Genomic DNA, 576,716 nt, shown 5'->3' with positions numbered 1-576,716 from the left:
ATTCTCAGCCTTTGCCTTTTGACGAATACAATAACTTCCTTGGTGTTTTGGTTAGCCTGCGGGCGCCAGACCTCCATTACTTTGACTCCAGACCTGATTTTTATGTTAAATGCTTCAGGAAAGGGTTTAGGAGATGGAGAATAGAATTAAACATCCATCAAACGGAGGAGAGTTTGTTATTTTGAAATTAACCTGTACATGAAGGACGGTTGGCTCAGATAGCCTGTGGAGGTAAAAAGTCTGACGATCCGATTCAGACATTCAAATCAGTCAGGACACAATCAGAGAAGTTGTGCTTTTAGAGCTGTGATGTCCTTAAAAACTCTTTTAAAGTTTATCTAAATGTTCAGACTTTTTGGATTTCACCAAAAAAAATATGGATTTTAATTTGTTCCCAAACATCAGATATTAAAATTAATTAATTAAGCATGTATGCATGGCTACCTGTTGCTGTTATTGTTGTATAATGCTAACATACAGTCTGTGTTTGTATTGTGTATAGTAACCCTCTAAAGGATAGAAATACATTATTTCCAGACTTTTTCTTGTTTTTAATTTAAGTTTCTTTACAATTTAACTTAAACAAATCTGTTCAGGTGAGAATTAAGAGGTAAGGTGGTCGACCTTCTTCAGCTAATGCGCTAATATTGGTGCCAATTTTTTGCTTAGCCATTTAGCATTTTTGCCAACTTTGAAAGGAAGTTGGTACATTAGCATAGCTGCTCTTCTAGTGGAACCAACCAGTTTATCCCACTGGTGCTGTTCTGGTCATACTAACTCGTCCCTAGGAAAACCTTTAAGGTCTGCGTTGCTGATCTGTTGTTTACCAAACTACATCCAAACGGGTTCGTTCCTGGAACATCTGCCGTCTGTCTGTTCAAGGTAGAAATCCTGATTTCCTGCAGAAAGCAGGTCAAGTAAACCTTTGGCGAAAAGGAGATTGTTTAAAACTCATATTTGTCATCACATCTGTAAAGTTATTGTTGATATTTCATGTTTTACCTCAAGTGTTTGTTCACCTGGAATCAAAATAATTTGATTGACAAATGTACTTACTTATTAATATTTCTTAATTTTTAACTCCTCCTTGTGGAAAACTCCCAGCTTTATTTCCAAAGGCGTTAGAAACCAACAACCATGAACTGCCATCGGTTCGGTAATCGCTGACCCAGCATCAGTCGGCGCAGTGATTTCTGTCATGATGCACCATGAGACCGAACTCCTGCAGGATCCCGGAGGAGTTCTGCCTGAAGATCTGAAGCAGCGGGTCATTAGCGCCGCGCGGCTAACACGGGCCGAGTCACGAAGCGCTTTAATTAGGGCCTGTCTCAGGAGTTGCTCAAAGGCAGTCACTTTAGGAGAAGTCAGTTTTATTTTTATTTTTTCTGCTTTGTTTCTGTTTCGAAAACTTTCTGAAGTTGAGCCAGTTTGGTAAACTGGAGGTGGACAGCGGCCATAATGGACCCAGTTAAAACAGTTTGATTCGTTTTAATGAATTGGATCAAACCTCAGGTAGACGAAGGCGTCCATTATTACATCACTAAACAGTGCTGCCGTTTGCACTGCAAAACACAAAACCCTACCAAGTCATTTTGGTTTTGTTTCCAAAAAAAAATATCTTAGTAAACTGGAAAACTAACTTTTCAGCAACATATGAGCTTTTTTTTTAGGTCAATAATTGCTTAATAATTATGAAAGATTGCTGGGAAGATTATTTGACTTATTAGAAGACTTTTTTTTTCCATATTGCAAGTGAAATAATCTGCCAATGGAATAAGCAATTTTTCATCAATATTAAAGAATTAATGACTTAAAACAGGCTCTTATATCTTGCTGAAAAGATACTTCTAAGTTAATTTGTCTTATTTCAAATGTGCTAAAATATTTGAACAGAAACTAGATAAAAATACCTGGTAATATTTTGTTTTTGCAGTGTGATTTCCATGTTTTAGAGCTTAGTTTAAGTTGCTCCAATTAATTTAAATTGATAAATGGTAACAATAATCGCCCATTCCGAGTAAAAAAATCCCTTCATGGTTCTTGGATTGTTTTTCAGTTTTTGCAATCATTGTGGCGCTACGTTGGAAATATTTGTGAGGAATTTTAATTTTTGTCCTTATTAAACCTCTTCCAAAAAGATAAAGATGAGAACAATCAAATAATAAGCAGACAGAGTGGTCGTACATTTTCCTGTTAGTCTCCATATCATTTACAGGCTATAAATTGACATCAAGTGAAAAAATGCTGCCACCTGCAGGTGGGAGTTAGCATCACTTAAAGCTGCAGTGTGTAACTTTTATAAAAAATACATTTTTTACACATTGGTTTAAACTGTTACCATGTTGAAACAGTTTTTTATAAGACAGATAATCTGCTAGCCTTCTCCCAGGACTAACTAGAAACATCCAATCAGACCAAGAGGCGGGACTAAACGCTGTCAATCATCCTCTCTGTGGCGCTGCTCATTCCCATCTGTCATGAATGCTAAGGCTCGTTAGCATGACCACTGATAATGGCGGATAAAGTGTTTTTCTGTAACTGTACATTTTTTCTGCAGCGTGTACATGAGATGATTGACAGCACTAAGACCCGCCTCCTGGCTCTGATTGGTTGTTTTTGACCAGGAGCTGAGGAGATTGATTATTTATTTATTTTTTATAGATTATTTGCCTCATTAAACGGTTTTGACGTTTTTTACAAATATAAATAAAACATTTCTTTAGAAAATTTACTTACTGCAGCTTCCAGCAAATGTTTTTAAACATTTTTGCATCAAATTTGCAATAAATTCACATTGCATCATTCCAAAGAAACGTGCAAAATGTGGTATAAACTCACAACTTTATGCTATTTCCAAAAAATGCTGCTGAATTTGCAAGAATTTCCGGCATTGTGGAATTGCGACTTAAAGATTAATTATTTGTTCATTGGGTTGGAGTGAATCTTCTGAAACAGCCGAACGATGTGAAAGTGTCTAAACGTCTTGAAGGAGCTCTCGTTTCTCCCAGATTGAATTGAGAGTTTCTGATGCAGCGACGGCGAAAGCTTTTAACAGATAATTGATGAATTTTCACTGGATCAGGCTTTGCCCAGCCTCTAATCAGAAAGCGTGGTGGGCATCCTGAGTAATTGATGCATAGCTAATGACCTGGTGATTAATAGCTCGGCACCGACATGCATAAACGGGGCTGATTTAAAGATTGGGGAGGAAGACAGAGATCCCGTAACGTTCTGTGACGCGTTCAAAACCGAGGAAGATCGTCGGGAAAACGCTTGTTCAGAAGCCGACTAATTAGATGAAGATGCCGCTAATAAGTGCCGGTGTTAATTGGGTTTGTCCAGGCATATGGAGGTTTGCTCTGCGGGAACGAGGCAGATAGTTTTCCGTCTTTAATTTGAGAACAAACGCTCAGTGATGGCCGCGTTCGGTTTAATGATATGCAGCTAAAGGTCCTTGGGGGTTTGGAAAGGTCACGGTTTGGTGGCGGGAGATGGCAGGTTTTCACGCTCCGCTCTGCGAGTGGCAGCGAGATGAAAGGATGCTAATTACTGACATCCTGTTGGAACAAATACTTTTCTTATTCAAATCCGGGTCAAATGGCGTTTCCTCATTAACAAAGAGGCTTTAAAACATGGAGGCAGGTGAGCTGCAGTTTCATCTGAGGCCGTGACGGACGGACGGTTTTACCCCCTCATGTCCTCCAACCGCTTCACTGGTGATGACAACGCTGTGGAAAACCTTCAGTCAGACTCATCAATTATTCAGGATTTTTCACAAAACTGAGGGAATAAAATGACTTTGAGCTCTTTTTGGGTCTTTATCACAGTTTAAAGTGTTTTTCTTTTAACTTTAGGATCTTTTATCAAGATAAATTTTGTCGGGGCGTGCTGTGGTGGCGTAGGGGATAGCGCAACCCATATTTGGAGGGCTTTAGTCCTCGTCATGGCCGTCGTGGGTTCGATTCCCGGACCCGACCAACATTTGCTGTATGTCTTCCCCCCTGGGTCAGGCTACCTCTAGTAGCTGTTACTAAAATCTGCCATAGTTTGGGTTGGGCTACCTCTAGTAGCCGTTACTAAAATCTGCCATAGTTTGGGTTGGGCTACCTCTAGTAGCCATTACTAAAATCTGCCATAGTTTGGGTTGGGCTACCTCTAGTAGCTGTTACTAAAATCTGCCATAGTTTGGGTTGGGCTACCTCTAGTAGCTGTTACTAAAATCTGCCATAGTTTGGGTTGGGCTACCTCTAGTAGCTGTTACTAAAATCTGCCATAGTTTGGGTTGGGCTACCTCTAGTAGCCATTACTAAAATCTGCCATAGTTTGGGTTGGGCTACCTCTAGTAGCTGTTACTAAAATCTGCCATAGTTTGGGTTGGGCTACCTCTAGTAGCCGTTACTAAAATCTGCCATAGTTTGGGTCAGGCTACCTCTAGTAGCCATTACTAAAATCTGCCATAGTTTGGGTTGGGCTACCTCTAGTAGCCATTACTAAAATCTGCCATAGTTTGGGTCAGGCTACCTCTAGTAGCCGTTACTAAAATCTGCCATAGTTTGGGTCGGGCTACCTCTAGTAGCCATTACTAAAATCTGCCATAGTTTGGGTCAGGCTACCTCTAGTAGCCGTTACTAAAATCTGCCATAGTTTGGGTTGGGCTACCTCTAGTAGCTGTTACTAAAATCTGCCATAGTTTGGGTTGGGCTACCTCTAGTAGCCGTTACTAAAATCTGCCATAGTTTGGGTTGGGCTACCTCTAGTAGCTGTTACTAAAATCTGCCATAGTTTGGGTTGGGCTACCTCTAGTAGCCATTACTAAAATCTGCCATAGTTTGGGTTGGGCTACCTCTAGTAGCTGTTACTAAAATCTGCCATAGTTTGGGTTGGGCTACCTGTAGTAGCCGTTACTAAAATCTGCCATAGTTTGGGTCAGGCTACCTCTAGTAGCCGTTACTAAAATCTGCCATAGTTTGGGTCAGGCTACCTCTAGTAGCCGTTACTAAAATCTGCCATAGTTTGGGTCAGGCTACCTCTAGTAGCCGTTACTAAAATCTGCCATAGTTTGGGTTGGGCTACCTCTAGTAGCCATTACTAAAATCTGCCATAGTTTGGGTTGGGCTACCTCTAGTAGCTGTTACTAAAATCTGCCATAGTTTGGGTTGGGCTACCTCTAGTAGCCGTTACTAAAATCTGCCATAGTTTGGGTCGGGCTACCTCTAGTAGCCATTACTAAAATCTGCCATAGTTTGGGTCAGGCTACCTCTAGTAGCTGTTACTAAAATCTGCCATAGTTTGGGTTGGGCTACCTCTAGTAGCTGTTACTAAAATCTGCCATAGTTTGGGTTGGGCTACCTCTAGTAGCCATTACTCAAATCTGCCATAGTTTGGGTTGGGCTACCTCTAGTAGCTGTTACTAAAATCTGCCATAGTTTGGGTTGGGCTACCTCTAGTAGCCGTTACTAAAATCTGCCATAGTTTGGGTTGGGCTACCTCTAGTAGCTGTTACTAAAATCTGCCATAGTTTGGGTCGGGCTACCTCTAGTAGCCATTACTAAAATCTGCCATAGTTTGGGTCAGGCTACCTCTAGTAGCCATTACTCAAATCTGCCATAGTTTGGGTTGGGCTACCTCTAGTAGCTGTTACTAAAATCTGCCATAGTTTGGGTCAGGCTACCTCTAGTTGCCGTCCCTGATTCAAATCTTTCTCTCTGCATCTGTTGGATGAAATAAAACCTCAGCAGTCATTGTCAGTTATGAGCAGGCAGTTAAAAGTGGCTCTGGTGTCAATTAAAGCCAGAGGAGGTCAGCAGCAGGAGGAATGAAAATTTCCCATTAGAGATCTAACCGAGCCATTATTGCAGGCTGTAATTATTTGGACAGCTTTATAGTTTTGTGCTCTGAAGGTTCAGGTTATTTCATTACAGGCATTAGCCTTCGCATATTAAAGCTGAGACTTGATGCTTAAAAGTCATTTCCAGGATTGTATTTCTCCCTGAACGTTTCGCTGTCCAAATATGGCCTCTGCTGTAAAGAGGAAAGAAACGTTGGCTCACATTTGAGCTCATTTTTCAGAAGCAAACTAAACATTTCCTCCAAATTAATACTAAATGTTTACTGAACAATCTGGATATTTACCTAGCAAGCTAAATATGTAGCTTGCTAGCTACTTAGCATGCTAGATATCTAGTTTCAAGCTATTTAGTTAGCAAGCAAAATATTGAGCTTCAAACTAAATAATTTAGTTTTAAATTAGCTAAATATTTAGTTTGAAACTAAACATGAATAAGTTAAATAGTTACTGAGGGAAAAATTAGCTCCAATCTAAATACTAAATATCAAGCTAAATATTTGGTTAACAAGCTAAATACTAACTAGCAGGTAAAATATTCAACTTCAAACTAATCTGATTAGTTTGAAGCTTCAAACTAATATTCAAATATTTAATAAGCTAAATATTATGCTTCATACTAAATACCAATTAGAAAGCTAACTATTTAGAAATATTTTACTTTATGTTAAATACTAATTAACTAGCTAAATATTGAACTTCAAACTAAATATAAATTTACAAGCTAAATATTTGGCACCAAATTAAATGTATAGTTAGGAAGCTAAACATTATTTTGTTAACAAACTAAATATTTAGTCAGCAATACCACCTGTATGTAACTTTACTTGTTTTTCTGGAAACAGACACAGCTCTTAATTTTTCTTTTTTTGTTGTTGCTGAAACCAAATTGCATTTGGTTTAAAGTATAAATAGTTGTTTAAATATATTAGATGTTTAATACAGGATGTCAAGTTTAATATTTTCATGACAACAAATTGATTATAGAAGGATCCCAGTTTAGTTTCCATTAAGCTGTTTAATCATGAAAGCTGCTTTTATAATAATAATAATTAAACACCAGATATAAATATATCGGCAATGCAAGCCTGTGCATGTTGGATGTTTTCACCTCAGTGTGACATATTTTCACATGTATGCTAAATTTATTCAAGATATTCTTTGATTCAGATATTAAACACTCAGGAAAACCTTTTGATTGTTGCCTTTTCCAAAGATTTCATTTCCATTTCAACCCTTTTCTTTCTGCTTAAAACATGCGATCAATCATAAACACTCTGTAATTCTTCAAACCCAGAATGTTTGCTACAGCATATCAACAGCTTCAATCATCAGGATATTTCCCATTTTGTCTCCCAGCCGGTGTAGATCTTAGATTTTTTCTCTTCCCTTCAGGGTGAGTTGCATGTGTAGGTGTGTGCATCCTTGCACGTTATCAGCACACCTGAAGGCATGCATATGTGCTGAAAATGTGTTTACCTTCGTTATCTGTGTGCTTTAGGAAGCCTCTGCGAGGGGGATTGGAGGAAGATTAGAGTTTGGTTTGAAATGAAAACTGAATTTATGTTGTAGGGTTTGGAGATGGAGCTGATGGATCTGAAGAGAGGCGTGATTAAATCTGCATACATCATCAAGTAGGGCTGCTTATTTAGACATTTGGCTACATCAGGTGGGTTTGTGCTTTTCACACATATTTATCAATCTCATCAAGCAATCTTCAAAATGCTCTTGCTGGATTTATGCCTGACTTTAGACGTGGTCTCTTTTTCCACAGTTTAACTGATAAAATATGTATGAGCTTCCTGCTGGATGTTACCGCACAACCCCAACAAACTCCAACTCATCCAGTGAGTAGCTTCTCATTTCCTAAACAGGGACTAATACACAAAATTTACATTTTTGCTCTTTCATTTGTATCTCTAAAAACATTACAAGCACTTAAAAAAACACCCTGTCATTTTTAGGCAATAATTTAATGCAATAATTTAGGTCTGGAAAATGACCCCAGCGCGTTACCTAGCAACCCCAGTGGAGTTCCACCCATTGCCTAGCAACCCAATCTGAATTCCAGCACGTTTGGTCCGCTGGTTTTACCGCTGTATGCACTCTACCATGGCTGCTAGAACGATAAGTGTTTTGCTGTCCAGAAACCTCTCACTGCTTTCCTGTTGGTTGCACAGGAGGCTCCACTTCTGATTTTCAAAGATGTATAATTGTGCATCTGTTTGCAGCCATTTTCACATGTGAGTGTAAACGTTGCGTTGGGCGGGTGGCAGCTGCAGCTTATTTGGATTTAAAGTGACAAGACGCCTTAAAACAGCTCAAAATAGAACTGAGCAGAGTAAAATCTCACTATGTAGGAAAGTGAGATTTGTGCAAAACAATTTTATGAATTGTATTTTATCGTTCATAAAAGTATCCAAGGCAGTGAAAGGGAGCATAATAGGTCACCATTAATATCTTTCAGGTACAATTATTTCTGGTATAATTGAGGGAGACAAAAGTTTCTCAAAATTTCGACTTTCGTTTTGAAAATTCTGACTTTTCTATCAAAATTCTGACTAAATCTCAACATTTTGTCTTTGGTTTCAGATTACTTTAATTTCAAAATTCTAACTTTTTTCCTTAGTGTTCTGATTTTAATTTCAAAATTCAGATTTAATCTAAAATTTATTTTCTCAGATTTTTGATTTTTTTTTCTTTTTTAAAATTCTGACTAAAATAGTCTGAGTCACATTTCTGACTAGTCAGAAGAAAAATGAGCAGTTTTTCTGTCTTTTCTGAGAAAATGTTAGAGATTTTGAAATTCAATTCCAAACTTTAAATAAAAAAGTCAAAGTTGAGAATTCTGACAAAGTAAAAAAAATAAAATAAATTAAATTCTGTCCAATTTTTTTCCAGAATTCTGAATTTTTCCTCAATTTTGACTTGTTTCCTCAAAATTCGGATTTCAACTTAAAAATTTTGTCTTTTTCCCAGAATTCTGAAAGAAAAGTCAAAATTTTGAGAAGAAAAAAAAATTACATTTAATTTTCTTCTTCAGTGGTTCTACCTCTTCAGGTTGTGGGTCACATATATAAGAGAATCAGATTCATCCCAGCCGCTCGTGTTCATCCATTGTCCTTGTTAGCATCATTCTCAGGGATTCTGTATCTCTGGACGTCCTTTAGCTTCATCTTAGCCTCTCAGACACACACACACACACACACACACACACACACACACACACACACACACCCTCACCCTCCGTCTGCTCGCCGCCTGCTATCATCTCCTGGCATGAGCACACAGCAGCTCGCGCCCTGTGGGGGGGCCTGAAGGCTCGCAGGTGGGAGGCCAGGTTTGCTGGCAGTCCGTCATCTCGGCGCCCTGTTTACTTCGCTGTCTGCCGGAGCTTCTCCTCCTGTCGAGTCGAGGACTCCTCCATCAAGTGTCTGCGGCCGTCGCTCTCTGTGCAGATTGCTAACAGATGTCCAAGTTGAAGTCTGAGTGACACGGCTCCGCTGTGAGGGTGGGTGGGATTATACGGCGTGTAAAAGGATTACAGCTGAAACGTTTGCTGCCGTGAACTGTTGACGGCGTGAAAACACAGCGGCTTGTTTGGATTATTGGTGCGTTTAAGAGCGCGTCGCTGCTATTGAGTCAAATCTAGACTGACAGCCTTTAAACTCTGGATGTTTGTGAAAGTCTGAGCTCACTGGCAGTTTGTGCTAGCAAGGAGTCATTAAGTTTACAGCAGCAGAAAATCGTTTTGCGCTTCCAGTTGATTGTTTTTGTAAAGCAGAACTACAAACATAGTATTAGTATTGTGCTAAAGGAGCCGCAATCAGTTGAACATGTTGTCCTAAATGTTTTGTAATTTTCCAGCGTATTACAACCACAGTGGGGGGGAATTTCCACTAAAAAACTTTGAAATTTTCTGGAAAAAATTAGGAAATTTCTGAGCTTCAAAAGTCAAAGATTGGCTAGAAAAAAATCTGAAATTTTGACATTAATCTCAGAAATTTTCTGGAGAAAAACTAGAAAAGTTCCGAGCTCCAAAAGTTGAAAATTTGAGATTAATCAGAGAATTTAAAATATATATATATATATATATATATATATATATATATATATATATATATATATATACAGGAAATTTCTTAATTTCACGTCAACTTATTTTGAGAAATTTCCAAAATTTGAAAAGTTTCAAACTTTCATTCAAGTTTTTTTCTAGAGTTTTTCTTTTAGATTAATCTCAACTTGTCAGAAATATGCTTGTGTTTTCTAGATGATTTTGGAGAATAATGTAAAGTTTCTTGTTTTTATTTTCTAGAACGTTTCAGAGACTAATCTCAAAATTTGATATTTTTTGGCAACAAACATATAAACACAATGTCTGTGTGACAATATTTGATCTAAATTTATAAAAACTAAACAGAATGTACATTAAGTTAATGTTTCTTAAAGTCTATTGTTACAATTACTTGTGGATTTTTTTTAAGTCACCTCTAATTTTCTTGCCAATATTATATTTTCACTTTCATCAAATCTTTTAAAAAACTTTTAGTTTATATTTTAGAGCCTCGTTTGCAATAAACTCAGATGCCAACATGATGAATAGTTTGTTGCAGAGAGTTGCTTGGAAAAAAATTTCATTTTATTCTGCAAGCTTTGCTTTCACAGCGAACATTTATTTACAACTTGGCACCTTCCCTGCTGTTACATTTTTGACACATTAATATGCATTTCTGACTAAATGACAAAACAATCGAAAGTAACAATAAAGATAATCAACATCCTGATAAACTGTGATAATTTCTCTGCTCCATTTTGCAGAAACCTGCAGTCTCGGTTGAATTACTAAAATATAATTGTGTAAATAATATTTTTGTTTTACCACTGAAACAAATAGGAGATGCTCCACTTGAAGAGTAATTTAGTTTTACCTTTGAAGCTGGAAAATAGTGAAGAAAATGAGTTCTCCTCCCTCAGCATCTCGTCTCCAAACTGATGGTGGTATTACTCTGATTTCATTTCAGACCAGCAAAATGGCCACTAACCTCATGAATTTATAAAATCAACCAGAGTTTCAATGCATGTTGCTCTTAATATACTGACATTAAATATAAAAACCTAATTTTGACGCTATTATCGGTTTGTGCAGGAGCTTTTAGTTTCCTGGAATTGACATTCAGACTTTATTGTCATGCTGATTATCCTCATGAAACACTTAATTATATTCTTGAACAGTGCATCTCGCCACCATCTGGATCAGTTAAATCTCTGGGGCTTTTGTGTTTTATGAAAGGCATTATTTTACTTCCACAGACTAATGAAAACTCACATTAAGATTTCAGTCAGAGATCAGCACATCCACAACGACGCAGTGCATTTTAATTTAACATCCAGTTGTTTATTTCCTCAGCATGTTCAGTTTTCTCCACAGTTTGCCCTTGAGGCAGGAAAACTTCCCAGCAGTGAGTAAGAATGCAGGTTTAGTGTTTTGGAGACTTTTGACGGACATGTTTGTGGTTGCAGGGTTTGAACTTTCGGGTCACACCGCTGCCCTCTAACCACCGCCTTCAAAGAAGTGCATTTCAAAGGAGCCGATAATCTTCAACAACAGGAGTAATTTATGGGTCACTGTAGCCAAGTCACGGTTTATTAATTCAGAGGGCCGATGCAGGTCACTGCCAGCGACTGGGGCGAGTTGAATAACATGCTGCCCAACCTCCCTGTGCTTCACGAATGTGGAAGTGAATTCTAATCCAGCCGTCCTGCTGCACGGTTTACTAATAAACCGCAGAGAGCAGGATGGGCTGCGAACGCTGCTGCTGCTGCTGGTGAGGCTCAAGGCCAGAGAGCGACTCAAACCTCCTAACCTGGAGGATTGTTACGTTAGTTTGTGTTATTGGTATCTCATGTAATCTAAACCTGAAGTTTACAATTTACGACACATTTTTCTCTAGCGTCCGTGTGCTAGCATTAGCATGCTAGTCGCTAAGGAAAGTCCATGAATGTCTGATCTTTGTTTTCAAAGCAAGCAAGCGTCTCAAACTTTGGCTAAAAATACATATATATGTATATATTTATATTTAAATAATTATGTTGAATTTACATAACAGAACAAAAATAGTACTTGTAATGTCTTATATAAACTTTTCCCACTTTAACAGAATTTGAGTGAGTTTATTAGACGTGGATGAGTTCAAAACCAAACGACTGTAATTCCTCAAAGCCTTTTTTCCCCCATTTACAGTGAAAATGCAACTAAAAGTATGTCCGTTAGTCATACCCTGTAAGAAATGTGTACTTTTATATTATCTGTGACATTTTTGTGGCATTTGAAACCACTTCCTCGCCGTTCTCCTGGAGCACATACAGGGACCGGATAAGCCACCTATATTGGATTTAAATCCCAGGATCAAAATGTTCCTATTAAAATACCCTCAAGCTGAAAACCCGATGACATTTACATCTGCTGATTGCTATTTCAGATCGGCACGACACCCAGCGTGTTATTTGGATGTTGTCTGGATAGTCGGTGACGCTCTTATTCTGCAGAAATTTCTGGATGAAGTGGGGAAGCTCCCTGCCAGACGTCCATTAAACGTAATGTTGTGACAGGCGGGAGTCAGCTGCAAATGAGCATGTGTCACTTTGCAGAGTTCATACTCTGTATGTTTCAGCAGGTGCTTGTGTGCCTTCGCCTGTGTTTATACCCAAGTGTCACAACAAATGATTGGAAACATGTATGAGCTGATTCTGTGTGCGGGCGTCCATCACCGGCGCTCTAATGGAAACGTCTCTTCTCTGGATGACGGAGCGAAACGCCTCTTGTTTACAAAATGGAAATCTTGTGCAGTCAATCATTTATTACAGTTTTTCAGCCGAGTTCGAACGTGATGCCTGGAATCGAGCTCCATGTTTGGAGAACGTAGCAGCAAAGATGGGCGATATGGGCTTAGAATCTTATCAATAAATTTCATGGTGGTATTGTGATAATGATAAAATGTTTTAAACAAAACTGTTTATTACACATTTTTGGGTGAATGCATGAAACGGAAATCATGGAGCCACAAACACAAATACTCCTCTTGAAAAAGTTTCCCATTTTCAATTGGCTCCTTAAAAATAAGTGGGATTTTTACACTTAATTAAGTGTGATTTTCACAGAGATACCCAAAAATTGTAAAAGTATCACTACTTAAACATATTCCTACTCAAGTAAAAGTAAGTAGCTGTCCAAGTAATTATTCAAGAGAAAAAAGGTTTTTGGTAAAAAGTCTACTCAAGTACAGAGTAACTAATCAAATTATCAATCATTTAATATTTAAAAATTTACATTATCAGATGGACTAAAGTATAAAGTTAAGTGGAAATTTTAAGCACCAAAATGATAATAATTCATGTAAGTAACAAAAAATAACAATCGGGCAAAAGAAAAAAAATTTTAATCAGTTTCTTTCAATAAAAAACTCATGAAACTTTAACAAAAACTGCAGGTGTGTTTGAATCTTTGGTTAAAACATGTTTTTCATTCAGTGGGTAGAAAATCCAGAAATTTTACTCAAGAAGAGTAGAGATACTTTATAATAAAGACACTGAAGTAAAAGTAAAAAGTACAGCGTAGAAGAAATACTCCTAAAAGTATTTTTTTCCAAAAAGTTACTCAAGTAAATGCAATTGAGTAAATGTTATGACCCTCATCTCAGTAAACCCAACTGACCAACATGCTGGAGCTCTGACTGCGTTGCCAGGTTACGGCTGGGTTTTTCTGGGGTTGCTAGGTAACGGCTCAGCCCTGGTCATTTGTACATTCCAGAAGTTTCTGCCAACAGGTAATTTTCAAGACGTGAGAAAATAGTAACTTTAAGCACTTCGGCTGTTTTCCGGAAGCAGTAAAAACTAAAAGTATTAAAAATAAAAAACAGGCAAAATGTTCATGTGCAAAATTTCTGGATGTAAACAACAACATGCTGTTGGTTTTTTTTTTGCTCCATTCTGGCAATTTTAAAACATAAAATTGTTGTAAATGTAATTGAGTAAATATGACTAGTTAGGTTGTAACTTCCTAAATATATACTTAAATAAATTCTCTCTTTCTTTTTACATATATATATATATATATATATATATATATATATATAGATAGATAGATATATATATATATAGATAGATATTTAAATGTAGTTACATTTAAATACTTTCAAATTTAATGATACGATGGAACAAACAATAAAAACTTTTCCGGAAATTGTTGTTGTTTCTTTTTTACTGTTTGTATATGAAATTTATCGAGACGACAATAAGTCAAAATTCTTATTGTGACAAAAAAAATTTCACGATAAATGATAAATGATAAATGATAAAGGATCCAATAAATGCCCACCCCTCATACTGGCTCTGTGGGGCACAATTTATCATCAAACTGAACAGAAAATGCAGATTTTGCTGTTCAGGCTTCCTTAATCCTCCTGAACCGTCTTCAGTATAAAGACTTTGATCTTGTTTTTGATGCCATCAGTTTACAGAAACAACAAGGTGCCAAATCTAGCTTAGTCAGAGGACCATCGTTATTATAAAACATCAAGTTTTCCTCCACCAAACAGCAGTTTTTGTAGCTTTTTTCCTGATTTCCACCAGTGATGGACAAGCACCCAGAGGATCAGCCCAGTAAATTAGCAGGACTGCTGCCTAATCATGTAAGCGACACCCACAGACATCTGGTAAACACTTCAGCCGGAACCATGCAAATGAACTCTGGCATAATGGACGGCCAATTATGGATCTGACTGATGGGGCGAACACAGGGGGCTCAGGCGTTTTGTGTGTGGATTTTGTTTTTGTGACAGCCAGCATGCAGCTTAAAGGTGTTTTACACTCTTTATTATAAATATGTTCTTCACATTAAACATTTCCTGTTAGTATTGCAACACCACTTTAAGGCCACTGTAGATAGGAAAGAGGAGTAAATAAAACCCTCAGAAGTTGAGAGATTAATCTCCAAAATTTTATTGAAAGTATGTTGACTTTTCTGAGTTATAAAAGTCAAAAATTTACAAGAAAAAAAATAATCTGAAATTTTGAGGTTAATCTGAGGAATTTTCTAGAAAAAACCGGAACATTTCTGAACTAGAAATGTCAAAAGTTTACAAGAAAGACATTTTAAATTTACAGAAATTTTATAGAAAAAGACGGAAATTTGTAAACGTCTATACTTAGTAACGTTTGTACTTAGAAATGCTGAAATTTTCAAGACAAAATTCTTCTAAATCTCTCTAGAACATTTCCTAGAGTAATCTCAAAATTTCTCAGGTTTTCTTGCAAATTTTAAACTTCTGAAACTCAGAAATTTTCTAGAAAAATCTTTGAATTTTTTAGGTTAATATCAAAATTTCTCTTGGAAATTTTTGACTTGCGGATCTCAGAAAACTCTGTTTTTCTCCAGAAATTTTCTGATATTAATCTCATATTTTTATTTTTCTCCTATAAATTTTCAACTTTTGGAGCTCAGAAATGTCCTAGTTTTCTTCTGCAAAATACAGAAATTTATTTCTCCTTTTTTTCCAACTACAATGGCTCTAATTCACTGTCATATAGCATAGATTTTTATTGATCTTTTTTTTACAAATTAGATCTACACGGTGGCAAACATACTGAGTTTATCTCAATAGTGTGTAGCAGGGTGGATTTTTGCTGCTCTCTCCCCTGCAGGTTTTCTCATCTGTGTGAGACAGCATGACAAATTTACATCACGTTTATAAATGTGTGTGTGTGTTGGGGGTCCTGTTGCTCGTGGGGGTTGGACGTTCTTCTCCAAAGGTATGGTTTGCGACGCAGCAGGCAGGTGACGAGGATTATACAGCCGCTGGCAGAGGTAAATAATGCGGCCACGCCGCCGGCCGCCATAGCGGTTGCCTTGGAAACAGAGAGCAGAGAGTGGCCCTAATTTTGTGTTGGACTCCCTGAGACAGATGAGCTGTTTGGCGTGTCGAGGGAGGTTGTTCTTCTGTGTTTGTGTTGGAGGAACAGGCACAGGATCCGCCGTTATGCTGCTGCTGAACTAGCAGACGCTGAAATGTTTCAGCATGAATATCTGGAGAGCCTAAGGAAAAGATAAATATGTGATGAAATTTATTTTTAAAAATAAAACTAAATTGGTGAACAACACTACAAAAAGACAAAATCTTCCCAAGCACTTTGGTAGTTTCCCTTAATACGCGTTAAATATGACAAAACTCTTACAAGTAGCAAAATGTAGGAGCTTCTTTTAAGTCAATAATACTTTAATTTTAATGAAATAGAACCATTTCCACTGGCAGATTGTTTCACTTATAAAATTGGAAAAATGTCATGTTATAAGTGGAATAATCCACCAGTGGAACTACGGTAGTACATTTCCATCAATATTAATGAATTATTGTCTTAATACAAGCTTCTGTAGACACGTTGCATGTTATTGTTTGCATCCTGAAATTTTGTGAATGAGAGAAGAAAGTATTATTTAGTGTGCTGTGCTGCAGCAGAGCGCGAAATAACACAGAAAAACTGTTGGAGGACAATTCAAAACCACTTATTCTTCCTTTTTCTTGCTCTCTGAGTCGCCTACATACACACAGACCCGTTTCCATAGCAACTGACTGGCCACAGCTCCACTATATTTATCAGGATTCAATACGTAAACATTTCCCACACAAAGAACAGAACATTCAGTCTGTTACAGTTTTATGTTTTCAGGCTTGATGTTCATTTGGAGATTATTAAGTGATCGCTGTGGTAGATTAGCTGCCGCTGCTATTAGCCACGCTAACACAGTTGTTATATTGACAACTTAACAGCTAAAACCAAAGCTAGTCATCGTCAGCCAGGAGTTTTTTGCCCCTTGTGTGACGTCGGGTTGTTTACTTGTATTATTTCAAGTATACAAAGATATTTGCAGTAGAAAATAGACCAAAAATACTTTGTAATATTGTGTGTTATCTGAATATTCTATTTTTGGATGATATGTTCCACCATAGGACTCATGTTTTAAAACCCACTGCAGAGATTGGACCAGTTGACTCATGAGATGTTTGTACACCTGCTGAAACTAAAATCATGAACTGCAGGTGGGATTAGATTAGAGGAGGCTCCTGTAAACCAAATAGGGTTCATAATGATACCAACATGATATTGAGATTTCAGGATTGACAGGAGACCCATTTTCTTGGTTTAAAGACTCTGATCACTGTGGAATATTCATTTTCCAGACAATTATGATGTTTGGAGCTTAGAAAGGTTTACATATTTCTCAGTGTGTCATTATACAATTTGGTCTTAAAGTTTAATGTGAAAAAAATGTTTTTATGTCATTTCATTAAAAGAAAAAAACTACAAAAACACAAAATCTTCACAAAGTCTAGTTTCTACTACAAATATATTTGTATACTTGAACAAGTAAGACATTTGTGATTGTTTTAAGTTAATAATACCTTAATATTGATGAAAAGGCAGATGATTTCACTAATAACATAGGAAGAATGTCTTCTTATGAATAAAATAATAGAACTAGTACTTTTTTTCATCAATATTAAGGAATTATTAACTTAAAACAACTTCCTATTTCTTATTTGTAAGATAGTTTTGTCTTATTTCAGTATGGAATTAGACCAAAAAGATTCTGTTTTTGCGGTGTAATGTGCAGTTTGTCCTAATATATATCAAACATCATTTATTTCCTCTTTTTGTCTCTGCCACAGCTATAAAATCAGACCTTTGTGATGTTATAGGTGGAGTCTGAACAGTCGATCAAGCTTCGCCGATGACAGCTGGACAACAGCAAATATTTCAGCGACATTAATAAAATCTTTCATTTTCAGCCTCTGCTCCACAGTTTTCTCTCATTCGGCGCGCCTCGCTCCGTCGCTGTCATCCGCTGGGCAATAAATCAATAGTGTATCATTGAAGGAGACGTCTGTGGGAATGGGAGGAAGCGAGAGACCTCGGGGAGGAGCGAGGCCGGACTTTAAGATGCTCAGATGAAGTGTTTCAACGCTAAACTCTAAATAAGTTCAGGTCACAGTGAAGGAGCCATAAATGGCTCCCATAAGAGATGAGATAAACATTTTAATGTTGTCTGTGTGTTTGTGCAACAGCCAAAGGTTGTGGAGAAAAATGTTTCAACTGCAGCACATATGTGGTTTGTTTTTCTGTTTACAGATCAATTTAAGGTCTACAGAGATTTTACGGAGCTGAAGTTTGATCAGATTCGGTGCCATACGGCAGGTATTGGCACTGTTAGCTAGAAGGACAGAAAAGAGGAGGAAATGTCAGCCAAAACATTTTATTTCTTTTAACAATCAGAAGTTTTCTAGGAAAAATTTCTGAGTTTCAAAAGTTGAACATTTTCTAGAAAAAATACCTAAAAACATTTGATCAATTGCAGAAATTTTCTAAAACATGTTGAAAATTTTGAGTTTCAAGTTGAACATTTACTAGGGAAAATTTTTTTTAAAGGTTGAAAATTTTCAAAATTGTTTTTTATTTTACATTAGCGAAAAATTGACAAGGTTTTGAGTACATTTGTAATGAAAACACAGGTATTGAGAAAACCAAGTGGAAAGAATCAGGGGATGTGTCTGAGGCTTTAGAGTTTCATCTTGGAAGCCAATATCCATAAATGCAGCTTCTTAAATCAAACTGAAGTTGTTTCGGCTAGAAAGTCTGTTTTAATTGGGAATGTTTGAATACATAGTTGAACTCTCATGCAGACCAAAAACAGTCAACTGGTCTGCATAAAAACCTCAGTCTTGGTTCAGTTGAAGTGAATTCTGTTTGAATGCTTATGTGAACGCCAAGCAGACCAGCGAACGCTTCAAAAGCAGGAAGTGGACTACAGCACAGGGCATTTTGGGTGAAGTAAACCAAAGCAAACATGCTAGTCTACTGCGAAAGACAGAAGAGAAATCCTACTACCACTAAAGTCTCCATTTTTGTTTACATTTAGTGAAGGAAGGCGTTCTCAGCGTGTTCTTCAGAGGATTTCCTGTTGTTTCCTTCAGTGGTTCTTGGTGCAGTGCCGCCACAAGTATTTCAAAGGGTTTGCAGTGTGAAAGAGAACCACAGCAGCTGGAAACGTAACGAATGTTGCCGCTTCGGTTCCCAATCAAGCCAAGTCTACTGGACTACACCCTAAAATTACTCCAAGAATGAATCAACAGCCTCACCGAAGATAACCAGAAGTCGACAAGTAAACCTCTGAATGGTTTAAAACAAACAAAAAGGAAGGTTTTTGAAGCAACCTAATTCAAGTCCGGACTGGAATTTGACGCAGAAGTTGTGGCAGGGCTCGATTCCTTCCCAGAAACCATGAAAGACTCTCTATCGTTTTTACGCAAATCCTTTCTGGCAGTTGTTTCTGCCAAATGTGATACAAGCATTAATTAGGTTTATGACGCAGCTGTACTTTTACACAAAGGTGGTCCGGTTGGTTTGGAAATTTAATTCTCGGAAATTAAATTGTGTTCGATCTTAGAACTTTAAATCAAAGAATTGGAATAATGCTTCAGATCAATGAGTCTTTGTCGCTCCAACCAGCGCCTCCCTGTATATTTCCTCCCTTTGGCAGAAGGTGGGCCTCATTCATAATGTATTGTGCATATAAAACACAACAGACTTCATCAAATTTCAGACTGTAAACCGTCTGGCTTCAGTCCTAACAGCAGTGCCCAGGGCATCCTAAAACACACACACACACACCGACACGCATACACAAGTAAACCTAAACACTTCCTGTTCAAACATTGATCTGCAGTCTTTTGTTTTCAATTTATTCAGACCTATAGTCACTAAAAATGGGCTTTATTTAATGCTAATCTACAAGTCTTTGCTGTTTGTCTTTTATTGCTGTTAGATATTAGATCTCTGTATTTTAGTTGCTTTTTTTTCTTGAGTTCTTCCCTGCCTGTCTCTAAATTGTTTGTCTATACATGTAGTTTAATTTTGATAGTGTTTCACTTTGGTAAATACTGTTTCTGTTTGTATTCTAAATCAGTGTTTCCCAACCCTGGTCCTCAAGGCTCACTGTCCTACATGTTTTAGAGGTTTCCCTGCTTTAATGTGCCTGATTCAACCTGTTAATCAGTCATCAATTGAAATCAGCTGTACTGAAGCAAGGAAATACCTAAAACATGCAGGGCAGTGTACCTTGAGGACCAGGGTTGGGAAACACTGTTCTAAATATCTATAAACCTGTACCAAAGATCATCTTCGGCCTCCTTGTATAATATTTATGTATAGCTCTGTGAACGCCAAACAGACTGAAGTTACAAAAGGACGCGATTGAGTGCCCAAGGAATTCTGGGTAAATATAATCAAAACAAACAAGCTAGTTGGGCTCTTGCGGGAGTAATGTCTCGTTGTCTTTTACCAAAGAAAAAGCTAAAATCTGACGCTGCTCCATTTTTGTTGCAGCGCCATTTAGCCGTTGTTAAATGTCCTCCCCTCATTTTGCACTACGTTACCCATGATGCACCTGTTTGTTTTGCGAGTTACTTTCTGTGCTTCGGTGTGGCTCAGTGCCCTGAAACAGCTTCAACGGAGCAGGAAATGGCATCCGCTACTCTTATAATGTAACTATAGTATTTTTTTTCTGCTTGAAATTTGTTAACTTTAGTTATTAGCCTAGCTGGTGAAATTGTCTCCTGTTTTATCTGACTACTGGTAACTGCATGGGGTATCTTGGTTTGTAGTTTTGCTGGTTCTCTGCATCGAAAGAAAACTGTTTAGGTGTTTTGAGTATTTTTGGCTTACTGGAGACTCTGTTTTGGTGTTAAATTTTACCCTAACATTGGCCGGTGATGTATGTAATGCGCCAGGTAGACGCTATGAAGCTTACCGGAAATTACGTGCTCTGTAAACAACCATTCGCCATTGCTAAGAGAAAAGTACCGATCCGAACCCGATGGCTATTAATCTTTATTCAGTATTTAGAGGTGTGGCCAACACGGACTGAACGTCTTCGTTCATTTCCTCCGCTGCCCTTGCTAAATGTATATTGGACCGTTCCACTCCGGAAATGAAGTGGAAGCTTTGTCCTACATTATCTGCTGCCTCCCGTTTTTATTTTATTTTCAGATCTGTGATATTTTCACCTTTAGGAATAAAGTTCACTCTCAGAATGGATTTGAACTCCTGTCTTCTGCTTAAGCAAAGCTCACAGTTCTTAATAAATTCTGTAGCTTTCTATCTTCTTCTAAATCTGGTCCTTAGTTGCATTTTTTGGGGTGTGCTACTGCCTCTAGTGGTGTGGGGGTAGTAACACAATTAACATAAATACATCACTAAATCAGGACACCATAAAATCTTTATTAATAATTCTGGCATTACTGGCACAGTAAAAGATGAATTTCTTTAATAAAACATTTTCTTCATTTCCTCAAGTATGTAGAGCTAATTTGTATCTTTTGTGTTTCTAATATATAAAAATGGTTTCAGTGTTTAACTAATAAATCTTCAGAATGTGCTAATTTTTTTTTTATCCGATTAATCGTCAGAACGTTCCATTGTTTTTATTTTATCCCAAAACTGTGAAATGAGAACCTTATCTTGTTTTGTCTTTAATCTGCCATAAAAATCGGTCCAACATGTTGTTAATGTGACATTGTTGCGGTGAAATCACGTTTGAATGTTGTTAATGTGCGTTACAAGCCATCGCTGAGGAGAAGAAACCATTCAGAGGAGCAATTTAAACACAAACTGAGTCATGTTATACCACCACAGCACAGACGAGTGCTCACCTTGCCTACAGCAGATTTTCTATTTAATCAGCATTGCTAGGCAACCATTGTTCAAGCTGCCTGTTACATAGAAATATTTCTTTATAAACTGTAAATCAGACCGAGAGAACAGTGTGTCTGAGGAAAGTCATCTCGTTATGAAGTTTAATTTCTCTGCTGGGAATTAAAAAATCTGTTCGGGAGTCGTTTCCAATTCATAAATCAAATCCTGACGAGGCTGACGCATAAAACGGCGAAGCCTGTTCGGCACCTGTTGGAGCCGAAGCCATGATTTCAGGAGTTAATGGAGGAATTTGCAGTTTCAGCTCCAGATTAATGAGTTCTGCAGAGCTGCTGAGTTGACACAGTTCAGGGTTTGATGTCCTTGTGGTTCTTTTTAATGCAAAGATGACCTGTTTCACATGATGCAAAAGGTCATAGATTGGTGTGTCAGCGTGTGGATGGATTCCCTAAACTCCAAGAGTGACAGAAAAAGCAGCTGCCTTCATTCATTTGACTAAAATTTACACAAACTATTGATTGGCCTGTAAACTGTCGTCTGGTCTGAGCGAGTGATCAATGCGCTGCAGTGACAGTGTCTCTGCTGAGAGACTCACTACTTTCTGAATGAGTCATTCTGCTGTTTTTTTCAGCAGAAGAGATGACACCACAGAGCATCAGCTGCGTTTCTGTTTCCACATCAGCGGGCTTTGACTGGGCGGATGGACGGGTTCGTAGTGAAAGTGGTTAGAGGCTAAATATCAGCCGATATAATGATTCGCTCACAATGTTTGGGGTTATTACAGCTTCCTGAAAAATGTGCGTTCTGCTCCAGAATTGTCCGTCCATCCATCGGTTTGCAGAGCTGCAGCCTGGTAGATGAGGATACCATTAAAATGTTTATTTCTGTAACTCTTTTTGAGTTACACGGCACACAAATGTTGATTGTAAAGTTACACAGTAAAAAATTAACTCCAACATCATATTTTCACTGTTATTCATTTATGAATAACACAGTTTCAAACAAAATATTTCTTTTGCAAGCTAAGTAGTTGGCAAGCTAATTATTTAATTTGCAGCAAATATTTACCTTCAAACTAAATACCAAACATACTATGTAGTTAGCTAAATAGTTAGCTGAGTGTTTAACTTCAAATGAAATAATTAGATAATGTCAATTAACTTGCTAAGAAGTGGAAGTAGACTACCAAAATAAAAGCTGCATTTTGCAAACCTCTTTATAAACTCTTTTAGCTCAGAACTAAGTAAAATTTAACTAGTGCAGAACTAAATATTTAACTTGCTCACATATTTAGTTTCAAACCTTGTCAGCTAAATATTTAGTTTGAAACTGACATTTATTAAAGTTTCTTAAATATCTCTGGCTTTTTATGTTTTTAGATTTTAAGATCTTGTTGCCAAAGATGTGTTGTCTTGTCTGTTTCCACTATTTTAACATTTATCCATCTGGCATTTCTTAGTATCTACAAAAGACAGAAAATTACATTTTCTCTTAAAGGTTTAATCCTTTTTTCTGACAGACAATATTTGTCTGTTTTTAATCACTATTTCAGGTTGTTATTTGCAAATTGCCATCAGCTAAAAGAGCAAATCAACAGCTTTAACTGAAGGGGAAAAAAGCAAAAACTCAATTTGATTTCAGGGTTTTATTTTAAAAAAATCACTGCAGATGTACATGAACAACTTTCTTCATGTTTTTAATGTAAACATATATACAATATAGTACATATTTAAAAAAAATATTAGTATCTTTCAATGTTCAAAAGCTATGCTCAGCTATTTTTTTGACAATGTTCTTGTCACGTTTCAGAGTTCTGGTGTCTTTCCAGCTGTATGTACCAACCACAAAAAACTGCCAAGCCCTAAATCCTATAATCCTTTAAATTGTAGTTATAAACAAAACCAATCTTCAAGCAATCCTAATGATAACTGCATTCCGTAGATGTGAAACCTCCAAAAATAAAACAGGTTGGAAATCAAGCACTTTTCATGTTCCTCTTAAGCTCTTAAACACCCCAAAATATGCATTTCCCTCCGTCTTTTCACCACAAACCTGCCCTGTACTGTACTAAATTACTTGTTAAGATGGATCATGTTTTATTTCTTGGAGCTTGGCGGATTTCTGAGTCCGGATCTCGTCTCGGGACGGGCAACAAATCGGCTCCTTCACGGCCCAGTGAACCATCGACTGGGTAACCAGCAGACAGGAAAGATGCATGGGGCTTTAAACCGTCGCTGGCCTCTGCACTCTTCCCCTCCGAACCGCGCGGTGCTCCGTGACTCTGGACGTTACACACAGAATAAAAATGAGGCGCGGCAGCTGGAAAATTGAACATGTTGTCAGGCTGCTCTCGGTGATTTAGGAACTGTGGACTGGAGTCATTTGTTTTAGCTAATGTAAATACAGTGATGGTGGGGCTGGTGATGCACAACGCTCACTGGGGTTACTGGTAATGGGAGTGTTACACTGGGATATGCTGATTACTGCAGTGTAGCATTTTGACGTATACCCACATCAGTGTGGCAAATGGTGCCATTTTGGTTGATGGCGCCAGTTAAATTTGGTTTTATAGGAACAGAAGCTGATGCACACTTGGTGTTTTAAATGCTTTATATTTTCTACTTCTAATTAAAACTGATGTGAAATAACTATGTAAAATAATCAGATGCATATTAAATCACTATGCACTACTTTATTTCTAGGCCTGTTGTAATAAGGAATAAATAAATTAATCAATTAATTGCATTAATAATTTCCATTTGGATTATTTATTGTTTTCTATTTTCTCTGTATGTTTCTACCAAAAACTGGATGATAAAAGTCTTCAGTCTGGAGCTTTGGTCTCAACTAGACCTACTATTTGTTTATTTTGTATTTAAAATGTTTTCCAGTTCCAGTGGAAGACATTTTAAAATGTACATTGGAATTTGAAGTTTATATGTCTTTGAAATTATACCATTATTAATATATGACTTGAAAATAGGCCAATTTATTAGCTTTTGGTTTATGTCATAACTATGTTTGTTATAATAACAAACAAATTGTCAGAAATTATTGCAGTAAACAATAAAACTGTTTTGAGCACATTTTCAAGTATTACAGTGGTAATGGCAATTTCAATAAACTTGTTTTTTCATTATTGAGCGATTAAAATAAAAAATAAACACTAGCAAAAGATCACAAGTGTATTAACTGCTAAATACCACTCAAACTTATTCTTGTTTCTTCTTCAGTTTACTATAAACATGCCCATAAATGCAAAACCCACAAACACATTTGTGTCACTTTCACAGTTTATAAAAAAAATACTTCTCAAGATCTCAAACAATAAGTTTTCAAGTGAAGGTGTAAAAAAAAAGTCTTCCTCTTCTTTGTTGCTCTTTTCCTCTGCTCCCGTGCCAGTGCAAATGAAAAAGCAGATTATGTTAATACAATGGTTGGCACGTAAGCAGCTTAGCTAGCATCCAATCTTTGATCCACATTATCAGACACAAGAAATCCCACAAAGAAGGCTGCGTGTTCACATGCTGCCAGCCTGCTCTGATGTTACACGTATGCCGTTCGCCTTTCTGCTACCGACACAATGGCTTCAACGAGCCTCCCGCTTCTTATACCGAACCACAGCTCGTCTTTATATGACCACTATATATTCATTTTGCCTTTATCTGGGTCATATAGGAGGCGTGAAAGAGAAGAAAAAAGATCAAAACAAATTTGTTTTAAACTGTTAAATTGCCAGAATGTTATTGTTTATATCCATTGTTTACATTTTGCCTGTTTTTTTTCTCTCTAAATACTTTGATATGACTTTTTACTGCTTCTGGGAAACACCCAAAGTGCTTAAAGTTACTATTTTTTGGTGACCTGTTGGCAGAAACTTCCGGAATGTATAGATGAGCAGCACTGCGCCGTTACCTAGCAACCCCAGCAAAGCCCAGCCCGTTACCTAGCAACCCATTCAGAGCTCTAGCATGTTCGTCGACTTGGGTCATAACTAGTTACATTTACTCAAAAAACAAATAAGTTTTAACGCACAAAGCTGGAGGACAAAAATATGAGTTTTATTTGTCATCCATTCGAGCTGCTGTGATAGAACAATGTTAATTAAATGAAAACTGGAGATGTAGGTGTTATTAAAAAATTATTGCCACAGCCAGGGCAATAATAATGCAGAAAAAACATTGACAAAAAACTCAAAACCACACGAGTTCTTCAGCTGCCCGTTGTCATAGAAACCAACAACAACTGCAATAATATATCGGATTCAAAACAAAAAACACTGACATTTTCCACACAAAGAAATTCATTGGATTACTGTTTTATGTTTTCAGGTTTAATCTTTATTTTATGACTATTAATACCATTATTAAGAGATTGCTGTGGTAGATTGGCTATTTATATGGTAGATAATAAATTGGCAAATTTAAACATCTGCTCTACTGATAGGTCTCCATTTTTTAACTGGACCGAAACGGACCGAATTCTGCAGCACATCTACATGTTAAGGTTGTCAAAGTCAGGCTAGCATAGCTAACCTACTTCCTTCTCCCTTGCTATTTTTTTTATTAAAACCTTTTTCCTGATCTCAAGTAGATGTAGTAGTGTTTACAATTAGTAGCGAGGCGCTGCATCCCTTTTTCTTTTATATATCACGCAAAGATTTAAGATTTAGCGCATTATGTTGGCAATAGCTTAAACCAATGGTAGTCTTTGTCAGCGGTCTTTGTCAGCTAGCAGCCTTCCAGCGGAGATACAGGGGGCAAGACGTCATACTGCAATGTGTCTATAAGTTCAAGGATTTTATTGCAGTAATGGTTTCCCATAATTACTTATAGATTTCCAGCTGTTCTAAAAAGCTATTTCTCCCATAAAATAAGCTACAATGAGAAGTATAGTTCTGACCATGTGGAGTAGTTGACTCTTTTCAAACATTAAAGGAAAGTAAATAACCCCTCCATAGTAGCAGTGAATGCTCTGTTTGAACATTTAATAAAACTGACGATTGGTCAAGACTTGACCTCTTGCAATAATTAACTGCTCGGGTTCTTGGGAGTCAGCGGACTCGACCTCGCCGCTCTATGACCTCCCGTAGCAGTTCAGCTGAAAAATCCTCGGACCAATTGCAGCAAGTTCTGTAAAAGTCTTATCTAACAAACACAGACGCTCTTTCTCTCACACTTTGCACTATCTTAAAAGTTTCAGCATGACATATCTCCGTCACGTACACCCCCTTACATTCCAGTTTGAAAACACAATCCTCAACGTCTCGCTGCGTCTGTTATTTCAGGTTTCCTCTAATGAAAGATCTGTCAAACATAAAGGCTGCATCACCTCATAACGCTCTGACTTACTTTAATTTTCTTTAAAAATGGGCCTAACCTTCAGATGCTGGCCTGACCCATTGTGAAACCTCAAACCAAAGCAAGGTCTTAAATTTAACCCAAATGTTTGTTAGGACAACATGATCACTACAGTCTGGTTTCTCCCTGCCTCCCACTCCGGGTCACTGACCACACTTTCTGTGACCTTTGGGTCATGATGCTCTCACGTTTCCACCCGCTCCCAAGTGCCAAGTTAGATACATCTTGGTTGGTGTGTTACTAACTGGTTAAATCTGCCGCTTACTGTTGAGTTGTATTAGGCACAGTTGTTTTACAATTTTATCTTAAAGAAGACATTTTACACGTTTTTTATATATATGAACGTGTAAGTATATATATATACTTCAATTTGTGTTTCTATTCCTTCTGAAATCAGCCAAAGTGCTTGAAGTTACTATTTTTTGATGTCTTGAAAATGACTCATGTCAGAAACTTCTGGAATGTACAAATGAGCAGGCACTGCGCCGTTACCTAGCAACCCCAGCAAAGCACAGCCCATTACCTAGCAACCCAATCAGTTACAAGTTACATTTACCTATGTAAATGTACTATTCTGCGCTGTACTTTTTCTTTTACTTAAGTAATTTTGTTATGAAGTATCGCTAGTCTTGAGGAAAATTTCTGGATTCTGTACTCGCTGAGTTAATGAACTGAATGAAGAACAAATGTGTTTTAACCAAAAGTTTGTTTAAAATTTAAAAAGTTCTTTTGTTGAAAGAAACTGAAGTGTCTTTTGCCTGGCTTTGTTTTTTATTACTTACATGAATTATTGTCATTTTTGTCCGTAAAATTCCCACATTTTCACTCAACTTTATAATTTGGTCTGACTATATTATTGACCAGTTACTCAGTACTTGAGTCGACTTTTTACCAAATACTCTTTTAGTCTTCAGTAATTTCCCAGATGGCTACTTTTTACTTTTACTTGATTAAAAATATGATAAAGTACTGCTGCTCTCAGTTGAGTGAAATTTTTGGCTACCTAGCAACCCAAGGTAGCCAAAAATACCAAAATTACCATCTAGAAACAATGCAGATTCTTCACTTTTGCGTGAATGGGAGAGGACATAAAATTAATTTTTCTAAAATAGATTTGCTGCTTAATTGTATTTAGAAAAATACTGTATAAATATGTTGATATATTTACCTGATATTCTCTAAAAGAGAACAAAATGGTGTTTGAAATGAACAAATCTCAGTTTTCTCAGTACAAAGTATGGAGTGAACTAATTTAAAATGCACAACTAAGAGTCTCTGTTTTGGTTTATAACATACAATCTAAACCTTTTTTGCACGCACTTTAAGACTGATGCTTGTGACTCTGTAGTGATATAACTCCACCCGGATTCATCCTCCTCCTCCTCCTCAGACATGGATTCTGTTGGACGTTTCAGTTTTCCATTTTTTGACAAGCAGCTCTTCATATCACTTGACAAAGTAGAGGATTGCCTGGAAGTGTCAGATTCTGGCAGCGGCACCGAGAGCCTCCCCACGGTGGTTTCTCGGTGCCAAGCGAGGCTGAACCGCTGACGACTGTGCCAACACAAGAGCATGGAAGTGGAAAATGCTGAACAGTTGTCCCCAAAAGTAAGCGAAGCAAACATTGCTCTGGGCAAACATGAAGAACACAAGCGGATGACAGGCAAGTTTTAAATCCAGCTCTTTGAAAAGATCATTTAAAATAACTTACACTGTGTTAAAACAATACAACCTAAAACAAAGGAACACTTTTGAGCTGAAAAACAAATGGTTTTATTTGTAGCTCTTGGGCCAAAACACACTTAAGACAGTGTATAATTCTTATTTTATTTGTAACTACTGATTTTGTTTTGGTATCCATATATTTTAAAACCTTATTTAAACGTGAAAGCTGATTCATCAGTCGTCTTTCGCTGAAAACGTTAATCTTTCCTTCCCTGTTTCAAGCCGCAGGTGGTGTTTGACAGATAAAATAAAAAAATCCTTTATTGTCCTACAATGGGGACATTTCAGTGCAGCAGCAGCAAAGTGACAGGCAATCAGAGCAAGAAGAATCACACAAAGAATATAAAATATGTAAAAACAGAATAAGGAATAAAAAGGCTGCGCAGTAAGGGCAAGATTTCAACATGTAGAGTACAAGAAATGTGCTACTGAGTTGGTTAATTTAAAAACTTACAACATGTTCATGTCTATTTGACCATCATAAAGACTATTTACGTTACAATAAAAATGTACTGGTCTGGGTTCGGTTAAAGTGAACCCATATGAGAACGCTAAGCGAACCAGAGACCGCTTCAAAAGCAGAAAGTGGGCTTACAGTGCAGGGCATTCTGGGTAAATACAATCAAAACAAACACGAGAGTCGAGCGCTAGCAGGAGAAATGGATTGTGGACTTTTACCAACGACAAGAAAGAAATCCTACAACCGCTAAAATCTGACGCCACTCCATTTTTGTTTCCATTTTGTGAAGAACAAAATGGAAACAAGTGTCATTTGCTTCGGTGGCTCTTGGTGCAGCGCCCCCACAGGTGAGGAGGGGAACAGGTTTTCCAAAGAGTTTGGTTGTTTTTTTCACAGTGCACTGAGAACGAGAACCACAGCAGCTGAAGATGTAACAAATGTTACCATTTTGGTCTCCAGTCGAACCAAGTCTAAAGTGGGAAAATGGCATATTTGTGTCCATGTCCGTCCTTCTATAACCACCGTGTTCCCATTCTCAGACTCCCAACATGATAGAGCAATGTTTGATAAAGATCAAACCAACTCAATCTGTTGATAAGTCCACTTCTCTCCAGTGGTTTCACCAGATCTCAGTCCAGCAGAAATCCTTTTGGATGTGGTAGAATGGGAGATTTGGCTGCTGGTTGCCAAAATAAAATGGTTCAAGATCTCTAAAGAATGAACTCTGGCAAAAGGGCTCAAGAAATATGAAGGTAAAAGGGGTCCAACTCAGTGCTAACAAGCTAAAGATGTTGCTTGTGATGGTTTATAGCATATCTAATATACGTATTCATGACTTACATTGTTGCCTTTACCTTTTAAAATGCAGAACCTTGAAGAAATTAATCAAATTCAGTCAAACTGTTGCCCAATTCATCTGGTTGGACGTTGTGTGATCAACACTGACTCACTGTTGTGCCGCTGCTCAGACTTACTGAGTAATGAAGCTCAGCTCCTGCTCACAGGCACAAAAGGTACGACTTTCAGCCGTTTCTGACTCAGACGTGACTCACAACAAATGAGGATCGGCTTGACAGAAATCTGATTTTATGCAGCAGCCTTGAACATTTCACAGAAAGTTCTGAACTGCTGTGAGTTTTATAGTTTTATTGAAAGTAGGAGGCGAAGTTTCCCCAGTTTGAGCTCGTATTTATAACAGATTTTCACCTGAGCTCCCAGGTCAAAAGCCTTGTACACAAATCATGGTAATAATTACCACATGTCACTGTGAGCAGCTGCATTTCAGTGGCAAACTGCAGTGCTTCTCCGTAAACGAGCCAGCAGTGTCCTTTATTGCTTCCATTTTATTATTTTTAGTACTTCGCAATAACATTTCAGTGGCTGACCTTGTCAGCAATAAATCTTTAAATTATAACAGAGTAAAAGGTGTCTTATGGTTTTCGTTTTTCCTCTTTCTGTTTGTGGTATTTTTGATTGTAAATCTTTTTATGACTCTCTTTAAGCGGAAAATCTGTATGACACCTGAAAATCGCCGTTGGTCATTTGAAAATGTTAGTTTTTACAGTTTTATCTCTTTGCTTGAGTTTTTGAAAGGGGAGCTATTCTGCAAATTTTACTTTTTGCATGTTTTTGTTCTTCCATTTTGGGTCTAAGCTGCTAATAAAAAACACCCAGCCCTTTTTCACCAATAACTTAATGTGTTGTGGCGTCCAGAAATTGAGGCTTTTCACAAACTTCCCAGCTGTTGAGTCACATTTGACTGGCGCTGTGCCGTTGCCTAGCAACCCAGGCTTAGCATGTTTGGTCATCTAGTTTTACTGCTTTATTTGCTGTACAATGGCTGCTGGAAAGGACAAGTGTTTTGTTGTTGACTTACCATCCAGAAACAACTTTCTGCATTTTTGTTGGTTGTGTAGAAGGCTCTACTCATGCTTCTCAGAGGTCTACAGTTGTTTTATTGTGCATCTGTTGGCAGCCATTTTCACATGCGAGTGTAAATGTTGAACAGCTTATTTGGATTTAAAGTGAGAAGATTAAAACAGCTAAAAATGAACATGTTCTTTACAGGCGATATCCTGTCCAGCATTATAACTGGAATGAGATTTCTTGTGATATTCAGATTATTAAATTCAGGCGTTCCACTTGGTTTTATATTCAGACCTCAACATTTTTGGGTTTAAATGTTAATTTTGATACCTTCATTTCCAATTATGTTTTCAATTTAATTCAGTGTACAATCTTCCAAATAATACAAGTTTTTTTTTAAATAGTTTTCTGTGAGAGTGAGCATTAATTTTATTTTAAAAAATTTGACACTAGTTTCCTTATTAAATGCACCTATGTTAAACTAATATCTGCAATTACAAATTAGCTCAAGTCAGCTGTTGAGCTGGAGCGAAACAATCACAGGAAAGAGTGCTGAATGGATTTAAAAGGTGGGAAAATGTGATTTTTCTCTAAGTACTTACAGACCATGTGGATGAGTCATCCCTGCGGTTTTGTTTTGAGGCAAACATTTAAAATTCATAGCATAAAGCGAACCTCATGTCAAGTCTGATGTATTGTTTTCAGGCTTATTAAAAAAAGACGTGGGCCAAACTAGCAGCAGAACAGATCAAACTTTACCCGCTGCTCCTTTTCTATCCTCTCCCTCATACTCGCAGTAATCATCACAGCCTGAATCCTGATAAACAAGGCGTTTTTCTGGCCAGTATGGATCATGTTGTTCCTTCATTTGGTCTTTTGAAGAGGTCAAGGCAGATGCAGACAGTGGCTCTAAAACAGGGTGAAAATAGAAGCTTGTTCCTGCTGTGTGAACCAGACAAGGCCATTTGTTTCGGTCCCAGGCGGTGAGATCTTATCCGCATGGTGACCTCATGTTGTGTGAAGATACCCGTTCAGATTGGGGTTGAATAAGTGTGCATGTTTAGAAGCGTCTGTACACGATGGTTTGGTGGAAATAAGTCTGGAAAGTTTGGAAAATATTCTTTAAAGCTCAGATTTACAAGATTTCACTGCTGAATTGAGTTCCGATTATTCCCTTGAGGACGCTCCGATTATTGTGATGTCTATGAAGATAAACTTAGCTGATATTCTTCTTGTGGAAAGAATGATTAGGGATATTTAACATGTTGAAAATGAACATGAATGTGACGTGTAGCCAATCAGAAAGCAAAGTGACGGACACATGGAGGCAGAATCCAAACGACAGAAGACAAAACGGCCATGGTACACCGTCTTTTGTGTTTTTTCTTTGGTAAAAATAGTCCACAAACTATCACCATAGCTTCCTTTTCGCCAGCCATGTTTGTTTTCTCTGAACTTCGGTTTCACCTCGAGAGGTTTTAGGAGATTTCACCGTCTTGGAAGTAAAATCTCTTTGTTTCTGGTACACATTGTAGGACAAAGCCTGACATATCAGATTTGTTTTATCATGTTCAGGTGCTCCAGATCCAATAAAAGCACTGAAATTTACTTTCATCCAACTTCATGAAACCAGCTGCATTCCCATTACAAATGTTTGCTGAATTTTGTTTCTATGCTGCTAAAGTAGAAAAAACACAATCTAGTTAGTGGGGTATTTCCATTAAATAAGAATCACATTTAAAATCACGCGTAAATAAGTTTGCTCCCAAGATAGATCCCTAGAAAAACATATCGCACCATCGTTCTCCCTCCACTTCCTATTGTCTTCATTGTCGTTTCCTTCAGTAGTAACATCCACTTGTTGATCATGTGACTCTTTTTTGGCACCATTTGGTTTGGATAATTTTGGGAAAGACTGTAAGTGTAACATTTTTCTTAAAGTGTGACTCAGAGAACACAATTTGTGTCTTAAGGATTCAAAAAGGTGGAGCTGATGCTTTGTATTTGTGACAAAGGAAATATATAATTACAAACCTCCTGTAGTATTTTCCTCTGCCACTTCCAACTTCTCAGTTACAATCCACAAATACTTTTGCACCTAGAATACCTTGGTAGGGGTTTCAGGTTTTGAGAATCACCTGACACTTTTAAACTCCTGACGTGTGAATCAGGCACAAAGCGGACATCTTGAGAGTGAAGTCTGTCGTTTTCTCCATGTTTTTTCTTTCAATTTGGTTTTGGTCAATAGTTCTTGACGCTTTCTGAAGCTTTTAAAGTTTTTCTTTGGTCTTGTGGTGCTTTTATACTCATTTTCAGAGTGACATAGTAACAGTTACTTGATTGAGCTATGAAATGGAACTATGTGCCTGGAAAATATATAATATAAAATACCCCCACGTTAAAGCACTTAACTCTGTTATTAGGGAGTAGAGAGTTTGGTTTACTCAAACAGCTGAAAATTTAGCAATATGATTTCAAATTAAAGTAAATTAGTAACCAGCAGCTTATCAGAAAAACACATTTATGTTGTTCTGAATCAGTGAAAAATGCCAAAGTTACCTTAGATTGATGGAAAGTGTGTATTTAATTAAGTTATAACCTGACTCAGAAGCTTGGTGTTGCTGAAAACTCACCTCAGCAGGGAATGGATCAGGATCCTGTAATTACGGAGGTCTGTCCGTGTCGCTGTGGAAAGGCGGTCCCTCCTCCATCATTCCACAGACGTTACCTGCATGCGCCTGCAGGTGTGTGGGTGTGTGGCGCCTCTGCATGCTGACTCCTCATGAGGATCCATGAGTTTTTCTAGCCTTCATGCGTTCACTCACTCGTCGTCTCTGCCCTCTTTGAAAATTCCCACTTTCATTTTATTCAGCCCTTTTAAAGGTTGTGAATATTATGGATGTTTAAGTGGCTTTTTACTGCACTTCATGAGAGTGCTCTCCATATATATATGTATTTCTAGGAGGAAGATGATATTGGTTAGAAGAGAAAAAGACGAGTCACAAGCTGCGTTTCCTTTCAGCATGTAACTGCTCAATTTGAAATTTTAAATATAAATTTGCTTAAAGGGACAGTGTTACGACATATTTTTTTAACTTTACATCATTAAATAATGTTACTCCCTCATCAAAAACATACCTGGAGAAATCCTTTAGTCTCCATGGCAACCATTCAGCTGTGCAAAACACCTGGACGACCTTAGCTCCGCCTTCAAGGGCACAGCTCCTCCCTCTATCAGCTCCTTCAGACTAGCCAGCAGCAATTAGCCAACACCTGGTGGAACTATTGAGCTCATTATAGGAGCTGCTTCTCAGTGAAATGCTTGTAAAATTGTTATTAAAGGGTAAATGAAGGAGGCGGAGTTTTAAAAAGAGCAGGAGTTTTTAAAGAGACATAGACCCAATTTTCAGGCATTAAATTACAAAGCTAAATTTATTTTAAGGCATATTTGATATTTGTAGCATTTTTATACCAACTGAATGTAAGATAGTTACTTAACTGTGTTATAAAATGACACTATGTGCCTGGAAAATGCGTTGCACTGCCCCTTTAATGGAAACAACGATTTTGAAAACTTTTGTTTATTGATTTAAAAGTTTTGGCCATAAGATGACAAAGATGTTTTTTTTTTCTTTTGGCCACATTTAAGTTGGATGTTACCACAAAGAAGACAACAAGAAGTAGGTGGAGGGTCATGGCGTCGTATAATTTTTACTGACTTATCACATAAACAAACTTTAATTTTAATCGTTTCTTATTTAATGGAAACATCACAATTGCAAAATAGTTTGTTTTATTTTAAATTCACAGAATAACAACAAAGTTTTACCAACATTTGTAATGGAAACTCAACTGCAGGCACCAAAAGATGTGATAAAAATGTTTTTCTGCTGTTTCATCCCGAGTAAAAACTGAGATACTGCACTCATTAACAACTTGTCACCTCAAGAAAAGTCTTAAATTCACATATTTTTCCAAGTGATTTTGTCATCAAATTCAGTTTTCCGATTGAAAATGTTTTCTGTTGAGTCAAAAATAAGTATGTAAATTAAACCAGAAAGTGCCATTAAAGTCAAAAACATATTTCACAACAGAGACCCTGAATTTGACTGAACATCTGTTTGCAGCCTAATATTTTCCACTCTCACCTAAAAAAGAAGAGCAAACAAAACAAACTTCTGATGATTAATGATCGTAAACATAGAGTAATTTATCAGGCTGTTTAATGACTGTGAATTAATGGAAGTGCTTTGCATGAAATGTGAAAATGTCAAGATGCCGATAACAAAAATATGATCCGTCAACAGAAAAGCAAATAGTAGTAATCAGTCTTGAAAAGCTGAAGTTCTGTTCTGGCTTTGCAGAAATAACACTGACTTAGTGACTGATGGCTCCGCTGTCATGTTTGGCAGAGTCGGGGGGGCGTGCGTCGCTGCCAACCGTTTTTATATCATCTTCCACTGTGTGGAAAAATAATCTGCGGACCAATACTGGATTCTGAATCACATTTGAGCGGAAGCATTAAAGTCTGTTGGGATTTCCGGATTGTAATACAAACTGTTTGAGAGGATAGTTAGCGAGTTGCTATGCCAGGGAAAGTCAGCGGCTCATTGTTTGGTCTTTACGGTGCTTTCATCTCCAGTCATCCACTTCGTAATTCTCTCTTTTTGTGGTAATCCGGTTCAGTTTATGCGGCGTATCCCTCACTTTTTTATATTTCCCTTCCTAAGAACGAGACTTTTTTGGGGTTTTTTAAGTTGGTTTGCTGTTTTTTTTTTTACTTTACATCATTAAATAAGATTATTCTCTCAAAGAGAAACACCTGGAGTGATGCTTTGATTCTTTCATTCATGTTGGAGAAATCCTTTAATCTCCATGGCAACCATACAGCTGTGCAAAACGCCTGGGTGGCCTTAGCTCCGCCTTCGGGGACGCAGCTTCTCCCCCTACTCAGCTCCTTCAGACTAGTCAGCAGCAATTAGCAAACACCTGGTGCAACTGCATATCTGCTGAGCTCATTATAGGAGCTACTCCTCAGTGCTAAGCTTGTAAAATGTTGTCAAAGGGTTAATGGAGGAGCCATATTTCATATGCAGCATGTTTTTACGAGCTGAAGGTAACTTTGTTATTTAATTGTGCTATAAAATGGCTCTTTGTGCCTACAAAGCACATAATACTGCCTCTTTAAAGTTTTCCTTTTTGAGTTTTTGCTGCTTTTTTGCTCTATTTTTTATCCCAGTTCAGCATCAGACCAAGACGCCATGTTGTGTCATTTAAAAGGAGTGAGGGAAGGTGGGAATAAAGCATGTTTTACGGATAAATGTGTGTTTTTCGGACTTCCTGTTTGGAAATACAGTCAGATGCCGAGTTCAGTTTCCAAGATGGCTGCCAGACATCTTAAGGCTGTTGGTACCATAAGACTTTTAATCCTTTTACTACAGTTTGAGTTGCTGTTTTATTTGATTTATTTATCCAACTTGTTTTCTGCTTGCTGTTAAATATCTTTATGTTTTATTTTATTATTTTAATCTTTGTTTTTGTTATGATGGTTGGTGTAAATTGTGAAGTACTTTGGTCAGCTGCTGCTGCTGTTGTTTTTAAATATTTTGTAGAGATAAAACTGACATTAACATCTCTGACAGTCTGATTAAACCAGTGGTGCACTTATTGCAGTATAACCTCTATTGGGGACATGCTAAAATAAAGTGTTAAAGAAGGTAATTTTATTGCAGTAATTCAATTCAAAAAGTTACACTTCTTTACTTAAAGTGTTTATTTCTAAGTCTTATTTTCCAATAAAATTTTAGGTTTTCATTATGTGTGAGCCCTGTACTTAAAATGTTCTTGTAAAAAGAACAACAGTTTGCACAAATTAAAATACAATTGTTGCATATAAATACTCTCACTAGTCAAAATAGATCTTAAAAGGATTCATTTCAGTGTAGTTTATAAGTCATAATTATTACCAAAAGAGGTGTAACTGTTAATATATTTGAAGATTGAAGTACGGTGATTTCAATTTAAATATTTAAAGGAATCTATCATCTTTATTTTTATTTATTTTCAGTATTTGGAGCAGCGGTGTGCTGATATTTTTATGCTTCTGTATTCAATGAGACAGTGTGTTTTCTCATCTGTGTTTGTTTTTTTAAGTGTTAAATTTTTATAGCCCAGCTGCTGGCCTGAAGGTAAATCTCGCTCCTGTTGCTCTCACTGCTTTTATTTGGTAAATATCCATTTTGCAGAGCTTAAAATACTCAGACTGTCTTGTGTGTGTGTGTGTGTGTGTGTGTATTTTCTTTTGGCTACTGTTTAAATTAGAAAGTAATTTACTAGTTTTATTTTACTTTTATTGTAGAAGTTCAAATCCTCTGAGATGTTGACCTTAATCTGAGCAACTGTTGCAGAGATTAACAGGCAAACTGAAAGTGAACAACTCTTATTCACAAAACACAAACAGACTTGAAGGTTGACCAGCCTGGCTTAAATTAATTACACCAAATCACAATTTACAAGATTAAAAAAGTGTTTTATAGTCACAATTTTATCTTTATTTGGCATTAAAGATGCGCTGAAGAAGGAAGCTTTTGTTAATTAGAGGCGCTGCAGTCTTGTGTTTACCATGCAGAGGGGATTTTAGACAAACTGAGGTCATGAATAAAAAATACAGCCATTGTTTACGGCTTTCATTTTGCTCATTTTATGTTCATGCAGTCGTTTGCATTGCGTACGATAAAAATGAAAGGAAAAGGGAGGTTTGGTTTGACCCAGATTGTAGAAGTTTGTCAGCTAATATGACAAACCGTTAATCTCCTTTTCAGGATTTGCTTCTGCTTTTTAGTAATCTGATGAAAAAAATGGCATAGAGAAAGTGGAAACTCTTTTATGTGGGAAGGAAACTAGTTTTTAGATAATATATATAAAGATAATTTGGTCAACAGGACAGTGTTATTACAATTTTTGTCCGTCTATCCTGACTTTTATCGTATTCCATAAGAATTGCTGCTAATAAAGCAACGTTGATGGCAACAGTAAATTACACCAAATTAATTATTTTACTGTCAAATAATTGACACAGTAATCAATAAAATGCAAACTAACAGCAATCCTTCAACTTGTGAAACCTATGGTTAATTAGCTCTTTAAAATGTTGCTGTTCTATACTCCTGTAAGAGCTGGCTGAACTGGAGGGATAACCCAGCTTTCTGTAAACCAAAAGAACAGGTGTGTTTTATTTGTTTATTATTTGTTTTATTATTTAGGTGTAGAATTCAAAAAGGTCAAAGTATTGGGATTATGCATCTATTGGGTAATGAATACTGATGAAAGATTTTTAAAAATGTATTCAGTTTATGTTGAACAACCGACTGACTCTGGTGTTTTCTCCCAATTTTTGCTGACGCCATTTTGTGGATATTTATTTCACATTGGTTCGAAAGGCTAATGAAGAAAATCATAAACATGAAAACAAAGGATATTATGTATATAATTTCAGTATGCTTTGTTTTATAAACCCACTATATAGTTACAGTTACGTTTTCTCCCATTAATTACTGATTCTATTTATTTCAGTTAACAAAAACTTTCAGTTTTTACTTTGTTAGCTTAATAATAATGTTGGTGCTAATGCTACCTTTCACAAGAACAAAAGGCAGAAGCTCAGCTTTATCTGTTTTTAGTACTCTGTCTATATGTTCCACATGAAATCAACAACATAGTGAATACTGATACAGAATAGGAAGGGTCCACTGTACAACAACATAAACCAGTTTAAACATAAACCCTCAATGGTGGCTGCTGTGCTTCTGCGCTAACGCTAGCTGGTAAAATTTGTTTACAATGGAGGTATTACAAAAAATAACACAAATTAATAACACAAAACTCATGAGGTTGGGAAATGTCAGATTAAAAGTAGCTCTAGAAAATAAGTTAGCCACCGTATTTTCGAACGCGGAAGTAAATATGGAGCAAACTTCCGGTGTTTGAGCGCACTTCCGTTTCACTAATAGCAGCTTAACTAAACTGGTGACAAATTTCGTGAGCACATTGCCAAAAATCGCTGAATGATCGAAATGGCAGGTATACATCAGAAACTAAGACGGTAAAAAAAGTAATAATATTACGAGAATAAATTTGTACGGTAAAAAAGTCAAAATATTACGACTTTATTCTGGTAATACTATGACTTTATACACGCAACTTTATGACTTTATTCTGTAATACATGACTTATTCTTGTAGCCTAAGACTTTATTGTTGTAATTGTACGACTTTAATGACTATTCTCCTACGACTTTATTCTATTTTAATCTCGTAATACTTTATTCTCAAAATGTTATGACTTAATCGTGTGTTATGACTTTATTCCCGGAATTGTATGACTATTCTCGTATTAGTTTTATTGCCCTATGACTCTGCCCTAGTGCTGTCATCGAAAACATGTTCATTTAAAACATAAAATATCCTAAACTTCTTTCAGAACAACTTTTGTGACATTTCAAAGGGATATAAACGAGCATTTAATGTGATCGTCGTGACAACAGGCGTGCGTGTCCTTTCAGCGGGAACAAATTAATCTGCTTCAATCTTACTGTCCACATCTGATTGTGTCACGGAGCCGCATGCCATCATGAGTTTGCGTGAGCCACCTCCTCCTTCTCGTCCTCCTCCTCCTCCTCTTCCTCCTCCAGCCCCGCACACGCGCGTCGGGAGCGCACAGAGGGCGCACCAGTGTCAGTTTGCTCCAGCCCTCCTCTGCAGCGGTCGCTTGTTGCTGCTGTCTCGGAGCAGGGATTTTTCTTATTATTATTTTTGGGGGAGTGGAAATTCCGCCGTTTCTGCCTCCTCACAACCAGACTGTGTGTGTTCCTGACAGTTCAGCTGCGAGCAGACACGCAGAGAGAGAAGCTGGACTCGAACCACACGGAGTCCACACCAGGAGAGCTCCGGGGTATTTTTCGGCTGAACCCTGATTTTTGTGGTGTTATTTTTTAATTTATTCCTCCTTTTGGAAGTATGTGAATCATTTCTGCCGGGTGTCAGATCGGGAACGCAGCGGTGCCACTTTTTGCCTCTGGATTTTGGTTTTTGCTTCTTTTTTTTCTTTTTTTGTTGGTTTCTTTTTTTGCGTTTGGATTATTTTCTACTAGGAGATGCCAAGTTGTTGCCTGTGAAACGCAGGATGCTGGGGACTCTACAACCACCAGATCCCTTACTCTGAGAGAATATCCGTTATTTCTGATTCTCTCCTCTTCTTCTTTGGTCTTGTTTTTGGTTGGTTTATCTTATTATCGATGTGGTGCCATAATCTAAGGATGCGCTGTGGATTTCTATTGTTCCTTTTCACCCAAATCATCTCGGTGTCTCCGTTCACTTACATTGGTAGGTTGACATTACAGCATTTATTATTGACCCGTATTTTTTTTTTTTTTTGCATGTTGTTATCAGCATTGTTGGCTCCCACCTGGTTTTTCTGCAGTTGAACCAGAATCGATTTGCTTTTAATTTATTCACAGATGAGGGGGGGAAACAAAAGCCAAACAAGCATAGGATGAAACAAAAGTGAAGAAATAATAAATTAATAATCAAGTGAGAATGGTTTAAAATGGTAAGGATATCTAAAGAATTTAGTTTTATTTCCATCCAAACCCGCTGTTGCGCGCTGAAGCATGATCTCCAGGCAACAAGCAATTTCATAAACCATTCACAGAGAAAATTAAATTTAATCACGCCGCCCGTTTTGCTGCTCCTCACCTTGAAAAGCGCGATCACACCTTATGGCGCGGATGTGACTCCGCTTCACTTTGTGTCGCACATTTTTTCCAAAATACTCGGCAGGAAAGTTGGAAAACGTTTTATGCGTCAGTTCGGCGGCACTTCTTGGAAGAAAAAGGCGCATTGTGCGACCCCTCCTGCGCCCTCTCAGTTACATGCATGTAAAATATTCAGCCTGTTGGCTGGAGACACAGATGGTTGTGTCAAAGGTGTTAAAGGTCGGAAAAATGAGTGGAGAAACTGGCATTATGTCATATTTAATCATTTAAATTGTCAATTTATCCAGAACTACAGTAGAATCACCACCCACTCCAGGTTGGTTTTTCTGGTTCTTCTAATCAAAGTTAGTCCAAATGTGAAAAGAATAAGTATTTTTACATTTCAAACTTTGGTTTAAAGGGTTTGATTTCCAGATTTTGTCATTTAAAAACAGTGAAACAGCCCTTTAATTCATGCATTCTTCTTCATGTCCAGCCATGTTTTCTGACTGTTTACACTCAGGAGGCAGCTCACTAAAATTGACTTGAATAGAAAAGTCATGTGGCGTTGTGCCGCCCTCTGATAGGGCTGCACCCTGAGTGAAGAGCCCTATCATCCGTAAAACCGCCACTTTCTTTCTGGATTGTGCTGTCATTTTTTAAATCCTTTGTAATCACTTCCCGCCTTCCTTTGTGGTGCAGATAGATGCGGCGGAGAGATCATGATCGACTCGGCAAACTACCTGACCTCCCCGGGTTACCCCGGCGCCTACCCGCCCTCCCAGCTCTGCGTGTGGGTCATAACCGCACCGGAGCCCGGGCAGAAAATCCTCATCAACTTCAACCCGCATTTTGACCTGGAGGACCGAGACTGCAAGTAAGAACCCCGTCTCTCTCTCTCTTTCCCTCTCTCTTCATCTTCACTCTTCCTCACTTTCTCTCTCCACTCAATCCTGCCTGGATACAGAGGCAAACTCTGCCCTCTGTTGGTGAAGAGGCTCTGCTCTCAGACGCAGCGTGATTTCAGAGGAAATGGAGTTTGATGGGTTTCGTTGTTGATAAGGAAAAAGGTTTGGCAACAGAAAGCCGTTTGCAGCAGCTCTGGTTGACGGAGTTCAGTTTTCACCCTGCAGGAACAAAGACGATGATTTTCATCTGTTGTGTTTTCATCTGTTGTGTTGATTTATTTTACTGCCTGAAAACTGTCTGCATTGATAAAGTAACTGGATTTATTTCATTTTGTGAATGAAATGTGAAAGGATCATTGCTTAACAAATTATTGCAAATAAGTAAAAACAGAACTAAAGATGTTAAATATAACCTTTAAAATAACCCACTTTTTATCAAACAGCATGACAGAGATGTTATTCCTGCATGTTTCTTTTATTTCTATGAGAAGGGGTGTCCAAAGTGCGGCCCGTGGACCATTTGCGGCCCATGAACTGAATTTATCTGGCCCACGACCACAAAACAAAAATGGCACCAACTTGTTTTTCCAGCTCCAGATTTGATTTGAGGTTGATGAGGCTAAAAAAATTCTTTCAGTTAAGAGTTCACTGACTTTCAAAAAAGATTTAATTTAATTACATGTCATAGTAAACAGAACCACAAACATTCAGTGGCTTTTACTCGAGGGCAGACTTTCTCTTTAAAGCAACAGTTTGAAGAAGGAGAAACCCATAACTTGTTGCTGGGAATAAACACAAAAATCCAGACAAATTGAAAAAACTAGAACTTTTTAGGATACAGACATCAAGTTTTGAACAAGTGATCATCATCGCAGGTATTTATGTGAAATTACTCTTTCTGTAGTCACAATGAAAACAAAACACACAATATTTTATTTCTTTGGGACGAGATGTTAATTTGTATTTAGTCCAGAGTTGTTTATAAAATGATCAAATACATCAGGGGCTAAAGAAACATCCATGAGGAACACCGTTAGATATCGTCCTGATTTTTAATTTGACACAGTGACTTTCCTCAGATGTACCATTTATTGCACATGCTTTAAACTCGAGGCTCGTGGGCCAAATCTGGACCGCCAGAGCTTTTAATGTGGCCCTCTGGGTTCTAGACTAAACACTAAATGTGCTTAAATATCATGTTATCAGTCAAATCAATGCAGTTTTCATCTGTTTTCTGCCAAATATACCAATCAGTCCCTCCAGTTTCTTGAAATTTATTGTAGAAATTCACACAAAATCAACAAACCCTACACTTTTTTGAGCCAATACATAATTGGGAGTTTTTTGCTGATTTTTCTCAAAAATGGTGAAAAACTTTTCTTTCTTTAACTAAACCGCTGCCTCAGCTTTAATTGATGTCAGATTATAATCCATGATCTAAACAATGAGTAGTAAAAAGTCGCATTTTTCCTCATAAATAAGCACAAATATTGTAAATCTTTCCAGATTAGCACCACAAGTACTTTGATTTTTATTGCAAAAAATCACAAAAAGAATCATGAAATCCTGGAGGGACTGAAAAGATGTTCAGTAAAATTATTTAATTGTAAGGATTCGTTGATATTTTAACAGTTTTTTTTTCCAGTACATTCTGGCACAACCGGCCCTTTAAGAGCTTTTATAATCTTGATTTGTATGGGAATGTTTTCTTTTTGGCTACATGTTTGTTGAATGGTGTTTGGAAGCCCAGAACCGGACCTGCATGGTGCCGCAGATCCCCTGGTTGTCATGGCGAACGTTCGCTTGTTGCGCTCATCACGTGTGTCTTTGCGGCATCTCCTTTAAAAGCTCAGTAAACTCGTCTGGTGTAAATCTCTGCTTGCTGTCCAGCTCTGCCTCACAGATGTGGGGCAGGAGGTTACGTCCAATACTATCGGATCACGTTTCAGCACCAAGGGACTAATAAACCATTAGTGCTCGGACAGATACTGGATATCGAGTGTCCTTCACTGGGTTGCACGTCTTCTGTCTGCGTTGGGGAAAATAAGTCTGCAACGGGTTTGTTTTGGGGAAAACGCTGCTGTTTAAGTTAATTATTTCCAAATTAAGGTCTTCCTGATGGATAATTGCTAGCTTATAAATAGCAGAGGGGAAAAAAAGAAGCGTTTTCTGAAGTTGTGACGCTGTTGACGCCTGATTGTCCTTCCTACAGTGGACGGTGGCATCGTTTCCACTCTCAGACTTGCAGGAATCAAACATCCTGGCCACCCAGCAGCCACCTCCACAAGTCATTTGGCTGTTGCCTGGAGGGCCTCCGCTCGCTCCGCTCGATCGGTTTCATTATTTGTTGTGCGAGTTTGTGTTGGATGATGGTCGGGTGTAGCTCGTAAGTCTTGGGCTTGGCAGGAGCGATGTTGTTTTTGGGAACGACTCAAATGTACTCGCCGAGGGAGGCCTTGAGCGTTTTGGCGAGACGGCATTCCCGCTTAAAAATTTCCTGAGATTCATATCTGAGGGAAGCGAAGAGCGTTTTAATAACTAGTGGTCTGAACTTAACGGAAACGAGACTTTTAATTGGAGTTTGTCAGAAGTCCTGCTTGTTTTCTGAAGGTCTCCAGCTAATATCTCCTCAGGAATCGTCTTATTTGTGTATTTTTGTGTAAAGTCAGGCTTCTTACATTAACAAATTTTGCTTATCCCTGAAATTTTTGCGATGATATTATCGTTTTGACACCAAGTAATGTAAATAATGGCGTAATAATGCAAGTTTATCTTTACACTGGAACTGGAAAACCATTTAAATTTCCAAAATTAATAACCAAAACAATGAAAACAACAAAATAAATGAAATGAACCGTTTAGTCTCTACAGAAAATTACTTTTTTAAAAATATGAATCATCAGAATGGAAACTATCAAGCTTACTTTAATTTATTAGTGAATTGATTTATTGTGATGGGCCTATCTATAGTTTTAGATTCAACCAAATTGACTTGGTTTAATTGAAAATTTCATGTTTGCATGGTTTAGATGGTTAACATATCTCTCCTTTCCATTAAAAATGCTCAGTTACCCAAATAAAAATGGGAAAATTTTAATTATACACCTTCAGAAAGTGTGAAAAACTATCAACACCACCTTACATGTTAACAAGAAATGCTCCAAAACACAAAAATCTAAACAAATACTTCCTAAAGCAGCAAAATATTAAGGATTTTCTCCAAAATAAACAATGTACTAATTGGGTATTTTATTCAATTATGGCCAAAATACCACATTTATTACACTGAAAATGTTTTTGTTTGTTTCTGCCAGCAGGTTGGAGGAAAAAACCATCGCCTTCATTAGAGAAAACAACAAAGTTTAACATTTTTCCTAAAGCCTGGTAAACTGATGAGGCAGTCATCAGCTGTTATCATTTTAGATCAGAGTAGTTTTAGTTTTATTCAAAGACTTAAACCGGCGTCCGTCTCCTCCAGGCTGCATCTGGTTTCACTGTCTCATGGCTTTCTTTAGATACTTTATTAAAAATTACACTGTTTGGACATTATTTTGGTTTAAATATTTATTTATTTATTGTCAGAGCGACACTTTGACATTCAGCGTTAGAAAGCTGATCTTTAATTCAGCTTTTGTCAGTTTGCAACATTAAATTTAAGTTTCACCTTTAAAATCAGGATTTCTAGACATTTTTTGCTGACAGTTTTTTGCTAGACAGTTTTTATGAATTAATGGTAGATCTTAGATAAATAGTTTGTGACATGTAACCAGGCAGGGCTAATTTTTAGCTTTGCTCTTTTTCTAGCTTTGAAAACCTAAGTAAATTTTTTCTAAAGCGCTAATTTCCTTGGATGTTTTGTAAACTTTTAAAGTTGAACATTTGTGTTGAAGTTTCAGTTGTCGACTGTTCAGAAGCCTGTAAGCAGCTTGACGTTTATATCCATGCTCTTATTTTGAAGTGGGCTAAAACTGTTTACGCAGCATCTCCATTTCCTCTCTTCATGTTTTCTCTTCCCCCCCAAAATTATTTAAAACAAGAAACATACACAAACAACATAAAACACAGACAATATAGAAGTGGATAATGTTTTAGATTGTAGGACATGTAAATTAAAATATCTAAATCTGTTGTAATCTTTAAGGGCAGATATAATCTGAGTTGAAGCTAGTGCTTTAGCATTTGCTTTATGGGTTGGCGCAAATAACTTTTTACCACTGTGATGAAATAGTTCATTATTTGGTAATTATTTTCCAGATTTACTAGGAATAGGGTATAATTTTGCTTCTGACCTTGAAAACCTTTCTATGTTTTGCCTGAACAAGTCAGCAGCTAAACACCAAAAACTGTAAGAATCAAAACAGTATCAGTATTAAACTTTTCCTTATTTCAATAAAGGAAAAGTTTTAAAGTAAAAATCAAACTAATTTGAGGTGTTTTTGATAAAAAGTTTAAACTTTTTCAGCCCTGGTTGCTGAAATGACCAACAAACTTAGGATCACATCTTCCTGTCGATAAGTTTCCTGAGGTTTTGTTTCATGAATCCTTCATAATCCCACACTGAGCGTCATTTTCTCTCGTCGTTTCCGGAGCGACGGCCAGATCGAGTCTTCTTTCACGTCTGCCACGGAAATAGTTGTCGAAGTGAATCCCTGCAGAGAGCGGGAAAAATCCAAGTCGAGTTACTGGCGGGGAACATGCGTCGGCGGCCTGGATAATTTTGGGACGTCTCTCTTTAGGAGCTGGCCGAACCGTTTCCCTCCCACACGGCTGCAGCTCAACTCTCTCTCAGGCTCTCGCTTCCTGGCAGCTCAAAGTTTCTGTCACTTGCAGTATGCTTGATGTTTGCACAGCCAGAATCTGCACAGTCTGGACATTCAGATTCATGCACCAACAGGGAAATTTAAAGCTAAATCAACCAGTTCCTTCTTATCAGAACTATCACTTTAATCCCGGTTGTATTGCTAGTTGTGTGACGTTAATTGAAGGTTTTATTGCTCTAGGAAAATTCCCTCAAACACATCATGTGATATCATCTCTGCAAAGTGAAATGGGAGTCAGTCACTCCTTACTGAAACCGTTTCCTGGAGCTGAGACAAAGTCACAAGACCAGCCGCCGTCTTAAAGCGTGACATGGACTGGAAACAGGCCAGGATGTTTGCATGCTCACATCTTCACGGTTTGATTCACAGCCTGGAAGCTCGACGTGTTTTTATTTATTCATTTACAGCTGGGATCTACAAACTTATAGCCAAAATTGTAGACTGACAAAAAGCCACGGGCCAAAAAGAAAAACTAAAGTCATGAAAATAAAGTAGCTGGATATTTATTTATTTATTGTAGAGACAAAATAATTCCACCAAAAACTCAAAGATTTTGTGGTTTGTTTTGAAACTCTTGAAAAATTTGACATTGAAATTCAGAAAGTTTATTTTTTGTAGAATTTTTTCACATGAAGCTAAAAATTTTATTTTTTAAATCAATTTTTCTAGAAATGCTTTAAGGAAATTTCTTAGATTAGTGTGTAAAAAAAAAAAAAAAAGTTTTTTTAGCAGTAATTTACTTCTTAATACTTTTAATTTTGCTATTTCTTTTGGGCTCAATTGACTAAATTTATTTTCAGTAGTAAGAACAGGAACTGTGTCACTTTCTCTACAAACTCTTGTTATATTTAACCAAGTTTAATAAAGAATAAAACCTGATTTTTTTCAGGAAATCTCTCTGAATAAACCTTGTTTAACTTTTTGTTAAAACTTTGTTATAAAATAAAACAAACTTTGTTTTATACATTTTTTCCTGTGTAAAAACATATTTTGGTAATAGTTTTTACCCTGATTATAAATTGAAAGTCTTCCATCTGCATCTATGGGACAAATTTGAATTATTTTTGTGTTGCAGTTGAGGACCGCACAAAATCAGTCCGAGGGCCACAGATGGCCCTCGGACCGCACTTTGGACACCCCTGATTTAGAGCATGTTGCATATTTTTTGTGTTGAGTTGTGTCAGTGGGTAATCTACCATATACCAGTGTATTTATTTAATGGATGGATGGCAGCAGGTTGATCATTATTGAATAAACCTGCTGAGGATAAATGAATGAAAATGATGAATGGATGATGAAATTAGATTAATGGATCGACAGATGGGTGGCTGATGGGTTTCTGAGTGTCCAAATGGAAACCAGTCCAGAAAAATCTTAAGTTTGATGTAAAGACTTATTAAATAAAGGCAGGAAGGGTTAAAGGATTGACCTTAGGATGACAAAAACAGAGACTGATCGATCGATTATTCCTCCAGACGATGAGGAAGAAAATAAGTTTTGGGCCAAAGACCCATGAATCCCAGAAGAAAAGATTGTGGGGAGGGAGAGAGGGATGGATGGATGGTACATGATGGAGGGATGGATGGATGGTACATGATGGAGGGATGGATGAATCTTTTGATGGATGGAATGCCATGAATGTTGCGACATGGTTGGTTGGTTGGTTGGTTGGTTGGTTGGATGAATTGTTGGTTGAATGAATGAATGGATGGATGGTATATGATGGTTGAATGGATGGATGGATGGTTGGATGGATGGATGGATGGTTGGTTGAATGGATGGATGGTTGGATGGATGGATGGTTGGATGGACGGATGGTTGGATGGATGGATGGTTGGATGGATGGATGATGGATGGATGGTTGGATGGATAGATGAATGGATGATTGGTTGAGTAGATAACTGGTTGGTTGGTTGGATGGTTGGATGAATGGATGGATGGTTGGTTGGTTGGATGAATAGTTGGTTGGATGGATGGATGGATGGATGGTTGGTTGGTTGGTTGGATGGTTGGATGAATGGATGGATGGTTGGTTGGTTGGATGAATAGTTGGTTGGATGGATGGATGGATGGATGGATGGTTGGTTGGATGAATGAATGGATGGTTGGTTGGTTGGATGAATAGTTGGTTGGATGGATGGATGGATGGATGGTATATGATGGTTGAATGGATGGATGGTTGGATGGATGGATGGTTGGATGGATGGTTGAATGGATGGATGGTTGGTTGAATGGATGGATGGATGGTTGGATGGACAGATGGTTGAATGGATGGATGGATGATGGATGGATGGTTGGGTGGATGGATGATTGGTTGAGTAGATAACTGGTTGGTTGGATGGATGGACGGATGGTTGGATGGATGGATGGATGGATGATTGGTTGAGTAGATAATTGGTTGGTTGGATGGATGGATGGATGGATGGATGATGGATGGATGGTTGGATGTCTGTCTGCCTCGGTTCGGTTCGGTTGAAATGAAATCTGTTTGAATTTATATGTGAATGCAAAGCGGACTGGCGATTGCTCCAAAAGCAGGAAGTGGACTACAGTGCAGGGCATTCTGGGTAAATACAACCACAACAAACATGCTAGCACGAGAAACGGTTCTCTGCCTTTAACTAAAGACAAAAGAGAAATCTTACAACCGTTAAAAGTTGCGCTCGGTGTCTCCAGAGGTTTCTGTGTCGTACGGTGAGGATCAGTGTTTGTCGTAACCGGATGGAGAATCATTCTTCACTCTGATGTGAAGTGTAGAGAACTGAGGCCTAAAGCGGTTAGAGGAGCCAGACTTTAAGCCCTCTGTCTGTCAGGGTTGTTGTGGTCAGTCTGACCTCTGACCTCAGGGACAGTCCTCTCACTGTTTCTCCTGCTGCCTCAGGCTCTTCTGACACGTTTCTTTATTCTCGCTCTGAACTCCATCTGCACTTGTCCTGTTTTCATCCCTCTCTTCTTTTTTTCCTTCTTCTCGTCTGTTCACCATATGCTCTGCCTTCCTCTGCTGAGTTTGACAAATGAAGGTGAACTTTAGACTTTTGTGCAGCTGGAGTTCTGGTTCTGTCTGTCAAAAGACACATGAACGTAGCCGCCATATTGCTTCCACTCCAGTATAACCAAACCACCAGTAGATCTATTGTATAAGACAGAGGTGTCCAATATGCGGCCCGGGGGCCATTCATGTTTCATCATAAACATAAATGGATGACAACAACCTTTGGAAATGATTCATCAACTCCTAAAGAACACTTTGTTGCTGCCATATTGATGCAATTTAAATTGCTACATGCCTTTTTCTACACTGCTGTGTGAGACAACAATCAAACACACTACTCTTTACGCTTGTTGTGTTTAGTTTCCAGACTTGAAGCTGAAATTGAGTTTAGGAGCAAATGTAGTTCTGAAATTTCCCAGATCAGAGTCAGAACAGTGGAAAACACTGGAGCACAAAGACTTTCACCAGCTGCCTTTTCTCTTTCAGCAGCAAATATTTGTCCAATGGGAGGAAGAGGGAAATATAAATCCTGCTTTTGTTTCTCTGTTATTTAAAGGAATATTGTTTAGAATTGCTTTTCAAACAATTACAGCCGCAAATTATGTGAATCCACTCGCACATCTGGGAAAAATGATGCACAGTTACCAAACTAAATGCCCACACACCTGGAAATAAGCAATTAAATCACAAATACACTGCAAAAAATCTAAATGTTACCAAGTATTTTTGGTCTACCTTCTAGTGCAAATATTTTAAAACACATGAAATAAGACAAAACTAACTAACAAGTAATTTCCTTTCAGCTTATGAGTCAATAACTTTGTTTCACAAGCAGATTGTTTTGTTTATAACAGGAAGTTTTTTCCCATTTTATAAGTGAAATAATCTGCCAACGGAACAAGAACTTTTAATAAATTATTGACCTAAAACAAGCTTCCATCTTGCTGAAATGTTCCTGAAATATTCAAGTGTAATACAATATTAGCAGTAGAAACTGGACCGAAACTACTTGGTGATATTTTGTGTTTTTGCAGTGAATTTTGGGTCCATTGCGCAGCATTTCACACGCAGCAGATCTGACTCTTAACGAGCAGATTAACGAGGACAGGGTTTGCTGGGAAACTCATTCAGCAACGTCACACATCAACAGGAATCCCAGGATTTACAACCTGCGTCGCTGATGCAGTCCAGATGTCTGCCCACCCCCAGCTGTGACAAAGGGACGTCTGTCAGGACCAACAGCTGGACTCACGGCGGAGCTCAGGCCCAAACAGGCCGGAGCTCAAACGTCCGTAACTGGAGGTGAATTCGGACCACAACAGAAACCGTCTCACAGACTTTATGGTAGAAAAGCTGTTATAGATTTCCTCTCAAAACAAAATTTGGTAACATTTATTTGAAGGGGTGTGCATAAGACCGACACAACACTGTCATAAACATGATGTAACATCTGTTGTGAACATGAAGGAGTCTTCATGTTTACAGCTGTTTACAGCTGTTGTCATGAAGTGATATTTGGTAAATAATGACACTTTTAATGCAAACGTTACATTAAAAGTGTCAGCTTTGCATTATTTGGTAAATAATTATAATTATTTAGTAAATAATTAATTAAATTAATTATTTACTAAATAATTATAATAACTGTGATTGGTATATAATGACAATGACATTATTGGTAATAAAATGGCCAAATTATGACATTATTTGATAAACAGGAATATCCACTATTGTTAATAACTTTACCAATTAATGACATTATTTGGTCAATAATGACCAAATAATGTTCAATAGTGGACAATTATTATGGACCATTCTTCCATATCAAATAATGACATTTTGATGAATGGAAAGTTGCATTTAATGTCTCATTATTTTCCAAATGGCACTTCATGAAAAAGCAAATATTCATGAAGATTCCTTCATGTTCTTCTTATGTCAGACTTATGCACACTTGTTCAAAAAGAAAAACACATTTCTTTTGATTTTGTGGTAAAAATCTACTTCCTGAGTTTTAACAACCTACATCTGGTCTCAGAAGACCGTGACCGAACTTCACTCGGTTTGATCCATTCAAATCCTCCATGGAAACAAGATGGCAGCCTAACATGAGGTCACTGTCAGGATACCGAGGGGTCGGAGGTCAATCAGCAGGTTAAGCTGCGTCCCGACCTCCTTGTGTGAGGATGAGCAGCCTGGGAGGCTCTGTCCTTCCTTACATGTGTGACAGGAAGCTCTTCCGTCAGTGGAGCGGAGCGGCGGTTGTTCAGTAGCCAGAGACGGACAATAAAGCCTTTCTTTTTGTGAAAGAACGTCTGTCTGGGTAAGAAAGGCCACCGACTGACCTCCAGCTGTAGAAAACCGATTATTATTCACACGGATCCAGTGGAAAGATCAGACGGATAAACATGTAGGAGGCATAAACAGATATTAAAAGCATAGATGCTGGAATATACTCAGTCTGGTGACCCACGTCTCCGAGGTCAACCCAACACTTTGGGCTTTCATTAAGGGAGAAGCACTGAAACATACTTAAAACTGTACATTTGTTTTCGGTTCCAGCTTTGATTTTTGGTTTGTTGCTACTCCCACAGAGATGGGAGAAACCCACGACAGCCCCAAACACACCAAACGGTGCTGCAGAAAGCACCAGAACAATTATTTTCATACACAAAGAGCCAAATTTGGCTGAAGAAAAGAGACGTCTCAGAAAAACCATCAACACTTTCAACTAATCGTGGAAATCTGAACTTGGGATTTTAGCACCTCTTATAAATCTTAAAGCTTAATAATTATGTGTTATTGAAAGAGTGGAAGATTAATACCTGGACACCAACTATAAGGTCTTAAAAAAATGCAAACATTTTAAAAAGACTTAAATAAATAAGTAATGTTTAGCCTGGTGGGGCACAATAAAGCCTGGTGGCTTGTAATGCACTGTGGGAAACCCAGCAATGGGAGCTAGACGTCGATTGGAAAGGCCTTGGAGTCTGCATACATGGAGATCATTGCTGGGTGGAGGAATGTTTGGGTTTTCATCTTGGACCAGTGAACCCAGATGGAGTTGATTTATATCAGATTCATGAGTTTTTGGGCAGTAGCTACCATTAACGCTCTGTACTCTGAAGTTTTTCATGTCATTGAAACTTTATTATTCCAACTTTTCAGTTAATAATGAATCAGGCTACTGAATTACTTGAGCTCATCAGGCATCGAGGAAATGAAAACATTCATCTTCATGAGTGTTGAAGGGAGAAACTGGACAGAAATTTGTTCTGGCGCTTTTTATGGTTCGCATAAGGATGATAGATAACAGAAAGTCGTCACTCTGCTGAAACACCATCCCTACGGAGAACATCTGAGCTGCAAATGAACGCCTTCATTTTGAGAAATGCTGTGTTGATGTTAACAGATTTTACCATAAGGGGGATATCTTTTGTTCCTCGTGAGAATATAGGCTTCATAACCCTAAATCAATCACACGCCATTCCTGTAAAATCTGTTCCCAGCGTGTCAATTATGATGGTAAATTGTTAGCTTGGAGCTCCAGAAGTGGGATTCCTTAAAGAAAACAAGAATAATTTGGGTGTTTATGTCTGTATGATTGAAAATCTAATTCCTCAAATGGGCTCATTTCCATATAACTAGGTTTATTTTTCAAATGTTCGTCATTAAGTCCAAACACCAGCAGGCGGTTACATTTTTCTCACGTTTCCCAGCCTCCAAACCCTCCTCTCTGTCCGTCTGTCAGCGATTCTCCCTGCTGGAGATTCAAAGTTTGCTCTTGAACACAGTGGGATAATTAAAAACAAATGTTTTCAGGGAGGAAGTCTCCTGCATTTAAGCCTGCCTGTGAATATTGTCGGAGACTCGCGTGTGTCATAGCGTATTGGAAGTGACGTTGTGTTTATTGCTCCGGCCTTAGCTCACTTAAGAGAGGTGTGGATTGAGTGTCTGTTGACAAAGCGCCATTTTCCTCCCAAACCTCTCAGGTGCTGCCTGAAAGGTTTTTGCTTTGCTCAGGATCCAGACGGCTTTCTGTGTTTTCCTAAGCGTCGGGTTACCCAGCCTCAGTCGGGATGTGGCACTTTCGATTAAAGTGATTAGATTGTCGGCCATTTTTCTGTACAGCAAGAGGAAAACCATCGGTCGTAAACCATTACTTTCTGCTTTTCAAGCAAAATTCACATTTCTGCACGTTTTCGTATGTCCCTTAGAATCTCAGCTGCTTCTAAAAACAGTCCAAGCACTAAATAAAAAACACCAACCTGTTCTTGGCAATAAGTTGATGTTTTCTGGTGTCTGGAAAATGAGCCATTTCAAAAACTTATTCGACAGGCACTGTATCGTTACCTAGCAACCCAAGCTGAGCTCCAGCACTTTGGTCAGCTGGTTTTACCAGTTCAAATGGTAAATAATCTGCCAGTGATTTAAAGGGGACCTGTTATGCAAAATTCATATTTGCCACATTATTTGTCACCACTTCCTCGTGGGTTTCTGCTGTTTCTAAAATCAGACCAACTGCTAAATAAAAAAAACACCCAGATGTCTTTTAGGCAATAAGCTAATATTTTTGGTGTCTGGAAACTCAGCCATTTCAAAAACATCGCAATTAAGTTACTTTCAACAGGCGGGCCCTGTAGCAACTCCAGCCAAGCCAAACCCCGTTACCTAGCAACCAAAGCAGAGCTCCAATGTGTTTGGTCAGCTGGTTTTACCGGTGTATGTGCTGTACAATGGCTGCTGGAAAAGATGTGTGTTTTGATGTTGACTTACCATCCAGAAACAGTTGCTGCATTCTTGTTGATTGTGCAGGAGGCTCTACTAATACTTGTGAAAGATGTACGGATGTATAGCTGTGCGTCTGTTTGCAGCCATTTTCATGCGTGAGTGTAAATGTTGCGTTGGGGGCGTGGCCAGCAGCAGATAGCAAGGTGTGACGGCCCCTGCTGCGGCCATCCGAGCCGGGCCCTTAACACAAGGATTTAAAGTGACAGAGGCCCTAAAACATAAAAATTACAGAACTAATCAGACTAAAATCCCATTATCTAAGAATGCTTTGTGAAAAATATGTAATTAACATGTTCTTTAGACCTTTACTTACCGATACTATAACTGGAACTAGATTTTGTGTGATATTCAGACTTAATTTCAGGAGTTCCACTTGGTTTTCTATTCGGATCCCAATGTTTTGTGGTTTAAATATTAATTCTTTATGTATATTTTCAGTTTAAATCAGTGGATAATGTACTGTGTTGAAGTGTGATGAGCATGTTTTGTGTAGCTCGTAGATCCTAGCCTGCTAGAGGAAGCATAATATTTCACTTCTAACTCCATAAAATCTCATTTCATCCTTCAGGCTCCCTGAACCGTCTAGGAAAGCAGGGGGTGGAAGCGCCGTTTCCCGTTTTCCTCGTCTGTTTTAGGGATTAAGACTCCTCAAATGGGAACAAATTTCTGCAGTTTTTTTTTTTTATTTCCCGGCAGGATTGCTGCGTCTCGGCTCAAAGGTGAAGGATGAGTTGGTTCTTGCTCCTGCTGCTTGGCCTGGTTTATTTGTTTGTAGCTGGTTCTGTGCGATTCCTGCGGCTTGCTGTGAAGGAAAATGTTTTGTACTTGCAGCTTTTACTCCAAAGTATCATGTGAGCTATTAGAAAATTATATTTCACTGTGAATATGATCACTTTATTGAAAGAAATAATTGTCATTTTTATAATTTAAAAAGAGAGAATTAACTAATATTTTGAAAACTGAAAACTGGCATGAATTGCGCTTTTTATTTTTACTTTTCCACATCCTCTGAGCTGCATGATTGTGCTTGAAGCAGCACTTTGTGGCTCTCTGTACTTCTATTCTTGCATATCTAACAGAAATGTAGATTCCTGAAGCTATTTTTGAAGTTGAAGAGGATTTTTGTGGGTATTTTTTCTGTTATGACATATTCTTATTTTCTTAGTTTCTACCCCAGATTTTTGCTTTAAGCAAGAGAAAGGAAATTTGGCATGAATCAAAAATCAGATGGTGTATTTAATGCCAAGCATTCTTAGTTTTTGACTTTTATTTGTTGTAAAGTTGTTTTATAACCACAAAGTAAGAGAAACAACCCCAGAGTGCCACTGTCAGGATTATTCTCAGAATAAAAACCATAAAATCACATTCACACAAATCATGTCGTAGTTAGAGCGTATGTGAAATATTCCCAATATTGTTTCACTGACTGCAGTTTCCTGGTCCACCACCGATCTTTAAGATTTCGATTTTGTCAGATGTGAATGTTTTTGTTTAGCAGCAGTTTGAGACGTGACGTGGTGGGCAGGTTTGTCTGTCTCTTACAGCAGAGCAAACCAGGACAGAATCTGATTTTTTGACCTCAGCTGAAGTAGATATGATCAGTTTCTCATGCGAGTTTCATTCGATCGCCAAAAATTAAGAAAATCGGGCTCAATTTATTGGTGTACCCCGAAAGAAAATTCAGCGTGAGAAGATACTTGACCTGCTACTGGCTAACGTTAGCAAAGCAGCCAATCCCGGGGCGCCATTGTTTTTCTGTAGAGTTGATTGGTTGAACCCGCAAAAGCAAAAATAAGTAAGTTTGTAGCTTCTGGGTTTGTCCAAAAGCAGTTTTCATTTATAAAATTACATTTTCATGTGCATTAACTATTAAAATAATGAGTGCTTTGGTTTCAAATATTTGCAGATTTTAGCTATTTGTGGTTAGCGCTGGTCGCCTCGGAAGTCCAGGTGTAAAAATTTGTATTTTTTAAAAAAACCTACCAACTGACTTGCTTTACTGCAAAAACAAAAAATCTTAGAATTTTTGTTGAGTTTAGTGAGATATAGGAGCTTGTTTCAGTTCAATAAATTCTTAATATAATGAAAAAAGTAGATTATTTTACTTAAAAGACATTTTTCTTAAACGTGAAGTAATCTGCCATTGGAACTACAACTTTTCATCAATTTTAGGAAAATATTTACCTAAAATAAGCTCCTGTAGGTTGGTAATAAGTTACTTGTAAATGAATTTAGGTTAAATTCAAATATACAGAGATATTTTCTCTAGAAACTAGACAAAAATACACACTGTTGTTCTTCTAAACTTCATTAAATGTGGTTTTATCCCTTGTACTTAAAGATTAATCTTCCATTGTGACGTGTAAACGCCTGAAATTTCCACCAACTCTTCCAAATTCACCAAAATCAGTGAGTTTTCACATGTATGCTCACACGACATAAATGTTTTGGATTTGGACATTTTTGTCAGCTCTCACAGAAAAAGTACTTCATCACACGAGCAGAGGAACAAATAAAACAACGTTTATCTCAGAGAGAATATGAGTTACTCAGCAGTGTGAGTCATTTAGCGAGAGGCTATTTTAGGTCGAAAACAGGGGAAGTGTGAAAAGAGTGTCGAAGCAGGAGGCTTCGCTGGGTATTTCAACTCTACATCTGCAGCGATCTGCCGTCTGACAGAAACTCCTCGTGCTCCGTCGCATTGTGGCGGCTTCGCTTGCTCTGAGATGAAAGTTGGTTGAAGTGGGTTCAGGTTAGAGAGTCGGACTGAGTCAGAGATAAAAACATAAAATCTGCTCGTTAAAATCTGTTTGTGCAAAGAGCTTCGTTTAGATCGAGGACTCTTGAAGTTCTGAGCGCTAATTTAAGTCGGCAGTATGTGACCAAAAAACCGCGGCGTAGGAATGCACGCATCAAACGGACCTCAGGCTTTCTCACTGGCGGGTTTTATGAGCTGCCACATTTCTCAGCTGTTTCAGATCGCTCAGTGTTTCTGAAGGCAGACGTTTTCTGGCTAAATATTGAGAAGGGAAGAAAGGGCGCAGTGAAAAGGTTCGTCTACCTTCGGCCTCCCACATGCGGTCACGGATAACGTCGTTACAACGCTGCCACAAATTAAAACAAGCTCAGTAATTTGTATTGTTTTTCTCTTTCCTCCAGAAACTGGATGACAAAAGTTTTCAGTCTGGCGTTTTTTTAAAGAATAATTTTATTTGCAGAAACTTTATAATTTATTTTATTTGTTGTTTTTGTTTTCGATATTTAAAATATCGTCCAGCTCCAGTGTTAAATTAAAATTAAAAGTTTATTGATCTTCCAGAATGTGTTCTTGCATTATGATACCATTATATAACTTGAAAGTCGTCTCTAAACAACAAAATTATAATTTATCGCTTTAACTTCTCAGACAATTTATTGTCCAGGCCTCACAACGCACTTAAACATTGTTCGCAAAAGCTTTTATGAGCCTGATTTTAAGCTTTCCTTTTTCATAAGCAAACACCTCTTTTAATTTTTTTGTTTCAAAGTTACAGACATTAAATTTAAGAGTGATTAAAAACAAAATTTGACACATTTAACTTGTAAAATAAACAAGCTGTTGGTATGAGGAGCGGCCATCTTGAAACGTAAAGTCCGTATTCCAACTTGTCAGTAGTGAAAAACTAGAATTCTGTGGAAACACAGTTTAAATTTTGGTTAATAATAAAAATTATTTTGTGGGAGAATCAAAATTTGGTGGGAAAATGTCAAAATTTGGAGTTGAAAGTTTTTCATTGTGTGAAAAAAGCAAAAATTGAATGGTTATATAGTTTGGAGGTCCAAAATTAAAATCTGCCTTGGGCCCCAAAAAGGCTTTGGCCGGCTCTGGCTAGGAATCTTCAGAACCGCTGAATGCAGGAAGGATGAGCGCCGGCTGTGTTTTTACCGACATTAAGAAACAGATTGATTAAAAAAATTGGGCCGCTGTTGCACCGCCGTCCTGCGGACACCGTGAATCACTTCCAGCTCCGGCTTCGCTCTGCAGGAGGTGAACGTCTCCGAACCCGGCCCGTGAATTCCTCTGCGATGCCTTCCAGGTGTGCCGTAAGAAGCCGGCCGCAGGGGATTGCATCGCAGCGCGGCGTGGCATGTTAATGAGCTGTAATATACGAGCAAATCAGGGTGTTCGCTTACAGCCCGCGACTCTGAAGTGGCAAGAAAAGAAACTCCCTGCTTCCATTTGGGTCGGATCTATTTAAAGTGGGATGCGTTAAATTTAGCAGTAAGAATCATCGCTGTGTTTAGTGACAGTTTACTCACTACTCCCAGGGATAATTCGCTTTTACCCTGACTAACCTGCATACTTTTTGTTTTTATTTTTGGTAATTTTCTACTTTCTTGGAACATAATTCATCGGTTTCCCTACATCTCATAGTTTTAAAAATATATACAATTGATGTTTTTAGAGTTTTGTGGTGAATTGTTAAAGATGGGAAAACCAAAAGCTAACAAAAAGATGAAGTTTATTAACTTGCTGGAGGAAATTAAGAAGCCACACGAGTAGAAAGCAAAATCTTCTGATGGGACAGAAACTGATGCAGAAATCCGGTAAAATGGTGGAATAAGTACAAAGAAATCTGATGAATTTACAAATTCAGAATAGATTTAGCTGTAAAAACTAAAACTTTCAGATCAAATTAGTCTTATTGTTTTCATTATTAAGTTCTTTTTAACTCTTTTTCTCAGTGACGTCCAGTTACTGAGTTATCCAGGAGTTAAACTCTGAATCTAGGTTGAACAATTCAACCCGTTGTTAGCTTCAGTTGGTAGATTGAGTACAAGTAACTGACTGGTGGAAAATGATTAATGGTTATCTCACTTATGATTAGTTGTTAGCTTGACTCAGATTAGCTTTTATCTAACTAGAGGTTAACTTAACTGTTTAACTGTTAGCTTGAGTTGGAATAGGGCTTAGCTTGAGTCTAAGTAGCTTTTAGCTTGTCTCTAATTAGTGGTTAGCTTGAGTGTAAAAAGTTGTTAGCTTCTCTGTTATTTGCTGTTAGCTTGACTGTTTAATTAGCTATTAGCTTGTCTATAATTAGGAATTAGCTTGAGTGTTTTAAATTTGCTTGAGTCTGAGTAGATCTTAGCTTGAGTGTTATTAGCTGTTAGCTTGTCTCTAGTTAGGGTTTAGCTTGAGTGTCTAGCTTTTAGCTTGAATCTAAGCTAGTTAGTTTTCCTCAGATTAGTTATTAGCCTGAATATTTTCTTTTTGGCTAGATTTGATTTCCCTTTTTTATCAATAAAGCATTTTTGAATTTGAATTGAACGTGATCCGTTGGTAGCTTGACTCAGCAGCTAACTTGAATATGATGAGCAGTTAGCTTAATCAATTAGCTACGAGTTACGTTGAGTTGTTTTAGGGTAAACTTCTTTATCAGAGCTAAAACTGATTATACTGCCTGGAGTTTAATCAAAATTTCTACTTGATTATTGAATTTTAAATGTTTTCTAGTATAAGCGGCATTCATGGCAACTTTATGATGTCCATATTGCGTCTGTTGCTCACTGTGAGGAAGAGAGGCTAGTAAATAGCATAAAATGTTAATTTAAGCATCTGCCCTGGGCTTCCAGATGGACGGATGACTGTTCCCCCTTTGAGCAAGGCATTTCCTACGGACAGCTGTCTTTGCAAGGCATGAACAGCCTCTGTGGTTAATGGGGAGATGTGAGGGGCTGCGGACTGAAAGCCTCTCCTTAACTAGAGAGTGAAGAGACAGAGCCACTTCATTAAACGGCCTGTCTGTGTAAACACCGCCTGACTGAGTGAGTGCAGCCATCTGCATGCAGCTGATCACGCCGCTCCCTCCTTACCGGTCCTACTTTACGAGAAGCTGGAGGAGAGGGATGAGAAGTCTGGAAGCTATGAATGAAATCACCTAAACATGGCCGTCGACGCTTTACAGCTGAGCGTGTAAATTCATTTCTCACCGGGGGGTTTAAAGCAGACACAACAGGAACCAAACGCAGCAGCAGAAAATGAGCCGATTTCATTCTCCTGGGGCGGACGTTTTACCCATTTTTACATGTTTATGCCCTGAGCTGCCTAACAGACACTGCTTTAAACTTAACTCTGTTTGATACTTTACTCATAAATAAATAACCTGCCCCTATAAATCAATTAATCACGTGATAAATTTAAACAAACTAAATTTCTCAATAACTTTTTACCAAAAACTAGACGACAAAAGTCTTCAGTTTGGTCTCAACTGAGACGTCATAATTAATTTGATTTACTTTGAATATTTAAAATGTCTTTCAGGTCCAGTGTTAAAGGTCCCTTTGGATTTAAAGTTTATTGATCTTCGAGAATTGTTAGGCCGTTACCGCAGTTCTATCACAATAACAGATTTTACTGGACGATAAATTGTCCCAGAAGTTATTGCGATAAACAATAATATTGTTTTGAGACCATTTTAATGTAAGATACTGGTAACAATAGCATAAGAACACATACTTAAATGTTAATAAACTTTAAATTCTAATGAACATTTAACACTGAACCTGGAAGACATTTTAAATATCCAAAATAAATGAATAATAGAAACATGAACAATTAATTATGAAGTCTTGTATTTGCTAGTTAATAATTATTACATTCGTTCAGCATGAATGCTGCATCGTTCCATCTGATTTTAAATGACCGTGAGTTCTGTGGCAGAAACGTTTATTATCAGAGCACATATTGAGTCATTACCAGATAATACTATTATTCAGCACAATTCCCCCTTTTGATTATAAGAATATGTAAAATATTTTATATCAACCAGTGTTTTGATCCTTTGGTCTTTTTCTGCCTGACGAGCCCAGAAATTACATAGAAAAGATTTAATAACAGAAAGCAAAAATTAGAATTAAAAACTTTAGATTAAAACACTTATGGGATTAATTTTTTTTTTCCCTCCAACACCTTGATAAACACTGACGTAGATGTTTTGCTCACCTCAGAATGCATGATGCTAGAAACTGAAAGCGAAGCTGACAGAATTACCTACGGTTAGAGCATTAAAAATCTCCTTCTCAGATGGTGAGTTGATAATTTCAATTTAATAAAAATAGATAAATAAAAACAGTGAAACTCTGATCCCAGTATACAAACACTATTCTGAAAAGTGACACATTTAGACCCATGTCACATGTTTTTTTGTCATAACTAGCTACTTTTTTTCTAATGGAGTTGGAAAGAAAATACTCGTCTTTTTTCACTATTTTGGTATAAAATGAAGATTTTTTTTTTTTCTGAGAGCAGCTCATGTTTTTGTATAACATAAAAATAATAAATTAGCTATTGACTGGTTCCAGATTTGGTGTTTCCCCATAAATTGGTCTCATTAGTCACACATTCCTTTAATTCTCCAGATTTTTACCCGAGAGCCTGAGACCTTCAAGCTGAGGAAATATTTTGATATTCTACCCTGCTTCTTGTCGAAGAGGTCAAAGGTCAAACTCGGTCTTAAAAGGGTGATCCCAAAGCTGCTGGGGATTCTCAGCGAAGTGTGAAGTCTTAGTTCTGAAGCAGCTTCTGCTGTTACACATTTCAGCTTTCATTTCTGATTTCTTTTAAGTAAATCAGTGAATTCTTGGTTTATTTTGTACCATTTTGAAGAGTTTCATCTTTTATTATTATTTACAATTTGTATCTGTATCGTAACATGGAGTTCAATAACCAGTAAACCTTGTTATTATGTCTGTTGTCCGTTAATATGTTTGTTTAAATAATGTTGAAGGAAATCCTGTGGCAGTTTTTCTGGCTTTAAATATTTTCCTTTTAAAAGTCAACATTTTAGTTTTACTGCACTACATTCTCCAATCTTGAAGGATTTGTATTTGACTTTAGACAGAGATTATGATTTAAACTGATGGAAATACATAATTTATTCATGACTCTGTAGGTAAAAAGTCAGAGAGTGTTCGCTGGATATTTTCTGGTCTGTTGTTACATTATAGATTTATAGTTTAATGCTGATCAATGGTAATCTTGATTTTTTTTTCTGTCTTAGCTGTTTTTTAGCAGTGTTAATGCTTTTGATAGCATTATCTGATCATCTGGAATCCAGTTATCGCTCCCACTTTAGCGTAATGGAACCGGGATAACAGATGCCGCTGGACATCACGTTGCTCCTAATGTGTTTTTCTTTTCAGCTTGACACTAATTAGCCATTAGCTTTGGGATTATTAGCTATGAACTTTATTATGTCTACCTGTTAGCTTGACTGTCATTTACAATTATTGTAGTTATGGCTGTTAGCATGACTCTAATTAGTTAAGTATAATAAGCTCTTTGCTGGACCTCGATGGACTTTTAGCTCAGTTCTGATTAGCTTGGCTAGAATTAGCTTTTAGCTTCCCTCTGTTTTAGCAAAATGCATCTAATCTGTGCTACAGGTGCCAGAAGGAATGACACTACTTCTGATGTTTGTTGTTCTTTTGCTACAAACCAATAACTGTTGGCTTAACAATGATAAACTGTTACCTCGATAGTGTTTAGCTGTTAGCTTGAGTAGGTAGCTGGTAGAATGTTTTCTACCTAGAGATTTCCTTGAATAAAAGCTAGACTGACTATGTTTAATTGTTAGTTAATTGCTATCTAGCCTTGTTTAGCTTTTAGCTTAAGTAAGATGAACTTAGCTTGAGAATGAATAACTGCTAACTTTATGCTGAAAACTGAGTGTGACATTAATTGTTGAATTAGTTTTTAGCTTTATTGTGATTAGCTGTCATTTTAATTTTGATTAGCTGTCATTCAGTAGCTGTTTTTTTCTTTAGCTCTGATTAGCTGTTAGCCTCACTCTTATGTTGCTTAGTTTGACTCTAATTGGCAGTTACCTTGACTTTGAGTAGTGATTACCTGGTTACATGGATTACTTGTTTAATAAGAACTAGCTAACACCAGTTTCACTGGTGTTAGCTAGTGATAATGATCATGATAGTGATTAGCCTTTAGTGAAAGTTTTCCATTTGAGCTGAAAACTGATTCTGCTTTAATTCATTCTTATCAGAAATTTATCAAAGATCAAGAAACCTGACAATACTTTTAACTTTTTATTTTAAGAACCATCATTCATAGACTATGGCTACCAAACATACAATAACTGCATTTTTCTAGTATTTACTTTGGGAAATATATTATTTTGACATTTTTTTGAGGTTTTAAGATTGTATTTTAGGTGATTTAAATCTAGTAAAAACAAATTTTGGCTGAAAAATGTGAACAAACGACAACAAACAAGGTGGTAATATTAGCTTATGATCAGGTACTGCGGAGATTCCCTTTAAACGTGAGATACATGCTGAAAAAGAAACAGCATTGTTGGTAAAGGTGGTTCACTCACAGACAGCAAAGACAGATAAAACTTCACGGTGGGAATAATTTTCTTCACATTGCTGATATCGCTGCCTTGTTCTTCCTTCCTCGCTTTGAGAAAGAGGAACTTCATGTTCTCTCTCTCATCCCATCCAACTCTGTTTGTACTGTTATCTTTCTATTATTCTTTTCATTTACTCACTTGAGCAAGAGCTGATATTTTCTTATCGGTGTGTGTGGAGGCGAGACATCCACACACACACAGTCAATTGTTTTTCTTTTATCTGAACGGGGTGTATATATAAAAGAAACTACTTTGCTTAATGATAGTTTAAAGTTTTTATTTTACAAGGGAATTATGAATTATGAACAGGTTTCTTTTGTTATCATTGATGCAGAGTTGGACAATAAATAAAAACCAGTAAGTATCGCGACAGACACCAGCCGCTCAACCTCTCACAGCTTTTAAGCTAAGCTGGTGGCATTGACTCACTCTTTGGTTACCTAGCAACAGCCTGCTGAGTAACTTCTGGTTACCTAGCAACGGCTTGTTGAGAAAGTTCCGGTGCAGCAGTTTTATGTTTTTCCACCGTTCCTCAACGCTGCTTTAAAATTTAAAAAAATATTTTAAAAAAATAAACGGCATAAAGTGAAAACTGTGGATAAAAAAAGAATTATTTAAATTATTTAAAACAAAAAAACACGAATGAATAACTGTCGATATCGACTGATATGTAATCCTTTTATTATAATGTATTTTTCAGCCATTTCGTCCAGCTCTACATTAAAGTCTAAATATACACAAAAAGCGTTTAAGATTGTTTGTGTCTTCAACATATTTTAAAACCCTGATCAGTATTGATCCATGTCTGTGTTTTTCCAGAGGTGTGAAATGTTTTGTATCATGTCTTTATTTTAATTGAAACATCTTTTTTCCTCCTGAAGGTATGACTATCTGGAAGTCTACAACGGCGGCGTAGACGAGGCTTCGTCCATGGTGGGGAAGTTTTGCGGGAAAATCGCGCCGTCGCCGATCATCTCCAGCGGCGACCAGCTCCTCATCAAGTTCGTCTCCGACTATGAAACCCACGGAGCGGGATTCTCTGTTCGATACGAGGTCTTCAAGACAGGTAGCTTAGTTTCTATTATGTCACCTTTGGATTCCTGTCATGTAGATAAATAAAATGGTTGACTGTTTGGTAGCAATCTCTCCTAAAGGCAGCGGAAGATGATCCACTCAAAACATTTCCTTTTTTGTGAATTTGAAGAGTTTAGTTGTAATTTCTAACACTTATATTTAGATAAATTAGGAAATGCGGCAGAAAGAAGGGCAGATGGACCAGAAATACCCCTATTTGTGTCTCATAGTTTTGATTTCTGTGAATATCTTTCAGTAAGATGCTCTATTTGTTCAATATTAGGTCTCAGATGTATTTTTTCTGACATCAGATACTCGTCAATAATAGCTTCATCTGTAAAACATTGGTTCCCTTTGCTTTATTGTTCGCCCAAGCCTTCATTCAGACTGCATTATTTACTATTCACAGCTTTATGTCAATGACAGCTCAGATTATAGCGTTCCATCCAAGCCGTGATTGTAATGAAAACATTCTCAAGACGGATAAAAGCAGCTCAAAATATTGCTTTTGTTCACATCTAGATTAAATCCCCCAACTGAAACAAGACCCTTTCCCTCTCTATGTCATTTATTCACTATTGTTTATCCTAAACCTATACAAACTGACTCAAATATACACACAAACCCACAATATTGGGTTAAGTGTCACTTGGCAAACTGTACCTCAATCACAGATGTTTTGTTTGTCATTTCCAAGCTTCTGGCATAAATCTTGATGGTTTCCTGGTACAGATCCAGTATTTCAACATAATAATCACATTTTCACCAATGTTGAGGTCTCGGCTTTGGGAAGTGGCTCCTTTTTCCAATATTTTGATCCATGTTTGTGATCAGTGAACTCCTGAAACGTCAACCAGTGTTCACTTTTTGCCCAGCTGTCAAACTGACAGGAAGTTGAAGATTTAACCCACCAGTACCAGTGGTATCCAAGACCTCCATGCTTTAACTGGTACTGAACATTATTACAGTGTGTTTTGGTTTGAATGGCTCACCTTTACTCCTCAGTTTCCATCCAATTATCAGGCAAATTTGGACATGAATAAATGAGTTGGTGTGTTTCCATCTGCTGGACAGAAAACTGTTGGTTTAAACTGATTTTTAACTCTATTTTATCAAACTAAGGGAGACTTTTTGAAGACAATTACACTTTAATGATCTCTGAAGCAGCAAAGCCGGTACCAGTTACCATTTGAAATGGGGAACTTCTGGTTTTGTTTTTACCAATGTGAGAAAGCGTGGTTTATAAATATCCTTCTGTTTGACGTCCTTGGTCAGAGCGGAGCCTCTGGCACACTGACCTCTGCACCGCCAGCTAAACAGTCAGCGTCCCGGTGGAGCAGGACGTATCAGGATAGACCTACATACACACTTCCAGCGCTGGGAGGAACCCCGATCCCTCTGTCCTACATTTGTATTTTCTCTTCCCTCCTGGCTTTATTTGAGCCTCAGCTAACAGAGAATCTCCTGTGGCCACTTCATTTTTTCACTCCAAGGGGGAGGCTGGACATAAATCAGATGAAAACGGAGCTTGCATGAGAGTCCTCCTCATTTTTCTAATGTTAGCTCCCCAGAGAGCAACAAGCGTTCATGTGTCTCCCAGAAATAACAATCCCCTGCGAACGCAGGTTACAGATTGCTGTGATAAACAGATAGGCAGGTTCTCATCTGTCCCTATGTGGGTATTTTGGGAGTCGCGGCTCATTATGCTTTACTGTTCTGTGAACTGAAAACAAATTTCTGCACAGCGCTGTTCGGACTGATGGAGGTCAGGATGACATTAGAAAGCCTGGGTTACAGTTCTGTAAATGCAGATTTGTAAGGAGGCATTCGTACGCAGGGCTTATTAGCATTAGCTTCCATCAACGACTGCTTGGAGACAAATTTAGATATTTGATCCCTGAATTAGAGATGTACTGATAATGTATTAAGATGACCTGTCAGGCTTCCCTGAACAGGTCATTACATTTATTTATGTACAAAATCATTCTCAGATAATGAGATTTTAGTCTGCTCAGTTCAGAATGAGCTGTTTTAGGGCATCTGTCACTTTAAACCCAAATAATCTGCTGCTGGCCACAAACCCAACTCAACGTTTACACTCACGCGTGAAAATTTCTGCAAACAGACGCACAATTACACAACTTTTCCATCTTTGAAAAGCATTAATTGAGCCTCCTTCACAATGAACAAGAATGCAGCAAGTGGTTTCTGGATGGTAATTCAAAAACAAAACACTTGCCTCTTCCAGCAGTCATTGTACAGCGCAGAGGTAAAACCAGCTGACCAAACGTGCTGGAGCTCTGCTTGGGTTGCTAGGCAACAGGCTCTGCTTGACCGGGGTTGCGACGTTACACTTGAAAAGTTTTTAAAATGGCTAATTTTCTTGACACCAAAAAATATTAACTGACTTAAAGTTAGTTTTGCTGGAAAGTTACTTACAAGTTTCTTTTTCTTATTTCAAGCGTATTTCCACTAGAAATTAGAACAAAAAATATTTGGCAGGATTTTGTGCTTTTGCAGTGTGGTCCTGATACATACTGGTCGCTATGGTAACCATCAACTGAAAACCGCAACATAACGTAACTTATGTAGCAATAAAAGTGAGGAGAAAATATCTTATATAAGAGATGAAATGTATTTGAAGAATAAACAAACCAATTTTGAGAAAACTTACACTTATCGTGATTAGGACTGGACGTATCACAATATAAGCATTTCATATCAGTCGATATTGATAAATATTGATTAGTCTATTGAAATTTGACATTTTCTGTCTCATCCACAGTTTTCACTCCTCACTGTTTGTTTTTGAGCAGTTATGAGGCACAGCGGGGAAACCTTAAACTGCTGCAGCGCAAGTTACTCGACAGGTTGTTGCTAGGTAACCAGGGGGAGCTGGAACTGCTCATTACGCAATAGGTTGTTGCTAGGTAACCAAAGAGTGAGTGAGTTAATGCTACCAACCTAGGTTAGCTAGCTGTTTAAGGTTGAGCTGCTAAAGCCTTTCCTCTGCCTACATCTCCCAGAATGCTGTGCGGTTCAGTGAACGTTCTCTCTATTGAATGTTGAATTTTCTATCAGCTGTATTATTTAGGTCTATTGCGACATACATTATTGATTTATTGTCCAGCCTTAATAATAATAACATCATAAAGATCCTTTACAGCAGCAACAAGCTGTAGGATTTATCGATGCTAACATCTCCTGAACGCTGAGTGTCCAGCTCTGTTTTCCGCCTGGTGTTTTTGTTTCTGTTTGCATTTGTCGCCCTTTCTTTGTCCCTTTGTGTCTGAGTAACAGACAGGTGTGTGGGACCTCGGGCTCATTTAGCTAATGGGCTGTTTGTCCTTGGAGGCAACAGGGGTGACCTGCAGATGAGACGGATGCTGTGGCACAGAGAAACGGCTCTGAAACTGGGACACAAGTGTGTGTTTCCGTCTGCATGCGTGCGTGTGTGTGTGTGTGTGTGTTGGCCTCAATACGGGTCCTCCACCTCCTAACAAGTTAAAAACAGCACTTGTTCTCACTCAGGTAATCCCCCTGCCATGCTGCTGCCTTTTCTTCTCGCCACATTTAAAATCCATTACAGCCGGAGCAGCAAACTGTAACCGGCTGCTAAATGGAGCCGCTGCTCTGCTTACAAATGGGCTTTAAATTCAGTCGCAGCCGCCAGCTTTCTCTCTCTGTGGCATTGTGACTCCCGTTCTGATTTGTCTTTTGATCTGGGATATTATTCTGAACAGTAAACCCAGTGGTGCCACCAGGACACATCAAAAGATTACCGAAAAAACATTAATTTAGTTAATTTATGCCTGTTTAACCGACATATGGAGCCATATTTTTGGGCGAGTTCCTGTTTCATTTTGGTAATTTGATTTCTTTCTGTCTGAAATTTGTTTGGTTTTGGATGTTTAAAACAAAGAATAAATATTTTTATATAGCTCTAATATACAACCAAACAAATATCAGGTTTCTGTTTTAGTAAATTTAACCGTTTCAAAATCCACATTTTTAATTTGAATTCAACAGGTAGTTCTTTTTTAAAGCTAGTTAGTCAAATAAAATCAGATTCTGACTGAAATCTAATAAAAAAGTCAAATGTGAAATATTTCAGTTTCACCCCTTTTATTCAGATTCAAACCTTTAAACTGTCAAGTTCAGTCCACAATATTTTAATTCAATCCAACATATTATCGTTCAAATTCAATTCATTATACTGGGAATTAAATTAAGTGTTTCTTGTGTAAATGGATCCAAAGCGTCTAATTAGTTTCATAGCAAATCAGTGTTATTTCAGGGTAATTAATGTTGTTTTCAGTCCAGTTTAATGGACTTCAGGGAGAATTTTCCATTTTAAATTCAGTAAATCAAGTCCAGATTTTGAATTATTTGTCCTGACAAAATTACACATCTTCAGTTGATACATCTAATTAAAAAAAATAAAATAAAGTAAGTCACAAATTAGAGGACTTTTATTGTGAAATTCATTCAGAAAAGATTTACTTTTGCTGCCTTCTTGGTGAAAATCTATAAATATTTATTTTAAATCTTTTTTCAACCAGAAGATGTTTTAGACATAAAAAAAGTGATGTTGCAGTAAACTCTGTCTGGACTAATTCATTCATTTGTTTGTTGCTTTTTTGCATTGAGGAGCTGAAAATACTTGAAAAAAAACATTTGTTTTCTAACCGTTCATAATGAAGTCATTGTGGTCATGCTGGGAGGGTGGTGTTGCTCCACCATCAGAAAAAACAAACTGCAGCTTGAGGAAGTCGCTTGGATAGTTGTGGATGCAGAAAACCGTTTCTTCCTGATTTACGGCTGATTTCTAAGAACCAGAACCAGAAGTGAGTCGTGTTGCAATCGTTCCCCACCTTCCTTTCTGCATTTCTGTGCATTAGTTTGTGGCTTCAGCCCTCACCTCCCTGCCTGTTATTACGACATGGAAACCCTTAAACACAGCCTGAAGCGTCCAGACGACACGCTCCGCTGCGCTTAAAGATGGCGGCGGTAATGAGCGTTTTGCTGCAGCGTTGGGTTGCGTCGCTCCACCCTTTCTTCTGACCACAGCGAAGATTTCGTTTATAAATGATAGCCAAGTGGGACATTTCTCCCCATCAAACTGGGACTATATTGGTCCCAGCTCTACATTTGATGTTGGTTTTTAACCAAAAACACATGTCTCTGTTTTTTTGTGAGAATATTTTAAAGCCATTGCTGATTGAATGGCGTCGTCTAGGCCTGTCACAATAACAACATTTGTTGCGTGGCAAACTGTGATAAACAATAATGTTGTTGCTCTGAGGCCATTTTCAAGGAATATGCAGCTGCAAAAAACCTTAAGAACCGTGGGAATAAATACAATTTGATGTGATTAGTATAAAATATTACATATTTTCTTATAATCAAAATAAGGGGATGGTGATGAAACTTTTTATTATGTGGTGATGAAGTCACAATATATGATTTAATAATTTATTAATATAATATAAGCTTCTGTATTTTGCTTAAACCTTACTTGTAAGTTTTGTAAAACTGTGACTTTAATGCGGTCTACACTGTAAAAACACATAATCTTACCAAGTATTTTTGGTCTAGTTTCTAGTGGAAATATCTTAGTTTTGTCTCAATTCAAGTATTCTCACTTAAAAGTAACTTTTTCAGCATCGATATAGGAACTTGTTTTAAGTCAATAATGAATTAATACTGATTGAAAAGTCCTGATTATTATTTCAGTTATGACAAGACATTTTCCCGTGTTGCTCTGCCAGCGGAACTAGAACTCGGTTGCTAGGTAACGGCCTGCGCTTGGCTGGCGTTGCTAGGTAACGGTGCAGTGCCAGTTGATTGCGAAATAATAAGTGGACCTAGTGCTTTCACACCGATATTAAGAAATTATTTACTTAAAACAAGCTCCTATATCTTGCTAGAAAATTACATATGAGTTTTATAAAAGCTACATACTGCAGCTTTAAATTCTTATATAATATTTATTTATTTTTTGTGTAAAATTGATCTTTTAAAACATTTGGATCGGCAAACCTGCGCTGATTTCCCCTCCTCTCTCGGCCCCGGCTGCGTGTTTCTCAGACTCTCTCTCCCAATCGAAACATGCTTCACCTCCCGCCCTCCTCATCATTTATCATGTCACCCCTTAATGACGCCACCTGTGTCAACAGCAAGGGGTCCTCAGCGGTGTGTGTGTGTGTGAGTGTGCGTGTGTGAGTGTGTGTGTCTCGCTTCGTGTCACATCTGGACCCGGCAACATGAGAAACGCTCCTCTTCCTCCTCCAACACGGTAACTTTCACGCCGCAGCCTCTGCCTCGGAGCGATGCTTCGCCCTCATCGCGCCTCGTGTCTACGCCGTTTCCCCAACATCGCTCTCTGTCTCGTGACATCGCTCACGTCGAGGTGTGAGCCGCCATGACGGATGAGAGGCGGCGCAGGCTTCTATGGCGGCAGACATGTAAAAATATCTGCCGCCTCTGTTTACATGTTCATCCGTTATTTCATGATGTGAGTTTATGATCAAAACAGCTAATTTGTGTAAACACAGGATCGGTAGCCATTTATACCAACTACACCAGGGGTGCTCAAAGTGTGGCCCGGGGGCCATCTGTGGCCCTTGGACTGATTTTGTGTGGACCCAACAGCAATTAAAAAATGATACAAATTTTGCCCGTAGACGCAGATGGAGACTTAAAGAATGGTTACCAACATAATTTTCTTACACAGGAAAACTTAAAGTACCACATGAATTATTCGTCTTTTTAGTTTTAACTTTTCTTCACCCAGAACGGTTTCAATCTTAAATATAGCAAACGTTTTGAAACAAAGGGATCCAAATCTTGTTCTGATTACTGAAAATAAATTTATTCAATCGAGTCCAAAAGAAACTGAAAACTGAACATCTTTTTATACAGCAAACCTGCAAAATTAAAGTAGTTCTACGTTGTAAGTTTCTGTCAAAAAAAATCATAAAGTTTCTGGCAGAAATTTATTCCCTTTTTTCCATTTACAAAGGTCCTAATACACCTTCAGAAAAATCCCTTTCAAGTGTTTGCTGTAGAATAAACATCCAGCTTCTTTATTTGCTTGATTTTAGGTTTTTGTTTTTGGGGTTTTTTTACCCACATGGCAAAACCTCAATAATATTGTAAATTATCACTTTATCTCAGGCGTGTCCAAACATTTGAAATTCAGAAATTTCCAAATTTTGTGTAGAAAATTATTGATTTCAAATTTCCTTGTTTTTTCTAGAAAATTTCTGAAATTACTCTCAAAGTTTCTGAGTTTTTGGCAGAAATTTACTGCTTAGCAAACTACTTGGGTTTGTTATATTAAAATAAATGCATCTAGTATTCAGGGTTTTTTGGCTTCCATTGAATAAATTTATTTTGAGCAACAAGAACAGGATTTGGGTCACTTTCTTTCCAAACGTTTGCTATATTTATCCAAGTTTAAAGATTTGGTGATTTGGGCAGCAAAGTTTCCTTTTCAGTAAAAATCTCTGGAAAAACGAACAATTTATGTTGTAATTTTATTTTCTTGAATGTGAAAATTATGTGGTAACAATTTTTACCCTGATCACAAATCAAAAGTCTCCATCTGCAACGAAGGGCCAAATTTGTATCATTTGTGAATGACAGTGGGGGGCCACACAAAGCCAGTCCAAGGGCCACAAATGGCCCACGGGCCACACGTTGAGCACCCCTGGTCTAAAATTATGCAGCATTTCTGCAATATGACCTGATCTGATTCTTCACGTTGACTTTCTGATTTAAGACTTTTTCTAAATATAAATAAATGTATTTTTTTCAAGCTGTTTGCTGGAGAATTTAGCAGATAAAAAAAACTGTTTCTCTGCAGGAGCTGATTTATTTTTACCTGTTTTTTTTAACATGTATCAGAACAAAGAGTCTCTGTTCTGCACCTTTTGGGTTTCTTTTCTTTGATTCTGAGTTGATTCCTTTAAACATTCAGAGTTTTCGAAGATTTTAAAAGATCAAGCTGAAGATATTTTCCAGACATCTGAGGGCAGATAAGTTATCCCTTTTCTCTGGGTGAAATCAAAACCAGATCCTTTCTTGCTTTGATTATCCTCCATGTCTTACATGTTTCACATGTTTCTGTTTGTCTTTTCTGTCATCTAATGACTCAAATTTGCAGAATTTGTAGCTTTAATGAATTTTAAATGCCTTCGTGACTCTTTGTGTATCTCAGAACAAACAGGAACTATTTTAGTGGCCAGCCGAGCTATAAAAACAACCATGAAACGTCTCTGAACTATTTTCTTGTTCTTCAGAGCTGAATAAAAACGTGAATGGACACGCAGTGGTAAAACACAGCTGCAGATTTACTGAAAGCCGTTTGGGCGAGCCACAGATCTGTTGGGAAAACTGTTAAATGTCCAGATTCGACCAACAGGAAGGAATAAAACCTCGACTTTCAAGCAAAAACTTGTTTTAAAACAGAAACGGATAGAAAACAGCAAAATCTGAATCTTTAAAGCTTTTTAAAAAAAAAATTAACATATTGAGCTTTTCCATGGAGAGAAATGAACACGGAAAACGTCGCTGTGGTTAAAAATTTACAAGATTTTCTAAACCAAAGTTTCCATGTTGCTGATATTTACAGATAATTAACCAATAATTTCTCTCAGTAGATAACAAAACAGTTTTTAATGTTTTTCTGCCTTGTTTCTTACCAAATAAAGCATTTATTGGTTTATTTATAGATTAATACCATTTCATTGTGCATTCTTATTAATTTGTCTATTTATGTATTTATTTCATATATCTATTTTATTATTAGTCATATTTAAATGACTTAAAATACCAGATTTATGTACATATTTTTAAAATAAGTTTTATATTGATTATATTTATCAATATTTAACACTTTGGATTCTTGTCATCAAGACTCCAAAGTAATTTCCTAATAATTTCCTCTTTAGGATCGATAAAGTACATTCCATTCTGTTTAATAATTGCTTAGTAATAATTAAATTCTGGTTATAAAATTCTGTGTTTCTGCAGAATAATGTAATAAAACCAAAAAGAAACCCAAAATACTGGAATCCTGACAGATGACAAGATTATTATCTAATTGTTTGTCGTGTTAGAAAAATAACATGTGAAACAGATTTCCTGAGTAAATAATTGCCTGTGTTTCTGTGTTTCTGTGTTTGTCTGTTTTTGAGTTTTTGTCTCGTTGCTTCATGTTGACACTTTCAAATTGCCTGAAACTGCCAGGAAATACGAGCCAAACTGGGCACAGGCTAATGTCTAATTAAATCTAAGAAAATCTGTTTTATTGCAGCAACAAAATGTTTCACAGAAAATAAAACTATTATATAAACACAAAAGCAGCTTCTGTTACAGTGTTTATGTATTTAGGTTTGGGGGGAAAACCTAAATACAGTTTTTTAAGTAAATAAAATAAAAATCAGAGTCTAGTTAAGATATTAACATTTTCATTTCCGTTAAACATCTTCAAAATGGGAAAGACAAGGAAACAACTCCTAATTCAGATGTTACAATCGAGGCACATACTTTCACATGAAAATTAAATTAAGAGTAGGATACTGTACAGCAAGGCAACATTTCTGCATAAAATGTGTCAAAAATATTGAACTGCAAAATCTGCGTTTTCTTAATGCAAGAAGTGAAAACAAAAACTGTGCAAACAGCAGAAATGTCGCTTACCAGCAGAAATTTTATTTCTAATGAGTAAAAACTGAAAACACAAGCAATTTGTTGAGAGCAGTGATTATTCTATTATATTTTATTTAAGAAGCAGCTGTTGGGAGGAAGGATCTATGATTACGCCTTTTTGTGCACCTGGGATGTACTGTGAAGTATAGAGGAGAATCTGAGACCAACTATTTCACTTTTTAAACCTTTCTTTAAATGTTTAACAGGAAAAGAAATTTAACTCGTTCACCTTCCATGTGAATTTAAAGCTGCATTATTTAACATTTGTAAACGATTAAGAAAGATAGATTTTTTTAACCTTTCAGGAAATTGATCTCCCAGAGCTACTATTGCTGTCTCCAACAACCAATCAGAGCTAGGAGGAGGGTCTTAGTGCTGTCAATCAATCTCATATACACGCTACTAGATGTGTTCATGAGGAAGAAACAACTTGATGACTATGCTAACTAGCCGTAGCATTCAAATCGAGCTATGCTAGCTGCAGCTTAGCACAGAGCAAAGGGATGGGGGGAGGAAAGATGAGATTGTTATTGACAGCGCTAAGACCCGCCTCCTGGCTCTGATTGGTTGTTGGAGACAGCAATAGTAGCTCTGGGAGATCAATTTCCTGAAAGGTTAAAAAAATTGTTAGTTTCAAGCTAGTCCCCCAGATTAACTTTTCATATTTTATTCAACAATCATGTAAATATATATATATATATATATATATATATATATATATATATATATATATATATATATATATATATATATATATATATATATATATAGTAAAAGTTACATACTGCAGTTTTAATGAAAATGTTCAAATTGTGAATTGGAAACACGAATTCCCTGAACTGGTTTTATTTCTGGACGTTTCAGCTTCAGAGAAGTTCTGACTCCTCATCTGTGTCGCCTTCAGGTCCAGAATGCTCCCGGAACTTCACGGCTCCCAGCGGCGTCATCGAGACGCCGGGTTTTCCCGAGAAATACCCCAACAACCTGGAGTGCACCTTCATGATATTCGCCCCCAAGATGGCAGAGATCACGGTGGAGTTCTACAGCTTCAACATGGAGCCCGACACCACGCCTCCGGCCGGCGCCGTCTGCCGCTACGACTGGCTGGAGGTTTGGGACGGCTTCCCCGCCGGTGAGCAACCAGAACCAGAAGCTCCGTTAACGAAATGAAAATCGCAAATTCAGAGAGTTTAAACTACAAACATGCATTAATTGGACAAGATTTTATTTGAATAGTTTTGACGTGATTCATTTTGAAGTGCAAGATTATTGAACTAATTCACTTTTCAAAAATTAGATTTTTGAAAAGTGTTCAAATGTTGAACAAGAAACATGAAAAGCATAGATTTCAAATTTTTAATGGTGAAAATTAAACTAGTTCCCCAATAAATTTCACTCCAAATTTTTACATTTTGAACAGAGGACATTTATTTTTTTTATGAGTTTACTTTGAACATGAATTTTGAGCAATATTGAGTTTATAGTTTATTTGCAGTCCTCTGCCTTACTTTGTCAAAAAACAAACAAAAACAAAATCTTACCAAGTATTTTTTGTCTAGTTTCCATTGCAAATATATTAATTCACTTGAAATGAGACAAAACCTTTCAGCAGGTAATCTGAGCTTGCATCTAAGTCAATATTTCCTTAATATTTATGGAAAATGACCAGTTTTCTTACATAAAAATGTCTTACATTTTGCTAAAAATTGCTTGTAAGTTAGTTTTGTCTTATCTCAAGTGAACTAATTTAACCGATTAATTTAACTGCTGCAGACAAATAAAATCTTATTAAAATGTTTTTTTTTTATTTAGATACAAGACAAAGTATTTTTCTTCAAATAGCAATGTAAAAAAAAAAGACAAGGACAATAAATCCCAAAGATGTTATTAAAACAGCAGCAGTGCATCTGTTTACAGATTTACAGATTCTTTTTCTGTAAAAATTAGACTACTTTTCTACTTAGTATATAATTGAAGACATAAAAACAACAAAAGTCCTAAGAAATAAAGACTGCCCTCAACTGGACATTTTTGGCACTAATGGCAAAAAGTTTGGACATCCCTGATTAAGGCAAACGGACTAAAGTTTGATTAAATGGGATTAAATAGGAGCTCCAACTCAGTGGAGCTGATAAAATGAGTAATAAACAGAATCATCCAGCAGGTAATGATTGTCCTGTTTGACTCCAAACCAATTCTTCTTTGCACAAATGGCATCTGGATGTACTGACAGCGGAGGGGAGACTCCCACGCAGCTCGCTCATTGTTCCTTCACCAAACCGCGTCTGGAAAACCGGCACATGAATGACGGAGACGCAACCTGTTCACGTTCCCCCTCCTCCAGCTCTGACGGCTCGGCTCTGCCTCCATTGCTGCCTAATTAGCTGTACGACGCGCCGATAATCGCCAAAGCTGCAAACCTGGGCCGGGCGCCTGGCCCACGGCGCCCACAGAGCCTTTTCTCCCTGATTACTGGCTCAGGAACATGAGGGACTGGCGCAGGTACACAGAAGCTGACACGCACTTTACAGCGGTGCCAACCTGTCAGGACTCTTCCTGTCAAACGATCCACGTTGGTGTGTGTTCAGATGCGCGTTCAGATGCGCGTTCAGATGCGCGTTCAGATGCGCGTTCAGATGCGCGTTCAGATGCGCGTTCAGGTGCGCGTTCAGGTGCGCGTTCTGGTGCGCGTTCAGATGCGCGTTCAGATGCGCGTTCTGGTGCGCGTTCAGATGTGCGTTCAGGTGCGCGTTCTGGTGCATCTGTGCTCAAGAGCGTTTGTGGGTTTGATTGAGCCAAATGTGTTTGTCAGGGAAGATAAGGGAGCGTCTCTGCAGGAGGGTTCACTCTGACATGCATTGATCTCATTTCCTTTCAACTTGCTCCCTTTAATTAAAATTCAGTCAACTTAATCAGACTTACAGACATCCGCAGCTTCCAAGGTTTTCATTTGATCAGTCAAGTTTATTTCTATGGCACATTTCAGCATTGAGGCAGTTCAAAGAGCTTTACATCATGAAAACATGAAACATCATTACATTTCGTCAAATTCACATTAAATATGGCTTAATGTTCCATTTATTATGAATCAAAAGCAACTCTAAAAACATGGGTTTTAGCCTTGATTTAAAGCATGTGTCAAACTCGAGGCGCGGGGGCCAAATCCGGCCCGCCATAGCGCTTCATGTGGCCCTTTAGACTCCAAATTACATCAGTTAGTCCCTCCAGTTTTTCGCAAATCCACACAAAATCAACAAATCCAAATGTAACAAATTGTCACCTAGCAACCTCAGCCATGCTCAGGCCCGTTACCTAGCAACCTCAGCCATGCCCAGCCCCGTTACCTACCAACCCAAGCGGAATTGGTCAGCTAGTTTTACCGCTCTGATCTGTACAATGACTGTCGTTGGCTTTCCATTCAGAAATATAATAATATAATATAGATATATAATATAATATAGATATATAATATGATCTATACAGATACAGTTTATTTGAACTGCAGTTCAGCGTCGGGTTTTTACGCTCCCTTACTATTACTAAAAACGCTCAGATTTAGTTTCTTCTTCTCACTCTACCCAGTTTTTGTGAGGCTCCACGTTGCCTGCAGGATGTTTTTCTTTTTTTTCTCCTCCCTATTTTAGGTGTGATTTCATCAGCCGACGGCTTTGGAGTAAAAACCATTTCACACGTCCTGCGATAAGGCTGAAATGGCTCCAAACGTAATCCGTCACAGATCGCCGACTAGCTGCTTCAGACTGTAACTGATAAACGTAATCCATCAGATTACTGCAGCTCAGCATTCCTGTGCGAGTGCTTCATGTCTCTTTTTTTCTTAGCTTTTTACCTCTAAGCTGAATTAAAAGAATATATTTCTGTATCATGTAAGAGGAGATACAGTATCTCCACCAGGCAGCACCACAAGCTTCATTTTTGCGAGTTGGAGATAAGAAAAAAGCTAAAATGTGTGACCAGCTGGGGACTCTAAATGTCATTAGATATAAAACGGCATGTCTCTCTGTGCCTTTAATGAAAGAAGAAGAAATTTCTCCTCACTTTTAGATATTTATTTTCCCGACGGGTTAATTCCCTGAATAACAAATGCTCACATCAGTTTTTCGTGTTTATCTCGGTTTAAAATGATCCGCCTGGTGCACAGCAGAATTACTTTCACCAATTTACTTTGGTATTCATAAGACGGACCGAATGCATTTATTACTTCATGAAAAAGGTATTGATTTTTCACTCTGTACGCTTCCAGATAATTAATGACACTTAATTACCAGCTCACCATTTGTCAAGAAATTGCAATATGGAGAGAAACCTAAAAAAAAATTACTGCAGTTCATTTAACAAGACATTTCAAGAGTAGGAACAGAAAGTTGGTCATTTATAACAATATTAATGCTACTTTGTAATATTAAAGTTGCCTTTTCTCTAATTAGTTTTAAAAACTATATTTAATTTGTAGAAACATAAGAAATTATGAAGTAATCAAAGTGTGAAAACAGAGCAAAGACCAAAGTTTATTATTATTTTACTTATTTAAAGTGAAATAATTGAATCAGAAAGATAATTTGTACATCAACAGTGGGAAATGTTTAACAGGGAGGTTAGTACGGTAGCCCAAAAGGGTCAACAAAATGCAAAAAAAAAAAAAGACAACAATGCAACAGCAGAAACGTCACAAAGCCAAAATGGAAAAATGGATCAACAAAAAGTCACAACTCAACAGAAAAATCCACGACAAGAAGTCACAACACAACAACGAAATCCATAACAAAACTACAAAAATCTACAAGGCAGCAACAGTCATGGTGCAACAACAAAAACCCAACAAAACAGACAAAGCAACAGCAACAAACCACAAGGAAAGGTTTTGTTAAAATTCCTGATAAACTGGCTGGCGTTTGTTTTGTTGACCCTTCTGGATGATCATATGTGAACAGGAATATTTAAAAAATAGGTTTAAATATTGACTGAAGCCATCATGCTTTACAACTGTAACATTATTATCTGTATTTTAGTCTACAGATTTATCAATGACCTTGCCATCATTCATTTATGTAAAGAAATCTTATTTTTGATATTAGTATCCAAAAAAGTAAATGTTAGAAGTACAGTTCCTAACATGTAAACTGTTTTGAAACCTGATTCTATTTAATCCCAACAATTCATGACAAAACTTCCCCTCTTAGCTACTAACCATGCCGCGTTTGCAGCCGTATGAAAATGTAAGATGGCGTGAATAAGGTGGAAAGTGCTGATGAAGCTGACTGTCTCGTTCTTCCTCTTCCTCAGTGGGTCCTCACATCGGCAGGTACTGCGGCCACAAGTCGCCGGGTCGGATCATCTCCCACACGGGCATCCTGTCCATGACCATCACCACCGACAGCGCCATCGCCAAGGAGGGCTTCATGGCCAACTACACCATCCGAGAGAGGGAGCCGTCCGCTGGGCTCCAGGACGACGGTGAGACGCTGACACTTTCTACAGACGTTGTTAAGGATTGTTCCTGAAATACAACAATAATGTTGGACTTGCTGGGATATTGTTATTTCTTTAATATTTCTATTCAGTTTTAAAAGGGGCTTTTTATCTTAGAAATGTAAACAAAACTCTTAAATTTAGGTATGCAGAGTATTTCAATTTGGGCTAATATTGCTCTATATTATTGTTATATATTGATTTATCTAGCTAGCTATCTGGCTATTTGTTTAGCTAGGTAATTAGCTAGGTATCTAGCAATCTTCCTGTTTATTTGTCTGTCTAGCTAGCTATCTAGCAATCTAATTAGTTATCTAGCTAATTAGATAGCTACTTTAGCTATCTATGTCACTGTCTATCTGTCCATCTAGCTTGATAACCAGCTATTTGGCAAGCTATATAGCTACCTTTTCTGCTAGCTAATTAGCTATCTATCTAGCATGTTGTTTGTCTATCTCGCTATCTGTATGTCTAGCTAATTAGCTATTTGTATAATCTATCTAGAAGTAAAGGGTCGTTAAAATGAGCCCGCTCTTATTTATCGGCCCTAACCAATGTTTATCGCGACATATTGTGCATGACAAAATAATAATTTTAACAATCAAATGACTAATATTTAAATATAAATATGAAACTAAAAAAAAGGATTTCACTTCAACATTGTTCAAACATCATTGAATATTTTTTAACAATCTCTAAAATCAAAATTTCTGTTTGTCATATGAACTTTATAGTTCTCATAATAGTAATATTTGCTGCAGGTCAGAGTTCATTTGTTCTTGGTAAATAAACACTTTCAGCCAGTGGAGCCTGCAGGCTGCACTAATGATGTGTGATTTGTTTTGACTCGCTGCTTTAACACCTCTGTTCCTGCAACCTGACACACATTTCTCAGCTCTACTGAACACGCAATGAAATGTTATCTAGTATTTAAATCATTAACAAGTCATGCAACTCATTAATGGGAAAAAAAACAAAAGATATTTCTGCTGTTTAAAGTATTATAACATTTATTTCTCAATAAAAATGTCACTGAATGTCTTTTACATGATGACTCCAAGTCGGTTTTGTGTTGAGTACCAATAAAAATGGATTCGATTCCAGCAGTAGCATCACTCAGTTTATTGTTTCAAGAATTATTTAGGATCCTGAATCAGCTTTAGTAAGATGGATTGATATAAACTAGATTTACTGGTCAGAAAATGTGTAAATAAAAAAACCAAAATGTTTTTAACAAGGATAAAACAAAGTAGTTTTACAGAAACTAAGTACAGCTGGATTTAATGGTGGTGAAACTGGTCAGAAAATCAACCAACTGAGCTGAAAAATGTACCTGACCAGAGAGAATAAAAGTGAGAAAACAAAAGAGCAAGATAATAAAATAAAAATCATGAAAAACAACAAAAACATCTTCAGCCTTTGGGCAACAGAAAGAACATATGGAGCAACTTCTAGATTTATCTCTAGCCACAGTTTGGAAATGTAAATATCAGTTGTGAGATCTAAATTTAATCATCTCTTATTCTTTTTAGATTATTATTTCGATTCAGAGTTTCTTCCTGGAGCAGATAACTTGTTTTTTTATCGCTTCGACCCATTTTCAGCTCCTATCTTCTGCTGCTGAGCAATCTGTTTGACCGATTTCACACCAGACTTTTATCAGGAATCTCCGATTCTGTTAAAGTTGCTTTCTGGGGATTTTATTCCTCCTGCTCCCTGACAGAAGAAGCCGGTTTTCTGCATAGCTGGGATTCCCGTAGAGGTCTAAAAGGCGTTTTTAACCCTTTGGCTGTCGCCGGCGCTGACCCGGTTCAGGAATGCTGGGTCCCACGGTGTCTGACGTTGGCGCTCTGGGGAAACATTCACGTCAAACAAAACTGATTTTACTGGAGGACTTTGAAGCGACTGCAGGATTTATTTCTTTGTTCTGGGATGTCGGCGTCCCGGCTGGACAGGGAAGGGACGGATAAATATCGATTTACCAAAATAACAAGTTTGGTGAGACAAACTTCTGCCCACGTTTTGTTTGTGAAACTCAGGATTTGATGCAAAGTGTTTGTGTCAGGTTTGCAGACCTTCTGTCTCCCACTCAGAAACACTCACACTTCCTTTTGTGTCCTCCTCCCTTTTCCTTCCCAAGGTTCTCCTGCTGTGACAGAGAAGACTCTCAGTTGCAGAGCTGCGTTTCGTTTACAGATTTGTTTAAAGTTTGACATGCTTTCTCTTAAACTTAGTGCCAGATTCGCCAAAACAAAGACACAAACATGCAGAAACTCATCAAAATCACCACATTAAAATATTAAAACTATTACATCTGAAACGATTAATCACGATTAATCGATTATTGAAATAGTCAACTAATTTAGTAATTGATTAATTGTTAACTGGCAACAAAAGATCATTTCCTGAAACAACATTAATTGTGGTTAATTGATTTTTAAATAGTTGTCAACTAATGCAGTATTTGATTAATCGTTAACTGCCATATTTAGACTCAAGAAGCCATTTGTAGAAATGACAAATAATAATTGATTAACCCTGATTAATCAATATAATGATATCATTTTGTCATTGGTTAATAATAATACATAATACAGTCTCAATAAAGGTCATTTGCTGAAATAACAAATAATAATGGATTATTTATAATACTCAATGAAGAATGATTAATCAATAATAATAATTGTAAATAATTTAGTAATTGATTAATCATTAACTGCCCTGTATAAACTCAGAAAAGGCTATTTGCTGGAATAACAATTATTATAGATTAGTTCTGAAACAATTAATCGGATTAATCATGATTAATCGACTATTAAAATAATCGGCAACTAATTCAGTAACCAATTAATCGCTACCTGCCGTATAGACTCAAAAAAGGCCTTTTGCCGAAATACCAACATGCTCAGAGCAGCAATTGGGACAAATTGTTCACTGAAGAAATCCTGTTATTACATCTTAGGCAATAAAACGTTTATCTTCTTGTTAAAAATGAATTTAATTATTTGTTTACTTGCTTCTTGTAACAGCCTCCCTCTGTGCTTCTCAGATTTTGCCTGCATGGAGCCGCTGGGCATGGAGTCTGGGAAAATCCCCTCAGGTCTGATCAGGGCGTCCTCCCAGTATAACTCCAACTGGTCCCCAGAACGCTCCCGCCTCAACTACAAGGAGAACGGCTGGACGCCGTCAGACGACACCATCAGGGAATGGATTCAGGTCAGACACCTCCTAATAACGCTCCCAAATAGAGCTGCAACTAACGACTAATTTGAATATTCTATTCTGAAGATTAATCAATTAATCAAATAAAAATTTTTTAACATTTTGGATATTTGTCATTACACCACTTAAACCTTTTTATACAATATTAGAAATGTATTAAAAGGTGAAAATATACAATTGAATTATTTTTTTAAATAAGAAAAAAATGCATTTTATTGCCAAAAATGCAGAGACAACAACTTTCCTTTAGTGAATGGTTGGTTATTTGTAGATCCAACTGCAGCTAAAACATCCCAGAGAAAAGCCTTTCTGCTTGATTCAACATCAGTGTAGTGTATGAATAATCTGATAATTATTTATTGGATATCAACTCAATTTGTTTTATTTTTTCAGAATTTGAAGCAAGTGAAGCTAAAACTGTTACTTCAGGAGTTCAGGGTTGAATACAGCTACAACGAAGGTTTTTATCTTCTCTTAAGTGCAAAATGTATATATATTTGAGTCTGTATACTCCAGTTAACAATTAATCAATCACTAAATTAGTTGACGATTATATTAACAATCGATTAATCGTGATTAATCTAGAGTTGAATTAATCTATAATTTAAATTCAGACTGCTACAAGATCTTTCCATCACCACCCCCAATAACTCTTTTATTAACCTGACATTTAATTTTCCTGTGGGATCAATAAAGCATATTTGAATTTGAATTAATCCGATTAATCGTTTCAGTCATAGCTTCAAACTGCAGTTTTTAAGTTGTAAATATAAAGATAAAAACATGTTAGTAAATAAATCAGCTTTTCATGCATTGAACACACTGTTTGTGCCCTTTTTTAGCACATGATGTTTTTTCCAAGTGAAGCAGTTGGAGGTTATGTCACTTTAATCCTCACTTCCAGAGTCTGAGCTCAAAATAAAAGCCTCTGATTTCCCAGCGGAAAAACATTGCTCCTCTGTTTGCCTTTCACTGCGCCACCGAGAACTCGCTCACATCTGCTCTGAATATTGCTCACTCATTTGTACCACTTCTACACACGTTATAGTGATGGTAGACGGGAAAAAAGCCAACATGAATTAATTATTTACATCTGCTTCTGCTGCGCAGTTTCCTACCGTCGTTCTAAAATCTGATGTAGCGGCCTGCAGCCACTAAATGTAGACTTTAAACATTTATAAAACATTCGTGTAAAGCTTAAAGTGGCAACATTTACTCATCTGAACACTGATGAAGGCTAAAAAAACTGAATTTGACAACTTTATGTTTTTAAAAAAGATGCTTTTAGAGGTGGTTTGGTTAAAGGGTTAAAAAGTTGCAGCGAGAACCTGAAAGAAGATAAGCAATTAATATTTTTCATAGTTTAGATGTTTAAACCAAAACAAATCATAAGCAATATTAAAAATATAAACAAATACAGTAAATAAACTTTAATTCCACGTCGTCTAAAGTATCTGCAGTGCTAGTTTGAGCTCCTGTCCACTTAGATTAGTTATTCTCATGGCTGCATCTCCATTTAACTCTCCATCCATCCATTCATTATGTTTATGTGGCGACCGGCCGCCTGTCCGCACCGGGTACACCCTGTACGGTTCTACCACAGGGCGACACACACAGGACAAACACACACTCAGGCCTGAGGCGAATTTAGAGAAACTAATTAATCTAACATGCATAAATGTGGGACGTGGGAGGAAGTCGGAGTACCTGGGGAGAACCCACACATGCACAGAGAAAATATGCGAACTCCGTCCAGGCTGGGATTCAGCTGCAGGATGAAAACGCAACAAAAAATTCAACTACAATTTATTAGAAATTGTCTTAGGGAAATGAAAAGGTGAAAGTTACAATATTTATAGATTTAAATACAGAAATATAAGAGAATAAGAATCTAATGGTGTATATTTGGGTATTGAAATCGATTTATCTAGCAGCTACGTTGTTCATAATGATGCTAAGATGTACGATACTACTGTTTTTTCACTCAAATTCATCCACATGTAATCATGATGATGGAGCTAGTGGGAAATACAGAGAGGAGTGAATGTTTAAAGTATTATGTTTGTCTAGCTGGCAGACAGTTAGCATTGTTAGCTTCCAACCTACTTTGTAGCATGGCTAAACGAAGGCTAGCTGCTACCTATAGATTTGATTATAAAACCAAAACTTACATTGTTGAAGATCAAATCTCTTAATAACTTTTACTTTCATTTATCCTCCATTATGACATGAAAGAGCTCACCTGTGTAGCTGCTAGCCTGTGTTTACATACAGCTAATTACTGCTAACAGTGACGTAAACATTTGTTTTAACAGAATAATTCACAAATCGGACATTATAGTTGGAGCTCAATCTGTTGACATCTCCAACTAGGGCAAGAATGGTGAACTGAACAAGTCATATATATAATAAATACATAAAAAATATGAAAGATATAACTATTAAGTTATACTTTAGCATACATAAAAGGCTAACTGCTTGTATGTTCAAACATGACTTGATCTTGAGGGGTATTCTTATTCGAGTCAGTGAAAATTAAAATGTCCATTACTTATGGACATCAACATAATCTTATGTTAACTCAAGACTTTTGAGGTAACTTAAACTCTTTTTGTTTATTTATAAATTTTATTTAATTTCGTCTCTTTTCCAGACATCACAGTTAACTTAAGCTGTGAATTAATGAAACTGTATTTTAGTTTAACTTTTTAAATTCCACTTGGCACTGTTTTATTTCTACTCTTCATTTGTTTTAAAATAAATTTGGTTTAAGTTCAGGCTTCAGGAAGAGAGTTTCCTTTCTGTGCCAGCACATTGTGCTTTTAAACTAAACAAAGTTACTCATGAGTTAAGCACGGCGTAAATACATGTTTTTATTTTTTTAAAGCCTCTTAAAAGAAAATGAATCTAAAACCACAGGAAGCAGAAACAATTAATTCAGATTCAGCCCCATGATTCACAGCTGCTCAAATCTTTAGATATTTACATGAACTCCGTTACCCATAATTCAATTTATGAGCCCAAACAAGCGCGTTTGTTTCTCCTGTGGGTCAAGAAAACAACTGGATTCAGTCTGAATTATCAAACCGGTATGGACGTGTGTGGCTGGCGTCCAGCGCCGACCCATTGTCCAGGACAGGAACTCATTGAGGAAATCCCACAATGCCCTCTGCTGCAGGAGCAGACCTCCACTTCCCTCCTGTGAGAGTTACAACAGGAAGTAGACAGGAACGCCGCCACAGTAACTGTGGCTTTCTATTGTCTGTCTGGGGACGTTTTTTACCGCCGATGCTTCTGGGACATCAGGAAATGAAGGACGGAGATTTAATTGGGGCTAATGGGTTCACGCGCTGGGTGGAAACCGCTGGTTTTACACGAAGGTCACCAACCGTATTAAAAATGTGGCCATTTTGAATAAAATTATTTTGAAGTGCTGAAATAATGAGGACACAATTAATGAGATGGCAAAGTTGACAAAGAAACTTGGATCAATAAGTGGGCCGCTCTGCAAAAGCAATTAATGTTTCAGCAGAAATGTTCAAACGTTCATTAGACCTGTTTCCTGTTCCCGTTTCTAATTTATACTTTATTTAGATAGTTGTGTTAAACTCCAGTGTGCATTCACACACCGAACAAAGTCTCGGTTCGGGTTAAAGAAAAGGTTAATTATGGACTCGGTCGGTTCTTAAAATGTGAGAAAAGACCTGCGGGAAAATATTGACTGCATATGTAGTTCATATGATGTTTTAATTATATTTAATTGGAAATACAACTTGACTTTAACTGTGTTTACATTTTATTTTCTCTTGATTTTTACTTTGATTTCTAAAGAACTGCATTTTTATTAGACAAAAGAGAAATCATACAACCGCTAAGATCTGACGCCGTTCCATTTCTGTTTATATTTTGTGAAGAAGGAAGTTGTGCTCAGTCTTTTCAGAGGTTTTTATGTTGCTTCTTTCAGTGGTTCTTGGTGCAGCGCCCCCACAGGCGAGGAGGGGAACAGGTTTTTCAATTAATTTAGTTCTTTTGACTCAGAGCAGAGTGAATGAGAACCGCAGCAGCTGAAATTGTAACAAGTGTTGCAGTTTTGGTCTCGAATCGAACCGGGTCTACTGGACTGTCAGGTGTTGCTACTGGCGGAAACTACAACGAAGAAGAAGACAGGAAATGGTCTTCTTTGTGGTTAGTATTTGTTTTTTTCAGACAGTTAGCCTCTCACAGTTCATTAAAAGTTGAGTCGTTAGCTATTACTACAGTTTCTCCAAATGCATACATATCTGCTCCCAGATGTAAATTAGACACCAACGTCTCCTCTGATTCATTGATTATGAATATATTATTATTTCACGTGAACAAACTTATTCAGGTGTGATTTTAATTTAATTTCTTATTTAATGGAAACACTGCAATTTCAACATTAGCAGAATATCAACAAAAATTTGTGCACATTTGTGAAGGAAATGCAGCTTTTGCCGTATTTCTGCAACAGAACTGAAATAAAACAAGTTAAATGATTATTTTCTGACTGTATCCAAAGTTCGAGAGAGGAGTTGAGACTCTCTGTAAACAGCGAAATGTTTTTCTGCCCTCCAGCTTCAGATTCGGTTCCTCTAGTCACAAGATCTACAAACCTATTGTTAAAAAAATGAAGTCATGTCCTGATTGCTGCATGAAATCTGCTCCGTTTATCTCTGCTGTTCATGAAAGCCTCTTTCTGGCAGCTTCTCCTTAAGAAACAGCGGCGCGGCTACATCTGGTTGTGTGATTTATGTCCCTCTGAACCGGGCCTGTTGCTCTGCCTCATTGAGCCTCCAGAGTAATGACTGGAGGTTTTTTCATGAAGAGGATTTTCCATTTTATTTGATTAAGTGTGCTGCTATCCAGCTCCGCACCGCATCTCTCCGCCTGTGGCTTTGGATTCGTTTTATTTAAGATGAAAATTATGACTCGGTTAATTCCTGCATGCCTGTCCCCTCCACTGCAGGCAGCTCTATTAATTATTTACAGCCATGTATATTTTATTGATACTATTTTCAGGTTACTGTTGGGTGAAGCGTCCCGCTGGCCGTCTGCTTGGAGGCAGACAGTCGGCTCATTATCTGGCTTTATTGTGACTCTGTAATCATATTTCTCACAGCAGTGACTCATTTCAACTGCATGCTGGAAATTGGCAATAAAATTATGAGCTCTTATGTTCAGACATTAAAAATCAGAGAAGCTTTGGTTTAGCTCAACAAAATATAATCAGACCATCGTTATTATAGTTAACTAAAACTAGTGAAAACTGAAAGTTAGAGAACATTTCTACTGAAATACATTAAATATTAGTTAACACTGCAAAAACACAAAATCTTACCCAGTATTTTTAGTCTAATTTCTACTGCAAATATCTTAGTACGTTTGAGATAAAAAAAACTACTTTATAAGCAACTTTTCAACAAGATATAGGAGCTTGTTTTAAGCCAATAACTCCATAATTTTGATGAAAAACTTTTAATTTTACTGGCAGATTGTTTACTTTTAACATGGAAAAAATATATGGTTATAAATGTAATTGTCTTCCAATGAAACAAGCACTTTTTCAGCAAAATTAAGAAATTTACCTCATATTTCTCTCTGAAAAGTTACTTGCAAGTTAGTTTTGTCTTATTTCAAGTGGACTAAGATATTTGCACTAGAAATTAGACCAAAAATACTTGGAATGATTTTGTGTTTTTGCAGGGAACTAATAAAGTAAACTAAAGCACACAAATTGTGTGTTTTATAAAATATTATAAAATTACTATTATATCCATAACAAATTATAAATTAACTAAATTAACAAATTATAAACAAATTGATAGTGTTTTTTGAGCAGCGATGTGGAACCAGGAAATGCTTCCTTCCTTGAGTTTCAGGTATTTATAGAGACGTCTCTCGTTTGACTTCAGGATTACACTGACGCCATCAGGAAGCGCTGGGTTGTTTACATCTGGAGAACGCATTAGGCTTTGTCTAACTGAGTTGCATTGTCAACGTCGGGGCTCCGGGAAACAATACGGATGAAGTTCCTGCAGAGAGCTTTAAAGAGTTGCCCGACCCGGAGAAGATTTCTCCATGTTTACTTATGAACCTGGAAAATATCAGGAGAAACTTGTAAAAGCAGATTGATCCCACTAAAGGACACCATGGAAACTTCATGGTTCACAAGATAAATCTGATTATCTTGCAATTATTCAATGTTCCTGAATATTTAACATTGTTTAGCAATAACCTTAAAAACCTTTAATTTTGATTCAGTTTAATTAAGTATAATGTAATGTAAAGATCATTGGACCAAGCACAGAACCTTGTGGAACTCCAGTGAACCGTTTATTTTTTCAGATTCACGATGCATAAAAAGCATCAAGTTCATCAAGAAAAATACTTCCTGACACAAAACAGTTCTGGTTAAGTTGCTCTCCATTTTGGATGAAAAACCAAAGAGTCTCTACGATATTCTGCTTGATTCTCATCTCCCTTCACGTTTCCATCTTGGATTTCTCCCATTCTGCTCGATTTCTTCAGTTGAATTCAAACAAAAGGATGAGTTGGGATCAAAAATTTTGATTTTCTGTGTTGGAATTGCAGTCTGTAATCTGGTTGTAGTTTCAGCAATGGCAGCTGAGGAAGGAAAAAAAGCTGTTCATCACAAACACCACGGCCAAACATTAGCGATTGAGCGAAATCCGATTTAAAACTTCAACAGAGTCCAGGAAGCAATCATTTATCAATAGCTAACTGTCCAAACCTTCTATACGAAACAAATGAACAGGGGCTGGTTTTTACCAAACCGCCATTGACACAAAATGGCCGACTATTGTTGTTTTTTGGGACTGATAGTTTTTTTTTGTTCTTCTTTCGGAGAGTTATTTTTGTGTACCAATTTTCAAATGTCTAGGCTACATTACAATATTTCAGGTCCATTTAAATACATAAATTTCACTAATAATTGAGGCGTGTGCATCATTTGTTTTATTTTCGGATATGTTTGGGCCTCCAAAATGCTTCTTTACTTCAGAGAAGATTAATGAGAAATACTACCATTACTAATTACTGTAAAAAAAACAAACTGGTGAAGTCCAATTTGTGGTGTAACTGAATACAAGCACAGAGAAACTCAGCGAGTGCTGAACCCCCAGATAAGAATGGGGTAATTAAGGGTTTTATTTTTATTATAGCTAAGTCCCATTTCGAAGGCTGTGGCATCATTAGAGTTTAATCCTAATTTGCCAAATTTAAATGAGTTATGTTCCCGTCTTGCAGTTTGTTTTCCTTCATTAAAAAGTTCTAAGTGAGAGTATTTCTCTGTTATAAATAGTTGGCAGTGCCAGGCGCTGAGCAATTAGGAGATGGAAGGCCAATTACCTTCAGCCAGTTGATGGAGGAAGTGTGGAAAATGGAACAATGAGCCAAAGGATAACTGTAAAAACTGAGAGTTTCCTGTTTCAAAAGGAAAACCCAGTCAGTCGGTGCTGTTTACTTTAATCTCTGGAGAGTGGATCTCGTACGTTAGCCTTCTTTTGCTGCATTTGAACTTAATCATCAACTCATTTTCCTTTTAAATACTGGATAATATGGATGTTTTCATCTATAATTACGTCAAGTTTTCCTGACTTTTTTACGTGTTATGTCTTTAAATGTGAAACTGACTGTATGACCTACTTCCTCCTTCATTTTGCGGCTGTTTAAACACTCATTCATTTGATTTGTTTAATCAGTTTAGAAGTGGATTTGAGTTGAAGATGCTCTAAAATTACTGTGTAGCTTCACAACTAAACCTGTTGTGAAAATCTTTAGCTTGTTGTGGTTTATGATTTGTTTGAGCCACGGTTTATTGATGTAGCCAAACATCAAGAAGAAAGTGTCAACAAATATGACAGTGAATATTTGTCATTTCCTTTTGCATGTAGATTTAACATCAAACTTCCAGCTTGACTTTAAAAAAAATAATGACCAAACATCAAATGGTGAGAGAAAATACAAATACTAACTTAAAGTAACAGGTAAATTATTGTTAATGGTCAAGTTAACAATTTCTAGCAATATCTGCTAACTCCTATGTAGCTAGCCATAGTTTCTATGTAGCAACTATGTAGCTACATAGTTGCTACATAGTCATAGCAACTATGTAGCAACTAGCTACATAGTTGCTATGAGTATGTAGCTAGCATTTCCATAACTATGGGTACTAGCTGCTATGTAGCTATGTCTGTGTATCTAGACATTCTAGCTACATAGGAGCTAGCAAAAAATAAACCCGACTTCAGGTGGCATTATAATAATTACAATAATTTCAATTAGAGCAATACCCAACAGTTGGTCAAAACAATGATTTAAGGTCAGTAGTCAGACAGCTGATGGCTTAAAGACATATTAGCTGTATTATCAGCACCAGAATTTGATTTGATTGTGGACTTTCGCCATAATGCCGACCAAAAAGTTCACCTACAAACCTCGGCCTCATTTTGGTTGAAATGAACTGTGGGGTGGTTCGAATTCATATGAACAACAAGCAGACCAGAGACCGCTCCAAAAGCAGGAAGTGGACTACAGCACAGGGCATTCTGGGTAAATACAACCAAAACAAACAGGCTAACTAGCGCTAGCGGGAGAAACTCATGGTTTTTACCAAAGACAAAAGAGAAATCCTACAACCGATAAAATCTGATGCCGCTCCATTTTTGTTTTCATTTTGTGAAGATAGAAGTTGTTCTCTGTTTCTTCTTCTGAGATTTATATGTCATTTCCTTCAGTGGTTCTTGGTGCAGCGCCCCCAGAGGCGAGGAGGGGAACAGGTTTCCCAAAGGGTTTTGTTTGTTTGGCACAAACCAAATCTTCCAGACTATGTAGTAAAAATTATGTCTCGATTTTACTTCTCTTTGAAGGCGACGCTGAGTTACAAATAAACATCAGAAAACATGATTTAACTTAAAAGGCATCGTTTGTTTAGTCTTTAATGAGCAACTCAGAAATATTTCCTACATGCGACCTTTTCATATGTGCTCAGTGCAAACAAGTGTTGCATCTCGTGGGAATTTAGATGAGAACAGACGTGGGTGCGGCGGAGAGCGATCCCACGCAACATGATTTCCCAGGGGTCTCCCTGTCAATCACAGATCCCGCAGTGCTATTTCCTGCTCTTTCCTGAAAAAGCTTCGGCAGGAGCAGTCAACACCCGCCTTGTGGGGCCTTCCCATGTAGAGCAGCGTCTTTTCGGCCGTATAATTACATGCTGCATGCGGCGGTCGTCCCACACGCTGAAGCAGAGCGCCTATTCTGGCCACATAATGCTCAAACTCAACAAACAGGATTGTAATGGAAGTCGAATGGAGAGTAGTGTCAAAGGTTGCATGGTTGATTGAAGGGGAAGTCCTGTGATGCAGAACAACTTTAAACCATTTTTGGTTTAGATAGCCACTACTTATTGTTAAAGGTGACCTAGTATACTTCCTTGAAGAAGTTGGAATAGGTTTATGAGCGAAACATGTTCTTTACGTTTGAGATTTTAGTCTGCTCAGTTCCGCGTTTCTAGCTGTTTTTGGGCGTCTTGTTGTTTTTAATCTCAATAAGCTGCTGCTGGCCAGGTCCTCCAAATTCAACATTTGGGATTCGCATATGAAAATGGCTGCAAAAAGATGCACAATTATACAACCATACATCTTTGAAAAGCAGAAGTGGAGCCTCCTGCACAAACAACAAGAATGCCGCAAGTGGTTTCTGGATGACAAGTCAACAACAAAACACGGTAAAACCAGCGGCTCAAACGTGGTGGAGCTCAGCTGGGGTTGCTAGGTGACGGGGCCGGGGTTGCTAGGTAACGACGCAGTGCCAATGAAAATGACTTACTGTAATCGTTTTCTGACACCAAAAAACATTAACTTATTGCCAAACACTGGTTGGATGGGTTTCTAAGAGCTTGGGTTGTTTTTATGAGCAGTAGAAAATAAGAACAAAAACATTCAATATGTGAATTTTGCATAATATTTCCCCTTTAACAGCATAAAGGCTTTTTGCTATCTCTGCTACTCTTTGATAACAATCAGCTTATTAATCTTTTCACTGTTGCTTTCTGGATAAAGACAGTTTGAACTGCCTCCTTTTCAGATTAAACAGCACTCACACTCCACACACATTTTATTTTATCTACTCTGATCACAGTTTCATGATTATAAAAGGAAAACTGTTTCCAAGGAATGTGATTCTGTATAGATAAAGAGACGTGGTTGTTTTTTTTTTTGGCTAGTTTGTAAGACATAAAAAAAGATCACAATTTGCTATTAGAAATATAAAAGTAATTGAGTTTGACAGTGTTTGCCTTTAGTTGACTTGCAGTAAAGGAAAATCAAATCAGCTGTAATTGAATTTCTTTTCTATTTTAAGGCTGTCTGAAGAGTCTTGTGATGTCTGACAGATAGTGACTTTATTTGTGCTTTATACCCAAACACAGGGGTGTCCAAACTTTTTCCATTAGTGCCAAAAATGTTCACGTTGAGAGCAGTCTTTATTTCTTAAAACTCTAAAAAATGACCAGCACAGTTGCTGTTTTAGTGACGGGTAAATATTTATTTTAACTTTATTGGGATTAAACATTGTTATTAAAGAAAAATACTTTGTCTCATTTTAACACGCTGAATGGTGCAAGTCCGTGTCAGTCCACGTTCTCGCGATTCTCCTCATGCCGTCGATCGCGCTGCAGCTTTCTATGGCGTCGACGCTAACTTTCAGCGTCGGAACGGCGGGTCCAGACCGACAGGCGCACTTTGGCAGGCCCCATTTAAATTTCTTTCGAAATTTTCTAGTTGGTTTTTATCAATATGTTCTGGCACAACAGGCCCTTTATGAACATTCAGATTTTTGATTTTGCCCAAAACAGAAATGAGTTGGGATAAAAACATGGGCTATTTTGAATGTAAACAAGAATAAAGACGAAGATATTTGGTGGTGGAATGATGTCACACCGCCAGCAATGGAAGACTCTGTGATGTCATCAACTGCAGAATTGTATGTAACACAATTCTGCATATTTTTCATTGCTTTCAATAACACTGACCAGTTCAGACGTGTGCAAAGTTCTTTCAGTTAGTTTACCGATCAACGATTTTAGTGATCGTATTTAGGAGAAATGTTTCACCTATTTCAGAGTTACCGCAACAAAATGATGGGACCCCAGGCGAGAAGGGGAGTCCAGCAAAACCCCCGAGGCAGCTTCCCTCCTGCACACCAGGACAGCTTAGATGAGGAAATCCAAAGACAGAACTCCTGCCTGGAAATGGAGAATGCCAGGTTAGAAGACAACCAAAGCATGGCCGACCTGGAGGCCGAGCTGGAAGAGACGGAGCTAAAGTTAAAACAGCAGGAAGCTCTCAGAGAAAGGCTTCTCAAAGAGGCCGAAGAGGCAAAGAGGGAACTAGAGAAACTAGAGAGAGAAAAGAGAGAAGACAAGTCCAGTGATCCAGCAGTCCTTCACGCTGCGGTCATTGCTCCCAAGTTTCAAGAGAATGTGAAATACATGAAAAAGAAGTCCTTGCAAGAAGAATTTGAGGAGTTAAAGGTGACCCACCTCCTCAGCCAGGAAGCATTTTTAGCTGAAGTACAGGCTGAGAGAAAAAAAAGTGAGGCCCTCCAAGAAGAACTGAATCAACTCCAGACTTTATACAAGGAGCTGAGCTCCAAGTATGAAGCCGAAGTTACTTTGGTGAGGCAGGAGGCCGAGTCACAAAAGTTTTATGAAGCAAGGCTGAGGGAGGAACAACGGCTGCTGGAGAATCTGAGAACTGAAAAGGACAAAATGTTTCAAGATATGTCACAAAAGGTCGCAGTCCTGCAAGACAGCGAGACACTTTTGAAGGAAGAATTGTATCAGCTCAAAGATTCATATGACAAACTCAACTGCAACTATCAAAACGAAATTTCAGGACTAAAACAAGACATGGAAACATTTTGGCAGAAGATCAGACAAGAGAAAGATGCCAACTTAGAGAGAGAGAAAGAAAATCTGCAGCTCATCAAAAACCTGAGAGCTGAGAAGGAGGAGCTCTTCCAAACAATGTCTAGAGAAATCACAATCCGGCAAAAGAGGGAGGAGCAGATGCTCCATGAACTGCATCAGGTTCACGTTTCATACGAAGAGCTAAAAAGCAGGTATGAAACAGACACTATGCATTTGAAGCAGCAGGTTGAAACATACCATCAGGAGATGAAGCAGGAGAGAAAAGTTCTTCTAGACAAATCAGAGGAGGACAAGGCACTTCTGGACAACCTGAGAGCCGAATATGCCGTCCTCCAAAAGAACACAACAACAGAGATCAAATTCCTGCTGGAGAAGGAAAGAAATGCCCAGGCTGAGCTGGAGAATGTTAAAGGTTTGTACCAGGAGTTAAACTGTTGGTATGAAACCTATGTCACTGCACTCAAACAACAAGCAGAACAACACCAGCAGGACATTAGTGGTGTGAAAACTGATTTGGAGGGAGCAAAGGAGGATCTTCTGCAGCCCGACACGCTGAGAGACGAGAAAGACGATTTCCAACCAAAACCCATCACAGTTTCCAAAGAGATGGAGGAAGACTCACAGAGCCAAGTGGACCCAGTTAAAGTCTCGAGTCCAGAGGTTTCATCAGAGGAGGAACTATCAGAAGAACCTTTATCAGATTGTTCAACGGTTCCAGAACCCACAAATGAGACCAAGATCGCTGCAGAATCCGTCCTGGAGGAATTGGACCATCCAGACACTCAAACCAAGCAGGACGGTAAAAAGAAAAAATCCAAAATTTCAATTTGGAAAAAGGTACGAAACATGCTGCGATTGAAAAAGTCATGAAAAAAACAAAACAGTGAAGACGATCAAGAACAAGTTTAAAGTTCTTGATTTTGATATTTAGAGAAGAGAGGAAAAGAGGAATCGAACCCATGGAGGTTGTAGCCTCTGTGAACGGGGCGCCATGCCACGCTCCGTCAAATTTAACATTTAAAACAGCAAAGTTTTGTCCCCCATTAACAAACTAGAAAATAGATCCTTTCCCAACCCAACTGGAAAAAACGAGGGCAGCACGGTGGAGCAGCGGTTAGCGCTGCATCTTCACAGAGACCGTCTGTGTGGAGTTTGCATGTTCTCCCCGTGTTTGCGTGGGTTTTCTCCGGGTGCTCCGGTTTCCCCCCACATCTCCTAAAACATGTCGGTCAGGTCAGTTGGTCGCTGCAAATCGACCCAAAACACTTTAAGAGACTCCAAACCATAAAGTCCAGTTTTATTGTTGAACTGGTCAGATTAACTGGTCAGATTAACTGGTCAGATGAACATGTCTAAAGTTCTTGATTGTGACATTTAGAGGAGGAGAAAGACGTGCAGGAGTCGAACCGAGGACTGGAATCGAACGCATGCAGGGGCGCCATGCGACGCTCCGTCAAGACCAAATTTAAAAAGTTTTTCCCCCATTGACAAACTAGAAAATAGATCCTTTCCCAACCCAATTGGAAAAAACAAGGGCAGCACGGTGGTGCAGCGGTTAGCGCTGCGTCTTCACAGAGACCGTCTGTGTGGAGTTTGCATGTTCTCCCCGTGTTTGCGTGGGTTTTCTCCGGGTGCTCCGGTTTCCCCCCACATCTCCTAAAACATGTCGGTCAGGTCAGTTGGTCGCTGCAAATCGACCCAAAACACTTTCAGAGACTCCAAACCATAAAGTCCAGTTTTATTGTTAAACTGGTCAGATTAACTGAATTAGCTGAACGTTACGTTTTGCCCTTTTCCCTTCACTGGTTTAGAGCCGCAACAACACTGGGCTCAATATTTATAGCAACGTATTGATTTAAGAGTTAAAATGTTTTAATTTAATAATAATAATGATTTCTGTTTATTTTCACTGTACTTGTGCTTTTAATGGTTTGACCTTTAGTTGACCTCTTCTACACACTTTTTATATTAAATTGCACAGAATTGTAGCTCATTGAACTGTTTAAACCTGTATTTTAAAAAGATTAGCAAAATACATTTCACCTCACAAATGGACCAAAAGTCAGAATATTCTTACCAACACATTGTGTTCGTTTAAAAAAACAACTTTCTTCCTCTTTCTCTCATTTTCTCTCTGTCCTACATAATTAACAGGTTACTTAATACACACACACACACACGCACACACCCCCTCCATGGGCTGCCACCTTATCGTGGTGGGGGGGTTTGAGTGTCCCAGTGATCCTAGGAGTTAAGCTGTGGGGGCTTCAGGCCTCTGGTTGGGCCCCCCAGTGCAGACGGGTCCAAGGTGAGGAACCAGACCAAGTGCAGCCCAAAGAATCACATGTGAATTACATGTGATTCACATATTTATATCTAGATATAGATATATATAAATGTGCTATATATATATATATATATATATATATATATTATATAAATATGGATTCATTTAGTTAAATGTTAAAATTAGCATTTAGCTAAATTTAGCATTTAGCTAAAATTAGTGTTAGCTAATGCTAAATTTAGCTAATCTTAGCATTAACGAAAATTAGCTAAATGCTAATTTACCTAATTAGCACTTAGCTAAAATGCTAATTAGCTCAATTAGCATTTTGGCTAATATTAGCCAAAATGCGAAATGTCTTTGCTAATGCTAACGTTTAGCCAAAACGTTAGCATGTTGGCTAATTTTAGCTCAGACGCTCATTTTAACACGCTGAATGGCGCAAGTCCGTGTCAGTCCACGTTCTCGCGATTCACCTCATGCTGTCGATCGTGCTGCAGCTTTCTATGGCGTCGACGCTAACTTTCAGCGTCGGAACGCCGGGTCCAGACCGACAGGCGCACTTTGGCAGGCCCCATTTAAATTTCTTCCGAAATTTTCTAGTTTTTCAATAATCTGCACATAATCACAATAAAACACTTTGACCTTTTGAATTCTGCTCCTAAAACTTAACCAAAGTATGAAAAAACTAAACTATTACTGCATTAGTTAGTTAGTTTAATAAAACTAAACCATATGTTGAATTCTGGATGAATCTCAGCATAGTTAACGAACCAATCGGTGACGAGGAAAATAAATGGTTTGCTAACATCAGCCATTAGCATTAGCAGGTCAACTAGCATCGTGACTAAGTATTTTAGCTTTCCAATCTGCATTCTTTTAAAAATGTTTTAGATTAGCTCAGTTAAAAAAAAACGCAAATAAACAGATTTCTGGCAAACAATTTGTGATTACGTTCCAGAAAGAAACGAGGAATGAATCAACTTTACAAAATAAGAATGCATGTATCAGGCTTTACTGAGCTAAACAGAACCGTTTGTTGTTTTCTGTGCCTGCAGGTCGACCTGGGCTTCCTCAGATACGTCACCAGCATCGGGACCCAGGGAGCCATTTCAATAGAGACCAAGAAGCAGTACTACGTCCGCTCCTACAAAGTGGACCTGAGCACCAACGGAGAGGACTGGATCACAGTGAAGGAGGGCTCCAAACAAAAGGCAAAGATCAACTATTTCACTGTTTTGTCTTTGATATTTACCTTGAAAAGGCTTGCATCTCTCAGATCTCGCTGTCAGTTTGCTTCTATAAAACCCACATTGTCGATTTTGATGCATTTATTTTGTTTTGCAAAATATCACTTTTACAGATTTGGAAAGCAACTAAAAAACATAAATATTGTTGGTTAAAATGCAAATGTGGCAAATCAAAAATATAAAATATGCCGTTTAAAGAGTGATTAATTTGGACAACAAAGCGTTTTTAGAAAGTTTTTGTCTTTATAGAAAAATAAAAACTGAAATGTTTTTTCAGATAATTTTTCCACTTTTTTATCCAGGCCTGGAAAATGATTAAAACAAAAATTACAGATTGCATGGGAAGCTTATTGTGGGTTTAGCCTAAATGTAGTCAGAAAATTATCAAAATGATTGTTTTATATGTATATATATATTTGTAGTAATAGTACTGATCTAAAATTAAGTTCTTAAAATGTCTTAAATAATTTTTTTTAAATGTAAGTTGGTGTAAAATACTTTTATTAATCTTTGATTTTATCCAAGTCTTCATTTCTTTCTGTGACTTCAGATTATTGCTAATTAGCTGCTAATATCTAGCTTGTACCTACGCTAGCTAGCTAAATGGCTAGCTGGGTAGCTAACTAGTTTTTATTTTATACTTTACATCTCCTCAGCCTATTAAAAAATCAGCCTTTGAACACTTTATGATAATCAACTCAATTCAGACTTTTTCTGTCTCAATATTTAGTTGGTTTTCTAGGATCTTTTAGCAATAAAGAGTCTGTTAACAAAAACAGAAACCATTTTTTTCTTATTTCCAGATCTTTCTGGGGAACCACAATCCAACAGACGAAGTCCGTGCCTTCCTCCCCAAACCGACTCTGACCCGATTCGTTCGTATCCGCCCGCTTACCTGGGAGCAAGGCATCTGCATGCGGTTTGAGGTTTACGGCTGCAGAATATCAGGTGTGAGGCAGAACTCCATGTTTATCTGCTGAACCCACTGATTCAGCCTCATTCTGCATGTTTTTACTCATTTACTGACATTCATGCTTGTTTTGATTTTCACTTCTGACTTTCCAATGAACATATTTTATACCGGTTTTTCTGCACGTTATGTATCAACCTTATTCAGTTATCATTTGGGGAGCTACACTCCCACTGCTTTCTGTTGATTTTGAATAATTATTACTTCCAAAGCGAGCGAAATCTCCCAAATGAAGGACACAATTATTCATTACAGTAAAGCTGTGCAGGGTCATTCTGGCTCATTAATCATCCTCAGACATTATTCCCCGTCTCTGATGTGAAACTCTCAGAAGGAGCTCTGTGAAGTTGATGCAGCTGGGTGGAGATCGGGCTGCTCTGGACCGGGCTATGCATACGTTTCAGTTGTTCTCCACTAGAGAGGACATTTTGTACCTCTAGCTCTGGTTCTGCAGCCAAATCAACATTTATAGGGTCTAACTATTTGAATTACCTTGTTGAATTGCTTTTGTAACTCCTATAAGTTTAAATATTGTGGAAAAATATTTTAAATTAAGATTATTTCACTGTATTTTGATTATTTGCACAGAGTTATTATGTCATATCCAGCTTAACAGTGTTTGGGACCTGCCAGATAAAAATGTTGGACTTTTCCTTAGGATTTATAAGCTTTGCTAAATTATATTTAATTATGTTAATGTATTTATGTAAGTCTTGTTAAATCTGTGTAAAAATCTGCCTGAGGGAAGATTTATTTCCTTACCAATGAGATATTGCATATTTTGAAGAGGCGATAATGAGATTTCAAAAAAAGGATTTACAATTTGACACAATCTGAAAATGACAAATGACCCTAAGATCTAATCTATAAATATTCTAATAGGCAATAAGAAAGTAAAACAGATCAAGAAAACTATTTCTATGTCTGGGAATGAGCATTAAACATATAATTTAAGCTAAATAAAGGTTGAACCTCTTTAAGACGTTCTCCAGTCATACCACCGATAAACTGACCAACTTAAATCCAGACATTTTAGAAGAATTGCTTGTTACCTTGTTAAAATATCATATTTAGAGTTTGCGTTGGCTTCGTTAATTTGAATGAATCCATTGTGGAAATTCCTGATCAGTTTTGTGCTTTTGGTTCCATATTTAAATTCCCTGACCTCTGTTTTCTCTGTTTTCTCTGTTTTCTCTCTGCCGTCCCGTCGTTCAGACTACCCGTGCTCGTCGATGTTAGGCATGGTGTCGGGGCTGATCTCTGACCCTCAGATCAACGCTTCGTCCTTCGCCGACCGGGGCTGGGTGGCCGAGAACGTCCGGTTATTGACGGGCAGGTCGGGTTGGACCGGGCAGCAGTCCAAGCAGCCCTTCAAGAACGAGTGGCTGCAGGTGAGTCTGCAGCTCAGCCAACTTGGATTACCTGGCAAAACCTCTGAATGGTCTGAGATATGAGTGTTTGTATAATTTATGAAGTGGATTAAAGGGAATCTATTTTGTACAATTAACTTTTTGTGAGTTTCTTTAGTACCATTTGGGTCTCAACTGCTTCTAGAAAAAGTCCAAACACTAAACCAAACTCATCCAGCCATTTTCTGGCAATAAGTTTATGATTTTGATGTCTGTAAAAGGAACAGTTTGAAAATAAAACTCAATTATCAAGTCAGAATTGACAAGGCATTGCCCGGTTACCTAGCAACCCCAATGGAACCCACCCCGGTTGCCTAGAAACCCAAAACTCCAGTCACTTCGTTATTAAGCTGGACTGTATTCACTTTACTGGCTTCTGGAAAAGATAAATGTTTTTCTTGTTGGCTGCAGTGAACAGCATGTTGAATGTAAAACATTCTCCCAGAACTGTGTGGCTTCATTTTATGTGTAAAACTGGTTTTTATTTGTGACGTTTTGGCACCTTTTTGAAAGTATTGCATTAGAAAAGGTTGAAGGAAATGACAATGTTTGAAATGACTTCCTCAATTTTGTAAAAATGTTTTGTAATGAGAAGATTATTCATGTCATGACCTACATGACGGAAAAGTTCATCTTCTTTATACTGTTTTCCACCAGTTAAGTCGTGTAGTTGAATATTAATATAAATGTTTGGTTGGTATTAGGGTTTTGCATTTAAACTTAAAAATATGTAGGTGCTACTTCTATATATGTTTTGTTCTAATGGTAAAGTGTCTGAGATAAATCCATAAATTCAAATTCAATGCAACAGTTTGAAGTATTTTTTATCTTTTCTGATAAAAAGTTTAAAACATTAAAGAAGAGATGGAAACACAATTACTGAATAATTTCTTATGCATCAAACTTTCTTCTTCTGCTTCTGGGTCTGACTCAAGGTTAAAGAGGTACTGTTGTATAATTAGCATTTGTTTGCAGCCACTTTCACATGTATAAAGTGTAAATGTTGAGTTTGGGGTGTGGCCAGCAGCAGCTTTTTTGCATTAAAGTGATAGAAGCCCTAAAACAGCAAATTCTGAAAAAACCCAAAATTGACCGAACAGAGGAGAGATCACATTTTTGTTAAAAAAAAATTAATTAATATGTTCTATTTATCCCAAAGTCCAATGCCAAATTGCTCAAGGAAACATAATTAGTTACCGTTAAGATATTTTTGTATGCATTTCTAAAACAGCAAAAGAAAATCTAAATGTGTGTGAATTAAAGTGACTCCTCTTCAGTAGCTCCCACATTAAAAGTGACTCGAACACACCAACAGTCACTGGGTCAGGTTGTATTTTATATGCATATAATCCTACGATAGTGCATAATCATTACATTTCCTTCCTTGCAGGTGGATCTGGGCCAGGACAAGATACTGAGTGGTTTGGTGATCCAGGGAGGAAAACACCACGACCGCAACGTTTACATGAAGAGGTTCAAGGTCGGCCACAGCCTGGACGGTGAAAACTGGACGGTCATTAAGGAGGAGAACACCACCAGGCCGAAGGTTAGCTCGCAAATTTAAAACAAACTGTTCTGATTACAGCTGGCACTCAGCGTGTAAGCTGCTGCTTCTGGGTAAAAGAGGAAAGTTTAGAGCGATGGGAAAGAGTTGTTGCTGAAGCAAAAGAGTAGTGTGGTTGGTTGTTTGGTTGGTTGTTTGGTTGGTTGGTTGGTTGGTTGGTTGGTTGGTTGGTTGGTTGGTTGGTTGGTTGGTTGGTTGGTTAGATTGATGATTGGATGAACAGTTGGATGAACAGATGGGTTGGTTGGTTGGTTGGTTGGTTGGTTGGTTGGTTGGTTGGATGGACAGTTGGATGAACAGATGGGTTGATTGGTTGGTTGTTTGGTTGGTTAGAGTGGTTGGTTGGTTGGTTGGATGGACAGTTGGATGAACAGATGGGTTGATTGGTTGGTTGTTTGGTTGGTTAGAGTGGTTGGTTGGTTGGTTGGTTGGATGGACAGTTGGATGAACAGATGGGTTGATTGGTTGGTTGTTTGGTTGGTTAGAGTGGTTGGTTGGTTGGTTGGTTGGATGATGGATTGATGGATGATTGGTTGTCGCCTCTACTCTGAGGAATGATGAGCGACTGAATGCCTGTAGAACCTGATGTAGAACCTGATCTGCTATAGAACCTGACCTGGTTCTGTGTTTCTCTTTAGATCTTCATTGGGAACCAAAACCATGAAACCCCGGAGATGAGGTCACTCGGCCCGCTTCTGACCCGGTTCATCCGGATTTACCCAGAGAGAGCGACAGCAGAGGGCATCGGCCTCCGACTGGAGCTGCTGGGGTGCGAACAGGAAGGTCAGTCTGAGTCATCCAACCATCTGAACATCCAACCAATCATCTGAACATCCATCCAACCATCTGAACATCCAACCAATCATCTGAAAATTCATCCAACCAACTGAACATCCAACCATCTGAAAATCTAATCAACCACCAGAACATACATCCATCCATCCCCCATCCGTCCTTCCTTCCATCCATCCATTCATCCATCCATCCATTCATCCATCCATTTTTCATCCATCCATCCAAAAACCTTCTGCTGTCTTTCAGTCTCGCTATTAAAGTAATACTGTCACACTGTGAAGTTAATATTGTATTTACTTATAATTAGCTAAAATATTCTATTTTTCATTTTGCATAACTTTGCATGAACTTGCTGTTGGTTTTTGTTTTGCTGGCTCCTTCGAGGTTTGAGCTGAAAGCCATGCGGGTTTGTCTCTGTGCTGCTGCTGCTGCAGTTGGTCGGAGCTGCAGGGAGAACGGGAGGGAAGGCAGGGCGCGACCTCTCACAGGCGGAGAGCGGGGAACAGATGAAGGCAGGAAGTGGAGGATCTGGTTCCCCTGCAGGGAGACTGATAAGAAGCAGCCAAAAGCAGAAGAGATATGTTTTATATGCGGGTGAAAGAGAGCAGAACAGCAGAAAGTGGATAAGAAATCAGTCTGAGTTGGAAAAAACTCTTCCAAGCTGTTAAAAACTAAAACTCTTGGAGCTAAAATCTAAAATGTGAGATCACTCGCTCGTGTTTCTGTTTTCACTGAAAACACAAGAGGAACGTGCGGAGCAGAAGGAAGCTTAACGAGCTTCGTGATGCGCCTGCAGATTGGTTGAAAGTTAAATCATCCTCGCTGCTGTGAGAACAAACCTCCATCCATCCCACTCAGGATGTCACAAACACGCTTTAATTACGTCTCGACCATCTGGGATCCGGAGCCTGATGTTGTTGTTGTTGTTGTTCAAGTTTGGTTAATTTTATTACCATAAAACAGGGATTTTATTTGCAAAAGCAGAGAAAACTTACTTGAGTTCAGGGAAACTTTGCAATTTTCTGAACCATTCTGGGTCAGTTTAACTAACTGAACATCTTCAGAGGACATTTTCTTTTTATTTTAAATTTGGCAAAATTATTACTGGTTTGGTTAATATAGAAGCAGTACAGACCAAACGTTTGGACACACCTTGTGTCCAAACGTTTGGTCTGTACTGCATATCAAACTATTATAATAAGTAGAACCAAATCAATCCAGAGACTTTTGCTGATAACTTTTCTTCACCCAAATCAGCTTTTATTTAATTTGTTAAATTCACTTAAATGTAGGAACCGCTTTGGAAGAAAGTGACCCAAAGAGAATAAATTTGTTCAACTGAGCCTGAAAGAATTTGAAAACGAGATATCTTTCTTATAATCTAGAACATTTGCAAAATCCTAGTTATCCCAGTATTGGGTCCCTTTCCTACAAAAAATAAAAATCTGACTTTTCCTTTTTTTAAAAAAATTATTTTCATGGCCCGGAAGAACTTTTGACCTGATGATTTTGACATGTTACCTTCTAGAACCCAGTACTTTGCCAGAACTTACCGCATTCATTCTGCATCTTACGTGTTCTTGAGCTCATATATCACATTTTTAACCCTAAACGGTTTGCAGGAACTTACGTTCTAGAGCATAGATGTAAATTTGTAATTTAGAGGTAGCTAGAAAGCTTATCTTTAGAGAACGCTTGCAGAAGATGCATCTGCAACTAAAACATTTACATATAAAAACTTCAGTCTTTCCTGCTTTACTTAACATCAGTACAGTTTAGGGATAATCTGCTGGTTATTCTTTTATTAATCACTTAATAATTGGATGGCCAAAGAAGCTTAATAGGAGTTTTTACGTCATTTGAACCAGTTGAATCTAAAACTGCCACATGCATATAACGTTTTTTCTTATCTCTAGTGTAAAATGTTTATATTTTGTGTATATATACGTATACTTCAGTTAGCAAATAATCGATTACTAAACGATTCAGAATCAATTAATCACAGTTAATCGTTTCAGCTCTAGTTTACGGTTTACTTTCTAAATCTTACAGGATACAAATTGAAGTAAATATGAGACATTTTGTGGCTTCTGCTCTAAAAAAACACATTTGTAAAAGTTTTTGTCAACCTGATCCTCCTTAACGGCTAAATTGTGAGTTCAGTGCTTTTGTACAAAATGTTATAATTTTTAAATTTGTTTTTCCAGAGAAAACCACGACCGGGCCTCCCTCCACCACCGCGCCGTCCACCACGCTGCCCATGACCACGTTCGGCGCCACCACCGCAGCGCCGACTACGCTTCCCACCACCATGTCGTGTCCGGAGTGTCTGGACTGGGAGCAGGACTCCGACGAGGAAACGGAGAACACTCTGGTCTACGACGAACATTTTGGTAAGATGACACAGAGAAATTAACATTTGTGGTCAGAGGAAACACCAATTCAAGACGAGAGGCGGGGTACAAAATGGACGGGTCGCCAATCTGTCAACACAGAGCAGACAGGACACACAACCACACACACAACCACACACACAACCACACACACAACCACACACACAACCACACACACAACCACACACACAACCACACACACAACCACACACACACACCCATTAACGTTTGAGACCAGCCATGTTTTTGGACTGTGGGAGGAAGCCGGAGAACCCGGAGAGAACCCACCATGCACAGGGAGAACATGCAAACTCCATGCAGAAAGACCCCGGGCCGGGAATCGAACCCAGGATCTTCTTGCTGCAAGGCAACAGCTCTACCAACTGCGCCACTGTGCAGCCCTAATATTAATAATATTAATATTAATTTATATAACTAATATTTAAGAGAGTGACACTTTATCTAGGCTTTAGTTTTTTAGTACTTTTAGTATTTGTACTTTATTTTTAACGTGTTCTTTTACTATTATTGCTGACTTTATTTTCCTTTTTTAGCTGAATTTTTTTTTTTATTTTATATCCTGAGTGTTGGTTGTGGGTTGGGGTTGTTCAAAGTTTGTTTAAATGTATGTTTTCTATTTTTCCTATTTGAAAAAGTTCACTAATTATATTGTTAAAATAAAAAAACATTTTTTTTCCTTTTAGAGCTGCTCCTTTAAATATTTGCAGATTTTTATTTCTCTCTAATAACTTAGATAATTAATTGAATAATTAATTGAGCTTTTTGTTCTGTTTGATAACTGGGATGAATTGGAATGTATGAATAGTTTAGTTTGTTTTTAAGTGCGTTTAGATTACATTTGTTGTGAATTGGCGCCATATAAATAATATATATATTATTGTATAAATAAATAACTATAAAATCAAGCTCACACTTTGACTTAAATGTTTCCTTTAAGCCTCAAAAGCAGCTTGCATATTTTTGAGCAGCCTAATGAGCAACACATATTTCAGTTGAAAAAATTTATTTTGGATTAAATTCTGAATTTAATTAGATTATTCTGACCATTAAGTATTCGGGGCTTTTATTAGGAAACTGAATTATTATGCTCAGTGTTTTTGTTAAGACACTGGTATTTTGTGGTTGTGTTGACGTGTGTGGTTGGGACGTGCCTCTCTGACCTTTGACCTAACCCTGACTGTCCCATCTGTCTGTAACAGAAGTCGTCATGACCCCCAACCCCAAGGTTGACATTCCAGGTGAGGACGTTCTCCAAAATGTTCCTCCATGTTTACAAAGTCTGTCCTATAAAATCTGTCACATCGAAGGTCGAGTTACATCATTTTTTAACGAAAGCTAAAAATATATATATATATATACATATATATTAAATGACAAAATCTGCTCAAAGGTTGTGATTTTCAAAGGTTTGAGAAATTAATTTAATCACTAAGCATGCTTAGATTTATTTGTCTTATATTATAAGTTTGGTGATTAAGGAAAATGCTTCATATGAGAGATGTTGGAGTAGGGGATGTGAAGGATGTTAGAGCTGGTTTGAACTTTCTCTTCCTTTCTTTTCTCTCTCTGCTCTTTGCTCAAAGTTCAAGTTATATTTAACCATTTTAGATGCAAATCAGCTGTAAAAACACGCTGTTGCCATGGCTACGCATACTAGAAACAGTCCAAAGATAAAAAATAAATAAATAAAGATGGAGCAAAAATCCTTCCAGCTGCACAGCATCCAAAATCATTGGGGAATATTTGTCCAAAAATCTTTGTTAATCCAAAAAATTCTGAAGAAAAGTCAACAAAAAGAACAAATCAGAGCTAATGTAACAAAGAAAAAAAACTGGAAATGTCAAAAAGCTAATAAACTGCAGAAATACATACATTTAACCACTATAGAATCTTTAAAAGTTCTCATCTCCCTTGAATACACCAAATTTTGTGGCCTAAACTGAAAGAATTTAGTGGAAAAAGTTAAGTTATAGAAGCCAGATTGGAGAAAAAGACAAACAGAAAGAGAAAAGGGGAGAGTCGTAATAAAAGGGAAGAATGAAGGGAGGATTTCTCCCGGAGAGAAAGAATGAAAGCCTCCTGGGTCTCAATTAGCCGAGCTGAAGCATCACACGAAGGCAGTTTGGGGTCTGCCAGTGCAGCTCCACAGTCGTCTCTGCATCACATTAGCCTGTAAAAAAAAAACCATGTCCAATTCACACAGACTTCTGAATGCATCTGAATGCTGCGGTTAAACTGCTGGCGCCTCTCCACTGCCAGAGCAGCAGCGGACAGATTTCTCCCGTCCCTCTGATCCCAGACACAGGCAGAACCCGACCTGTTACCAATCAGTTACTCTTTGAATTTGGGGAATCTTCCTGAAAGTGGTGCTTGGTTTCTCTGGTAGCAACACACTTTACTCTCAGATAGATTACCGTTAACTTTTCATAACTTTGAGGCTACTTTAGGGAGTAGAAAATGTCAAGTCAAGATTATTTGTAAAGCACATTTCAACAACAAGGAAATTTTGCTCCTGCGCACAACGCAGGCTATTTTTATTTATTTATTTATTTATTACCAGCTTGCGCTGCCGCTGACTTTATGTTGACAAAATGAAATAGGTATTATTAATTCAGTGCAGTTCGCCACCGCAAAACAGAAAATAATCCAGAAAACCACGTATTTCTCACCCCCTGTGTCGGCTATGCTACACGCAGACTGGTTACCATAGCAACTGACAACAACGCCACTTTTTGAAACAAGATTCAGTAACTGAACTTAACGTTAAGAACAGAACATTCAGGTATGTGTTCAGGCTTGATGTTTATTTTGAGATTATTAATAAGTGATTGCTGGGACAGACTAGCTACCGCTGCTATTAGCTAATCTAACTCTGCGCGTTAGATTAGCATCCCAAACCAAACCCCACTCCCATGCCCCCAAAATAACTTTATTTCAAACAAGAAGCCAAAAGGGGGAAATATAACATGGACAGTGGAGAAACGTAAATATAACATCTAAGGGAATTAAATTGCTGCTCAAGGTGTTACATATTTAGAATGATCACAGTTGCTATGGTAACGGTTGCCTGGGCGATAATGGGTAGGTTAAAGCATGGCAGTAGAAAACCACAAGACTGAAGCGTTTCCATGTCCCCAATGTTACATTGTGAATAAAAGGGATTGAACACATTATATCAAGGTTGCAGTCTTTCACAGGCAGATGTAATTTGAATTGAAGTTAGCGCTTTAGCATTAGCTCCACTAAATTTGACGATGGTGCAGCACTTTAGCGTTAGCAGAACTATTATTTGTGCTTTGGGGTTAGCGCAAGTAAGTTTTTAGTTGGCAGATTAACTAATAAAACTGTAAACACTAGTTTGTAGTTTTATTTAATGTATGGCTACCATTTTACCCCAGAGAACATTTATATTTTAGCTTAGCAATGAACTAGCAACCAAGACAAATTCATTCATTTAATTTATCCATTAAATGAAGCTTAAAAGACGCAGGATTCCTCATAGAGACATAAAACAGCAAAACCTGATCAATTTGGAGGTTTTCAACCTGTTTCAAACATGGCAGCATCTTGCAATACCCGTCGCTGGTTGGAGCGTTTCTTCTGGAGAATAAATACACACAACTGAGTACACGTGTTTTTAATAGAGATGCCACAAAATCCCGAGGCATTCTCAACCTGAGAGAATTAAATGAGTTGGTAAACACAGCGTGAGATTGGAGCATTCAACTTTATAAAGTTACTATATGATGCTTGGCTCCAGGAAGCTTCTGGTAATCCCTGACTTGGCTTCCTGTGAGGTTTTACTGGAGCAGATGGGGGAGCGTTGTTTGAGAGAGGAAGCTCATTAGTTAATAAAATACTTGGGATTCAGCTGAAGGGTAATCAACTCCTTAAGGTTTTCTTTCAGAGCTGCTCTTTATGAAGATCGCTTGGTGTTTCCTCAAAGCTTTGGTGCATTTTAAATGTTTGAAAACCAACTAAAAGAAAGGGAAGTTCATCAACAAAACTGTTGTCTTACATAGGAAAATGTAAAGTACGACATAAAGTATTTGTGTTTTTAGAACTAAGTTTTAACAAAAGATAAAACCAAGTTTATCCAGAGACCTTTACTGAAAAGTCAACGGCTAAATATATCAAGCTTTTTGAAAGAAAGAGACCCAAATCCTGTTCATCTTACTGAAAATAAATTTATTCAAATTTAAAACTAGGCGTCTTTCTTCTAACACAGCAGACCTGCAAAAATAAAGTAGTAGTAAGTTGTAAATTTCAGCAAAAAACTCAGAAAAAACTGAAATTGATTACAAAATTTCTGAATTTTTGGTGAAAATTTAGTTGTTTTTTTTATCTACTGGGACCCTAATAGACTGAATCCTTTCAACTTTAGGTCTACAATAAATATCCAGCTCCTTTATTAGCTTAGGTTGTTTTCTTTGGACCACAACTTATTTTGTGTCAACAATTTTGGCCAAGATGGCAAAAGGTTAGGCTATATTGCAAAAAGAATCTATTAATTATATGATAAGTTAAAACAAGCTCAATAATTTCCATTTATTTACCAAAAACTGGATGATAAAAGTTTTCAGTCTGGCCTTTTTTGAAGAACAGTTTTGTTTACAGAGACGTCGTAATTTGTTTTAATTATTTTTGTTGTTTTGCTTATTTATTTTGGATATTTAAAATGTCTTCCAGCTCCAGTGTTAAATGTTCATTAGAATTTAAAGTTTATTATCTTCAAGAATGTGTTCTTCCATTATTATGCCATTTCCATTAAAAACATTATTGTTTGTTGCAATAACATCTATCGTCCAGCAAGTTTTATGGCAGGTTTACTCAAGTCGATGTTTAGATTCAAATGTTGGCTGTAATGGTTTTTTGTTCTAAAAACGTTGTTTTGTCTTCCAGCTTACCTTTGGTTTGCCTGTGACTTCGATTTATCGTCGTTATGCGGTTGGACCAAGGAGAGCGGCTCAGGAGCCGAGTGGTTCATCCAGAGCAGCGAGGCTCCTGCTGTCCACAGAGGCCCGACGCTCGACCACACAGGTAGGCCACACGTAAATAATAATAATAATAAAAAAGTTTATTCCAGGATGAAACATCCTCCTGGAACAAGCCTTGGGACTCTGCTGAGCAAAGCATCTTCATAAAATCTTTAAATAGCACATTTTATTCCCAATGCAGCAGGAAAACAACAACATTACTTTCTCTGTCGTCACATAAAAAGTAATTATTTTTATGTGACGACAGGCGTTTACACTCAAATATAGTAATCATTTATTTTAACCATTTTTCTGCAGTGAAATGATTAACTATTCACATTCAATTAAATCTTTAAACCTTCTCATTGGTGATGTGATCATGATAGAATGTTGGTGTAAAAATCACGTTTTCAAAGTAATTAATTGACCAATAATCAACGCGAGCAATACGAGAGTTAGTTTCCAGAGTATAAAGTTTACTTTCTGGAACACAAAGCTTACACTTTGAAACTTTAAGATTATTTTCTGCCATATGGAAACCATATGGACCTATCCCAGAGTTCACAGGGTGTTTCCTCACAACCTACAGAGTCTTTCTGTGTGACTTACGGGTTACTTTCTAGAACTTAGATCAAACTTTTCTTCAACTATTGGTTTTCTGAAACGTGTAGATTTCTTTCTGGGATCTACATGATACTCTCCCAGAGCTTGTTTTCCCAGGACCTACAGAGTACTTTATGTAACTAACTTACAGGTTACTTTCCAGAACTTAATGTGTCACTTTCTATAACTTAATACTTTTCTGAAACTATCTGTTTTCTGAAAATACAGGTTACTTTCCAGGGAACTTCCCCAGAACTTACAGTGGGTTTTCTTTGGTTCTACATTGGCAGTTTTCCTTTCCAGAACTTTCTTTCTTGAATATGAGTTTTCTTGCTATAAAGGTTTCAGGTTTATTTCCTGAACTTTTTGTTTCTCACGACCAATAACGTACTTTAGCCAACGGGTTACTTTTTGGGAATTTAAAGGTTACTTTGTCATAGAGCTAAGTGATAAATCGTTGACGTTATATATACGTGATCAGTATCAACAGATAATATGTTCCCTGAACTCCAATCCAGAACCACACAGCATTCTGGGAGATGTAGGCTTAGGAAAGGCTTTAGCCACTCAGGTTGGTTGCATCAACTAATTCTCTCATTCTTTGGTTACCTAGCAACAACTTATTGAGTAACTTGTGCAGCAGCAGTTTAAGGTTTTGCTAACGTCCCTCACAAATGCTTAAAAATAAAAAACAATGGCGTGGAATGAAACCTGTGGATAAAATGGGAAATGTTTTACCTTTTAAAATGTAAATAGTTGAGGCTTTATGTGTAATTTTAGTCATGTGTGGATTGAAAATCTGTCCTGGTTAAAATCAGTAGAAGTTATTTATGATAATATAGTTAACATAAATTACATACGATGACAATAACTTCCACAATAAGAGATTTTTCTATAAAATCTTTCTTCCTGTCTCTTTAGAGCAGCTGTAAGCTTTAAAAAATTTAGAGATTTATAACTCCTGATAGTAAGCAGGATCTTGAGCAGAGCGAACCTTGAGAAGTTCGCAGCTTTTAAACATTTCTCTAAGCGATGGAACAACCTTGAAGTGTTCGACTTTTTCTGAAAAACATCTCAACAAAGAAATCCATCAGCATGCTTCACCTCTCTGGCCTTCTTCTCCATTGGATGGGTTTGATGGATGTTTGTGTGGAGGCGACAGCAGCGCCGAAATGAATGATTTCTCCTTGATTCTTTGACTTAACCAGATCACAAGTAAAAAAAAATGAGCTCTTTGTGACGGCAGGGCTGACTTTCTCCTGATACCCGATCCTTTGTTTTCCCTGAAAAACCTTGTGAAGTCCTTGATGTCTTTGGAGTGTTTGAGGCAGATATTCGGAAAGTGAAAAGACTCTTTGACCAGAACACCCTTGAGAGCTTTGTGGGATTTTTATAAAGCGCCTCTTTCTCACTGAGAAATATGAAGGAAAAAAAATCTTGCATGTTTCATTCATGAAGCCTTTTCTGGACCTCATCTCTGTCTGCCATGGTTTGTGTTTTGCTGCCCCCTGCAGGCGCTTCAGGGAACTTCATCTACATGCAGCTGACAGACACAATCGCACCCAGTAAGCCTGGGGAGGAGCAGAGCGGGGAGGAGAAGGTGGCCCGGCTGGTCAGTTTATCCATCACCACGCCGGACGCAAGCCTCTGCATGTCCTTCTGGTACCAGATGGCCGGCGAGCGCGGAGCGGCGCTGCACATCAGCTATCGCCATGACGATGATGACGAGGTCCAGGTCCTGTGGTCGAAGAGCGGCCATCAGGGCAGCAGATGGAGGGAAGGCCGTGTCGTACTTCCTCAAACAAGACTGTCCTATCAAGTAAGGAGCGTCTGAACAGCTGAGAACAATTCAAAATGGCGGTTTAAAGAGGCTCAGCCAGAGACGTTTCTGCCAGTTACAACAAAATTAACTTATGGATGGACTGACATTTGAATCAGAAATAAGCATGAGCAGCAAAATTTATTAACCAAATCTTTTTTACAGACGTCCAGGGTTTCCTCTACACTGCAAAAAACAAACAATTATCTAGTGTTTTCGGTTTAGTTTGTAGTGCAAATATCTTGGTACACTTGAGAAAAGACAAAACTAACTCAAAAGTAACTTCTCAGCAAAAAATATGAGTTTGTGTTAAGTGACTAATTCCTAAATATTGATGAAAATGTACAAGTTATAAGAGAAATCATCTACCATTGAAAGAAGTAATTTTAACTTACAATATGTGAAAAATATCTTGTTCCTTTGACATTTTATTTACTTTTTCAACCAATATTAGGAAATATTGACATAAAACAAGCTCCTATATCTTGCTGAAAAGTTTCTTATAAGTTAGTTTTTTTCTTAAATCACATATATTATAATATTTGCACTAGAAACTAGACCAAAAACACTTGAGAAGATTTTGTGTTTTGCAGTGTACATGTAATTGTGAAAATAAATCAGTTCAGCAGTTTCTGCCCTTATTCATTAAATAAAGTACAATAAATAACCCTAATATAAACTACAGTAGAGAGTAATGGTTCATGATGAACAGTTGACAGCAGTTACTAGTTGTTAAATTAAACACAGCCGAAAAGTGCAGCTTTAATTATGATATATATATATAAATATATCACAGCTTCAGGATGGCAACAGAAAAAGGGGGAGGAGCTGACAGTTACCAGTTGCTACGGTAACCACCAACTGCCAAGAGCAACAGAAATTCTATAGCAATAAATGTCAGGAGAAAATAACTTTAACTGAACAAAATGAATCTGAAGAATAAAGAAAGCCATTTTGACAAACTTTACATCTATACTATTAAAATAAAACCCTGCTATATATATATATATATATATATATATACATATATATACATATATATATATATATATATATATATATATATATATATATATATATATATATATGTCCATGTATAGATAATCAACCGATTAAATAAATATTTTGTGAAGCTTTTTGGGTGTTAGTTCTACTTTGATTTGATGAATAACAGTTGAAAGAGCTGATACCCAGGAAAAAATTACATCTTAAATGTGAATTTAAAACGTCCACATCCCAAATGCAATAAACAGCCAAAGTGCCTCTTTAAAAAGGTCATTAAACACCATTTAAAAAGCTTGTTTATTTGTTGATTGAGCTTCCTGTTTGCTCCTGTTTCCAGGTGTTGGTGGAGGGAATCGCAGACAGACGCACCACAGGCCACATAGTGGTGGACGACATCCGAATCATGGATGAGCTCAACATTCAGGACTGCAAGGGTTTGCATTTATAATAAGTTAGCAATGTTAAGGTGAAATAAACCTTCAGGAAGTGAATTAACTTGTTCTTAATTCTTGTTTTTGTCTCCAGATCCAGAAGCTCCAACATCTCCACCCACTAAGATCTTAATGCTACGTAAGTGATGTGTATTTTACATCCTGGTAATGTTTATTTTGACACATTTGTTAGTAAAATTTATTCTTTTCAACCAAGAACGTCTTTGCAGTGTCTCAGCAAACGTGCATATATATAATACTTTTAATTATAATGACCTTGTGTATGATCCTTATTCAATGGACAGGATTGGGAAAAAGGTTTTAGTCATTTTTTATTTCTTTCCATATTCCTTTGATCAATAGTTCTCCATGTTTTCTGCCAAAGTTTTAAGATTTTCCTTTGGTGATTCTATCTAATCAATGATTCTTCCATCCATCAATTCATCCATTCTTCTTACTATCCATCCAGAACAACCAACAATCTACCAAGTGTTCTATTCATCCATTCATCCATTCATCAATCAAACCATTAGTTGATGCCACCAATTTATCCAGATTTTCATCCAACAAAATAATCAACCATTCAATGATTGGTCCATCCTTCTAACTATCCGTTGGTATATCTTCTTATCCATCCATCAACCAACCAGTCGTCTCTCATCCATCCATACATTCATGCAGTCATACATCCAATCATCCTTCCATCCCGGCATAAACTGGCACAACCTTCCAGGACGGGAACTTGATCTTAAAGATAAATGTAATCCATTTTAACTCAGATTGTTGCTGTATATGTTAGATGTGGATCTTTTCTTCTCCAGCATCACCTGAGACCTGTTGAAGGAAATGTTTCTGCCCTTTGATAGGACTCGGAAAAAAACTTGTAAAAATTAAGAAAAACAAGTCAAAATGTCTCTGTAATCAAGTTGTTTTATTGAAGAAAGCCAAAGAGACACAACAGCAGAAATTTATTCTACTGATATTGATATAAAGATTTAAAAGAAAACAGCATTAGTTCTAAGTTTATGGTAGTTTCACTTCTTGGAATTACAATAATGGAACCAACATGAAGTAAATTCAGTTAATTTCAATCTCAACTGATTTAAATAACAACAACATCCTAATAGCTCAATAGAAATATTACCGAAAACTACTAGATCCCAGAGACGTTTAGATTTTTTTGTGGAGAAATAGTTATGTCTTATTAGAATGAAAGAAAACATCAGCAGGGTTTCCTTTATGGCTCCTTGACTGACAGAAATACATTTAAACCAGAAAAATCAGAAACAAAACTGTGGAACAGACATCAGAATAATGAACCCTGATCAACAATCAGAGAGAAAATCTAGTTGGGTTTATAGAACTCTGCAGAACATCCAGTGTTATAAACATAAACTCCAGCCAGCAGCGGTTCAGAGAATCTGGTCTGAACTCTGTGCAGCAGAGTCATGGATTCAGAGACGTTGTAGAAGGACAGAATACCTGCTCCGTGATCCAGGTACACTCCCACTCTGGAGGAACCTGGACCTGAGACGGAGGTCCAGATGTTGTTGTGACCAAATTTAGAATCATGACAATTTAATGCCCATGATTTGCCGTTATCTCCAATTAAACAGTCCTTTCCTATTCCTACTCTGCTGATATTCTTGTATGTGACTCCTATGATAGTTGGTCCTCCACTCCTCTCCACCTCCCAGTAACAACGTCCAGTCAGACTCTCTCTACTTAGAGCCTGATAGTAATGAGTGAATCTGTCTGGATGTCTAGGATAAGACTGAGGTTGATCCATCAGTCTCACCTTCCTGTTCCCCTCTGATAGTAACAGTTGTGTATGTGCTGTGTTTGGATCCAGTGTGATTTCACATGAATATCTCATGAATCCATCTCTGCTCTTTGGTTCTGGTTCTGACAGTAGAACATCCACCTCAGTGACCATCAGTGAGATGTTTGTCCATGAGTCTCTCAGGACGTCCTGTAGTTTCTCTCTGAGCTCTGACACAGCTGCTGTCACGTCCTCAAAGTGTCTCAGAGGACGGATGTTGATGCTGGATGAGTGTGTAGACTCACTGAGTGCTGGCAGTGAGGGGTAGTTGAGGAGAAACTGGTTGTGATCCTCTGTGTGTGAGAGCTGCTCCAGCTCAGCGTCTTTCCTCTTCAGCTCAGTGATCTCCTGCTCCAGCTTCTCCTGAACATCTTTGACTCGACTCACTTCAGTTTCCTGCTGGGATCTGATCTGCTGCTTCACATCAGATCTTCTTTTCCGGAGGAGACGGATCAGCTTGGTGATGATCTTCTCACTGTCCTCCACTGCTTTATCAGCAGAGTAATTGATGGCCTCCACCTCCTGTTGAAGCAGCTTCACATCTTTCTCTCTGTCCTGAATCAAGTGTTGAATTTTCTTTTGTCTCTCCTCCAGCTCTCTCTGCCTCTCGGCTATTTCTGCTGCAGCTGACACTGTGTCATGGCCTTTATGCTCATCCACAGAGCAGAGATAACAGATACACTTCTGATCAGTGCGGCAGAAGATCTCCAACAGCTTATCATGCATAGAGCAGATGTTCTCCTGGAGGTTCTTGGACGGCTCCACCAGCTTGTGTTTCTTTAAAGGAGCCACATCATAATGAGGCTGAAGGTGTTTCTCACAGTAAGAGGCCAGACAGATTAAACAGGACTTGGTGGCTTTCAGTTTTATCTCACTACAGACATCACAGGCCACATCTTCATGTCCAGCGTAGCGGTGATCAGCAGCAGCAGCTTGGAGTCCAGTCTTCTTCATCTGCTCCACTAAAGCTGCTAGCATGGTGTTCTTCTTTAGCACAGGCCTCGGTGTGAATGTCTCCCTACACTGTGGACAACTGTGGATTCCTTTCTCATCCTCTTCATCCCAGTGGGTTTTGATACAGTTCATACAGTAGTTGTGTCCACAGGCAATAGCCACCGGATCCTTCAGTAGATCCAGGCAGATCGAACAGCATAAAGTTTCTCTATCCAGCTGATTGTGCTCCATTCTGGCTCTCGGTCACAGGAGCTGTGTGAGTTTACTGGAAACAGCAACTGGTTTGAGCTCTGATCTGTGACTCACATGTGAGTGCAGAGAGGCTTCAGCCAATCAGGCGCTGGTTCCTCCCAGCTTCAAGGCAGGTTTGAACAGGAAAGTCAGCCTGAGGGAGAGGCTGGAAGCAATGAATGAAGAGTCAGTTTGTCTTGTAATGTCGAAACAGCAACAATGTTAGGGCTGTAGAAGAACCGGTTCTCGAAATGTTGGTCAGTGTTTCTTTTACAATGTTTTAACAGCAACTCTAGATAGATGGGTTTTTTGTCTTGATTTAAAAGATTCAGTGTTTCAGCTGTTTTGCAATTTTCTGGATGTTTGTTTTGATTTGTGGTGCATAGAAGCTGAATGCTGCTTCTCTATGTAACTAGTTAATACCCGTCTCTGTTAAATACTGAGTTAGTTGAAAATATTTCCTGATCTCAACCATCTAATTTGAACGTCTTCTTGTCCCTTGCAGCCATGGACTCCCTTTCTCAGGAAACGGGTGAACTCGGCAGGCCGGGCAACATGCTGAAGACGATAGACCCCATCCTCATCACCATCATCGCCATGTCGGCTCTGGGCGTCTTCCTGGGCGCCATCTGTGGTGTCGTGCTGTACTGCGCTTGCTCGCAGGGCAGCATGACCGACAGGAACTTATCCGCCCTGGAGAACTATAACTTTGAGCTGGTGGACGGCGTCAAGCTAAAGAAGGACAAGATAAACGGACAGACAAACAACTACTCAGAGGCGTGAGCCCGAAGGCGCAGGGACCGGAGCTTTGGCAGCTCTGCTAGCGGACACGTTACAAGCAGCCAATCACAGGGCTGACACCACTAATGGGACGGCAGGGTGGGCTAACAGCGAGCCGATTTCATTTTTATTTCTCAGGAGCGTTGGTGGAAGGGACTCACCTGTAGGGGGCACTGTGTATAAAGAACATGTACAGCAAAAAAGAAGAAAACTAAGGATTCTCTTTGTTTTTGACGTGCTTTGTTGATTTCACGTAATCACATGCTGGTGTTGAGACCAATTCAGACGAAAGTATCGTTAGTGAACTTTTGCAGAAAGATTTAATGTTTCTGTTTATTGTTTTTTCTTGTCTTTTCGTTCGAATGTTTTGAAGAATGAGCGAAGCTAGCTTGACGCGTGTGGAAGTGTGTGTGTGGACGTCTCACTCATATACATCTGCTTCTGAGGTGTGTCTGACTATACAAACCGTGTGTGAGTGTGTGTGATCTTGACGCAGGACCACTGACCTGCTCCGACAGTGCCTTTTTTTTCCTGTTTTTCTGTTGCCTTGTTTTCTGCTGGTTGTTTTCCCATCGGCTGGCATTCTTTCCAGGGTTCCTATACAAACTACGGGGACAGGTTTCCAGACTGTGTCTGTAAAGCAGCATCTTTTCATTGCTGTAATTTTACCATAAAACAGCATCTGGTTACACTGGCATTCACTCAGATGTTGAGTTCCAGGTTTATATCCGCAGAACTGAAGAAAACTATGAAAATTCCCAATATGGTAAATGTGTAGGAGCCCTGAACGCCTCATATTCATGGCACATGACACATCCAACGTATTGTACATAGGTTTTAATATATATTTGAGCGCCCTTTTCTATAGAGGAAGACGCTAGTGCTGCAGTATCCTTTCTGTTTTCAAATCCCACCGATCGCTGAAGGATGTTTACCATCCCTGGTGATTCAGAGGAGAAAACGCACCAATGAAAGGGAATTTGTGTCTTAACAGGGTAAAAACACACAACCTCAGCAGCTACAGTGACAGAAAGTCAAAGGGGTTTCATTGATTACACTTGGATCTGGCTGGACACATTGTTAAACTGCCTCCATTGTGAGAATGTAATGTTGAGGTACCAGAATACAAACTACATGGACCTGTATGTAACAACATGGCCGCCGCAATGCAAGCTAGCTACAGAAACTCTGTTGATAGGCTTGAAGATCTAATAGGAGGCAATGAAACAACTCATTAGAGTTAACATGCTTTTCAGAAATGTAAATGACTTTGATTTATAGTCTTAATTTGGAGTACAGATGCTGAATTTTAACTAGTTTCTATTGTTTTCTGGAAAATTGTTGTTGTTTTAGACTTTCCTGCTGCCCATTTTTACCTTCACAAAGTTGATTGGGTTGCCCAGTCCATTTGTGTTTCATGGATCAAAAGAGCGCTTAAATATGTCCCTTTGATTAATCTTGTTGGAATACACAATACCAAGAGCTTTTCTCTGTATTGTTGGCATTACAGCTGCCTCTCGCCACAGATCCTGTTTCTGTGCAGCTTTCTGTTTTATGGTTCGCCGAATCCAAGAGAGCATTTCCACCATCAGTTGGACTCTCACTGGATTAAAGCCAAATGTCTGACATGGTGACATGGTGATGTCTCGTGCTTGAATTTTATCCAGTTCCCATTGATTTCTTGGAAATATTTTTTTTTTTTTGTTTCAACAGTAGAGCAACTTCAAATTGATTGTCAAACATTGGACTTTGGGTTAGAGTTTCCTCCTGGCCATCTTTACCCCATTCCAAAGTAGATTGTGTTGTTGAGTACATTTGATCTCTGACCCTAACCGTACCTTTCCGTTGCCCCATGGACCTACAACTGAAGGGAACCCAGGAATGGGTGCAGGTCGGCTGTATGGGCCAAACCACACCAACTCTCCCCATGTCTCTCAGCAGAAATGAGGCAAAGGTGTATTAAGAAGAGTAGGTTACCTGGTTTGGGAACATCTGGGTCTCAAGAGAGCGTTTCCACTGCCAGTTGGACTCTTACTGGACAGGCGGGGTTAAACCCAAACGTCTAACGTATCGTCCTACTGGTAGGACAACAAACGTGCCTCGTGCCTGTCAGAAGCAGTGAGGCTTTTCTGTCCCCCAATCAATGGACTGTGTTGCCCGATGCCAGTATCTCCAACCTAACCGTAACGTACCATTGTCCTACGGACCTACAACTGCAGTTGGCCCAGGAATAATCCAGTACGGGTCGGTTCTATGGGCCGTTTTTACAATGTAAACAGACAAAATGGCGTACCAATCTACACCGATCTGTGCCTTTCTGCTCAGTGGAAACAAGGCAGAGGCACATTGTGGAGAGAAGGTTATCTGGGTCTCTGGGTCTCATCTTTGTGTTTTTTTGCAGATGATATGATGCTATTAGCATCATTAAGCCATAGCCTTTACATTAGGAAGAGTCTAGCTTCTCAATATTTCTCTGCATTGGGCTCCATTTGCTGCCTTAAGCAGAGCAGTTCAAGTGTCTTGATGGTTACATTGTCCAAGGAGGCTAATGCCTACAAATAAGCAGCTGGATAGAAACTTCTTTAATGCAAATAAAGTGTTTCCATTGCAGTTTTGTGACATACACCAATTCATATGCTGCTGAAAACCCAATTTTTTTCCAAAATTATTGTGTTCCCATTAAGCAAGTTTATTTTAGTAATTCCATGGTCAATGGAAACTCAGCTACAGAGGCACCAAAAATCCATTCAAGCCTGGAAAAGCATTGGGATTTAGAATCTCCTGGAGGAAGAATTTCTGGGTTTCTGTTTCTTTAGTGACATAATTTCAAATGATTTTGGAAAGTTTGGGGGAAGTCTGTCCCTTTACTCCATTTCTACCACCTTTTGACACAGTTCTTCTTCATTATAGGGATAATTTTTCTACATTTTTGACATGACAGATGATCATTTTTGAAGGTTTAAGGAAGAACCACTCCTTGTGAGAAAAATAGACTATTTCCTTCTCCAAAGAACAGATATGAACAATTCCATTTAGTTGAAAAAGAAAATCCTGAATGTGTTAGTTTTATCTCAACTGAGCAATTTTTTATTTTTTTTTAACTTTAGATATTCATAACTTTCTAAACATAGGGACTGTTGCTTTACAATTGAAAGAAAACTGGGAGAAAAACGGTTCCATCATTCAGCAGCTTGTTTGTGTTCATGAGCAGATATAAATGATAAATACACATTATCATTAGAAACTTTGGGGAGAAAATGATGCATAAAGTCTTTTCTCCTCTTCTATAGGAATGTCTGATGTTTCAGCCAGACTCTTCTAAAGAAAAAGGATGCTGCAGCACTCGTCCTGAAAACAAATGTTGCACTGATATATTTAAAAAAGAAAAAATCTATGTGTTTATGATGTTGATTTATGAAAAGAGAGGAGGAAAGACGAAGAGGACAGTGTTATTGTTGCTTCTTTTTAACATGGTTTTAGACAGCCATGGTATAATTCTGAATTGTACAATTTACAGAGATGTTTTTCATTCTCGAAAAAGCTTATATACGAGTAACGATTTTATTTACTTGGTATAATATCACCTTGTGTTTTTTGTACCGTCACTGATGTACGTGCCATTGTTTTCTTCTGTTTTTCTTTGGATGACAAGAGAAAGCGTTTCACTTTCTGTACTGTTTCTGTAGTTTTCTTGTCTAAAAAAAACAAACAAAACAAAGGAAAACAAGGAAGTAAAAAGAATCAGAAAGCTGTGAGGCCTTATGTGACTTAAAGTATTATTTGTACTTTGACTTTCTGCTCCTCACCCGACTCATCCATCTCTGTTGTTTCAGACTCTCATCACTGACTATTACATTCCAAAGAATTGGGTCAAATAAATGTTTTAAATAAAACTTGCTCTGGTCTGTTTTATTTTTTTCATTTTACCCAAAATTTAAATTTCTGGGACCACCCATCCTTTTACTAACTACCAAACACTTCATAGTAAAAATGTGTTACTATACATTTTGAATTATTTTTCTATCATGAATTCAAAGGACTTCTTTTAAAAGTGTCCATTTTTTAAAAAAACTCTTACGCTAGCTTAATTTAGCTCATGTTGTTTTTACAGTGTGTGCTACAGAGTGTTTTGTTGTTTTTCTTAATTGTTTTAACCAATTGTTTGTGCTTAAATTTCCATCTCCAAGTCTAAGCGGTCGTCACAGTTTGCACAATACATTGTACTATACTGTTAACATGATAATGCTAATTTTGGTTGCTGTTAGCATACTATTTAGTTTGTAGTGTTGGAATTTCCAGCTGTGACCATTCACTAATTATCACTTAATACAATAAAGGCAGCCAATACATTTTATTATAACTTCTATTATAGCATGTTTACGCTAATATTAGCAGTTAGTGTTAGCATAAAGAGTTAGTCATTAGCAATGACAAAATAATAAATAGTTGTCCCTTGTGAGAGTAAAAAAATAGGACAGTGAAAGTTTTGTTCACTTAACATGCTTTGATTCCTGTTAGCAGTTATTGTTAGCTTGCTAACTAGCTAGCTTTTCAGACTAGCTAGGAAAATTCCAGAACGAAGTAATTTTATAGATGAATACTCATAACATTGGGCTACCTAATTTAAGAAACATGTGTGTAATTATGTTTAATAATTGATGTTAATATTTTTGGGTACTGAAGGCTTAAATTTAGGCTTACATTAATCAAAAGAAAATTTCCATTATCAGTTCTCTGGTTCACAAAATGAATTATCTGGTTTAGCCACCATATTAAAATCTAACCTCAAATACATAAGAAATATTGCCACACAGACACCATATTGTTGCTTATTATAGAATTAAAATAAAAATACACACTAAAAACCATTAAAGAGGGTGCACTTTCTGATCATCATGGCTGTAGTTAATTAACTCTACACTAGTGTTAATGAAAACTGCAGTTTTATGAAAACAGATGTTTAACAGCATGATTTTAGTCAGAAACATTAAAATGATGCTCTTTATCACCTCACATTTGGTCCTAGATTGCATTTTCAATCTATCCTGCCAGATTTTGTTAATTATTACTAATTGCATAATTATGAAGTACATCTGTTGAAAGTCTGTGCTGTAAATAGAAAAGTTGCACTCTCTCACCACATTTATCTCTTGCTCCTTCATAGCAAGAGAAAAATATCGTCTTCAATACAAACTAATCCTGTTTTTATTGCTCAGAATTGACCGAATCTTTACTTCTTTTTTTTTTTCAGTCTAGATTTAAATAAATTTGAAAACTGAATGCTTTTTTTTATTTAGGCAAACTCTCAAAACTTTTTAAAGTCTTGAATGTACATTAATTTACACATTCCTTTCCAACAAAAATTCAGACTCCTTTATTTGTTTGACTAAAGTAATGTGATTTTCCTTCTCAAAACAAGAAATTAAACAAAGATGAATTAAAATGTCCCTCCATATACAACCCAATCAGATTTAATTCAATCAGGTACTATCCAATTATTTTGACTTACAATATTCTCTTTTACTTTTTTTCTTCAAATAAATAATTTTTCCTGAAAATATATTTTTATAAGTGTAATAGAGTTTTATGTTAACATTATAGATGTGAAGTTTGTCAAAATTTGTTTATTTATTCCTCAAACTTATTTTGTTTAATCAAAAAAGTAATTTTCTCATATTTATTGCTACATAAGTTAAGGTGGGTTGCGGTTACCATAGCAACGAGTAACTGACAGCTCCTCACCCTTTTTTCCTGTTGCTGTTCTGTACCTAAAAAGATCATATCGATGTTTTTTTTTTTTTTTTTACAAGTATTACATTTTAACATATACTTTAGATAAATTTAATCATGTACAGGGCCTCGTGTGTAATTTTTGTCATCTTTTATAAATGATTTTAACTTATAATTAATATGTTCTGTTTAATTTTACAAGAGTGAACGGCTAAGTGCATCGCCTGCTGTTTGCCTCTTTGGCCACAGGGTGGCAGTGTTGCAATATAAAATGCAACATTGCCGTATCAAGGCTACCTTTTTTCTTATTATTTTTTAAAATAATTGACAGTAATGTACAAAAGTTTTGGACAACACAAAATTCTTGAAGGCTGTCTTGATCATTTCAGTTTCTTTTGGACTATTTTTGTTTTTCTACATCAAAAGTTTACAAAAATGCCAAAAGGAAAACATAAAGATGGGTGACTCAAAGTGTCTGAAAACGTACCTGAGATAGTGTGGTCTTCAGCCTTTTCTGAGTCTGGTGTGAACTTCAGTCATACCAGCTTCTGCTTGGCTGAGGTTTCTGACCTCAGTGTGATTTCTCATAGATATTTCATCTTGGTGATTACATTGCAATAATCTACTGTGTTGCAATGCAGTGGCTTGAGGGTTTAATTTTTAATTTAATCATCTGATCTCAACAGATAAATATTCTTTAAGTTTCAAAACTGCTTCTTGATCTTTGACTTCTTGATTATTAATGAGGAATTTTAGGAGTGTAATGCATTGTAAACCAACAGAAAGTTTGTTTTTCTTTTCTTTTTGAAAAACTTTAATATTTTAGGGACTGTAATTTGTGTAAAACCTACACTGAATTATCAGATATACATCAGAGAAGAAATGTGTGGTGATGGAAACAGCTGCTGGTGAGAAGTTATGTTATAACAGTTTTCTACAGTGTTTTATATTTGTAATTCAACACTTTTCTTTTGATTATTAAATTGCTAATAAAAGAAACTACTTCTTAAAGTTTTCTGGCTTTATTTATTTCATGCAGAAAAGTATTCTGCTTTGTAAAATGCACAGTTAAGATAGTTAAAACAAATAAAAGTACCATAATAAAGTGGATTTATGTAGTTATAGTGAGATTTACACCAACCTACACAATTGAGATTGTATTTGTCGTATGAATTAACTCTATTAAGGACAATATAAACAATATTTGGCAGACTTTCTAACAGACTATATTATTATTATTATTATTATTATTATTATTATTATTATTATTATTATTATTATTATTATTATTATTATTATTATTATTATTATTATTATTATTAATTGTCCTCAAGACAACAGTTTTCTTCTTTATTGTGAAAATATTCCATAAACAGAGCTGACCCCTGGTGTAACAAAACAGACAAGCTTATTAAATGCATTACTGAAAAGTATAATCAAATAGTTAAATGATGCATTTCAAAAATATGTTTTGCTTCTTGTTTCATGGTGGGGGAAAAACAGCAAAACAGCAATCAACTCTGATAACAGGAAGTCGTGGTTTTTCAACTTATAAATGAAAAATAAATGTAACTTGTTAAATATTATCCAAAAAATTTGGAATTTACTTAAAACTGACCAAAAATAATTACTCTGTACATTAAATGTATCTGCAATTATAGAATCACTTTGGCACCTAATGATTGCTACTTTCAACTTCCTCTTATCGATTTTGCATTTTATTCATCAATACGTTATTAAAGTAGCATTTGCTGTGTTAATGTGTAGTACTGTTGTAAATAGTTCAGTATTTGCAGGAGAAATTTGAAGATTTAAAGCTGGGTTTTCTGCGCATGCTCATGAAAACAGTTTTCTCCACATCCGAGGTGAGCAAGGGTTCATTCTCTGCTAGCGTGTTTGTTCTTTTTAACTTTGCTTCCCGCTGTACTTCCGGTGTGGGCGGGATTAGATTCAGAATAAGGGGTTTGTTGAAGTGAGGCAATAGAAAAAGCCCCACCAGTGTTATATTGGGACCAACAACGTGTCCCAACCAGATTCTGGATCTTCATTTACTTACTTTATAACGAATGAAAAGAGTTTTATTGCTCCTGTGTTTTTTACCCCCAAATTGTTTACTTCCACGGTGATCAAATAAAGCGAACCCAGATAACAGTTTTAGCTAGTTTTTTCTCCAGGATCCGTTAAAAAAGGGACACTTTCTGGACCTAATGTTGCTCTGATCTAACAACAAACGCCCCGTCAAGCAACGACCTAAGGTAAGTAATTTTTTTTATTATTATTTAAATTTATCCAGCTCTGCCTCGATTTCAGCTACTTAAACAAGCAAACAAACAATGTGAGCGTCAAGAAAGAAAGAAAAGGGAAGAAAGTAAAAAATATTTGTCTTCAGGCGCAAAACTTCTGGGTGTGGATCAACGACAAGCTAGTTAGCGGTCGAAAAGTGGCTGGTTGTTTTCAACACACATCAAATAAAGCGGGGTTTAAACGGCTTTTGTGTTTAAAGCTGAGTAAAGGCTGGGAATTAATCCGAATTTGGGTTTTGTAGGGAAAGTAGGCCAGAAGTAGCCGCTTTGTGCAGACAAACAGGGCAGTCCTCTGGTGACTAAGACGAAATGAAGACAAAAGACGAAGTTATCGATCGCTTCTCGCGTTTATTCTGTTGGTTTATTACCATCTAAAACATTCTGATTAAATCTAAATGGCATATTATGTTGTTTTTCTCATTCTTGGTATCATTTTACACGTCTTTAATCCTTATTTTTATACAACCTTAACTACTCAGCTGTATTTAAAATGTTGCAAATCTCAGCTTAAAAAAGTGTAGACCTTTTATTAATTAAAAGTGTGTTTTCTAGTGTTTTTAGTTATTGTTTGGCGCCCAGGTCCAAACAGAACTGTCTTCAGAAATGTTTTCATCTACAGGAAAAACACAGAAAATGGACCAAAATGCTGTTTTTTACTCCTCGAAACCTGTTGGTTGTGCTAGACATGAAGTATTCAACATGTGGCAATATGCGCTGTAATGCAGCAAGAAAAGAATAAATGGCGAACAAGTTTTTTTGCAGAACTTGGTTTACAACTACGGGCCTGTAACCCTCAGATATTGTTGTCATTATATATGATGTCTTTGGGTCATAGGTCATTGTCGAGGCTAATTTGTTTGCGTTTTGTTGTCCACATTTATAATTAAGGACAACATTTTCACTATGAAACTTGATTTTTGTTGTTGGGCAAAATGGTATAAAATATTCTTGTTCCCTTTTGAACTAAAGGTTTTCCGTTTTAGCTTGGTTTTATTGGATTGTGACATTTTGTCTAATTTGATTGGTTTCAATTAGTTGTTAAAGTGTGTTTGCTAGTGTTTATTAGTTATTATTGGTTAAGTGTTGTTTAGTTTTTATTATAGTAGCAGTTTTAGTTTTGTCATACACTGGGTAATTTAGAGGAGCAGAATTTAAATATGTATACATCGACTGGTTAATGAAAACTCTACAGAAAACTGACTCTGAGACTTAAACAGACCCAGGAGGCGGGTCATAGTGCCGTCAATCAACCTCATGTTCTCGCCCTTGCTCTCTGCTAAGACGCTGCTAACATACTGTGTTGTCAGCGCTATGAAAAGATGATTGACAGTGCAAATATGTAAAAAATATATTTTCTATAAAAATTACATATTGGGGCTTTAAAGTGTGTAATAATCAAGATTTTTGCAACAAAAAAAAAAAAAGATTATTTAATTAAAATAGTTCATGCTTATTTTATTGTTGAGTGAATTTTAAAAATCCCCAACATTTTTGGTGATTTCAGTTTTTAAAAATATATTTTTAGCTGACAGTTGGCCCACATGACAAAAAGTTTGGACACCCCTCCTAAAGACATGAAGAATTCTTTAAAGGGCAGATGGGCAGTTCCACCAGGTGTTTGCTAATTGCTGCTAGCTAGTCTTGAGGCGCATATAGGAGGAGGAGCTGTGTCCTTGAAGGTGGGGCTATGTCCACCCAGGCGTTTTGCACATCTGAATGGTTGCCATGGAGATTCAGTTATTTTTCAACATGCATGAAAGAATCAAGGTGTGTTTTTGATCAGGGGAAAACATTAAAATGTTGATTTTATGTAATACTGCCCCTTTAAAACGAACTTGTGGACTGTATAAACTTTAAGTCCAGAACATCTTACTCATCTGGTTAACCAGATCTTTAGTGGCTCTTGTTGAGCCTTGCCCAGAGCTGTGATAAAACGTGGAGCTCAGGTATGCTAACAGGTCTGGTCTTGTCTCTCAGTGTCTTCCTGGAAAGGATTCATAGCCTGAAGGCTGTTGTTTTCTCTCTGGAGGATTAACGAGAAATCTGATCCCGCAGAGTATAAATCTGCTAATCTGTGAAAGTGCATATCTTGGCTCTGTAGTGACAACTTGCTCTTCTTTGGTTTGGATCAGGGCTGCTAATTGCAGACATAAGGAAGGGCTGCAGACTACTGAGTCACTTCCCTTAGCGACGTTATTGTGCGGTGTAAACAGGGAGCGCCATCCGGAGCAGGTTACAGGGTCGTTCTACGTTACTCAACGCCAAACCTTCACCCCGGACCCGTCACCCATGAGTCACTACTGACTCGAATTAAACTACAGCCTCCATCTGACTGTCTGTGTTGCCTTCTCTGAAGAAGATTACAAGTAAAATGTCTTCCTGAACCAACAAGTCCTGTTCTTTTCTCATTATTTATTCAGTAAATTTGTCCTTTTTTTGGGATTTCAGTTCGTTTAAAAAGTCCAGGGAGAGATTTTTCTTGGTTCTGGTTGCAGTTTCTGTGACGTTGCGCTGGAATGCATTCCCTCATCCCTCTAATTACAGCTGGGAGTTTAGGATTTTCTTCCTATGATGGCAGACGTTCAGTGAGAAATTCTCTCTTTCTTCTTCTCAAGTTGACTTCTAATTTTGTCTCTGCTACAATAATTCTAGCTACAATAGGGAGGATTATATTACCACGGACCTGTAATCTGTTGTCTTTGGAGTTCTTTTCTTTGGGATTTGGTATTTCTAGTAACTAAAAATCTAAAATATTGGAGGAAAAACCAACTTTGTAAGATGTACAAAGTGAAAGAGCACCACTTATGATTTAAGAAACTTTTTGTACATGTTTAAAGCTACATTATGTAACATTTTATGATTAAAGTTGTTGTTTTGTTTTTGTACATATTTGCTAAAACTGTCATGTCGCTACAGTATAAAATAAGACAGATAAAATAAAAAGCAAAAGTTGTAGTTCTAAGCTTGTGGCAGCCTACCAAGATGGCCGTCGATTACAAAGTTTACGAAAGTGTGACGTCGCATGAGAACTACATATTGGAACTTATCGTGACAACAATAAATCAAAATCACAATAAATGATACGATAAACGCCGGACCCTTTTAGCTGTGAGGCTGAGCACCGAGTCTTGATTGATCCTCTTTTACTTTGCTGCTTCAGTTTTCTTGAAGATAACCATTTTAGTTAGAAGGTGAATGTCTTCTCTACACGATCTCCTTAGCTTCTGCCTGACGAAGGAGGTGTTTAGATCTGTAACAACTCTTCTGTAACCCAAAGGGAAATTCCTGGTCCTTCCGCAGATTCCTTGGGGTTAACAACAGGCTGGAGTTTGATCCAGAAAGGAAATGGTCAAAGGGTCAAGTTGGGGTGTTTCTGTAACCAAAGGACCAGAAACAAACTCTCGGTCAGAGGCAGGTCTGGGCCGACTGGACGACCATGGGGGGCAAACCAAATGGACGAGAAGAGAGGAAGGGCGTCCATGTTTTATTAAGACAAAGGCGTGATTTGGGATTAAATATGAGCTTAAATGAGAAGTAATCCACAAAAAATAAGAGTTGTTTAATATTTTTACACTTTCCAAGGAGTTTGACCAATACCCCTCCTGTTTTTGCTCAGGTTTAAGTACCTAAGACAAAGAAAATGGACAAATTCATTTCAAAGGAAGTGCAAAATTAAAAAACCAACCTTACTCTGGAGAGTGTTTTTCACTGCAGTCTGGTAGGTCTGAGGAATGGAGTTCACCAGTCAGGGCAGGTCAATCTGAAAGCTTTCTGTGTTTATCGGTGCATCGCTAACAGTAATTAAAAAATAACCAATTCCACTGGCAAATTATTTTACTTAACATGTTTCCTGTGTTATAAGTGAAATTATCTACAAGTGGAACAAGTAATTTTTTCTCAAAATTAAGGAATTATTTATGCAACATAAGCTTCTATATGTTGCTGAGAAGTTATTTAGAGGTTAGTTTTGTCTGAAGTTATTGCAAGTAGGGAAGCACCGATTGTAGTTTTCTGGCCGATCTCCGATTACCGATCTTTTAAAAAACCTAGCTTGCAGATTCTGATTTTGGCCGATAACAGTTTTTTGTCTGAAATGTTGCTAATATATCAAGAAAGTTCCTGAATTGGCAAAAATGAGGAGATTATTGTTGACTGTAAATGTTCAAACATGACCTGGTCGGCCGGTTTGTCACAGGAGAAAAGAAAAGCACAGCGGTTGATTTTTAGACCTCTGCAGAGGTTGATGTCATCAGTGGATAAAATCGGGTTCACATGTAAAAATCAGCTATTCACTGATCTCCCAAAATGAAGGACCGATATACAAATGCATCCCTGATATTAAGATACTCGCACTAGAAACTAGACCAGAAATACTTGGTTAGAGTTGGTGTTTTTGCAGTGCACAATTAAAAAAATGTAGCAAATTCACGATTTATTTTCTATTTCTAAAGACCTATATGTAATTCGGAAAAAAACAAGGTATTTTTATTTAAACAATGTTTAAAAAATATAAATAAAAAAAAAGTAAGTAAGACCCTGTCTATAGTTTACATCAACAATGATTTACAGATTCCTTTTCTACAAAAAGTGGACTACTGTGCTTTATTAACATATCATCTCTTTAAAATAAAAACAAGAAAAGTCTTAAAAATGAATGTAGCCCTTAATGTTCTCAGTTGGACATTTTTGGCACTATTGGTGCAAATAGTGTGGTGTACTTTCAAAGTCATGCATTTGCAGTTCTAGGAAGGAGAAGCTGCATTAAAGGGCCGGCGTACCTCACCGTGTCGGAGTGTTAACGTGACCTGCAGTGGTGTGGAAGTGGTTTCAGTGCAGTTCTGTTTTCATGAGAACAGAAGCCATCAGTAATACCATGTGGTTAACCTTTGATCCTCAGAGTGTAGCAACCACAGCAAGCTGCTGCCTCTATTTACGTTTTCTCTTGCAGGATGCATGCATGTGCAAAGGTTAACGCTGCACATGTGAATGAGCTGTTTCTGCGTCTCCTGGTGTCAGAGTGGACTCTTCTATACACACCTCAGTTTGTTGTTTGGTTCGAAGACTTTTAGCAGGAAGTAGTTTCTGCAGGTGCCCTTGAGGTCTGGTCACATTTACCATAAACTCAGCCATTTGGGGAAGACGTTGTTAGAGCTTGAACTTTGACCCTTCAGTCTCCATCTGGATGACTTCAACTTTTGGTGCAACAAGTCAAAGAAAGGTCAGAAAATCTGCTGAGTTAATCCAGCTCTTTCATTCAATAAAATCCCACTGGCTACACATCAGACCACTAAATGAAAACACTTTGTTTCTATTCACTCCAAGCTGCATGTTAACTTAAAGGAAGGGGGCTCAAACTGGGAGTCGGGGGCCATGTTTTGACCGCTGGACTGATTCTTTATGGCCCCCCATAAATTAGGACAAGACTACAACTTTTAACAACCAACAAACAGGTGTTATCTTTTACCAACTTTATGGTTTCCTGTTTGTTGTCATGGTAACAAGGACCACATCTACTCATTGACCTGTACTCTAAAGTAAACCTTGGTGCAAACAAAATCTGCTTCTAATCGCCGTATTAAAACTTGGTTAAGTACACCAGGTGTTTTTGGATAAAGACTGACCCAGATCCTGATTTTATTGCTGAGAAAATAAAGAAATATTTTAAACCTCATGAAGTTTTGGATCAAGGGAAAAAAAACACTAACTCAGTTTACTAACTGACCCAGTTTATTAACTAACTCGGTTCCTAACTTTATTCCTGAGGAAAAAATGATAAGCGGTTTTTCACTGATGGGTTCTGGTTCTGGTTCTGCTGCTCCTCTCTGTGTATTAATAAACCGTGTTGTGTTTAAATAAACAAACTGCTAATAATACAACAGAGAGCTTTATCACGTCCAGAAATATTTTGTATTTTGTGCAAATTTTTAATATATTATTTACTTCATCGGCTGATCTGCTTAAACATCTTTTCTCTTTTATTTTTTGGTTCTTTGCTTGTTTTTGTCTTTTTCCTACTTTTGTTTTTGCTTTATTTATTTTATGTTTCTTCCGTTCTTTCTTTGGTTCTCTTTTTTTATTCTATCTTTTCTTCTTCCTTCCTTCCTTTCTTTCTTTCTATCTCCTTTTCTTTCCTTCCGTCATTTTTTATCTTTTCTTTCTTTTTGTATCTATCTTACTTGTATTTTATCTCTCTTTGTCTTTTGTATTTTCCTTTTTCTTTAGTCCTGTTTTGTTTTTCTTGTTCCCTTCCCTCGTTCTATCTGTGTTTTTTCTTTTTCTGTCCTTTTTCCTCACAATATTAATATTTTTGATTGACATTTGATCAGATTGTCTTATTGGTTTATCTCTAATCATCACTGATTGAAATGAGTGGAATTACATTTCTACATAATTGAACTTGAGTTTAACTTATTAAATGATTCTAAATTCAATTTTTGATTTCTTTGCAGATTCTTAAAGATTTTCCAAAGTCTTGGATAATATTTAGTTTCAGTTTAATTTTTTAACCACTAGCTGTGAGATTACCAAACTTTCTGAGGCAAAAGTTTATTTTATTATGGAAAGCAAGTCAACTTCTTCTTCATAGCTAGAAAGGTTTGGTTTTCTCACATAAATTGACTCCAAGGTGAAATTTAGTTTTTTCATTTCACTTTATTATGAATCTTTCTCCTATATTTACGCCTTGTGTGTCTCCAGCTGAGATGCGTGACTCCTCGCCTCTGACTGTCATTAAAGGTTAAAAAGTGTTAATCAGCATCAGCTCCGTTTGTACTGTTAATGGGACCGCCTAAAATGATTCCAAGGGCACAAATGGCCCACGGGCCACACTGTGGACAACCCTGTATTTACAGTAAATCTTAAAAAAAAATTGTCATCGCAGAAAACTGAATTATATTAATTATTGATCTTTTTCTTCATTAGTAGAGCTAAATACTCAATCAGACCAGAATCAACTAATTTCCACTTGATACAGAAAAATCAAAAATTAAAATAATTTTTCCTGTTAAATACATGCTTTAAATTAAGACATCACTATTCTGGGTTTAAAAATGCCTCAGCCTGCAGATTTATTTTTATAAAATTAAGAAAATCAGATAGAGGCTACGGTGATTTGCAAATTACACCCATCTTATAATTGCTATAATTGCCCAGAATAGGCAGGTCAAAATAAAACCTAACATCTGTATTAGATGGAAAAAGCTTCCATCTGTCCAAAAAATTGATCTAAATTACAGAAATGTGCAGATCATTAGATTTCAGGACAGAGCTGGTTTCTGTTCCTGATTTTATTCTCGTCAAAGTATTTTTCTAATTGGTTTTGTTCTGCTGGACTCTTTGGGTCGATGGTTTCCCTCCAGCTCACGGCGGCCCTGAATGCCTCCAGTCAGTCAGTCATCGCTCTGCAATCTGCAGCCCAGCGTCGGTTCAAATCCCTGGGCAGCAAACAAAGCCGGTCTGTGGGAATGCTGGGGTGGAGCGTTAATGGTGTAGAAATTCTCCACAGCTGGGGTTGGTTTGAATTTAATTATGCTTTTTGTTGCATATGTTGCCCTGAAACAACGCCTCCATTGTCACAGCTTAGCTTTGTTTTTTGGGGGGTTTTTTCACTTTGTTTGTCACATTTTTTAAACTGCAAATGTTATCACTTTTACTCTTATAGTCGTGTTCAGGTTTGGAGCTTGTATTTGTTTATTATGGTGAGAAAAAAAGTCAGGAGATTTTTTTTACTTATTTTTTGCCTACAACTGTTAGTTTTGATACCTAACCAACCGGCACTCTCTGCAGGAATTTAAAAGCTCTCTGGTGGGTTAAATCACTTTCTGCAGTTTGTCACAATCAACTAACAGTCTTACTTTTATTTCTTTTCTATTATTGAGATTGATCCATTGATTTGCTCAGTAACCAACAGCCTGAGTTGACTCGGCTGTTAAAAATTGAATATTTCCTGCAGGGTAAATTAACACGGTTCCTCTACCTTTTATCAAGGAAGCGTACGACGGCCGCCTGATTAAATACGGCCACATAAATATCTAACCGGTCTCATAAGCTCTCCTTGTTGCTGTCTGGAACCCGTATCTCTAAAGAGCTGTGGCTGTTTCTTCACGGTTTCTAATGAAAGCTGCTGCTGCACATCTGCTGCAGTCGTTGCACATCTGCTGCTCAACTCGGTTGGACAGCATGTCCTGGGGCTGCGCTCCTCCTCCGTCTGTGTTTTCCTCTGTTGGTGCTTGTTTGGATGATAGTTTGCCACAGCAGTGATGAGTCTGTACCTGAACTCCACGCCCACAGCAGAACATGTCAACATTTCTGAGTTCAGTCCTGTAGGTTTGTTGAATTAAGCCCCTGAAAGCTGCCTACAAACTTTGATTGCATCTCATTTACAGCTGAATGAAAATGCTGACTTTCTTCATCAGTTTTCAGCCACTATTCAGTTAAATCGTAACGCTTTTGTTGCGTAATTTACATGACACCAGTGACCGGAATCTGTGGTTGAAACAAGGTGTCAGATTTACTAAGCAGAGGTGTGAAAACGCACAGCTGTGGATATTATTCTACTCACAAACAGGCAAATAACAACAAAAACAATGCTGTCAATTAACCCCATGTACTCACTGCTAAATTACCTAATGGGGGAAAACAGTTTATCCACCGTCTCTGGCCAATAACTTCCTGTGTCGCTGATGAGTTGTGTCATATTTTACATCCAGATCCCACTAATCATAATATAAATGCCTCTGATTTGGTTTGTGAAAAAAACAACACAATTCAGACGGGAAACAAAAATAAATTCAGCTGCATTATAACATAAAGAGGAATATGTTTTATCAGTTTATCTTTAAGAGAAATAAAACTTCTTGCAATAGTAAATTCCCATTTAAAGGAACATTCTGTCCTTAAAACCGTCACATTTTACAAGCACATTAGAAACACTTTTTTTGTTGTTTTTATGGGTGTTGCAGTTTAATAGCTGCTTAATTAAACTAGAGCACAGAAATAAAGTCTCCTAGAAGTCACTCTGTTTGGAGTTTCTGGTTTTTATTCCTTCTTTAATATCAATTATTTGTGTTCCAGTCAGTTTGATGGTGATGGCCTTCTCGTCGTTTTGTTGTGTGCTGCAGTATTTTATTTAAATGATTCAAAGTTTATATAACATGAACAAAGCATAAGCAGCTAGTGCAGTTTGAAGGGTTACGCTTTGTTTCTGGTGTTTGCACACACACAGAGACGGTGTGATCACAGCTTGCAGATTCCACTTAACTGTTATATTTGTGTAACAATTTGTTCAGGGTCACAGAAAATCTGCAACCACAACAAATCCAGAAACTATGCTGTTAATTTTAGGCATTAATTTGAATAAAACATGTATGTTTTATTACAAATCCCACTTGAATGTCATTAAAATGAGATACTTCTTCAGAAGATGTTGATCTCCTTGTTTTTACTCATTCATATTTACCTTTTTCTCTCTCACAGATGAACCTCCAGTTGCTTTTTATAGCGGTTTTATCAGCGGTTATCAGAGGCGGCTCGGCTCAGCAAGGTAAGAAGCACAAATACCAGCTGGTAAATATTAACCAGCGCCACGTTCATTGACCCGTTTTCAAGATATTCTTTTATTTACAGCCAAATAAAAAATTTTTCAAAGCTACAACCATCAATAAACATTTATTGACATAGTCAGATAAAAGACTTTAGCTGCTTAACCCTTCACTGCCAGCTGAGCAAGTTTGGTGGAATCGACTCCCTCACTCTTTGGTAACCTAGCAACTCACTCACTTTTCGGTTGCCTAGCAACGCCTTGCTGAGTACCTGACGCAGCAGCAGTTTAAGGTTTCTCCACCGTTCCTCATAACTGCTTAAAAATAAACAACGGCATGGAGTGAGAACTCTTGATGAAACAGGAACACCACCGGTTTGGCATTATGTCAGATATTTAAAACAGAAAAACTAATCAATAATTATTGATATTGACTGATATGAAACGGTTATATTGTGATGAGTTTTTCGTCCAGTCCTAGTTTCTTATGGAAATGCCAAATTTTTCCTTCACCTTTCAATAAAAATACAATAAATGCATTAAAGTTTGTGGTTCTGTTGAATTAAAATGTGAAATAGCTTTTGGGAGATTTCACATTTTCAATAACGGTTTAATAATTTGGGTAACAGTTTGAGGCTCCAGAGCTCGAGGGATGGCATCCTGCCAGTTTTAGATGAGTTTTCACTCCACAGCTGATTTAAATGATCCGACTACTTCAGCAGGAAATAATATTCTGCTAACGAACCATTTGATTCTGGGGTGAAAAGACAGGGAAAAGAATTGAAAACGTTAAAGATTTCTTTTATGTTTTTTCTCTCCAGCGTTACCTCATCAGTTGGTCCGCTGCCTGAAACATTTCCCATCATGACTCACTTTTCTAAGCTGGGATGGGGTTTCTTCTTCTCTGTCAGGCAGCAGCTGGTTCGAATCAGTGAGCTAATGGAAAATGTCTTGTTCGCTGTGGCTCAGAGTAACTTTTCTCTTTCAGATGGCAGCATATGCATCAAGGCGAATGCACAGTCATGTGGGGAATGCATCCAGGTCTCTGAAAAGTGTGGATGGTGCACGGATGAAGTGAGTTCTGCCACTAAAACCTGAAGAAAACGCATTCGTTAAATATCTTTGTTGGCTTCTTAGATGCTTTCTAAGAGGCGTCATTGTGTGCATAAAATGTTTTTTTTAAAAGAAAAAACAAAAACACCCATTTCAAGCTAAAATAGAAGAGGTACAGAAAAGTTTTGTTTTATTGTTTAAATTTAACATTTATTTTGTCACAGTCCTTTTAATTAGTCATAGAAAGAACAATATTAGATGCAGTTAGGGCTGAAACAATTAATCAGTTATTGAAACAACCTTCAGCTAAGTTAATAATCAGTAAATCATTAACTGGAGTATTGGTACTTAAAAAAAGTCAAGTTGGTCAAAGAACAGCTCAAGTCTGCAATTAAAGCAAACATTTACAAAATGTTGCATTTAGGATAAAGCAAATTCTTTGTCTGTTAACACCCAGAACTTTTGCTATCAAAATAATTAATTTAATCGACTAATCCAAAAATTAGTCAACAGATCAGCCCTGCACTTTATTGATGTTTGGTTGAGCAGAAAGTTAAAATCTTGACAGTTTAAGTATCTTTGCTTCAAATGATGAACTCTAAAGAAAATGGTCAAATAAAAAATCTGGAGAATATGCCAGTTTTTAATCTGATTAATCATCAGAATATTTGATTAATCGGCAGAATTTTTTGATTAATCGTCAGAATAGTCGATTAATTATCAGAATATTTGACTAGTCAACAGAATATTTGATTAATCGTCAGAAGTTTTTACTAATTCCCAGAATAATTGATTAATTATCAGAATAACTGTCTGTTGCAGCCCTAATTATTTTTCAGTTGTAATGAATCGGAGTGAGTCGACTGATTTTGGCTCTGACTCAGTTTCTGATCAAATCCAACATCATGTTCTTGGGAACTAAACTGCGCAATCTTTCAGGGTATTGCTGTTTGGTACTTGCAGCAGCACGCCATCAGCTCTTCATTCTCCTCATGACACCTGTGTTTATCATCTCCACCTCCATTTAATCTTGGCGGCCCGGATTGGGCAGCATTAACCTGCATGTCAGGGCACACTACTTGTTTAAAATAGTTTTAAACATCTGTGACGCTCGTTGGATCTTCTTTTGCCCTCATCAGAAGTGAGATTGGATTTCCAGCTCATAAAATTCACCTCAACTTTTATAATTTATACAAATAAACCCAACCAGAAGAATACACATTTAGGCTATTTTTACTGTTTTTTTGTTGATATAATTATATGCTTTTTGTACAGAAGGAAAAGCAGAATATCTTGACTATAATTACTGAAAGAATGAAGTCAAAGCATATTTTTGTTCATTGTTTCATGCTCTTCCTCTGAGTGTTAGGCTTGTGGCATCCTTTATGCACCATTCTGCAGTTTCTTCCTGTTCCTCTTTAGTCCAGACGCACCGCAGCAGTTCATATAAAACAGATGAATTATAGCTGCCTGGTTTGTACTCCAAATGTTTTTTTATTTATTCAAATTCAGTTTATTTATGTCCCAATTCTTAATTTATAATGTTTGATTGTAGCTATGCAGTTAAATTTGCTGCAGTTCCCTTTGTGGGGAGGCATATGGTGACAGTGGGTGGTTGTTTGCATCAGTTAAGTTTGCAGCAATCCCTTCTTCTGAGTAACATCTGGCTAATAATCCTGACTCTGGTTGCAGAAACTCCTTCTCTACAACACTTTTTATTCAGATCTTGTTTTTGTGGATTTTTAGTGCAAAAAGTTACAAAAAAATGGAGCAAATTGAAATTGAATGTAATTTTTTACTATATCCCACTACATCGTCTTTTTTTTGAGTGGTCTTGTGCGGTCAGTTTCTTTGTGGAGTCGTTGAGGTTGTGCAAATACAAACGTCCATAAATTTTTCTGTGTTCTTGCAGAGCAGGTTCTCCAGAGACCGCTTGGTTTTTGTTGCCCGATTCGTGTCTTGAATATTATAATATAACCCTAACCCAATGGCATGTTTGCTTTTTGCAGAACTTTCTAACCGTTGGTTCGCCCAAGTCGGCCCGCTGTGACGACCTTGAAGTCCTGAAGGAAAGAAAGTGTCAGCAAGTTGAAAACCCGCGTGGAAAAATCATCATTGACCAGAACACACCGGTCACAGTTCGCAACGATGGACCTGTAAAACTGAAGCCTGAGCAGATCACCCAGATCCAGCCTCAGAAACTCACACTCAAACTCAGATCTGGTAAAGATTTTCTCCCGTTTTCAGAATGAAATCCAGAAATGTGTGGCCGTTGTTAAATGTTGGGGTTTTGAACTGGGAGGAACCGATTTTCTGAGCGTTCTCAGCTGCTGCTGTTTTTGTGTTTTAGGAGAACCGCAAACCTTTAGTCTGAAATTCAAGCGTGCGGAGGATTACCCCATAGATCTGTACTACCTTATGGACCTCTCCTTCTCCATGAGAGACGACTTGGAAAATGTTAAGAAACTTGGCACTGACCTCATGAGGGAAATGAAGAAAATCACCTCAGACTTCAAAATCGGTGAGTGGAAAACAGTCGAGGTTCCTCCGTTGATAAAAAGTGTCAGATCTGTTCTAAAGGAGGCAACAACTGATTAATGGTTTATTGGATTAAAATCGGTTTCAATCTACTAATAACATCTGGTTCGATCAGCGGTTTGAAATGTTTAAAATTCAAAGAACAGATTTTGCCCCAAGTTTTTAAGTTTTTAAATGTTTATAGTTTATCAATTTATTTATGCTGCACTACCTTTTTTATTTTTAGGTTTTGAAAGAGAGAAAAACAATAATGCATCATCAAATATTTTTTTAAAATTCACAAAGTTTCCAATCGAATAAGAAGAGAAATAAATCTAAGAACTACTAATTCTAGTAAATCTTATTCTTTTCCTGGAAAAGCAACAAGAAAATAGAAAAACTGCCCAACACTACTTTTGTTTATTATATCTATACTTATAAACTGAAGCGAGCGCTGGTGCTCATCCTTAAGTTGATGCAGAAATAATCATGGCAGAGGCATCCCAGAACAGCAAAGCTAAACGGGCCAAACAGAACCCGGTGTGGGATGTAAAATGCACTTTATGTGGTTCTGTTTAGAAATATAAACACCTGGAAAGCTCCTTGAGGGATTACCTTAATAAAGCTCATTGGAACACGAAATGTTCAGTTTATTCAGTCAGTATTTAAAACAGTGGACATAAAAAACTGTAAAAATACCATGATGTGCTCAGGCCGGTCATGATAACAAATTTATCTAGATAATAAATTGTCAGTAATTATTGCGATAAATATTGTTTTGAGACGAATAATATATTAATAATTAATTATATAAAATATCTAAATATAATCCCAAAGGGAAGTTAGGTATAAGTAGTATAATATACTGTTGTTGTTGTTTTCTTTCCACTGGTATCTTCAGCCTTTTTTTAAGTGACCCCGAAACGGACTTAAGCCACGTTTTCATCATTTTTACACAAAATCCTTTCAGTACCTCGCCAACCACTAGGGGGCGTTTGAGAAAGACAGTGCTAGCTCAATAAATCTGAAACTCTTGCTTTAGTAATCATCTTTTCTTAAACTCCCTTCAGGTTTTGGTTCGTTTGTGGAGAAGACGGTCATGCCCTACATCAGCACCACCCCGGCCAGGCTGCTGAACCCCTGCACAGGCAGCGAGAACTGCACCAGCCCCTTCAGCTACAAGAACGTCCTGAAGCTGACCGAGAACGGAGAGGCATTCAACCGGCTCGTCAGCCAGCAGCAGATCTCCGGCAACCTGGACTCCCCAGAGGGCGGCTTCGACGCCATCATGCAGGTGGCCGTGTGCCAGGTGAGCGACTCACTAGTGCAGCCAGGCGATGCTGTTTTCAGGTCAAATGTGTCAATGCAACTTTGATTAAAGTGTCATTATTTACTGAATAGTGCAAAGTTGACACTTTTAGTGCAACTTTCCTACAAAGTGTCATTATTTACTGAATAATGCAACTTTCCTTCAAAGTGTCATTATTTACTGAATAAGGCAAAGTTGAGACTTTTAATGCAACTTTGCGTTAGGAATGTCATTATTTACCAAACGACACTTCATGACAACAGTCCTAAAAATTTCTGAAGACTCCTTCATGTTTATGACGGTGTTATCCGAGTCTTTTGCTTCAGATAACATGTTACCATTTAATTTCTCACTTTTTTTTTCTAAAAAAATAAACTACATTTTCAAAATGTGGCTTTTATTTCACTCATTTTTTTGTGTGTGTTTATAAGATGGAGCATTACAGCCAGGCTAGGATAATTTTTGTTTATTTACAATAATATAGTCATAGTGACTTAAAATCAATGAAATTTCACTACTTGGTGGACTAATATTCTGCAACTAGGCCTTTATTTTGGCATTATTAAGACTGTGTTTTTATATTTTTTTGATATTTTGATTTTTTTCATACGACATCATGACTCTACAACTGTATTCTTATGACTTTATGTTGAATTCAAAGTCTAAATAAAAAGAAGCTGTGAAACGTGCTTGTCAAACAAGATGGCCGCCCCAGGTGCTGACATCACTTTGAACTATGGAAACCCAACAAACAACATTTGGGTTAATCAATAACATTGATTTATCGTCACGCTGTGCTTTAACCGGAGGAATTTCTCCGTTTTGAACCCAGGATCAGATCGGCTGGAGGAACGTCACCCGTCTGCTCGTCTTCTCCACCGACGCCGGCTTCCACTTCGCTGGAGACGGGAAGCTGGGCGGGATTGTCCTGCCCAACGACGGGAAGTGTCACCTGGAGAACAACATGTACACCATGAGCCACTACTACGTAAGCGGGTTCAATTCAATCCCACATCTCTCCTCTCTGACGCGCCGCTCTGAATATTAACATCCGTGTTGCAGGACTATCCCTCCATCGCTCACCTGGTTCAGAAACTAAGCGAACACAACATCCAAACCATCTTTGCTGTGACTGAGGAGTTCCAGTCGGTTTACAAGGTGAACTATCAGCTGTTTTACTTTGACTAGGACCCGTTTATCAGACCTGCCTCCTCTGATCCTTCCATCCTCTTACAGGAACTCAAAAACCTCATTCCTAAGTCGGAAGTCGGGACGCTTTCTGCCGACTCCAACAACGTGATGAAGCTCATCATTGATGCTTACAACGTAAGAACTGATGCCCACCAGCAGGGTTGGAACGAGTTCTGGGCTTTTCATTATAGTTTGCTTCTTTGTCTAATTTAAATTAGTTTAATTATTATTATTATTAGTTATTTAGTTTGTTTTTGTTATAGTAGTAGTTTCAGTTTTTCCATACTTTGGTTAATTTTGTATCGTGATTATTTTATTTCATTTATCAAGCAGGTTTTTAGAGACAATAAATAATCAGTAGGACAAGAGAAAACATGCGACATCAGCCATTAAATCCAGGAAAGATGAATTTATTTTACTCTTTTTTAAAAAAAATTCTTCCTCTTTTGGCAGTCTTTGTCCTCTGAGGTTGTTCTTGAAAGCCCGAAGCGGCCGGCGGGAGCTTCTATTTCCTACAAGTCCATCTGCAAGGACAACATGGTCAATACAGGAGAGAACGGGAATAAGTGTGTCAACATCTCCATCGGGGATGAGGTAATGCTGAAAGCCCTGGAATATCCTGGAATATCCTGAAATCTGTGTCAACTTTAACTCTTTCCTCTGGTTATCCAGGTGCATTTCAACATTACTGTAGAAAGCCATAAGTGTCCATCCAATGGGAAACCGGAGGTGTTCACTATCAAACCTCAGGGCTTCAGGGAGGAGGTGACCGTGGTTCTGGATTACATCTGCGACTGTGACTGTGCAGCGAAAGGAGAGGCCAACAGTCAGCGGTGCTCTGAAGGCAGCGGCAGCTATGAATGCGGATCCTGCAAGTAAGACGTTCTCCTCCTCCTTTCCTTCGCAGAATATTTCAAAACAACAACTCTTCTGGGCCACGTATTAAGCAAAGTTCACCATTTGCATGTTTTTTGTGCTTTCATTCACCTGAGTGAAGTCAGCCCCCCTACCTTCTTCAAATCTACCAAATCGATCTCATTTTAATTCCCCATGGGGTTCATTGATTAAATGATTGATCGTTACGACTGGCTTCGTTGTTGACTTGCCATCCAGAAACCACTTGCTGCATTCTTGTTGGTTGTGCAGGAGGCTCCATTTATACTTTTCAAAGATGTAATTTGTATAATTACGCAACTGTTTGCAGCTGTTTTCACATGGGAGTGTAAACGTTGAGCTGGGGGGCGTGGCCAGCAGCAGCCCATTTGGATTTAAAGTGCTGGAGGCCCTGAAACATTTCAGAACTGAGCAGACTAAAATCTCATTGTTTAAGAATTATTTTGTGATAAAAATTTTATTAAGTATCGACTTGACTTCACGTTGTGTTTCAGATGCAACGAAGGACGCATCGGTCAGACGTGCGAGTGCAGCAAGGACGACGTCCGGACCGAGGATCTGGACGCCAACTGCAGGAAAGACAACGGCACAGACATCTGCAGCAACAACGGCGACTGCGTCTGCGGTACCTGTGAGTGCAGGAAGCGGGATAATCCTGCAGAGGCGTACAGCGGCCAGTTCTGCGAATGCGACAACTTCAACTGCGACCGCTCCAACAACAAGCTCTGCGGAGGTCAGGAACAAATGATTTACCTGCATCTTTTAAAAACTGCTGATAGGATTTAATCAGGCTGTCTTCGTCTGACATTATTTAATGGTGACAAGAAGAACGCTGAAAAAAATCTGTCATGGGCAAAAGTTTTTGTCATTGCAGGCGCTAAATGTTAAGTATCATTATCACTACATCAAAAGTCACACTGATAGATTATATATTTTGCTCCATGTATATTTCTCAGCTTTATCATTTCTTCAGCAACATTCAAGGTACATGGCAGCTAGACGTAGAAAAATGAGTGGGAGCCAAAAGAAATTAATCTATTTATTAATCACACAATCCAGCAAAGTGAAGACATTTGCTGAAATGTACCAGTAATGAAGCCATTTGGATATTTGGCTCTTTAGATGGAAAAACAAAACCTTTGTCTGTAAATATCTTCCACTCAGCATTGGCAGTTTTATCTTCAAGAAAATGAAACAAAATTCATTAACGGCGCTGTAATAGGGACTTTGTAGATATTAAAAAAGGAGTAAATTTATCAACATTTGACGTTTGAATTTCTGAGTTTTTTGGCAGAAATGTACTCCTCTCTTTTTTCTGTCTGCAATAGCCATAACATACCGTCGTATTTATTAACATTAACATCTTTATTAATGGATTAACTGAAAAAATAACCAACAGCTTTTCACATGTTGATATTAGAATTTTAACTGTAAATGCATTTTTTGCTCCACATAATGAAGCATTATTGCATTTTATTCAATAAAATGTTTATTTTCTTATTTTAAAAAGGAATTGACTTATTTGATTATTTGCATATTTTAATGTATTTTCAATATATTATAAAAATAGTTTACTTTTTAAATAAAAAAATCTATACACTGTTGCAAATTCCTTTATCTGATTAATCATTAAAATAATTTATTAATCGTTAGTTCTTCTATCCGATTGGAGTAATTGATTAATCGTTTGCTCTTTTATCCGATTAATCGTTGGAATAATTGATTAATCGTTAGCTCTTTTATCCAATTAATCGTTGGAATAATTGATTAATCGTTAGCTCTTTTATCCGATTAATCGTTGGAATAATTGATTAATCGTTTGCCATACCCCTTTGAAATTCTTTCAACACCTTTACAGTAGAGAGAGATGAAGAGCATCAACCATTATTCTTGCTAAAGCATCTCCTCATTGCTAACATGTAATCGTGAATAAGTAAAATAAATGACCCATGTAGAGTTTAGCACATCATGGATTTGTTTAAAGCTTTTTCAGGTTCTAACTTGGTGACAGTAGATTTGTTTTACATGCATTGCCTGGACTCAGTCGTGGGCTTCCAGCAGAATAAACCATCAGGCCGTCGTTTGCTTTGCACTAATTCGGTTGCTGCTGTTTGTGTCCAGGTCACGGACGTTGTGAGTGCAGAAAGTGCATCTGCGACGCCAACTACACCGGCAGCGCCTGCGACTGCTCCATGGACACTTCCACCTGCGTCGCCAGCAACGGCCAGATCTGCAACGGACGCGGCGAGTGCGAATGCGGCAGTTGCAAATGCACCGACTCCAAATTTCAGGGGCCGACCTGCGAGGCCTGCCCCACCTGTCCAGGTGTCTGCACGGAGCACAAGTGAGTCAGAACACTTTCAGAAATTTAGCCCAGCTTTTCTCTTCTGTTAGTCTGTCATTTTTTTTTAGTTTTGCACTTTATTGGATATTTGTGAGTCTGATCAGCCGTCTCTCCTCAGGGACTGCGTTGAGTGTCTGACCTTCCAGACCGGAGTGAAGAAGGACGTGTGTAAGGATGAGTGTAAGAACTTCCGTCTGTTCCGGGTCCAGGAACAGAAGCTGCTGCCGCAGCCCAACGACCAGACCTTCCCCCTGGTCATCTGCAAGGAGCGCGACGAGAACGACTGCTCCTTCTACTTCTCCTTCGCCGTCAGGAACAACACCAACGAGGTCTACGTGGTGGAGAAGCCCGGTAGGTCAGGCTCGGCGGGTCCGGATGGGTCAGATGGGTCCAGCTGGTTCTGGCCATTTCTCATCCATCCCTCCATCCATCCATCTGTTCTTCCATCCTTCCATCCATTCTTGTATCCATCCGTCCGTCCGTCCCTGAGTGTGTTGGTGTTTCCGCCTCAGAGTGCCCGTCCAGCCCTGACATCATCCCCATCCATCCATCCATTTCTCATCCATCCATCCATCCATTTCTCATCCATCCATCCATCCATCCATTTCTCATCCATCCATCCATCCATTTCTCATCCATCCATCCATCCATCCATTTCTCATCCATCCATCCATCCATTTCTCATCCATCCATCCATTTCTCATCCATCCATCCATCCATTTCTCATCCATTTCTCATCCATCCATCCATCCATTTCTCATCCATCCATCCATCCATCCATCCATTTCTCATCCATCCATCCATCCATCCATTTCTCATCCATCCATCCATCCATCCATCCATCCATCCATCCATTTCTCATCTATCATCCCTCCATCCATCCATCCATCCATTTCTCATCTATCCATCCCTCCATCCATCCATTTCTCATCCATCCGTTCTTCCATCCTTCCATCCATTCTTGTATCCATCCGTCCGTCCGACATCATCCCCATCGGATGGAGGTAATTAAAGGAGATTCCTGGAGTAAAAACTGTTAGCTGCTAATGCAAATGACTTGAGACTGGGGTGGAGATTCAGCTTCAAAACGACCTGAAGCTGCTTTTCCAGCCAGGTTATATCAAACCATAATCGTGTTTTAGAAAAATCCAGCCAAAGTCTTGATCCGTTTTTAAAAATAATCGTATTAAATTATTTATTTTTCTGTGTTTAAATTGTTTTTTTTATTTTATTTTTTACATTTTTATTATTTTTGTGCAGACTTTGGTATTATTTTTTGTTATATATGTATATTTTTTCCATTTGTTTGCTTTTTACTTTTTTGTTTTGTGCATTTTTATTTTACTACATTTTATTTTTTACTTCTTGAAATATATAAATATTATTTACTCTTATTTGTGTGTGTTTTAACTTTTTCTTTAATTATTTTTTGTGGTTTTTACTTTTTTTCATACCTAAATCTATTGATAGACTTGGAAAAACATTTCACTCTCCATCCAATCTGACTGAGCTTTAACTATTTTACTCACTAGATGTGGAAAACAGTCTCAGCTGAAATGTCCTTGTTAAACCTGATAAATATGTCCGCTCAGGATTTAGTTGTGCTCTAAATACTCTGTGTGTCTTCTCTGTTGCTAAATCTGAATGAAAACAGTTGAAACGTGAAGGTAGATGAGAACATTTGGAGCTTTTCTTTCTCTTCTGTGAGGAGGGAGTGGCTTTGTCTTCTTCCAGTGCTGCCACCTAGTGGAATGGACTTGCAAGCAGAAAAGTAAACTTTTTCTTCTGGTCTTTTTGTTTTTGTTTTCAGGGTGAGAATCCGATCTACAAAAGCGCCGTAACAACCGTGGTGAACCCAAAGTACGAGGGGAAATGATGTTGCTTCTTTCTCCTTTTGTGACGACACTGTACATGGAGAGGAAAACGGGCCGAGGCGAGCGGAGCGGGGGTTTTATACAACGTTGCTGTTTGTCGTCGTATGAAATGATAGAGACGCTTCCCGACACTTTCTGTTTTTACTAACTTGGTTTTATTTTCTTTGCTTTATTTTGAATTTTTGGGAGATTGTTTGTTGTTTTTTATAACTGGACTTTCCATTCATGGGGTTCGCTCTGTTCAGCAGGAGGTAATCAGGAATCAATGTTTTTAATACCGATCAGGCATCGGACCAAAGGTCTTTGGAGCCGTTTTAAATCCTCCATGTTTGAATTGAAATGTGTACAGTATGTTTTGGGTTCTGTAAAGCCATATATCTGCAGCTGAACAATCATTCAGAATCGGTTTTCTCTTCTCTGGCTGAAAGAACGTCGGTTTACAGCTTTACTGTTTCAGGTCTCATTTTGCTTAATTTAAAGCTCACTCAGGTCCTTCATCTGCAGCAGCACCAAATACACACCTTGTTTTTTTTTTTGTTTTTTTTTTTAAAAAAAAAAAAAAAAAAAAAAAGATTACCACTTTAAATTTAAAGATTTTTTTTCTACTTCTTGTCTCAATCAGATGTTAAATCTACAGAAAACGGGAGTTTTGATTAAAACAAGTTTTTCTGTTCTGACAGAAAACTGCTGCCATTTTTTTAAGTGCCTTCTTTTACACATCAGGCAAAGCAGTTTTCTCAAATTATTTATTAAATAAATCAAACCACCCCAACATAGCGTCTGATTGTGTTCCTTACTGGGATGTAAATAAACTTTTGGTTTAGTGCTTTTAGGTAAATTTCAGGTTCTTAAAGTGTGGGTCAGGGACCTGAAGGGGGTCGCGAGGCACCATTCAAGGGGTCAGTTGTGGCAAAATGTTTTGAAAAAACTTAAACTGTTAAAATATTAAGAAATAACTGTCTGCATTCGATAAGTAGGCCTTAAAAGGAATTAATGTTGAACATTTTTTCAGTTTGATGTAATTTGGGAAATTACAGATAAAACCTGGTTTGATTTGATTGATAAAATAATATTTAATAACACTACTGTTATGGTGAAGGTTGACTAGTCTTCAGGGCCATGTAAAAAGCTACAGTGGGCCAGATTTGGCCCCCTTGGCCTCAAGTTTGAAACATGGGATGTCGAAAGGGACTAAATCAAATAAATTAATATATCATGAAATAAATAAATGTACCATTAAATGTCTTATGTATGAGACTATGCTTTTTAAAATTTTTTATAAAAGAAATTCACTTGGGATTTTTTATTTCTTTATAGTATTAATACTAATTTAACTTTAACATTTTGTTACATTGCAACTATTACTTCAAATGTCACTGTAAATAAATGTCAAAGTATTTAATAATGTTGAAGTGGAAGAATTACAATCTACAGGTTAAGACTTTAAAAAAAAAAGACAAATCTGAAAAGTGCGGTGCACATATTTTTAGTGAATTGGACAGAGCATGTATCTGCACTTCAAATTTGACGTTTTGCCACAGAAACTCAGTCAGGTTTGGACTTTAACTAGGCCATCCTCATAAGGTTTAAGGTTAGAGTTCTGCTGAAAGGGTAAGGTTTTGCAACAGTTTTTCCTCCAAGATTGACATGTTTAACAACATCCAGCTTCTTTCTCTCTGCTGAAGAAAAGAATCCCCACAGCATGATCCTGCCACTCGAGTAAAGTGTATTTATTTAAAAAAGGCTACTCAAGCACTCTCATCACGCAGAAATATGATGTCATCTACAAATTCTAGTGTTTGAAAACTTTCCTTAAGTGGAAGAAGCATTTTATCCAATAGAAAACTTGTGAAATTGTAACTTGCAATATGCAATGGTATTTATCACACCTTCACTTGGTCTGAAATGTCACATTAGGCTCAGCGGAGAGAAAATAAGTATTTATAAACAATAAGTCTCACTTTAATATAAACTGTAGGTGTGACTGTATATGGTGTATTTTTGGTTAAAACATCACTGCTTGTTTAGTGACATTACTCAAAGTGGGTAAAGTGTGTAGACTTTACAAAAGTAAAGTGGTAATATTTCATAAAATAGTAAAACAAAAAAAAAAGTATGGTATTAAAAAATTATAAAAAATATGTTTTCCTAAAATAATCTTTCATATTTAAAGAAATATTTCCCAATTATTCATAATTTATTCTAATTCATAAAAATATACATAATGACAGTAAAATCTTAGTTGTTAAAAGATTTTTAGTTCAATCATTATCTTCATCTTCATAAAGAACTTTTTTGGAAAAAATGCCCCTTGCAATGTGGCGGCGACGTTGACGTGCGATCCGGATCTCCATTGTATTTCGTGTCTGCGCCAGCCAATCACGTTTCGTTTCAGCCCCTGTGGAGCCTCTCTACAGGTGATTGGTGGCCTCGGCTAGCCAATCAGATGGCGTGTTTCACAGCAAAGTTGTTAACCCCCAACAGTAGCACTTTGCTTTCCAGCTCCCTAGTTTCGACTAACGGAAGGAAAATACGGACTTTTACCGACTGAAAGACGCCGTTTTACGGCCCGGATGTTGAACGGGAACCGGCCGCTTCTCACCGGCTGGTTCTGTTCGTGAAACTAAGTAGAACCAGCGGTGGCTAACGTTGATGTTAACTCCCTCTGTGGCTCGCTTGCGTCGTGTTCTCTGTCGTCTCTCCCTCGGGTTTTTCTTCTTCTTCTGGTTAAACTTGCAGAAATGTTCCCCATCTATCCCGAAGGCTTCCACGTTTCCACACAGATCCACTCGGTGAGTATTTTGCTGCCATGTTTTTAACTCTGATGGCCAAAATAAAGAGGCCCGTCGTGATTAGTGTGTTTTCTGGCATCAGATGATTTCATACACGCAATCAAATTCCTGGCTGGTCAGCTGGATGCAATTCAACAGCAAAACCACAAGTCTCTACTCAGTTTTTCGGCCCCTAAAACCACCAAACCGCCAAAATATGAATCCAGATATTTTAAAAATGTGTAAATAGATATTGAAATAATAATATATATCCGAATATAATTTGATTTGTTAGATTTTTCATGAGTAAACCTCAGCTGAAGGAGACAGTTAAAGGATGTCTGTTTTTTTTATTACACCATCTTCTTTTGAGGAGCTTTCATGCTGATGGCAGGATAATCTGGAACATTTTTCTGCTGGATCATATGCAGTTTTGGGTGTGTGACTGAACAGTGCCAGGCTGTCCCTGTGGTCTGCCCTGGAACTGCTCGGCCTGGATCATTCACTGCAAATATTATCTAACCAACACAAACCCATCTTCATGAAAGCAGGGGGAGGATCACCCTGGCTTCACATCTGCATCTTAAATGTCACTGTTAATTCAAACAAAACCCAAAAACCGACCAGAACTGAAAACATCTGCTCCTTTAGGAGAGCTGGAAAGCTGAGTTTTCCAGTTCTTTCCTGTGATTATCTGAACTATTTCCCTATTGTGGGACAAACCCCACCCACTTTGCACTTGTGTGTGTCAGCTGGAAGCGTGCAAGCTCTGTTTTCACTCCAAAATAATGTCTTCAATCATAAACATTCCAAATGTTTATATACTGTTTCATTTAAAACATCTGATGGCATCAAATGACACCAAAATCACATGATAAATGAGACTGGTAAAACATTTTAAGAGCTGAAATTGGGCCTGTCACAATAACAGATTTTGCTGGATGATAAATTGTTACAGAAGTCATTATGATAAACAATAATATTGTTATTTTCAGAGCATTTTAAAGTAATATAATTATAATAACAGTAAGAACACATTCTCAAAGCTCAATAAACTTTAAATTCTAATGAACATTTAACGCAGGAGCTGGAAGACATTTTAAATATTCAAAATAAATAAGCAAAACAGGAATAAAATTAAGTATGAAGTCTCTGTAAACAAAATTATCCTTTAAAAAAGGGCTAGTCAGACTGAAGACTTTCATCATCCAGTTTTTGGCAGAAGGAGACAAAAGAGAAAAATAATAAATCATACAACTGGAAATGATTGCCCTTATTTTAATTTATCATGCAATTAATTGTTTTATTGCTTATTGCGACAGGTTTAGCTGGAATATTGTGAATAACATACAACATTTGGTGAAATTTAGCTAAATTTATTTGGAACAGTTCAGTCATTCAGTTAACATGACTAACTAACTGTTTAAAACTGAAGAAACTTAACTGAATATTTTGTAATAAATTCAAAGAGTTATAGAAGCTGATGGTTGTGGGCAGAAAGGATCTCCTCTTGCAGTCTGTATTAAAGCAGATTGAAGAAGCTTCTGACTGAAGACACTTTGTCAGTATGGTATGAGACAGATGATCTGTGAAAAAGTTGAGCTCCTCTGTTCCTCCCAGTGCTAACTAGAAACGAACAGTCACAGCCAGGCGGCATGTCAATCATACCTGTATGTTTACAGATTATCTGTCTAATAATAAACTGTCACAACAGGTTTTACAAATATGTAAAATAATAATAAAAAAAAACCGTTATACTGCAGCTTCAATTTGGGGAGCTCTGCAAATGGCCGATATCTACGTGTGAAACAGTCTCATCCGCCTCCATTAAGATATAATTCAACCTTAAATGAGGTTAATATAAAGAATAAATAATATGAATTACTAAGGCTTACTTCCAAAACAAACCAAATGGTGAAATTCAAGACTGCTTTTCAAATCAACAATAGTTCCGTTTCCATTACAATTGCAAAGTTTTAGTGTTTTTAAGTTTTTCTTCTTATAATCACATTTTTACTTGACGGCTTTCATGCTGCGTTCCAGTTACTCAGGAAGTGGAAACTCTGAGCTTTCTAGTTAAGAAGTTTGAATTTCAACATTGCAACGCCCATAAACATTGTTCAAAATAGTTCTTATAATTACTTTAAGCTTTACTTTCCATAAACAAACACTGCTTTTAATTTGCTCAGTTCGTAGCTGCAGGCGGAACATGTAACATTGATTGAAAATACAGTATTAGAGTTGAATTTGTTGAGCTCCCTAATTATGGTTTTTATTTTAAATTTTTTTGCCTCATAATGAGTTTGTAATTGTTTTTTTAATGTTTGAATTATTGTTGTAATTTGTTATGTGGCCAAAGGCAGTTGTTCTTAGATTAATTTGATTTCGTTTGAAGACTACTCGATCTGGATTATGGCTGGACAATAAATCAATAGCGGTAGTCATGTGGTCAATATCAATAAAGTAGATGATGCATCTGAGAATATTCGGTATGTAGAATATTCATTGAATGTTGATTCAGAACCGCACAGCATTCTGGGGGATGTAGGCAGAGGAAAGACTTTATCTGCTCAACCTCCTAACAGCTAGCTAAGCTAGGTTGGTGGAATCAATTTACTCACTCTTTCTTTAGTTACCTAGCAACTCAATCATTCTGTGGTTACCTAGCAACAACCTTTTGAATAACTTGTGCAGTAGTAGTTTCAGGTTTTGCCACTATGTTTCATTACTGCCTAAAAAAAAAAAACATTGTTCAGTGAAAAGTGGACAAAAAAATAAAAATCACACTACAGTATCTCAGAAATTTAAAACTAAAATCTGATCTATGCCCATCAACATTGTCTGGTCTGAAACGCTTGTATTATACGTTTTTCATCCATATCGTCCAGCCCTAATCTGGATTAAATTAGTTACATCTTGGAGAAGCAAGCAGAATAGCAACAGAAACTCCCATCTTCTGCATCCTGTCCATATGCTAATAAACAATTTGTTTTAAGGGTTTTTTCCAAAGACAGAGAGGCTGATTTGCAACATGCGGTCTATGCGATGCATCTGGTGTTTTGTTGAGAGTTTCGTCTCTGCTATTCATTTAATTTATCATGTTTTCTGGAAAACATTTAAAACTTCAGACATGCTGGGAAAAGAGAAGCAGCTGTCTCACTTTCTGGGTTAGAAATGTTTTTTCCAGCTGAGAAACTTCTGCAGACGCGAAAGAACTTTAAGAAACTTTGTCTTATAACAGTGGGAATATTTTAGCACCATGCAGCAGGTTTGAATGGAAAGTGTCAAACTCCTACTGGTTTCACTTACGATTGAATTAATAATTTGCTGACAAGCTGTGTAGGGCTGCAGCTAATGATTATTTTAATAATTGATTACTCTATCAACTATTCTGTTTAATGAATAACATCCACATTCAGCAGAATTTTCACTAAACCTCTTAAGACTTTTTATACTAAATCATGAATAGATTCAATAAAAAAATAAACATTTTCTTGCATAATAATTTGCAGCTAAAATACTTTTAACGTAACTCTTTCTGCTTGACTTTGCATCAATACAGCATAGAGCTTATTTATCGATTATTTGTTGTATTAACCAAATAATAATTGAATAGAAGAGGGTGTCTAATTGGGGATTTTATTTTATGTACATAATTTAATCGAGTGAATCTACAACTGCCACTTAAGGAGTTCAGGGATAAAACATATTTACAGATAAAGATGTTTATTCCAGTCTTAAATGCAAAATTCTAATATTTTTGCACAGTTTTGGCTTAATTACTCCTTTTTGTATGTTGTTCTTTCAGCAAATGGCTTTTTTACAGGAGTTGGTGGTTAATCATTCACTAAAATAGTTGACAATTATTTCAAAAATTGATTCATCAGGATTAATTCAATTAATCATTTCATCCCTGAAGCTATTGTAGCTTTACTCTGGGCAATCTGACCGGTGGTAAAATTAAGTTATTTCTTTTGGTTCTACACCTGCGCAGCACCAGGTGTGCTTTCACAAGCCCAACAATCACCATCAGCTGGTGCGCAGGTCCGTCTTATCTGCAGCCTTACATGAGCAAACTTCTGCTAAACCTAATTTTCTCTCAGTTCTGTCCTGATTTTTCTTTTATTTGCTTTCAGATTTTAAAATTTCAGTTCTTCTGTTTGTTTCCAGATCATCTTTGTGGAAGTTATGGGTTTAAGAATGAAACTAAAAACCTTTCTTCTCTGCCTGGACCCAGGATGATCACAGCATTAACAGGTAAGGTGCTTTTGTGGAAATTTAATATTATTCTGTGAATTTTAGGAGTATTACCAAATGAAGTGGGGCATCTGTTTCAAAGCAAATACTCTTAAAACTTGATCCATGTTGTATTTTTGTGCACATGCATGTCCTTGTCCTTCCAGACGGAGGCAGCATTGTGCACGCTGTGACTCATTTCACCTGGAGTAAACATCTTTTTTTATGTGCCAGTTAGTTGTGGCATCACTGCTGATGAGGTTCAGTGGATCTGAACAGTTTTTCCTGCTCATCCAGCAACGACTGCATCCTTAGTGTTGAATGGGTGGAGTAGGACTCAGTCATGTTTTTCTTGTTTTCACACCAAATAAAATACAAAAAAAGCAACAAACAGCCTTATTTTCTAGGTGGAGTTGATTTAGTTTTGCTCAAAATTACTGCATTCCATAACTTTGAAATATGGGTTGAATAAAATATTAAGTATTATGAGTAGTTTTGTCATGTATAAATTCTTTTAACTGTATATTCAGAGGAGGAATTAATATATCTAAATGTAAAGAATTGAGAATAAAAGTGCAAAACAAAGAGGAATTATATCTAGAAGTGATACAGAAACCTGAATTAGTTTTTATAATATTTAAAAGATCACTTGCACAACTGTGTTGTTTTTCATTTTTTAATTATTTGTTTTTCGTATAAGTTGGATTGGTTTGGGATATTCAGTCCGTTGTGCCACTTTTTTAAACCTGGTAGTTTATTTACGTGTTTTGTTTATACATACGTATATTAGTAGTTTTGTGGTTTGTGAGTTCACTGTGGTATTTATTTACTACTTTAATCTATCTTTAGATTTTTTTTACGTTTTGACCATGCATTTACTTTCTTATGTTCATCTAAAATGTTAACTTTTTTATATTTACGTCTCCTCCATCTTGGGTATGTCTTTGTTACATAACTTTTGTTTTATTTTGCGTTTTTTATATTTTCTGCTGGTAATTTTTTTTTGTGTGATCTAAAAGTTTCATTTAGAATGTATTTCATATTTTCTAGCGATTTTTCCTATTTTTGGAAATAAATTGAATCGTTTTTTATTTATTTTCATTATTCCGTATCCTACTACGTATTTCGGCCATGTCTAATGTTTATTTCAATAATTGATGTGGATGTGTGGAGCGGAGTTGATTTGCAACAAATACCCCCTTCCCCCAACCTCGGCAACGCGCAAGCGCTCGGGACCGTGTGGGAATGGTCGGTCCACGAACTGGGGGTTGGACCGCTCCGAGCGAAACAGAGCAAAAGAGTTTTTAAATGTCCGCCATGTTGTCCATGGCGCACTGAACCACCGATAGGGAGCGGAGCGTCGGAAAAAAACAGTCCGAGAGAGAGCGACCGAGATCCGGGCCTTCCCCCAGCTCCGCTGGCGACGCCCTAAATACAAGCTAGAACCTTCCGAACGTTAGAGACTAACCGCACAGAAACATCAATGAAAGCTCCACTCGGTGCCGTTGTGAACATTAGGAGATCGGATAGATTTATATTGCATCTGGAATTGTGAAAAAATGAGTAAATTGTCGTTTCGGGCACGGGCGCTGGACGCTTCCAAGCCACTACCCGTCTTCCGTTGTGAGGATTTACCCGACCTACACGAATATGCATCCATTAACCGGGCTGTGCCGCAGATGCCTACGGGGATGGAGAAAGAAGAGGAATCGGTAATGTTTTAACGGTTTGAAAATGTGAAGTTTTGAGCTTTGTTTTATTTTTAAACGATCAGAGGCGCCCCTCTTTTTTTCCTGCGCAAGCTTTCACAAAATGGCCGCCAATTTTCTCAGGAGAAACACGACGGTTTGGAGCAGTTAACGGCTCGTTCGCTAGACATGGACGAATGTTTTGGGGAAATTAAAACACAAGGAGTCTGTATTTGATAAAATTACCGGGTTCTATCGGTTTATTTATGCATGAGATGGGTTTCTGAGTACAAAGGGGGTCATGTGACTTGAGCAATGCCGACATTTTGTGTCTTGCGTGAGGAAGGGGGCCCTTGTGTTGGCGTAGTAGCAGAGCGCTAAGGCAAGGGGGAGCTGTTGCACTCAGATCAGTTTGCAGAAATGTCAACAAAGCTGCCGTGTGTTAGCAAAAGCAGACGGTTGAGATCAGAATTGTTTATTTTCTTTTAGTTGAATGCAGCTTAGAATTACTGAGCTGAAATGATTTGATCAGAATTGCTAGGTCTTGTTGGTGACGTCCATGTTGTTTTTTGCTTTCTGTGTGATTCAGCTCTTGTTTGAACGGTAAATACATTAGGAGGTGTCACCAAGCATGTGCAGCTGTCAGATACGTGTATCTCATTCACAAGAAGGGATTTCTCCTCAATGTGTTTGCACTGCAGGTCACTGGGAGGACAAGCTAGTTTTACTGGGAAGCTGGGATTTTGTACTTAGTTGGGGAAATGTTTTGGATTCATTTTTGTGTGGATGATGTGCATTTTTCCTTAATATTGTTTTAATTCAGGACATTTCTCTACTTTTCCGTAAAATGCTGAGCAAATTGGGCTGCATAATACACTTATTTCAGTCCAGTGCATGTTTTTTTTCTTCTTTGGAGCCTGTGTTTGGTGTCAGGGGTTCACTGTGCCAGATGGCACCGAAGGTGGGCACACCTGTGGCATGTGGCCTTCCGGAGGACATCAGGACGGTGTGTAGTGAGAGCACCTGTCACTTACCAAACTCCGCGCTTTTCAGTCCGAACATCTGATTGTGTAACAAATCTATTAACATAATAATTTGGGAGCATCTTATTAATCTCGGTGTCAGATTTTATTAAGAATGCACTTTGAATTGGAGTAGTTGTTCCTACTACTGTTGTTTTGGATGGGATACATAGTTCTGTTTTTATTTTCACATCTAGAGGAAGATTTTATTCCTTTTCGCTACAAATCCATTATTGCTTGCAGTCAGAACCTTACAAATGTACATTTTAAAAATAAAACAATTACTATACTCGCTAATGAAAGCAAAGCAGAAGTTTCATTCAGTCTTATTTTGGAACGTAAACATGTTAATTGTAGTTGCTTCCATTTGATTTGTTTTAATTTGTTCTATGCTGATTTATTTTCTCTTAGTAAATAATTTATCATCAGAATATTGCTTCTCACAATAACAAATTTTGTTGGACTAAATTATTGTCCCAGAAATTATTGCTATAAAAAAAGTAATTTTGACATCATTTTCAAAAAATATAATAATGGGTTTTTAATGCAATCACACCCACTCAAAGACCAATTTCCAAAGAATATTTACGACTGGAACTAGAAAACATTTTAAATATCTGAACAAAACAACAATTTAAAAGGATTGTGAAGTCTTGGTAACCACAATTGGATTTGAAATAATTGAAAACAGGCCTAAGTGGCATGCAGGGCAAGTTAAGTACTTTGTACGGGGTGTCAAATATTTAAAGTGTTTCTCAAAATGCCTTGTGTGCCAGTAATACATTTGGAGATTCTTGTTGGTGGAGTAGAAAATGTTTTAAGAGACCATTAAGATGTTGTTCCATGTCTCAAAAATGAGTTTTAATATTCTTTGTTTTGGTTCACGTTGATTGAAACATTGACAAAACATGACGAAACAAATTCAACCATTTTCAGAGTAAATAACTTGTCCTGAAATATCTAAAAACGTATTAAAAACAGTCAGGGAAATGTGTAAATCTGAGCAACCTGTGGACTATTTGTTATATGTTGAAGTTTTTCGAAGTCTTAAAAAGTCTGGATGTTTTTCAAATCTGGATAAGAATAATTAGTTTTTTTTTTAGTCCTAGGCTTGATTGTAATATGATTTCTATTTTTTTCTCTATTTATCTCCATTAAAAAGATTCCCAGGAATTTCTCCACCGGGAATTTCAGGTATAGCAGCAGCAATAGGTGTAAAGATTAACAAAAAACAAGTTCTTGGTTGTAAAAACAATATTGTAATAATAATATACTGTACATGACTATAACAGAAAACACTGTGCAGTTATTACAAATAAAAACTTCCTCAGTTGAAGTTGAAAATGTTGGCATTTCTGTTTAATTTGCTTACAGTTTGCACTATTTTGTCCTGCTGTTTGCAGCTCAAGTATTTACAGATCTTCTTCACCTAATGGTTATCTCTGCAACTTTACATTGATATTTGATGTTCAAATGAAACAAAATTGGTTGAAAATGTACAAATCTGGGGGAAAAAGTTGCATTAAACCCTGGAACTAGAAAAATGGAATTGCTGTTTCCTTTTCAGTCAAGATGAGTTGGTATTTTTGGTTAAATATGTATTAAACAGGTTCATTTGAGCTTGTGGTTTTACTTTTTTAGCATTTTTCCTTGGTCTAATTCAGCTAAATTTAACGTAGAATTAACCCTGGCAAAACTAGGCAGTTTTATTTAAAGTTTTTTTTATTTTATTGAGTTTGTCTTTAGGTTATCCTGAGTAGCCCTGTTGCATTAAGCAATTAATTGCATGATCATTTAAAACAAACTCAGTTTCCATTTGCATTATTTATCGGTTTTTCTTTTCTCTCTTTCTACCAAAATTGAATGACGAAAGTCTTCAGTCTGGTGCTTTTGTCTCGAGCTTTTTTATTTATTTACTTTTATTTTTGAAGGACAATTTAATTTACAGAGACTTCATAATTAATTTTTATTTATTTTGTTTTGGATATTTAAAATGTCTTTGTTTTCCAATGTTAAATGTTTATCAGAAATTTAAAGATTATTGGTCTTTGAGAATGTTTTTATTGTTTTACCCCTCCGGGGTGTCTTTTGTGGGGGGTCAGGGAATCGAACCCCTGACAGCGGCGTCGGGGACTCAAGACCTCCAAACGTGGGTCGGACTATCCCCTACACCACCACAGCACGCCTGGTCTTTGAGAATGTTTTCTTGCATCGTTATGCCATTACTGTTGTACTAGTTGAAAATGCCCAAAACAACAATATTATCGTTTATCACAATATCTTGGACAATTTGTCGTCCATCAAAAATTATCATGACAAATCTATTCCTTTGTCACAGATGTTTATAGTAAAATTAACCCAGGCGGGTCGAAACATTTTGGTCTTAATCCATTTCATTTGAACCGTTTATTATTATTTTGAGTTTGTCTCTTGCTCGTCCTGAGGTCTTTTATTGTTTGGTTTTGAGGTCTTTCTAGTTGCGTGTGTCTCCCAACCGACTTGGTGTTAAGTCGTCTGCACACTTCCTGTTTCTCAGCCAATAAAAAGCTTTTATCATTCATGTATCGTTGAGTCCGTTTCCATTTCTCCCCCTTTCTGGGCCGGCGTTCTGGTGGACCCACGTGTGCGTTTGTAGCTTCCAGGCGGCGTGTTGTTTTGCGGCGCTGGGTTCCCAGCAGCAGCACGTGCGGCCTGTTTGTTTTGGGTCAGCCACTTTGTCTTGTATTTACGTTAGGTTGAGAGTGAGGTCAGCGTCTGCAGGCCTGCTGGGAAACCCACGGGCGTCTGCTGTGTTTGCCTCGCTGCCAAACACAGAAACATGCTGGCTGGCTCCCAGCTCCTCGCTGCGTGACCTCACTGGGAAGGGGAGGGTCACCTGTCCAAAGTATCTGCCGTTCATTCAAACCGTCGGCCATTTTCATTCAGCTTTCATCCATAGCTTTAATGAAAGCTTTTATTCCTGCTCAGTGCCTTGAACAGTTTGTACTCAAACATCCCCGCCTCCACATGCTGAGGAGCGGTTTACTCTCGCTGTGGAAGAGACTCAAAGGGGGATGGCGGCGTTGGCTTGCTCAGCGTTTCTGGTGGTGATTGATGGCGCTCATTTTAGGAGCTATATTTGAACTACTGCGTGAGAGACGGCAGGACTGTTGGCGAGCCGATACACCTCAGTGTATTTATCATCGGCCCACAGACGGAAAGTAAACAAACACGTTTTCTGATGTGATTTGGCTGCCGGCGGGTTTGAGTTTATGAAATTTGAAAATGGGTTGGGTGTCGACTGGAGGGAATTAGGATGGGAATATTAAAGTTATGCAGCAGCATGAGCATGGATGTGTTGCAGCAGAAAAAAACACGTTTTTCTCGCTGTCTTTTTGTCTCTCCCCTCCTCCCTTCCCTTGTGATGTCCACGTTAGTCTTCCTAAGTTTTATTTTGCATTTCCTTCACCAAGAATCTAAATCTGGTGTGGGAATCAAAGATGACAGAAATCCATACAGCTGGCTAAATACCTTAGTGAGCTGGTATTTAACCAACTAATTTTGTCTCGTTTTGACTCTGATCTGTGATTAAATACTGAAAGCTCAAATTTCTTCCTGCTTATCAGCTGCATTAAAACCGAATTCCCACTATTCTGCATCACCGGGCAGCATACACATTGATACACCATGACTACGTTCACATGCAGGTCAAAAGGTCAAGTCCCTTTTAAATTATTACCATTATTATTGCTGAGATCCGGTTTTGGTTGTTCATACTACTGAATACAACCACAGTCAGACGTCTGAACATTTAACCCTAAAGGTCACACATTTGACATAAGAACATAGCCGTCTCTCAGCAGCACATTGTTTAAAGCATCACTATTTGACCGTAGCAAAAATATTTATGTACTTATTAAAACTGTCTTGAAACAGATGATTTGTGAAAAAATCTCTCTGCTGCCTCCTCCCAGTGTTCCTACTGCCATCTGCAGAAATGAGCCGCTCTGTTGAGAAATAGACAGTCAGAGCAAAGGAGAGGGTCAAAGCGCTACCAATCATGTTAGTGTACGTGCTGCTAAGCACCTTGGCGTTGCAGGAAAATTGCTAATCCGCCATCATCAGTGGCTATGCTAGTCAGCCTTAGCATACATGGCAGGCTCTGGTGTGTAGGACTAGCTGTAGCGTAGCAGAGGGGAGGCTATGAGCAAATTGTTCATAAAGTTACGTACACCTAGAACGGAGAACGCCCATTAAACCAAGCAGCACATGGATTCACCTGTTTGAGTTCAATACAAACGTACTTCAGTTCTGTTGGTCTCAATCCTACCATTTAGTGTATATCAGATCCTTTGACATAGTTTTATGTTGCTGGCTGTTTAAAAACAGCATCATTTGGTGTATTATGCGTTTCTATATGGTAACGTTACAGCATGATATGAAAATTTAGGATGATATTTCAACAGTGACAATGACCACCCAATTTTGCGTTTCATCACTGCACTGTTGTTTTACCAAATATCTGGTCGCCCATCCGTCTTGAAACAATCGCAATAAACATTATTTATCGGCTGAGTCGTACTTATCGGACTGTTACTGATTCTTTAAAAAAATGGGCAACATTAATACCGGCTTGTCAGGCTTTGCTACTTCCTGATGTAAAACTACTTGGCCAACAGTTTTTCATTAGAAACTGTGTAAAATAATCCTGGCCTGTGTATCCTAATATAATATAACATTGTCTTTTTCTAGTGTGGGTTTTAAATACTGGTAAATCAGAAATGAAGGAGTCAGAATGGTCAGTTTTTTTTTGTTATCTGTGCTTGCTGGTTGAGCATGCTCATTAACTGAGCTCGGATCAGAACCGATAATCCTTAAAGGGTTTACTCCAACATAATGGGGCTTTACTCACTTAACTAAATCAGAGAGCTTAGATGGGACAATCCAGCTGCGACTGCAGATGTTACACATGTGCAGCATTTCAGACTGCGTTTATTAGGGTTTTTACTGAGAATTGGTCCATTTAATATGTAGAACAGGAATCCTCTTTGTTGCTACTTCTAAGCTTTGGTTATTGCGCAAACTCCAGTCACTTTAAAACCTTTTTAATTTTTTCAATCTGTGAAGCTTTAGCTTTTTGGAAGACTGAATGTGATTCATAGAAAATACAAGTATTCTTTCTCAAATGCCAAACAAAATAAAAATCCCTGAGAATAGTCTGTGCAAAAACCAAAATCTTGCTTCTCTTCTAGTTTAACTTCTATGAATTATTGCACATTTATACTGTTAGATGATTATAGATCTTTGAATGTATTTTGACCTTTGTAAAGCACTTTTCTCAAATTTGGTTAAAATTGCTCTAAAGTTTTTATTCTGCTACATTTAAGCATTTAAGTAGTTTAATTTATACTCTATCTTTCAGTTCAAGCAGGTGCTAAAGTTCAGTAAAATATCTCTCCCAACGAAATAAAGGTTTTCCAGTCAGACGGCAGAGTGGCTAATTTAATACTGATGTATTTTTAACCTTCCCATGTCAAAACAAGGGTTGCCCGTTCCAAACCACTGAAATAACTGCAGCAGAAAATTGCTGCTTTGCTTTGCAAATACAAGCAAGTCTTATCTAATGCATCATGTTCAAAAAATGGTTCCATATGCTTCTACTAATTAGGGCTGTACCAATACGCTAATGTTACAATATGCTAATGTTACAATACGATATGCGGTATTCTACTCAAGCTACGATAAATATCACAATATTCAGCAAACAATATGATTCTATAAATTTAGATTTTCTTCAATATTTTAGAGGGACAGAGTGATCTTGGTGACATTTTGACTGTTCCGTAGACTTGGATTTAATTGAACTGATGGCGTAATAAGTCTTTATTTATTTATATATATATATATATATATATATATATATATATATATTTGTCTTATTCACTTATATTAGATAATGCAACTTATACATTTATTATTTAATTGTAAATTGTTTCATTACATGTAATTTTTAATGTGCAACTGGGTAAAAAATGTCACATGTGATGGCTGTCTTTTAATTCATGTGGATTTGACATAAAACTCAAAGTAGGATTTAATGTACTTTGATACTTTTTGAGGAAAAAAAATATTGTAGAATTGATAGTTACACAGCTCTACTGCTAGTGGGGGATTTTCAACATATGTTAAATGTAAGCTAATATTAAATAGAAGGAGAAATGTGGAATTGGATTTTTTTAAAGTTAGAATTTTGCATCTAAATTTATTAAATAATCCTAATTTTGAGCTAAGTTGTGCAATAAGTGTTTTAGGCAAACTGTCTTCTGCACATGGTACATTAAGTTAAACAAGCAGTGATCAAAATCCTAAAAGTTAATTCTAAGTTTGGGTATGAAGCGTTTTGGCGACTCTAGGCAACTATGGAATGTGAGTATTATCAGCATTAAGAAGTAATCTGTAGAATAGTAAATTCTGTGTATTTTGACTACAAAACTTTGAATCAAAGGATTATAAAAAATGTGCAAAACAAGTAAATCATTTATTCATCACTACTTGCATAAATACTTATCCTAATACAATATTTGTTTATATCATAAAAAAGCTTCTATTACAGCATGATAAAGGAATTTTTCAGTATTTAGCTGTATTTGAAACACTGGCAACAAAAGTGTGTGTATGTTTATATATATATAATTTTTTGTGTGTGTGTGTAAAGTTGGATATAAATTTGGATATTAAGGGATTAAAACAGCGTTGCTTTAAACAGAGTAATGGGTGGTGTTTTAATTTCTGTATGACGGATGTTTTAAATCAGATTTCCCAACATCCCACTTTGTTTCTTTTTAGCAGGGTTGAAGTTGTGGTTGGATGTTGGTGCTGAAACTTCAAACTCAGAAGCTGAGATTCTGCTCCTTACAGAAAGGCTTCTGTGTGTGTGTGTGAACAGGTTTAGTAAAATTAAAGCCAAATAGAAACTCAGAACCAGCAAAACGCTCCACCAACTGGTTCTGCTTTTATCCTGAGAACAAACAAAAAAGTACAGTTGATGTTCAGTTATGTGCTGCGTTGTTCCTTGATGCAGAAACTGGTAAAACTGACAAATTGCTCAAGCTGCCTTGAACTTAGATCTTTTACAATGAGGAATAAATCAGTGATAAATTAAAACAAGCTCAGTTTCCATTTGCACAGTTTGCTTTCTCTTTTCTCCATTTCTTTCTACCAAAAACTAGATGGCAAAAGTCTTCAGTCTGGTGTTTTGGTCTTAACCATCCCGTTTTAGGAGGGACAATTTTATTGTCGTTTTGTTCATTTATTTTGGATATTTAAAATGTCTTCCAATTCCAGTGTTAAATCCTCATAAAGTTAATTGATCTTTGAGATTGTTTTCTTGCATTATTATGCCATTATATTACTTGAAAATGGTCTCAACATTATTGTTTATCGCAATAACTTCTGGGACAATTTATTGTGACAGGCCAAGGTGAATTTCTACTTAACTCTGGCGTTGGCATGTCAGTGTTTCATGAACTGGTCGAACTCTGACACCCTCTGTTAAACGCCGACTCATTCACTCCCAACTTCCTGCCCCTTGAATGCCTTTGTCTGGGTCTGCCTCAGGGCAAACACACACACACCTCCTCCCAGCGGAGTCTCTGTTCGCGGCTCAGTCTGCTGGCAAACAGCCAGCCAGAGTTAAAGGCTCAGCGGTTAAACCTGACTGGAAGCATTCAAACCAGCCAGCCGTTTCTCTCTGAGCGCCCAGCAGCAGGTGGCAGCTAGATGAGCCGAATGATAGGCAGTTACAGAGGGAAAACACTCCGGACTTCCAAAATGGGCCCATTTTCAGCCATCACAATATTTTAGGGTGGTCCTTTCATCACAGATCTAGAATATCACACTGCAAAAACACAAAATCTTACCAGGTAATTTTTGTCTAGTTTCTGGTGCAAATATCATAGCACACTTGAAATAAGACTAAACTGACTTACAATTAACTTTCCAGCAAGATATAGGAGCTTGTTTTGAAAATTACTAGTTCCGTTGATGGATTATTTCACTTAAAGCAAGACATTTTTTCCATATTTTAAGTATTATAATCTGAATTTATGCGAAAGCATTTTGAACTAAGTTAGATGTGAAGGTCATTGCTGAACAACAGATGCACTGATCAGGTTTTCCTGGCTGATTCTGGCTTGTGGTTTATTTGTAGTTTAAGCTTCTTTTTCAATGCACAGGACAGTAAACCTGTTCTGCAGGTTGTTTTGAGTCCAATAGGAAATGAGATTTCAATGGATAAATAGAGGTATACTTTTAACACCGGTATACTTTTAGCATGTTTGTTTTTTTATTAATTACATAGATTTTAAACTTAATTCTTTTTCTTTTTAATTATGCAAAATGTCCCAGACGGAACCTTTCTATTGTGTTTCTAGTACACCCATAAATCTGATGCACCACCAATGATATCGATAGACAGCTAAGCCGGTTCTCTTGACCCACTGAGGGTTAATTTCTGCTTAAAAATGGATTTGGTGGGACACTGGGAAAGATTATTACTGTGCTCAAAGGAGCTAACTTGGCAAAGCTATTCAAACCTAAACTAGCATCGCAATGCTAAACATGCTGCAGCAGCTCAGACGCTAATGTTGGCATCCACAATGCTTATTTTTTAAAGAATATCCATGACTGATCATGAAACACTTTGCATCAATCTGATGGTTGAAGAATTAAAAAAAACTGATTAAAATAATGTTTGTTATTCAGCTCATATGTATATTTATTCAGTAATTTGGCAGCAGAAAGGGTTTCTGAATTGAAAATGTTGGCTATTTTGTTGTTTATTGACAGAAACCACAATTAATTTGATGAAATTTTTTTGAGGGCCACGACTAATTTAACAAACTTCTGTCTTTTCATTAACCACAGAGCCACACATTCTGCTGTTTGGTTTCATATCAGAAATAGTGGGAGCTCTTGGTTTTTAATATTTGACCTGCAGCATAAAGGAAAAAATGTTGCTGTAACTCTGTGAATCTCGGTTGATTTATTTGTCGGAGGCTTTTGGTTGTTGGTGTGGAGAAGCTGAAAAAGGCGATTTGTTTTGGGGAATAAAGTGAGAAGGAGAGCAGATCACAGGATCCCACATGATGGGACTTTTCAGGGAAAAACTGAAGGATCCACTGAACTGGTGGGTGAGGATGTTTCCATCTAGCACCGTTTTGGTTTCTCCTTAAAACTTATTTCAAATAGACAAGCAGAAAATTATCGTCCCCATTGACATGCAGTAGAAGATACAAGATGTTTTTATGATTTTCTGCCCCTCTCTTCAACTTACTGCAGAGGTTAAATCTCCAAACATCAGATAAACTCTTAAATTATCCTACACGGACACATAAACCTCACACTCATCCTTAAATGGACAATTATTTATACATTTTTAAAATCAATAATAGCATTTTTGTATATATTAGACATATTTTCCAATAAGTCCCTTTTTGAACTGTTTTTAAGATGGTTTATATTTGCACTTCATAAATCTGCTCCACACATTGATATACAAAAACTTTATTTTTTGGTAACTTTAATAATTTAAAAATATATATTTTCTTGTCTTAAATTATAAACCCTCGGTCTCTGTCACAAAACATTTTTTGAATGTATATGGGAAATCGATTTCTTTCTTTAAACATACGTTGAACATACAGTTGCGATCAGATCAGATACTTTAGTATCTCGGATCGTTCTGAACCGACTGCGTCTGGCTGATTTTTTTATTTTTCTGCAGCAGCCTCTTTATTCTCTCTCTCTCTCTCCACAGGAACACCATCTCCAGCGGGCCATCTCGGCGCAGCAGGTCTACGGCGAGAAGCGGGACAACATGGTCATCCCGGTCCCCGAGGCGGAGAGCAACATCACCTACTACGACTCCCTCTACCCCGGCGACTACAAGATGCCAAAGCAGCTCATTCACATACAGCGTGAGTCTCCTGTTTCATAGCCACACAAACTAAAGTAAATAAACTAATCATGTATTTTACAAGTAAAGGCCTTCAGACGTTTACTTTGAGATTTTTACGGAGTTGTCACGTTCTCACGGGTGATCTTTTCACCACCAAAAAAACCTGATCAGAGCAACTTCCATATTGTAACTCTGATGCACATCCATCTGCAGTCTGACAGTTAGAGACAAAAAAAAACTACTACACTAAACGCTAAATGGATTCTGTGTTGCTGCATTTGAGGGAATTAAATGTTTTTCTTCAATATAAAGGGAATTTCTTTGGATCTTTTAATGCATTTCTAATGTGAGAAATCTTGAGGAGGTGCCAGCTTTTTGAATCCAGTTAATGGCTAACTAAAGTACTGGTTAGCTGCAGATTGTCGGGGAGATTTCCTCGCCCTGTAATCTCAGAGGAAATGAGTTTGCCGGATTGCTCTGCGTTTCTGTGTCACTAGTGGTTTCCACGATTGTTTCTCAAAGAAAAGCAATTTGCTGTTCTTCAAACTCTGCTGGATGTGGAATAAAACGTTTGGTCCATCTCACAGCTGCTCTTCTTCTGGGTTTCTCCCAAACCTGAAGGAAATCCTCGTCATTCTGAAGATCAAAAATGATTAATCTGGAGTTTTTCCACAGTAACAGCTGCTGCTTTTAACTGAAAGTGCCTGATTTGAATCAGATTAAATGTTCGTTTTGAAGCCGTTTTGTTTATCTATTCTTATTCTGTGGCGATATGTTTCTGTCATTGAGATCTGATCAAGTTTTTATGACGTTTATTGATCTGAATCGGTTTGTTATCTCTCATCTGACTTCCTAACGGCACAGAATCCACTCTAGAAGAGTCAGAGGAGATATTCTCTCCAGTTTTTTTAATCAATATTATTGATTAAATCTGTTTCTGAAGCTTCGGATCTGAGATGAATAATCTGCTGGGGGTTCAGTGAGAGAAAAATGAATTACATTTGGCAAACTGCCTAAAAACATTTCAATAGATAAACACAGATAGTGCTACAGGAATTAATCCTTCATTTATCCAAAAGGTCAATTAAGTGTAATTAAGCCTGATGATCATCCAGACTATGATGTCCGGCATGTTCCCGTTGTTTTGGTCTTCTTGTGCTGCTCTGTTTCTGATGAATGGAGCTGCTGCCTGTACTTAGTTTGACCTTTGACCTCACTGCACAATGCTTTCTGGTTTCTTTATAATGTTTTGGATATTTGAAAGCGTTTGAAACGGTTTGAGCCGGCCTGTTTTAATTGGCCTGGATGATGAATTATCTGAGACGTTATAAATGCAGAAAAATGTTCTAAAAGATCAAAATTACTAAATTAATGAGAGCAAAGCTTCAATGATTATCAATGTTAGGTCTGGGATTCTTCCTTTGAAATGGATGCAGTTGTTTGCACTATTGTTTCAAAGTCTGATGATGATTTAGTGTTGAAGTATTTTCCATTTGTAAAACCGATGGCAAAGTTTAAACGTCACAAAGGTTTCACATTTAATTAAATTTTTTTATAGGGATGCACGATATATTTGCACTAACGTCGACATCGTCCGATATTTGGTTCGGACTGAGGAATAAAACTGGGCCGTTAAGAACAACCAGTAATTATTTTTTATCTTGCTTGTTTTTTGTTGAGTGTTTTTGTTTTTGTTTGTTTTTTTTAACAAACAAACAAAAGGTAGTGAAATGTACACACTATCAGTAAATTGGCCATAACTTGTGTATTAATATCGGATATTGATATCCGCCCAAATTTTTATGTCTCTGCATCTCTAATTCTTTGTATCAGTTTATATAAAATTACCACTTCAATCAACTTTTTTTCTGGAAATATTGTGGTTTTATTTTCATATTTTGACTTTTTGTCTTGCGACTTTATTATGTTATAACTTTATTCTTGTATTGTCAGTTTTTTTCTCAGATTTTTATTTTTATTTTTTTACTACTCGTGACACTAACTTTATTCTTACATGATTTAATTTCTCATACAACTTTTTTCTCTCAATATTATGACTTCATTAAGTTTTTTTTCTGAGTCTGGCCCAGTAGACTGACTGCATTTTATTGTGAGCTATTGTTTGTTTTTGTTCTGCTTAATGACTGAAATATTGTTGAAATTTTCACAACAGTTTTTTTAATGTTCATAAAATTGCGTTTGGCTTATTTTTTTTATTTTATTTTTTCAGCTTTCAGCTTGGACACGGAGCAGCCAGACTACGACCTGGACACTGACGACGAGGCCTTCGTCAACAAGCTAAAGAAGAAGATGGAGATCAGCTGCCTTCAGTTTGAAGAGATGATCGACCGGCTGGAGAAAGGCAGCGGACAGCAGGTCAGTTTTTCCCGCCGCAGCTGGAAGCCGCTAAAGATTCAGCGATCTGACTCGGGTTTTTTTGTGTTTTGTCCTTCCAGCCGGTGAGTCTCCCCGAAGCCAAGCTGCTGCTGAAGGAGGACGACGAGCTGATCAAGGAGGTGTTCGACTACTGGAGCCGCAAGAGGAAAAACAGCAAGGCCAACTCCCTGATCCCCACCGTCAAGCAGGAGAAGCGCGACGGCTCCAGCACCGGCGACCCGTACGTGGCGTTCCGACGGCGCACCGAGAAGATGCAGACCAGGAAGGTTCGTTTCCCAAAACCCTGCACTCGTTTTCAGCAAGTTTTCTTTTAGGGTATTTTTCGCTGCAGAAGCTGTTGAGTCATGAAGGTGTTTTATTGTGAACAAACGGGGTTCAGTTCCACCTGCAGGGATTTCTTTTTTCTTTTCCGTTTCTACCTCGTTCTTTTTGTGAAGCGTGAACAGATTGCGTGGATCCAGGCTGCAGAGACGTAAATGTTCTGCTTACTTCAGCTCTGATGTTGGCACAATTAACTCTTACCTCACCTGTGACAAGCTAAAAATAGACACAGGTGGATTAAACTCTGCTGGGAAACTTGCTGTCAGTCATGAAACTTTTGACTAATATCATATTTCCTGATGGTAAAGTAAAAAACACGGTTCGAGATTTAGACAGTGTTCAAACTTGTAGCCAAATGTGCTAAATATAAAGTATTCATGAGCCACAATTTTTATTTTATAGTCAAAAGTACAAAAATATTTCTCTTCTTAAAATTTTTTTTATTAACTTTTAGTTGTTCAGTAATAAATTAAACATATTTAGATTTTTGTAGAAAAGGATCTGTAAACATAAAATTGTCTTCACTGAAAACAGATTTTCCAAATATGTTTTATTTTTTAAATAAAATATTTTGTCAGGGGGCGTGCTGTGGTGGCGTAGGGCGTTAGCACGCCCCACGTTTGGAGGCCTTAGTCCTCGACGCGGACGTCGCGGGTTCGACTCCCGGTCCCGGCAACCTTTGCCGCATGTCTTCCCCCCTCTCCTCACTCGCTTTCCAGTCTGCCTACTGTCACAAAAAATATGAGCCACTACCGCCGCAAAAAGTCTTCGGAGAAAAAAATATATATATATATGTATATATTTATATATATTGTCTGTTCTCATCATCTCTTTCGAATAAATTGGGGAGTCACTTTTTATTTGAAAAAGTTGCCAACTTTAATGAATAGATTCACTCCAGTTTTACTTTAGTAATTGTTGCTGCATGTTTGTGATCAAACTTCACATTCCCTTCAAATAAAATCTAAATAAATTGGGGAAAATGTGTCTGGTAAAAGTCAAAACTTTGTTTCATGTAATGTTTTCTATTTTTAAAATTTCTATAAAACATTTTTGTCCACCTGTATTAAATGAACGAACTGTGAACCACATTTTTACAGTTTTTGAATTTTATAATGAGGGGCCATGAATCAGTATTCCAAGGGCTGCAAATGGCCCCTGAACCAGACTTTGGACAACGTCTGAAATGCTGGTTACTGGATCGGACCTGCAGTAACTTTAAATCTAATAGTTTAGGTCACATTAAATTGCTGATTAATGTAGACGACCGACTCTGTGGCTCATATTATTGTCTTTTTGAAGCATTTTAATCCAGGTCGAGTTTTTATCACAATAGTTTTCTAATGAACCAATCAGGCTGTTATTGAACTGCAGCATCAGAGGCGTTTTCCTTTTCTCTCTGATTAGTCGTTTTAAGTGTTGTTGTTTTTTTTACGTGAACAAATGAAGCAGAAATAAGATGGAAAAACTTACAGCTTTAGTTTTATCCTGAAAGATGGAAAATGTGAGATTTAAATGTCAGCTTTTGTTCCCTCTGACAGAGAAATCGAGAAATAAATTTCCATGCATGGTTTAAAAAGTTTTCAGTTTTGAACAAGGCTTTGATGAATGGATTTAATTATAAAACGAAATTTAAATTCTGTTTGGCTTGTGGAAAACTGAGACAGATTTTATTAGAAATTAGCAGCTGAATTTAAATGAGACTAAACATGCAGTGAAATACAAATTTCTGTTAAATTTAATTGGTTTTGGATAAAATAGTTAGTCATGTTGGGTTTATAATAGAGGCGCTCCAATTCTGGCCGATAACTAATTTAAAAAAAACTATTCCATTTGTTTGTTTTATCTGAAATGTTGCTAAAATAGTCAGTTATTGAGTTGGTTAAAATTAACTGACAATTGTTTTAAAAGTAATTTTTGGCCGATCAGCTCTAGAAAATCTAAAAACTCCTTAAATTACTGGTTGCTCTTTTAAAAAAAAATTATATATATATATATATATATATATTATATATATATATATATATATATATATATATATATATATATATATATATATATATTATATATATATATATATATATATATATATATATATATATATATATATATAAGCATTTTAATTTTTTCTTTATGCTGTAAGTGACTGATATTTGTCCACAAATCCAAGCTGAAATAGTAATTTTGAGTATTTATATACAGAAAGTTAACAGTCTGGGGCCTCAGCTTCCATGTTTTTGTCATCAGACCTTCGTGGTTTTGTTCATTTATTTATCACAGCCTTAAATCCTAATTGAGGGCCATGAATCAAACATGAGCCTTTAATCCTTTTCACAAGCGTTCAAACTCCTGACTGCTGGGTCGTTTGTCTCTACTCGCTCAGAACCGTAAGAACGACGAGGCGTCGTATGAGAAGATGCTGAAGCTCCGCAGAGACCTGAGCCGGGCCGTCACCATTCTGGAGATGATCAAGAGGAGAGAGAAAAGCAAGAGGGAGCTGCTGCACCTCACGCTGGAAATCGTCGAGAAGCGGTGAGTCCCACCGCAGACCCAAAGTTCTGCTTCCCAAACGGAACCGAAGCATCAAGCTGAGTTCCTATGAAATCCTGGAAAACACTGGAATTCCAGCCAGGTGCTTGGAAGGTGCTTGATTTCTGCGTAAAGTGCTTGACACTCAAGTAATAAAGTACAAACCGTTTGTTGAAAGCAAATTTGGAAAACATTATTTACAGTTAAAACCAGATATTTTCGCATACTTAATAAAAAGACTGACATCTTTTTGTTTTTCCTTGTTTTAGTTTAGTTAGAATCACTTAAGTTATTTATATTTAAGAGCCAGAAAACTTGGCAAGGACACATTTAGAGGTTTTGTTTGTAACGTTTTTTTTTCTGTTTTTTTTTTTTTGCTTAATTCATTTTTTGGTAAAAAAAAAAAAAAAAAAAAAATGACTTGGGCAGTTATTTTAGGAAGGTGACGATATGTTATCATTTAATTTGACAACGAAGGTCAGTTACCGGAATATAATTTCTTTTAATCATTTCAATGCTATACATGCTTATTATTCCCCAATAGCTTTTTTTAAAATTATAACAGCTTTGACGGATTTGAATTAATGAGTTACCACATTTAGTTTCCCTTTCGGATCAATTAAAGTATTTTGAATTTAAATTTGACTTGAATTAAGTTTAAGGTTTTAAGTCAGCATTTTGGAAACTCTTTTGATTACCTAACATTTTAATATTAAACAACATTTTTTAAATTTGGGGATTTTTTTTTTTTGTTAAATTAATGTTTTGTTCTCGGATCAGTCCGGGTGAGTGAGAAACACTTCAAAACATAACATTTTGTTCCTGCTGTCGGATATAAAATAGTAAAACCAAAAAAATAATTTATTGTACTAAATAAAATATATAAAGGTGTACATATATTATGATATATATAAATGTGTACTGAAACTCTTTTCTTAGTTTTAGTTCATTTGTTTTGTTTTTATCTCCAAAGTGTGGTCCTGAAAAAGTTCTTGAATTTTACTGAAAAGTGTTCAAACTCAGAAAGCCTGTACTGGTTTCATTTCCGTCTCCAGAAACTCCATGTCGGACTTTGGTGGAGAAATAATGGCGGAGGTTCTGGCTGAGCGGGCGCTGGTGAGGCCGCAGATCATCCCCTTGGTTCCGCTCACCAATCAGTACCGACACCAGGACCATCTGGACTCCAAGGACTACAAGTCCAAGGTGAAGCTGCTGTCAGGAACGTGGCGATAGCCTTAGCGGCACCAGAACCTTGTCGTACTAACGCTTTGCTCTCGCAGCCCGAGAAGGCAGAACCCCAGCGGCCGAAGAGGAGATACGAGAAGAAGCCGAAGATGTTGCCGTTGTCGTCGGGAACGGCCCACCACGTGGGTCCGGTCGTGTTCAACGCCAAGGACCTGAACCAGTACGACTTCCCCAGCTCCGACGACGAGCCATTCTCCCAGGTAAGGCGCTAACGGGTTAGCTCATCGTCAGCGATCAAACGATGGATTTTGATTTAAGTTTCTTGAGGTCTGCACTGCAAAAACACAAAATCTTACCAAATAATTTGGTTTAGTTTATAGGGCAAATATCGTAGTACATGTAAAATAAGACAAAACTAACTTAAAAGTAGCTTTTCAGCAAGTATTGGGAGCATGTTTTAAGTAGAAAAAAAAGAAATTATATATTGATGGAAAAATTACAATTACAGGATTTAATTTAAACACAAAAACAAACTGTCAGAAATCTTTCCCATCTTCTCTCTGGTGCAGTTTAAGATTAAATCTGCACTTCTGAGAGCGACAGAACTTCATGGTGAATGCACTCTTTATCCTTGAACTTGACGGGAACCCTGACCTTTGACCTCTTCTGCCCACAGCTCCACTCAGGCTCTTCGGAAGCGGAGGAGGAGAACGACCCCGACGGAGCGTACGCGTTTCGCAGGAGAGCCGGCTGCCAGTACTACGCCGTAAGCCTCAAACTTTTAACTCCAGCTCTAAACAAACCGCCTTGGAAATCCTGGAATTTATTTGGATTGTTTCAAAGTATTTATTATTCCTAATTTATCAATGACTTATTGATCGTCTGTTAAAAGTAAAACAAAAATTATTGAAATTTCAGGATTTTTTTGTTAGGTTTTTTTCCTCTTGCCAATCAGGTGTGTGAGCTGTTAGACATTTTGCCTTGTATCAAGCTTTCCCTGTGTCTACTGTAGAATAATAACACAAAAACTATTAACAGTAATAAATAATATTTCATCATATTCCTAACATGATGGCCGAAGTCATTTTTTTGCCCAAAGATGTTTTAGACAAAATACATAAAAAATCATTTTTGGAAAAAATTTACTTCTTTTCCTGAAATGACTTTCAGGAATGTGATTGTGAATTTAAATAATTTTTTTTTTTAGTTCATTTGTTGTGTTTTTATCTCCAAGTTGAGGTGCTGGAAAAGTCTGAAAACTTACCTTGAAAACTCTTGAAATGTGCTTGGATTTTATTAAACCTGTCAAACGATGTGTTATTGGTTGTTAGCCTGCAGTCGAGGTTTTTATCGGCCACAGTCCTGGTTCCCTTCAGGGTCGGGTCAGGCTAACTGCTGCGGTTCTGTGTGTCCAGGCCCGTCCGGACCTGGTGGGCAGCTGGCCGTGGAGCGGCGCCTGGGACGGCGGCTCGGCCGAAGCGCGCTTCCGCTACAGCCTCACTACGCTGACGGTTCCACGCCGCTGCCTGGGCATGGCGCGGCGACGCGTAGGACGAGGCGGCAGGTCCGTTCTGCTTCACGCCAACAGTTTTTCTGAAACACAATCACATGTTAGAGTGGAGATGGAGAAAAGAAATGTCATGGAAATCTCGTGCAGTTGAAATATAACTTGTATAAATCACTGATTGTTGCATATTTTACATTCTGTGTGGAAGTGTGGGTAAATACCTGTAAAACGTTTGTAGATTACATTTATAACTTACAAGGAACTGAAATTAATAAAAAAAAACATGGCTTCAGAAAGATGCAGTTAAATTAAATGTTTGTTTCTTTAACAATCTTAATCTTGCTGGATTTAAAATAAATCTGAAAATCAAATTTCAAATTGAGTATTTAAAATATGTCTAATAGACAAATTTCACGATATATTATATATTATATCGGCACCAACATCGGTATCGGTTTGATGAATAAAACTGAGCCGATATTTTTAACTTTTTCTGGATGCGTTTCTTTTTTCCAAATTTGTCAAAGTGAAATATATAAATATTAGTTTATCGGCCATAACAGTGTCATTGATATCGGTCCAAACTTTCTTACTGGTGCTGGTCTGAAATCGTTTTCTGAGCTGAGAAGCTAATTTTATTTTTATGTGAATAGAGGGCGGACATTATTCTGATTCATGATTTATTTTTTTGGTTACATGAACTGTTGACTTTGATTTAATTAAAAGAAGTTTTTCCTGACCGTTTGGTTCTGGTGGTTCTGCAGGGTGTTGCTGGACCGGGCTCATACCGACCATGACGACTCGTTCCACCAACTGGACCCAGAGACGCCCGACCTGCCGCCGCCCGCCTCTCCGCCTCCCTCTGCGACTTCACGCTCGCCGGCTCCCTACGCGCTCGCCGGTACCTCAGAAACGAATACCTCGGACAGAAGTTCCCCCCCCTCGGCTGCGCCCCCCTCCTCGGACCTCAGCCAGATACTGTCTAATATAAAGTCGTGCCGCTGGAGGCACTTCAGACCTCGGACACTACCACTACACGAGCTGGACAACGCCCAGCCGCTGTTCAGGAGGATCAGTCGAAGCGTGAAGCGCCCGTTCTCCGCCTCAGCTGGGGGACGACCGTTCGGATCGCAGCGCCCGGCCAGGGTGGTCCCTCCTCCCACACCCGTTGCTGGTAAGTCCCCTCAGCGGGTTCTTTAAAGCTGCAGTTTGTAACTTTTATTAAAAAATTTTTTAACATATTTGTTGAAACTCTCATCATGTCATGACGGTTTATAGAGTTGCACAAATGGCCGTTTTCCAACATTCCCTGCTCTGCCGATGCTCATTTTTGCCAATACCAATTTTGTTTGAAATGTGGCTAATTATAGCAAGAAAGTTGAGTTGGTAACAGTGGTCTGATTATTAAACGTGCAGGCATGACCTGGTGGGTTGGGTCGGGTCGGGTCTGTCGGACAAAACTCTCTCACTGCAGAGCAGAGGACAGAGGCCGATTTTTAGAGCTGAGGTAGATGAGATTGGTGGATAAGATCGGCTCCACGTGGAAGCATCAGCCGATCACCAATTTCCCAAAATTGAGGAAATCGGTGTCGATAAATCAATGACCAGATTATTCACAGAAAAATCTGTGAAAAACACCACCTTCCTGAGCTGCTGTTGCTGTCTGAAATGCATCACTCCTGACCAAAATCAGCCCATCAGAGCCAGGAGACGGGTCTTGGCGCTATCAATCATCCTCATGTACTCACTGCTAGATTGCAGAGAATCAACTAGCTGTTACAGGAAAACTGTTTATCTGCCATCATCAGTGGCTATGCTAACTAGCCTCAGTTAGGTGCAGTGTAGGCAGACCTGTGAAGACACTGTTGCAGTAATAAATGTGACTAAAAATAAACCATGGATGAGTTTCTTTTTTTGGGGGATTAGTCCTTTTATCCTGGAAATGTTTTTCATCTGATAGAAGGCAGACTTTATAACGGTCTTTGTGTGACTCTGAAGGTTAACCCAGATGCTAAGCTAGTGGAAACATGTAGTGGCTCCAGGAATGAACCTTGGGGAACCCCACTTACCCAAAAATAACTTCCGTCTTTTCCTGTTTGTCCCAAAAAGTGGTTCTCACGTTTTTTTGTCTGGAGATTCTTTCCATGTTATTTTTAAACTTGGAGCAGCTCTTTAGTTTAATCAGCTGTGAAAAGCTGTTGTTGAAGAAGTGAGACTGTTTGTGCAAGGACAAATGAGTCGGGTTGTATCGATTTTGTCTCAAAGAGTAACTGAATAATTAATTCTTCCAGTGTCAATCATATAACTATATCAGTTATTTTAACAATGTTACTGCATCTGCTTTAATTTTACATTTGTTTACAGAACCAAATGGCTCCGACTCCTGCCACTTGCTTTGTGAAAGATTTGTTCTTGTTTTTAAGTTTGAGCTGCCCTCCCGGTCCCAGAGGTGTCAATTAAACCTGGATGTGATGAATAAATTCATGACTCACTCCGGATCTGTTGCTAAATGCCGCACTCTGAAGGCATTCAGGTGCAGCTGGTCTGATGGTGGTGCAAACATTGTTTTTACATGGGTTACAAGCTTTTGGTTATTGATTGTGTTTGTGAAGCTGCACCGTAATGAAAATGCCCAGGCATGAGTCAAATTAACAGACTTCTTCTGCTGAAAGCTGCGCTACAGCGCTACAGAGTTAACTGGGAAAACTTTAGATTGGAGGAATTTGATATGCTGGAGATGTCATCAGATGTTTGACTTGGAGAATAGAGGGACTAATAATCTCAGATGCTGTGGAATAGAAAATTTATGGGTCGGCAGGGGACAGAGGACATCAATATTTCAGAGAAGCATGAAGCTGCTTCAGTCCATGACATGAGAAACAAGACTTTGAAATCAATAAAAAGTAAAAAATCAAAAGACTCGAGGCAAAAACCAAAAGTCAGGCAGAAAATGCTGATGTTTTACAAGCAGCAGGATTTTAATGGGTTTTTTTTTTTTTTTTCCTGACTTGGATGTGATTGAATTCCTGCTTCTGAAGATTAGCTTTAGCTTTACACCAGATGTACTGTTACATCTGAACAGGTTCTGGTTTGGTTCTGGTTCTGTTTGCACACACTGGGAAATCCAACTGATTGCTTAGAAACGCTAAGAGATGAATGAAGTGACACAGATTTGATCCAAACACATTTAAGTTCTCACCTGCTGTTTGAAAATGTTTAGCTGGGTGTTTTGAGAACCTGTTTGGTTTCACAGCTTTTCATTCCCAAAAAATGAAAAGTGTATGTATGAATGTAAAACATCCACCGTATGTATGCATTAATGTTTTTACGGGTCAAACACTAAAACATGTCTGGTGTTTGACCTGTAAAAATAGGCAGTTAAAGATGTTTTTAAAGGGATTAAACTAGGATCCACTGCAAATATTTGACGCATTTCCCAAGTTAAATGAAAAGGTTGGACGGTTGTTTTCCCACCATATTACCAGAGGATAGGTCTTTCCTTTTCAGTTTCATGTCCTGTCTGTGCGAAAGTGTTAAAATCAGACTGAAACAGAAATTTTTGAGATGATGTTTCGAAATCTAAACTAACCAATGGCAAATTCAGTACACAATCTACTTTTTTCTTCCTTTTGTGATTTCTGCAATGTTTTTATACTGAGGCCGAGTTGCTCTTAGTTTGTTTTTCCCCAAACTGACTGTGGATAAAAGTCAAGTTTAAATGTATATTTTTTGTTGCAGTTTTGGCTTAATTTCTGCTTTGTTTTTTCAGCAAATTGTTTTTTTCTGAGTCTGTAAACCGATTAGTGAATTATTAAATTTGTTGCAAATTCGTTCAACAGTAGATAAATCATGATTAGTCGTTTCAGTTTTAAATGAGTATGAAAAAAGTTGAGTCTCTTTTACTCTTATTTCTCCCAGTTATACCTGCAGCTGCTTAATTAATCACAATTGATCATAAGTAATCTGATTAATCGTTTCAGGCCTGGTGTGAAGTTACAACGTGCAAAACCTCCTACTCGTCTTTTGATTCTGTACTTTCACACACAAAGGTTAGACAGTCAGTGTTTCATGATGCTTTACTGTTAGAAAGCATCATTTGAGATTAAAGTAACTAATATTTATTTGTTTTTTGGTTAAAAGGAATCAGCCTGGTTACTGCAGTATTTTATCTCTGTGTTGTATAAATTAACTCGACACCAAGGAGTTCTGGGTAGAACATATTTACAGACCAAGCAGGTGTTTCATTTTAAATGTAAAATGTATTTTATTTTTAACAGTTTTGAATTCATTTCTTCAGCAAATTGCCTTTTTTGAGTCTCTGTTCTCCATTTAATTATTAATTGTTCACTAAATTAGTTGACGATTATTTCAGTAATTGATTAATTGTTTCTGTATAAAACAATTTAAATCTCCTTTTGCTCTTACTACTTCCTGTTGTACCTGCAGCAGCTTAACAGTTAAACACAAGTAATCCGATGAATTATTTCATGCCAGATCACAAAATGAAGTTGTGGACACGCTAATCCTCCTTTCATCTTTGATTCTTTACTTTCGTACATCCAGGATCAGCAGTCGATGTTTCATGAAGCTTTTTTTTTTCTTCTCTCAAAGTAACCCAGATTGTTGTATGGCAGTATTTCATCTCAGTGTGGTATAAAGACGTGTTTTGTTTTTTTTACCGGATGGCTAACTTTCTCCTCTGTCTCAGCGTTCACAGCAGAACAGTACCAGCAGCATCAGGAGCAGCTGTCTCTGATGCACAAGCAGCAGCTGGAGCAGATCCAGCAGCAGCACCACGCCAACAGCACTGCCAACAGCACACAGGTCTGCACGCTGCTGCGCCTCCTCCGCCGCCGCCACACGCGCTCAGCGGCTGGGTTTCTCCTAACCTCTCCTCCTCTTCCTCACACAGAGTCTGGTGAACACGCTGGACGAGGCCAGCGCTCACTTCGCCGCCTCGGCCCTCGTCTCCGCCGAACAACTGCTGGCTCTGAAAACCAAGGACGAGCTGGCCCTGGGAGGCGGAGTCAATGGCGTCCTCTCCTCAGGTACAGCCGGCGACACAAACGCTCCACCCTAGAGTGCCGCTGGATGAAATTTCCCCAAAGATCAAATAAAAGCAGAAAACTAGAGTTTATGAAACTCTACGCCTTCCTTTATTTGGGAATCTGATGAGAAACAAGAAGCAGCCTTTATTGATTGCTTAAATCTGTTCTTGACTACAAAAAATATTCTATAGACGGTGACATAAGAAGGTTTTCTCTTTTAAAATCCTCACCATGCATAACAAATCAGTGATTTTCTGGGTTTTCTGGTCAACTGCTCAAATGACAAATTTCAGTTTTTATTTTTGTGAGCAGACACTAAAACATCTCATTCTGCTTGTTTTTAGCTAACGTATTGTAATAACTTATTTAATTTAGTCAAGTTTCATAATTACTTGTATTGTTGTTATAGCAATTATTTTAGTTATTGATTAATCGATTGTTCTGACGATTAATTGATTTAAAAAAACTGGCACATTCTGCGCATATTTTATTTAAGCCTTTTCCAAACAATATTAGAAATGCATTAAAAGATGCAAATAAATAATAAATTTCTTTTTTTTAAAATAATCAATGTTTTACTAATTTAGCACTCCTCCAGTGAAGGACTGATAATCTATAGTAAAGTTTAAAAAAAGCTCAGTCCTACCTGCTTAACTGAACGTCACTACAGTTTAGTTCTGATCTGTTGATTACTTGATTAATAATTGGTTTGCAGAATGTGCTTAATAACAGATTTTCTTGACAGAAATTGAATAAAGTGAAGCTAAAACTGCTACTTGAAGAGTTCTGGGTTGAACAAACGTTCAGACAAATCCAAAAAAAATTGCAACATGTATTTTTATACAATTTGGCGTAATTACTGCTCCAACTGGTGGTTACTACAGTTAACGATTAATCGATTACTAAGTTAGTTGGCTATTATTTCAGCTATTGATTAATCACGATTGTTCTGATTAATTGTTTCAATCCCCCCCCTTTTCTTAAACAAAACCATCCTCTGTTGTAAATGAGATCGTCTGCATAACATTAAAATAAAAATGAACATGCAGGTTGGTAGATTAACAAAACAGAAAAAAAGTATTTTAACTTTTTGGAAAACAAGAACACTGTAAAAACACAAAATCTTTTGGTCTAGTTTCTACTTCACATTTCTTAATACACTTGAAATAAGATGAAGCTAATTTACTGGTAACTTTTCAGCAAGATATAAGAGCTTGTTTACAGTCAATATTGATTAAAAAATTATTTCATTATTTCACCTATAACTAAACTCTTTGCCAATGTTATAAGTTAATAATCTCCCAATGGAATAAACATTTTTTCATGTATATTAAGAATTTTTTGATGTAAAATAAGTTTGTATTTCTTGCCAAAAAGTTTCTTGTAAGTCAGTTTTTCTTATTTGAAGTGCACTGAGATATTTGCACTGGAAATTAGACAAAATATTTGGTAAGATTTAGTATTTTAGATGTGAAAACATGAACTTAAAAGATTTCAACAGCCAGAAAACCTGTTGCAGTGATAATGATTTTAAAATTTTGTTCATGAACATTAAAAAGACCCAGATTGGTCGCTTTTTAAATACGCAAACTCAGTAAAGTGTTCCTAAATAATTTTTTTGTTTAAATTCGTATTTAGCAGTTTTCTGTGGCCCCTTTGAAAACATTTTTAAAAAGTGTGATTTATTTCATTTCCCCCTAAAAGATAATTTCAACCTCCATCTCCAAACCCTTCCTCCCCCTGTCACCTTGTTGCCTTTCTGCCCCTCCCACCCCACCACCACCCGTTTTCACCCCAACCTCAGGTGTCTACAAGGGCTTGTCGCTCTCGAGCACAGCGTCCCCGTCCCCCGCCGTCCCGGCTCCTCCCACCGCCACCCCGACGTCCGCCTTGCTCCACCCCAGCTCCGCCACCAGTAACAACGGCACAGCCCACCCCCCCGCCAACGCCACTCAGGTCCTGCTGGGAAACAACAACAGCCTCCGTCTGGCGATCCCCGCCGGCAAGCGCATCCACGCGCCGCGGACGCTGAGCACCACCATGTCGACATCCGCCTTAAAGCTCGCCCACGCAGCAACCGCCAACTGTCAGAAACCCAAGGTGGCCGCCTCCACCACCTCCCCGCTGGACTTGGTGCCCAGGTGAGGAAACACCTCTGGTCCTTTAAATCTCTGTAAACAAAATTGTTCTTCAAAAAAAGGTTAGTTGAGGCAAAAGCACCAAACCAGAAGATTTTTATCGTCCAGTTTTTGGTAGAAAGAAGGAAAATAAAAACAGTAAATCATGCAAATGGAAATGATTGAATTTGTTTTAATTCATTATGCGATTCATTTATTGCTTATTGCAACAGGTCTAAATCAAACAAAATGTTAGGTTTTTTTTCCACAATAAAGAACAAAAAAAGCCAGAATGTTGTTACTGATTAAAGGCAATTCTTAAATTAGGTTTTAGCTTTGGCTAAAGGAGCTCAGTGTTTCTGCAGTTTTACAGTTTTCTGGATATTTGTTCCAGATTAGAGGAGCATAAAAACTGACAGTTTTTCTCCATGTTTAGCTCTGGGAATAGAACAGATTAGTCCTTTATTAATCCCAGTGGATTTACTTGTTACTGCAGCTTAACAAAATATACCCAATTTTATACACGTATATGTATATTTAAACTATATACTAATGAAATACCTAACATCTTGGGTTTATAAATAACTTAAGTCGCATGACTTTATTTCAATAAAGTTGAAATAATGGGAGAATAAAGTGTTACCAGAATAAATTTGTTGGTCTAAATACTGTCATACAATTCACAGAAGGAATGATTAAAGCTGTTTTCTGTAAATATATTCTGCCATTTGTATTTGTTTTTAAAAAACAAGGCAAGACAAAACATTTTTAAATTGGATCTGGTGTTTAAAAAATTATTTTATTTTTTACGCCACATTCTCAAGCTGAAGCAGAAATGCAGTTGGACAGATTTATACTTGTTTTTGCTAATTGAAACTGCAAAATTCAGTCAAGTGGTTCAATTTGTTGTTGGACCCAAAACGAGTCAATTTGTCTTGTTTTAAGCAATGAGCCGGTTTCTGTTGTGTTGATCAATCAGAGCGTCTCAACTGCGACAAGCAACTTCCCAAAGATGGTTTAGATCAGTTCAAACCAAAGTAAAACAAAAATAATTGTTGAATCCTATATTTCTACCATAAACATTAGTCATTAATGCTGTTTGTTGAACTAAATGAATATTGAGGTTAAACTTTTATATATTCTGCACGAGAAGCTGAAAAGTTCATTCTGGAATTAAATGAAACTTTTCCTGATGTTTGTGTCACTTTTACAAATAAACCTTAAAAACCTGAAACCGTCTGTAAGCATTTAAGCTAACGGTGCTCCTCTGCCGTCCTTTGTCCCGTTCCAGGGAGAATCTGGAGCAAGACAAGCCAGCGCTGAACAGTCTGTCAGAGAACACAGTGGCCATGGAAGTCACGTAGCCTCCGCCGCCGGCTGCGAGGGAAACGTCACCTGGCGGAGGCGCCGTTTTCTTCCCTCTGCTTTTTATTTCCTCTTTTTTTTTTTTTTTTTTTTTTTTTTTTAAGGTGCTATGCATCATTTTGTTTAGTCGTGAATGCAAGTGGTGGCTGAATGAGCACGGCAAGGTTGGGTTTCCACGGCAACCGTTTTGGGACTTAATTGCAATGCTCGTCTCGTACAAATTTTCTTTTCTTCTCCCCTCCCATAATTCCCCCCCCGTTTGTTAATAAGAGATCGTCTGTAAATTCTTAATATGGCAATTATATGTACAGTACAGCATATTTGTAATAAATACCCTGGCCCCACCTTTAAATGCCCCAAAATACCCCCGACCACCACCGCCCCTCGTTCTTGTATATAACATTACTTGAATACAGAATTGTTCATTTGTGATGTTTTGCACTCGATACAAAGTTAAAAAGAAAAAAAAACATTAAAAGAGAAAATGACAAACTGCAACTGGTGCAAAAATAACGAGTGAAAGTTGTACCACAGAAAAATGTATGTCATCACATGCATGGTGCAGAACCTGCTGTTGGATCTATTTATTGTGCCGTGTTTACAAAAAGTTATTTCTCCCCACCTTCCCTCTCCTCGCCATTCATGTCTTTTTTTTTCTGCTAAATTTTAAATACACTGTACCTCTCACCGGTGCCCCCAAGCTGTAGTCAGTGTTTTGCTACATTTAGCTACATCTACATATATTTTTTTAAAATATTGAACATGTTTCTTTTGTTCAACCACTTTGTCGTGTTGAGTCCGGAGTGGCAGGCCGGTAGGCGAGGCCTTTGTTTGGCATCAGATCCTCCATAAAGCTCTTCCATACATTTTTTTATTCCTGAGACAAGTAACAAAACAATTGGGATGAAGACTTTCCCAGAAGTCTTTGCTGCTTCTGATGTATCTAAGCACTATTATGATTTGTTTTTTTAATTGACTGATGCTGCTTTTGTATGATTTTACCATTTGGTTTTCACTAGACGGCCTCATTTTTCATTGTTTTTCCTCCATCTCATTGTTTTTTTGTTGTTTTTTTTTTAAATAAATATTTTTGTATCGTCCCCTCCCCCTTTTTTTATTTTAAATTTGCTCATGGAAAAACTTCATTCTTTTGTTACTTGTTGCTCTAAACAAATATATATATATATCTATATATAAGGGAGTAAAAAAATGCAGTAACTGACATTTATCATTCCAGCCTCTATGTAATAACAAACATGTATGAATTGAAAAAAAATTAGACGTTTTCTCTACTTTACAAAAGAAAAGTAAAGGCTGAAAGGCCAAGAACCACATGTTATCGGGTGCCTTCATTTGGGAAAAAAAAAAAACTAAAAAAAAAAAAAGTGCTCTCTTCTGTGAAGAGTTTGGTACTGAACAAGGCTACTTGTAGTTTTTCTTTGTCTGTACCTCTATCCCAATGACCATTCCAGTTTCCCAGTTTGATTCATGACTCTGTTTTCTGTTTGTTTTTTTGTAGACCCAACCACCACACACACAAACAAAAGAAATCCTTTTGAAATGTCACAAAATGAAATAAAAATCCAGGGCATTATGTGTTTCGACCAGCATGTGTCGTTTGTTTTTTTGTCCTCTACAGTTTGTCTCTAAATGTTTTTAAATTACCTCCAAGTTTGGGAAGCTTGTTAAATTTGGAAAAGTAAGTACACCCCTGCTGCTTCCATAGGATTTCATGAGGAAAGTAGCAACTAGCTTAATGCTAATTGAATAATTTTCAATGTGACCGGAGATGTTTCATGGTGGAAGCTACTATTCCTTCTCAATGAAGTAAAAAAAAAAGAAAAACTTAATCCCAAAGTGTAATTAAATGATTTATCCGAAGAGTCCTTCTGGATGACGCAGGATTTCTGGTTGTTTCCATTGAATGTGTAACTTCGCAATTTGAAATTTTGAAGATTAATTAGCTTAATGCAAATTTGGATTAATAAAAATCGATAAAGTTTTAGGATGACTTTTTTATTTTTTCGTAAAACTGCAATAGACTTTTTTTTTTCCACCAGTCAAGTCAACTGGCGGATTTTGCCGCTGGCGGAAACCACGAAGAAAGCGACCGGAAGTAGCTGGAGGATCATGGCGGTTATGTTTCCTGACTTATTGCGTAAATGAATTTATTCACTGGGATTTTAATTGGGCTTTGTTTTGTATAAAGGAAACCCCGTAATTACGAAACTGTATTTTTTTTCTACAAAGTTTTGCGCACATTTGTAATGGAAACGCAGCTAGCCTTGCAACAAAATGAGAAACTTCCGACCAAAAACTGCTGTACATGCTAACAGCTCAACTCATAAACGTCCGGACGACGTCATTCACCGTTGGCTAGCACTGCTAATCAAACTCATTTGCTTTTGCTGCCCTTCTGGAAGTCGCTGAAAGTCAGAAAGTCGGGATACGACCGATGATAAAGGTCCTCCGTCTCTCTCTGCATCCATAAAGTCTCTTCAACTCCTCTGGGATTTCGGATTTAGTTCAGGTATGTTGTGAGCTATTGAGATGCTAATTAGCTGCTCCATGTTACAAAAATGCCTCCACGCAGCATTTAAAACCAGAAGAAATAATTGTCCAAAAAAGTCACTTCAATCAAAAAGATTCATAAAAATAAGATCCAGTTAAACCTGGAAAATATAACATTTGTCAAAATTCTCTTTATAGTTGGATTTTGCGGCATGTTTCTACCAGTGTCAACTAAACAGAACGCCAGACCAGATGGAGCTTTTATTGAGAGGGGAAAAAAGAGAAAACATAAAGGTAACAGCCGGAATAATAGCAAATAATGCAAACTGGGCAGTAGTAGAAATAGAGTAAGAAGTGGTCAGTTTGTCCTATTGAAACAGCTACAACGTTAGATCATGTTAGCTTTTTGCAATGAGGCATGAGAGAGGAAGAGCCTCATATTGTGTCCCAATATTTTGAAATGACTAGTTGTGTGTTCGGGTGTGATGCAGAACAAATCTGTAAAATAAAAAAAAAGTAAATTAAAATCTAACCCATTTAAAATAAAACCCTGCACTGGATTCCCATCTGGTTTGGGCACAATCAGTTGTAATTAGTGAGCCGAAGTTGGTCCCAAACGGAAAGTCCATCCAAGGGAACCTCCTTTACAAAATTCACATTTTGCAGGTTTTTATGCTACAATTTGGGTTTCTGCTGCTTCTAAAAACAGTCAAAGTATTAAAAAAGACAATGTTATATAAGTTAATGTTTTTGGTTTGCAGAAAATGATCCATTTCAAAAGCCTCCCAGAAGTTAGTGGGACAATTGTTTTGTTATTGATTTACCGTCCAGAAACCATATGCTCCATTATTCTTGGTTGTATAGGATGGTCTACTAATGGTTTTCAAAGATATTTGATATCTATAGAAATATTATAGTTGTATAATTCTGCATCTTTTTGCCATAATTTTCATGAGTGTAAATGTTGAGTTGAGGGTCGTGGCCAGCTGCAGCTTATTTGGATTTAAAGTGACAAAACGCCCTAAAACAGCTAAAAATGCAGAACTGACCAGAATGACATTTCATTATCTAAGAATGATTTTGTGAAATCATGTTTTGTGTAACTCGTCGACCTATCATAACCTGTTCAAGGAATCATATAAACATATAAACCATGAGATTACCTGGTCTGGATTTAAAGTATGCAAAGTTGCACACTAATCTCTTGAATATGAAAAAGTGAAGCCCAGCAACCCCCTAGAATTTAAAACTATTCACTTTGTTTCCGTCATGATGGTGCGTTTGCTAACTGTTCACATCATTTGAAAGCTTTCTAATAAATCAGCTCTGTAGATGTAAAGAGGCGCCGGCGTTTAGTGTGCGTTTGTAGACGCAGGGATTTGGTGACATTGGTCTTTGCTTTGTGCGAGGTTGAGTTCAAAGCTAAAGGACATGAGGACTCTCTCCGGATCCGGTCTCATTATCTAAGCGCTGACTTTATCCTTTGGATCTTCGTTTACGGCCCAGACAGAAGCTAATGAACAGCAGACATGGCGGACTGGGAGCCTCATTACAGCTGATGAGTCAGAGGGCGAAGAGGGGAAGATGAAGGTCGCCTGCTGATCACTTTGACTGGCTGTCTGTGGTTTCATGCCTTCATTTTGAAATAAAGTACCCAAATAGATCAATACTTCAAAACCCTTCCAGGACATTGAGATAAAGGCATGAATGTTATTGGTTGTTTTACTGCCGTTATTTTGATTGACATGTTTTATTTGTATTATTTATATTTTTTGTTATTACAACTCTTATTTTGAAAGGTTAAATTAGTGGAATCCAGCATGTTGCTAGGGAACCAAAGAAAAGGAAGACGCTGTATGAAAGCGTAACTTTCACAAGTGGCTGTAAGGGTCATTTAAGTTAAGAATTTATTTAATTATCTCATTTCTACCTCGAAGGAAAGGGTCAGCCAGCGAGGTATGTTTATATGTATTTATGTAATTTTTATGTCGTTATTGACACCGTCTCATTTAAATTTATTCTGTATTTTAGTTCGAAGGTGGTGTTATGTCAGTGGGACTAAGTGAAATTGTAAGAAGAACAACTTGAAAAATCGACATTAAAGCTGACTTTACACCAGCAGTTTAACGAACTCTTTGTCGCCGTTAAGAGCAAGAAGAGGTGGAAGTGACAGTCGAACTCGCTGGCTGACCCTTTCCTTCGAGGTAGAAATGAAATAATTAAATAAATTCTTAACTTAAATGACCCTTACAGCCACTTGTGAAAGTTATGCTTTCATACAGCGTCTTCAGTATTCAGGATCCCATTCAGAGCTGCTCTCTCTTTTTTACATCTAGTTAAGAATAGAAAGTTATGCTGAGACTGAAGCTTCTGCAGAGCAAAATTTAATTATGAGTTTTTCCCCGCGTCAGCAGAAACTGTGAAGAAAATGAAAAGAAACCCTCTGAGCGGAGAGAACCGTGATTTCACAGCAGCCGCCCCCGTTCTCCGGCTCGCTCTGCCCGGACTCCCTGGAGGCCCGGCAGGATGGAGGCGGGACTATCGGTGACACGACTCCGCGTTACGGCGGTGGGACCGAGCGGGACACGGCTCTGGGCGTGGAAGGAGAAACAAAACAAAGATTCCAATATGTGAGAAGAACATCAAGTCCAAACAAACTGGGTTTGGTTTATAGCCTCGTTTAAACCACTGAGTCAGATTTAGAAATATTTGAGTCTGACATGGAAAACAGGGCAGCGATTCCTTAAAAGGAAGAAATACACCCAGAAATGTTATTTATTATGTGAATAACTTAGCCTGAACAGTGAATATCTAAATTATTGAGAGCTTTAGGAGGTCAGATGGCACTAAAATTGAGTTGAATACGGCATTAAAGCTGCAGTACGTAACTTTTATAAAAATTGTAATTTTAGACATTTGTTAAAATTATCAACATGCTGTTTAATACAAGACAGATAATCTGCGAAAAAATGCTAACTAGTGCTAACCAGAAACAACCAGTCAGAGCCAGGAGGCGGGTCTTAGCGCTGTCAATCACTCTTGTGTTCAGCACAACATAACCTACCACCAATGCTAAGTCTAATTAGCATAGCCACCGATGACGACAGATAAACGGCTTTCCTGTAATGGTGAGTTGTTTTTGTGCAGCGCATTCATTCACAAGGTTGATTGACAGCACTAAGACCCGCCTCCTGCCTCTGATTGGTTGTTTTTGGTCGGGAGCAAAGAGTTTCTTCAGACAGCTCAGTAAGGAGGTGGAGATCAATGTCTTCACAGATTATCTGTATTATGACAAACTGTCACAACATGGTGACAGATTTAATAAATATGGAAAAAACATTTTTGTAAAAGTGACACTGCAGCTTTAACTCCAGTTTTCACCTACCTCCCTCAAACTCCCTCTTCTAATATCGCCCTGGGCAATTTCCCATACAAACCTATATGTTTAAATGTTTAACAGCATTAGCCTTCAAATGATAGTGAGTCTGTTTTATAAAAACTAATTCATACAAAAATTGAGCCTTTTATTTATAGATTTACATGTTCAGTTTCTTTAATTGGAGGAAATATTTAACTTGTCAGCTGAAAAATCATGTTAGTTTCTGTTTTAAATTACTGTAATAAACTCGATGTGTGTGTTAATTACAACGTAAAGGTCTAAATAGTTTAGTAAAACCTTTTTTTTTCCTAAATAAAGACCGCGACCATCAGCTGAGTGAATCAGGAGCCGGACTGCTCTGCGACTTATAGGATTTTAATCCCAGAGGATTACATGATTCCAGCTTTGTTCAGGGATAAAAGAAACACCAAATTATTCCTCCATGAAGCCGCGAGGCGACAGCAAGCGTGGAAAATCCTGTTTCACTTGGGTGTGTGTGTGTGTGTGTGTGTGTGTGTGTGTGTGCGCGTTGTGACTTCACTGAGTTCGCATTATTAATCTCTGGCACCATCTAGTGGTTAAACCAGTGTTGTGCTCAAAACTCTTAACATTTATCTTGTAAATATTCGCCAAAGAACTCAAAGCTCAGAAAAATTCTATTAAAATTTTTTTTGTGTGTTTCTTATAGAAATGTTTTAGATTACTCTCAAACATCCTGAGTTGTTTCTAGCAATTTTTTTGACTTTTCAAACTTAGAAAGGTTGTTGTATTTTCTAAAAATAATTTACAAAATTCTTAGTTTATTTCTAGCAAATTTTTGACTTCTGGAGCTCAGAAAGTTTTGAGTGTTTCTGAGATTAATCTCACAATTTCAGATTTTTTTCCTAGCACGTTTTTGAGTTTTTTGGCAGGAATCTTCTCCTTATTTTCCGTTTCTCATCATGACCTGAATATGTCGCTGCATGTTAGTATTTTGTTGCAGAATAAAAATAGCTAAAATACATGAGCCAGCCACATAGAAACATTCTGATGATAAGTTTTTATTTTCATTATTCTGACATCATAGATCTTATAATAAAACTATCTAGTAGTTTTATTCCTTATTTTTGCTGTGGAGTCACTGCAGGTTACTGTTGAAGAACGGAGAAAAACCCAAATAAAACTTTATTTACAGAGGGTGGAGAAATCAAACATGCATGCAATTTTTCCGTCAGGAAGCAGCCACAGCCTTTTTTCTCTTGTTGAGCAAATACTGTGAAATATTTAGAGGCTAGGTGTCTTCAGAAGACGGAAAACCTTCAAAGAGGCTCTGATCAACACTTCACCTTCACTTCCTGCTCTCCTGGCGGCTCAAACTTCACTAACGCTGGCTCTGCAAGGGAGAGTATTCACACCTTCTGTGGTTTTACTCCTACAAATCAGCAATGATCAATAAAATCTGACAGAAAAAAAATTAAAAGAAAACCTTTAATGTTTAAGTGGAAGCTACTTTATACAAAGTCATGACACTGTAATAAAAAAATAAATAAAATTCACCTCCTTCGAGTCAATATTTTTAGTAGATGCACATCTGGACAGATTAGTTTTTACTCCATTCTTCCTGCTAAACTTTTCAATACAACAGCAAACTAGGGCCACGGTAGATGAATAAAAAGGGAGTAAATTTCTCCCAAACACAAAGAAACTTTTAGATTAATCTCAGATATTTTCTAGAAAAAAAAACCCCAGAGAATTTCTGACCATGAAAAGTGGAAACTTTGCTACAAAAACACAAAACTATTGTAGAAAAAAAAGGTGGAAGCTGAAAATTTGATAGAAAAAAAACTCAGAAATTATTATATTAATTTCAGAATTTTTCTTGCAAAAAGCCTTGAAATTTCTGACCTGGAAATGTTGAAAATTTGCCACAAAAAACTCAGAAATCTAGAAAAAAGATTTCAGGGAAAAAGTTCAGAAATTTTCTGGAAAAAATTGACCTTGAAAAATGTAAAAAAAAAAAAAAAAAAAATGTTTAGAAAAATAAATTGGAAATTTCTGAGCTCCAAATGTAACAAAATGATCAAATAAAAAAACACATTTTTAAATCAATCTCAGTTATAAATCAATGTTATAGTTAAAATTCCAAATGTCGACAATTTTTGACGTTTTAAATTTTCTGGATCTTCTCCATCATAGACTTCTGTAACTTCCCCTCCAAAAAGAGCGATAGAAATAATATTTAAATTAGATTTATTTATTTTTACTGCTCACAAACCTTCTATTGCCTTTAAAACATCATATTCAATTCATAAACTGCATTCAGTTTTAATGAATTACCCAACAGATGCATTGATGGTTGATAATGAATAATTTCAGGCTCTGATGTGCTAAAAACATTCAGGAAAACAAGATTAAATGTTATTCAGTCATACATTTTAAATTAAAAATTCATAGTCGAAATAAATTTTTGTTGATGCATTCAGACAACTACAGTATCAAAAAAACAAAATCTGTTGAAGTTTTTTAAGATGAATAAGGAGAAAACCTTAAAATGAGCTTTGGTTAAACATTGTAAACATTCGATTCAGCTTTCAGAACCGAGACAAACATTCAGCTGTAAAGTCTGAGCATGTATACATGGAGAACGACAGCCAGGCTTCTTATGGTAAACAACGACTGAACACAGAATCCAGATATAAAAAATGAACCTAAATTCACTCCTGGTCAGAGGGAAGAAATGAAATGTGCAAAAATAAACAAAACTGCTTGAATCCATGACCTTCTGGTTCAGGTAAACATCATTACTCAGTTCAATTTGGTGTCAAAACACACGTCGGTACCGCACAGTGTCAGTTCATGAACCACAAACTCTGTTGGGTTTTAAGTTACTGATCAAAACAAAACGAGCAGTACATTTAAAAAAAAACATTTTATAAGATAAAATTATAATATAAAAACATCAAAACATATTCAAGACTAAAAGGTAGTTTTCAATCTCCAAAGGACCAATTCACACATCTAAATATTTATTCTACTTAGAGCTGGGCGATATGTCTGAAAAACGAAGTAATCGTTTCATATCAGCCGGTTTAAATAGTTATTGATTAGTTTTTTTGTTTCAAATATATGAAATATTGCCAAACTGGTGGTGTGACCTTTCCTGTTTTATCTAGTTTTCTCTCCACGCCGTTATTTATTTTTAAGCAGGCAGAGTGGTGAAACATCAAACTGCTGCTGCGCCAGTTACTCAACAGCTTGTTGCTAGGTAACCGAAATTGGGTGGAACTTGAAACAGCAGATTACCCAGCAGGTCGTTGGTAGGTAACCAAACAGTGAGTGAGTTAGTTTATGCCATGTTGACTACTGCCCTTGTTTCTTGTTTATGTTTTTTCTTTGAAATTGTTATTGTAGGCAGAGAGGAAATAGAACTGCTGTGTAAACACTTCAAAATAAGAGCATTAATATAAACGTTTGCTAAATGTTTTCAAAGTTAGCCAAAACGTTAAAAAAAAGTTAGTTCTGTTATTAGCACATTAGCTAACGTGTGTCCACCACTGTTTTCTGCTAATTGTGGACGTCCCAACCAAATGCTGTAATTGGATGAACGTTTCAGTAGGCTGGTATTTCAAATTGGCTAAAATTTTCTGAGAAACAAATGTTTTGGTTTGTAATCATGATAAACAGAAATAAATGTTTGAAATATTCCACACATTTTAATCTGATTGCCAGAGGTAAATAAACTTTTGAGGATTCTCCATTTATATGTGAAACATTAAATCGTCTTTTAAGCTCAGATGTTTGAGTGAACCAACCTTTTAAAGGTCCAAATGGCCAGATCACATTTCATTTTTAATCCACCCCGCACATAAAATAACAGACATTTTGAATAACAACTATAAATCAGAGTCTCTGGTGTCCCTTCAGATGCCGTTGGACATCATCCCCGTGTTCAGTTTCAGGAAGAACGACTTCAGCTTGCACAGCCGGCACTTCTTCTTCTTCTTCTTCTTGGCGTTCTTACCTTTCTTATAAACTCCCTGATATTTTGCCTCCTCCTCTCCGTCCGCCCAGGGCGCCCAGGCCCGGCCGTGCCGGTTCGGGTTGGCCCGCGGGTCGTCGGGGGGGAAGTACACCGGCACGGCGGTCCGGTTGTAGTGGGCGAGCCGCTCCAGCAGCTGCTGGACCACGTCTGGCCTCCGGTCCGCCAGGTCCCGCCGCTCGAACGGGTCGGTTGCGATGTTGAAGAGCCAGACGCTCTTCGGCCTGGGCGGCTTGGAGAGCGACGAGGAGGAACGTTCCAGGTTCCACCAGCGGCCGGGAAGAGTGGGAAGCATCTGCGGATCAGCGATTGGGAATGTTTTAGCTCGTTTTGTAGAAATAACACGGAATATTTTTAATGTGGATTCACAACGGCTCTGTTCAATCCGCTTTAATCGGACTTTAAATGAACATTTAGGTGCAGCAATGCTTACTTTAGAGAATATGTCAAAGAGTAGGTGTGGTTCTAGTTACCATGACAACAGAAAGAAACCAGAAACCTCAGAAAAGATGATCACTTTGTGTAGCTAACATTTTCGTAAGTAGTTTGGACTTAATTTATTAAATTTATTCTTGACGAAATCAGACCAGTGGCAGCAAATGGCCACCAGACATTGAACACACTTAGAAAGTTCGGTTCATTTTGGGTAGATGTGAACACATAATCAAACTAACACGGACCAAAACAATGAACTCTGGTCCGCCTACAAACCGCAGTTTGGCTAAAGTAAACTCTGATCCGATTCAGGTGAGTATTTTAACGCCGAGTGGACCATAGACTACTCTCAGAAGTAGTAAGTGAACTACAACGCTTGGCATTCTGGGTAAATACAACTAAAACAAACGTGACAGCCTAGCGCTAGCAGGAGAAATTACTCGTGATCTTTTAGCAACGGCAAAAGAGAAATGCTACAACCGCTAAAATCTGACGCTGAATCAAGTTGCTCTCAGTGTCTTCTTTGTTTTTGCGTCTTTTCCTTCTGTGGTTCTTGGTGCAGCGCCCCCACAGGCGAGGAGGGGAACAGATTTTTCAAAAGATTTGGTTGGTTTGACTCACTTCTATGAAAATGTAATAAACAGTTGCAGTTCTGGTTCCAAATCGAACCGGGTCTACCGGACCATCAGGTGTTAAAACAGCCTAAGAACTTTTCTCGGTACCTGCGGAGGGACCCAGTCTCCGTGACCCGGATCTCCAGTCAGCAGCTTCCAGTCTCCGACCCGGATGGCGGCCTGGACAGACGTGTCCCACAGCGGAGATGGTGTCGGCGTTCCAGACTGAGATGTGTTCTGGTTCTGGACGAAGGTCTGATTGGGTTTTGGCGTTCGCTGCTCTTTGAGTGGTTTCTTTGGTTTGGTGTGAGCCGGTCTGGACTGGGACAGGTTGTGGTTCTGTGACGTGGCTCTCTTGGATTTGGCTTTGGATTTGCGGTGGAAAGCGCCAGATGGAGCGCCGCCGGACTGGATTCCAGGCTGCAGCTCAGGTTCTGGTTTCATCTTTGGGCCAGACTTCAGCTTCAGCTTGGGAACAGGCTTGGATTTCTTTGCAGCCTCATGGGGAAAAATCTGAGGTTTCTTGGTGGTTTTTAATTTGAATCCAGATTTTTTATCCAGTTTCTGCTTCAGAACTTTCTTCTGCTTCTTCGGGTTTTGCAGCACAGCTCCTTTGGACGGGATTTCTGCCAAATCAAAAGAAATAAAACATGAACAAACCAATTAACGGATATAGGGCTGCAACTATTTTTGCAATCTATTATTCTGTCGAGTAATCGATTAAAAAAATGGCACATTTTACAAATTTTTCATTTCATCTCTTAAGCGTTTTTCATACAGTATTAAGATTCTAATAAACAAATGATTTAATTGCTTTTTTTAAATTGTATTGCCTAAAATATAATAATATAGCATTACTTTAGTGAATTTGGACTGAATGAAACTAAAACTTTGTCATTTGAGGAGTTCTGGGTAAAACATATTTACAGACAAGGAAGAGCTTTTTATCTAAAATGATCTATATATATATATTCCAGTTTTGGTTTAATTAATGCTTTGAATATGTTTTATTTTTTACAAATTGGCATTTTTTGGAGTCTGTATACTTCAGCTAACGATTAATTGATTACTAAATCTGATTAATCATTTCAGCCCTAAACCAGTTTGCTCATTATTTTGGATTCAGTTGAAGAAAACTGAAATAAATGAATCTAGGTCACTCTTCACTTGAAGACGCTTGTTATATTTAACCAAGTTTTAACAAAGCAATAAAAAGCTTGGGGCGTGCTCCGGTGGCGTAAAGGTTGGCGCGCCCCACGCTTGGAGCCCCCCAGCCCTCGACGCGGCCGTCGCGGGTTCGATTCCCCAACCCGACGACATCTGCCGCATGTCCTCCCCCCTCTCCTTCCCCCCCTCCTGTCAGCCTGCTGTGAAAAAAGGGACACTAGAGCCCACAAAAAGACCCCCTGGTGGGGAAAAAAAAAAAAAAAAAAAGCAATAAAAAGCCGATTTGGACGCTTTTAATCGAATTAATCATTTCAGCCTTTAACGAGTATAAATGGAGTTGATTTTCTTTTCATTCCTATTCCTGTCCATCGTACTTGCAGCTGCTTTCTTCCTGGGTTTGTCGTCCCGGCTCTTGGTTTCAGTCGGATGTTTGTGCAGCGGGTCGATGTTGTGGAGAATCTCTTTTCGTGGAGACTCCTTCCCCTCGCTGATGGCGGGCCAAACGTCAAACCCGTCCAGACCCTGGCTCTGAGCCACCAACACACACAAGCAAAGGTTTATGCAGGAAACTCCCTCATTCCTGAGGCTGGGATTCATTTAGTTAAATACTAATTTCAACAACGGTTTAGAGACGCACGTATTGCAGATACACATATTTTATTGTACTGTCACTGTGATGAAGTATTAGGGCCAAGCTAAGAAAAAAAAATTAATTATGAGAATAAAGCCAAAATCTTACAAGAGCAAAGTCGTAACAACACAGAAATAGATTTGTACGTTAGTGAAGTTGAAATAATACAAGACTAAAGTCATAATAAGGACAATAAATTTGTAATAATACGAGAGTAAAATCGAACGACAATAAAGTAAAAACAATAGAAGAATTAAGTTGTAATAATATGAAAATAGTCGTAAAAATACGAGATTAATTTCGTACGACATTGAAGTCAAATGATACGTGAATAAAGTCGTGATAAAACAAAATTAAAGGTGAAGTAAAACAAGATGAAAATAAAGTCGTACAAATATGAGAATAATGTTATAAAAATACGAGAACAAAAGTCGTCCAACAATGAAGTCAAAATAATATGAGAATGAATTCATAATATTAGCAGAAAAAGTCGTCATGTTATCCAAACAAAGTAGTAATTCTATGATAACTCTCACACAAAGTTATTAAGGAAAGTTTAAGTTAAACTTTGTTACTGGTTTTACAGACAGGAAAATACTTCAATGCATCAGCATGAAATTATTTTCAGTTTATTTCAAAGAAACTTGACAAACTGATCACATAAAATTACAGCTTTGCTTTCATTAAAGCAACTTTTTTCTAGTTATTTTGCAGCTTTATTCTTCTAATGTTGCGTAATTCTTCCTCTAATATTACAACTTTATTCACATAATTAAAGAAAATCTCTGTGTGCCCCTTATTTTCCCACAGTATATCATGCTAAACATAACAAAATCGGGTTTCAATTAATAGAACACAGCAAAGTCAGTGAGAGCTTATAAATAACCCATAAATAAAATAAAATACATTTAGCTTCCAAATGAAACCAAGAATGTTGGACGACTGACCTGGGTTATGTTGCCGCCCGCCAGTCCCACCAGTGTGGGGAACCAGTCTGTGATGTGGAGCAGAGCTCTGGAGACCCGCCTCCTTCGTTTCAGCAGCGGGCTGTGGACAAACGCCACGCCACGCACCCCGCCCTCCCAATACGTGCCCTGCAAACAAACCGCCATGTTTACCTGGAAGAGCTCGTAATGCACTGATGCTGTTGGGGGAAATGTACACTAAAAATGGTATTTTATTTATTAATTTACACTCAGTAGTCAAAAATACGCACACTTTAAGCTGTAAAAATTACTAATTTAACCAAAGTCGTCTTTCCAGCGTGCTTTGGGTTAATTTAAAATCTAAAATAACAAAGTTCTCCACAATATTTCTACAGAAGCAGATATGGTTCCAGGAACAAAGAAAGGACCCAGGAAAAAATTTGGTTTGAAGAATGGAAACCTCATTCCTTCTGGAACATTCATTTACCTTAAATTCCTTCATTCAGAAGGAATGAATGTTACTTCTGGCAGAAATGACAAAGAAGATGACAGGAAGTGATAGGAGGATGATGTTGCTGCGTGTTTTACACACATTTGCAATGGAAATGCAGCTAGTGTGCCAATGTTTTTAGGGGATTTAAAATTTATCTTAGAATGTTTGTTACTCCAAACAATTGGCTAATTGTTTGGATTAAAATAAAGTACTTCATTGTTTACCTTCCTGCCTCGTAGCGGCCAGTTGCTCCCTCCAGTGAAAGGCTGGGCTCCATTGTCAGTGGAGTAGATGATCACACTGTTCCTGTAGTAGCCGTACTTCCTGAGGTCGTAGGTCACATTTCGGACGGCTTCGTCCACCGTGGAAACCATGGCGGCGAACTTCCGCCTGGCGACGTTGGCCATGTTGTGGTAGGGGTAGATGTAGGACTTGGGAGGCTGCAGAGGAGTGTGAACTGCCTGGAGGAAAAGAATTCAAGTCTTTGCAGATTCAGACTAACTTTATTTTGGTAAATTAACAACATTACAAAGAAGAAAACAAAATAAAACACTATTTTACAAACCAATAGTTAACTAACAAAATTTTCTCTATGCTTTCCTACCTTATTCATAGACTCAGCATCCTATATACAGTATAAGTAGACATTCACACATTAATATCTAAATATGCAGCAACTATGGAGTTGCTATGACAGCAATAAAGAAACCAGATTCTCTGCCTCATTCGGGTTGATCCTGACTGCAGTGATATTGTTCAGACACTTTGGTCAATAGTGTTGATACATTTTCTTTTTATTGGTTTTTGTTGCGCTTGCCTACCAAGATGGATCACTTCCAGTTCAGGTGTGTGGGAACTATTCATTCCAGTTTCATATCAATAACTGAAACACATCTAGATTTTACTTTGCTTTTTCTCTTTAGCATGTTAACAAACCTTCTAAGATATATTTAGTCTCTCTTAACTTAAAAAAAATTCTTAGTTGCAGAAGGAAGTCTTTTGTTTTCATTCTGCAATTTAGTTTAAGCTTTATCATTTCTAGCATTTTTATATTTAACCTTTAAATTTTAAAGTTTTACTTTGAATGAAAAGTTTAGTAAAAAGTTTAATAGTTTTTTGCAGCTTACCTAATATGTCATAGTTGTTTCATTTACATTTCTTCTAAGGTCGAAATCAATAATTATTGATCAGGTTTTTGTTTTAAATATCTGAAATATTGACAAACAGGTAGTGTGACCTTTCCTGTTTTGTCCTGTTTAAATTTTTAGGCAGTTATGAGGCACGCTGGGAAAACATTAAACTGCTGTTGCGACAGTTACTCAACAGGTCGTTGCTAGGCAACCCAGGTTGGGGGAGGGGCCTTGGAACTGCTGGTTACCCAGCAAGTTGTTGCCAGGCAACCAAAGAGTGAGTGATTCCCACCATCCCAGCTTAGTTAAAGTATTTTCTCTGCCTACTTCTCCCAGAATGCAGTGCAGTTCTACGAATATTTTATATACTGAATATTCTATCAGACGTGTTATGTAATGATATTGATGACGTGTCAATTATGATATATATTGTTATTGATTTATTGTCTTGCCCTAATTTCTTAGCAATATGATAAATAGGGCAGTATTTAATATGCAAGCCTTTCACATTTACTAAGTCTCTTATTGTAACAATATTCCAGTAATTTTTAGTAAATGTATTTCTTTACTTTTTACTTTTTTTCCCCCTCCAGCGGGTCTTTTGTGGGCTCTAGTGTCCCTTATATGACAGTAGGCTGACAGGAAAGGGGGGAAGACATGCGGCAAATAAGTCCGGGAATCGAACCCGCGACGGCCGCGTCGAGGACTCAAGGCCTCCAAATGTGGGTCGCGCTATCATCTATGCCGCCACAGCACGCCCCAGTAAATGTATTTCTAATATATTTAAGCTGAGACTTCCAAGTAAGTTTCAAGTCTTTTGTCAAGATGCACATTTCTCAAGGCCTGTCCAGTTACAGCCAGCCAATATAGTGAAAATAAACAATACATAAACAAATGTAATCTTAAATTACTCTTCCTGTGTCTGGTTTTAATTCTGCAGATGTTTGAATGTGGAAAACAAATCTCTAAATAGGTTTCAGATGTTCAGAAACTCTTTAATGAACTCTGTGTCCTTCCATCCAGGCATAAACTAGAACTCCACCTTAATGTCACGTTGCACAGACGTCCTGATACCTGGAGGGACAGCATCAGGAAGAGCGGCCCGTCCGTCGGGCTGCGGCTCTCCAGGATCTTCCTGGCTCTCTGGGTGAACAGCGTCGTGGAGTATTTTCCCTCCTGGCCCCACGCGACGCTCTCATTGTCATGCAGGTCGTAGCCACACAAACCAGGGCCGTCACAAGACCGATAGCTGGACAACAGACAGAGAAGTCTAAAAAAACTAACCCGGCGAATGACAGACTGAGTTAATGTGTAAAGTTATACCAACCTGTAATAATCCACACTTCCTGTTAACGAACCAAAGAAAGAGTCGAAACCTTTTCTGGTGGGCAGGCAGGCCTTCCTGAAGAACAAGTGACAAGGAATTTACTTTTATTAATTGTATTAAACAGATACAATAGATTAAAATTGTGTTTATCTTGTTCAGAAGACACAGATGAAGTTGAATATTCCTGCTATAGGAGAGAGAAACTGCATGATGTGGCAGCGATCCGATACCAGATATCAGGACCAGATTTACAGATACTTTTTATTTTAGCTTGATTAATTATCAAACTTCTGACCTTTAGATGTTTTTGTAGTTTTCCTTTTAATTATTTTGTTAAAACCTAAACAGGTCTCAACAACAATTTTTTGAGTTAGCAGAACATTAGTACCGCTAACTCTAAAGCCCTACAGTAGCATGGTGTTTAGCACATGCTAATGCTAAAGCCCTACAGTAGCATGGTGTTTAGCATATGCTAATGCTAAAGCCCTACAGTAGCATGGTGTTTAGCAGATGCTAATGCTAAAGCCCTACAGTAGCATGGTGTTTAGCAGAAGCTAATGCTAAATCTGTACAGTAGCATGGTGTTTAGCTGATGCTAATGCTAAATCCCTACAGTAGCATCGTGTTTAGGAATGCTAATGCTAAATCCCTACAGTAGCATGGTGTTTAGCTGATGCAAAACCCCTACAGTAGCATGGTGTTTAGCTGATGCAAAACCCCTACAGTAGCATGGTGTTTAGCTGATGCTAATGCTAGAGACCTAAAGTAGCATGGTGTTTAGCGAAAGCTAATGCTAAAGCCCTACAGTAGCATGGTGTTTAGCTGATGCTAATGCTAAAGACCTAAAGTAGCTTGGTGTTTAGCGAAAGCTAATGCTAATGCCCTACAGTAGCATGGTGTTTAGCTGATGCTAATGCTAAAGACCTAAAGTAGCACGGTGTTTAGCGGAAGCTACTGCTAAATGCCTACACCAGCACAGTGTTCAGCACAATTTACAGCTAAAGCCCTTCACCAGTATGGTCTTAAGTGGAAGCTAATGCTAAAGTTCTACACCAGCACTGTGTTTAGGAGAACCTAAAGCTAAAGCGCTGACTTTAATTGTAATATCTGCCCTTTAAAAACCAGAGCCCTTTAGCATCAATTCAATTTTTGACTTTACAGCTTACATGTTCTCCAACTCCCCCAGATACTATATAATTTCTTGTTCTGTATAGAAATGTAGAAGCGTCCTTAGACTCACCTGTAGAAGCCCAGGTGCCACTTGCCCACCATGTGTGTGGCGTACCCGGCCTGGCGGAGCCTCTCAGGCAGCGTGTCCAGGTGTGAGGGCAAACAGCTGGGCTGCCTGGGTCTGATGATGGAGTGCTGCAATCCTGTGTGGATCTGATATCTCAAAGAAAACAAGATCTGTCGTCATCCCTCAAAGTAAAACGACATTAATCACATTTGAGTCAGAGCCTCGGACTCAGCAGCTATCAGTTGTTTTCTCTGAAGCAGCTGTTAAACATTAGTGACTCACATCTGAGCACAGCTGTAACTGATCCACAGGATGAACAACAGCTGCATAAAAAACATAAAATGTGAATAACATCAGCATTATAGCGAAGGCTGACGGTAAACAGTTGGCTTTACATGTGTTTGATACATAAAAAAACATGTTTTGAGTTCAGATGGCTGCAGTTTGACATTTGAGCCACTAGATGTCACTAAATCTTCCACTTCCAGTTTCATGTTAAACTCCTTCCAGAAACGTTCAAAGTTTACAAATTAACCATAAAATGCTTTAATCTTCATGTTCTTATTTTATCTGTTATTCATGAATTTTAATATTTTTTAAAATATTTTTTTAAATAGTTGTTTTTATTCCATCCAAACATTAATATAATATAAATATATTATCAGATTTAGAAAACAATAGCAAGAATGAGCATCTTTAAATCTAAGTTTTCTCTGGACTCATTTACAGATTTAATTAGAAATTAACATATTTCCATGTATACGTTTGTTATTATATTATTTACTTATTTAATTTTTAGATTGTATTGTAATACGATGCTTTTATATGTATTTAATATGTCTATTATATAAAATATGTATAGTAGACATTATATACATATTTTTCTATAAAATTTTCACTTATGATTATAAAGTAATCATGCCATTTATTGAACACTTAATCCTTGGCAGAATAATTGAATATTTATTTCATTAACTGATTAATAACTGGATTGCAAAATGTGCTCAATAGGAGACTTTAGTTGTTGTTTTTATTATTAAATGGAAAGTATTTATACTTTTGTACAGTTTTGGCTTAATTGCAGCTCCGTATTTCAGCATAGGTCGGTTTTTAGTCTGTATACTTCAGTTAAGGATTAATCGATTACTAAAATAGTTGACTAATCATGACAAATTGTTTCAGCCCTAATCAAACTGACGGTCTGTTGTAGGGTGAGAATGACTTCAGTGGATCCAGAATGAGGGTTATTAAAAGGTTTGGCCGTAATGGGCTGTTGATGTTGTTGTTGTCGGTGCGTATACCTGCCGGTCATCAGCTGGCTCCGTGACGGCGTGCAGATCGGTTGAACGTAGTAGTTCTCCAGTATCACGCCCTCTCCGGCCAGTTTGTCCAGAGTTGGGGTCATGATGTTGGGGTTGTGGTAGCCGATGTCGTTGTAGCCCTGTCACAGATTGAGTTCTGCTTTACTCTTCTGCAGTCACTGCGCTTACTATGAGTTGTATCCAAATTCTACTTTATTTAAATGTTTCGTTTATTTCTCTGCCCTTTAATGTGACCACGTCAACATTTCATCGACTTCAGCAGTCAGGAAACATTTTTTATTTATTACTTGTGCGAACATTTAAAATCAGCTCATTTCTTCGTATTTGCTTTGAATTTTAATGCTAACCAAACTTTACTGCTGAAACCAACAGGACAATTCAACTGCACTAGCTTCAATTTCACCCAAAGGGGGCAGCGCTGAGACGGTTTTATTCCAAATATTGCAGAGTTAAATTTATTTACACAAAAAATTGTCACAATTTGCACAGGCATAGTAAAGTCAGCAACCTTAAGAACCAATTTAAACAGTTTATCTGCAAAAAAAAAAAAAAGAAATAAATAAGATTTGGGTGTTGGTTTCATTTACACTGCAAAGACTCAAAATCTTAGCCAGTATTTTTAGTCTAGTTTCTGGTGCAAATATCTTAATTTTGTCCTATTTCAGGACTACTAACTTAAAAGTAACTTTTCAACAATGTTATTTTTTACAATAAAAATATTCCTTAATATTAAATTTAAAAACGTTCTAGTTAATGTGGCAGATTATTTCACTTTCAAGATATTTTTCCCATGTTAACAGTCAAATAATCTGCCAGAGTAACTAGTACTTTTTGTATTAATACTGAGGGATTGTTGACTTAAACTACTATATCTTGTTGAAAAATTATTTGTAAGTTAGTTTTGCCTTATTTCATGTGTACCAAGATATTTGCATTAGAAACTAGACAAAAAATACTTAGTTGTGTTTAGCAGTGAACCCTGTGACGGCTCTGGAAAAACAGTGTAACTAGTACTTTATTCATCAGTATTAAGTAATTATTGAATAAGAAAAAACTCCCATATCTTGCAAAAAAGTTACTTGTAAATTAGTTTTGTCTTATTTCAGGTCCCAAGATACCTGTACTAGAAACCAAACCAAAAATACTTATATTTTAAACCCCAAATCAACATTTTGTTTTTACAGATAAACAGCCTAACTTGGTTCTCCAGGATGCTAACTTTATGTCTTCGAACTGTGACATTTTTGTATAAATTAGTTTAAGATACTTGTACTAGAAACCAAACCAAAGATACTTGGTAAAATTTTGGGTTTTGCAGTAGAAAAAAGAACTTGCTGAACACTAATAGACTTATTACAGTAACATGTTATGTTGACTTTTTGAATTATAGCAAAAATTAATGTTTCCTTCAAGTCCGAGTGCTTGGGAAGGTGAATAAATCAAACTTCTTTCCAGAAACTCACTTGGTCGTCGATCAGAATAAAGATGATGTGCGGCTGATTCTTCCTCCCAGTCTCACCAGTCTTCACGTTGCTGCTGTTTATGCGGCCTGACTGGGACTGAGCTGACAGGAAGTCCAAGCTGAGGAAAACACTCAGCACAGTTGCAGCTGCCCGCATCGTTACGGCTCCTACAGGAAACACAAAACAGGACAAAACAATCTCAACCAACACCAGAAAGACGGAGGAAAAGCGAACAGGGCTGAAAAATGTCTGAGTGGGCACGGTTTCACACGAGCATGCCATCGCTGCAGGACGGAGCGTAGATCATAAAACCACATTTGGGATCGACTTGCCAACTTGGCTGAAGCTGTGACCTGAAACGCATCCATCTGCTGGAGGAGGGCTTTAAAAGCCTTTATGAAGCTGGAGCTGAGGAACAACTCCAATAAAAAGCCTGAAAATATTAACTGTGGCAGAGAGAGCAGAAAAAGGTCAGTTTGAAGGATTTCAACACAACTCTTTTACCAGTTGCTGGGATTATGCAGCTGGATTGAATTTAAAACGTATTAAAGAAGTAAAACTGATTTGTTGAGTTGAAATGTAAACATACCTATAAAATATCTGAGATAAAACGGTAAAATGTCTGCAGTTATAAACACTCCAAGTTATAAACACTCATTTTTTATTTAAAAAAAAGACACCAGGATCATATTTTGTAAGGTTTACAGGTAAACCTAGGGCTGGATGACACGGCTGAAAAACGTCATAATAGAAAAGTTTCATATCAGCAGATATGGATAATTAATTGAGTTGTTATTGTTCGTTTTATATCTGTAATACTGCCAGACTGGTGGCATAACATTTCCTGTTTTGTCCAGTCTTCACTCCGTGCCTTTTTTATTTTTAAGCAGTTATGAGGCAAAGTGGAAAAACCTTAAACTGCTGCTGCGCAAGTTACTCATCGGGTCGTTGCTAGGTAACCGATTTTAGGGTGGAACTTGAAACTGCTTGTTACTCAGTAGGTCATTGCTAGGCAACCAATGTTAGGGCGGAGGTTGAACCTGCTCAGCACTTTAGACTTGTTAAAAGAAAAATCTCCCCAATAAATAGATATTTTGGAGGTCAACTGTTTTCTGCTTTTTTTTTATCTACTTTTAGCAACTAAAAACAGGATTTGAGTCACTCTTTGAAAACTAAAAAACTAAACCATCAATCTGATAGTGCAAGTAATGACCCAGTAATGAAATTTTGGATTGATTCCCTCGTCTCTACTACTGTCTCAGGAGAGTTTTCACACAATTTTATTAAAACTTGCTGATCTTCATTGGTTTATTTTACAAAATCTCTCACAAAAACACAATGATTTCTTGATTAAAATGCAACAAAATGTGTAAAACGTCTAGTAGTCTGAAAACGTTTGCAAGGTCTAAAAGTTGGAGATTCAACTAAGACTGGAGTTAAGAAAACTGGCATTGACCGAAGTTTTCTATATAATTGTGGCGATGCAGCTTGCTTTAACTGTAACGTTATTGTTTGCATTGAGGTCTGACTTTAAGCTTGTGGCCTTTATGAAGAAAAATGTTTTTGTTCTTCTAATCTGTTTCAGTCCATCCACTGAAGATATTTATCTGGACGCTTTTCCCTTTTGTTCTTCACTTCTCCAGTTCAGCTGCGTTCAGAAAACAAGCCAAAAAACATGAAAAACTCTGTCAGACCTCCAGAAACGCTGGGGATTTACTGATCAAAACCATTTCAAATGGTACAATGAGATCTAACTGTTCAATGTATGTATGTGTATCTCTAAAACTGCTAAAATGACAAAAATAATGTATACAAAAAGAAAAAGAAAATGGTACAATAATGTCTTTCTCTTGGGGAAGTTTATGTTTTTACCCTAAACTGACATGACTTATGAAGTAAAAAGAAAAAAGCAGTAATCGGTCTAATATTGGACATGTTTTAGCTTGTATAAAGAAACAACACGATGAGAAGCAGCTGCCTCCGCCTGAATGGAGACCATACTGAACTGGTTCCTACTGAGTTACTGGAGCACATATTTCCCTCTGACTGTGTTAGTGTGCAGGGTATGAACTAACTTCCTGTGACGGCTCTAAATGCACTAATTCCTCTTGGATGAACGCAGTTATCTTGTTTCTTAGTTAATTACCTGGTTATTCCTGTTTAAAATTAGGTTAGAAATACTAATAATGCAGTAACAAGGTAGTTATGAAGAGTTTAAGAAATTTTAAAGGTTCACTTTTCAGCATAAATAAGCCTCTAAACATAATTTTTTTTTGTCTTTTCATGCAATATGATGTTAAAATCAGGCCTAAATCAATACCTCGATAACGGATCAATAGGAATGAACGGCTCTTGACGTCAGTCTACATCTCCTCTGCTCTTTCTGCTCCGATGCGGTTTAGTTGGCGACAAGTTTGCAGAAGACGCCGCATGTCCTTAAGTTTTCCCCCCAAAGCCTCCGTCCTTCCCTCGGACTGAGCGTCCTGGCTGCCGATGAAACGCGGCGGCGCGGACGTCAAGTTTTCCTCTGACACCGTCACGGTCCCGGGGCGGACTTTCAAAATAAAACACCCACTCTGTCTGCAGGTGCTACGCTATATTCTGTGACCATGGGAGGCTGTGTAGCAGTTTTATGCCATACTTAGCCATGCCAAAGGAAAAATGAAAAAAGGAGCCGAACAAAGAATAAAATGTAACATTTTACCACTAATATTTGGACTATTATGGAAATACAGATCGTCACAGGTCATGTTAGCTCATGTTAGTAGATATTGTGTAAACTAAATATTTAAGCTGTTTCTGCTAAAGGTAAAACAAAGTTTTTACCTTTGTTTTAAAAATAAAAAGTCAATTTTATTAATGGTATAAAAACTGTTTCAGAGTTCTGAAATAGTCAAAGCAACTTATTTTACAGTGTGCTAACAACAATATCCAATAAGAGCTATTATATTCTGTTGCCATTTATATTTCCATAATAGTCACAATTAGTGGCTATGATGTTACCTTTCATTCTTTGTTTGGCTTTTTCTTTATTCTTCATTTTGAATTAGACCAAAGTACGGCAAAGAATGGCGTAAAACTGCAACAGCACCTCCAACAGTCATGGTATACGGTGGTCACAGAATATGCTGGTCACCAACCAACTAACCTTCAAACCAACCAACCTACTAACCTTCAAACCAACCTACCAACCAAGAAACAGAAATATTTAAATAGTTTTTTTTGTCCTTTCTATTGGAAATACTCCTGACCCAGTTATTTTCTGTTTTTTTCAGGTTGCGTCCTGCCTTCTGATGACAATTGCTCATGCTAACCGTGGCTCAATTGGAGGTTAGTTATCATTAAAAGTGTTGGTTTCTTTACAGTGTGACTGTATTTCTACTCAATATGAATTGAGTTGAATTCAGTTTATTTTTATGGCGCCAATTCACAACAAATGTCATCTAGAGGCACTTTACAAAAAATGTAATTCAGTCTCACGTAATTAAATTGTATTTTTGCAGTGTTTTTTTTTTTTTTTTGATTTAACCCGTCACTAATTAGTATCTAATCAACTGAATTTGACTGTATTTTATGAAGATTTGGATTGAATTGGACTTAAATGGGTACATTCATCTCAGATTGTACCGACCCTTCACTCAATGATTGTTGAATAAAGGGTTCAGGATCTCATTGTCCTGGATAGTTGGTATTTTAAACTTGGCTTGAGTTAAAGTTGGTTTTGGTTGGTTAAACTGGAACAAGATAAATTGAAATATACAGAAACTAAGTGCACATAATTTTCTGGAAAGAACAAGTTAATCTTGAGAAATTCATTGGAAAATTAATTTCTCTTGAGAAAACCATCTGGAAAAAGCATTTGGGGAAAATGTCCACTCTCTGCTTCCATAGAAATAAATTTGATTGATATTTTATGGTAGCAGATAGAAATTAGCCTGTGTAGAACTAGCTAGGTAGCCAAGTTAGGCTAAGCATGGATAGACAAAGTTCAGAAAATATATTTTATTTAGATTAAACATTAAAGCAGTAATCAGTTTTAGATACTTTTTAAATAAAAAGACCCTAAATATGACAGATTTAAGTTTCTTTTCAGATTTATATTGGGTAAAATACATTCATGTTTGTGACATCAGCAGTTGACTGCTAGCTGAGGAATCCAGCCCTTGGAGAAAGCATGATTTCCCCAAAAATAAATGATTCAAGCTAGATAAAACTGTATTCAAACAACATATCTTAAACGTGTTAATTTAGGTTAAATGTGACTTGTTTCATTGAAATAGTTTCTATACACTTTTACTGCTCTAATTTGAAGGATTCGCTACTACACATCCGCAATTTTGTGTAACTTTACGGGACGGACCGTTTAACGACATCAACGTTACTTTTACTTTTACTTACAGTTTTTTTTACGTCTTGTGTTTGTTATGTTGTGGGTTTTGTAACCGGCCGTCACTTGTTGTGACATGGACCTGCGGGAACACGTTGAGCACATCAGCCGACCGGTTCGCCGGCGGCGAGGCTGGGCTGCCGGGAAGGGAGGGGAGCCAGCTGGCGCTCCGGAGGAATCCGGGAATGTTCCTGCTGCTTTACGCAACTTTCACTGCAGTAATGAAAAACATGCAGAATATTTATTCAGCAATAACTCCAGGAAAACAACGCACATTCTAGAAGTTATGCTACATATACATGAGCGAAATATTTTACATCTGACTCGTCCAATCGTTTCCAAAATAAACGGAAATCATTTATTTTTCTGTTGGAGAGCGTGTGCGGCTGGAAACGATTCATTACAGCCTGAATCACTGGCGCTGAGGAGGAAAATTGTTATGATTTGTTTTTATTTTCTTGAGTTAATTTGATTAAATGATGCTGAGGAATGATCTGCAGCCAGGGCCGACCCAAGCCTCCATGGGGCCCTGAGCAAAATTTGGTTTTGGGGCCCTCTAATTCTGCTAACAATGTGGAACGGCTGCAATCAGCAGTCTGATCATTAGATCATTCACACACCTGCTATAAACTTATTGCATCTCTGGCAGTGCTGTTTACATTACATGTATAATATAGGGTACATTTATTGGCCAGCTGATTTATCGGCCAGCTGATTTATCGGCCAGCTGATTTATCGGCCAGCTGATTTATCGGCCAGCTGATTTCCTTAATTTTGGGGGATCGTGATCTGCTGATACTTACATATGAAGTCCATCTTATCTCCTAATCTTATATTCGTCAGCAAAGGTTTAAAAATCAGCCTCTGTCCTCTTCTGCTCCACAGTGAGAGGTTTGACTTTCTTGCTATATATTTTTTTGTTTGTTTTTTTTCCCACCAGGTGTCTTTTTGTGGGCTCTAGTGTCCCTTATACAACAGTGGGCTGACAGGAAAGGGGGAAGGAGAAAGGGGAAAGCAAGCGACAAATGTCGTCGGGTCCGGGAATCGAGCCCGCGACGGCCACGTTGAGGGCTGGGGCCTCCGGGCATGGGGCGCGCCACCCTCTACGCCACCGGAGCACGCCCCATTTTTGCTATATTTAACAACATTTTAAAGTTTAAACTCAGTTTCACACAAACACAAAGACCCTACCATAAATGTTTGGCTGTTGAACTGGGCCAGTTCAAGCTAATTTTTGTATTAGCAGCTTTACAAATCTTTTACATTACATTACATTACCAAGGCACATTAAAACAAATCTTTATCTTGGCTTTTTTCTATCCTTCCTCTTTCTTTTCTCCCTCCCTGAAGGACAAGTCCTTTCTTGAAAAATTGTTTTGCTTATTTAACTTCTGACCGGAGCTTTGGACGTTTGGATGCTCTGCACTGCAGCTCTTTACGCTCGTGCAGTACCTTCCGCGGCCACCAGGGGGCCCCAGCACCAATTTATTTGTATTCTTTTACCAATAAAATAATAATTCCTACATACATTATCAAATATGTATTATTGTAAAAACAAATCATTTCATGTTGAAATTGTGTTTTTGATATTATAATGACAGAAATTATTACTACAAAAAAATAAAAATCAACTCCACTGAGGGGGTCCCTCAGTGGCCCTGGGGCCCTAAGCGGCTGCTTAGTTTGCTTATGCCTTGGGTCGGCCCTGTCTGCAGCACCTCTTGTTTTTCGAGGTGTTGTAAATCTCCGATTGTTCTTAAATTCACATAACATTTTTAGAAGTTTTTGTTTCTCTCATTCTTCATCTTAAGCTTTGAGGTTATGAGATATTTGTGCAGGATCTCATGCCAGCTAGCATGCAATTTTACCTTTATTTCAAAAGGAAGAGGTAGATTTTATGGTTTCCTGCTCTTCTCATACTATATTGTTGTTATTCAAGTGATTAGAGATTCATGTCAGTGAAAAAATAATGCTATACATGTTTTGGCAAATAACTAATACATTTTAAACTTACATTTCTTCATTTATTTAATATTTACAATGAGAAATGAATGAAACTAATTATGGAATAGATCTTAAATGTTTATTTTATTTTATATTAGTTTATTCATTAGATCTAAAATGTACTTTCTTATGACAATTAATCGGCAACATCATTTTAGCAAAATATCAATTTTGCTTCGTAACGCCATGAAAATGTTTTGTAATCTTCCCTTAGGAAACAGGACTTCACTTCCCATGATGCAGTTCGAGGTAGGCGTCGTCCCGCACACGTGCTGCTGCTGGATAGCAAGGATGAAGTGAAGTGTTATTAATTCCTGGATACATTTTGCGGCTGTATTTTCTGCCTGCGTGTTTTTCCACCATGGAGTCGGAGCAGGACGCCGCGCTGCTGGTTTTAATCCAGCAACACTTGCAGGTCAGCGGCTACCGAGAGGCCGCCGAGCTGCTGGAGCCACACGTCACTCAGGTGAGAACTTACTCTGGGTCCTCCTCATTTAAGCTCACCAACACCAACTGGAGTTTCTGTTGCTGAATATGGGTTGAATGTGACCACAGCGAGCGTTTTATTGGCGTTTTATGAGCTGACATGCGCGTCATGCAGGTTATATAATAGGATTGGTGAAATGTGGATGCGGCTGCAGCAGGTTTCTGCCCGTCAGGAAGCGGCTCTGCAGCCTGCGGCTCCTGGGTCAGGCCGAGCCAAAGAACAGAATGTTACCGGAGCTGCAGCTGCTCACACGCTGCATTTCTAACCTCTCCATGCATTCAGCTAGCTGCTCGCTTCAAAATAACCGAACTAAATCTGTCCTCAGCATCTAAAAACTCCGTTATTTACTTTTTTTCCTGCAGTTTTTCTGTTTACGCCTGGAGGAAACTTAATCTTTGGTCACCAACCAGTTTCACGTTTCAGAATCCTAAAAATAACAGTGGAAAAACGTCCAACAGAATCACAGCAGCGTCAATAATCTTTAAACCAAATGCGGATGCGGCTGCTGTTATTCAACATGTTACTATTCAATATGTACACTCTTGAATCTAAAACTCACGCTTCTTTTGTTGCAGTTTCATCACCTGCGTCATTTTTAATAAGTAGATTCAATAAATTTCATTTAAAAAAGTGGAAACAATTCTATAAAATGGCTTAATGTTAGAGCTGAAACCATGCAGTTGTTGAAATGATCGTCAACTTATTTAACAATCGATTAATCGTTAACAAAAAAGGGCATTTGCTGAAAGAACAGCACCGAAAAATGAATTTAAATATTTATTTGCATTGATTAATGCATTTATAAGATTGTACAAAGAAAGCGTAAATGAAAAATGTTCAGAATGTGCCATTAAAAAAAATCTGATTAATCGATTAGTCATTTGAATAATCGATTACTCAAATAATCGTTAGTTAATTTGTTGTTGTTTTTTTGTGTGTGTGTAGGTGGAGATGCCCATGGAGAACTTAAACCTTCATGACATCTACACTGGATGGATGAAGTAAGTTACTGCACACAACTTAAAAACTGAACAAACCAATTTATTTTCCACCATCACCATTCCTCGACTGGTCTCAGTGGTAAGAGACATTTTTACACTTTCTGCTCTTTTTCAATCACATAATTCAACCTACAAACCACATCTGAAAATATGTCAAAAAATACGGGCAAAAATCGAATAACATGGTGTTGCTCGAATTCTGCCTCCTGGGAGAATATTAATATTTCCATCAGATATTATCCAAATGCAAAGATTCCTGATTTTAACCTCATTTATTTTTATTCTCTTATTAATTTCAGATTTTATGAGATTTTCTTGCAGTTTAAATGAAAATGTTTGATTCGCTGCGCAGGCTTTGCTCTCTGGCTCAGCGCGCCAACCAGACAGAACTCGGCTTGAAGGCGGGAATCACGAAGCAAGACGAGGCTGCAGGCGTCAAACTCATCGGAGGAGAGAAGAAATCAGACGACAGAAATCTGACTGGTGCGTTTCTGATTTTATTTACTGGATCATAGAACTGGTTTCAGTTTTTACTGGGATTAATTCTTGCAGAGTGTAAGATGGAGGACGATTCTGAACGCCGGGACGCCGCTGATGAAACCCAGACTGGCAAGTCAGACGGCACCGCTAACGGTGAAGAGGAGGAGGAAGAAGAAGAGGAAGAGGAGGAAGAAGAAGAAGATCAGGAGGAAGAGGAAACAGAGGTCTGAAGCGTCGATAAAGAAACAAAAATATATTTATTTCAACACAGCAGCTGAAAACGAAAACATCTAATGACATCACACATCCATCCATCCTTCCATCCATCCATCCTTCCATCCATCCATCCATCCTTCCTTCCATCTTCTGAAAAACGAATGATATTCCTTCACATTAATTACTTATTGCTTATGTATTATTTTATCAATCAGGTTTATTAGTATTACGCATTTCAGCAACATGGCAGTTTTAAGTGATTTACCTCATAAAACATTTTGGGACAGTTATAGATGATATGTAGTATTTTCTCAGTTTGTTTGATTGTTGGAAAGAAGGAAGGAGTTTCAGTCATTAACAGGTGAAACGCTTTTAAACTCGCACTGAGAAATCAAACATTTCCAGAAAAGCTTTTCACAACTTTAATAAATACTTCATCACCAGAATGAAACTGCTTTTAATCCAAACAAGCCAGAATTAAGCCAGAGAGGAACTATCTGAAAGGTCAGCACATTGTTGCAGCAGAAAGCTGTAATGAAAACAGACGCATATCTGCTGTCCAGCCACTGTAATAATGAAGTAGCTTCCGTTTTTTCCTCCTAATGAAGCCGAACATCCACAGGATGAAACCTGCAAAGTACACAAAGCTTCTGGTATTGATTTATACAGATATAGAAATTTATACCTTCAAATGTTTTTCTGTTAGCAAAACATTTAGAGGATCTTTAGCAACAACCAAAGAACCAAAGACAGGTATTAACTTTTCAGTAAGAAATAGGAGCTTGTTTTACCTCAACTATGTTGAGATTAACTAAAGATAAAATTCTTAAATAGCTAAATCTTCTCCAGCATGGAGATCAGTTAGCACTAACTCTCTGCTGCAGAACTAAACAGAGTTTGGCTCTAAGTTAGAATAATAATAAAATCTCCTGGTTCGTTTATATTTGTGAATTGACGTTCAGCTGTTGGATAAACAGGAAATGAACTCATTCCAGCTGTGAACTACTTCCTGCTTACTTTTATTCTCTCCTATTTATGTTGCAGCCGGTTCCAGCTGAGGGGAAAATCTGCGTCTCCGGTTCCGACGGAACATCTGGACCCGCTCAGGGCGACCCCGATCCGACCCAACGGCCTGGAACCAGAACCTCTGAGACTGATGAAGAGGAGGAGCAAGGAGGTGATGAAGAGGAGCAGCAAGGAGGTGATGAAGAGGAGCAGCAGGTTGGTGGTTCCTGAACTTTTAACTCATCCGTCCGTCCATTGAATCTTTTACTACTGCAGAAAATTTCCCATAAATTAACATTGAACTTTATTTTACATTTCAAAGTTAAACATTTGGTATGAATCTGGAAATAAAATAAAAAAAAAATCTAAAATCTAATATAGAAATGCTGTAAATTTGAGGCATAAGATTTTATTTTATTTTTTTTTTAATCATGAGCAGCAAAGTTTACCAGAGACTGAATTATTGAGCAGCTTTTACTTTGTCTGAACAGGAAGCTGCGTTTTGAAATCCAATCTGAGTTTTTCTGTTTTCCTGCAGGAGCTTCAAGCTGCCAGAATCTCCCCTGAAGTCAGAGAGGAAACTCCAGAACCGATCGATGCTGTTCAAGGAGCCGCAGTCCACTCCTATGAGGAGACGGCCGCAGCTGAGGAGGAGGAGGAGGAAGAAGAAAAAGAAGAGGAGGAGGAGGAAGAAGAAAAAGAAGAGGAGGAGGAGGAAGAAGAAGAAAAAGAAGAGGAGGAGGAGGAAGAAGTGGAGGAAGAGGAGGAGGAAGTAGAAGAGGAAGAGGAGGAAGAGGAGGAGCACGCAGCTGCAGAGGTACCACAGGAAAAACCAACCTCTGAGGAACTCTTCAGGTCTGGCGCTGACATGTTGATTCTCCCTGCAGAGACCCGTTCAGGCCGAGTTCGTCTCCGTTGACGACGCCCCCAGAGAGGCTCCGCCCCCTCCAGGTACCACCTGATTCTGTGATGCACGGCATGTTCAAAGCTTCTCAGACCCGTCGTGGTTCATACAGACTCATGTTTACACACATCGATCAAATCTTGTAATTGGATTTAGGTCTGGACTTTGACTTGGCCATTCTTAAAACAATGATATTATGTAATTTAGATAATTTCAGTGTAGTTGTATTTATATTCTTCCACTTTCTGATCAACTCTGATAAGTCCCTGCTGCAGAAAAGCATTCCCACAGCATAATGCTGCCACCACCATGTTTCACACTGTGTGAAATGCTGAGTGTCAGGTGGATTATTTACTAATTAGAGGCATTTTGGAGTTCATTTAGGGGTATTGGAGTACAAAACCACCTTTTCACAATTAATTTCTACTTTGTATTAGGGCTGCAACTAACAATTATTTTAGTAATCATTTATTTTGATGATTAATCAGATAAAGATTTTTTATTTAAATATTTGAGCTTTCAATACAATATTAAGAAATCACAGTTAATTAATCAATTACTAAATGAATGATGAATGATTTATCATCAATACAGTGATTGGCTGATCTGATGGTTACTTTGTGAATGAATTTATTAATAACTAGAAACCAAAAAGGGCTTAATAGATTTTTTTTTTACCAAATGTGAATCAGGTGAAGTTAATACTGCCACATTATGGGAGTTTCTGTTGGACCATATTTACTGACAGATTTTTTATTTCAAATACTAAATTTACATATTTTCTCCATTTTGGCTAAATTACTGCTCTGTGTTGCTCTTTCAGCAAATGCCTTTTTGAGTCTGTGTTCTCCAGTTAACCATTAATCAATTACTAAATTAGATGACAGTTACTTGAATTAATTGATTGATCAATTCAGCCCTTTAAACTCATCTTTAAGATGCGACACGGATTCTAGCTTTTATTTTGTAAAGATTGATCGTCTGGACAAACGGCAGTCTATAAACCATCAGAGAGCGGTTTACTCCAGACGGGAAGAAAACATATTTTCCCTTTTCTTTTCTTTGGCTTCACTCCGTCTCCAGCTGGTAAAGTTCAGAAGTTTGATTTTTACGGGAGGAAAACGGAAGAAAAATTACAGGGAGACATGAAGCGGGATCTTTTATTTTACCTCTTGGTATTCGCATTTATCACCAAACCGTGAAGCAGAAACGCCTACAGAGTGACAGAAACATTGAGCAACTTCTCAAAGGAGCGGGTTGTTTCTCTGTGTTGGTTGTTTTTATAATCCCTCAGTTTCATCTGCTGAAACCTCCTTAATCGGTGTCTTTATGGGGACAAAATGTCCCTAATTTGACGCTCATGCAAACTAAATTGTCCACAGTTGGTCTGTTTTTACCAGCATCTCTCCATTGTTATGGTTCTGTTGAGTTGGGGTCAATTGTCCTTCACTGGCTGTCCTTAAATGAGGTCAGCAACGTTTAAAAACTTGTATCCTTTAAACATTTTTTTCTTGTTCTAATTGTGACGTGAGAGAAAAGTTTGTTCAGTACCTTTCAGCAACAAGACAATTCAAAGCCATGAAAAACATTAATGTGGCAAAACAAAAAGCAATGAAAAGTTATAATCCAGACCAAAACTGCAGATGATCCAGGTATTGTTAGTCAAGGCAACTCGTCTCTCTAGATCTTGTTGCTGCGTCGCTTTTACCTCAAAATCGAACTCTGTGCTAAAATCGTTCCAAGTCGAAGAAGTCGGGAATCCAACATGGAGCCGCTGTTCGTAGAACGTCTTGGAAACATCGTTCATGATGAGCGTTTCGCATCCAAACACCACTTTAACTTTTCAGTTCCAGGAACTACCATGTTATGACAGCATATTAGGGCCATTGTGGATAAAAGGAGAGAGAAAAAAAGTATGTTTTTACCCCAAAAAACCCCTAAAACCTTTAGTTTAATCTAAAAAAAAAAACAAAATTTCTGAGTTTTGAATGTCAAAAATGTTTAACGTTTGGACATTTTCTGAGTTTTTTTCTAGAAAATTTCCACCTTTTGAAACAGAAATTTTCAAGTTTTTAAAAAAATTTTTTAAATAAAATTCTGAGATTGCTTTCAAAATTTCAGAATTTTTGGGCAAAAATTTACTTTTTTAAAAATTTTTATTTACCACAATGGCCCTAATACGCTGTCGTACCATTGCAGTACATGCAACGTTTAAGAATATCTTGTAAAAAAAGAATTAAAAAATGTTTCCACCACAGCTTTTAATCCCAGTAGTGATGTTAGCATCCACACTTTGATGGTTGAAATTAGCATAACCAGCAACACAGTGAAAACATCGTTCTCTCCCCGCCTTACATTACTTCCTGTCCGACAATATGCTATTGTGATACGAGGAGCGGCCATATTGGATCTCAAAGAATTGGAAGAATTGTCAGAACTTTTGGTGGGGTGTTTTAATTGATTTTTCCAACTCGGAAGACAGAAATTCTGAGTTGGACCACAAATGGGCCGCCCTTAATTTGTCATTTAATCCTGGAAACCACCATGTTTGAAGGAACATGGTGGTTTGCCATTAATAATCTAGTGAATGTGGAATCCATTAGTATTTTAGGGAAGCACTTTTACTTATTTTTACAGTTGCAAGGCTTTTAGTGTGATCTCTACCATCTTTGGTTGTTTTCATAGCTGGTGGTTAGATTTGTTTGAATGTGGGACCAAAATTGCAACATTTGTTACATTTTCAGCTGGTTTGAGTGCAACTTTCTTCTTCATGAAATGCAAACAAACATGAAGATTTTAGCGGTTGGAGGATTTCTCTTTTGTATTTGATTAATGTACCACACAAAAAGTTCAGAACGATTTGATTCAACATGAATATCTCCAGATCGGAAGGGTTGTCCACCGTACATTGAAGCTTCTGGTTATGTGGATGAATAATTTTAAAAGTAAATCGTTTTCGGGTGAAGCGGTAGATTTTGCAACCTGGTTTTTAAGTCTTTTTAAAATCTTTTTCAGATGCAGATTTGAAAAATCCACCAGAGATGAAAATTGAGGTAACAAAAAGCTGCATTTTTACCATCAGTTGTTGTTTTAGAGCTGCATGATAATCTCTCTGTGTTTCATCAGCGGACCGAAGACGAAGAGTCTCGGTCAGAGACGAAACCAGAAGACGAGCTGAAGGCGGCTACAGAGGACCAAAACGGTGCTGATCCACCAGCTAAAGGTAACTTAAATATGTACTAATTCAAGTTAAACTGGTAAGATAAAAGCCAAAAAACCCTCCAAAACAATGGTTTTGGTCAACACTGGACCTCTGGTTCCTTGATTGTTCATCTCTTAATGAGAAAAGTTTTATTCTGAGAATATGATGTTATTTTAAGAACAAACCTCGTAGTCCAGGCCTAATGCTCCATCGTACACAACAGGAAAATCTGTAAAGAACCAACAAGAGTCTGGTTTTAGCATTTATTGTCATGCTATTTTTACATTGGCATTTCAAAACAAGATGGCAACTATAAGAGAGAAGTTTGTCACAAATACTTAAAGCCAACACAAAAGGTCATAAATTAATATTTAAAGGGTCATTAAGATTTTATGGCTCTTTTTGGAATTTATAAGGTTGCTGGTCTGGAACAAAAGAAGAAAATAGTGTCTGGACAGTGGCGTAAAAACAAAACTATTCTGAATTCCTGGTGCTTTTCCATGTCAAAAATATCCACGAGGCTTTAGAAAGTCGCCAGAAACTATGAAAACGTCACATGAAGTTATTTATAGATAAATGCCTCCAATAACAAAAGCTTCTTTCATGTTTTTATTGAAGAAGAAGAAGCTGCAGAAAATGAAGACAACTGCATCATTATCAAAGTCCAGAAGGGCGGCGACAAATCAGCCAATCAGGAACCAGTAGTAATCTGTGGCGACTCCATCACTCCCAAGAAAAAGAAGAAGAAGAAGTCCAAAAAAAGTTCTGATGAGACATTTGAGGTGGAGATCGCAGAAACACCGACGACTGACGGAGACGCTCTGACCAGCCGGACAAAAAAGAAGAAAAAGAAGAGCAGAAAGAATAGAGAAGAGGAGGATAAAACGGAGGCAGAGGAAGAGTCTGAAGTTGTTTCACCAAAGAAGAAAGAAAAGAAAAGGAAAAGAGAGAGAAAAGAGATGGAGGAAAAACAAGAGGAGGCTGCGTTTCCTTTAGAAAACACCAGAAAGAAGAAGAAAAAACTGATAGATGAGGCTGAGATGAAAGGAATGGATGAAAAGAATCTGTCAGAAACGAAACAGAAGAGAAAAAGGGAGGAACTGCAGTGTAAAGACGCACCAACAGAGGGCAATAAAGAGGAGACGAACGCCACAGCTGGTGAGTGGAAACAGGAAGTTAAAATCTTCCTGTTGGTGCAGATAAAGTTAATTTCCTTCTGAAAATGTTTTAGACTCGTCTCTGCTCTCATCTGGAAAGAAGAAGAGGAGATTTCAGAGGAGTAAGCTGAGCAAGAGGAGGAGGTTACAGCTTCGCAAGAAAATGATGAGGATGACGAGGAACCCCCCAAGGACCAATCAGATCGTCGCAGTAAGAAAAAGGTTTGTTTGCTTTTAAATCTCATAATCTCTCTCTTACCTGAGAAATAACAAAACATATGCACTTATGATGTTTATTTCCAGACAAAAACAAACTGTGAAGTCACCAAAGACGCAAATAAACGCAGAACAGGAAGAAAATTCATCGAAGGAAAACCAGCTTCTGAGGAAGAAGAAGAAGAAATCAGTCAAGAACATCCTGGAGGCTCCTGAAGACCAATCCACAATCTCTAAAAAACCCAAGAAGAAGAAAGTAAAGACAGGAGAAATATCACCTCCTGCTGCTGTGACCCAACTTCCACCTGCAAAGAAGAAGAGTAAGATTTACTTTACTAGAGTTTCCGTTTAAAAACTTTACTGATTTGTCTTTTAAGCCATTTTTTATAAAAATATCCACAGAGAAGGACATGTTGAAGATGAAACCAAAAGCTGCTCTGGAGGTAAGAAATGTTTAATACTCCCATTAGACACATTATCTGTGTTTGTCAAACATCGCCTTGGAAAACCTTGATGGAAACAGAAAAACTTAAATAACTTCCTAAATTCTGCAAAAAACAGTCAATGCGCTGAAGGGGAGATGGAAAAGGGTTCGTGGAACTTTCCCATCCACTGGTTGGTCTGCTGCCTTACCAGAGGCACAAAACTCCAAAGAATCCAAATTGCTGGCTTGCTAATTTGTAGCCGTTACCTCCATTTCTTTACAGCCACACGTAACGTCAATATCTGGAAAAAAAAAAAAAAACTAAACAAAACTGTACTTGGTCCTCTCCCAGTCAGTAGATGGAAATGTGTGTAATTTGCATTTTGTTTTTTTGAGACATTTTAAAAATTTACTCAAAATTTTCAAGACAATTGGATGGTTATTGAAGTATCAATGCTTTCACTTAAAATTAGAGAAGCATGATGTTTATCATCATTAAACTTAAAGTGAAGGCTTAACTCCGCCCACCTGATACATTTAGAACATGAGGGGCGTGGCCAAAACAAAAGAAGCACTGCTGCCAACTTAACAACTTTGGCGCTACATTTATTTACGTTCCAGAAATCTCTGGTGACTTTTAATCAAATTAACCAACTGGTGGCAAATCTAGCGACTTTTTTTTCTGTTTGAGAATTTTATGGTGACAACGCTCTGCAGCAACTTTTTATTAAGACAGTTTATCATAAAAAGAAAAAGTTTATTATCCAACAGCAGACCCAGAAATCTTTTCATCTCAGTTAATTTTTCAGCTCAAAGGGACTGAAAACATTTTTGTAAATTGAATTCAATACAAAAAGTTATTAATGTGGAAAAACTATAACTAACTGGAACTATATTGTTTAAAACTAAAACATACTGAAATTATAGATATAATATACTTTGTTTTTGTGTTTATAAATTTATTTAATATCCTTTCAAATTGATGTGAAATTAACATTTTTTCCACACAGTTTATGTCAGCTGTCTGTAAATTACGGCATACCATAATCCTCAAAAAAGTTGAGATAAAACAGAAAATAGTATCTTCTGTTGATTATTCATTATCCAATCGATGTAAAATTACAATACAACAGATGCTGCAGACGTTTTTGTTAGAAAGTGTTTTATTCATGTTGTTTTGAAAGCCAAATAATCCAAATGTTACAAGAGCAACATATGGATTAGTATTTATGAAAGCCTCCATCATCTGCTCTCTTTAATAAGTTATTCTGCTGTTGTCACATTTCCAGAAAAAGAAAAAATCCCACAAAAGCAGAAAAACTGAATAATCTTGGTGAGTATCATTATCCAGACTTTAACAGCTTAAGATATTAAAATGGAAGTGAGGATAAATATCCAGTATTTATTTTCTCTTTTTTCCCAGACGTCACTGGAAGCTTTAATATATTTAATCATTTTTCTGGTTTCCTTCCAGGATTTTCTCCTCACACACCAACAGATGCATCTTTGGACCTGAAAACTCAAGCTGTGCCTTTTTTCATCCTCGATTTCTGGAGTTATTCTCAGACAAACTGGTGATGGGTTTAATATCGCTGGTGGGGCTTCAAAGAGCTAAAACTAACCAAAAACGTTGGTGTATTTCAGCAATAAAACTACAGTGTAGCAGTCAACGAGTCTTAGAAACGATTACAAGAAAGCTTTAAATTATGGTGAGTAGCTTCGGATATTTTTCACTTACTTTTAACAAGTTAAGAGATAATTTACCTTCATCTTTTTTAAGAAGATGATGCTAATGTTGAAAAGGTAACTGGATCGTATTTGGATGATAAAACATGGCAGTAAAAGGTCAAACGTGAAGCAGGTTTTATTTTATTGTATTAATGTTAAAATAATCTTTAAGGGATCAAACTGTGAAACGGTTTAAGTTTTGATGTGTGTTGTTCATGGTGTTTAGTCTAAACTGTGAATTTCTGTTTCATCTTCCTGTTACTGGGGACTTTTTTCCTTTGTTACATAGAGTTTATAGTTAATACACATCAGTAATCCACTGCACTTCAGTTTTGCTGAGATAAAACCTGTGAACAATAGTTGCCACAATAAATAGATATATTTATGTAATATTGACACAGTTCAGGTTCTGGATGCTCATAATGTTTCTGTAAAATGTTTTTAAATTAGCAAAGTATAAAGACTTTCCCTAAAGATAGTGGGATGTGTTTACATTTCCCAAAAGCTTTAATTTCTGAAGTAAAACGATGTTGACAATTTGAACATTCAGATTAATGCCAGAGGATGTTTACACTTTACAAATCGTTCATATGACCAGTGACTGTTACATGGACGTCCGACACTCCTGTAATCATTTCTTCTGTTGTTTCACTTATTAAAGTGGTTTTTCTTTAAAACCGATTCCTTGTGTTCTGTCTCAATAAATATTATAATTCTCTATGCCAGTAATAAATGCACTGGCAGTAGGAGTGTCTGTAGCAGGTGATGAAGTTATTATGTCTACATTAGCTGACAGCCATCTTGGTAGGAATCTGTAACTGTCATGACAGTTGCTAAATAATTATCTAAATTTTTTCCACTAACTTGCTTTGGGTGTTTTAAATGAATCAGCTGCTCATTTATGACAGGACTGAATAAATTTACCTTCAATCAGATTCCTGTCCATGGAAAAGATCGGCCATTATCCTTCAATCTGTAACAAATAATAATAATGATTAACTCTTACACCAATCAATGAGGTTTCACATACAAGCCATGGCTCATTACAATAATGTTTGAATATTTTCTATTGCATTAAAACAAGAACAGTAAAACCCAAACAGCATTCATACAGGTAAGATCTCCAGATCTAAGCTAAAATGCTAACATTAGCTACATGCTGCAGCAGCATGTGGGCTGTTTAATTTTTCTCAACATAAAATGTCGCTGAAACAATTAATCAGATTAATCACGATGAATTGATTCTTGAAATAATTGGCAACTAATTTATTTATCTATTAGTTATTAACTGGAATATACGGACTAAAAAAAGGACCATTTACTGAAAGAACAAAATAATAAGAGAAGTAATTAAGTACAAAAATACATTTTAGGAAAAACAAAACCTTTGTAAATATGTTCTAACTGAAACTGCTTAAGAGACTATTTTAGATTTAGCAGGTTCAAGTTCTGCTTTAAAAAAAATCAGCCATTAAGCAATTATTAATCTGAAACATAATCACCAGATTATCCCTACTTTATATTGATGTTACGTCACGTAGAAACGGTTTAGATTAGAAATATTTTTACCATCAGCTTCTTTGATACCAATGATGGTGTTTTAAAAGAAAAATCTGCAGAATGTGCCCAGTTGTTTTGTCCAATTAATCAGCAGAAATATCAATAATTAAAATTATCATTAGTTGAAGCCCTAATATAAAATACTTGTTAGATTTGAACAGAGGTACAAAATTTTTATTTCACAGCCTCAATTAAGAAAACGCTCCTGAAAATCGTCAAAAAGCCTGTAAACATTGAAAACAGACATTTTACTGTCTATGTTGCTTCAATTTGTGACGAGTTAAAAGGCAGAAAAACATTCTGTAAACCGTCCTCCACAGAAAAACATTAATCTGTGAAATCTAACATTATTTTCTCACTGAGACGAAGGGGAAATGGCTGCTGTGAATGATTTTGCTGCGAAGCGACGACTGTGGGTAAGCAGAGGAGGACGGCCTGATGGGACAGAGCGACACGCAGCAGAATCAGAGCTTTACAATCCGACGCTTTCTACCTTAAATCAGCAGATTTGTTGGAAAAGCTATTGAACGCTCGTCCCCCAGGGGGGAGGCTGCTTCTATGGAGAGCTGGAAACTCCTGTTGTAATCTGAGCGTTCACAACCCAAAGCAGTGTTGCACATTGAGGCAGTTAATATAAACTGTGGGGCATTTCTGTGCAAATTAACCTGTTCTACCTGTTATCTAAGACTCCAAAATCAACTTTGGAAAGCTGCAGCAATTTTTAGCTGCAGCTATTATAGATTTTCACAGGTTTGCTGACGGCTGCATTTGCAGGAAAAACACATTAGTGAGGATAAAAGTGGGAACTGAAATAAAAGCAGGCGTGTTGAAATACTACGCTGGAGGGAGATGGAGGAAAAATGAAATCCTTACTGTGAGGTACTCATGGTTTAAAAGTATTTCTAGAACACGATGCTTCTTCAAACATCGTTTGCACGTTTATCTCCCTTCTTAAACGGCCTTAAGTCTTATGACAAATTATTAAAGCCAGACTATGAAAATAAAGTCATAACAACAGAATAAAGACACAATATTAACAGAAAAATGCTAAATTAATAAAACAAAAAACGTATTTAATAAAAAAAAATCTTAAATATTTAGATCTGACCAAACATGGGAAAGTCCATGTAGTTCTTTCTTTGAAATGATTTTCACAATCGTTTCAAAGTCCTGATAATAATTTGATGCTAATGTGTAAAAGAATTTTATTTTTTTGTTTGTAAAACTGATATGAGAATATAAATTATAATTTTATTCTTGTTATGACTTTATTCTTCTGGTTATCTTTCTACTTTACTGGAAACATTAAGACTATTCTCATATTACCACTTTATTCTTGCAATATCACTTTATTCTCATATTATTACAAATTTATTATTGTAATATTATGGCTATTCTTGTAATTTCAAACAAAATTATATTATAAAGCTTTGCTGAACATTTTATGCTTAATTTTATGACTTCAAACTGACTTACAATTTAACCAAGTTGGTAAAACTAAAGTTGTCCTAAATGAACATATATATTTGGGATTTTTAGAGACGAAACAAAAATACACAAGTGTTTAAAATCAATTTATAATTATACTGACGTTACAGACTGACTCTACTTATAACAAGACCAGAGCAAAACATTTATCACCCAGTGTATCTGCAGCGTTTGAAAGCTTGGTAAACACAGACGGAGGGAAGAGGAGCTGGATGGACGGATGATTGACAAACGACTGGACGGAGGTGAAACTACTTTCCAGACTGTTTTTCTAAACTTGTCAGGATTTTCCAGACTGCAGGAACTCTGAACAGACCAAACAACTCTTAATGTGATGTCTGTACCAGTTGTCTGTAAACGTCTCATTATGTCCGCTTTGTTCTCTTCAGCCCAATTACAGACCAGAGAAGGTCGAGGACGGGCCGAAACAATGACTTCTGTCTGTCTCCATGGTAACCGATGCAACTGCCCCCACAAGCAACTACAGGTTCAGCATTGACGGCAACTGGGCTCATCAAAACAACAAAGCTGAGCTAACAAGTTGTAATTAAAGCTTATTTTATACCTCTGAGGTTCCAGTGGATTCAGGTTCATTTTATTCGTGTCCCAATTTGGGCAATTGATATTGCAGCAAGTATAAAAAGCTAAAAGACAAAGTATCAAAGATTAAAAAATAAAAAATAAAAAAAATATTCCAGTGGAATATTGAAGAACTTTTGGATTCAGTTTTTGTTTATATAATTCAGTAAGTTGTAATTAGTTTTTGGAGTGCGTTTGCTATTTTTTGTTAGTTACTAGTGTGAATACTGTAAAGTATTTACACTCTTGAGTTCCTCTGTACACTTTTCACCACTTCACTTCTGCATACTTTGTGCTTTTTCAACCATTCAACCATATTCTGCTCATTACTGCTCTGTGTTTTGGCTCTGCCATCTTCTACGTTTTATGAAATATTCAGCTTTTTGTGATCATCTTGGGTACCGTTGAAAGAAATGGAACATCTCATAATTTTTGAGTAATTCTGCTGAAAACATTGTACTCTTTCACAGGTAAATATTTAAACTTACTTTAAGTTGCAAACCTCATTCAACCTTTGTATGTAGACAGATCCTTCAACTAATTACAACCCTGTTTCAAACCCAAACACCAACCCTAATTGCAGGGTTGGAACTAGGGTTGGAACTAACCCAGCCCTCGCTCCAGTTCCAACACCAGCACCAGTTCTAACTTTAGGTCTAATCCCATTTCCAACTCTAGTTCTAATTCCAGTATCAACCTTAGTTCTAATCTCATTTCCCCTGGTTCCCTATTTCTAATCCCAGATTCAACCTTAGTTCTAATCTTAATTCCAACCCTCATAAAACCTCTTTCCAACCCCATTTCAACTCCATCTCTAACATTGCAATCCTAGTTCCAGCCCTCCATAATACCCTAATCCTAACCTCACTTCAAACCGAAGTTCCAATCCTAGCTCAAACCCTACTTTCAGTACGATTGGATTTATAAACGCAAACATAGTTGTACTTTCCCCCTTTATTTATTACAGTTAATGAATGTTTTCTCAATTTCAGTTTTGTTATTTTGTTAGTTTTAGCTAACTACAGAACCCTGGTGGTTTGTCACTCTGAGCTGACAGGCAAATGAACCTGTTTCAGAGTACAGAGAACATAAATAAATCACAAAAAGAAAAGAAAAACTTTGTGTAAAATCATGCCAAAAATAACAAATCTAAAGTTGACTTAAATCTCATAAAATCAAATCCAACCAGTGCCTCTTTCTCTTTTAAATCAAAGAGTTTCAGTCTGGCCAGCAGGGGGCAGTGTTTGCCTGTGTGAGCATGGCGCTGCGGCTCTTCTCGGTGATTTGTTTGTCCTGCTGAATGAGTTTGCTGCCTGTCATTAAAGCAGCCATGCAGAGAGGAGCAGTTTGTCTGTCACGGCCCCCGTGAGGCTGCTCCGAGTTCAGCGCTCCCCCCTCCGGCTCCGCTCCGTCTGTATCCGTCTCTGTTAGTCTCTCCGCCCGCCGCCTGCATCCCCGCCGCTCCGTCTAAACTACCGGCGTCACGCTGATGGAGTCATCCAGAGCAGCTCGTAATATCTGTAACTTCTTCATCATTACGACGGGGCGACGCGCTGCAGCCACCGCAATAAAAGTCCAGAAACAGAGGCAAAGCTGGAGCTGTTCATTTATAAACAACAGGCCAAGTCAGGGGTGTTCAAAGTGTGGCCCGGGGGCCATGGGTGGCCCTTCCAATGATACAACTGTGACCCGTCCAGCACAAGAAGTTGATGCATATGGAGACTTTTTAAATTTTTTTTAACAGTAATCAGGTTAAAATTATTTCTGACATTATTTTTTTTTACAACTGAAAATGTTAAGACCAGAGTTTGGTAGTAACTAGTTACATTTACTCGGTTACATTTACTTGAGTAACTTTTTGAAAAAAAAATAATAATCCTTTTGGGAGCATTTTTAACGCTGTACATTTTATTATGAAGTATCTATGCTCTTGCTTAAGTACAATTTCTATATTTTCTACCCACTGAATGAAAAATAAATATCTTAACCAGAAATTCAGACACACCTGCAGTTTTAGTTACACTCTGCCAGCCTCTGATTACGACACAAAGTATTCGTCTTTTTGGTCCATGGATACTCAGCAGAACACACCACTATCAAAAGAATTAAATGAAAAATGTATATTTTTTGGCTTATTTATTGCTCTGAGTGTGTTGCTCTTTCAGAAAATGACCTTTGTAGAGTCTATATATTGTAGTTAACAATTAATGGATTACAAAATTAGTTGACTATTATTGCAATGATCGATTAATCGTTTCGGAACGTGTTTTAATCTCCGTTTCAGCGCTTTGACTATTTTTCAGAAAAGCCAAAAAAAAAATTACTTTTTTTTTTTGGTGAAAATTGAGGAACTTATTTCTAATTTTGCCGTTTCCGTCAAACCTTTTCTAATGTGACATATCAAAAGCCTGGTTGAAGATCACAGCTTCCCGCGGCTCTGACGTGTTTTCCTGTCGGACTCGGTGTGTCCCTGCAGCATGAATTTGCTCTACAGAAGTGAGTACAGTCGGTATTTGAATGTGCAGGAAGCGCATCGACACGCAGCATTCCCTGGAGCCCGCCGCAGATTGCTCATGCTGCTTTGGGAACGCGTTCTACCGTCTCATGCATACGCCTTCAGCTGAGACTGTAGTTGTGTTATTACCTTTATCAGAATCCTCCAGCTCCTCACATCCCATTTATAGGATATGTGGATCACTGACAGCCCAGTCCGTAATAAACCTGTTTATTTCCCTTCCTTCCCTCTGAATAATCCCGGTGGAAACGCGCTCCTCTGTGCTGATCCGACAGCCTGCGCCGCCGCCATAATGGGCCTTTCTTTAAAGGACAAGCAGAGATGGGGGAGCAACACTGCCGCTGCTAGCCAATCAAGCTGTCAGTCTATATGTATGTTTGCATTGTTACTGTTCTGCAGAGACTCAAATAAATTTTACAACGATCGCAACAGGACTGTAAAAGTAGCAGCCCGAGATTGTGTTGTGCCAGGAATCGTCCAAGAAGAAAAGAAAAGTCATCAACGAGACGTTTCCCTTCCTCTGGGAACGCTGGATGAAACAAACTCATCAGAACGACACAGCTTGGTCTTTAAAGACACAAATATTTATCATGAAACAGCGGCGGGACTTCATTCAGTTAGCCACTGTTAAAGTTTTGAACCTGAATATTTAAATTAGGTGCCGATCAATGTCAGGAGTTTACTGCTTTAAGGTGATTTAAAGCGATTTGTATATGAAAACTGTATGAATTTAATGAAAGAAATCAATACTTGACATTAGGAATAAAAGGTAAAGATATTGGCAGTGGCAACCCTAAAGGGGGGATGAAGGGGAACCATGACCCCCTCTTGAAAAATGTTAACTACCCTAGAAAATCATAACAGAGACAGTTTCTGAGACGAGAAACGGCTGACGTGGACAATGTGGATGACATTTTTCTTGAAGTATTTCACATTTTCACATATTTTTCAGTATCGAAACTTCATGGTAAAAATTGTTTGGCACTTTGTAAAAAACAAAAAAAGAAAAACAAAATCAATTTGTTTTTCTTTCAAATTACATTTTGTAATGTAAAGAATTAGGGCCACTAAAACAAAAATACTTTTTTCTGAGGAAAAACGGCAGAAATCTGAGATTAGAGTAAAAAAGTTATAGATGTGAGGCTAAGGTCAAAATTTGTCACAATTTAGAGATTACCATCTTATTTAATGATTTCTAAATAAGAAACACCAGAAAACATCAGAAACAGAAATTCGCTCAACTCCCATTCAAAACTCTGAGAAAAAATGGACCCTTCCAGAAAATTAGAATTATTATTATTGAAAATCCTATTTATTTAACTAACTCCAACACCAACATATAAACATTGTATAAACTAATTAGACAAAGTTAGATACCTTTAGTTTTCTTAATCATTATTTTAAAACTAGAATAATATATCAGACTAATACAAAAGTACTTTTAAAAACAGAAATGTGGGATTAAGTGAAAAGTATTTATGTTATTTTAGAGAGTACTTTTAATGTGGTTCATATGGATTTATATTCTAATTTACTCATTATGACTGTATACAGAATACAAACATAATTTTCAGCAAGTGAGGTTCATCAAAATAGCAGAAATAAATGTTTGAAAAATGCCAGCGTGTGTAATGAATCTGTAAAATATGGGAATTTCTCTTTTAAAGCTGAACTACAGAAATAAATAACATTTTCCCAAATATTCTTATTTATTTAGCTTTAGCTGTAGAGAAAATAATATTTTCCAACAGAAAACATCTGAATCTTGCTGTTTTAACTCAGATACCTTCTTCCTGCTATAGAGCAGCTCTAAAGCAACATGCAGTTTATCTGCATCATTTAACAAAACCGTGACGGCTCACTGAGTGCCGCAGTTTCCTGTTGTTCTACTTCATTTCCCGTTCACAGAGTAAAACACAGATTTCTATTGAGGCTTTAATTTAAAACAAGTCAAGTTTCCCACTTCTAATTCATGTGATATGAGCATTTTCCCCGACGTACCTAGATTTAGAAAAACCTGTTTCCAGTTTGAACTTGTAGTGAACCTATTGAATTATTGAAGCGATCAGAAGTTTGTTGGATTGGGTGGCACCAAACATCACATAGTAGCCGCAGGAAAGACGAGTTACAGAAGAAAACATTGAGCAACACCGACTTAGACGCTTATTTAATCTGACAAAAAGAAACAGTTTGAAATCTAACTCACCAACAACGGTCCTGCAGGGATTTCATTCCTCACAGCTCTGCAAAAAATAAGCAAACCTGTCAGCTGTAAAGCAGGGAAATTTTATACTTTGATAACAGTGAAAACTGTCAAGTAGAAAGTAGCTGAGGGCCACGAGAGATTTTTAAATGTAAAACTTTTATAAGCACAACTAACACAACATTTTAATCATTTAAAGAAGCATGATCCCCATAGAAAAGACGAGTAGGCCTGTCACAATAACAAATTTAGAATTTTAATGACCAGAGACCAGAAAAAGAGCTTAACTTGTTAATTTATGGTTATAATAAGAAAACTGTAACAACTGTATTTATATTGCTGTCAGATGCAGTGAGAAATTTATTTCTCCTTATTATTAAAGAGATCTTTCATTTTGCTAATATAAAATCAACAGTAGTAACAGACAGTTCTTTTAGGTGAACAGGTGAACTTTTAGGTGAACTCAGAGAAATGTCAAAATTCCCATAATCACAATACTGAAAGTCAAATCTAACAATCTTATATTTATTATTCGTTTTGTTTTTTAAAAACAAAATATGCTAGACATTAACAAATTATATTTCCATGATACTGATAATTAAGTTTTACAGAAAAAATGCAAAGATGGCGTTAAACTGTATGTTTAAACACCTTTTAGACACTTTATGGCTAACGGGACGATTCAAATATAAAACGAACATTAGACATACTTTTTTAATTATACATTTTAACTGTGTCTCAAGGTAAAAGTACTTACTGAGCAAGAACTTCAGTACATCTTCCTCCATTAACGGAGCTTCGGCATTCATGTTAGCTTAATTAGCTGCGTCAGTTTGTTAGCAGTAGCTAACGCCTGTTGCTAACGTCCGTTTCGTCTGTTAGCTCAGCAAATACTTTTTACTTTGCTCGGGCGAAAAATTATTCACAAAAACTGATTTTAAACACGATGGAAAGTGTCGGAGTGGGTGGGTTCCACTTACCGGGGCTGTGGAAGATTATAGCTAACAGTTCAGTGGGAGATGAGGACGGAAGCTCCGCCATTAAAGCAATTTTAAAACTCTTGCGTGTGAAAAAAATCAATCAGAATAATTCTTTATTTTCTTATTTTTCTTTTAATAAATTCACACTGCCTTAATAATTTTTTTGTTTTTACTTCCCCAATAGCATTTATGTCTGTAGAAACATGTTTATGCAAGTTTAAAAGTTGCAATCAAAAATGTACTTTTTGTCTTCAATAAAATTATTAAAAACTTCTGAATAAATAAATAAAAGAATGAATGAATAAATAAATAAAAGATTAAAACCAAAAGAAAAAATCTGTGTGCTACAGAAATAAAATTTACAAAATAGGATAAAAAACAAATAATAATAATAATTAAAGCTGCAAGCAGCCTCGTGCGGCCCTCGCAGCAAGCGCTGCTTCGGCTCACCGGCCACCGCGGAGTTCCAGCCGCCGCGGAAGCTCTCGAAGACTGCTTCCAGAGCCGGGCGACGCCGCCGCAGCTGGAGCCGTCGCGAACCTTCCCCGCCCGATCGCCCGGCAGACGACACACGTGGATGCGTTCGGCAGCGCTCCCCGACGACTCACAAAAAATCTGGCGCAGATCGGTCCATTTACGGCGGAGATATAGCTGATGGATTAACCTAGGGGGCGCAGTGGAGTCAAATTACATTTTAAAACATTTGAGCTCTTTAGAGGTTACCACAGGTCTTACATTTCAAGTTTGGTGCCAATCGGATCATCCATGTGTGATTTAAAGACAATCGTATGAATATGGCGTGGGTCTGATATTCGCCATTTTGCCAACCCCACACTGTTCAGCCAGCATTGACAGATGTCATCAAGTTCTAATTTTAAGTCAGTTTGCACTGGATTAAATAAAGCATGGCTTGGGGCTGATCATTTAAAATTTTCTAGGGGGCGCCATAAATACATTAGGCCACGCCCACCAAATTTTATTATGGATTTCTTTCAGGAGTTGGATATGGATCCATCCTAGTGAGTTTGGAGAAGCTTGGCCCAAAACTGTGCAAATCAGAGCCAAACGTATGACAGCGGCGTTAGAGGTCACTTCGGCACGCCGCCACGCCCACCTGCTCCATCAAAGCCGGTCGGGGCTGGAATCCAAAATACACCAGCATGTCTTCTGTGTCTGGAAAAACTTTCAAGTTGATTAGGTCAAAGGTGTAAGATAGCGACCGTTCCCAGTAAAACATGACACTTCCTGTTCTCAGGGGGCGTGGCTTGAGTGATGTCATCATTTGACCACAGGGTCTTTTATGTCAACCTATGATGATCAATCACTGAATGTTTGGTTCCTCTGAGAGTTTTACTGTAGGAGTTATAACTGTTTTGAGTTTCACGGCGAATAGTCAAAGTTTGACACATAGCCACGCCCACATACTTTGAAGTACGAGAATTCCTTTGATAACTTTTGACCTTTGATGCCTCAAGTGTGTGCTGAGCGATTTTGAAGTCTGTATCTGAAAAACTGTAGGAGGAGTTCGATCAAATACGAAGGCTGTAAACATCAAAAATGGGGTCAATTTTGGAACTTCATTCCAAAATGGCCGACTTCCTGTTGGGTTGAGACCATGGCTCCAAGAGACTTTTTTGTACATCAGGACAATATACAGATGTATAAGAAGTTTCGTAATTATAGGTTATAGCATGGCTCAGGGCTGATCATTTTAAATATTCTAGGGGGCGCCATAAAGAACTTAGGCCACGCCCACCAAATTTTATTATGGATTCCTGTGTTGGGGTGGATAAAGATCCATCCTAGTGAGTTTGGAGAAGTTTGGCCCAAAACTGTGGAATTCAGAGCCAAACGTATGACAGCGGCGTTAGAGGTCACTTCGCCACGCCGCCACGCCCACCTGCTCCATCAAAGCCGGTCGGGGCTGGAATCCCTTATAGAGCCACATGTTTCCTGTCTGTTAACACAGTTTCATGTTGATTAGGTCAAAGGTGTAATATAGGGACCGTTCCCAGTAAAATATGACACTTCCTGTTCTCAGGGGGCGTGGCCTTAGTGATGTCATCATTTGACCTCAGGGTATTTTAGGTGAACCCATGATGCTCAATCACTGAAAGTTTGGTTCCCCTGAGAGTTTTAGTGTAGGAGTTATAACTGTTTAGAGTTTTGTGGCGAGTCGGTGAACTTTGACCCCTGCTAACGCCCCTTCAACATGCTCAAAAAGTCACCATTTTGATAACTTTTAATCGCCCATGCCCTCTGATCAGACTCACCAAGTTTGAAGCCGATCAATCGAAATCCCTAGGAGGAGTTCGATCAAATACCAATGCTGTAAACGGCCAAAATGGGGTCAAAATGTGACCTTCCATCCAAAATGGCCGACTTCCTGTGATAGTTGGACTATAACAATAATTGTAAATTCTGAGCATCTTGGGGAGCTCTACAACTGTACCAAATTTCAAGTCTCTACGATGAAGTTAGGTGAATGGTTTGGGTCCTTTGAAAATTGCTAGTTGGCGCTGTTGAGCCATTTTTTCTGCGATTTTTGCGTCAACCTTAAAATTCAAAATTTTTAAACAGGCTGGACGCCTCCGCCAAATTTGGTGAGTTTTTGAATATGATAAAGCCCCCAAAAAGGCACCCAAAGAGGGGGGCAGAATAATAATAATAATAAACAGTACAGATACAATAGGCCTTCGCAGCGCTTTGCTGCTCGGGCCTAATAATAATAATAATAATAATAATAATAATAATAATAATAATAATAATAATAATAATAATAATAATAATAAAGTATTTGAATTATTAAAGATAATTCAAATACTCATTCACTGTTCATTCAGCCTTTGGATAACTCATCTGTTATCTAAAGTTATCTTTATCTAAAGTTATTTGTTATCTAGTTATCTTTAGATAACTCATCTACTCTTAACAATTATGCTTTGATTTGTCTAACTACAGTTGGAACTGGAATTTGGGAATACCATCAATGCAGTTGAAGATGTTCTAGCTAAAAGTTGATAAATCAGCGGGATTGTTGTGCTAACTACTACTGGCAATACAAATCAGTAACAACTCTATTTTAGATGTTAAAACACACTGACTCCATTTGCAGTTTTACTACCCAGCTGTCTGGTCACTCTGCCTTGCACTTCAGGCAGCAAAACTAATTATTGTTTGACAGTTTGCTGCAGAGTTCCTTGAAAACATTTCAAACTCTGTTTTGATTTTCCTCAGCCACAGCGCCATCTCACTCATTGACCCGTGACTCTGCAGGTCAGACGGAGGGGATGCGCCGCCGGGGTTCCTCTGCTTCGATGCGATTCTCTGGTCTCCCTACTGTCCAGATCAGATTGTGTTTGTCCTTGTTTGAGTTGTTTGGAGTCTCTGAGGCGGTTTATCATCACCCCTGACAGCAACTTTGCATCTTCTAACTTCAAATTTCACACACCCCATGAATCCCCGAGAGGATGTTTGAGACGCGACAAAGTTTCCAGCAGCGTATCTGTGACCGGGCCAAAGTGACCCTGGTGGGGCTGTTAATTTTCTTCAGCAGCGTGAGGCTGTTTCATTTGCTTTTGAAATCAGTTTTATTGTTCCCTGATGAGACATTCAGCTCTGTGGCATTTAGAAAACACATTTTTACAAGTGGATCCCATGAGGCAAACACAGCACAACTGAGGACATGGTGACTATACGTAATGCTTGATGGTGTTTGGAAAAGACTGCAAAATTAGCAAATTAATGCCTCATAGTTTCTCAAATCAGCTTTGTCTGTTGGGAAAATAAGTTATGAGTCCAGCTTTCTCCACTGTGTGTGTATGTGAATAAACTTATTTTTATTCATCCAAAACAGAAAATTTACAACCTTTTGTTCAGGCAAACAAGCTGGTATTGTAAAAAATTATCAAAGTTATAAACAACACGTTGCTGGCAACCAAAGTTCCCAATATAAGATCAGGTTCAGATGGGAAACACACACATTCCTCTGTCTGGCTGATTCAAGAAGATCTCAAAACATTCCCATGCCAAAAGAAATATCTCTTACCTTCAGCAAGTCCTGTTTTTGCCTCAGGCTCAGTGAGGCATGACTGGAAAACCTCCTGAGGGACAAAGGGTGCATAGGGAGATAAGGCGGAGGTCAGCCATCTTTAAAAGGCTCAGGCTGAAAAAGAAAAAGATTATTTAAGCAGTTGGTAACAATAAAATTGTTATTTTTTGATCACTATTATGACCATTGATGAGATTTGACCAGTAACCGGTAAGTTGGGAGTTTTGCTTTTCTCATTCTTCAACAAAACAAACTAGACCAAACCCCACATTACTGCACCATAGATCCATTTGCCACGCCATCCTACCATCACTCATGAACAAACATGGAGGTCCTTTAACTTTTTAGCTTTATGGAGAGAGATATCTTCATTTTACATGTAGCATTTCACATTTTTCCAGTTGAGTAGTATGAGAGAATAAGATATGACTCTCATCCCAAAGATGAAACTGTTATTTATGACAAGAAGAGGGAAGGTTTACTAAAAAAAATCAAAGCAGTAACATATTATTATTTTTACATTATTTCCCATTTTTACCTGATATATCGTATTTTGCATTTATAAAATATTTTACAAACGTAAAATATTTTTTTGGCCACTTGAGGTCAGTCTGACCCACATCCTACAGCGTTCCCCGAAACAATCAGAATTTCAGATTTTTTTTTTGTAAGTTATTTATTTATTTTTTGGCAATCAAGATCAGTGATTATGTGGCACTACTTTGTAAATATTTGCAAGGAATTTTGAGATACTTTTTCCTCAATATAAAAAAAACAAGCAGACAGATTGGACATACAAGTGTTTAGTCTTTAAAAAATTTGCATAGGTCCTCATTCTTTTGAACTAAATTTTTTTTTTTTGCCACTTAGGGTCAATATGAGCACCATCCATTTTCTAACACTCTTGTCCCTAGTGGGGTGACGAGGTGCTGGTGTCTATCTCCAGCTAACGTTCCGGGGGAGAAGTGGGGTTCACCCTGCACCCTGGGTGACAGGACAAACAACCATGCACAAACTTCCTTCGTGCAGAAAGACCCCGGGCCGGGAATCAAACCCAGGACCTTCTTGCTGCAAGGCAACAGTGCTACCAACTGCGCCACTGTGCAGCCCTAATATGAGCACACAATTAATGCTAACAGCACATTTTTGTCATGAATGCAACAAGCCAAACAAAACAAAACCAGCATGTTAATTAAAGAGTCAAATCATCCTGGTATGAATGCAAAAATGCAGAACATGTTCCGTAAATATAGAATAAATCTACTAAAGATACGATGAAGGGCCCCTGTGACAATTCATTTATTGATCACTAACATTCTATTGATCTGTGCAACAAGAAAACATATTGTGTTTTGTTGCTGCATTAAACAAAGAGATGATATTAAAACCACTTCAAAAGCTCAGACTAAATAGCTAAAAAGCTATTTTCTCTTTTTTTATCTAACATAATTTGATACAAATATATAAGCAGCAGCTCTGTAGTTGAAAATACAGCAGAGCTTTAGGCCAAAACATGCTGCAAACCTTTGCTTCTTCTCAGCAAACATAAAGTAAAACCGGAATCTCTGGTGTTTTTATCCAGTGGAAACACTGAAGATCAACAATGCTGGTAGGATTCAACCTCTGGGGCAAAGTTCTTATCAAAGTTCCCAGAGTGTAATAAAAAACAAACCTTCAATCTGCTGCTATAACAGCCTCAATTCTTCTGGGTTCAGTTTTTCCACCTGATTTTAAAGCTGGAATCAACAAGAACAGCAATGAGGTCAGCCACTTTTGTCGGATGAGAGGGTTTCTTGTTTCAGTCCGTCCCAAAGGCGTTGAGCAACACAACTGGAAGATAATTTATTTTGCGTTGCAGTGGTGGGACATGAAAAAGCTTTAGGAGGTGATACCAGGGAGCAGAGACTGGAAAGGACACATCGGCACATCAGGATTCAGCTCAGGTTAAAGCGAAATATTCAGCTTTTCAGCATCTCCATGGACCTAACAGGGAAGTGGAGAGAATTGTAGCAGCAGCAACGTCACGAGGGAATCCAGCCTTTGAGGCAGAAAAGAGGAAAAAAAAAAGATGAAGATCCGATGGGAAGCTAACACAGAGAAGTAAAACATGTTGCCCATCCTCACCTTGACAGCTTCCTGCTTTTCGGAGAATTTTCCTTCATCTATTTACTTCCTTAAGCCATCTCCACATGCCGTTTTTTCTTGTTTTTTAAGTGTATATTCATTAAATACAGGCAAAATCAGTGATGTTTATACATAAAATATGGGAGTCAAGGTAAGGGTACATTGGACTCAACTATTTATTTTTCTGTGGGAGGTTACTCCTGATAATTCACAGAAAATCTGTCTATTTGTGGATTTGAAAGACAAGATTAGGTATGCCTGCAAAGATATTTTGTCTTTTAAGGCCCACACATTGGTGTACTGTTTGTATTCTGTACAGAACCAGTACGGTACCGGTGTACAGGTACAGGAAAACCAACCAAAATGATGATGTGTTGGGCATAACTCCTGGTAGAGGTAACTGAATTAGTCTCTATTTATGGTCAAAAATGCAAGTTAACTACTGATGGAAATCATGACCAGTAACTTTGCTTCTAACTTCCATGTACTGTGAGGTTTTGCGGCTGGATCAGATTTCATGGCTGACTATGCACTTGGTTATGAAACCACTTATTGCATTTCCCCTCCACGTACTTTTTGTTCTGTGAAAGCCCTACTCTCATGCATCTGTACACAAACCAGGATGGCCGAGTGGTTAAGGCGTTGGACTTAAGATCCAATGGGCAGCAGCCCTCGTGGGTTTGAACCCCACTCCTGGTAGAGGTAAGTTGTTTGTGGACTAAAAACACAACTTATTTCCTAAAAAGTCACTTCCATCCCTGTCTTCCACTTACATGGAGGTATTGTGAAAGTTTTATAAGACTTGTGGATGGTTGAGGTTTCACTGTTGAGCTTTCTAGGCAATGAAATCGCTCAGCAGTTTTTATATTTGTGTCAAATTCCTATAGTATGACTATTCCAACACAGTGCATACCTAGAGTCTGAGCAATTTCCTCTCATACATTTTGTTGTCCTCATATTCCCTCATGAATGTATCGTACAAGGTTCTTTATTTTATAATCTCGTCCACCAGCTATCCAGAATTTAAACATGTGCAAACCAGGATGGCCGAGTGGTTAAGGCGTTGGACTTAAGATCCAATGGGTGTATTCCCTCGTGGGTTCGAACCCCACTCCTGGTAGAGAAACTTTAAAGTACAGGTGTCAAACTCCAGTTGCTGTCCTGCAGGTTTTAGATGAGCCACAGGTACAAAGCACTGGAATGAAATATCTTAATTACCTCCTCCTTGTTCTTTAGAGCCTTAATGACCTAATTATTCTATTCAGGTGGAGCAGCAGAGGCACATCTAAAAGTTGCAGGACAGCGGCCCTCCAGGACTGGAGTTTGACACCCCTGCTTTAAAGCCTATCAAGAATCTTCCTGGGCAAGCTGTATACTGTGGATGCAGTGTTTTTCAACCCTGATCCTCAGGGTACACTGCCCTGCTAGTTTAAGGCATTCCCCTGCCTGAACACACATAATTTCAACTGATGGCTGACTAACAGGGTTTTGCAGAGTTGTAATCATTTCAGCTCTGCAAAAGGTCAGTGTTCCTTGAAGGCCAGCATTAGGAAACACTGGTCTAGTGTACCACTTTCCAATGACAAAATTCAATGAAATGTATATTTGAAACATTTTCTCATCCTTACTAAAGGTATGAACTTTCACACTCTCTGAAAGTTCTTATATTCCCTCATCGGTGTGTCTTACAAGGTTAGATATTTTCTAATCTCTTCAGTCAGATACCCATCCATCCATTGTCTGAACACCCTTCTTCCCTAATGGGGTCGGGAGGGTTGCTGGTGCCAATCTGCAGCAGCGTACCGGGCGAGAGGCGGGGTTCACCCTGGACAGGTCGCCAGTCTGTCGTAGGGCAACACAGAGACATACAGGACACACAACCATTCACACACACACTCACACCTAGGGAGAATTTAGAGAAACCAATTAACCTGACAGTCATGTTTTTGGACTGTGGGAGGAAGCCGGAGAACCCGGAGAGAACCCACCATGCACAGGGAGAACATGCAAACTCCATGCAGAGAGACCCCGGGCCGGGAATCGAACCCAGGACCTTCTTGCTGCAAGGCAACAACTCTACCAACTGCGCCACTGTGCAGCCCCAGTCAGATACTGTTAAAGATTTTAACCTATTTTGTGCACAAATGGCACTAATGCTCAACCCTGTTAGAACAACTATATGCAAACCAGGATGGCCGAGTGGTTAAGGCGTTGGACTTAAGATCCAATGGGCAGCAGCCCACGTGGGTTCGAACCCCACTCCTGGTAGAGGAGAATCATTTAATCCCTGTATGTGGAGGTATTGTGTCTGTTCTCAACAGATGTTTCATTGTTGACCTCTCTAGGCTGTGAAATCACTCACCAATTTTCTACTTGTGACCAATTCCTGTGGCATGATAACTTCAACACATCTTTACCCAGAGTCTGAGCAATTTCCTCCCGCATGCTTTTCGTTTTCTGAAAGTACTTAACGGATGTATCGTATAAGTTTCTATATTTTCTGATCACGTCCATCAGTTCTTCAAAATTTGACTAAGTCTCTCCCACAAGATGATGCTGACCCATAGATGGCTCAGATTGGTGCCACAAACAAAACATTTTGCTGTGAGAGAAACCAGGATGGCCGAGTGGTTAAGGCGTTGGACTTAAGATTTAGAGGTAGGTTGTAGGTTGATGTTTAGATTTCTATAAAATATTTACTTTGACATTCCATATGTAAATTTCTGCAATTAGTAAGACATTTTATTGTTTTTGCCTTCAAAACTATTGTTATTGTAATTTTGAGCTGAAATCATGACAAGTGGGGAAGAACATCTTGTTAGTTATGTTCTTAATAGTTATAAAATATCACCAACTTACCAACAGTCAAAGAGAGATTTAGATCTGGCATTCAACACCCTGAAAGAAAAACAGTTAATTAATCAACTGAAGGGCAGAAAAAGTCCTTCTACTTTTTTTCTTTGTCTTTGAAAGAACTGTGTCTATAGAACTGAAAATTGTCTTTACCAGCTTAGAAAAGTCTAATGAAAGACTAAGGAGGGAAAAAAAGGAGAAGCAAAAGTTTCAGTGCAAGATTTCCCCAAAATACAGAGTTTTTTTTAGGGCTGGAACAAGAAACCCTTTAAGTTTCAGGTGAACCGATGTCAGAGGGTTTCAGAAGTCAGATGGGATAAGGACAAAATATATGGAACTAAACTGGGGCCATAAAATTTTATTTGAAACAAAGAAAATGAAACTGAAAAAACCCACCCTTGAATCTGAAAAGAAGTTTTGAAAAAAAAATTTTTTTTTTAATTTTTTCTTTGTTCTTTTCAGTTTTGCCCCAAATTAGTTCTGTAAAAATATCTTTAAGCTACAAAGGCTGACATGTGGACATAAACTTTCAGGACGATTTTGTTGACATAAACATTTTGCACAATTATATGGTCAATGGAAACACTGCTAATGTTCCAGCAGTTTTGCAGTTTTCCAGCAGTTTCTTCCAAATTAGTGGTGCTTATTAACCACATTAAAGTACCAAATGCGAATAAAGACAAAAGAAAACAAAAATAGTTTTGGTTTTTCTTTTGCGTCTTAAAATCCTGTCCCCTGATTGAAGAAATTAATCTGTTTTAAGTGTAATTTTTACCCACTTATTGTAGAGTAAAGGTTTGTATTTCCCAGTTAAAACAAAGCTCCGTCTAAATGATGAAGATGTAAGGACTCAGATTCGTTTCCTACGGAGGTGGAGAGCCGGAGTTTATTTGTGTTTTCCAGGTTCTCAGACACCCACATGTGTATTTTAGGTTTCCTTTTCTTCTGTCAGCAAGGTGAAGGCTTACAAAGAGAAAACGGGCCGATGCAGCTTCAGTCACTCAGGTCTGTTCATTCATCTGCCTGATGATAAAAACATCTCAGCTCTGACTGAAGACCTGCTATCAGCAACCTGCAGCAGCCTGAGGAGGAAAATAAGTGAAGCGGAGTCGCCGCCGAGGCGTCCCATCTGCAGCTCAGGTTTCTATTTTAGGCCCAGGGTGACTTTCGATTTTACCAAAGAGTCGAGAAACCAGAGAAATCATTTCTAGTAGTCAACAAATTTAAAACTTTTCTTTATATTACATTTTAAATTTAAAAAATACAGTGCAGATGAAAAGTATTCACCTTCTTGGATATTAAAAGGTGACCTGTTATGCTTCCTTGCAAAGGGTAGGATAGATCTATGGCCTAAACAAAACATTCATAACCTTGTCTGCACAAAATTATTCTTAGATAATGAGATGCTGGCTGGGCCCAACGTTCCCCAACTCAACATTTACACTCACATCTAAAAATGGCTCCAAGCAGATGCACAATTATACAACCAGAATTTTGAAAAGCGGAAGTGGAGCCTCCTGCACAACCATCAAGAACACAACAAGTGGTTTCTGAATAACAAGTCACTTCTGAATAACTTGTCTTTAGCAGGATTAGACAGTGGTGAAGCACGCAGTCCAAACATGCTGGTTAACCGCCGTGGTTGCTAGGTTACTCCTCTGGGGTTGCTTGGTAACGGCTCATTTTCCAGAGACCAAAAAATATGGAAACAAATTGCCAAAAAATAGCTGGGTGCTTTTCTTTTTTAATAATTTTTTTAAACGTATGCTTTTTTTAGTAGTAAGAACCCAAATGGAAGTACAAAAATGAAATTTTGCACAATAAGGTCCATTTTAATCACATTTATTGCTCTTTCAAATCTGTCACGATCAATAAAATTTGGCTTTTTTTTTTATTTTTTAGCAAAAAATAGGTACAAAAAAACCCTTTAATGTCAAAGTAAAAACAGATTTCTACAAAATAATGACAATGAAATAAAAATATAACACAATATATTGATGATATTCTAACTAATTAATATCAAACAAAAAGTGTTTTTAATCTTATATTCATAAGCTAAAAATATTAATTTGGCCTCCAAGCAACCAAATCTTTCAGAGGTTCTCTCTGGATCTTTATGAAGATTTTTTATAGAAATCAATGGAAGTTTGAAACTTTGATGATCGTCACTGTAAATGTTTTGCTTCAGGCTATCAAAGGAGTCTTACTATAGATGTGTGAACATTATTCTGTTTATTTAAAGACACAATCTGGGGTTGTTGTGTGTGAAAGAAAGATAAAAAAAAAGCACAAAAGGTCAGGATGAGAACTCAGATATTAAAGAAATTCACAAAATTACAGTAAATATAAAAAATCCATGTAATTCACATGTTCTGATCCCAACTGCAAGCTGAAATTTAGTCGCAGTTCAACAGCTGAGATAAATATTCAAAGAACTGAATTAGTGAGCAGGTGTGAAGCGGGGTCCATCTTTTCTACCATGTTACTGTGTTACGTTGTGCATGACAGACTACAGTAGAATACAAAAACACTCAATTCACACCTATTCAGACATAATTATTAGCTATAAGGTGAAATAAAATAAATGAATTTGAATTAAAAATCTGAATTTAACTGCTTACTGCTTCATTAAGCCTTTTTGTTGCCAACTCTAGATTTCTGTATGTTTCTGCGGCGCGAAGGAGTGAAAACGGTTTGTGACCTGGTTGGGAGAAAGTCTTTGAACCGGTCTCTCTTTATTCTCTCTCAGGCTTTAAAAGCGGGTTATCTCCTCTGGTGAGAGCAAAGGACAGTCAACGACTCATTCTGAGATTTTTATCAGCCACTGCAGAGCTTTTCCTCTCAGCCAGCAAACCCACCACTGTACGGTACATGCAAACACGCTCTGACCTGCAGCGTAGCACCAGATATATTATTATATACACATATTATTCAGAGCTACGGAGGAGTTTCTGTCCAGCTTAGGTGTTCAGATATTTGGATCCCCAGGAACTTAAGCTGGCAAATAATGACAAGTTTTAAATTATAACATTTTTCAAACATTTTACAATAAGGACCTAAAATATACACAATACTGCCAAATTTAATCAATAACCAAACTCAGAAATTTAATTTAGTTGTATAAAGCTTCCCATTCTGCGCTGTGCAGAATGGGAAGCTGTTTGTAAAGTTACACAGTCAAAAACAAACTGCAGTAATTTGAGCAGTCATATTTTCACCATGTCATCCATTAATGTGTAAAAGTCCATTTCAAACTGAAAATATTTAAGTAGCAAACTAAATACTAAGTTTACAAACTAAATATAAATTTTGGGGGGAAGCGGTGTCAAACAATTTTAATATTTAGTCTATAAACTAAATGTTTGCATCCAAACTAAATATAACTTACTTTATTCAGTAAGATAAATAAGCTAACTATTTATTTTGGAGCTAAATATTTAGCACAAAACATAATTAGTTTGTAATTTAAATGTTATCTCCAAACTAAATATTTAGTTAACAAGCTTCAAAGGTTTATGTAATTTGAGGCTAGCCGTTTAAATGTTTAGCTTCAAACTAAATATTTAGTTAACAAACTAAAAAAAGAAAACAATCTAATCTAATCTAATCTAATCTAATCTAATCTAATCTAGTTTAGTTTAGATAAGATTTGTTTAGAAATATTTATCTCTAAACAAATATTTAGTTAGCAAGCTACAAATATTTATGTAATTTGAGGCTAAATATTTCAAGCAGATGTTATTATTTAGTTTGCAAACTAAGTATCTAATTTGCCTGCTAGATATTTGGTGTTTGGAGCTAAATATTTAGCCCAAAACATAATTAGTTAGCAAATTCAATATTTAGCTCAGGACTAAATATTTAGTAAGCCAGCTTAAAAAGCTAAAAATTTAATTTGAAGCTAAATGTTGAATTTGCTGACTAAATATTTGCCTCCAAACTAGTTAACAGGCTAAAAAAAGATAACTATTTATTTTGAGGCAAAATCTTGGCATTTTTAGCTTCAAACTGAATATTTAGCACTTAGATAGATTTCTTTAGATTTTGAAAATACTGGTTAGGTATGTGATTTAGTACAACATCTGTAAGTGGCACAAATTGGATTTTTGGGGATTGAAAAATATCTAAGTGGGTCACTCAAACGGCGGTGAAAATGTCAGATCTGGGTCGCAACATGGAAAACAAACAAATAAATAGGATCTGGTTGAATTTGCCTGCTGTGTGAAGGCAACAGGAGATGGACAATTGGTGATTATGTTAAACCGCAGATTTAACATAATCACTCTCAAAATAAACAAGCAGAGAATGTTCCATGTTTATTTTTCATTATTTAATTGCATTTCAGCAAACTCAGGCCAGATTTATTAAAAATACTCCTTAAATAAATGAACTGTTGCCGTGCATCCTGCTGCACTGCTGCACTGTTTCCATCCTCCTCACTCAGAAGCCTCTGTGTTTATCCACACAGTTGTCACTGCAATGAAAGGCGATCAATCCAGAACTTTTTCCAGGTGAAGTGTTTTTATTATTTCAATTTCCCAGGAGCTTCGCTCCCTCTCAGCTCCGTCCCTGTTCGGTCGTTCCTGCCTGAATTGTGATTCCTTCTCATTTCTCTGCAGCAAAAACAAAAAGGCTGAACAAATGAGTCTGCACCTCCATTTGCTCTTTGTCGATAATGCTCTCACAACGCCAGCCGTTTTTCCTTATTCTCTTACTATATCATTTACTTTTATATCCCAGCTTGATGTGAAAACAACACAAGGTGACATAAATCACAAGTTTGAACATTTCCCATTCATGCTGCGGTTTATGTTGCCGTTTTTTCCCAGAAGGCCGTTCGGCTCGCAGCCTGTTACCGTGTCGAGCCGCTGACCACCCACTGCTCCGCCCGCATGCCTCTGCCGGGCCCTAGAGGCTCATGGGTAATCTGTCTTCCACCTTCTGTGGGTCGTCCCGTCTCATCACTCGCCAAGAACACAAATCCACTCCCACTCGGCCCTAATTAGCTATTCAGCGCACAGTCAATGCCGCAGTTTCTGCGGCGCGGCCAAGGCGGGTCTGGAAGAACAGGACTGGAGCTGAAATGAAGTTTCCAACCAGCCGTTGTTTTGTTGACACGCCACTTTCAATAATCTCCCAGAAATCAGCATTTTTCTTTAATCTACATCAAATTTTCAGACAGAATGCAATCAGCGCTCCCTCATCTCCAGAGGGAGAAAATGGATGAGAGCAGATCTGCATTAACTCTCACCGACTGGGCCGATAGTTTCCCGCTAACATGTCAGCGCAGAACGCAATGATTAAGAGTGACGCCGCGGTTCGTTTCTGGAAAACACTTTGAAAAGCTGAATTTAAGAGGAGCAACGACTACAGATGGCAGTAATTCATTTATTATCAGCTGCTCTGAAAATCTCCCAGAGGGTCATCAGGTAAAATGTTTGAGGCAAACAAACAGGGAAGTTTTCAGGATTGGAGAAATTAGTATAATTTGAAAAACAGAATGTGCTACGGCTGCAAAAGGCAAAAAACTCACTCTCAATAGGAAGCTCTGCTTATAGCCTGACAGCAAATTACAAAAGGTGCTAAATTATATGAAAACTGTGTCAAAAGTCACATTTTGTCACATTAAAACTGCAAAACGGGCAGTATTGTGTAAAATGTACTTTTTTGAACTTAACATTATTAAAAACATACCTGGAGTGTTGCTTTGATTCCTTCCCGCAAGTTTGAGAAATGCTTTAATCTCCATGGCAACCATTCAGCTGTTCAAAACGCCTGGGTGGACCTAGCTCCGCCTTCGAGGACAAAGCTCCTCCCCCAGCAGCAATTAGCAAAGACCTGGTGAAACTGTTCATCTGCTGAGCTCATTATATTTCTCAGTGTAACGCTGATAAAAACATTGCTAAAATGTTAAAAGAGGAACCATGTTGTGACAACTTCCTGGAGGCGGAGCTTCAGAAAGAGTTTTTAAAGAGACAGAGGCCCAATTTTAAGATGTTAAATCACAAAGTCAGATTTATTTTAAGTTATGTTTGACATAAATAGCATTTTTATAACAACAGAGGGTAACATAGTTACTTGTGGTATAAATAAGTGCCTGTAAAACACCTGATGCTGAACCTTTAAGGTGTAAATTACTGAGTTTAAAAACTCAATTTAGCGACAAAGCTTTGACTGCTTCACAGGAAACACCGCCTCAAACATCTCAGATAGAAATCAGTTCCCTGAATGCTGTTGCCCACCCAGAAAAGACTTCATATCGGCTTTTACATCAATTCCTCTCCTGGAGATTATAAAAAAACTACAGAGAAAATTGCTTTTTGAAAGCTGCAGCCTGTGAAGAATCTGATTCTGATGAAAAGGTTCTGCGCTCATCTATACAACCCAACATTTGCAGGATGGATAGCATCCTCTTCAGCAGCTCCCTTCGTAAAATTTTTTTTTTAACATTCCTCCACTTCTGATCTTTCAGCCACTTTTCTGCTGTGGAGGCTCTGAGGAGCGATGAGGAGCGATGAAGAGCTCCAGAGACAGAGGCTGACAGTCAGACGGCAGCAGGACCGATTCGCAACAATCGGGAGGAGGATGATGCAGCCGGACTCGTTGTGCAGGCGTTCACTTGGCAGACATGTAGCTGAACACGAGAAGCCGACAGTAAAATGCTACTTTTCTGCTCAGAGCTGCCAGAGAACAAAGACGGAGAAGTTTGATGGGAAAACTTTTTATTTTACTAGTGGAAATGTTTTCAGTTTGGGGGAGATGAATGAATGAAAGAATGAAATATTTTTTAAATTGAAAGCAGCAAGAGTTGCTTTTATTTTCAGTATGAAGTGTTTGGAAACTTCTGCTGATGTGGGAGTGCTAACGGTTCTTCAAGTACTTAGATATTTATAGCCATGCTCTTATTTTGAAGTGGGTGAAACAGTTCAGTTTGTTCTACTCATTTCGTCTCTTTTTTCCCCTCAATAACTTTATTTCAAACAAAAGATAATCTTTTTTATTGGTCTTAATTTCCTAATTCATTAGTTATATGTGGAAGATTATTGTAAATGGTGGACACACTTCCACTAATGAGCTAATGGCAACATACTAATGTTTTGTTTAGCTCTCTAGCTAACGTTGAAAACATTTAGCACACTTCGCTTCACCTAAATAAATACTATATTTTATTTATTTGGCAGTTTATTGAACTGAAAGTTTACTAAAGTGTTGAAGTTTTGGCTATCTACTGTTAGGAACTCCTCATGTTTATATTCATGCTCTTATTTTGAAGGGCAGTGCCATTTCCTCTATTCCTGTTCTTTTTTTTTAATTACCTAAAAGCTTTATTCCAATCAACAAACATACCTGAAAAAAATAAAGAATGGACAGTAGAGAACAAAATATAAACACAAATACAATAAATTAAATTGAAGTTAGCGCTTTAGCATTAGCTTCTGCTAAATATTTGGTTAGTGTAGCACATTAGCATAACTAATGTTAAGGATAAGAACTTTAGACTTAGCAAAGCTAACATTTTAGTTAGCGGTGTCCGTCACTAATGTCATATTTCATAATAGTAATAAGCCTAACGTGAGATAATAATCTAAATAAGTGAGAATTTAGAATTTTTATGATTATTTTTGTAAATAATGAACTTTAACTACAAAGCTGGTTTGTTGCACAAGTTAGAAATGGATGAACTTACAGTAAAGTATGAAATTAAGCCAGTGAGGACATTTGTTGATCCAAAAAGCAAACTGGACATAAAAACACTAAACATTGCTTCTTAACTTAACTTAACTTAAGCATTTACAGAGAAACTATTCCCATGTGGCACATGGAGTCTCAGAGTTGATCAGTGTCAGATCGTTGAAGCAACGGATGAAGAAAGTTGCTGAATTTGTTTCAAAAAGAAGAGCTGTGTTTGAAACCCAAGGTTGTTTTGAGCTTGAAGCACCGTGCGGTCGCTCATCTGACAGAAGCTGCTTGTCTGCACAAAGAAAAACTCGCTTTGTTGCGAATCTGACAGCTACATACTGTAAAAGAACACAAACAAATGAAAATAAGCCAACAAACGTGGAGATTTTGCAAAGTTCAAGCCAAAAACAAACAAACAAAACAAAATAAAAACAGCAAAAGAGAGCATTGTCTTTTATCTTGGGTCTGACAGTTCTGACATTATAATCAGAATCCTGCAGAATGCTGAGTGCAGGTTTCCTCCTGACACACTTCTTCCTCCCAGAGCAACTCCATCCAGTCAGGAAATCACCGCAGGAAGTCTGAAGTCGTTTCATGTGTTGCTTGATTGTGAATTTATAAGATAAAGATAAAGCTGTCATTCCTGCACCACAGGGAAGAAACACCCCGAGGCGGCAAATCTGGAGTTTTTATGCCTCTGCTGAGCAAACGGGCAGATCCTGGCGTTCAGGCAGGTGGATTATCCAGGATCTGTGAGGCTCCAACGGGTCACACTGGGGGCAGATAATTAGATCTGCCCCCTTATGGCAGATAATTAGATCAACAAATCTCCAGGACTGAAGATAGAAATAAGGATATTCAAATGGGCTCGAGGGAGAACACAGTGGCCATCTGAAAGGTAAAACATCATCAAGAGTTTCATTTTGGACTAAATTCATTCATTAATATTGATGAACGGAGGAATCATTGGCATGATTCATTGGCATTTGATTTCATTTATAACACAACATTTCCTCCATGTTGTGAATGGAATAATCTACCAGTGGAACCAGTAGTTTTTCATCAGTATTAAGTAGTGATTGACCAAAAACAAGCTTCTTTTTATTGCTGTAATGTTACTTCTAAGTTAGTTTTGTCTTATTTCAAGTGAACTCAGATATTTGCACTAGAAACTAGACCAAAAAACTTGTTAAGATTTTGTGTTTTTGCAGTGCAGATCAGTTTATTTCTATGGCGCCAATTCACAACAAATGTTAAGATTCAAAGTCAATTCCAATTTGATCCCAGTTGTCTAATAACGCAGACACGCCTCCTTAGACAAACAACTTTCTACTTCTAATCTTGTAATGACTTTCAACCTCATAGTTATGATTACTATTCTTGTAATTATTATAGTAAAACTTGTAATTGTGACTTTGAACCTCATAATCATTACTTGATTTTGGAATTTTTTTTTTTTTCAAATTGCAGTTTTCCATAAAATTTTGTAGTTCGTGGCATAAATGGCCTTCCGTAAAAAAGCACAAACAACAAGATTGCAGCAAGAGGTTTCTGGGTGGTAAGTCAATAACGAAACACGTCTTTTCCAGCAGCCATTGTACAGCACATACAGTGGTAAAACCAGCTGACCAAACGTCCTGGAAGTCAACTCGGTTGCTAGGCAACGGGGCTGAGCTCAAGGGGTTGCCAGCTAACAGGGCAGAGTAACTCAACAATCTGGAAGATTTTGAAACAGCTCTTTTTCCAGACACTAAAAAACACTGACATATTGTCAAAAAACAGTCGGGTGTTTTTTTTAAAAGTGTTTTGCCGTTTTTGAACCTGATACAGCTACATACAAAGAACTGATTCAGGAAGACGTCCAAAACTGTTCTTTTGACATTTATCTGCAAAAATGTCAAAAAAAGATGATAAACTCTCGTTTCTTTGATGTAAAAACTGATCGAAGTGATTCTGATTGTTGTTTATTGTCACACTCAGGAAAAAACACGCAGGTCATTTTTCATTCACGCTCCTTGATCCTCCGAAGCGAAACCGTCTGCAGAAAAATCACAATTTCTCCCTTATTCACCCAAATCGGTCTCTGTCCAACAGAGTCCAGAGCCGCGCGGAGCGGTAATCCATCACCGCGGCTCTGACCTTGGAACACGGACAGCAGGGCGGTGGCGGGGCTGAACTTTAACAGCCGCTCCGACCGGATGGGCAGGAACATAGACGCTGCATTCAGGTGCAATAGTTTCACTGCGTAACTAAAACATTCAGAGTCAGTTCTGTGGTTTAAATACCAGCTCTTCTGATCAGAGGGAGGAAGTGAGTAAAACTTACGGGACGAGAGGCGAATAAAAAACACCGTCTGCACCGGACGCAACGCTCAATCACAGTTGTTTTCCTTTCCTCTCTTTAAGTTTCAATTTGTCACCCAGTACGGTGGAAGATTTCTCACAAGACTCTTGAATTTCAATCAGGATCTTGAGGTTCACCTTCGGCATTTTAGAGCAACTATAGAGGCTTCTAAAACTTTTTGTCAACTCTTGGACAATTTGTCGTGTTGTAGCCACAAACTTTAACAAGATTTTGCCATACTGCACATTAAATTGGTGCTGCACAGTGGAAAAGTTGGTAGAGCTGTTGCCTTGCAGCAAGAAGGTCCTGGGTTCGATTCCCGGCCCGGGGTCTTTCTGCATGGAGTTTGCATGTTCTCCCTGTGCACGGTGGGTTCTCTCCGGGTTCTCCGGCTTCCTCCCACAGTCCAAAAACATGACTGTCAGGTTAATTGGTCTCTCTAAATTCTCCCTAGGTGTGTGTGTGTGTGTGTGTGTGTGCGTGTGTGCGTGCGTGTGTGTGTGTGTGTGTGAATGGTTGTGTGTCCTGGTGACCTGTCCAGGGTGACCCCGCCTCTCGCCCCGAACGTTATCTGGAGATAGACACCAGCACCCCTCTAAGGGACAAGGGTGTACAGAAAATGGATGGACAAAAACAATAAATAAAATAATTTATGAAGTCTGTAAACAAAATTATCCTTCAAAAATAAAGAGCTAGCCTTCACCAGACGTTACACTTTTAATATCCAGTTTTTGGTAGGAAGAGGAAAATATTAAAAATGATAAAATTATTGAACTCGTTTTAATAAGAATTAAACTAGAACAAAACAATACTTAACTAAGAACTAATAAAAACTAACAAACACATTCTAAAAACGAATAAAAACTAACTGAACAAACAAGAAGTAACTATTAAATAAAACTAAACTAAGAAACAAAACTATTGTATCTTTGCTTAAACAAAAAGCAGCATTTATACTGAGTAGTTGTCAGCAGCACTCATGCTAATCCGCTAATAGCAGAACTAATTTCTTTCTTTAGTGTTTTTGGTAACTTTCCAAACATTTAGTATTTATTCAGAAAAATGTATCTAGAGGAAGCTAATAGTGCTAAACGTTCTCAAAGTTTGCTAAAGCAATAATTCAAAAACTGGCTCTGCTAAGTAAATTAACATTTTACAATTTATCTGGAAATATTCATTAAGGTGAAGCTAAGTGCGCTACATGTTTAGCAAAAGTTAGCAAAAGTGCTAAGTGTAAAAATAACTCTGCTATTAGCGTAAAAGCAGAAATGTGCCCACCGCTGTAAATATGTTGTGTTTATTACATAGAAATCAAATTAAACGCATTGAAGGTTTAATCTTTGCACAGCTTGAATAAAACATCTTTCATGATTCAGCATTAAACACAATTCTGGTTTTTCTGCAAGCTGAGTCACTTTAATTTGCACCGACTTTAATCTTTGATGCTCTCTCACTGTGACTCTAACAGCAAAATAAAACAAAACAAAAAAAATGTAACGATTTTTAAACTGTAAAATCCGCCTGTTGGGGAAAATTAAACAGCATTTGGAAGTCGGCCGTGCTGCTCTCTGTAAGCAAAACAAATAAATACAGAAACCCCAATCTCAGCTTAAATAGATCTCTTTACGGATGCATTATTCATGTGCCCTTCAGCAGACGTGGCTTTAAATTATAGCTGGAAAACATTTCTCTTGCCTCGTTGCGGGGTGAATATATTGCCCTTTTAAAGCATCAGCAGGCCCGGCTGACACTAATGATTCCGGCTACTGCTGACTGTAACCTACTTTACGGATCCGTCGGTTCGGAGAATAAATCCAACTGTCACAACAGGGACAGGTGGGAGGAGATTTGTGTGTTTCTGTGAATCTCGGCTCATTGAAACGGTTCTCAGTGCATCACAAGGAAAACACAAGAACGTCAGAATAACTTCCTCGTCCCACCGGGATAAAAATATAAATAAATGGAAGATGAATTGGACAATATAAGCAGCTTATATTAGAGTCATTATAAGCAGAAAGGAAAAAACTGAAATTTAGAGGTTGATCTCAAAAATCTTCAAGAAAAAACTTTTAAATTTCTGAGTTTGAAAAGTTGAAAATTTGTTAGAAAAAAAATCAGAAATTTAGAGATTAATCTTAGAAAATTTCAAAGACATTTGTTGAATTTCTGAAGTGGAAAATCTGATAGAAAATTAAGAAGTTTTGTGATTAATCTCAGGAATTATTAAAAGTTGAAATTTTCAACTTTCTGTAGCTTTTGAGTTTCAAATATCATATTTTTGACTTTTGAAAACCAGAAATTTCTAAGTTTTATCAATAAAATTTCTATGTCTAATCACAAATTTTCTGTGTTTTTATTAGAATGTTTGTTTTATTTTGAAACTCTGAATTTTTTTTGTTTTTTCTAGAAAATCTTTTCTAGAAATATTGAGTTTAATTGTAAGATTAAACTCAATATTTCAGAATTTTCTTCTCACAAATGTTTTACTTTTCAAATTCAGAAATTTTCTAGAAAAATCTTGGAAAGTTCTGAGATTGATGACAAATTTTCTACGTTTCTATTCGCAAATCTTTGAATTTTAAAACTCCAAATTTTTTATTTTTTCTAGAAACTTTCTGAGACTAATCTCAACCTTTCAGATTTTTCTCATGAATTTTCCACTTTTCAAATTCTGAAATTTTCTAGTTTTTTTCTAGGAAATTCCAGAGATCAGTCTCAAAAATCCAGATTTGTTTTTGGCAGAAATTCCCTCCTCCTGCTTTTTGATTATTTTTATCTATAATTGCCCTCGGTACGCGGCGGTAGCAGCCTGCGCTCACATTGGAGTTATTTTCCGGCAGCTCAGAGAATCCTGACAGCGAGACGAAGCCGTAACACGAAGCTCAGGAAGTACGACGGTAATTTGAAGAATAAAGAAAGAAAAAGCCTCAGCTGGGCAGAAAATAGCTCCCCATTTCCCTCAGCGAGATAATGAATAAAGAGCTTCTGTAAATGTCAGTTTGTGGGCGAGGGTAATGGCAGGTGTGCCACAGGGTAAATGAGAGTGTTTAGCTGGAAAAAGCTTCATGATATTTACAGTAATGGGACAGTTTGGGTGATACCTGGAGGGAAATGGAGGCGTCCCACTGGGATAATTATGTGGGCCGGTGTCATTCTCATAAAGAGTCGGTGTGGCGACGCGCGCTGCATGTCACCTAACGCTCCAACTCGTTTAGGGAAAACATGGAGAAATTGGCGTCTAAGCAGGTGAGGAGATTTATTCAGGTTGCATCAAATCATGACAACGCAGCAGCAGAAGATTTAAAACATACAGGAAGTCTGGGATTTTTATCGCTACGGTTTGAGCTGGAAAGGTGTTAAACTGCTGCTGGCTTCAAAAAAGGAACAAATCCTCAAATGTACTAAAATAAAAAAATGATACAGCATTCATGAGCTCCTCTGGTAAAGATGCGTAAACCGTAAAACATTAATCTTCCACTGCAGGAGGTTTTCCAAAGGGGAAAATGATAAACTAAAGAGAAAAACACAATATTTCCATTTATTTTAAATCACAGGTGCAACAACTGAGACTTTTTGGAACATATAATTTACTTTTCCTGTCTTACGTCTTGAGAAACTGAATCTGTAGTATTTTAGGACGGCTGGATGGACGACAAAAACAAAAACTAATTCATAGCAAATCTGAATTTCTCGCTTTCTTTCATTATAAAAAGTTACAAATGATAAAAAATATTTTCAAAAACTGGCTTTTATTTCAGTCGTCCCTTCTGTGAGTTGTGAGATGGAGTAATATTGATTAATTGAGAGAATATTGTCATAATATTAGCAGAATGAAGCAGAAATAAGTAAAAGTTATTTTAATTAGAAAGCAGCTTGAAAAATTTGTTATTTTGGGGGTTCACATAAAATAATCACTTCATTCTCCCCATATTATGACTTTATTCTTGTATTATTTTAATTCTATTGCCATATTACATTATTCTTGTAACATTATGACTACTTTTGTAAAAAACAAAAGAGAGAAAAATCTTAGTCTGACACTAATGTTAGTCGCACTTGTTCTGAATTCAAAACCCAAATAAATAGAAGCTGTAAAACACAATTGTGAAACAAGATGGCCGCCCTGGGCGCTGACATCACTCTGAACTATGGAAACCCAAGAAGTTCATTTGTAGAAAAAAAACAAAACAGGTTTTCCAAAAATGAAATCTTCAAAAACCAAAAATTCAATCAATAAAATCTATTGATTGCCTAGTTCTCCATTCTGGTTGCTTATTTATTTCTATACGTCACCATGGAAGGAGTAGAGAGCAGGCCATCCACGTAAAGCAGACAGTGTTTCCAGCGCTTTAGGACAGAAAGTTGATCCATCTTTGGAGTAACGTTGACGGTCTGTAAATCCACAGTTGGACGTTCGAGGCTGCAGGCAGCGGTGTGAGAAACCACCCTGCCACCCTGATCGATATTTAACCCCCGGGGCTTCAGAAACTGGACCAACAGCCTGCTGCTGAAATCCGACCAGAAACCGTATCGCTGAAGGAAGAAACCACACAGCAGCTCCGCTCAATTACTCCATCAGGTTCTCCGGGTAAAAACTCACACGGAAAGTCAGAGGACATAATATTGGTTTCTACCACCAAATGCTAAATATCATGACATGCCTATATCATAAACTCTTCTTTGTGGAGAGAAATGCTGCTGTAAAAATGAAGGTACCGTTAGTTAGCCTGACTCCAGAGATCTTTGTTTTACTATTAAGAAAGTTCTGCTCAAGATTTTCAGTTCTGCTAACTCAAAAGTTGAATCTGAATCCAGAGCAGTCAGATTTATCTCTTCTTTTTTATGAAAATAAAGTTATGTTACAAGAATACAGTTGTAGTAATAGAATAAAGTCATATGATAATAAAGTTGAAATAATATAAATACAGTCGTTACATTTGGAGAATGAAGTAATAATTTACGTAAACACCATAAAACTAACAAAAATGTAATTATCCAATGCTTTTTCTCATTAAAACTACTTTATTTTCTCATTTTTATTCTCCTAATATTATAAAATAACTTGTACATGTGAACATGGTGTACACATGCTACACCGTGTTGCTACATGTAGCCACAAGCTAAAAGGAATTTAGCAGAAGCTAATGCTAAAGCACTACTTTCAATTCAAATATAATACCCTTAAAAGACTACAAGCCTAAGGCATTAATTTTATAATAATTTATGTTCTCTAATGTTCTCATATATTATTTTTATGTTTTTATTTTGTTCTGTTTTATTTTGTTTCTGTACGTGTCTTGTTTGAAATAAAGGTAGAGAAAAAAGATAGAGAATGTGAGGACAGGAAGTGTGCTAAAAGTTTTCAAAGTTAATCCAAAAACTAGCTCTGCTATTAGTGGATTAGCAGAAGTGTGCCCATCACTGATTATTTGCTGTCTAGGCTTCAAAACATAAATGGTGAGCTGTATGTGGAAATAAACTCAGAGTTTTATGGGTTAAAAAAATAACTTCAAAGCCTGGAAATTAAAGATTTTAAAAAGTTTTCTGCTGCAAGAAGACAAGCGTTTTCCTGGTGTTGATAGTATCTGCTTTCTGCAGATACAAGCTGTTTCCAGCAACTAAAGGAGAGGATGATGAGTGCAATTTGCAATCACACCAAACAAAACGATAAAAAACATCTTACTTGAGTTTTGGGTAATTTTAAAATGATCCAAAACAAAAACACATTAAAAAGTCAAACCTTTCTACTTTGCTGGGTCAACTTCACCTCTCTTTCTTTGGGAGTTGTTGCTGCTGTATTGGAGGAAATGAAAATAACCCGAACAGACTCGCACACTGAAGGACGACGATAAGTAAATAAAACTGTTTGCTTACAACAGTTTCAAAGAGCTGCGATGGCAGCTTGTCCAAACATCCAAATCCCAGCATCCTGCAGGAAACAGGCCCGACACAAACAACAACGGCAGTCTGTCACAGAACAAAGGAGCCTGGCTGTATTTATAGCCAGTGGGGAGACGACAAACGCTTTGCAGGTGATATTGTAAAAATGAGCTGGTGAGAAGAGTCCAAAATGTTATTTTTCTCTGAGGTAAAGATGGATTTGGTCCCTAAGGAGGCGCATCGTTATCTGCAATAAGGATCCAAACTGGAGCAAAGATTATTAATTGTCTGCCTGCAACTTTGTCACTTACTGCAAAAGTGAAGCTCAGTTATTCGAAAGGTAATTTTCAAATTCTGAGTGAACTTTTAAAATTTTGCGCATATAGAATGCGAATTAGTGTTTCCTTCTACTGGTTTGAAGCAAACCAACCAGGTTAAAGCGTATTTTCATCAGATGTTGATGCTACGCTATGGCTGTAACAAACAGGAAGTAGCATGGAGTTCCGTGGTTCTGGTAAGGTACAGACCAACCAGTGGAGAGGAAATATCCCTCAGTCAGCTAGTATTCTGTAAATTTCCATTTCCCCTTTTCTGCATTAACTCTTTTATTGCCAAAGCCAAAAGCTACGTAAGTTTATTGCTTTCAACAAAGAAGAAAAAGAAAAAAAGACGCCTTATGTCATAATTATGAGATCTGGATCTTGTACAGCCAACATATGTGGAGCAAGACATCTGCTGCTTCATTGCTAAGTTGTGTGAATATTAGAAATGACACTTCAAATGACACAATAACATCAAAATAACAAATTAATATGTTTTTGCAGGAACATTGTACCATTTTATAGCACAATCAGGTAACTATGTATGGTGGCCCAGAAGTGCAAATCACTAAACACAACTATAAACTGAAAGTCAACAATGTTGAATTTCTTAATTTGTAATTTTGCTTAGGTAATGTTTCGAATATATAGGTGTGTTTTTTCGATTTGTAATTCTGTTTAGTGACATATTTTTAAAATCAATATTAAGGAGTTATTTACTTAAAACAAGATACTATATCTTTCTGAAGATTTACTTGCATGTTAGTTTTGTTTCATTTCAAATGTAGAAAAATATTTGTAGACAAAAATACTTAAGATTTTGTGGTTTGTAGTGAAGGCAGAGCTTTGAATAAAAGGTTGGAATTTGGGTAAACGGGCGGAGCTTTGGGTAAATGGGCGGAGCTTTGGGTAAATGGGTGGGGCTTTGGGTAAATGGGCGGAGCTTTGGGTAAATGGGTGGAGCTTTGTATAAGCATACATCAAGGTATCTTGAATATCAAGGTATCACGACAAATTCAAGGACCATTTTCTGTCTTTTTTTCTGGCTTGCGTATGGAAAGATTAAAAATGGCCAAAAATAAATAAGGAAATAAACTTAAATGTGCATGAATTAGTCAAATCAACACTGCTGGCTTCTTTTTGAGTAGGTATCAATATTTTAAATAAATTTCCATAAATTTTCTCTTTAAATATCATGCAGGAAACATTCATCCTGTTCTTTCATCTGTACCCGTATGTTCTGCTTCTGGTCTTTCCACCTTATGGCATTTGGGTCATTTTCCTGCCGTAAATTTCTGCGTTATTCACCTCCGCGCCTGGACTGCCATGTAAACAGCAGCCCTGCACTGTAATTACCACCACATCCAGCTGTATTAGTGTCTGCTCATGTAATAGAGAGGTGAGGATGGGTTTACAGAGACGGATCTGCATGGTAATGAGGGACACTGAGGCAGGAAAGGCGAGGCTGCTGTAATTAAAAGGCCATCCTGTCATACAGGAAGATGCAAGCAGCTGGGCTGTTGCTCATGCACGTCATCCAGAAACATCGCTGGTGTAATTTCAATTAAACACCATTGAATGGATGAACAGCCAGTCATCTGAATAGCTATAAGTAGCTTGTTTGGCCCAGGAAGAGATTTCTTCAATCAGGAGTTACTTCCAGTGCTGTAATTAATGAGCTGCAGCTGATTCACATGTAATCTTTCTCACACTCAGAAGAATCTGGGCGGCCTATTTAAAGCACCTATTATGCTTCCTTGAACAGATTAGGACAGGACTAAACATGTTGATTAAATTTTTTTTCAATAAAATAATTCTTATTTTCAGCAGTTTCATGGAGTCTTGTCACTTTAAATCCAAGTAAGCTGCAAACAGATGTGCAACTATACAGCCACAGATCTTTGAAAAGCAGAAGTGGAGCCTCCTGCACATCCAACAAGAATACAGAAAGTAGTTTCTGGATGATAAGTCAACAACAAAACACTTTGTCTTTTCCAGCAGCCATTATGGGTGTGCTGTAGATGTTATAGAGAAGAGGAATTTGAACATTGATGGTCTCTGGTTTGGGTAGCTGACAGCTTGGCGTTCACATAGGCATTCAAATCAAATGAACCAAACTTTCTAGGTAAACCCACTAGAGTTGGACTAAAGTGGACAAAACAGGGCTTGTGTGAATTCCCAGTTCCTCTCAAACTGGCTGTTAATCTAGCAGTGTAGATTTGATGAATTGGGACGATTTCCCATAGCGGATTGGAGACCGCTGTAAAAGCAGGAACCAAACTGTAATGCAAGGCATTCTGGGCAAATACAGCCAAAACAAACATGCTAGCCTAGCACTAGCAGGAGAAATGACTCGTGATCTTTAGCAAAACACAAAAGAGAAATTCTACAATTGCTAAAATCTGACGCTACTCCACTTTTTGTTTAGATTTTGTGAAGGAAAAAGTGCACTCAGTGTCTTCTTCAGAGGTTTTTATGTCATTTCCTTCACTAGTTTTTGGTGTAGTGCCCCCACAGGTGAGGAGGGGAACAGGTTTTCCAAATGGTTTGATTTCTTTGACACGTCAGCAGCTTAAAATGTAACAAATGTTGCAATTTTAGACCCTGAGAGTTACGAAACAACATATTTTATCAACTAGAGATTGAAGAATAATGTTATGAATGAGTGCAATTTGATTTAGTGATAGACATAAATCATCTTTATACAGGATAAATGCTACTGTTGAACACACATATGAAAAACACAATAGCATATATGTATATATAGAATATGGTGCAGAGTTTGCACAATGTCAGAGGAACAAAGACGCAGCAATAAAGCCTCTTCATGAATCAATGAGAAACATAAAACTCTGTGTCATGTTTCAGCTGCAGATGAAATGAAACATCAGCATTTTCAGAATATTTTCCACTTCTGTTTGCTGCACTCAACACAAATGAGTCCAAAAATCTGAGTTTATCTGATCGTAATGATATTTCCACATATGCTCAAGATGCCAGTTATCATCCTCACATCTGGTCTCTGATCTCATCCAGTAAGATTTAGATAAACTGAGTGGGGATTAGTGAATCATCTCGTATCCTCAGGCGTCTGAACATTAAAACAGGCAGAGAGGATAAGTGGCTCTTCACAGAGAATCACTCCGACACCCACTGCTCCTCAACTCGACGCATCTACATATTTCCTCTCATCTCTGGGATGTTAACAGCCGTCAGAAGTGTCAGCACTGAAGGATGTGCTTCCTCCCACACAACACATACTGTAAATGTCAGAGCAAGTAAATGGGGATCAGACTTAAACGAGTATCAGGCTCATTTAACTAGTTAACCAAAGAGCTCATTGGTTCAAGCGTTTTACCTTGAACTTAATTTCTATGTCTTGTATTTTTGTCTGCAGAGGCTAAATAGCTGCTGTCAATGCAAAAGGCGAAACTGATGGGAAAAAACTTACAATTCTCGACAGAGGAATGTCTTATCTTTTTGTTTTCTTCAATGGTTTCCAAATAAAGAGCTTTTTAGCAATGTCTTGTCACTTAAATTTGTATGTGAATGAACACAAACCAGCAAATAAGTTTAGAAATAGAATAGATTACAATATTTGGTATGAAACTAATTTTCATAAATGCTCTCCAAGGAGCCAGAATGTGCTGATAAAACTCATTAAATTGTTAAAATATTAATCAAAAGTTGCGTCTGAATTTGATAAGTACTACTTAAAACTAAATAATATTCAATAATAATAATATCTAATAATCTTTTCACATTGTTCAGTTCCTCCAGGATTTGTGATAATTTTTGTAGTCAAAATCATTGATTTTGACTCTAACTTAGAAATATTTCCAATATTTTGCCATGTTTTTCCTTATGTATGGCAGTAAACGTAACTTTTTGTTACTCTCTATAAAAATCACAATCTGTGTTTTGATTGACCGTATAATTGTGCAATTTGACATTTTTAAAATGAATTCACTTAATGGGAACACGTCAATTGGTTTTATGATTGAATCAAAATTGGTTTATTTAATGGAAAAACTTTTTTCACATCACACGAGTCGCATGATCAAAAACCGGATGTTACTACTGGAAGAAGCTACAAAGAAGATGACAGGAAGTAGCTTGAGGATAAAAGAGTTGCATGTTTATTAACGACTTACCGCATGAACAAACTTAATCTTTGTGATTTTAATTGCATTTCTTATATAATGGAAATGTACATTAGCTGGGCATTGACAAAACTTAGCAGAGATTTGTAACAGAAACTGCTACAGAGTTTAACTTAACATCTAGTAAGGCTGAGGCAGTAGAAGAAACACTGCCACCTGTAGGTGGGGATAGCATCACTTTGTTGCAATGTATTTTGACAATTTTTGCAGAAAAGTTTTAACAAACTAACCTTTATGCATTAGCGTGAAAAAGTGTTGAATTTTGTAGATTTTTTTTTTTTTACCATCACGAGTGACTGATGAAATTTGAAAGTAAACAGATAAAATCTGCTTTTGTTTAATAAGATAATGATTAAGAACAACTGTTATCTTATGAGTCTACAGGGACACATTAAAGGTTATGGCGGGCCAGATTTGGCCCTCAAACCTTCAGTTTGACTCATATGTGATAAATCTTTGGTGGAACTGACAAAGAGAGTAAAATATTATCTTCTTTAAAGATCAAACTCTGAAAAAAAAAACAAAAAAACAAATCATACCAAATCTGCAGTGGTAAAAACTGAGACAATAATTATTCACTTTGTGGATTTACCAACTTTTGTTATTAAAGTGTGATTCTCAGCTGGTGGAGTTAAGTCACATTTCCTCATTTTTCATCACGTTTTTTTTCTTGTTGTACCATGATTGCTTCTGAAAGCCTTTCAGGTTATCTCCCTGTCTCATTTCATCACGAGAGCAAACAAACCACCTGTCAAGACTGAAGTAGATTAGGGGTTCAGAAGCACATTAACCAGCTCTGCATGTAGTCAGCTGTCAGTGTTAAAAGCTTTGCTCTTCAGAGCCATTAGCAGGCCTGAATGTGAAGCTCCCTGCAGGCGTGGAGGGGAAGAAAATCACAACAGAACAAATATCGTGTGCAAGGAGTTCCTAAAAAGCTAAAAAAAAAAAAAAAAACCTAAGGAAAAATAAAAAAGGAAAACAAACCCTTACTTATAAGGAAATATCTTCACAAATATCCAAAGAAGAGCGCAGTACCCTCAAAACAAATGTGCGTTTGGCTCATTTGCATGATTGGAGAGAGAAGGACTTTGAAGATGCCTTTTGATAACTGAAAAAAAGCAAAAAAAAAGCACAGCAGTAAAAAGTCGCTGGAAGAAAATCACTCATGAAAATGTTTAATTCATGTGCCGACTTCAGTTAGAAGAACCATCTAATGTGTTGGTATTTTATGGAGATTTTCTGGCTGAAAGCTCCTTAAAAATGTTTTTTCTTTAAAGACCTCTTCCTCCTCCAGGCCCACTGCTCTTGATCTCACTACTGTTTGTATAAAAAACATCAAGCAAAGATATTTTGAAAAAGTTTCCAAGGAAAGAAAGTAAAAAAATAACAACCAACTTTTATTGATATGAATGTGATTCATTCATGTTTCAGATCTCACTATCATCTGCATAAAATGGCAGTTTTGGCAAACAAGGACGACTCACCAGGGTAGAAATAACTAAAAACCCCAGGAGTTTTGTTTTTTACGTGGAAAGTGCTAATTCAGTCCAGAAATAATACACTACATCACCTAACGGAGAAGGTGTTTCCCAACAAAATGGTCTCACTGCTAAGCTAGTGCTAGCTTAAGCTGTTTTCTGAAAAGTATTTGCTCTCTTTAATCAAACAAATTTCAATATTAATCTAAAAAGACGCTATGCTAAAGGGATCTACGATTAGCGATAGCAACAAACTTTATCTGAAAACATTTATTTCAGATGTAAAAACAATACAGTAACAATGCAGTAGGCTGTTTAGTTTTTATAAATGTAAATACAATTTTATATTGTTTACGCTGCAAGGCATTCTGGGTAGATGACGTATGCTAGGTGCTACAGCCATAGCTTCATCCAACCAGAACAGTAATTATTGCCCAATAAAAGTAATAAAATTTGAATCGGAGAGCATTCAAATAGAAGGCAAGAGGAAATGAAGAAGACAACGATCAAATGGAGGAAGACAAGACATTTTGCAGGAAAAGCTGGTGTTTGTGCTGCTTGGAAATGCTAACAAAGAAGGAGATTGTTGTTTACTGCAACTAGCTTCAGTTTTTAACTCAAGCTGCTTACAGTAAAAATCGAAACATTTCCTCAAATATATTAGAATGGTGTGTTAAAAATAATAAGATGCTTCATGGTCCCTGTAAAACATCCATTTATTATCTTCCTATTTGTTTTGACTTTGTGTTATCTCCTGCTAATGCTGTTAGCTCCTGCTAATGCTGTTAGGTCCAGCTAATATAGTAAATAGTTATATCACAACATAAAATTACAACATATTTAGGCCAAAAGGTTCAAGTAGTCGTGGTAAAAAGATTTTGCTCCTTTTCACAAAAATGACATTTTGCGTTTTAAAATATCTGTAGCCATTAAAAACTTTGAATCTGCCCCTTTTGTTTCTTATCTACCTGAGTTTCTGCACCTTGGATCCTGCTCATCTGGTTCACGCTCAACTCCATGCACTACTTTCTGTTTTTAATATCTGGAAAAGAACGAGGAAGTGCATCCATTAGAGATCTGAAAGGTGAAAACACAACACGTATGGCAACAAGTAGCAACCAAATTACTACTTTCAAGTTTCTTTGACATTAAAAACATGGTTTGCACTATGATTGGCTCACAGATCTACAAGTTTCAGTCTGAATTGGAAGTTCAGGTTAAAGGTGAACTAAACGTTTGAGCACCTGAAATATAACAGATCACAATTTAAATTTTTTGTTAAATTAGTGAAAAAATAAATGGGGATTCTTTAATATTTTATGGCTAAAATCCAACATGTAATCAACATTTCTACTTGTTTTCTGTAACAGGAATTACCATTAGCATCTTGCTAATGATATTTAGTGTTTTAAATGTTTTCTTTCTTGGATATCATTTGGAAAATAATTAGTGAAATTGTGATCTGCAAAAAAAACAAACAAACCAAAAACAAATGATGGATAAAAAAAGAGTCACCAGACTCCCACTGATCTCCTAGTAACCTCATGATGAGACTTTTATTAAATTAATGTACAGTTTTGATAATAAACATTAATTTTTTTGTGCATTTTTAAAATCCTCCTTTGGCCTGATAAAAAGAAAGGGAAATATTTCAGCATTTTGAAATGTTGCCTAAAGAAACATGTTCTTTTTTTTTTAGGATAGGTGATTCAAGCAGTACTTTAAATCTTAAAGATATAGTTTGATAGTTGAAGTGGGGTTGCTGAGTTAGTAATGAGCAGTAAGTATCCTACCTGCAGTCAGCTGCCACAATGTTAAATTCTCGTGTGGTAGTAACGTTAGCAGCTATTTGGAACCAAGCTAATAGCTACTCAGAGGGAAGCTAAGAGCTACATCGATTCAAGCTAACAGCTACTCAGAGGGAAGCTAAGAGCTACATCGATTCAAGCTAACAGCTACTCAGAGGGAAGCTAAGAGCTACATCGATTCAAGCTAACAGCTACTCAGAGGGAAGCTAAGAGCTACATCGATTCAAGCTAATAGCTACTCAGAGGGAAGCTAAGAGCTACATCGATTCAAGCTAACAGCTACTCAGAGGGAAGCTAAGAGCTACATCGATTCAAGCTAACAGCTACTCAGAGGGAAGCTAAGAGCTACATCGATTCAAGCTAATAGCTATTCAGAGGGAAGCTAAGAGCTACATCGATTCAAGCTAACAGCTACTCTCAGGTTAACTCAACAGGTCTTGATGTTCAATTTAATGGTTTTGCTAAATTCTGTTTAGCAACATATTTTTTCCATGTTGTAAGTGCAATAATCAATATTAATAAATTATTTACTTAAAACAATCTGCATTATCTTGCTAAAAAGTTACTTGTTAGTTCTGTCTTATTTTAATCGTACTGACATATTCGCACTAGAAACTAGATAAAAAAAATAAATACTTGGTAAGATTTTGTGTTCTTGCACGCTGACCGCTGGCTACTGCAGGTAAAATAGTGACTACTACTCAACACAACCCCAAATGTTCTCTTAAGATATTCAAAAAGGGTTCAAAACAGTTGAAGAGTTGACATTGTTATTCCACAAAGCAGCACACACGATAAAAATGTTTGCATTTGAGCAAACAGCAGCTCAGACAAAATCCTCAAGAACCCGATTAAAGGTAAAAAAAAAATCCCTTTACGTACGCAAACATTCATTCTTTTCCAACAGAAAAAATGCCACAAGTACGACGGAGTATAAAGGCCACACTAAGATTAAATTTAAAAGTGAAATTAAAAGGATAAAATCATCATGATTCGAGAATAAAGTTGAAATATTTTGAGAATGTCAAAATTATTTTTATTCTTCCATTGAGTTTTAAATAAGTCAAAGTATAGAAAGTTATAATTTACGAGAATAAATACATAAAATTACTGTTTTTTATTTTAAATGTTTTCCACTGTGAGATATACAAATTATATAAGTGGAAATAATAAAATAATACAAGGATAAAGTTGAAATAATTTGAGAATAACGTTGTAAAGTTCCTTTTTTAAATTAAAATATTTTTGACAGTGTGACAAATAACACAAAATTAAATCATTTTTGGAGATTAAAGTCATAAAATTACTTTTATGTTAAAAAAAATACACTGACATAAACAAATTATTTAATACCAAATAATCAGAGAATAAAGTCAAAATAATTGAATAATGAAGTCATAATATTTCAAGAACAAAGTCTGAATGTCATGACTTTATTTTCATAATTTCAGTTTTATGACTTTATTCTGGTAATTGAATTTATTTTCGTAGCGTGGCCCGAACGCTCCGTCGTACATCAGAAACATTACAAACACAAAGTTAAAACAATTCTTAAAACCACCTTTCACCAATGTTCACATTTACATTTTTAATATTCACAGTTGCTTAAACAAGGATTTGAACACCTCTGCTCCATATTTACACAATATACAGTAAAGGTCAAAACTGTGTGCTGTTCCATGTTTTTCCGAGTCCATTTCTGCATCCATGGAAGGGAGTAACTGGCTCGTAGTGCAGCGTGAAGTCCGGCGGTGCGGTTCTGTCCGGAGCCGCTTCCTGGATGAACAGCAGCCGGCCTCCGCTCACATGAAAAACTCCTTTGAGTTTTCACCAGAGGCGTTTTTCCGGCCGTCAGTCTGGTTGTTGTAGTGGAAATCTTGGCTCTCTTCCTGTTTGGCCGCCTTGACCTCACGACTCCGATACGTCTCTTTTCTCCTGTAGAGGAACCTGGCGGTTATGGCGAAGACGGTAACGATCACAAAGATGGCGACCGCTATGACACCTGCGGGGCAGAGAGCATTCGCAAACACAGAGACGATGTTTGGGTTGTGCAGCCCAGACAGACAGAACCGACAACGTCAAAAATCCTTCATCATTCACAGACGGGAACTGATAGGAAGGCCGGATCCATTATCGATAAGAATCCCTCTGTGAAACGGACATTTTAACACAAAAAATGAAAATCGACGAGCCTCGTCTGAAAATATATTCTCATTTATGAAATATGAAAGTAAATGTTAAAGTGAGACCACAAAGAAATTATTAAATTTGCACCTGAAATTCAAGCATTTTCAAGGACTTCAAGCACCAGTAAAGCAAGTTTGTTGTTATTTTTTGTGTAGCATGTTTGGTCTTATAAAGGCTAACTTTAAAAAAGATTTTTCATACTTCAAACTTGTGTCTTAAAGTGATGTTTCAATAGGTTTTTGCATTCAAAGCAACAAAATATTTCCTTATTAATTTTTCTGACCTCTTCTTTAGATTTCTTTTACTGGCTTAATTTGATTAATCAATAGAGTTTTCGATTACTACAATAAATGTTTGATGATTTGAAGTATTTATGTTTTTTTCCATTACAATTTTTTACTCTTAATATATTTCTACTAAGTTAAGTAGAAAACGGAATGAGTTTTTATTCGATTAATCAATTAATCATCAAAATATCAATAGATTACTTGAATAATTGATGATTTGAAATGTTTATGTGTGAAAAAACACTGCAAAAGAAGAAATCTCTGACATTTCCACACGCTGAACACTAACTTCACATCATGAGAACGAATGCTTTGTAATCTTTTTAGTGGTCAATTAAACTTTCAAAGAATGAGAAGAGAGATACGTTGAGGTTAAAGAGAGGGCAGGCAATTATTCTCCAACCGCATAAAATGTAAAAATCGCCTGAACTCGGCTGGTTCTGGGTGAGTCTCAGCACGTCGTGGTCAAATCGTCTCCTTCAGCCCTGCAGTCTGTTTCTTCAGCTAACTGTAAGCCAGGCCCTTCAGTTCACTCATTTCTCCAAGTTTATAATAATTGGAACTCCAGAATACATCTGAAATCAATTTCTCTCGGTATCTTTGGTTTTAAAGCCCTGAAACATTTGAAGATGACAGAGGAAAAGAAAGACGTTTCTCCAGTCAGCTCAGCTTTAATTAGTTTTGAGCTCTTTGTGTGTCGAGTGCCAAAGTCGCAAAGATTTAGTGGATTTTAAGTGACTCGATTCGTGCGGTCACTGTTCCAACCGAGGCAGAGGAGGAGAAATTAAATGTATTTCTGATGGAATATTTCTCTCCATCGCCGCTGTGGGGAAAGTTTGACAGTTTACGGAGGACCTACCTCCGATTAATGCCGAGTCTGACTTCATGGCGTTGACCAGAGGCTGACCAGAACCAACAGAACCAGACTGGTCTGCAACAGAGAGGGAAGGCAGAGAGACATTAAAGAAGAGTTAGAAGAAACAACATTTAGAGATCTACAAAAGGGAATTAGAGTATTTTTAACGAGAATAAGAGCAGAACAAAGAAATGCCAGCAGAAGTGATGATCACAGGTCCAGATAAACTGGAACTAAAACTGCAATATGAAGGCAAACAAGAACTTAATACAAAACAATCAGCTTATAAGTAAAAGTAATTTCAAATACAGTTGATATTAGTTCCTGAATCAAAACTAGTTGCATTTAAACATTTGCAGATTTTCTTGAAGAACTTGACTTTAAATTAGTCACTTTATTTATAGAGCGTATTTGATCAAACTCTAGTCCATTTTCCTACTAAGTCCACTTCGCTTGGGGAGGTGTGAATGCCAATCAAACTCTGGTCCGCCTACAAACCTCGGTCTTGGCTCAGTTAAAGTAAACCCTGGCGCGGTTTGAATGAATATGTGAAAGGCATTCTGGGTAAATAAAACCAAAATAACTGCGTTAGCCTAGAGGGAGAAATGGCTCGTGGTATTTTCCCAAAGACAAAACAGAAATCCTATAACCACTAAAATCTGACGCTACTCCATTTTTGTTAACGGTTTGTGAAGAAGGACGGTGCGCTCAGTGTCTTCTTCAGAGGTTTTTCTGTCATTTCCTTCAGGAGTTCTTGGTGTAGAGCCCCCACAGACCAAGAGGGGAAAAGTTTTTTCAAAGTGAAAGTGTGTGTTTGACACAGCAGTAGCTGAAAATGTAACAAACGTTGCAACAATAGAGCCGAGTCTATCGGACTATCAGGTGGGAAAACATCCTAAAATATTAAAACGGAAACGCATCTTATGAAGCTGAGATATTTAGGCGAAATGCTACTTGACGCGCTATTGGCTGGCGTTTCATTTGCCTTTGTGCTGATTGGCTGTAGCTCCAAGAACAGAGAGGAGAAAAACCGTAGATATTAGCTCCTGAATCAAAACTTTAATATGTTTTGATTCGATATGTTGAGATCAGGAAGGTGTGACATAACTTTGGTGTTCTGTTGTTTTCTAAACTGTTGTGTACATAGTCTACATTTCTAGATGTGTATATGAACTGCATGTTTATTTATTATCTGCTTGGGCAGCGACTATTCTATTCTACTGCTAAGATGGTCTCCAGTGTGTGTATTAATGCCAAATATTGTTGATCGTAATTGATTTGTAAAAGCAGTAGAACGGATAAAGCCCCTCAGTGGTTGTAAATATGTTTTATAGTTACTGTATTTACGTCCTGTATAATTATAATCCTGTGTCGATTAAAGACACAGGACACTAGAAGCCTGTGCGTCTAGTAAAAAAATCACTCTAAACCTGAAAATCTCAAACCTTTTGGGATCAGAGCAGAAAAATCTCCAAGAAGACGATGAAAATATTGTCTAAGAAACATTTGTTTTGTTGTTTCCTCAGTAAATATGAATGTATTGCCCATCTGCTGATAACTTAAACACCATCTGTGAATCAAGAGAGCATAAGGCTGGGCAATTATTTCCAGAACAAGGAAAAAGGGCTTGTGCTTGTTTTTGAACATATTTACAGCTGCGGCCTGAGGATAAAAACTCTCCACTGAGCTCCTACTGAGGCCCATCTGCTGTTTAACAGAACCCAGACCCAAATACGCTTTGTTGGTGCACAGATCGATCCGTCATTTAGGATTATTTTTAACATAAACAGAAAGAAGACAATTTAAATGCATTTTCCTAAATGCTGGCCCAAGGCATTTGAGAAAATTAAACACTCCGAACATTAAAGTATGTTAATCTAATTTATCATTCTCTGGTTTAACTGGTTTCAACTGGAACCGGAAAACCTTTAATGTTGCTTCTATGAAACATAAACGTCACAATCCAACTTTCTATTGTTTCTCAGAGCAGAGAAGAGATTTTAAGACACAATTTTCTGATAGAAAATGGTGTGTGGTCAATTATTAGGACACAGAAAAAGACGAGCTTTTTAACTTTTATGTCAAATTCTCTCTGCAGTAAAAGTAAATTTCATGAGTTCCTTCTCACTTGGCAAAATAAAAGTTTCTCTGTTCAAAGTGTTTGTTTCTCCACGGTCATATAATAATTGTTTATAACACAGCTCATGGCAACGTTTGGAGTCAACAGCCAGACCATAGAGATGACTGTGGATGTTGTTTGTGAGCATAAAGTTTCTCTGGTATGATAATAATAATCGTTAAGTAACAAGCAGACTGACTGGATAACTCAATTTAAGTAGCTCGATTTTTCTGACTCTCCACACTGATTATAACTTGACTTCAAGTACGGCTGAGGCAGCAGTGTGGTGGAAGAAAGAAATACTGCCACCTGCAGGTGGGAGTTTGCACCACTTAAATCCAATGATTTTGACAGTTTTTACAGAAAATTTACAGTAAACTTACAATTGTGAATTAGCTTGAAAAAATTAGATATGTTGATTTTGCATGAATTTCCATGATGGAGGGACTGGACAGTGTTTTGTTTATTAAAGGCTGTGTTGGCTCTACTGGCCTTTATTTAGCGAGAGAAAGGGGGCAGTCATAAGTATTTTAGAGATTTTAGCTATTTGCAGGCGACAACACTGAAGTCACACGTTACCTGACAGGTGGTGTGTGTTCTCAGCTGAGTAGGGATTGGCTGAAGCCGACGAGCCGCAGTTGGACCGGACCAAAGGTCCGAGGACGATGACTGGGCTAGTGTCCGGGTGGAGCAGAGCCGCTTTCAGAGGGCTGACGGAGTTATACCGAACCACAGAAAGACAGCCGGCGAAGCCGAGCGCGCCGAGCCGGGCCAGGTCCGGATCCAAGGAGTCCGAATCTGAGAATCAGTCAATCAAGTTTATTTGTGTAGCACATTTCAGCAACAAGGCAGTTCAAAGTGCTTTACATGAGTGCCATCGTTACAATCATCCTATATGTTGATAAATTTTCTATAATTGTCATCAAAACTCAAATCTTTTAGCCTTGATCTAAATTAACTCAGTGTTTCAGCTGTTTTGCAGTTTTCTGGAAGTTTATTCCAAATTTGTGGTGCATAGATATGTTTGCTTTGCTTCTCCATGTTTGGTTCTAGTTCTGGGGATGCAGAGCAGAATCAGAACCTGAGAGGTCTGGAAGGTTGATACAAAAACAGATCTTTAATGTATTGTGGTGCTGAGCCGTTCAGTAATTTATAAACTAACAACAGTATTTTAAAGTCTATTCTCTGAGCTACAGGGAGCCAGTGGAGGAACTTTATAACTGCTCTATCTTCCTGGTTTTAGTCAGAACCCCAGCAGCAGCGTTGTGGATCTGATTGATTTTTTAGTCAGACCTTTGAAGACACTTTTGCAGTAATCAATGCAACTAAAGATAAACTCATGGATGAAATTCTCAAGATCTTTCTGAGACTTTAGTCCTCTAATCCTGGAAATATTCTTCAGGTGATAAAGGCTGACTTTGTAACTGTCTTTATGTGGCTCTGAATGTTCAGGTCTGAGTCCATCACTACTCCCAGGTTTCAGCCTGATCTCTAGTTTCTAGTTGTAATAACTGAAGCTGTTTGACTCTAGATTGTTCTTAGGTCCAAAGATAATAACCTTAGTTTAGTTTCTATTGATAGATGACAGAAGGCTGATTCTGTAACCGTCTTAATGTGTCTATGAAGGTTCAGGTCTGAATGCATATTTTTTTTAGACAGAATTCAAAAAGGTTGTTTGAAAACCCCTTTGGTCTAGTTAATCATAATACGCATAAACATTAGGCTGTCACCAAAGCTCATTGCTTCGTGTTATTACTCACTTCAGCTCATAAAAACATTCAATCCAGCTGACAAGCTGCCAAATATGCAGCTTTAACGTCTGCATCCATCACTCCATGGGACAAATCTTCTCTCTCTGCCTTTATCTGTTAATTTCACCGACTCCATCCTCTCCATCACTCATCTGAACTCCTCACTGCAGCGTAAACAGCAGCTGCTAAAGCCGACACAAACAGCTGCATCAGATGAGAAGAGAGCTGACTGTTACCTGAACACATCTGCATGTTGATGAGGAAACATTACAGCCGTCTTTCAGCTGTTGCTCTGCTCGCTACATCACGTCTCTCCCAGCCTCCCTGTGTTCCTTCTGGCTCCATTAGTTAGCCTGATGGATGACGAGGCTGGGGGGAAGCGACGGGAAATCCACTTCACCGCTGCTTTTTCTGATTCTGATTTGACTTTGCACCCGCTCTGGTTCGACAGAGGGGATTGTGGGTCACATTTTGACATGAAGGCGGTTAAACCCTACGGACAGCACTGAGCTGGGAGGAACTTTACATCAGAGGAGATAAAATTTATACCAGTTCTGGTGACGAAAGTGCTGTGCAGGCAAATTATTTACAAAATATCATTAGGTCTGTCACTCGCTACAAATGTGCGCAAAATTGCATCGATATTCAGCTGATGTCTAAAAAAAGAATTGCAGCGTTTCCATTAAAGAGGCAGTATAATTAATTTTTCAGACACATTGTAAAAACTACAAAAATCAAATATGACTTAAAAGAAATTTGACTTCTTTGAAATTGGGCCTCTGTCTCTTTAAAAACTCCATGTCATTCTGAAACTCCACCTTTAGAAAATCATCACATAAAGTACATTTTTACCAGTGTTTCATTGAGAAGCAGCTCATATAATGAACTCAGCAGACATGCAGTTCCACTAGATGTGTGTGTGTGTGTATGTGTGTGTATGCTGTAACTATAAACAATTTTAAGAAATAGCGAATAGAAAAAGAAACTCTCCAAAGACTATTTTAAAATATAACACAGTTTGGCTTCTTGGAAGAAAAACATAAAAAGGATAATTTGCTGCAGAATGAGGTTGAAAACCTTTAGTGGATTTAGGAAACAAAAGTCTAAAATTAAACTAGAATCTGCGTTTTATTGCTCAGCAGACAGAAACTAGAAGCAAACACAAAACTCAGAAAATTAATTTGTGTGGGTGGATTTACCTTTTTGTTTCAACCTCAAACTTTTCTCTCAAATCATCTGGATTAGTCCTGCTGGTAACGTATATATTAACCTCTCAGTGCTGAGAGAAAAACAAGGCCAAGCAGCCCAGAGTTTGCGCTAACGAGTCAAAGTGTTTTTTAACCAAACGGATCTTCATCCAACCTGACTTACCCGGCACTCGGCCCAGAACGAGAAACTTGAGGCTGCCGAGTTCTCCAGCGGAGCTCAGGTTGAAGTCCTCTCTGGCGTTAGCGTCGATCTGATGGAAAATAAAAAGAATAATGCTCAGTATTTATGGTAAAGAAAAAGGTTGAAGATCATTTTTATCTGAAAGGAGAGAAAAATACCTCAAACATGAGGAGATTTAAAAGTAAATCTGCTGTAGGAGATAATTTTCTCCACAATCACTTCAATCCTCCTGCTTTCTATTGCAGAACACTAAAGATAAAAACAATTCACAATGATATAAACGGATAAGAAGGGGCTCATATTTCACCGGTTCCTTACAAACACCATGAATCAGGAGGCTGCACCACGAGGTCACCTTCTTATTTATCTCACTATGTTTATAATTACACACACACTGGCTGCTGCTCAGATGCATTTCCCCTCGTATATCATCCGAGGTTGTTAACAAGATCGGTGATTCAGTAAGCCCAGATATGATTAGGAAGCTTCATATTTCATGGCTTTTGGCTGCTCTGTCGGAGTTTCTTCCAGGAAGTGACACGTTAGTACTGAGCGGAGCTTCAGGAATAAAACGCACCTTGGTTCTCCGTTGGACTTTTGCATAATTTTAAGTGTCCTTGATATATGAATCTCACTGCCAAACGAAGGCTGAACAGGTTTAACATTAATTAATCTCGTTAACAACGACTCGCCCTCCACCTCATCTGAATGTTAAAAGCAGAATGGAAACTTACTGAAGCAATTAAATGTTTGACAAAAAAAATGAAACAATCTGTACAGAACGGGTCAATATGTTGATTTCAGGTGTACAGGTACAGATCCAGATGAAGGGCAGGCAGTTAATATTATGACAGTTACTTTTTCTCTCTCTACTTTCTCTTTTTTTGTATCTTTTAATCTCTATTACGGACAGGATACCATATCTTTAATAAAGTTTGTAGTTTCCCATTGCAGTTTTGCCAAATGCACTAATTTTGGTGCAGCTGGAAAAGAAAAACCTCCTTCTAGCACAAAAACGTTCCAGATATTTCACGCTGGAAAGTTGAGATGAACCAAGATTTTTAGCACTTCTTCTTATGTTCAACAACAACAATAATACACATATTACTTTTAAATAACAGTTAATACTATGCTGCCCTCTTCAGCTACGCTTTTGACGTAATAATCTAACATGATGTAAAGCTAATAAAATATCTGTTTTACATGATACCAACCTTTGTTAAAAATAAACACTAGTTAGTTTTTTAAATGTTGTTTTTAGAAGCCATTGTGGAAGGTCCAAAGAGACGCCGGTTGCAGACCTTTGATCTAGTCCAACTTCTGGTTTCCAGTAAATTATCTCAGCGAAGCTTTGATGTGTTTTGCAGAGTTTGTGGCGTAGAAGCAGAAAGAGAGGAAGCTCTACGGGGATCAGGTGCTGCTCGGTGTCTGTGCGTTGCACACTAATGAGGCGGTTTTACCTGCATGGACACGGAGTCGGCCGATCTCCTGATGGTAACGGTGTGCAGCAGCCCGTTGGCCAGCCCCCTCATGCTGCTCCTCAGCACCTCTGCAGCTCTGCCGCTGTCAAGCTTGTACCTCAGCTCCAGCTCATCTTCACAAGCAAGACAAAACAAAGAAACAATTTAAATCTCCAAAACCAGAGATGTTTTCTCTTCTGTGAGAAGGCGGCCTTGTTGTTCTTTGAGTCTTTTTGCCAACAGACTAGGATTATGTGTTTAATTTGTTTGATAACTGCTGGATTAGGAGGATAATTCCCTCTCAATATCAGCGTGAATTTATTTCTTCTAAAGTGGAGATTTAACAAAAATGCTTTGGTCTTTACTAAGAGGTTTAGCTGGAACCAAATACTTTCAAGAGAATATTTCTGTACAACAGTCTTTCTCAAACTGCCCCCTAGTGGTCAGCATGGTACTGCATGTAAATGTCAATTTATTTGCCACGACTTGAGCTCAAACTGCGGCAAATTAATGGCTGATTACGAAATGGCTGTGGTTAATAATAATAATGGATAACTAGGTTAGAACTGGGTCACTAAAAAGAAAACGGAAAAAAACAACAATGTCAGAATTACTTATAAAATCGGAGGAGACCAATTCAGACCTGCTGAGTTTTGATTTGTCATTCATGAACAATTTGATTCTTTTGAACGAGTCTCAGTTGGTGAGAACTATTCTTTAGTTTTTTATGACTTTGCCTGATTATAATGTGCTGCTCACCTGTTAGGAGCTATTGTAATTTTTATTTAATTCAAAATTATTTAATTGGTGATTAAATACAATTTACAAAAATGTGTGGATAATTTTTACATTTAATAGAGCAGTGTTACGGCCCCTGGCCTCTTGAGGCTGTACATGCTCCTTTTTCTTTTGTTAAGCAGGATCAGCTGTGACAACACTTATTCTGATTGGTTGCCTGGAAGCTGCAGGAGACACACACCCTTGGATCAGCAGATCGTGGCCAGCCAATCAGATGCTGATGAGCCTCACCTGTACCTTTAAAAGGCTCCTGGAACAGTCCTTCGTGGGGACAGCTAGTAGGAAGAGGTTCTGTAAAGCTGTTCCCCTACTTTTGTTTGATGCTGCTTTGTAGAGCACTTGGAACTTTGTTTGCTACTGCTAAAGCAGTTTGATTGTGTGTGCTGCTACTAGCTTGTGCTAGGGAGGTTTGGTGTTCCCTTTGTGTCTTTTGATTTGGATTGTTTGAGTTACCTTTGGACTGATTTGTTTGAACTTTTGTAATTTAATTTGCACTGCTCAGTCTTACATTTGTTAGTCATTTTCTTTTGTTTCAATTGGGTTATGTTGTACTTTGTTTTGGTTCTGTGAAACCCTTTTTTGTAATAAATCACCTCTTTTATTTAATTCTTTTTCTCTGGACATTTTTATGTTACCGCCCCTGGACCCCTAGACCCTGGGGGCGTAACAAGCAGAATAAGATTTTTGTTTCTGCCAAAGCCAGTCAAGTTTACCTTTTTTTTTTTACAGTGCAAATAGTGCAAAAACAGTATTAATGCACACAACACAACTTCTTTTTTGTGGTTTTGTTGCAGCCAGTCACATTTACCAAGCAGCATCACCGTTCTCTTTAGGATGAACAAATAAAAAAACCACAGTAACCGTATTGAGAGAGTCATATTCTAACTTCAGGTTGTATATATAAAAATTTGTTATTGTTTGTTAAATGGTTTAAGTGATTCTCTGCCTGGGAAGTATGAGGTAATGATCAACCTACCTGATGTTGCTACATTAATTTAAAATGAATAGATAATCAGTAAAACTCTTGTGTTTGAGCTCCAGCAGTTTTATCTGGAGTGTTGTTATCTGGAGGCAAAAAAAAGCTCCTAATTGGTTGTTTTACTTTTAGGATGTCAGCAAAAAGGCGTACTGCCTCACTTCCTATCAGCTTCCTTAAGTGATTAACAGCAGGAAAAAAAAATCCATTAACAGCAAATCAAGCTGCAAACTGCCATCCGTGTTAAACTCCTGAACTGGACATATTTTACAGATAAAACGAGTTTCCAGTCGTTTCTTTAAGTGGCTTCTCTTTTCTACAGTATTTGACTTCATGAAAAAAAAAAAAAAGAGAATAAAAACCGTTTCCATGAAATATGTGAACTAAACAATTGCTTTCTAAAACTTAGGGGTTGCTGTCAGAACGTTACAAAGGAAAGAAAATTACACAAAAGAGAAAAAACAAGTTACTTTTTAAGAAGTTAAAAGTTACTTTCTAGAGATTATAGGTTACTTTCCAGACTGAACTTATTTCTGTAAAAAATCCTGGAATTTACCATGTTTTTATATGTTTAGTGTTAAGTATTTCACAGAACTTTCCCAGGACTTCATGCTTGCTTTGAAGAGATTTTCAGGGCTAAACAATTTTCATAAATTTACATAATATTCTTAACAATTGAAATAGTAATTTCCGGTACTCAAAGGCCAGTTTTAAGGTTAACTCTACATAATATATACATAATTTTCAAGAATATACAAGTTACTTTCTGGAACTGACCTCAAATATGAAAGTTATCTTAAAAGCACTAACCAATCTTTGTCAAAATTGAAAGAAAATGCAAAGATTTAGCAGATAGACAGAAATTACATTACATTCACAGAATCTACAAGCCCGGAAATTACAGAATCCATTCTGAAATTCACTTTAGAAAATTTACACTTTATGTTTCATTATTTACAGGCGGTTTTCTAGAACCTGCAGAAAACTTTCACAAAACTTGGAGGCTACTGGCAGGAATATTAAAATACACAGTGAACATAAGTACAAGCACTTACAGGTTACTTTTACAGAACATGAAAGCAGCTTATAGGTTACTTTCATTGAGTTCAAGTTTACAAATTATTTCTAAATAAGTTATTCTCACTCACTTATAGAGTCAAAAGTAATAAAAACAACATGAAGAAAATCCTTCAGACTTTCCAATTTAATTTTATTTACTGCTTAAGAAATTTAATGAAGAATATGTTTAAATGCCAAACAATTAGAAATAAAAAATTATGCAATTTATGATGTAACAATTTATTCACTGTATAACTGTATTTTGTGTAATTTATCCTTTACGTGGTCCTCTGTTGGAATGACCTCCTGACCCTTACCGTGCCTGTTGATGAGCAGAGCTAGATACTGGTTGAAGTGGGAGCTGACGTGCAGCAGCAGCGCCGGAGTCTGAGTCGTCCTGAAGCTCAGAGAGAAGTTTTCTCCTCTGGGAAGCGGGTCAGAGTAGATGGAGGCGGGCAGGTCGCTGCTGTTTCTGCTCAGCTCGTCGGGCTCTTTGAAGGCGTAGCTGATCGACGTTCCAGATTTAAAGTCGGCTGACACCTCTGGAAGAGAGAGAGGGGATCCCCTCAGAGGGAGGCGCCTGGTTTCCTGATGCCTCACAGGAAAACAGCCAGCTCAATGTCAGATTTTCTGAAGATTTAATGTTTGATGTTTAAAGGGGACCTGTTATGCAAAATTCACAATATGGAGGTTTTTATACTTCTTTTGGGTCTTAATGGCTTCTAAAAAAACATCCTAAGCATCTAAAAATCCAGCTGTTTTTTGGGCATTTTCAAAAACCTCCCAATTGTTAAGTCAGACTGAGCCGTTACCTAGCAACCCCAGTGGAGTTCTGCCCGTTACCTAGCAACCCAACTTGAGCTCAGTACATATGCTGCTGGAAATGACAAGTGTTTAGTTGTTGACTTGCCATTCAGAAATCATTTACTGCATTCTTGTTGGTCGTGCAGGAGGCTCCACTTCTGCTTTTCAAAGACATACGGTTGTATAACTGTGCGTCTGTTTGCAGACATTTTTATGTGCGAGTGTAAATGTTGAGTTGAGGGGCGGTGGGGAAAGCGTGAGACCAGCAGCAGTTTATTTAAATTTAAAGTGACAAGAGGCCCCAAAACAGCTAATTCTGAACTGACCAGACAAAAATTGTTATAATTTCAGCTTTACCTTAACTGTGCTGCTTACTCTCCCTCCCTCAGCTGATTACTCATTATCCTCACCTGAACTGCACAGAGATCGTCTGTTGCCCCGCCACAGCTCTCAAGTCCTGATTCATGTCTGAGGAGTTTCTGATTTTCTGATCCTGCTTGTTTTTGACTACTGCTTTCTCCTATTCCTTACAACCTGGAGAAGAGTTTCTGACCTCCTGTTGCTGAACCTTGCCTGCCTCTGTCCCTGCCTCCAGTCTACTGAACATCGGACTTTCCTTGCCTGACCCTGGACCGTTTTAACTACTGAGCCTCTGGTTGGATATTTGTCCCGTTGTCCACCCAACCAACTCACCAAGGCTGGATTCTCGGCCCCTGTGGATTCCCCATTCCTGACCCGCCAGTGACCACACCCTGCGGAACCCCTTCAACACCATCTCATTATTTCTAATAAAACGGGTCATTTGTCTTGGCTGCGTATTGGCTTCTGGCTGATTTTACTTAAACGTCACAAAAATCTCATTATCCAAGAACGATTTCATCCAGAAAGTGTAATGAACATGTTTCGTATCGATCAAAGATGCATTCTAACCTGTAACAGGTGAAATTTAATTTTGATTTTTATCAATTTCTCTCTTAACTAATAAGAGAAAAGTTAATTTTCAGAAGTGGCGTTGCTCCTGCGAAACGTTTGGCTGAGGTATTGCTGACATTTTGAGAACAGGTTTAATAACCTCGGTGTCTCTGACTCATTGTTCACTGCTGTTATTTAGCCTCTAATTTACAGCTCAGTCCAGGCAGTAATTAAACGTAAATTAACTGAAAAGGTCATGTTGTTTATTAGATTTTTAAAAACCTCTCTCGCACTTGATAAGGGTGACTTTATACAAGACCCTTTAATACATGTGGAGTCGGTACCATGTGGATTCAGTTGTTTTAATATGATTTGAAATATGAAATATGATTTTAGAATCATATGTTCTTCAAACTTCCGTTTCTGAAATAAGGACACTGGGGCCTACAGGTATAGTTTGAAATAAAATCCAAGAATAAAACCAACATTTAGTTTAAAAATAATCCCTTTAAAATCAGTGAACAGAATATAGTATGAAATTAATAAATTGTGCCCATGTTCAATGTTTAGATTTGAAATTATACACCCGTACTTATTGGAAAAGCAGAAGTGGAGCCTTCTGCACAAACAAAAGAATACAGAAAGCAGTTTCTAGATGCTACATATAAATACACAATTTTTACACTTGCACTTTAAAATGGCTGCAGACATGTAGCATCTAGAAACTGCTTTCTGCATTCTTGTTGGCTGTGCAGAAGGCTCCACTTCTGCTTTTCTAACATGTAAGGTTGTGTAAATGTATGGCCATTTTCACATATGAGTGCAAACGTTGAGTTAGGGGGCGTGGCCAGTAACAATTTATTTATTTGACCCAAGAACATCTCAAAATCGGCAGAAAATCACTTCACCTAAGAATGATTTTGTGCAAAAAATATGATAAACAAGTTTTGTATCCCGATAGATCCTGTGCTAAAATGTTCAAGGAGGTAAAACAGATCAGCTTTAACACAGCAGGGTTTGATTGATATCTTTTTTCCCTTAGTAATGTAAGATGAAACCATTGCATAAAAACTACCCATTAAATTTACATGACTTGTCTTAGTCTGATATAAAATTCAGTTTGATGATCTGAAATATGTACGTTTGACAAAAAGTCAAAATAGTTTAAGCAGTTTAGCGCAGCTTGTAGGAATACAACGTGTGACTGTTGAGTGAAAGAAAAGTTTTCTTAAGGCTATTTGAAAGCTATTTAAGCATAAAACAGTGTTTTCTTTGTGAAATATTAAGCAGTGAGTGTGTCAGCGTGACTCACACACAGTGTGCATCAGTATGCAGTGGAAGATGAATACAGCGTGTCAATAGTCGGCGGGCGGGGGGGTTAAGAGGGTCCTTTTAAAGCGCAGAGACGGCTCAACTCTCCAGTTAAAGGATTTACGGACGGTCAGAATAACAATGAGTTGTTATTCTCTTTGTTTTCAGTGGGTGCAGCAGCAGAGACGCACCACCACCCACCCTCTGAAACAGAGGTGAAGTCGACCAAAAAATCTGTTCTGTGAATATAAAATCTGTTCTGTCAGCTCCAACCGAAACCAGTTGGTTGGTTTCACATCTTTGTGGTTCTCACACGTTTCGTCTATTCAGAGAATCTGTGTCAATTCATTCGGCCTGACAGATGGGGAGCTGAAACATTTAAGGAAGTTTTCAGAGGGATTTTAGGAGTTTTTTTTTCTCAGGAGATAAATGCCAAATTAGTGCAAAATAAATAAATAAATTTGGTTATTATCAAAAAGCTCATTTATCTCAGTAACTCCATCACTAAGTAAAACATAAATTGTTTAAACACAGATTAATGATTTCAAGTCTTTATTACAATTAGTTACGATCTGCTGCGGGTGCGGCTAAATAAAAAGTTAGTTGCGCTCATCATAAAAATGACTTCTCATAGTAAACTGCAACATTTACACAGTATTTAGCAGAAGGTAATGCTGAAGCGCTAACTTCAGTTAAAATTATACCTGCCTTTGAAAGACTACAGCCCTCGAGTACCAATGTCATTTTGACTTTATAATGTACATGTAATCATGTTTATATCAGGTTTTCTACTGTCCCTGTTTTAATTTGTTCATGTATGTTTCTTTTTTGAAATGAAGTTATTGGATGTGAATGATGGGGAAAGAACATGAGGAGAGGAAATGGAACTGCTGCATTAGCATTCTGCACTCCCTTCAAAATAAGAGGATGAATTTAAAACATTTAACTACTTGATGAGTTCTTAACAGATGATAACCAAAACGTCAACGCAAATGTTGAAGTTTATTCAACTGACAGTTTACAAAACAGCCAAATAAATTAGATTTATGTTTTCACAGTTAGCATAAGCGCTAAAGACATAAATGAAAAATTTGCTCTGTTATTTGCACATCAGCTAATTAGCTGAATTTATGATTTTCAGCTTAAAGCTAATGGATTTTAATATTACCTAAACATTTTAATACAGACAAGCTTAATGAAAAGTATGTTTAAGACCTGCTTAAAAATAATTTTCAAAATTTTAATCTGACAAAATTAGCCCCACCAGAATGCATTTTCTAATTTATTAGTATGACTGTGAAAACCTTATAGCTTTTCTTGGGGCCATGTACTGTATGTCTGAAAATATATAATATAAATAAATATAGCAGATTTGCAAGGATATTCATGTACTTTATAGATATCACATGTCCAAAGCATTATCTGCACTTGTTAATTATACACAGATTTATACCTGTTTGGCAGAAGACTCCAGTGTAAGCCGACAGGGTGCAGTCGCAGTGGAAGCCAGCGGCTCTCTCCACGCAACGGCCCTGGTTCTGGCACAGCGAGCCGTAGCTGCTGCAGTGACCCGGGCAGCCGGGCCGAACGCCGGGCGTGATCTTCGCCCTTTCCTCCAGGTCCAGAGTAACACCGTTCAGCTGCAGAGCGCGGATGCAGCCTCTGAAACCCCTCTGCCTGGACGCCGTGCCTCCTGAAAACAAAAGAATATTCAGAAAATAAAACTACAGGTTGTTGAAATTAAAGATACAGCAAACTAACGTCTTTTCTCAGATGTTTCTCTGGAATTTAACTCAAAATTATTTTCAGTAAATTTGCCTATTTGTAGATCTTTTTCATAAGTTGCAGTTCCATTGACAAGATAATTGCACAATTTCATATTTGGAAAAAAATATAAAATAAATTTTTTTCCTTAAGGAAAAAAAAATTTGCTTAAGGGAATGTTGATAAAACGTTTTCTTGTTATTTTGGCCGAATCAAAACTGGTTTGAAAAACTGCAATGGAAACACTCAAGCCAGATGATCGACAACCGGATGTTGCCGCTGACGCAAACCACAAAGAAGTAGGCAACAGGAAGTAGTTGGAGGACGATGTTGTTGCATGGTTTTTAATAATTTATTATGTGAACAAACTTATTCAATGATTTTAATCACATTTCTTATTCATTGAAAACACTGTTTTTAACAGTAGTGACAAATTTTTGCACAAATTAGGAATAGAAACAGCTACAAAGTATAAAGTTGAATTACTTAGACAGAAAGCTGTTGAGACGCTATTGGCTAGTGTTTGCAAAGCACCCAATCCAGGAGCTGCATTCGTTTCCCTTGCAGCTGATTGGCTGTAAAATCAGAGATAAAACAAAACTATAAGGAAAACTGCCCAAAACATTAAGAGACTTTCAATAAGCCTAAAAGAAAGTCTTATAAGCAAAATAAGACGGTAATGGTTGAAGAGTTTTGCACAATACTGCAAGTTATGCAAGTGAATAAAATAAAAATGTCCCCTTGGTTTTATTTGAGCATATTCAAAGAAGCAGAAAACCTGCACAGATTCGCCAATAAATGCCAAAAGAAGCAGATTTTGTTTCTGCTTTGTCTGCAAAAGCGACTCAAAAAGTTTCATTTTGCTCAGAGAAAATCTTTTGCAGTTGAAAATGTAGCAATCAGGAAAGTGAGGAAGTTTTCCTTTTCATTCAGACGGCTTTCTGTTGTTGCCGTTGTTCAAACATGGCAACCTTTCAAAGCAGAGATCGAGAGCTGAAGCTTTTATTGTCCTCGAAGTCCAAACTCATGAAGCAGCTGTTTGCTCCCTGAGGTTCAACATGACAGCTTCTTATTTTCACACCAATAAATCACAGAGAGACTCTCTCCCAGTCTGCACTTTGATATTACTCATAAATTATTAAAGCAGCAAAGCCACAGACAGAAAACCTCCTTCAACGTCTCGTCTGAGAAAACACAATGAAAGCAGTTTATTAGAAAATGTCCAGCATTAATGCATGGAAAGAGAAATTGTTGTGACACTGATCCTCTTTAACGTGCACCAATCACTGCTACTGTTATCCAGCTTTCTGCATAATTATTCAGATAATTAAGCTGCAAATTCACCTGTTCACTTCCACTGTTTCTAACAGTTTCTAACACATGCAAGAAAATTCATATTTACAGATTTAATGAAAAATTTCTTTCAATTCTAGGGTTTAACGTACCAGGATATAAAAAAAATAACAATCTGGCTTTAAAGGATTTTAAATGAATTAAAATATTTCATTTAGATGTTTAAAAATAATGTTTTTATGGCCTTGCTGAAACAACACAACACAAATATGCGCAAAATGTTTTTGATATTCTGCTAATGTTGGAAAAAAAACTATTTCGAAATTGCAATGTTGCCACTAAATGAATGTAATTAAAATCACAGGTGAATATGTTTGTCCGTCCAGTAATTAATCAAAAATCAGATGGATTCAACACCGTAGAATGACAAACTAAACTTTTTATTAACTGTGCGATGGCGTGAGACCTCTAGTGGAGGAGGCCAGTTCCTCCAAATGAACGTTTTGCTGCTGATGCACAAAAAGAGTTTCTTGTTTACACAAAATCATTCCAGCACAAAAACGTCTTATCAAAAATGGGGGGTTTTTCTGAAATTGGCATGTGGCCATTACATTTTCAGTATGTAGCGCTTAATAAAAGTATATTTAATTTTTATTTGTTAAAATTATCATTATTTAGCATCATATATAGCAGCAGATACCAAAGGATGATTGACAACCCTAAGACACTCCTTCTTGCTCTGATTGGTTGTTTTTGGAGCTTTTGCAGACGGAAATAGCATCTCAGGGAAAAGGAGGAGGAGACTAATTTTTTCACAGATTATCTGTCTCAGATTATAATGTTGCAAAACTTTTAACAAATTTGTAAAAAAACATATTTTTGGAAAAGTAAAAGACTTTTACAAGAGAATCTTTCTTATAATTCAAATTGTGGCAATTTTATAGTCAATGGAGGCACAAATTTTAACTACACATAAGTTGTTTAATGGCTGCAAATGAACCAATCCTTCAATTTTTAAAGGGAAGATTTTCTGTTTTATGTATTTCTGTTATTTTTACATCATGTTGTAATGTTATTTCCTCATCTAAACTGATTTTAGTTCTGGATTTTTGTCTTGATTCTTTCATGCATGTTTAGAAATCTTTAATGTTTTTGTGGCAACCATTCAAGATGACTAAACATTTATTTCCACAAAGAACGGAGAAACAATGTTGTGAAGAGTAAGAGCTTCTTAAAGAGACAGAGGCCCAATTTCAAGGCACTAAATTGCAAAGTCAAATTTCTTTAAAATTATGTTTAGTATATATTTCTACAACAACTAAAGGTAATATTGTTACTTGATTGTGCTACAAAATGGCACTTAGTGGTTGGAAAATATGTAATACCTTTATGTCTCATAGATGTTTTACCTAAAGTAGAAATTAAAAAGGAAGACTTAATAAACAAGTCCCCTGATATACATTTACATTATTATCTGACTTTTCCAGCTTTTAGGACCATAAAACATCAACCTGGGGCTCATTTATTTGCACATACAGTTGGATTTCTACATTAAGATGAAATCTGTAGTGCATCAGTAGGAAAAGTGGGGGAATGACAGCAATCTTTGTGCTGTTTTAGATATTTTTCTGTGCAAATTAAAGGATAGCACATGGCTGGCTAACTGGCTTGGAGTGCCTTTTACATTTAAATGGTTTATTTTAGATTTCACCAGGAAAAACCATGAAGCTGAGATATAAAAAATCATTGAAAATCAACCCTGAGGCTGAACATATCAGATGTCTGCAGATGATTGTAGTTAGCATCAAATCACAGCTGCAGCTGTGATTTTGTTGAACGTGTGCAATTTCATCAATAAGCACATACCTTTTAACACAGCTGCTCATATTTCATATAACAATCCACTCGAGGAAACTGCAGGGCTTTGAAGCCTCAGAAACTCTTCACTTGACCTTGTTAATGTTGTTCAAGAACCAAGAAATATCTCATCTCATTTTCTGTCAGTAAAAAACCTTTTAGCAGAGCCAAGAGGATAAACGTGTGATTAAATGCAGCGCCAACGATCTCAGTCAGTCTGCACACATTACCGGACGATCAAACCAAATATCTGTTGGTAAATTAAAATGACAGCGACAATAGTGAATATGCAGCTAAAAGAAAGAATTTGAAGCCAAGAAGCATTGTGGGAATAAAGCAAAGCAGAGAAAGGAGTGAAGAAAATACAGATAAAACATCTGTCAGTGATCAAAGCTGCAGTTCTCAACAGACAGAGATAACCGTGTCTGCAGTGGAAGCACATTTGTTATTATGAAGGATGAAATTAAAGTTGGTAGATATCCAGAGAAGAAAATAACCAGCTGATTAATAACACTGTGCACCAATCTGATGGCTGAATAACATAAATAAAAGATGAAACACAATAACTATCTATGTTGTTGAGCTCCTATGTCTACTTATTCAACTATTTGTGAGCAAAAACTGCCTTGGAATAGAAAATCGCTTATTTTTATGATATACAGTTTTTGATTAAAATGCGATTAATTGCAATTAATGAATTAATTACAGACTCTGAAAATGATTAAAAGTAGTGATCGGGTTGCACCATAATATTTTACTCAGAACTCAACAAGTGGAACAGATTTAGCTTAAACTGGTCCAAAAAAACCAAAATCTCTTATTAAGCACCTTTACCTGTCCATTTAATAATCAGTTAATGCAAAAATTTGTCAAACATTCTACAAGTGATGAAATGTTCTCATAGGAAATGCTAAGTTACTGCATTTTAGCCAATAATTATTAGTTTATTTGCATTTTTAATATACTTATAATATTGTATAAAAAAGCTAAAGTGATTAAATAAAAATTCAGTAAATTGTGCCAATTTTTTATTCAATTAACTGATTAATAGTCTGATTAATCGATTAAATAATCAATTACTAGATGTGTTTCAGTATTTTAAGCTTAAGATTCCCAGAATTTGATGCTGTTTAGTCTTTTTTATAGAGCAGAAACTCTAAAAACATTTTAAAACACCAAAATAAAGCTGGAGGATTGTAAAGCTTCACAGTGGAAACAACACTGAGCTCATTTCTTACTGCGGCAGATTTTAGCACCAATCAGAAGCAGCGGTGCAATGTTGGTTATGAATCCATGCAAGGCAATAACACGGCTTATTAATCAAAACAAAAGACTACACCGCCATGTAAAACAGAGCAGGATTACGGCCTATGAATAAACACAAGAAGACACAGCATCTTATAACTCAAACAATGGAACAGTTTGCAGTCTTGTAAATGCAACTCATGTACTGAAATATATTTAAACAACAGCATTAGGAAGGCTGAACTTAAACAACCTAACGTTTAGTTTTACATAACTCATGTCAGTGGGGAGGAACAGCCTGCAGATTAATTAGCTGCACAGAGAGAAATGCCTGTTCTCCCAGGGGTGGCTTGTTTAGCAGGACAGTTAATTCGATGTGAATCTTTTCTTGGTGAATAATAAACTAAGTTGTTTCAGAAACGTTTAGGAGATTTTGGTTCAAACTGCGGTTTGCGTGTTTGGAAACATTTTGTGAAACAGCGCAAGGTGCAACTTATGTTTGAATTTTTTGGGAGGGATTTGCTCCAAAGTTACAATACAGGAAATGTTCATTTAATTAAAACAATAAGAACACTTAAAAAACAATTTGTTTCTCCATTTATCCAAGTTTTCTGACTTGAAATTTGGAAATATTGATCACTTAGATTTGGTTTTTCTTTACTGCAAGATTACTGTGATGAGATTTAACAGAATAATACAACTGACAACATAATGGTATAACAACAGTTTTGTGGTCAGAAACTACTGTCACTTTCTTATTGTGCCAGACAAAAGTATTCAAACCATTTCCTTTAGTATTATAGGTGACAAAACAACACAAAAACCTGCAATGTTTTTAAGCGATAAATTAGTCAAAATAAAAATCTGAGAAGTAAATCAAAGACATGTAAACCCTTTTACTATGATACCCCTAAATAAAATCCAGTGTAACCAATTTTCTTTAAATGTAAGAGAACCAACAATATGGACTGAAATTTGTAGTTGCAAAGTGACAAAATGAGAAGAAAAAATCAAGTGGAGAAAATATTTTAGCAAAGCACTCCATATACGGGGCCTGCAAAATGTCTTCATGTTTACCTGGACTCAATTTCCCAGCATTCTCAGCATTGTCTTAACCACTGCTAATGAGTGAACTGTAAAAATATTATGCAGAGTTCTTCTCACAAGCAAAACAGGGGGGATTTTCAGGCATTTAGCAATATTTTAGGATCTGAGTTTGCCCTCAAGAGTTTGGCTGTCAGTAAAGTTCAGACCATTTTACTAAACTTTATTATCAGCCTGCAATAATTTTAAATAATCCTATTTCCACAGATGAGAATGTGGTAAAATTATCAACTCAAAAGCTTATGAGTTGAGAATTGAACAACTTTTGGTGAAGTAGGAATGTAATAAAGTGAAATCTGATATTAGTCCAACTATCGTACTTAGAATAACATAAGGAGGAGTGATTAAGGTTAACTTCAGTGTGGTAGCCTCGAGTAACAAGTTAATAATTTAATTGCAGCATCTGCTTGTTTACAGCACTCAAGCTAATTTCTTCTGGTTTCAGTACATTTTTTTTGGGCTCCATCTGTTCGTAAGTGTGTCCAGGGTTAACGGATCTGCGGACGCTTACATCTGTTAACCCAGCAAGAGAAAGACAGAGCTGCATCTGACCTGGAAAGACTAAGAATTAAATCAAAATATACATATTTATCATGTTATAACTGACATCTTTTCAGTTTTTTATAGTACACTATACAGTAAGCACCAAATATTGTCACCGGAAGTACATTTTCTTTCTAGCAACTTTAAGTATTGATATTAATAAATACTTTTAAAAAGTATTTAGGGGGTGTGCTATGACCTTTGCCGCATGTCTTTCCCTTCTCTCATTACCCAGTTTCCAGTCAATTAACTATCAAATAAAGACCACTAGAGCCAATAAAAAACATTTAAAAAAATAAAACATTTTAGAGGATTAGAGCAAAATGCAGCAATAGAGTTCCTTGGGTTACTAGGAAACGGCCAAAACTTCACTGGCGTTGCTAGGTAACGGGCGGAACTTCACTGGGGTCACTAGGTGAAGGGCACTACCTGCTGATTTGTGACCTACGGTTAACTTATATTGGATTTTTGGTAACTAAAGCTGCCAAAAACATTATATTATGTTTAAGTTCTGTTAACATTTTGCCAAAAACTGGCTGGGTGTTCTCTTACGACGCTTAGCCTGGTTGTAGAAACAGCATAGACCCAAATGGAAGTACAAAAACATGCAAAACGTGAATTTTTCATAATAGAAATACTTTAAAATAAACCAGTGCCTTATTAACTACAAAAAAATGTAACTTTCCAGATCTGAGTAACCAAAGTGACCTTATATATATACAATAAACATTTGAAAATTTGGTAAAACCAGTCGGTTTGTTGTTTTAGAAAAGTCTTTGCATGAACTGCCATGACGGTGATCTGTCCTACATTTTCATAAAGTGACTCCTGCTGTTAACATGTATGTGAAACAGAGAGATTTACTGTTGGGTTAAAAGCTTTCAGCAGATGCAGTGAACCTCAAATTTCCTGGAGATCACAGAAGATGTTGTGCGAGAAAATACACAGTAGATTAGATTTATATCCAGGAAGCGTTCAGTGGAGAGATATGAGACGGTGAAAAGCTCGAGGGAATTAAAGGATAAAGAGATCAAAAGCCACAAACGCTGCAGCTGAGGAAGAGAAATGAGGTGACAAACGAGCCGTCCTCACCTATAAAGAGCTGGCTGTTGAGCTGCAGGTGGATGTGTCCGTCAGCTGGAGCCTCCTGGGTGGCGACCGGAAGGTCGTCCAGACGGAGCGACGCCTCCTTCACGTTCCGCTCGGCTTGGATGCGATGCCACCGGTCGTCGTTGAGCGGGTAACTCGACTCAATGCTAACCTCCAGTGGGCCGTTTCCAACATCGAAGGAGAAAACAACCTGAGTGGAGGCTGAAATGATAATGAAAAAAGAGATGTTAAAGTTAAAGAAGCAAAGAAGCAGAGGCTCAGGAACTAAACCCTGTGGAACCCCGCATCAAAGCTGCAGTATAACTTTCATAAACTTTCATAAAGAATACGTGTTTTACATTTTTGTCAAAACTGTCGCCGTGCCATGACAGTATAATATGAGACAGACAATCTAAAGAAATGCTCCAACAACAACCAATAAGGGCCAGGAGGAGGGTCTTAGTGCTGTCAATCATTTTCATGTACTCGATGCTAAATGTGCTAATGGCAGAAAAACAACTTTCTGTTTGTCAGAGGAAAACCGTTTCATCATTGGCCATGCTAATTAAAGGGATGCGCCACATGGAGGGATGATTGACAGCATTAGGACCCGCCTCTTGGCTCTGATTGGTTGGTTCGAACTTTTTCAGGAAGATGAAATAATGTCTTAAATAATAAAATAATTAAAACTATATTTTCAAATTAGATCAATATTTTTAACTGAAGCACATGTAATTAATTATATATTTAATCTATTATTTTTTTATATCCAGTTCTAATAGATTAATGACACAATTAAATTACTTGATAAGTGTTATTTATTATAATTTGGCACAATACTTAATGTTTCTATCTTAAATTATTTGTTAAAATAGTCAATTAACAGTCACTCTAAAAGTTTAAATTGAACAAATCTAGGAAATGCAGATCTAATTCCTTCATGTTTATCAGCAGCAGAGACATAAAATACATTTATTCTGATATTCTTTGCTTTAATATAACAATTTGTGACAATAACTCATGATTGATAATTGAAATCAAGTAATTTTGTTAAATAAAAGTATTCTAGTACGTTCTACTGCCATCCTGACCTCCAAAAGTAAAACTATTAGATGAAATCCAACAATACAAGACATGAAACAGAACAGAGAGTGAAGTGAGAGTAAGAGAAGGAACTAGCAGAGACTGAATGAACCAGAGGGCAATTTATCTTGAGGAGAGATGATTAATGGACCGAGATCGAGTGAGAGCAGCTGAGTGATTAACTGAGAACAGAGACAGAGGGAACCTAGACAAATAATACGCCTAGTCAGGAGGGGCGGCCAAAAGCAACAGATAAAAAGGTTTTTATAATGAGCTAAAAAAGGCAAACAATAATGAAACATGGGCCCAATGTTTGCCCCTTGTGAATCACTTCCAAGAGCTGAACAGCTGGCAGCACTGCTGCCCTGCAGTAATAAAGTCCTGGGACTGAATCTTTCTGCATGTTTCCTGGTTGTGGTTATCTCTGTTCTTGCATCTTTTCCTACCAGTTTCTCCTTCCACTCAACGTTCTGTGAATTCAATGTAACTTTTACACACTAAATTTCAAGCCACAATCATCAAAATTACAAGAAATAACGGCTTGAATTATTTAAGTCTATGTGAAAAGAAAAGTATCCATCTTCTACTTCAGCTGAGATCTACAGAAAGATTATTTGATTATTTGACATTTTATTTAGGGTGCTTTCACACGTAGATTTGGTTCAATTGGAGACCAAAGTTGTTATATTTTTAGCTGCTTGTTTGTTTTCACAATAACAAAAGAATCAAACGCTTTGAAAAACCAGTTCCCCTCCTCTCCTGTGGGGGCGCTGCACCAAAAACAACTGAAGGAAACAACATGAAAGCCTCAGAATAAGACACTTAGCACAACTTTCTTCTTCACAAAACATAAACAAAAATGCAGCATCAGATTTTTGTGGTTATTCTCAAAAGGACACGAGTCATTTCTCCCGCTAGCAATAGACTCTCATGTTTGTTTTGGTTGAATTTACCCAGAATGCCCTTCACTGTAATGCGCTTCCTGCTTTTGGAGCGGTCTCAGTCCACTTGGCATCCACATACACATTCAAACTGCACCAGAGTTTCCTTTAACCGAAACGAAAGCTACGCTTGTAGGCACTTTACTGGTCCACAACAGAGTTAGATTGCACATTCACACCTTTCCCGTTCCAAAAGCAGGAAGTGGACTACAGAATAGGGAATTCTGGGTAAATACAACCAAAACAACGCGTAAGTCTAATGCTAGCGTCAGAAAATGCTCATTGTCTTTTAGCAAAGACAAAATCTGATGCTACTCAGATTCTGAGAAGGAGGAAGTTGCGTTCAGTGTCTTCTACAGAGATTTTTGTGTTGCTTCCTTCAGTGGTTCTTGGTGCAGCGCCCCCACAGGTGAGGAGGGGAACAGATTTTTCAATGCAGTGCAGTGAGAAAGAGAACCACAGCAGCTGAAAATGAAACAAATGTTGCAAATTTGGTCTCCAATTGAACCAAATCTACTGGACTATCTATCCGGTGTGAAAACAGCTTAGATCAATCTCAATGAAAAGAGCCCAAATTAAGTCCAGGCCATTTAGTCCGTCTCATTCAGGGAATTTCAAATTAAAAAACAACATTTCCTTCTCTGCAGGATTTTTCCAACCACACTGCATTCCCTGGGTGTGAGCAGATTAAAGTTTCCAGGTTTTACTGGCACATCATCCTAATCCGCATCAAATCCGTGCCCGCGGGCTTCTGCCGCACTCACAGCTCAGCTCGATGCGGATGAAGTCTTTGATGCCCAGGTTTTCCAGGAACACCCCGAAGGAAGCAGTGGTCTTAAAGAAGAAGGAGACGTCTGCGCTCAGCTCTCCATGGAAGGTGGGGAAGTGGAGGTACGACGTCTCCTGGTCGAAAAATGCCGCATTCCAGAAGTTTTCTGTGAAAAAGGAATATGGCTATCACACAACAACCAACAGAGCAGCCATAGCTGACAAAACAGCTCAGAGTTACATTGATAATTATTCAGATTTTATTACAGCCGGGAACGAGGAATTAGGTTTTCATCTGATCCAACATGACACCTGCTCATGTTCTGGCCTGAACCATCAGAGCCACATTAAGACAGTTACAAACTCGGCCTTCTATCAGCTGAAGAACATTTCCAGGATTAAAGGACTAATGTCTCAGCGAGATCTACAGAAACTCATCCATGTGTTTATCATTAGTCACATTGATTACTGCGACAGCGTCTTCATGGGTCTGACTAAAAAAATCAGTCAGATCCAGAATGCTGCTGCTGGCATTCTGACTAAAACCAGGAAGATAGAGCACATCACGCAGTTTTAAAGTCCTTCCCCTGGCTCCCTGTAGTTCAGAGAATGAACTTTAAAATACTGTTGTTGGTTTAAAAATCACGGACCGGCTTAGCATCACAATACATTAAAGATCTGTTGTTGTATCAACCTTCCAGACCCCTCAGGTTCTGGTTCTTTTTCTGCTCTGCATCCAAAACCAGAACCAAACATGGAGAAGCAGCATTCAGCTTCTATGCACCATAAATCTGGAATAAACTTCCAGAAAACAACAAAACAGCTGAAACACTGACTTTCTTTACATCAAGACTAAAAACTGACCTGTTCAGAGTTGCTTTTGATTGGTAATAAATGAAACATTGACAAACATATTTTAAGATTTTGTTGATGGCACTTATCAAACTGTAATGTTTTTCTCAATTGTTGGCTCTGTGGTGTTTTATGTGACTCTGTATTTTTTAAGACAGAACATTAAACTTAAATGGGATGCCAAAAAGCTGTAATACCAGTGACTAAACCAGTGGTGGACTTACTGTCGCCATGACACTGGAGCGATCCCACCCTGTAAGCAGCTTCTGAACCGGGCCTCTGAACGTCACCGAGCACCAGCGATCGGACCGGCAGGCTCTCCTTATGGGAAATAAAACCCGAATCTTCGCTCCTTTGAGAGGAACAGGAGAAAGAGATCAGACAGGAGGAGATAAACTGACACGGTACAGATAAGAAGAATCGCTGTAAACAGATTTTCTGTACTTTCTCCCTGCAGTAAAATTAAAGCACTCTTCAGGCTTTTTTTAGGCAAGTTTTCAAACTTTTCCAGCAAAACTTTGGAGATACAAACAAATGAACAAAAAACGAGTTTCAAGTTATGATTATGTGATATTATTTATTAATTACAGTTACTAATAATGTCTTGTTATAGTATTATACACTGCATAGCAGGCACAAAAAAACTAAAATATACCAAAATTTTATGTTTTGAAAGGTCTCTTTCACTTTATGCACCCTGACTGGTTGGAGAACAAAACACTAACTTAACAAAAAATGTTTAGTGTTGTTCAACATAAAAAATGTCAATAAGTCATTGATCCATTAGTAATAATAAATATTACATTGAAACAATCCAAACAAATTATCTCCCCTCTCAAATTAAATAATTAAACCACAATATACAAAGAAAGTTAGAAGGAAATCTCTAAAAATTGCTTTTGCTTTGTTTTCTGGCTTCCAGCAAATAAAAATTATTTCGGTGATTCTAACTGACAAAAAACAAAAAAAAGGTTTAGTTTGATTTGAGTGAGAAAAAAATGGAACTAACTGTAAATAAAGTTTTCCAAATTTAGACTTTTAGTCAAACATTCGATTGTACTTTATTACAAAACTGAGCAGTTTGAATATCAAGCACTTTCAATGAAAACACATGATTGAAATTCAGGCATTTTCAAGGTATTTCAAGCACCTGTACAGAATAGAAATCACAAGAACTGATGGAAGTAATAGAGAGAAATGCTAAATTAGGTAAAAAGAGATGAAGGCATGAAAACATGATGAGAAAGGGAGATGTTGGAAAAGTAAAAGATTAAAGAAAAAATGAGTCAAACATGGAGGAACAAAAGAGGAGAGCAGGAAGGTAGGAGCAAAATGAAATGAAGCCGCAGGATAAATTACCGTCTCATGCTTTCACATGTTTCCCAATTAGTCTAATTAGTTTGAACAAAATCACAGCAGCAACAGCTTGAATTGGCTTTTTAATCCAGCTTTTTCTCCTAAGGATGACATTCTTACTAGCCAGGCAGATTGAGTCAGATCTGACAGTTAATTCTCCGTCTCAGCCGAGCGAGCGGCTCTGTGCGTTTACACCGCTGTTCAGGTGTCAGGTGAGAATCTACCTGAGAGCAGGAGAGGGTTTATATGATAGGAGAAATATGACTCTACTAATTAAAGGGGCAATTATTTGGACTGTAATGTCAACTAATTTAGTGATCGGTTAATCGTTAACTGGAGCATACAGACTCAAAAACACAGTGAGAGCAGTAATTAAGTTAAAACTGTATAAAAATATATATTTACTTCTACTCAGAACTCCTCAAGTGTCAGTTTTAGTTTTATCTAGTTCAAATTCATAAAAAAAAATCTTATTAAGCACATTTTCCAACGAATTATTAACCAGTTAATCTAAAATATATTCAATATATTAGCGCTTTGTTGTATTAATGTTAAGACAAACAGAAAAGGTTGAGCACTAAAACATTTCTGGCAATAAAACAGGGAGGAACAAAAATGTAACTATGTTTATTAAACATAGAGTTTTAAAACATTTTCTAAAATTGAATTACAACATAAATGTTTGAATTAAATTATAACATGAGGAGTGTTGTAGTTTAATTAATTACAAACATTTAAATATAATAAAACCCTTCAATGGTTGCAGAAAAATTTACCAAATTCTGCAAACTATAAATGTTTTACTTTAATTAATTAAGTTCTTTTTTATTTTTTTAAAAATGTAATTTTTAAAAATTTGTTACATAAAGTTTCTACAGAATGTGCCACTTTTCTTGTGCTAAAGGTTGCTAGTACCACTCCATCCGGTCGGCGTCACAGTTGCAGTAAAGCTGTGGATCCACGCAGTCGCCCTGCAGGCCGCAGGCACACTGCTGGCTGCCCGGATGAGCTCCTCCCCAGTAGGTCTGGACCAGTCCGGTACCGGGCCCGCCGAGCCACCAGCTGAACGGAGACCCCTCTGGAACACAAACAGCACCGTTCACCTCATCATTCATCATCCAGAGGCTTTTTAACTCAAACTCTGGCTTTAAACTCTGCTTATGGTTGTCATCTAAAATGATTTACAGTAAAACGTAACAGTAGGAATGCTGAAGAACCATGTGGAAGGATCTGGACTGGACCAGCCAGCCGTCCTCATCTCTAAGACTCCATGAAGTTAAAACAGAGCGATATTTGCCAGCTCCTGAAAATAATGTAGTGATACAGCAGATGATGACAGAATACACACTGTGAAGGCGCTGAGTCGGCGCTTCTTTTGTTTTCCAGAAGCAGCGAGGAGGTTAAATTGAAACTTCTATTCCTCGTCTCTTTCTTACTCATACATCACTGTCTGCTAAGCTTTCAAGCAACGTTTCTATTACATGACAGAGAAAACGTTGCTTTGCCTTACATATTTCTGTAACGTTCTCTCTTATAATTTCTTACTTTTGGACAGATGCTGTGATGCATAATAACTGTGGCAACAAGGTGTTGTTTGTTATAGCTGGGAGCAGCTGATTAGCATCTAGAAAGTTCAGTTAATGCTTGAACTATGACCCCAAATCTCAGAGGCGTAAATAAGAGCAGAAACAAAGAGCAGAGAGAGGAGGAGGAAGTTCAAACCATCACTTCTAACGATCACAACAGGAGTTTCAGAGCTTGTTTTAGGTCTAAAATCTATTAATATTGATGAAAAATTCTGATTACTTAACTTATAAAATGAGAAAAATCTTTTGTAAAGTGAAATAATCTGCCAGTGGAACTAGTCACAGTTCATCAATTTTAAGGAATTAATTACTTAAAACAAGCTCCTATAGCTTGATGAAAAGTTAGTTTCATTTTATTTCACATATACTTAGATACTAGACCTAAAATACTGCCCTGCTCAGCTCCTTCAGACTAGCCAGCACCAGTTAGCAAACACCTGGTGAATCAGCTCACCTCAGTATATGAGCTACTTCTCAGTGAAACTCTGGTAAAAAAACAGTTCTTAAAGAGACAGAGTCGTTGAATTGCAAAGTCAGATTTTTATTTTTAAAATGCTGTATACCTACAGCATCTTCACAAAACCGGAGGTAACAAAGTTACTTGATTATGCTATAAATGTACCCAGAAAAAGTAAATTCTGCCCTTCTTGTCATGATGTGTGTTTTGATGGTGTATCCATATGCAGGAAGAGTTTGCATAAATAATGAACAAACATCCAAAAATCACAGGGAGCCAGAGCAGAACAAAAATCATAAATCCAAGCAAAAGACGGCAGGGAACTTAGGGAAGAACCAGGGCAAATAACAGGGTATGAAGGGAGGAATCAGCAGGGAATAACGGAGAATAAGTTGTGTACAATCTGGAGGAATTGATTATTGAACAAGGTTCAGATGGCTAATTAGAAACAGTTTGCAGGTATGAGAGGAGAGACGGACATAAATCTAACACTAAAGATTAACTAGACCTAAGAAACTTAATTGACAAAGAATAAAAAGGACAAGAAATAAAAATAATAAACTGTAATCTCTGACAAAGGATTGAACCAAAGTAAACATGACTGATCGAATCAAAGAAAAGGAAATAAGGAACACAGAAATAAACAAACCCCCAAAACCAACTCAAACAACCTGAGATCCTGACACTTTTAAGTTTAGCCCACCATCTTTAGAAAAAACTTTAAAAGAAGAAACAAGATGCTAAAATAGCAAACAAGACACTGCTGAAGGAGTAAATTCTGTCACTTTGAACACAATCTGTGTTGTAGCCCTCTGTGTTGTTAATTCAGAAATCTGAAGCTACCTGAGATTTTATTTCTGTTTCAAACATCACCATTGTTTAATATTTGAGGCCAGACTTTAAGCAAACTGAAGGAAAAGCTGTGAAATAAAGTTCTTTATCGCCCCCAGATAAGATTAGGAGATTAAAGGGATTAGGATTAGATAGTTGAGTAGTGAGATCAACCTTTGAATAATTAAAATATAACCTCAAATACAGACTGAAATAAAAACACATAAAAGCACCAGAAGGGAACTTGGTTGATTCAAAGATAATATTCAGCGACATAATCAAAATTATATAATAAATAACTGTGAAGCTGCTCAATATTAATTAAAATAATTAACTAATTTTGCAAAAAAGGTTAAACGTAGTTGATGATTATACCTTTAATCACACAACAGCATGGAGATCACAGCTGGATATTGACTCTCCCAGATGGATGAGCAGAAACTTTATTATTCCTGATGCTAATTTTAGCTAACATTGTGTTAGTATGTCTGTGTGACCCAAAGTAGCAAGCTGCAAAAACTCTGACTTTTACTGAGACGGCGACACATTAATCAATTAATCATGACTTAATGAAGAGTATTTGCATATGATTAGCACCTGCTTACAGCTACTTTCCCTCTTTAATTGTTTTTCCCAGTTAGCAAAGATCAGTTCATTCTGATCATAACCTGAGTCGTTATAATTATTTCTTTTAACATGATTATAACAATCACTTTTACTTTAATTTGTTGTGTTACAGTTGTTGCTCTTTTAAGTGTCTGTTTTAAAGGCTTTACCAATTTAAGTTTTAGAAAAAGTTTAATTAATCTAGATAACCAACATGGAATGGTGGGCACACCAGTAATCTGCTAATGCGCTAATAGTGGGGCTAATTTTCTTTAAAATTGTTATGTGCACTTAGTTTCGCCTCATATATTTTTTTTAGGAAAAACTCTTAAGCACTAACTCACTCATCTGTTTTGTAAACTTTCAGCTGAATAAAGTGTTTCATCAGTGTTGAAGTTTTGGTTACCAGCTGTTAGGAATTCATCAAGTCGCTAGCTGTTTAGATTCATGCTCTTATTTTGAAACTTGCAGGAACAACATAAATATATAAACATAAATACAATATTTACATATTTACATTTACATATGAAATATGTAAATTGTAATGTCAGAGTTAACTCGGTGCTTGAGAAGTATTGTCTTTCCTTGGCTGATATAAGATAAATCGAAGTTAGCACTTTAGCATTAGCTTCTGCTAAATACTGTGTTAGCATAACTAACTTTTTAGTTTGCAGCGCCAATCACTGCCAACATGCATAATTAGTTACAATAAATTTACCTTGAGTGTTGAGTAGGCGAGACTTCCTGCACTGATAGGACAGTTCCTGTTGGCAATGCTCTGATTGGTGGATGATGGCAACTAGTTGCTCCTCTTCAGACATGTAGTCAAAGTGAACCAAATGCTGGTTTTCCCCCGGAGAGGATCGAACTTTGGTGAGCTCTGTGTTATTGTGCTGGACCACCATCCAGGTGTTCTCATCTGGTGACAATAAGGTGATAAATATTAATGATTATCACTGAAAGAAACATGACAGCGTAAAACTTATGTCAGAAATATATAAACAATGAAGTGACCTTGTCATAGACAGATGTGGAGGGAGAAAAACTTCCTGCTTTAGAAATGATTCTTATTTCTGTTTCAGAACATTAACTCTGTGCTTCTGAAGAGTTTATATAAAAGTAGCTTATAACTTTGTCCATTAAATTTGTATGAAATAACTATTTATCTAAAAGTTGACTCTGTTAAACATGTCAATGATCTGACATCATATTAAACATGTTCTGGGACAAATCGAAGAAAATCGAAGCAATTAAAAATGTATGAGGAGATGACAAATATCAAACATACAACACCAATCTGTTTATACGACCAATAAACAAACAGGACAGACGTGATTATGTAGAATAAAAGATGAGGAAGATCAGCTGTAATTATGAAACCCTGTAAAACATTAATAAGGAATGACGGGCTGATACTGTGTGTGTGTGATACCTGTCATGTTGCAGTAGACCAGCTGTGGTTTGATGGGTCCGCTGCCGTCCACATCGATGTAAAAATATCCCGACGTGTTACCGCTGTGTTTGTACGCTTCACAGGACTGCTCATACGCGGCTGGGAGGAAAAATAATGAGAAGATCGTCAGAATGCTGGAAAAGGAGGAAGAAAACCACTCAACATGGGGGTTACTTCATATGTAGAGATCACAGCATGAAAAATAATCTGAGGTTTTATGTCTGAGGAACATCAGTAAACCAAATCAGTTTATAAAATACTTTTATTCAACACATAAAATGAAGAGTTAGAAAACATTTTTCATTGAAACACAATGAATTCCAGCTGGAACCTTTGAATTTGTGTGTTTCTGGTACACCCATTAATATGACGCACGATATTTTCAGCTTCTCCAGCTGCGGAAGCTCCAGAAAAGCACTTTACACCAATCTGGGATAAAATAACACGACTCACAGCTGTGGCAGGTGGCGCCGCTGTAGCCGCTGTCGGAGCAGTTGCAGTGGAAGACGGTCCAGGTCTGACTGCAGAGGCCGCCATGTTCACAGTGACTGGGAGAGCACCTAAAACACGCAAACAGGAGAAGATTATCTTTTTACCGACAGACATTCTCATTGACTCTAAAATATTATGCAGAGCAAAGTGCATTTAGATCAGGGGTGTCAAACTCCAGTCCTCAAGGGCCGGTGTCCTGCAACCTTTAGATGTGCCTCTGCTGCACCACACCTGACTAGAATAATTAGGTCATTAGCAAGATTCTGGAGAACTGATCTACACAAGGAGGAGGTAATTGAGCCATTTCATTCCAGCGTTTTGTACCTGTGGCACATCTAAAAACTGCAGGACAGCGGCCCTCGAGGACTGGAGTTTGACACCTGTGATTTAGATAATCCAAAAGTGATAAACAGATAGAATTATGAAAGCACAAATACAAGAAGACTATTAGAGTTTCAAAGTCTCATTCTCTCATTACTTTTTTGTTTGCAGTCATAAGCAAAAAAATAAAAAATGGACCTAAAAGGAAGAAGATACAGTGAAAAAAAGTAGAGGCTCAAGAACTGAGCCCTGTGGGACGCCGCATGGAAGAGAAACAGAGGAAGGCGTCCTTGGTGTCAAACAGACGGTATCTCAAATATCTATAAAACGCTCATCACCTGATTCACAGTATCAGTCTCCTAGTCCCTTAATCCACTGATATTTCCGCTTCCCCTAAAAGATTTTTTCTAAATAAATTTTAAAGCGCTAATTAATTGGCAGTTTTGTAAACTTTTAGTTGAATAAAGTTCGACATCAGTTTTGACTTTTGAGAATTCCTTCATTTGTTAGACCAGGGGTCACCAAACTCGGTCCTCGAGGGCTGGCATCCTGCATGCTTTTGTTCTCTCCCTGGTGGCACCAACAACCTTTTCAGCATGTCAATGTTCTTCTTAGGCCTTCTAACGAGCCATCATTTGATTCAGGTGCGTTAAACCAAGGAGAGAACTAAAACATGCAGGAGGCCGGCCCTCCAGGACCGAGTTTGGGGACCCCTGTGTTAGACCTTTACATTGATGCTCTTATTTTGGTGAAGACAGTTTACGCATTGTTCGTATCCAAAAAATAGTAAAATACCAGATTTAAAGTTCAGTTACAGCTATAAAACAATTAGAAGTTTCTCTGTTTCATGTGCAAATGTGACTCTGATTAGAGTAAATTGTCTCAGAGAGCTAAAAAAGTCTCAAGAATCTCAGAAAGCTTCTGAGAGTACAATCAAACAAATGGACTCAATGGAAACTTCTAGCACTCCAATGTTTGATCAAAAGGTCTGACAAGCTTTCAACATCACAGACAAAAAAATCACGGCAAAGAACAGAGGCATTTTGCTGCTTTGTACCTAAAGAAACTACCTTCAAACTGAGTCCATCTTCACTGAAAACACAACGCTGCACATGCACTGAAAGGTTAGCAAAAACGTTCTAAAGATGAAAGCCGTAGCTTTATATTTAGAGGTGAGTGAATTTCTATAACCAGGATGGCCGAGTGGTTAAGGCGTTGGACTTAAGATCCAATGGGCACCAGCCCACGTGGGTTCGAACCCCACTCCTGGTAAACTCCTGTTGTAAATCCTCCAGTAATCTCATAAAGAGTGTTGAAATCAAAGTTGTCTTATAAGTATGTAGAATTGGGTGACAAAGGGATAAATCTGTTAGTGAAACTAGTACATCTTCATCAACAGAAAGGAATTACTTCCTTAAAAATACCTTGCAGAAATGTACTTGTTAGTTTTGTCTTATGTCAAGAGCTCTACAATGAGAAACCAGACCAAAAATAGTTGATAAGACTTTGTGCACCAGGATGGCCGAGTGGTTAAGGCGTTGGACTTAAGATCCAATGGACAGCTGTCCTCGTGGGTTCGAACCCCACTCCTGGTATCTCCTTTAGGGGATAAACTATATTCCAGTCTTCCTAACAGAGCCAGTTGAAACAAGACTGAATTTGAGTTAAAATAATTCTACACAGACATATGATGATCCACCTTCTTAAATTACATTAGTATTAGGGCTGGACAATGTGGTGGGAAAACTTAATGCAATTAAAGTGTTTCATATGAGTCAATAATTATTTATTAGTTTTTGGTTTTAAAATTGTGGTGACAGTTACAATTTTATCACACATTATCAGCAACTTCTGACATGTTGAAGAGGTAATGCAACTTCTGGTTCAGGATTGTATCGGCTGATGAATTAAAGCTACGGGTGTTTTTTCCACCTGATAGTCTAGTAGATTTGGTCCCATTGGAGACCAAAATTGCAACACTTGTGTCAAGTGGACCAAACACTTTGGCTAAGGACCACGAGTCATTTCTCCTGCTGGCGTCAGACTATCAGGTTTGTTTAGTTTATATTTATCCTGAAAGCTTTGAAGCAGTTTCCGGTCTGCTTGGCGTTCACATTTGAATTGCACCACAATTCATTTCAACAGAACCGATATTGCTTTTTTGGTCCACATCAGAATTAGATTACGCATTCACACCTTTCCAAACGAACCAGAGTTTCTAGGTTTTCTACCCTCCATGTTGGAAACAGGATATTACTGGCCTCCCGAGAAATCATGTAGATGAGAAAGACTGGCGTTATAGTTCAGGTTCTAGTATGGAGATGTTTAGAACAAGAACCAGGATGGCCGAGTGGTTAAGGCGTTGGACTTAAGATCCAATGGACAAATGTCCTCATGGGTTCGAACCCCATTCCTGGTAGAGTATTTAAAAGCTCATTTTAATTCATCAGTAGCTGCAGCGTCTGAGTTAAATTAAAGCTGAGACTTTAAAGACCAGCTGGTATTATCAGGGTGACTGGCTGCCACTTGACTCAACTACATGTGTTATACAAGTTTGTGTATAAGCTGTGATTTTGTTAAAGGAAGTAGATGTAGCAGCTGTGGCGTCATGTCTCTCTAGGTAAGAGACTCACCTGCCTGGCAGAAAGTTGCAAGACTTATTTTTCATAAAGATACACTAAAGCGAGTGCATCATATACTGCAGTTAAAAATACAGTAAAGTTACTTTCTAATAATTCAGACCAAGCTCTTTAGAATGAAACACAAATTTAAAGTTTTCAGGTTTCCCAAAGAATTCATCAAAGACGCGAAGCAAAGCATTTCTGTCAGAAGTTTTGCAATGAGAGCAGAGCTGCTGATTCAGTTCCTGTCATCAGACTGATTGCTCTGATCAATTAAACGCGTGGCTGCTCCTGTGTGTTGCTTATTGTGGGGGTTGCTTTGCCCTTTAGACTGGACACAGACACGCAAACACAGATGTAATAGTTTGATCTGAGGTCAGACAAGCGTACGGAAGGTGGGTCCACAACTCAATTTTCCTCATAACTTCATATCTCATGGACCCTGAATTTAATCAGAGTGGGAGTGTGGAGAGCTGTGATTTTATTTCTCTTTTTCTGTTTCAGTGAGCAGTCAGATCTGTGTGTGGGAGCTGAACATCACAGCAGTGACATTCTTGTAGTTTTGTTTCTTAACTTTTTGGCCTTAAAGGATCCAGAAAAAAAGATTTAAGGTCAAAGCAATTCAGATAATCCAGAGCAAAAATGGTACTCGGCTATTATATCTGACATTCTTAGGGTTAAGACATAACCAAAAAAGTCTGGATGAAAGTTGACAAACAATAAAAATGCACAAGGTTTTTTTTTTTTTATCATCATTTAGCAATTAAAAATATTTTTGTTAATATTTTTTCCATTCCAAAAGGATCTTATTTTAAGGTGTGGAAATTTTTCTCCCACTATAAGGGAGTGTTGCGCTTATGTGTGACAGCAAATGTGACTTTTTGTTCCTTGCTGGTGCAGTGAGTAGTGTAGCAGAAGAAATACTGCCCCCTGCAGGTGGGAGTTGGCATCACTTAAATCCTACGTTTTGTGCTGAATCTGCAATAAATTCACAATTATGCATTAGCACAAAAAACCTGGAGGGACTGGCTAATGCAGTCTAAACCACAGAGTGCAATATCTATAACTGAAAGTGAACAAAACTTCAAGAGATGAAAATAATTTTGGGTTTTAATTGTTTAAACGAACATGGATAGTTAGAACTTAACATCAGGAGGGATTCCACTGGAAACAGTAAAAGAGTTCAAGATGGATGCTAAAGAAAGGTATTGAAACAGATGTTGCTGCTTTGATTCTGTTGCTGCTTTTGGATCTCCATCAGCTCATGTGATTCTGAGCTGATGGAGATCCAGGATTTTCTGCTGGTCAAAGTCTATGAAATTGTGTGAATGGTTTGAGTCTGAGTCGTCACAGCAACCAGGATGGCCGAGTGGTTAAGGCGTTGGACTTAAGATCCAATGGACAGCTGTCCTCGTGGGTTCGAGCCCCACTCCTGGTATTACTCTTTGATTGTTAACCTGTATACAGTTCTTCTATTAGAGGCAGTAAAAACCAAAAGAGGTAAAATATAGTATAACTTGAGTGAAACCAAATCATCTTACAACTCAAACTGAATTTTTGTCAAATATTTGGTCTGCTATTACTTTAAATAATGTTTCTATAAGCTGCCAAAGGTCAACCAGCTTCCTAACATTAACAAGATCAAAAAACTTTGGTGACAATCAACTGTGCTACAGCAATTTAACCTGAAAAAACTATTTAGTTTTGTTTGATTTTGTTAATGTGGGAGTGCGTGAGGGAGGGGCAGGTTGATCTATGTTCACCCCTAGAAACGTTTCTGCTAAAATAAAATCTTTAGTGTATGTCAAATACAGTACACATTGCATATTGATCTGTTTAGCTAACATAAGACTGTAAATCTTCACCAGTTATCTCCTGAAAAGTGTTGAGGTCAATGTTGTACTAGAAGTAAGCAGAACTAGAGGATATGGAGGTCTCATAATAATCTGTCAGTGGAACTAGTACCTCACTTTAAAATGCGTTGCTGAAAATGTATTTGTTAGTTTTGTCTTATTTCAAGTGTTCTAAAATACTTGCATTGCAAACCAGACCAAAAATAGTTGATAAGACTTTGTGTTTTTGTGATGAACATACATCAGCACCAGGATGGCCGAGTGGTTAAGGCGTTGGACTTAAGATCCAATGGACAGCTGACATCGTGGGTTCGAGCCCCACTCCTGGTATTACTCTTTAATTAATTGTATCCAGTTCTAACCAAAAGATTGAAACTGCTTCTTACCCAGCAGGTTGCTAGGTAACCAAAATGTGAGTGAGTTAGTTGACGCCACCAACCCAGCTTAGCCAAAAAGTCTTTCCTCTGCCTACATCTCCCAGAATGCTCAAAGACCAGTGAATATTTTGTCAAATTATTGATTTTGATCACATGTTGATCATGATATGAATTATTATTAATTGATTGTACATCCACAATTATAATTTTTCAGGTAGCATCAAAAATGAAGGCAAATACAGTCCTGTTAATTGATTTTGTGAATCGCTGTAACCAGGAGAAAATGTATCTCAAAGGTTTTCCGCAAAACCTTCCACTCTTCTGTTGGGCAGTAAATAATAGCACATTAACTCTGTACCAAATATAAACACTCCCAGAATCCATACCCATATTTCCCAGACAATCATTGCAGCAAACACAGATTTGTGTTTACTGAAACCATCTGGAAAATCCCGTTCTAACTGCAGACCGACAGGAAGCATGTTGGAGGCTCTGACCTGTCGATGATGCCGCACATGTCGATCTGGAGTTGGCTGTAGTTTCCCAGAAGCCTTTGCTGCACCATGATGAGGTCGACTGGCTGGTTGTCCAAAGCGAGGAGACGCATGCAGCCCTGGAAAGTGTCGTGAGGGTTTTTACATTCCTGATTATAATCTTCAGCAGGACAACCTTGAAAAAGCAGCAGAGAGGAGATTAAAATGCAGCAGGACAGATTATATTAATGAAACTTACTGAGAAAAAATACCAGGTAAAATTATATATAAAACTAACATGGAATTAAATTGATAGACATGCTATAAGTTAGAGTAACCCTCTGATTTGTGGTGAGTTGGTTCTTATCATGTTGAAGTCGATACCTTTCTAACAAGAGGAACTACTTTTTTCTTCTGCAGTCCATATTTAATGGACTGCAGAAGGAAAATTACAATCGCACATGCAGATTGTGAATCTGCATGTGCGAAATGATGAAGAGCTCTAAGGCAGATATAAGAATATGTCTGGACTAGAATCTTGCTTAGTGGGCAAAAACAGGACGGCCGTTTAGGCGGTGAAAAATGAAACAATGGGAGAACAGAGCGAACAAAAGGGTGGAATATGATAACAGGAAGGAAGCAGGAGAAAGAAAATTAGCTTAAAATTAAGAAAAGGAAGATTAAAAGGGAGAAAAATTAGGTAATCCTTTAACTTTACTAACTGTAAAAAGGCTACCAGAGGAAGAGTATCAGATATTCACAAACAATCAGTTCTTGAGCCCAAACCTTTGGGCTAAAGACACCAAGTAACAAGCACTGATATCCAAACCTAATCTTAATGTCACAAAAAATTATATTTTTTTTTCTACAAAACATTAGTATTTTAAAGGTGATCTTCACTTGTTTATATTTTTATCTTTGTATGTGAAAATGAATGTTTCCATTTGTGTTTGACTTACCTGAACACAATCTAATAATCAATTCTATTCTACTGTAAGGAACATCAGAAATATGAGCCTGGATTTAAGAGTGAAATATAAACAGCAGCAGGATTCAGGTTTGGGTTTGATCGGTTCCCGCAGTGTTTCACATTTACCTCCAAAGAAGATCTGGTTTGACACCAAGACAGGAAACGTGGGAGACGCGTGAGCGACGCCAGTTTCCTGTTTGTCCACAGACACAGTGAGGCGGCCGGGCCTGGAGGTCAGATCCACCGAATGCCACTGACCATCATTCAACCCAGATCCTAGGAAAAATACACAAGGGCAAATATCGATTATATGGATTTTAAATGCAAGAACACAAAACCTTACGCTGTTTTTTTCCCCTAGTTTCTCCTGGGGGAAATAAGACAAAACTAACTTACAAACAACTTTTCAGCAAGAAAATGAGCTTGTTTTAAGTAAATAATTCCTTAATATTGATGAAAATGTACATTATTCATTTGCAGATTTAAAAAAAAATCTGCCAGTGAAACCAGCACTTTTTCATCAAATTTACTGAATTATTCAGAGAGAGAATTATTATTCTCTCTTGTCAGTTAGTTTTCTCTTATTTCAAATGAAATAAGATGTTTTCACTGGTTTTTGCAGTGTAGATAATGTGTAAAAAGTGAAACTTGCAGCTCATTCGATTTGCCATTATTAGGTTTCCACCACTTAGCAGAGCTTGCTAATGAAAAGACTCTTGATTTACTTTTCGAAAGGAAAGTGAGCTCTGATTTTAGAGTATCTTCCTGCCAGCTGCCTGAAGTTTAGTTTTTTTAAAACTGAGATATTCAGTGATATTTTGTGTTTTTACAGTGCAGTCCAATGGCCTCACAAGAGGAAATACATGGAAGTTTGTGGTTGTAAAGTGAGAAAATGTGAAAAAGTTGATGCATCCTGCAGACTGACCGGCGCTGAGCTCCAGCAGCACTCTGCCTCCTCTCTGGATCTGCAGGCAGAGTCTCGCCTCTGCCAGGTACAGCCACACCTCGCCTCCTTGCCTTGGGAGGTCAAAGGTGAGCAGAAGCCCAGCCTTGTTCCACGTCCTGAACTGAAACCCTACGGACATCCCAGATGAAGTGGGCGGCATCGTCCACGGCAACCGGAGGAAGCTGTGGGGTCCCGGGAACGTCGCGGCAACGTGAACTGGCTCGGCACAAGAAAAGGTCACGTTGCCCTGACAGTGAAGAGTAAAAACTGATTACTGAAGGGATAAAACAACAGAAAACATGAATATTAATCAGCTGCAGGGGGCGTGTCTCATCAGCGAGTCTCCTTGAGAACAGAAGCACAAACTGAAACGTCTCATTGGCGGCGGGGCGGAGTGTGTGGACTCGGCTGTCACTTCATTGAAGTCCATTGTTCTGAGGCGTAATGACACAGCAGCCGCCGCTAAAGCTGCAGAGGTAATATATTACTGCGCCGGCTCTCTGCTGGGAATATCACCCGGCTATCTTTATAATGCTCTGGAAGCAGAGATGACATCTAAAAGCCCTTTGTAGAGCTGTTAAAGTGATATATGGACACATGTGCTGCAGAATGCATCATCACGGCAAAATATAAAGTAAAAATTGGACCATAAAAACCCGGCGAAGCTACTCAGAATGGCATGCACTTCTGCATGCTAGCACCTATGAGGGTTCTGCATTAGAGGCGTGTTTTAAATTAGGCAGTAACTGAGTTAACACGCCATCACTGAGAGAGCAACAGCTTCTGTCAGGAATAATGCCGCTCTGCACTTTGAAAGGAAAAGCAGCTCACACCTACTGCTGCTCCTCCCTGTGTTTCTGCCATTAACACAGAAACAGAGAGTTTGAACCCGCTAACAGCTGCACTGTAAAACATTTGAAGGTGGTTTAACTTGAAAGTGAAGGTGTTGTCTTGGAAATGCACATAAAGTCAACAGAAAAATGTTGGTTTTAACTCAGAAATGAGTTAATAAATTTGATTTAACTACAAGGCAAGTCGTGTAAACATTGTTTTTTTTTTTAGTTCTGGTGGCTCATGTCCACTGGAATAGACATGGTACATTTCTGGGTTTAAACTAATAAACATGAATGATTCTTCCATTACAAATATGTGGAAAACTTTGTCTATATTCCACTATGTTGAAAAATCACAATCTCACAATTGTAATGTTTTCATAAAATAACAAATTAGATGTTAATAAGTTAGGCTGCACAGTGGCGCAGTTGGTAGAGCTGTTGCCTTGCAGCAAGAAGGTCCTGGGTTCGATTCCCGGCCCGGGGATCTTTCTGCATGGAGTTTGCATGTTCTCCCTGTGCATGGTGGGTTCTCTCCGGGTTCTCTGGCTTCCTCCCACAGTCCAAAAACATGACTGTCAGGTTAATTGGTTTCTCTAAATTCTCCCTAGGTGTGTGTGTGCGTGGTTGTTTGTCTTGTAAGTCTTTGTGTTGCCCTGCGACAGACCGGCGACCTGTCCAGGGTGAACCCCGCCTCTCGCCCGGAACGCAGCTGGAGAGGAACCAGCAACCCTCCTGACCCCATTTAGGGAAGAAGGGTGTAAAGAAAATGGATGGATGTTAATAAGTTTGTTCAAGTCACTAGAAATCATGTCATTCCATCATCCTCCTAGCACTTCCTGTTTCTTCTTCGTCTTTCCGGCCAGTAGTAACATCTGGTTTTTGATCATGTGACTTGTATGATTTGAAGAAAGTGTTTCCATTGTTGTTTTGTGAAACATACAAATTTTGCAAAGGACGAGAAACTACCTCATCCTAACACTAACTTAAAAACCTTCATTTGTTCAACTCCTGGAGATTTGAAAAAGTTAACACAACTTACTGCTGTGAGTGTATCTTTCAAAAAGACAAACATTTAAGATAAAAATCTGAAACTGAAACAAAAGTTAGATGCAGCTCAAATGTTTAACAGAGTGCCGTTGTTCCTGAAAATATCTGGACATCCGTTGATGTCGAGTTTTTCTTTTAGCTGAAAACAACTGAAGGAACACGCAGCACCTCGTTTCATGTGCTGACTCTGTGAAGAGTCATTTTCAGTCTGTATTATTTATTTTTCAGAAGGTTCGGTTGCTGCGATTGCCTTCACTGTCTGATATGAAAGCTCAGCGCTCAGGGAATTGAGGAGATGAACATCAAAGCTGATGGTTTATATGTGATGTGTCCGCCTCACAACAGAGAAATAAAACTTTATCTCCTTCGAAAGATGATCTGGATTAATCACTGCAAAAACACAAAATCTTATCAAGTCATTTTTGTCTAAATTCAAGTGCAAATATCTTAGTGCACTTGAAATAAGACAAAACTAACTTACAAGTAGGGCTGTTGTAAATTATTATTTTAGGACCGAATGTAAAAATGTTACATTATGCTAGTACCACTTAGCTTTCGTCAACAACTCATAGGCGTTGCGTAACACAAATAATCACAGAGTCGGAACCTGGTGCGCTAAAAAATAAAACATAATTTAACGAGGCTTCGAGGCAGGTAATTTTCCTCGAGGAATTTTAATAATCGAAGTACTTGAATCATTTGAGGAATCGTTATAGCTCTAATCTGTTAGAAATAAGAGCTTGTTTTAAGTCAATATTTCCTTAATATTAATAAAAAAAGTACTTGTTGCACTGGCAGATTATTTCACCAAAAATTCTTGGTATTATTTAGTGTTTTTGCAGTGAAGATGTCAGCAAACTTGACTAACTTTGTAACACTTTTACATGTAATTGAGTATTTTTTTATGTTGTGACACTAGGGTTAGTAAATCTTCAAGGTTTTTCATGTCAATAATCCAAACTTTTCCACAATTCTAGACTCCTTTATACAAAATTACATTAATTAATAAAATAATTTTCTCCAACATCTGTAAGATTCCAGTTTTTAGTTATTTTAAAGTTTTAAGATATATTTATAACATAGCTGTTTTCAGTGTTATTCCATTATTTTCCATTATTTCCAAATTATCTTTAGATAAAAAAGTTATCTAGTGATGTTGTGATAGTTTTCTGATGGGAAATGCTTTGATTATAAGTTAATAAATTTCAATCTTTTCAAATTAGTCCCTCACTTTCTCTATCTTTTGGGCTGGTTCATCCATTTTTGTGGTCCTACAGAACTGTCAAAGAAAAAATTAACCAACTAAACTGACTAGAATAAACAAATTGTTCATTTTTACCACAAAAGTATATTTCAGTTTTGGTCACAAACTCCCAATTTAAGCAAAAAGGTAAAATAAAAACAGAACAAATATGAGATCCTCTGCAGCAGCGAATGGACTCGATCTGTAACCTTTGGTTTTCGAAAAAAAAGTGACTAGAAGAATTAAATGAAGGTCAGCCTGATGGAAACATTGATGTGTGAAGGGTTAAAATAAAATAAAATAGGAGATTTTTTTAAATAAAGTTTATTTTATAATGAACACTATACATGTTGTACTGATTTTTATGAAATTCAAACTATGAATTAGGAGAGAGGGATTTATTTTTAAAAAACAGCAACAAATGTCAGGACAAATATTGAAAAAAATTGTACTTCAGTTCGAGGGATTCAGGTGTAGAATAATTCTGAGGAGTTAAAACTGTTTTTCATTCTTCAAATTATAAAAAAAAGTTATAGAAATAAATACTTAAACAAATGCAATAAGGTTTGTTGGTTTTCTTTCAGGAGTTTGTCTGCAGATTCAGCTGGAATTTCTTGAGATGTTTTAGAAAATATACAGTAGAGATTCTGGTGCTTTATGTAAAAAAAGTAAAATAATAAGTTTGTGTCTATCTTCATTTTTTTCAGTGCACACTTTGTGTTCTTGTCACTGGCAGGAATTTAAGTATTGTTTATCTCAGGGGTCTCAAACTCCAGTCCTCCAGTCGCTGTCCTGCAGCTTTTAGATCAGCCACAGGTACAAAGCGCTGGAAGGAAATGGCTTCATTACTTCCTCCTTGTGTAGATCAGTTCTCCAGAACCTTTATGACCTAATTATTCTATTCAGGTGCTGCAGCAGAGACACATCTAAACGTTGCAGGACAGAGGGCCTCCAGGACTGGAGTTTGACTCCCCTGGTTTATCTGTTTCTATACTAGCTCTGTCTTGTATTTTTTTTCAGCATTGTTTTCTGTATTTTTGAAAAATAAATAAACGTAAACTTTACTTACCTTTATGCTAACCTGATGGTCGTTGTTTTTAGCTAGTTCTGTTACGTTAACACCGTTGTACATCAAGTTTTCCAGGCAGCCTTGGAAGTTTTTCCTGGCGGCGCCTGGATTCTGCGACGCTCCTACAATCAGCTGAACATAATATGGATTTAGTGAGTTTAAATCAGGTTTATGTGGATGTTTCCTGGTCCCTACGCACCAGTTTGACATCCCAGAGGCTGAACTCTTCAGCGGTTTGGACCGTCTGTGTGTGTTTGTCCACAGTGAGGTTGAGTTGGGAGTTACTCTGTCTCAGGATGACGAGGTGCCAGTGCTGGTCGTCCAGCAGGCTGCCGAGGAACGTCAGCCGACGGGGATCAGAGGACGAAGAGGTGGCTGGAAAAAACAGAACACCAAAAAATAAGATAGAAACCACGCGGTGAGGAGAATGTGGGAAAGCCAAACTATGAGCCACATCACTGACAACTGAAGCTTTTTATTTATTTTACTTAAATTTTTACAGTCTGACAATTTAAAGTCAAATTGTAGCTTCTGAGAACAAGTTTCACTCTTTTCACTGTAAGTAAATTAAAAGTTAGTTGCGCTAACTCTAAAGCTTTAATTATAACATTAATTCCACTAAAGCAGGGGAGTCAAGCTCCAGTCCTGGAGGTCCGCTGTCCTGCAACGTTTAGATGTGCCTCTGCTGCAAAACCTGTAGATGAATATAAATGTCTAACTACTTGAAGGATTCTTAACAGTCAAAAAACGAAACTACAACATAAATATCAAACTTTATTCAATTGACATGTTAGAAAACAGCAAAGTAAATTAATGCTTTAGAAACTAAATTTGGGGAAGCTAAGTGTGCTAAACATTAGAATTAGCAAAGGTGCTATAAGAAATATTAGCTTCGCTATTAGCACGTCACCACTAACTGTAACTCTTATTGTAAATGCTGACCTTAGCTGTTAAAAATAAAAATGACTTATTTTTATGGTTTTTTTGAAATAAATTTTCATTATTTTATTGATTGAAAAAGTTAAAAATATTAGCATTAACGTCTTTTGAATGAAAATTTGCTTGAGAAGCTTAACTGAAAAAGTCTTGTTACATAATAAATAATTCTATTCTTACTCGAGCGTGTGAAACCAAACTCAAATTCTGATTTATTTTTATGTTTTGATCCACTTTTTCTCGTGTTATTTTGTCCTCTTAAGCATAACGGTAAAAATTATAACTTTACATTTTTGGGTTTTTTTTTTTTAGATTTTCTTCCAGGTTTGTTGTTTGGATGTGTAGTTTTTATCCTCTGGTCCTTTTATGTAACATGTTTTCTGTCTGAGATAGAGGTAACCTGATCTCCTTGTGTGTTTTCATCCTCGTTATTTGACCTGTTCATCTGCTGCTCTCTCACAATCTGACCAACAAAAAAATCCTTCAAGATAAATAAAAAAACTCTTCTTTTCTCTGCGTAGAGCAGGGAGGGTCACTGCAAGGCCGTCTCATTAGAAACCCATAAGTACATCTGCATACTTGTCTGGAAGCCGAAGCCAAATATGTGAATACAAAGGAACATGGTGAGACATCATTAATGATGAATGAGCAGCAGCCGGTCTTAATAAGTGGATCTCCACTTGGGATGTGAGAGAAAACTTCGCGGTTCTGCTGAGAGAAGAAACCGGCGAGAAGGCGCATTAAAAATGCATCGTGCATTCTTCGGTGGGGGAGGCAATCCCAACGTCAGAGACGGAGAAGAAAGAGAGAGAAAGAGATGAGCCGGCAGCTCGAAGGATGACGGACAAATGCACCTTTGATATTTGAGCTCACTCCACGAGAGGATAGATTTTCCTCAGAAAAACAACTTCATCCAGACAGACAAAGTTATGATTTTCACCTCATGATAGAGAGGAACCTCTGTACTGTCAGAGCATCTATTGTGATGATTTATTTGATTTCAGTGCGGATGAGCAGAAGGAGACAAAAGCAATCAATATGAGAGGAAAGACAAAACAAATTAGATATCTTCTCTGGCATTGATTAATAGGACAATTAATATGCTGCAGGTTTTTGAAGAGGAAAACCTCCCTGGATGGATGTTTCATCAAATGGATGATTTGATTACTTCATAAGTGAATAAGGGAAAGACAGAGATCGAGCTCACATATTAAATTTTCAAACTGAGAAAATTTCCCTAATGATAAAACTGAATATGAATGCTGGGATCTTTTTCAGACGTCAAAATTCAGCAGTTTTAACTCGTTTTGAGGAGTCCTGATTGGTCAAGCAGAAAATCAACCAAACTATTATAATTTAGCAGAATCTTAATCTCAAATGAGCCGTGTGCAAACAGGATTATAACACTTGCATGCAGAGTTATGCAAGAATGAATAAAAATTAAATAAATCTGTTTTTAATGCTTCTCAAAACAGGTTATGTTCTCTTCAGTGCGTATCGTAGTTTTAAGTCAGGTCCATTTGTTTGTTTTAATCGGATGCAAAATCTGTGGATGAAGCTAAAAATTAGGGTGATCAGACAACAAGGATTTAGAGTTTATCATCAAAGATAAAGTATATAAATAAATACTTTTTTATCAAACAATATACAAAATACACATATTTGTTTAAGTTGACAGTCCATTTATATTAATTTTTAACTCTTGGCCAAAATTGGAATCGGTGTACCCCTACTTTCAGCAATTACTCTGTAGAAGAACTGATTGTCATGAAAAGAACAAAACATATATGTAACATTTATTGAAGAAGTACTTTAATATGTTCTGAGTATTTCTACATATTCGACAGAACCAGGGTTCCTGCAGATTTTACAGGATCAAGTTTAAGACTTTTTATGAAAATTATAAATGATATGACTTGTATCATGACAAAAACTCACTAAAGAAAATCTCAGACAGAAACTGACAATTTTTATTTTTGTTTGTGTCTTAAGAAATACCTTGTGTGTTTTTAGGAATGATTCTTATAGTAATGTCTGCTGTGGACTCTACTACAGTAGAGACTAACGGGGACCCTTAGATAAACAAAAACACATGTAATTGAGGCTTTTTGATGAAAACGAACAATGAAAATCATTTTAATAAAGATATGCTACTTGTTGAAACTCCCTGATTTACTGACAAAGTCCTTCAGAAAGTGCAGGACTCAAGATCATTCCTGTCTTCGTTTGAAAACTGAATGTTTACTTTTAAAATCTGAATCCATTGTAATGAATCTCCAAAGTAATTTTGGATTAAGTGAAAGTATAAGTGCTTTTCAGATTGAATGCTGATCTGAAGGACATTAGGATAGACTGCGCTGTCTCATTGTTACAGTCGATGCTGTTTGTTTTGTCTTCGAGGGAAAATCTCTTCATCGTATCTCTTCTGCCTTCCATTAAAACGCCCCTAAATCTGATTGCTCTTATCGGGAAAACCGCTTGGTGTTACATCGCTTCACCGGCTGACTCTCGTAAAGCTCAACCTCCGTCAAAGACGGCCTGTAACGATTCAATTCGGATCACACAGCGGGAGGCTTGCAGCTGGATCCGTTTCTTTTTATTCCCCGATAGAAAGGACTCACTTCTTTTTTTGAAAAGAAGGATAAGATTCAGCTTGACAAGGTTGAATAATAATAATTATAATACATGTCCTAAAGCTGAAAACGAACAAATGAACCTAAAATAACAGGGTGGGAACTGAGATAACTTCAGATGACAGAAAGGCTCTGTGAGATATTTGCTTCTGCTCCAAATGAATCAGCTCTGAAGTTTGTAATTGGTGCTCTTGGTGCCGCCGTTATTCAGGATCATGTTGCAGTTTCTGGGCTGTTGCTCAGTGTTGCCTCATAAAGAGAGGAGCGGGATCTGAAGTGAACGGTGGGAGGAGAAAGAGGCCTGAATGTGCTGGCGCTGCAGAGAACAGCAGGCATGAACTCAGGGTCGGCAGATGACCTGAATTATGAGCAACACCGTAACACGGGCGATAAATAAAGCAGGTAATGTGAAGCAGAGAGCTGAAAGATGTACAAAAAGCTTTGAGCTGCTTCTGAGAAGCAATGAGAGAAGAAAAAAAAACCAAAAAATGAAAATAAGATAAGATAAGAGTTTAATGGGCTGAGAGTTTTATGATGGAGCATCAGAAAATAAAGTCACAATGTTACGAGAATAAAAGTCGTACAATAGTGAATCAAAATAATATGAGAATAAATCTGTAATGACACAAGAAAAAGTTATAATAATACAAGAGTAACGTTATATTGTGAGAAAAATGTCATATAACGTCATTCGAATAAAGTTATAACATTACAAGAAAAATTTAATAATATTGTCAGAAAAACAATTGTAAAAGAATTAGGTCAAATATTACAGTCGCATTATAGAAAGTCCAAAATCATGAAAAAAGGTCTTTATATTGTGAGCAAATTGTACGAGAATTAAGTCAAAATATTACAAAAATAAATGTTACAAGAAAAACGTGATTATGAGAAAAAAGTCATAATATTGTGAGGAAAAAATAATAATATAACAAGAATAAAAGTGGACTATCATACGTTGAAATATTACAAGAAAAGAGTAAAAATTGTGAGAAAATGTTTAAGAAAATTAGGTCCAAATAATAAAAGGATAAAGACACAATATTAGATGAATAAAGTCGCATGATAGATTGTGAGAAAGTAGTACAAGAATTGTCAAAATTCAATCCAAATTGAAAAAGATTTTATTGATCCCAAAGGGAAATACAAGAAAAAAAATGTCAGAATATTATGAGAACAATGTTGTACAAGAATAAAGTCGATATATTATAAAGTTGTAAAAAAAAAAAAAAAAAAAAAAAACGCAGCTAGAAATGAATCAGAGGAAAAACGTTCCTCCATCCTGAACCATCTGTGTTAGATATTTAGATATGTGAAAAGAAAAAATAAAATGTAACAGCAGGAAACCATTTAAAAGAAGAAACACTCCAGAGTTTGATGTTTAATATGAGAGATAACCTCATAAGGTTTCGCTGCCTGCTGAATGTTTTTAATTTGAGGAGAAGGTAAAAAAAAAAAAAGCCGACGACTGAATAAAAACCCACAAAAGACTTTTTTTTCTTTTTATTTGTTGGATGGACCAAAACTTGAACATTTATTTATCTGGTAATTATTTTCTAACTCTAATAGATGGATGTAGAAAAATCTATGTTTCATCCCAAGGCTATGCAGTTCATCTTCCTAATTGGACAGGTTTCCAAGGTGATCTACTCGTTACAGAAACAGAGACTTTCCAAAAAAGTACCTGGGTCATTTTTTTTTTAAAGGTGACACAAATGCAGGGGATAAAGGTCCTACAGAGAGCGCTCAAGGTGACATAAATGAGTTATTTCCACAATGTCAGAACCTTTGTTTAGAAACTTTTATGTCTTTTTAGATGCTTCATGGCGCTTGAAAGTGTAAAAACAAAAAAGAAAAAATGAAGAAGCTGAGCAAAAACAACGCTTGGAAGATGAAAATGAATGTTAATGCCAGTTGGAAACTGGTTTAAACTCAAAATGTCCGCCGCTCATATAAACAAACGGTTTTGTACAGGCAGAGCAGAAAGTCTTGGTGAGTCCAGACGTAACACATGGTGCCACGAACCAGAACCATCCATCATGGCAGTAACGAGACGCCGATGCAGCCGCCAAGAGAGAGCCGGGAATTAACCAATCAGAGGCCAGCATGTGAGCTGGCAGGCCGTAACTCTCACTAAAAACTACATCACAGGATCTCGTTCTGCTTTTTCCACGGACCTCTGTGACGATGAATCAAACAATAGATCTGCCTTTCAGGGATAAACTGTTTTTTTCCTGATGATTCAAAAGAGCCCAAGCTGTTTTCTTTTTTTTTACAGACTCACTTTCCTTCTGTTATAGACTTATATTTTAAAGTTTTTCAGCTTGTTTTATTTTGGTTTCTAGTATAAACGCAGTCTGTGTATTTTTATAACAAATGCCTGAATCTATTTGTTTCAGATATGGTCTCAATCTGGACCTGAAAGTCCAGTTTCTTCCTGGATCAGGTAAATATTTATTTACCTTTAGCAAGATTTTTCAGCATCTTGCTAAATTATACATATAGTACCTCTTTAGCTGCTCTAACCTCAAACTTTAGAGTGGCATATTGGTGTTTTACCTGGTTGTCCAACATAAAACAGCGCATAAATGCTATTCTTTAAGTAAACTTAAAAAATAGCATTTATGTCAAAAATAGTTATTTTGTGTTAGCTGTATTACATTCTGTAGTATTACTACTGAAAAGAATAAAATATGTGAAATACTTAATTTTTCATTAACAGAAAGATAATCATACAGAAGTGCTCTCTGCAGTTGCTCTTAAATCAATGTTAAAACTTCACTTCAGAAAGTGTGTTAACTAAAGACATCCCTCAAAACCAACCTTGCTTATTGACATGTTTTTTTCCAATTTTGCTCCATTATTTTCAACTTTTCTGTCATCATCACATCCTTGCTTTCAGAGAAAATCAGTAATGTTTGGTTGAGAAGTTGACGCTGCTCCGTCATGCAGCTATTAAGGCAAAATTTATATTCCAAAACAGAACCACCTAAAGTGTACTCTTCATTCTTTCCTGTTCTGGTATGGTCCCCCCACCTTTATTTCTATATGAACTGGCTCCACTTAAGGATGACCAGTGATGCCCTCCACTGGATGGCGGCCAGACTACAACATTAAAAGAAGTGGATGTTACTAGTTAATCAAATTGAACTCATTTTAATCTAATAAACTATTAATCAACAGTCGTAAGTGGATTAATGGTTTTCATCCATAGTTCTAACCCATCTCACTGTAGTCCTGGCTGGTCAAATACTTTATATGGATCGTTGTGTTTTAATTCCTAGCAATAAAATGTCTAATATTTTGGCATGATAGAAAAAGTGCTGAGGTATTCCTTTTAGCTCACCAACTTTGACAGCATGATGATCGCAAATAGCTGATTCTGTCTTTGTTTCTGTAAGGGCGAACCCAACAACACACAGAGGAAATCTTTCTCTGGAGGAAAACGGCTTCATGTTCTCTGCCTTTATTCCTTCCTCTCTGTTTCTCTGGTTTCTTTTCAGGTGTTAACAACTTGATTACTTTCTGCTCAGATGGTCTGGCTGCTAATTGGATTCCTGTGGTTTCAAACCGACCAATCGCCAGAGAGAGCCGTCAGTCAAACGAGAACACCTGAGGAGCTCTGGCCGTCTCACTGGGTCCTGTTTGTGTGAGCGGTTGATGCATTGGCTGCTAATTAGCCTCCAAGAACGTTAAAGTATGCTCTGTTCCGACTTGGCTGAATGCATTTTTGGGCTTATTTTTGTTATAAATAGTAATGTATTTTCTGGACTATTAGTCACCCTAGAATTAGTTGCATATGTCAAAAAATTATTATGAAGAGGAAAAAACGTGTAACTTGTAGGACCAGCCAAACGACATAGTGTGGAAAATACTGTAAAAAAATATTTACAACTTTCTTTAAATATTTTTTTGTGTGTGTTTTCCTTCAGAAAATCTGTCTTGTTTTTCAATTACTATTATAAAATGTAACCTAAAAATGTTATTTGCCAGGCTCCTCAGTCTGATTACCTGCCTGGCAACGAGCGTAGCCAGCGTAGCCAGCGTAGCCAGCGTAGCCAGCGTAGCCAGCGTAGCCAGCGTAGCCAGCGTAGCCAGCGTAGCCAGCGTAGCCAGCGAGCATGAAATAAAAACGTTTCTGAGAAGAAAAAAGCAGAAGGACACCTAGCAATTCACGAGACTCTAAAACTGGAAAGCATGAGTATTTATGCTTAAAGAGTGTAGGAATTATTTAGTAGTGAATAAAAGTATTACAAAACACTCTAAAAGTTGATATTTTTTACATATTTTGTAGCATTATCTTTGGATTTTTGTAAAGGAGGATCCCAGTTAGAAGCTAATGCTGTTTGCGGGTTTGTGGAATAAATTTTGGGAACCGCTGTCCTAAATAACAGATTTAAAACAATAGATATCGTACTTGTTAATTTATTCAATAATTTAGCAGCAAAAACAAATAAACTTTAAATTGCTAGCACTGATATTAAGTGTTTCACCTTCTCTGAGCAGCAGCTGTAGCTTCCCCCTCTCCAGCTGCAGGCTGAGGCCCGACCCTTCCCGCCCTTCGGCGTGCAGCAGCGTCCCAGAGTTCCTCAGGGTTTTGAACTTCAGGGAGATGACCTGTTTCGACCCCTGACTCGGCACCGGACCCGGTCGGTACGTCAGGCTGCTGCCGCCGTCGAAGCTCATCACATCTGAGGCTGAAAATGAAATAAGACAGAAGCATCTTGAGCTGTGAACCTCAGCCTTAACGTTTCAGCTTGTTACTGGGTTACAAATCTGTTTTCTGTTAATCAAGCACTTTCTCTGCCGGTGTCCTCTGCCGGCTGGGGATTTAGACTGAGGCCAGACGAACGGTGAGGATGGGAAAGAATGGACTGCTGTTAAAAAGAGCTGCTGAGCTCAGCATCAGTTTCCTCTTCAGTTGTACAACTAATTTCCCTTTTCTTTTTTAATGAAGTTGGCAAGTCTTTGACCTCACTTAGCTTGCAGTAATGTGCTTATTGCACTGTACAGTGCATTTCCTGCTGATTACAGAGCAGCTCCGACTGCCCGACTCATCCTTTGTGTGGAGCTGAAAACGCTGTTTCCAGCTTTCCTTATGTACAACCGAACATGTTCATCTAGCTCCTAGATAAGGATTGTGTTTTATTCAACCGCAGTAAGGCCCAACCCTGTAATTATTCAAAACAACAGATTTTTTCAAGCTGAATCTCAGTCTGTGCACTGTAAAAACACAAAATCTTACCAAGTATATTTGGTCTTGCTTTTAGTGGACTTGAAATAAGATAAAACTAACTTGCAAGCAACATTTCAGCAAAATATGGGGGCTTGTTTGGAGTCAATAAGTAATAAATATTGATGAAAAAGTCCCTGTCCCACTGGCAGATTATTTCACTTATTACATGAGAAAAATGTATTGGTATACATAAAATAATCTGCCAGTGAAACTAGTCATTTTTCTTTTCTTAATCTTAAGAAATCATTGACCTACAATGCAAAACCCCCAAACCTGACCAGGTATTTTTGATCTAGTTTCTTGTGCAAACATATCAGTTTGAATAAGACAATCATACCTGTCTTATTCAAGTAATTTCTAGTAACTCAGGAGCTTGTTTAAAGTCAATAATTCCTTAATATTGATGAAAAAAATTCTAGTTCCACTTAGTTCACAATCAACAGTCGCTGTGCGGTTACCTAGCAACGCCAGCCAAACCAGCCCGTTGCCTAGCAACCCAGTTCTAGTTCCATTGGAAGTTCATTTCACATATAACATGGAAAAACGTCTTGTAGTAGCTGAGATAATCTGTTAGTGGAACTGGTAAATCTTTTAAATTTAATCTTAAGGAATTATTTACTTACACTGCAAGAACACAACATTTTTGTGTCATTTCTCGTACAAAGACCTTAGTATATTTGAAATAAGAGAAAAGTAACAGACAAGCAAAACTGCAACATGATAACTTATCATTAAGTGAATAATGCCTTACTATTGATGAAAAAGTACTAGTTCATCTTGTGAACTAGTACTAGTTCATCAAGTGATTATTTCACTTGTAATAAGAATTTTTTTTTTTGCTTTGGGGTTGTAAACTGTTCACACAGAAGTCTCATTGAGGTTGCACTTATTTATGCAAAAATGCAAATAAAAAAAAAATTAACTGAGCAAAAATCTGATTTATAGTGGGTCTGGAGGGGGTGAACAATTTGAATATTTTTATTAGAGTATATTCATCAAAATAATTTAAGTAGTAGGTTTGAGAAAAGATTAAATAGACTGCTTCAGCATTGTACTGCCTACATGCAAACATTAGAAACATTCCAAAATTTCATATAAATTAAATGTAGTTACTTTTAGCCCTTTTTAATACTTTTTAATACCTTCTAGGAAAAACAAAGCACGCATCTGCAGATAAATGCTGCAGCTTTCCAGTGAAATTCAGCAGGCAGCGCTACAGTGTCAGCATGAGGTCTCACTCTCCCCCCTGCAGGTGCAATTCTCTCCGCCGTTCAGCGGGTGACAGAGAGGAACATCACCTCGAGTTGAGTGCTTGGCAGCAGACATAAACCTGGGGCTTTTACTACAAAGCAGGATTAAAGGCTCAGTGAAGTAACTTCATGTTCAGTGCCGGGTTGTAGTGTCATAAAAGCTGGTTTACCTCATACTTCTGCTCAAATCAAAGCTTAGGGTGGTAAACTGCTCCTGTTTCACTCATATATTTTGTATAAAATGCTAAAAGCCTTCAGAAATACTCATTTAACATGCATAAGAAAAACAATCAAACTTGATATGTGCCATTTTTTAAATATATTTATTTGCAGGTGCATGTAGTGAACATTTTTTGCAGAAAGATGCTGTCAATAGGAATAGATTGATCACTGAGCTGCTGAATGTTGTAGTAGCTGAAGTCAAGATGGTTTGAGACTCACTGTAAGGACATCCGTAGGCCTCCAGGCGCAGTCCGATCCGCCCGGCAGGATTCCAGTCCAGAGGAATGAGGCGCAGGAAGCGAGCGACTGCAGGCTGCTGCAGCTTGTACTGGACCACGCTGTCTGCATTAGAGTTACCTGGAAAAGACTGGAAACCCACACACACATACAGACACATTAAATATTTATATAATAAAAACTACATCATTAAATAAGCTTCAAATGTGACTCCTCCTGTTAATATTAAACACTGTGTTACTTTTAGATGTGTTTCTTCTGTAACAGATCTGAGTCAAATGGTTAAATTCCCTTATCAGGATGAGAGGAATGAAAACAATTCATTTGTTAGATTCAGGTTTGTTGGAGAAACGTCGCAGACATGACAAAAATTAAATGAAAAAAATTGTTTTTTTGTGAAATATAACTTAAATAATCACCATTTATTTAAAATCCAACAAACTAACAAAACTAGAGTTCTTAATTTCTGGCTTTTTTACGGCTACCTTTCCTTTAAAGGGGACCTATAGTGAAAATTCACATTTGGCATGTTTTTGTACTTCCTTTTAGGTTTCTATTGATTCTAAAAGCAGCACAAATGCTTAAGAAAGTTGCTTTTTGGCAATAAGTTTATGTTTTTGAGTGTCTGGAAAGTGAGTCATTTCAAAAACCTATTGATTGTTAAGTCACAATTGAGGGTGCTGCACCGTTACCTAGCAACCCCAGCGGAGTTCTGCCCATTTTCTAGCAACCCAAGCTGAGCTTCAGCACGTTTGGTCAGTTGGTTGTACTGCTGTATAACGGCTGATGGAAAATTTATGTGTTTTGTTACAGAAACCTGCATTCTTGTTGGTTGTGCAGGAGCCTCTACTTCTGCTTTTCAAATTTGCATAGTTATATAACTGTGCTTCAGTTTGCAGTTATTTTCATGTGTCAGTGTAAACGCTGATTTGTGGGGGCGTGGCCAGCGGCAGCTTATTGGACTTTAAAGTGACAAGATGCCCTAAATCAGCTCAAAATAGTCAGAACTGACTAGCATAAAATCTCACTATCTAAGGATGATTTTGTGCAAAAAATGTACAATACCTGTTTTGTAAAAGCCTATAGACCTAACGTGTTCAACGATGCATTATATTTCACTTTTCACATTGATTAACTACTAACATAATGCTTCTAAACACAAAGAATTATGAGCACAAGTTAGAAACTGATCTCTGAAATGACGAGCTGAATGTCTGATGGATTGCTTTCTGTCTCTTGCTTTGCTCATTCCGTCTCCTCCATCTGGAAATCTGTCCTAATTGCTCACCTCCCTTGAGGTTGACATGCAGGTTAACTATCTCCCCCACTGCTGAATACAAGCCTAAACACATAATTAACTCATTTATTCCCCTCATAATCATAACAGCAGAGTTGATTCGTCTGATAATGAAGAGAATTTTACCGCAATCGCAAATTAGTTTTTAGTTACTTCAAATCAGTTTGAGACTCAATCGACTGCTTTTTTAAATCAGCAAATAAATTAATTTGAGCCAAAAACAATCAAACTAATTTATCATTTTATGCCGACTGTGATTTAGAAAGTCTGAAAAGTGGGACTGAAGCACCAATTTTTTAAAGGTGAAATGTTTTATTTCTCCCCTTTCTTGAGTTTAATCAACTCTTGCACAATATACCGACTGACAAAAAATTTCAATGAGCGCAACGTCATAACTGTAGCCTTGGTGCAACATTAAGTAGGTTAGTTTATTTCAATATACATGTATATGACCTGATAAATGGAGTTTCACAGCCCTTGATGCACCAACTTTGTACAATTTTCAGTGGATAAAATGCTCCAATGTTTATAATTGGAATAAATATGATCTGATTGAATTGGCAGCATATTTTTGTAAATCAAATGAGTGTAAAATGTTTCAAGACATTATTTGTTGTCCATTGGTGTTATGTAAATATACGCTGAAATGATTCATTAAATGATTTAACATTCCTCAAGGCAAATCATCTGCCTCAATGCTTTGTTAAATGTATACTTTAATATATAGCAAACTGTGTTCGGGCCGGATGATTATTTGTGTTGCACAATGCTCTCACTTCTGGGAATGATTCGGTGATAAATGCTAATTCCTATTAGCATCTATGGAGAGAAATGAGGAGGGACAGAAAGAAAAGCCGCCAAGAAATAGAGAAAAAGTTTCAAAACTGATTGATCACTTTAAGCTACATTACAAAAGTTAACAATTATTTTCCAATCAGAACAGAATCTGACATGTTGCACATGGACAATGAAATACATTTTAGCTAACATTATATGCAGTTGCTGGTCAAGAACAGTAATAATTTGAAATATATATTTCATAAAAGTTTTTTCATATTTCAAACGTGAGACTGAAAGTGAAGCATAATGTTTACTAAAATCTCAATTTAAGTTTTCTTTTAAAAAGTTATGTTTCTCATCTGTTTTTAAACTTAAAACAAATTTTTCATACTTTAAACTTGAGACTAAAAGTGATGTTTGAAGCAATAAAACCTTTTTCTTCATGCCGTTCACACCCAACATTCCCATTCTTCCTCGTTCTGATTCACTCTTTCACATAAATAATCCTCCTGATTCGCTTCATGTGTTCTTAGAAAACTATTGAAAGAACAAATTATCTCTAATTTGCTCTGCAGCAGCAAATTGATGGGTAAATTAATTAAAACTTTATTAGTTTTCATGAGGTTGCAGCTAATTATGTAAACACTACATTTTATGTGCAAGAATACAAACATATACTTGCTACTTTCATATGTTTTCATATGGGAAAAACATCGGATTTCTTTCTAAATCTGCCAATGGAACGAGATTTTTTCTACAATATTAAGTAATTATTGACTTAAAACAACCTTCTATACTGTGCTGAATCTTATTTTAAGTGTACTATGACATTTGCACTAGAAACTGGACAAACATATTTGTGTTTTTGCAGTGCAGATGGTGACTGGACCTGAGCCAAACCAGCAGGTTGCAGAAATGGATTGCTGAAAATATGTCACAGAAATAAACTAAAACAGAACAGAAAATAGATGGAAATGAACTGTCGAGAAATGAAATTTTCAAAGGAAGTAATGAAGGAAATTTGAGAAAGAGGGGAGAAGTAAAACAATCAGGACTCCGCTCTCACATCCTGAGCCCTCCAGGAGGAAAGAAACAAACAGATAGAGGAGCAACAATAAAGGAAAGATGGATTGCAGCATTTTCAAACACCAACAGGCTTCCAAGGAAGGAAGAGGAGGGAGGAAGACATCCTCTAACACAGAGAGGAAAACAACATATTGCCTCCTCTGGTCCACATCCCACCATTCTGAGATCTGAAGCCCAGTAGGTAATGTGTTGTGCTTGATCCAGAGGCTCTGAAATGATTTTCCCTCCTCTGACAGACTCCCTAAGCTGACTCCTTCAGAGAAGTTCAGAGACACTTTGAAATGCGGCTGGGCTGCTGCAGAATTTATGTATAGTACCAGATCAACGTGTTTAAAGCTGGATCCCCAGCGCTGAGATTAGCCGGATTCCCTCCACACGGGAAATTGCCTCGGCTGGGCTTCTAATCAGAAAACTCCTCCGTTCAGCAGTGTGACAAATGTGGCTTCAACCTGGGTTAATGTTCATCCTCAGAGACGGGGGGTAAAAATTTAAGTTTGTTGCATTATTGGGAGTTTCTGCAGAAAACGAGACGCAGAACTCAACAAATCTCAGGCGGGCTCACTGGGCTGATGGATGCACCGCTGTGTTTTGCTACGACATCAAAGCTAGTTGGTATTCTTGGACGATAAACAGCAGCAGGGCTACAACAGAGGACATACAAGACAAGCATGACAGATGCGCCCACAAAACACAAACAAGGAGTAATGTGGCGAGAAGAAGGCAGAAACTTCACAGTCTGTGACAGGATGGAAATGATTAATCGGATTAATTGGTTATTTAAATGATCATCAAATGATTTAACAATCGATTAATCGTTAAGTGGAGTACACAAACTCAAAAAAGGCCATTTACTGAAAGAACAACATACACAGAGCAGTAATTAAGCCAAAACTGTACAAAATATTTTCATATATTACATCTAAAATAAAATAAAATCTTTGTAAATCTTTTCTTCCTAAAGTGGAAGAACTTTAACTTCACCTGGTGCAAAATATGTAAAAGAAATCTTCTATTAATCATCCAATTAGTAATCCAAAAATATTAGCACTGAAACGACTAATCAGGTTAATTGTGATTAATTGATTACTGAAGTAATCATCAAATGATTTAGTAATCATTAACTGGTTAAGATTTTGTAAGAAAATCTCATATTAAGCACATTTTACAACTCAATTACTAATATCAACAGATCGGCTCTACACTCTGTTAATGTTAAATCAAGCAGAAAGTGGTGAACTTTTCTCTTGTTGATGTTAGAAGTAATTCTTTATCTGCAAATGCATCATTGACAGGATATTGTTTCTTTATATGCAAAAAATTTTTATTTTCTATTTAAAAAGGGAACTGAATTTGAGTTTATTTGCATCTTTTCATGTATTTCTAATACTGTATACAAAACGATTAAGCAATAAAAGAAAAAATCTGCAGAACTGATATTTTATAATTAGAATAACTGATATTATACTAAGGAATAATACCAATTAAAGATGAAGAGATGTATGTGCAGAGTTGGAATACCCTGGAGGACGAGGATTCCTGTTTGTTTATGCATGCCTGGGTTGTTTCCACTGAGCCATTCCACTTGATTTATTGTGCATATGAACTTCTCTCTGCGTCTGCATTTGGGTCCTCAAATCACGTCTATATAACAATGGGAACATTTGCATGTAATTAAGCTTAGTAAGGATTAGTATGGAGCACAACGTGAACTTGAGGAAGAGAAAGAGAATTTGAATTGCTATTGGAAAAGCTTTAATAAGCTCTTTTGTACATCAGCAGCATCCTGTCTCTGGACTGACCTTTTAAGAAATTAAAAGGCCAAAGGGATACAATGCTGCTAATACACGTTTTGACTTAAAACCAACTAATAAGACCTGAAAGATCCATTCTATAATAATAACAACCAGTGCAAAGAAGCTGCCGTCCTTGTTAAGAAAACATGAGCTGACTTAGCTATTACAGTCCGGATTAAATAGTAATTTAAAAGGAACTAGTTTTGACTATTGAGAATATCTCAATGCCAAAATAATTTGAACATTCAAAAATAACTCCAAAGGATCATTTCTGAATATTTCCAAATGGCCAAGTTCACCACAAAGAAAAGAGGGAAAGTCATAAAGCTTTAAAATACGACTCTTTCACTGTTCTTTGACTTTAAGAAAACTTTTAGACATTAATGCTTTTTAAATACTACAACGTAGCAAAGGCCTTTTGTAATGGGTAAGACTGATTTCTCATGTAAATACTTTCTGAGAGGAGAATAGATTTAGGCACCAGGAATTGAAAGATTATGCTTGTGTAGAGCAAGATCTAACTAGAATCTTGTAGGGGAAAAATAAAAGTGCAAGACCAAGAATTGACCCTGGCGGGACTCCACTTGTTACGGAAACAGAAAAAGGACGTCAGAATCAAGGAATTACGATATTATTTAGCCGTGCATTAGGTATTTTAAAATAGTTTAAAAAGTGAGTGTTGTTGAGTGTGCCTGTCAACACACAACAACACACACACTCATCAATTTAGATACCAACCAATTAACTAAACAGTTATGCAAGGGAACACACAAAGTCCATGCACAAACCCCAGGCTGGGATTCGTACGCACAACCTTCTTGTTGCAAGGCAACATTGCTACCAACTGCTCCACTATGCAGCTCTGGTTTTAATAAGCATTTTCCTGATAAATAGCTATATTTGTATATGTAACAGTTTGTCTATTAACTGTGTATGGAGCATCTTTTTTCAGTTCATGTCTTATCTGATTACCTCTGAGTCTGTTTCTCTTCACTCTGTCTTCACAAAATCAAAAGGGAAAATGCAAAGCTGTGATCTGAGGCTTTGGCAAAATCGTCTCTTGAACTTAAGACGCCAGCTAAACCCTCGACAAGAATGACAGAGAGCAACAAACAAGACGTAAAAAAAGGAACAAATTGTCCCACTTGACTGCGTCTGAGTTTGTTGTGTTCAGCCAAATGTTTTGTCAGCAGACACATTACAAATTACACATTACACCTGCTGACACATTACAAATGAAAAGATAAACTCCCGATGACTGAGTTTATCTTTATGCATAGCACAGCAGATGCCAGAAAGGAAATGGAGTCTATACGAATGCAAAGCTATAAAAATAAAATCATGATTACATTCATAGTTTTTAATTAATAAAGAATAAACCAACCCCTATGCTGTCCTCCTGTCTGTACTGCTTCCAGTTGTGTCCCGTGTCGCTGAACATCAGTTGGTAAGACGTCAGCCAATCAGAGCTGCCGTAGCGACCCTGTGTGGCGACAGCTGTGATCTTGGTTCGCTCACCCAAGTCGACCTCCAGCCACTGATACCTGTCCGAACTAAGAGGAGACCAGCCTCCAGCGCCTACAGAGAGAGGGAGAAAATAGCAGGAGACGTGTGATTTATTAGGTGCATCTGCGCAGGAGGACATGAAATATGTTCGTGTAGAAAACTAAAATAATAAATCATCTGGCGCAGCCTCTCAGCTAAATTCAAACTCCTACACTACAACCAGAACAATGAAAATTGATAAAAACTTCAGCGAAAACCTTAAAATTCATTTTGTGTCTATAACAAACGATAAGTTGCGCTTTAAAACCACAACACCAACTGGAATTTGTTCCGTTTCGGTCACTGCAGCCCTGCTAACACGCTAAGTATGTGACTAGTTAGCATGTTAGCAGGAAGAAAAAAACTGTATAACATTGTACAAAAGTTGAAAGAAAATCAGGTTTCTAGATTCTTATTTTATTTTACCAAAAATGCTGGTGTCATGCTAACATGCTAGTTAGCATGCCCCTAGTTAGCACAAAATATGTTTGTGTAAAAAACTAAAACAATAAATCATGAGCCTCTCAGCTAAATTCAAACTCCTACATTGCAACCAAAACAATGAAAATTGATAAAAACTTTAGTGAAGACCTTAAAATTAATTTTTTGTATGTTACAAGTAATAAGTAGTGCTTTAAAACACGCTACGTATTAGGAACAAACACAGGCTGGAATTTGTTCCTTTTGATCGCTGCAGTTATGCTAACAGGTTAAGTATGTGACTAGTTAGTATGTTAGCAAGACACAACTAGAACTTATACAACTTTGTATACACATCTACATGAAAAATGTAACTTCTAAGAACGTACATCAATGTATTTTTATTGCTCAGTGTCAAGAAATCTTTTGTTTTGCTGTTTTGTGAACTCAAATAAATTAATTTATGTGGTACTTCATTCAGTGACCATTTTATGCGGTCAGTACCACATAAAAATAATTAACACATTTTAAAGCAGTACAGATGTTTGAATTTTCCCTCCCCAAGAGCAATCAGGTTGTATGAAGATTAATAGCTAAGCGAAACATTTTAACTTATAAACTGAGTCGAAACGTACAAGAAGCATCAAGTTAAAGGTGCTGATGTAGATCCATTTCACCAACACACTGACAGTGACCTGAAAACCTTACAGCTTGCAGCAGCTAGGTGATTTAATTTCTCATGAAAATCAATGAGAAGCATTGATTAGTTTTCCACTACATCCTAACGTGTGTATCCTTCCTCATGTTGAATCTCATTAATAAAGAAGCTGTGCTGTGATTCATGCTGACTGCTTTCATGCTGGATTTCCCAGGATGAGAAGTTTTCCCCCCACAAATAAAAACCAAGATAAGAGTGTGAATTATTGAGATGTGAGAAACAGATTTGCAGGAGTTTTGAACCAATTCCTCCCAGCAAACTGCTGAAAAAGCAGCAATAAAATCAGATAAGCACGAATAAAACAGGATGCAGGTTGGTTCACTTCAGGTTAGCTGAGCATGTTTGCTGCAGGACAGTAAAGTCTAAAAAAATTAAAAAAACAAAACAGTTGGTTTGTTGTCAATTGTTATTATTACCTTTATTAGCAGATTATTATTGCTATTTTGTTAACATTATTAACATGAGTTTTTTCTGTCTTTTATTATTGTATTTGTTGTTACATAACAGATTATGAAGAATTGCAGGGTGCACTTTGGCAAGGAGATTATTTACAACTTCTATTATTATTATTATTATTATTATTATTATTATTATTATTATTATTATTATTATTATTATTATTATTATTATTATTATTATTATTATTATAATTACTATGGGTCAGTAGATTTAGAGTTAGTTTGCAATAATGTTGTTTATGTAATCTCATTTATTTGTTTGTTCCTCAGGGCAGTATATTATACAGGCATATAAATACCATAGCATGGTTTTAATTACAAGTTTCTGATAATTACTGAGTGATATATCTTATTAAATTGAAATAGAATAAATAAGTGTTCACTTCTTAGCTTCATTGTCTTTTTCGAACAGAAAAGTAGTGGTAAGCTAATTATTTTATTCTTGGTTATGTATTCACGTTTTCTCTTATCCTAATGATTACTTGTTTTCTTGTTTTTAAAAACCTGTTGGAAATAAATAAATTTAAATGCAAAATGTGTGCGCGTGCGTGGAAAATATTTAGTCGGGCCAAAACGATGACACACAGAGCTTAAACACCAGATGGACGGATTCTGCAGACCAGAAACCCACTGAGCCCACACGCACACCCCCGCGCTCACACACACACGCACACACACACACACACACACACGCACGCACACACACACGCACACACACACACAGGCTCCTAAAACGAGCGGCAGAAAGCTGTACAGAGCACAAACACACTCAGAGGGACTTCTTTTCTTTTTTCCACCTTGGAGCCAGTTCTCTGATAACCTGCTGCTCTTTACCTGCAAGAAAATGATAAAACAAATCCCTCAAAAAGTGATAAAACTGATGAAAAACTATATATATATATATATATATTTTATTTGTATTTAAACAATATTTGGCAACTCAATATCTAGACCAACATAGATCAATATGAGTCTACATTTATGTACCCAGATGGCCACAAACCAACTGCTGCGCCTGAAATTATCTTTAACTCTTTTGAGGACTGAAGGCAATCTACTGGCTATGAACCTGTTTTAGTGACAACCTGTTTTTAGATAATTTAACACATTATCTCCAGTTGATTTCACGTTTGTTTTTAATGTATTACTCATACGAAACATTATAAGTTCTAAAAAGCCAAAGATTATATATTTTAAATAGATTTTTAGTACTGATATGCATGATCTTGATAAAGTGTTTTTTTTCCCCCTGAGTACTGAATCTTTAATAAGAAAATAATGAAGAGAAAATGCTCATTGTAAGTGAGCCTGACTTCCAAACCTAATGGAAAAAGAGGAATATATATATATATAACATTTTTTGTCTTAGAATAACAACATTAGCTTGTTGGCTGTACACTGAAGAACTATATTGTATCTGGTTTCTATCTCTAGAAAGGGAAATTTGTGGTTTACATCCATAATTTTGTCTTTTTAAAGGGGATCTATTATGCATAATTCAGATTTTGTAAATTTTTGTACTTCCATTTGGATCTCTACTGCATGTAAAAACAGCACAAACGCTTAAAAAAAACTCCACTCAGCTCTTTATTTGGCAATAATTTATTGTTTTTTGGTGTCTGGACAATGAGCCATTTCAAAAACCTTCCAAATGTAACGCCACCAGTCAGCAGCCACTGCCTGTTACCTAGCACCCCCAGTGAAGTTCTGCCCATTGCCAAGCAACCCAAACTGAACTCCAGCACATTTGGTCAGCTGATTTTACTGCTGTCTGCGCTGTACAATGGCTGCTGGAACAGACAAGTGCTTTGTTGTTGTCATCCAGAAACCACTTAATGCATTCTTGTTAGTTGTGCAAAAGTCTCTGCTAATGCTTTTCAAAGCTGTAAAGATGCATAATTGCACATTTGTTTGTGCAAATAGTGTGACTGTAAACGTTGAGTTAAGGGGGGTGTGGCCAGCAGCAGCACCTCAAAATAGACAGAAATGACCCGAGTAAAACCGTGTATCTAAGAATGACTTTGTGCAAAAAACTCATAATTAACATGTTTTGCAGACCTATCCTGACCTGTTCATGAAATCATAATAGGTCTTTAACAGACAGGACAAACTGAGTAACGTATAATGGTTGTTTTTGTTTATCTATTTCTAAATCTGTATTTGCTGATGCAGGAACTCTCTCAGCTTGTGTGTCATGTAAAGCTGAAGGCAGCAACAGGTTGAACTACTGATGTTTCTGTCAGTGAGACATAACTGCGATCGCTGTGTGACAGGCAGAGAACAAAAAGCAGTGAAAATGAATCAGCGTCGGTCGGGTAGCCGATCTCTAAAGAGCTAAAGGCCAGAGCTAATAACCACTTGACTAAAAGACGTGTTCGGTGGCAGCAGAGAAGAAAAGGGCAGACACTCTGACCTTTCCACATGGCGATTAGACTGTAGAGGAAAGGAGAAGGAGATTAAAGAAAAACAACTTGGGGAATGAGAGGCGTACAGAGACTCTGTGTCCTCGCCGTCAGAATAACTGCGACTAATAGAATGGAGGTGAACCTCTGGTGGATGGTCTGAACATTTCAAGTCACGGCTGTCGCTTTAAATCAGAGCGATATCTTTGGCTCCTTTCTCCCATGTGTCTGTCAAGGTGGCAGATGCAACCACCCACAGCTGAAAGTGAAGATTAATGGAGGTCAGGACTGTGACATCACTACTCTGAGGGCCGAACGGCAGCCTGAAAAATCCTGCCACCTCAAACTCAATAGTTTCATTTCAGCGGCTAAATCAGTTTTTAGAGTATCAAACTTTAACAGATTTTTTCCTCAGGATGTTTCACTGACAGCCTGGGAGAAGAATGTTAAATTTTAAAATGGTTTAAGAATTTAAAACTACATTCTGCATTATTACAGTGTAGAGCATTGCGCTACAATGTTGCTATGACAACGTCAAGAGAGCTGGTGATACGTGAAATCTGAAAAATCCATCCATCCATCGTTTCATCATCCCTCCATTAATCCATCCATCCATCTCTATCACCGATCCATCTGTCCATCCATCCATCCATCCATTGCTTCATCGTCCATCCATCCATCTATCCATCAGTTGTTTCATCATCCATCCATCCATCATTCCATCTGTCCATCCATCCATCCGTTGTTTCATCATCCATCCATCTATCATTCCATCTGTCATCCATCCATCGTTTCATCATCTCTCCATCCATTCCTCCATTAATCTATCCATCCATCTCTATCACAGATCCTTCATCCATCCACTGTTTCATCATCCATCCATCCATCCATCCATCCATAATTACTCCACCAAATAAAAAATCTCCCCATGAAAAAAAACTAAATTAATTTTTTACTAAATTTTTTTAAGGATGAGGTTATTTTTTCAGTTTTATTTATTTATTTTGTGGTTTATTTCTTACTTAATTTAATAACGGTGTTTTATTTTATATACATTAATAACAGTATTTATTTTATTTTGAATGAAACGGATTCAGGAACAAACTGCAAACATTCAGCTTCAGATGAACTGCAGCTATTTATTCTGCTTCTTGTTATTGTAAACGTGAAATAGATGCAGATATATTTTACAGATATGAAATGTTAATCATGCTGCACAATGAGCCGCTGTGGAGGTCAGAAAGGATAACTGAATATGAACGTCAACAACCGAGTCGTCGGCTGTTCTTACACAGCCCCAATACACAGGCTTCAATTAAACTTTAATTCAGCCTTCAAATCTCTGAGGGAGAAAAGATTACTCTGGCGCAGCAATTCTTTTCAAGTCACATTTCAGCATAATTGTTGCAGAGTCACTGATAACTGTCAGCTTCGCCTGCAGAAGAAAGAAAATGTTTAAACATGAAGAGTGCTATTAACATTTGGCAAGAGGAAGGCGGAACTAAATTAGTTCCTGCTAAAGAAAATGAAACTTAGCGTAGAAGGAGCAGAAGATTGACACGAACATTTTGGGGCCAACAAAAGGAGAAAGAGAGACGAGATATGGGGATAAAAATAAAAAAAACATAAAAACAGGAGGTGAGGTAAAGCTGTGTGGTCATGTTTTAATGTCTTGGGCAGTTTGGTTTAAAAGGGTAAATTATTTAGAGATGTCATGTTCAGGTGCCATAATACTCTACATAACAGAGTTTGCACACTTTTCTCACAGTAAAATTCAAGAACTTTTCAAGCATTTCCAAGGTAAGGTTTCAAACTTTTCCAGCATTACACTGTAAAAAAAGAAAAGAAAACAATGTCTAATTTATGGTAAAATACCAGTAGCTGTGGTTGCTTTTTTTTTTACAGTGCACACTTTGGAGTGAAAGACACTAATAAAATAACATACTGTGACAGTATTCTACATATAAGACACAGAGTAAACTAAAATATTACAAAATAGTATGTCTTGAAATGTCTCACACACGCACCTTGTGTGATTGACCAAGGACAAAATATTATTCAAGCGTTAGTTTGCACTTTATTACAAAACTGTGCAGATTGGATATTAAGAACTTCTAGGGACTTTATATAGAAATGAAGCACTTTCCAAACACTGAAAACATCTGATTGAAGTTCAGGCATTTTCAAGGATTTCAAACACTCGTACTAACACTGGTAACAAAACTCTTCTAATGTTTGTAGCTTTAGTGAACTGAGAGGGCGTTCCTCAGAGAACAACTGGTGAAATCTGAGAACTGACAGAAACAGCAGCAGCAGGAGGAAATGGAAATAAAAAGAGAGAAATTCATCTATTCATCAGTTTCCTCAACAAACAGCAGGGTTTGCTCCCAGGGATCCTGCATCAGTAACCTTCTTATCTGCTGACTTGAAATCAGAAGAGCCAGATTCAGATCCAGCTGGACGTCCTGGAGATCCTCAGTCTGTTGGATTTTACAGCTCAGACACGTTTCCGGTACAATTCGCATGTTTTCCAGGTATTATCTTTCTTTGAGAAGTACAACCTTTAAAAATTACTGTTTCATACTCTACTGTTTGTTGTAATTCTTAAAATTTTGAAGTACTTTGTATTTTCTGTAAAATATTTGAGAAAATGTAATTGAAATAAAGCTTAAGTGGGTAAAAATAAACCCATAAGTAATATAAAAATGTAAAGATAGATAAACATACTTGATCAGATCTCATTGGAATTGGTTGAATAGATCCAATGGATGTAATGTAACGTGATTGTACATCTATTGTGCTCAAGATGACATTTTCTGTCAATTAAAGCTGAACCGAATTGAATTGCTTTGAACGTTTGCAACCCAGTCAGTAGATGTATGAATCTTTTCAGATGCAGAACATTTTTGACCAATCATGGTTAATCAAAGACGAGAAAATGGAAGCTTTAAAGCAGCAAGTCTCAAGAAAGGGCAACTATAAAAATGAGTTTTTCAGGCTAAGGAAGTACAGGAAGGACCTCTGTGACCTCATTTAATTTACTGCTAACAGAAGCATTGGAGATTCAAACTGAAATTGAATGTTATTTAATGCTCAGTAAAACGCAAAACTATTCAAAGTTAAATGGTTCAAAGATATCAGGTTGATACTTTCTGCCACTTAGAGGCCAAACCTTTAAAAAAGCTTGAAATGGTGTCAGTCTTCTTCATGTGTCCCGTGTGGTGGGAATGTTTCTGATCCAGGATAAACCTGCCTTTCCCTCCCAGGTGGTTCTGGGTTTTGATATCAGGATGAAGCAGTGAAACAACAATCTTTATTTTGTCAAAGCCACATTCCTGCTCCCAGTCCAGAATTTTATGCTGGACAGGCAAATACTATCCACATTTATCCTCATATAAGCCTTCAATACAGACAGCAGTAATTAAGTGTTGGATTTTAAATTTAAAACTCACCTTTCAACTTTTATAAACTCAAGAAGAATCTCCTTCATTATGATTAATTGGAGAAGTTTTCTTATGATCCTTAGGTGTTATTTTTATCTTTTGATCATTTCTTTGTTGTTTTATATCTTGACATATTTAACGATTTATTTTGTTAGAATTGTATTTATTTCAGGGTTTCTTTCCCCTTTTATTCTCTTGTTTGTGTATTTTTTCACCTTACCATCTCAACTGTTATTATTTCTTAATTTGTCCCAACTTGCTCCTTCACACACAACCGGATATCTAAGAAACAAATATATTTTTATATGTTTTGGGTTTTCATCCACATGAAATCTCCATATAATATCACTAAAAAAGATTATCTATTAAAACCAAAATTTACGGTCCTGCATATTAGTCTGTACAACAAATAATGTGCCACATACTTTCTTTGACATTATTCCCGATCAACCCTAACCATCTGAGGCCATTTTCAAGTAATATAATGGTAATGGTATAATAATGTAATTCTAAAAGATCAGAAAACTTTAAATACCAATGAATGTTTAACACTGTAATTGGAAGACATTTTAAATATCCAAAATAAATGAACAAAACAACCAAAAAAACTAATAAAATTCATTATGAAGTCTCTGTACACAAAATTGTCCTTCAAAAAGAGTTTAGTTGAGACCAAAGCACCAGACTGAACATTTTTGATATACAGTGTTTGTTTAAGAGATAGAAACTCAAGAAAAACAATTATAGAAGTACAAACAATTGAGCATGTTTTAATTTATCATGCCATTGCATAAATCTAATTGATTTATTGCTTGCTGCGATAGGCTTAGTAAAAGCTTTTCTGAAACAAAACGCGTGTGCACACTATTAATATTTATGCAAAATTGGTTTTTATAAAGTTCTCCACTGGCCATTACAACCCACCATTGACCCCTGCTGGGGGTTTTGTTGGTTTTAATAAACTTTCATCATTTTCATTCCCAACTCCAGTCTGCATTTTGGTCCAACCACAAAACCAAACTTCATGGCAGGTTTCCATTTAGAAAGAGCAGAATTTCAGTAGGAGACAGACAGATCGGTTCTAATACCTCCACAGTGTTGTCTCTATTAGTTACATGTTCTCCACTTCCACACATTTCCTCTCAGAAACACAGCAATGCGTCAAGCTCTAATACTCAAAGCAATTACAGTGCTTTCAGCTTTCAGCCCACTTAGAAACACACACCGACACACACAGGCAGACATGCATCGTCAAGCGACTGCTGGTGCTCACCGTCTCTCCGGTTGAGCTTGGCGAAACCCGGTGCATGGCTGCTGGACAACTGGGAGGAGCTCCTGAAGGATGACGGCGGCAGATTGGAAACCAGCGCGCTGTCACACACCTCTGCAAAACAAGAAGGATGAAGCAGAGACTGTTACGAAAATAACTGCAGGTGTTTCTCATGTAATCCTTATATAAAGAGTTTATATAAAGCCTTCACGGATTCCATACAGGTGATGTCAAAAGTTAGTTCATTTGTTCATTAAACTAGGAGTTTTGCAGAGGAATATTCAAACTGGTTAACCCATGCTTGAAACTGAAGAGTAGAAATCATGAAAAACTTTTTGCCAGGCATCAACACTTCACAATGTTCAAGTTCATAAATTTGTTCTTTAAATATCAATTCAAGTTCTTTCCTGAAGGAAAACAACAAAACTGCTTGTATTACTTCAGGTGTAAACATAAATGAAAGGTTTTTATGTTAATAATAAATATAAATACTCAGGACTGTAAGAAATTATGTCTGCTTTGAGAATCTGTGTGTGCTTTTAAGTGATGTTAGCAGCAGGAAGCGTGCTGAGTTGGGGAGCAGATGGCCTGGAGATAAGAGTTGACACCTAGCAGGAAAGTACATCAAAGACTAAGGGTCAAAGTTTTATGACCTAGAGGGACACGAGAACTGAAGTTTATGACCCACAGGGGGTCGGGAGATGACCCAGAGAATCTCGTGAACTGGAAATGCAGAATGGCACCATTGCTTAAGTAGTGACTTGTGACTGACCAACCCATTCTCACTCCCGACTCGTCATATATTGATGCATGAGTACGTGCGGGGTAACCCTTTAGTGTCAATATGTGACGCGTGGGGTTTTACCATATGCCTTACCGTAATTTTTGCCCTAAACTTAACCAATTCGTGGGGTTTTGAAGTGTCGGCAGTGTTTGCGAAGACCCTTCGCGTGAATAATCCATGTAAAACATGCGACCTTCCCAAATAGTCAAAATGTAACGGTGAAGGAACTTGCCCAAGTCGTCAAGTATTGACGTGAAGGGGGTTCCCTTCGCGTCAATGTGACAAATGGTCAGAAGGCGTCCCGACTCGTCATGTATTGACGAGTCGGGAGTGAGAATGTGTTGGACTGACTCTGTGTTGACAGCTGTGTTTTCTGTTTGCCACTCCTTCTATGCAAATGATTGTAACTTAAACCCCGCCTCAATGTAATAAATATGCAATTGCAAAGGAGCACATTAGAACTGATCCAGAGACAGAGATAAGGAGATGTCCCTGGGCAGAGTTCTCCGTTCAATTGTAAGAAATTTAACCGTCTCCCTGTGTTTTTATTTTTGTCCAGCGATAATGTCAGGGTGTAGATCTGACATTAAACCAACAATCCAAGAAAGGATTAAAGTTAGCGATGAATGAGTTAATTTAAAGTTGACTGATCTTATAAATTGAGTAGCGATTCATTGATAAGTGGAGATTTTCTTAAAAATCTGATCTTAGCCAAATGAGCGCTATCAAGAGGAAACTTAAAGTGTTTCCTTTAAGTTTTTGTTTTTAAGTTTTAAGTTTCTGTTTTTATATTTCAAAACAGATTTCAAAAAGTGCATTCCACATCCTCCACCAGACTTTGTACAGTTTCTCTTTCCTGTTCTGGTATTGCACCGCCATTGTTATTTTTGTATTAACTGGCTCTGCTTAAAGATAACCAGTGTCGCCCTCTACTGGATGGTTGCCATACCACAACATTACAATAAGGTCTTAAGTCGATGTTATTAGTTAACTGAATTGACCTCATTTTAATCTATTAAGCTATTAATCAACAATTGTAAGTCAATTAATTGTTTGCATCCCATTTCACTGTAGTCCCGGCCAGATTAGGACTAATTTTAATATAATTAACCATTTATTCACAGTTAATTTTAAGTCATTTAAGTTTTTGCATCCCTAAATCTAACATCACTGCACAGGTTCAATCAGCACTGTAGTGCATCCCTGCCACTCAAACCTTTAACAGCTCCATCTGATAATCTGATAAGGAGGGACTCTTTGGTATTCTTGAAGCGGATTGATTGCATTTGTCCGGCCGATCTTTAGAAACCCTGACCTGCCGATTCTGATTCTGGTCAATACCAATCTTGTGTATAATTAACACGGTCAGGTGTTGTTGCCAAAGTCCCCAATAGCACAGAAAAAAGTCACTAAATGCATTTTTGAATAAAAAAGCAGCTAATTACAGCAACAAACTTGCTGAGTTAGCAACAATGAGGTGGCTATCGTGAACCGCATGTGCAGATGTGACTTGGTGGCAACAAATCAGGGGAAAGTGGCTGATTTTCAGACTTTTCCAGAGTTGAGTAAGATCAGCTGCCCCTGTATGACACACTGAAGCCAGCCATGAGTTAAAATCTCTCTAGCAGTCCTGGCTCAGTCTCCTCAGGCTGACTCTTAATGGGAAATGTCTAAGACAGGCATCCTTATCAAATGCCTGAACTTCCCCAGAGCTTTCCCTGAAGAGCAAAACCCTCTCTCCCTGCCCCCAAAGGTGAGTTCAAATGTACCAATATTTTGATCTAAGTCAAGTTCTCAGAAGTCAATGTCAATTTCAGCCTCCAAAATCCCTTTTAAACAACCCAGAATCTGAGTTTTGGTTAAGTGAAAACAATCCCTGTTGTTTCTCTCAGCAGGAATATAAACAGTCCCATTGTTCAAAATCATGAAAGTGAAGACGTCGCAAAATGTGACACAGCTGGAGATGGATTATGGTCTTTTTCCCAGCCGAGGGGAAAGACAGTTAAGTTGTTAAACGTAGCATGATGGGAGCTCACTGGTGCTGAGAAGTCAGACACGTTTAACTCCAAACCATCAGCTTTTTAAATGAAAATAGTTTTATTCAAATAGGTGTAGGCTTAATCTGTTTCTCAAGCCTTTACTCCCTGAAAATAACGAAATATAAAGGAGGAAAGGAAAGAGGATTTTCAGGAGTGTCCAGTTACAAAAACATAAAGGAATATATGGAAAACCAGGAGTGCCAAAGTTGGAAGTAAATGTTGAAATATAGAAATTGATAGGTACAAAAATCACTTTGCTAACAAATGTAAAAAAGGTTAATTTAGTCAGTAAAATGTAATAAAAACCGACTCATTAAATATTTCAGAATATAAAATTTTAAATAAAAGTATGTTATTTCTTTACTCTTGTATTTGTTTTGGTAATGATTTATTGCATTCACTGGGTTTTTTTTTTAAAGGAGAAATATTAGTGCAGAAAATAAATCCATCCATCCATCCATCCATTTTCTATACACCCTTTATCCCTAATGGGGTCGGGAGGGTTGCTGGTTCCAATCCCCAGCTAACGTTCCGGGCGAGAGGCGGGGAACACCCTGGACAGGTCGCCAGTCTGTCGCAGGGCAACACAGAAAACAGACAGGACACACAACCATTCACACACACACACACACACACACACACACACACACACACACACACACACACACACAGAGCCCAATTAAACTGACAGTCATGTTTTTGGGAGGAAGCCGGAGAACCCGGAGAGAACCCACCATGCACAGGGAGAACATGCAAACTCCATGCAGAAAGACCCCGGGCCGGGAATTGAACCCAGGACCTTCTTGCTGCAAGGCAACAGTTCTATCAACTGCGCCACTGTGCAGCCCTCGAGAAAAATAAATCAGTAAATTATAAAAAACAATATAAAAAATGCTAGATTAAAACAGACAGAGAACGACATTGATGTAAATTATAGCAGTTTGAAGTTTAAAGTAGAAGCTGCACATTTTAAAAATTAAAAAAATTGCCAAACTTGTTTTCGCCATCTTGTTTCACTTGCTGCCACAGAACATGTTTCATTGAGTCGTTTAAACATTTTTCTAGAGTTTGTCAGCAGAAAAGATCTGTTCTGTTGTATTATGCTTTGTCTGTTTTTGTGTTTGATTGGATCAAAGATAGAATGTGTGAAAGGCGACCTTCAGCATCATGAATATTTGTTTTTGCTCTCACGCTGCTAACCTTAAGCTACATTCAAAAGAACAATGCCTCACTACTGATATAACAGCTAATTAACATGACTTACCCTGCAGAGTGAATTGGGTTCACAACTCTGACAACAAAGCTTCAGGGTTTGATAACTCTGTCAACATCAAGGCACTTACAAGCATTAATACATCTTTTTGATGATCCCTGCCACCAGACAATTTGGAAAACTAAAGCAAAATATCACACCAGTTTAAAAAACTGCTTTAAGACTTTACAGCCAGAAGTTGTTTCCAGATTTCCTTCGGCCTCAAAGCATCAAATATGCACACTCACACTTGAAAGGACCAAAATTAACATTATATCAAAGCAGCACAATTAACTTAAGGTTAAGTTTTATGTTGTAAAACACAGCAGGATTTCCACAACATATCCAGTCAAAACTCCACAGTTTTCCAGTGTTTTATGACACCTTAATATGGTTTGATTTATTTAATTAGATCACCAGTCATGACTTACATCAGTCAAAATGTACAGACCGAAAAAATCTGTGCATCATTGTCCTGAATTGACTGTAGATGCTTGAAATCAGTGTTTGTGACCAGCAGTATGTGTATTTCTCAAAACTCAGAGGAAGTAGGAATTAAAATTTTCTGTTTGGGTTGGAAAATCCAGATTAAGATCCTTAGGTCTGCCTTTAAACACACAAGGTTTTCTCCTCAGCGGGGAATGATTGCTTCTTAGGAAATTGTCATAAATAAACTTACAATTCAGACAGCTGAATACAGCTGAGTACTTTTCATTAGCAGGTTCTGCTAAGTTGTGTAAAACTTTGAGGCGGTAAGTTAAAGCAGATACAAGCCTCACCTCTATCTACCCTGCAAAAAACACAAAATCTAGCTAAAAGTGAAATAATCTGCCAGTTGAACTAGGACTTCACCAATATTAAGGAATTACTGACTTAAAACAAACACCTACATCTTGTAAGTTAGTTTTGTCTTATTTCAAGTATATGGGTTTAACTGCAGGTGTCAAAAAGTTGTCAGCACACTCAAACTTTCTAAGCTCATTTGTAAACGTTTCATTTTGCCTTAAAAAGTCACTCCAAACAGGTGCTACATGTACAAATGTTGACAGAGAGCAGCTAAAGAGAAGTGTCCTCTGTCATTTGGCTCAGACACTGAGAAAGAAAAAGTTCCTGCAGCGGCTAATAGTTGAAGGAAAATGTTTGCAGGATGCAGAGATTCTTACAAAATGGTTAAACTTACAATAAATTGTTAAAAGACTAGATTGAAGATTACTTCCTCTTGTTTCACCTTCAACTATGTGGTTCTCTGATGGTCCTTTTTATAGTTTCTATCCCAGGAGCTACAGATACTTGTTAAAGCAGGCAGTGGGGAGCTCTTATTGTGAAAAGCAGGTGAATTACAGTGGCCTAAAGAGGAAAATAAGAGGTTGGCTCTCCAACCAGGAGAGCTGCAATCCCTGAGGAGATAACATGTGGTAAGCTTGGACGAGGAAACTCAGAGAGCGAGAGAGAGAGGGGGCAGTGGAGTTAAAAAGCACAGAGAGGTTTTTTTCTTTTGGCATTTAAAAGCCGATGGCCCTGACGGTGTGACCAGTGGAGCACAAACACAGACAGCTCAGAGGAAAATGGAGGTAAATGTTGAATACCTGCTGGCCTCTGCAACCAACCAACCTCAACACTGACCCTGGCGACGCTGAATCAAGAGCGTCCCTGAATATTAAGCCTTTCGACTCAAACAAAAACAGGTTCTTTGGGGAAACAATACTGTTCATGTGATGTTGAGGAGAATAACGCGTCCTCCGTGGCATTTACAACCTGCATCTCCAGCTAAAAACATAGTTACACAATACGATTTGTTGCCAATTATAAGTCAACTCATCATTTATAAACTCAAGTTATTTTTACGTAATAATAAAACTTTTAAATGATCTGACAAAAAGGAAAAATGGAAGAGAGTAAATACTTTTGATATTCAGTAAAAATGTTAATGGCACAGTACTTGATTTGGGACGTTTAAGTTACATTAAAATTTTAATGGTTTGTGTGAACTTTTGAAGGTTTTACTTACTTTTTAGTTAGAAAAAAAACACAAAAATTGTTGTCAGTTTTGAACAATATTATTTTTCTTATAGAAAGTTTAAGAGATCATTTCTGCCAGCCAAATAAAGTTGCAGTGACATTTGATTGATGGGGAATATTTTTTTTGTACGTTCAAATTTCCGGGTGGACATCCATCATTCAGCCTCCTGACATTTCGTCGACTGGCACAGTGTCAAGTTTATCTTTTTGCCGAGGTGACAAATGGTAAGTATGACTGCATTAAGAAGTCCTGAAGAAGATGTGAAACAATATTTGGAGAGAAGAAGCCAAGTCCATTTAATTCGACCTGAAAAGGCAGGCTACCCTTACAGATAAGGAGGAAGATCTGGCCTTATTCATGAGCTTTTCCTACATTTTCTCACTGAATAACAACGTGTCCACAGAGTCCATGACAGATTGGGAAACCCTGAATACTGATGAGCGCCATCCATCACCCAGCAAACAGCAGAGAACATGAAGTCATGCATTTGGGAACCTGAAAGCCCCACAAACACAGATTTCTGAGCTTCTCCGTATGAACGTCGCTCGGCTTATTTACCGGCTCTGAGCTCATCGCGTTAAACAATAATGAGACCCAGGAACGGCTATTTTCTGTCTGGGGCCAATGAGATTTCTTCAAGCAGAAAACATCCCAGTGTGTTTAACTAATCTGGGCCAGTTTAAATCCAGTTTGACCTGCGAGAGTTCAAGTCTCCTCCTTACTGAGATAATAGACAAAAAGCCAATTAAATTACATTGTTATAAAACACTGCACGTCTTAAAATGATTGAAGTGAAAGAAAAGAATGATACATAGTTTTAAAAATCTGTTAGGTTTAGCAGGCTAAGGCATCCCTGGATGACTGAAAGGTAGATTAAAGGATTTCTCAAACAAGCATGAAAGAATCAAAGCAACTCTCCAGGTATGAGTTTGATGAGGGAGTAACATTACAACATGACATAAAGCTCAAAAAAGAGGATTTTACATAATGATCCCCCTTTAAAGAGTATCTTTGGTGAAGCTGAAAGAGTAATGACGACATATTATGGTCTGTATGTGAACAAAAACAAACTCTGGGGTCTTTTTTAATCACCAGAACGCTGTACTGCCTCTCTCTATCAGTCCACATGCTAAAAACTTCATTGAATAAATCCAAATGTCACAAATAAAGGATCAAAAAACATTAGACAATTTATTTTTCCAGGCTCTTTGAAAAACTTGTTCCCCTCCTCGCCTGTGGTGGTGCTATACCAAGAACTACAGAAGGAAATGACACAAAAACCTCAGAAGAAGACACGGAGCGTAACTTCCTTCTTCACAAAATGTAAACAAAAATGGGGTAGCATAAAATTTTAGCAGTTATAGAATTTCTCTTTTGTCTTTGGCTGAAGACCATGAGCCATTTGTATTGTGTGAGACTATCCTGCTATCCTGCACACGTTTGTTTTGGTTGTATTTACCCAGAATGCCTTGCAGTGAGGTCGTTTTCTTGCTGTTAGAGTGGTTTCTGATCTTCTTGGCATTCGAATTATGCATTTGAGTTTCCTTCAACTGAACAGAGGCTGAGGCTTGTAGGCGGACCAGAGTTTGGTCATGTGTTCACATCTTTACAAACAAACTAGAGTGGACTAAGCAGGGCTGGTGTAAATCTAACCTTAGTATTGTCAATAATATTTACTTTATTTTAACATTTCTAGTCAACATTTAACACTTTTTAACATAAGAATATTCAGTGGACTGCTGTAGCACCTCTATCTCTGAGTTTAGCTAGTTTTCTGGGGGAATCCCTGCTACCAATACTCTCATCTGAGCTGTGGATCTCTGCAGCTCTTCCAGTCACCATAGAGCACTTTGCTGCTTATTTGAAGGCATTGGTTATTTACTGTACCACAGTTCTTACAATGTAGAGACCAAAAACTGGGAATGTCCTCTGAAGTGAAAATAAAAAGGGTTTTTCACCTCCAAAGCCCTCTATCTGTTGTTTCAGATGGTTCTTACACACACTCAGATTTAAAAACATTGTTCAGTGTTTGCTGCTGCTCCGAGGCACTCGCTCGGTTGTGAAACCTCAATACTTCAGCCCTGACCTTCTCCTCCTCTCTGACAGTGTTTTCCTCAGGAGAGCTGACACCACTGGCCAGAAAACAGTCTGCCTGTCTGACAGCTACTAAACTGAGTGGCTCAGCACTTTGTCTTTCAGACTCAGAGTAACAAAGAGAACTATTCTGTTCTGCATCCTTAAGTCAAACACACTGCTAAATCACCCTGATTTTGTCTTCTGACAGTCAATAACAAGTCCATTGTGCTCATCAAAATATCCAGATACGAGAATGTTCAGTAATCCACGCATTCACCAATCTGTCACTGCCCTTGGAAGCAGAAAGAAAATCCTCCTTCTTATTGAGAATAATCACACCGATCAGGATGGACGTCTGCGTGGGAGACAGACATCAGCTAAATGATATAATCAAAACAACAACAAGCTGCGTTTCTGTGGTTATCTTAAATCACTTCATCCTTAAACTGCCAGGCGTGACTGACGGAGGAGCGGAGAGAAGCCGGGAGACACAACGAAACGCTCGCTTTCACTGCAGAGACGCACAACAATCCAAGAACCAAGGAGCCAGAAATATGCAGATGTGGAGGGAACGCTGTGTGCTGCAGCATCCATACCAATGAACCCACCAGGAGTTGCAAACAATAAAATATCTGCTAATTCACAAGCTCCAGGAAGTAAATGCTGTTAACATAGTTGACATAAATTTCTCTTAATGGAGGACAGCAGGCCAACAAGGTTCAGTGGGGAAAAAAAACTGTTTTCTTTTTCCTTATTCATATGAAAATACAGGCACACATCACCCAAGCACCTCTGCAAATGTAATTTATTTCGGAAAGGAAACACGAAATTGGATGCTGGGGATTCATAAAACGGAAAACTCTGCATTGCAGCAGCAGAAAAGCTTATACTACAAACTATTTTTATGCAAATGAGCTCTAGGGGCAGCATGCCGTGTTTGTAAAGAGTCTGCAGCCATCAATGTAATGCTTATGTTGCAATGTGAGACCAGATCCAGTGTTGTTTTGTATCTGGGATGCATCATTTATTAAGTGCAGATTCAGCATTTTATCTTTTTTTTTTTTTTTTGTTCTGGTCTTGGTTTTAACCTACTATAAACATCTGTGAACTAATCAAACAGCAACGCTTCAAAGATTTTAAATTTATGGGGATATTCCAAATAAAGTGAAACAGTATTTTAATGCAGAGACAATGATGCGATGGAAATAAAACCTGTTGCTATCCCCAAGGTTTTAAATATTGATATTTTATATAAAATTTTCACAAACTGTTCATCTGCCGGGGTTAATCTGAAGGAAACAAAAAAAAGCGGAAAGAGCAGGTTAAGATTATCTGTTTGCCGCCTGCAGGACTTCTACTAAGTTACATGTTCTTCCCTCACACAAAATCTAGGTTTAATTTTTGGAAACGTTTCCAAAAATTGTTTTACCTTTAAAAATGTCTTTGGTTTGCAATAATAACAATACATATCTTTTAGACCTTGGATGTATGAATGTATGGACAAACAATGGATAGATGGAAGGCCGCATGGCTGGATGGACTGACGGACAAACATTGTTGGGAGGGATGGATGGATGCATCGTTGGATGGATGGATGGACGGACAAACATTGTTGGGAGGGATGGATGGATGCATCGTTGGATGGATGGATGGACGGACAAACATTGTTGGGAGGGATGGATGGATGCATCGTTGGATGGCTGGATGGATGGACAAACATTGATGTGATGGATGGAAGGATGAATGGATGGATGAACAGACAGACAGCTGGATGGCTGTCAGAGCTGAGTGAATCTTCATTGGCGCAGACAGAGCATCTGCATGGTGAAGCATGAGATAAAGCAACATTTTCACAGAGCCACTTCTGCTAACTCCTTAACATTCATATCAGTATTGCCTATCTGCAGTCTGCAGGGCTTCTTCGTCACGACACGGATCGCTTCGACGTATAAAAACATCCTCAACCATCTGGTCTTAGTTGGGGATCAAACAACGTACGAGATGTGATGTAAACGCAAACCTGGAGGGTTTTGTACTTGAAGCTCCATTACTCATCAGTGTGGGAGGGATAGTAGGTTAATTGGCAACTCTAACTTGCACAGCAGAGATTTTCCGTAGCACAACGCTTGTCGTGATTCCTTTTATGCATATTCCTCAACATTTGTATAATGAGCTCATTTTGCTAATTAGTTTGCAAAGTCATGCATAAAGATCCAGCAGACTGTTTCATCAGCCGTCTGAACTGCTGTAAGTTATTTCATTTCTTTTTTCAAACCTTCAGTTTGTGCATATTTGACAGGGAAACCGTAAACCTTGTTGTAGGGGTTATAATAGCGATTGCATATGCAGTGTCAATATAATTAAGAGAACGTCCGTTTTAGTAAATTACTTATGTCAAACATAGATTTGTAACATGCTTGATTTTATTTCTCTACTTTTTTACAATGCTTGAATTTCACCTCAATAATTTTATTGTGTTTTCTGTCCATCCATCCATCCATCCATTTTCTTACACCCTTCTTCCCTAATGGGGTCGGGAGGGTTGCTGGTTCCTCTCCAGCTGCGTTCCGGGCGAGAGGCGGGGTTCACCCTGGACAGGTCGCCAGTCTGTCACAGGGCAACACAAAGACATACAAGACAAACAACCATGCGCACACACACTCACACGTAGACCAATTAACCTGACAGTCATGTTTTTGGACTGTGGGAGGAAGCCGGAGAACCCGGAGAGAACCCACCATGCACAGGGAGAACATGCAGACTCCAAGCAGAAAGATCCCCGGCCGGGAATCGAACCCAGGACCTTCTTGCTACAAGGCAACAGCTCTACCAACTGCGCCACTGTGCAGCCCTGTGTTTTCTGTCTTTAATGTAATTCTGTTTTCAGTTAAGCACTTTGAATTTACCAACTTGCCTTGCCTAACAGTAGTGGTGGATTAACCTAAATCCTATCCTAAAATATTAATAATTGTTTCAGAAATGTTCTCTTCATCTTCTTCACTTGTTAATATTTAGATGCAGATCATTTGTTTGGGGGGGACAGAAGCATCTTTGTTTGCTTTAAAGGACCTTTTTTTAATAATGATGCTAAGGACGATGCTTAATGAGCTGCAGCTTGACGCAAAGCGACCCTGACAACATGATGGTGGCTTGTTGGAAGTGAATTTGGACTCACAGTTGAAATTAGCACATTAAATGTAAAACCTTTGACCCAGATTATGCATTTTATTCTGCCCTGTCACTGCAATAATGTCCTTGAAATGTGGTATGACAGGATGCGCATTAATGTTGAAAATATTGTCACGGTTAAGTGAGCAGCAAAGAACAATTATCCAGACAAAGTTAGTCCAACTTTCTTCCTTCAGTGAATTTGAACAGGGTGAAGCTAAAAGTTTACTTCTTGTGGATCTCTGGCTAAAACATATTTACAGACAAAGATATTTTTTTATCTTCAATGTATATAGTTTGTACAGTTTGGCTTAATTACTGCTTTGTATTTGTTTAATTTTTTACCCAATTGTCTTTTTTTTCTTTTTCCCCTCCAGGGGGTCTTTTGTGGGCTCTAGTGTCCCTTATATGACAGTAAGCTGACAGGAAGGGGGAGAGAGAGAGGGGAAGACATGCGGCAAATGTCTCCGGGTCCGGGAATCGAACCCGCGACGGCCACGTCGAGGACTCAGGGCCTCCAGGCGTGGGTCGCGCTATCCCCTACGCCACCACAGCACGGCCCCCCAATTGTCTTTTTTAGAGTCAAGTTAACAATTAATCGATTACTAAATTTGCTGACGATCATTCCAATAGTGAATTAATCATGATTAATCATTTCAGTTCTAAACACCTTCATGAAGTTCCAGCATTTTCAAGGATTTCAAGCACCGTGAGCCTATTTTTGGACTTGTCAGGAGGAACACACATCCATTAATAGGAGCTGTTTGGAGACTTGGTAAGTGGCTTGCGTGAAAAGGAGCGATTTGTAGATCAGTCTGCTCCACAGAGACCAGAAGCCCCAACAGCACTGAGACTCCAATAAGAAAAAGCTGTGCAGAAGAAAAATGGGATGTTGTGACTGACTGAGGGTATGCATGAATCACAGTCTGTGCCCTCGTGTGTCTGTGTGCATGGCTTCCAGACCTCTCCTGAACCACAACGGCAGCCGCCGCGTTATCAGCTGAATTTATCTGCAGCCGTCCTCCCTCAGGAAATATTAAAAGATAAGTGCTCCTTAAAAAAACTTCTGTACAGATAATTTGATGCTCTCCGCCTTCCTCCGCCCCCCAACAATCCCATCTCAGCTCGCCTGGAGGCTGAAGTAAAATTGGCGGATTTCTTTGATTCACAGAGGAATACTTGGGATTTTCAAAAGCTAATGTTGACGAGAACCGAAGCAGAACTTTTGGCCGAACATGTAAGCCTTCACAGGAAGCAATAATTGGGAAGGATATAGGGTTAAAATCCTGTCTCTGCTCAGGAAACCTCTAGGAAAAAGAGGAAATGTGCTGTCATAGCATGCCAGCCAAATTCTACTTTAAATTATAGATTTTCTGTCAGAAGGACAGGATGAGTATGAGTCTCTTAGGGAAAAGCAGGTTATCTGCTGGATTTATCCAGAAAAAGAAAACGGACGTTTATAAAATTCTTAAAAGTGAGTCAGATTTTGTGCTTGGATATGGTCTCCTTTGTGGTTCCAATCATCTTTTCTTCAGGTGATTGATCTGGGATTCCTCCGTCCAAACAGATCCAGGAGAGGAACCCAGACATCTCTTTAAACAACTCTTCAGATCTTATTACAGATGATCCCAGAAGGACCATATAGTCCTTTCAGAGAGTTATGGGTCTGATAAGTTAGCAGTTGGACGTGCCTAGAAAGCACTGAGCCAACCTATTGACCCTTTACAATTATATCACTTAGTCACTCTAAGCACCATGATGGACGTCTGAAATGAGGGATGGGAGTGTTGAACAGAGCAACAGAAATTGTTTTCCAAGTTGTTTTTGCCATTCATGGTTTCTACTTGTTCGAGCCGAGCTAATTTGTCTGTGAACGTAAAAGTTTGAAATAGCTAGCTTAGAAACCGACCCAAACCTTACCAATTTTGCCTTTCACACCACCAAATCATGTGGTGTGAATTCCCCTTTCATCAGAGCAGCCTTATGAAAAAAAAGAGATGCTAACCAGTTTTTTTATACATGCTATTATGGTGTGGCATTGTCTCCATGGTTACTAATGGTTAGATGTGTGCCTTCTCCATAATGCAATACTTGATATCTTTCTAATTATACTTATTTATAAACTGTATGAACATTAGTCTTTTTACGTTGTAAAAGTGTTTACTGCAAATTCGCAATTACACCAAGGTCTGACAGTCATTATGATTAATCGTCGAGTATTAAAAGGAAAACAAGAATACGAGTTTGGTTTCTATCCTTGTCTGTTGGTGCAGCCGCCCACACATCACCCTATGACCATTTATAACGTGAAATCAACTAAATAGAAGCGATATTAGGCTATCAGGTATCTGTGTCTGACAGGCTTTACAGGAGTGCATTAGTTGCTCTGACGTCCATCATGGCGGCGCGAGCAGAGTTCTGCAGAGCGTGACGTCACGTGCAAAGGGTCAACAGGCAAACAAATCAGCTAGGGCTGGAATATATATAAGTGTTTCATATTAGTCGACATCAATAATTATTGATTTTGGTTTTTTACATGTCCCAAACACTGCCAAACTGGTGACGTGACCTTTTGTGATAACTTCTTTTACCTTTGTGCGGTGCTTTCTCCTTGTAGAAATCTGAATTTTTCTCAGTAACAATGAAGCAGTGAGAATAAATTGTCAGTCTGTTAGATGGCAGTTGATTTGACAGGGATGATTTTAATTGCATTTAATAAGGGAGAAAGCTCAGTAAGGACGACCTGTTCTTTCTCATTTTGTCTACAAACTTTTAATTAACAGGCCGGTCAGTTTGTCTGTTCAGATTTCTTATGCTATCAAATAAATTAGACCCATTCTAGCTGCTCTCATCCAGCATTTTCTCTGTCTTCATCCATCCATCCATTATCTGAACACCCTTCTTCCCTAATGGGGTCGGGAGGGTTGCCGGTGTCTATCTCCAGCTGCGTCCCGGGCGAGAGGCGGGGTTCACCCTGGACAGGTCGCCAGTCTGTCGCAGGGCAACACAGAGACATACAAGACAAACAACACACTCACACACACACTCACACCTAGGGAGAATTTAGAGAAACCAATTAACCTGACAGTCATGTTTTTGGACTGTGGGAGGAAGCCGGAGAACCCGGAGAGAACCCACCATGCACAGGGAGAACATGCAAACTCCATGCAGAAAGACCCCGGGCCGGGAATCGAACCCAGGACCTTCTTGCTGCAAGGCAACAGCTCTACCAACTGCGCCACTGTGCAGCCATTTTCTCTGTCTTCATTGAACAAATTTAAGCTTTTTCAATGTTTTTTTAATTAATTGGTACTTTTAAATAAGTCTTGTCTGTTTAACCCTTCTTATTTGATTTTTCTATCTAAGTTGTGTTTTTCCCAAAGAACTTGATACTTAAACTGCTTTTCATCAAAGTTAATGAGATACATGCAAGATACATATTTTATAAGTGGGTCAAATTACAAGTTTACTGTAAAAAAGCACATAAAACTACAGATTTTTACTTCGTAAAATGTGCTTAGGACAAGAATTGATTTAAGCAACACACATTTTAACAACATTTTACATCTGGTTGAAGCACAAACCGATAAGCGGGAGTCTTTGCACCAAAGTTTCACTCCAGTTCCTCTCCAGGACAATCTTGCTGAAGGTGTTGCTGGAGATTATGGGGCAGAGGATTGCGGATGGCATCGCTCCAGACCAGTATTACACACATTTGTTCTCTGTCTCGCTAAAATTTAATCTCCTGCTGGGACCCAAAGTGTTTTATCTTCAAGTTGATAATAAAGCTCCATACAGAAATTCAATTTTTTTGCTGTTTGGTTGCAGGGGGTGAGAATTTATCACGCTGTTGCAATATAACTGATTGGGGCCTGGACCTCCTGCAGCTATGTGGCGTTGTCCGCGAGGATAATAGGTTTTGGAATATGGTGGGAAAAAGTACAGCAAGTTATGAAATTAGGGACAATAAAATGTTCCAGCAGCTGCCATGGATAATTTCAGAAGGTAAAAAAAAAATCTCCAGCTCAATCATACCAGGACAGACAGAAATGTTCTGGGGTTTTTTTCTCAGGGAATTTCACAAAGCATTACGTTTGCACTGGATTCATGCAGATGTGAACAGACTCATCAAGCTCATCATATCTCAGCAATGAAACTTTGCATTAAAAGTGTCATTATTACAGAATGACACTTTATGACAACAGTCGTAAGCATTTATGAAGAGACATTCATGTTCGTGACGTGTTATGTGATGTCTATGACAGTTTCAAGTCAGTCTTCTGCACACCCCTTCAAATAAAGGCTCACCACTCGTTTTTAAAGTAGATGAAGACAACACTTTGAGAACCTTTATCTGCATGACCCATTAGAATGTTGCAAATTTGGAAGGAAACCTCCTTCAGTGCAAATAAATATTTTTAAGTACCACATTTTGCTCCATTTACAGTCCCAAGTCCTTTGGGCCATGTCTCTGGCAGCTTTGCACATCTTTGCACATCTTTGCAGAGTGCACGTTAACAGCGATGTCAACACATTTCCACAGGCAATCAATTAGACCCAGGTCTAGACTTTGACTCGGCCATTTTAACATCTACAAGTCTTGATCTAAATCTTTCAGCGACGGCTGAAGGCTAACTGTATTTCTTATGTCTTTCTTCAAACAATGACTTTCTTCCTGTCGTTCTTTCAGGTTTGTAGGTTTCAAAGTATTTAATAATTAGATGATTCCTGAAGTAATTTAACTGGATTTCATGTAAAAAGTAAATTTATGTGGCTTTTTCTTTTTCTATTTTCATTTGCATTCACAATGCTCCCTGAAAGCTCTCCCCATCATCCCGCAAGATTCAATCTTAATCTTTTGTGAATGGGCTTGAATATTGATGTCTGACTCATGTTCATGTCCTCAGAAACTATACAGTCTGGATTTAACTTTGAGAACAGAAAAAAATAAAACCATGACTTATTTTTACATCAGAAAAAACTCTAAACCTAGTGGTGACAGTGACAGCACGATCAGAGATCAAACCACTTGGAGAAAACTATCACTTGTCTTTCCATACGCTGATATTTTTAGCATTGCTGCTTTGCAAAATTCCCGTTCCTCTTCTGCATCGAACGATGAACAGGAAAGAAGAAATTTACGCTCCCTTAAAAGCCAGCAGGGGTGAAATTGTAGAATGTCACAGGAGGGAAGAAAGACATGGGGAACTATTAGCTAGACACGGAGTCTTATCTTCCCATTTTCCTCTTCTTCCCTCGCCTCAGCCTAATCCTCTTCTCCCACCTGGTTCCTCTTCACTTAGTCTCTTTCTGCTCGTCTTCATCATACCTGCTATCCTCTGTCATCCTCCTCCTTCATCTCATTAAAGCGAATCATCTCGGGGATGTGAGGCAGTGCATCTTAAGAGCGGATGGTGGCTGCGACACAAACCTGGCAGAAGAAAATGTCACTGAGTCTGTGAGCAACACAGAGGGAGTAATACAACTAAAAAGCCAAGAGGTTTGAGCCTCAACACTTGATATTACTCTGCTTCCAGTCCATTTTTCTCTTTTGCCCCCTTCCTCTGCTGGTTCTGCTCTGTTTTACTTCACTGCTCGGCTCAAAACTTTATGCCTCCTTGTTCTGTTAAAATTTTAATCCCTCTCCTCTGGTTTTAATGACCACCGGCTCAGTTCTGTCCTTCTCCGCTACAGAAACTGACTCGTTTTGCTTCTCCTCATTAGCAGTCGCTGGGGAGCTGTGGTCACTTGGTTCATGGGAATTACACAACAGAAAATCATAGTGTGATCAGCGTCTATCTACATGTGTAGGAGGAGGCACACCATAAAGCTTGGAGCAGCACATAAAGTGTTGAAGACACACCAGCTGCTGCAACGGAGGCAGAATATATTACTGTCTTTATATTCTATGCTACACAAAGTTGATGAATAATTAACAGATGCTGAAATGGATTTTAGGGTGTTTTAACACCTGATAGTCCAGTAGCCTTGTTTCGACTTGGGACCAAAAGTGAAACATTTGTTACTATTTCAGCTGCTGCGGTTCGCTTTCACGCTGCACTGCACTAATTGAAAAACTTGTTCCCCTCCTCGCCTGTGGGGGCACTGGACCAAAACCCACTGAAGGAAACAACAGGAAAACCATTGAAGAATACACTGAGCACAAACGTCTTCTTCATGAAATGTAAACAAAAATGGTGTAACACCAAATTTTAGCAGTTGAAGGATTTCTCTTGTTTTTGGCAAAAGATTGCAAGCCATTTCTTCTGGTAGCTCTAGACTATTGTGTTTGTTTTGTTTGTATTTACCCACAATGCCATGTGCTATAGTCTGCTTTCTGCTTTTGCAGCAGTCTCTGGTCCACTTGGTGTTCACATATGCATTCAAACCACACCAGAGTTCCCTTTATTGGTCTGCATCAGAGTTTGATGGAGATATTTTGGGAGCAGATCCTCCATTTTGTTTAGTTTCAGATTTGGAAGCATGTGCAAACTCAGGTTTGTAAACATTTAGCAATAAAACATTAGCATTAAGATAATGGCTTGAAGCACTCTTCTGGCAGGTTTCCCACCATGAAATAATACATTTTAAATTTGTTTGCATTGTTTTAATCAACGTAATCATGTTTCATTCACCAGAATAACCTGTAATGCTTGAGTGTGTTGCCATCCATCAAAGACTAATCTCTAATGTAATGGAGAATAAATGTAACAGCATGGTCACCGCAGTGACTAATGCCAATTCACTTGGTAAGGTTAATGTCCCCAAATAATGCCAGTCATAACTAACACATGAGCTGCTGCAAATAGAGCTGTGAGTGTAAAATCCATTTACGGTGTGAGACTCCCGTCACCCCAGTGATGAAGTATGATGACCTGCACACATGAAAACTGATATCTGGAGCAACAGCAACTCATCTTCCAAGATGACGTTTGATAAATGGCTTTGTTGTTTTTCCAGGTGCCAATTGTTGTGGGCTTGGCCTTGAACAAACACACCGGTTCCTGGTATTAAGTGAATGGATGGAAGTCATGTAGATCCCTGGTTCAGTTCATGATGGGTGGATTCTCATTTGGACTGTAACCTTGACCTCCCCACATCCAGTTTGTGACTCCAGTTTTCCTCTGTTCATTTCCATAAATGACACTAAAAGAAAAGTATAAAGAGGATTTATCCTCAGTTACTTTCCTTTCTCTGCCATGCAGTCCTCTCATGAATCATAAACAGCCCAGGGGTTCAAAAGGAAACTTCAACACATATTAACACAAAATAGCTGTGGTATTGTTCCTCTCGGCCACCGCGCCAAAAAGCCATAAATTCCCACAAGACGGGACTCTGCAACACTCAAAAATGAGTTCAGATTTACACTTTCCACCCTCAGCGTTTACCAGATTAATCTCGGAGCAGATGAGGGATACTTCAGGAGCAGGGAGATTTAATCAAGCCGTCCTAATATTCCCCGGGAGCCTCCACAGCTTAAATAACCAACTCTTTCTAAAGGCACCCAATAGCCTTCAGTGGGTGAGTAATAACACCTCTGACTTTGCCATTCAGCTTCCAACATCTCAATAATTTACTGCAACTCATATTAGGTCCCTGCAGCCTGAAGCAGCAGAATAATAAAACTTTGTGCTGCTGCACTGAGCATGTAGATGGCCAAACCATGCAGGTTTTACAGCATAATTAACTTAGACACTCTATCTATCATAACCACCAATTTGGAGTTTAATTGTTGCTTAACGTATAAAATATAAATCCAAATCCAATTTATTTATAAAGCACATTTAAAAAAACTGAAGTTTGCCCAAAGTGCTGTACAAAAACAAGGCGAATGGAGGAATAAATGTCAAGATATAAAACAAAACATGCACATAAAATCAAACAAAACAATAAAAAGAGCTTATCAACTCACACTAGGTCAAACGCTATTGAGTAAATATTGAAAATTAGATTAAAAAACAGGAAGTGATAAAGATACCTGGGAACAAATTTGAAGGTTTAGGAGCCACAACAGAGAAATCTTGATCTCTTTTCAGTTTCCGCCAAATTTTTAGGACAAAAGCAACTGATCAACTGATGAAATAAGTCTGAAATATATGGAGGAACAAGATCATTTAAGATAATTTAATTGCTCAAATTAAATTCTTACACACAATATAAAAAGAAAGATTCAAAAATAATCTCTAAAAAATTTCCTTGCTACGTTTTCTCTGGCATTTAGCAAATAGAAATAGTTTTGGTGATTCTAACCTGAAACAAGAACATTTTAGTCTAATTTAACTTCAGATAACGAGAAAAAAATTCCACTTGTGTCTTTTGATTAGGTGTATGAAAATGTCTCGTTTCAACTGTAAATAATGTTTTCCAAATCAAACATTGCACTGCATTTTATTATTTGAATATCAAACACTTCCCAAACATTGAAAAAACCTAATTAAAATTCAAGCATTTTCAAGGATTTCAAGCACCAGACTGAACCCTGTGTCTAGTTTCAGACAGGACAGTGTGTGTCTGATCCGTTCTGGGAGAAAAACGACTAAAAACTTTTTGTTTTATTACTCCAACTGTGAGCACAATGAATCACCTCGACCAGTGAGCCGTTAACGTTTTAACAGCCGGGGAAAAAAGGGGTGAAAATGCAAATCAGCATGCAAAACACACATGCACCCACAGTTGGAGTGTGGTGGTATTATCTGTCATTAAAACAGGATTAAAGTCATTTAGTATTCGAGAGATAATCTGTCATTAGGCTATGATTACAGCACACACTCCAGTGGCTCTGAAGCTGCTAAGAGGGGAGATAAAAACCTCGAGGAAGACTGATGAATCTCTGAGAGTTTTCGTTAAGATGACGACAAGTAATGAAACCTTCGCTTACAACTGAATGATTCAGGAGTAATGCTTTCTCTTTTTTATTGGCAGGTGATATATATACTTTTTAACAATTCTGCAGCAAAAATATACGGTACAGATGTGTTGTTTTTCCCTGAGCAAATGTGTGAAAATCCTTACATTTATTCAGTGTGTAAATAAGTCCTGAATTTCCATAGACTCTATAGCGTATGAAATACTTAGTGTTGTTTCTGGAAATAGATAGGTGGGATTTTCACCTACAACAGGTTAGGATAGGTTTATGGGCTACACAAAACATGTTCATTTGATTTTTTTTTGCACAAAATCATTCTAAGATGATGGGATTTTAATCTGGTCAGTTCTGCCTATTTTGAGTTGTTTTTTGGCCTCTTGTCACTTTAAATCCAATTAAGCTGCTTCTGGCCACACCCTCCAACTCAACGTTTACCCTCACACGTGAAAATGGCCACAAACAGATGAGCAATTATACAACCGTACATCTTTGAAAAGCATTAGTAGAGCAACCTGCACAACCAACAAGAATGTAGCAAGTGGTTTCTGGATGCTAAGTCATCCACTTACCATTCTAGATGGTAACTCAACAACTAGACAATTGTCTTTTTCAGCAGCCATTGTACAGCACATGCAGCAATAAACCACCAAACGTCCGCAGTGCCTGTTAAATGTGACTTAACAATCAGGAGGTTTTTGAAACGGCTCATTTCTAGACACCTTAAAAAGCATTAACTTATTGCCAAAAAATGTCTGGGAATTTTTTATAGCTAAAAAAGAACATATCACAATATAAACCTTTAATATCAGTCCATATTGATAATAATTAATTCGTTTTTTGTTTTAAATATTCAAAATACTTCCAAACTACTCTTACCCACAACTTCCTCTTGACTTGCCACACTTATTTTCTCCTTTCATGCCACCCCGACAAGAACATATATAAAACACATACACTTTTGAATAAATAGCTCTTTAAACAAAACAATAAACATACATACAGTACATGGAAACATACATGTATTTGTACATAATGTAATAAGAAAATATCCACTTTTTTACATCTGAAGTGATTTTTTATTTATTTTTTTTACATTTACTGATTTGTTTATACACATAAATGCCTCACTGGACCCAAATACTCTAAAAAATATAACTATTTACAATTTACAAGTCATCAACAGCTTTCAGCATCTAAACCGGAGCCAATTTTCAGATTTAAATATCCTGTGTCAACGCTCACACAACGCTCCTACTTCATGTTAAACTAAACCCAACAGCTGTGTGCAATTTTCAGGGTTTCTGTGTCCCTCTGCATCAAAGTGCTTATCACTCACAAGGCTGCAATTTAAACTAGTTTGCTTAAATCACTGCATTTGAAGGGGGGATATTACATTTTATCAACAGTAACAGGACAGAGGGCAATTTCAGCATTTTAGAAAGTTGTTTGCGCAGCAAACAAACTAAATCAATGGTCTAAAACCCAACAGCAGAATGAGCTGGACATACAGTTTTGAAGTAGGTTGAAAAGTGATCCAACTTAGAAGTAATTTAAGCTACCGAGGTGCTGAACGATTGAGAGGAGAGGAACATGAACACCAAACCTCTCCGGACGTGTTTAAGACCCGTTCTGGCTCTCTGATAAACAGTTCTAGTCAGACCTTGCCCCTGGCTCTGTTGGAGCGCTGAAACAAATGAAAAATAGAGTGGAAAACTTGGCGAGGAGGATTATTAAGTGAGCGATGTTCTATAGGTGGGCTCTCTGAGGAACAAATAGCTGAAAGACAACTTATTGGTTTGAGGGAGCCGAGGTTTGTGGATTTCTTTTTAGTTGTAGCTTTCAAATGGCAGAAACTCCTCTGGGTCTGAGAGCTTTTCGCCGCACGATGGAGAGGCTTTTGGTTTTCACATGACTCACTCCAGATTCAATCACAGCTTTTGCTACTTGTCCATTAAACTCTATCCTGCACTGATATACGGCACTGACTGAGCCAAGATAGAGCTACGTTTCACAGCATCATAACCCAGACTGTAATCAGGAAACTGAGTCAGAGTAACAACCTTAAAGCTCCATTAAATCAGACTTTTTCTTTTATTCGCGTCTTTAACAGGAAGGTAAACCAAACTCTTCTGTGAAAGCCGCTTTTTCCAGATATACTTAAAGTTTCGTTCCTCTTCTTTGGCGTTACAACACATCAACCCTTTTAGTCCTTAACTGCTTAAAAATGAACAACTGTTTTATATTGTCTACTGGCAAACTGTGGTGGTGTAAAGTGATAGTTTTTGTATTAAAATGAATTCAGCAACCTGGTGTTATTTACTTACAGCGAACTGGTGGTATTCGCTGTGGTCAGGAACTGCTGCCACTAGCAAATATCTTAAATTTGCAAACACTTTCAGGGTTTCTGCATGTTTCACTAACTCATATTTAACTTCTTCCAGGACCCATTATGAATTAAATTTAAGGCCTGTATCAAGACAGAATTGCACAAAGGGAAATGGCATGCAAATATAAATATGTTAACTGGTGAGACTGACCAAACATATCATCACATTCTTAGGGTGTTTTCACGCCTGATTTTCCAGTAGACTTATTTGTTACAGTTTCAGCTGGGTCGGTTTGTTTTCACACTGCAACGTGTCAAACAAACCAAACCCTGTGAGTAACCTAGTCCCCTCCTCACCAGTGGGGGCACTGCATCAAGAACCACTGAAGAAAACAACACCAAAAACCTCTGAAGAAGACACATAGAGCAACTTCCTTCTTCACAAAATGTAAACAAAGCTGAGATTTTAACGATTGCAGGATTTCTCTCTTCTCTTTGGTAAAAAATACCGTAAGCCATTTTTCCCACTAACACTAGACTCATGTTTGTTTTGGTCGACGCCATTACACAAATAAGTTAGCTAGCTAGCTAACAGCGGTATGTTAGCTGTAGCTGCTATTGCCTCATTCTGTCACATTCAGTGAAGATGTCTGAGGGTGACTTAAATTTTTACCTGACAGAAAAGTAAAAAAACAAACAAACAAAAAAAACACATAAAATACCCAATTATATAGTCCCGTCATGACAAAACTGATTTCATTTTTGATATGTGGATTTAAGACTTTTTAAAGATGCAGGTACACCTGGTTACCCATTTATCAAATATACCTGAATATGCATTAATATGCACAGTGGAAACAGTCTAAATGCTAAAACAGTGAAGCTAATGTTTACGGTTTAAACAAAAACTGAGATTTTAGTGATTGTAGAATTTGTCTCTTCTCTTTTCTAAAAGACAACAAACCAATCCACTTGATTAGAATCACTACTTATGGGAGCTCAGCCAATCAGGACCCAGGAAAATGTATGGCGCTCTTGGATTGGCAGCCAATAGCGTGTCAAGTAGAATCATAACGAAGTATTTGAACTTCCCAAGCTGCATTTTGTTTTTAATACTTTAGAGAATAGGGCAAACAACATGGGCAAGTTTTATTTTTTATACTGTATACATGAACACAACTTTTCTAAAAATGTCCTGGACTGAGTAACAGAAAAATGTGAAACATCAGTTTAAATGAGATTGATAAATACAAAAACTTCAAAATCTCCCTTTATTTTAATCATTCTAACTGCATTGTTAGAATTATTCAAGGTAGAGATGTTAAGCATTTTTAGGTTAAAGCACACACAAAAAAACAAAACCATCTCTGACAAAAGCATATTTAGAATGACAGAAGTTTTAAATTTCAGTGAAATGAAGACTTCTTCAACTCAGAAAAGCTAATTAAATTCAGAAAATAATCCAAATTCTTCAACATGCAGACCACCGCAGGATGTGGACGGATATAAAGCCGACCAGAACAAAACGAGCCTTTGGAGGCCGTTGTTAGAAACCCAGAGAGAAGGAAGGTAGCCAAGGTGAAGAATAAAGACGGAAAACTTTAATGATGCTGTTATTATTATTCAGAGGAGAACTGCATACCTCTCTGGCTGCATTGCTTCATTTTGCATCATTTATACACTGTCAGCTTTGCAAAAAAAAAAAAAAACCCTTTGATATTAAAGCAGCAGCTCAGTAGGGTGTCTTTTTTTAAGCTGAGTTCTGTTTCTTAAAAAGGAATTTGGCTTCTGGATTAGTTTATACCTTCTTTATAAATATATTTGCTATGTTCTGAGAGTATCTGGAAAGAAACTCCATTCGTGAATTAATTACTGACCACATCAGAAAAACTGACATATTAATATTGCAGTCCCACTGTGAAATAGTTACAAAGGTTGCTAAATATCTGGAGGCTACCAAGACAGATTATTATGATATATTTTTTAATTTATTTATGGTCTTACCTGTTACTTCAGAAATATTCTAGATATTTTTTCTCAATTAAACAATTGGGAAAAAACAATTTTCCAAAATCTACATATAGAAAAAAACAGATGGCAAAAATAAGCAAAATTGAATTTAAATGGCTACGTTCTTGTTTTTTACAGTCAATAACTTCAAATCACATAAAAAATACTGCCACCTGCAGGTGGGAGTTACTCACTTAAACCTGAAGTTTTTGAACATTTTGAGGAAAATTTTAATTAATTTCACAATTAAACCTTAGCACAAAGAACTGCAGGGGTGTAATGAGTGTTAAAAAACTGATCATATAGTTTATTTTCCGTTCACTTTTGTAGTTAATAAAATATATATGTATTTAAAACATAACGAGACAAAGAACACAAGGAGTTGTTTGTCTCAATGCAATTCAGCGAAAATTGAGTATTTAATATTTTCCTTCTTCCAAATCTTACATTTTTTATGCTTTTCATTGATCTCTGTGTTTATTCAGATTTATTTTAATCAGGAATGTTAAACTGGGATTATGAGACACCAAATTGTCATTTTAAGCAAACATGAAATATTTCTTGTTCCTTCAAGCAGAAACAGATTAAAACTTAGCAACAAAACTTTTCTGCCAAAAAATAATGAATAACAATAAATCTTGGCAGCTTAAAGTTTCACTTTGTTTCAGATGTTTTGCCATTTGGTCACCGATCCAAGACGGAGTCTGAAACATTAATTTACTGTAACGAGATTAAACGCAGAGACAAGGAAGGAAGAAAAGAAGAAAAGATGAAAGAACGGAAGGAAGGAAGGATGCAAGAAAGGAAGGAAAGAATAAAAGGCTGATATAGGGAAGGAAAGAAGGGAGAAAGGAAAGAAGGTAAGAAGTGAGGGAGGGAGGAAGGAAGGAAAGAAGGGAAGACTGATGGAAGGAAGGAAAGAAGGGAGAAAGGAAGGTAAGTAGTAAGGGAAGGAGGAAGGAAGGAAGGAAAGACGATTTGAGAGAAGAAAGGAAAAGCTGATGGACGGAAGGAAAGAAGGGATGAAGGAAGGAAATGAAGGAGGAAGAAAGGAAAGAAAGAAGAAAAGAATGAAGTAAAAATGAAAAGAATGAAAGAAGGAAGGAAAGAAGTGGGGGAGGAAGGAAAGAAGGAAATAAAGAGTAAATGAAGAAACTATAGAAGGAAAGAAGGAATGAAGAAAAGGTGGAAGGAGGAAAGTAAGTGAGGGAGAAAGTTTTCTTGCAGACATCAAACTATTCATAAATACTGGGGTAAAAACATTAAAAACATAATAAAAGAAACAAATCAAATATAAAACAGGTGGACTCCACTGTTTATATCAACTTGAGTTTTTTCCTCAGTTATTCTTCATCAGATTTTATTTCCAACCAGCTTAAAATGACAACAAACCAGAAAAATAAGATCCAAACAGGAGAAACGGAAATATGTTTTTTTTATATATATATATATATATAAAAAAGCAAAATAAGTAAAAACTAGAGGGAACTTTTTGAATTAGAGACAGGAGAAGAGAGAGGGTTTGTGATGTACAGATCTGAAACAGAGAGAGACACAGTGTCTCAGAGGTCAAAGGAGAAGAAAGATGGAGCTGGGAAAAACAGTTTGAAGGAAATGCAGCAGGAAGAGAATAAAAAAATAAGAAAAAGCAGGAAGGGAGGAGAAATATCCAGTGGAAAGGAAGGAGAGAAGAGGCGACATTTCAGTTGAAGCTGGAGATGTTTTATTCACCGAGGAAGAACAGAGAGATGAAGGATGAGGAAACAGACAGAAATCAACTCTGAGAGTCTCCAGACAGCTTTGACTACATTCACCAAGATCATCTATCAAGGTGAAGATGCTCCACTCTGAGGGGAAAGCAGCAGAAAATCAAACAGAGCAGTGACAGATCCTTTCTAATCCAGAGCCGCTCCTTAACTCAAGTTCAGATTTCACTTCATGATCCTCTAAGTTTAGGGATTTAACACCGATAGTGTCATAAAGTAATCCCTTAAAAAGTCTCTAATTTGTTTACTTTACACAAACTTCAATGTTTATTGAAATATTGGGATTTTACATGATAGGACAACACAAAGTAGCGGATAATTGAGGGGCAACACTCCAAAAACATAAAGTTTTATTTAGTATTTTTGGTCTTTTTTCTAGTGCAAATATTTTATTACACTTGAAATGAGACAAAAACTAACTTACAAGTAACTTTTCAGTGAGCTAGAAAAGCTTGTTTTAAGTCAATAAAACAAGCTTTTTTATTGACTTGGGGATGAGATTCAATCATCTTTCAAATGCATGGAAATAAAGATGTTAACCACCAACTATTCAGTAACACTGATGTGGCTCAGCTTGGTGCCAATTTAGGATAAGTTTGAGTTTATCCTAAACTCAAACTTTAGGATAAAGTTTGAGTTTAGTCAAACTTTATCTAATATTGATTGAAAAATTACTTGTTAAACTTTCGATACATTTTAAGGAATTGTTGACTTAAATAAGATCTAAAAAGTTAGTTCGAAGTAGTTTTGTATTATTTTAAGCCCATTAAGATATCTGAACTAATAACTTACAGGTTAGGCAAGTCAGCCTATTCCTTTTCAGGAATCCGTTTAAGGTAAATTATGTCTTTATAAAGCAGAATTTTGTTTTTGTTTTAGTAGTGTAATGTTGTTTATTTATCAAAATAAAGTTAAAATGAATTAAAGTAGACCACAAATACTACAGGTGCACCGATTGCTGAACTTTAAAAAGCCCAGCCTGGCAATTCTGATTTTGGCTGATACCATTTTTTTTGTTTGAAATGTTGCTGAATATAGCAAGAAAGTTTGTCAGTTGGCAACAGTGGGGTCATAGTTCACAGCAAACGTACAGACATGACCTGGTGGGCCGGGCTAACAGTCAAACCTCTCTCACCGCAGAGCAGAAGAGGACAGAGGCTGATTGTTACACCATTGCTGAGGCAGATATGATCGGTGGATAAGATCGGCTTCACATGCAAGTCTCAACCGATCACCGATCTTCCAGAATTAAGGAATTAAATCAGTGCACCCCACCAAAATATCCAAGTTTTTTGGCTTGTGATACTTCCAGTTGTATCACTGGAAGTGATGCATATCTAATGTAATGTATGTATCCGATGATCTGATACATCGGATACATCTGATACATAGGATACATGTATCATATATCCCATGCATCCAAAAACAATTTTGATTGTTTTCAAAGAATTTTATTAAATTTTTACATTATTGACATGAGATGTGCATCATAATTCTGCACCAGAAGAAGCCAGACGTGGTTAATCCACATGTAAACAGTGACTAAAAATTATATTTACAAAATTGTGAGGGTTTCTGCGTCAGTAAAGTGCATCACATCACGAACCCACCAGTCTTGGTTGTGACTACGCATCCAAACAGACTTCTCTGCAAATGTTACTCAGATGAGAGTAGAGTACCTAAAATTGTACTCAAGTAAAGTAGCACTACTACAGCAAATTTTACTCAGATAAAAGTAAAAAGTAGACGTCCAAGAAATAACTCAAGTAAGCCTAAAAATTTACTAGCCTAAAAATCCAAAACTTTTACTCAAGGTAGAGTAGCAATACTTAAGTAAAAAGTACAGTGTAGTAAAAATATTCCTAAAAGTAAATTTTTCCCAAAAGTTATTCAAGTAAATGTAACTAACGCTGAAGTCACTGCTCCACAAACGCTGAAGTCACTGCTCCACAAACGTTGAAGTCACTGCTCCACAAACGTTGAAGTCACTGCTCCACAAACGCTGAAGTCACTGCTCCACAAACGCTGAAGTCACTGCTCCACAAACGCTGAAGTCACTGCTCCACAAACGCTGAAGTCACTGCTCCACAAAAGGTTGTTTCTATTATTTCTATTTAATTTTTCTTCCTTTGTTTTGTTGTTATCTTAAGATGATACTGTCGGCTTGCGTTGCTAAAAAACTTTAAAAATTGATCCAAAGATGGCGGTGTCCATTATTACTCTTGAAAACATTGCGCTGCTGCGTGACATCAACATTCTTCTTCTGCGTATCCAGTCGCTTTGGGGTCGTAAAATATTCGTGCAGAAATCTGCATTTAATTAATAATCGCATTTAATTAGTGCGACTATGCTTGTGCTAGTGGAATCTCAGCAAAAAACATCTGAATTGAGAATTAAGATCTGCTGTGTGAATAAGTTGAATAAGCATAAGTTGCTCTGCTTAGGTTTTGTTTTGTAACCTTTACTCTAGTACAGCAGCAGGTTTTATTGGCGTCCTTCAGCTTTTACTGTTCGTCATCCTTATAGCTAACCTGAGCACTGACTTCCTGCAACTGATCAATGTGAAAAGAAATAGTTATCAAATGCAGCGACAGCTATTTATTAATATTTTATTAGCTTGTTGATGTTTTTATAAATGCTTTCTGGCACAACCGGGCCTTTGGGAGTATTTGTGATCTTGATGTGGCCCAAAATGAAAACGAGTTTGACTCCCATGCTTTCGGTTGAGCAGGAAAAGGCGATTCAGAGCGGATACTGGGTGGTGGGTGAGAATCACGACAGAGGAAGAAATGAGCTGCATGAGATATTCAAGGGAGCAAAAACAGATGCGTTTGAACATAAACCCTTCTGATCTACATCATCACAACTAGGCTTTGTCCCAGAAGTTATCACGATAAAGGACAATATTGCTGTTTCTGAGACCAGTTTCAAACAATCATAATGCAAGAAGACATTCTAATAAACATTTAACACTGGAAAGGGAAGTTATTTTAAATATTAAAAAAATAAATAAACGAAATAACAGAAACAAGAAATAAAATGGATTATGAAATCTTTATAAACAAACTTGACCTTCAGATAAAAGGGCTTGTTGAAACAAAAGCACCAGACTGAAGGCTTTTATCATCCAGGTTTTTGTAGAAACAAAGATAGAAAATACAAAAAAAAAAACCATAAATAATGCAAATGGAAATTATTGAGCTTGTTTTAATTTATCAGACGTTTAACCAATTTATTGCTTATAGTGACAGGGTTAATCATAACAGCACCACTTCGCCTCAGATTCATCAGCAGGTCAAACAGGACTCTGTCAAATTCCCAGCCATTGCCTGAAGCCTCACCTCTCCAACCTGCTTTGTGGAGCAAAACCCAAGATGCTCCTCATGCTGCAGTGAGCACAAAACTAACCAGAAGGCGAACAGATTAAACTAATTTTACGCGCAGGAATTAGATCCTAGGAAGGGACTGGAGCACTCCGTTGCACCACAGCTGCAACTCTGGTAATTGCAGGACACAAATGAGTTCTAGCGGGATAATCAATGCATTTGTCCACGAAGTCAAAACTCCCAGCTGTGCAAAATGCGCTGCAATCTCCGCACTGCAAACTCTCCTGAATAAATCTCTTTCACTCTGGTTTGCCTCCATCCAGAAACAAAGTAAAGAAATGAAAAAAAATAAATAAGTAATAAAAACAAAGACGTGCAGAGCTCGGACTCACCGTGTGCTGTTGTCCCGCTCACCCCGCACAGCAGCAGGGCGACCCGAGCGGTAATCCCAAACACCCTTATAGTCCGCAGATCCATGGTGAAGCGGCGGGGAGGCTGCAAAGATGCCGACAGACCGCCTCTCCTCTCTGGTTCCGACTGAGATCTCCTCTGATCCAGCTGGAGGAGGACAGCCAGGGAGGGAGGAGAGAGATGGACAGAGAGAGGAAGAGAGAGAGGGTGAAACGCCTCCTCTACCGGAGAAAATACGGAGCTTTGCAGGACTGTGCCCTTTTATTACAAATAAATTATAAAAACCTTCGTTCACAGGAACAACAGTCTTAAAGTTGAAGAACTGGGTGACAAAACCTATAAACCAACTTATAAAAGTTGGAAAAGTTAATTATTTATTTACTTCTTTTTTTTTTTTTTTGAAATAATGTGGCTGTAAACGAGTTCAAACAGTTGGGGGCAATAAAAGCCAGAAAAGCTGTGCTTACAGGAAAAATAACCCTCCTTGGTGAATCTTTTCATAGCTAATGTGTATTAACAACTGAAAAGCAGCCGAATTAGGTATAGAAAGACAGTAGAGGCTGCTTAGGACACATTTTAAACTCCTCTCAGGTTCGAGGTTCCGTTTGTAAAGTTACAGTAAAAAGTTAGTAGTAATAATTTGGGTTATTTAGGATTTCATAACAGAAAAAACGGCGGTTTAATTCTTGAAGTGATATTTTTCCTATCTTGCTAACTCATTTAGGTATATGACAGTTTTCAACTAAACATTTAATTAGCAAACTAAATATTTAGTTTCGAACTATTTAGTTAGCAAGTTAAACACGTGGCTTCAAAAGATATTTAGCTAGCACAATAACATTTACCTTCAAATTAAATAAAAAATTTGGAGCTAAATATTTGGAGTTTGAAATGAAATTTTAAGTTAGCTAATTTCGTTAGCTTTAACCTAAGCTAATATGCTAATTGGCTTATCGATAAGCGGAAGTGGACTACCGAAATAAAAGACGGGTCTAGCGAACCTTTAACTTCTGATGCTAGTGTCACCTTTTCATAATTCTTTCTGTTCCTCTCGACATGTTGAATATTTCACCTTAAAACAAATGATGAGGCATTTTAATGGCAATACAAACGTTTACCCACGAATGTACAGCGACATTGACAGCGCCAGTTCACAAGCACGTTTACATGGAGAGTCAGCCGCATACTCCATTTCCGGTTATCGGCAAGTGAATTTGCGTATTAGCTACTTTTTTATTTTTGCTCTGAGCTAAGTAGTCAAGACCTAATATTTAATGTCAAATGGAATATTACACTAAATACATATTTAGTTTGCTAACAAAATAGTTCGAAACTAAATATTTGGTTTGTAAATTAAATGTTTAGGTTGCTAACGAGGGTTACATAATGCAATATTTAGATTCCTGCCAATGGTAAGAACACAAAGTGTAGAATGAAAAAGGTTTTTATTATACTTTGTTATGTATATTTTCTAAAACATATTTCCAAGGGAATTTCAGCAAAGTGTGTAGAAAAACTCATGAAAAAAAGAACAAAATCAAACCTTACACTGAAAAAAGAAGACAGGAGATCCAAATTTAAAAAAGAAATGTTACAAGTAATCAAATTAAGATTATCCAATTAAGTTGTCATGTTTAATAAATGTAAATAAAGTAAGTTTGCCAAACTCAATGTAACAAATTAATTGAGCTCTTTTTAACTTGGCAAAACATTCTCTTTTTTCAGTGTAGTGTATTTGTTTAGCAAATTATTTTTGTACATGCATTATTTAAAGAGTATAAAACACAGTTTTAACACATCACAACAATTTTTCCCCACCTGAATCCCTGTAATTGGAGTACCATTGTTTTTAATATTTATCCTGACCTTTAGTATTTCAAATAAATAACAATGCATTTTATGTTTAGGCGCCATTTTCTGCACTCAAGACCTCTGTACAAAATACACAAAAATCAATTAAAAGACACTACAATAAAATAATAAAATCACTTGAATAGAAATTATTGATATTTATCTCATTGTAATCTGGTAAATGTTCTGATATAGCTCCTGTACATTTATTTTTTAGCAGTAAAAAAGTAAAAATAAAAGAATATTTTGGGGGATTTTCTGAAATTCACCATCATTTGGTATTAGGTTGTTGAGGGTTGTAAACCCTCCTGGTTCTAGAACATCTGAAGCTGGTTTCAGTCCAGTTTAAATCCAAACAAAACAAATGCACCTTGAGGAAAATGGCTGCTGGCAATTACTTCCCCTCCATCCATGACAAGATGGAGATCCACAGCATTCGGTCTGTTTTTGACACCAAACTGAAACAGATCAACTCACTGCCCATCAACGCCAGGCGAGACGCCCGGAGTAAAACCGGCTCCATTAACTGGATCTGCTCGACGGGTCAGCGGACCGAAGCCCCGTCCACCTGCCAGGCATCGAACCTGCTCCTGAAGGTTCCTGATTACCGGCCTCTGGACGCCTTCGTCGTGACAGCAGAGGATCCCGGCTCGGCTTCATGGAGTGACGAGGATGAAATCTGCGAGCTGTGCATCAGGCTGAAGGAGTTTGAGCTGCTTGAAATGATGCAGGACTCGGCAAAGATCCAGTGCAGTAAGTAGATTCTGATGGTAAATCACCAACAGGAGTTCATCAACTTATCTCCCAAATAAAACGGAATGTTTTCTGATGTAGCTTCCAATCTAAAGGTTGGCAAAGTTTCTCCAACCTCACCAATTACTATCTTAACTTATTAAAAACCTGCTAGTGTGTTTTCAAAACAAAACAAAAAACAACAAAGAATCGACCTTTCTCTACGTTCACACTGTAGCCCGTAATGCTCAATTCAGATTTTTTTGTGAAACCTAACAAGTGTTTTTTGGCGTGGTTGTTCACATTTAAAAAAATATCCAACTTGTGTGTGATCTACTGAGTGAACCACAAACAACCTGAAAGTCTCCCGACATGCGCAGTAGAGGGCGCGATAAGGTCAAACAAACACTGCAAGTTGAAGTGACCCAATTCCAATTTTTTTGACTCTGTCTGATCTTTTCATGACAGCACAGGTTAGATTTTTTTCAGCACTTGGATATCCAGCACTTGTATCGAATCTTTCAAATGTGACCTGAGTCTGAACGGCCAGGCCCTGAACATCGTCGATACACGACAAGCGTCATTATTCTGCGTTACGATAACGCGCGAGCAGGAAGAAAAACAACAACCATGGTGGACGATAATGCGGACGATAAATAATGAGGATTAAGTTGTTAATATGCTGGCTCTGATCGAACAACAATTTCAAATTTGTGGTAATTTGAAATGATCCATGTTTACTTCTGCAAACACTGAGCACTTCTTCATGGCGGTTGGCAAAAAAACTGAGCATGCGAGACACTTCCAGGTTATTTGTTGTTCACACAGGAGATCACATACAAGTCCATTTATTTGGATGTGTGAAAAAATACACACACACAAATTGTATTTGAGTCACTTCAGGCTGCACTGTGAATGTAGTCTAACAAAACAGCTTAAAAAGAAGTTAAATGTTTTACTTGAACATCATGGAAAGAATTAGAAAAACTCAAAGACTCATAACAAATAATACTTTCATTTGCATCTTTCAGACACATTTCTGAGGAACATCAGGATGCGTCAGATGAAGCCCATGGAGACAAGAAGGAGATGAAAAACCAAAACAATCAATGAATAAACTTCAACCAGCTCTAACTTTTTTTAAAATAATCAGTTTTTCTGCACTGTAAGTTCACCAGATCAACAGTAAAAACTAAAAAAACATATTTAAAACTCAGGTCACAGTCTTTTTTTAATAACATGCATTAGGCATTCAGAGTAAGGATATGTGATTAAAACTCTGCCAGAGAAATATAATTTATTGCATCGTTTGTTAGCAGGGAATGGCAAATTAAAAAAACAAATTAATTCTTTGTGTTAGAAATATGAAGTTGCCTAAAAACTCCATTATGTGTCTCAGATGAATGGTCTTCCAAATTACGCTGCTGTTCACTAATCTGTGGAGTTAATCTGTTATCTGCATTCAGCAGATTTCTGTATCAATGTTTCGTTTTCCTCTGAATAGAAAACTGGTGTTCTTTAAGCTGCTGTGAAAAAACAACAAAAAGAAAAATCGTAACTTGGGAAAAAAAAAACCTCTTTGTAACATTTATAAAGATGAATAAGGCAGAAAAACAAAATCAGTTTTATTACATTTAGCTGTTTTTTTATGCCATATTTGAAGCTGCAAGAAGGCAGACGTGGGTAGAATACCCAAAATTTGTACTCAAGTAGAAGTTGCACTATTTCAACATATTTTTACTCAAGTAAAAGTAAAAAGTAGCAATCTAATAAATTACTCAAGTAAGAGTAAAAAAGTATTTGGTCACTCAAGTGCTGAATAACTTCCACTTATTAATCATGTAATATTTAAAAATTACATTATCAGACAGAGCAAAATATAAAGTTAAGTTGAAATGTTGTTTTATTCTTTTTTTAAGGATGAAAATGACAATAATTCATATAAGTAAAAAAATAAAATAAAATCCGGCAAAAGAAAATGTTTACAAACTTATGAAACTTTAACAAAAACTGCAGGTGTAAGTCTGGTGAATGCTTGGTTAAAACATGTTTGTTTTTTATTCAGTGGACAGATAATCCAGAAATTTTACTTAAGTAAGAGTAGAAATACTTCATAATAAAATTACTCAAGTAAAATTAAAAAGTACAGGGCAGTAAAAATACTCCTAAATATATATACAGTACAGTACAATTTAACTACTATACCCAACTCTGCTAGAAGGGTTTGTGTTTATCTCGCTGGTATGTTTAAGGATTTTAAAATAAGTACAAAGTCAACAGAAAAAGCTGAAATCCTCAATGATTGCAAATGATGTCAGTGTTGCCAGAAGCTGTTCAGGCAACATCTGAAGAGCGTGACATGTTGGAAGATGAGGACTTCTTGGGAGCTTCATTTATTCTTTGATACAGAAGCTCACAGTGGACAAACTTAAACGATGGCTGAAACCTCAACGTGAGCAGAAAGAATGTAGCGTTGATTTCTTCTGGCTACAGACGGTGCGGTAGCTAGTACACGCTATAGCGCTATGTTATCTCGGCCTACTTTGCTAAATGCCTGCTCAGCAATCTGTGTAGTTTGATTAACCCATGCTTTACAGTAATTTTTTCCAATTAAATATCAATTCTTAAAAGCCTGAGAATCGATTAGATCTCCTCTGCCACCATGGTGAGCAACACCGTCATAAGCAACTCAGATTGCCACTATATCAGCTCGACATTGTATAAAACAGTTTTTCATCTTGAGTAGGGCATTAAATTGGACACATTATTAATAACCTAAATCAAGCTATCACAAACAAAATCAGCTGTTCAAACGCACAAAAGTTTTCCCCAAAACACAATTTACCGCTCTTGTTTGTCTGAAACTACAATAGCAATGGTTTGACGTCATTAGCAATCAGTGCCATCCATTTATCAGAATCCTGTGAACTAATCCCTCCAATTCCGATTTAACATGACAAAATATGGTTTAAGGATGATTTCCGGCTGTTATTTCTACATTTTCTATAAATAAAAACCTGCTTAAAAAAAAAGCTTTCCTGTGTAGAGTGTTCTGACGTTTACAAATGTCTGAAACCAAACTTGCTCTCTCAAACTGTCGCTGATATACCATTAAAATACTTTTTTCTTTCTCCAGATGACATAAAGTTTGTTAGAAGAAAATTAAACGTTCTGTTTGTCAAAGTTTCATTTTTTTTAGCCGTTAGTTTGCAAACTCTTCTTCTCCAACACCAACGATAACAGACTGAAAAATCTTAGATTTTCTGGAAACTTGGTTAAAGTCGTGCCGCACAGCTGGAGGCCAGCTTTGTGCGAGTCATAAATGAATATTCTCAGATCGAAGCAGCCGCCGTTCTCCACGCAGCGGGGGCTTCGGACCAATTTGTGTAACACAGAAATAGCCGGGGATGAGGTGAAGGAGTCACATTCAACACATCAGGTCTGGGGCAGAATATCAAGTGAACGCATTTGGAGAGAAAAAGCCTGGAGTCGATAATACACGGTCAAGAAAAGAGTCGTGAAGACGGAGAGAAAGGCGAGGGGGGCATGCCGAGAGTTAGCAGGGGGATCAGATAATAAAGAGCCACTGAGAGTGTGGATGGCAAATGCAATGAGATGATAAAAATAAAAAAAACTTGTGGAGAGCAAGCGCAGCATGGGAATCAGATAACACACACTCAACATTGCCATCACACACTTAGACGGTCTGCAGATGTTTCACACACAGAGAAAGCAATGTTCTGAAAACGAAACAAAGAAACAGAAGAATGGGACGCGATCAAACAGCAGGCTTCACGGCGCCGGGGAAAATGTGACAGATTAGTTCAGACACAGACAGCGACACATAAAGTCAGAGAATCTGAACCGAGGCACAAAAATTATTTATTTACACGTCGGGGCTTCTTTGGAAAATGGGCTCCAATTATTAAGCGACAAATTGTGTAGATCCAAATTAAAAATGTTACATTCAGAGAGAATAAAGGACACATTTGAAACAAAGTGAAAAGACTTTATGTAAAGAGGAATCTTTACATGAAATCTTTATTATATAACTCTAATAAATAGTTACATAAGTTTGATGTAATTCCATTTCATTTGAGAGAGAAATTTTCCAGAGTAACCTGTCATTCAATTTTTACTGAAAAGCTGATAAACGGGTTCAGACATCAAGGTTTCCCCCAGAAAACTTGCTAAGCCCGGTGGTTGGGTAGGGCAGTCATTCATCCAGCGGCCCGTCGTCTTTTTGAGTTAAAAACTGTTTAAAGTTGACAAGAAATTTTAAAATATCACTTGATAATTATGTGTTATTAAAAGATTGTAAGATTAATACCTGAACACCAACTATAAAGTCTTAAAAAATGCAAACATTTTAAAAAGATGCCAGGCTTATAATACGTTACCTACAGAGTAGGGGAGTGTTAAACTATTGATAAAGCTGACAATTAATCTAGCAATTGAATAAAAAAGTCTGTACATAAGCAAGTGAAATAAATACATGAAATAGAAAATGTTGGTAAAAATACAATTCAGTTCATTTTTAGTAAGAAATTGCTTAGCCATAGCTATTGCTAACGTACGTATGCGCGGAAAGCACAAACAATTAAAAGAGAGCGATTCAACCAGCCCTGTTTTCAGTAGAGCCAAACATTTGGACTCATTTTGTTTTTTACTGAATTCCCAGGAAGCTCGACATGAGCTTCACTGTGTGCAAAATGAAGATTGAAAACTTCGGGAACACAGCAAATGAACGGCACCAAGCTACAATGGAGCCAAGGTACAGGTGTTGTGTGAATCGCTCTGTTCAATACTCCCATCCCTCACTTACATCATGGCGGACGTAGTTGCAAACGGTCAATTAGAGGACACCTTAATGTTAGGTGAATCTTTTCACAGTGCGATAAATCTTCAGTTTTTGTTAAATATCTGATGTTTTCATACATTGTCATAAGGGACTACACTATCTGATGATGTTCGTCAGGAGAGATTCTTTCTCTTTCCCATATTGCTTGAAACCTGTGGCCTGCTTAATAATGTGGAACATCCTTCTTAAGTAGATTTCCTTTAACTGAGCTCACCAGACAAAATAATCAACCAGCTCTCTGAAATTAATTATAGTGATTCATAGAGCCCTGACACACAATACCATCTATACATTTAATAGCACAACAAAAAATGTTATCTTTATGATACTTAAATCCAATTTGCATAATAATTTGAAACACGGTGTAAGCAGGAAAAATGTGACAGCAGAGGTTTAATAAGTGGTTTAATGATTCAACAATCTGCTGTCCAGACTGGAGGCATGCACATTGCAGGAACGGAGCCAAACTAAACCCCGCCGCTTTATTCTTTAAAGAGGAGAGATTTGCTGAACAGCCGCTCAGGGATACAGTGAATAGCGTTTTATAAACTTTAAGAATTCAGATAATAGTGGTAATAAAGCAGCAAACCGTACATTTTACAATCATCTAAATCATTTACACATCAGATATGTTCCTCAGTTTTCCACATACTACTTATCAGAGGTGAGCTTTTAGCCTTTAGTTTTCTGGTGTTTGTTCCAGACTTGTGGTGGATAGAAGCTGAATGCTGCTTCTCTGGCAACATTCACATTTCATTCTGTTCAATAAACACTTTTTCCGATAATTACCCTGCCCTAATTAATATTCTTTTCCAGACTGCGGAGGAACCCAGTGAAATATTCCCTGAAAAACCTCCAGCTTATTTAGATGTTTGTAAACATTTTGACAGTTTATTAAGTGAAACAGCCAAACTGAAGCAGTGGATGAACGCCTTCCAAGTTGTTTTTATTTGAACGCTCATTCAGCTCTGCTGGACCAAGCATCACTACAGTATTCCCTCCTCTATCTCAGCCACTGAGGAGGAATTTCTGTTTCAGGCCTGCCAAGTTTGCCGGTCAAAACCCTCTTTTAGGTTGCGAACCTGCAATTCAAATGATCCCCGTGGTGAAGCGACACATTTGTCACTGATGGAGTGTTTTTACTTTACCATAGAAACATCTAAATAGAAAAAGAAAAGAAAGAGAACGGCTACAAGGAGATCCAGAGTGGACGTCTGAAAAGTGGAGAGAAGAGCTGCATAGAAATGAGGTGAGAGAGAGAAAGAGGAGTGAATGTGCCTAAAAGTATCAGTTTTTAAGTTTTTATTAATCTGTTCTGGTTGGGTGTTTAGAAAGGTTTTAAAAGTTTGTGGGTTTTCCTTTGTGGTTTAGTTTCATTTTGTTAAAACTAAACAACTCAGTTAGTTTTAAGTAGTTTTTAGGGTGTGTTTGCTAGTTTTTATTTCAGTCTGGAGAGACTCGCAGAGAAAAAGCATCAGTTAGAAAGATTTATTAGCCCGAAGTTCTTTGGCGCTCGGACACCGGCAGAAGATGTGCATGCTGAGAATCAGCGCGAGCTTGGATGATCGGCCCGGGGCTGCCCAACCACTCGGCCAATCGCATGAAAGAGAAAGAGATGAAGAGATTTTTTTTTGCTTTCACAGTAAAAGAGAAGATGAAGCTTCAAGGATCCAGAGAAGAAGAAGAAGAAGAAACAACTGAGTTTTCTGTGTATTTCTACATATACAAAGGTTTGCCAAATATAAAGCTATGTGGTGTTAAAGCCTGTCAAAATAAACAATAAATCAATTAATCACATGATAAAATGAAAGGAGATGAATAATTTCCATTTGCATGATTTCTCTTTTCTCTCTTTCTACCAAACACTGGATGACAAAAGTCTTCAGTCTGATGTTTTGGTCTCAACCAGCTCTTCTGTTTACTTAATGCTTGATTTAATTTGCCATTTCTGCTGTTTGGTTTATTTATTTTGGATATTTAAAATGTTTCCCAGTTCCAGCGTTAAACATGCATTAGAATTAAAAATGTATTTGTTTTTGAGAATGCGTTCTTGCCAGACCATAACAATACTTGAAACTGGTCTCAAAACAACAATATTATCGTTTATTGTAATAACTTCTGGGACAATTTACCATCCAGCAACATTTGTTATTGCAACAGGCCTTTGGGTGTTTGCAGTTTGTTACACCACACACAGCAGAAAAGGACTTAGAGATCCTGTTTATTAAAATGTCCTTAAAAAGAATTAATTGGATTATCTGGATTTAATTGTGTTTGTTAGATTTAACATAGAATAACAGGTTTTTACTCAGTTTTTTATTTATTCTCTTAACCTCATGCTGGGTTTTTTTCCAAATGTCTTTTGAAACCTGGCTTCAAGGGTTTCTTGTTTATTATTTATTTGACTCTGGTATTAGTACAAAGCATTGCCAAGTATCATATGTTTTCTTACATGTTTTCAAGCAGAGGTGATTTTCCCAGGAGCTTGCTTCATTATCAAGTTACTGGGTGAAGCAGCTGCAGTCATAACCTTCAGAAATTCAGTAAAAGCCTTTGCTTTGGCACACCGCCTTATAAATAACCCATGAGGACGGAGGTGCAGGCTGGAGGTGTAATAATGTGTTTTCAGAGTCCTCATCCTTGATATTTAGGTAGATCAAAAACATTCCTGCAGCCTTTACAGACTTTACACACCGCATGTCTAACTTGTGAATTACTGAGAGTGAATGTTTAAAATCTAACAAATGTTTTAATCGTGTTTTCACAGCCGGAATTCAATTTAAGGTTGTTTCTTGGGTTTCTGCTTTATAAGCTTGTAAAAAAAGACAAGAAAAATAAAAAATAAAAAAAACATTCCCAGCTTTGATTCAGTCAAGGCTTTGCCTCCCATTCTCCAGCAGCTTGTTTTGTTCCAGTTTTATTTGGGGTAAATAATTAATCTAACACATTTAGATTTGGCACAGCAACACAGAAAGTTTCCCTCTGAGATTGCACTCCTGTTTGTGTCAGCCAAAACTTAATCCATTTTTCTTTTTTAGCTTTTGGTTTGTCTTTGAAGTTACTTTTGAAGAATGAGACGACAGATTGATTATATCTATGGGCCGTAACCACATCTTCTTCACATTTCTAATTGAAATGCAGCAGATGATGATGAGAAAAGCTTCGTCTCAGCTCCGAAACCCTCCTTTACCAAAGATTAAAGCTAGCTTGTTTCTCTAGCTCTCAGTTCAGAAGGAACCAGGTCCAGTAATTGGCTTATATTACATGACAGAACATATTTAATGGCTCCTTATCATCTCACCTAACATGGACTGATGTCACACTTAGTGTTTTAAGTTAACATTTGCTGTTAAGCAGAAAGCCACAAAATCTCATCAAGTATTTTTGGTCTAGGTTCCAGTGCAAATACACTTGGATTAAATTAAAAAAACGAACTTACAGGCAACATTTCCGTTTGTTTTAAGTACTTATTCCAATGGCAGATTATTTCACTTATGGAAAAATTGTCTTGCTATAAGTTAAATAATTTGCTAATGAAACTTTTTCACCAAGATTAAGAAACTGACTGAAAACAAGCCCCTATATCTTTCTGAAAAGTTACTTGTTAGTTAATTTTGTTTTATTTCAAGTGTACTAAATTATTTTCACTTAAGCCTAGACAAAAATAGTTGGTGAGAATTTGTGTTTTTGCAATGTATATAAAATAATCAATTTCATAATAATAAAATAGGACAATTTTTAAAAGTTTCAGCTCATTTAATTGGGCCTAATGTATCTGTTGTATTCATCTCACAAGTGAATTGGCTTTTCAGAGTTAAACATATAAAAACTCACCAAACTTTGCAATATTTTAAGGATTTTCCAAAAGTCACAACAGAACAGTGGCCTGTGGGTTTAACTCTTTTTATCATAAAAGTATGAAATTTGATACACTTATAGTACTTCCAATGCTACACAACAAACAAGAAGTCAGCCATCTTGGATTTAATTTTCCAAAAGAGCAGAGGAAACATTTTAAATGAAACCTTGTTGAGATGAAATATATGATTTTTTTTTGTAAGGTTTACATTTGCTATGAAAACAAACGTTTTTTAGTTATTATTTACTGAAAATGCTAATATAACAAAATTCACCAATATTATCAAATGTTGCATGATTTTCTAATATGAAGCTATACTTTATTATTTTGTCCTTTTTTTAGACTTTTGTTGTTGATGTTATTTGAAGACAACAAGAGGTTAAAATGAAATTCTCAGCACTCTTGCTACAATGTGAGTCTGAAACACCAAAATTACATTTTCTTAGCTAATAAAACAGATAAGTCCTTTGAATGGGACTTCACAGATGCCTTATAATATTCATTCCATCAGAAAAACAGGACATTAGAAACAAAATCCCAAAAATAATGAATTAAAAGGATCGGAAACGCAAAGAATAAACACAGAGCGACTATTCAGTACTGAGTTTAGTTTTCACTCAGTTAGGAAACTTACTGAATGTAATGAAAATAAAGACATATCACCAGACCTTTGTTGGATTGTTAATCTGTGTTTCAGAGTTTAAAACATATAAGTATGATGAACTTATTATCAAGCTTCAGTGCTTTAATTTGGGTAAATTAAACTCAAGTCGATGCAACTATTCAACACAGTTCTATCACACAGGTTCTTATCTAAAGTTGTGTTAAAACGGCTTGTCAAACACAAACCTTGTTACCTCTAAATTCACTATTTGGTCAAACGTTATCAGACGAAGTACAGAACCATGTGAATCAATACAGTTGATTCTCACAAGAAAAATCTATATTGCAAAAATGGAAATACAAGTTCTTTTTGCAAAAAGGCTGCAGTATGCATTTACTGTCAATTGGATACGCCAATGAAGTGTGAAGGTAACATAATAAAATATTTTCAATGAATAAATGTTCATTTACAGCCAGGGTCAATAGCGTTTACATGAAGATTTTCTCCATAACTTTGTGCATTTAATTTGTCTGAAAAAGTAAGTTAGTAATGATTGTTTTCCAGAAAACTGCAAAACACCTGGAACACTGAGTTCCACCTGTTTAGTTTCTTTTGAACCATAATTAATGGACGTTGGCCAACATATTTGGTGTGTATTGATGATTTTGTGAAAATGTAATGTTTGCTGGATTCAATGTTGCTGTTGTGTGTTTATAATGGAAACGCTTTGAACTGCATTATTGCTGAAATGTGCAAAACAAATAAACTTGATTGACTGATTGCAACAATTAGTTGCAGATATATTTTTTTCAAATTCTTACCAAACACTGTAGTAAAACGTTTAATTCCCAATTTATTGACTTATGTAAATATTACCCACTGTGCCGTTTTTAAATTGGCTTTAGTATTCAAAGGATTATTTAAAACTGATCTCTCTTGTCTGACCTTGCCTTCATCTCATTATATCGATTCAGACTTTGTCCGACTCCATAAATATGAATGATTCTTTGTTACCCAAGTTGTTTGGTTCAATAATACTTTTGGTGTTTTCACATTTTCTGAAGCCAGACTCAAAAACACCCAGAGGCTGAAGTAACAAGAAGAAATGAAAACAGGATTAAAAGCAAACTTTCTGTAACTTTCATCTACTTTACCGCTGATGGACTGTTACCCAACTGTCTAACCGATCCGTTTGATTTCTCGATACTTTGGGTCTCTCTTGTTTTTCAAACAAAGCTGATCTAACCTGAGGCGTTCTGGAAGATTAAATCAGAGCTCATCTCTCTGTAGCTCCACCTTCATGCAATTCCCCAGCAAAATGAATAACACCATTCTAAATTAAATTTTCATTTTGTGTTTTTCCTTGTACATTAAGCTGGAGGCTATAATTAAATTAGAAAACAGATCAAAAAGATGCTTTTCTTCCAGTGTTATTTCTGTTTGTGAACTTGCAAGGATCCAGTACCTTTATTTGGTAAAAATAGCAAATGGATGGAAAATTCAAGATTATTATGAACCAAGGTCAATGCTGTTGTGAAAGAGGTGGGTAGATAATTTATTTTCTATAGATTGTATCATCCTTTGCTTATAACTCCACTTACTAAAGTAAGATGATATCCTTAAATGTAATCAAATGACCAACTCTTACTGGAATGCTCACGTTTTAGCTCGGCTAAAAATAAAATCACTTACTGTTTAATAAGAGGGTTGCTGAATTTGGAAATTCGGTTAGCTTGGTGCTCTGGATTAAATCTGCAGAGTCAAATTATCAAATCAATCAATCAAAGTTGATCTGTGTAGCACCTTTCAGCAACAAGGCATTACAAAGTGATTTACAACATAGAAATACAGTCATAGAACAAACAAAATGTAAATGAAGCATTACATTTTGTCATCGTTACACATTGATTAATGCTTTATTTATTATGTCTCAAAAGTAACTCTAAAGATGTGGGTTTTTAGTCTACATTTAAAGAAACTCATTATGTGGTTATTTATTGGAAAACTACAAAGTACACTGCAAAAAGTCTAAATCTCACCAAGTATTTTTGGTCTAATTTCTAGGGTAAGTAGAGTACACTTGAAATAAAACAAAAATACCTAATAAGTAACTTTTAGCAGAAATTTATTTTAAGTCAATAATTCCTTAATATTGATTAAAAAGTATTTCTTTTGTTGGCAGATTATTTTACTTAAATCATGGGAAAATGTCTTATTGTAAGTGAAATAATCTGCCAATGTACTAAATACTGATTTTAAAAATAATATTAAGGAATTATTAAATTAAAACAAGCTCCTATTTCCTGCTGTAATTTAATGTAATTTATTTCTTGCTGTTACTTGTAAGTTTATTTTCTTATTTCAAGTGTACAAAGACATTTGCACTTGAAACTAGACTAAATGTACTTGCAAAAATTTGGTGATTTTGCAGTTTAAATGGATTCAACAGCATCCATGGACCTAAATATTTCAAAGACAAAACCGTGTCTTAGCCTGAATTATCAACTCAATTACAAGGAGTAAGTTAATAATCTCTAAGAGTTTTGCATGAATTTGCTGGGGTTGTGTATTTCTGCGGAGCTGATTGGTGCAGTCACAGCTGCCATGTGTAGTTCTCCCTCTGCATGTAGCTGTACAAAGATGGAGAATAGCTGAATCCAAAATGACTCAATTATCCGGAGTATTGGCAAGAGAACAAAGCGTCCAGACAGGCAGCAAGAGAGACGACATGAAAAGAAGTCAAACTGATTTTGGTGATGGATGGCTGGGGAACAACCAAAGCAAGAAAGATAAGAATGACTAATCTTTTTAAAAAATAATAAACATTTTACAAGACCAGCTTATACACTGCAAAAGCACACAGTCTTACAAAGACATTTTATCTAGTTTTTTGTGCAAATACCTGAATATGATTAAATTAACACAAAACTAACTTACAAATATTTTTTCAACAATACACATGAGCTTTGTTAAGTCAATAATTTCATAATATTGATGAAAAATTACTAGTTTTATTGACAGATTGTCTCACGTATAGCAAAAATATTTTTCCCATGTTTTCAGTGAAATAATCTGGCAATGAAACTAGAACTTTTTGTTCAGCATTAAGGAATTATTGACATAAAACAAGCTTCTATATATTGTTGATAAATTACTTGTATTAGGATATTTGCACTAGAAACTGGACCAAAAATACTTGATAAGATTTTGTGGTTTTGCAGAAAATAATCTCCTCCAAGTGAAAAGTCACTTGTAAGTTAGTTTTATCGTATTTCAAGTGCACTAAGATATTCATAACAGAAACTAGGCCAAAAATACTTGGTAAGATGTTGTGGTTTTGCAGTGTACACCGCTCAGACATGCCTAACATTCATTACTAACTACTTAGTGAGTCTATATGACAACATGTTAAAGATCAAATATCTTAAGATGCTACAGACCCGTCAGTCATGAATGTGGGTTAACATTCGTAATGCTGGAGCGTTTCTAAATAAAAATAGCTGAAAATCTGCCAGGAAAACTAATTTCACCTTGAAAGCTGAGAAGTGAAATGTGATTTGTCATGTCAGGTCACATATGCTTCTAAAACGACACGAGACGCCCTGAGAATACAGAACAGCAGCGGCTGCATCTGTTTAATGCTGCAGTGTTTTTATTATAACGTTAAACCAGAAAACAGATAAATGTCATTACAGTGACTGCAGCTGCTTATAATCACCTAAAGAACAAATATTTAACAGGCATCCCATCAAATAGTAGTACTGGTTCACACTTACTGAACCAGTTTATTAAATCTGTTTATTTCAGACAATCTGATCTCAATGAACTTTTACTAATACATACTTAAACTGCTTATTATGAGAAAAAAACGTCCCAGAAGTTAATACGATAAACAATAATATTGTTGTTTTGAGACCGTTTGTAAGTATTACAATGATGATAATAATAATGCAAGAACACATTCTCAAAAATCACTAATGAACACTTAACAGAGGACTGAAAAACATTTTAAATATCCAAAATAAATAACCAAACCAACCGAAATAACAAATAAAATGAATTATGAAACCTTTGCAGACAAAAGTGTCCCTAGAAAACTTAATTTGAAAACTTTCAAGTTTTTGGTAGAAAATCAATAAATCCTGTAAATTGAAATGAATGAGCTTGTTTTAATTTATTATGCAAATAATTGGTTTATTTTTTATTGTTACAGGCTTAGGCATTACTATCAATCAATCATTTATTTTTTATCGCATATTTCAGCAACAAGGCAGTTCAATGTGCCTTATGTCATAAAAACACAAATACAAAGTCATAACTGACGTCACACATTAGACTAATATTTCTTTTTTGCACAGATCATAATGTAGTTTCAGTAATTCAGTGGATTAAAATTAGAGAAAAAATGTAAGTTATTTGTGTAGAAAAACACTTTAATAATAAAAGTCAGACACTTATTCCAACTTTAATTCTTCCCATTCCTAATTTACAACTGACTTCTTCCAGGACTTTACAAATTTTCAGCTCATTTTTGTATTTTTGGATCAGCTCTTCAATTTCTAAAATGCCAATTGAAGCAAAACCAACTCTCCTGACTGTCAGGACTACTGTATTGTGTAGTTTGTATCCAGCTGTGCCGCCCTAAAGAGACTTATGAAGCGTGATATTGGACTCCGAAGTTCACACCAGGAGGCTCGGGAGTCCTAACGATCTATAAGCTCTGCGACCCATCAGCACTGACTGGCAGCTGGAACAAAACACTGCTCCAATCATGTGAAATGAAGGGCAGGAGGTCGGCAGACCGAACCTGCCGCTAGGAGAGACTGTCCACAGGTCGTTGAACAAACTGAAAGTGCTGTCTGCTTTAAATGGTGCTTAGCGGAGTAGTTGGGACAGTGGACAGCGGATACAGATCGGTGGACAGTGTGGTAGCGCTGCTGAGAGTAAAACCGAAGGGGAGAAACGCCCCACTGCGTCTGGAGATGTGGAGAATCACAACTTCATTAAAACAATGAAACTGATGATTTCTTTTCTATTTATCTATAAAAACATATGATACACTGTTAGAGATTTTTACTGTTATTGTTTGATATCTTGATGTCATAAAATGCTCTTCAACAAAATGTAAAGAAAATACATTTATATGTTTCTACATGCTGATGATTACAAACGGTAGATCTATTTTATTTTGTTGACGGCCTCCTTTTCAGATCAGCCGCCTGCTGGGATGAACCAGAAAAGGCAGCTGGTTGATCCGATTGTTTGCAGTGACGGAGTGAGGAGTCAAACTGTTCTTAAACCACAAAATTAACATCTATGTCTGAATTTTGTGTGAAGTCATCTCGGACAATATTTAGTTATTTTTGTAAGTAAAGTTAAATGATCTTCTTGAAACCAGAAAACTCTCTGCGAGTATTTTTGTTATTTTGAGCGCATCAAGAAATTCCTCCTCAGAAACTCCTCTGACATTAATTTTTTTGGAGCTAATTATGATGAAAAAACAGCCATGACATCCACATTTTCATGCATATTGAGATCTCTGTCATATATTGACTTAGATTTCCAGCTTTATTTCCAACAGCTCCCAGTGGTTTTACTACTTTATTTACAAATAAATACATTTCTGGTTGATTACTAATCTTTAAAAAGTCTCACCTGCCGGTTCCCATTTTGGCTGATACCAATTTTTTGTGTGAAATGTTCTTCACATCGAAGTACTGGCCGATCACAGATCTCCCAAAGTTAAGGCAATCGGTGCAGATAAATCAGTCCATCCCTATTATAAATAACTTTAAAACAACGATAGGTGAGACAAAGTGCTATATAGAAAAAAAAAATCAATAAACATTCAGAATATAAAAAAGACAAAAGACAACAAGAGAAAGAACAAAATGTGATAACAGAAGTAAGAGCAAAAGTCTTAAAATTTGTTAAAAGCCAAAGAATAAAAATGTTTCTTAAGAAAAAGTTTTAAAAGTGGAAAACAAAGGAGCACCTCTAATTTGTGACATTAGCTACATATTAATAGCTCATTTTGAACTTTTTCATCGACTTCTTGCATTGATTTCCATTCATTTCAGTAACTGAATCCATGCCTGATCCAGACATTCTCCCTAATCATCACCAGTCTATTCCTAACTTTTACCAAAACTTAATTTACACCATACCACTAAATGTAACTTGTAGAAAATAGTAGAGCTGCAAAAAAAAAAGCAGAACAAGAAAAAGGTACATTTATCAGGACAATTTATCGTCCAACAAAGATTCTTGTTGTGACTCGCCCAGATCGTCACAACAAGAATCTTGGTTGGTATCTATATTCAGATACCAACCCTATATTTACCAACCACAAGTATCTTTGTGAAAAAGTGCCATACAACATTACAACATAACATAAGGAACATTTGTTTAGTTTACTGGATTGGATTGTTGCACATGTTGGTTTTGTGCCGGTGTTTGGCTCTAATCCATTCAAACAAACTTTCTTACATAACTATTTGAACAAACATAAATTTCTAAAAACCTTTCCTGCTCTTCACTAAAACTCGATATGTTCAGAAGAGCCTGAGGCGTCGTCGTCCATTCAAATTAAGTTTCTGCTTCATATATAGCTCCCTCCCTTCCCATCGTATCCCTGTCTTCATCCGTTTTCCTTTCTCCCCGTCTCTCATCAGTCAGCCCGTTTTCGTCTCTCCTTTTCTCCTCCTCTCTCCGTCTTTCTGTCAGTCATTTTTCTCTGCAGGGTTTCTTCCTGTCATGGCTGACACTTGTCCCCCCCACCAATCTCCCGCTGACAGCCCCAGCGCTGATCTGAGCAAACTATTTCTCCTCCATTGTAAACATCCATTACTGACCACCAGCGGCGAGCCAGTCACCGGTGGTGAGAGGATGCAAGATGCCACGAGGCGTTTGCATCGGCAACAAAACAAACCCGCTGAAAGCTTTGACCTCAATTTTGCAACAGGTGAGAGTGGCATTTTGCAGATGCCTGATTCTATTACTAAAACTCTGAGGTTCAGTTGGCTGCAGAAGCACTTTGCCAAAAACATACATAGGAGGCAGAAACTGAAATGAAATGAGTAAAACCTGCATAAATTCAACTATTTTGATTCGAAATATGAACACTTTACCAGGTACGCTCAGATATCAGCCTCTCCTTTTGGTGTAAAATTCACAGTAAGACATTAATAAAGCTGCTGTTAAAGCAGAGGATTACAGATGTTAGTGGATGATAAATTGTCCCAGATGTTATTGAGACAAACGATAATATTGTTGTTTTGAAACCATATTCAACTAATAATACAATCCTAAAAGATAAACTATCTTGAAATTTTAACGAACATTTAACAGTGGAATTGGAGGACATTTTAAATATCCAAAATAAATAAATAAACAAAAGTGAATTATGAAGTCTCTGTAAACAAAACTGTCCTTCAAACAAAGGAATAGTTGAGACCAAAACACCAGACTGAAAACTTTTGCCATTTAGTTTTTGGTAGAAGGAGAGAAAAGAGAAAAACAATAAATCATGCAAATGGAAATGGAAATGATTGAGCTCATTTTAATTCATTATGAGATTAATTGATTAATTAATTGCTTATTTCAACAGGGATAATAGTATGATATGCAGTTTAATCACATTATGTTACATGGATTTGAAATTTTTACCAAAGGGTACATCTTTACTAAATTTTCCTGCTCTTCTTTACCGAATTACTCAAAAAACTAGATTTTATTTACAGGTATTAGAGTAAAGGGGGTTCATAGATGCCACATTTAAATTTTTCATTTGTAAGTTAATGTATTTGTGACTGAAATGTTGAAAGTGTGTATTCTAAGCTTTCTAAAGATGTTAAACACATAAAATAGAAGATATTGCTATTTGAACGTTGGCACTCATCAAGCAAGATCAGCAAGAAAGCAGCTCTCATCGTTTCAGAAAGATGTCAATAAACCTCATTAGCAACTTGGCGATGTGAACAAAGACTTTTTATTTATATTACTTTGCTCCAAACACAGCAGACTAGGAAGGTGTGCAGACAAAAGTGAGCTTCTGTCTGACTCAGAAATAAATATATATTGAAAGTTTTCAGCTTTTGGCATATTTGTCTCTTTTCCTCAGAGTCATTTTTGAACACTGAACTTTGGTGGAATTAAACCAAGCTTAAATACACTATGTTTCTCGGCTGGCCTTGGGAAAAAGGTAAACCATTTTCTTGTATTTTTTCATTCACTGATTAAATAAATATGTTAGATTAAAAAAACAGTTGATGTATGTGCAGAGCCCAACAAGACAGCAAAGCAGTAAAACACAAAGAACTGCTGAAACCATCTGAACCTCTTTGAGGGTAAACAGCCGTTCAAAACAACTGAGTCATTCGTGAACATCACGTCAAGTCCAGTAGCCCAACCCACGGCAAAAGGAGGATAATAGAAAATACATTAGTTGGACAATGTTTTATTTCAACCCAAGAAAGCCTGAGATAGATGGTAATTTTATTGTATGTGCTACTGCTACTAGATGCAGTTAGTCAGCATGGTGCGCATCTTGCAGACATTAATGCCTTCAGTGAAAGATCAGTTCTTTGATTTAACTTTGTATAGGTTTATGTTTGAGTAAAATGAACATTGTTCTTTTATTCTATGAACTACTGACAACATGTCTCCGAAATTCCAAGCAAAGATTTTTATTTATTTGCTGAAAATGAGAAATGGTCAAAATAATGAAAAAGATGCAGTGCTTTCAGACCTCAAATAACGCAAAGAAAATAAGTTCATATTGATTTGGAAACAATAATACTAATGTTTTAACTCAGTAAAGAGTTCAGAAATCAATGTTTGGTGGAATAAGCAGGAGGTTTTCAATGGGCACTTAGTTTTTACCAGAGCTGCACTTGGCCGTCTGCATTTCCTGCTTTTTGGGAACTAGAGATTGGTTCAGTGTTGTTATGATGGGAGAGAAAGATTTAGTAAAATGTTCCTTAATCACACTTGTTACAGTAACACCAATAGTCAACATCAATATTGAAGTTGGATGTTTAATATTGTGCAGGCTTAGTCATTCCCTTATGATCTACTTGCTAGCATGAAATTGTTAAGTCATTTTTCAGGTGAAGGAAATTATTTGCCAACACTGAGGTTTCAAAACAAGCTCAAAAAGAAGTCGATAGCTCATTTCCCAGGAGCACTTTAAAATGTAATCTGTGGAAGAATTCAGCATTTTCCCTGGCATGCTGCTGCATGTTTTAAAGCTCTGCACAAACACAGGAGCCACCTTCAAAAAGTCACTGATTATCTTTCCATTCGGTACCCGATGCTTGTCCCGTGCTGTTTTGTTTGAATTATTACTTTTGCTCCCAGTGTGAAGGAATGACTCTGCTGTGGACAGGCGTATTTAGTGCACAGGCTGTTTAAACTGTTGTCTGCAGGAGCTGAACTGCTGAGGGTGTGATTAATGGGAACACTAATGACTCAGAGTGAAGCTTTTTGTGCTTCAGTAGCTGCAGGTCCAAAGGGTTAATGGATCATTTCTGCCTCAGGGTCAGGAAGGCAAATCATGTAGTGAAATAATTTGAAGAAAGGAGAGCTTCCACTTCGTTTATTTCTCACTCTTTTACTCTCCATCCAAAGGTTAAGCGGCCTCTTGATTTTCTTCAAGGTGTTAAATAGCCGGAATGCAGCTGGTCATTTATTTTAAATTGTTTAATAGCACATTTTAAAAGTGGAGTATTGTGTGAAATTGACTTTTTTTTAGCTTTCCACCATGTTATGCTTTTCGCGCATCAAAAACACACCTGGACTGTTTTCTTGATTCTTTCATGCATGTGTGAGAAATCCGTTAGTCTCCATGGCAATCATTCAGCTGGACAGACCTAGCCCCGCCTTCAAGACGCAGCTCCTCCTCAGAGCTATAGATTCTAAGTTTCTGAGGTTCTGCCTCAAAGAGCAGCCCTCCCACGTGACTCTGCCCCTCAGCTCCTTCAGACTAACCAGCAGCAATTAGCAAACACCTGGTGGAACTGCCTGAGCTCATTCTATGAGACACTTCTCAGTGTAACGCTGGTAAAAACATTACTAAAGGGATAATGGAGAAGCCATTTTGTGATGACTTCCAGGAGGCAGAGTTTCAGAAAGAGCAGGAGTTTTTACAGAGGCCAAGGCCCAATTTTAAAGCATTAAATTATGAAGTAACAGTATTATGTTTCCAGGCTTTATGTTTATTAATAAGTGAATAAGTGAGCTGTATTGCTAATCTGACACAGCAATGGTTGATTAGGTCATTTAAACCCCTGCTCTACTGATGATCTGTCAGAGTTGGTGTTTAGGTTGCCTTTGCTTTAATTTTTAAATGAACCAAAACACAACAAATTCCACAGCACATCTACATGTTATGGTTGTCAAAGTCAAGCTAGCATAACTGACGTACTTTCCTCTCCTTTGCTATTTTTCCCACATTAAAACTTTTTTCTGACCTTGTTATCGAGCAGTTTAGTGTCAACAATAAGGAGCAAAACACTGCGTCTCTTTTTCTTTTATATTTATCATGGATACATTTAAGATTCAGCTCGTTATGTTGACAACTTGACAGCTACAACCAATGCTAGTCATCATCGGTAAGCAGTTTTTTGCCCTCCATCAGGGAGATGGGAGCATTGCATCATGTCCATACAGTCTTGTTTTTATATTTTTACCTAAGGAAAATATGCTTCAACTTGCTGCTGGTACACCTGAATGTCACCACTGTTGGGCAATAAAGAATATTATTCCATTCTATTTAATTACAACAGATGTTAGATTATTTTAAATGTACATACGAAAAAGCTAAACATACAAAACCTCAAATAGTTAAATAAAACCCCAGTTTTATTGAATAGACCACTGATGATGGTCAATTGATCAATTATATTTGATTATCAGCATTTAGCTGCTACATTTCCTCATAAATATTACTCAGCATGGGTGCACTTAGTTTACCCCATAACCTCCATTAAATGACACTAAACTAGATTTGAAATTAGATGATGATCGTGATATCCTCCCATCACGTTCTCATGCCTGTCTCTTTAAGTTGAACTCTCTCAGCTCGGCGTTATTATCGCTCATTAGACACAGTCAGAGCATCCTGTCTGAAATATAAATGAGAAGCTAAAAATAAAGAGATCACAGTAAACTAAAGCCTCATACCTAAAGGAATTAGCGGCACCCCAATTCCCATTAATGTTCTCATCAAATGCCTGCTAACAAACAATTAGCTCATCTGTGGCCACTTTGCCTCCCTCCATCTTCTGGCTTCTTTTGAACGTGAATCCCGGCTGCAAATGGAAAATATTTGCCACCACTGCAGGTTTGTAGAGTCTGCTTGGCATGAATCCCAGCCATGCTATTGATGTCTGTAGGTTTTAGTGATGCATCTAATCACAGTTTAACGATTTGCGATTTTGTATGTTTAGCGTTTCAATGTTTGCTCAGTTGGGAATGTTTGTCCCATTTATGAGGAGGCTGAATGAGCAATTTGTCATTTTTCTGACCTTTGATGAATTATAAAAATATCAAGGCTTTGCACAACTTTATCAATCCTAATTTACCCAGATCTAAACAACATCTGTGTTAATAAATTCAAATGTCCAATTTAAGCCTTTTAAAAAGCTGATTGGGTATAAAATAACAGAGAAGAAATATGGCCAATGTTTGCACACTTTGTGAATTAGAAAGGTAGAAAATACACTGATTTTAGATTGTCTAAAGTGTTTAATGGTTAAATCTTTTCATTAAATGCTTGGAAAAGTCATAGAAATGTGGTGATTTGCAGTATAAAATGCTTAGTGTTGATAATCTACAAAAACTCCATAAAAACAATCACATGAAGTTTTAAATGTAGCAAAGGGGCTATAAAACAATACTGAATATTTTCCCATTTGGATTTTTAAAATAAACAGCAACATGAATACATTTAAGTTTGCTCAGTTCTGAATATTTTGACCTGTTTTAGGGCGTCTTGTCACTTTAAAACCAAATTAGGCCCCCGACTCAATGTTTACACTAGCACATGAAAATGACTGCAAATAGAAGCGAAATTATACACTGAAAAGCAAACGTGGGGCCTCCTTCACAACAACAATTATGCAGCAAGCAGTTTCTGGATGGTAAGTCAACAACTAACCAGTTATATTCTCCAACAGCCTTGGTTGCTAAGTAATTGTCCAGTGCATGTCAAATCAAATTTGACTCCACAATCAGGAGGTTTTTGAAATTGCTTGTTTTCCAGGCACCAAAAAACATGAACTTATTGCCAAAAAACATCTTGCTATTTTTTGAAGCAGTTGAGAACCAAAGTAAAAAAATGTGTAAAATGTAAATTTTGCATAATTGGTCCCCTTTACAGGCTTTAATGTGTGTTTCTAAATAAATATTTTTGCTCAAAGGTCTAAGACACATTGTGTATTTGGATGTTTTTCCACAAATATTTAACATTTCTCCAAGCACCAATTTAGGTATTTTATTTCACTCTTTTTGGATATCTTTGTGACCAATTTACTTTTTACCTTTTTGCTTTTGTGATGAACTGAAAGGAATGGCCACCCTTCAATAACCTCCTGAGTCTAACTGAAGATGAATCAATGAACCCTGTCGCTGTTTGGCGCTGCAGATGTCTGGCTGAACTTCTTGAATTGGAGGTTAACGCTGCTCCATTCAGGAGTTAACGGACCTCCAAGACACTGTCGTCAGGTACAGAAGGTTTCATTGAAAACAAAGCAGAGAAATAAAGCTACACAGACCAGAGTAGAAAGTGATATCATGATAGAGAGATGACGCTGAAAGAGATGTCAGCTGTTTTTATGAAAATAAAAGACAGGGAATATGGAGAAATTATAGATAAATCAGTGATGATCCTTTAAATTTATCTTTCTGTCACTTGGGATAACTATTTCCATTTCTTGTGTTGATTAAACAATGTGTTCTTGAAAGTCTGATAGATGCTTACACAAATGATAGTGAGAGTAAACTGAGAAGACTTGAAATTCCCTGATGCAGCTCAGATTAATTCCTTTTCTATCCTCAGCAAACGGTGGCTGAAGTCCTCTAAAGGCATCTTAACATTCAGCGTGTGTCCTTGGAGAGAGAAGAGCCTCTTTGTCAGTTTAGATGCTCATCCAATCAGCGCCCTTCAGTTGCTGCTCTGATTACTCCTCAGAAACAAAAAATCTTCACTATGTCTGGCTTACAGAAAGGATACTATGAGTGTCATCTTGAGATTCCTTTCCAAAGAGTCTGATTAGGACAATTTCAACTTATCATCATCTTCAAGAGGACAGAAAACTGGCTCACACACACACACACACACACACACACACACAACCACGACTCGGCCCCTTTCAGATGACATTTCACATCCAGAGCTCAAGGTTTAATGCTGAATAAACACTCAGCTGTATTTGTTTTTAAACATATTTGATATCCATTTAAATGATAATAAACAATTCAAGCAGCAAAATTACACAACAGAAGTTGGAGAAATTAACTAAACATTAACAAAAACAATTTTATGTGATACGTAATAATAAAAAACTATTTCTGGTGAGGAATAAATTGGACATCCACACGTTTACTGCCACTTAAAATGACCAAAATTGCACACAGGCATAAACATAGATGCACACGATTAGAACATGATAATTTGGCATTTTGAAGATTAACCTCACACATCTAGCTCAGTGCGCACCTGATTGTTAAAGTCAGAGTGAATACAAGTTTGAGGTTTCCAGAAAGAAGATTGTAGGAACATGAATTTGAAATCAGCCATTTCTGCTGTATGGAAAACAGTTTTTGGTAGTTTGGTAGTTTCTAATGCAAATATTTTATTACACTTAAAATATGATAAAATGAGCTTGCAAAATAGCTTAATTTAAGTCAATAATGTCTTAATATTGGTGAAAAAGTGCTAGTTCTACTGGATTTATAGAAGGAATATATATATATATAAAAATAAAAAAAATTCCCTTCTCACCCACCGCGGGTGGTGATTCTTCTTCCTCTTAGCTCGGGTCCTCTACCAGAGGCCTGGGAGCTTGAGGGTTCTGCGCAGTATCTTGGCTGTGCCTAGGACTGCACATTTCTGGACTGAGATGTCTGATGTTGTTCCTGGGATCTGTTGTAGCCACTGTTCCAGTTTGGGGGTGACTGCCCCGAGGGTCCCGATGACCACAGGCACCACTGTGGTCTTCACCTTCCAGGCCCTCTCCAGTTCCTCCCTTAGGCCCTGGTATTTCTCTAGTTTTTCATGCTCCTTTTTCCTGATGTTGCAGTCACTTGGTATTGCCACATCCACCACAACGGCTTTCCTCTGTTGTTTATCCACCACGACTATGTCTGGTTGGTTCGCCCTCACCATTTTGTCTGTCTGGATCTGGAAGTCCCACAGGATCTTAGCTCGGTCATTCTCCACTACCTTCGGGGGTGTTTCCCACTTTGATCTTGGGGGTTCCAGTCCATATTCTGCACAGATGTTTCTGTACACTATGCCTGCCACTTGGTTGTGTCGTTCCATGTATTCTTTCCCTGCCAGTATCTTGCACCCTGCTGTTATGTGTTGGACTGTCTCAGGGGCCTCCTTGCACAACCTACACCTTGGGTCTTGTCTGGTGTGGTAGATCTGGGCCTCAATTGCTCTGGTGTTTAGGGCCTGTTCCTGGGCGGCCATGATGAGGGCCTCTGTGCTGTCCTTCAGTCCAGCTTTTTCCAGCCATTGGTAGGACTTTCTGATGTCAGCCACTTCGGTTATTTGCCGGTGGTACATCCCATGCAGGGGCTTGTCCTCCCATGATGGTTCCTCCGGCACCTCAGGTTCTGTTCCCCATTGTTTGAGACATTCACTGAGCACATTGTCTGTTGAGGCTTTGTCCCTGATGTATCTATGGATCTTGGATGTCTCGTCTTGGATAGTGGTTCTCACACTCACTAGTCCTCTGCCTCCTTCTTTGCGGTTCGTGTAGAGTCTCAGTGTGCTGGATTTGGGGTGGAACCCTCCGTGCATTGTTAGTAGTTTCCGGGTCTTAACATCTGTGGCCTGTATCTCCTCCTTTGGCCAGCTAATTATTCCTGCAGGGTACCTGATTACTGGTAGGGCATAGCTGTTTATTGCACGGATCTTGTTCTTGCCATTGAGCTGGCTTCTCAGGACTTGTCTTATTCGTTGGAGGTATTTGGTTGTGGCTCTTTTTCTTGTGATCTCATCAAGGTTGCCATTTGTTTGTGATATTCCCAGGTATTTGTAACCTTCCTCTATGTCTGCTATTGTTCCTTCTGGGAGTGAGATCCCTTCTGTGCGGATGACCTTCCCTCTCTTTGTAACCATCCGACCACACTTCTCTAGTCCGAATGACATCCCAATGTCCGTGCTGTATATCCTGGTGGTGTGGATCAGTGAGTCTATGTCTCGCTCGCTCTTGGCATACAGCTTGATGTCATCCATGTAGAGGAGGTGGCTGATGTTGGCTCCATTCTTGAGTCGGTATCCGTAGCCAGTCTTGTTGATGATTTGGCTGAGGGGGTTCAGGCCTATGCAGAACAGTAGCGGGGACAGCGATCTCCTTGGTATATGCCACATTTGATGGATACTTGTGCAAGTGGCTTGCAGTTGGCTTCAAGGGTGGTCTTCCACAGCCCCATTGAGTTTGCAATGAAGGTTCTCAAGGTTCTGTTGATGTTGTACATCTCTAAGCATTCGATGATCCAAGTGTGTGGCATTGAGTCATAGGCTTTCTTGTAATCAATCCAAGCCGTGCACAGGTTGGTGTGTCGGGTTTTGCAGTCTCTGGCAACTGTGTGGTCTACAAGGAGTTGGTGTTTGGCTCCTCTGCTATTCACCCGATGCCCTTCTGTGTCGTGCTCATGTATTGATCCTTGTTTTTGCTTATCTTTGAAGCTATGATGCCTGACATGAGATTCCAGGTTGTGGAGAGACAGGTTATTGGTCGGTAGTTAGATGGGACCGTGCCCTTTGTTGGATCCTTCTGGATCAGTATTGTGCCCTTCAGTTAACCATTCAGGGTGGTTCCGTTCTGTAGCAGCTGGTTCATTTGGTCTGCCAGTCGCTCATGTAGGGCAGTCAGTTTCTTTAGCCAGTAGGCATGGATCTTGTCTGGCCCTGGTGCTGTCCAGTTCTTCATACCTGAGACTCTTTCTTGGACATCTGCCACAGTGATGGTTACGGATTTTGCTCAGAGTTTGCTGTGGTCATCTCGTAGAGATGACCACAGCATACTATATATATATATACTTGTATATATATATATATATATATATATATATATATATATATATATATATATATATATATATATATATATATATATATATATATATATATATATCTGAACTAAGACCAGAAGTTCAGAGTTTTAAGTTTGATTCCCTTTTGGAGATTTTCTGTGTGATTCTAAATTGTCCACAAGTGACTGAGAGTCTGGATTGTTGCAGTAACACCTGCAGCTGCACAGCTGGACCAACTGAGTACTTTGAGATTTTCCTTTGAATAAAAAAAAGAAAAGAATAGTTCTTGTTTTATTATCTAACCATCTTTACTGTTAGCAAAATTGTGGAGAAAAAAAAAAGTGTCCAAATATATTGTACGCACAGCTGTGTTCAGTCTGTGAGGGGTGAGGTGGGGCACAAAGCCTAAATCTAATTGGTCAGTTTGCTTTTGTTTATTTCACATTTTGGCGTTTTTCTGTAAGGTAAACATGAATGAGTGAAGTTTGAACCTCCTGTAGTCCTAAGATCCCACCTGAGCTTTTTACTATGCGTGGTTCTGGCGGGTCGCCGGTTTATTAGCCTTTCTGTAGTTTCATAAACTGAACAGTTGACGAGTCACCAGCTGGCTGACACCAGCAGATGTCGAAAAAAGGTCCGACAGAACAAAGGGCAGCACAAAACTGTTGCTGCACCTGACCTGCAAGAGCACAACCACCTCCCCACTGCGCAGAAATCAGCACAAACCTAAACCACAAGAGCAGCGGACATTGTTTTATTTTCAGCCGATGCTAAATAATAAAGACATGGAAGCAGAGCCTATATACCCTTGTGGTTCACGGAAGGAGGAGAGTGTTGTTCGCAGGTTCAGGTGGTGTCAGACATCCAAAGAAGGAGAATGTGAAGCCACAATGTTTGCTTAATTGGGGAACGTTTCGACTAGATTAAATTGTTTCTCCCGCAGTCTTAGCGTGAGGAAGAGCAGCAGATATCAGCTGACAGGTGACCCATCAGCTCTCCAGTTCAGGAAACACCAAAGAAGCTCATAAACCCACGACCTGCCAGAACCGACACGGTAAAAAGCTCCGCCAGGATCCAAACGACGCTCTTAGAAGTACGGGAGGTTCAAACTCCTGTCATTCATTTTTATCAGAAAAAGCACCAAGCCAGCAAATAAACAAAAGTAAAGTGACCAATAAGATTTGGACTGTGGGTGCTCACCCTCACGCTTGTACATAGCGCATCTTGTGCTGTTGTGATGTTTTGGCACAAAAGATAAATTTTTTTTTCTCCACAATTTTGTTAATAGTAAAAAAGGTTAAATAATAAAAACTCCAGAAATGATTCTTTTCATTTTTTACTTAAAGGAAGATCTCAAGGTTCACAGAGTCTGTACAGCCGTACAGCTGCAGGCGCTGCTGCCCTCCGATAAAATCCTGCAGGCGTCTGCGCAGTTCTGAACTTTAATGGTAGGAAAGAGTTTTACACAAAAAGTAATTTATTTTAATCATCTTAATAATTTCCTATTTTCAAACTCTAAATATAAACAAATGTTCTAACTTCAATGTAAAAAGATTAAATTAAATAATTTTTTGACAGTGCTCCCTAATGACAATGGCTATTTTTAGAATTTGCTCCGTGGGCGACTGACAAGGTCCCCTCGGGCCACCGGGGGCCCGCGGGCCCCGTGTTGGTGACCCTGTTTTACAGTGCAGACACAGAGCCACGCTGGGCAGCGTGTCCAGACGGAAATGCCACACATAGTTCTTGGTTCACAAAGAGAAATCCTTCTCACCGCTCACTCAACGCTCCTCTTCAAACACAACTACATGTTATACCTGCAGTTCACATGGAGCTGCACAGCAGAGCAACACAGTGGGTTTAATCTGGACTCCTGCCTCCATGTAGGAGGTTTAATCTGGACTCCTGCCTCCATGTAGGAGGTTTAATCTGGACTCCTGCCTCCATGTAGGAGGTTTAATCTGGACTCCTACCTCCATGTAGGAGGTTTAATCTGGACTCCTACCTCCATGTAGGAGGTTTAATCTGGACTCCTACCTCCATGTAGGAGGTTTAATCTGGACTCCTACCTCCATGTAGGAGGTTTAATCTGGACTCCTACCTCCATGTAGGAGGTTTAATCTGGACTCCTGCCTCCATGTAGGAGGTCAGGGGGATTATAATGCTCTGGGGGAAACCCTGGATAAATGTATCAACATCAATGACTCCTGGATTTCTCTAAGGAACCCAGAGACCCTGCAGAGAAAAACCCCTCCAGTATAACAAGGAAGTTCCCAGGAGGGGGATTCTCCAGTACCCCCTCCAAGGACTTGAAAAGGCTGGGTAAACAGTCAGAACCCGACCCAAACCCGTAGATAGAGGGAGAGGCTCCTCTTGTTCACCCCAACGTACAGACACCAAGAAGGGGGGCAACAAGTCAGCCCACTCCTGCCCAGCGCCTCTCACAAGGGGCAACTCCAGGGTGGGAGAACATCCAACACCTTTCAAGGAGACTGGCTCCAGAACCAGAACCATGCACTGCAGTGAGTCCGACTATTTCTAGCCGGAACCCATCGGCTCTTTTCAGGCTCTGTGGGTTAAAGCCCGGCCACCAGGGGCTCCCCAAAGTGCCCCACCCCCAGGCCTGGCTCCAGGGTGGGGCCTCATGTAGGGGCCAGCAGAACCACTGTTTCCAATGGTCGTTTTCATCATAAGGGATCTTTGGGCTGCACTTGGTCTGGTTCCTCACCTTGGACCCGTCTGCACTGGGGGGCCCAACCAGAGGCATGAAGCCCCCACAGCCAGACTCCTAGGATCACTGGGACACTCAAACCCCCCCACCACGATAAGGTGGCAGCCCATGGAGGGGGAGGGTGTGTGTGTGTGTGTGTGTGTGTGTGTGTGTGTGTAAATATGAAGTAACCTGTTAATTATGTAAGAAAGAGAGAAAATGAGAGAGAGAGGAAGAAAGTTGCTTTTTAAGATCAGGAAACAGATTCTGACCTTTGGTCCAGCTGTGAGGTGAAATGTATCTTTTCAGTTTAAAAAAAAAGATTTTTAGGCTCTAATAAAGTTTTTTTAGGCCGTTATTTAACAGGCTGAACAGGAAATTTGGAGGAGAGAGAAGGAAACGACATGCAGCTGATTCCCCAGGACTGGGAATTGAACCCAGTTGACAAACAAAACCTAGAAGTAACGTCCTAAACAAAACATCATTTACAGTTTTACTGTAAATCTGGTTAAAAAAGTAACTGAATTAGGCATTTCTTAGCCCCTTTTCCTTCTCTTTTATACAAGCAGACAGCACATAAACTCAACAACACAAAAGCTTTATATTTATCACAAAGTATTAATCTAAGAATCGATTTCTTCCTGGAGTGGAAATAATTTCTGATTCAATTCTCTGTTTTCATACTTTCATAGATTCTTCTTCTTTTTACTTTTTCTACAGTTTTTTCATGTTAAATTGCACTTTTTTGTTAAGTTTCTTGAATCTGTATTTCTAAATAAAGACTAACAGAAAGATCACACAGTAACTGTTATTTTTGATAAAACTGTTTTTTTCTTATAACAAACAAACCAGATAAAACAAGTTTGGGCTTCTTTATGGTCCAGAGTATTAAATTATGATTAGATTAAACTCTAATCTTCAATTAACATCCTGGAACCTGAAGAAATCCAAACCTGTTAAATCAGCTTTTTTATGTTTGGTATAAAAACAAAAACAGGATTTATCAAATAAAAACAGGAGAATGAACTGAACTTGTGTTGATCCTTGCTGGTCATGTTGACACTCAAAGAGCTTCACACTACAGTCACATTCACACACATTTACACCCACATGCAGGTCGGGGGGCAACTTGACACTAAGTGCCCTGGGGCAGCTCAACATGTGGCTGAGGAAGCTGGAATCGAACTTACAACCTTCTGGTCACAAGACGACCACTCTACCCGCTGAGCCACAGTCACACTAAAACAGCCACTGCATGATCCTTTTATAATCTTTTTAAAATACAGGTTTAAACAGTTTAATGAGCTACAATTCGGTGCAATTTAATATAAAAAGTGAGTAGAAAAGGTCAACTAAAGGTCAAACCATTAAAAGCACAAGTACAGAGAAAATAAACAGAAATCATTACTATTAAAAGAAAACATTTTAACTCTTAAATCAATACATTGCTATAAATATTGAGCCCAGTGTTGTTGCTCTAAACCAGTGAAGGGAAAAGGGCAAACATTCAGCTAATTCAGTTAATTTGACCAGTTAATCTGACCAGTTAATCTGACCAGTTTAACAATAAAACTGGACTTCATGGTTTGGAGTCTCTTAAAGTGTTTTGGGTCGATTTACAGCGACCAACTGACCTGACCGACATGTTTTAGGAGATGTGGGGGGAAACCGGAGCACCCGGAGAAAACCCACGCAAACACGGGGAGAACATGCAAACTCCACACAGATGGTCTCTGTGAAGACGCAGCGCTAACCGCTGCTCCACCGTGCTGCCCTCGTTTTTTCCAATTGGGTTGAGAAGGGATCTATTTTCTAGTTTGTCAATGGGGGAAAAACTTTTTAAATTTGGTCTTGACGGAGCGTCGCATGGCGCCCCTGCATGCGTTCGATTCCAGTCCTCGGTTCGACTCCTGCACGTCTTTCTCCTCCTCTAAATGTCACAATCAAGAACTTTAGACATGTTCTTCATTGTCTTCACTCTTCTGCTTCTTTTTTGACTTCTTCCATCGCAGAGTGTTTTGTACTTTTTTCCAGAATGTAATCTTAGATTTTTCCTTCTTACTATCCTGCGTGGTTTTAGTCTCTTGATTGTCCAAGTCCTCCAGCAGAAAATCCTCTCTTGCTCTTTCTAGATCATTTTTCAGACAACTGATCTCCTGCTGGTATGTTTCTGCTTGTTGTTTCAATGCAGTGACATCAGTTTTGTACCGACAGTTCAGCTCCTGGTACAAAATGTTAACCTTCTCCAGCTCTGCCTGGGCGCTCCTATCCTTGTCTTGCAGGAATTTAATTTCTGTTGTTGTGTTTTCCTGGAGGATGGCATACTCGGCTCTCAGCTTGTCCAGAAGCACCATGTCCTCCTCTATTCTCTCCAGGCAATCTTTTCTCTCCTCCTTTACCTGCCGCTGGTGAGTTTCAACCTGCTGTTGTAAATCAAGGATTTCTCTTTCATATCTCCATTCTAGCTCCTTGTAGAAAATGGGAATCTGATCCAGTTCACTGACTATCAGCTTCTCTCTTTTTTGCAGAATTGCTATTTCTTCTGACATATTTTGGAAGAGCTCTTCCTTCTCAGCTCTCATGGTGTCCAGAAGCACCATGTTCTCCTCTATTCTCTCCAGGCAATCTTTTCTCTCCTCCTTTATCTGCCGCTGGTGAGTTTCAACCTGCTTCTGTAAATCCAGGATTTCTGCTTCATATTTACATTTTAGCTCCTCGTGTGAAGCGTGAACCTGATCCAGTTCATGGAACATCAGCTTCTCTCTTTTTTGCCAGATGGTGATTTCTTCTGACATGTTTTGGGAGAGCTCCTCCTTCTCGGCTCTCAGCTTATTGATGAGCTGCAGATTCTGCTTTTCTCTTTCAATGTTGGCGTCTTTCTCAAGTTTTACCTCCTCCTGATATTTTTCCACGTCTTGCTTTAGTATAGAAATGTCGCTTTCATATTTACTGTTCAGTTCGTTGTATGAACGTCTGAGTTGAGTCAATTCTTCCTGAAGAAGTTTCTCGCTATCTTCCAGGAACGCGATCTTTTGCGACATTTCATGAAACATTTGGTCTTTTTCAGCTCTCAGGTTCTCCAGGAGTCGTTGTTCCTCACTCTGCCTTGGTTCATGAAACTCTTGTGTCTCTGCCTCCTGCCTAACCAGATCATCGTCGGCTTCATACTTGGAGCGCAGCTCCTCAAAGGAAGTCTGGAGTTGGTCCAGTTGTTCTTGGAGAGCCTCACTTTTCTTTTTCTCAGCCTGTACTTCAGCTACAAAAGCTTCCTGGCTGAGGAGGTGGGCCACCTTTAACTCCTCAAAGTCTTGCTGCCTCAAAGTCTTGCTGTGCAGCTCGGCCTCCAGGTGGGCCAGTGTTTGGTCCCTTCCGGCTCTCTCCATTTCCAGGAGGTAGTTGAGTCTCTGGATTTCCTCGTGTAAGTCATTCGGGTCTGCAGGAGGGAACCTCCCTGGGGGGTTTTGCTGGCCTCCCCTTCTCCCGTGGGATCCCATCGTCCCACTGTAGAATCTCGGTGAAGTATGAGACATTTTCTCCTAATACAATCACTACAATCGTCGATCGGTGAAATACTTGAAAGAGCTTCACGCACGTCTGAACTAGTCAGTGATATTGCAATCAATGAAAAATATGCAGAATTGTGTTACATACAATTCTGCAGTTGATGACATCACAGCCTGAGACAGTGACATCACAGAGTCTTCCATTGCTGGTGGTGTGACATCATTCCACCACCAAATATCTCACTCTTTATTCTTGTTTACATTCAAAATAGTCCAGGATTCATTTGTTTTTATCCCAAATATCAGGGCATCAAACTCATTTCTATTTGGGGCAAAATCAAAACCCTGAATGTTCATGAAGGGCCTGTTGCTCCAGATCGTACTGATCAAAAACAGTCCAGTTGTTAAAATATCAATATATAGGTGTTTCAGCATTCAATAATTCTTAAAATAACATAATATTGAACATCTTTTCACACTCATCAGTCTGTCCAGGACTGTTTTTGTGGTTTTCTGCAATCATCACATATTTTGTGGTGCTGATTTAGAAATACTTGTAAGGAATTTTTACGATATTTGAGCTAATAAATGATGTTAAATGTGATCTTTTATTAATCGGTCATGCACTATAACTTGACATCAAGTAAGGCTGAGACAGCGGTCACCAAATGTTTTTGGCCAATTTTGAGAAACATTTTTGATAAACTCAGAAAAATTTTAGGGATTTGTTGATTTTTGGGGTTATTTATTTACAACAACATAAAAAAGTAAAAGATAAAAACTATAACTGTTGATTTCTAAAGAGGATTTGATAATAAAAATTTCAGAAATGTTTCTTTTCTTTTTTTACTTCAAGGAAAATCTTAAGGTAGGCAGAGTGTGTGCAGCCGTACAGCTGCAGGCGCTGCTGCCGTCTGATAAAATCCTGCAGGCGTCTGCGCAGTTCTGAACTTTAACCATAGAAAAGAGTTTTATGCAAAAGCAATTTATTTTAAATATTTTTTGTAATTTACTTTAAAAAGTTTTTTAAATATAAACAAATGTTATTAATTCAATGTAAAAAGATTAAATAATTTCGTTGGCAGCGACTGACAAGGTCCCCTCGGGCAACCGGGGGCCCGCGGGCCCCGTGTTGGTGACCCCTGCACTGTTGACTACTATTTAGCGAAGCTTAGGCAGTTCGCTAGCATTAGCCTGTTAACTTAAATAAGCTGTTACCTATATTTCTAACTTACTAGTCATGTTTAGTATGCTAGAAGGAGTAAGTAAAGTACAGACAACATGCTAGTGATGCCCCACATGCTACTGACAGCATTCATGCTAACATTAGCATTAGCTGTTTTTAGGTGATACACTTACTTTATCATAGCCTACTGAATGGTGCAAATCCATGTTAGTGAAGATGCTTGTGACTTACCACACACTACTGACTACTATTTAGCTAAGCTTAGGCAGTTCATTAGCATTAGCCTGTTAGCTTAAATAAGCTATTACCTGTTTACTTATTAGCCATGTTTAGTATACTGAATGGCGTAAGTGAAAGGTGAACAACATGCTGGTGATGCCTCACAGGCTACTGACAGCATTTAGGCTTACGTTAGCATTTTGGCTAATTTTAGCTCATACGCTCATTTTAACACGCTGAATGGTGCAAGTCCATGTCAGTCGACGTTCTCGTGATTCTCCTCATGTCGTCGATCGCGCTGCAGCTTTCTATGGCATCGATGCTAACTTTCAGCGTCGGAACGGCGGGTCCAGACTGACGGGCGCGCTTTGGCAGGCCCCGTTTAAATTTCTTCAGAAATTTTCTAGTTTTAAACTGTTTTTTTCTTTTTTAAACTGGACTATCTGTCAACACAATCATATCATGAAAATGAAAAAAAAAAATCTGGATAAGTGTGACGGAAATTTAAGGAAATCAAAACATTCCTTCTTTTCATTTAAACCACAGAGAATTATGTTAATTTGATGGCAACATGTTTTCCTTGAGGAGATGATAACAGCGCTGACAACACGATCATTTCTCTATTTGAAAGTCAGGAGGGGGGGGTAACTGCTTGCAGGTCACACTCCCACACATAATGGGCTCTTTGGGAGCAGATTTGATGGAGACTTAATTAATGATTTGATAACTGATGAGGCATTAAACTGAGCGCGGGGAAAAGAGGGACCCCCACATGAGATGTGAAGGCAGAAATGAGTTTTTAATATAAAGCGAAGTATTTCTCACCGCCTGCTGAATCACACGTTTCTCCCTGGTTTGAATCAATCTTTCTGTGGCTCCCTTCTTTCTTTCTGCTTGATCTCTGAGTCAGAGAGGCGCAGCAGGACGCCTGCAGCGCGCTCCCGGTGATACAGTTAAAGTGGAGGAGGAGAGCTCTTGTCTCTGCAGACTCGGCGCTCTCTCAGACTGTTTCATTAGAAATCAGCAGCGGCGCTTTCACCTGGACAGGGTCGGGGTTTTAATGAAATCATTTCAGTGAAAAACTTCAAAGAAAAGCTCCTCCAGCAGTTTCAGATGGGGAAGGTCCGGCCTGACACCAGTCACTGCTGAAACTTTTTAAAAGACGTCGTTAATGCAGCCGGCTGAAGGTGACTGTTTGTACAGCTTTTAAGGCTGTAAGGACAGAAAAAGTAAAGTTCAGTGCTCAAAACAATAGAAAAACCATAAATAATTCATAAAGTGTAAAAGCTACTGAGCCAATTGTTTGACAAGGCACAGTTATGAGCTGAAATTGAAAAGTAAAAGCCATAACAGAATGGAAGCAACATCAATCAATACTTTGGTTGTTGCATTTAAGAACTCAGTATGCAGTTTTTCCTCTGCTTTATGCTTCACTTTCACCATCATCTCGTCATAATCTGATGACAGCTTGAGTTGTTAGTTGTCACTCCGACATTTAGCTCTTTGGGTTTTTCTTAGCGTTTGTGTTTTGGTTTAGAACTGGGGTTTTGGTTCAGCCCAGTCCTAAAGTCCTTGCACTGGCTCCCTGTAGCTCAGAAAATAGACTTTAAATTACTGTTGTTAGTGTATAAATTACTGAAAGGCTTAGCACCACAATACATTGCACACTTGCTGTCGTCATAGCAACCTTCCAGACCTCTCAGGTCTTCTGGTTCTGGTTCTGCATCCCCAGAACTAGAACCAAACACGGAGAAGCAGCACTCAGCTTCTATGCACCACAAATCTACAACAAAACTTTCTTTCCTGCCAGGCTTATAATAAACTGGGGGAAACGCAGCACTCATATTGTTTATGGGTGAAATAGGAATGAGGCGAGAGCTAGTTCTAAGCTTGTGGATTGTTTAGTGTTGTCATAGCAACTGCCTCCCAAGATGGCTGTCAGTTGCAAAGTTCATGAAAACGTGACGTCACAGGAGAACATGCAGGTTCTGTTGATCAACAGAACCTGCTGATGAAACTTTGTTACTTTGACTGGAAGAAAGGACAACGCAACAAAAAATGTAGTTTCTTTTGCTGTGATAGACCTTTTAATATATGTATTTGAATGTATTGTTGACACTTTTTGTTAAGAAAATAGTATAGATAAAAAAGTATACATTATTTCATTTTACCAATTTATATATAAATATTTTTTTTTTGTCTTTTTTACTTTATTCATTTGAAGACTGCAAGGCCTAAACACCAACACTGTCATTGTCTGAGGTGATTCCTTATTTTTCGGCGTTGTGTTAAGGATGCTTTATATATGTTAATGTTATTTGTTTGAAATAAAGTTTAAAAAAATCATGAGAACTACATACTGGAGGACCATTAATATTAGCTTTTACAGCTTCCACATATTAACACATCTTACGGTATTGGTTCACTTTAAGTGCACAAAGTAACATCTAAATCACACTGAATTGGGATATTTTAAGCATAAAAGATGTGCACTATCATTTAATTCATTGCTTTGAAGCTGTCCATTTATTCTCTAAGTAAACAGAGCAGGAATCCTCAGGCGTGTTCTCCGTCGATTCCTGCAAACCAACGTGGAAGTTAATAAAACAATTACAGCACTGAGTCACGCTAAGTCTCGCAGTCTTAAAGAGGTTGACTACTGACAAACGGCGACGTACGAGTTTCCTGCTGCGAAGCGAAATGTCTCTGATGTCATGAGTGAACTAAGCAGAGCAGCAGCAGGAGTCTGCTGATCCCTCGGTCTGAACTCCTATTAACAAGCCAGCCACAGCTCTGTTCCGCTCTCTGAGCTGCAGGCAAAGTCAGCTAATAAAGAAACAGGCCAATTACCAACATAATGAATGCTGCCGAGAGGAGAAATTAAATTTTAAATTGAGCCAGGTGCACCGCTGAATGAGAAAAGAGTCAAGCAGGTAGATTAAATCAGACAAACGATATTGGGAAAAGTTGGGACTGAATAAACAGCCGGGATTTATATTTCCAGATCAGAGAGCGAAGCGAATAATACAGAAATTAAAACAGAACATTCATTTTCCTACAACAGGAGTTAAAGATACAAAATTTTTACAGTTAGTTTCTGAAGCCTCACAAAGGCTTTTACACAACTAATCTAGACCTTTTCTAGTCGGACTGTTTAAAGATAAGATTTGAATTTAACTGCACAAACGTTTTCCTCTCCTTGACAACCTTATTTTGTACTCAGCTTTAATGCACAGGTCCCCAGTTAAGTTGCTTTTTGATCTAAATGATGTTATTAATCAGCGTCTGGAGGCTAGAACCATAAACGACCTTTATAATGAGAGAGTCGTGCTCAACATGCTGCTTTTCTCCTTCTCCCTCCTCCTGCCTCGCGCTCGCACCCCTCAGTGGATTCTTCTTTCTCTGCCCTCCTTTCTGTCTCTCCTCCACTTTCTCTTCTCGCCTGATGGGAGATTTGGAAGTGAACAAGAAAACAGAAGCAAAAGAAATGTTTTCCGGAGGCTTTTATCTAAAGTTTTTGTACATTTTGTAGAACACATGTTCCCAGTAGGTAGAAAATCCCAGCAGAGAAATCCCTCAGCCCTCCTAACTTCAGAGAGTCTTAGTGCTTTCTAGCAGCCGGAGCAAAACGAGATAAATTATATTTGATAAATTATTACTTTACTGTCTTTTTTTATTATTATTGTTTGACTTTTATTTATAGATGTTGAGATCCAAGGTCTCATTTACAAGAATTTTAATTATTATTTTATTTATTATATCTTTTTTTTAAGGTTTAATTGGCTCTAGTGGCTTTTATTTAATAGTTAATTGACAGGAAAGTGGGTAATGAGAGAAGGGGGAAGACATGCGGCAAAGGTCACCAGGCCGGGAATCGAACCTGTGACTAAGGCCTCCTTATGTGGGTTGTGCTTAACCCCTGCGCCACCACAGCACATCCCTATTATATCTTTTTAAAAATAAAATCAATCTAATTAATCTTTTAACATGTTACCGGTAATTTTATTTGCCAAATGAACTAGTGCTTTTTCATCAATATTAAGGAATTATTTACTTAAAACAAACTTGTTTGTTTTCAGTATCTTCCTGAAAAGATATTTGTAAGTTAGTTTTGTCTTATTTCAAGTGTAATAAAATAAGGTGCACTATGAACTAGACGAAAATTATTTGGTAAAATTTTGTGATTTTGCAGCGTTTTTAGATGATCCAAACATAATATGCTGTTTGATAAAATTTTAAAAAGTGAAAAAGAAAAATATATTCATTAAAGGTAAGGTAATTTTATTTATATAGCACATTTTCAGCAATAAGGCAGTTAAAAGCGCTTTACAAGAAAGACAAAAAGACAAAAGTAAATTGGTTCCCCATGTTTAATAAGAATAATAATAAGTATTCTATAATTTATAAACTAGTAAGATTTCTCTGGATTGTTGTTCTGATAAAACTCGATGTTGGTTCTCCATGTTTCATTTCTAGTTCAGACATTCAGTGGAAGGACAAATGAAGGACAAAACAAAAATAAAAGTAAAAATACAGAACTGGTAAAGATACTGCATCCATTTGTCTTGGAAGTCGGATCTTTTTTGTGAGTCCTGAACCAGTGGTGAGTCCGGTTTCCTTACAGTGTCAGAAGCAGATTTTCTCTACAAAAAGATTGAAATGAGACAATCCCATGTTTCTCTGTAGACGTCAATAAACAGATGGGACAGCAGGATGTCTCTGGTTCAGAGGGAAACACCAAATGTCAAAACAGGTGCAGTAAAATTAATAGTATTGATATTAAAACTGATTTAAGATCAGAGCTCAGAATGATGCTAGAAAACAATTACAATAATTTTATTTTTGTTCTCAGTGACCAGGAAATTTCAGTGCTGGAAACTTTGGAGAACAGGTGTTTCATTCATTATAAATCACTGAATGGTTTATCACCACAATACATTAAAAAAGATCTGCTGTTGTTGTATCAACCTTCCAGAACTCTCAGGTTCTGGTTCTGGTTCTGCTCTGCATCCCCAGAACCAGAACCAAACGAGGAGAAGCGGCATTCAGCATCTATGCACCACAAATCTGGAACAAACTTCCAGAAAACTGTAAAACAGCTGAAACACTGCCTTCCTTTAAATCTCAACTAAAAACCCACTTGTTTAGAGTTTTATTCGAAACATAATCAATTGCAAATTTATTGACGGAATCTGATTTAATGTTGTGTTTTATTGTTGATTCTAAGTTGCATTGTGTTTTTGTGTCTGATTTGATGTAAAGCACTTTGAAATGCCTTGCTGATGAAATGTGCTATACAAATAAAGTTTGATTGATTGATTGATTGATTTCATTTAAAAATGAATTTAAAGTACCAGTTAATGCCTTAAACTGCATCATAGTGTATAGGGAAACACATTGCGGTCTAAGTAGTCTCACCACTACGACTCCCCACTACTCTTACCTTCTTCTTTCTCAGCATGGACTTGTAATATTTGCCAAATGTGTTTCTGCATTTTGTCCTTGTAAAAATGCAGAGCCATGTTAAGGAAAGATGTCACCTTGGAAGCAGCAAATGTTTCTAAAATGCTTTTCCACACAGATACGACCGTCCCTGAAGTGTGAATCACTGATTCAGCCTCTGCTGCATGGACACAACGTCTCATTCAGCAAAGATCTCAAATCCTGATTTGTTGAATTTGTCTTTTATTGTCCATTTTAGATTGTTTTTTGTTTTGAGCACAGAATTCTGCCTTTAGACAAGGTTATTCAAGCTTATTGCTCATCCAGAAGAAAGTAAGCCGCCTTTGTAAATTTGTAAGTGAATTTTTTAAGGTGTTTCTTTTCAGGTGGAAAAAGTGACATTTGCATGTAGACAACAGCAGCTAACAATGTGTATTTATTGTAAAACTTTTCATAAATGACAGTCCCCAGCAGGGTTTCCAGTTTTTAAAATATCCAGTAACATTTAGTACTGATTGTGTAAATTTAGTGTTAGTGTCTGGAGAGCTTGCAGGATCACGGGGATTCGCCTCTTTACGCCTTAACCAAAGATTTGTTTATTCTATTACTGGAAAGTTTTGATTAAACTAAGGGTTTGTCTGAAGGCATTTGCATGCTGTGTGTTGCTGCTTTGCTGCAGCTGAATGACTCACTGGGTTGCCCTAACAATCAAAAGGAGCTAATTAACTGGGACTGAATGTCCATTTTGTTTTACTCATAATTAGTGCAAGTTCTGCAGGTACTGCCCTGTAAATTTACATCCAAATATAGTTTTCTTTCAAGGATATGCACTTTCTATAAAAAAGTATTCACTCGCTTGGATGTTTATTACTTTCACAAATCAATAATGATCAACATAATTTGTTTTCCTTTTGTTTATGCAAAAATATTATCAAAAAAACCAATGAAAATGAGAAATAAAATATGTAACAAAATAAGTGAATAAAACGGTGGATATTGCATCAATATTCAAGTTAGTATCTAGTGAACTCTGGTTTGGTTTCAATGCACATGCGAGTGTCAGGCGGACTCAAACCTGCTCTAAAAGGAGGAAATGGACTAGAGTGCAAGGCACTCTGGGTAAATGCAACCAAAACAAATGCAAGAGAAATGGCTCGAGGTTTTTTGTCGAAGACTTAAGAGAAATTCTACAACCACTAAAATCTAACACTACTCCATTTTTGTTTACATTTGTGAAGGAGGGTGCACTCAGTGTCTCAGTATTAATGTTGTTTCCTTCAGTGGTTCTTGGATTACAATAATTTCCCCTCCTCACCTGTGGTGGCGAGGAGGGGAAAAGGTTTGTCATAGTCCAATGTGAAAGAGAACCACAGCAACTGAAAATGAAGCAAACGTTGCAATTTTGGTCCCCAATCGAACCGAGTCAACGAGACTACCAGAAAAGAAACACCCTACAAGTAAAAGTTTCAATATAAGTATGGAAAATATTGAAAACTTTGGGCAACAAAGTTCTGAACTAGCATTGAACAAACAAAAAAAGTTCAAAGTGTTTGGAGGGATCTGACTTGAGTCCAAATAACTTGATACTATTCTTGTCCATCCATCCGTCCATTTTCTTACACCCTTCGTCCCTAATGGGGTCGGGAGGGTTGCTGGTGCCAATCTCCAGCTGCGTCCCGGGCGAGAGGCGGGGTTCACCCTGGACAGGTCGCCAGTCTGTCGCATACTATTCTTGTACTAAAATGAAAAGGCTTTTAGTTAGAGATTTAGAGTTTCTTTAACTTTGCATTGCAATAAGTTCCTAGAAAGTTACAGCCTGAGATTTTATGCATTATGTAAAGTTTGCAATAACGAATAATATAAGCCTTCTTTTCATTAAGCAGAAAGCAGGATTGCGTAAGTTATCATCCTTCTTCTGTTCAACAGAGCAACAAATTGTTTTAATCTGCTGCAGCAGAAAACTGAGAGGCAACCCTGGACTGTTCCCAAAAAACGCATTGAATTTAGATTAAGACAATCTGCAATTCAGAGCAGTTTCTTATAATCCACAGTTACAGCAACACAAAGTAGTTTTAATTCCCAAGAGTCTCCGCAAATCCAGCCGGAGTTTCAGCAGCTGAGCTCACTGTTCATCCTGCTAAGACAAAGAAACGGGAGTCTAGCCAAGGACACACGTCCACCTCAACGGGCTCAAATCATGGAACAAATCCCCGTCCCATCGGATCCAAACACCTCGTGTTGTTTTTGTTGGTACTGGGATGAAATGACCTTGGACTTCCTGTTCTGGGACATTTCGAACCTTTGCAAAAGTTTTGTTTTCCAATAACGAGAAGTCCTTAGAGACGGCCAGCCTCTGTCACAGCAAATTTGTCTGGGACTACAGGAAGCCTTTCATTAGTGGAGTTGTTTATTGTTTAATTGTACAGCACACAGATGCTTCATTAGTTGCTGATAATTTCCCAGAGTGATAGCAATCAGATTTGAGTGTGTGCCTGCATTATCCAGGATAAATATGTTGATGAAGTGTGTAGCATCAGCGATGGAAGGAGATTCTTCATATCAGACATTCAAGAATGAAAAAATTTAAGAAAAAACTTTGATTCTCCAGGGGAGCGATTATCAGTCCTGCCTGTGTGACGGAGCAAATAGTGGAAAAAGGTGAAAAGAAAGGTTTGATATCCTTTAATGCAACTGAGTGAAGCAGAATGCTGGCTATAGATCAACTTTTACCGATTAATCAAACTTTTGGTTTTTGAACATCTAAGTTTTGAAAACTAATTTTTTTTCACCAGTTTTCTCCTGGGTTTTCCATAGATTAGCGCAATTAGATTAAGCGCAACAAAGCCGCTATTTTGTTTGACAAACTGGTTTTACAGTTTGTAATTATTTGGACTCCTTAAAAAAAAAAAAACAATTATCTTGTTTTTGACATTTTTTTTTTGTCATTCCGTTTTTAGCAGAAAAAAGAAGGAAAAGAGCAAAACGATAAATCATTCAAGTGAAAATTATTGAGCTTGTTTTGATTTATCATGTGATTAATTGATTGATTTATTGCTTATTTCGACAGGCCTATTTGAGCACCTTGTGAAATTATACATCGGTATCAGTTTGACAGATGAGGAAATAAGATAAGAATAAAACAAATCAATCACTGCACAAACTTCCTAAAACACGTAATTTCCAACACAATCATACAACTCCCTAAAGTCTTCTATACTGCTGTATAACAAAATAAAAGAAACAGCAAAACCCTGCATTTAGTCAAGTTATATAAATATATATTTTTTGCTTTTAGAGTGAATTGTATGCACAGCGAGAGTTTTGCCCCTTGGAGAAAAGTGTTTGGGTGTGTTTGTTTGTTTTGCATCATCTCTTATTTGAAAATCACTTTTTCAGAGCATGATAAATTCAGACTGCGAGGTTTAGTAGCTTCACAGGGGAGATGTTGTCTGTTTCAGGTTCAACAGTTCACAGCTTTTTTGCTGCACTTTGTATAATGGAGGAAATGAATATCTGACCTTTTGAGTTTGCTCCCTTTGAAAAAAACATCTGCATCATTTTAATTTCACAAACAAATCCGGTTGCATATCCATGAGTGAAAACAGAATTTGACCTCAAAGCAAAACTTGACCTAGTACTAGGTGGAGAAGTGTTTGTTTACAAGCCCAGCAGGGAGAAGTTTCTTAAAGTTGGACATAGATTTTGAACTCAGCTCAGGAGGGCGAGCGGGTCACGACGCTACAAAAACTACAAAACATTGAATTTCTTTGAGGCAACTTCCTTCCTTCACATTTCCGTACGATTGAGATCCGGAGACTCGCTAAGCTGCTTCACTATTTTAATATCCTTTGTCTTTATTTACCAATGTTTTGCTGGTAAGTAGCTTCTTACACCCCTGTGCATTTATTGAATTTTTGATGTCGGGAAGCAGCAAAGACTACACAGTAGTGTGTGTAGGATTTTGGTCACTGCAGCTCCCGTACATTTCCTCACCTGATAAGGCGATGGTCAATTTAGCTGAGGTCTCAAGGGGATAAAACGGTCAGTCAGGGTGAAAAAACATCCTGAAACATTGACATCCTCCCAAAAACAACAACAAAACAAAAACAAAAATACCACTTGGTTCAGGATAAGCAAGTTTCACGAGCTGCACTGCAAAAACACAAAATCTTACCAAGTATTTTTGGTCTAGTTTTAGGTTCACTTGAAATAAGAAAAACTAACTTACAAGTAACTTTTCAGCAAAAAATGGCAGCTTGTTTTAAGTCAGTAATTCCTTAATACTTTAAAAAGTAATACTTCCACTTATGCTTGTCACTATACAATAAATTGTTGCAGGTGAGTATTAGCAGTCACTTAAACCCAATGTTTTTCACTATATTTGCTGAAAACTATCAAAAATACTCACAATTGTGCACTAGTTGAAAAAATGCAGGTGTCTGTTGATTTTGCATGAATTTCTGCAATTGTAGAATCACAAAAAACTGCCTGGCACTGGAAATTAAAAACCAAATTTTACTCAATGAGACTCATATCTATTTATAAATGTGTCATATTCTGTTTCTATGCACTGATCAGATTTGATTTCCCCTTTGGGATCAATAAAGTGTTTTTGAATTTGAATTAAAATTAGCACTCTTTAGTACATGCTGAATACAGTTTGGCAGTGTCTCCCATAATTAAGATTTTTTAGAACACTTTAACATAACTTAGACTTTTTACACCAACAAGTTTTTAATCTTTATTTCTCTCGATCAGTGAACGAGTCACTTTTTCTTTTTACATTATATAATTTTACACAACTAAAGGTTCGGGCTGCTACTCTGATCTTCAGTGGGTGACAGTTTGTCCCTAAAATATGAAGCTCTAAAACTTGTAGATATCAATTACTGCAGTTTTAGCAGCAGCTTCACAGGTGTGAGGATTTTACTGATGATATATTTACAAAAGCACTCCATAAAATCACGCCAGCTTCCCTTTGAACTGTCGGCAGAAGGTTTCTGCTCCCTTTCATCTTAAAAGTTGCAGCGTTTATGATTTACTGAAATAATTGAAAGTTTTGATCAACACAACTTGACAGGAAAATAAAACTTCACAGAATCTTTAAAAAATTGGTTTAATTGTCAATCAAAAACTATGCAAAATGTAATTAAGCCATATTTTGCTGTTACATTTTCTCTCTTCTGCCAAGAGAAATAAAATCAATCAATCATCCATCCATTTTCTGTTCACCCTTCGTCCCTAATGAGGTCAGGAGGGTTGCTGGTTCTTCTCCAGCAACATTCCGGGCGAGAGGCGGGGTCACCCTGGACAGGTCGCCAGTCTGTCGCAGGGCAACACAGAGACATACAGGACACACAACCATTCACACACACACACACACACACAAGCCGGAGAACCCGGAGAGAACCCACCATGCACAGGGAGAACATGCAAACTCCATGCAGAAAGAGAATCCATGCGGGAATCGAACCCAGGACCTTCTTGCTGCAAGGCAACAGCTCTACAGGCAACTAGGCCACTGTGCAGCCCTTAAAATCAATCAGTTTGTTCAATTGGTTTAGATATATTTATTCTTCCATGGTCTGTATTTAATCTCTGTACATTTCATAGTATTTTCTGTAAATGAAACAAAATAAAAAACCTATAAAATTAGGTAATTATTTCAAACTTATTTCCCTCCATAGCTGTGTTCATTTTTTCATATCAAACTTTGAAGGCAGGATGATAAATTAGGCTGACATTTATAAAGTATAAATGGGCAATTTATATTGATAAATCATCTGATAGTTGGGCCAGTATCTGCCTAAGTATCAGATAGTGGACAAATAAAGTGAGAATGGTCAGATTAAAACACTTTAGTATCTGTTCTTGTTGCTGACTTTTGTTCATAACTGTTTTGGTTAATGTCTTGCATGTTGGATAACGATTCCCTCCGGTTTTGGACGCTGTGCAGCTAAAAGGATTTTTGCTCTTGGTTGCTATGATGTGTAACCATGGCGATAAGGTATTTGGTTTGTTGGTAATAATGGTGGTACCTGGAAATCTAATATTTTCTAAGATTTGCCCTAAAACAATCAAGGACGTTAAATAAAGTAACTCACAGTTTGCAAACACAAGATTAATTTCTGATTTACAATTTCAAGAGCTGGTCCGGATTATTTTACACATGTTTATTATCCTAGTACACAAACCTCACTGCTTTATTCCTGCATGGACTGGGCACACATATTTATACTGCTTACTCAATTACTGAATATCTTCTGCACTGGTAAGGAGCAATAATGGATTTTGTGAGCTAAGCAGCTTAGCAAATTGTGCCAACCAAGCATCAAAACAGTCAATTACAGGCTGACAAAAATGGTTTTTGCTATCACTTTGTGATATCTTTCTTATCAACTTTCAGGTGGTAGTTTTAACTTTGAATTTTTGTAGAAGTCCAACTTTCTAAGAAAACTTTGTAAGTACAATTAAAAAGACACAAGGTTTTGCCAGGAGAAAGCCTCCATACTTAGTTTGTAAGATTTCAGTTTAATTACTTTGAATTGTTCCCCTCCTTGCCACGAACAACTGGAGAAAACAACACAAAAACCTTGCGTTATAATCCACTTCCTGCTTTTGGAGCGGTCTACGGTCCGCTTGGCGTACATATATGCATTCAAACTGTGCCAGAGTTCACTTCAACCAAACTGAGACCCAGGTTTGTAGGTGAACCAGAGTTCGCTTTTCTGGGCCACATCAGAGTTTGAGTTTGCATTCACACTTTCCCAAATGAACGCAAACAAACTGGAGTCCAATTAAAGCGAACTAAACATTACTGTAAACAGAGTGTTGCTGTGCAAGGTCTACATACTTCTTCAGTGCATGCAGGCCACTTTGGGGTTATAAACCGTTCACATAAAAGTCAGATTACGTTTGGATTTAATTAGGAGTAGGAAAGAAAAAACTAAATAACTAAAAAAAAAACTAAATTGAGCACCAAAAATGCATCTAAGGCACCAAAATTGAGGCTTAGAGGTCAGCAAAGCAAATTTTTTGAAAGGTCTCAAAGTGACCAAAGAGTTTTACCGATCTGAACTAGCAGAAGTGCAGATCTACATCATTTAGTGGGTTTTACGTCCACTGGGATGATCTTACTGTTGGTACTGCTAGCTGCTGCATGGATGTATTTGGACAAATAAGGTGTGAATGTCTATTTCAGTCTGCTGCTTCAGTACGGTGTATATTTTACATCCTTATTCTCACACAAATGGATTCAGATGTCAGAGCAAAGATAAAAAGCCACCAGACCTCTCACTAAACAGCGTCAGAATGAAAAGTCTTAGCAAAAATGGCTTCAGACAAAAAGGCCTCAGAAAGAAAGCCAAGCAATACCTATACCAGTTTTACCATCTTAGATTCTTCCAGAAGTAATAATAGATATGACAAAATGGAAAAGGAAAAAAGAGACTTTTTTGTCTGAAGTCGTTTTTGCTGAGACTTTTTCATTCAGAGTCATTTTTGCTGAAGTTCTTTCTTAAGATGTTTTTTCTGACGCCTTTCTTTCTGAGACCTTTTCGTCTCAAGTTGTTTTTGCTTAGATCTTCTTGTCTGATGCTTTTCTTTCTGAGATTTTTTCATCAGAGGTCTGATGGCTTTTTTTTTGTCATCTGACATCTGAGGCCATTCGGTCTAATGTTTGAGGATGCACTAAATGCACACCGTGCCTCTGTCTTCTTCTTACATGCTGCGTCATCTTGTTGCTGCAGAGACAAAGGCGACAGAGTGCAGATGCTACAGCAGCCAGCATTTTCAGCCTGACGGTTTCCTGATAGAATCCAGAGGAGACTGGACTCTTCCCAACGTTTATCAGCAGCAAGCAGCAGAGCAATTACACCACAACCTACAATGGAGAAGATTACTGGAAACAGCTTCTGGAAATTAACATAACTCAGAGTGAAAGCTTCTCTCTCTCTCTCCCCGTCTCCTCAGCTAAACCTGTTAACATGCAGTCAAAGGAATCCCTTGCCTGAATTCACACTGGTGATTTTCAGAAGTGTTATGTTGCTTGTCTGGCAGGATTCAGTCAAACACAGATTACTGACAGAGAACAATGTAATTTCCTTTTAAACGACAACAACAGAAACATCTTCTGTCTCTGCAAACAGATGTGATCCATCTTTATTTCCTCAGATTTTCTACGTTTGACTTTGGAGTGTACTTAAAAATGTACATTTTAATCAAAGTAGAACTTCAAACAGAACGCTAACGGGATTAAATAGGAAGCATTTATGTAAATGAGAGAGAAAATCAAAGCGTGAGATGCTTTTAAACGGAACACCAAATGACCAAAGAAGTGGAACTTGTTGGAGGTAATCAGGCAAGGCAGCGAGGCTTAAAGCTGACAGGGTGGACAAACTTAACAGAGCATGTAAAATCACAGCGTTCGACGCTCTCCCAGCGGAGCAGGAAGCTCAGTGATCTACTCCAGCATGCTGTGTTAGCAGATGCTGCATGATTTAGTCATAGGTTTTAAAACTCAATGTCCAGGTACTGCCAGTTTCTTATAAGCAAAGAAAAAAAACACAACATAATACCTATTCAGGGTTGAATGGTGTTCATAAGCATTTGCAGCAGTAATTTCTTTCATTAAATGCGTATTTCTCCTTTTGCAAAATGTGGAGACAAACGGCAGAGCTGATTCCTGACGCTTTATGCTAATCTGCTATTATTTGCCTCAATTTGTCCTTGATGGAGACAGCTGCAGCCTCAGGCATGCTGGAGAAACTGTTTGGATTAATGCCTAACGAACACACACACACACACACACACACACACACACACACACACACACACACACACACAGCTGAATATATTTTTCAGCACTGATCTGTATCACTACCTCGGCCAGCAGATACTGATAATATGGTTTCTATTGTTAGCTGTTGAATCCTCAGTGCTGGAATCTTCCTCGATGATTATAATATATATTTATGGAGGTTTCAAGGTATGAAAAAGTCATGCGAAGGCTCTGGCAAGAAAAGGTTAATGGGTGAAGATCAACCTGTTGCAATAAACAATAAATCAATTAATCACATGATAAATTAAGCTCAATAATTTCCATTTGCATGTTTTATTGTTTTTCTCTTTTTCTACTAAACACTGGATGATAAAAGTTTTCAGTCTGGTGTTTTGGTCTCAACTTTTCCTTTTTTTGAAGAATTACTTTTCTTTAGACTAATTCATTCTGTTTGTTGTTTGTGTCTTTTTGTTTGTTTGTTCTGGATATTTAGAATGTTTTACAGCTCCAGTGTTAAATGTTCATTATAATTTAAAGCTTATTCATCTTTGAGAATGGGTTCTTGTATTATAAAAAGGTTTCCAAACAAGAATATTATAATTTATCGAAATAACTTCTGAGACAATTTATCGACCAGCGAAATTTGTTATTGCGAAAGGTTTACATTCACATCAAAGCATGCTAAAGAAAATAACATATTTTACAACTGTTATCAATATACTGTAATATTTTTCACCGGCCCAATTGGCCTAATCATTATATATATATTGATTTTGAATCCAGCCCTACTTTCAACATTTGTGTCCATTTCAAATTAAGCAAAACTCTCCCACCACTGCGGAATAAGATCCCAGGTCTACTTTTCCTCTTTGACAGGATAATAATTTGAAAAGGAAGACACTCAGAAGTTATAAAAATCTACATGGCATAAAACCTAAATAACCTGCTCTGGAACTCTCCATTTCTATTGTCGCTCTTTGTTTCCTTTCACAGGAGTAAAAGCTTCGGGAGTCTGAGTTTTGTTTTCAGTGTTTGTCCTGTGAGGACGCTGTGACCACTTATCGATCAATCTACAGTGGGAGAAATGTCACAGCATCGCTGTGGATCAGCAGACTGGCCTTTGAGGATAAATCTCATTAACTTTGCAACATTGCCATTCTGCTGTCAGTCAACACACCAAAATGCCAAAAAGAAAGCTGGGACCTTTGCTCCGAGCAGAGAGAAATGCCAAACAAGGGAGCCAAATGGTTAGGAGACATGAACCTCGTTGTTTTTGCTCTGGTAAAGACGGATCGTTTAGCAATTATGGGCTTTGTCTGTAGAGAAGACTGACTCAATAACGGCTTCTTAGGAAATAATCCTGTTAAAGCTCGTTTAGCATTAAAATCGCCAAACCTGCTTAGAGAATTAAGCTGCATCTTTAAAATATCAATTAACTCCAAACATTTTAATTTGGCAGAGTAAATCCTTCAACTCCATCTAATTCTGCTATCAGGGTAGTCCTGGGTTACAAGTACAATAAACTCATACAGACAAATATAAACACATTATACATTAGTTCACCTTTTGTACTAAATTACTGAAATAAATAAAACTTTTGATGCATATGAAATTATTGACACAAAGAGAGACTCCAGGTAGTTTGTTTGGAGGTTAATTATAAAGTATATGATGATGAATGGAATTAAGAATCTACATAAAAATAAAAACCAGAAGTTTAACTCTCCCCACTATTTCTTATTCCAAAGTATTTCAACTTTAACTGAAGTATGCAAATTTACCTCATAAAATCCTCCTGAAACTGATTTTTTTTTTATTTTATGTTGTAACAGGCTTTTATAAACTTCTAACGGCTATTTCCAAAAAAACAACAAAGAACAAAAACAACTGTGATTCTTTTAAAGCATCAACTTGGAGCGCAGCATCTTTATGCAATCTCTGTCAGAAACAACCGATGACAGGGAGATAAATCCAGGTAGAAAAGGGGGAAATTCATTTTTGATAAGATTTCAACTCATTCTGACAGATAAGAGTTAGGCCTTTACAGAAATTAAACACACAGCGGAAACTCCAAATGCTTTTGAGAGGCTGAATGCCGATGTTTCACAATTTTTTTCTGCTGAAAGGCTGATTCTGTCCAATCTCTGCCAACCAGCAGGAGACAGACACCATATTGCTAACAACCTGGAGCTGCTGGTTGTTGCCGATTTTAACCAACTCAACTTTAATACTTTTTAAAACCTTTTCAGGATTATTATGAATGGATTTAACAATAAATCTCCACAAAAATGTATGGAGCTCATTCAGGCATCTGGGGAGAAAATTTGCACTTACCCACAATACACACAAAAAAGCTGGCTAGCTAGCAGTGGTATAATAGCAGCTAGTTAGCGGTAGCCTCAACCTCAGTGAAGATGCATGAGTGCGAATGACAACATTTTTTAAATAAGTAGAATATTTAAGATTAAATAGTTGTCAAGACTAAATTTAAGACTTGTGATTAACATATTTAACATATTAAAGGCCAACTTAGTTTTTAAAAATAAATTTAAAACATTTTAAGGGCGCGCGGCCCTCACTGAATGGTGAAAATGGTAAACAACAGAATATGTTTGGTTTGCACAACCTCTGCAGTTGACAGACCTTCAAGGTAAATTCAATATGTCAAATCAGCACACAGATAGGTGGCTGGGCTGCATGTAAAGCAAGACTTTTCTCCATGGGTTTCATTCAGTAAGCAAACCGCCTCTTAGGCTGGACAGGCACTGTAATCATCAAGAAAGGTTGCACACATGGGCTGCATTTAAATATTGAAAGAAAAACATATTTACTTGGCAAATGTGGTAAAAAAAAAAAAAAAGAAAAGAAAAAAGACCCTGAAGGGCACTTGTGGGATTTTATGTGTTGGGTTTCAGCAAAGTACCGTAAACAGGTGATTTCACACTCTTCCTCCACCGTTGGATCTTCAGGTCACTCCAACCATCAGCTGGTCAAACCCTCAGTTAGCTGTTTAAAAGGACAATAATAACTCTTTTTAACATATGAATGCACATATTTTTTTTGCAGTGTATTTATGGCTCATGAATAGTTTTGAACATTGAATTTATAATCTAACTAACCTGAATGTATTTTAGTGAACATTTAAAACAACAGCTGACATTGTCCAAATGACTAAATTACTTTCTGGAACAGATGCATTTACAGTAAACTTTATTACTGCACTAACTCTAATAGGACAGACGTGATTAATTAGATCCTAAAAGGTTTGAGTTTAAGTGGTTTTTTAAGCTGCATCCCCGTTCCTGTTGTGAGGAAGCGAACGGCGGCTCAGCCTGTGTTTATCATTCCTTTGCAGTCAGCGACTGAACAGATATTAGCCCGGCCTTATCAGCGAAGGCCACAAAGCGCTGAGGGTGAAGAGGAGCGGATGCTGGGGGGAAGCAGCTCCTCAGAGAGCCAGTTAATGATGCTCCCCACTGATGGAGGCTGACGCCGGGCCTGAGGCGTCTCTGTGGACGACCAATAGCAACTGTTGCTATCTAATTTCAAAGACGGCACACAATCTGCTCATTCTGAACGGTCCGAGTTGACGAGTGTTGATAATAATGGTCAAAATTTAGCTAAATATATTTCACAGGACACTCTGCAAAGTCAGTGCTCAAATCTTGGATTAAGTTCTTCAGAACAGAGTTTGCATCCTAAAAGTTTTCTCTGTTGCAATCTTCTAAGTCAGTGTTTGTCAAAGTGGGGGCCGCGGACCCCTGGGGTGCCACCAGAGGGCGCCACACAAAACATCAAGGAAGATGGGAAAAAAATGTATGCAATACATTTTCAATCACAAAGGAATCAATATTTTAATATTAAAAAATCTAATCTATTTTTTAATCGTTATTATAAAATATAAATTTAACAAATTTATTTAAATGTTATTTGTGATCCTCAGCTTTCTGATTGGCTTCCAGTCAAATTTATCAAGCCGATTTGCTTCCCAAGCAAGTGTAGCATGGCTAACAAAAATCAGAAGGTATGGGGTTCTCAATAATCAATACATCAATTAATTGCATGATAAATTAAAACAATAAAGCTCAACCTCAGTGAATAAATCAATAATTTCCATTTGCACAATTTATTGTTTTTCTATTTTCTCTCTTTCTACCAAAATCTGGATGATAAAAGTCTTTATTCTGGCACTTTGGTCTCAAATATCCTTTTTTTAAAGGACAAATTTGTTAACAGAGACTTTGTAATTTATTGTATTTGTTGTTTTTGATTTCTGGATATTTAAAATGTCTTCCAATTTCAGTGCTAAATGATCGATAGGATTTAATGTTTAGTGATCTATAAGAATACGTTCTTGCATTATTATTATTACTATTATATTACTTGAAAATGATCTCAATACAACAAATTTATTGTTTATTGCAAAACCATCTGGGACAATTTATTGTCCAACAAAATTTGTAATCGCGACAGGCCTAAAATGAGGCAGCATTTATGTAAACGAATGTAACAATTATTGAGAATAGAGAATAAAGTGAGAAAAACATCTTAAAAGTTAATGTTTCTTTACATATTTTGTAGAATTATCTCCAGGTTTGCTAACAGGCTAATGCTGCGGCACAAAAAAGTTTGGTAACCCCTCTTCTAAACTTCAACTATTAATTCAGTTGTTTGGTGAATTAATTTTCAGAATATTTGTGATTATTTCTCTTATAATAAGTTAAAAGTAATCACAATAGTCCATAAAACTGGAATTCCTAATATTATGTTAATAATGTAGTCTTTGCAGATTTACTTGCAATAAATGGAAATGATGAATACATTTACATAAAAGGACCTTTTCATCTGTATAACACCATTCTGTGATTATAGTGCAGAGAAAGTCCTTCGCTTCTCCAATGACGTCCCAAACTCTGTAAATCTGTATTCAGTCAGCAGAGCGACACTGAGGGAAAAGTAGCCGTGTGACCTCTTCTTTGCAGATGTGACTCTGTAACTGGAACAGTTTAAAGTAGGGCAGAGCTTAAAAGAGCCTGCATGCTCAGCATAACTCTGTTAATGGGAAAAAAGAAGTCCATGCAGACCTTGAGACAAAAGAGATCAACCTCGATGTCCGAAACACGACTTTGCCGTTCATTAAATAAAAGATATTTTCACAAACTTTAATATTCCTTCATTTTAAAGTGGCCTGAACATTTCCTGACACTTGGGAAAATATTCTTTATCAGCTATTTGTTGGATCTTAACATTCCACATTGTTTTTTATTAACATTCCACTTTGTTCACTTTACACCCAATATTCAACTACACAGTCCAAAAACAAAATCTTACCGAGTATTTTTGGTCTAGTTTCTAGAAGTGCTTTTGTAAACGAATTTTTCAGTAATCGAGTAATCTATTGGTTATTCTTACGACTAATTGAGTAATCGGATAAAAAAATTTAAAAAATAAAATATTGGTAAATCTGGCATAACACCGGTGTTACTATCGGATATCAATATCAGTCCAATTTTTCATTTTTGAGCATCTCTAACAGTTACTCTTTTGTAGTTTAGAAAACTAACTTGTAACAATAATAGCTCACTTTCTAAGTTAACCTGAAGTAATATAAAAATCTTAAATTATATTCAATTTAACAATAAAGAGGAAGGCTCACAAATATGCTTATAAAAACTGTCTATGCTCCAGCTTTTAGTTTATGTTTTCATCTTCAGTCAGTCTAACAGATGAATTCTTACCTTGCCCCATACCTGTCAAGTTTTGGCTCAATCATCATAGCAATATAACTTTTTGCAAAGTTACAATTGGAAAATCTATATAAGTTGATGCATTGGTTGTTTCTGACAGGGAGAGGTAAATTTCTGCAGATGGCAGTAGGACCTCTGAGAGGAGGAAGAGGAGCTTGATTTTTTTTCACAGATTATCTGTCTCATGTAGGATTGGACAATAAATTAATAATATGTATCGTAATAGATGTGACCAATATCAATAGATAATACATTTGATAGACTTTTCAATAATTTCACTCAACCACGGTGGTTTCAGGACTGCACAGCATTCTGGGCGATCTCAGAGGAGGAAAGACTTTAGCCAGTTGGTGGAATCAACTAACTCACTCACTCTTTGGTTTCCTAGCAACTCTGATTCTCTAGTTAGCAATTACTTGTGCAGCAGCAGTTTAAGGTTTCACTACTGTGCTACATAGCTGCTTAAAAATAAAAGAACAGCAGGAAGTGAAAACTGGATGAAACAGGGAAGGTCATGATACTAGTTTTATGGTATTTCAGATTTTTAAAACAAACAAAAAAACAAAACTTATCAATCAGATCAAATGATCTGAAACGATTATATTGTGGTACATTTTTCAGACAAATAGTCCAGCCCTCGTCTAATGTTATAGTGTCAGGACAGAGTGACAATTTTAACAAATGCATTAAAAAAGAATAATTTAGGTAGAACTACTGCAGCTTTAAAGAGGTAAAACAACTTTCTAGCTAACTCGCACCAGAGAACAAAAGTGCAAATAAGAGGTTGATACCTTTTTGGAACAAAAAGTCTCATATGGTGTTTTTCCATCTGTCTGAAGCAGAGTCTGACGTGCAGTGCTTTTTTAATGTTCAATGCTGCTCTCCACATCATATCAGCTGCCCTTTGCTGTCTGAGAAGCCTGAATTCATGTGACCACTGCACGTAATTTCACACACGTCTGCTCCTCTGAACTCTCTGGAAGGAGGGTGTGACCTCAGCTTTTACGTTGAGTAGATACCGCTCTTTCATAGTTCCTGTTTTCCAGAGATTTTAAATTATATAGTTGATGCACATTTTCTGTGATTACATTTCATGTGCATATCGTGAAGAGCAGAAATTTCTTTTCTGTGGAATTGAGCAGTCAGATGTGAAGCCAGAGGCCACATAAAAGCTGCAGTAAAATGTTGAAAATTTCTACAACACAGAAGACATTTGCACAGCTGAATAAAGAAGAAAGCCCTTAGCCTTCTGAAAAGACTTTGTATTCACAGATAAAAGAATTTATTATCACGGTTTAACACTGACCCGACATCAAAGATTTCATTAAAATCCATGAGCTACATTTCTTCCATGGTTTAATGCCTGTGATGTGGGGTTTTTTTTATTATTTGAAACTGGTATTGAATCTACTTGTGAGTTTAACCTTCAAAACATTGCACCAAAGTGGGTAAAAAGACAGAAGTAGTTAATGTAAACTTCAATATTACTGTCTACTCTTCTGCCACACTTAAATGAAAAATGTTAAATTTAAAACATAAATCAATCCCAAGTACTCTTAAATATGTTTTTGAATTATTAACAAGGTGGGTTTATATATTTGCAAATTCTGATATAGCTCAAAATGTAGAAAAAAAGAAAACACTGACAATAAAGCCATTTTATCTGGGAATATTTTCATATTAAATATTTACAACTGTGGTGCAAAAACATTTATTTACTAAGCGCACTTCTGCCACACTGGAATATATTTAAACATGAATGTTTTGTTTAAGCACATATATATGTCAACAAATGTCATTTTAAGTTTCGTAATGACAATTTACCCTCAGAGAGGCTGAAAACTGTAATTCAAATTAACTGATTGATTATAGGAGTTCAGTTAGTCACTGGGAACTATATTTACTGGATTTATTCATTCAGGTGTATAACAATGTCTGATACAAATGGCTTTCTAAAAAGGATGGCATCCGCTTTCGGTTGTTAGAAAGCGGATGAAGAAGCCAATGTGTTGGTAATACTAATAAAATTGCAACATATTGTATTGTTATTACTATTAAATTAAATGTGTACAAAATAAAACACTCACCTTCTTTGGTATAACAAGAGTTGCTGAGAAGATTGTAGCTCACCCACAACTGCTAATTAGCTTAGCCAGGTGGTATCCCTCCCGAATCTTATATTTGCCGGTTAATTTTGAACCTTAGAACATTATTAAAGTAACAAACTGATCAATACTATATCACTACCTGAAGCTGTGGTTACGTTTTATAACAGTTTTATTAACCAGTTTTTACAAGGCCGAAATAACCAACTGTCAGTTGGAAGAGACGGCGAACGATAGATTTCCTGTGATTGGTTGTTTTGTTGCTGGGTAACAGCCAACTCCGCTACTGATTGGAGGATGTGCAACCTGTTTAGTGCCCCGGTTCTATGTCCACTCATTCTCTTAACAATGAAAAGCTACTTCAATTTATTTCATAAACTGGTGTTCTGCATCACATATAAATAATTTGGAAATGTTTTTCTTAGCTTTATAATTTATTAATTATGCTTTAGCGCTTGAGGATTTTTCTTTTGCCATAAGCCATTTTTCCCGCTAGCTAGCTCTAGACCAGTGTTTCCCAACCCTGGTCCTCAAGGCACACTGCCCTGCATGTTTTAGGTATTTCCTTGCTTCAGTGCAGCTGATTTCAATTGATGACTGATTAACAGGCGTTTGTTGAACTGCAATCAGTTGAATCAGGCACATTAAAGCAAGGAAACCTCTAAAACATGTAGGACAGTGTGCCTTGAGGACCAGGGTTGGGAAACACTGCTCCAGACTGTTTGTTTGATTGAATTTACCCAGAATGCTTTGCGCAGCTGTTTGCTTCCTGCTTTTGAAGAGGCATTGGTCCCTTTATATTCACATATGCATTCGAACCGCACCAGAGTTCACTTCAACCAAACCGAAACCTCAGTTTTTAGGCGGATCAGAGTTTAAATGCGAATTCACACCTCGCCAAATGAACCAGACCATCTAGATCAGGGGTGTCAAGCTCCAGTCCTCAAGGGCCGCTGTCCTGCAGTTTTTAGATGTGCCACAGGTACAAAACACTGGAATGAAATGGCTTAATTACCTCCTCCTTGTGTAGACCAGTTCTCCAAAGCCTTGCTAATGACCTAATTATACTATTCAGGTGTGGTGCAGCGGAGGCACATCTAAAAGTTGCAGGACAGCGGCCCTCGAGGACTGCAGTTTGACACCCCTGATCTAGATGAACAAACTAGAGTTGGATTAAACTGGATTAAACAGGGCTGGTGCGAATGTAAACATTAAGAAAACACAAACCTACAACGTGACATCTCTTAGAGGTATTTATTCCAGTTTGATGCATCCAGCAGTCACTGACTCGCATGTAAACCATCATTCCCAGTTTATGGACTCATCCCTCACATCTGTTGCTTCAACACGAACCACTACACAGTGATTTTTTGCTCTCCATGTTATAAACACTCAAGGCATACAAACTTACATTTACTATTTGTACAATTTGTCAGTAAGTCCATTCAATCTCCACTCTATTCATCCACCCCTTGTTCACATACACACAAACACTGTACAGTGTTCACAGGCTGAAATATTTTAGTCTATTAAGTCTTGGAGAAGCAGATGAGTACCCTTGTTTTAAGCAGAGGCCGTGCACTGCAAAACACAAAATCTTAAAGTGTTTTTGTCTAGATTTCAGTGCAGCATGTAAGACAAAACTAACTTACAATTAACTTTTTAACAACTTTTCAGGTAAATAATTCCTTAATTTTAAAAAAACATATTGATTCCATTGGCAGATTATTTCAGTTATAATACATTTTTCCTATGTCATAAGTGAAATATTATGCCAGTTGGTTTTTAATCAATATTCAAGGATTATTTTCTTAAAACAAGCTCCTATATCTTTGCAAAAAGTTATAAGAAGGTTAGTTTTGTCTTATTTTAAGTGTACCAAGAGATTTGCAAAAGAAAGTAGACAAAAATAGTTTAGAATTTATGTTTTTGTAGTGTGAGAGGATTTCTTCTAACAGATTTAATACAGAGAACATTCTTTCTTCTGTTTCTCAGGAGCATAAAGAGAAGCACATTCAGGAGGAAATAAAAGAGACAGAAAACATTCAAAAATAATAATAAAAAAAATCCAATAAAAACAGCCAATAAATGTTCTCCCCACTCCATCACTTTCTGGTTTATTTCTGCTTAATTTTATAAACATCTAAAGCCAAGCTGAGGTGAAACCAGCGTCTGGTTTTGATTCATGACAGGAGTGAGTATAAGTGATGAGATTTACAGCGCAGCGCGTACAGATCCCGTTCAGCATCGTACATCTCCAATACTGAAGCCTCATCTGTAATGCAGTCAACTTAAGCTGCTTCCTCCTTTTACGCTCAGCCTGTGCAGTTTGTTGCACATTAAGAAGAAATCCAGTGTCGGGACTAGGACGACGTCGCCTTCGCAGTGAAGTGGCACAAATGCAGCTGCAGGACAAAGTGAGATACTGAAAAGTGCAAAGAGTTAAGTTTATTTGGTCGTTTCTCTGGAGGAACGCGGTCAGTCTGTTGGTCGCTCTGTGATGTTTCGCAGTGAGCAACGACGCCGGGTTGGGAAGAGCTCTGCATTAGGAGAAACGATTCTGGCGTCTACCTGCCAAAAATGTTCTCATACTCCAGCAATATGAGCTCCACTATCTGGTTCTGGTAAACCATGTTGAAAGCCATGTTCAGGGTCTCCGTTTCGGGCCGCAGCAGCGTGGGACCGAAGACGATGGCCACGCTCTGAGTGGTCATGCGGTTTTCCTCACCATGATCGATCACTCTGGGAAAGAAAACGAGAAGAAACGTGGAGACAGAACTTTTATTAGTGGTTCATATAATGATAACTTCAGGGTTCTGACACATTTGGCCTCCAGAGTTTCTAAAGTTGTGTTTCAAAAAGTCTCATGATTGTTTAACAATGGAAAATAAAAATAAAAAGGTGAATCTACAAAAATGATGGAAAGAAACATTAAATGAGGAAGGACACAATAAGGGAACACGCACAAAAGGAGGAATGAAAAGTATAGGAAAGCAAAGGAATCTAGGCAGATTGGAAAAACAACAAAAGGGGGAAAAAGGATGGAAGAAAAATGACAGATTGAAGGAAAATGAGGAGAGAAGAACGCATTGAAGGAAATAAAGAAAAAAATAGAAGACAAATGGAAGGAAGGATTGAAGGATGTGAACAAGGAAAATCAAAGAATGATGCAGCATTCAGAGAAAGAAAAATACTGAATCACATTTGGAAAAACAAATATCAGAATCAAACTAATCAAAAATGTCGCCTCCTCACCACTGCAGATGTACAACTTTATCAAATAAGATCCAATTTATGAAGTCTTTCCTCATTCTTTCATCCATTTGTTGCTTTAGGGTAATAAAACAAGAATAAGCTGTAAAACGTGTGACTTGCTTACTTCCTGAGGTGTTTGAAGAGAGCCTGCATGGTGTCGTGGTTGGACCTGGGCAGCTGCCTCACCAGCTCTTTGATGGCCTGCACCCGCTGCCTGTAGTCTGAGATTTCTGCAGAAGGAAAAACAACATCAAAACCTTGATCCACCGCAGAGTTATTCTGGTTGCAGCACAAACAAAATGTTTCTGATGAGTTTCTCTCACTCCTGCAGTACAAACATGTCTAAAACATGAACATAAAATTTATTTAACAACAGAGGAATGACACATTTACAGAAGTAAGATGCAAACATGTCCAATGGAAGTTTTCACATTTTTCCAGCACCACCCTTTGGAGATAAAAACAATACAAATATATATATATTTTTTTTTTAAAAAGAAGTTCCAATTCACTATTGTATGATACAATTTATTGATATTCATATCAAAACCAGAAAATCTTACCAAGCATTTTGATCTAGTGTCAAGTGCAAATCTTACATCTTGTATTATACTTGAAATAAGGCAAAACTAACTGACCAGTAACTCTCTATCCAAATATAGGTGGTTGTTTCAAGTCGGTATGTCCTTAATATTGATATTAATAAACTAGTTAATTCACTTACAATAAGACATTTTCCCAAAGTTATAAGTTAAGTGATCTACCATTGAAACTAGCATATTTTCATCAATGTTAGGGAATTATCACCTTTAAACAAGCTTCTATTTCTTGCTGAAAAGTTGTTTGTAAGATAGTTTTGTCTGATTTGGAGTAAACAACGATATTTGAAGTAGAAACTAGTCAAAAATACTCTGTAAGATTGTGTGTTTTTGCAGTGTAGCTGTGTGATGCTTACTGATGGCGGCGACGAAGTCGTGGAACAGAGCGTAGGTGAAGAGCGGCTCGGGCAGCTCCCTGAAGAACATCTTCAGAGCTCCGGTCGTCACATGGATGTCCTCCCACTTTGAGTCCGAGAGGTTCAACTTCTCATCTGGGGAAGGAAAAAAACAAAACAAAAAAAAACAAAAAAAAAACACTTTTCAGAGCCTCCTTTGATGCTAAAACACAAAATCTTACCAAGTATGTTTGGTCTAGTTTTTAGTGCAAATATCTTGGTACATTTGAAATAAGTTAAAACATTTCAGCAATACAGTTCTGGAAAAAATGAAGAGACTTTTTAAAGTTATACATTTTTCTGATCTTACTTTTTATATATGTATGTTTGAGTAAAAGGAGCATTGTTCTTTTACTCTATGAACTACTTACAACATGTCTCTGAAATTACAAGCAAAAATTTATCAGAAAATGAGAAATGGTCAAAATAATGAAAGAAATGCAGTGCTTTCAGACCTCTAATAATGCAAAGAAAACGAGTACATATTCATTTAGAAATAGCAATACTAAAGTTTTAACTCAGGAAGAGTTAAGAAATCAATATCTGGTGGGATAACCAGGAGGATTTCAATGGGGTTCAGTGCAGTGGGCTCTTCATTTGTTCCAGAGCTGTATGTGTAAATATAAGCTTCTTTTGAGTAAATAATTTCTTAACATTGTTTTAAAAAATGACTAGTTCCAGTCATGTCTTGTTATTTCAGTTATAACAAGACATTTCTCCCATGTTGTAAGTGAAATAAACTGCCAGTGGAACTAGAACTGGGTTGCTAAGTAACGGGCTGGGCTGGGCTGGGCTGGGGTTGCTAGGTAACGACGCAGTGACTGTTGAATGTGAATTAAGTGGAACTAGAACATTTCTTAATCAATAATAAGAAAGTACTGACTTAAAACAAGGTCCTATATCTTGCTGACAAGTTACTTGTCAGTTAATTTGATCTTATTTAAAGTGAACTAAGATATTTGGATTAGAAAGTAGATCAAAAATACTTTCAGTGTTTAACAACTAACAGGACAAACAAAGTGTTTCACAGCAACTCACCATGACTGACAGCAAATCGCAGCTTCTGTATGATCGCCAGATTCCCGCTAACTCTATACAGCCCGTCTACATACAGACCTGCGCAGGAAAGAAGAACAAAAAATGGGTCAGTGACTTTTATGAAGCTCATCAGGAAACAATCTGCAGGTAAACAACAGCCAGATTCGTTCCGCCTCGACACTCACCGTTGTTCTCCACGTGATCGATGCACATCTTGACGAAGTTCGGCACCGTGGTGTTCTCCTGCTGACACAAGCTGGACAGACTGCAGCCGAAAACCTGATCTGAAGAAACAAACAACAGGAAATAGGTCCTTCTCTCCTTTTATGCAAAAACCGTCAGCCGAAAATGTTCTTTAAGCATTTGGGTTTTAAATCCACTCATCTTGGGTATGAATGTAAATCGATCTGGAGCTTTTTGTGATTTATTTAAATGGATCTTTGTCTTTGCATAATTTTACATCCTATAACTTTGCTGCAGTAGTAAGAATTAGCAAAACTGTACTTACAGATATGTTTACAGATGTATTTAAAATCATAATTAGGAGATTAGAGTCATAATTCTGAGAAAAAAAGTAATTATTTTGAGATTAAAGTCCTAATTTCAAGACAAAAGTCAGAATTTGATATTAAAATCATAATTTTTTTTTTTACTATTGTCCCTAATCCTTCTCCATAACAAAGAGTGTGTGGATGCTAAGATGCATTTATTTAAATATGATAAATATGTTTAAATTAGAAACAGTAGGAACAGTTTTGAATTAAATTATTTGCACTTTTGTCTCAACTGTGAGAAAACTGTCTTCATTTAAGCAGCTTTAGCAAACAGATCCCTTATTTTATATATTGTAGTCTTATAAAAATCTAATGTTTTGCATGTAGTTTTTAAATGGAAATGTCTGCGCAGCTAAAGAGTTTTCAGTGTTGAAAACACCAAAAAAGTCACAATTTTCCACCAAAAACATAGAAAAGTCATAAGAAAACAGAAAGCAGCATTGTCCTTAAATATTTTTTTTCACCCAAAATAGAAAGAGAGAAAAAAGTTGTATTGTTGATGTTTTGATTTTTCGTGACGAATCCCTTAATAAAGCTACGTGATGATTAAACAGGAAGTAGATTTAACATGTAATGGATAAAACAGCCCAGACAGTGAAGGACTGGAGACCTTTGATGTATCCCTTGTCCCTGACGGTCTGCATGGTGGGCCGGCGGTTCAGCAGCTTCTTCAGCTTGTGTCGGGTCTTCTTGGTGTCGGTGGCCTCAACGCTGGCCGACGGCTTCATGGCTGAGGAGGAGAAATGGGAGAAGACGCCGTTACTCACCGCTGGCCTCAGCACGTTGGTCGCCATGTCTCAATGTTTTCCTAAGACTGAAACTGATAAAGCACGTGCTCCAGATTCATAAAGGTTTTGGACTTTAGTCTGTCCTTTCTTTTCCTTTAAAGCCTATTTAGGGTCCAATAAGGTAGAGGAATCAAACGGAAATATTCGATTTTCACTTCCAGTCGCCTTCAGCTTTAACTTTTACTCTGACCTTTGTCTTTCTTGGAGAGACTTTGGGCTTTGTCCTTGTCAAGCTTCTCCGCGCCGGGCGACTCGGGCATGTCCTCCTCGATGGCCTCGTCGGACTCCCAGGCCTGAAACACGGAGGAGGAAATAAGATACGAGGGGCTGTAAAGGTTAAACTGTTTGCTCTTTGGCCTCTCTCAACAGGAAGTCAGGAAGTTTACGCTCCGGTTGTTTAAATATGTTTTTTGTTTCATTTCTACAATCATCTTTGAGGGTTTTAGTTTGTAAGACAGGGTAAAATATGATGTTTTATTTAACTAATTGCACAGAAAATCTTCTGAGTGTTTTTGGACTTGTTTCTAGTGAAAATGTTAGTACACTTGAAATATGACAAAACTAAACTACAAGTAACTTTTCAGCAGTATTTAGGAAGTATTATTTTTTTTATTTATGGGGAAAAAAACAGGCGGCTCAGCCGGTAATTTAAGTTGCAGCATTTAATGCAAATATTTATGTTTAAATATAAACTGATGGAATTTGATACAGTATGAAATAAATAAATGTTTGTTTACACCGTCTGTAAACAGAATCTCTAATCCGTTTGAACAGAAAAAATTGGTTTCTCAATTAAAAATCGCTTCTGAATTGAATTGTAACTCTAAAAATCAGAATCAAATTGTTAAGACACGATTCGAATCTTAGCACACTTGAAAGAAGACAAAACTAATTTCCAAGTAATTTTTTAGCAAGATAAAGGAGCTTGTTTTAAGTCAAAAAGTTCTCAATATGGATGAAAATATCCACTGTCGGTTAATTCACTTAAAACTAACATTTCTATAAGTGAAATAATCTGCCGTTGAGTGGAATTATAGACTTAAACAAGCTTCTTTATCATGCTGAAAAGTTACTTGTAAGTTAGTTTTATCTTATTTAAAGCGCACCAAGATATTTGACCAAAATTACTTGGTAACGTTTTATGTTTTTGCAGTGCAGAGTCTCAATTCTCTGATCTAATAAAGTTCAGTTTGCAGCAGGAACCAAATTCTTTCCATTTGTTCCTCTTATTGTCCATCTACAGTCTGAAACTCTTCCTCTTTTTGTGCACTCGTTCGGCTGCCGCCATCTTGTTTGTGGGTGAAGCAGACGGACGGTGCAGCGGCGGGGTCAAACACTCACATGTGCGCTGATGGCTTCCTGCAGAGCTTTGAGCCACTCGTTCACCACGGTGTCGTTTTCAGACCAGAGCAGCAGCTCCGTGCCCTGACGGATCTTCAGCTGCAGACAAAAAAAAGGGAAAAAGTTAGTTAATTTTATAAATCAACTTTTAAAAAAAACACTCCTAACATGAGATTATTTTCTGTAATGTTACAAAATGTCTGATTTACCTGTAAATATCTTAATGTTTGTTTTTTATCTGAACCTGTTTTAAAACTTTATTTTTTTTACAAATAATAAATACTATTGTGAAATAGTAAAAGTGTCCTGAGTCGACAGAAAAGGAGTAAAACTTTAATCTCCTAAAGGATTACATGGCTGATTAAAGTCAGTATTCTGAGGTTCGAAGGTTAAAATTCTGAAATAAAAAGTTTCAATTGTAAGGAATAAAAGTCAAAATTAGCATTAAAATAATTCTGGGAGTAAAATCAGCATTCTGAGAAAAAAAAATTAAAATCTTCAAAAAAAAAAAAAAGTTTGAATTCTGAAGTTAAAATTAGCAGATTAAAATCAGAACATAAAATCAGATTTCTGAAATTCCAGTCAAAATTGAGATGAGAGTCAGAATGTATAGATTAAAGTCAGCATTCTGAGAAAAAAGTCAAAATTATGAGAAAAATTCAAAATTCTCAAAGAAAAAGTCAGAATTCTGAAATTATAGAAAGAATTTCAGTGGCATTAAATATCTTCAGTAAAATTAATACTATAAAAGCTTGTATCCAAATGATGTGAAATATTACTGAACAGCATATTTTAATCATCATGGCTCACGGCTACTGAAGACCCAAAATGTTTTCTTAGAAAATTACAATATTAAACAAAACTTTTCTGCTTTGGTTTCATCTTTGTCTAGTAATTACAGCTGGTATGAAATCTGTTGTGTTTTTGTAAACTTTGGATTTTATTTAAATGATTTTAAAACCTGGTAAAGATCAGATCGTTCACTTTTTGACCTGATGCTGAGTTAATTTTGCATAAAAATAAAGGCAGAGTTCAGAAGTAGATGGAATAATTTTGGGTTTTCACCTCCAAAACGTGCTTCTTGCTGGACTTGTCCTTTGGGGCCCAGTCCACTGACGCTCCCTTCAGATCCACAGTGAACTCTGGTTTGGACTGACCGCCTCCAAACTGGGCAGAGAAGACATAAATATGAAGAAAATATGAATAAATGAAGATGGAGAAAATATAGATAAATGTGTAGAAAATATAAACAAACACGGGGAAAAAATATGTCAAAATATGGATAAATATGGAGAAAATACGGATAAAGATCCAAGAAAAATTGAGAACATACAAAGAAATATGGAGAAAATATAGAGTGATGTGGAAAAAATATGAAGAAAGCATAAATAAATATGGAGAAAAACTAGAGTTTGTAGCATATTCAAAGTCACTGTTCGGCTGTCAGAGTTTGATATTTATGGCTGAAAAACAATAAAATATTAATCTGAATGCAGCTGCCATGCACATAAACATCCTCCACTATAAATATGTCAATACCATCATCTATTTCAATCAGGATATTAAAATTTATGGTCATTCAAAATAGAAAGATTTATATAAAAATCTCCATGTTTCTGTGTGCAAAAACGTCTGACTTTGTCACTGAAGGATTTTCAGACGTTTTCTTTGAACTTTCGCAATTTATCATTCTGTCAAAACACATCATAACAAATGTCTTAGTTGAATCAATGAAAAATATCAACTATGATAGTTTTATACACATAAAATGAATATAGTTGCACTAAAAAGAGCAATGAGCTCAAACCTTGGTTTCACAGATATCTTTATAAGTTTATCAATTCATCAGTACAAATAAGTGTGAACTATACTGACATCTCTGATAACTGTGTAATTGTGAAGTAATTTAAGTTAAGAAAAGCTCACCCAGCTCGTTCCGCCTCCCTGTCCTTTGGCGAACAGCAGCGATGAACCTTGCAGGACTGTCCAGGAGGAAGTCCAGTTCTTTCTGCAAAACACACAAAGATTGATTCAAACGACACTAAAAAAACACCTAAAGTTAACAAATAAAGTTAAATGTATTTCTACAACTTACAAGATGGGGTTAGGCATAAAATATCAGAGCGACTTAGATCAGACGAAACCTCTAGTTTTAGATAAGTTTGAATTATCTACATTATTATTCTACATTCTTACTCTTAATACTGAGTTACAGCATGCAGAAAAACAAATAGAAAAGTAAATTTTAATATCCAACAATGTGGAAAACAGTTTTGTTTGGAGGATTTTTAAACAAAGTAAAAGAAATCATATTATTATTACATATTCTTCTTTGGTTACGTCTTATTTGTCTTACTGCTCAGAAATCTGGGGAAATGCAAGTAAAGCAAACATTAATATATTAGTTTAAAAAAAGCTATAAGGCGTATTAATAAAGTAGAATATTGTGAACAAACTAATAAACTCTTTATTCAAAGTAATACTTTAAAGTTTAAAGATATTTTATTGGAAATAATATATAAAGGACTGAATAAAAGTCTTCCTTATGTTCTTTTTTTGGTGAGCTTTAAAAAAGCCTAAAAATGTAAAATGATAAAATCTTATGCTGTTATGTAGATGTATGTATGTATTGTGAAAATATCTTGGTAGGATGTTAAGTATATAAATACAGCAGGCAAGTATAAGCTACAGCTTCAGCCAATTCCTTTATTAGTAAATTATGGGTTTATTTTTTTGTTTCCCGTGTTTAATGTTGACAATTTACCAAAATAGAGTGAGTTGATTGATAAAAAATTTAAAATCCTCATCGTCTGTCTTTACTCACCGCACTCTCCTCCCGTTCTCGGTGATCTTCGTCACGTTCAGAACGCCGCACTTTTCAGACGGCTGCAGAGGAAGAAAACAGGCAGCGGCGCAGAGTTTCAGAGAATTAAACATTTCCACATGCAGCTCTGATTGACACCCACAGCTGGATCACAGAAAAACAAAAACCTTCACAAACACAAAGCTTTCTGCAGCTCCCTCATGAAAACAAAACCCAGAAAGCACCAAGCCACCACAGCACGACTACACTCAGATTAGTCCACAAACCAATCAAAATGTTCACATGTATTTATATACATTAAATCAATATGCAAAGCTTTGGTGAAGTTTGATTCCTCTAATTTGCTACAAACACAACTTGTGTGTATTTTACAGATTTTATGACAGACCAACACAAAGCGAAAGTTAATCATAGAAAAAAATGATTAATGGATTTTTTTCTCTCCCCATTTTCAAAAATAACTACAAAACATGTGATGTGGATTTCTATTAAAACTCCCTCCAGTCAATACTTTGTAAAGAAAAAATCACTTTTCACTGCAGCTGCAACTCTGTGTTATCGTGCCTCTACCAGATTAGATTTTGGTCGCTGTTTGTAAAGTCACAGTTTGCACCAAACTAAATATTTAGTTTGCGAGGTAAATATTTTCAGTTTGAAGCTAATAAATGTGCAGTTTGAAGTTAAATATTTAACTCTAAGCTGCATTTAATTATTTAATTTGAGGCCAACATGATAAACTATTTAGATTAGAGCTAAAGGTTGAGCATCAAATTATTTAGTTTAGAGCTAAATATTTAGCTCCAATTGTATTATTTAGCTTCGTCAGTAAGGCTAGCAAGATAAATGTTTAGTTAGTAAGTTAGCATCAAACTAAATTATTTTACAGTTGGACACTTAGCGTCAAGCTACATACTTATATTAGAGACAATTTTTGGTTCAAACTAAATATCTAGTTCAGAGTTGAATATTTAGCTTCAAAGTTATTTAGTTTCCTAACTAAATATTTAGTTTGAAGTTAAATATCTAGTTATCAAGTTAGCTTCAAACTAAATATTTAGATTAGAGATAAAAATGTAGCTCCAGATTAAATATTCAGTTTGTTACAACCACAACTTGTAAGGAAAATATTTAGTTAGTTAGGTAAATATTTAGTTTTAGGCTAAATATTTATCTTTAAACTAAATATTTATTTTAACGTCTTTGTGTTGTGTTTTCACAAAAATCTTGAAGTCTGCAAACATTTCTCTTGTAATCCATTTAGGAATTGATTCAGACCAGCAATTTCAGATTTTCAATTATATTTTCAACATGCAAATTAAATTAAGCCCATCTCAACAAAATAACAATTCCTGCCCAGAATATCCAACTAAAAATTAAATTAAACCAATTTCTTTCAACAAGAATCAAACCAATTCCTACACAGGATATCCTTCCAGTTTACTTTTAAGTCTTAAACGTCCAATATTTTTATATTCCCTGAGGTTTCCTGTGTAGGAACTCTTCAAAAAGCTGCGATGCATTTCACCGCTGAAGCTGGCTGACGCGGCGCCGCGGCCCGTGAGATTAGTGGCGAGTACTAACAGAGGCGGGGGGAGACGTAGGGCTCAGATCAGGGTCAGGAGGGGAGGACTGGGGGCTCTGAGGAGCTTCCTAGTGAACAAACATGGGTAAAAAAAAAAACACACACAGAAGCAGTTTCACAAGGTTTAAAGAAAAGCAGGTTAATGGATGTGAGCTGAAGAAGATGGAGACGGCTGAAAGAAACCGATGGTAATCAGGAGTGAGATCATAAAACTGCAGAGTGTCAAGAAGCTCTGAGTAAAAAGCAGAAATGGATTATTAATAAAGCTCTTCATGCTTTTCAGAGAAACACTTTTATATTAACCCAGCAGGTAGAATCCATGTAACATTTAATCCAGATGAAGAATCATCTACAAAAACTTTGAATTAATATGAGCTGCAAAAACATTGGGATCACTAAAATACTTTTGATTTAATTTGACTTGATTTACTCTGCACTGCAAAAACAAAAAGATCTTACCAAGTGTTTTTGTCGTTTCAATTATCTTAGTTCACTTGAAATAAGAAAAAATTAACTTGCAAATAACTTTTCACCAAGATAAACGAGCTTTTTTTATGTAAATAATTCCTTTAAATTGATGAAAACTGGCAGATTATTTCACTTATAATAAGACATTTTTCCCATAAGTGAAATAATCTGCCAGTAGAACCTTATCAAGGAATTATTAACTTAAAAATGCTCCTACATCTTGCTGCAAAGTTAATTCAGGTGTACTAAAATATCCGCACCACAAAATTGACACAAATTATGGGTAAGATTTTGTGTTTTTGCAGTGTGTGTAACAGCGGAACACTACAAAAACATAAAATCTGAAGTATTTTTGGTGCAGTATATAGTGCAAATATTTTAGTGCACTTAAAATGAGATGAATCTAACTTGTAAGTAACTTTTCACTAAGATACAGGAACTTTTTACGTCACTAATTGATTTCACTTCTAACAAGAAATTTCTACCACGTAATAAGTGAAGTTATCTGACAGTGAAACTAGAATTTTTACTCTTATATGTTGCTGAAAAATTACTTGTAAGCTAGTAAGCGTTAAATAATACAAATTTAAGACATCTGGAAACCAGATAAAAATACTCTGTAGTATTTTGTGTTTTTGCAGTGAACAGATCAAATCGTCACTTTGGTTGTTCGATCATCTTCATGCAAGCTGATTGTGTTTGAACAGATGGAGGGGGAACGTTTCCTCCTCAATGGAGCCGACTACTGACTTGCTGTTTGTACGGGTGTTGGCGAACAGAACCGGAGCGGACCCGCCTGCTTTTTAACAGCTGCTGCAAAGGAATGAGTCTGCAGCTGAGATCTGGTTGTGTTGAAGCTTAATTTGTTTTGTTCTCTACGGCGTTTTCTGGGTTATATTTTAGAGGGAGAGACCTTTTCGCTCGTCTCCAGGACGTAGGCGCTGTGCCTCCATTTTGTCAAGACGATGGGCTCGACGTGGTTCCGGTCCAAACTGCGGCTCTTCGATCCGTCTCCGGCCGGCTGAGGTGGCGACAGGTTGTACTGCAGGAGAGGAGGAAAAAAGAAAAACAAAAACCAAACTGAATTTTTTTTTTTTCTGAACATGAAGAGATATGAATTAAAGAATAAAACTGAAAATGTGAAGATTTTTTCAGCAAATTGGTAAATGTTCTGTTTCCAGAGTTTCTAAAAAATGACAGAATTACCTTCAGGTATTCAAATAAAAATATGACGGACGGATGGAAGAACAGAGAGATGAGAGGATGATGGTGAAGAGAAAAATGGACAAATGGATGGATACATTGAAAAATGAAGGGATGGGAGGATGATGGATGAATAGAAAGATGCATGAAAAGATGGATGGATGGAAAAATGAAGGGAGGATGTTTGGTGAATAGGATGAACGGATGGATGAACGAAGAGAGAAGCAGAGACGACAGAAGGCATCCATCCATCCATAAAAGATGGATGGATGGATGGATGGATGGATGGATGACTGATGGAAAAATTAATGAATCGACTGATAAACAGATGAATTAACAGTTGGATGAACAGATGCACCAAAAAATGGCTAAAACACTAAAAAAATGTAATGATCATTTCCTGTTAATTAACTTTAAATCTTTTGAAAAGTAAGAAAGTACGACGATCAGTCTGTGCATCTACTGAACGAAGGCCATTAAAAGTATTTTTTTCCAACAATTTCAGTTTAGAGAAGAAAATATTTTTTTATCCTGCAAATAAAAATCTAACCAAAAAAAAAAAAAAAAAATTCCCTCTGAAACTACAAAACATGAAATTAGTCGCCACCTTTTCCTGCTTTTTTCACCACACTATTAATAAAAACCAAAACTATTAAATTACTTAATATTTAGAAAACTCATCAGCAAAGTTAAAACTTGGTGTTTCATCTGGTTTTTTTTGTTTTATTTTTATTTCCCAGCGTCTTACCTTGGGCAGCTCCCATTCTGACCTGGAGCCGTCAGCGCTGTAGTAATAAGGCCTTCCCTGGTCATCGACATGTTTTAACCACTAGCAGCGCAAAAAGTAAAGAAAAAATTAAATATATAAAGAAAATTATAATAAACAGACACGGAAGAGAAAATGATTTCCTGTTTTTTTTCTGTTTTGCAACTTTGTTGTTTTGTAATCTTGTCCCAGGAGGGTTAGGGCAAAAAAAAATAAAAATAAAAAAGAGGAAATTTACTATAATAACCACAAAAACTAGGTCAATCAGCACTTTTCAAGCACTTTCAAGGTAAGCTTTAAAATCTTTCCAGCACCACACTAGAGTTAAAATCCATACAAATTAACTAAAAAAAGAAGTTTCAATTCACTATTATACAATATCATTTAATACTGTTGTTGATCATATCTTGTAATAGTATTCTACATTCTGCAATAGATTCAAAGGAAACTAAAATATAACAACATTTTGTGGTTTGTAAATGTCTCACACACACACCCTATAAACCTGATTGGTCCAAGAACAAAACACAAATTTAACAAAAAAACAATTTCAATAACTTTGTTTAACGTATAAAATATGAGAATCAATAAACAACTGAGCCATTAGGAATAATAAATACTCATTACATTGAAGCAATCAAAACAAGTTGTGTTAAGGATAAATGACCTTCCTGCTCCAATTAAATGCACAATAATACAGAGGACGTTACAAAAAAAAACTGCAAAAATATTTTTGTTAAGTTTTCTGGTAGAAATAGAAATAATTGTTTTGATTCTAACAAAGATAAAATAAAGAAAATTTGGTCTGATTTTACTTCAGAGAGTGAGAAAACAATGAATGTTTTTATTAACTGTATAAAATTATCTGGTTTCAACTGTAAACTATGTTTTAAAAATTTTGTTTTGTTAAATCACTAGATTTATTACAAAACTATGCAGTTCAAATTTCAACCACTTTCAAAGACTTTCTGTAGAAATCGGGAACTTTAAATATTAAAAATAACATTTTCTTTTTGTAATATTCATCTGCAAACCAAAGGACTGAATTTGGTTGTCATTTTTTTCAGTGTTGTCCTAATGGAAAAGGACTAGGGCCACTAAAAAAAAAAAAAAAATAAAAACACTGACTTTAATCTCAGAATGTTGACTTTTTTCCTACAGATTTTTGACTTGGTTTCACAGAATTTCAAATTTAATCTCAGAACTTTCACTGAGATTAATTTTTGACTGAAATTTATCATTCTAATTCTATTCCCAGAATTCCAAGTTTAATTCTGAAAATTCCGACTTTATTTGCAGAATTCTGACTTCAGTGTCAAAATTTTTTTTTATTTTTTATTTTTTTGCAGAATTCCAACTAATTCTCAAAATTCTGACTCTTTTTCACAGAATTCTATTTTAATATCCAAATTAAATCCTGTTAAAAAAATTTCCAGAATTCTGACCTTTTTTTCAGGATTATTTCTCAGGATTCTGACTTTTGATCTCAGATTAAAGACAGAATTTGACGAGACAAAAAGTCAAAATTCTTTTCCAGTGGTCCTAACCCTCTCCATATGTCCCAGTACTGTTAAACCAGTGCAGAATAAAAAAAAAAGTCAGAATCCCACACTGTAAGAGGAAGTTTTTTACTCTAATTAACCAGAGGAACCAGGTCCAGCATGCAGTCCAAAACACCCAGCAGAAACAGCAGCAGCAGCAGCTCGGCGGTACCTTCTCGTTCGTATAGTCGCTGACGTACAGCGTGTGTCCGTGTTCGTCCATCTCCTCTGACCAGCCGCTCAGCGGCGAGCCGTACAGGCTGTCCGACTGGCTAGAGTAGGCGCTGAAGCAGGCGTCCTCTGAGGACAGAGGCTGCAGTCCTCCGACGGACAGCGACAGGAAGGGAAGGAAAGACGGCGAGAGCGAGAGAGGAGTAGTCTACCATCAGAGGGAAAACAGAGAGCATCTTTCACCAGAGGGACAGAGGACAGTCATGCAGTGATTTAGCAGAAACAGCCCACCACCATTAAAACAGAGGAGGAAGTGTAAACCCGAGACACTGACACTGAGTAAAGTTTATGCTTTTGGCCTGTAGGTGGCAGTGTGGTGTAGCCGTCTGATGAATCAGAAATTATCACTGCAAAAACACCAAAGTATTTTGTCTAGTTTCTAGTGCAAATATCAAAATTTTATGTGTGGGTACCAACTACTTACATTTACTGGGATACATTTACTAGAAAATGTACTTTCAGGAGGGTTTTTACTGTGCTGTAACTTTCACCTTTACTTGTTCTGGGATTTTATATTTATTTATTTACTGATTAGGTTTATTTAATAGACACACAATAACAGTCAAACTGAATAAAACAGAAGTCCCATGTCTGTATCATGGAGCTCACACAGTAAGTTAATTTACAAAATGTTTTCCTACATAGGCTTTTCTAAACAATATACAAAACTATAATAATAATAATAATAATAATAATAATAATAATAATAATAATAATAATAATAATAATAATAATAATAATAATTTTTCTGTTTTGCTATCTTACCACACATTATGACATATTGTTATTCTTAATTTTTAATTGATCTGCATTCTCTCTTTCACAAACTTCTGTTTTCCATTTCCTTAGACCTAAAAAAAGAAATTGACTGATTCTATAAGGTGTGTATTTTTAAAGGTTTGTTCAGTTTCCCCCCCCCCAAAGTGTCCTGTAGACAGATTTTATTTATCAGGCTATTTTCGTCTTATTTGAAGAGTAATAAGATATTTGCACTAGAACGTAGACCTAAAATACTTAATTTGTGTGTTTTTGCAGTGATCTTACAGTCAAGGGAAGCAAACTTATGTGATGGAACGTCACCCCAGAGTGTTTTGAGAAAAAAAGCTAAAAGTGTGGTTTGATCGTAATCACGCTCGCTGCTGATGAGCTGCAGTCAGCTCGTTAGAAGGAAAACACAGCAGTCCAATTTCAGATCAGTTTAGGAACTAATTAGTCTGCTGCAAGGGTTTAATGAGATGCTTGTCAAAAAGAGAGAGAGAAAAAAGAAACTCCTACTCTGTCAGATTATTTTCTTTTTCCTCTGACGAGCCAAATCTCCCATAACTAATAGTCAGAGCTGACAGCAACTTCATTCTGTCAGATTAATGGTACGAACAATAAAATCTTGATTTAATCCAGATTGTATTTAGGCATAATTTGGAGTAGAGGGCAGAAAGTATTTATAAGATAAGCTAGTTGTTCTCAGAAAGCAGTTATGTGACAAATACTGCACACATTTTAACCTGGCAGTCACTAGGGCTGAAAAGATTAATCAAATTAATCATGAATAATCAATTATTTGTATGAACATCAACTAATTTAGGAGGAGGACACAGGCTAAAAAAACGGCAGTTACAGAAACAACAATATTGTCAAAGCAGTAATTAATGGGAAACCGTACCATATATATATATATATATATATATATATATATATATATATATATATATATATATATATATATATATATATATATATATATATATATATATATATATATATATATATATATATATATATATATATATATATATATATATATATATATATATATATAAATAATTTACCATTTTAGATGAAAAACATTATTTGTAAGTATTTTCTACCTCCGACTCATCAAGTGTTTTAGCTTCAAATGGTTCAAATTCTGTAAAATTCTCCAATTAAGAAAATTTTGCTATCCAATTATGAATTGGATAATAAAAAAAAAAAATCTGCCCAACACTGTATGGTGTCAAGTGACGGCAAGGGCTTGTTTAAGTTTTATTTTTAATATTACATTAAATAATCGTAAGTGGTTAGTTGAAAAAAACCGAATGTCTGTTTTTATCCGATTGTCAGAATAACTCATAGAAGGATCGATAAGTGAAATAATTATGTAATAAGTCGACTGTTAACCCTTTAAACTATTCTGCACTAAATTATGCAAACTCTACAGATGGAGAAAAATTATTCTGTGCTTGTTTAGCAACACAGAACGAGAGGAAGTGATCCCTGCAATCGTTCAAATCTGCAGCAAAGAGGTAACCATGGAAACTAATCAACAAAGGATGCGAATTTGTCACTTCCTGTTTGGTTTAGGCTAGCATTGCGTTTTCACTGAGCCTCATAGCTTTACAGTACTGTGAAAAACTATTGAATCTTCTGTTATTTTATTCTCTTTTTTACTATAAGCAGCTGGTTTTTCTGGGCCCTTGTGATCAGTGGTATCCCATAGGGTTTATTTTTATGTCTTATTTGTGTTTTGAGTTCATTTTCAGATACACGTTTTAATATTTGGTAAAGCTATTTAACTGTTAGAAACATAAAAACATACCATTCCATTTTATTTATAAAGTGCATTAAAAAGACAATATGATTACCCAAAGTGCTATGCAATAGGATGAAATAAATAACATTAATAAAATAAAATATCAAGCACAGAATAAGACGTATTAAAAAGACCACAAAATTACAAAATAGAATACAACAAATGGAACTGAAAACCAGTGTATTTTTTTTAAAGAGAGATTTAAAAACAAGACCAGAAGACGCTTGTCTAAAAGTTAATGACAACTTGTTCCACTACTGAGGAGCGACAACAGAAAAGACCTGATCTCTTTAAATCAAAGTTTCTGTATGAATCGATTCTAGACAGACTTAAAGGAGAAATACTGTGTAAAATCGTCTCTTTTTAGCTCTACATTATGTTATAATGCTATTTCCACAACAAAATCCTGCTTGGAGTGTTGCTTTGATTCTCTCTAGCATTTTTGAGAAATCATCTAATCTCCATGGCAACCTTTCAGCTCTGCAAAACGCCTGGGTGGATCAAATCCCACCCAGGCGTTTCAAGGCCTTCAAGGCGCAGCTCCTCCTCAAAGCTGCAGTTTCCAAGCTACCGAGTTTCCGTCTCACACACGCGTCACTCCCACTCTGCTCCTTTAGACTAGCCAGCAGCAATTAGCAAACACCTGGTGGAACTGCGCATCAGTAGCGCTTGTTACATGAGATACTTCGCAGTGAAACGCTGGGAAATCGTTGACTAAAAACGTAAAGCATCTCTAAAGAGAACTTTAAAAGATTTTTTGGAAACTTAGTGTGAAGAAATCCAGGTAGATTTAAGCTTCTACAAAATCCAACAAGTTAACAAAAGTAAGTGATTGGAAGAGCTTAAATGCAGCATTCTGCCTTTGGTACTACTAGGTGTTACTTACTACATAATAAAATACACAGATTGTGAAGCTTTAAAAGATTGTTGTGAAACTTTTAAAATGGTTCCAAATCCATTTGGAGGGAACATTAATAGTTTTCTCAGACTTTCCCTCAACTTAAGAGTGTAATATGATTATTATTACAGGAACTGCGCTACAAAAACACAAGCACCAAGTATTCTAGTTTCTAATATGACAAAACTAACTTACAAGTAACTTTTTGTTGAGATGCAGCAGTTTATTTTAGGTCAATAATTCCTTAATATTGAAAAATTTCTAGTCATAAGTGAAATAATATGACAGATCTTTTTATCAATATTAAGGAATTATTGACTTAAAACAAGCTCCTACATTTTTCTGAGAAGTTACTTTTAGCTTATTTTTGTCTTATTTCAAGCATACAAAGTTATTTTCACAAGAAATCAGACCAAAAATACTTGAGTTTGAGAAAAAAACCTTGTGTTTTTGCAGATCCATAATCTATAAATTTCTTCACAACAACTAAAAGCCACTCAGCGGTACCTTACTATGCCGTACACTGGTTATTATTGTCCTGATGGACGTGAACGTTACCTCAGAGCTTTCCAAGGCGCCTTGTTTGTCGTCCCGGGCGTTCCCGACGCCGCCATCTTTGGTTCGCGGGGGCTTCCAGGTCCTCTCGTGGGTGGAGCGGTTGCAGTAGTAATGTCTGCCGCTGTGGTCCGTGTACGTCTCCCAGTCGCCGGAGACGTGAAGGGGCGAGCCGGACGGCGGGGGCGGCAGGCTCTTTTTGCTGATTTTCAGCTCCTGGAGGTTGGTGTAGACCGGAGATTCGGAGACGCCTTGGACCGACGTGGATCCAGTCTGAGGGAGAAAAAAAAGGAATCAAATTGGTTATGCATACGTTTCTGGAAACTGAATGAGGTTTCTGCGGTTAAACTAATTCAAAATGTGTAGAAGTGAGCCTGTGGAAACTTATCTGAAAATAAATATTTTCCCCACTTTCTACAAACTGCAATGTATTTAAATGGGATTTGATCTGAGAGAGAGTAAACATGAAGTGGAAAGAGAATGTATTTATTTATTCATTAATCAATAACAACCGGAAAAATGCAGAAGGCACCATTTTATTCCGATAACTAAAAACAAAATTCATCATCAGAAGCTCATTAATTGGTAATTAAGAGTCCAGTTGAGTGTAATTTGACCTCAGTATCAATACATCCGACCTGGGAAAGTTTTCTGAGGTAACAGCAACTGAAAAACAAAAAACAACCTAAAGAAATTCCAAAATGTGTATTTGTTATAGCAAAATCGTAGAATTTACATGTCGCTTCGGGACTGAAACAATTAATCGGATTTATGGTGATTAATCATGTTTTAATCATGACTAAAATCGAATAATGATGAATAATCATATTCAGCACGATTAATCGGTTACTGAAATAATCTTCAACTAATTTTGTAATAGAATAATCATTAAATGGAGAAGGGCCATTTATGGAAAAAAAACAACTTATTCAGAGCAGCAATTAAAACAAAACTCTACAAAGATATGTAGTATACATTTGTAACATGGTATAAAAAGGTTTAAGTGGTTAAATTGTGCCAGTTTTTAATTCAATTAATCGTCAAAATAATTGATAGTTGCAGCCCCTTTTGTGTTGTTTTAAATAAAATCCTAAAAAATATAATATAAAAATGATAAAACAAATTGTAATTATTTTTATTTATGCTGAAAAAAAATCAGAATTTCGGCCCCAACAAATAAAATTTCATCCCTCATGGAAAGAAGTTTGGGCTACTAAATCCAATAAAAAAAAAGAAAAACTAGTTTCTCCTTTATTATATTTCTACTTAAGTGGTAAAATATTAGAGAAAAATTACACTATGAGATTTTTTATGTAGGAATCAGTAATAATTTGAGCACAGAGCAGGAGAGAACAGAAGCTGCTTTTATATAACTCTGGATGCCACAGACCTAAGATAGGTTTGGAAAAGAGGAAGTAAAACTCAAGACGTGTGCAGAACATTAGGAAGACAGTTTAGACACACTGATCCCTGCAGCTAGAAACAGAACAACTTTAAATCTGTTACCGTAAAACCTGACGACGTCTTTTTGAGCCTGAGATTTAAAATTCATGTAGCTGCCATTCATTAAAAATCTGAATGTAAAGATTTATTTGATCTGCCAGCTAAGAATAGACTTTGCTAGTCTATTGTTGCTAGTTTATAAATCACTGAATGGTTTAGCACCACAACACATTAAAGATCTGCTGCTGCTGTATCAACCTTCCAGAACTCTCAGGTCTTCTGGTTCTGGTTCTGCTCTGCGTCCCCAGAACCAGAACCAAACGAGGAGAAGCGGCATTCAGCATCTATGCACCACAAATCTGGAACAAACTTCCAGAAAACTGTAAAACAGCTGAAACACTGACTTCCTTTAAATCTCAACTAAAAACCCACTTGTTTAGAGTTGTATTCGAAACGTAATCAATTGCAAATTTATTGACGGAACCTGACTTGATGTTCTGTTTTTATTGTTGATTTTAAGTTGCATTGTGTTTTTGTGTTTGATTTGATGTAAAGCACTTTGAAATGCCTTGCTGCTGAAATGTGCTATACAAATAAAATTTGATTTGATTGATTGATAAACACAATCACTTAAATATCTTAAGGCAAAAAAATAAAAAAATAAAAAATTAGAAAACTAGGAATTTAAATTGTTTGCCAGTTTATGCTAAGCTAAAATAGGTTTTTCTTTTTTTTTTTTTTTTTTTTAAATCAGGAAACTTCACTGAAAGAAACATTACTTGCTGTCCTTTCAGGATTTCAAAGATAGACATTATTTATGTTTCAGATCCTGTTTTAAATTTAGCTTGTGGCAAACAGTGTCTGCCAACCTGTGTGAGGAAACCTTTCTGGGTCAATAAAACATAATTCAGACTGTTCTTGTATTAACCGGTAATATAAATTTAATGAAAGGTGATAACTAGATTTAAACTGTAAGTTAGTAAAAATTAAAAGGTTGGACAGCTGGTGAGTGAAGGTCACTATTCAGATAAGATTCTGCAAGGTTTTAGTTTAATTTAGGTTAAGCAGTTCAGTTTCTCCACAGTTGTCATTAATAAATGCTTTGGGGTAACAAAGGCAGTTATTATTAATCAGTTAAATGAACTTCTTGCCTCATAAATGAATGACACAAACAAGGACTATCTGTGGTCGAAGAGCAGCCACAACCCTCAAAAACAACAGATTTTTGTTGTTTCATTACATCTTTTGGAGAAAAATAAATAGATTTAAAAAAAATACAATGAATAAATAAAGAAAAGAAAATAAAGAAAAAATTTAAGATTTATTCCTTTTTTGACAAAAATAAAATTTTAAAAATTGTTTTTTTTAAAAACAGATTTTTTTGTGATTAAAAATTAATGCTACAAAACAAAAATAAAATCTAAAATATTATATTCATACTATTAACTGGATTAAAAAATAACTAATGGATTTCAAATAAAATATCATAAAAAAACTAAACAACAGACTCATTCTTCTGTTGATTAAAAAAAACTAAATCTAAAAAATAATGTAGAAAAAAACAAAATCTGATGAATTCGATGAGAGACGTCTCATAATTATTTAAAGTCGCCTGGCCACAGTGACAAGGAGCCATAAATAATACCGGAGCTCCAAGGCGCCAACACTGGGTCCTGTGATGATTTTTATTGCATGGAGATCAATAGAAATGAAATATGCAGGAGCCGAACAAACAGCCTGGAGGAACACATGAGAATGAGACGCCTGGTGGTCCCAACCACGGCTTAATGAGGCACACGTTGCATGTACAGTACATCAGAGGATTTACAGCCGCTCCTGCTGGAGAAATCAAACAAAACGAAAGGTTACCTCTGGCTCTGCTGGAGATAAACTAGCAAACGCCTCATCGTCCTCTCTGTGTATCGAGATGGCTCGCAACAGACTTCTCCTGAAACGCGTCGCTGCCATTTGCTCCTGCTTTTTGTTTTGACTTCATGTCAGGAAGTCGCTCTGCGGAGCTCCATGGTGAAACCGTGATGACACCGTACTGACTCTGTCTTCCTTTGGCATGTGACTTAGAGTGGATATGTCAAAGGGGAAGTCATGGTGGTCAGAGGGGCGGTGACCCACAGAACCACATTATGTCTCAAGATGTGGAAAACACACTTTGGACACGTGTTCAACTTCTGTCTCAATAAATCTGTGCTGTGTTTACAGTTCCACCTTAAACTATTCAACCCTGAAGCTGCAAATTTCTACCAACTAGAAGCAAATAATTTCTGCAAATAAACATAAAATACCAGTTTAAAAGAAAATTACTCAACTCCTGCATACGAGTCATGTTTGATACTTGCTTCTCACAAAGCATTTTGCTGTTAGATCTCTGCAGCTAACACGTATTTTAGTAATCAGTTATTTCATTGAATATTCTGACCAGGTCCAATGAAAAAAATTATACATTCTGCAGATTAGTTCTAAATCCATCCATTCATCCATCAATCCGTCCAATCATAAATCCATCCATTCTTCCAATCTTCCATCATTCCATCAAAAATATATAAATTCTAACACTATCTCCTTTCTTTTGCTCTACAGAAGAAATTAAATTAATCCAGAATCTGACTTTAGAGAAAAAAAAAAACTTAATCAGTCTCAGAATAAAAACCTGATCAATGCATCTCCAGCACAAACTACAAAATATTTAACTGAACAAAACTAAACAAAGTATTATTAAACCAAACTTTTTCTTCCTAAACCAATACGCACAAGCGCCTCTCTTGTGTCTTCTTTGTTTAATCTTTGAACAAATAAAACTGAGGACAGAAAAGGAAACCAAGGTAACCAAACACAACTGAAAGAACCACAGGAACCACAACTGAAAACACCAGGATGACTGCATTTTGTGCTGCAGTAAAAACTGAAACATGGGCACAGATTTAAACAATTAGGCTCAACATTTACTGTAAAAATTACAGACTTGATGAAATAATAAATCTGTACTCTCAGTCTAATAATAGCACCATTTAAAAAAATAAATAAATAAAAAAAAACATCCAATTTGTCAGTTTTTTGTTCTGAACCACTTGATTGTTATGCAGCGCTGCAGGCTGTACTGAGAAGACAATTGCTCCTCATTCAGAAAAGTCAGCAGTTTCATCTCTGCTGGTATTTTTTTGCTCTGCTCATTAAATGTGGCTCTGAAGTGAGACAGTGAATTCAGATGCAGCTTCGCTTCAGTCAGAGCTGCTAAATGGCTGCTGCTGTAAAAAGGCTGCAGAGGACTTAACTGGGTACTGGATCAAACTGGGAACAACACTGGATGGATGGATGGATGGATGGATGGATAGATGGATGGATGGATGGAGGGATGGATGGATGGATGGAGGGATGGATGGAGGGATGGATGGATAGAGTCCTATTTAAAACTGGACCTAAAATCAGTGCATCTCTAAATACAAGATGACAGAAAATCACAAGAAAAGGTTTAAAAAAAGTCCAGAGTAATGACTGAAACTCCCATTTGTTTCATCTGTAACATGAATCCTCCATCACTGATTCACTTGAGAGGAAATGCCGTGTTTGTCCTGTAGGGGGCAGACTGACAACAAAATCAGGCTCCAGCAGGACATGCAGGTGACCGAAGAGGAAGAGGAAGAGGCGGCGTTTGTCATGGTCCCTCCTGTTTTCTGTTTGACCCAGATAAACCTGCTCTGCTGCATACCGCCGGGACAAAAAGGACACAAGCAAACAAACACAGCAATCCTGCAGCTCCGCTGAGCGACACATGAACCGTTTCTGCAAGCCACAACAAGTCAGAGAAAACATTTCCTCTGACAAACGCTGAGCTGCTGATCCCACCAGGAGCAGAGTACAACTTACATCTACTAACTTTTTCTGAACAAAATTATTTTTACTAGGGCTGCACAGTGGCACAGTTGGTAGAGCTGTTGCCTTGCAGCAAGAAGGTCCTGGGTTCGATTCCCGGCCGGGGATCTTTCTGCATGGAGTTTGCATGTTCTCCCTGTGCATGGTGGGTTCTCTCCGGGTTCTCCGGCTTCCTCCCACAGTCCAAAAACATGACTGTCAGGTTAATTGGTCTCTCTAAATTCTCCCTAGGTGTGAGTGTGTGTGTGAATGGTTGTTTGTCTTGTATGTCTTTGTGTTGCCCTGCGACAGACTGGCGACCTGTCCAGGGTGAAACCCGCCTCTCGGCCGGGACGCAGCTGGAGATTGGCACCAGCAACCCTCCTGACCCCACTAAGGGACGAAGGGTGCATAGAAAATGGATGGATGGATGGATGGATGAATTACTTTTACTACTCTGTACATTTTTACTTTTACCTGTGTAAATTTATTAGAAAGTATTTGTACTTGAGTAAAATTTCTGGATTCTCACTGAATGAAAAACAAAAATCACACTGTAGTTTTTGTTTAAGTTTCATTAGTTTTTTTTCCTGAAGGAAACTAATTTGGAAAAAATTTTATTTTGCCTGATTTTATTATTACTTTGTATTATTGTAATCATGTCCTTAAAGTACCAAAATTTCTACTTAACTTTATATTTTAATCGTATCTTATGTAATTTTTAAATATTAAATGATTGACAATTTGATCAGTTACTCAGAACTAGAGGAAACGTTTTTACTCTTACTTGAGTAATTTCTTTGATGGCTATGTTTTATTTTTACTTAGGTAAAATATAAACAATGCATTTTAAATGTAAAAATGTATTGAAATAAATTACCCAAAGTATGGAGAAACTACAAACTAATAAAAAATTAACAATATTTAACTAATAAAAACTATGAAAAACTCTACAAAGTAATCAAAATGAACTAAATTTCGACAAAAATGAAATAAAACTACAATGAAAACGCTAAACTTTTATAACTCTGGTTGGATTTCTTCTTTTTAGCTTTCCTCTTGTTGGAAAAGACATCACACCAGAAACAAAAATAAATTTTTTAAACAAAATGCATGAAATGAAATCATCTCTAGAAATGAGTTTTTCCAGATTTCAAAGATATAATTTCCATTACTGAAGTATCTTGAGCTACAAGAAGTCACTTTTTGCATCATTAGTTTCTCTCTAAATGTTGGGAAGTAGTTGCTGCCAAACTACGAGTTTTTATCAGACCAGTGAAACCAGAATGGAGCTGTGACATCACCAGCCTGAAACGGGAAGTCAGGTGTTTTTATCAGATCAGCTGATCACACACATCACACACATCACACACATCACACGCACCCAGGCTGTGTTCTCTGAAATTATCTACAACAGGAGAGGAAAACTTCTGCAAACTGCTGGAAAATGTATTAGCTGGGTTTTCTATTATATTTGACGAAATGTTTCCCCGTATGGCAAGCTGTTTTAGCATAAAATCAGGTGCACCACACTTGTACTCCAGATATCTGAAGTTGGTTTATGACTAGACTAATTAGTAAATTAAGATATCTTTAATTATATTTTGACTAGACAAAATACCTTTTTGCGATATCTCTAATTGTACTCTGACTAGTATAAATGACATCAGATTTACTATTAATTGGTACGGAAGCACTAATTGAAGATGTCTCCAATTAATTATTGGTTATCTGAAACATATATTTCAGTCACTATAAAATTATGAATATAGTGATTTTAAGTTCTCACTTTTTGATTTGGCTAGTCGTAATTCTAATTAAAGATATCTTAAATGTGTTTTTAGGTACGATGTACATAGTTTTAACTAGTGCAAATTAAATTGTAAATATCTTGAAAGCAAATAATGACAAGGCAAAAATAAATGAGAGATATCTGGAATTATAAATTTGACCAGTGAAATTTTCTTTTAAGATATATCCAAATGAATTAGAGAATAACATTACTGATATCTTGAATTAGTAAAAAGTAAACATCACAGATTTACTTAACATTGTGAAATTAAACACTAAAAAACTCGAAAAGAAATTTAAATAAAGGTTTTTTTAAAATGCATCCATTTTCGGCTTGGAACTGTTGTTGTCAGTAGCATTTTTAGTTTTTCAAAGGCGTTTTTAATTGAATTGTGTTTGTCTGAAGAGAATAAATATAAAACTCTTTGAAGGTTTCTGCAGCAGTCTTCTTCAAATCTATAAAGTTTTGCGCTCTCTGCATTTCCCACACTGCTCGGTTCTTTCTACACTGTGGCATTTTCTAACAATTTAGTCCAGGAAACCCAAAATGTGGCTGCTTGAACAGCTCAGTAGCAGCGTTTGCATTGCAAACATACAAAACTTTGTCTGTATTTCGATAAAAATTCGCAATTGTGATATTTCCTTTGAATGAAAAATGCACTTAAAGTCACTTGTAGATAAGTTTGTTCATGCACTAAGCCTTTAAACATCCGGTTGTTGATCACATGATCAAATGTTGCAGGTATATATCTGAAAAACCACCTCATCCTAGAACAAAACCTTCTTATCAAAAAATGTGAATATTTCCAAAATTGACGTGTTTCAATTAACAGAATTCATTTTTATAATTCCAATTTGCAGAATTTTATAGTCAATGGCAGTTCAAGGGAGGCTTACACACAATTGTTAATTCAGATATCTAAAAAATATATTTTAGTAGTCATAATTACGTTTGAGAGATCTTGAATTGTAAGTACGGATGTGTTTACCCTTCAATTTACGACATATCTAATATTAGATATTAAATATATATATATCCTTTTAAAATATCTTGAATGGAGTTTTGATTCATCAGAATGTAATTTAAGATAATCTTGAATTATTTGTCAGAATATGAACACAGATGTATTTTTGCCTGCAATTAGATGGTTTTTCTATTTCAGATATATTGAATTAACAGTTTAACTACAGTCAGAATAACATTACAGATATCTTGAATTAGTTTTTTTTTTTTTTTTTAAATCACAGATTTACTTAATTTTTAGATTTCTCAAATGAAATTAGGGATTTTATGCTAAAACAGCTTGCCATATCCCAGCACACTTGGCATTTTATGCACTGACTGCATAAAATGGAAAACATTCAAAGGAAAGTAGCAGAAACCAGAGAAGTCCCAAAGTGACCGTGAATTAGTTCAGACCCGTTTACGTCTTTTCCAGGCTGTGATGTCAGTAACTTCGCCTGGGTCGAAAAGCGAGGACAATTAGAAACAAAACACTTCCGTCGGCTGGTTTTAGCTAAATGAAGCAGAGAAAAAACAGTAACCAGTCTGCAGGAAGTCTGAACTCCAAGTGACTTTATGGAGATGAAATTAGGAAAAGGCAACAACCCAACAGGCTGCAAGACAACAAACTACTGTAGTTTGTCTACAAAAGCCAAACATTGACAATATGTCGTAAATCAAGATCAATCTGGAGTTTATTTTTTAAATAGATTTGTCACAGTGCCAAACTCTGTCAGGAACGGTCCCAAAATGTGACTCGTGTTCTTGTTTTTACTCCGGCGCTGAACAACTTCTGCTTCTCAATGAGTCACAAATGAGTCAAACGTCGGAAACAATAAAAGTGAAGGAAAGAGAAGAAACTGAATGAAAGAGAAAACCAGGGAAAATATATGACTGTTTGTCCAAAAAGAGGACAGAAAGAGGCCTAAATCAGGGGCGTCCAAGTGCAGCCATTTGTGGCTCCTGGATTAGTTTTGAGTGGTCCATGACCGCAATGCAAGAATGGCACAAATTTAGCCCTTCAAGTTTATTTTTTTCTCATAAATTGTGCCACAAACGTCTAACGAGTTTTAAAAACAGCAAAGTTTGTAGTAGAAAATTCTTATTTTTGTTGCTGAGAATAAAGTAAAAACATTTTCTGGACTAAAAAAATGGAAAATAATAAGCCCAAAAAAAATTAAGCGAGTGTAAAAATGAAGTCAAACATAAGATATTATGTTTTATTTATTGTTTTTCGAGTAAAAAAGAGAATATTATCTTTAGAATATTTTTTTAATTGGGCCAAAAAGATTATTATACATTTGCATACATGAATACTTTAAACTTGTGGATTTTGGGCCTCGGTGCAAAACGTTTGGACACTCCTCGTCTAAATGTTACCTATGTTTGTCAAAGTATTATAAAATATTTAGTAATAAATATAAAACCATCATTTGCAAAGAAACGTCATTAATTAAGATATTGCTGTTCTCATCCTTTAATGTACACGTTGGATTTAAGGTTTTGTATGAAAGGTTTTTTTTTATCCATTTCATAACTTGATAAAATACTTGAATCAAATTAGAAACTGCAAAAGTGAACAGTTTAAAGCACTCAACATCGAGAGCTCAAGTAAATAACAAACCATCAAACAAATCTTCCTCCATCAAAGTAAAAAGTTTTTTCTTTTTTTACTTCCCAAATCTCTTCAATAAGTAAAACCTGAGAATATTTGACATTTTGAGCTGTTTACGGTGATTTCTCACATCCATGGAGAACATCATGAGATCAGCATGACTAAACTGGAGCGCGGCGGCCGGAGTGATTAACGTCGGGCTGAACAGATGTGCAGCGGAGGGGTAATTCTCCAGATGTGAGTTTACGTCACGCTGAAGGAGTCTGGAGCGGCAGCTGTCTGGGACATTCCCAGCAGGCGTGGAGGCAAACATGCGGCCGCCGAGCTTACGAACGTGCTGAAGTTCTTCAACGGTCACCAAAGAGCAAAGACGGCGCCACAACTGTTGCTACGGAAACCGTATATGTCCGGGTTTGTACATGTTTGTACAGTAAAATTCATAAACACTTTTCAAGTTTTTTCCAGAGTAAGTTTCCAAACTTTTTCAGCTTTGGAGATAAAAATAATACAAAATAACTAAAAATTTAGTTTTTTAGTTCAATTGACTATTAAATGATATATTTTATTACAGTTCTTAATAATAATGTCTAATAGCATTTTATACTCGACAGCCAGGACAGGATAAACTAAAATAAAACAAAATTTTCTGTTTTGAAGTGTTTCCTACACACCTGGCTGGTCAGAGAACAAAACACTAATTTATTTAAAATAAAAGCCAAACTTTATTTCAAATATGCAGATTAATGAGTTACAACTGAGACATTAGAAATAACAAACATTCATTGCATCGTAACAGTTCAAACAAATCGTGTTGATGTAAATGCTAAAACACAAAGTAATAGAAGTTAGAGAAAAAATGTCAAACAAATTTTCTTGTTAAGTTTTCTAACATTTAGCAAATAAAAAAAATTCAAGATTATTAAAAAACTGTATTTTTTTGTCAAGATTTAAAATTAAGAGAGTGAGAAAAAAATGAAAATATCTGGTTTCAGCTGTAAATAATGTTTTACAAATTTAGGCTTTTAATCAAAAGCTAAGTTGCACTTTATTACAAAACTGTACAGTTTGAATATCAAGCACTTTCAAGGACTTTGTGCAGGAATCAAGCACTTTCCAAACCCTCAAAACAACTGATTGAAATCCAAGGATTTCAAATAACTATACTCTCTCATTTTAGAGTTAATTTTTTTTAAATAAACTTTAAAACATTAGTAGTAATAGATGTAAACTTTCATTGTTTTTCAGGCCAACAGAAAGCTTCAATTGTGTCATTAATCCTTTTATTTCATCAGGGTGTAATTAACGATTCCAGGCGTTTTGTTTGACTAAATGCCAGAGGTGTGAATAACAGATATGCAGGTAGATGAGAGCAGCTGCTATGTCAGGTGTGGTGGCGGCTCAGGTCACATCAGGAAACAGGAAGTGACTCGACAAGACGAATAATCCGTGTAGCTCTCACCTCCAATCTGCGCTCAGTTTAAGATTTAATGCTGCATCGAACATGAAGACACTTGACCAGACAGCAGCTAATTATTACTTTATAGAGATTATTTAAGAAGACAGAAGAATCTCAGTTTTTCATAATGTTTTTAAATGCTAAAACTGTTTAAACTGAATCTCAAAATGAAAGTTTTACACAGATGGATGGTTACCTTTTGTCTCTGTTGAGCCAACACAGCACAAGAGGATAAAGATTCACAGTGACGATAGAGAAACTCTCCAGATTTGTTGAATTTTTCTCCTAAAATGAGATTTATTCACAAAATCCTCGTCCAGAAACAGAGTTCAACGCCTCGCTTTACACTGAACTTCATAAAACAGCATTTAATACTTTATACCTTCTCAAACTATTCATCAGGGGTTTTATCTAGAATAAGTTTATTCCAGGCGTTTTCTGAAAATTGCCTTAAATATAAACTTAAAACTAAAGAGCAGCTACAAGAGACAGGTTAAAAAAAATAATCACAGGGTTAAAAACACTTAAATTAAAAAATAAGTTAAATATTTTTCGTAATTCTTATCATTCAAGTGTCTTCAAAAATCGCTTTGAGTGGTAAAGCTTTAGGCAGAAATGGCTTCCAGTAGCAGTCAGTGCTGCAACGAATCTGAAGAAGCTTGTTGCTGGGTAACATGCTAACTGCTATATATATGAGCACCAGAGACTATATTTCCTTTCAAAGTAATATTCTGAATGACGTCATCAGCTGTTAGCAAGCGATGCTAATCCATCACATTGGACAACAATCCATGTTGAGAAAATCATGCAGATTGATGTTTTTATAACCTAAAATAATCAATGTTATTTGGAAACAAACATTGCTGCATTTTCTTTTCTCTTACACTTATCTGGAAAATGCTTAAAGAAAATTTATGCAAAGGAAGCCCCACGTTTATCTTGGAGATGGTACAAATGCGGCAGCAACATGCTTTTCTGTTCTAACAGAAGCTACTGTTGGGTTATTCTCATAGTTGGTATTAAATGCCTTGCTCAAAGGTTGTCTGCTGAAACGGAACAAGAACAGGAAGCTGATTTACTTTTCCGACCCCAGTTTGAACCTTTCAAGCTCACCTAGAAAACCAAACAGCAAATAGTAAACAGTCACACAGCTATCTAAAGAGAAACACAAGACATTTTTTCCTAAAGCCATAAATTTGCCAATGTTTTTTGACACATTCAGCCTCCTCAGTGGGGATTTTAACGTGTAAACAACAAATATAAAAACTGTCAGAAGGAAAACAAGCGCAGGTGGTTTTAGCGTCGCCCAGATAGCGATGTTTACTTCTCTCCGCCTGCAGCAGAGCACATCAACAGAAACACCTTCACACAATTTGCCAAACAGTTTCCACTAAATAGCAAACGGAGAAACCTTGACTGAAAGGTAGAACACCTGCAGCTTTATGTCCCAAAAAACGACCAACTAAGGGCAGAACAATTACACAACGTGCAGTTTTCTTGCATTTAAACGTCTCTTAAGATTCTGACTCCCCAAACTGCAAGCACAGCGCTGACACAGCATAAAAAGTTAGAGAATAAAAGGAAAAGTTTTGTGAGTGAGGAAGCATTTAAACTCACTGTCAGGTACTGCTACGACTAATTTGAAGCACCAAAGTGATTGGAGTGGAGCATAATAAGGCAGATGGCTGCATACATGGCTGTGTGTTTATTTGCAATGCTGCATAATCACCCTGCAGCAGGCATGGCGCATTCAGCTCATGCTGCTGCAACGCATTCCTGGTTTTATCCTCTAAAAAACTTTAAACCTACAGGATCAGCAGCAAGTGAAGCAACTTCACAAGATTAACTAGAATCTATATTTAATCTTGTAAATAATGCAACTAATGATTATTTTAGAAACTAATTATTCTGATGATTAATTGATTAATCAGATTAAAGATTTGGCACATCTAGCAAATTTTTCATTTAATCATTTAAGCTTATTTTATGTGCCATTAGAAATATGTGTAAAAAGAAAAAAAAAAATAATTCAATGACTTAAATAAGAAAAAGGTAGAACTAAACCTTTGACTAAAATGCAACAACATAGCATTCATTTGATGCATCTGTAGTGACAAAAAAAACTTCTAACAACATGTGAAAAGCTCAACTTTTATGCTCAACTTATAACAGTGTAGGGCTGATCTGTTTTCTTTATCTTTTATTTGATAAATCGATTTATAGCTTGGGATTTTCTTTTTCTTACTTTCTTTTTGTACAGAGTTTAAAGGAGGAGAAACAAACTATGGTATCTGAGGAGTTCTGTGTAGAACAGGTTTACCAAAAAAGCAGGTTATTTTACGGAAAATGCAATGTTTATACTTGCATTTTAGTTTGGTAATTGACGTTTTGGTAATTGGTAATTTACTGTACAGTAATTGAACCCAAACTGTCCAGTTTGGGTTCAAACTGCGTTCTGAATAGTAATAAGTGACCTTTTCTTAAATCAGTCTTTTCAAATTAACGATTAATTCATTCTTAAATTAGTTGACAGTTGTTTCAATAATGGAAGAAAAAGATAGAAAATAGAAAAACGATAAATTATGCAAATAGAAGTGACTGATTTTGTTTTAATTTATTAAGCGATTAATTGATTTATTCCAACATGCCTAGTTGCAATAATTTTGTTAGCTTTTAATTTAGACAAAAAGTTTGTTATAAAAACTTACAAAAATGCTGTTTTCAAATCACATAGAGCACAGCGGAAACTGAGCGTCCATACAACGATAAGAACAAGTAACCATTTCTGTTTTCCTCTGCTGTTTGGAGTCATATAATGACACACAGTTTCAATGCAGAGCTGTTAGATCCAGATGTGCCTGGCGACCAAAACCAGCAGCTGTAAGCAGGACTGGCAACTATTTTTCACGACGCAGACGAAGGTCTTTCAGAGACCCAATGTGGTGTTTGTGTATTCAGGAACATGAATGAGGCCATGTGGACCCGGAGAACAGAGCCACAACACAGAGGCGCTGCCTTTAGCTTAGCATCGTATCAATGACAGGATGAAAGACGGCTCAGAGGAAGCTGCAGCTACCAAAGAAGGCTTTCTTGACTTAAAAAGGGACAAGAGCGAGTGAGGAAATATCTTAATTAAATTAAATGCTTGCTGCTTTCTGAACAAATCCTTATAGAAACTGAAATGTCTGCAGCAATAATCTCAATTAAATAAGAAAGAATGTCCTCAAGGATTACATCGTTCTCTGGAAATAAGTTACTGACCGCAGATTATCAGTGCAGGCATTAAAAATGGCCTCCAGAATGAGTGAGTGTCTGCAAACAATATAAAAAAAATCATGTGATTGAAGCATTACTTTGCCTCATAAATCAATTTTTTTCTATATTTTAATGTCAAAGAAACCAAATAACACATTTCAAATTAATAATAATATGCTAAAACAGTGTAACAGTTTCATCTTGATAGAAAAGTAAAACATCGCCTACTTAAATGCTTCCTTTTAAAAATAACACAACTAAGAATAATGAGCAAAACTTCTCTGCTTCAAGTCACGTTTAGCTTTTTCTAAGATGCAATGTGGGCTTCAACAAGAAAAAAATACAAAGTGACAAAAAAAAACTCTAAATGCGTAAAAATAATAAGTGAAGTGGGGATGTATTTATTCAGATGTCTGTGAAGAAAAAGTTTCACCACCTGGTTGAAAGACAAAAAGAAACCAGAAAAATTACAGAAAATCAGAGGAAAAACAAAAAAAACTGTGAAAGTACCAGAAACCCAAAGTGGGCGAATGGACCACACTGATGAGTGGGCTGTGGAAAAACAACGAATCACGTTTCAGGCAAAAACACAAGAAACTTGACCAAAAATAACAACCAAACCCAGAAATTAGATGATTACTGTAAGTGAAGCAGAGCGAGACAAATATTACAACACTAAAAATAACAAAAATTTTCTCTTTTTTCTATTTATATTGGCTTTAATGAGGCCAGTTTACTCAACTAATCAAACCAAATTCAACTTTAAATTCCCAGAGGTCAAGACTCTCCTTTAGGGAGAAATGATTGTGAACCAGTCCAGATTTATGAGGGCGATACAGTGCTGGCCTAATTGGGCTAACTGGGTTACTGGTCTGACGTGTGTTTGAATAGGACCTACTTACAGATGGACCCAGTTCAGACGGGTGTATAATTTTTTTTCTACTAGTTTAACTTCAGAAAAACAAACAAAACCAACTTTTGAATGATGTTTTTTAGTCAATTGTGAATATTGACATTTAAAGAGATAAAATATGGAACAATTTCAGTTGCATCTGAATCAGAGGAAGCTTTATTTTTGGAAGGAGAAATAAAAGAAACACAAAGTAAGGATTACTGCAACTGTGCAAAAGGGAAGCTGTGACACAACAATGGCTCAGTTTTAGCATCTGAACAACTAAAGCTTTAAATAGGGCTTTGGAAATGTATTTACAGGAAGGAAAACCAGTAAATCTGTAACTGGGGCTCAGATGGTGGTTTGTGCTGCCAGATCATAAATCACTGCATTATTGTGTAGATACAGTTAAAACTCTAAATTATTCATCCCTTTGGCATGTTTTTTTATTCGAAATCATCTTTAACCAGGAGGCTTATTTCTGCAATAAAATAAAACAGGCATTTTTCAGATGATAAGACAATACAAAAAAATCTGATGTTATTTACATTTTGTTTCTACAAATGGTAAGTCAGAATTAATCATATCAATAATAATCATTTAAAAACTAATTATTCACTAGTGTGGCTGTGCTTCCATTGAGAATATAGTTACACAAATCTGAATTACAAAATGAAATTAGTTTAATTATTATTATTTATCTTTTTAAATTGTTTTTAGGCTGGGATGAGGTGATTTTTTCAGTTGCAAAGAAATCAGTGTATTTGGCAAAACTGAAATGGAAACACTTTCTCATCACTCGAGTGACATGATCAACAACAGGATGTTACTACTGGTGGAAATGACGAAGAAGAACACAGGAAGTGGCAGAATGTTGATAGCATGGCATGCTTCCTTTTAATGACTTATGTAATAAACTTATTAATGTGTGATTTTAATTGTGTTTCTTATGTCAAAAAAATGTAAAAACTGGAGATAAGAGCATCAAATAATAATAATTTTGCACTTCTTGTCCACATAAAATATAGGAAGTGCACAAATTAATGTTTTCTTTATTTGTGGATTGAAAAGCAACTAAACTCCTGCAAAAACAATACAAGTCAAGAGGTCAGCAGCTGCTGAATGAAATGACACAAAGTACAAAAAGTTAGTTTGAAACAGAGCAGAGGAACTTGTTGAGAGTAATGAACTGCAAAAAAGACGAACACAACCAGATTTACCTGTTTTTCTGGGAAATTATAAAATGTAGTTTTACAATAAATGCTTTTTCTGTTGACTATTTTTACCAGAATCATTTGCTCTTCCTACCAGACCCAAATGATGATCATCATCTTTTTAAAACACTTTCAGCTGCAACATTTGAAGAAATCTTTTATGTCATTAAATGGCAAAAAATAATAAAGTTTTCTCTTTAAACAAAACTACAGTCAGCAGATTTCCTTGTAAAACTAAGTTAGATATTTAAGTCATTAATAATTCACACTTGCTGCTGTGGAAACTTTTATCAGTCAGCAGTGGTTGTTATTTTATGGCGTTTTTTCTTATCAAATCAAAATCAGAGTGAGTGAAATGTAGAATATCAGAACATATTCATCTCTTTGTCGTTTGTGGAGCTCATTCTAGCAAATACAAGATTTATACACAGCAGAATCCTGTATTAACTTGTTTCTGCACACCTTAAAGAATGCAGTGGCGGTGAAGGAGGAAAGAAAAGTTGGTTTTTTTCCCCACCATCCTCACATATTTCTCTCCACCGGCTACAGAGAAGAGAAATCTTGGCTTCCTTACAGCCACATGCCCCGACAGTGAAGCTTTTCGTAGAAAAGGAGAACGATAAAGAGAAAAAAGAAATCCCTCCGGCAGGATAGCTAGCGTGAAATATAGAAGGACTTCTACTGGTAAACAGGACGGTATTAACAAAAAACAGGTAAAAAACTGAAATGAATATGAATTTATTGTATTGGTCACAGATTTATTGCTCTTTATTACTACAGATGGTAAGAATTTGATCATGATATTCTGTGGTACTATTGTGATAACAATAAAAATCTGGTTAAAATCTATAACTTCTTTCTTAGACTGCATGGAAAAATATTTGTACATATATAGCATCACAAAGTGTTCTAGAAAAATATTCCCATTTTTCTAGAAAGACCACACTTCAAGAAATATATTGCAGTGGAGAAAAGAGTAAACAATTTTTTTAAGTAATTGAAATTTATTGATAAAACAATAAATCAAAAAATCTTATAAGTTTTTACAATAAATGCCCTTTTAAATCAAAATGTTTTTGGAAAAACATTTTAACCATCCGGCTCAAAATGCGATTCATAGGAATTTTTCCAAATAAATTTTTTTATTTTGTTTTTAATTTAGATTTTGTTTAGGAAAAAATTAATATGTAGAAAAAACCTGAAAATGGACTGATTACCAAATTAAAAGCTCATCGATACCAATAATGCTAACTAATAGCGGTGGGCACTTCTGCTAATAAAAGAGCTAATCTTTGAAAACGTTTAGTGCACTTAGCTTCCCCTAAACTAGTTTAATCAGATAACTTCTAAAGCACTAATTTACTTAGCTTTCTAGAATTGCAGTTGAAAAAAGTTTAACATTTGCGTTAAAGTTTTGGTTATCGACTTTTAAGAATTTTTTAAGTAGTTAGGCGTTTATATAAAAAATGCTCTTATTTTGAAAAGGGTGACGACTGTTGACAATGCAGTTCAGCTTCCTCTTTTCAAGTTCTCTCTCTTGTTTGTCCATTAACTTTATTTGAAACAAGAAACATACAGGAATAAAATAAAACACGGACAGCAGAGAACAAGATATAAACATAAATACAATATCTGAAGGCTTTAATGAACATGTAAATTGTAAAGTCAACATTAAATTGGTTCTCTAGAGTTGAAGTCTTTCAATGGTATATATAATTTGGATTCAAGTTAGCGCTTTAGCATTAGCCTCTTCTAAATACTGTGTTTATGTAGCACTTTCATGTTAGCAGAACTAATGTTTATGATTAGTGCTTCAGGGTTAGCAATACTAACACTGCTAATTAAGGTTAAACACCAAAATAAAAGGATTACCATCTCTTAAGGAGGAGCAATCCAAAAAGAAATGATCTAGTAACCAGATTCAGAGGATTTTTAATAATGTAAATATTAATAAATATATTTAAATGCAGGACGTCAGGTTGCAAAACTGTTTAAAATGTTCAACAAAAAATGTTGAAGAAAATCCACAAATGGAGAAAACCGCACTGCACAGGTGCTGCTGTAACCTGACTTCAAAATGACTCCAGGCAGTTTTCCATCTCATAGCTTCCAGTCGGGGGTTGAAGCAGAGCGGAGAAAAGCAGCCAGAGATAGAAACAGGCTGTGATTGCCTCTGGTAGCAAAGCAAAAACCTGCAAGGTCATTCTTATGGGAGCTTTAGAGATAAAAAAAAAAACTGAAATAATTTTCACTCGGCCTTAAAAAACTAATTATAATCATTTCTCACTCAGAAGTGTGTTAAATAATATGTGTGCAGACCTTTTATATCCAACCAAGCAGATGTTTCTCATCCTTAAATACTTTTAGATACGTTTGCTAAACTAAATTGTGAAAAAGAGCAGCAAACCAAAACATCAGATGGGCTCAATTTAAATTACAACTGAAACCCATTGAGAACATGACGAAACCTGTCGCAATAAATCAGTAGGTAGCATGATAAATTAAAACAAACTCAATAATTCCCATTTGCATGATTTATAATTTTTCTTTTTTGTCTATTTTGACCAAAAACTGAAAAACTAAAGTCTTCAGTCTGTTGCTTTGGTCTCAGCTAGCTATTTTTTGAAGAAAATTTTTGTTTATTTGTCATTTCTGTTGTTTTGTTTATTTATTTTTGGATATTTTAAATGCCTTCCAGTTTTGGTATTAACTGTTCATCAGAATTCAAAGTTTACTGATTTTTCAAAATGTGTTCTTGCATTATTGTTGCTATTATATTGCTTGAAAATGGTTTCTAAACAATATTATCATTCATTTCAATAACTTCTGGGACAATTTATCAGCCAGCAAAATTTCTTATGACAGATCTAAACATGACTTGGCAAAGTGCAGATAACCATAAGCATTAACTTTAGATTTATGAACTCTATTTTTCAATGAAGAGAAAAATCTGTTTCCCATTTAGATCAGAGAATTTTGCTGGGTTTAAATTGTAATTTTGCTTTTAAATCCAAATTATCAAAAGAGTGGATCACATTTCTGGTTTCTGAGACGTAAAAATGCAAGGCACAGAAACCTGTTCAGGTCTAACCGGTTGAACAAGATCAAGAGGAAAAGCTGTGCAAAACGGCAGGATCATGTGAACATTTTAACTCCATAGGGAAATCAAGAAGAAAAAAAAAAGAGTAAAGATCTTATGAATCTGCTAATGAAGTCCAAAATAAAGTAATCTCCACAAAACGGGAAGTACAGAAGAGAAAGCTGTCACGGTGCATCCATTTTCCCACAATGACTCAGCACTATATTCACTTTGTAATGTCCATTCTTTTAATCTTTTGTCAGGTCAACTCAATCGGTGCCTCCCATAGGAAGGCGATTTCTGCACAGATCACTGTGAAATGTGCAAACTCAGGCTGACACGCTGGGAGCCGGCAGACATTCAAGGTTGTACAGCCACTGTCAGCTTGACAGGTGAACACAAGAGCTTTGGAGAGGAGACTCTACACATGATGGACCAACTTATCCTGCTAACACTATCGACTATGTGGCACAAATACTTCAAAGGCTGTTTTACATTCAGTACTGGCTCATTTTGGAGGTTTTTCCACAGCTCAAGCCTCCAGTATACATCAGGACAGTGGTGGCTACATGGTGCCTGGCATTCAGTGATTACAAAAAAAAACAAAGGATTTTATTTATAATCAATGTGACTAAAGATATGGAGGAGTTTCTCTAGATTTTAGTCTTTTAATCCTGGAAATGTTCTTCAGGTGATAAAAGGCTGACTTTGTAACCTTCTTTATGTGACTCTAAATATTCAGGTCAAGCTCCATCCCAACATCCAGATTTCAAGCCTAATCATTAGTTTCCAGTTGTAGAGCCAGAGGTATTTTATATATATACAGTACAGACCAAAGGTTTGGACACACAGTTGTGTCCAAACCTTTGGTCTGTAGTGTATATCTCTCATTTTCAGCAACAAAGCGGTCCAAAGTGCTTTACATTAATTAAAAGAAAATAGAAACAAAATAACAAAACCAATAGAAAAACAAAAAGGCAAGGGTAACAACCACAATTAGGTTGTTACGCTAGTTGTGGTTGAAAAAGCTAAATGTTGGTTCCCCATGTTTGATTCTTGTTCTGGGTTGCTGAGCACTTCCACAATTAATAAACTAACAGAGGTTTCTCGATTAGTGATCGTCCATTAATAGGTGCAAATATAATAACTTCAGTTTTCTTTCTATTCATTTGAAGAAAGTTATGGCACATCCACACATTTATTTGTTGCTTTAATGGGTTCATAGTCAGGTTGGGATGTTGCAATATAGAGCAGAGTATCATTTGCATAACTAGAATAACTTCTTTCTTGTAATAATCTGAACTAGCAGGACCACAAGAATGTAGTTACCCATGTTTACAGAAGGGAAACAGGTAACTACCTAAAAAAATACTCTGTCTTTCTGCAAAGTCTATTGCAAACTAACTAGCTAAGCCAGCTAATTAATTAGCTATAATATCACTTTAGCAAACTAAGAACGCATCAGCACAAAATATGTTTAGGCCTTATTTGAAACAATGTGTCCTACGACTGTTTAAGTCTGTTAAAAACTAATTTTGTTTCTTGCTGGCTGTGATCAAATTCAAAAAGATAGTATTTTATACTTAAACTAGGTCTTAAAGAGACACCAGGGTTTTGGTTTTGTAGCAGACAAGTTAAAAGATGAATCAGGCAGCCACTACTTCACATTGCAAGCTGCAGCCATCATGCCTGTGAACGCCTGCCCTGACATGTCTGAGTTAATTTATGGTTAAACTCCAAACAAGGAGGGCCTCAGCTACGAGGAAATGTTGGAACCCGTTTTGTCTTGAAGGCGCCACATCTCATCAAAAATGAGGCAATCAAGTTTCACACACAGAGCGGCTTTGAAACTTTTGTGCAAGCAGAAACGCTACTGGAAATAAAAGAGGTTGCACATTATCTTAGCCACTCCCGTAACTCCGGCTGGGTGGGTCCACATCTTGTTTCTGTAACCTTGTTATGCCGAACACATTAAGCAGACCGGTGTCAGAAAAAGAGATTGAAAAGACTCAAGCTGGGATGATCTGCCTGTTTCAGTTTGCTGCCATCTGTAAACTGGTTTCTCCAACCTTTGACCTCTGATCCGTAAGGCTATATCAACTATTAACAACAAATCTAGAAACTAAAATGAAGCTTTTGCATAATAGGAAATAAAAATCAACTGCTAAGGCTGCAGTGTCCCTCTACAGACATGTATATAACTGTAAACTTTTAGTAGATTGTAGGTATTTGTGACCAAACCAGTTTGATTGGACTGTTCTGATTTATAAAACATATAGATATGAACAGCAAAGGCCTTTTCAATTCAACCAGCTAGAGCCAAAAAATATTAGAATTTCATTGTTTTATTTTAACAACCTGAGTCTTCCAACTTGAAAAATAATTGGTTTAGAATAAGGCCAGTTGAGTGAGCCCTTTCTATGATAATAATATTTATTTAACCAGGTTTGTCTCGTTGAGGTGAAAAAATCTCTTTTACGAGAGAAATCTGTTGAAGACTGTCTACATATACATATAAAGAGATGGAAAAACAAAACAAAATATAAACGTACAATAAAGCATGCGTATTTCAGTCTTAAGCACTAGTGAAGAAGAGAAGTTGCTCAAAAAATATATATAAAATAAAAATAAATACAACCAAAAGTTTAACCAATTCTAGATTCCTGAATCACAACTTACATCTACTTTTCAAGCACAGGAGTTCTTGTAATTATGCAAACTTTAAACCCAAAATGTAAAACCCAGTCTGTTTGTTTCATTTTGAAACAGAAAAAGTAATAATCATCCATAATGCTGCAAAAACACTGTATAGTCAGCTGGCTGACAGCGTTTCTGAACCGCCACAATCAAAGGATTTTAAACAGCTTGAACAGAATCTCGGAAATATTTTGTAGTTTAGAAACCATAACTTTTTAAAAACTTGCATACAGAAAATAGGGGATTGCAAACCCAAAACAAAAAAAAAATGTTGTTAGAAAGAGGAGTAAAAGTTTGGAAAAACTCGAGATATGTATTTTTCCACCAAAAAACGTTTCTCTGCCTTGAATTTGCTGACACAGCTACAACACAAACTGAAAAACACTGAATTAATTTCACGCAGAGAAGCTAGAAAACGTCCATTTTGATAAAGTCTGAATAAAAACAAGTGCTTTAAATCTGTGAAGAGGGTTACTTCTGCAAGACCTCATGTTTTAACTTTACTAATGGCTCAAGAGCAATAATTTTTATTTAAGAGATTTTTCAGCAACACACAGATACCTATAGAAAAGAGAAATTTACACTCTCATTTAAAAACCAGCTTCCAAGTTAGCATGTTGAATAATTATCCGATTTTCCGACTTGACAAAGAACAAAGTGCACCAGGACAATCACTTCGGCTGGATAAAGGAAACCGTAATGCATGCTGTGCCAGCTAGAGAAACAAGAGCACACATGGGCTGGGCATGAAGCAAACCTTTATTTACATTAGAGGATTTTACTGTATGGAGCTACAGTTAATCGTTAATCGTTTAGCAGCTGCACAGAGGTTCGAGTCTGTTAGGAGGAAACTGATTGTTTTGTTTAGGCCTTGAACTGATCTGGTCTTGTGTAATGTCAGAATGGTTGTAGAGATAAAGAAGGTTTCATGAATGCTACGTCTCAGCAAATCTGATTATTGTGTTCAGATGAGGCTCATTTGTCAGATTTAATAATAATTTTAGTGATCAATATTCCTGATAATTAATTAAATAGAAATAATTTAGAAATTCTGGAGATTTATCCCCTTATGCTTGTTTATACAAGATTATATATTCATTAAAAATGCAAAGAAACACAAATAAATAATGAATCTGTTGCCTAAAGTGCAGTAACATAGCATTCATTTTGGTGACATTTGATCATTTGTAGCAAAGGATGCAGCTAAAAAAAAAAACTTCTCAATCAACATGTGAGAAACTCAGGACTTTCTGCATGACTTCACATCAATCCCTCTGTTACTTTTTGGATAAACCTAATAATTGGTAGAAAAAGGTGCTTAGTGGCATTCTTTTATTTTCTTTAAAGCAATTAAACCTGGTGAGGCTAAAATGACCAATTAAGAAAACAAATGTTCATTTTTTAAATGTTAAATGTAAAATCTATATACATTTTTTGTACAGTTTTACTGCTCTTATTGTGTTGGGGTTTTTTCAGCAAATGCCTTCTTTTGAGTCTATATCCTCCAGTTAGTGATTAATCAATTACTAAATTAGTTGATGATTAATCGATTCATAGCAATCAATCCAATTATTCGTAGTCAGATTGAAAGTAACATTTGAAAATAATCTTTAAGCAGATATTAAACATACTTTTTATCAAGCCCTCATTCCGGAATAAAAAGTTTATTTTGATCTTTGATTAGTCACGTTTTTATTAATTTTAGCATAAAATAATCATTATAAAAACAGAAATAAAGGTTTGAAAACATCAGTTTCTGTAGAGTTAGCCTATGTAATGTATTTTACTTTGTGAAATAAATTAACTTTTCAATTATAAAATAATTTATTGAGATGAATCTGCAATGGTGCTGAAAATTTCATTTGCAATTCAGAGAAGTGATTGTTCCGTCTCTCATATTATTCATTTGAATGACCTGCAGAGTTCATTGAAAATCCCAAAATTAATGCCACAGAATGATCTGTCCTCACGGAAACTCCTGTGTCATCATCGGTTCTGCCCAGAGCTCATCTCACCAGGCAGCTGTCCAAACAAACGTTACGTAGCTGGCGGTTATGTAATGCATCGAGTCAAACGCTGAGTGCATCCTCTTGGCTGCCCTGCCGCTTCCCACACTCAGCTAAAATATTTCAGGTTAACTCTAAACTTCTGACATACAGATTAAATCAATGTCTTTACACTCAAAAGTCTTCTCTGAGGCAAACTTCAGTGGTAAATATTCTCTACTGCACTGGCAGCAGAATCATCAATGAAAAACAAAAAGAGCACAAAATTAAAACTAAGTCTTTGTGTGCAACGGAAAAAGTATGAATCTGCCGTATCACCTACATGAACTAAAATGTCACACAACAAAAGTTAAAGGTTGCACTGACTGTGCAGAAAAAAAACTGCAGTGCAAAAAGGCAGGTAAACTTGCAGCAGCGAATAAAAGCAGAGACAAAGAAGGTGGCTTACCGTCTCATTCTCATCTGGGTACATACTGTCCAACAGCAGAGTCAAAGCTGCAGAGAAACAATAAGCTTTGCAGCCAGCAGCACTGATGAAGGATGCTGATGATGCAGAGGAACACAGCAGTTCCTGCCTATTCACCAACTCTCTCTCTCTCTGTGTGCGTCTGACTTGTCCCTGTGGCAAACCAGATGATCCTTCTATGAGAAACCCCTCAAACCCTCCTCTTGTACATCGACTCTAACTCACTGGTTCTTACATAAACAGAGAGGGAGAGGGGGAAATCAGTGGTGCCCTGCCACAACAAACGTAGCTTGACCTGTCCTTTCATAATGCTGCCCTGACACAAACGCAGCAACTGACATAATAACCAACATGTGTGCACACACACATATGGCTGTAAAGCTCCCAGAGGGATTAGAAAAATCTCCAGACAGACAGAAAAAGACTAACACACACAGATCTGTTTCTCAAATCACTGGAAACGGTAAAATTTTAAACTAGATCATACCTAATTACCAGTAAACAGGACAGATATGGACTTATTCTATAACAGGGGTGGGCCCTCCTGGTCCTGGAGGGCCCACCAGGACCACCAGGTGTCCTGTAACTCTTAGACGTCTCCCTGGTCCAACACACCTGAATCCAACAGCTGAATCTCCTCCCAAGTGCAGTCAGGTTCTCCAGAATCTTGCCAATGACCTCATTTTTTGACTCAGGTGTGTTGAAGTAGAGATGCATCTAAAAGTTGCAGGAGACCGACCCCCAAGGACCAGGAGTGCCCACCCTTGTTCTATAAGGATATGTTGTGGTAGTATTATGATAATGACAAAAATTATGATAATTTAGGTAAATGTACAGCTACTGGTTCCAACAAAACATGCCATTTACTTTCTCAGTAAATGGCATGTTTTGAGTTTGTAAACAATTAATCAATTGCAAAGTTAGTTGGAGATTAATCGCAATTAATCTGATTAATCGTTTCAGCCCTATTAGTAATATAAAACCCACAGCAGAAATTATACGGAAACATTAAATTAAAACCAAATTGAGACCTGAAAAATCCCCACTGTTTCAAACTAAGATGAGATCCGGGATGAACTTAGAAAACTGGTGGTGGCCTAGTTTAGGTCAAAGTCACAACCTTCTTTTAATACAAAGTGTACTAAAAGATTACCAACAAAACAGTCCAAGGATAAAAAAAAAACAATCTTGCATGTTTCCAAATTACGACCTGAGCTTTGCTGTGTTTCCATCTGAAGGCCTTCAGCTTAAAGACATTTCGGACTGACTGACAGGTTGGTGCAACTATCGGACATCTCAATAAACGGATTATCAACAGACAATGCAAACCACTCAGGTGTTCCCAGAATCAGTGTTTTTACTTGGCTCAACTTCTTTCTTGTGTCACTTTTGCAATTCAATTGAAAAAGATCTAAGTAGGGCACGAGAAGCTGTGTGACTATAAGGAGGCAATCAAACACACGAGAAATTGCTTCCTCCAATCAATCCTGTGTCTGGGAGTAGTTGGAGGTTTTAAGCTGATTACATTTCATTTCATAAAGAGCAATGGAGCTCATCAGGGTGGAGAGGTGTTATTAACTGTGACAATCAAGGTTCAGAGGAGATAAGTAAAGTCTCAAACTACTTCAAACAGAACAGAACATCAGTTTTAATATTTAAGATTAATTGTCCAAAAGATAAAAGATGTATTGCACACCCAGCTACGATGTTAGATTTCAGTTAAACCAAGGGTCTGCAAGCAACACCCACCTCCAAATTGCGAGTAACCTTGTTGATGTTGTACCCAATTTTTAAGCTGCATTTAAAAATTAAGTAATTACTGTGAAAAAAAGAAGTAATTTAGGGTGCATTTACACCAGCTTGGTTCAGTTGGAGGGAACTTTGGTGCAGTTCGAATGCATAAGTGACGCCAAATAGACCGCAGACTGCTCTGAACTTCAGCATCGGGCATTCTGGGTAAATTTTACCAAATAAACGCATACGTCTAGAGCCAGTGGGAGAAATGGCTCATGGGTTTTCACCAAAGATAAAAGACGCTACTCCATTTTTGTTTAAGAAGGAAGTTGCGCTCAGTGTCTTCTTCAGAAGTTTTGTTGTTGTTTCCTTCAGTAGTTATTGGTACAGCACCACCACAGGTGAGGAGGGGAATAGGTTTCTCAATTAGTTTGTTTGACAGTGCAGTGTGAAAGCAAAACACAGCAGTTGAAAATGTAACAAATGTCGCAATTTTGGTTACCAATCAGGCTGGACTATCAGGTGGGAATACATCCTAAAATAAAATTGACAGTCCAACAAAACACTAAACTCCCCACCCCCTTGACCTCATTTTTTGGGCCAGCCTTTTTCAGGGTTTATGCCGCCTGAGGCAACTGGGAATTGGTTGGAAGAAACAAACAGGAATCAAATTTTTCTTCACGCAACCACAATTTTAACACCCGAAAGCCAGATCATTCTCTCCACAGATACCCCCACTTTAAGTGGGTGTAAATAATCAAAACCGATGCCTCTAACATTCATATGGAACATGTAATATTTGAACTCCGCATGGTGAATCACACTAAATCAAACAATGCAGAGTTATCCGTCACCTAACGCTTACTTTTTAAAACAGATGCCTTGTCCTGCAGTGGGCTGCAGCAGAGAGACGGCTCTGAACAGAACGCTTCATAGAGGAAAAGTGACTTTTAGCTTCAACTCATCATGTTGGGTTCTTACAAACATTTTACAGCAAATGACGAAGGATTATTATGATCCCGGAGGCAGCGGGATGATGAAAAGCAGCGGAGGAGAAAGTGCAGCGAAGCAGCAAATTAAAACACACTGAGACCTTGACAGCTATTCTATTAAGTGGCTACAGGGGAGCGTCTGCTTCACTGAGTTCACTGTCCAATCCCAGGCGGCTGGAAGCTTTTTCAGGTGGCGAAAGCACGTTGGTACAGTGATGTATCTGATGGTTTGTTTGAAATGTTTAAAATTTATGGTCAACCGGAATAGAAATATCATGACTGGATTGTTTACAGGCATCACTTCATTCATTTTTTTTATGTTTGACATACAAAAACAGTAAAAACAAAGTAGAACATTGTGAGAAAGTCACTTGTTTTATAAAAGATTCAGTATATATCCAGAGAAATATCTCTACTAATTCTGATGATTATGACTTACAAGTAGTGAAAATGCAACATTTTGTGTTTCAGATATTAAGAATATTGCAAAAGATTTTTTTTTAAGATTTTGAAACTGATGATTTATTGATTATTTACATAAACAAATTAGCATATTGTGTAGATTTATCATTTAAGCCTTTTTATACAATATTCAAACTGCATTAAAATAAACATATAACTCAGTTTTGTTTTAAATAAACATGAATCTGAACCAGGTGAAGCTAAAACTATGCCACTTGAGAAGTTTTGAGTGAAACATTTTTACGAACCAAGTTGTTTTCATCTTGCATGCAAAATGTATATATTTACCTTGTAGTTTTCTCTTAATTACTGTTCTAAATGTGCTGTTTTGTCAGCAAATTTACTTTTTTTGAGTCTGTAGTTAATAATCATTAACTGGAGTAATAGTTAACAATGAATTCAATAATTGATTAATCAAATGTAAATTTTTGACACTTGTTTTAGAAAATTTTGAGTCATGGACATTTACAATATTACATAAGATCAAAAAAGGATTTTCTAAATAAGAAATGTTAGAAAATAATAATATTTCTGACATTTCCATGCACTCAATATTTGGTTGGGCGTCTTTTTTTGTGTTATTTACTGCATTGATGCACCATGGCATTGACATAAGCGACAAAATATATATAATTTTTTCACATTCTATATTTTTGAAAAACAAACCAAACCTCTTTCTTTTTACTGTACCGTAACTAACTGAAATCAGTTGAGTGGTTTGAGACAACAGCTAGGGGATTAAACAATGAAAGAGCAGAAGCAACTGCTTGTTGACAAAGTGTTTCTCTCTGTTTGCTCCAGCCAGCAGATAAGAGCTTGGCAACCTCAGCACATCCCACTCTAACTCTCCACTTGAGCAGCGTGTCAGAAGGAGCTGGAGAGGCTTGACAAAAGGAGTGCAACCAAACCGTCGGACAAACACACACGTCTCTACTCTGTTCCATTTACATTGTGGTTCTGCTTTAGAACATTTTCCTGCTTCTTTTGGGTTTCCTTGCCTTAAATTTGTTCTTAATTCCTTTAAAGGGGTAGTATTATGTTTTTTCCATATATATAGTGTTATTTCTTAACATATTCAAGTAACTGTTAGCTTCAGTTGTTATATCAAATGTGGCTTAAATTAAATTTTACTTCTTAACTGAATGCCTTGAAATTGGGCCTCTGTCTCTTTAAAAACTTCTGGTCTTTCTGAAACTCCACCTTCAGGAAGTCATCACAAGTACAACTCCTCTATTAACCCTTTAGCAACGTTTTTAACCAAGATTTCACCGAGAAATAGCTCATGTAATGATCTCAGCAGATGTGCAGTTCCACCAGTTGTTTGCTAATTGCTGCTGGCTAGTCTGAAGGAGCAGAGTGGGAGAGGGCTGCTCTGTGTTACTGAAACTCAGTAGCTTGGAAACTGCAGCTCTGAGGAGGAGCTTTGTCCTTGAAGGCGAGGCTAGGATCACCCAGGCACTTTGCACAGGTGAGTAGAGAGATTAAAGGATTTCTCAAACAAGCATAAAATAATGAAGGCAACACTCTGGGTATGTTTTTGACACAGGAATAACATTATTACATAACATAGAGCTCAAAAAGTTGATTTTACATAATGCTGCCACATTAAGATAGAGACATTAGAAAGCTGGCAAGCTACCAAAATACATGAAAGAAGAAGAAATCAAATGTTATTAAAACCGAATAAGCAAGCAGATGAAACTCGACTGGTTTCACAATGTGGAAAACTCCCATGTTTTGGACCAAACACAAAGCTTGGTCCACAAAGCTTTGTGTTTGAACGACAATCAATCTAGAGTTCAGTGTTGTTTACCATTCATAATAATGATAATAATAATGATAGAAGACTTTCCAAAACAAAATACAGAGGGAAAGATTAATTCAGGATCTAAAGTCAAGATTAAAAATAGCAAAGAGATGCTCCTGTTTTCCGCTAATATAAAGTTTATTTGGATGTTTTAACTACAGCAAATTAGAGCATAAACTAATGATTATTTTATCAATTATTGGGATGAAAATTGTCACTTTCTACACATTTTTCATTTAACCATGTAAGTCTTTCTATGCAGCAATTGAAGTACATTAAAAGATGCAAATAAAGATAATTCTACTGCTTTTAAAATAAGAAAATAACATTTTCCATTGCCAGAAAATTTGTTTAAGGATTCATCTTTTATCACAAGATTTTATCATAAATAGAACCTCGTTTATCAAGAGACCTTTACTGAAAATCAACTTTTATTTAGATCAGTTCACTATTTATTTTTTTTAGTTCACTTCATTTTTCGGTAAATTATCCCATAGGCCATAAAGTTCTCATTTTCCTAATTAAATAATTAAACTTGGTGAAATATTAGCATGCATTTTGAAAGAAAGTGACCCTAATCCTGTTCTTACAACTGAGAATAAATTTGTCCAATTAAGACCAAAATTATTTGAAAACTACACAAACTGCTTTAATATAGCAAACATGCTAAATCATTTTTAAGGTTTGGATCCATAATGAAAAACATCACCTAACTACAAAATAATAATATTTATAATAATTGTTTTTTTTCTTATTTTCTTGGACAAACGGGTTCAAAGAAAACAAAATACTTACGCTAAATAATTTATTTGCTACATAAATGGTTGTTCTGAAGCCAAAAAAACTCAACTAAAGCATAAAAAACCCCCATAAAATAATAATTTATTGCCCTTGTTGTCAAACAGCTATAAATATTTGCATGTTTTAAACTTTCAAACCAACTGCATCTTCAACCATTACGTAATTAAACTGGCACAGAGTTGAGTATCGCTACTCTTTTTGGTGATTGCTTTCAGGAGTTTCAGCTGCAGCAGCATTTCAGCAGGACTGGAAACACGCAGTGATATGCAGCGCTCACATTCACAGTACCTCTCATTTTTCTTTTAAGTGCTCAGAATCTAAAACAATAAAATTTAAAAAATGCTAAATGCATATGAGTTTAGTGAGTTTAGTGTAGACGAGTTGCTGACACCCAAAGCCGGACTGCTTGGGGACAAAACTGGAACGAGCGTAACTACTTTGACCTTTGTTGCCATTAAACTGAGACAAAGAAAGGTTGAGGAAGGAACAAGCTCTGCTTTATGTACTGAAACTGCATATGTTGAGTTTCTGATAACCTTTCAGAAAAAACACAGTCTGTTGTGACGTCGGTGAGAGGGGACACATGATGCTGAAAACCGCAGCAAAAAGAAAAGGTCAAAAACAAAACAAAGGAGTTGGTATTTTTAGTCAATACAAAGAAGAGAGTTGGCTCAGTATTTTTAAGATAAAACACTAAGAACAGAGTTACTTTAACGCTTCTGTGGGAAACTGTATGCAGTATTTTCATCTAAGCTGCACACCTTTAATTTAAATATCAATTAGATTTGTATTTTTCTTGTATTTGTTGTGTTACTTGCTTAAATATTTTCAACCTTGTTTAAACTATTTTTAAGGAAACATTTAAAAATGTTTGAAAAGGTTTCGTGTCTTAATTTAAAAACCTTGACACGTTTTAAAAAATAAAAGTTACATACTGCATATTTAAAGCTCCAGTATGTAACTTTTATTTCTTACATATTTGTTAAAACCTTCACCATGTTGCGACAGCTTATGAGGCGGATAATCTGTGAAAAGATCGATCTCCTTCACCTCCTCCCTGAGCTACGATTACCTTTTGAAGAAATGCACCAAAAACAACCAATCAGAGCCAGGAGGACGATCTTAGTGCTGTTAACCATCCATGTGTATGTGCTCCTCAATGTGCTAATGGTGGAGAAACAACTTACTGTTACAAGAAAATATTTTTTTTCCGGCCATGCTGACTAGCGTGAGCATTTACAACAGGATAGCAGAAGGAAGGGGTGGGAGTTAGCAGCAGCTCCACATGTGTGGTGATTGACAGCGCTAAGACCCTCCTCCTGGCTCTGTTTGGTTATTTGTAGTTAGCACTGGGACATTGCCAAAGGTGGAGGAACAAAAATTTTTTCACAGATTATCTGCTGATGCTGTGCCGTCACAACAGTGAAAGTGTCAACAAAACAAATTATATAAAAGTTGCATAGTGTAGCTTTAAGGAGCTTTCCAAATATTTATATTTCACAAAAGAAACACATCAAGAGAATTATTCTGTTTGGAAAGTTTCTCATTCCCATAACCACCAACGCCCTCTACTGGAGGGAGGCCAAACTACAACACTAAAAGTAGGTTGCTAATAGATTGGAACTAATTTTAATCTAATAAACTATTAATCTAATGCCAAGTTGATTAACTGTTTGCATCACCAGGGTTTCCCCATTAAAGTGTTCTAAGCCCGGTGGTTGGGGCGCTAGGGCGATCATTCAGCAGTCTACTATATCGACAGAAAATTTGAAAATATCACTGGTAATTATGCATTAATGGAAGTGTAACCAGGATAATTTTTCTGTATTAGATTTAGTTTATTTATTTTATTTTCCATTTTTGTTAGATTTAATTTTATTTATTTATTTTTATTTAAAGGTTTAATTAAAACCTTTAAATTTGTTTAACACCAACCAGGCGAGAACAATAGTGTTCTCGCGCGACTCTGACGTCATGTGACAGCTGCACGTCAGCGTCCTAAATTGGACAGCACCGTTGATAAGGCTGCAAATGGCAGCCCAGCCAGAAAGCGCTGCGGGACTCTGACGTGCAGCTGGATGATCACTCAACCAAACGTTGCCAGAATCACAGTTAATCAAGAAGGAACTGGTGAGTGTGGATCGGGAGCTAGTATGCTAGCGCTAGTTTTCCTGCCTATTATGATTGTATATTGATTTGTTGCGTAACAATATTAGTTGCATAAGTTATATTTACTTATGAAACTTCTGTACATGTAACTGATTAATTAGGCCTGTTTATACAGGCCAGGTGCGTTGGAGATCCCTCACGAAAGGAGTGGCTGAAGGGACCTCGACCATAGGAAGGATTGTCTGGTTTACTGACCAGACTGGCGAGCTACAAGAAGCAAGTCCCTATCGAAGGAAGTGGACTATTTTGGGTTTTTTCCATCATCAACAAAGACTGGTGGACGTCCATAAGGACTTTAATTTTTCTATTATAATTTTTTTTCTTCAAATTATGGACTAATTTGTATGTATATATTGTAAATACAATTCACCAATTTGCACCATCTTATGGTCTCTGTGTTTTACAAATCGCCATCTCCTCTCGTAGCCGAACCTAGCTAGATTATTTAAAATCGGATTATTTAAAATCTTGTTAGCCCTTGAATGCAACGTGGGTTACAGAAGACATTATTAATAAAACCTAAACAACTATAATGCTAACATTGACAAAACTAAAATAAATTAACGACCCATGCCAAGCTTATAAAACCCAACGCCAGGCTTATAGAACACTGCAGGAAACCCGGCATCCCTACTGCCGACTGATGTGCTTAAAGCAACAGAAGAAGACGATTCTGACCTGGAGATGTTCAGTTGAAGAGCTGCTCAGTTCATCTCCCGACTCTGAGTCGTTGGTGCGTCTCTCCTCTCCTGCCGAGTCGCAGTGCTGCGTGACGTCCGGCGGCACCCGCAGCGAGTCCGACGACCGGGCGCAGGTGCGAGGCAGGGTGCTGGACGAGCCTTTTTGGGGGAAGCCGCCCTGAGCAAGGATTTCTGCAAGACAGCGCTCCTGCTCGGTGGGCGTACTGGGAGCGTGGTGGTTGTTACTGTTCCTACGGTGGATCGGGGGACTGAAGTGGGATGAAGAGGCGGTTTGCGCGGAAGGAGAGCGCCGGGTTTTGGAGTCGTGTCGTTGAAGGGCGTCAGTGACTTGGTTACTGGTCCCCAGGTCCAGAGTGGTTGGTTTCACCCAGAGGGCAGCACCGCTGCGCGGGTTGGAGTTTCCAGATGCAGTGTGGGAGTGTGAGATGGGTTTTGGTGGCGGCATGAGGGCTTTCCGCACCTCACGCACATACTGAGCCGGTACGTAAAACGGCTTTGTGGTTTCGTCTTTCCTCACCTGCCACCAGTCCTCGTTAGATTTCTTGATCAGCATGTAACATTCCCCTTCCCGAATGGTGATGAGGCGGTCCTTGGACTTGTACTCATAGCCGTATTCGACTTCGACGTAGACCTCGCCCGGCGCGATGGGCAAATCCGCCATGATGCCTCCGACTGTCCCACAAGGCGGCTCAGCATAAGAGGGAAATATTTACTAGCATGGCTCAGCGGCAGACCTGGAAACAGAGCAGACACAAAATCAGATAAATACAATTTATTGCACAGCAAAAAAACTATCATGACAGGCCTACTTAATGCCATTTTGTTGTCCTTAGGAGTTCTGCATAGATTTTAGATCCCTCATTTATAAACAACAGGATGAATATGATAAATGCACCTAATTATTGCAAAAAGCTCAAGCTTAGGCACAGTTTACTTTTATTTTCCTGACTCTTTTGGTTTAGCTGTGTAGATGTTTTACCTTCATAAAATAGCAAAACATTTTTAAATTAGTCAGTTTGAGAAACTTTAACTTAAAGAAAATTTAAAAATTGTGGCCATGTGTAAAGAAACTTCAAAATTTAAGGTGGAGAAATGTTTATGTTGCTCTGGGGGAAAAAAAAAAGAAGAAATCAGAGATGATTTCTATTTTTAATCTCTTATGCAACAAATGTTTAACAAAGGCGCAATCAGTTTCTGAAGCCTAATACTTGGGAAACCAATCACAGTGAACAAATGGAGAAGATTTAATCCTCTTAAAAGGCTGAATGCACCGTCCAGCTCAGAACTTGAAATCATCACATGAGATTAGCCAGAAGGAGACAGAGGCGAGTCATGCAGTCTTCATTTACTTTGCTCTGCACTGGGCTAAAGGACAGTAGATACCGTAACAACTCAGGCATGTTGCTGCTGAGCAGGAAGATCGGTAGAGTCATTCACATAGCTTTCTGCTGACGTCCCTTTTATAAACACACAAACACACCTTTTGTGTGTTGGCCATCTAAGTATAAGCCATTGTTTCAACTATTTATTTACACTTAGCAGCAGATTGAATGAAATATATAAGCTATAATATGAGGCATTTTCTTTCTAAATACGACATGAGTTTCCAAAGAATGAGAGAAAAAACTAGTTGTGCTGCAATCTGTTTGTCAGTGGTGATCTCGTGTTGTCTTGTGTCGTAAATTTAGAGCGCTACTTCCTGTACAGGCTGTGCTTTCCCTCCCTTTTGCAAAACCAAAACTCTGTCAAAGCAGAAAAAGTTTACTCAGCTTTTTTCCCCCCATTTGAAAAAAAATGAAAACAAAGCCACAGTCAGCAGCAGAAGTTTAAGCTAAAAAAGTAAAACTAAAATCATTCTAACAGATGATATAAACAACCAAATCCCAACATTTCTATGGACTCGTTGCAATGTGACGTCCAAAGATACTGCTGGAGGAAAGGGGGGAAAATGACTACCATTGATTTTTGCTGCCAAGGTGTCAACAAAACACGCTAAATCTGAAATGTATATGCGATATATAAAAAAGAAAAGCGACGTAATGCTTTGCTACTAATTTTCAACACTTCCACAACTAGATAACAAGGTCAGGAAAAAGTTTTATTTACAAAACAATGGCAAGAAGGGAAGTAGGTCACTTTTGCTGGCTTGACTTTGACAACCATCTACAACCATGTAGATGTGCTGCAGAAATTTGGTGTTTCGGTTCAGGTAAAAAAAAAAGAGGCGACCCACACAACAACTCTGACACATCATCAGTAGAGCAGGGGTTTAAATTAGCTAATCAACCACAGTGATCAGTTATTAACAATCGTATTAATAAACATCAAGCCTGAAAAGGTAAAACTTTTAACGGATTGAATGTTCTGTTCTTCATGTGGAAAATGTTTGAGTGTTTTTTTTTTTTGGTGTTGAATCCCGATACATTAGTAGCATTGTTGTCAGTCAGTTGCTATGGCAACAAGTCTGTGTGTATTGCGGCCAACACAGAGCACAAGAAAAAAAAAAGGATTATGAATGGTTTTGTTGGTTATGAACGGTTTTTCTGTGTTATTTTTCCCATTGCTGTGCACACTGCACTGAATTAATAATACTTACATCTCCAGGTTTCATTAGTCGTAGCTAACTTGTAATGCACGTACTTTATGTTAGTGGTCTCCAAAGTGCGGCACGTGGACCATTTGTGGGCCCCAAAACTGGTTTGATGTGGCCCCCCAACAGAATTTAAAAGTTACTGCAGTTAAAAAGTAAAACGTTTCCAGTTATTAAGCAGCATTTTTGATCAGCTGGACAGTAGCTTTATGAGGATCAGTGATTAGGTGTGATTAGGCTAAAAGTGCCAGGATTACTCCCGACCCGCTGGATAATTTCCCCACAGATTAAATGGCTGGTCTGGACAGAAATCCATTAACCAAATGAAAAATACAAAGAACAAGAGGAAGCTTTCCTTGTTCACCTTTAACCTTTTAATTCAACCAGCTGCACTAGATACAGGAAGACCAAAAAATTTTAAATTTGTTTGAGCACATCAATCGTAACAATTTGTTTTTGTCTCTGTCTTGATGAGTTAGGTTTAAATTGTTTACTTGTATACATCCCATTAAATAAAGCAAGACAATGTCTACTTGAGCCAAAGCAATCCAATTCTTTCCTAATGCAAAAACAGAAATGTGTCAGACTCTAACACTTCTGGATGAAAATTAGAGATGCATCATCTTCAAAAAGAATAAATATTAGGGGAAAAACACTTATTTTTCAGCTGTTTCTTGATTTACATCCTTGATGTCCAAAATTTGTATCCTGGGACCAAAACTGGCAAATTTAAACTACTGATGAGACACAAAATTCATTAATTAAAAATGCAAAAATGTGTTTATTTTGACTTTTTTTCTCCTCTTTTTTAGTCTTTTGTTTAACAGTAAACAAAAGTTTTACAAAATTTGTATATCATTAAAAATCCAAAACATAAAAAAGGCCTTACTAAACGAAAAATAGACAATTTCCTACTTTTCTATGTCACTGATTTTTTCTAATTTGTTGACCAATTTTTTTTTACCATTCCTGATTTGTGGTCAGGGACCAAACAAAATCAATTCAAAGGCCACAAATGGCCCTCGGACCACACTTTGGAGACCCCTTATTTAAAGGAAACAGAAGAAGACGCCTCATTTTATACAGATGGTTGGAATCCATCTGTATAACAGATATACAATTGAGTCAAGTTTTCAGAATAATAAATATTTTTAGTACAGGTATTTTTTGTAACTGAAAAAGTGCTTTGATTCACTTTAATTATTGGAAAATGTGCTCAGATTTAAGAATCTAATGTGAGAAATGCAAGTTTTCCACATTAAATAGCATCAGAAGATAATAGTGAATATGCAACTGATAAAAAAGTTTAAAAAACGGACCATTACAAACACTTTAAACAGTGTAGTTTGCATTTTTTCCTCTCTCTCTAAACCAAATTATAGAAAGCTTTGAAAATAATTTGAGATATAAAGATAAAATAATGGATATCTCCTGGCCTCTGTTCTCCATAAAGAAAGGCGTTAGGAAGATTAAATACCCTCAGGCTGTTTGCCTTTTTTACTTATCCCCACCTAGACTAAGCCTCGGCTTCTGCGTTGGTATTTAGCAAACCGCACAAATCTTCCCAGAGTCCAATCAGCAAAATCAGAGGCAGTCCGTTAATTTAAAGTGATGGTAATAAGCTTTACAAAGAGGCGTGGTCTGAAGGTTTGAGACATGAACAACAGAGTGAAGAAACATGTAGGAAAACAAACAAAAAAAAAAAAAACACGCCCGTCTCAGCTGTTTCACATGATTCCTGTTAGCAGCGCTCTGAGGCCGGGATGCCACTGATTACTCTGATTTGGTTGCTTTCATCACACAGAGGAAATCACTCGCCCTTTGTTGTAAAATCTCAGAGAAGGGAAGAAACACTGAACTTTTGTTACAGCGAGAGCAGTAGTTGGAGATTTGCATTATAATAATCTATTTATAAAGATAGGAAGTTCTTAGGACTGTTAAAAAGTCTCTCATCATGGGGGCCAATGTGAATAATTTTATCATGACTGAATGAAAACAGACTTGCATAGTTTAAGGAAAAACACCGTAAAAACATTTTCTAAAAACAGAAGTTTAAATACAATTGCAGTTTTCTTGCTGATCACTGATTTTTGAAAACCATGACTTCCTAATTCTGATACTGATTTGTCTGAAGAGTCGCTTGATAAATTGACAAAGTTGCTCAGTTGTCCAAAGGTGACAAGGTGGCTGATTTTCAAACCTTTGAGAAGGTCGATAATATCGGTGGATGAGATCAGTTTCTCATTAAAGTATTGGTTGATTACCAAAATTAAGGAAATAAATGGCTGATTTATATCTGTGCACCCCTAGTAAATATCAGTTATGAACCAAAACAGCAGGATTAATATCGGATATTGGTATCAGCCTAAATCCTCATTTCAGTGCATTCTTCCTTTAATAGACTACATGTTGCTGGATACACTTAAAATATTTCCTTAACATACATACATCAATGGCTATTATATTTGTTGAAAAATACCTGAATTTTATATAAATAACAGATAAAGCATCAACCAATCATCCATTTTTCCCTTGATGTACTTTTATGAGTTTAACAAAAAGAAGTCAGATAAAAGTTGTAAACATTTTCTTTGATGCATAAATTGAGATAATCTTATTTCATCATCTGATTCAGAACTATCATCACCTGAAGCAGCTTTTTGCCATAATTTGCTGCAATTCTTGGACAAAAAAGAAAGGCAGTAGGAAGTAAGTGTCTGCTAGGATTGGTTGATTTCTGATAAATGACTCTTTAAAGCCAACATAACAGCAGATAAAATGTTTCTTGATGCATTGGTATTACAGAAAACAGAGGTGATCAAGGTGGTGGAAAACCCCTTTTATGATTATCTTTACCTGGTACATTATTTATATTTTCTCTAAGTGAAGAAGACAGAAGACAAAAAAAAAAAAATCAGAACTTCCTCTAATATACATCTATGCATAAAACTACACTTAAAAAACATGTAACTGGGCTAAATTAATTTTACAAAATAAATAGTAACCTATTCATAACAAAATTACTGTTGTTGAATGTGTTGACATTTTCTGAGTGTACACGTTTTAGCGACATGGTTTTTATCTCCTCAAGGAAAACTGGTTTGGCACAAAGCTTGTGATTTAATTAACATACATTTACAGGCACCAAATAAGCATTTGATTTCAACTCAAAGTTGCTGGTTTTGGAGTTTCAGTTTCAGGATCGTTTTGTGGGTGACTCGGCATTGTTCTTGATGACCTCTCAATAACAATGCCGTTAAGGTGGTTAACAGAGGTTCCTGCAGGTTTCACCAACTCAGATTTAAGACTTTTTAAGACCACCATGAATAAAATTTAAGACCTCTATCTCCAAAGAAATGGATGAACTTCATCCCGATAAGAGGCAATAAATCAGCACTTTGTACATGTTGGACGCAAAAATAAGCTGGCTAGCTAGCAAGAGTAGGTTAGCAGATAGTTAGCGTAGCCTTAACCATCTCCAGTCACAGAGATTACAAAGAAAGCCAGTTCTGTCAAGACCAAATTTCTTTTTTAATGAATTTAAGACTTTTTATGTTTCTTTGACACCCTAGATGGAAAATCTCAAACATTAGGAATTAGAAGAGCCAGTCCAGCTGTGACCTCTGCATGCATGCAGCCACACCAAATATAGGCCCCAAGTTGCCCCAAACAGCTCTGTTTACGCAAAAACCGCCCCAGTTAGGATCGTCACACCACCACTTTCCAGGAGACCCAGCTCCCTGAGGTTCATTAGGACGAGTATAACCACAATCTGTCACACAGTCAGCTGCAGCCCACTTAAACGGGAACACACACAACCTGCCAGCACACAAGCAGAAAGGCAGTATCTGGAGGAGGCATCGGAGCAGGTCGTCCCACATTTCTCCTCCCACACACTGTTATTTCAACCAATGGAAAAATGGTCCTTAATGTCAGTTATCCTTGGGATTATTTGGAAAATGTGCTATATATGCTATATTATCGTTCCCTGAGCTTAAGCTTTAAAGTTGAAAAGCAGAAAAAAAAAGATTCAAAAACACATGATCTCTTCATATGATGTTTTTAGCATACAGAATCTTTCAAAAATCTGTGTTTGATGACGTAGATTTGATGAAATCTGTGCAGTTGATTTGCAGCTATTAAAATCAGGACTGTTATATTTTATTGAGTTTACAGTGTTTTTTTTTTCTTCTTTACATCCTCACAACCAAAGCAAATGCTAAAATGCTCACAGATGTAAATTATTGTCAACGACAAGAATCATTATTTGAAAACTGGAAAATATTGGTTTCAGTGTTCAATTTCAATTATATTGCAGATTATCGGCCCAACTCTGAATTTAGCATAGATCTGACTAGAATGGAGAGCAACCATGAAAAAGTAAATGTATGATTTGCCATAATAGTTTGATAGGAATGTGTCATTGTGAGAAAATTGAAAAACTACAGCAGTCAAACATTGACAATTTTTACAATCTAGGGCAAATAATGCATTATTTATTTGACAAGAAAACTGAAAAACAATGATGGACAAAGTTTAAATTCTAATTTATGAAAAACTTAAACCTACAATTCTAGTAATGCACCAATCATTCAGCTAGTTCTAGTTATGGGCAAGTACTTTAAAAAAATTGCATGTTTGTTTGCTTTACCTAATTTTCACTGGATTCTAAAACATCAAAGAACCTGAAACACTTTTTTATTTTATTTTCAACTTTAATTAGACTAAAACTTATTCACACAAGTACATTATATGTGTCATAGTGTGAAAAGATTCATTCAAACTGGTAGATCAGACCTAAAAAGATAAAATAGAGAGTGGCATCAGCCCACAAAAGCTTGATTGATGCTTCTCTGAATGAGCACATCATTATATAAAAAGTATAATAAATATGAATACAACATCTGGGCCAATAACAATATCTGATATTAATATTGCTGTTGTTGCTGACAACTAACATTTAATGACATTATATATTATTTATAGATGTCTACAAAGTGGAATAAACAAATATACTGCCTACATTACTTATAGAATATAAGTTTTTACTGTCAACCAACTATGATTTATGAAGTGAGTTTGCTTTAATAACTTGACTGTCAATGTGAGATAAAAATACACTATAAACTGCAAATAAATCAAATGCATTGTGATGCAAACTGAACCTTTAGGGAGTATAAATGGATGTTTGCTTTAAACAGATTTAAACAGCTTTATTTACTTGCTGTCATTTCACAAAACTATGCAATTTCTATCAGTTTTACGATTTCAAAAAAGACAAACATATGTCTTGACTTGTATTATTTATTTTTTGACTTAATGTAACTACTTCGCCAAATATAGTGAGGAATTTACATTTCCTTCTCCTGTTTTTATATTTACAAAATGTTAAAATTAACCTATGCGCTTTAAGAACAGGCTACAGATTTAATTGTAGTTCATGTTTATGAATTTTAAAGCAAAGTTTCGTCTTAAATGTCAACCGTTCTGCCTTAATCTGTTGCTAACATTAGCCTAGCTAATTAGCTTTGTGGCTAAAACATTCCTGAGTGTCCCAGCCAAAGATCCGCACCTGAACGTGTCTCCGCTTGTGAGTCCTCCGGGAAAGGACGGCGAACTCTGGCGCTCCTCCGTGAACTTAAATGCCGGGAAACTTTTCCCCTGGGAGCTACCACCGTGTCCAACTGAACCGTTGTCTTTTTCTTATTTTTTTAAAAAAAGTTTCTCGGACAATCCCGTCCTTCCCTGCTCGGTATGTGTGGGGTGGGTAATCCACAACAGTTCCCGTTCCCGTGCACTCTCGCCTGCTTCTGACAACTTCGGCATCCACCTTTCAGCAAAGATCGCCTACTCACGTGACATTTCACGGCGAAGACTTTTCAGCGAAACGAAAAGAGGATTTATTTTACGGTGTGCTGAGATGTCATTATTTCGCGAACTGTGTGATATTGCGCATCCATTGCACAACAGATTACCAGTTGACTAAGTGTGTGTTTTTCCCAAGAGGCTCTTTGTAGATATTTGTCACTGAAATACGGTGAGAGTGAGACATCGTCTTTATAAGGAATGCACATGGTTCGAGCCCCTCAGGTGTTAAAGATGCAAACAGGGAATAAGCGCTCTCTCGCGGTAATAATGTGAAGCTACAAATGCTAGATAGATGCTTAAAAACAAAACACGTAGGTGCCATTAGTTTCTCCAATTAAACAGAAACAAAACTGGAGTTATTCTTGGACCTAAAAAGGAATCGACAGTCAGCACAACTTCAGTTATTACAGCTAGAAACTAGTGATCCGACCTGAGTCTGTGTGAATGTCCACACTCACATAAAGACAGTTACAAAATCAGCCTTCTAACACGTGAAGAACATTTCTAAGATTAAAAGAGTCGGACTAAGAAAAACTCATCCACAAGTTGATCTTTAGTTGCGTTGTGCAACTGTCTTCACAGGTCTACCTCTGTCCACTGTCTTCCTGTACTCAGACAATAGACTTTATAATACTCCCTTTCATAAATCACGGCTTAGCATCACAATACATTAAAAATCTGCTGTTGTCATAGCAACCTTCCAGAGCTCTCATGTATTCTGATTCTGGGGATGCAGAACAGACCAAACATGGAGAAGCTGCATTCTGCTTACATGCTCCACAAATCTGAAACAAACTTACAGAAAACTGCAAAACAGCCGAAACAGAGTTCTTTTAAATCCAGGCTAAAACCCACCTGTCCAGAGTTGCTTTTGACTCATATCTGGAACATCATAAATCAATTAATCAAATTTATTTGTATTGCTAATATCAGCAATAAGGCAGTTAAAAACATCCTAAAAACACAAAAAGTGACCAAAATATTAGTCACCAATTAAAGAACAAACACTGCATTTTGTCAAGTGCCATCAAAGACATCAAATGTGTTGATCAATGTTTAATTATTGTTCAGTAGCAACACTAAACAGGTGGGTTTTTAAGTCTAGATTTAAAGGAACTCAGCATTTCAGCTGTTTTGCAGTTTTCTGGAGTTTGTTCCAGATTTGTGGTGCATAGAATCTGAATGCTGCTTCTCCCCTTTTGGTTCTGGGGATGCAAAGCAAACCAGAACTAGCCATAAGGTGTCAGTTTCTCTACTTTTCCACTGTATCGTAATCATTATTGATAGCTTGTTTTATTTCCTTATCATAAAGCTCTCATTTACCTTGTTTACAAATAAAACTGCTCTGTCCATAAACTCATCTTCCTGTTTGTTTTTGAAGAATATTGTTGAATTTAAGCAAAAAATAGAAACCATAAAACCTTTGACAACTTAAATTGCAGTAACCAGACAGAAAAAGGGACACATTTTCTCATAATTATTTAATCACACATACATTTACATCATGCAGTCAATCCAAAACTGTGATCTCATTAAACTTCCCGTCTCTGTCCATATCATCAGAGCCCTGTTAGACTTGTGCCCCAGTTCTCCAGGAATGATCCAGTACCGCGTCCACTGACCCAAACCCCAACCCCTTGCAAAAAAAACTACTGTCCTTTAAAAATCGATCAACTATTACACAGTAATAAAAAAAGGCTACACTTTTGTTTTAATTTAGAATCAATGCAAAAACGTAATTTCGACAAACACCATAAGTGATCTCTGCAACCCATTTCATATCCAGTTTTTGGTGGAAGATCATAAGATAAACATTTTTTAAGGTTAACAATTCAGAAGTTTTATCTACAATGCAAAAACACAATATCTTACCAAGTGTTTTTGGTCTAGTTCCTAGTGCAAATATTTTAATACACTTGAAATAAGAAAAAAAACAACTTATAAGCAACTTTTTAGCAAGATATTGCAGCTTGTTTTAAGTCAATAATACCTTTAAATTGCTGAAAATATACTAGTTTCATTGGCAGATTATTTCACTTTTAATACATTTTTCATTTGTTATAAATGAAATAATCTGCCAATGGAATTAGTACTTTTTTGTTGATATTAAGAAATAATTTACTTACAACAAGCTCCTGTATCCTGGTGAAGTTACTTTTGAATTAATTTTGAGTCATTCCAAGTGTCCTAAAATATTTGAATTAGAAACTAGACCAAAAATATTTAACATTTTGTGTTTTTGCAGTGTAGTCCAGATTATCACAGATGTCTAGATATTCCTCTCTGCACCTCTTGAAACACAATGACAGCCATTTATTCTCTTCACAAGGCTTTGGAAACTTCTTTACACCTCCAAGCTAAAACAGCCGCATAATGGAGTGCTTTTTAATTTTTTTTTTATTTGTTTTCTTCTCAGAATAGAGCGAAGAAAACCTGACTTTCCTGTCTCAACGTGACACCATCCTCCCTTTGGAGCTGGATTTGCTTCAATGCTCTCACTTTTTCCTCTCAATTCAGGATTCTTTCAACTGTTTTCATAATTAAACGACAGAAAAGGAGCCTTTTTTTTCTTCGTCTCAGCATTAAAAACAGCTGTTTCAGGTTTCTAGTGATGAAAGAAGCCTTCAGCGAGAAACAAAAAGAGGAGTGGCAGGAGCAAACTGACCGGCATACAGTGTATCTTACAGTATATTGCACTTAGGCAAGGTGTTAGTGTTCTCATGCTGGGGTTCAGCTTTCTCGCCAATGCACTGGGGCTTTAAAGGATTAACACACACACACACAAAAAAAAAAAAACAAACGTGGTGGAAACTAAAATAAAAAATATACAACAAATACAACACTAAAAAAAAAAAATCCTACACCCGCTGGTTAGTTTCAGTTAAATAAACCCTTTTTTTTTTACCGATGTGACGACATAAGATTAATGTGCAATTTGTGTTTTTCCTTCCTTTGACCCCGCTTTTCCTGACTGGCTGATCAGCAGCGAGGATCCGATCCATCAACTCATTTCCCAAACGTATCGATCAAACATCTATACCATCTATTGAACAATAACAGCACATAAAACCCAGCATAAAACAGGTCTTACATCTACAAAAAACGAAGAAAAAGTAGGGAAGAAGATGATTGAAGAAGCGAGGCACCCCTGTAGAGAAATTATTTTTTTAGCTCCTGGACGACGACGATTGTGTCAATTTCTGTCTAATCGGCTGCAGTTTGTGTGCTGAGATACATAAATAGAGTCTATTAACAGCGACAATATCCACTTATATTAGTTAAAAACATTACATTTAGCAACTTTGTGTAGGCTAAAAGGGTGGAAGTTTGCTGTGTTAACCAGATCATTCTTATTTTCCCACTTCATCCCTCATTTGCATTTTTCATATCCTTCCAACGAAGCCACCAACAAGTATAGTTTTAACTTAACTTAATGATAAAAACAAATGGCCTCCACAGGTATTTAGTTAAATACATCTACAGTACAACTGTTGCACGGCTTTCCTTTTCATTATTATTATAGTTTTTATTTTTAAATCCTTCTTTTTTAAATTTTTTTTAAGCCGTTTCCTTGCAGTTTTCTCTCCGGGGAAACGTGTGCAGTAGTGCCGATTTTACATCTGTACAAGCACAGAAACAGTAGTGTTCGACACCTTCTACTCGACACAAAATAAGTTTAATTTCCTCCTTTATGAAGCATGTAAAATCTATACAGAGAAAACTGTGGTTAACGCAGAAGTCGTAATAAAATGTACAGAAGTTAGCCTATAAGGTCGAGCTATTTTCTTCATTTTTTTTGGTCTTTTTTTTTTTTTTTTTTTTTTTAGGAGTTTGTTTTCTTGCTACCGTTTACATTCAGCTTGGCACAGTGCAGAACTACTCGCACGAAGACGACGGGTGACGACAGACTGTGCAAAACAAAAACGAAACCGAAGCTAAACATTCGAGATCGTGCACGGTTTCGCTCGCCAAAAAACCCTCAAAAAAAAAAAACAAACAGAAAAGGCTGCACTCGAGACTCCGTTTGGTTTGCTGAATAAGAATATTATCCTGCTTCTTGTAAATTAAAATTGCTGTTTCTTTTCATTTATTTAAATTATTATATGGCATAAGAGAAAGAGAGATATTCATTTTGAGAACTGGAGGAGTGAGGGGTGAGTGGAAGTGTTTAGGGAGCTGTACAGGCCGGGAATATTTATATATATATATATATATATTTATAAATCCAAAACTCCTTCATGGCTCTGCAGCGGCGCCAGTTTGCTGTAATGGAATGACAGGTTGTCGGGTGGGTGGGCAGGTGGGTGACGTTGCTCTTCTTCTGTGGTGTCATTCTTCTGCGGCTCTTCAGCTGTGGAGTATAACAAAACAAGATGGCGTCCATAAAACATCACACTTAAGCAGTGAAAAACAATCAAGCTGCTGGTTATTTCAGCTTGAAAGAAGCACTGCTGAACTTTTTACTCATTTTGTTACAACCAAAATATTCAATGCATCTTATCTGGTATTTATGTGATAAACCAACAAAAAGAAGTTTCAGTATGCAACTTTCAGAAAATGTTTTTTTAGTATTTGCTAGACCAGTCACCATGTTGTGAAAGTATGTTTTAAGACAAATATTCTGTGAAATCTTTTCCACCTCATCTCTGAGGTGCTGCTGCCATCTGAAGACCAAAACAAAATCACAGCCAGGAGGCGGGTCTTAATGCTGTCAATCAATCTCCTGAATGCATCGGTTGTTATGCTAACTAGCATTAGCATTCATGACAGGCTCTGTTGATGGGAAAAAGTATCAGAGAGGAAGAAAGTGAGAGATAGGATGAGAAGTGCACATGGGGATGATTAACAGCACTTAGACCCGCCTCCTGGCTCGGATTGGTTGTTTCTAGCACTGGGAAAAGAAAGGGGAGCATTATTCTTTTCACAGATTATCTGCCTCATACTACACTGTCATGACATGGTGACGGTTTCAACAAATATGTAAAAATATATACTTTTTATAAAAGTTAAATACTGCAGCGGTAAGTGTGGGAATTCATGTGTAAGAACAGCAAACAATGTCTTCTGCACTCACTTCTTGTCAGGCTTGCTGCCTCCTCCCCTGATGGCCACCGGCTGGCTGTTCTGGTAGAAGCCGCCTGCACTGCGGTTGATGTTGGGGTGGGTTGGAGATGCAACTGGTGGCTGTCCGGGCCGGATGGGTTTGGCTAGTGAAGTGGTAAACAAGAACAGACTTGTCTTTTATTACAGCTCCAGAAAACATGAATAGACGCGCTTCCCAGCTCGTCCGCCTACTAACCGATCTGGGCCGAGTGTCCCCTCCGGGCCATGTTCTTGGCCCGGACGGCTTCCTTGATGCGGTCCACCTCCTGCTGGTAGCGCTTGCGATCGCGTGCGGCGTTCTCCTTTGCCTCCTTCAGTGCAGATTCCAAAGCCTTGACCCGTTCAGCCGTAGCGCGAAGACGTTTTTCCAGTTTTGGAAGCTCACAGCGCAGGTCTGCATTATCACGAACCAGCTGGGGAAACAAATTCAGTTCGTCAGAAAAGAAAAGGACAACAGGAAAAAAAAATCAGGCTGGTAAATAAAGCTAACTGAGCAGTGGCTACTGTGGCAACCAAGACGGTAGAAGCGTTTAAAAATGGTGAGTCCTACCTGTTTGTGAACCTTGGTGAGTTGCTCAAGATTGTTCTCAAGAAAGGAGATTTTCTGTTTTTGTGCCGCGCTGCCTCCTGTGTCATCAGAGTCCATCTCCGCACTCTGAAAAGATAAATAAAATACCAGTTACAGACACAAATAAATGAAAATCAGCGGGTGCAGGGGTGAAACGATTAATCGGATTAATAAATCGATTATTTCGATAATCATCAACTTATTTAATAATTGATTAATTGTTAACTATACAAAATAACTAAAGTAAAAAACATGCTGGAGGAACAACACACTCAGAGGAATAATAAAGCCAATAGTACATAAATACATACATATGTTAAATTTAAGATAAAAAATTCATTTGTCTGTAAATATGTTCTACCCAGAACTCAAGTGTCATTTTTAGGTTCACCTGCATCAAATACTGTAAAAAAAAAAAAAAAAACATACTAAGCACCTTTTGCTGTCCAATTGTTAATAGACTAACTGAAAAAAATAATCAACATCGCACACTGAAGTATTTGTAGCTGCAGAAGCATCCCACAAATGATCGTACGTTCACTAAAGAAACGCTGTTATTGTATTTCAAGCAATAAAATCTTTATTTCAATGGATTTTTTTAGGGACTAAATTAAGTTTACTTGCATTTTTTTAATACGTTTCTAATCCTGCATAAAAAATTAGCAGAATGTGCCAATTATTTGGATCCAATCAATAAACAGTTGCAGCCCGAAATAAATCAGTATCACATAAACATATACGAGATAAAAAATAATCACCTTCTTCACTCTGGTGGCCAAATCCTGAACAAAGAGTTTCCTGAGGTTGTGGAGAGTCTGCAGCTCTTTTGCCTGCAACAGAAAAAGATCAAATGAGGTAAAAACGCAAAACAAGTAGAAGTAATGCAACCTAACTCATTACTGAACGCACCACTGTCTCCTCGAGCCCCTTCAGGTCCTGTCTGGCCTGCTCCCGTCTGTCCTGCATCACCCTGAATAACAGGAAGCGAATCAAACGGTAACCACGTGTCAAACATCAGCAGTCACATGCAGAACAGCAGTCAAACTGATGAATCTGCACCATGCTGGGCTTTTTGTACGTGTGTGAAACATACGTGAGCTCGTGCAGCTTGCGGCTCTTCTCCTGGTCAGTGGACTTCAGCTTCTCGTGCTCCACTTTGAGCCTCTCCTGCTCCAGCATGATCTTCTGGTTCAAGCTGGGGGGAAACAAAACGGAGTTACGATTAAAATATCATCTCAACTCAATTATTATGAGTAAATCTAAAGTTTAGAACTCCTTTTATATTCATTTGATTAAACAGCACTAACAGACACAAACTACAGTATGGTTGGAACTTTAACGCGTTAATTCTGATTAATTTATTTCAGATTTAAAGGCGATCTACTATTTTTCCTTGAACATGTTAGAATAGATCTGTGGGTTAAACAAAACATGTTCATTACAGTTTTTTCACAAAATCTTTCTTAGACAATGAGATTGTTGTCTGCTCAGTTTCAGTTGTTTTAGGGCGCCTTGTCAATTTAAATCCAAATAAGTTGCAGCTGGCCACGCCCCCCCAACTCAACATTTACACTCACATATGAAAATGGCAGCAAACAGATACGTAATTATACAAGTGCACATCTTTGAAAAGCATTACCAGAGCCTCCTACACAACCAACAAGAATGCAGCAAGTGGTTTCTAGATAGTGATTCAACAACAAAACATTTGTCTTTTTCAGCAGCCACCGTACAGCGCATACAGCTGACCAAACATGCTGGATCTCTGCTGGGGTTGCCAGGTAACAATGCAATGACCATCAAATGTGACACCAAAAAACATTAACATCATAAAAGGCTTGGTGTTTTTTGTTTTTTTGTAAACACACTTGGGCTGTTTTAGATTTTTAGTTCAGACTAGGGCTGAAACAATTCCTCGAATTATTGGAGTACCTCAATTATTAAAATTCCTCAAGGAAAATGTACCTGCCTCGAAGCTTTGTTATTTTATGTTTTATTATTTAACGCTCCGTATTCCGCGGAGCTCTGACTTCTGTCTCTGAGTTGTTGACGAAAGCTAAGTGTTAGCAGCATAACGTCCAATTTTCAAGTTCGGCCCGTGGGGATTTTATTGATTGATGATAATGCCCGGGTTTTTATCGTTTTTCGGGGACCAATATGCATCCTTAAACTGACTGGCGCGATGCCTGGAGTACGGCAGCCTTTCTCCTCTGGGAGGTGCTGGTTCAGAGCGAACGCTGTGGGAGTATTTATTCAGGTGAGTTGATAGACTGAACTTGGCGGGCTGCTGAGTAGTTAATGGTTACAGTGTAAGTGTAACTTTACGGACGAACCACACAAATTTCATATCATCCCGGTCTCAACAAACGGAAATCATTGTGGCGGTGCATGGCTTGTAGATGAGTTTCTGAGTGAGATTTACCAATATTTTGATTTATAAATTTTTTATCTGATTACTCGATTAATCATAAGAATAATCAACAGATTACTCAATTACTAAAATATTCATTTACAACAGCCCTAGTTCAGACCCAAATGGAACTAAAAAAACATGAAAACGTGAATTGTGCATAATCGGTCTTCTTTAATGTTTCCGCTTTGTTGAGCTTATATGTCCATTTATTCAATAATTTAGCAGCAAAAAAGGTTATTGGATTGAAAATGTTGCTTATTTTGTCAACATATAGTTTTCAATTAATTACGATTCATTACAGAGCCTGAAATTCATTTTATTAAAAAGTTATAAGACGTCTTACTCCTGCAGCTCGGTGATGAGTTTCTCCTTGTTGTCCAGCTCATCTCTCAGGCTGCTGATCTGTTTCTGGTGGGCTTCACGGTGGGAGTGGATCTGCTTCTCCACCGCTTCCTGAATATAAACATAAATATAACTTTAGACGTTTTAGAGGCAGATTTAACTTTAGTTCCCATAAAGCTGTGATTTAACTGACACTTACCTTAACTTCATTAGCAGTCTGGATCTCATTTTCCTTCTCCATTGCATGAACTTTCTCTGTAAAAGAAAAGATTCCCATTGGTTAAAAAAGGTCAACATATTGAAATAATCAAATGCAGTGAGACAGACAGTTTTAATCGACCTTTTTAATTGTTTTATAATCAAAAAGAATTCCCAAGTACCTAATAATATTCTAAATAAAAAATAAAAAAACAGGTGGGTTGTTTCCATAACTCTACTACAACTCTGGGTACCAGGTTCTTAATTCTAGGTCATAGCAAATTTAACGCCAACTGTAGTTACATTTTCACTAACCCATGATGGATGTAAAAAAAAAGCTAGTTGGCTAGCTAGCTGGCAAGGTTATGTTAGCAGACAATGATAACCTGAATCATCTCAAGTCACAGAACACAATGAAGATGTCTTAGTAACTTGGTACCATCATCTCTCCTTTTAAAACGTTAATGAAATGTTGTCCTTCATCTCTGAATAAATAAATAAACAGCATACGCAGTGCAACTCAAACGTATGAGATCAACCTTTTCACAGATCATCTGTCTCATATTACACTATTACAACAGTTTTAACAAATATCTAAAATTCTTTTAAAAAGTTACATAGAGCATTTTTAAGACATTTTAAGGCCTTAATTGATAAATAGATAAATGTAAGAGTTTTGAAGGATGCTCTTACACGCTGACTCGATAATAAAGAGCCATACCCTGAGCGCTGAGCTTCACAAGCTCCTCATTGAGCGAGTCGACGTTCTCCTCTAGCTGCCTCTTCTTCTGCTCCACATTCTGAAGATACTCAGTCAGGGACTTGATTTTAGCCTCATGCTGTGGACAGACAACATCCCTCATGGTTAAAACAAAGACAACCATCAAGAACATTCAGAAACAGAGGTATTTGTACCTCCATATAGATGCTTTTAAAGTTTTTAATACCTGCGAGATGCGCAGCTGACAGGCGGCCAGTTCTTTCTCGTTCTCGTCCATCTTCTTGTTGCTGTCAGACTGGATACCCTCCAGCTGCTTGCAGCGCTTCACCATCGTCTTCACCTCTGACTTCAGCTTGCTGATGTAGAGACGAGCCACTGTGAACTCCTCATCTATCAGGCCGCTGCCGCCCTCGTGTTGCTACGAAATCGCCCCAAGAATCAAAAAGGATGAGATTAACTTAAGTGGATGGGAGAAAAAGTCAAACATGAGAGAAAAAAAATGCAGAAACAGTCCTGGTACCTTGATGTCATTGCTGCCCACAGCTATTCCAATTTCAGCCAAATCCTTGAGCAGAGATGACATCATCTCAGTCACTCTCTTCTTCTGGTGATTGGACATTTCCTTCAGCTTCTGGAGCTCAGAGTCCAGAGAGGACAAGGTGGACTGCAAGCCAACAAGAACAAGAGATTATAAAACATTGAAACATTATTCATTACACTGCAAAACTACAAAATCTTACCAAGTATTTGTGCTCTAGTTTCTAAATATCTTTCTACACTTGAATAAAGACAAAACTAATTTACAACTAAATTTTCAGCAATAAAATACTGACAAAAAGGTACTAGTTCCCCTGGCAGATTATTTCACTTATAACAAAGGAAAAATGTGTTGCTACAAGTGAAATGATCTGCCAATGAAACTAGTAAATGTTCATCAATATTAATGAATTACTGACTTAAAACAAGCTATTGTATATTGCAGAAAAGTTACCTATAAGTTAGTTTTGTCTTATTTCAAGTGCACAAAGATATTTGCAGTAGAAACTAGATAAAAACACCTGGTAAGGTTTTGTGTTTTTGCAGTGTATTTATGACTGACACATAGTGAAATAATCTGGCCCACCCAGAGTTAAAGCTTAACCTTTCAACAGTTTCTCGTGACAATAAAAGACCAAGTCACCTGACTGTTGAAATACTCAGCTATGTTTAATGAACTTATTACTTCCTGTTACTTTAATGTTAGACTGAGACGTGTTGTATCTACAAAAGATATGTTTTTCTTTTCTTTGTTATTTGCACATAAACATTTTGACTATTTTGTATCTATATGGATGGTTGATTGCTGCTTAGTTGCTTATGGAATTGCAAACTGACTAAGATTTACTTGTTCCAACTACTTCTTTTCATTCAAAACTTTTATTATGCTCAATTTTAAACTGTGAATAAATTAAATAAATGAAGCATCTAGCTCTGCTACTGTAAGGTATCTGTGAGTAAAAACAACTAATTTGAAGGGACTTTTTCTGTGCCATCCTTACAGATTTTTGGCTGAGCTCCTCACTGATGGACTCGAACTCCTTGGTCTTGTCCTCCACCTCCTGGCTCTTCTGGTCGTAGTTGACAGCCAGCTCCTCCAGGGCCTGCAGCACCTCCTTCACCTCCTCCTTGGACGCCTCGTTCTCCGTCTGAAGGCGGTTCAGCTCCGCCTGCAGGTTTTCGTGATCCCTCCGGGAGGAAGCCAGCAGCTGAACAACATGGATCATTAGGTTTTAAACTTCTCAGTAAGAGAGAAATAATAAAACATTTTTACTGTTCTTATAGGTCAGAAATATTAAATGAATCCATTTTAGCTCAGTTTAATTCACTGACTTGTTGTCTGCAACCCCCAGCATCTGTTAAACTACATTGATCATTTCGTCCTTCCCATCTGCTGGACCTCCAGATCTCACCTCCTCCTGGTCGAGCATCTGCTGCTTCAGCTTCTCCACCAGCTGGCTCTGCTGGTTGATCTCTTCATCCTGAATATTAAGAAGATAAAAAAAAAATAAAAAATCAAATTTAAATTACAAGACTGATGTAACAACAACAACAAAGCAAACCAGTTGGTTTGCTTTGTTGTTGCTGGTTTCGTTTGTGGCAAACCAGTTTGGTTGCCACAATTGTTGGCAATTGTTTTTCATATCTGAAGCCAAAAAAATAACAACTCAGCTGAATAAGGAGAAGGAAGGAGAGGGGGAAAAACATGCGGCAAATGTCGATCAGGTCCAGGAATCGAACTTGCGACGGCCACGTCGAGGCCTCAAGGCCTCCAAATGTGGATCATGCTATCCCTTACGCCACCACAGCACACCCCGAGTTTGACATTTTTAAGAATATTAACATAAATAACACAAACAAAGCTTTTCTTCTTCATCATCAACTCTATTCTTTTTCTCCTTTTCCAGCAGCCATTGTACAGTAGTAAAAACAGCTGACCAAACATGCTGGAATTCCGTTTGGGTTGCTAGGTGATGTCGCTGAGCCCGGCTGAGGTTGCTAGGTAACGGCAGTGCCTGTGAATGCATCTTAATCAGGAGGTGTTTGACACGGCTCACTTTCTAGATGCCAAAAAACATTAACTTATTGCTTACTGCCAAAAAATGGCTGGGTGGTTTTTTTAAGTGCTTGGGCTGTTTTTAGAAGAAGTACAGATCCAAATGTAAGAGCAAAAAATTTAGATTTTACATAACCGATCCTTTCAAGCAACCCAGAAACACTTGACTGATACCTGAAGCATATATGTAAGAGTCTAAGAATAAACTCTATCTCTAAAGGGAACATAAGAGCCTGAAAAACACCAAAATTTGCAGCTGAATCCCAATTATGTTAATACTTGCTTTCATTGAACCACTAAACCAAATGTTGATTCCTGTGGTTTTTGCAGCAGAGCTCCACACTTCTTTAAGACTTAAATGAAAACCTAAAACTATATTCATCTACTTTACAGACTGCTGCAGTTTGCTCTGCCTCACCTTATCGTCCAGCTGTTTGTAAAGCTTCGTCAGCTCCGCCTCACACTTGTCCTTTTCTACGTCGGTGAGACGAACGCCGGGCACGTTGGGCGTAGAGGCCTGCTTTTCATTGATGATGTTGTCCAGAGCCAGCACCTCAGCGTTCGCCTTCTCTTTGTCGAACTGCTCCTCCACGGGAACGCTCTCTCCTGGTGTTGAGTAAAGAAAACAAACAAAAAAACACAATGAGGTCTGCGGAGAGGCGGTTTAGGCCAGAACCAGTGACCCGGAGCGGGTTCTGCCTCACCGTTTCTCCAGCGGTTGAGCTCGTTCTCCAGCCAGGTGATGGTGTTCCTCAGAGTTTTGTTCTTCTCCTTCTCCCTCTCGTATTTCTGCTTCCACTGCTCTGCCGTCAGCTCGATGTTCACCGTCACTGTGTTCTTAATAGTCTTCGCTCTGGATATTTGAAAAAAATAAATAAATAAGAAAAAAATAAAAACCAGGAAACTGGACGGAATGTAATCGGCAAAGTGGCACCCCAAAGCAAGCGCCTACTATTTCAGTTCGAGAGCAAAATTTCACACTATACTGTAATAATGCAAGTTCTTAATTAGTAATCCTTATCTTTCGGTTTCCCTGGGGTTATAAATGATGGAACAAAAAGGATAATTCATCCAGGAAAAAACACAATGTCTTACTTTACTTTTACTTTTCTAGTCCAACTACTACAACAGTGAATGCATTTTAAGTTTGCTAATCTATTCGGACTGGTACAGTGATTCTAACAGTGGTTACATTTACACAACAGGCAAAAACCAACCAAATTCGATTATGGATGATTGAGAGATTGTGCAAAGAGGAATGAAGAAAGATCCCTCTTTTTATATGGTCCAACCTTGTGAAAAATTAAAGAGCTGTTTTACTGCTAAGAGAGCTGAACAAAGCAATAACAGCAGGGCTGTCAGTTAATTATTCCCTCAACTGGCATTCCTACAAACTGAATTCCAAACTATACTCAAATTAAAGTTGAATTGCTGTTTTTCAGTGTAGGATCACAAGAAAGTAACAAAATAAAAAATAAAAAAGACTAATTTATTTTTTAGATGTTTTTGAAGCTGTAATTCACAATACAGAAAAATGATATAGAGTCAGATCACAGCTTCAGTTACTGCAGATAGAAACTAATAATCAAAATCTGGGTGTAGTGATGGACCTTCAGAGACACACAAAGACAATTACAAAATCAGCCTTCCATCACCTGAAAAACATTTCCAGGACACTACAAATGTGGAGCAAACTTCCAGAAAACTGCAAACCAGCTGAAACATTGAGTTCCTGTAAATTGAGGCTAAAACCCCACATGTTTATTTGGACTCATAATTGAAATTGATCAACATATCTAATGTGTATTTGTCAATTGTCACATGTATTATGCATTTAACGTGCAGAGCACTTTGAACAATTCATGAAATGTGACATTCAAATAATCTTGATTTCCAAACAAATTAAGAAACCCAACATTCAGCCACTCTTTACTTTCTGTGCCAAAAAGTAAAGCTGTTCAGTCTGCTCTTCTGGGTTACCTTTGTCCAAACATAAGGGTAGATTTGGTTTCAGCCTCGTTATAGGAGGAAGGTGAGCAGCAGATCACTATGGTGGTTCGACAGTTACCACCCAGAGAGTCCTGCAGGATACGGGTCATCTTGCTGTCTCTGTAAGGGATGTAGGCCTGAAAACACACACAGAAGATTGGATTGTTACAGAGCTGAATGACTAATTCATACTATTTATACATTATAAATAACAAAAACCAAAGTTAGAAAAGAGAACAAAAACTCAAACACAGCTGGCATTTCCTGAACTGAGATGTTCCAGTCTGAAACACTGAGCTTTAACAGGTTGTGTTCCTGTTCTCACAACTACCTGGTCGAAACCAAATCACCTGATATATGATTATTTTGAGTAAAAACAGCCAAGCTGCAGCAGGCTGCCATCATTCCTTACAACACATTCTGCTCAGCGGGGAAGGAGACATCTCCGGACAATAGCTAATTTGTTTCAGAGTGTCATAAATATCTCAGCAGCTGTCCGCCGCAGGTTGTTTACAGAGCAAACGAGCCGCAGAACAAACCTACACTTGATCAAAGTGAAAAGGGTGAAATGAGAAAGAAAAGCTTGAGCAAGGCGTTGCTAGGAGGAGAGTTTTTATCTGTGCAAAGTTATTTCTGCGACACAAAGGACCTGTAGATGTCTTAAAATGGAAATTCAGCACAGAAAACATGTTTGTTTTCATCACTGAAGCTCAAGCTCCAGGCTGTGCACCTGGCAAACGGTCTGTGCTCCTGTTCTTTCCGCTCTTATAAGTAGCAACGTCTCATATTAAGACGCTTAACATGCGATTTAAATAAAAGCCATCTAAATAAAAATCACTGCCTCAGGGTGGAAGAGATTCAGTACTTAGAATAATTACCTCAAAACATGTTCACTCAATTATGGAGTAACAGTTTGTATTAATTTTACTGAACAAATTGCGTTTTCCAGGAAGCTTTTTACCCATTAACGTTAGTACAGATTTTCTTTCAGATTATCTTATCCAATGTTGAAGACGTTCTGGACATTTGAGTATTAAAAACCACAATTACCCTCCATTATCTGCATGTTCAACAAATCATAAAGCGGCAGACTGCTGAGGTAGCTTTCCAGTGCAGCATTATCCTCCACCAGCAAAATATTCTTTAAAACCAAGTTTGTACATTCTTGATTCATTTATCTTGCTTGTAAATGTCAATTATTGGGAATCTGCAATGTTTCATGTGTTTGACTGAACAAATACAAACTGAATAGATGGATCAAAGACCGGACGGATGAATAGAAGACTGGAGAGATGGATGTATAAATCAAAAACTGGAAGGATGACGGCTATATGGAGAGATGGATTAAAGATGGGGTGGATGGAATCTGGAAATTTAAATATTTTTTCCTGAGTTATCCTGACTTTTCCAGGCTCTGTGGTAAATTAAAACAAAACAAAGCAACTCACCGTTCCTTCAGCCAACGCAGAGATGACGTTTCCCAGAGATGACAGAGACTTGTTGATGTTCTTGGCTTCATCAAGCACGGCTCCCTCTGCACCGGTTTTACTAACCTGCAGACCACCGAAAAATAACAAAACCACATAAAAAACCCAAAGCACAGAAGTGGCTCTGCAAACATAATCACAAACTCAAGCAATGCAGCCAGAGTGCAACAAATATGGCTGATTATCTCAGACGTTTCTGTTACCTTTTCACTACCAGCCAGATCCACCAGGTAGAGTTTCCCACTGAGCTTCTGCTCCGTCTGAGTGTTCTCCTGCTTAACGTTTATTAGGAAGATGCTGTGACTCCTGGAGCTGTGCTCGTTCATGTCTAAGGAGCAAAAACGGGTTTGGTCAGAAGGTCATCTGCAATAAAACCAAATAAGCCTGAAAATAAATAGTTTGAGTTGATGCAAAGAGCAGGATGGCTTCTTACTTGTGACTGCTACATGTCTGTTAGATTTGCCTTCATCAATTGTGTCCATGACTTCCTCTGGGCTGCACACGAACCTCTCAGTGCAGCCCTTTAAAAAACGAAAACAGGAAATAAAAGAAGTTGATTCAGCTCCCCTAGCTGCTTTTACCAAATGTTTCACAGGAAAGCAGGTCTCACCTTGACGTAAGGTACTCTGTTTTTATCTTCATGCACTGATAAATTGGTCTTCGACACTGGAAAGAAAGTAAAAACAGTTGTTTTATAACACAAATAAAGGTTATTTGAAGTCAAACAAACAATTTTAAGTGCATTAGTGCATTTCTCTTTGATTGTCCTAAATATCTGCACACCATTTATGACTCTCTGACCTTTTCCTAGAATGCTTGTTCTTATATAAAAGCTAAAAAAAACAACTGAACTCCACCGAATACGAAACTACCAAACATTTTCCACACCCTGTTTTCAGTCAGAGCCACATCCAGACACTTTTAAACAGCCCACCTGTTGTAGACGTGGAATACTAACAATTAAAATTAAGTGCATTTATTGCTCAAACAGTCTGCCTCCAAGTGATTATAACTATTCACTCTGTTCCAATGTTTTTGGGCTGTTGGCACTTTTCTCTGCCACATCTGCTGCCACAGTTTGGAATAATTAAGGAAGGGTGAGAGATTCACCTACCATCCAAAAGGTCTCGGATTTTGTCTAAGTAGATTTCAAAATATGAAACCTGCAAACAAAGAAAGATCCACATTATTTAGTTATTCAGCAGAAAATAAACAACAATTGTTTATTGTTAATAAAGCATTTGCATCTTGTAAAAAATGTACTTAATCAAGATCTGAGTTGAAGTGTTGTTTTTTTTTATTTAAATTTTTATTTCAAATACAGTAACGTTTGGATACTAATAAACTTTTACATTACAACCATTAACTATGATGCATTTTAACAAGAGTGGAAGGAAAGAAAACCTGGATTGCCTTTCATTTTAAATGAAAAACTGATTGGATGGTGTGTATTTATATTAATACAACAGCATAGTAGGGCCTTTGGAGAAAAAGAAAAAGTGTTAATGTCCACCAAAAAACAAAATGTTTTATTTAATCTCTGATTTTCCAGAAAAATAAAAATATTTCCAAGCTCCAAAATCTAAATATTAGCGAAAAAAAGAATTTTTGCATTAATCTAATTTTCTAGAAAAAAAAAACATGGAAATTTTCTGAGCTCAAAGTTGAAAATTTTCAAATTTTGGACATTTTCAATTTTTTCTAGTCTGAACAGTTTTCTCACATCATTGCCCTGCATTTATCCTATCCACACAGCATGATGCTGCCACATGTAATGCAAATTTTGTGCTACACACAAGGTTTTGCATGTTGATCATAAAGTTACATTTTGGTCTCCTTTTGGCAAACTGCAATTAAATGTTATTTTCTGTTTGTCGAACGCATAAAATCCCAATGAAATACTTTAATGTTTGTGTTTGGAATGTCAGAAAAATTTTGAATATTTTGTCAAGACACTATTTGTTACACTATGAGCGGCAAGACAAAAAAACTGAAGTGAATATAAAAAATAAACTGAGGAACACAGGAAACATGATGCAGCAGAACAAAACTGCATGTCATCTCTTAAAATGAAAAACTAAACCATGAAGAAAAGGTACATCATTACAAAACTTTACTTCTATTTCCATTGGGGATCTCTTAAAATGTGTCATCTAAATCACATCCTTACTTTAATATGAAACTCCAGGTTTTCATCCATGGAATATATGTAGTTGAAGATATCCTGTACTATCCTGGGGATGATGCCCATTGAGTCTGTGTCATGGAGATTCCCCTAAAAACAGAAAGCAAAGACTATTTAAAGACAAGAATCTTAAATATGATGACCTGAAAGTATTAAGTTACTTTTTACCTCCATGGTGTGTGTTTTCCCAGATGACGTCTGTCCATAAGCAAAAATTGTCCCATTGTATCCCTCAAGAACATCTATTAGAAGAACAGACAAAAATAAAACGGTGAAACAACGATTCAATTTGCTTTGGCTTCAGATGAAGCTATAAATCTCACCTTTTACAATCTTTTGGGCACAAGCGTTGTAGACTTGTTCTTGTGTTGTATTTGACTGAAACACTCTGTCAAACATGTAGGGTTTACCCTGAAATAAAGAGGAAAATACCATGAGCAACGATTTATCTGATCTGTCCTCTTGTTGACTCAAAGACTATCGTTTGGATTTAATTATTGCAGATGTTCTTATTTGTATTTCTTATTCTTTTATATTTCTGTTGCTGATGTCACCATGAGGAACATCTTACTTGAATTGGAAGTTGTGTTACAAGTGTTGCATAATAGTTATTTAAAAATAAAAAAATAACTTATTTTTACCAGTTATTGATTAAAGTGACAATAAGCCAGTCGCAGTAAGCAATTAACCATATATAAACTTGATCAAATCCATTCTAATGATTAATATTTTTTGAAAGACAATTTTGCTTAGCAACTCCATAATCCATTTTATTTATGGTTTTGGATTTTATTTATTGTTTTTGGTTGCTGTATTTTGTCTTGGATGTTGAAAATGTCTTCCAGTTCCAGTGTTCAGTACAAAATTAAAGTTTATTAGTATTTGAGAGGAAAAACATCAATTAATATATAAAAATGTTACTTCAAAATGGTATCAAAACAACAATATTATCATTTATCACAATAATTTCTGGGATAATTAACCATCCAGAAATGTGTTAATGTGACGGGCCCAAGCAAGACTCAATAAAAAGGTACAGAATATTTTTAAAAATTATGTGCGAAGCCACATTTTTTTTGAGTTTTTTTCCTTCTTTTCTCAAAACAAAGGAAGTGAGTAAAAGGACATTTTTACAACATGGGTGTAAAAAGATGAGCATTTATTTAAGGTAACCAACCACGAAGCTCTCAGCTCTGTTCAGGACATTGAACACTTCACATCTACTTGCCAACTTGGCTCAGAACGCTCATGATGCTTCAGTGTTTTTACAAAAATGGTAGAAATGTCACACACCTGCTTTAGCTGTGTGGACAAAGACAAAACTTTTAATCTGTTTTTTGAAAGAAAGCGTTTGTGATTCATCGATCAATTATCTAGTGACTGAAAACAGCCAATTTTGCATAGGATGGAAAAAAACTCCATACTTTTCTTCTTTAAATGTATGAAAACTAAAACAAAAAAATACTTTTTGTATTTGACAACACATTAAAGCAGGATGATTTTCAATTAGGGGAGAGCACTATTTTGATATCATTATCACTCCTGTGATAGTGGTAAAAATGACAGTAACAACCATTTATTACTATTTTAGCAAACTGTATGGTCCTGGCTGAATGGTAAATAAATCATAAACATACAAATCCTACTTTTGAAAACCATATCCATGTCTAATGCGCTTCTTCAGGACACCAGCCTCTTAAAGTGTGATTTTCATGACTAAACTGCACACAATATTTATGCATTTATTCATGCTCTTAAAGAAATTGTGATAAAATAGTCAAGATAATCCCAACATTGTGGACAGTTTTGTTTTTTAAATATAATTAAAATTACATTATAACAATAAATCAAAACAATCTTATAAGTAATGTATCACAATAAATGATAAACAATGCAGTAAATGAACACCCATATTTTTGATCCATGTTTTTCAGTGTGTGTGTTTAACATAAACTTGACAAATATTTGTTGAATTCTTCTGGGACATAACTCAGCTAACTATACCAAAGCTTAAACTATACCACAACTTATATAAAAATGTCTTTTGATAATAAATATTTAAAATATTTCTGGCAAAGTTGGGTACAGTAGAGAAATGGGGAGTAGATTGTTTTACCTCAGCTAATCTCTGTCAGTGTTGTGATACAAGAAGTTGTTGTAAGTGATAAAGCTTTGACATTAATGATTATTTTAAACCTAAATCCTGCAAAAGGACCTAAAACCCAAAACCAGCTCATAAGCTTTAAGCAGCAGTTTAGGAGACAGTCTATTGGATCGAGCACAGTGTAGCTGATGCTGGCAACCTGTGAGCCAATCAAAACTTTGAGGCACAATTCCAGCGAGAAAGCGATCAATGCAGCTGCAATTAAGATGGAACACGAAGGGCAATGAATCTGTTGTTACAAGCAACTCTGAGGTTTGTCTTGTTTAGGGGATTCACATTTCCAGTTGACTCATCTCATCTCTGGCTGTGAAGAGGTGTGGCTGTCGGAGTCATGGAGGACAACTTGGAAAAGTATCCAAATAAACCTGTCACGACAAATTCTGCTTGATAATAAATTATCTCAGAAGTCATTGTAATAAATGATAATCTGGTGGTTTTGAGACCATTTTTAAGTAATATAAATGTAAAAATAATAATTTGAGAACACATTCTCAAAGATCAATCAACTTTAAATTCACTGGAACTGGAATACATTTTAAATATCCAAAATAAATAAAATAAATTTTTTAGTCTCTGTAAACAAAGGTGTGCTTGGTTGAGACCAAAACACCAAACTGAAAACTTTTGTCATCCAGCTTTTGGTAGAAAGAGATAAAAGAGAAAAACAAGAAATCATACAAATGGAAATTATTTAATTTACCATGCGGTTAATTTATTGCTTATTGTGACAGAGATACATCCAAGTGTCGGCCAATATAAGTGATTTTTTTTAAATATTGCTATCAGTCCATTAAATAAAACCGGGCCGATATGAAGAATCTGTATTTATTTATATCTTGTTTATGTCCATTTCTGGTTGTTTTTTTTTCCCAAAAAGGTGTTAAACTGTAGTAAAATGTATATATTTAATAGCGGTAAATATCATTATCCACCATAGCAGCAATATTAATATCTGATATCAATATCAAAAAATATGAGGTTATATTGTTGCGCTGTAGAAATTACATTTCAGCCCATGCCTTCTGTACAGGTAGCCATAAAAAAAAACAGAGTCACACTGAAGTTGTCACTTATTGTTGCTTACAGGTTTGGGGATAATTACACACTCCTAATTTAAGCTAAAAGAAAAGAAGACGTCATTGTATTTTTTTTTAAGTATATAGCCTAGCAGGATTTTGAAACAGCAGTAATTCCCTCCAGAGATCTACATCCTGGTCATTAACCGCAGCAGGCGGCTGATATCCAAACTGACTAAAGGTTGGGAGCAAACAATGGGAGGTTTAACGTCCTCACTGTCGCTGCAGCTATTAGCCTCGTTACTTACACTTCTCACTAATTGGGTTACTGTTTTAAATTGCAATTACACTATAATGTATTGTTGGAGTGACAAGAGCTTGATCACCCTCTTTCTCTTCCTTCACCCTGTCCTCATCGCACAGTCTAATGTTGTCCTCTAAATCAATTGAAATCACTCAATTTGTTTTCAGGTAAAATCTTTGCTTCTTGCATAACAGAAATCTAATTAGGCCATCCTGCAGTACACAAGGTTATCTGCCATGCTCTAAAAATAGCTCATTTCTGTTTGATAGGACTTCCCTGGGTTCCTGAATGGAAACCAGGAAAATGACAGCAAACCCTAGGATAATAATCTGATATTTAGCCTACAAATGAATGGAGAAGCAGCAGCACCAGTATGAATAATTCAAAAACATGTTTGCCTTTAGCAGCAAATCAAGCTTGTAACTCCACCACCAGTACAACCTCGCCTGAAAATTTCCTCTTCCTACCTGTCAGGCAAAAAAGTAGCAGAATGTTGTAATGAGATTCTTTTAAATAAAGGTTTGTAGCAGAAATATTCACTCAGATACAAGTGATATCAATGTTGTAACGGCAAAACCTCAAGTAGGGGCTAGGTGATAAATACATTTAACAATTAATCAAATTTTTGGTGAACCCAAATCTGAATTTGTGTTCATCAAAGTCAACCCACACAAGGCCGCCATCTTGTTTCACAAACATGTTTTACAGTTTTTATTTATTTTGAACTCACAACAACTCTAGGAGGGGATGTTAAGGAAAGGCTACATTTATTATATTTAATTCCACGAATAAAGTCATGTTATTACAGGATTACAGTCGTAGAATTATGAGAATAAAGTTTAATAGAATAGAACTTCCTGTAGATGTATATATATGTATATAAAGCCACACCAATTTGATAATATCTGTATCGGTGCAGATATTGACAATAATTCTAGTTCAAGTATCAGTTGACTTGTGAAGCTATTGGAGTGTTCAAGTGTGCTTTACTGGCACAGAGTTATTAAATATATTTGTAATTCTTTACATTTATGTCTGTGTTAAAAAAACGTTTCAAGTCAACTCAACTCTGTTTTTCTGTATCGGTATAAAATCTCAGATATTTTTATCAGAAGTGAAAAAGGGAACAGGTGCATCACTTATGAAACATAAAAAATTTAAATGGGGAATGTTGAGCATCTTGTAAAGTTACACTTTATTTGTTTTACAGATAAGCTAATACTTCAAATTTAAACACTTCAGAATCAAATTGTTTTTAAAGAATTGAGCAACTACTGTGTCTATTTCAAAGAAAGAACAACAAACTGAGCTGGTCACGTCAAATTTTTATGACAATCAAAGCTTTTTTCTCATTAAAACAACTTTTTCCTGTAATTATAAGATATTCTTCTGGTATAATTGCATATTTATTCTGTTAATATTATATTTATATTCTTGCAATAAAAAACATTCTCGTAGCTTTTCCCTGATGCAACTCACAGAAGTAAATAAAAATTAACTTTTTATGAATATTTTTTATCTGTAGAAATGTTTTGTTTTTTTAAAATAACAAATTAAAATTGGAAATTGAATCTTCTGAATAAACTGATTTAATTTTTAAGCCTTATTTCCCAGCCATAACCTCAGGTTTCTAAAAATGAACCAAAAATAAAAGCAAAATGACTCTAGAGCATCAGCAAAACAAAGTACATCACCATAATAATAATTTCCCTCCACACCCCGAGAGATTGCCCAGTGCCTGGCCAGCAGCCTACCCTGATTGGTCCAACAGCTGGTAACCAGGAGAGAAAACAAGGAGATTACCCAGGAGGCAATGCTGCTGCTACCTATGAGTGCTGTACTCGCCAAAGCAGATGCACCATCAGAGGCAACAGGCTGCTGCTTTGCAACACATGCGTTTCCACCAACGTGCACTGCTGTTCCAGCAGCATGACTGGCACTCTGAGCTGGGCAGGGCTGCACCACGCCTTAGGGGCTCTGAGAGCCAAAGGCCTGCAGCCAGAGTCGGCACGGCTGCTCAGGAAGTGGCTGCAGTTACAACAGTCGCCTTTGTTTGGCATGAAACAAATGAATAACTCTGTTGTGCTCAACATTTAACACCTTAAGTTTAAATAAAAAGAGGAATGGGATGAATATCTGATCAGCCCAAAAGAAAAGATTCTAAGGCTTTGTACTCTCTGTTAATATGAGATTATATGAGTTTGCATGACTTAGCATATTGCAGTCAAAGTCCACAAGGCAATTCTAATATTTAACCATGTTTATATGGCATGATATATGCACACTTTTAGACAACTAAAAGGTTGAGGGGAAACAAACTAATTATATTAAAAAAGGTTCATTTCATATTGTTTATCAATTAACCTGATTTATCTTTTTTAATCATAAGATTTAGGATTTATTATCTAAATAAATTTCAATTAATGACTTGAAACCATCATCTAGATTTTTACCAATTTCTCCACCATTTGTTTCATAAGACGGTCAATAAATATCAGTAAAATAGAAAATATGATTAAACACAGTTAGTGTGTGCAGCTTAGTGACATCACTTTTTAAATAACTGGCATCCTGGAGAAGTCAATTTTAAATAGGAATGTTTTTCAAAAGCAGTTACCTGATCTATTATAATTTTTATTATCGCAATAGTCCCATAAAATATTGTGACAAATTTCTAAGTCCATATCACCCAAACCTAGCAGTGTGTGGTTTTTATTTGTTTTTTTATTTATTGTTTTGGCTTCATGTGTTTTATTTTGGATTTTTAAAATATCTTTCAGTTCCAGCATGGTGGTGTGTTCTGTTTACATTATTAGGTCATTATCAACAATTTACCTGAAACAGTCTCAAACAACAATGTTATTGTTTTTGCAATAATTTCTCGGACAATTTATCATCCAGAAAAATGTGTCATCGTGACAGGCGTAATCTGGACTGATGCATGCCAAAGTAAATTTGTGTAAACTAGGATTTTTATATTCTTCTGTGCAGGCCAATGAAAATAAAACTTCCTCTTTACATGAAAGCTTTTTATCCTGACCAAGCTTGATAAGGGTTTGTATCACCAGGGAGCGAATGACAGCAGTGACAGCACACGGCTGATTGAGTCCCAACCACAAAACTTATAAAAAGTCAACACTCTCAAAGTAAAACCAGAAATGTTAGCACACTGAATCTCAACCATCATCATCATCATCAATTTCAATGAGAGCAAAAAATGCAACTGGATTTCTTGGGCATTATGTGACCTCGATCATAAAGCAAAGGAAAAGATCATTGCAATGATAAAAAGGACATACTGAGGTGGATCAACCCCAATCAATACTTTCATTATGAAATGCATGAATAATATGACAATGTCATGTTTCCTAATTTCACGCAGCACTTAATATGTTGTTGCATGAACTCTATGAATAAAAGCCTGTTTAAATTAAACGTGAATTGAATGGGTTTTCTTATCTTTGATGAAAACGTGCTTTATCATATTCTATAAGAATTGAATAGGTGGCAGATTTCAGAGAGCAAGGGGCTTTTTCTCAGGTTTTGTCCATTAGCCAGAATCGCTGTCTGCTTTAAGACCGGACCTAAGACTTTCCTTATTGATTAAGTTTATAGTTTGAGTGGCTCGGTTTGTTCTGTGCTATCTCTGTAGCTGTGCTTCTAAAGGTTCTGGCCTTTTTACTGTCTACTCTCAGTTTATGAATAACCTGCAAGTATTGCTGCCTATAATTTATGTGGTCTGTTTTCCTTTCCTAAAGGAAAAAACCCCAGAGCGAATGCTTCTGTCCTCACAAACCACTGAATATTTAACTGAAAATGTTGGTTTCTTTTGAAATCCATTTTAAAGATTAATTTAAAAAACTTCAGCTGAATTTTGACTGAGTGGCAAAGATGAACTATTGATCAGAATCAGCCAGTTTCCAATACTCTTCAAGTTAAATATTGGTTGTTTTAAATTTGTGGGCCGATTTTGGATCAAAACTGCAAACTCCCACCATTTTTAGTGAGTAAGACACTTCGGTCAAATAACCTTTGGAATATTTTCCTTTTACATGTTATTGTCAGTGGTAGTTCTCAACCATATTTACCAAAGTTACTAGGGTGGGGCCAGGGCTTTTCATGAAAATAGGGCAATATTTCATTTGTTTAATATATTAAGTGAGCCACAGAGCCAGAGCCAAAGAAAACTGAAATCAGATCTCAATACAGCTGAAACTAAAGTGCACCATCTTAATTTCTAATTCACTGTTAAAATAAAACTGTGAAGGTAAGGAATGAAATTGGTCCAAGGGAGCAATTAGCATTGGTTTCTGTGCCAGGCATATCATCATAAGAAATTGATTTAGTATCATCTATCCAGTACTTCATAGTTATAATCCTTAGAGGTGGAAAGAATACCAAAAAAATGATTAAAAAACAAGGCATGTCAGAAGATCAGACATGGTGCCAGTTGGGAAAAACAAGAGGAATATCTATGGTAGTAAATGTAATTGGATAGAATTGAACTATGTTATAATTTTGCCTATTCTAAATGTAAAAGGTTGGTGAAATCTGACAAAACTGAACATCACTGGCAATGAATTGTTACTGTACAGTGACGCATGTTGAGAATTAGCTCTTTAAATACATTAAATTAGATCAACACTACATCTAATTACCAAGATAATTACTATATCTCCAAAGCTGTACTCTTATCTCTAATGACAACACACTTCTTTGTGATAGCCAGACCTCCTTTACGACATGGTATATAGGAGGGTCCGCTACGTGTCCAGTTGGCCAGATAGCTCATGTTAGCTTTAATTAAGCTACAGCATTAAAACTAGCCTGCTAGCATGGGCCAGTTAATCTGCAATGAAGAAGCTAGCCTAGCCTGTTAGCTAACTGTTTGCTAGCCATCACCATATCAAAGCTGGTTTACCCTTCATACTGACGCAAATGGTTCATAACCGTCAGCTTTATAGTTACGGGTGCACAGAAACGAAATATATTATATCTTGATAAATAATCCACATACTAATTTGGTGGACTGGCATTATTAATAATTTAGCCCGTGGCTTTGTTGAATGACAGCTCAGCGCTGCTAGCTGGAGCTAACAAGCTAAGGTGCTAACCGCGGTAGCTACAGGACAATCGGAAATGGCGAGATGTGTCAGAGCGTTCTGTCAAGTAACCGCCTGCGGGGACTCAGGATAAAACAACTCACCCCGATAACGACAGTATCTTCCCCTTGAAATTTGGGAATGTATCTGTCGCCTCTGGTAACCTCGGAGCTGTTCAGGGGCCTGAAACGGCACATCACTTTGATGGTGCACTCCGCCGGGTCGGCCATCTTCCACGGTTTACGAATGGAAATTCACCAATACGAAAACTAAATAAGAGCCTGGATCCCAGGGGCGGCCGGTGGCGGAGAGTCGGGAGGCCGAACCCCTCTGTCCTAAATCTCGGGTTCTGGAAAGAGCAGTGGTAATTCGGGCATTCAACAGAGAAAAGTCCTTGCTTTCCTCTCAGTCACTTCCCCCTCCGGTTAGGAAGCCATGATACCGGTGGATGAGCGGCTGTCCGCCTCGCCCCTCCTGCTCTGGATCACAATGACATCATCCCGAAGGGCGCTCCCCTCAACAAAAACACAAAACAGCCTTAAAGCTATGGTAGCAATTTCTGACCAGACTTTTTGCACCATAACACTACCCTCTACTCTGTTATTTATTTATTTATAGATAGATAGATAGATAGATAGATAGATAGATAGATAGATAGATAGATAGATAGATAGATAGATAGATAGATAGATAGATAGATAGATAGATAGATAGATAGATAGATAGATAGATAGATAGATAGATGGATGGATGGATGGATGGATGGATGGATGGATGGATGGATGGATGGATGGATGGATGGATGGATGGATGGATGGATGGATGGATGGATGGATGGATGGATGGATGGACGGATGGACGGACAGATAGACAGAAAGAAAGAAATCCTTCTGCACCGAGGACAACTGGATGAAACAACACAAAAACCTCTGAAGAAGACATAAGTGTAATTTTCTTCTTCGCAAAATGTAATCAAAAATTAGATTTGGGCGGTTTTTGGATTTTGTTGTTGAACCATTTTTCCTGCTAGACTTGCGTGAATGCACCCTTAAATTTTAAACTGCACTTTTGAATGAATTAGGGTGCATTACCAGTACCAATATCTAATTTGACTTTTGGACCAATTTTCTTTCTTGCCTTCATAGTTTTACTTTAATAATGAATTAAAAACTAAGGTATTGCACTTTTATCTTCAGTCTGCTAGGATCACAGGTTTCTTCTGCTAGATCTCAAAATCTCTGAGGAATCTATCCGAATGCTTGTTGGGTCCTTAATAAAGTGAGGGGTGTATATTTGCATAGCATAAATCAGTAAATCCCCTATAAAGAGGACCTGTTATGCAAAATTAACTTTTTGCACGTTTTGTTCCTCCATTTGGGTTTCTACTGTTTCTAGAAACAGACCAAGCTCTAAAACAAACCAGCCAGCCAATTTCTGGCAATAACTTAGATTATTTTGGTGTCTGGAAGACGAGCCATTTTAAAAAAACTCCTGATTATGACATCACAATGGGCGGGTAGTTCCCAGTTACCAAACAACCAAAGCTCCACCCACTTCATTGTTAGACATTTGGTAGTCTGATTTTACCACTGTATGGGATCTACAATGGCTGCTGGAAAAGACAAGCGTTTTGTTGTTGACCATTGTGCATCTCTTAGTTTTTTGTATAAAGTGCAATTGTAAATATTGATGTGTGAGAGCATGGCCAGCAGCAGTTCATTTGCCTAAAAATGATAAAGCCCTAAAACAGCTCTTTCTCAAAGGAGCTCAATTAATAAATTTCATTATCTCACAATGATTTTGAGCAAAAAATGTAATGAATATGTTCTATGTAGGCCATGGACCTGATCTTTAATTGAAAGAGGGTAATGACAAAGGGGCAATACATGTGGCAAATGTCACCAGGCCGGGAATTGAACCTGCGACCACCTTCACGAGGACTAAGGCCTCAATACTTGGGTCGTGCTTTGCCCCAGCACCACCACAGCACCACAATAGGTCCCCTTTAGCTTGAATGTTCTCCTGAATTCTCAGTGAAACGCTGGATAAATAAACATATTTCTGATATGTCCAGCTGGTGTAAAAGTTGAGTTTATCTAATTTGCTTTAAGGGAAATATGAGAAACAGCACAGTCTTTGTTACACCCAATGTGGGTTGTACAATAATTACAGCCTGTGAATCAGCTGTCTTTTTGGCTGCAGCTGTGTAAGCTCCTCTTCGAATACAGAAAAAATATATGAATCATGTCTGACCTCATTCAACGGATGCCATTATGGAGCAGAAAGCCACGGTAAACCACCAGTGTCTGCTCACATTTGCACACCACTCCCAGAAACACCACAGGATATCCTTTTTCATGTAACAGTGCTTAGCTAATCCAAATACCAGTTCAACTGGCCCACTTGTGTGTTCACAGAAAGAGTGAGAGGGTGGGGTAACTGGGCAGCCTAAACATTACAGAACAACACATCCCTGCAGACCACACTGCCTGCTGCTCTGGGATAAAAGAAAGCTCTACTCTCCAGGCTCTTGTTTCATCCCGTATTAAATTTTCTGCCACTTTAAACAAAACGGTAGAAAAGAAAATAACTGATAGATTTATTTACCACACAGTTGCATATTTATTTGAGACCCCCTCCACTCTGTGTACGATACAGCTCACCATCCATCTAAGCCTCTTAGTCGACAGCTGTGTCTCGCTCATTACAGTCATGTAGCTTGTACTGGAGATTTATTTTCATTGTGGAAGCATTAGGCTGTGGGCATCAATGAGACTTAGTGCAAAGAAATTACAATATTACCATTTCCTTCTTCTGTAGCATTAACAATAAAGGTCTTTCAAATTGGAAAACAAAAATAATAAATGAGTCAGTTGTGACTTTATTAAAACTTTAGACTTTATTAGACTTTATTATTGCTGTAGTTCTTTTGCCAGAGGTGTTTTCAAATGTCAAAATTTGCATGTAAACATTTGCATGTATACTGTATTATAAAATCATGAAAGTCATTGAATATTTTCTGTGGCTGATACAGGTGTGTACTGCCACGTCGTAATGCACAATTTCCCTCCGCTTGTCTTGTGCTGACTATGACAGAACAGTCATGTGACAGATAGAGTGAAAACAAAAAAACTGAGTACACATTCCTGAAGGGCTTCCGAGCCGACTTTGAACTCTAAGAAAACTCCTGTAGCCTATCTTCCTTTCCTTTGTGGAAAGTCTCTAGCAAAGTATTCAGATTTCTTTAATCTTACATTCTGAACAAATGGTCTCCTCAGCTAAATGTGGTGAAGGTCACATCTGATGTGTGAATGATTTCCTTTCCTGTAGTCTCCACCTATTTAGTACTCCAAACCTACCTTAAACTTAAACAACATAAAACTGTCTACATAAGTTTGAAGACAAAATGAGGTATGCATGACCACTGGAAACCAACAAACCATTTTCTCTAACAAAACTGAGAGAAAATGGTTTCAATTGCTCCTACTATCTTCCTCTGAAATAAAATTTCAGACATTGTATCTCAATGGATCAAGAGAAGTGGGTGGCTAAAGGGATCAAGTGGCAGCTTGATGAATTTTTAAAAAATGTTTTTATTGTGCACTAGCTTTGTCCTGCTGGAGACCCTCAAACAGGAGTTCAGCTGAACACACCCTAACTCTTATATAAAAACTTACATAACATTAAGGCAGAATGCACATATTTTTATACAATTTCCACTTTATTACTTCTTTGAATATGTTGTTTTTTTTAGTAAATTGTCTTTTTGAGTCTGCATACTCCAGTTAATATCTAAATCAGTTGATAATCCTTTCAATAACTGACTCATCACGATTTATCCGATCAATCATTTCAGCCCTACTGAAATGTTCTACTTATTTTAGAACTGTGATGTAAAGTAACACATTAGAAACTCAAAACCTTAAATAGAGTTTTGTTCCATTTGATAAAAACACAAACACTTATTAACTAGACTTGTTATGGCCCAATATTATCAGTTTGTTTTACTTGTTTTTGTTCACAATAATCACAGAAGCCTTCCCCTTTAATCACATAAAAGCACACTTTGTTTAAATTCCATGTTTATTGAATTAATCAGCAGTGTCATAAAAACTTGATGTTTAAAGGCTCAAGTTCAGTTGAGAAATGTTGTTCTGCCTTTCAACTATGTCCATTTAAGTGAACTAAGTCAGTTTATCTAAACGTCTTCGTAGGATGTCTGCCAACAGTTCGACGTTGGTCCTCAGAACCAGCAGAAATGTCTCATTTCTTTTGGAAGAATCCCATAATGGAAGCTTGTTTATTTCCTTTATTTGAGCTCGCTGATGATTTCTTCTGAGCCTTTTTGTCGTCGTCTTTGCTGCTCGACGTTAGCTTTGCTTTATTGTTGTTACGTGGAGCTTGTTTGGTGCTCTGAAAGTCATCATCTGTCTCAGAGTAAGATTCGCTCACGTAATCTTTTTCTGTTACTGTGTTAAAAAAGAACAGAGAGGGAGATGAATGTATAGTTATTATCCCTAATAAACATGTTTCAGACTAAAAGGGTAAATATCTTGTTTATGGATTTATTTATTGAACCAGGAAGATATGTAAATTATCTAAACAAAGCAACAATAATACAGTCATTTGATTAAAAGTTATTTTCATATTTATAATCCAAATTTTCTCGAATCAACTAGTTATGTCCCAAAGTACTGATGCAAAAAAATCACTTTGAATATTGATGGTTATGTAAATAATCAATTAATTAGTCTTAATGAACCATGTATAAATGAAGATATAGATTGATGGACAAAACTAAATAGATGTATGGAAAGATGGTTGATTCCTGGATGAACTGAAAAACACTGAACTGTTGGCCAAGAAGACAAAAAGATTAATGGAAGGATTGATAAATGAATGGATGAACTGATGGATGTACAGGCAAAAATCAAAGGATGTTAAGAAAAGTAAAAAAGATCAAATTTAATTTAATAATTTTGTTCCTACCAATGCACCCTTCCTCATCCATAAAGGTTCGTGACTTCAGGACTTTTCTCCTCCTCCTTATTTTGGTTCCAGAGCTTGTCTGAATGCAACAGGAAACAATCCAGGTCCATCAGAAAAATGTACTTGTTGCTACATGAATGACCTGATTCTGTTCACTCACATGTGAACGTTGGACAGTCTCTGGCTCCTTTTTTGGACTCGGCTCGCTTGTTTTCATCTGAGGTGGAGAATCTGGAATAACTGGTAAAAAAAGAGAGATGAACTTCAGACAGTTTTCTAGATAAATTTGACAGGTGATGTCAACCTTTACAATTAAAATTAATTCATCAGAGTTTTAAATATGAACATAGACTTTAAGAAATTGTAAGTATTAAGATTTTTCTCTTCCATTCATCAAATATCAGAATTAAAGAAAGTAAAAGTAAAATACTGACCATCTTCATCGCTGCTGTCTGGTTGTGGTTTCTTGATTCTTCGCCTCTTCTTTTTCTCCATTTTCTCCTCCTCGCTATCAGACTCTTCCATTCGCTTTGTTTTGCTTTTTTTTTGTTAAAAACAGATTCAAAACATTTATATTTTAATACATACTGCATCCAGACTTTAATTCATAATTAAAAATATAAATTTATGGCTGTGAAGACAAACCTCCTGGAATCTGTTTTGGTTTCTTTGTGCAGCTGCACGGCTGCAGGTTCCTCCGCCGTCGTTCTCTGATGCTGCTGCTCTGATGCGATGGCCAACTGAGCCTCTTGCTGCTTCTCCACAGGTTTCTCTGGTTTCTCTGGAGGTGACAAATCAATTCAGTTTATTTCTTTAACAAATATATACAAATATTCAGAACAAATATAATCTCAGTGCATTACAAGATGACAGGTATTTGGTCTATGTACAGAAAAACAATCAATCCAATCAAAAAACCCATATAAATTTAGGTCAATCCTAGTAATAATACCATCCATTAAGTCAATAACTTTGAAGTAATATCATAATACCTTAAATTTCCTGCAATTTTTATCCCCCACCCCACGAAAAGCCCTGCTTATAGATGCTACAAGGAAAAACTTGGTCAGAAATGAAAACATCAGAAAGAAATTTGAAAGGTTTTCAGCAGCAGATTTTGTTGGATTGCAGATATAAGTCTTGCTGTGGACTAATTATTTTAATTTAGTACATTAATTGGACTCTTGTGGATGCAGAAAACACAGTTTTTGTGATGCCTCTGTCCTGTCAATGATATGAGGTTTAGAACAGTGAGTTGGACATTATTTTGTATTTCCAAAAGTGTTTGCAGTGTTTACATTTAGGATTGTATCATTGATAGACATAACTCATTGGAATCTCGAGAATCATAGCTTTCCAATAAAGTATAATATGCCTTTGTACATCACACAATGCTAATACCTTACACTCATCAAGCATGTGGCAATTGTGGAACAAAAAACACTATTTGTACCATCCCTTATGTGAGTTGACCTGACTTTAAAGACCAAACTGCAAAACACGGTTGTGAAACAAGATGGTAGTTCTTTGGTATGATAACATAACTTTGAATTTGGAAACCCAAAAAGTGTATTGGTAAAAATAAAAATCCAGATTTTCCAAAAGTTAAATCTTCAAAAATAAAAAATACAATTAATTGATCAAATCAATTTATCAAGGCTTAAGAGGTTAAATGAAAACACTTTCCAAATTATTAAAATGATTCCTGCATTTTAATAATAATAGAACTCACTTGTTTGAACTCCAAAGAAGTTGGCTATCTGACTGGACTTCGCTGCTGGTTTGTTTTTTGGAGCTTCTGGCTAAAAAACAAAACAGAAATCTAAATCTTTACTTTTCTGTAAAAACTATGACCCACAACAAAAAACTCCTACCACAGGAGATTCTTCTTTGGGTTCAGGCTTTACTTCTTTGCTGTTATCCTGATTTTTGGGTGCAGATTTATTTGCAAACATTCCCATGATGCCTTTCTGTGGCTTGCTTGATAGTTTGGAGGCCATGTTGTTGTCCCCGTTCATGGCAGACTTTTTATTTTCAGGCGCCGATGGAGGAGGTCGCTGGATTTCCTGGACCTGCTGCAGCTCCACGGCAGACATGGGCACCGCTCCGGCACATCGGATCGCGCTGTATCTACGGGAAGCCAGTTTTTATCAGCTAAATGCATTAAAACCAGCAGATTTTTTATTAATAAATCTTACAACCTGCTGCAGTTCTTCAGGTTGTCTTTAACAGCATCGTAGTCGACACTGTAGAGGGGGCCGCTGTCTTTGAGCAAAGCTTTTTGGACGCTGTAGACATGAACGCTCACTATCAAACTCATCTTGGATTTGAAATCTGCAGAAGAAAACACATTTTAAAGACAAGTTTTGGTTTCTTTTGTGCTTCATTAGTGAAAATTGCAATAAAAATAATAGCTGTGTTTTATTTTGTTGGGACTTTGTGATTGCCTAATTCAATTAGTTTTAGAGTGTTTTTGTCGGATTTTATTGATTATATATTGTTTAGGTTTGGTTTTAATAAGTTACACTAGTAGTTTTAGTTTTTTCACACTTTGACCTTTTTAAATTTTGCACCCAAAAATTTCCAAACTATTGTATTGTGATTATGTATATATCAATTGGTTAATGAATATTTAACACAAGACACTGTTTTCAAAAAAATTATTAAATTATTGTTGAATCAACTAACATTTTTAGTGTAGTGTAAATAGTGTAAGTGTCACTACTATAAAGTGCCATAATTTGCCCACTGATGACGTAAACCGATTGTTTGTTATTTCGTTAGTTTTAGTTAATTATATTAAACTTGGTAAAGACTACTCAGGACTGAAACTACAAGAAAACAAGGAAGAGATATTTACCTTCTAATTGGTCTTCTCTGACAACAGACACCTTGTGACACTAAAAATATCATAAAATAAAATCAACTTGACATTTTCTGTTCTAAAAAAAGATGATGTGAGAGTCAGAGGAGCTCCTGTTACTCACCATTTGACCTTTGTCCTCCAGTTTCCCAGACACGAGGTATGTGGCGTGGAGCTGAGGTGAGCTCTCCTTCCTCTTGTGCTCCAAGTAATGGTAAAGCATCCTGCAAACACATTTTACATGCATTTAACTCAAGATATATTAAATATGGTTTATTATTTTCCCAATCCCACCTTTTCCGTTTCTGAATTCCATTTTAACCAAATGTATTAACCGAAAAATGTAAATAATTATGGTGAGATTGAAAAACAATAAAATCATTAACTAGTTAACATTTCCTGTTATTCTGCATGGTGTAAAAAGTTTTTTCCTGTAATTTTCTGGTGAAAAGTCAAACATGAACAAAACTAAGAATCTCCTTTTTAAAATAAAATAAAATCTCCCTTTTAAAAACGCTTTAGAGTTGAACTCGATACAAAAATAGTTATTGTATAGTATATAATGAAAATATAGAAAAAAAAAACAACTATAATAACTAAAAGCACATGTTTTAAAACTATAACAGTTAGTATTGATTACAGCATGTATATTTTTGTCTTTAGTATTCACATGAATTTGCAGTTCCTGATCAGATGGTGGATTTATTGTTACAAATCAAATTTCTTGATCCCTGAGGAAGATGAAGACAGACAGAGTAATGTTTATCAATACTTCTCTCTTTGAGAAAGCCAGTATTACTTACTGTTTAGCTGTGTTGACATGGATTCCAAGAGTCAGACTGAGCCATTTATAGGTTACCTGAGAAATATGAAATATATATAATTACTTTGTGTTTACATGAGAAGCTGTGAAAGGCAGTTTATTTAAACGTTATATTGTATATCTATCTGCTGTGGAGTCTTCTTCTAAAGTAGCTGTAGAGGTTCCAATGTATTCAGTGAAACAACTCAACCGTCAGAAAAAAAAACAACTGTCGACTGAAATTTATACTGTAAAATTAAAGCCGAATGAGTCAGGCGACCTAAACCTTTCATACTGTACAATTAACTCCACTAGAAAAAGTAAGTCTTTTGTTTTGAAAGCTATAAGACTTTTCACTGTTATATTATTCAGCGTAATTCCACGGTTACATGTTTGCCAATTCGAAAGCTAAAATCCAACGTTAAATATGACGGAACACGTCACAAATGTAAAATATCCTCACTATTTTGTTGTGATCGTTAACATATTCATCAATATTATCCAAATAAAGCTCGTCCATTGTGTCGGATCTTCCACAAACGCCTAGCTTATAGTTATTTGACTGCGCGGGAAAGCAGTTTATTTACTTCCGCTTACAGTCACGTGATTGCATCGTGTTCCGGCGCAACGTGAAGCCGTAGGCTGCCCTCTACAGGCTAACAGGCGCCAATGCAGCCAACCACACGTTGATTTGAGGTTCGCCCCGTGATAAAAATGACTGGGATTCTCCTAAAAAGGACAGAACAGTGAAATTATTAACTAGCACAAATGTTCGCTTATATGGGTAAACAATTTACTGCTGCTACCACAACAACTTGAGAGTCATTAGGGAATAATTTCAGCTTGCTTAATGGGAACAAACAGACAAAAGCAATGGAAAATGTTTATTGTTTTTGTAGAGCTCTAAATTTACACCTAAATCCAAATTAGAAATTGTGAGATTAATATTATTCTTGGAAAAAATGTCTAAATATTCTATACCCTGATGTACTGGCTGCTGGTGATGTTAACAGATTTAGTGGACAGTTATTTGTTCACTTGATTCACTCATCTAAGTTTGAAATGGAAGAACTGTAGCTACAGTGAATTGAAGTTGTCACATTTATGCTGCTTCAAAAATCAACTTGAGGAAAATAGACATTTTTGAGAGCATTTTATAGAGGTTTCAGCTAACTGGAGGAACATGTTTTTCCCAGCCTACATGACGCATAGTGATGAATTTGTTTGATGCCTGTTTGTTTCTGCGCTCAGTAGATCCGATGCAATATTTAAAGATAATCCTCTATTCATGCTGCTGCTGTGATGTTGGCTGTTGCGTGACCACTTCCAACAGAAATGTCAAACAGAAGGGCAAAGACGTGCTGCAGAGGCAGGAAAAATATTCCCCTAATGATGACGAGGAACAAGACTAATTGTCTGACCTTGAAGATGCAGAGCAGACCAAAATCCTCAAGTGGATCTGACACGATACAGACCGTGATCTTCAAGTTATTTTGTATTATTAAGAACCTTTTTTGCATTTAATGAAAACTGATTCACCAGATTAGATTACCCACCAAGTTTTTCTTCCACAGTTGTAATTATGTTTGTGCATTTTTTGACTGACATAAAAACAACTTGAGGAAATTGTGTTCCTCAAGTTGTTTGAGGAATACAAGTTATTTCAAGTTGTTTGGTTTGCAAACCAAACATATGAGGTTTGCAGAAGTACTTCTCATAGCATTTTATCATGTCATAAATATAATAATCTATAAATCTATAAAAAGTGGCATGCGTTTGTTTTAATCTACATTTAATCAACATTTTTGTTGCAATTACAGCTACATTTCTTCATGGTTGTATCTTAAAGGGGCGGTATTATTTATTTTCCAAGCATAGTGCAATCTTCAGCACTATGATATCTTCAGTTGTTCTAAAAATCCTGCATATATCAAAAACAACTTAAAAGAAATTTAACTTTCTAGTTTGACGTCTTGGAATTAGACCTCTGTCTCTTTATGAAGCTCCTACTTTTTCTGACACTTTGCCTTCAACACGTCATCACAACAATACACCTCCATTATCCTGTTTACAGCTGTTTACTGTAGTTGGACAATGAAGTAGTTCATGAGGTGTTTGCTAATTGCGCCTGCTGCTATTCTAGAGGAGCTGTGTAGGGGAGGGTTTGCTAGGGAAGGATGGCAAATAAAGCTAAAAAAAGTTGATTTTACATAATACTCACTCTTTAACATCATTTATTTGTCTGCAGTGAGTTTTATTTAAGGGTATCACAGTTAAAGTGATGGAATATAAATATACATGCATTACTTATCATGTATATATTTGAAAATAAATTGTTTGAAAGTGTGTGTTTCAACTTAATAAAGGGTGAAAACATTAAAAAGATATAAAGAAGTACCATCTCCACTGTAATTGAAATGAAATATGTCAATGTGGAGATTAATTATGGGTTTCACTTTCACTGCTGCACTCGCTGAACAAACAGCCAGTATTGGACTTCTATTTCTAGATAAGAACATCAGTCTACAGCTTTTAATTACAGATCTAATCTCTTTGTTAAGTTACCAAAGAAACTCAATATCTGAGCTGTTTTTAACCTGCTGCTTCATACAAACATGAGGATGAGTCAGAGTTGTACGTGATCCGAGTCGTATCGAACACAGATTCAGATGTCATTTCCTCCAAAGTGCAATAAGATAACGTCTTCACAATGTGGAAACTATCCATCATCTGATTGAATGTGCTCTAACACATTCAACTCTGCATAAATCAGATGTAGTTTTTCAGGGAAACATGCCAAACAGCTGCAGGAATTAGTGATGCAAATAATGAGTTTTACCAAAGTGACTCATGCTGCCTGGTTATTCTGTTGGTTTTCCGTCCTTGTTGTGGAGTATAAAAAAAAATCCTTCCATTATTTTCAGACATGCACAAGAAAATCTGTCTTTAATGAAATAGGAATTGTTCTTAATGTTTTGCTTAGTGAAATAAAGGTTTAATACAGTTTTTCTCAGTCACTTTGGTGTATTCTTCAGAACAAAATTGAATTTTTAAAACTTTGTTCAGTCTTCAAATCATTGTGTCACTTGTGCAAAGCAAAAACAAGCTGTTTCTTATTCCTTTGTTCAAAATGCAAATGCTTTTGTACATTATGCGAGTGTTTGTGTGCAATTTTCTGCTTTTTCCTACATTTTAAATTGCTTATGTCATGTCGATCAAAATGTGTTATGTCATTGAATACAAGTCAATGCAACACTTTTCAGACTTTTATTTGTAAAACAGAATGAATAATTTCCCAGTTTGCAATTATGCACTAAGTTGTGTTGTCACATATAAGAAAACACACAGAAGTTTAAATAAGTCTTTAATTTTAATATTGCTTAATGCCTGTTTGTAAAAACAAATGTCTTAAGATTTGAGATGGGTAGACAACCAAAGATTGTACTCGAGAAAGGGTAGCACTACTTGAATATAATTTTACTCAAGTAAGTAGCTACTCAAAAATTTAAATAAAATAAAGCAAATAAATAAATAAAAATACTCAAGTAAGAGTAAAAATAGTATTTGGTGAAAAAGGCTACTCAAGTTCTGAATATCTGAATATCCGGTCGGGTATTTGTGTTACGCAACGTTCTCACTTCCACCTATGAGTTGTTGACAAAAGTGCTAGCCATGGTGCTAGCAGCATAACGTCCAATTTTAAATCCTGCTAAAATGCTCTGTCTGCTGGTCAAAAGTTATACTCACCCTTAGAAAGCAAGGTATTATGGGTAATCCTCAAAGCCATGACAATTACAGACAAGGTAAGATGTCTCTGCTGCGTCTGGAAAAGAAACATTATTATTGTGCTACTAAAGTATGTTTTTAGTTTTCATTTTAGCATATCATTGAAATATGGTTATTGAAGGTCACAATTGTTCTGCTGTTATGCTGGTATTCTCGTATTTTAGAATCATTTAACTTGTGTGAAAGCGTAGTGGGAATGGCTTTCTTTGCAGGAACGCTTGTTTTCCTGCCAGAGACTGACCTTACATCGGTGCTCATTGTGTGAAAATGCAGGCATGTTTTTACCACATCGCTTTATTACTGCAGCAGATGGTTTGGACTAAGATTGAATGTATTATTTATTAATTTACTTATTTTTTTTACATTTTTCAGTAATCTAAGTCTATTAAATCTAAAACAACAACAAAAAAGGCATCCAGTAAATAAAGCGTCAGTATTTTGTTTTATTTTATTTTCAGAATATTTTAATTAATTGCTTTATTTTCTTTGAGATTGACACTCACTTGTTTCTTTATTGTAAAAGAAACTCACTATACAATCACTGTAATCTCAAAAATGTTTGAGATTACATTAAATTATTATAATAAATTATTGTTATTTATTAACAATAACAATAAATTGTTATTGTCATTTTAATTCTGATTTTTTTTTTAAGCCATGATGATCACTGGTGAGAAGGAGTGCTTGTTTTTCCTGCCAGACTGACCTTACCTTTTTTCTCATTGTATGAAAATACAGATGGAGAATTAAAGACAGCTGATGCTGCAGCTTGAGCAGCTCCTTGTGTTTCATTTTCACAGCCAGAGAAGCCATCAGAAACACATAGGTCACACATGGAGTGCCACAACCTTTCTCCTCTCTGAACTACAGCCTTGTGGCTGCGATTAGCAGTGAAGTGCGCGGTAGGTGTGTGCATACAGGTGGAGACTCATGCAACGGACGGAACACAGCGGGCTATATATTGTGTTATCTACTGATATTGATCATGTATACATACTGTTATTGATTTATTGTCCAGCACTAGTTACTACCCAGCTCTGCTTAAGACTATGAATATATCCTGAGAGGATGATGTTCTATTATCCTATTTACGGAAGCTATTTTTCTTTCTTCATTTTGTCACCTGTCAATATTAACAACCATTAAAATGATCTCTCTCAGGGGCATTTTGACAGTCTGGGCATAGACTGTGTGAGTGGTTGAAATCGTTGCACTTTGTTTACAACGCAGCTGTTAGGTTTATCTTTCATGCTTTCGGTGTTTCTTTCTTTGTTTTTGAGCACCTGGTTGGGATTTGTGCTGTACATTTTCTCTCTCAGAATAACAACAGCCCTGTGGCTAAAATCCAGCTCCTATTGTCCTGATGGAGTGGACAGCGGCTCAGCCTGTGCTAATCATTTCCAGTGCACTCTGAGACTGAGCAGATATTAGCTTGGCCTTATCAGCAGGCACCACAAAGGGCTGAGGGTGAAGCGGAGCGGGGACCAGATCCTCGGGGAGGCGGCTAATGATCCTCCCTGCTCACTGAGCCCGACACTGGGCCCGGGGCGCAGCTACAACTGCCTGTCTGGCTAAAACCAACAGCAACCACTAGCGTGTAATTTCAATAAAAATCACCACAGAAAGTACACAGAGTGAGTGACAAACTAAGTCATTAAAATTCAGGGTGAAAGAAGTTGAGTGGCTTTAAAATGAGACAAATGACTGGAAGGTCACTGGATCAAACTGGCAAGGGAAAATGACAGCTGCACACATGAATGATGGCTGCTGTCAGTCTGATAACGTCTGCTGGTATTTAGTTAGTGAAGTTACTGTGAACACTCAGAGAGAACTGTGACCACATCAGAATGATTGTTAAATATAAAAAGCTATTTCCTGGGCCTCACCGCCACTTCTTCTTCATAAAACTGTTGTAGAAAAAATGAGTAAATTTTCACAACAAAAAAAATAAAAAACTCATAAATTTTGGAAACAATCTCAGAAATTTCTAGAAAAAAAACATACATTTCTGAATTTGAGAAGTTGAACATTTACTAGAAAACAAAATCTGAAATTGTGGGATTGAGCTCAGAAGCTTTCTAAAAAAGCACAAGGAGATTTCTGAGTATCAAAAGTTGAAAATTTGCTATAAAAACAAGGACATTTTGAGATTTTGCTTTGAAAATTTCCAGAAAAAACTTGGACATCTATAAAACTAGAACATTGTCAGCATTTTACCCTCAGAAATGTTTCTAGTATTTTCAAGAAAATGTCTCAGATTAATTATTGTGAACATTTTGTTTTCCTTGTAATTTCTTTTACTTTTGAAACTCAGAAATTTCTGACATTATTCTCAAAATTTGAATTCTTTCTTGTTTGACTTTTCAAACTAAGAAATTTTCTTATTTTATCTAGAAAATTTGAGATAAATTAATCTCAAAATTGCTGTTTTTTTGGTGGAAATTCACTCTTCCTTTTTTTATTGTTCCAAGATAATTTCACATATCTTTCACCAATTTTAGCTGCTGTGTTTTTGCTGAAAAGTTGCCTGTAAGTTAATTTTGTTTTATTTCCATTGTACTAACATATTTGCACTAGAAACTACAAGAGCAAAAATACTTGGTGAGATTTTGTTTGTGCAGTGATCTCAGAGCTGACAGCAAAGTTTCTGCAGCTGTCACAACTTTAAAGCGGTAAATTCTTTTCTGCAGGAACTCCTCAAAGTGCTCTGACAATCTGGAGATCTTTCTCATCTAAAGGGAAATATCTTGCCAAAATGTTTTATTGAAATAAACCATCGACATCAGAGACAAGCGAAGCAAAAGGCCTCCTCACAAACCACAGTCAGTTTCATCATTCTATGGCTTTGAAGCATCACGCTGAGACCAAAACACGTTTGGATAATGAATTTCATCTCTACTACGGTTACAATTCTTCCCCTCCAGCAGAACAGACAGTTATGCTTCATATTCAGCATCATGTGTAGAGACAACAATGCCCATAGCTTATCTTTGTGGGGAAAACATGTTGTGAAAATGTTCATCTTTGCTCTGGAGCTTCTTCGTGGGGTTCCTGACATGAAACGGCATCAGAGCTTTTGAAGCAGACACATGTAGCAAGTAGTGCAGTCTGTTTCTTACGTTTCTTTGTGGATTTGTCTGATCCATGCATCTTATTTCACACGTGTCCGCTTCCCCGAGAGATGCAAAGGAGGGCACGACTTCTGTGGAACATTTAGGAAGTTGGATTTAGGCGCTTTACTTCTCCGCTGAGCTATCAGACGTTTTAAATCAGAAAAGCAATCAAGTTTGTGAAAAAAGGCGGCTCGGGGGATATCTAATACATTCATTATAGATCTTTCTAGGAGGAGATATCTTTGAGGGATCTGAAGCACCATAGCAGCCAGAATGTGTTATCACAGGAAATGAGCATGGTACCTCAAAATGTTGGCAGGCTCAGCAAGTGAAGGGATATTTTCACAGATGAATAAAAGGGGCCATTTGCCTTTTCCAGATGCTTTGCATTTCTTTTCTTATAAAATATATAACTAACAAACAAATCCATCATCAAGGTTTAACACAGGTCAAACACCAAAGAAACATTTCTGTTGCTCGTTTCACATCTGAAAATCAGATTTTTTCTCTCTGAAAGTTGCTTTATTGCATCTTTTTCATGTCGGCACAAAGCACCCACAAAGTTCTGCTAGATTTAGATTGTAGATTAGATGGGTCAAAGCACAGAAATGCAGATGGATTTACAGATATGACTGCAATCACATTTATAGACGTATGCCTTCATATTCCTTGAAGTCTTTTAGTTCTTGCCACAATTCAACCTGAAGCTTAGTTTACTTTTTTTCCAAGTTCAACCTAAGTTAATACCTGCATCTTTACATTACAAACTCTATTACAAAAGCATTCTGTCTTCAAGTTGAAAAAAATCCCTAGAAGTTGGTGTTTCAAGTGGAAGAGCAGTGCTTTCTTATTAACCCCCAAATCCAACCGTACTGACTTGTATTGAAAATGTTGAGATAATCAAAGTTAAAATAATGCTTTTTTATTTACACCCCTGATAACTTATGCAACTTTAATAGCTTATTCCATTGAAGAGGCATAAATTATTGGCAGTTTCTGGAAGATTTTTTGGGTGTTTTCACAATTTGTAGTTCGGTAGACTTGGTTTGATTTGGGATGAAAGTTGCAGCATTTGTTACATTTTCAGCTGCTGCGGTTCACAAAAATAAAAAATTACAAACAATATAAGTAAAGTTTTTTTTAAAGATGTTTGAATAAGTTCTCACTCTCATTTTTTTAAACTATGCAATCATAAAACATTGACCAAATTTCCTTTTATCATTATTTATGTAAATAAAATCTGTCACTATAAGAAAGTGTCAGAATTCAACACAATGTAAAAGCCAGAAAATAAATCCAGTCACAAAAGTACGAAGCAAAAGCAGCTGCCTTTTTACATTTTGCATCTGTGAATTTAAAGTAAAAGAAATCAATATTCAAAAGGAGATTTGATTAAATGTCTCTTATTAGTGAGAAAAGTCAGATCCTGCCGAGTAGTTTGTTTACTGCTAAACATAACGAAGCTCATCTCTGGCGGATCTGGCAGATATTCTCTTCATGTCATTACCTCTCGGCGCTCCAACCATGACGTTTTAGTCTCTAGCTTCACTGACTCAAACAAAAATCATTATTAACATTATTTCCTCATGAACGCTAATAGCTTTTTCTAATGAAGTTGGCTTTCTGCTTGTCTATTATGGTATGTTTTTGCATTTGTTTTGATTATTATTTTTTTTCTTTAAGCTGCCAAGCGCAAAACATCCTTGGAAAGAATAAAACGCTCACATTTAAAGCTTATTAGCAAACACACTCACTCTTCTCTGCACACATAAACACAAACCCCGTTCTCTGGCTGCTTGCTACCAGGTCTGAATGGTAATTGTACTCTTCTTAATCATTAAAACCAACACTTAGAGCTCAACAGGTTTCTGTAGACTTCTGCTACCAGATTTGCATGATGATCGCAGCCCTCACAGTGAGCTGCATGTCAATACCCTGCATGTCAGTGTGCAGCTCAGTCATCCTGAAGCCTCATCAAAACACTCATGGAGAATCTGAACCTCGGATTTGTCAGAACACGACTCACCCCGACTGCACTATAGAGGACTGCACAGTAGTAACCTACCATGCATTATGCATCAAATAAGGCATTCACACCTGATATCTATAAAGTAGATATGAGATTACTGAAGTCATCCATATCTATGAAATCCAAAATAGGAAATATTTTAAATTAAAGGGGACCTATTGTTCAAAGTTCATCATTTGGACATTTTTATAAGTCCATTTGGATCTCAAAAGCTTCTAGAAACAGCCAAACACTTAACAAAAACATTAACTTATTGTTTTTTGACAATAGGTTAATGTTTTAAATGAGCAGTTAAGATTAAGTCACACTGCTGTTACCTAGCAACCTCAAACTAGCCCAACATGTTTTACCATGGTATTCATTGTACAATGGCTGCTGGAAAAGACAAGTGGTATATTATTATTATTATTATTATTATATTATTATTATTGCAGACTTGCCATTTAGAAACCACTTGCTACATCTTTGGTGGTGGCGCAGGAGGTGCCACTTTTGCTTTTTAAAGATGTACAGTTGTATATTTGCACATCTGTTTGAAGACATTTTTATATGAGAGTGAAAACGAGCAGCTAATTTGGATTTAAAGTGATAAAAGGACCTAAGACAAGATTTTTGGGGAAAACCCCCCACAAAGTAATAAAAAGGTATGGAAAACCCTAACGGTAATAACAACAACTGATTATGGTGAGACCTTTTGAATAATAATAAATCCAGAAATTATTAAAGCACAAACACCTGTAGACCTTGACAGCATGAGTAGTGTTATAATCTATCAACAGATTACACCTGTTACCTGTAAACATCTTTGCAGACAAAAAGTTGTTGTTAGAAAAGATAACGTTTGGCACATTAGGCTGAATTTTAATCAACTATATTATAGCTGCTGTTATATAAACTACATAACCTAAATTGGAGATTCAGCAGTGGTTGACACATCTGCAGTGCTTTCATTTAAATCCCTATAGAAATTTACTTGGGTGCGGCGTGTCAGTGTGAATATTCATTTTATGAAGGCATTAATAAAAACTAAATTGAGCCTGACTAAACTGGCTCACAGTCTGTGAAATGCTGGGTCTCAATTCACTCTTTAATGAATGGAAATTTAATGCTCAGTGTAGCGCCGCGCTCCCATCTTCACAGCTGAACTTATTTCCCCGTGAAATCCGGTGACCTCCTGGCTGCTCTCGGTTGTAGCGTTTTTCCGGCTTTGCTTTCAGGAATGATGTGCTTTGAGGAACTCGGAGAGATAGCGGAGGGAGGTGAACATTTTAACCTTGGATGCTTCTCTGGAATGACATTTAGAAGTGTGATAAAATGTTATCTCTGCTGCGTCATTTATTCGTCCTTGCTTACATTTAGAGATTTAAAAAATATATTTAAAAAGATGCTGAATACTATGACTCGTCTTTAGAGGGCAGTCATATTTAAAATTAAATTCTCAGTCTTGGAAAGAGATTAGAAAGGTTTTCATATCCATTGACTATAAAGAGGTAATTAAAAAACGAAATTATTTTAGAATATTGCTTTTCTGTTTTTAGTTGCAGATGCATGATAATTTTTTCAGAAGAGCTAAATAATATAACTTTCAAAGTTGACTTGGTTATTTTTGGGTACTAATGCTTTTTCTTAAAACGTTTCAGAGTGCATGACACAAATAGTTTCATATAATGGGTGGAGAGGCAGCACAAAGCTAAAATGTTCTGCAAATGGAAAAAAATTTGGAAAATCTACAGGAATGCTTTTCAGTTGGCCTCAGATTTTAATGCATAAATGTTGACAGGAAAACTATTGTTTATATCTGATAGTTTAGTAGACTCGGTTGAATTGGGGACGAAAATTGTAACATTTTTTGTAACATTTTTAAACGAGCAGTCTTTCACACTGCTTGTTTTGGTTGAATTTACCCAGAGTGCCTTGCTCTGTAGTCCGCTTTCTGCGTCTGGAGTCTTGGGATATTTGTTTACACCTGACCCGGTTCATTTGGGGACCAAAGTTGTAAGATTTGTTAAGTTTCCAGCTGCTGTGTTTCACACTGGACTGTGTCAAATGAACTAATGAACTAATCAAAAACCAGTTCCCCACCTCACCTGTGGGGGCGCTGCACCAAGAACCACTGAAGGAAACAACACAAAAACCTCAGAAGAAGACACGAGCGCAACTTCCTTGTTCACAAAATATGAACAAAAATAGAGTAGCGTCAGATTTTAGTGGTTGTACAATTTTTGTTTTGCTTTTTGTAAAATAGCGAGAGCCATTTCCTTCGCTAACGTATGTTGTGGTTGAATTTACCCACAATGCCCTTCTCTGAATCTGCTTCCTGCTCCTGGAGCCTTGCGATCTTTTGTTTACTCGTACTTCTAATTGCCAAATAATACAAAGTAGTTTATATCTGCCAAGTAAGACTGGAATCAGTTTAACACAGTACTCAACCAGAATCGATTAGTTGTTAAAATATATTTTAAAAAACTTTCCAGCGCAGCTTGAAGGAGTTTAAAGGATTTTTTTTTTAATCAAAAGGAGTACATTTGACCACAAGTTAATAAAAGATGGCAAACAACCACATGTTTTAAAGAAAATACTGAAGTTTTGGAAGCAATTAAAATACTCCATTCATTTAAATATTTTCTGAAAAGCTTTCTGTCACAGCTGCCACAATTAGCAAAGCTACATTGGAGCTACTGGAGCTATAATGAGACTTAGCTTTTCTTTCTTTGAAACTGCCCAAACCAACTGTCAACAAGCCACCAAAAACAATATTTACACACCCACTTAGAGAGGAGCGGGGAGAGAAAACCTCCCCAGTCCTTTTCCGTTGTGTTTCTGTTGTTATGGCGACAAGGTGTCAATGAGCTAAATGATCGCCTGTCAGAGGACGAGAAGGTGGGTGTTACCACACTCCAACAAAAGACAGAGGAGGAGGACAGGTTGCAGGAGCTGGGGGACTTTTCTGTGCCAATACTGTGATTTATTGCCAGCGTGACTGGTATTGTTTTCTCCAGGTGAATACGGCTGTGTGGGTTTGGCGGGCATCATGGGAAAATGTCATCTTACTGTCGCAGAAACATCACAGAGGTGGTTTTGTGTACCAGGTGACAGTGTCGGGTTTATATTTTATTCTGTGAGGGAGATCAGAATGAAACCTCATTCATTCTGACCTCACGTCTGGGAGTGCCAAGATTTGATGGGCACCAAGGTTGGGGAAAGCTTCCTATTTGGCTTTAATTTACAAGCTAGGAATGTCCCCAGAAACTTTGTGATAAAATTTTCCCACTAACTTACATCAGTACTCAGGTCTCACACGTCAATTCAAACAAACATTTCTCTAACAACCCTGCAAAAATTTGTTTGGTTGTTTTCCTTTCCCATGAAATCATTCCAGTTTATTGCCTCTGATTTTATGGTAAATACCCAAGAATAACCACTTCTGGTCCTCTTGTGTGTGTTGTGAAGAGGCTTGAGATGACATTGGCTGTGAATTTAGTAAACTAAATTGAACTTCAACTTTCAGTCCTTTAAATTACATCCTAGAGTAGGAATTACTCTGTTATTGAATGCATGACTGCACAGGCAGCTACGGTCAGTTAAATCTGCAGCTGGCAGTTTTGTTGTTTCATTTTATTTCATCTTCAGTTTTGGTTGGATTTTGCTGCTGGAGGTGCTTTTAGCTCTTCTGGTTACAAAGAATGTCTTAAACTTGTGCAACCAACAGATGGACAAGCACCCTCTGATGGTGAAATATCTGTTGCTTAAATTTTTATAAATGCAACATCTGAAGTCAAGTGCTTTTTCTGAATCACACTAAAAAGAAAGGATTTAAAAACATGCAATCTTACTAAGTATTTTTATTCTACTTTCTTGTGTAAACATTTTAGTTTAGCACTTGAAATGAGACAAAACCAATTTATAAGCATCTCCTCAGCAAGATACAGGAGCTTGTTTTAAACAAATAATTCCTTTATGTTGATTTAAAAGTACTTGTTCCACTAGCAGATGATTTAATTTATTTCAAGACATTTTTCCCATGTTAAGAGAAATAATCTGCCAGTGGAACTGTTACGGCCCCTGGCATCTTGAGGCTTTGCAGGATCCTTTTTGTTATGCAGGTTCAGCTGTGATAGCACACCTTCCTGATTGGCTGCCTGGAGGCTGCAGGAGAGCTGCTACTCCATTGGACCAGCTGAGGATCGTCAAGCCAATCAGATGCTGATGAGGCCCACCTGCACCACATAAAAGGTTTCTAAAAATCATTCCTCCAGTGGGGCAGCTAGCAGGAAGAAGTTTTGTAAAGCTGTTCCCCTACCTTTGGTGCTTGTAACTGCTTTGGGCAGTTTTGAACTATGTTGTTTTTGCTTCTTCTGCTAAGAACTTTGAATCTACTTTAGACTGATTTTGGATGCAAGCTAGAAGTTTAACAGGCTTCTGCAACACTTGATGGTCATGCAATCATTTGAATCAGCTGCTCTGGGGTAGAGGTACATCTGAAACATGCAGAGCAGGGGGGGGCCTGAGGACTGGAATTGAGAAGCGCTGCTTTAGACTGACTTGTTTGAACATTTTGTAATTTAATTTGCACTTAAAAATTCTTGAATTTGTTAGTCATTGTCTTTTGTTTTAATTGGGTTAAATTGTATCGTGTTTTGGTTTTGGTGACACCATTTTTTGTAATAAATAATTTTTCATTCCACTTTTTCTCTGGGCACATTTTTATATTACTGCCCCTGAACTCCTAGACCTTGGGGGGGCATAACAGGAACAAATATAGTTTGATCAATATTAAGACTTTATGGATATTAACAAGCTCCTACATCTTGATTAAAGTTACTGTTAAGTTAGTCTTGTCTTATTTCAAGTGCATTAAGATATTTGCAGTAAATCTAGACCAAAAATACTTGGTAGGTTTTATGTTTTTGCAGTGAAATAAGGATCTTTGTTCCAACATTTTTGCCATATTGGAGCTTTTAAACTCTTGCAATGCTTGCGTGTACTGTTTTGTTCCACACTACTAGCTTTTATGGTCATTCATCATGTTTTGGATATGTTCTAAAAATAAAATCCACCTTAATGAGAGCAAAACTCTGCTCTGAGATCTGTGCAGAATGCAGTTGTGCTGCACATCTGTGCTGGAATCACATCAGTGGGAACTCTTCTCCTGCAGGCCTGAGGGTGCTGCTGTCTCCATCAAGGGCAAATGGAGGCAAATAAGTGACGATTAGCATAAAATGTCAAGACTCTTTGCAGGAACTTTTCAACGCTTCTGCTGACTGGTGAAATATTCCAACTAGAAGACTGAACGTGTTCCCATGAAGTGAACTTTGAAGCTGAATAGTTGCATTGGGTTTTGTTTTGCGACTCACTGGCAGCAGATCCTTGACTTTAAAATCTATGAATAAATCTGACACAGAGTGAAGCAGCATCTGCTAGCGCAGCGTGTTCTGTTAGATCGCTGAGCTTCCTGCTCCACTGGGAGACTATTGAACAAACGCTGTGATTTTACATGCTCTGTTAAGTTTGTCCACCGTGTCGGCTTTGAGCCTCGCTGTCTTGCCTGATTACCTCCAACAAGTTCCACTTCTCCAGTCATTTGGTGTCGACAAGTTCCAGCGGAAAACATAATTTGCAGAAACACTGCCACCTTTTCTTTTTAACCCCAGCTTAAGATGCTTTCCCAGGATGTTTTCAAATACATCACTTTCAGACATCCATATCAGCGTTTACTTCTTCTTTGGAACTTCAAAACTTGAAATGATTTGCAGATGAGACAAGAAATTGTCTAACAGCAGGAGAAGAAGAGTTTGGAGACACAAAATGTTTGTGCACTGCAGACACAGCAAATCTGACTGAGTATTTTTGGTCTAGACTAAAGTGTAAATATCTCAGTACACTTGAAATCAGACAGAATTAACTTACAAGTAACTTTTCAGCATGTTTGTTTTGTCTTAATTGTTGTGTACTAGTAACTTTACCTAAAATCCTTTGTAAGATTTTGTGTTTTGCAGTGTTGTCTATGTGATTAAGGTGAGAATTTCACTGCAAAATACACAATTTTACCAAGGAAAATTTTTCATCTTTTCTGTCTTCAACCACTTAATTATATATTCATTCATATGTTATTATTTTTTATTTTACTTTTTCTTGTGAAGCATCTTTGAGAGTCCATAAAAACACTACAAAATTTATTATTTTGTATTTTTGGTTTATATTAACACAAAATAAGAAAAAACAAACTTGCAAGTAACTTTTCATCAATATATTGGAGCTTGACTTAAGTAAATAATTATTTCATATTAATGAAAAATACTAGTTTCACTGGCAGATTATTTCACTTTTAAAATGGAAAAATATCTTGTTATAAGTGAAATTATCTGCCTATGGAACTAGTATTTTAAAAAAATCAATAATAAGGAATTATTTACTTAAAACAAGCGGCTATTTCTTGTTGGAAAGTTAGTTTCAAGTTAGTTTCGTCTTAATTCAAATGTACAAAGATATTTGCACTAGAAACTTGACCAAAATTACTTGCTACGATGTTGTGCTTTTGCAGTGGGTGTGTTGATTTGGAAAGAACATTGTTTCTCATCATAAATCTCTGCAAACTAAAACCCGCCAGACAGCAACAAAACACTCCTGAAAGTCACCAGAGTGAGTCAAAGAGGGGAATTCCTTTGACTGCATGTAATTCAACTTAACAGGTTTAGCCGAGGAGTCGGGGATAATGCAGGGTTGTTTCTCTCAGAGAGAGAGAGAGAAGCTTTCACTCTGAGTTATGTTAATTTCCAGAAGCTGTTTCCAGTAATCTTCTCCATTGTAGGTTGTGGTGTAATTGCTCTGCTGCTTGCTGCTGATAAATGTGGGGAAGAGTCCAGTCTCCTCTGGATTCTATCAGGAAACCGTCAGGCTGAAAATGCTGGCTGCTGTAGCATCTGCACTGTGTCGCCTTTGTCTCTGCAGCAACAAGGTGACGCAGCATGTAAGAAGAAGACAGAGGCAGCAGACTGAGACAGATATCCACACCTTATTTGTACAAATACGTACATGCAGCATGTTGTACGCTCTTATCTTTAGCAGCTGGTTCCAACAGTAAGATCATCCCAGCGGAAATAAAAAACCCACTGACCGTGGATCTGCTCCGCCACTCGTTAAGATCTGTGAACCTGTCAGCAGACTCATCTGAAACTTTTCTGACAGTTGGCTCTCTGATGTACAAAGAGGATCAGTGGAGGTAAAAATAGAGTTTTTTTAAAAAAAAATCTGTCTGTTATCTTTCCTGAAGTAAAAGTCAAGGAAAGTGTTCAAAGATTTTATTTTGAACAAACACTTTTTAGTGGAGAGTTCTTTTGGCACAGTACAGCACCTCATTCCATTGTTAAGGAGAATCTATTATTCCAAATTAATTTTTTCACATTTCTATATTCCCGTTTGGGTCTTAATTGCTTCTAAAAACACCCTAAATGCTTAAAAAAACACCTGGATGTTTTCTGGCAAAGAGTTAATGGTTTTTTGGTGTCTGGAAAATGAGCCATTTTAAAATCCTTCGAATTGTTAAGTTACGTTTGATGGGCTCTATACCGTTACCTAGCAACCCTGGACAAGCCCAGCCTCGTTACCTCACAACGCAAACAGAGCTGTAGCACGTTTGGTTATCTGGGTTTACTGCTGTATGCACTGTACAATGGCTGCTGGAAAAGACAAGCGCTTTGTTCATTTACCATTCAGAAACTACGTGCTGCTTTCTAGTTGGTTGTGCTTTTCATTGTAGGTTGTGGTTTCAAAGATTTACGGTTATATAATTATGCGTCTGTTTGCAGCCATTTTCACGCGAGTTAAATGTCGAGTTGGGGACGTGGCCAGAAGCAGCATATTTGAATTTAAAATGACAAGATGCCCTAAAACAGCTTAAAATAGACACAACCGAGGAAACTAAAAATGATTTTGTACAAAAAATGTAAGCAGCATGTTCCCACAATAACATAAAATCCTGTCAATTTTTCCAGTAAATTTTAAATTTGTAAAATTTTAATCTAATGGAAAAAGTCGATTTTTACATCACATGTGCATTACATCATCCAGATGTTCTCATAAAGTCTAATAAACACTGGAGACCCAATAAGTTTGCTATTACTGAGCTACTTACATTTTAACTTTGGATTTTTTTTCTTCAATGAATAAATCATAAATTAAGGCATCATTAGGTCTAGTAAGTAATATAATTATAACGCAAAGACTCAGGAATTGAAAAATGTCAGAATAGAACAACAGTACTTTTATAAACTCCAGCAAACCTGCAAATGTGAAATAAGTGGCATTTAACTCCCTGATTTTAATCATCCTCTCCGTCTGCTACCAGTTATTTTTATTCCAATTTGCTTTGATCGTTGGCTTTTAGAAAAGAAAAGAAAATCCGTCTCTCTCTAAATAAAGTAACTCAGGCGTGGCGACTTGGTGGCTTTAAGCCTTTCAGAATGAATATTTATAATTACTCCACAGGACTAAAGGTAGACTTATGAAAGGAACTGAAATGAGGATAATCACAAGAGGACGTTCAGCTTTTCAGAAATACAAACTCGGAGGATTTAGTTCACTGAATTAAAAAAAAAGAGCGATGCAGCTCGGTGAAACCAAATAGAAAAGTAGTCGAACACCAAGAAAGAATGAAGTATACTAATTTCAACATTTCATGCCTTAAGGCAGCTTAATGTGCTTTACATAATGCATGAACTGACACTGAAAAAGAAATAAAATGAAGACGTTTAGAGTAATAATTAAAAGGAAAAAAAAATCCAAAATGAGGCTGGTGCAGATCACCAGATCGCTGCCTGAGGGGCTGAAAGAAAAGTGTGTTAAATAATTGATGTTCTGGTGGAAAAATAGAAAATTTGTTAATATATTTTCAGTTTTTTAAATAATTTTTTTTGTCATTTTATACAATGTTCACATTTATACGTAGAAAAAAATATAGATTTAGACTTCCAAATTATTATGCAAGTGATGCTTTCTCAGATTTTCTTAAATGGTCAATGCAAATGATGGTCATTAATATTTTCAAGTTCGGGCCTATTACAGTATAAATCTAATTTTACTGAACAAAGCTCCCCATGACAACAGTATTTTTTTCAAAAATAAAAAACTCAAAATGCACTGTTCCAAATTGTTATGCACAGCAGATTTTCTAAACATTTTATGGAGTATAAAGAAGTGAAAATGGTCGTTCTTTGAATGTGCAGCATTAAATGATCACATGTACTAAAACTAAAATCTATTTCAATCAAAAGCATCTTAACAGACAGAGTTACATGTTAACATAGAACCTTCTTTGATATCACAGAACAATTCTTGATCCATTGAACTTGTGAGTTTGTGGAAAGTTTCTGCTTGAATTTCCAAGCAGGATGTCAGAAAACCTTCCCAGAGTTGCTGCTTTGACATAAACTGTATTCAGATCTTCTGCTTAAGGAAAATCCAAAGGTGTTTAATAGGCTCATGCACAACATACACAGTTATATATAGAAAATATATATTAATACATATGTATATTTTTTTTGTGCTATTTTTAGAATTTCTTTTTTACTTTTTTTGTCTTTGCATGCACAACATACATATATCTATATATGTATGCATGTATAAATATCTACATGTTTTATTATTCTATTTATTTATTGCAGCAATTGTTATTTTCAGAGCTGTTGCCTTGCAGCAAGAAGGTCCTGGGATCGATTCCCGGCCCAGGGTCTTTCTGCATGGAGTTTGCATGTTCTCCCTGTGCATGGTGGGTTCTCTCCGGGTTCTCCGGCTTCCTCCCACAGTCCAAAAACAGACTGTCAGGTTAATTGGGCTCTCTAAATTCTCCCTAGGTGTGAGTGTGTGCGCGCATGGTTGTATGTCTTTGTGTTGCCCTGCGACAGACTGGCGACCTGTCCAGGGTGAACCTCGCCTCTCGCCCGGGACGCAGCTGGAGATAGGCACCAGCAACCCTCCCGACCCCATTAGGGAAGAAGGGTGTAAGAAAATGGATGAAATTGTTATTTTCTTGTAACATAATGACAAATAAGACTCTCTCCTGAGTCTTATTTGATTAATATTTTCTATCTGGTTCTAACCTATTTCCACATCGTACACTAACATATACTTAGCCAATAAAACACACAGAGCTCTGGAAATAAGATGAACTTTCTGAAGCATATCTAAGAAATATTCAGTGTGTGTTTTGTAGATCTTCCACAAACACATAATGGGTTTAAACACAAGCTTACAAAGAGCTGCTTTAATATTTCTCAGCTTTAAAAGTCAAGTGGTTTTCTGAAAGGACTGACAAACTGCTCAGGGTATCACAGTGAGTATTTCTGTTCGAGTTTGATTAAGAGCAGCCAGCGCAGTGGCACAGAAGCTACTAAAATATGACACTTTAACAGCATAATTGGTTGTAATTCAGCACAGCTCATAAACCCATTCAGGTTTTCAGTCTCTTACCTTTTCCTAATCATTATTACTCAGGACATTTAAAGCTAAAGCATGCAGAACACATTCAGAAGTATTTATAGTTGTTTAATGTTTAAAGGTTCACTTCACCTTCTGTAATGAATCTGAAAGGACGAGTTCACACAAATGTTAGACTCCACGGTTGTGACATCCATGGAGGCCAAGGGTTCAGTAAATATCACAACTAGAAAGAAAATTGTGCAAATTGTGTGTATTTATAATAATAATAATAATAATTGTGGACTTTAAAAGTGAAGAGCTGTGCTACTTTTGTCAGCTTGTCATAGTTGATCATACTTGAATGCAAAATGAACATTTCTGCATGTCACCTTACAAAATAATGAGCAGAAAATGCATTACCTCCTGGAAACATGTCTAACTGCTCTGCTTTTTATTTTGTTAGAGGCTCTTCAGTCTCTATTCACTCATTCATTCCTTTCATGTAGCTCCATATAACTGGACTGGAGGGTGAAAGGTGGGAAACATCCCAGCAGATCACCAGAGACTGAAATTAAATAAAACCCAATAAAAAACAAATAACCTGAGATTTCAGTGCTCAGACGGTTCATGGTTCTCACATTTGAATCCAAACAGCATCTATGATAAAACACAGCTTTTCATTCAAGTGTAAGTTACATTTAAATTGCAGCGTTTGTCTCAAGTGGGAAGAAGTAAAGTAGTTGGAATGTAAGAGCAAAATTGTGATGGACGTAAACTGCAACATTTTTATGCTAATTCAGAGCATTTAGTTCAGTTCAAGTTCATCCACCTGTAAACATGTTGCAATAAGTAATGTAACAGGCTTAATAATTTTCATTTGCATGATTGTTTTTCTCTTTTCTCTCTCTTTTTACCAAAAACTGGATGAAATAAGTCTTCAGTCTTTGGTTTCCACTTTCCCTATTTTTGTAGAACAGTTTTGTTTCTGTATCTATTTTAGCTGTTGTTTTGTTTTGGTTGTTTTGTTTATGTATTTGGCAGATATTCAACATGTCTGCCAGTTCCAGTGTTAAATATTTGTTAGAATTTAAAGGTTTTTTTTTTTTCCAATTCACCAATTAGTGTATACAAAACAAACATTACAGACTAGAAACCAAAAGGTATTAACCTAGAAAATAACAAATTAGATGTGAGAACAATCAACAAAGAATAAAAAAAGTGTAAAAATTAAAATGGGTGGATTTAAGAAAAAGACAAAACACTAAAAATGGAATTATTTTACAAATGTGGGCGAGGATATATATTTTACTTTTCATCTTAGCAGTCATTTTCTGATTTTCTTTTTAAAGAGTTTTCCTGTTTTTAATATTCCTTACGGGGTCAGGCAGATATTTGGGTTAGGTGAGAGAAAGTGAGGGGGAAAAAGGATGCCAGAATAATAAATAAAGTTTATTGATCTTTGAGGGAGTGTACTTCCATTATTATTCCATCACCACTTGAAAATGGTCACCAATCAAAAATATTATAATTTATCGCATTGACTTCTAGGATAATTTATTGTCCAGCAAAGTTTGCAAATAGGCCTTTCTGTCCATCCTATAAACTTTCAGAAGGTCAAAACTAAACTTACTATGACTAAAGTAATTCAACTTATAAAACATTGTGTAAATGTATTTCTTGTTTCTCGTATATCCACAATATTTACATCAAAGCGATTTGACTTTTAAAACATAAAATTAGTTCTGGATTAAATAGTTGGGGAGAACTTAATTTTTCCCCTTTAGCCTGTGTCTTTATTTACGCCTGTTTGACATGCAAGAAGCTGAACTCAGTGTCTCGGACAAGGACACTTCAGCTTGAGTAAAGAGTGGGAAGTGGATTAATGGACAAACTAGTTTGTAATCTCAGCCACAGCCCAACATTAGTTTGTTCTATCCTGATGATTTTTTTTTTAAAGAAGATTTTGTAGAAAATAGAGGATTGATTTTTGGGTGATAAATATTGTTCTGCAGGATAATTATTAACAATTATATTAATGGAGTGTTTCCTTTGACAAACAGTAGCTGTGCACAATAAACAACACATTATTGTTGACATTGTTTGATTCTCAGAAGATGATGCACCTTCTTAAGATATAGTCACTGCAAAAACAATAAATCTTACCAAGTGTTTTTGGATTATTTCTTTTGCAAATATCTTTGGAATAAAGTAAATTGAACTTACAAATAACTTTTCATTAAGAGATCAAGACTTGTTTTAAGTACAATAATTGATTGTTGATTTTAAATTTTTAGGTTTCATGTAATAAGTTAAAATTGTGCCAATGGAAGTAGTACTTTAGTTTTTTTTTCTCCCCTCCAGGGGTTTTTTGTGGGCTCTAGTGTCCCTTATATGAAGGTAGGCTGACAGGAAAGCGGGGAAGTATCGCCTGGTCCTGAAATCAAACCCACGACAGCCACATCGAGGACTCCAGGCCTGGGTTGCGCTATCCTCTACGCCACCATGGCGCTCCCTCGAGAACTAGCACTTTTTATTTATATTCAGGAATTATTGATTTAAAACAAGCTTCCATATTTTACTAAAAAGTTACTTGTAAGTTAGTTTGTCATATTGAAAGTGTGCTAAGATACTTGCACTTTAAAAAAGAGACCTGAAATACTTGTTAACGTTTTGAGTTTTTGCAGTGTATTATTGTAAAACAATAACTAAAAATTTCAAAATGAGATTGAAAATGTCTGGAAAAGTAAAAAATGTTATTAAACGTACTCCATAATTAAAAGGAGATTTTTCTTTCTGAAATAAGAACTTTTTCCGGTTTTAAGGAATATGTTCCCACTGTTTCAGCACCATGGACAGAGACACATCTCTCTCATCCATAATATGGGATAAATAGAGTGAATGAAACATCTGTCTACTCTAATCTTAAATAATATGCAACTTTGGAATAGAAAAACCCCAAAACAATGCCTCTCAGTGGAATCTTTATCTGTCACAGCTCAACAGCGAACCTCAAAAAGCCTCGTTTCACGATTTCAATTCTCCCAACACAGGAAGTCCAAGGTCAGTTCTCACCAGCAGCAACCAAATCAACAGCAGGAGGCGTTTTCATTCAGCTGCAGTTGTTCTGAAGCTACAAGGTGGACGGACGTCCTTGTCTACCTGACAACTCCACAGGTCACTTTGCATTTGCTTTGAGGAAAATCTGAACCAAGGATTACTTTAATCCATATTCAAGCCTTTTTGTGGCTTGAATATGTTTGTCCAAATCTGTTTGTCCTTTTAGGTTTACAGCAGAATGAAGCAGTTGAAGATAAGGGGAAAAGAGCTGCCTGAAGCTAGCTATAGGCGTTTTATGGATGATTAGAGCAAATAAATGTTATCATAACTTGAGGTGGGCGATATGGAATTAACAGTTTTATCACAATATTTTATAGTACTATTGTGACAATAATAAAAATGAGAATAGGAACTGTTCATTTCTTCTTTTCTAGGTAACTTTAGGTGACTGAATGTCACAGCAATCATAGTTCTACAAACACAAACATTTCTGTTTAAAAACAAACCCATTTTTCATATGTTGGTTTAGGAGGTTTAAAATAATTAACAGAAATTTATCATGACAACGATGAGTCAAACTTCTTATGATAAATGGTAATATGAAAATTTACCATCTGTAATCATAGCTAGTTCATTGAGCAGTTTAAAATTCTGGTTTTGTTTAAATGTATAAAAGAAAATGTTAATTTGTGGGGTTAAAGGTTTATAACTTAAACTACAAAACTTCATAATGTTGATAAAACAGAGGATAAAGATCTGATTATTTGTTCATGAATATTTTCCTGCAGATTTTCACCCCTGCGGCAAAAACACACAAAATCTTACAAAGTATTTTTCAGAAACTTGTTTTAAGTTAATAATTATTGTTGATTAAAAAAAAGTGAAATCTTTTTATGTAATAAGTTAAAAACTCTTGATATAAAGTTAAAGTCTGATCAGAACGACGAGTAATAAAAAAACATCACATTTAACATCATAAATTAGCAGAAATATTGTAAAAATGTTTTGCACATATTTCTAAATGAACGCCACAAAATCAGTGATCTTGATTGTAAAAAAACACAAGAAGAATCAAAACCCTGGAGGAACAGCTATGTATTGATATTTTAACAGTTTAGTGGTTTTTATCAATACCATCTGGTGCAACCGGCCCTTTAAGAACATTCAGCTTGTTGCCTAAAACTGACACCCCTGACATACAAGCTTGTTTTAAATCACTAATTCCTTAATATTGATGAAAAAGTTCTTGTTACATTTCCGATTATTTCACTTAAAACAAGGGAAAATTACAATGTTAGAAGTGAAATAATCTGCCAGTGAACTAGTTCTTTTTCATTCAGGAATTATTGACCTGAAACAAGCTGACAATTAGTGCTGGAAAGTTACTTGTAAGTTAGTTTTATCTTATATTAACTGCACACTAGAAACTAGAGCAAAAATACCAAATGCTTCAAGTTTGCAGTTCCATAAAATCTGCCCAGAATGATTTCCTCCAAACCTTTTCAACAGCTTTGCACTCTTGAAGTTTTACAGTTTGTCCTGCTCTTGCTGGCAGGTCCTGTCACTCACGTCCGCAGATTGGACGGGGAGAGACTGGGTGCTGCCATTTTCTGATCCCTCCACAGATGGTGTGTGAGCTTCAAGTTTGGGTTTTGGACAGCAGTCAGAGACGTTCTTCAAAGCCGCTTTAACGTCGTCTTGGCTGCTTGTTTGAAGTAATTTTGTAGAGGGAAGGTGAACTGAGTCTTTTCAAACAACTTATGTTAAGATGGGATATTAGACAAAAACTGGTGTGGCGCCACGCTAAATGTTAAAATAAGTTGGGTAGTAACTAGTTACATTTACTTGAGTAACTTTAAAAAAAATAAAAAGAAATGTACATTTAGGAGTATTCTTGCTACCCTGTACTTTGTTACTTGAACTTGAATATTTTTTATTTATTTAAGTATTTCTACTCTTACTTTAGAACAATTTCTGGATTTTCTACCCACTAGATGAAAAACAAAACATGTTTTAACCAAAAATTCAGCAGACACAGACACACACCTGCAGTTTTTGTTAAAGTTTCATAAGTTTTTTATTGAAAGAAACTCATTTGGAAACATTTTCTTTTGCCTGATTTTGTTATTTTTTTTGTCATTTTGGCCCTTAAAATACCAAAATTTCCACTTAACTTTATATTTTAGTCAGTCTACGTGTTTTTAAATATTAAATAATTGATAATTTGATTAGTAACTCAGTACTTCAGTAGATATTTCACCAAATACTTTTTTACTTTTGAGTCAGTTCTTGAATGGCTGCTTCACTGCAAAGGCACAAAATCTTACTAACCATTTTTATTGTTTAGTTCCTAATGCTAATATCTTAGTACATTTGACATAAGACAAAACTAACTTACAAGTAAATTTTCAGTTATATACAGGGACTTCTTCTAAGTAAATAATTCATTACTATTGAGGAAAAGGTTTTAGTTACATCAGCAGATAAATTTACTTATAACAAAACAATTTCCCCATGTTAAAACTGAAATAATCTGCTGATGTGACTAAAACCTCTTCGTCAATATCAAGGAATTATTTAGTTAAAACAAGCTCCAATATCTTGTTGATAAGTTAATTTTGTCTTATTTCAGGTGATCTAATATCTTGAATTCAAAACTACTTAAGAAACACTTGGTAAGATTTTGTCTTTTTGCAATGTTGAACTCAAAATATTATTCATAAAGGAACTTAAAGCAGGAAACTTTTGTGCATATTTCTGTAAGGATCAGCTTCATTTTGGTAATTGTAACTAACTTACATATATAACTTCCACCCCAAATAGTCAGTGGATTATTAAATATTGAAAAAATATCAATAGAAAAAATAACTCACCCTGTCTTTATGCAGATGCATGTTTTAAATTTTTATCTATTGAAACAGCGTGAAGCAACATTGGAGCAAAACATCCTGAAACAGAAATAGATCGATGATTTAACAGAACAACTGACAAAACTAGAAACCAGGAGACACATTTTAAAGCAGAGAACAGAAAAAAACTAAATCTACAAGGACTGATGTAGTTAGGATTCATCATAGACAATAAACATATTAACATAGTTGACAAAACTTAATTTGATCCAAAATATGCATAATTTCTTCATGTTTATACCTGCAAAAATGTTTTTAGACACATTAACAAATGTGGCAAGATAATAAACTATGTGAAAATCTATAAACATATATTTTTTATCAAGATAGTAAATATTTTTTAACCTTAACTACTATTTTTTCCAGGATAGTACAAACTGCTGTCAGAACTGAGAAGGAAGAAATCACCAATAACTGACATTCATCTAAATGGAAAACAACAAACAACTTAACAAAATGGAAAAGATTTGCTGCAGAAATTGTTTTGGATGCTAAAAATTGAAGAATTTACATTTGTTTTCTGATTTAATCTGATGAACAATCAGTTTTCTCCAACATTTTTCTAAATATCCATCCAGCTGCTAACAGCAGCAATTTCACACAAGCTTTTTTATCTCGTAACAGCATCCACAATAGTTTCATCTTATCTCAGGTTTTTCTGTTCAGAGATTTTGGGCAGGACACCGGCTTCCTCTGTTTTCATGGAAACCGAGGAAGAACAGAACCTCACCCCCCCGTCTTCTTCCTTTGTGGTGGCAGATTACTTTTTATTTCACCAGAGAGGAAGCCAGCAGAGGACAAAACATCCAAAAAAAACCCATTCCTCCCTGTCTTCCCTCTGATCTAACCTTTGAGTAAAAAGAAACCACAGATACATGAATTCGTGCTTTAATCGCAGATTCATTTCGGTTTTCAGCCTCCAGGCGAAGTTTTCCTCTTACATTTATATCTTCTTGATCCATGTTGTCCTGTGTGGGATGGAAATCACTTATCTGTCATGAACAGGAAGATGGCACATTAACAGCATTTAGCTGTGCTCCCAGGGCAATCAAGCAGAGAAATGTAAATACTGATCATATGAGCATTTTAATAAGTATATTGAGTGTTAAAATCATTGCTAGAAATGGTTTTCATGTCATGTCTTCTAGTATTTCCATTTCTCCTCTGAGTTATGATTGCCTTTACAAGTTAGAAAGTTAATCACAGAAAATATAAAGAAACTTGTGAAAAACTAATAATCTTTGATGTATTAAAATCAAGAGTTTGCATATGTGCACCAAGTTTGCTTGTTGTGTTAAAACTTGCAAAGCATCAGCAGAATTGTTTTATTAATAATAATAATAATAATAATAATAATAATAATAAAGGAAGCCTGTGGATATCAACTCTGATGTTTTTGCAGCCTGAAAACTAATTTAATCAGGAATGGTTTCTGTAAAAATCTCACATCTGCAGCAAAAGTTGCAGGCTGCTGCTCTGACGGGAGGCCGGTTTGTTACGTCTCAGTTTTCTGTCTTTGGAAGGCTCTAATTATGATTTTATGATTTCATTCCTTCTTGAATCTTAATAACCGGTGCTGGCTTTGTCTGATCATGCACACAAAAAATTAGGTTTGTGAAAAAACATTATAATTACAGTAATTATAATAATGACATATTCAGATTAAAATTGTGTAAAGTATGTTAATAAATATAAGAAATACAAGAATAACATATTTTGGTGAGAAAAAGATGAATCTCCTTTGCAGTTCTTTCTTTTCAGACTCCCAGCTGGTTTCACCCTCAAGTATTTCTCATGTTTAGCCGACACCTGTGTTTGGACATGGCCTCGAAACGATGTCAAGACTCGGGGGTGGAAAAGAGAAAAGAGAGGAGACAGCAGTATGATTCTCCCTCGTTGCATTCTCTCTCTCCCATCTGTCTACCTCTCAAAGCAGCAGAAACAAAGAAAAACAGGTAAATGTGCATTTAATTTGCTGTTGTAGACAAAACAATGCATCAAAGAATCAATTTATATGCATTTACTTACAAATGAAGGAACAATAAACTTCCTTGAATAAATGAAAAACATAAAAATGATCCAATATAAAGCCTGCTAAATCTTTCCTGCTTCAAAGAATTATGTGGTTGAAAACTTTACAATGCTATTATTTTAATTTATTCCTTTATTTTATGTAGTGAAGAAAATATTTTACAACTGACGGAATCATTTTTATCTTGACATAAATTTCAAGCCCAGCGTGATGCTTTTTAGTGGAAGGATCAGAAATGTATGTATTTTTGCAGCATGCACCACTTTACTAATCCATTCAAGTCATTTCATCTCATGAGGAAGATCTAAGAGAGTCACTTGTGAAGGTTTAAAGGTTTATGGTGCTGAAATTGATAGCATGCATGTCAAACTTAAAATTTACCCAATCCGACAAGGAATATTAAACTGACCTTACAATATTATTATTATTATTGTTACACGTTTATTTATTGATATTATTTACTTGCCATTCTTGTTAATTTTAATGTTCAGTCTGAACAAATCCTGAAAATATGTACAGAGATTTGATGATTTTTTTTTAAAGGTTTTTGTGTCAATAAGGAAAGAGGCGGGGAGAGATTAGCGGGGGAAGAGAAGCAGAAAAGGTCGTGAGGTCAGGAGTTCAACCCTGATGGCTGCATTGAAAACTAATAGCGTCTGATTTCAGGGCGCCTGGTCTTAATGGAAAGGTCAAGCCTTCATCCCTCAAACTAATTGTGATAGGCTGATTGATTTATTGGTACTAAAGGTGACCTATTATGATTCCTTGATCATGTAAAGATACGTCTATACAAACATGTTCATTAATTTTTCTTCCACAAACGAATTCTTACTGGTCATCTCAGATTGAGTTGTTTTAGTTGCTCTTCTCACTTTAAATTCAAGAAACCCCCCCAATCTCATGTTTACACTCCCACGTGAAAATGGCTGCAAACTGATGTGCAATTAAACAACCGTACATCTTTGAAAAGCAAAAGTAGAACCTCCTGCACAACCAACAAGATTGCAGAAAGTGGTTACTGTGTAGTAAGCCAACAACAAAACACTTGTCTTTTCCAGCAGCCATTGTAGAGCGTAAACAGTGGTAAAACCAGCTGACCAATCATGTTTGAGCTCTAACGACGTTGCTATGCCCATGGAATGTGACTCACCAATCGAAAGGTTTGTGAATCTGCTCATTTTCCAGACACCAAAAACATGAACTTATTGCCAGAAATTTACTGGGTGTTTTTTTCCTGAGTGCTTGGTCTGTCTTTATGAGGAACTGTGACCAACATGGAAGCATAAAAATTTGCAAAATATAAATTTTTCATAATTGGTCCCTTTTAATGCAGCTAAAGTAGTTTAATGATGCCACATTTCATTAAAATAAAAGTTCCTTGTTTGTCAGGGATCAAAACAGACTGGCAGCTGGTTTAAGCTGAAAATGCCACTTCCAACAGAGCTACTTATTCGTGACTTCGTACCTGTTGACCTGAGATGTTCAAATGAATGACAATTAAAAAAATGCTGCTTTTATTCAGTTTTTGTGGTGAATTTGTGTTTTATTGAATTTGAGAGCTAAACAAAGCAGAATGAACTGAGGAGTAATCCAGTGAAAATGTGCTGAACATTCAGGAGAAAAAGTGAAAAACAAGGCAAATGAGGAGAAGACGGGGTTAAAAAGCAACAGAGGAAGAAAGCTGCACAGCAGGAAGTGTCAAAGAAGCGAAGAGGCTGCATGTTGAACTCTGACCCTCCTATCATGAAGGTCATTCCTGTCCTCTCTATAAAGAGCTACTTAATAACATAATTTGGATATAAAGGCTGCTTAACTCAAGAGCTTTGAATTATAATTGGGAGAAATTAAGGTCAAAGGAAGGAAAGGCAGAGAGTTAATTAACCTGCTCGCTCACTGCAGTGAGCGAAGATTTTCTCCCTGAACAACAATATTTGTTTCTTAAGAGTTTATTTCTTTCTCCAAGAAATAAGATCTACAAAAGCTAATTAAACAAATGTTTGATTAAAAGGTCTTTACCACAACAAATAACTGCGGGAGAAAAAGCTGTTTTGTGGATTTTTTTTTCAGTTGTTTGATCTAAAATCAGCAGCTGATGGAAGAAAATCTAAATTCACAAAATGTTTCACTAATTTTCCCTCTCTTTCCATTTCATTATTCATCCATTCATTCATCCATAGCTGCTCCCTGACATCCTTTTGTCTGATTTTTATCAGCTTGCATGACTCTGTCTTTCAGCGTTGCACCTGGCTCAGTTAAAATTATAATTTCTCCTCTCGGCAGCGTTCATTATGTGCGTAATTGCCCCGTTTCTTTATTGGCTGACTTTGCCTGCAGCTTGGAAAACACATCAAGCAATCATAATTCAGAGAACAGACTGGAAGTTCAGGAATCTCACAGAGAAAATGGTTCTGGAACTATCTCAAAGTCCATTTTATACTTTAGTGAACTGTAATATGTGGGGATTTATTCCTGTAATGTCCTTTTGAGATGAGCAAAGATGAGCACATTTTAATATTTTCATTATAACCTCTGTCAGAAACTGTTTCTATACATATTTCAGAAGTAAAACTTGCCAAAATCATCACCTATATGAGAAATAAATTGAGAAACAATGTGCAAAAGTTGTAAAGCTGCCCATAATTTGGTTTACTAGTCCACTCTGCCCTGGGACTCTTTGTCATCTTCATCATCTGCTCTCATTTTATGTTCTCCACATTATCTAGAAACCTGGCAGTGGTTTCTCCAACTGCTTAGAAATTCAAATAAACCCAAATGCAGACCAAATGTGAATTAAACGTTGTTAAAAACACAAGGAGTGCATTTGCTGCATTTAGCATTACTTCTGCTACAAACTAAACCTTAATTTTCCATCTCTGAGTAATAATGCAGAGGTAAATTTACTTTAATGGGACGCTTTATCTACTTTAATCACAATTTGCAACCAGGGATGTTTCCTTTTGCAGAAGGTGAACCATATGTTAAATGAGTTTGACTTTTAGTCATATCCTGGCCAGCTTGTTTAAAGTTGGTTATTTAAAGGTCAGAGACCAGGAGCTTAAAACCCCCATAAAAACAGATAAATGCAGTGTTTCTCATCCAATGACTGCTGGAGGAACACACCAGCTTTCCTGAACCATGCATGGAAAAGAGAGTATAGACAGATGTCCAGGTTAGCTTTATCTATTTTTATTTGAACAGGTAAGTTCATTGATAAATTCTCATTTTCATCAACTTGTTCAGAAAAGATTAAAACATTGTACAGCAGAAGATGATTCAAAATTAAAACATCCGGAGTAAGGCTTCAGTTATTAGTTTAGTTAAAAAAGGAAAATTGTTCTTATTTTTCATTTAACCATTTTACACAATACTAAAAATATGTGAAAATGCAAATAAACTAATTCTATCTTAATTCCTTTTTCTATATAAAAAAGATTTTATTGCCTAAAATACAATAACATATGTAGCAAAGGATGCATCGGCAGGTAAATAAATACTTAAATAATCCATTTCTGCTTTAGTTAACATTACTACAGAGTAGGGCTCTGTAATTAACCAATTAATAATTAGATAGCAAAATTGCTTAATGGGAGAAATTCACTGATTTGAATTTTGAAGCTAAATTTAGGCTTAAAATATTTACTGACAAATATGTTTGGCTTTTTTTAATCTAAAATGGAAAATGTGTATATTTTTTTGCAAAGTTTTGTTTTGGGTGCCCTTATTTCAGCAAATGTTTTTTTTTTTAGTCCGTATATTCCACTGATTATTAAATTTGTTAAATGATTGATTCATCATGATTAGTTGATTAATCGTTTCAGCCGTTGTCTAGAGCTCAAGTTTTATTGCTATGTTTGGGACAGTATACTTCAGAATCGGGAAACATTCAAAAGCTCTTCTTAAAGAAAGGAAGGACTTTATTATTTAAGGGAAAAATGTGAATTTAAAACTTTAAATTTCAGAGAAAAAGCTTTTTTTAAATCAATACATTGAACAAATTAAGCACAGAAATCAAGCATTATCTACTGACATAAAACAGTTTAAAACGTCATTGAGGAAGATGGTCATCACTGCACATCAACATGAGAAATAATGATGCCACAGATGTTACAGGGGTGGCTGTAAAAATAAGTTCATACTTCTACCCACTACGTAGAACGTCTATATACTTAATTTCTTGCTTTAAATTGATTTTCTTTGTAAACAACTTTCTGCGTTTAATAAAATCAAACTAAAGTATAAAGGACAGATTAGATTAAATTATCACAAAAGCTTTGCTGATGGACAGACGAGCTGCATGTGTTGCATTGAGAAAACTTTCCCGTCATATTACGCATCCATCCAGCGCTGCTATGATCGCGCTGCTGGTCTGCGATGCATTTCCCTGCAGCCCGTTTAACGCCTCAACAGTTATGAAATCATTAATTAAACCAGCATCAAACTTGATCCCACAGAGCCCAGTGTGTGCTGCTTTCTCCCTGCGTGTGTGTGCTCTGTGCCCTGGAGCTCTGAATACACAAAAAGGTCTCCTTGTTGAGCTCTGCTGTTCAAAGCCAGCTGATGGTCTCAGTGGGGAAAAGGGAATTGATTTATTTTACACTGTGAGTTGAAGTAAACATGACAGAGCCCCCGTTTCTGAATGCATAACAAAAACACAGGCGGCTCCTCGGGCACTGACCACAGGCAGGGAGAATAATCAAGATTCATGGTTTTTCACATCCAAACTGTAATCTGGATAGGAAATTTTAAAGTTTTAAAAATGTAATGTTTATATGTCGTATCTTTCCTTAATATTTCACGACATTTCTAAGCCGTTTAGTTTTAGTGAAGGTCCTTTTCGAGTCGTATATTTCAGTTCAACTTGTTCCTCCGATGTTTGGGTATAGAAGAGTATTAGGGCCACTAAAAAAGAAAATAAAACGTTCTGAGATCAAAAAGAAGTTTTGATATCAGAGGATTAGAGTCAGAATTGTGAGAAAAGAAGTCAGATTTATGAGAAACAGAATTCTGAGAAAAATTTTTTAAATTTGAGACAAAAGTGGAAATTCTGAGAAGAAAGTAAGAATTCTGATAAAGTCAAAATTTTGAGAGAAAAGAATGAGAAAGGGCATAATTATTAAAACATTTCCACAGGCCACAGTCATGATCATTAACAGGAACATACAGTATGACTAGATTAGAGTTTAGCTAAAGGAAATGTGTCGTTCCACTCAGCTGAAGCACTATTAACTGATATTCTGTTAATGTGACAACAAAAACTGGGATTAAGCTGAAAAGCAAAGAAAGAAACAGAGTTTTATTCAAATCTTAGCGCCCTTTATGTGTTGTTATAAGTATTATCAGTAAACAAAAGGAGAATTTGTGATCGATAATATTGAGTTTCTGTTCCTGAATTGACGTCTGCCTGCCGTTTTACTGAAGCAGAAGAAGAGAACGAAGTCTGTCAGTCCGTGTTGGTCGCACATCCAAATACTGAGCAATGCAGGTCGGAGCAACAGGGATATTTAAGTCATGCATTTTCATAGCTGAACGTTGGTCTTTGGTGAAATGAAATTTAATTGTTTCAAACTTCGACAGAATCCCCAAATTTAGGATTTCTCAAAAAGGTTTGAGTTTTAACACAAACCACAAATAAAAAAAAATATGTATGCCTTTTGGGTATTGAGAATGAGAATACTGTTAAGTTTGATTTGAAAATTTCAGCATAAATAAGTTACTTGAACAAATATACAATCGTACGTCTTTGAGAAGTAGAAGTAGAGCCTCCTGGACAACCAACTACAAAGCAGCACGTGGTTTCTGGATGGTAAATCAACAACCACTCTCGCCTTTTCCAGCAGGCATTGTACATCGCTTAGAGCAGTTAAACCAGCTGACCAACTGTGCTGGAACTCTCATGGGTTGCTATGTAATGGCCAGGGCTCAGCAGAGGTTGCTAGGTAACGACAGAGACCCCGTTGAATTTGACTCAGGATTATGGAGGTTTTTGAAACGCCTTATTTCAAAAACTATTTTACCAAAAAGCAGCTTAGGTTTTTTTTTAAAGAATGTTTTTAGTAGAAGTTGAGACTCAAATTGAAGAATAAAAACGTGCAAAAGGTGATGTGCATAATGCTTAAACTTTAATAAAAGAACAATAAAATAATACTCATTAGTTGGTGGATGTGTTTCTATAATTACAATCTGACGGTACAAGTTTAATCTTTTCTTTATGTTTGAGCGCCGCTTGTTCACAAAAACGTTTCAGCGAATAATAATCATCAATTATCTCTGATTGCTTTTAAGCTCAACCAAAAAACTCGGCCCTTTCTTACAGATTCCACCAGATCTAAATTAAATTCTGCTTAAGCCCCCAGGAGACCTGGATGAAAGGATGAATGAACAGATGGACTGGATGACAGACTGGATGAAAGAACAGACAATTATAGTGGATAAATATTTAAAAACGGAAAACAAAATTAACTCTGACAGTTTTTTTCCTTCTCTGATACAATTACCTTTCAGAAATCCTGGTAAACAAATATATCTCTAAGCAAGTTCATAGTTTTAAATGTCAATGTTTGTGGCTGCTGCAGATATTTTGTAAACTTATGGATGATTTTACGGGAGCTCTGTGGCTTCTTTCTCTTGGTTTATCAGAAATAAAAATTTGTGTTCATTAAAGCTGTGACAAAACTTCCAGAAAGAACAATTAAGCAAGAGAAAAACCAAGAAATGCCAACATATCTTGAATTATCCTTCCTATTAGTTCAGAGAAATGCTAATTATTCCACATTTCCAATTTTGCAAAGCAGCTGTCTCATTTATTGTAGGTCCTTTTGTGTGCTAAATGGCTTTAATATTCTCTTACCATTGAAGTTGTAAGAAACAAATTTAACTCACTCCACTTAACCACTTAACATTTTGGAGGTTATTTTTGTCATTCAGACTGAAAATTCACAAGAGACACAAACTGAACTTCTTTCTCTAAATGAATCCAGGAAGTGATGGAAGCAATTAAACCTGCTTCCCATAGATTAATCAAAACATAACAGCTGTTTCTCTTATTTAGAGTCAATTTGTGATCACTTCAGCTTTTCATCTTTTCTGTAAAATTATAAACTCATTCAACATTACATTAAATGTTTCCTAAAATGTATGATTTTCATTTGGATTCCTGTGTAGGAAGCATTTTGGTCCGGCAGACTGATGGATGGATTGGCTTGATTTTAGGTGATCAGTCGATAGATGTGAAAATGATCTTATTTACCTCTGTAGAAGCGAGAACATCTGCCACAGCGGAAAGGAAGTCGACCGATAGTCGCCCAAAATCTGGGGTTAATTCTGATGGCAACAGTTTTCTGTTGTTGGAGACTTTTGTTTAATAATTTTTAGTAAAATATTATTTGAACATTGAAGATCTACTGTGACCTTAAAACACCGGACAGTGAGACTATCTTTCCTTTTTGTTACAAATGTGTGAAAATCTTTGTCGATATTCTGCCATGGTCAAAAGCTATTTTGCAGTTGTGGTGTTTCCAAAAACTAACAAAGAAAATTAAAATCACATTAGCTAGTTAATGTAATAAGTCATTAAAATCATGGATGTAAACATGAGATGTTCATATTGGCATCTTCTTCTTGGAGCGACAAACCTTTTGGATTCGATACCTTTGAATGACAAACTTAACTTCAGATGAACCCTGTGATGTTATGAGAGCTCTGGTGCAGCCAGCTGCTGTCACAAAGTGCAGTTAAAGATGGTTAGGAAGACGCTGTGGACCCATGTTGAAATGAAGAAAATTATGATTTAATGAAAAAAAAAAAGCACAATAATCCAGGCAGCAGAGATGAGCAGATGGGTAACGGCTCAGAACTGGTAGCAACTGGAAAAACATCTGAGAGCAGCAGACAAAACGACAGACTAGACCAGACAAAGAACAAGGAACACAGGAGGGTTTAAATACACCGGGAGACAATCAGGGGAAACAAGGAACAGGTGTAACTAATCCAGGGCAGACGGGGCAACAGAGACTCAACAGAAGACAGAGACCTAAATAAACACACAAAGAACCCAAATCACTACAGCTGCACATTGTCCGAGGAGTGAAGTGGCTACAAATGAGTGTCTTACTGATCTACACAAACTTACATGCTGTGAAGAATGTTTTCAAATGCGGATTTACAAAATACAACAATTTTGATACGGCTGCAAAACCTGGCGCAAAAACTTTTTATTGGAAAATATGAGCTTTTTCAAAATTGGTGTTTTCACTAAGCAAATTTATTTTTGTAATTCCAATTTGTACAGTTGTGTTTTCAGAGGAAAAATGGCTACATATAAAACAGGTGGACTTTTAGCTTTGACTTATGGGAAGTCTGTGTTTCAGCTACTTTTGAAAGTTTGTATGAGATTAGAGGAGCATAAAACTGAATGCTGCTTCTCCATGTTTGGTTCTGGTTCTGGGGATGCAGAGCATCCAGAACCTGAATACTTTACGTATCTTTAATATGTTTCGTGTCAAACATCAAACCAGTGTTTCCGCTTTGATGTTGCTTTTTTGTTAGTTGAGAATCGTTTTCAGAGGACGACTCTCTCACGTTACCACAGACTGCTCAGCATTTTACTGTAAGAGTCTTTACGCTTGCCGACCGTCTAGACTCGGTCTTTCACATCGACACAAAGCCTGTCCGCCTCCCGGCTTCATGAATAGCTCATCAACAGATTAGATTTGACCTTGATATACGTGAGATTCAGAATAAATGTGTCTGTGTGTGTTTGTTTGATCTCCCCTGTGAGCTCCATTCACCACTTGAACACACACCTTCTGTGTCTCGTCTCAGTTCGTTGACCTCCTGCCAGCAGATGAAATCTGTCTTTTATTTCCACATTGGCACCTTAAAGGCTGATGTGAGACACAAAAACAACCTTTATTCCTTCACAAAAACATCTTTTATTTTCCCATCTTCTATTTCCTCTCTTTCTCCGATGCTCTAGTTGTGTTTTTCTGTAGCACGTTTCAGAAAAGTTGACTGAATGTTGTTGCTCTCGCTCTCCGTCTCTTTCTCCGATTACCTGCAATCTGTCCTTTTATCTTTTTTCTTCTCTTCCTCTTTCTGTGGCTCTTGGCTGAAGACCATTATTGTACCTGACAGCAGCTGAATGTGCTGAAGGTCTCTGCTGTCTGACTAAGATTGTTGTGGCACAGATGGACTCATAAGAACCTCACAAAAGAAGTTATATTCAGATCTTTCATTTGTCCCACTGAAAATAATCCCATTTGTTTCTACAGACAGCAGGTAGACAGTAAAATACAGCCATTATAGGTAGAAAAAAATTTCTGCCAACCAACTCAGAAATGTTGAGACTTATCTCTGGGAATTTTTTTACTTTTCAAAAGCCACAAATGTTGAATCTTTGACACAGAAAATGTTTGACACAATTTTTTTCTGAGAGAAAAATTGGAAATTTTTAGATTAATCTCAGATATTTTCTAGAAAAAATGTGAAAATTTCTACGTTACAAAAGTAATAAAAAAAAAAAAAAACTTTTCTAACATAAAATTTTCAAGTCAAAATGTTTTACTTTGGAGTTTGAGGGTTTTTTTCTGATAAAATACAAAAAAAGGGTTTTAAATTAATTCAGATGGTTTCTAAAAAAAAAAAAAACTTCAGAATTTGAAATTTTTCAACTTTTAAAAATTCTAAAATCCCAATATTTCCACTTTTGAAATGTATTTATTTAAGTTTATTTGCTCGGGACAGACACACATCAACATAGATAAACTGGACAGAACAGCAGTCCCATGTTTGCATCAAATTTTCATTTTTTTTCTAGAAAATTTCTAAGATTTGTGGAAAAATTTAAGGTTTTGACTTTTCAAGCTCAGAAACTTCAGAATTTTTTCAAAAACAAATTGGGGATTAATCTCAAAATTTCAAATTTTTTTTTAGCTGAAGTTTACCTTTTCAATATTTTTTTCCTATCTACAACAGCCCTGATATGCAGTCGTAGCAGGGCCCACTGATTGAATCACTAACATATTTTTCTTGGTTAGTCTGCCGATAATTAATCAAATGCATTGCTTACTTTAATTCAAGACATTTTTCAAACATTTTTGGGATATTAATAACATTTTTATTTATTATTCTGGTTAAGTAGATTATCGATTTGCTTTTAGTCTAGTGTTTTCTTTTCTGTACTCATGTTTCCAGAGTAATTGAACAAAAATAATTTCCCCCATCAGCTGCAGACATCTGTGTACTGAAGGGGTTGTTGCTAAGAGATGCATCACTCTGTAGAGAAATCCAAAATGTTTAAATCATTCTATGAACACTCTTCTATTTGTCAGATAATTCATGTCTGTTGGTTACTATGTTTTTGATTTTGCTGCTGAAAATATAAGAACCAGGAGAAGTTGTCAGAAAGGAAAACATAGAATCTAATTTATTCAAATATATTTTAAAATTTAAAATTTGAATCTAAATGATATTACTGTGCAGCAATAAAATTTATTTTAGGACTTGTTAAACATTTATGCCACTTAAATTAAATGTGCAATTTTCTACCTCTACGTTAAACCTCTACGTAAAAAAAAAAAAAAAAAGAAGTTCTTGCTCAAAAGCCAAAAAGGGAATGAAGTTTCTCAATCTGAATTTTCTTTAAATTGATTTTCTGCTCTTTGTGTGGGTCGGGTTCTGTTCTCATTCAGACTGAGTGACACAGGAAGACTTTCAGAGTCAGGTTCAATTTCTTCTGCCCCTCAGATAGATGCTGTGTGTCATGGAGGCTGAGGGGTCAAAGGTCAGATGAGAATTAATCCCTTTTGCACCACATCCCGTCTCAATTTTCTTTACTTTAATTCCTCACAGAGGAGAATGTCTCTGTAATGTCAGCATCGGTGGAAACTTTATAGCAGCTTAATTAGATGCAGTGAAACTTTTCTCTCTCTCTTACTCCTGATTTAGTTGCTGTTTTTATTTACACCATTAGTTTTCACAGCATGGACTTTGACTGTCATTTAAATTTAGTTTCAGTCACTCATTTTGTTTGTTTTGCATAAGCACTTTGCAGCCCAATCTGTTTTTTACAATTATTCCTTTTATAATATCAAGTCAGTTCAGTAACGTTTTGTAAATTACAGACAAGACATAAATAAAATGTGACCTGTTACCTCAGGAACAATTGAAAATCAGCCAGTTAAAGATAAAGATAAGCAATTAATCAATTAATCACATGATAAATTAAATGAGCTCGATTTCTGTTCTAATTATTAATATTTTTGATGCATTATAAACTTTTGCTTACCGAAAGTTTATAATGCATTTAATTAATTTATTATGAATTCTTTGGGTGTTGTGCTTCATTTTGGATATTTGAAATATTTTCCAGGTGTTATTTACAAAAATTTATGTTTATTAGTATTTGAGAGGCTGAACTCACATAATTGTGTCTTGAAAACGGACTCAAAAAACCCTTAACATTTATCATTTATTGCAATAATTACAGGGAAAATTTATCGAAGTAGAGCCTCCTGCACAACCAAAAACAAAATGCAGCGAGTGGTTTCTGGACAGTAAGTCAACAACAAAACACTTGTCTTTTCCAGCAGCCATTGTGCAACACATAGAGCAGTAAAACCAGCTGACCAAATGTGCTGGAACTCTTCTGGGGTTGCCAGGTAACAGCCTGGGCTTGGCTGGGGTTGCTAGGTAATGGCGGAATGCCTGTGAAACACCAAAAAACATCAACTTATTGTTTAAAAAAAACGGCTGGATGATCTATTTAAAGAGGTCGGAATGTTTTTCAGAAGAAGTTAAGACTGAAATGGAAATATAAAAACATGCAAAAGGTGATGTGCATTTATTTAATAAGGACTTTAGAGTTGATGTTGTAAAAGAAGCGTTTTGGATGTTCTTAGGCGCAGTAGAGACCAAAATGGAGGGACCAAAATGTGCATAAAGTGAATTTTTCAGAATACGTCCAATTTAACTGTAAGTGTGTTGATGTACTGGGTTGTTTTGTAGTCTGGATCTGTAGTTTATCACTTTAAAATGTGTTTTGCATGTTTGCTGGGATGTGTAGGATCCCTACAACATGATTCTCTAGTTGAAGTTTATGAGATACAATTAGTCAGCAGGCCCATTAGTCTGCCATTTGGGACTTGACGAGCTGCTGGGGGTCTTCGGTTGCCTTTCACTGCAGGGCTTAATGGCGCTCATCTGAGCTGAAAGACTGCGCAGCTCACATGGGAAACCTATTTTCTTTTTAAAAGATGCAATAAGGATAACATGTCATGGGTAACTTTCCCAATTTATTTTACCTTCTTGCTTCTGATTTTCATTACAGGGTATAATTGGAGTCAAATTTAGAGCATGATTTTAGGCAGGGAAGGTAATTTATCCATTTTTAAATACCAGGGATAAGAGCTATTCTGTCTGCTATTCATGTCTTTCCAATTTCTCTGCCAAGACACTCAGCAATTAACACGCTTTTCGTCAGCTATCTCAAAAGTGATTTTCTTCCTTTTGTCACTACCGAGTCTTTTTGAGAGAACTTCAATGAAAGGCTTTAATTCAAAAGCAAGTCTTTGTGAGTTTAGGGTTAGCATACCAGAAGGAGGTCAGTAGCAAGTAAGCTTCAAAGGCCTGATTTCTTCTTAGGTTCATCAAAAGTTAGTAAACAGGATGTGATGTAGAATTGCCTGGACCAAACCAATAATGTCTAACTAAAATATTCTTATGAGAAATTTACAATTAAACTGGTTTTAGTAGGATATTTCAAAGCATCAAAAACATCTGATGGTTAGTATGCATAAATCACAGCAGGAATTTCCCTCTTGGAGAAAGTAGATTACATACCTGAATATGAAATAATTCATAAATTAGGTTAACGTTGTGTTTGAGACACTGATGAGACTCGAGGTGTCTCTTTCATTCTGTCCTCTGGATGTTTATTTGCTCATTCATATTCCAGACGAAAGCCTTGGACTGTGTCAAATGGCCAGTAATTACACAGAGCTGATGGACTCGCACTTCTACAAACAACAAAACTAAACCCAGTTAAGCTCTGGTAATGGGAGAAATGTAAGGACGCTTGAAACGCTGCCACAGAAATTCAGAAATCCAAAGTTGGCCATCTAGCAACAGGAGTACAATGATAAACTGCTTTGCAAAAAAAGGGCTGCTTTATATTTTGTCCTCAGAATAAACCTGCATTAATCATTTGGTGGGTGAAAGAAGTGAATCATAATAACAAAAAGAGCCATCTAAAATTCCCCTTTACCACTTTTTTTTAAGGTTTTGCAGTTTTATTTATTCATTTATGTTCCTGAAAGTTAGAAACTATAGACAACTCTTATTATTTAGATTTTTACTTAACATATTTGTCAATGTTTTTGTCTGTATTACAGCTCTTTTGTATAAGTTAATCTCCCAGTAGAACATGAATTAAGATTTAATGATTTCTGAAACAGGGCAGACAATTGGATAAAAGCTGCAAACAACAACAAACCTGAAGAAAATGTCTGATTGGACTGTGAAGCATTTCTGTTGGTGATGCTGATTTACAGGAAAGCTGCACAGGTGAGTTCAATCATTAGATAAAGAACAGCTGCAAAGAGATCAGGACATTATGGTAAAAGTATTGATTAAACTAGTGAACACATGTTGCACTTTTTATTTAATGGTATTTAAGTCTTTGTAATTTATTGTGATTGTTGTAAATTATTTTATGATTGTCTTTTTTTATTTAAAATTTGCTGATTTCTGTATTGCACATTGTTGAGGCTTCAATTGTTGCTGCATATTTTGGTATGAATTCAATACCAAGTAAATACAACACCAATATTACCGATACTGATGTTATCTTTCAAGTTTGATATATCATCAACCTTCAGGAGTTTTTGTTGTTTTTCTTTTAAAATGTTTTGTTAAACAGAATTGGGACTAAGTTTATCTGTGTTTGCAAAATACCTTAAACACATTTTAACACAAAACCCAAAACAATAGAAAAATGAAATATATTTATGAGCATATCTTTTTGCATAAAAAAGTGAAAAAAATTTAATCTGAGAGAGCAAATCAAAACAAAATCTTTGCTAAGGTAGAGTTCAGAAACTAAAACATTGAAATCAAAGTAAAATCTCCAGAGTGAATCTGAAACTAAAGTATTAATGTAAAGCTGATATCAACTTGGTATTGATATTACCAGTATTTTCACCTCCATATTTTGATACGTGATGTTAACGTCAACAAAGATACTTTTGGAGTTTATGCAAAGCCTGATGAACCTGGTGTAGAAAAATAATTTATCCAAGTTACCTTGGAAATACTGAAAACAATAATGTTAAAGCAATAGTTATTCTAACCACCACGTTTTAAAAAAATTGAGAGTAATTTATCCAGATTAAACAACTGATTAAATTTACAACTGAGTGCAGTTTATCTTAATTAACTCCACAAATACTTTAACCCCAATTAAATATTCTAATTTTAAAATAAATTCATGGTGAATTGTTCCTTACTAGTTGAACAAAATATGGAAATTACACTTACTGTGATTTTGGTAAACTTGGGTCCTAATGTTTGTTAAAAGCCAAAGGCTAAAAAAGCCCTTAATTATAGTACAACAGTCATTCAATCACAATTACATTCAGGTCTGCTGAATGTCAACATTTGTGGTGTCAGATTTTATTTAAATATTTATCCATTACAAGAAGAAACAGATGATAAAGTGAGCCTTTTTCCCCTTTCAGCTGAGGTCATAGCATTAATTAGCTCAGCTGTGACAGAAAGAGAATATTAAGCAGGTAATTATTCGAGGCAGTACGCAAATGACTGTAATTATGAATAAATGGCTTCTGGATCTCTCTGTCTATATACACCTTTTGGGAGACTTAAAACTTCATCATCATCATGTTGAATCTGCAGCTCACCTCATTACATCACTATTCCAGGTCCTAATTTACCTCAGTGGCACCAAAGCAGAAATAATCAATTAACCAACTGAACCTGCAGCCACTGAAGGACAAACAGTTTCACTCTGTTTCAGTTCAAACCCCATTATTTCCACGTTACGCTCAACAGTTCAAACAATTCAAACAGCCAGTGGGCTAAATAAACAGCAAGAAGGATTATTAAAGCGCTGTAATTGAGCACTTCAGAAATGTTCAGCTCACAATTTAGATATAGCTGTAAAGGTCAAGCATCGGGATGGTGACCATTGGTGACATTTTGGTGGCGGCTGCTGGGATGGTCGAGGGCTCAGAGGAATGCAGCAGCTCTGCAACAAAAACGCTGAATTGTTCAATGATTGCTTGACCTTTTGTGGTAAAGTGCTGATGGGAGATGAGGTGTTTAACTTAAATTCTGTCAAGTATGAGCATTAGTGTCAGCACAGATTGAGTCTGACCTTTGATGAGACGGAGCAGGAATGTGACACAAAGAAGAAAAAACAAAAACTAAACAAACAAAAAACACACCCATGCTACCAGTTCAGAATTAGAACTTTCCGTTTCTAATCAACACCAACAGATGGATCGACTGGTTCTCACTATGTTGTAATCCCCTTTTCTTAAAGGGGATCTATTATGCAAAATCCACATTTTGCATAATAGATGCTTTTGCACTTCCATTTCAGTTTCTATTGCTTCTAAAAACAGCCAAAAATCTTAAAAAAAAACAACAAAAAACACCCAGCTGTTTTTTGGCAGTAAACTAAAGTGTGTTGGTGTCTGAAAAATAAGCCTTTTCAAAAACTTTTAGATTATAGAGCCACATTCGACTGAAACTGCGTCGTTACTTAGCAACCCCAGAGAGACCCAAAACGTCACCTAGCAACCCAAGTAGAGCTCCATTATGTTTGGTCATCTGGTTTTACTGCTGTCTGCACTTTACAACGGCTGCTGGAAAAGACAAGTGTTTTGTTGTTGACTCACCATTTAGAATCCACCTGCTGCTTTCTTGTTAGTTTTGCAGGAGGCTCTACTTCTGCTTTTCAAAGAGTTAAGGTTGTATAATTGTGCTTCTGTTTGCAACCATTTTCACATGGAGCGTAAACATTGAGTTGGAGGGGCGTTGCTATGTTTGCATTGACCGTACAATTGTACAATTTGAAATTTCCACAAACATATTTGCTCACTGGACACAGCAATTTAGAAAAACTCAGGGTTTTTGTTAAAAAGTTTATACAATAGTATGAGATGGTTTTTCAGCTACATAGAAGCACATCACGAGTCACATAATCAACAGCCTGATAATACTACTGTCTGAAATGCAGAGGAAGACAACAGGAAGTGGAAGAAAGAAGGTGGGTATTTATTTTATTTATTTTTTTATCGGACTATGTACAGCTGGTTCCACCAGAGCTCTCACAGCATCACACACTTCATAAAATGTTTTGTCTCATTCCAATGTGTTTGAATCCAAAGCTCCTCTGTAAAATTGCCGACTACGTTTCCCTAAAACGCCAAATACGTAGTCGTTCCCAAGTTTAAGGGGCTTGTTGCTCCAATGCCTGAATGAGACACTGACGTCTTCTCTGGTGGCTGAATTGTAACTATTTCTCATATAATTGTTTACATCCATTGCTGCTGTGATTTTTAATGACTTATCCCGTGAACAAGCTCATTCACGTGTGTTTTTAATTTAATTTCTTACTTAATGGAAACACAGCAGTTGCAAAATTGTGTTTTTTGTTGTTTTTTTAACATTAGGAGACTATAGACCAAGTTTTCACATATTTGTAATGGAAACTCAGCTACTGTCAGTGTTTTACAATCCTGCTTCATCTTTATCTTCTCCTTTCATTTGCTGCACACATGAGCATTCCTTCTGCTAAAACCAGCAAAACGCTGAACTTTTGTGGCGGCAGCAGAAACGTTTGCACCTGTTGGGAAATTGAGGTCACAGTCTTTTTTTTTACAAGGCTGGTTTTAGTTGAAGACACCTGGAATGTATCAGCTGTGCAGGAACATCCTATGTGATCTCACCTACCCCCCCTCCCCTCTCCGTCGGTGGTCCGTAATGGATGTTTACAAGTAAGGAAAAATAGCTTGCTCAGATCAGCGCTGCTGCTGTCAGCAGGAGATTGGTGGAAGGTAAACAAGTGTCAGTTCTGACAGGAGGGACTGTTCAGAGAAAATGTCAGAGACTGATGGAAATATGGGGAGAGAGGGAAACGGAGAAAGAAGAAAAGGCAGCTGAAGGAATACGCAGGATGAAGATGGCATGAGCAAGTAAAACAGGCAGAAGAGAAAATATGAAGCAGAAACTTAATTTGAATGGAAAACGGAGCCGGAGGCAGTGCAAAATGCATTAGGATTTGGAGAACAGCAGGAAATTATGTTATTAGCAAGGACTGTGAAACAGGTTATTAGAATGAATAATTGTCCAAATGTATTTGTAGATGAACTGGCTTTTTTGTCAAGGTTACCACCCAAAGAACAGCGCAGCAGTATGCTACTGGAATAAACTGACACCAATCAATCAAATCCCTGACAACGCTGACATCTAACCTCTGCATTGCCCTAGATTTTAATTCCCTTGCCATTTATTATACATGTAATCAGAAATACTTATACTGTAAAAGATAGCTATAATCCACACATTAACTTAGATGAACTTTCTTGAGTGCTTGCATATCGTCACTTTCATAACATAATGGCCCATGTCACCTTTTGTACTCCTTGATCTGTTCAGAAACTTGGGTAGTTTAAAATATGACAAAGCCAGCAGTAAGTTAAACTCGTGCCACCCAGTGATCTGTGACAGTTCAGTATCGGATTAGCAGCTCAGAATCTCGATGTAGACCAAACCCATCAGTGTTTTCAAACCACGCTGTAATGTGTTGACAGACACCCTGTCCTAGTAGCAGGTTCAGTCTGTTGTCTGCTTTCCACGCTGCTGATTCAACTTCTTTCTTTCTTTCCGCAGCGTTTTGTTCCAGATGAGAGCAGCTGTCAGACTCTGACGGGTCAGGGAAGCTGAGAAGTTGTTAGGACTCTGAAGCTTCCCGCTGTGAACCTCAGGGTCTAATATCATGCTTCATGGCTCTCCTCAGAGTCTCCCCCGCTGCATTCGAATCTCAAAAATCAGTCAGTCAAACTGGCAGCCACCCGCTCAAACTTTCATTCAGTCCTGTGGTGAAGCTCGGGGCTCATGTCATGCTCTGCAAGACTCTCAGCACCCTGCAGCCCCTAAAATAGCCACTTAGCTCATCAGTCAGTAAAGAAGTGAAGGTTCAAATGCTCAGAGGATTAACATAATGCACTGAAGTGCTACTTTTCTTGATTTGAAGACGATGGCTTGAGAAGCTCAATCAATGTGCTGCAAATGCAATGAGGATTTTACAAATCATACCAGTGGGAATCCATACTGCAAAAATGGAGAAGCTGAGAATTCTGATTATCTACATCCAACATTTGTTACATTTTCAGCTGCTGCGGTTCACTTTCACACTGAGGTGTGTGAGATGAACCAAACCCAAAACTTGTTCCCCTCCTCACATATGGGGGCGCTGCCCCAAGAACCACTGAAGGAAACGACACAAACACCTCTGAAGAAGACAGTGAGCTCAGCTTCCTCCTTAACGAAATGCGAACAAAAATGGAATGGTGTCAGATTTAACGATTGTAGGATTTCTTTTTGTCTGATTCTCCTGCTAGCGCTTGACTCGCGTATTTGTTTTGGTTGTATTTACCCATGATTCACTGCACTGTAGTCCATTTCCTGCTTTTGGAGCAGTCTGCGGTCCACTTAACATTCACATGTGCATTCAAACCATGTCAGAGTTCACTCCAACCACACCTGGATCTAGGATTTTAGGCAGAAATTTCACTTTTCTGGTCCACATCAGAATTCGATTATGCACTCACATTTCCCCAAACGAACCGGACTTTAAAAACAAATGAACCAGAGTTTCATTATGCCAGACTAAACTACAAATGCACCCTTAGAAATGGCTCTGTTTCTTGATCATGAATGTGTAGTGAGGCTTGTTCTGTTATTGGTGGGTTTATGCAGAACAGATGTCCAATATGTAGTACAGAACACAGCTAAGCACAGCACAGCTGCAAAAGCCTTGAGAAGACAACAACCCAAAACATCCAGTGAAACCAACACATAACTGACTTAGAATGGTCCAATCAAAACACAAATAAATCCAAATGAGTCAGAAAGTTTAGACATTAGATGTTGGAAACTGGTAAAGTAACACATAGCTAGACTTGCAGTTGTAAATACAGCATCTGGTAGGTGTAGAAAGTATTGATTTGGCCGCGGTGGGGGGATGAATACTGATGCAAGCAACACGTTTTAGATTTTTAATGAACCACCAATAGCAACAGGATTGGATGTCTTGCACAAGGTTGTGTGGACGAGATGAGCTGAGGCAATGATTGACCTTCAACACGACTGGGTCATGGAACATGGATGAGATCTCATACATACAATTTCTCTTAGTAACAGCTTCTGGCTAAAAGAAATCCCACTCCACTTTGATCTACATTTAACTTACTTTTTATGAGCCGCTGAACTCAGAGATGCTACAACAGTTCTGGTTACATCACCTGCTCTAATCGTCTGCTGAAAGATGCAGTTGCTGGCTAATGTCTGACCATGGATTTCAGTGAGATATGCTGAGTAACAGTTGCAACATCTTGTTTTTTCTGCAGAGGGTTTGCTAACAAAGAATTTGAGTTAGTATGATGGTTTTTTTCCCCACAGAAAACAGTATAAATACAAACTATTTCCCCATAAATAATTTACATACAGGTCTATGATGGTATTTAGATGGTTTTCAGTCTTGGTTGCCCCTCCTATTATGTTTGTTTCTGGGGTGCAGCAATGATGTTCGTGGGTCAATTTGACCCGGGGAGTGTTTAATCATACAATAGTGTCAGAAACCCAAAAATTGCTCCAAAACATTTTTGTATCTGATTATTAACCCCAATATTAACCATTTCAATCAATATTTGTGCAGTGATGTTTTTTTATTTCTCAGAAATTAAGGATCAGTGACAACAATTTACTCATTTGGACATAAAAAATGGAATTTACATTTTTTATGTCCACTAAAAAAACCTAGACACACACACACAAAAAAAAAATAATTTCCTTGAAATTGATCTTTTGTAAAATGTTTTCTATTACATTTTGATTTTATTTTATTTTTTTCAATGGGTGATCTTTACAATTGAACATGAGACACACATACTGTTCAGGGTCAAATTGACTCACTGATTAAAATCAAGATAAATGAGTCATGCAGAGAGTATTTATGTTTTCCTCCACTTCTGCTGAATGTCCACTCAGTGTGGGTGGAGTTTGTCCACCGGAACAGAAAATGTTCCCGTCAAAAGTTGTATGAACACCTGCTTTCTCGCAGTTTCCTAGTGAAGTAAAGAGAATAGTGAGGAAGTGGGCTTGTGTGTGTCCACATGTGCATGTACATGTGTAGGTGTGTGTGTTTGTGTGTGTGTAGTGAAATATGGTTCATAGCTGCGAGGAAACATATAGAATTGGACATTTTTAAATATTTTTTTGCACTTCAACTTGACCCGAACAGTATCTATATAAAAAGTAGACCCAGGAGGTGGTGCAAATGTGGAAAATTAATAAATTTTCAATTTATATGTAGAGTGCACCTATTAAGACAAAAAGAGAAAAGGTTTCATAAAAAAATAAAATACTTCCAGCTATTATAAAAAAATGTTTAAACTTTAAAACAGGCCAATTTGACACACAACATAACAGGAGGGTTAAGATATAAGTTGCTTTCACTCAGGAGAAATGAAAGCCGTGTTTGCATCAATGGGATGTTTCAAGCACAAATGCAAGACACTTCACCACACTGTCTATGTAAGATAAGAAGAAAATCTTGTCAACTGTCTGATCTTAAAAGAAATTGTTTTCACTTTTGAAGCTTATAGTGTTTTGAGAGAGATAAACCAAACACTGTTTCTTATGTGAAAGCAATTTACACCGTATTCATGAGTATGTTTTTTTTTTATCTTATCAGGGAATGTGTGTAAATAGCAAGTAAAGAGAAAAATTATAGAGGTCTGAAGGGCAGATTCATTTGTTTTTAGCTTTTGTTTATTAACCTACTCATCTGAGGATTTATAAACTCAAGAATTGGAATTTATTTGGCCTTTTCTGTGATGTACGCATGATCAGAATGATACATATAGGCTGTAGTTTATCCGTACATCCTCTGCTATCATTTGGTTGAATGTCTCTCATCTTAACAGCAAACATTTTGTATGCATCAACAAAGCTTCTTGAATTATTCTGCCTACATATTTGACCACTTTTCATGGCAAAATTAATAGCATTCACTTGTTTTCTGGTAGAAACTTGGACCCACATTTTTTCAGCAAAGTTTCGAATGTCATGGTTGAAATAAGGAAGGACCCAAATGCAGAGAGAATTATGCAGCAAAGCAAAGTCTTTAAAAATAAACAAAGACTCAGGGGCTAGAAATGAGAATAGGTAAATAAAAGAAATATAAATGGAGGAACCAGCAGAGATTAAATCAGTCAAGAGATTAAATATTGAGGAAGTGACAAAAAGAATGAGAGGAGCTAATTACAGGTGAGTGGGTGCAGCTGGACTAAGGAGCAAATAAGGAAATGAATAATAGCTGGGAAAGAGAGGATGAGGTGTAAAATAAAACAAAGCAAAACACAATGAAAAAAGAAGAAAATAAAACTTAAACTAAAACAAAAAGTAAACAGAAGAAACACTAATCTATAGAAATAACTACTAAAACAATAAGACTAATAAATGAACTGAGATAATAGATAAACCAAAAATGTTAAAGTGTAATAAAATAAACAAAACATGAAAGAAACTGGAAGTCCAAACAAAAGGTTCAGATTTATGTATATATTTGTGTTACTTTAAGCCCATTCCTCAGGTTCTTGCTTTAAAAGTCCCAGAAGTTTTTTTTGTTTCACCTTCATATCCATCTTGCAAAAAGAAGAATTCAAATAAATTACTATTTTTTTTTCAGCAATGATTTTGTAAACTTGAGTGGAACTCTACAAGTAAAAGTGTAAATATTACTCACTTGGACATTTAGTGCAGTCCCAAAAACATCTAAATAGAGAATTAGCCATTGAATATTTTAATACTTCAGACCTCAAACTTTACAGCACTGTAAACTAACAGACAAAGGAGGGCTTTCTAAGGGAAACATGGAATAACAAGTGTTTTTATGTCTGTAAATCAAATGATTAGTGCGTCGTCTGAGCACAAGGTCAGAGTTCTTTGAGACTTCAAGAGCACTTGTTTGTCTGCAGCCATGAAACACGTTTTTGTTCATAAGAGAAACATTAAATATTATCCTAGAACTTGGTGGTACCATAGAAACCACCTGGTGTTGGCAAAATAATCACCTGTGTGAATATTTTCTCATTCTGGTCATCAGTGAGGAACGATCAAGCTGTAACTGATGCATGAATCAAAAACACAAAATCTTACCTAGTAATTTAGGTCTAGTTTCTAGTGCTAATGTTTTAGTAGATTTGAACTCAAATAAAATTAACTGACAAGTAACTATAGAGCAAGACATAAGAGGTTGTTTTAAATAAATAATTCCTTAATATTGGTCAAAAAGTGTGTATTTGGTAGATAATATCACTTAAAGCACAACGTTTTTTCCTTTTTCTCCAAAAGCAGGAAAGGTACTATCACACACGGATGAAGGAAATAAACATGCAAATAACCATGTGTTTGCACAACTTTGCTGGTTGCTGAATAAAGACATAATAATGTTCCAAAAAGGAAAATATTCTGCTTTCTTCTTTTCTTTTCTTTGCTACACCTTACAGTGATCATGTGGATGTGTCAAAAATCCAAATAAAATGAACATTGGCGATGTGCTGACAAGCTGAAGTCTTTATGGAGGCTCCATTTCTCTGAAGCACGTTTATGCTGACTGACAGCAGATACAATGCAGCTGAAATGAACAAAGACCTTAATGAAAACTGCTGGATCACAAGAAAAACAACACAAAAACTGCAGGTTATTCATGTTCCGCGTGTCTGAAAAGATGGAGAAATCATTCACTTCCTTATGCACTGATTCAGCCTGGATGGTAATTATTTTTCACGTGATTGATGTTCTTATCATAGCTGAGCTGCTGTTCTTTAACTACGGACAATTTGTTCTGGGATGAATTTCCTTTGACAACATTTTTAATCAGGGACGGTGAATTGAAATCCTATTTTCAGGATTAATGTAACTCTTTTTTCCCTTTTTATACAAGGTCATTATTGGATAAAAATAGTCATCATCAGTGGAAAAAAAACTGAAGAGCTATTGTACATTTGGATTAGTCAACATAATCTTATCTAGAAGCTGAACATTACTTTTGATGCAAAGTGAATCAACAATTTCCTGCAGCAGGAACATTTAAAATGAATAAAAAATTATGTTTGCTCTTATATTTATTGCAGTTTTAACTTACGGCACCATTTGAAAGCCACACATATTAATTTTAATAAAATTTTGCTTTGCAAAATATGTAGAGACACAAGTATTTTATGTATTATTTTAAGGCTAAATTAAATTTAAATTCTGTTTTTGTTGCCTTAAACTGTGCTTCCATTGCTTGTGCAAAACTTTGTAGTTATTCTGCTGATACAGAAAAAATACAATTTTGCAATGTGAGTGTTTCCATTTAATACAAAACACAATCAAAATCACACATGACTGAGTTTGTTCACGCAATAATTCATTAAAAATTATGCCACTCCATCATGCTCCGAACACGTCCTGTTGTCTTGTTTGTCATTTCCGCTAGTAGTAACATCCAGTTGTTAATTAGGTGACATGTTTGATTCTAAAAAAGTGTTGCTTCCTTCTTTTTATTTTGTTGGTTTTGTGCTTGTAAGAAAAAAAGAAACAATTTTGTCCATCTGGATGGTTAAAAAGATTTTTATTTCTGTCTTCATGACTGCCTGTGTCGCTGTGGTAGGGAGTATCAGTCGCTGCAAACCCAGAAATGTGTTCTACCATTTGCGTCATTCCTCGGTCACAGCTTAAACCGCATGTAGGCTTCACTTATATTGCCTTAAATAGGTCTACAGCATCTCATTACCTGACTCTTTTCATGGCAGAGTGGCAGCTGTCAGCTGTTCATGTGATTTCTGGGAAGTATAAAATGCCACTGTGCTGCCTGCGACGGCCTTTGAATGTATGACAGCCTGTATTTAGCACAGCTTTTGCACTTGCTGCTTTTAGCATGCACAGAGAAACCTCTATTGGTGGGTAATACTGTGGCAGAAGCAGAATGTTGTTCCTAAAAATGTCTGTGATAGTATGGTAGTCCTTACTGCAGCATTTGGTATAGTTAATAAATAACATACAAATCGATAGCATCTTTTTGTTTAACGTCTACATACTTCCCCAGATCTGTGGATTATGCTCTCAATGTCCTTAAAAACCTAAAATGTCCAGAAACTATCTGCTTATGTTCCTATTCTTAAAAAAAAGGCACAATTTGGTTCTATTTATTAGTAAAATTAGCGACTTTATTATAAATCTGGGATTCACGTTTTCTGCTTGCTCAAGTCTTTTTAACTTTAATTTCTTCTGTTTCAATACATAATTGTTCTCCTGTAGCCCCAGTGAAAAACTTGTTGATGAAAGATTTTATATTTTTACTTTTTGCACATTTTGTATTGCATTAGTAAGTATTGGTGTCTTTTGTTCAGCCACAGTTTCAGAGTTTAAACATATTTTAATGGCAAAAGAGTTAATAACTTCTGGCTTGTATCACATAATTGTAAATAAAGGTCATGAAAAGGATCTAAAAATATTCATGATGGAGTTTTTCTGTTAAAATTGAGTTTTTCCTCTCCACTGTTGCTACCTGCTTTGATCTGTATGAGGGGGTTTTTAAATCAATGACTCGATCTGCTGGCATAAAACTTTTTAACTATTTTGAATAATGATCTGAGCTAATCACCCTGTTTCATAACTAGGATCAATTGAAGAGACTTGTTTGTAAAATGCCTTGAGACGACATTTGCTGTGAATTGGCGCTAAATAAACTGTGTTGAATTGAATTAAAAACATATATTTTAAAACACGAAACCCCAAAGATACTTTAATACGCTTTAAACACAGAGTGGAAATCATCTAATCTCCACAGTAGAAGCTAACATCTACAGTCCAATTTATCTGGTTCTTATGGGCTTTCAGTCAATCAGCGCCAACTAAAATGAATGGCAGTCCACGATTGGCTGCTTTACAAACACCTGAGTTAAATTATGTGTAGATATTTCAGGTTTCCAAGCTGCATTTTCTTTTGCCTCTTTTGGAAGAAAACTGAAAAAACTAAATTTTTCTAGAATAATTTGTAGGTTAAGGTATTTATTACACTTGCTGTCCTGTATTGTTTGCGACTTATTATGTATTCGTGGTGCTAATGTTTAAAATTTTCTAGAAGCTTTATTATGAAAATGTTAACCAGTTCTGTAGTGTAGAAATGTATTTTTACTTTGACTTTATTTTAATGTGTTAAGCTTGAAACTGTAAAAGCAGTCAGTGACAACCTTCAGCATTTTACACTCAAAAATCATCTTAATTTCCTAAAGTGAGATTAAAACATCCTGCTGCAGTAAATTTATCAGACTGGTGTCTTGAAGTCTCGGTGAAACCGATGTCTGTTCTTCTCGTTGGCCTTGGAGTGTTTGATCTCCGCTCCGCTCTCAAAGAAACTTTGAATGTCTTTTTAGTTTCAGCCAACTGGGCAGTCTGTCGGGCAGCAGGCCTCCAACAACCTGCTTCTGCAGCTGTGAATATTAAACAGAGTCAGAGAGCATTGATCGCCAGTTTACTCTGCATGCTTTCCAGCGTAATCACATGTGTGGACAAAGCATTAAGGCAGAGGCTCAACAACAAGGTTCATCAACGCTGTGCAGAGTCACTGTAGACAGAAAAAAGAGGATCAAATTTCAGCCAGAAAACTCAGACATCTATAATGTCTGAGCTTGAAATTGTTTGAGCTTGAAAAGTCAGAAATTTGCTAGAAAATAGTTGAGATTAATCTCAGACATTTTCTAGAAGACAAAAGGAAAAGCCAAACATTTGCTAGAAAAAAATTATGTACTTGAAAAACAAAACAACAAAAAAAACAAACAGAGAAATTCCTGACCTTGAAATGTCAGACATTTGCTAGAAAATAATAAAAATTTCTGTACTTGAAAAGCAAGACAATTGCTAGAAACATTTAGATTAATCTCAAAATTGAGAAAAAAGAAACAGGGAAATTTCTGAGTTTGAAAAGTCAAAAATCTGCTTGAAAAAAACTGAAATTTTCTGGAAAAAACATGGACATTTTGAAGTTTTAAAAGTCATAAATTTGCTTGAAAAAAATGGAAATTTAGTTTTAATTAATCTAAGAAATTTACTAAAAGAAAAACTTTTTTTATGTAAAATTGTTTTTTTTTAATGTAAAAAAATTATTTTAAAATTAACCTCAGAAATTCACTGGAAGAAAAACTTGGAAGTTTCTGAGTTTCAAAAGTTAAATTTCCAATTGTTTTCTAGAAAATCTCTGAGATTAATCTCAAAATTTCTGAATCTTTTGACAGCAAATATTCAACTTTTCAAACTTTGAATTTTCCTTGATTTTTTTGGTAAATCTGTGAGCTTTAAAAGAAGATATTTACTCCTCCTTTTTCTTTTTTGGCCCTAATACATCATTGTACCAACAGCCTGGTTCTGCTGCTGTGAATATAAAACAGAGTCAGAGAGCATTGATCGCCAGCTTACTCTGTATGCTCGCCAGCGTAATCACATGTGGACAGATTTACCAGAGACAACCTTTACTTTTACAGATTCAGCTCATTTAATTGTCTACTAAAATCTTTTCTCCTGGATGCTCAAATGAACCTCATCTTCAGGTACTAAAGTAGCCCTTTATGCTTGATGAGGTGAGTAAGTCAATAGACCAGAGGTTTAGTCAGTGTCTGAGCCATTTACCTTTGTAGTTCACTTCATTTAGCAAAGTGAGATTGGAAGCACTTGGACTTCAAAGAGCAGCAATTAACACAAAGAGCTGCAATTTAAAGTTAATTTTCCCTTTATCAAAACTAAAGTGGTGTTTGTGACTTAAAACCTGAAATCTTGCTGTAAAAGAGAATCCAGCTTTTTAGACATCACTGCAATTTCCTCTTTTGGTGGGTGAAATCAATTTAAAATTAATTAGAATGGCCACTTCAATGAATTTAATCCCTATTTATTTATTTATCTTTAACTATTAAGTTTAAGGACATTAGCTCAATTGAAAATGATTTAAGACAGATATTTCAGTGAATTATTGTTTCTATATGTGATCACCTGAGTTTTTCTTTAGTAATTTCTTTAAAATTAATCTGACAAGCTTCACTTTTCTCCTCCATCTTAGCTATACTGCAGGTTTAGCAGCCTATAAAGTAGGTAGTGAAATTCTGGAAATATAGAAATTTAAACACAATTTATTTTATTGAACCTTCTGAAATGTCCTCAAGAAACAAGAGAAGAAGTCACTCAGGATTATCATGGTGAGCAAAGTGGACATTATATTAAAAAAATGATTACAAAATGACCTAGCAAGCTAAAACTCTGAATTAAATTTTAGAAAGTAAGAAAGAAAATGTTAATTTACTTGTGGAAAAAGAGCATGAGATGGATCAGAAACTAAAAAACCTCCTAGGAGGTAAGAGATGTTGTCCCTTTATTTACAGTGTTTCTCCAAATGTGCTCACTACAGCATATTATCTGACTGACTGAAAGCCGACAGAAAACCCCACTGGACCTGGAGCATGCTGGCCTTTTAACCTGTGGCTGTCAGCCTGAAACTAATCAGCTCCCAGGAGAAACCTGCACACTAACACCCTGTTCATACATGCAGCACGCAACATTGCATCTCTCTGTCCAATAAACTGATGGAATGCTGTCATTCATCCACGCGGAGCTTTACATTCATGTTTTTTTCTGCCCACCATGGAAAGGCACAGAGTATCAGATATATTTGCCCTTTAAAGGCTGTTCATGAAGTACTGAATAGTGCAAAAGGTCACAAATTGATGTTTGCTCATCAGATTTTACGACCCACGTTCAGCTGAGACTCCAAATTCTTCAATTTAACACAAAATAGTTAGGGTTAAAGAGAATATTGATTCATTTTAGATGA

The 576,716-nt window shown here is 37.0% G+C and overlaps 10 protein-coding genes and 8 non-coding genes across 37 annotated transcripts in view; 12 read left to right on the top strand and 6 right to left on the bottom strand.

Moving 5' to 3' along the window:
- The window catches only part of LOC122841291 (neuropilin-1a-like), a 130,388-nt gene extending 8,021 nt beyond the window's left edge, over window positions 1-122,367 (top strand). The window contains exons 2-20 of one of the 3 annotated variants that reach the window (XM_044134488.1): window positions 7,418-7,514; window positions 7,620-7,692; window positions 41,475-41,649; window positions 64,572-64,756; window positions 75,386-75,613; window positions 79,783-79,953; window positions 83,018-83,184; window positions 98,510-98,665; window positions 99,505-99,649; window positions 100,887-101,062; window positions 102,471-102,626; window positions 103,283-103,427; window positions 105,647-105,832; window positions 107,053-107,091; window positions 110,756-110,893; window positions 112,947-113,251; window positions 114,594-114,690; window positions 114,782-114,826; window positions 118,200-122,367. In XM_044134488.1, the coding sequence (XP_043990423.1) occupies window positions 7,635-7,692; window positions 41,475-41,649; window positions 64,572-64,756; window positions 75,386-75,613; window positions 79,783-79,953; window positions 83,018-83,184; window positions 98,510-98,665; window positions 99,505-99,649; window positions 100,887-101,062; window positions 102,471-102,626; window positions 103,283-103,427; window positions 105,647-105,832; window positions 107,053-107,091; window positions 110,756-110,893; window positions 112,947-113,251; window positions 114,594-114,690; window positions 114,782-114,826; window positions 118,200-118,477 (2,850 nt within the window). In that variant the 5' untranslated portion in view covers window positions 7,418-7,514; window positions 7,620-7,634 and the 3' untranslated portion in view covers window positions 118,478-122,367. Of the gene's footprint in view, window positions 1-7,417; window positions 7,515-7,619; window positions 7,693-20,423; window positions 20,443-39,753; window positions 40,402-41,474; window positions 41,650-64,571; window positions 64,757-75,385; window positions 75,614-79,782; window positions 79,954-83,017; window positions 83,185-98,509; window positions 98,666-99,504; window positions 99,650-100,886; window positions 101,063-102,470; window positions 102,627-103,282; window positions 103,428-105,646; window positions 105,833-107,052; window positions 107,092-110,755; window positions 110,894-112,946; window positions 113,252-114,593; window positions 114,691-114,781; window positions 114,827-118,199 lie in introns of those variants that run through there. The other 2 variants (XM_044134489.1, XM_044134487.1) reach the window with 2 other exon arrangements.
- Window positions 114,835-118,190, bottom strand: LOC122841292 (tripartite motif-containing protein 16-like). The gene has a single exon (XM_044134490.1). The coding sequence runs from the start codon at window positions 117,692-117,694 to the stop codon at window positions 116,033-116,035; it is 1,662 nt and encodes a 553-aa protein (XP_043990425.1). The 5' UTR covers window positions 117,695-118,190; the 3' UTR covers window positions 114,835-116,032.
- Window positions 122,368-126,140: 3,773 nt separating the features above from the next.
- Window positions 126,141-147,771, top strand: LOC122841401 (integrin beta-1-like). Its single transcript, XM_044134682.1, has 16 exons — window positions 126,141-126,459; window positions 135,982-136,048; window positions 137,034-137,119; window positions 139,108-139,321; window positions 139,449-139,619; window positions 140,686-140,924; window positions 141,757-141,912; window positions 141,987-142,082; window positions 142,161-142,250; window positions 142,569-142,709; window positions 142,788-142,990; window positions 143,504-143,742; window positions 145,131-145,353; window positions 145,472-145,704; window positions 145,866-145,900; window positions 147,101-147,771. Exons 2-16 carry the CDS (start codon window positions 135,982-135,984, stop codon window positions 147,227-147,229), a joined length of 2,322 nt encoding a protein of 773 aa, XP_043990617.1. The 5' UTR covers window positions 126,141-126,459; the 3' UTR covers window positions 147,230-147,771.
- A 1,916-nt stretch (window positions 147,772-149,687) lies between these two features.
- Window positions 149,688-184,957, top strand: LOC122841288 (enhancer of polycomb homolog 1-like). 2 transcript variants are annotated; one of them, XM_044134477.1, is made up of 15 exons: window positions 149,688-150,019; window positions 154,169-154,255; window positions 166,741-166,900; window positions 169,112-169,257; window positions 169,338-169,544; window positions 171,983-172,131; window positions 173,184-173,331; window positions 173,409-173,573; window positions 173,990-174,079; window positions 174,729-174,877; window positions 175,585-175,994; window positions 179,529-179,644; window positions 179,733-179,868; window positions 181,673-182,009; window positions 183,277-184,957. In XM_044134477.1, exons 3-15 carry the CDS (start codon window positions 166,801-166,803, stop codon window positions 183,347-183,349), a joined length of 2,226 nt encoding a protein of 741 aa, XP_043990412.1. In that variant the 5' UTR covers window positions 149,688-150,019; window positions 154,169-154,255; window positions 166,741-166,800; the 3' UTR covers window positions 183,350-184,957. The 2 variants fall into 2 exon arrangements, with proteins under 2 accessions (XP_043990412.1, XP_043990411.1); XM_044134476.1 differs by lacking the exons at window positions 149,688-150,019; window positions 154,169-154,255 and adding an exon at window positions 155,445-155,946.
- Window positions 184,958-192,595: 7,638 nt separating this feature from the next.
- Window positions 192,596-230,624, bottom strand: LOC122841289 (arylsulfatase I-like). Of its 8 annotated transcripts, none has more exons than XM_044134482.1 (16): window positions 230,540-230,624; window positions 229,563-229,599; window positions 222,139-222,187; window positions 219,696-219,788; window positions 217,875-217,918; window positions 208,402-208,603; window positions 204,004-204,170; window positions 202,520-202,659; window positions 201,222-201,371; window positions 199,982-200,056; window positions 199,729-199,903; window positions 197,749-197,985; window positions 197,053-197,199; window positions 195,849-196,002; window positions 194,416-194,933; window positions 192,596-193,553 (listed from the first exon to the last, which is right to left on the bottom strand). In XM_044134482.1, the coding sequence occupies exons 7-16, from the start codon at window positions 204,157-204,159 to the stop codon at window positions 193,140-193,142; spliced, it is 2,166 nt and encodes a 721-aa protein (XP_043990417.1). In that variant the 5' UTR covers window positions 204,160-204,170; window positions 208,402-208,603; window positions 217,875-217,918; window positions 219,696-219,788; window positions 222,139-222,187; window positions 229,563-229,599; window positions 230,540-230,624; the 3' UTR covers window positions 192,596-193,139. The 8 variants fall into 8 exon arrangements, 7 of the variants coding, with proteins under 7 accessions (XP_043990417.1, XP_043990413.1, XP_043990415.1 ...); XM_044134478.1 differs by lacking the exon at window positions 230,540-230,624 and adding an exon at window positions 230,317-230,533; XM_044134480.1 differs by lacking the exon at window positions 230,540-230,624 and adding an exon at window positions 230,317-230,533 and having other exon boundaries at window positions 219,754-219,788.
- Window positions 210,626-221,890, top strand: LOC122841290 (DNA ligase 1-like). The gene is made up of 15 exons (XM_044134486.1): window positions 210,626-210,860; window positions 211,827-211,882; window positions 212,235-212,365; window positions 212,435-212,586; window positions 213,623-213,799; window positions 214,122-214,400; window positions 214,471-214,534; window positions 217,503-217,540; window positions 217,614-217,710; window positions 218,308-218,847; window positions 218,921-219,068; window positions 219,150-219,382; window positions 219,465-219,505; window positions 220,776-220,819; window positions 220,961-221,890. Exons 1-14 carry the CDS (start codon window positions 210,756-210,758, stop codon window positions 220,812-220,814), a joined length of 2,100 nt encoding a protein of 699 aa, XP_043990421.1. The 5' UTR covers window positions 210,626-210,755; the 3' UTR covers window positions 220,815-220,819; window positions 220,961-221,890.
- Window positions 230,625-237,330: 6,706 nt separating the features above from the next.
- On the top strand, window positions 237,331-237,413 carry trnal-uaa. The gene has a single exon. It is a non-coding gene; the product is annotated as a tRNA-Leu (tRNA).
- A 338-nt stretch (window positions 237,414-237,751) lies between these two features.
- Window positions 237,752-237,834, top strand: trnal-uaa. Its single transcript has one exon. It is a non-coding gene; the product is annotated as a tRNA-Leu (tRNA).
- Window positions 237,835-238,899: 1,065 nt separating this feature from the next.
- On the top strand, window positions 238,900-238,982 carry trnal-uaa. The gene has a single exon. It is a non-coding gene; the product is annotated as a tRNA-Leu (tRNA).
- A 20,938-nt stretch (window positions 238,983-259,920) lies between these two features.
- On the bottom strand, window positions 259,921-424,080 carry LOC122841287 (contactin-associated protein-like 4). 4 transcript variants are annotated; one of them, XR_006372372.1, is made up of 27 exons: window positions 423,844-424,080; window positions 418,933-419,015; window positions 365,976-366,141; window positions 335,954-336,064; window positions 327,079-327,272; window positions 320,721-320,868; window positions 318,287-318,490; window positions 310,424-310,599; window positions 310,225-310,356; window positions 306,009-306,276; window positions 305,210-305,359; window positions 304,138-304,309; window positions 298,430-298,536; window positions 297,956-298,075; window positions 297,242-297,442; window positions 293,959-294,121; window positions 291,912-292,039; window positions 290,832-291,002; window positions 288,047-288,265; window positions 280,602-280,841; window positions 276,439-276,663; window positions 273,289-273,422; window positions 271,811-271,898; window positions 269,268-269,486; window positions 266,573-266,644; window positions 262,400-265,241; window positions 259,921-261,270 (listed from the first exon to the last, which is right to left on the bottom strand). XR_006372372.1 is itself a non-coding variant. In XM_044134472.1 (26 exons), exons 3-26 carry the CDS (start codon window positions 366,058-366,060, stop codon window positions 265,042-265,044), a joined length of 3,927 nt encoding a protein of 1,308 aa, XP_043990407.1. In that variant the 5' UTR covers window positions 366,061-366,141; window positions 418,933-419,015; window positions 423,844-424,080; the 3' UTR covers window positions 259,921-265,041. The 4 variants fall into 4 exon arrangements, 3 of the variants coding, with proteins under 3 accessions (XP_043990407.1, XP_043990408.1, XP_043990409.1); XM_044134472.1 differs by having other exon boundaries at window positions 259,921-265,241; XM_044134473.1 differs by lacking the exons at window positions 418,933-419,015; window positions 423,844-424,080 and adding an exon at window positions 367,021-367,163 and having other exon boundaries at window positions 259,921-265,241.
- trnal-uaa lies at window positions 299,979-300,061 on the top strand. Its single transcript has one exon. It is a non-coding gene; the product is annotated as a tRNA-Leu (tRNA).
- On the top strand, window positions 300,302-300,384 carry trnal-uaa. The gene has a single exon. It is a non-coding gene; the product is annotated as a tRNA-Leu (tRNA).
- trnal-uaa lies at window positions 301,126-301,208 on the top strand. Its single transcript has one exon. It is a non-coding gene; the product is annotated as a tRNA-Leu (tRNA).
- On the top strand, window positions 302,766-302,848 carry trnal-uaa. The gene has a single exon. It is a non-coding gene; the product is annotated as a tRNA-Leu (tRNA).
- Window positions 303,511-303,593, top strand: trnal-uaa. Its single transcript has one exon. It is a non-coding gene; the product is annotated as a tRNA-Leu (tRNA).
- Window positions 424,081-425,101: 1,021 nt separating the features above from the next.
- Window positions 425,102-486,372, bottom strand: LOC122841286 (rho GTPase-activating protein 12-like). Of its 6 annotated transcripts, XM_044134466.1 has the most exons (18): window positions 486,078-486,372; window positions 477,893-478,649; window positions 444,472-444,741; window positions 440,388-440,594; window positions 438,657-438,737; window positions 437,619-437,747; window positions 436,237-436,305; window positions 434,656-434,717; window positions 433,758-433,839; window positions 432,897-432,998; window positions 431,832-431,930; window positions 430,681-430,783; window positions 430,313-430,432; window positions 429,334-429,432; window positions 429,149-429,226; window positions 428,072-428,206; window positions 427,241-427,346; window positions 425,102-426,603 (listed from the first exon to the last, which is right to left on the bottom strand). In XM_044134466.1, exons 2-18 carry the CDS (start codon window positions 478,574-478,576, stop codon window positions 426,429-426,431), a joined length of 2,601 nt encoding a protein of 866 aa, XP_043990401.1. In that variant the 5' UTR covers window positions 478,577-478,649; window positions 486,078-486,372; the 3' UTR covers window positions 425,102-426,428. The 6 variants fall into 6 exon arrangements, with proteins under 6 accessions (XP_043990401.1, XP_043990403.1, XP_043990402.1 ...); XM_044134468.1 differs by lacking the exon at window positions 440,388-440,594 and having other exon boundaries at window positions 486,078-486,370; XM_044134467.1 differs by lacking the exon at window positions 436,237-436,305 and having other exon boundaries at window positions 486,078-486,369.
- A 1,467-nt stretch (window positions 486,373-487,839) lies between these two features.
- Window positions 487,840-513,067, bottom strand: LOC122841285 (kinesin-1 heavy chain). The gene is made up of 26 exons (XM_044134464.1): window positions 512,663-513,067; window positions 504,296-504,383; window positions 504,141-504,214; window positions 503,958-504,062; window positions 502,902-502,950; window positions 502,398-502,453; window positions 502,221-502,308; window positions 501,991-502,115; window positions 501,749-501,853; window positions 500,292-500,437; window positions 499,016-499,164; window positions 498,730-498,917; window positions 497,668-497,736; window positions 497,257-497,463; window positions 496,239-496,382; window positions 495,945-496,136; window positions 495,719-495,836; window positions 494,999-495,054; window positions 494,801-494,910; window positions 493,138-493,239; window positions 492,954-493,014; window positions 492,803-492,874; window positions 492,027-492,131; window positions 491,673-491,889; window positions 491,448-491,580; window positions 487,840-490,724 (listed from the first exon to the last, which is right to left on the bottom strand). Exons 1-26 carry the CDS (start codon window positions 512,786-512,788, stop codon window positions 490,721-490,723), a joined length of 2,889 nt encoding a protein of 962 aa, XP_043990399.1. The 5' UTR covers window positions 512,789-513,067; the 3' UTR covers window positions 487,840-490,720.
- Window positions 513,068-516,623: 3,556 nt separating this feature from the next.
- pold3 (polymerase (DNA-directed), delta 3, accessory subunit) lies at window positions 516,624-521,824 on the bottom strand. 2 transcript variants are annotated; one of them, XM_044134463.1, is made up of 12 exons: window positions 521,676-521,824; window positions 521,214-521,269; window positions 520,535-520,634; window positions 520,408-520,447; window positions 519,749-519,881; window positions 519,455-519,677; window positions 519,280-519,349; window positions 518,193-518,328; window positions 517,982-518,085; window positions 517,708-517,787; window positions 517,548-517,626; window positions 516,624-517,027 (listed from the first exon to the last, which is right to left on the bottom strand). In XM_044134463.1, exons 1-12 carry the CDS (start codon window positions 521,730-521,732, stop codon window positions 516,822-516,824), a joined length of 1,284 nt encoding a protein of 427 aa, XP_043990398.1. In that variant the 5' UTR covers window positions 521,733-521,824; the 3' UTR covers window positions 516,624-516,821. The 2 variants fall into 2 exon arrangements, with proteins under 2 accessions (XP_043990398.1, XP_043990397.1); XM_044134462.1 differs by having other exon boundaries at window positions 519,422-519,677; window positions 521,676-521,823.
- Between the last annotated feature and the right edge of the window lie 54,892 nt (window positions 521,825-576,716).

This window comes from Gambusia affinis, linkage group LG12 (genome assembly GCF_019740435.1).
Source record: "Gambusia affinis linkage group LG12, SWU_Gaff_1.0, whole genome shotgun sequence".
NCBI lineage: Eukaryota > Metazoa > Chordata > Actinopteri > Cyprinodontiformes > Poeciliidae > Gambusia > Gambusia affinis.
Note: the sequence above shows the minus strand (reverse complement) of the source record. Positions and strands in the feature narration are given on the sequence as shown.

Excerpts from the sequence above, each read along its gene's own strand:
- LOC122841292 (XM_044134490.1), bottom strand. The coding sequence starts at position 117,694 with ATGGAGCACAATCAGCTGGATAGAGAAACTTTATGCTGTTCGATCTGC.
- LOC122841401 (XM_044134682.1), top strand. The coding sequence starts at position 135,982 with ATGAACCTCCAGTTGCTTTTTATAGCGGTTTTATCAGCGGTTATCAGA. Across the intron at positions 139,322-139,448 it reads CACACTCAAACTCAGATCTG|GAGAACCGCAAACCTTTAGT; the intron begins GTAAAGATTTTC and ends TTTGTGTTTTAG. Across the intron at positions 143,743-145,130 it reads CAACAACAAGCTCTGCGGAG|GTCACGGACGTTGTGAGTGC; the intron begins GTCAGGAACAAA and ends GTTTGTGTCCAG.
- LOC122841288 (XM_044134476.1), top strand. The coding sequence starts at position 155,794 with ATGAGTAAATTGTCGTTTCGGGCACGGGCGCTGGACGCTTCCAAGCCA. Across the intron at positions 175,995-179,528 it reads TCCTCCCACACCCGTTGCTG|CGTTCACAGCAGAACAGTAC; the intron begins GTAAGTCCCCTC and ends CCTCTGTCTCAG. Across the intron at positions 179,645-179,732 it reads GCACTGCCAACAGCACACAG|AGTCTGGTGAACACGCTGGA; the intron begins GTCTGCACGCTG and ends TTCCTCACACAG.
- LOC122841289 (XM_044134482.1), bottom strand. The coding sequence starts at position 204,159 with ATGCGGGCAGCTGCAACTGTGCTGAGTGTTTTCCTCAGCTTGGACTTC. Across the intron at positions 201,372-202,519 it reads AGCCAGCTGATGACCGGCAG|ATATCAGATCCACACAGGAT; the intron begins GTATACGCACCG and ends GTTTTCTTTGAG. Across the intron at positions 197,200-197,748 it reads GGCCGCTACGAGGCAGGAAG|GGCACGTATTGGGAGGGCGG; the intron begins GTAAACAATGAA and ends GTTTGTTTGCAG.
- LOC122841290 (XM_044134486.1), top strand. The coding sequence starts at position 210,756 with ATGGAGTCGGAGCAGGACGCCGCGCTGCTGGTTTTAATCCAGCAACAC. Across the intron at positions 214,401-214,470 it reads AGGAGCACGCAGCTGCAGAG|AGACCCGTTCAGGCCGAGTT; the intron begins GTACCACAGGAA and ends TTCTCCCTGCAG. Across the intron at positions 217,711-218,307 it reads TGCTGATCCACCAGCTAAAG|AAGAAGAAGCTGCAGAAAAT; the intron begins GTAACTTAAATA and ends TTTTTATTGAAG.
- LOC122841287 (XM_044134472.1), bottom strand. The coding sequence starts at position 366,060 with ATGGATCTGCGGACTATAAGGGTGTTTGGGATTACCGCTCGGGTCGCC. Across the intron at positions 310,357-310,423 it reads GCCTCTGGGATGTCAAACTG|CTGATTGTAGGAGCGTCGCA; the intron begins GTGCGTAGGGAC and ends TATTATGTTCAG. Across the intron at positions 298,076-298,429 it reads CGGCGCCACCTGCCACAGCT|CCGCGTATGAGCAGTCCTGT; the intron begins GTGAGTCGTGTT and ends TTTTCCTCCCAG.
- LOC122841286 (XM_044134466.1), bottom strand. The coding sequence starts at position 478,576 with ATGGCGGATTTGCCCATCGCGCCGGGCGAGGTCTACGTCGAAGTCGAA. Across the intron at positions 437,748-438,656 it reads CAGAATGGGAGCTGCCCAAG|TACAACCTGTCGCCACCTCA; the intron begins GTAAGACGCTGG and ends CCTCTCCTGCAG. Across the intron at positions 431,931-432,896 it reads GCAAGAAGCACGTTTTGGAG|CTGAAGATCCGTCAGGGCAC; the intron begins GTGAAAACCCAA and ends TTTTGTCTGCAG.
- LOC122841285 (XM_044134464.1), bottom strand. The coding sequence starts at position 512,788 with ATGGCCGACCCGGCGGAGTGCACCATCAAAGTGATGTGCCGTTTCAGG. Across the intron at positions 504,384-512,662 it reads AAGATACTGTCGTTATCGGG|GGTAAACCCTACATGTTTGA; the intron begins GTGAGTTGTTTT and ends TCTTTATTTCAG. Across the intron at positions 497,464-497,667 it reads AGATGCTCGACCAGGAGGAG|CTGCTGGCTTCCTCCCGGAG; the intron begins GTGAGATCTGGA and ends CATGTTGTTCAG.
- pold3 (XM_044134462.1), bottom strand. The coding sequence starts at position 521,732 with ATGGACGAGCTTTATTTGGATAATATTGATGAATATGTTAACGATCAC. Across the intron at positions 519,678-519,748 it reads AACCTGAAGAACTGCAGCAG|ATACAGCGCGATCCGATGTG; the intron begins GTTGTAAGATTT and ends GGCTTCCCGTAG. Across the intron at positions 518,086-518,192 it reads ACCAAAACAGATTCCAGGAG|CAAAACAAAGCGAATGGAAG; the intron begins GTTTGTCTTCAC and ends ACAAAAAAAAAG.